Source organism: Anser brachyrhynchus (genome assembly GCF_964034855.1).
Source record: "Anser brachyrhynchus genome assembly, chromosome: 14".
Classification (NCBI taxonomy): domain Eukaryota; kingdom Metazoa; phylum Chordata; class Aves; order Anseriformes; family Anatidae; genus Anser; species Anser brachyrhynchus.
In genome coordinates this window covers 9,261,776-9,782,684 of record NC_137709.1, presented here as the reverse complement: position 1 = coordinate 9,782,684, position 520,909 = coordinate 9,261,776, and the positions used below count along the sequence as shown (strand labels likewise).

At 52.2% G+C, this 520,909-nt stretch overlaps 30 protein-coding genes and 1 long non-coding RNA gene across 88 annotated transcripts; 14 read left to right on the top strand and 17 right to left on the bottom strand.

Moving 5' to 3' along the window:
* Window positions 1-43,216: 43,216 nt before the first annotated feature.
* On the bottom strand, window positions 43,217-57,855 carry LOC308177881. Of its 2 annotated transcripts, none has more exons than XR_013939466.1 (3): window positions 56,311-57,855; window positions 51,146-51,295; window positions 43,217-49,189 (listed from the first exon to the last, which is right to left on the bottom strand). It is a non-coding gene; the product is annotated as an uncharacterized lncRNA (long non-coding RNA). The 2 variants fall into 2 exon arrangements; XR_013939467.1 differs by having other exon boundaries at window positions 57,317-57,855.
* A 114,050-nt stretch (window positions 57,856-171,905) lies between these two features.
* DRD1 (dopamine receptor D1) lies at window positions 171,906-189,362 on the bottom strand. The gene is made up of 2 exons (XM_080555747.1): window positions 178,568-189,362; window positions 171,906-178,106 (listed from the first exon to the last, which is right to left on the bottom strand). The coding sequence occupies exon 2, from the start codon at window positions 176,497-176,499 to the stop codon at window positions 175,144-175,146; it is 1,356 nt and encodes a 451-aa protein (XP_080411873.1). The 5' UTR covers window positions 176,500-178,106; window positions 178,568-189,362; the 3' UTR covers window positions 171,906-175,143.
* On the top strand, window positions 189,309-214,740 carry SFXN1 (sideroflexin 1). Its single transcript, XM_080555751.1, has 11 exons — window positions 189,309-189,468; window positions 200,360-200,534; window positions 201,152-201,322; window positions 203,587-203,685; window positions 204,787-204,862; window positions 205,856-205,941; window positions 207,162-207,289; window positions 207,820-207,869; window positions 212,312-212,361; window positions 213,039-213,086; window positions 214,422-214,740. Exons 2-11 carry the CDS (start codon window positions 200,371-200,373, stop codon window positions 214,516-214,518), a joined length of 969 nt encoding a protein of 322 aa, XP_080411877.1. The 5' UTR covers window positions 189,309-189,468; window positions 200,360-200,370; the 3' UTR covers window positions 214,519-214,740.
* KIF20A (kinesin family member 20A) lies at window positions 213,146-223,443 on the bottom strand. Its single transcript, XM_080555743.1, has 18 exons — window positions 223,105-223,443; window positions 222,560-222,649; window positions 222,309-222,428; window positions 221,732-221,870; window positions 221,452-221,639; window positions 221,221-221,365; window positions 220,329-220,532; window positions 219,967-220,078; window positions 219,802-219,873; window positions 219,090-219,233; window positions 218,842-219,007; window positions 218,430-218,591; window positions 217,612-217,751; window positions 217,411-217,513; window positions 216,564-216,774; window positions 216,084-216,175; window positions 215,662-215,799; window positions 213,146-215,131 (listed from the first exon to the last, which is right to left on the bottom strand). Exons 1-18 carry the CDS (start codon window positions 223,261-223,263, stop codon window positions 214,859-214,861), a joined length of 2,658 nt encoding a protein of 885 aa, XP_080411869.1. The 5' UTR covers window positions 223,264-223,443; the 3' UTR covers window positions 213,146-214,858.
* Window positions 223,444-223,470: 27 nt separating this feature from the next.
* On the top strand, window positions 223,471-239,207 carry BRD8 (bromodomain containing 8). Of its 9 annotated transcripts, XR_013939465.1 has the most exons (23): window positions 223,471-223,717; window positions 224,029-224,125; window positions 224,650-224,719; window positions 225,744-225,793; window positions 226,470-226,592; window positions 226,750-226,830; window positions 227,296-227,360; window positions 227,859-227,995; window positions 228,429-228,644; window positions 229,915-230,059; window positions 231,247-231,456; window positions 231,870-232,150; window positions 232,645-233,100; window positions 233,453-233,546; window positions 233,762-233,808; window positions 234,168-234,382; window positions 234,696-234,788; window positions 235,004-235,072; window positions 235,787-235,964; window positions 236,620-236,724; window positions 237,592-237,636; window positions 238,228-238,404; window positions 238,791-239,207. XR_013939465.1 is itself a non-coding variant. In XM_080555738.1 (22 exons), the coding sequence occupies exons 1-22, from the start codon at window positions 223,612-223,614 to the stop codon at window positions 238,848-238,850; spliced, it is 2,943 nt and encodes a 980-aa protein (XP_080411864.1). In that variant the 5' UTR covers window positions 223,471-223,611; the 3' UTR covers window positions 238,851-239,207. The 9 variants fall into 9 exon arrangements, 5 of the variants coding, with proteins under 5 accessions (XP_080411864.1, XP_080411866.1, XP_080411865.1 ...); XR_013939463.1 differs by lacking the exon at window positions 228,429-228,644; XR_013939464.1 differs by lacking the exon at window positions 231,247-231,456.
* Window positions 239,208-239,346: 139 nt separating this feature from the next.
* On the top strand, window positions 239,347-248,396 carry LOC308177877 (bromodomain-containing protein 8-like). Of its 2 annotated transcripts, XM_080555748.1 has the most exons (7): window positions 239,347-239,573; window positions 243,130-243,414; window positions 243,815-244,018; window positions 245,348-245,490; window positions 246,239-246,325; window positions 246,749-246,817; window positions 247,803-248,396. In XM_080555748.1, exons 1-7 carry the CDS (start codon window positions 239,388-239,390, stop codon window positions 248,035-248,037), a joined length of 1,209 nt encoding a protein of 402 aa, XP_080411874.1. In that variant the 5' UTR covers window positions 239,347-239,387; the 3' UTR covers window positions 248,038-248,396. The 2 variants fall into 2 exon arrangements, with proteins under 2 accessions (XP_080411874.1, XP_080411875.1); XM_080555749.1 differs by lacking the exon at window positions 243,815-244,018.
* A 368-nt stretch (window positions 248,397-248,764) lies between these two features.
* On the top strand, window positions 248,765-250,219 carry NHP2 (NHP2 ribonucleoprotein). The gene is made up of 4 exons (XM_080555752.1): window positions 248,765-248,941; window positions 249,082-249,151; window positions 249,219-249,324; window positions 249,996-250,219. The coding sequence occupies exons 1-4, from the start codon at window positions 248,800-248,802 to the stop codon at window positions 250,119-250,121; spliced, it is 444 nt and encodes a 147-aa protein (XP_080411878.1). The 5' UTR covers window positions 248,765-248,799; the 3' UTR covers window positions 250,122-250,219.
* A 307-nt stretch (window positions 250,220-250,526) lies between these two features.
* N4BP3 (NEDD4 binding protein 3) lies at window positions 250,527-255,859 on the bottom strand. Of its 3 annotated transcripts, none has more exons than XM_080555744.1 (5): window positions 255,720-255,859; window positions 253,474-253,908; window positions 252,696-253,250; window positions 252,112-252,369; window positions 250,527-251,894 (listed from the first exon to the last, which is right to left on the bottom strand). In XM_080555744.1, exons 2-5 carry the CDS (start codon window positions 253,876-253,878, stop codon window positions 251,322-251,324), a joined length of 1,791 nt encoding a protein of 596 aa, XP_080411870.1. In that variant the 5' UTR covers window positions 253,879-253,908; window positions 255,720-255,859; the 3' UTR covers window positions 250,527-251,321. The 3 variants fall into 3 exon arrangements, with proteins under 3 accessions (XP_080411870.1, XP_080411872.1, XP_080411871.1); XM_080555746.1 differs by lacking the exon at window positions 255,720-255,859 and adding an exon at window positions 255,684-255,705; XM_080555745.1 differs by lacking the exon at window positions 255,720-255,859 and adding an exon at window positions 254,430-254,605.
* Window positions 255,860-259,195: 3,336 nt separating this feature from the next.
* Window positions 259,196-261,936, bottom strand: B4GALT7 (beta-1,4-galactosyltransferase 7). Its single transcript, XM_080555750.1, has 6 exons — window positions 261,768-261,936; window positions 261,286-261,627; window positions 260,427-260,652; window positions 260,067-260,150; window positions 259,814-259,918; window positions 259,196-259,680 (listed from the first exon to the last, which is right to left on the bottom strand). The coding sequence occupies exons 1-6, from the start codon at window positions 261,812-261,814 to the stop codon at window positions 259,525-259,527; spliced, it is 960 nt and encodes a 319-aa protein (XP_080411876.1). The 5' UTR covers window positions 261,815-261,936; the 3' UTR covers window positions 259,196-259,524.
* Window positions 261,937-262,542: 606 nt separating this feature from the next.
* On the bottom strand, window positions 262,543-266,301 carry LMAN2 (lectin, mannose binding 2). Its single transcript, XM_080555737.1, has 8 exons — window positions 266,110-266,301; window positions 265,898-266,016; window positions 265,701-265,818; window positions 265,091-265,170; window positions 263,893-264,054; window positions 263,574-263,688; window positions 263,151-263,270; window positions 262,543-263,080 (listed from the first exon to the last, which is right to left on the bottom strand). The coding sequence occupies exons 1-8, from the start codon at window positions 266,258-266,260 to the stop codon at window positions 262,920-262,922; spliced, it is 1,026 nt and encodes a 341-aa protein (XP_080411863.1). The 5' UTR covers window positions 266,261-266,301; the 3' UTR covers window positions 262,543-262,919.
* Window positions 266,302-266,992: 691 nt separating this feature from the next.
* Window positions 266,993-269,597, bottom strand: LOC308177870 (ADP-ribosylation factor-like protein 3). Of its 6 annotated transcripts, XM_080555735.1 has the most exons (7): window positions 269,281-269,597; window positions 268,962-269,077; window positions 268,478-268,666; window positions 268,279-268,395; window positions 268,124-268,174; window positions 267,253-267,438; window positions 266,993-267,165 (listed from the first exon to the last, which is right to left on the bottom strand). In XM_080555735.1, exons 1-7 carry the CDS (start codon window positions 269,456-269,458, stop codon window positions 267,118-267,120), a joined length of 885 nt encoding a protein of 294 aa, XP_080411861.1. In that variant the 5' UTR covers window positions 269,459-269,597; the 3' UTR covers window positions 266,993-267,117. The 6 variants fall into 6 exon arrangements, with proteins under 6 accessions (XP_080411861.1, XP_080411860.1, XP_080411857.1 ...); XM_080555734.1 differs by having other exon boundaries at window positions 266,993-267,438; XM_080555731.1 differs by having other exon boundaries at window positions 268,124-268,395; window positions 268,478-269,077.
* Window positions 269,598-270,706: 1,109 nt separating this feature from the next.
* On the top strand, window positions 270,707-277,493 carry RGS14 (regulator of G protein signaling 14). 2 transcript variants are annotated; one of them, XM_080555729.1, is made up of 15 exons: window positions 270,707-270,869; window positions 271,979-272,000; window positions 272,967-273,121; window positions 273,232-273,324; window positions 273,836-273,979; window positions 274,077-274,226; window positions 274,364-274,484; window positions 274,561-274,685; window positions 274,754-274,951; window positions 275,040-275,116; window positions 275,217-275,343; window positions 275,571-275,652; window positions 275,844-275,902; window positions 276,060-276,174; window positions 276,388-277,493. In XM_080555729.1, exons 1-15 carry the CDS (start codon window positions 270,825-270,827, stop codon window positions 276,624-276,626), a joined length of 1,752 nt encoding a protein of 583 aa, XP_080411855.1. In that variant the 5' UTR covers window positions 270,707-270,824; the 3' UTR covers window positions 276,627-277,493. The 2 variants fall into 2 exon arrangements, with proteins under 2 accessions (XP_080411855.1, XP_080411854.1); XM_080555728.1 differs by lacking the exon at window positions 271,979-272,000 and having other exon boundaries at window positions 270,707-270,873; window positions 272,940-273,121.
* Window positions 277,494-278,988: 1,495 nt separating this feature from the next.
* SLC34A1 (solute carrier family 34 member 1) lies at window positions 278,989-283,441 on the top strand. 4 transcript variants are annotated; one of them, XM_080555724.1, is made up of 13 exons: window positions 278,989-279,381; window positions 279,598-279,788; window positions 279,910-280,092; window positions 280,276-280,404; window positions 280,478-280,621; window positions 280,722-280,833; window positions 280,916-281,111; window positions 281,292-281,387; window positions 281,523-281,622; window positions 281,802-281,969; window positions 282,333-282,449; window positions 282,597-282,721; window positions 282,799-283,441. In XM_080555724.1, exons 1-13 carry the CDS (start codon window positions 279,101-279,103, stop codon window positions 283,345-283,347), a joined length of 2,391 nt encoding a protein of 796 aa, XP_080411850.1. In that variant the 5' UTR covers window positions 278,989-279,100; the 3' UTR covers window positions 283,348-283,441. The 4 variants fall into 4 exon arrangements, with proteins under 4 accessions (XP_080411850.1, XP_080411851.1, XP_080411852.1 ...); XM_080555725.1 differs by having other exon boundaries at window positions 279,276-279,381; window positions 279,672-279,788; XM_080555726.1 differs by having other exon boundaries at window positions 279,316-279,381; window positions 279,672-279,788; window positions 280,326-280,404.
* A 615-nt stretch (window positions 283,442-284,056) lies between these two features.
* Window positions 284,057-285,355, top strand: LOC308177871 (alpha-2Db adrenergic receptor-like). Its single transcript, XM_080555736.1, has one exon. The coding sequence runs from the start codon at window positions 284,205-284,207 to the stop codon at window positions 285,240-285,242; it is 1,038 nt and encodes a 345-aa protein (XP_080411862.1). The 5' UTR covers window positions 284,057-284,204; the 3' UTR covers window positions 285,243-285,355.
* A 2,910-nt stretch (window positions 285,356-288,265) lies between these two features.
* GRK6 (G protein-coupled receptor kinase 6) lies at window positions 288,266-303,222 on the top strand. Of its 3 annotated transcripts, none has more exons than XM_080555201.1 (16): window positions 288,266-288,409; window positions 291,100-291,195; window positions 293,832-293,944; window positions 294,181-294,258; window positions 294,519-294,619; window positions 295,888-295,980; window positions 296,249-296,312; window positions 296,934-297,063; window positions 297,806-297,950; window positions 298,647-298,684; window positions 298,824-298,913; window positions 299,003-299,211; window positions 299,467-299,604; window positions 299,817-299,954; window positions 300,138-300,272; window positions 301,772-303,222. In XM_080555201.1, the coding sequence occupies exons 1-16, from the start codon at window positions 288,358-288,360 to the stop codon at window positions 301,820-301,822; spliced, it is 1,671 nt and encodes a 556-aa protein (XP_080411327.1). In that variant the 5' UTR covers window positions 288,266-288,357; the 3' UTR covers window positions 301,823-303,222. The 3 variants fall into 3 exon arrangements, with proteins under 3 accessions (XP_080411327.1, XP_080411325.1, XP_080411326.1); XM_080555199.1 differs by having other exon boundaries at window positions 296,934-297,074; window positions 297,760-297,950; XM_080555200.1 differs by having other exon boundaries at window positions 296,934-297,074; window positions 297,760-297,950; window positions 301,030-303,222.
* Window positions 303,223-304,587: 1,365 nt separating this feature from the next.
* On the top strand, window positions 304,588-309,334 carry PRR7 (proline rich 7, synaptic). Its single transcript, XM_080555202.1, is given in 4 exon segments — window positions 304,588-304,889; window positions 308,028-308,674; window positions 308,798-308,850; window positions 308,852-309,334. Coding segments are annotated over 3 exon segments (693 nt in total). The 5' UTR covers window positions 304,588-304,889; window positions 308,028-308,370; the 3' UTR covers window positions 309,188-309,334.
* A 223-nt stretch (window positions 309,335-309,557) lies between these two features.
* DBN1 (drebrin 1) lies at window positions 309,558-320,488 on the bottom strand. Of its 4 annotated transcripts, XM_080555198.1 has the most exons (15): window positions 320,237-320,488; window positions 315,975-316,030; window positions 315,753-315,865; window positions 315,514-315,588; window positions 315,279-315,425; window positions 315,064-315,141; window positions 314,827-314,978; window positions 314,661-314,724; window positions 314,503-314,562; window positions 314,256-314,370; window positions 312,916-313,053; window positions 312,109-312,240; window positions 310,720-311,291; window positions 310,507-310,609; window positions 310,000-310,420 (listed from the first exon to the last, which is right to left on the bottom strand). In XM_080555198.1, the coding sequence occupies exons 1-15, from the start codon at window positions 320,320-320,322 to the stop codon at window positions 310,350-310,352; spliced, it is 1,962 nt and encodes a 653-aa protein (XP_080411324.1). In that variant the 5' UTR covers window positions 320,323-320,488; the 3' UTR covers window positions 310,000-310,349. The 4 variants fall into 4 exon arrangements, with proteins under 4 accessions (XP_080411321.1, XP_080411324.1, XP_080411322.1 ...); XM_080555195.1 differs by lacking the exons at window positions 310,000-310,420; window positions 310,507-310,609 and adding an exon at window positions 309,558-309,940 and having other exon boundaries at window positions 310,946-311,291; window positions 320,237-320,461; XM_080555196.1 differs by lacking the exon at window positions 312,916-313,053 and having other exon boundaries at window positions 310,199-310,420; window positions 320,237-320,459.
* Window positions 320,489-322,917: 2,429 nt separating this feature from the next.
* Window positions 322,918-340,256, bottom strand: PDLIM7 (PDZ and LIM domain 7). Of its 15 annotated transcripts, none has more exons than XM_080555165.1 (28): window positions 340,112-340,255; window positions 338,670-338,776; window positions 335,404-335,555; window positions 335,047-335,077; window positions 334,117-334,289; window positions 332,563-332,708; window positions 332,268-332,304; window positions 331,615-331,653; window positions 331,344-331,489; window positions 331,078-331,114; window positions 330,476-330,514; window positions 330,195-330,349; window positions 329,974-330,010; window positions 329,301-329,339; window positions 329,025-329,179; window positions 328,788-328,821; window positions 328,213-328,251; window positions 327,934-328,088; window positions 327,682-327,718; window positions 327,009-327,047; window positions 326,766-326,920; window positions 326,549-326,582; window positions 325,560-325,618; window positions 325,216-325,450; window positions 324,947-325,127; window positions 324,645-324,765; window positions 324,102-324,217; window positions 322,918-323,821 (listed from the first exon to the last, which is right to left on the bottom strand). In XM_080555165.1, the coding sequence occupies exons 2-28, from the start codon at window positions 338,772-338,774 to the stop codon at window positions 323,735-323,737; spliced, it is 2,583 nt and encodes an 860-aa protein (XP_080411291.1). In that variant the 5' UTR covers window positions 338,775-338,776; window positions 340,112-340,255; the 3' UTR covers window positions 322,918-323,734. The 15 variants fall into 15 exon arrangements, 14 of the variants coding, with proteins under 14 accessions (XP_080411291.1, XP_080411298.1, XP_080411297.1 ...); XM_080555172.1 differs by lacking the exon at window positions 334,117-334,289 and adding an exon at window positions 333,382-333,398; XM_080555171.1 differs by having other exon boundaries at window positions 338,670-338,851; window positions 340,112-340,220.
* A 126-nt stretch (window positions 340,257-340,382) lies between these two features.
* On the bottom strand, window positions 340,383-343,555 carry DOK3 (docking protein 3; the record flags this gene model as incomplete). The annotated part of the gene is made up of 5 exons (XM_080555186.1): window positions 340,383-341,249; window positions 341,333-341,505; window positions 341,584-341,677; window positions 341,756-342,049; window positions 343,211-343,555. 5 exons carry the CDS (start codon window positions 343,553-343,555, stop codon window positions 340,515-340,517), a joined length of 1,641 nt encoding a protein of 546 aa, XP_080411312.1. The 3' UTR covers window positions 340,383-340,514.
* DDX41 (DEAD-box helicase 41) lies at window positions 342,929-349,028 on the bottom strand. Its single transcript, XM_080555185.1, has 17 exons — window positions 348,905-349,028; window positions 348,724-348,825; window positions 348,474-348,633; window positions 348,297-348,371; window positions 347,941-348,001; window positions 347,208-347,344; window positions 346,925-346,997; window positions 346,595-346,748; window positions 346,335-346,471; window positions 346,003-346,165; window positions 345,771-345,902; window positions 345,572-345,643; window positions 345,217-345,313; window positions 344,752-344,901; window positions 344,549-344,620; window positions 344,228-344,338; window positions 342,929-344,060 (listed from the first exon to the last, which is right to left on the bottom strand). The coding sequence occupies exons 1-17, from the start codon at window positions 348,926-348,928 to the stop codon at window positions 343,924-343,926; spliced, it is 1,857 nt and encodes a 618-aa protein (XP_080411311.1). The 5' UTR covers window positions 348,929-349,028; the 3' UTR covers window positions 342,929-343,923.
* Window positions 349,029-349,149: 121 nt separating this feature from the next.
* FAM193B (family with sequence similarity 193 member B) lies at window positions 349,150-357,450 on the bottom strand (the record flags this gene model as incomplete). The annotated part of the gene is given in 11 exon segments (XM_080555162.1): window positions 349,150-349,536; window positions 349,649-349,724; window positions 349,914-350,931; window positions 351,499-351,735; window positions 352,109-352,304; window positions 353,264-353,678; window positions 354,133-354,342; window positions 354,685-354,907; window positions 355,506-355,745; window positions 357,150-357,420; window positions 357,422-357,450. Coding segments are annotated over 11 exon segments (3,012 nt in total). The 3' UTR covers window positions 349,150-349,439.
* A 1,019-nt stretch (window positions 357,451-358,469) lies between these two features.
* On the top strand, window positions 358,470-362,589 carry LOC308177612 (lateral signaling target protein 2 homolog). 4 transcript variants are annotated; one of them, XM_080555190.1, is made up of 13 exons: window positions 358,470-358,626; window positions 359,409-359,549; window positions 359,617-359,754; window positions 359,881-360,083; window positions 360,158-360,247; window positions 360,344-360,433; window positions 360,522-360,623; window positions 360,712-360,951; window positions 361,044-361,171; window positions 361,249-361,362; window positions 361,535-361,630; window positions 361,764-361,876; window positions 361,976-362,589. In XM_080555190.1, the coding sequence occupies exons 1-13, from the start codon at window positions 358,585-358,587 to the stop codon at window positions 362,105-362,107; spliced, it is 1,629 nt and encodes a 542-aa protein (XP_080411316.1). In that variant the 5' UTR covers window positions 358,470-358,584; the 3' UTR covers window positions 362,108-362,589. The 4 variants fall into 4 exon arrangements, with proteins under 4 accessions (XP_080411316.1, XP_080411315.1, XP_080411314.1 ...); XM_080555189.1 differs by having other exon boundaries at window positions 361,761-361,876; XM_080555188.1 differs by having other exon boundaries at window positions 361,532-361,630.
* Window positions 362,590-363,193: 604 nt separating this feature from the next.
* Window positions 363,194-364,647, top strand: MXD3 (MAX dimerization protein 3). Its single transcript, XM_080555193.1, has 5 exons — window positions 363,194-363,402; window positions 363,522-363,551; window positions 363,643-363,757; window positions 363,853-364,024; window positions 364,111-364,647. Exons 1-5 carry the CDS (start codon window positions 363,218-363,220, stop codon window positions 364,221-364,223), a joined length of 615 nt encoding a protein of 204 aa, XP_080411319.1. The 5' UTR covers window positions 363,194-363,217; the 3' UTR covers window positions 364,224-364,647.
* Window positions 364,648-364,740: 93 nt separating this feature from the next.
* On the bottom strand, window positions 364,741-366,639 carry PRELID1 (PRELI domain containing 1). Its single transcript, XM_080555192.1, has 5 exons — window positions 366,422-366,639; window positions 366,008-366,233; window positions 365,814-365,927; window positions 365,456-365,534; window positions 364,741-365,026 (listed from the first exon to the last, which is right to left on the bottom strand). The coding sequence occupies exons 1-5, from the start codon at window positions 366,511-366,513 to the stop codon at window positions 364,890-364,892; spliced, it is 648 nt and encodes a 215-aa protein (XP_080411318.1). The 5' UTR covers window positions 366,514-366,639; the 3' UTR covers window positions 364,741-364,889.
* A 38-nt stretch (window positions 366,640-366,677) lies between these two features.
* Window positions 366,678-369,424, top strand: RAB24 (RAB24, member RAS oncogene family). Its single transcript, XM_080555194.1, has 8 exons — window positions 366,678-366,899; window positions 367,469-367,537; window positions 367,670-367,748; window positions 367,863-367,930; window positions 368,050-368,149; window positions 368,440-368,490; window positions 368,599-368,661; window positions 368,966-369,424. Exons 1-8 carry the CDS (start codon window positions 366,783-366,785, stop codon window positions 369,028-369,030), a joined length of 612 nt encoding a protein of 203 aa, XP_080411320.1. The 5' UTR covers window positions 366,678-366,782; the 3' UTR covers window positions 369,031-369,424.
* A 475-nt stretch (window positions 369,425-369,899) lies between these two features.
* Window positions 369,900-432,919, bottom strand: NSD1 (nuclear receptor binding SET domain protein 1). Of its 6 annotated transcripts, none has more exons than XM_080555152.1 (23): window positions 432,816-432,919; window positions 430,779-431,497; window positions 415,609-415,744; window positions 412,481-412,653; window positions 407,964-410,544; window positions 404,255-404,376; window positions 403,816-404,107; window positions 402,381-402,490; window positions 401,244-401,313; window positions 400,330-400,448; window positions 396,135-396,278; window positions 395,523-395,646; window positions 394,806-395,006; window positions 393,275-393,454; window positions 392,742-392,898; window positions 392,245-392,450; window positions 391,553-391,665; window positions 388,571-388,840; window positions 387,132-387,248; window positions 386,341-386,482; window positions 385,748-385,854; window positions 382,407-382,611; window positions 369,900-378,433 (listed from the first exon to the last, which is right to left on the bottom strand). In XM_080555152.1, exons 2-23 carry the CDS (start codon window positions 431,475-431,477, stop codon window positions 376,104-376,106), a joined length of 8,598 nt encoding a protein of 2,865 aa, XP_080411278.1. In that variant the 5' UTR covers window positions 431,478-431,497; window positions 432,816-432,919; the 3' UTR covers window positions 369,900-376,103. The 6 variants fall into 6 exon arrangements, with proteins under 6 accessions (XP_080411278.1, XP_080411280.1, XP_080411277.1 ...); XM_080555154.1 differs by lacking the exon at window positions 432,816-432,919 and adding an exon at window positions 432,617-432,747; XM_080555151.1 differs by lacking the exon at window positions 432,816-432,919 and adding an exon at window positions 432,338-432,460.
* A 5,240-nt stretch (window positions 432,920-438,159) lies between these two features.
* On the bottom strand, window positions 438,160-444,432 carry FGFR4 (fibroblast growth factor receptor 4). 2 transcript variants are annotated; one of them, XM_080555180.1, is made up of 18 exons: window positions 444,224-444,432; window positions 443,720-443,813; window positions 442,495-442,764; window positions 442,313-442,402; window positions 442,059-442,225; window positions 441,839-441,962; window positions 441,378-441,568; window positions 441,136-441,274; window positions 440,841-441,034; window positions 440,522-440,667; window positions 440,296-440,417; window positions 440,078-440,188; window positions 439,744-439,934; window positions 439,420-439,542; window positions 439,265-439,335; window positions 438,930-439,067; window positions 438,756-438,861; window positions 438,160-438,675 (listed from the first exon to the last, which is right to left on the bottom strand). In XM_080555180.1, exons 2-18 carry the CDS (start codon window positions 443,799-443,801, stop codon window positions 438,529-438,531), a joined length of 2,412 nt encoding a protein of 803 aa, XP_080411306.1. In that variant the 5' UTR covers window positions 443,802-443,813; window positions 444,224-444,432; the 3' UTR covers window positions 438,160-438,528. The 2 variants fall into 2 exon arrangements, with proteins under 2 accessions (XP_080411306.1, XP_080411305.1); XM_080555179.1 differs by having other exon boundaries at window positions 442,059-442,402; window positions 444,224-444,359.
* Window positions 444,433-449,076: 4,644 nt separating this feature from the next.
* Window positions 449,077-458,615, bottom strand: ZNF346 (zinc finger protein 346). Its single transcript, XM_080555191.1, has 7 exons — window positions 458,415-458,615; window positions 458,213-458,316; window positions 457,855-457,953; window positions 456,706-456,856; window positions 455,541-455,780; window positions 452,816-452,909; window positions 449,077-451,460 (listed from the first exon to the last, which is right to left on the bottom strand). Exons 1-7 carry the CDS (start codon window positions 458,473-458,475, stop codon window positions 451,355-451,357), a joined length of 855 nt encoding a protein of 284 aa, XP_080411317.1. The 5' UTR covers window positions 458,476-458,615; the 3' UTR covers window positions 449,077-451,354.
* Window positions 458,616-458,887: 272 nt separating this feature from the next.
* On the top strand, window positions 458,888-496,384 carry UIMC1 (ubiquitin interaction motif containing 1). Of its 4 annotated transcripts, none has more exons than XM_080555182.1 (13): window positions 458,889-459,045; window positions 463,050-463,207; window positions 470,196-470,283; window positions 474,892-475,016; window positions 475,362-476,513; window positions 479,909-479,973; window positions 482,445-482,533; window positions 483,476-483,555; window positions 486,685-486,853; window positions 492,382-492,460; window positions 493,970-494,090; window positions 495,623-495,686; window positions 495,966-496,384. In XM_080555182.1, the coding sequence occupies exons 2-13, from the start codon at window positions 463,058-463,060 to the stop codon at window positions 496,199-496,201; spliced, it is 2,418 nt and encodes an 805-aa protein (XP_080411308.1). In that variant the 5' UTR covers window positions 458,889-459,045; window positions 463,050-463,057; the 3' UTR covers window positions 496,202-496,384. The 4 variants fall into 4 exon arrangements, with proteins under 4 accessions (XP_080411310.1, XP_080411308.1, XP_080411309.1 ...); XM_080555181.1 differs by having other exon boundaries at window positions 458,890-459,045; window positions 470,193-470,283; XM_080555184.1 differs by lacking the exon at window positions 475,362-476,513 and having other exon boundaries at window positions 458,888-459,045; window positions 470,193-470,283.
* Window positions 496,385-496,527: 143 nt separating this feature from the next.
* On the top strand, window positions 496,528-501,759 carry HK3 (hexokinase 3; the record flags this gene model as incomplete). Of its 5 annotated transcripts, XM_080555161.1 has the most annotated exons (19): window positions 496,528-497,049; window positions 497,139-497,193; window positions 497,283-497,445; window positions 497,750-497,898; window positions 498,006-498,125; window positions 498,205-498,300; window positions 498,397-498,496; window positions 498,579-498,762; window positions 498,909-499,064; window positions 499,148-499,381; window positions 499,474-499,778; window positions 499,859-499,998; window positions 500,142-500,261; window positions 500,346-500,441; window positions 500,553-500,652; window positions 500,759-500,942; window positions 501,014-501,169; window positions 501,288-501,521; window positions 501,624-501,759. In XM_080555161.1, exons 1-19 carry the CDS (start codon window positions 496,748-496,750, stop codon window positions 501,757-501,759), a joined length of 3,030 nt encoding a protein of 1,009 aa, XP_080411287.1. In that variant the 5' UTR covers window positions 496,528-496,747. The 5 variants fall into 5 exon arrangements, with proteins under 5 accessions (XP_080411287.1, XP_080411286.1, XP_080411284.1 ...); XM_080555160.1 differs by having other exon boundaries at window positions 500,142-500,441; XM_080555158.1 differs by having other exon boundaries at window positions 496,528-496,696; window positions 496,852-497,049; window positions 497,283-498,125; window positions 500,142-500,441.
* A 110-nt stretch (window positions 501,760-501,869) lies between these two features.
* On the bottom strand, window positions 501,870-514,232 carry UNC5A (unc-5 netrin receptor A). 2 transcript variants are annotated; one of them, XM_080555163.1, is made up of 16 exons: window positions 514,091-514,232; window positions 506,607-506,828; window positions 506,300-506,443; window positions 506,108-506,211; window positions 505,822-506,002; window positions 505,547-505,714; window positions 505,209-505,373; window positions 504,935-505,123; window positions 504,125-504,424; window positions 503,936-504,023; window positions 503,682-503,850; window positions 503,345-503,578; window positions 503,088-503,237; window positions 502,816-502,980; window positions 502,562-502,740; window positions 501,870-502,423 (listed from the first exon to the last, which is right to left on the bottom strand). In XM_080555163.1, the coding sequence occupies exons 1-16, from the start codon at window positions 514,215-514,217 to the stop codon at window positions 502,258-502,260; spliced, it is 2,751 nt and encodes a 916-aa protein (XP_080411289.1). In that variant the 5' UTR covers window positions 514,218-514,232; the 3' UTR covers window positions 501,870-502,257. The 2 variants fall into 2 exon arrangements, with proteins under 2 accessions (XP_080411289.1, XP_080411290.1); XM_080555164.1 differs by lacking the exon at window positions 505,547-505,714.
* Window positions 514,233-520,909: the final 6,677 nt, after the last annotated feature.

Sequence of the window (520,909 nt, the reverse complement as noted above, 5' to 3'; positions counted from 1 at the left end):
CACCAGATGCTATCATTATAGTACATTTCTCTGCATTTCAGATTGTCATCTCAGTTTTTTTTTCCTTCCCCCTAGTGTACTGATATGTAACTGTTATTATTTGATATCTTTCCATCTCATAAATTTTATGTAGGGGAGACAGGACTTGTTTTTCTGTTTGATCTATGTTTGTGCAATCTGAGTGGACTGCTCTAGACATGGTGGTTAGTATAGGACGGTGAATTAATTCACCTGAGTTGTCTGACACCCAGGAGACTTGGGCATCCCCCGTTCGGACAAGGAACCAGAAGGGAATTTTAGTTATCTTGGATGTAGATCTGGTGGATAAGCCCAAATATTAAAATATTTGAATATTATTACTGTTAATATATAATATTAAAAGACATTTAAATTACAGTTAAGCCAGTACAATTTCCAGCTGCTCTTGAAAGAGGTATTTTCCTCTTAGACTTTCCATCCCATCTGTGCACTTCCAAACTTTCTTTTGCACTGGAAAAGGTATATAAGTTTTGGACTTTAATTAGGAACATAAACTGGCACAAAACAGATAATTGTTTGAGATGGAGAATAATTTTCCATTGCTTTAGTTCCCTGAGGAATTGTTTCCTTCTGGGGAAAGAAAAACATAAAAGAGAGAGATGGAGAGAGATTTTTCTGAGAGCCCTTCTCAAACCAGCATGAAAGGAGCACGTACATGTACACGCAGCCTGTCTGTGCCCAGCACCTAGCTGAATGAAATGGGTGACTGAATGGCTACAGATAGCCTGAGCACCTGAAAACTGTCTTCAGCTGTTTCCAACTATTTGTCACCGTCACTCAGCTGGACATTCTCTAGACAAATAGTAAAGCTGCAATGAGACTAGCAAGGCTGATAGGGAGTTCTGCCTTTATAAAAAACAAGCCAGGGGGTAATGTACAGCTACTTGTATGCTCTTGCCTGTTCTAACTAACTTTTTCCCTCAGGTGATAGACTATGGACTTTAAATTACTGTTTTTACTGCTGTTTGCTCTCTCTTTCCTTTTGGTAACTCCAGGCAAGTGATTTAGGACAATTCCACCTTATTACATATATTTATCCTCAATTCTCACCTGTCATTTTGTGGCCTCTACCTACTGAGTCAGTCTCCGAGGTACAAAAAGCCACGGTGTAGAGGTGGTTTCTTTGGAGTCATGTTATCACTTCAGAGCATAACTTATCTCTGGGACTGCTAAGGTAAACCTTTAGATTACACAGAAGCTCCAATTCAATTACTGGTAATGGAGATCTCAAGGGTAAACTCTGAAGAGAGCAGGCCAGCACCATTTAGCCTTCTTTAGGCTGCTCTCAAGGTACAAATGGGGCTTGGAACTGAGTTCTGGGGCCAAGTGAGATTCCTCCAGGCCAGTGTATTCAGAACAATGGAACGCACAGGAGTCTCATGAGCATCTACTGGAGCACCGAGTCCCATGTGGGGATAGCCCACACCAGCAAAGCAGTACAAGGGGTGACAAAGCCAGACCCAGGCTGACTATTCCTGAGGCTGCTGTGAACTGTGACAGTGCCTGGCAGCCTAAGAGTGAGCCTGCAGGGCTAGAAAAAGAGGGAGCTGCTCTATGCAGGCGGGTTGAGATTCCTGGCAGCACCTGGGTGAACAAGCCTTTGGATGTCCTTCTGTTTGTATAACCTCTCACAAACTCCATACAGTTTGTTCTGTGGTGTATTTTATGAATACTTTCAAACCCAAGTACTGTTGTAAGTGCACAGATTTAAGGATCTGCTAGATTCTGCAAATCAAGCTTTATGGCATCGGTCTGGCCATGTTCTCCCTTTGCATGCACTGATGGGTGATTCAATGCCCTTTCCCTTAGGTAGGGTTATGTCAGTGAAGGGCTTCCCAGATGACCACAGGTTTATTTACATATTTGTTTATTTTTTTATGCTACGGTAAATGCGTTCTTCTTATATGAGTGTAGATGAAAATAGATATATTATTGGTGATAATGGAGTAATAATGATGCAACACTGGGGTATGGGAAACAAGAATAAGGCTTTTGTCAGCCTCCTGATGAGGACTTAGACCTGGAATTGCAAATGAACAGGTTACAAGGGAAGCTGAGATCCATGTTGTAAATCTGAACTGCTGACATTCTCCCTGGTTTCTGCTTCATGACTGCAAGTGTTTTCTCAGAAGTTGCTATTTAATTTTTTTTTTTAATATCAGACATTTAAAATGTGCTTTTCAGTTGACTTAATGTTACAGTGGAAGTATTCTTATGTGTCATTTTTGTAAAAAGAAAGGAAAAACGTCAAGGCTAAGTCACTGCTATCGTTTATTTGGCCCTGGGCTGCTTTTGACTTCAGAGGTGCCAGCAATGGGATGTTGCAATATTCCTGTTGCAAGCTTGAGAAGATCTATTTATCACAGAGGTTGGGACATATTAACCTTGTGTGTCATCCTAAACACCTTCAAAACTCTTAAGCATTCGCCTAATGCTTACCTTAGATTACAAATAAATGTACATGATTCCCACATTGTTATTTCTTCACTTGATATATATACTTTTTAAATTACAGTCCTTTTGGAAGGAGTCGTTTATTAAAAATCACTTTGATAAGCTCTCATCGGTGAACTTCACATCCTGCAGCCTTTTACACAGGCCCCTCCTCCTCTAACTCCTTCACCTTCATCTTCTAATTTCTTCCTCGTGATTGCTTTGTTAGATGTTGCTTACAAGAAGTTAATGTTTAACTAAGAAAGACGTGCAGACAAGGATTTGTTTGGTTTTCCCCTCTTTAGTCCAACTTGGTTTACATTTCTTTTTTTTTTTTTCCCTTCATTATTATGTTACTTTTGTGTCATGAACTTCTGGGGAGAATTATGGTTATGCAAATTTAAGTAAATTAGCCCTCATTAAGCCCTCTATAGATGCCACTAAATTACTGCCAGTTCCCATGATAGCTAGTTAAAGTTAGTTTCAGCATATTTACATTACACTTCATCTGGTTTGCTGAAAGCCTGAAAAATATTGTTGGGGTTTGGTTTTATTACTGCTGTGTATTTGTGTGGTCGTGGTGGTGGAGTTAAGTATCATTACTGCATTTGTGACAGTATATTTAAGTTAAAACACATAACCCAAATTATCTCCCAACTAAACACCTAGCAAATTTAGAAATGGAGCTACACTTAAGTTCAAGTATTTTAGCATAGGGAGTAACCAGTGAAGATACAAATAACCTTAACAGCCCCAGAGTTCCCCTGAGCACTGAAGGTTCCAGCCAAATTAGGGTAAGGTGTTACCAAAGATGCATTACATTATTTTAGCTCTGCTTTTGTGACTCTGGCAGTGTTACGGAGATGAGCTGAATTTGCTCAGCTTTCTAATACAGTCACTCGTTATCTTCAGCCCCGGGCTGGTGTATTTTCCCATGGGGAGACTTTGCTGCCCAGCATCCTGATGCATGTGGAGCCTCAGTTCTGTCCTGCATCTACCCACTGACGCCAATGCTGTGAAGAGTAACAGTATCCAGACATTGCTCTAGCACTGTGCAAATCAGGCTTTTTGACACATATTTGGAGTCCCTGGGTGGCTTTTACCTCATCTAAATTTGTAACATCCCCTTATGCCACAGTGGGAAGTTGGCAGGAGATCTAGCAATCCAGTTCAGCAAGTGTAATTGGAGGTTTGCTCAGGACATTTAAAGGCAGGAACTGCCATTTTATCTCTTACCAAATCTTTTGTAAAATGGCACCTTAGCAATCTCTCTGAGATGAAGACGTGTGAACGTTGTTAACGCTGACAACCCTGTTGTTTAGTAAAATGGACAGGAGAAATTCAAGATCAATAAATAGTTTTGATTCATCTTGTCAGCTCCCTGTTTGGAGGGTGAAAACAACTGGGTGAATAAGAACAACATGTGCATATCTGGTTCACGCTGAAACGTGTCAGTCATGCCACAAATCGTGATTCCATTTTCTCCCCCTCAGCCAGAATAAGGACAGTAGAGGGTATGGTCACAATGTGAAACGAGTAACCCAGTGTTTTATTCCATTCTGTACTTGTTGATATTCCTCTTTCTGCACAAAGACCAGTAATGTCACTGTGGCTGAGTCTTTTTTTTTTTCTTTTTTTTTCTTTTTGTTGTATCAAGTTTGGAGGAACCAACAGTGATACGATTAGGTACAGGACAGGACAGACGAGTGTTGGTCTGTGTGCTGATGGATTTAAGACACATGCCTACAGAATGCTGTTATTTGCACATTTTTGTGTCTTCCCAACTAAATATCTGCAGCTACTAGCAGCTGACAGCACAGCATGAAGTTGAGTGTCACTTGTACATGAATAACACCTTAGCAGCAAGTGCCTTTCACAGCCATGATAAACAGTGTTTCACCTGAGAACCTGCAGCCTCAGAGAGATCAATGTCTGAAAGAGGAAAGCTCTCTGAATTTAAATGTGGGTTATATTAATGAGGAAAATAGAAAATGATTGATTTCCTACATAACACTTCTACCATGGTTGAAGGAATCTACTCCTGTCTTTCTGAGTGCTGTAGTGATATTCTTGAGGACCCTACAGTAAAACATCCCTTAAAAACTCTTCTTCCTTTCTTCCTGAAAATAGAGCTTTGTCTCTGTGATCTGCAGACCTCACTGCAACAGTCTGCATATTTGTAGCCACTTTACTTGCTGCAAAACACTGTATGCTGACAATGAACTGAGAGGTCCTCAGAAAGGATAAAACTCTTAGTCTCCGCTGTGAAACAGCCTGCTCATTTCATCCCACATTCTGAGTTGTGACCTTTACTTCCCTTTTGAAACATCAGTTGAGACTGAAGCTTCAGATCTTGCATTTTTAATGCGTTTGTTTCGTCGGGACCTTATTTAACTCTGAGACCTGGTTTCTCTCGGAGACATTGATTCAACATGATAAGTGCACTCTACAGGAAGGAGGGATCAGTCAACAAAGCACATGAGCCTGCAGAAGCAATGAGCTTAGCCCCCATGGCACAGAGCTTGTGCTTGCCAAGATGCCCAGTGCTGGAGATGCCTTTTCTCCAGGAGGGACATAAACATGAACTTTGGATCACAGCCTCCTTGCAATTAAACAATACACAAAAAGCCTTCAGTATGCACTTGGAGATTCAAAAGGAGATAAACTTTGGCTCTACACAGTCTTTTTGCAAGGTGCTTAGCTCCCAAAGCAGTGAAGTGTTAGATTGTATGGAGCTGTGATTTGAAAGTTTGGGTTTTTTCTCTGCTTAGAAGGTGGCTCTGTTTTGTTGAGTCCTGGATGTAGACTAGCATTTTATAATTGCAAAAAGTGAGATGTATAATGATTAAATAAACTGTAAAGTGGGGTGTATAATGGCTAAATAAACAGGTTTATTTTAACTGTTGAATAACTGGACTTCTGGAAAAAGGAGGAAGAAAAAAAAGTCAGAAATATAACAGCAATTAGAGATGCATCCAAACATCCTGAATAGGAACAAGTCACCTATAGCAGACAGTACTGAAAGCAAAATCTACTTTTTACAGAGGCCCCATCCATTTTCTTTTTACAGAGGCCCAGGGCACAGCCTGGTTTGCTGCAGGCAGGGCAGCACTGCCACATCTCACTTCGAGCAGTCTCTGCTCCTGCCTGTTTGCCCTTGTGCAGCCTCCTCCATGCAGCCCAAGTTCCCTTCCCCTCTCTCTTCTGCTAGCCCAGAGGCAGATTAGATTTTTCACTCTGGAATACCTTAATTTATGGGATAAACAGAACTTCACCCAAGCAGATAAATCACAACTTGTGTCTGGAGAGACTATGCAATTAATTCCAGACTCTTTACAGGATATGACCAGAGTTGGCTCTGACTGGAGAGAACAGTATGTGCTTAGCCATATATCTTAGAGTTTAATTCTGCAGGGGTAAAACCTCATTGTTCTGGGAACAGTTGGGCCTCAGAGATGTTTCAGTAAAGACACTCACTCTGGATGAGCCAGAACAGGCTCCATAAGGTTGAGCTGTCTTTATCCAAAGAGAGAGGTTATCTTGCTGCTGAACTCACCGACATTGAGTCATCTTCTGTTCCTGGCAAATGGCTCTGCTAATTGGAATAAGTTTTTCCATGGTTTTCCCTCTTCAAGCTCTTGATTTGAAAAGTTCACTGAATATTCCACATTTTTCCTACGTTATAAATCTTTAATAATTTGCATGTTGATTCCTGAGCTCTTTAGGAAACATGTATCTTTGGCTCAGAATTGTTGCTATTTCCCCATTTGATTACCAGTTCTGCTCTGGACTGCTATATTTGCACAGCTCCCTTGTTTTCATGTGTGTATGCTAGACTACTGACTTCTGTAAGCAAGAAGGTCCTGTTGTGCAGGTGTAATCCTTTGAAGATGGCAATGCAATCTTAATGACTTGCAAAGTAGATAAAAATATTGAAACCATGGCAACCTCCAAAATTCCAAGCTGATGCCCAACTTTGCTCTTTTGAGAAACGTAACCTGTTCATTACATGTAAATGAATCTGAAAAAAGATGTAGCCTGCAAGTAGAGGAATTGGCTCAAAACAAGTTACAAAATCTAACTACCTTGCTTGTCTTCTCAATGGACACTAAGTGATTTCAAAGACAGCCTGTTCTCCTCCATCCACGTCTTTTCTAGTTCCAGGGCAGCCTCAATTTCTTTTTCTTTCTATGAGACTTCCAAAAAGTTTTCACACGCTCTGCCTTTCTATCAACATACTTAAGTTGAAAGATTCTGCTACAAATTTAGTGGCTCTTTTTTGGCAGATTCTGTACAGTATGCTGTGGGGATAAATTCAGCCAGACATATAGAAGTGTTTGGCTCAATATAATATCAAGTTTTTAAGAAAAATATGCAGTTATGCATGTTCATAGGTTTGTCAACAAAAGGTAGATGACAAATATTTTTGTGTAGTTTAGGTTTTGTCTTACAACCCTGTTAAGTTCAGGAGGCTAATTTCCAGGCACAAGATATACCTAGATTCACAAGTATAAAGGTAGATAAAGGATCAGCGTCTGTAGAAGAGTATCCATTGACTGAACCAAAGTAGGGCCTGCTTCAGAAATACCAGATGACAAATGAATTTTAACTGTATACAAATTGTTGGTTGCTCTTGTTCCAGTGCTTTTTTTTCTCCATTTTTGTGACCCAGGCACAGTCTCTAAAAGTAGCAAGTGCATTAATGTCATTTCACTGTTAATGTTGGAAGAATAATTGACACTGAATTGAATGTTAAAATGAATCCTACATTAAATATTCACCTCCAAGGATGTCTGTTGATGGCTTCTGTCAAATAACCAGCAAGAGCTTGTCATTGGAAAGCCTACATTCAAAGTCAGACTGAGATATTCTTCCTTCCTACTCTTTGCTGTTTATATCGGGCCTTGTAATCAGCGTGTTTATAATGATGAATGCATCTTTTTATTGAATTTATTTATAAAATCAGTTCTGTATGTAATAAATCAGATGCTGAATGTTATGTGTTGCAAAGCTGATTCACTGAAAAAGGGTTCCTTCACAAGAAGACTGTACAAGTCTTTCAGAAAACACAGAGAATAACAGCCCAGACTTTTAAAGCGGCTTTGTATTTTCACAAATATAAGCCATGTCTGTCTGGTTAAAAACACAAAACTCAGAAATAAACACATCTGCAGCTAATATGAAGAGCAGTTTGCTTAATATTTTCTTTCAACCCTAGAAGCTTCTTGTCTTTTTCCTCCTCTGCCAAAAACTTTTTTGCCTCTGAATTTTCCCTGAGGATTAGAATGTTACAGAAAAAAGGGGTATATGGGTAGCTAAGAGATTAGGTTTTTAATTGGAAAAAAAAAGGGGGGATAGGGAGAATAATTAGCAGCCACGGAATGTAGGGCCAACATTTTTGCTCTAAAAAATCATGTGATAAAAAAGGGCAACTAATCAACTTCAAGCTATAACAGGTTTCAGGTGTGTTTTGGCATGTGCCACTGAATGAAGGGAACATTCATTTTCAGGAATGAAAATTTTGACCTGGGTTTTCTCCTGTGTGTAAAGGCTGCAAGCCTGACCTCAAACTCCCCTGCAAGTAAGAGACACAAGATCTGAATCCAAAGCTGGGGAGACTGCGGGGATAGTTTCTTCTAATTGGAAATGCCTGGTACTGTTAGGTCTGAAAACTCAGTGAAGGATGTAGCTAAGGCACTTTATTTTTTGTTTGCTTGCTTGTTAGCTTTAAGTAGTAAATTAATAAAGAAGAGGAAACAAAGCTCCAATTTCTGAGTCAATTCCCCTGCAGCAGAGGTTTGGGATGCCTGCCTGGAGCTGGGCATCACTGTGAGCGTTAGCTCTCACCGAATAACCCATTCTCCAAACAGTCTCATGATGATGACTTCAACATTACAACATGATAGATGTTTGACAATGATCAATTTTTAACTTCTGGAAAGGAAAATTTTAATCTAAATTAATCTCTAAGGGCTTGTTTCGTTTGTACTGAGTCTTTAGTGTCAGCAAAGCAAACTTTTCCCTTTTGGAGATACAAATTCCACAGAGTAATGGGCTGATTTGAAAAGGGACAGCATTGCTGAAGGAAAATGGATCAGAAATTCCAGAGATGTCAAACCTTTAAAATCAGCTCCTTTAAAATCAGTTGGTCACTGAGGGTCTGCACAATTGGAAATTGCCACTCCTTGAAGGTGCCATTAGCTTTCTTCAAAATCAGGTCTCCAGAGTTATAAGCAATACATTAAGGCAGTTTGATCTATAACTAAGGTTCCTTTTTATTTTGAAAAGTGCAACCCACAGACTGCAAACAGAATAAGACAAGATGGGAAAAGGACGTCTCAAGATAGTTCTTTTAAAAGTTATGATGTTTTTCTTCACTTATTTCTTCTGACTCAAAAAATGATTAAATGGAGGTCACTGGCAGAGATGTCATTGACTGGCACTTATTAATCATTGCTGTTTTATTAAAGGTTCTCAGCTCCCTAATTTTTCAGGCAACACATAATCCATACCATCATAATAAAGAATTCTTTTTCCAGGTTAGAACAGCTGAAGTTCCTGTCCATTAATACAAATAGAAAGTACTGTCTGCTGGGATTTGAGCAGTACCTTGCAGCTAGACATTTCACTTTGAATTCTGCTTGAGGATAAGTTATTTAGTAAACATAACTTTACCATTTACATAAAACTGTTTCAGTTACAATTGGATGTCAGTCTTGGCTGATAGCCTTTGGCAAAATACTTTCTTAGAATTATTGCTATCTTTTGAGCCAGACTGATTTCATTTACAGTGCGATAAATTCTCTGAAGTCTCCAGTTTTTTGCAGTTTATCCTAGCAAGAATGAAATCAGCATCTGACCCGTTATATTTTATTTTAATAAAGGAACTCAGAGAAGAATCTCAGTTGAAAACTAAATGTTGATGCCTCTCACATTGCTTCATTAATGAGGTGAAATGACTTTGCTAGTCATACCAGGGAAAATGAAGCCAAATATATTATATAGACTGAGGTCTATGAACAAATGTACTTTACATACTGCTATCACAATTACTTCAGATAATTCAGATAATGCTTTTGCTGCAGTAAAGCAACAGAATATTTTGAAAGCTATAATGGGAAACTGAGATTAGTTATGGAGATTTGATTCTGCACTACAGATTGCAGTCACATTGAAATCAGATAATCCACTAGGAGTCAAAGTAATACACAGGATACAACCAGCAAATGCAGGGTGAAATAATAAGGAATTAAGAAATTAATTAAAAAACATAAAAAGTGGTGAAAGGAACTGAAAACTGTGCTTTCCAGATAATAGCTATTTTTATACAGGCATTTATAACGCTTACTTTGAAATGTTTAATTTCTGTAGCAATATGGTAATGTGCTTTTCTGTGAGGTATTCTGGTCTGACCCTTAAAAGTAGGAAGAACTGTTTAAGCACCCAAATAAATTAGCCATTTTACTCTTAACCACTGTTCAACCCACAATTTACAGAATATTTAGACACAGTGTAATCACTTGAGAGGAATTTTGCTGATGTTGTTAGCTCCAATAAATGCAATCAAGTAACTTAATGCTAAACTTATTAAACAAATATTGTGCCTGCATTGTATTCCAGAACACAACTTGCTGGAGAATGTATTAACAAGAAGACAAATACAGAGCAGTACTCTGAACAGTGTAACACAAACACAGTCTTGAGCCAAACACCATTAGTGTGAAGAAAGTCTCTTCACCGACTGTAATGGCTTTTGAATGAGACTTGTATTGATTTTATACTAAATGTAAGAAAAGCACTTCTTCCAGAGCCTAAGGAGAAGTGGTCTAAATCTTTTTCTTTGCAAAGGGTTGGTCTAAAGAAAACAAATCACCTTTCCTATTTTATAAAGCAATCTTTGGTGGAAGTTTTAGGGCAAATTCACATTGAAACTTTGGAACTGTCAGAGAGCCAAACAGGCATTTATCAGATTTTATGAACACATGAATAATTTCAAGAAACATGATTAAAATGATTCTCAAATACTTACTTATATAGTTACAGTTTATTTTATTTCATATTTTATATTTTATTCTCTGTTTCATATTATTCCATATTCTATCACCTACCATGCTAGGTGAATAGAAATAATAATGTTTATTATGTAGGTGGTACTTATAAGGAATCAGAGATGCAATTAGATGAGATGCAATTAGACAGCAGCTCTAATCCAAAAGTTCATTAGTTCAGTTTCTCTGCTTACATAGATGCAGCACCATGAAAAAATTTATAATTTTAAGCTGTAATTTTATAGACAGCTAATTTTATTGAGGTACCTAAATGTAACAAGCAGTGTGTCTGAATGTGTGTATGGAAATATATGAAATATAATGCTTCTGTTAGAGCTAATAGAAAAATTACATATTTTTGCAATTTACAGTGTAATCTCTGAACCTAAAAGTCCATTTAATTAAAAACTCTAGACCATTCTCAACAATTTTCTTTTTTCCTAAAGAAAAATGCTCCACAGTCAGTTCATGAAAAACAATATCCATTGCCAAACATGTATTGGAAGTTGTTCACATTTTTAAGTTGAAAGAGTGATCCTGCACTGATGCAATGATCAAACAGGACCACCTTTTAGTGGTTAGAAATCACTCTCTTCTAGCTGAGTATTTAAGAAATATCATTATTGTGAATGTTCATTCTGAACCTCTTGAAAAAGAACTAGCAGGTGTAAAGATTTTTTTTTCATTCATTATTTTGGTGTAGTGCTTTGGGGAAGACATCTTCCTTCTCTGGGGAGCAGGGGATGTCTTCAAAAGCTGTAAACACTTGACAAACAATGTGGGAAAGCTGCTCTCATTTTAAAGTCACTCTGGGAGAACAGCTCCTGATTAAGATGCAGATCTGATGTAAGGTGAAATCTGTTCTCTGTCACATTTTTAGCTTGTATGGCTTGCTCTGCTGTCATTGAAAACTTAATAATGTTTGAGGTGCAGTGGCGTATTTCTATATTGGTCAGAAGCATCCTGACAAGTACATTAAAAAAAAATCACATTAAAACAATGTAAAGAAGGGGTTTCCTTGGATCAGTTGTTAGAAGAAGAGTATGTTCTGTATGTGAATATATTCAGTTATGTAACATTTGAAGCTTCCCTCAGTGCCCAGCTGTCTCATGTTTTCTACCCTTTTAAATTCAGGACACCTTCTGCAAACATCTTTTTTCTCTCTTTTCAACAGCAAGGAACATAGACAAAAAAAAAAATGTTATCTGTATTACTTTCAAGAGATAGAGTAATAAAATTTGCTATAGAGAATGCCTGCCATGTGGATAATTAATTACATTAGTTACCTACAATCACTCTGATTTGTTTGTTGTTCTTGACATCTGCAATGAGCACGTACGCTGACAGCTCTGAGAATTTCCGCTGAGATATCCGTCATACAATCTGTTCAGTCGAGGGGTTGTATCGCCGGAAGTGCCAGTCATGTTACGGATGATGAGAGTAGACTGGCATTATGCAAGACTTGGCCTCTTGCAGCTCTATTGCCTCAAGTTACTGCGGACTTGTGGCTGCGCACTGTCATCCCAAGGCTTCCCCATGAGGCCGTGCCACCTGACAGAACTGATGGAGAGGAAGACCCTGCATTTTAGCCTTTTGTAAAGGAGAATCTGCAGAAGTTCCTCCTGGAGAGTCAGAGCTGGGGGAAGGAAGGAGACCACCCTTTCCTTCTGGGAGTGTTTGCCTGACTACACATAGGAGTGCATGGTCAGGAAGCCACCATCTGCCAGGTGGTTCTGGCTGGTGCAGACAGACAGGAACATTGCACAGTGCCTGTGGTGAGAGCAGCTCCTGCCTGCTCACCTCTCTTTGCCCAAAGGGCTGCTTGGCTTCACAAGGAGAGAGAAAATGAGACATCTCATCCCAAGGGTTAATGAAAGCGGAACCTCTGCCTCCCTTTGGTCACCAAGCCATGAACATCGCTTTGTGGCTATCACAGACACTTGAAATTTCTGCTGTTACAATAGCCCTCTCCATTCCCCAGTTCCATTCCCACAAAAACAGCAGTCATCCCATACAGCAGTTTGCTCTTGCTTTCTGTAAGAACCTTTTGTAAGTTATGCAATCCAGAGATCATCTGAGCAACAGTGGTACTTCACCCTCCCACCAGAGGAAAAGCTCTTGAATCTCTTATGAATCTCAACCACATAAGTGATGTCTGACATTTTATCCTGTTCTTACTGGGCCTCTGTAGGTGACAGAGTAGCCAAAAAGTTTACCACAGACAAGCTGAAATACATGCACGTCCTACAATGATATGAAAGAGAGGAGACAGCTGTTCTGAGCTGACATAAGGAGAGCAGAAATTTCCCCCCCACGTCTCTTGATGCTGCCCTCCAACTCTGCCTCACATTTCCCTCTCATCCACACCCCACAACCTTCCCCTATGAGTATAGTGGATATCAGCCTAGTGCAATGCACAACTTCACCCACAGTGTAAAGCAACAAAACAACAAAAGGCAAAAGAAGTGTAAATGATACGAAAGACAGTTGGGACCCAGCCTAGATGATGCCCTGTATGTAGAGCGCAAAGTCCTGCTTCAGTCAGCCTTAGTCAAAGGCATGCCTCAGCTGTTCACCTTATTTCAGCTGGTTCCCCTTTCCTTCCTGGGAGTCAGTGCTACATTTCCACTGGCATTTCATGAAAATACACTACCAAGAAAAGCATTGAAAAACAGGAGTACTCCCTACACAGCTAGATAGAGGACAAGACCACTGAGAGAGAAATAATGAGATTTTTCAAAACAGCAAATGATTTTAGATGCATACTGAATTTCATCAAAATTTATGTTCTCATGTCTCACAGGTCCCCTTGAAAATTATTTTTTTTAAGGTGGAATTAGTCTTTCCTAACTAACTATTTTGAAGGGCAACACATCTCATCTAAGACGGGTATCCTTTCTCCGATATAATGAACTGTCCCCTTGAGAAACATGAACTTAGAGTAGATGCTAAGCTAAAATTTAGTGAAATTGATCTCGAAGTGATCTGCCCATTGCCACACTTTAGCTGAGCAGGGAATAGAAGTCTGACTTTTGGAGATTTTGATCTGTATCATTTTGGAATTAGATTCTCTACCTCAAAAATAAGAGTGCACTCCTGTGACATTTACTACATCACAGAAGGTTACAATGAATTTTTTAAAGAATAAAGTTATGGATTGTTTCCTTTCCTCAAGCTTACATTCATTATGTATTCATGCTACTTAATTTCATAATACCAGCTTTTAAGATTTCATTCAGATGAACTTCATCTCTTTCAGGAAATAATACAATCTAAATATGGAAACAAAATCCTGAAATAAGTTTTATTTGGTAGTTATCACAATTATTGTAGGCTAATTTCTTAGCTAAAAATATTTTATTATTTACATGTAAGTGGACATGCAAAGAGTACCTTGTGCATTTCTCAGATCTTTACTTGTACTACTGATGTTTCTTAGCACTACAGAAGAACATGTAATGGGCTAGCTCCTTTTAGATCTGAAACACCAGAAGCTGCAGATCTTGTCTATATTATATTACCATTGACCTTTCACAGCTTGAAATCCTACAGTAATCTTCTTTTTTTTTTAATGTATAAAACTCATATTATTCAGTTCCTTCAATTTTGAGTCTGAAAATTAATTATAAAATGTAATTCTTGACTAATAGGGAAGAGTGACTCTTTTAACATATGGTGCCAGATGTTATTACAGGGAAAAAACAAAAACAATAACAACAACAACATCAACAACAACAAAGCAAAAACCCAGAGGAACTGAACTGAAAAGGTTTTTGCTCGTTCTTCAAATATGTTATTCTTTTCTTTGGAAGTCAATTAATTTAGATAATAATAAAATTTGATTTTTCTTTTTAAAAACATCCTTTGAAGAGACTGTCTGTCCAAGATAAAGCTGTCAATCTTCTCTTGAGGAGGAGGAAAATATTCTGATTTGGATTTATGAACTGCATGGTTCCACAGCTGGAAATTAGGAAATAGGGAACAAAAGTGATTTATTATTACCCAGTTTCTTGGAACAAATACAAAGGAGATATTTGCTCAAAGCTAAAATTCCTTTTTCATTCAATTTTTCCGACAAATTTGGCAACAGCAACTTTTGATATGAGTAGCTGTAAAAAAATAAAGTTTTCCCAAATTATAGCTAGAGTTCTGTCACATCTCTTAGTAAGCAATGTGCACAGTAAAGGCCTAGACTTTATTCTGCAATAAGTTTTGTTTGTCTAAAGTTTTTATAGCATCATCTCTGATTATCTTGGTCCTTCCCAAGTAAAGTGTGTTTGCGTACTGAGATTCTTAACAGGTTTAGAGATACTATCTTTTCTTCCCTTAAGAGAGCAGGGTATGTTGCAGACACACTAGAATTGTAGAAAAATTAAGACAAATGCTCACAACATGGGGGTCTTGCTGGATTATAGACATGTTTTTGTGTCTCAGCTCCTTGTAGTCCACATGCTGGAGAAGCATGAGCATACAGCTCGTGACCTAGTTAGTCTCCCTTGGAAACAGGCTTTCCTTTTCCAGCTTAGAAAAACAGTAATTTCAGCTGCTTTTCTATTCCTCTAGCCAGCTGTGGAGGTCACTCTTTTAACTGGTTGTGCTACACATGATTAACTGCCTGCTTGTCTATCTGGCCATTGGCAAATACTGCAGCTTTACATCTTGTCCACTTGCCTCTGAGCAGTTCTCAATACCTAAAAGGAGGCAGCAGAGAAAGAGAGAGGAATGCCATGGATGAAGTTGAAGCCAGGCTGGGGAGCAGTGGGCTAGCAGCAACCTTTAGCCTGTTTGTAAGGAGCTTTTTAGGAGATAACATTGGCTTGATGCCATCCTTTGGCTCCCAGATAACCAAGTTAGGTCATCTCAGGCAGTCTTTTTCTTCTAGTGAAATTCTGTCTGGTCCAAAGAAAATTCCTTTTTCAGTGGAAGAGTGAGATTAGGTGGAGATTGAGATTCTTGTTAGGACAGTTTCTTGTGGTGGTGATGACTGCATCTGTTGCCCAGCTAACCAAGTTGCCAAGCTCTCCTCAAGACAAGAAAAAACATCTAGAAGAACTAAATGTCTTGTCCCATCAACAGCATCTCATTATTTTAAATTTGGATGTGTGTCCTCTGGGAATTCCGTAAGTTTCAAGCCTGCTGCTATAACAACTGTGTAACTGTATAACGGAAACTGAAAACTTCTAATCAGTAGTTCTTTAAGTCCGCTCCACTTTACATCATTCCTTCATCTCCATTCTGTGCTTCTTTTAAAAGATACTGTATTTAACATGTTCAGAGATTATAACAGTATCCTGCTCCCTTCCACTTGTTTTGGAAAAATTAAAGGCTTAACCTCAGGAGGGATCAAACCAGCAGGTGACATTTACGTGCTGAGAGCTGCTGGGAATCCAGCACTGTTTGATTGTGATGTTTGGCTTGCACATGTGTACTTGCACTGCTTTGTTTTTCAGGCATTCATGAACAGAAACCAGTCTACAATGTAGTTATTTCACGCAGTAGCATTTGCACAAGTGAGTTTGACAACGCCATCTTGCAGCTTTTTCTTGTATTGTTTGGATAATTGCATTGTCAGGAATTACTTATCATACATTTAGCACTTAATACCCATTTATTATGAGTTCATGTAACTGCTATTTAAAGAATAATACATGCTAACTCCTTTCTACGCCATTTGATGCCACTTTGATTCTGTAATTGCTGGTTTCCTAGGATATTATGCCACAAAACCTGAAGAAATAATTGGTTGTTTCATTCCAGACAATACGTTTTGGAGTTGCATGGAGTTTAACTGGCAGATTTGTAACAGTGCAACAGAGACATAATGGGAATGAATGCTAACCACAGAATAAGATTGCACAATGTAACTTGTGTAGCTACTGGTATTTTGCAGCTACAGCTAACATTGTTCAAAGGAAAAGGATTCTTTATGCAAATGTTCTAAGTTTTATGCCTTTGGGGGATGCTCTGTGCAAGCGTATGTCAGTATTGCATGTCAGCACAGGGTGGAACAAGTACCAAATATGATGTGAAAAATAGGGGACTGAAAAACCCAGCTCTTCCAATGCTCGGCTATAATTATTTTTTGTTTGCAGAGCATGCACTGAATTTTGCAGAAAGAACTACTGATATTGGAAGGGATTGTTTTTATAAGTACACAAAACCAAAATGAAGGAGTATCTTGCAAGTATATTTAAAAAGCACTGTTCAGCTGAACTTATGTCACTCGTTGTCTCTGTTGTCAAATGTTGGTAAAATGCTAATATAGCATTCAGTATCTTTATAGTCCGCATTTGTTTTGCAGAAAATTCTTTTATTTGATTATGAAATGCTGCTACTTTTATTTGGCTTTAGTTTGTATAAGTGTTTCACTGGAAACTAATCTTATAATTAAGGCTACTACCACTTTTCATGGTATGATCACACATTTATTGCATACAGTTTTGCTGGATTTTAACTAACTGGCTGAAATTAGTCATAGCTTGCAGAGCTGTAAAGAGACTAGAGACTGTCTAGAAACTAGACAAAAGATCATCATTCTGGTCAAATTTTCTTTGAAAAATATCAGCATGTCTTCCATGGCAAGGACAGTCACCCTTTGTACCTTTACATGTTTGGTTCCTTTAGGAAAGTATCCAGACAAGTCACTGCCTGACTTACCAAGCATCGTACAGGAACTCTCTGGTGGGGATCTAGAAAGGACCCAACCTGTACTGAGTCCTGCTCAAGAGTCTTAGCTACTGCATTTTTATTTAAATATAGTACTTTTTACAAAGCTTCCTGTCAGCTCAGCTTCTGTTACATTGTTTGGGCTTTTATGGTGCAACTTCCCTAATGTCAGAATGCAAAATACAAACAGTTTTGCTTGAGATATTCACCTGCAGGTCTCATCTTGGGCAGCAGTGGATGAGGATTTGTGTCTCCAAAGTACGTAAATATGGGATAAATTCCAGATGCATATGATTGTAGCTCCTTTTCTAATTGGCATGTCAGAGGTTTGCAGCAGGAGGTGGTGTATACATCATTCCAAGTATTAACTTATTAAAGATGTCTCTGGGTGGCCTGACCAGAGACTGACTCATCATCAAATCCATTTTTTGATGACAGCTAGACAAATCAAAACAAGTCATGTGGATTATAATTCAAATTTGAAAACAGACTGTTGAGCTTTATGTCCATCTAATTAAACACAGCAGGGCTACCATCATCTAAATCAAAAGAAACTTTCTCGTTGTATTCAACAACAAGTAAATGACACAAGAGTATAAAAAAAAGATGTTGTGGAAGGGGAATGACCTGCCACATGACCTGTCAGAAAACTGTTTTTTCTATGCCCTACAGTACATGCATCTGAACAAGGACTTTTGTGAGACAGAGTCTAGCCAAGTGAAATCAGAGCAAACCTTCACTGGCTAACTCCAGGTGAGCATTTCACTTCATTTCTCTGCCTCTACTCTCTGGTTTCAGACCAAGAAAATAGAAAACAGTCACAACGTTAAAGGCTCTTCCTGTGCTTCAGCTGGCAGAAACCAAGCAGTGCTGCGCACCAGGTTTTCAGCCCTAAACCAGACACATGCAGGCTTCTGGAACTGAAATACTGACTCCAAAGTTAAATGACTAAGTCATCTGAAAAGCGTTTGCCATGAGGCATTTCATGAAGTAGCCAGTTATGACCAGAAGGGCTGCCTCAGCACAGCAGAGCTGCCTCATGGCAATGACTCAGGTTGGTGGAGTCGCCCCGGCAGGTTTCCTGCTGCAGCTTGCATCGTTCCCTGCCAGTTCACATGGGTTGTTGGGTAGAATGGGCTTACAGAGCCTGCCATGCTGTACCTTACTGGTGGCTCTACCCTCAGGACTGGGACTATGGAAATCAGAAAATCCCTACCACAAAGAGGTGCTGAGCTGGTTTGTTTTCCAGGCTGAAGCAAAATCCCATCTCTGAACCACACTCTAAGTCTGCTCCCAACTTTGTGACCAAAGCCCATATGAAGTCTTACCAACAGGGCCTGCATCCAAGTCTCTTGGTCTTTCTGGATTCCCTACCACCAAATTCTACTTTGCTACCTTAAATACCAATAACTATTTTTTGGTCCTCCTTTCCTTCCTTGCTGCTGTCTTTTGATAAACCATTAGGTCACTTTGATGGAGCCATCTACCAGAAGTTGGATCAGACACTTTAGAGCCATTTCAGAGTGTCTGGGTGGTAGGATATTTTGAAGACATCCTTAGTAAACTAATACCAATGCAAACCAAGTTGAAAGCTGTGTCTGCACTTCAAGTGTGTAAAGTGCACCTGCATAGCGTGCATGTGATCTGCATTTTAAAAGCACACGCTTGACCCAGCGTCAGATGATAATGCACTGGAAGGCATCCTGCTATATATAACCCAGCCAAAATATAGCTGAATTTACCCTTTTACAGCTTGCATTCAGCGATTTGCCTTTACAAATTGCTGATGGCAAAGTTGTCTTTATTGGTTGTCTGAGGCTTCAAATTGCAAGTGTGAATTGGATCGTTAGTAGACATTCTTTCTGTAAGCAGCACTTTCTGTTTTTCCAAAAGATGTGGCAGATTGCTAATGGTTTTAAAGTCCTCTTGTATTGACCTTCTTGACATAGATTGCACAAGGAAGGTGCTTCTACAAAACAAATAAGCATTAAAGTTAGAGATAGGCAGTCTACAATGAAGCTGGGTCACAGCTTACTGTTAAAATCTCAGTAAAGACTTAGTCTAATAAAATGTCTGAAATATTTCCCTTTCAACAAACTGCTGCATAAATGCAGGAAGTGACCCTGTGGTTTAAAAAAATAAGTTATTGCCTAATTCTTTAATCCAAGTGCATTAATTATAAATGTAAGACAGAAGGAGAGAATGACCCCACTGAACTAAAAGGAGAAGAGCAAGACAGAAGTGTTAGCCTACAGATGCAGTATTTATTTTTGTTTAATACAGTAATAAAGATCAAGTGGCATGAGTTTTTTGGTTGTTTGGGAGGGTATCGAAATTCCCTCCTTTCAGAGTCTGTTTTTCAACAGCTTTTGCTGTGGTTTGAGTGAAATTAGAATTGAATCATAAACATCAGGAGGTTTATTTCCATACATTTAAGATTTATTTCTGTCACTTTTGGGGTCTTAGAGCACGCATCCATGGCTCTCTGATTCCTTGTACAAGTGCAAGTGGGTCTTTAGGTGCTTGTGCACAAATGCTCTGTAGATGCCAGGCTGCACTCTACCCAGTCACTCGGACAACTGCAAACTCAGCATCCAACCTTGGAAGTACAGCTCTAAAACTGCCTGAGACGTATGTCAGAAACAAGAACTGAGAAAAACGACATTCCTGTAAGTGCCATTAAAACGAATTTTGAGGTCTCAGCGTTTCCAAAAAGCTCTAACTGTATTTGGATAAGTGTTCCAGAATCATGCCCAGAATCTTCTGATATATAATTGGGATAACCATCCAAAGCAGTTCTGCTTTCATGTGAGTGAATGTGGGTGTACACCAGGTTGCCACCCACCAACATTATGGCAGAAGGCTCCAGCACTGAATAGTCCCTTCTCCTCTACTTCCCAAATGCATAACTGCTGCCAGCAGATACCATGGTTGCTGAACAGGCACAGAGTATGTCAAAGCCCATAATGAAAAGCATCTTGCTGTTCGAAATCAGCACTTTCCTAGTACTGTAACTTCACTGTACTTATTATTAATGACATGTAATCATTAACTGCATAAGTAATAGTTTTCTTAATAACAGAGGAAAGGGAAGTATTTAAAATGTGTTCATTCTGGCCAGGTGACACTCCCACCTGCTTTTTGCATTTTTGAAGACATCAGTGATATTGAACAGTGTATTGGGGCTTTTTCCCCATCAACAGAATGACGTTGATGAATGTGTCAGATAAGGAGGACTCCACTGATGTCTCCTTTTGTGATGTTGCCATAAGTCTCTTCATGATATGTGGTAAATTTTATTGACATCGTGAGTTTTGATGTCTATTTTTTTCCAGAAGATAAAGATGAAAAGAGATTGGGAGAATCAGAAGGTGTTTTTTGTTGTTGTTGTTGGGTGGTTTTTTCTTCAAATATCATATGTTGTTCTTAAAATTCTCCATGGGGCATCAGCTGTCTTTAAAACAAAATGTATGGCAGATGTCACATCCTGGTCTCAGCTGATCTCCCCTCCTCCATGTCAAAACAAGTTATTCCATAGTTTTGTTTTGCTTTCTGCAGAGGTTATTATTAAACCATCAACTTGCAACTGAAAGTTTCTCTCCAGCTTGCATGAATTTTTCACTCTATGTCCACCCACTGGGTAACAGTTGAAGCATTGTTGCTGAAAACTAGTTCTGACCACAAGTTAACCAATGCAGTTACTCAGGAAGACTGAATGCTCATGATTTTATTTCAGTAGGAAAAAAAAGTGATTCTTATTTGGATTGAAAATAAAAAAAAAAATCTCAAAGGAATCAATTGCTGATCGAAGAACACAGCCAGGCATGTGGCAGCCCCATTCCCTCAGTTCCCAGCCAGATAGCACAGCAACAACCATGGTGCTCGAAGTACAGTTCTTTAAATTGGTGGGAATATTTTAAAGTAAAGAGCCCAAAGAATACAGAAAAGTAATTCACTCAGAGGGATGCAACCAGGACACTTATTTCTTTTCTGCTCTTCAATCTTTCCTCCTATTCCCTCCCATGAGGCAAGCCCAGGGCAGTGTGTACAAGACAAATGCAACACTTGAGCCCAGAACACCTCTTGCTTGAGTTTGTCCTCATGGCAAAGCCTCTGGCTGATTTAGCAGGAGGGGGCTGATATCACTACATGCCTCATAAATGTCAAGTGTAATTTGTTGGGCTCGTATCTGAGCACACTGCATGGTCTTTTCCAGCCTGGGAAAATTCTTCTCTCCTTCAATAACCACATCTCAGAGGCAGCTGGGAGATGGAAATATCTTTCAACAGAAACAGATGCTTGAGGCTTGATACCTAGCAAATGTGAGCATGGTTTTCTACATTTTACCCCCTGATATACATGTGTATTGCATTGGCAGTGTAATAAGTAATTAGATTATGCATTAGATTATGCATTGAACTCCAGAGCTGATATTCATACCTTAATTGCAGATTGTTTCCTGTTTTATTCCCTTTAATTTAAAATAAATAAATAAATGAAGAAGACGGAAAAAAAAAAAAAAAAAAAAAAAGCTTTTTCTCATCCTCAGGCAAAAGAGCCAATTAGTAAACCCTAACCTCTTAACATTGTGGCTCCATGCTGTTAATTATGAGAAATAAGAAAAGACCCCAACACTTCCAGGGTGGAGCCCATGGGCAAAAGGAAACTTCTAGAAATTAGCAGGCTGCTGGGCAGCCATTATTTAAATAAGAAAACTGCACAGCTCTGGGGACTGAAGGCTGAAAAGACCAGCAGGGCTCTGCTGCCTTTCAAGCACATTAAAACGAGAGACAAATACCAGCCCAGAACAGATTAAGAACTAAGGAGACGGTCTTTGCTTTCTCTGCTCTTTCAGCTATTGAGTTTATTCTCAAACTCAGTTGAGAATTGTAGACAGAGTCCATAAGAAGCCTAGAGCAGCCTTTGCTCTTGTTATTCTTGCTTTAATGGTGAAGAGCTTCTTTTGGTGGCCTGGTCCACACACGGCTGAGGCCATGGGGGCAGCACTGTAATTACATTCCCACCTTATTTAAGGCTACTTTACACTCCTGTTACGATGACAGACTCTGTTTGAGCCTTAGAAGCAAACAGGCAGGATCTTCAAACTCTTAAGGAAGAGAGGACTGCCAGCTGATTTTGTAACCATGGAAATGAGAAAACAATATATGGTTTATAATCGTATTTAAAGACTAAAATCACTCTATGGGACTCAGGAACAATGCACAAAACCGCCGTCCAATCTTAACCCACACTACAGCTATTTCTGGGGAAGAATAGTCAGGAGATGGTATTTTTGGAAGAGATTTTAAGTCCTGAGTGTAGCAGGTTTGTGCATCTTATAGGTAGCAGGTACAGTTTTGTCAAGCTAAAACATAACTCAGATTGTTTTCCCCCAAGACCTGCCGAGTTTCTGGTACTGAGACTAGACTTAGACTGAAATAAATTCATCTGAGAAGTGGTAGGACTGGCTTACAAGCAGAAACTCTGGTCTTCTGAATTGGCACCCCTGAGTGTGTGCTTCATGAAATGATCTTGCGTTGGTAGGAACGAGGAGAAGTGGCTTAAAATGTTTTGAATGTCTTCCTTCTGAATGGAGATGCTGTCAAAAAATGAGAGCTTCTATGATGGTTTTAGGCCTTCAGATGAAGTTACAATAATGTTGTCATTAGTGGCAATCTGTCTCAGACCTCATTTTACCCAGGCTTGGCTGATTTGTGAGGCAGGCTGAAGTTACAGGGAATAAGGTCGCATGACCTCTAGTGATTTCATATATTTGTTGGCACTCAGGTTTTCAACAACTTCTAAGAGATGCTTGAAAAAATCTGCTGAAGATTCAGCCACAAGAGGAACACCAGCTCTTTTGACCTGCTGTGAAATGCCCAGTTCCTGGCAGGTTTGGGGAGGACAGAAATCCCCTTGTGCAGGCTGGCACTAGAAGGGATCTCATCAGCAGAGCAAACTTTGCTGGGACCATCATGAGTCAGGGACATCCACAGGAAGCCTGATACCAAACCAGCTGTCCCAGGAGCCCAGCAGCACACTGTCAATATAAATTCACTTTTTCTTCAACTGTGCTGTGTGCAGGTGTGGCAAAGCTCCCTCCTTGATGACTTTCCTCCACCTATATCCTCTCATCTCTCAGCATCACTTTTAGTTCACGATGAGTCAGTCGGGAGGTATTTTTGTTTGCTGGCATTTACATTTTCTGTAACTGGCTGCTTTATGCATTCTGATCTTTGCTGCTCAGCAAGCATGCTCTGTCGCGTTCACTTTGCAATGAGTAACGACAGTTGATGAAATATCTCAACAGAAAATCCCCTTAGAAGGCCTGTTGCATGCCAGACACTCAGTCCTATTTAACCATGAAGTAAGACAGCCATCCAAAGGAGCGCAGCCTCATCTTGCAGTTGATTGAAGAGTTTATTTGGTGAAGCTGAAAGACAGCCTAGTTCTGCTCTTTCTGTGAGAATTTCGGTAAAGATGTAAGATGTAGAGGATTTGCCTCCTGTTCCAGTCCCTTTCTGTTTGTACATCAGGTTTGTGGCAGTATTGGGACAACAGATGGCCAGTGGTCCCATTTGGTAATTTCAACATTTATTTCTCTTGATATTTTTACAGAGGTTTGAGGTGCAGCTGAGTGAAATTTGCTTCAGCAGCCTTTTCAAGTTACTCTGGATTTACACTGGTGTTACGAAGAGATGAAGCTTGTCCTGAAGACAATGACAGAAGGAAACACTTGATTTCAGCTGTTCCTAGGTTCAAAACAGCAGTTATAATCCAATTTCAGTTCCAACAACAGAAACCTGGATTGAATCAATTAGTAAAAACAGAGACGTCTTTGTAATTGCACTAGTTTTTCTGAAAATGGATTCTGGCAATAGGTGGGGTTCATTTGTCCCTTATATGAATCATCCAAAGCTCCAGGATTTTCCAGGTCTTCTTCAATTTCCTTAAAGATGATTTTTTTCTTTCTTTCTTTCCCCTCTTTTCTCCTCTGCTTTCAGATATTTTATTTCCAGTCCTTGATGGATCCTGGAAATGTAGAGGAGAAACTACTGAAATTCAAGTAATTGGAGAAGTGTCAAGGTTGGTAAAATATAGTTAAGAGAAGCCAGATATTTTGTGTGTCTCTGGGAATGTTATTTGCATTTTGTTCTGTGAGAGGAAGGTAATATTTTTGGGGTGACACGCTTATATAAACCTAGCAAGGAGAATTGTCCTCTCCAATTCTTAGCTATTTTAGCAACTAATTTAATCTCTGTTCTTCAGCTGGCCAAGTGAGATTTCTTCCTAAACAATACTGATGTCTGAAAAAGTATTGGTTTCATTACTTTTTATAATGGAATTACACACTGCCCATTGTGCACTAAAAATCAAGCTTTAAATTAGGCAGAAAGAACATTTGACATCTGCACAGGTGTTTCAGTAATGCTAAAGTTTCAGATCTTTAAAATGCATTTCTGTATCCATTGGCCCTAGCACTTCACAGTAATTTGGGAAAAAATTTTACCATAAATCTCTGGTATAGGCTTGTAGTATTGCAAAATGACTCCCATTATTTTCAGGAAGCAGTCTATTCTCTGGCTATAGGTTTGATCTCCATTTGATTCTCTCTAAATGGCTTTTATACCTGCACTGTAGACATCACAAGAGTGACCATTATTTTGAAGACAGATTTTAAGACAGTCCACGTTCTTTCAAGCATTCACACAGTTTTCAGAGAAGTTCCCTCTGGCCTTCAATCACCTTATGGCTCTAACCGTAAATATTTCTGCAGGTGATTAAGGATTTCCTTTGGTCCAAACCTCCTGTACAAGAAAGGAGATGACTGGTGAGTGTTGCCTTTCACCAAAAACTGGTTACCAATCTTTGACTACTGCCCTTGCTGCGGTACAATGAGTATCATCTCTTAATTGGAAGGGATCCCTTAAAATAGATCAGTATGTTCATACAGTGGATTGTCTATCGTATTTGTAGTACCTTTTCAGCATTTCATGTGCAATTGATTTTAGGTCTCATAGCAGCAGATTTAATCCCCACACACAACTCCTCTTTTTCCTTCTTCTTCTTTTTTTTTTTTTTTTTAAATTTAGGTGTGTAGCTTGCTCATTTATTTGTTGATCCATGAGAACTTTTTGAGGAGGAAGTTTTCAACATGTAACCAGAGAACGGCAAATTTTCTCTCTTGTAAGATATTTAGCGGATTTTGGTTGTGATTAAAATGCTTCATTTAAAATGCTTCATGGGTTGTTATGAACAAGAGACACACTTGATGCATATTTAAAATATGTAATTAAACGAAAAGTAGTTGTATATCCCAGTACATTTGTTCATTCACCCATAATAATAAATGGCTATTTAAAGTGTGTATTGCAGTAAAAAAAATGGAACAAACAAGTCCAATGTTTGTTTGTTTTGTTTGTTTCCTCAAACTACACACAGCTGTGGCTTTTGCAGCGTTCTTCTCTACGTCACTCCTTCCTTCCCAGCATACTGATAACCCATCTGAGATGACTAAACAGAGGAGCCTTCGAACTACTGACATGATCATGGTTCTGAGGGCAGGGTTTTGTTCACAGATTGAGTCTGATCTGATGCCAGTGCAGAACAGCAGGAACTGCAGAATAATCAATGAACTTTTGGCAGCAGAGTGTGATTGCCTTCAAATTTTTGACTCAATAGCTTTGGAAGTAATTATATCATGCTCTGTACTGGACTACAAGCTGGGCACGTTGACGTCATCTACAACTGCAGCGGATAGTTTTCCGTAACTTCTCATCCAAATAATGTAATATATTACTTACTGAAAACTAAATAAAATGAAATAATTAGTTTCCATAATAAATAAAGAGCCAAGATATCAGGAATGCCAGCATATTTCAAACCAGAATGTCCAAGGAAAAAGAAAGTTCTTAATTTCAGCAAGAAGGAGACAATCTGTTGGACAGGTTTGTGTGACTTGCTTTATGATTTGTATTCTTTTATAAAATGGTGAAGGGTTACATTGTTTACTGAATCAGAGATTGTCTGATGCTTTAAAAATGTTGTTTCATAATTTATTATGATTTATTAATATTCTTAATGTTTTTGCACAGTTATTTTCTAATAATGAGGGCCACACTGATCTGTCTTTATTTGTCTTTGGGAAAAAAAAAATAAAAATAATATTCATTCCATACACCTTTGTATGAATTTTAACTCTGGCATTGAAGGCTTTAAATTTGTTATAAAATAATCCTACTTTTCTGAGAAAATAATATTGATGTACCAATTAAATTACACTCAGAATGAATACGTTAGTCCAGTTCATTTTTATAGAGTCCTTATTTAAGACTTATTTAATTCCTAAACATTTCTGGGAAGTTAATCTGGTGCAAAAAGTTTAAGTGACATACTTAGATAGAAAATCCTCCCTGCTGCACTGGAAGAGAGAAAATAAATAAATAAATATGAAAAGAAGCTCTCCAGCTGCTGAGAGCAACAGAGCCCTGACAAATATAGCAAACAGGATTTCTTAATTCGGCAACGGATTGAAAGATTACACCAGAGTCATGCAGCCAATGAGGGAGCCCCGTTCACACCCTTAAAGCACCAAAAATAAGTAGCTTATACACCCCTGCATGTGAAAGAAGAGAAAAGAGGTCCCTTTAGAGCCAACCCCTAGCTATAGGTTTTGCTGCTTTAATCTGATAATTATCCATTGATGCTTCTCAGCTTTTGTGATAAACCACACAGCTCCAAGAGGAATTCAAGCAACATAATTTACAATATCTGGGAGGTCTTTAAAATAGTAACAGAAATAAAAGGGATTATCTTCTAGCATTTTGCAGTATCATAAACAGCTTCCTCCATACACAAGCCACTGTGGTGTGTATCCTTATTTATAAGGAAACTGCTGTGCAGTTCCTCACATTTTTCATTTGAAAAATCATCAGTAATGTTACTTTCTCCAGCAAGAGATAAAGCTCAGGCTGTGAGTGATTACTGAGTCCCTCAGCAGAGCGAGGCAATGAGTGGCTCAGGGAGGCAAACTATGAAAAGCTGGAAGTAGCTAAATGGGAAAGCTTTACATCATTCACCCATGCTCCCGTCCTTATAACTCAAAGCAGTTTCACATGGAGTCCTTTTTTTTTTTTTCACCCAGAAATTGGTATCTAATAGAGAGGTCTCAGTGGCAAATCTTAGTGAAAGTATTACGTGAGATCATATAGATCATATTAGGGGTATGTGACTCACTGGTGGGATTGAAAGAGATTTTGCAAATGAGGAGAGGAAAAACTCTGGAATAGAAAATCATCCTTTGGTAACCATACCATTGCAAGATTATTTAAATGCAATGTAATAATGTTAATTAATAATATAAATAAGCAATGATTAATATTTGAAAACCTCTACTTCACATGCAATTAACACAAATTACACAAGCAATTCTATGGGGAGTCAAATTATTTAGCAATTTTAAAGCTATTTACAGTCATGCTAGACTTCTCTCTGAATAATTAAGCCAAATTGTTGTAGACAGTTTTGTTTACATTAACTTAATATTGCTAGCTTGATAATTTAATAACAATTATAGTCGAGGTACCTCCAGCTCTAAGTAAATCAAAGCTAATGCTAAAATGGTACACCTCTGGATTTTGGGAGCCACCGTGCAGCCTGTGTGTAGCTGTAGCAGCTCCACAACAGCACTGAGCTCCAGAATGAGATTTCATTTACCCTGTGAGTTATTGGCTCTTCACTTTTATTATGACATATATTTTTACTGTTTTGTTTGTTTGTTTGTTTGTTTGTTTTTCTGTCTGTTCCATTTTTCTTTCTTGCTCAGGCCTTCATTCCTGGTTTGTGCATCACCTCACCTGGTGTACTGACAGCAGGGTGCCGTAGGCCATAGGATGCTTATATATCTATGACCACAGCTCCAGGTAAAGTGCTATAAATCACAGTCACAGCATGTGAAGCTCGGTGTAAATAGGTACCTCTGCCAATCCTAGACTGCAGCCTCTGTAAACTCACAACCTTTCACTCTGTCTGTATACAGCCCGAGTGAGAAGGGACATGAGCCCTTATGAAAAAAGCAGGAAAACCTGGGTTAGGAGATGCATTAAGCATCTCTGTGCAAGGTCAGCCTCACAGTGCCACCAGCTGTGCTGCAGAGAGACCTGAGCTGGTTCTGCCTCTGGCTCAGTCTTGTATGCTGGATACTTCATGATCACAGATCCCAAGCCAATAATCCTTGGTGAGCTTTACGTCCCCAGAGCACTGGGCTTGGGCAAGAGCTGCATCACATCCAAGTACCTGCCAGGGACATGCACTGCCTTGCCTGGACATCCCTGGGAGTCAGGGACCTCGTGGCTGCAGGTCAGGACAGCATTTATCCCATCTTTGCTCAAGAAGGCAGGTGCTTAAGTAATTTCTAGAGAAGGAGGTTTGCTTCAGGGACCTTTAGGAATATTTAATCTTTGATAATAAAAGGTAATGAAGGGAAAAGCAGATAAAACAGAGCTGGTTGATTATAGACTTTTTTTCTTTGCACTCTGTGAAACTCTTTTGTTACTCAGTGATTCTCACTGAACTTCTAACACATGTAATGCTCCAGGCAAACATAATTAAAGGAATTATCTCATATCACAAAAGGTTCTAGTTCCCACTGAAAGTTTGAGTCAATTTAGCTGTATGCTTTTTTCAAAACATTTCTAACATGAATCACTGAAGGAACATCCATCCCTGTCTCTTTTTAATAATAAGTGAGATAAACTTCTGTTAGCAATGGGGAAAATATGCTTGGGATCTTGCTTCAGTGAGGGGGTTTCATGCAGCTTTGTGATTTTCATGTTCTGTTCTGTGGATTTGGGAAGACTATGGGTATTCTTAAAAGTTTCACAAAAGATTATTAGAAAAAAAATATAAGGTTCTGCATGGCACTTTGCACCTGAAATATTTCTAGGAAGGACCATGTCTCCATGGACATGTGTTTGAAGCTCTACAGTCATCAAGGTGGCTGAAGACCACAAGGGTTACATGATCTTTTCCAGCCTAGCCTTCCCATGACTCCAGAATTCTGTGTATATTTTTCAGTGAACACAACTTGCCACATTTGTCTGGGGAGTTTTATTTCAGAGGTGGCAATAGCACAGGTTCCTCTGAGCTTTTAAAGCACATATAAACTTTGTCATCCTCCTCCTTGTAAGAGATGCTGAGTGGTCTTGCTGTAAAGGATAACTTTGTCACATCTTCATTATGGTAAAGGTTTAAAATTTGTTCCAGCTTCTCTGAAGGCTGCTCTCTAAAATTCCCATGTCCAGACACTGTTCCTCTGTTATAAGGCATTTATCCATCAAAACATTTCATTATAAATTTGCCATAAGGCCACTTCCTTTGTTTTGCAGTCCAATCATTTTTTCATATTTAGTTTGCAGTCCAGATGCTCTATTTGCAGCATTCCCAGACAAAATGGCTGCATAAGTGCTTGAACTCCAAAACTAAGTGAAAGAAGTCTAACTCCCAGCAGTAGAGGGGAGGGGGAGAAAAAGAAAAATACCCACAAAATCCACTCTCAAAGCCTCTTTGCACACACTCTTTGCATACCACTAGTATATCTTTCAGTGTCAGTGGTGCCAAAGCTGATTTCTCATAGTTCTGGAGGCTGAGAAGCAGAACCCCACAGTAACTCAACCTCTGCTCCTCTCAGAAGTCGAAGCCTTTGATGGGTGATCAAGGGCACCTTCAATAAACAAGGTCACGTAAGGCTGTAATTCTTCAGTAAAGTGCAGGCTGGTACCACTTGTAATCCCCTCCCCACCTCTGTTCTTGCACTATTTAAAAGCAAAACACTGTAAAATATTGAAAACATTCTTGTAGGTCTTGTTGACTGCATTTGTTTCAGATACAAGCTGAAGCTAAGTAAAGACTTGGATGAGCAGCACTAAAATGCAGCTATATTTAGGTCTCAGCATGTTAATGTTTCTATTTGTTGCACAGCCCTAAGGAATTCTTTGGGTAGCTTTTATGGTATTTCTGTTGCCAAGGAAACGCCTTGTCGTGTGTGTGTGAGTGTATATAGAAAGCCTGCACAATCTCCATCTCCACTCACAGACACAGAAATTCATGTTGCGTGAAACAAAGCAAAGACGCAACAAAGAAATATTCCCGCACGCATGTAGGTAAACACAAAGAATGGTGCCTGTCGCATCTTCCCTGTGGCTCACGTCTGTGCCTCCAGACTTGCCACACCTTCCTCTGAGTGCTTTGGGCCGACGATGCTCCTTGCTCCCAGAGATGGGACAATGTCCAAACCACAGATCAGCTGAGTAAGGACTCTAAACCCGCTCTGCTCACCGTCCAGTGGCAGCGCAATCAGCACACCTCCTCAGTTATCTTTTGCCCGATAGCCTCATTCACAAGGATGGAGTTAAGAAACCATAGAGAGGTCAGGAATTAGATGACTGAGTTATTTTTTTCTTCCCTTCCCTCCAGGGTTTGCTATATTAGAAAGTCACAATTCTGCGAAGTGACAGTCATGGGAAGTGACAACTATTTGGAAGATTGAAGCATCTGTCTTACTTGGTCTGTGCCCCCTCACGCCAGGAGAGAACTGACATGACATGATCAGAACAGAAGTTTGGACTAAATCTTTCACAGTCTGTTAGGGCAGGCAGAGATGGCTGTTGGAGGATTTTCTTTAGTAGGATACCACACAGTCAGCTCTGGGAGCAGGGAGGGGGCAAGCAAAAGAGGGAAAAGAAGAAAAAAATATTTGCATTTTTAAAAGCCTTTCCTCTCTGTGGTTTCTGAGTAAATGTAGGTCAGCTGTAGGATCCCTTTCCCACAGGGCCAATAAGAAAAGGGTTTTTTGGTGCTGCCTTTCCCTGCCCTGCTTAAGAATCAGCGTATTTTTTTCTCAACAGACATCCAGCTGCTTCTAAACCTCATGCTGCGGGTGAGAAGCTTACAGCTAATAAAATTTAGGCAGAGTGGTGACTGCCTACAACAGTTCATCTAGATCCTTATTTCTTTCTTTATTTAGATATTACGTCTTCAGTTTTTCAACTTTTCTTTACTCTAAATCTCAGTGTTTAGGGTAAATCATAGATCACACACACCCCAGACTCGCATGGAAATCTGTGAATCACAGAGAATTTTACTGACCTTTAAAATGTTACTTTTTAGGTTTGTCATATTTCATGTTGTTCATAGTGAGTCTTGTGAGTTCTCATTAATTTCAGCAAGAGCTTTTGTTCAGGGATACAATGGCATATATTTATCTCCCTGAAGGAACAGCTGAACAGCAGCAGAAATTTTGTTCTCCTGAGAACTTACTGGAGAGCATAAGGCCAGTTTCCCAAACAAATGTCCATGATGGCATACAAAATGTACCCATGATGACATACCATTTTTATGAACTAAGATCATTTTTGCTATCCTTTTCGCATCTAATAGACAATTCTGTCTCCCTGTGCATATTAAAAGACTGAATACACTGGTGAAATCTGGATCTGGCAATGTTGCCTTTCCAGATAAGTAATTTCTGTCCTCCACCTTTACACGCCAGCTTTGCTACCCATTTTTAGATATTGATTGACTGCCTTCTCTGAAATTAAGTTCTTGTGGTTGTGGTAAAGCTAATGCTCAAGGATTCTGGAAATGGGTTCAAAGTATCAGAGCCCTGCATGTCCTGGAAATGATTTTTCTCTTCTACAATAAGGCTATCTCCACTAGAGAGTTTGGAATTGTCAGTTTAGATCAGAGCTTTGCTTTGCTGTGGAATCAAATACAAATTGACATGGTTTTAATTCATCTTTCAGTTCCCTGAAACCTGGAGCACATCTTACTTTGATGCCCCTGAATGCAAGCTTGTACTCTAGGAAGGAACTGTGGCCAAACCATTTTGTGTCTGAAGGAGAAATGACAAGATTCTTTCCTATAGCAAGCTGTGGCAGAGTAAACTTCAAATGTCTGCATTTCCCCTCGTGTAGGAATTATAAGTCTCATAATGTTGTACCCTGAATACCTAAAATAACTGTCATGGGTACAGGAAAGCATAGTGAAACACGTCACTTGCCTGGTTTTGTCTTCCTGTCTCCATGTCACTGCATACACTTGTCACATCTGTGTCTAAAGGCAGATACAGTTTTATACTACAAGCACATAGATCAATGCAAAATGATTTAGGTAATTTAAAATTTGCAAAAGAATTAATTTAAATTTTCATCTACTGCAATGAAAATCTGCTTCATTTGCTGAAGAAACCTTTGTGCTTCATCTTTTTAAGGGAGAATATTTGAACAGGTGTCTGCTGCTGAAAGTAATGATAATCATACTTTCTAAGAGGATAAGCATTCACTCATTTATATATTGTTTATTCCTTCAGTTATCTTGAACTGAAAAAATGAGTGCTTATCTTCATATAAGTGTCAAAAGGCAGAAAATGTTACCATTTATTCATTTTACCTCTGTTTCCACGGCTTTGTAAAGATATCCTTCACAACTGAAAAAGAAAAAGAAAAAAAAAGTAAACTGGAAGTGTCAGAAAGTTTCATAATGTTACTTTAGAAACATCCAAAAACCACTTCATAATGTAGGAGGGAAAAAGGAGAGTGCTGTATGATGAAACAGGTGGAACAAGGACACCGCATGCATAATGCCACCACAGACACTTCATACTTCACACCTAGAGGCCATGTAGAGTTGAGCTTGGTTTATATAACAGCCAGTCTTTCTGCAAGGAGGTGCACAGCCTGCTTGGGACCTGTGCTAATGCTGCCCATGTGTAGCAAGATTACCCATGAGGTTCTAAGGGTTAGATTTTCTTGTCTGGAATTAGACGGGAAGAAGTTTGATAGTCCAGGAGCAGCTGGACCTGGGATTCAGCAATGCATAGCACTCAGCCTGCAAGTGTGGAAGAAAATAAATAAATAAATAAATAAAAGAAAAAAAAAAGAGAGTTCAGCTAGCCTAGGAGAGAAGGAAAAAAATCAGCCCTGGATGAATTCTTACAGGAGCTGAGAGGAGAACAATGTTTTCTTGAAAAAAATAATAAATAAATAAAATAAAAAAGCCCAGCAAGGAACTCGAGTTTTTTTTATTTACATGTTCAGTATCATTTTCATGCCACTACAAGTCTGTAGTAGTATGTAGTAGTTTCACAGCAGTATGAAACTGAGCCTCAGGAGAAGCTCAATGTGCTCAGACAAAGAAGCCTATCAGACTAAAACACGTTAAGAGGCATGGAAATCATTTGTAGGAAACTGCCCTTTTCCTTCTGCCCAGGCTGTTGGTAGTTTGATAGCCACTTATTTTTAAAACAACCATTCTGTTATGAAGACATTAATTATTATAAGGAAATAGGAGACAGCTACTAAACTCTGTTTTCCAACCTGTTTCTTCCTGCCATGACCATGCTGAAAGGTGAAACTTCAGAGTTCCACTGCAAAGAACATTGTGGGTTGTCTTTAATAAGAGCATAATAGGGGAACATCACAGAATTAAGTGGCAATAATTATACATTTCCTTTTTTGTCTCTCAAAGGTCACAGTTAAAGTTACAGAAAGAAAGTTTTCTTGATATCACAGAAAGAGAGAGAAGAATAACTTGTGAGTCTTGAGAAAACCATCATTCTCTCTCTCTCTCTCTCTCTGTATCTGACTATATATGTCTTTATATATCTATTATAAATGTACATATACAATTTAGCTGGGAATGGAGAATCATCTATTTTCTAAGAAGAGCTGGTTGTAATGTGGGACACTGAAATACTGGAAACCACAGTCAGCAATCCCTGCTGCCATGGGAAGGGTTTTTCCTTAATTTACTTGTTCCTTTTAATATAGAAAAACATAAAGATTTAATTATTTAGTACCAGGACTATACAAAGTGCAGACTTCAGCCTCCAGATTGAAACTGCCTTTACTGAAAACCAAATAGAGGAAAGAAAAAAAAACAACAACAACAACAAAAAAACACTATGAGGGAGAAAAGAACTGACGCAGGGTTACCTGAAAAATCTATAGAATAAGTAGCTGTTCAAGACCAACTTCATGAGCTCTCCATGGTGGAAGGACAGGACCGATTGACCCACTTCTGACATCTAGGTGTCCCCACTGCTATTTTGAATGTCCACTGGAGTTACCTCCCTCTCTCCATTTATCTTTTAAAAAATTTAGAGTTTCAATCATTAATCTCTAACTTGCAAACACATAGGATGAACATCCCCATGGCAGGTTTCAATGTTACAAACAGAACAGAGGGAGCTAGAAAAGATCCTCACATCATGTTAAATAAATTCTAACAGTAATGACTGCAAAAATATAATTCAAATGGAATATTGCTGTATCTATGACATTCTATATGACAATAGAAATATATACACACATACATAAATATATAACATGGCACTATACTATTCTTTGTGTGCTATTAATCTGACACATGGCAATTTAAATTTTAACATTGTTTCTACCAAAAAAAAAAATCTAGTTAAATAAACCCTTAAAGAAAATCTTGAAGTTCTGATGTGAGTTTCCAAAATTTCCTGACACAAGGGATATCAAAATGACATTTCAACATCTAGTTTCTATTGTGAGTTTCCATTAAAACCTGTGATTTCAACAACAGAAAAGAATCCTGTGAAGGAAGGTTTTTTGGATTGTTTCAATTGTACATTTTGAGAAACCTTTTTATTTCAAGCTGCTGAAATAATATTACCATTACAATTTTCAATGTGAGTACTCAGAGGGTGGTGAGGCACTGGAACAGGTTGCCCAGAGAGGTTGTGGATGCCCCATCCCTGGAGGTGTTCAAGGTTAGATGAGGCCCTGAGCAACCTGATCTAGTGGGTGGCATACCTGAGTACCGCAGGGAGGTTGGAACCAGATGATCTTTGAGGTCCCTTCCAACCCAAGACATTCTATGATTCTATGTTTGAATCTGCTATTCCTCAGGCTGAAATCTTGTTTGTACAGAAGTCACAAGTGTGTAGACTCAATGGTAGCAACAATATACTACAGGCAAGAGAGAGTTATATTGCAGCAGTCAGGGAAGGTCCAAGGCTTTTGTTTGCATCCAGGATTTTTGTTCAGGCTTTCATAAAATATAGCCACTTGCAGAACTCTTCTGTACATTACCTGTCCCAAAAGGTACAAACTTCTGACAAATCTAAGAATATGAGATTTTTGAACTTGGGATTTTTGTCATATCTTGCTAAAATTCAATGCTGAAAAAAATCAACACTGCCTTTGCTTGTCCTCTGTAGTAGAAACTGGGCTACTAGTCAAGGGCTAAGATCTATACTGAGAGATGATCTTTTTGTTCCATGCAGATATGTAGCATGGGTTTGAATGTTGATTATACTGACACAAAAAGAATTTTGAGAGTTGACAATTTACTTATCTTCTAGACATACTCTTCTAAAATAATAATTCTAAAAATAATAATTCTAAAAATAATGGTGATAATGTGCATAACACATGATTAGCATTATGTTTATAATATTGTACCCATTTTTCTGTGCACATCACCAATACAAATCTAGATTAAATGTATTTGTTTATTAGCATTTTGACATGAATTGACTCAAGGTCAGAGAGGTTTGACAACAAATTATATTTAAACTGCTATTAGGAACAGCCTAAAGGAGCTAAAAACAAACAATTCTCAAGGTCAGCACTAACAAACTCCAGGCAATCCTTGTGAAATTAAGCAAAGGAGAGCAAGAAAACAAAGATCTGCCTCAGATGAATGTTTGAGGGTTTTGGCTATCTGCAGAGGAGATTTTCCGTCTCTTCAGCACACTGATATTGGTTTTGGATTTTCATCAAATTGTGTCTGCCACTCCAGATGTCAAGTTTTCCTCCCATTCATCCTGCCAACATTTGCCAAGTTCATGTATTTGTGGTGGGTTTTGATGTGCATGAAAGTCTGCAACACTTTTCATATGGTGTTCAGTGTAGACATACACGTGTTGTTGTAGGCGTAGAAACTAAAGCTTTGATCATAATTATACTCTGTAAGTGGATCTAATGGCCTCAGGAAATTGTCTTCACTCCTTGGTTTCCAGATCAAGTTTTCCACTGAGAAGTTATGGAATTTGGACACTGTAGACTTTTGCTGCAAAGATGGATTATTCTTAATTTCCAATGTAAAGAAGGTTTCATTTTTTTTCCCACTCCCATGCTTGACATGCCTAAAATGTACCAATGGTCTTCTAGCTTAGTTTTTTCTCAAGGCACTTACATAGGCAGCTATTACCTAACGCAATTCACCAGACCTTATTTCAGGATCCCTTTGCCCTAAGAGTGCCATCCTTCCAGTGACCATTATTACCCTCCTCCCTTACATTTCCTTTGTGGAATGCACAAGAGAAATGTCTATAGCACCACTCTTTCCAGGTCTGTTTGGAAGGAAAAGGTCCCAGCACAACCAGCTTCACTCAGAGAATTCCTCTGCACGGTATAATAGTAGTGCACTGACAGGACTCACTGGATACTCAGAGAGTGGCAGGTAATTCAGGTAGAAAACAGCTTTTTTGTCAAGCTTGTCCACATAAGACTTTTCATTTTCCACTGTGTTAAACCTCTCAAGAGGATAAATGCTGCTGTTATCTGTCACGCAGCCAGAGACCAGCTCTGATGACTACACTCTGAAAATACTATCAGCTAAGAGGTGACAGTAGTCAAGAAGAAATGAAAGTAGGGAAAGAAACACTTCAGTACTTCAGTATATTTTCTAGCATTCATCCCTATGAACTTAGGTGCTTACTTAGAAATACTCAGAGCATGATGTGGATTTGGAATCTTTGAGATTTCTGAATGAAAAGTTTTTATTTTCTTAGAAGATTGGGGTTGTTTTGTGATTTGTATATGTACATATATGTGACGATAAAAGAATGGGAATCTGGTCTCAGGTGGCTGTAGTTCTGCAGTCTTTTACGGCTTAAAATTCTGCATTCTGATTAAATGACTTTTGGGGTATATTATTGTGTATTTCAGGGTCAGGCAGTGCCTTTGAGAAGAGGATGAAGTGGGTAGGCAAATTCCTGCACTTCTGTGAATGCAATGACTCTTTGTTTATCTTTTAAGAAAGGCAGTTTGCTGTCTCTGCTGACTGACACATACACGCTGTGTTGCCTTTTTCTGTTTCATTCTTTCTTATATTATTGTTATCCTTCATCTAAAGGAAACTGAAAGAAAGTAAGAGAAGTTATGTGTTGTGCTTTGTGTATGGTCAGCAGGATCTGTCCAAATAGCTGCAGCGTTTCAGAAGAAAGCTCAATTAATTTACTCCAGAGGAGTGAAAGAAGCAAGCAGCAGTAGGTGCTAACTGCCCATTGCTACAGGTAATGCAATGCAGCTTGAATCCATTGGACGTTACCTGGAGATCTATTTTATTTGCTGTGTTCTTTAACACAATATTTCCACTTGACAGCAGGACTAATGGGTGAGATGTGCTTGCTGGGATTTACAGGATGTAAAGAAAACCATCAGGAATCTTGTGTACCTCTTAAATCCTACTTGCCAGCAATGACTGTTACCTATCAGCCCAATACCAAAATTCTCAGTCAGTTGATGCTTTTTACTCATAAGCAAGCCTTGTTAATATGCTTGGTCCTATCTAACTCTTCAGTCATTCTTTCCTCCAGCACCAGGTGAGGTAGCTTCATTAGCTGTTGGATCCATCTGCAGTCTGCTGTTACACAAGGTTTTCTTTCTAGTGAGAGCATCATCTGGTTCAGAGGCTGGATCCCTGCCTGGCTTTGCTGGTAGCTGCACTGGCAACCGTGTTGCTGCTCCAGTTATCTCTAACTGGCTGCAGTGTCATCTGCCTGGCATGATTTAAGGTTACACAAGGTTGCATGTTAATTACACTTTAAACAAAGCTTCACCTGGCTCTGGATTCACATAGGAAGAGAGTGAACAGGATTTAGGGGCATTTTTTTTTGCCCATTCTGCTATGTGTGCAAGGGAAATCTCTGATGAAATGCCATTCAGATTTCTTGGTGTCTGTTATGTCTGGATTTCCACATGAGCAACTGCTCATTGCTTCTGCTTTTTTTTTTTTTTTCTGAGCAGCAAGATGAGTTAGCTGGAACTGAGCACAACACAGCTAGGTTGTATCTGGCCCCAAAATGAGTTTATTTATAGCTTGTGTATCTATACCTAACAGTGCAGCTCAGCAGCTGCCAAATTCCTGTGGGCAGGTTTTTAAGGGGGTTTAGTGTTCTAAGAATACAGATAGGTTGGGAGGTGAATAATGCCTAGATGCCAGTGTTTGAATACAAGTGTTTGCAACCAGTTATTGTTAAGTCTGAATGTATCCATTTCCATCCATTTCCAATATCTTCTTCTTCATATGGCCCTTAGATGCTTCATTCAATGCAGGGCAATATCCTGGCTGAACAGTCCTTGCCTTGCACCTGGTAGAGGGCTTAGAGGGAAAGGGAGCTTGTAATTGATATATGTCTGGGATAGCAACACTCACTTTGCAACACTTCTTTTTTAAGAGAAGGCGCTGAAAAAAGTGCATAAAATACTTTTGTGTGTGTCGCTCTTAATTCAAGAGAAAATGGCAAATGACAAAGATATAAAAAATCATTGTTCCCCTCACATTTTTATTTCTTTCAGGGTATGTGGGAAATGTTACAGATACAAACTCAAATGGGTTGTGAAAAATAAGCTATCAGAGATATCATACCACCACTCCATCTGATCAACTTTTAGCACAGCGGGTTAAAATAAAATACCTACTTTAACAAAGAGTTCGCTCAGGGAACCACATAACAGCAACTGTAAGCAGTAACTTGGTAGCAGCTTTGCTTTTGTCACTCCTTTTGAGTATTTGAATGTTTCTCTCTCAGTTCAGAAAGACACATAAAAAAAGCTTGAGTTAATATGGCTTCAGAATAAGCCTGCTCTTCTCCTTTATCTGCCATCTGAGTCTAATCATTCTCTTTTTATGACATTGCATTGATTTCTGGAGCCACAGCTTGTGTTGTGACATTCCTAGGGTGATGATTGCTGTTTAGTGGATATCAAGTATGCTCAGTGTATTGTAGAAACAGAAAAGAAGGTGCAGTGCCCTCAGAGGTGCTTACAGGACTGCTCTAAGATGTAGTTCAGAAATGGAAAGCACAATAGAAGAAGAGCTGCCGCTTCCAAGCAAAGCACTTGTGTTGCTTTAAGCAGGTCAGTAATCCCACAGAAGTCAAGTGCTTTGTTGGAACAGAGCTTTAGAAGGCTTCAGAGATAATTTTGTCTTAGGGAGGCACTTGAATAAAGACAGGGAGATCATGTAGGGAGAGATGGTCAGAGAGGGAAAATTAGGAGAAGAATAGGGAAGGAGAAACAGGCTGGAGTCAGATTGCTCCAGCAGCATCAAAGTTAGAAATTTAACTCTTGTAAGGAAACATTCAAAGAGGGAAGATAAAACATCTTCAAAATGAAAGGAGGAAGCAGCAGCATTTTAACAAAGTGGGCTGGCAACAGAAAGGGTGAATTGCACGGAGAAGTAACAAAACCAACAAAAGGACAGAAAGGTCTTTGCTCTTGCAAGAACGACATCGTCATTATCATTGGGGTTCTGTGGAAAAGAAGTATATGAGACAAGCTGTGATTTCTTCAGTCAGTTTTAACACTACTCTTACTCAGACACATTAACCATTGAAGCCTTAGATACCAAGATAGTATAAATTAGGTGCATATTTCTGTTATGTATAAAACTTTATATGTGAGTGGAATGGCTTGTATGAAGAACCAGCTGCTCTGTAAAGAGAATGAAAGAACAGACTGTATATATGGGATTAAAATAAATAGTGCTGTCTTGTGCATCTGCTTCTTTCAGAACATTGACATGAGCTGAACAGTTGATGCTGCAAAATTCTCTTAATTGGTGTAGACATTTGCCAGTTAAGTGACTGTCCCACTCCCAGCCCCACACTTATCCTCTCTGCTGGGACCACCTGGTAATTTTTGCCTGGATTATTGTTTAAATGGACACAGTACAAAATAATGAACAAAACAACAGTGCATAGGGTACAATCAAGCTACCAACAGAGAGCATAGGAACTAACATAAAGATAAAAAAAGCATCAGAGGGAAGTTCATACAGAGATTTATAGTGCACAGCATGACCAGTCTGTGAGCAGCATGAAGCCTGCCTGCTTTTATTTTTCACAAGAGGAGGGTCATTATAGAGTCCTCCTAGCATCTCTCTTCTGGCACTGAGTCTCTTGGGAGCCATGTGGGGGAGCAGGTCCTGGGCCCAGGTATGCCTCACGTTTCTGACAGATGGAGGGGATTTGCTTTGTCCTTCCTCATTCCACCAGGGATTTCCTACAAAGCCAGGCAGGAAGCCCTCACTTTGGAGTCCTCCACTCCCACTCCAGTGACTGCTACAAGAAGGAGCTAGACTTCTTTGCTCATTCATTCCTGAATGATGAAAGAAGGAACAACTTTCCCCGAGAGCACAGAAAAATAAATTCTTTGAGGCCTTCTTCTGTGTGAGGCCTCCATTTTATCATTTCTTTCTCTGAGGTATTGATTTATCCCAGTCTTCATCACCAGCCTACAGAGAGCCTACTTGGCTTTTTTATAGTCACAAAAGAAAAATTTTAGTTATGCTGCAGTGAGAGAGGAGATGCCTCAATTTTCTCTAGAAGGAAGGACAGTTCTTGTTCTCTAATGGTGCAGTAAACAAGGGCTACACCCCCAGCATGTGACAGGAACACTGACACTTGTTTGTCTGAAGCCTCCAGCGCCTCCATGTTGTTTTTCTCAGCCATAGAAGTACCCACTTACCAAACTAGAGTGTACTTGCTTTTGACTCATAGACATCCAAGGAAGAGTGGAATCAGACCCATTATTTCTGATGTTTGGCTCAGATAAGTCAGCTATCAAGTAAGGTCCTAGGGTGATTACCAATATTAAGTATAGGGTATGTATTCCTTCACACACCTCTGCCAGCCTCCAGACTTTAAGAGATTTGAAAGAAAAAAAAAAAAAAAAGAACCTCCCAGTGCTAAATAATAGCACTTAGTTTGTAATTATTTGTCCAGTCCATACATATTTAGGTGGAGGTGGTTGGTTAACTGTTGTTTTTTTCCAAAGTGGGAGCAAAATGCGTAATACGAGTGCAAATGTCCTGAATTTACTATTTATGAGATAATAAATGTCATGCTGCTACTAAAGAGCCACCCAGAGATGGCTCTAGAGTAACAGTTTGGAGAATCTGATTAGATTCCCTGACTAAAAGCACTGATTCCAACTGACTAAATTAAGACAAATTTATAAAGCAGAACCAAAGTGAAGTCCTTTTTGACAACGGAGCCACCAGGAGTGAAGTCACCAAGGAAGGAATGTGGACAAGTGGGTGTCATTCCCAAAAGAAACACTATGGTTATGAAAATCTGGCCAAGAATCCTGGGAGTGGAGAACACCTATCTAAAACAATCATTATTTTTATCTTCACAGTATTGTTTGCTCTGGCAAAAGGCTGCCGGATGGGTGAAGCCCACTGTGCTGGATTCAACCTACCAGTAGTCTGTGCAGTAGATAAAGCAGAGACTTCAACAGTAGAAATGCCCTCAATGAATGCAAAGGTATTGAGCACGCCGTATACTGCATCCTTGCACAACAGGTGTTGCAAGAAAAGCTTAAAAATGAGGTATTCTCAGCTTCATGCTGACAACAGGTTTTATATTTACAAGAGACTTTAAAATCAAATAGAAATGAAGGTCCAGAAACATGCAGTGATACTGCCACATGGCAGAAAGCTAGGCAGTTATTCAGGAGGACAAGATGGGCACCCACGAGCACTTTGGGCACCTGGTGTGTTTGAGATCTGGGACTGGCAGATATAGTATAAGACCTATATATAGTATAAGTATACCAGATATAATATAAGACCAGTATAAGACCTGGTGAGATTTCTGGAGCAAGAGCAGGAGGCAAGATAGGATAGTTCACAGCAGCTAACGCTGCACCTGAGTTGCTCCCTGACTGTACAAATTAGGAAATTAATTTTGAAGGGGTAGTTACTATTATCAGAATGGCCAAATTACATTTTACCATGAAGGAGTCAGCTCTGCAGTTGGCTGAGTACATTAATCTTGTTCCTTTTCATCAGTGACCAAGATTTTTTTTGACTAATCATATTTCTCTGACCAGATGGCCAGCTCTAGATTTTCACCTCATTTCACAAAAATGTACAGATTCACAGACCACTCGGTGTCAAAGTGTTGCTAAGATATTCTCCTATCACACCACAAATATTACAGCAAAAAGCAAATAGAGCATTAGTAGAACAATCTGAAAAAGACCCTAGCAACAGAGCAACAGAGGTGTAAAGCACCCAATTCCAAAAGTAGTCATTTGGGCACCCTTCTGCCTCTAAATAAATAACACCTGAAGAATGCATACTGACATGCTTGTACTTCTGCATGCATTGCACAGCACTGATAATTAGCTTAGCACCATTTTTATTTCTGAGGGAGGAGTAGTGGGTGGGAAGACGTAGGCAGAGGAAAGTACGGAGGGTAGAAACAAATCTTATGACTTAAAGGAATAGAGAAGGAGAAGGGAAAAGACTGAGCTAGGGAAGAGAAAATAAATTGGTATTACAGAACTGCAACAAGGACAAATATAATATGGCAAGGGCATTGCATGTGTAGGTACCGTTTTTCTTTGGGATCAGTGTCATCCTCCAGCAGAGCTAGATGTAATATAGAGGTATAGAATATCTGAAAAGCAGCTGTGGAATGAGCTCAATATCCTGAGATCATTCTTTAAGGCAAAACTGGCAGCAGTTTATAGCAGAAGCTGTCCTGATTTTAGTACTGGAAACCTCAAAGCAGAATTGTATCCCCAATTCAACCACGGATTGGTGCATAACGCTGGAGAGAACTTTTAAGGCATGTAGCTGAGTGTTGGCTTCATGAGCACACACTAATAGCTGATGTAGCAAAATCACACAGCCTGGAGTTAGTTCTCTGTTCTTGTCCAATAAGGCTCTCATCCTTCTTGATGTTCATCTGGAGAGACTAGAGAGTATTCTGTAGAAATCCATGGTTAGGAGCAGATGTACTCCCTGATAAGCCAAGGAACAACCCATTCAGGTCAACTGCTGAGTTCCTTGTGTTTCTTCTGTACTTTGTCTTTGCCACACATTACCCAGAAGCAGTAGACTAGAACCAATAACCTAATGAGAACTATTTTTACTGCTGCTGAGATATATCCCATTCCTCAGTGTTTCCTTTGAAAGCAAGGACTATGTCACACTGCTTTTCAGCAACCATCTCAGGAAGAGCCACAGCACAGCATTCTTCAAGCCTACCTCCCATCCACACCTGAGTCCCAAAGGTTGCCTATCGTAATACACAGAGGAGCTTGCAGTTATAATTAACACTGTGCTAATCCCATCCCAAGCTTGTGGATGTGCTCAGAAATGTAGACCCTTTCACATACCATACTCAGTCTTGATCCATTCTTCCAGGTCTATATCCTGCTGGTCTGCAAAGTGCCTCAGGTATCCACTAACAGATAAAAAGAATACATGCATGTGTTTAGCGATTACAGTACCATTCAATTCAAGAAGATGTAGCAGATCTTGTCCATTCACTGATCGATTTGTGTTCATTAGTAGAAAATCATGTCATTCATAAGTAGGTCAGACACTGGGTCATAACTTTCATTTGGCAAGTGGTGAATTATGAACAATTTTTCCTGCAAAAACTTACTGTATGGTTTTTTTCTCCATCATTTCCTTTATGTGAAATGTAGATAAAGTGCCACTATCATAGGAAAAGAAATGGTTATAATGTCAATATTGATTGCTGGGGATCTCATCTTCAGGTCACCGGTTGGGGGGAGGTGTTATATAAACTTGCAATCTGCAATGCACATTTGCCTCACATAACAACATGATGTGTGGCTAATGAAAACAAATGTCAGCTCCGTGCCATGAAGTATAAAGTAATACACACACATTTCCAGCTGGGCAAACCACTATCAATACATTAAACAGCTTTTTCAACTGCAGTGATGTATCAGGCAATTGAATGATCGCAGCAGGCAGCTATGAACACAACCAGGAGCAGTTCCACTTGGCATGTTAATCCTAACAGAACATAACCTCCGACTCAGACCAAAAGTATCAAGTGAGAATATAATTTCAATGAAGCATTGGAGATCTTGCTCATTAGTTGTACATTTTATTACATAAATAATTGAATAAGGTATGAAAGATGCTGATTTTTCTAGGCTAAGCATGTGCCTTCTCTTTAGTTCCTAGGACGTTTGGGACGTCTATACTTACTGGAACCAATGAAGATTGCCAAGCACATCGTGCCATGTACTCTGCATCTTTCACAACTGGGTGATATATCCATAGAAGAAATACACCAGGGATAATATTAACTTTCTTTTGTACTATCTGTCCCTAATGCTGACCTGACAAAGTCAACTCTAGAGGAGAATTTGACCTGCATAACATTGTCATTTGTTCTTTTAATATTTAGTTTCACCTACATTGTAAATGTAGCCATTGGGATTTATAGTATTCAGTACCGAAGAAGTGAAGGCAAAAATGAAGGTGAACTTGCGCAACTTCTGCATCCTCTACTTCACCGTGTTATTAGAGTTGTAACACCAGAATTTGCAGCAGGATGTCTGTATGGGAGGTTATCTGATGCTAAATAACTAATCCTTGAAAATCCCTCTATACAAATATGCCGACAGCTTTGACATCCAGCATGATTCCATTTCCCTTCATTCATCCTTTACCTGCATTTTATAATTTAAAAGATCAGACCAAAAGCCAGTTGATATTAGTACTTAGTATATTAATATGAGACTTCAACCAAGCTCTTGATGCATTCAATTACCCTCTTTTTTTTGGTTTTTATGTGTGAAGATATAAATGTAACTGGATTTTAGGTGAATCAACAGATTTGATCAGATCAAAGATTGGAGATTTGAAGATGAGATGATTTGAAGGATGAAGATCTTCAGTTGGTACAATCAATAGGACCTGTAAGGAGTTCACTTTCTTGATTCATGCAAACAATCCTGCTGGGCATTTTAAGCAAAGTGAGCAACTTGGTTTAAAATAAAACCCATCAAAGCTGAAGATACATAACAGTAATGACTCTCTTAGTCAAGGTTTTTTGATTTTCAATAATATAACACTTCAATACATTGGTCCCTTGGCAGCAGTTTTTATTTTCTAATTGGCAGTGCAGCCAGTGTATGCTTGTGTGTGTAGGCTCGGGGCTTATATATTAAAAACCCAAACCTTCATTGCCATTGCATACCATCACTGCCACCCATGTGGGTGTTTGTAACAAAGCAAGATGCAATTCTGTAGCTTTCCACAGGTCAGCAGCTGAGAGTCAGCTTCACATACAGAGCTCAAGGACCTGCTCATTGCTTTAACAAATGGAAGTCACTGCTATGTTTTGAATGCAATCACATGCAATCATCAATACATACCACACTGGGAGAGCTAGCAACTCTAATTTTGTTGAGCAGATAATAGGTAAGAACAAAAGTAACTTTAACAGAGCAGGAAATAAGAGTTTTTTTTTTTCTTCAAACCACTGAAATTGTTAATACATTGAAATGCCTAATGATTCACTGAACTCTTTGATTTGAAAGGCAGAAAGTCTAAGAGATTTAAAATACTGTTCTTTCTGAGGAGCAATTACATGTGATTTAATCAGCTATGCATTTCAAAAAAAATGTAGAAGCTATTTTACGTAGGAGAACAAAGTGACTCATTAAATGAACCTTCACCATAGGGGAAAAAAAAAATCTGTATTGCCATCAAAGTAGTGAACGTGATTCAAAGAAATATGTAATGAGACTTGACAGTGAAGATTTGAGGGCTGGAAAGTCACCTAAGTTCATTCTGCAGCCTTCAGCCAAAAGATTTAAGACTTGATTTTACAGTCATACACAATGGGTATCTTGAAGTTTCCTGACAATACGGAGACAAGTGCAGAAAGAACATGCAAGTCCTTGTATCAGAGCCTCTCTGTTTTATCCACTGGTGAATCTAGTACCAACTCTCAGAGCCCTCTTTATTGGCAATAACTACTCTCATCAGCTTTTGCAGTAGTCACCAACTAGAATAAAACCGAACTGACAATTAAGTAACATGACTACGTGACATGAGAAGAAAACTGATCAAAGTAAATATGTAGTACAGAAAGGAAAAGAATGAACAAAGTATCTACATTTATTTATTTTTAGTCAAAATTACCTAAAACACAACTGTTTTAGGTAACTGTTTTTTTTTAATCCAAAGATACCCAGACTTGATACATGAACTGTGGATGTTTTATAGGCAAACAAAAATCATACAGTGATTCTTAATGTAGAACCAAAGTTATTCTCTTTTGTTGTCTCTCTCTATGACTGGAAGCCCAGAAAGTACTTCAATACAGATAGTACATGAATACTAGTGGATATATTTAACTATGGAGGGAGCCTGAATGTCAAGTTCTCTTGAGTATACCAACTAAAACTTATTTTTAAGGTTTTCAGCTTGCATTCCAGCAAGTGAATGTTTCACATGTATGAACTTACAGGATAATGCAGTAACATGGTTCATAGCAGCATAAAGCAACATTTTTTAGAACCTGCTTTGCTGAATGGATTGAAATGTTATGATGAAATAAATTTGTCTGGAATAAAATACAATTTTAAGAGCTAACAGCCATTAAATGCCACCCAGTTGCTATATTTACTATAGTCTGTATTTCAGATAAAAGTTCTAGTTCTCTTGAATGAACTAGCAAGAAGATTATATGTTGAGAGCATTTGCAAGCACCTGTCCCAGACCCACATGCACTTGATTCAGCTGCGTGCACAAATAGCATGAGTTTAATAACAAATGATCAGAGCTGGTAATTAACACAGACAGCTCCCTAATTTGCCCAGGAAGTCAGCATAGTTGTTTAAGCTGAGAAAGTACCTTGTTGCATGCACTGATCACAGTTGGAACTATTTATGTCAGTGGGAATCCAGTGTATCTGAGGAAATACTTTAGTCCCAAAAGGTATCTTAACTTTCTAGAAAGGAAAAAAATGGAAGAAGAATTTTTTCTTCGATTCTCAGAATAAATCAGTTTTCCCTCTTGGAATCCTCTGAAGAAATTTTTGGCAATCTCATTCATATGAATCATCCCAGTAAGTGATGGGAGTCATGGCGTTTAGTTCTCCTGCCATTTTGTTCTGCAAGATGATCGTACCCTAAAGAAGTTGTGTTTGGAGATTAAGTGTGGGAGGTCATATGGGACATCCTGGGTACTATCCTCCAGCCTCCTCATTCATGAATAATACCTGGAGAGAAGTAACAAAAAATAAAATAAAATAAGTAGCGCTTTGATTTCTAACACTTGCAATGTGCAGCTTGAAATTGTTCATAAATCATTGCCCCTTGCATGCTGATTCTGCTCACCTTGAGATACTGCTGCAGAAAGGCAGTGGTGGCATCTTCCTTACCAGGGGACAAGAAGCAAAGAGGTATTTGTGGTGATGCACAGCACCATTTGCAGATGACAAAAGCAGACAATTACTTGCCTTACTCACCTGGGAGCCATATACCTTCAGGACTAAACGGCAATGTGAAAAGTGCTCACTTGCTGATGGGCAGGATGTGTTTTTATCGGGTACCTGCCTCCACAGGCTCGCTGTTTGCTTTCTGCAGTGCCTTGGGGGCTGCAACATGAAGGCTGGAACATATGTTCCTATTTTAATGGTGCTTGAAACACCACAGAGGAACCAAGTTTTCTAAGATGAAATCCCTTGCCCAGGGCAACATCTTTGCTATTCCACTTTAGCCCTTTTGGTATTCATGTAGTTGATATTGGAAAATGTTGCTATTTATTTAAGAGGGCTTCTCCTCTCCCCATCCTCTCCCCCCTCACCCCCCATTTATTTCCTTATCCCTCTACTTCAATTTCCAAACAACAGAGATGAGCATGAACATCAGTGTTCACCTCCACAATTTCACAATTGCCTCCCTTGGTACAAAAAACACTCTCAGTCCTCATCCCTTCTCTAGGAACCTTTCCAGGCTTTGGGCAGCATTTTGGTTAAATGACAGAATATCTTTCTCCAGTTTATCTTTGCCTGTTTGTTTCTCAACAAAATACTGATAGTACTAGTTCAAACACTCTTTCTTCTTAAACTTTTCTGCAGATTAACCATTTAGTGTTTCCTCATCTCATTACAAATTAAGATGTAAGACTTAAAAATAATCTGTATCTTAGGAAATTTCCAGCTCTATCAGTACAGTAATATTATTAAAAGAAATGTTTTTATTACCATGGTTCTGAGGTTTTACAAGGAGAAAAATAATAAGTCATAAAATAGAACAATTGAATTATTTAACTCCATAAAAGTTTTCAAACTGTATGAAAACTACTGAATGAAGCTGTGACATGAAAGCTAATATCTACACGTTCATACGTTTTCAGTGAGATAGAGGCAGCGAAGACAAAATGTGGGATGTGAACGGCCTTTTCTGTCCTCTTTTAGTTTGTTAGGCCATATGTAAGACTGTGACAACAGAGCAGTGAATGAGGGAGCTCTCAGTGTCATAGCAGAAAAGGAAACACTGGCTCATCTGTTTGACCCTCTGGATAAATAATCCTTGGTGACAACAAATATAAGCCCATTTCAGACATAACCCAGGACAGCAAAATTTATATAAAATCATGAGATTTTTGCTCCTGTCCAGTGGAGAAAATACCAGGAGTTCAGATCATCTCAGTCATTCTCTACCATTTGCAGCCAGGTCCCCAGAGGAACGAGTCTTGAGGACTTCTCATAAATTTTCCCTGTTATTAGTCCCATCTTTGAATCTCTGGTGGTTTTCTTCCCCATGTCGGCCAGTTTAAGCAGGCAGAAGCTCACAAAGTACTTGACCAGGTATTCTTGGATCCCAGGTGGCTTAACAGAAGCACTCATCACCTAGTGCGGTTGAACATTTTGACTCATCCCTAATGTACACCTGAACAGAAAGAACAAAGTCACTTATAAAAGGCCTGAAGGTAGTTAGCTGTGGAGACAGTAAGAGGCTACCCTCCTACTGTGGAGACATTAAGAGGAATGCAGGTTGTCAACATCAATAAGTGTCCATTTAGTTAAGAATTAAAACATTTAAAAGATACGATTTTCATGTTTGTTAAATTTGGACAAAATGTGTTTTCTCCGTCAGTTAGATCTTGCCCATCTTTTCCTAGCTCTGCGACAGCAGTGCAAGGACATAATGTTCATTATATTTTCCTTAGATGAGGGAAGTGTTTACACTGTCCTTTTGCTAGCAGCAAAATGCTTTATCCACCAGCTGAATTTCTGTACCCTTTATAATTGCTCAGCCTAATTAACACTACAGTGAATTACACACCTGCATTACCTTCACATCCCTACGTTCCTGCTCTTCTGCACTGATGCTGTTGGTAAAACTGTTAAAATGTTTCTGAGTTGTCTGAGCCTTCCTGGAGACCACAGAATGCATTCATGTCATGCTTTTCCATGAAACATGAGGAAGATGCAGGCTGGCTCAGAACTCTGTGACACAATCTATATTTAGAGCCCCCCTTTTCTGAGAAACTAGTTTTCCCATGGGAAACAAATCCTTGGGGGAAAAGTCATTTCCACCTCATTTGTTAATCTAAAATATCTTTGCTTTTGGCTTCCTGCTATGGAGCACAGAACTGCTGCATCTTGTTAATTTTGCAGTCTCACTAAATGACACTGAGATTTATTTAGAAGGAAACCAAATTTAGTCCCATTAGATCGTAGCAACAGTTACATGAAAAAGAGCTAAAATAATAAATAAAATAAAATAAATAAAATAAAAGAACTTGTTTTGCTCTTGGAAAAACTTGTTCTCTGAAACCAACAAATTATCTACATGAAAGTTAATCAAAGCACTGTCCCGAGGACATGGTAAAAGGTATGGCTGCAGGGGAAACCCTACAATGTCTGGCATTCCAAAAAGAGGGTAACATCCTCTACAAAACTAAAACATCACATCCAAAGTGTAAGCAAAAGATCAGAGTATAAGGGAAAGAGAGTTACTGTTAACATGCATCTATAAAACCCTGCTGCAATGAGACCTTCAGGCTGCTGCTGGAAGCTCTAAGTTTAAATTATGGATATGTTCCTTTGTTTCACTACTGTTCACTTCAATATCTTCCCTGTAACAACGGACACCCTGGGATCATTATCCCACTGCAACATATATTCAGAATGACTGGACTGGACTGTGCACACTAGAGTAACTACGAGCACAGCTATTTATGCCTTTGTTTAAAATAACAGACTAGAGTCAGACTGCCTCTGGTTATAAGGAAGAGTCATCACAGTAAGGCTAGAGATGCATGTGATATGATACGTGATGTGATATCTCCAAAAAAATGCCAGTTCCAAGTAGCTCTGCCACAACTCCTCAACAGCCCGGCTCCCCCCAGTTCCTCTCCATGAAAGGGTGAGATGGGAAAAAAAGGTAAGCAGCACGTTGGCACCATCTCTCTACTGTACTGGGGGAAAGAAATGAGCCAGGGAAACCAGGGAGCCAAATGCCACCAATAAAAGACCAAAATAATTATGTCTTCCAGGAATGACAAGGTCTCTCTTCCCACTCTTTCCTGGAAGTGATACAATATTACCGTTTTATCATATTGTATTCCTATATAGGAATATTTCTAAGAATATTGTAGTTCTAATATTCCTATATATACCATTCTCAGTAACTGTATGAAGACTTAAGTGAGCTAAGGTCACACAACTTGTCCAAGTATATTCTGACTGTATAGGAGTCATTAGAGATATAACATCAGTATTTAAACAGTAGCATAGGTAAAGGGATAGGTTAAAGAAAGGTCAGCCTACTGTTACTTCAGCTTGAGATGCAAAATTCACATTTGGAATAGTTTTTATGAGTTTTGGAAGGAAAACTCACCATTTCACCAAAGATATTTTAGTGGACGTACTGTTAGCATCAGTGGTGCTTCCAACAGGAGTTTTTCTGAGGTTATTGCCAGGGAAAGAAGTAGCTAAAATAGATGGTCTAAAAATGTCTGAGTATGTTTTGATAAGACTCCATCTTTTTCTGGAAAAAAAAAAAAAAAAAGTGATTCTACCTGGAATAACAGCATATCAGAACCAAAAAACTGTCATGAAACAGAACTGCTATCTTCCTCCTGGCCCAGTTCAGAGCTGTCACAGATTCACTACGTGACTGTGGCCAACCAGCCCAGTACCAAGTTTTCACCAGTGCTCACAAATTTTGCTGCCTCAATATGTGGGTCTTTCAGCTGCCTGACATCTCTTGGTTGAAATTGTATCTTTACATATGCTACCGCTACACCACTTCTTTGGTTGCAGCACAGCATAGATTTTGCAAGCATAGGAATGTCTTCAGCTGCCTATAGCTCAGCTGCTGGTAACAGTCCAGTTGCAGAAACACATGTGAACTAATCACCCCAGGATATTTACCCTCAGGGTAGGTTCATGCAAAACAAGCTTAACTATGCAAAGTGAGTGCAGCCCAGGCCCGTCCTTTGTGTCCCTACCTGAAGAAAAGAAGGATAACGATGAATATTCCCCTTCTTTTGATTGTATGTAGACCTACCAAGGAAAAACTCTAAACGCATGTATATTGTCACCATTTATCAATGTTTTTTCTCCTCTCCTTTCATTTGCACATAGGTCAGCTGTGATATGAGTCAATTCATTATGGTGACAGCCAATGTTATACCCAGTATGAACCTGCTTACTGTAAAACTAAAAGCATCCACGAGAGAGGGTTCCTGGCAATCTCTTTCTACTGACAGCTTTTGAGCTAGCAGAACCCATAGAAATAGTACCTGTATTAATACAGAGTCATTGTTCTGCTGAAATGATGAAGGTTGAAGTTTGCTAAAAAGTCAAAAGACTCGAGGCAGGTACTAGTATCTGAATGATAGCAGTAATGTTCCTTTTGTCAGGAAAGTCCAATTTGGAGCCTAGCAGGGGGATTCCGTTTCTTTTATCATGAAACTTCAGCTGTCTGGAGCTGGCCAGGGAGTAGAAGCCAAGCTGTATAACAAAAAATGAGTCAAGCAAGAATGTGCTAAAGGAGATGAAGCAGCTCTGCAATTCATGCCAGCTCGAGCAGCTGCTCCATGCTGATACCTGTCCATGTAGCCAAGCTATCTGGGTGACAGTGTGAGATGCTCTCCCAGAGTCATCGTGGCACACAGGTAACCTACTGGAAATGAAAAAAAAAAAATATGGAAAATTCACAACATATCAGAACAGTTTCTCCATGGAAACACTTGACTGTCTTAAAAAAAGTGGCAGAGGAAGAGAGTGAGACTTGCATCTGCAGACCTACAGAGGGTTTCATGATACTTGGGGCTTTTCTTGCTTAATTAAAACTTCAGAAACCAAAGTACCATTAGAAAAGTTCAGCAACAGGAAAAACAAAAACAAAACAAAACAAAATAACACACTGATGTCATTAAGATCAGAGATGTATTCTAAGCTTGTCACCTCTCGGGAGTCCAGATACATTTCTCTCTCCTTTAAAGTATGAGGTTTTACACATTCAGAGCTGCTTCTTTCATTCTGCATAAAATTTTTGAAACAGAAAAAAAATGTGCTGGTACAAAAGCTGATGTAAATTGTAAATTGGAACAGAAAAATAAGTAGATTCAGGTCAAGCTTTTACTTTGACAATTCTTCATTTTTAAAACATTTTCTTGTTTCCTTCCTAGTTTACAATATAAGATGAAATTTGATTTAAAAATTGAAAAACAAAATTCCTCATTTAAGAGAATCTTAGAATATTTTCAAAAATCAGTTTTATAAAACTTAAAATTGAAGAAAATTGTCAAAAAGAATCTTTTCTTTTGATGGATGCAATTACAAGTATAAATAAATCAATATTTTCTGCTGAAATTATTTCATAATTTATTATTTCTGTCACACCCAGCCAGGTGTGACAGACATAGAAAAGATTACCAGTTATGGCTTACTGAATACATTTGATTTCATAGAGGTGACATTTCACTATCAGTTTCTCCAAAATGAACATCTAGAATTATTTGCATTGAAAAACAGCTGAACTGAGATATAAGGTGTCAACAATGAAAGTGAACGTGTTAAAAAAAAAAAAAAAAGATTTTTTGGTTTTCAGATTTAGTGCATATGAAAAAAATAAATAAATGAACTCTGTGTGTAACTCCTGCAGTGGTAAATAAATACTATGACAAAAAAAAAAGTTATAAATTATGCAGCTTTTGACCTCTTTTCTTTTCCTATGATACTGCATTGCCATAATTCTCTCTGACCCCATCATCGTCCTCTACTTTCATATTTCTTTTGCTGGTGAAACATCTGAACAGACCTGTTAGTTACTGCCTTGCACTTCTTCTGCCCCATCCCACTGTACACAATTGCTGTTGGATGTTTTTGCCTTAACAAAACTACATTTTACCAGTTTCTTGCCCCTCCTTGCAGATCCTTAGTTATCTCTCAGGGTCCACAGATAATTATGTGCACAGTATGTAACTATTACAAGATGTAGAGTATTTCTTAAGTTTGATTATGTCTTGAGAACGAGAAAAAATGATCCTCTCATGTTAAGCAGAGATGGTTTCATGTTTCTCTGTGAACCAGTGGGTGTATGATGCCCCCACAATAGCCTGATTTGGGGTATTTCATGCATTTGGTGAATTCAAGAGTATTTGGAACCAGTTTCACGTATTGGTTGACACAACGATCCCTCAGTTAATCTCACGCTGGCAAGTCTTTTTGTTACTGAATTGGAATGCATACAGCATAAATAATAAAAATGACCCATTAAATCATCTACAGCAATTTTGTGCAGCTATCAGACATATGCAGCTTGATTTTCCTCTGACTTATCCCTCTCTTGAAAAGATGAATCTCAGTGATTTCAGCATATTAATCTTGATTAGCATTCATTAACTTACCACATATTGTATTTATTTTAATGTATTTAGCTGCTTCAGAACAGAGACACTGCCAGCTCTCCCCACAGACTAAAAGGAGAGAGAAGACTCAAAACACCCCTTGGAGGCGGTGGTGTCTCCTTGTTTTTTAGGGCAAGCAGAAATCTCTTAAACTTCTGCCTTCACAGCTGTGTTGAGGGATTTTCATTCGAAGACCACAATGGGAATTTAGACATCTGGCTCACATGTATAAACCTACACGGAGATGCCTAAATTTAGTTGTCTCCATTTTATACTGAACATTAGCAGAATTGGGTACACACTGCACTCTGGATCCACACAACTAGGGTGAGATGGATCCTCTGTTCATATGAAATACAAAAAGCTCCACGGAGCTTGTCTCTGCATATCTTCACAAGCTCACTGAAGTTCATTTAATGATAACAAAGGCCCACATAGCTGCTCTCAAATGTGAAGGAGTTGACTTGATTCAGCATTGCAGTTTGTTGTTTCCTCAGTACTGTGCCCCAGGCTGCAATGCAATCATTACTGCTGTACTGAATTTCAAGCCAGATCTAAAATCAACAAAATACAAGGGGTATCATGCAGAAAAACATCAAACTAAATTTAGTGTGAATTAATTTTACCAAAAACACACTGTAAAACTTATATTTCTTTTGTTTTTATATTGTTGCAAAAATGTAAAATGCAGATAAAAATCAAAATTTGTACCAAAAAGGAGAAATGGCAAAATCAAATGGACCACAAAGGCACATCCATTAGTATTTTGCTTTTGACTCCCAACAGCAGTAATCTGCTCCAAACAACTAGATAATTCACAAAGAGTGACTGTGCAGTACCACAAACCTGATGGAAAGTCAAACTGAATAAGGGGTAGAATCTGCTGGGAAAAGCTGGCTGCACCAATAGCATACTTGGGTACTGATGGCTTGGACCCCTCTGATCTGTATCTTTCCCTATAACTCATTTTAATGCCAGGCCCTGTAAGAGGAGACACAGGAAGGTTTTCCAACTCTGAATCTCGAAAATAGCTGAGTGGGTAACTTTTTTATAGATATGGCCTCAAAGACATGGTGTGATGCCCATCAGCATCTATACCGAGGAGCAGTTTTGGTCACACAGTAGTATCCTGATAGCCGTCACTGAAAGGCTGAGCTATTGGACAGTTTTTAGAAACATATATCTTATAGAGAAGGATTTATGGGCTGAACTACTGGCCCATGTCTTTTCTTCCTGGCATGCAGTATAGTTTTGTTTATTTTCCTCCGTTTTTTGAGTCTTGGCAAGCCTAGGACTGATAGACTCCAATTCACACAGAGCAAGAATTAGTATCTGGGATACTGTGTCTGAAAAGATTATTGCCTTTTAATTTAATATAGGGAAACAATTCAGTTCTCATGGGATTCATGGTTAAGCAGCAAATGCATGATAACCCTCATTTTTAAAAAGCTGTTTTAAAGCAGCCATACCACTTCACATTGTCATTTTAAATGATACAGCGATTTCATACATTAAACACAACACCAAAGGGTTTTAGTAGCAAATTTTAATAAGGGTCAAGTGGTTTCATTTCAAGATTTTCCTTGTATTAATTTATCTTAACTTTATTTCAGTATCACTTGTAAAACTACTGAGGCCATGTAGTTCTCAGCAGTGGGTATTAGCGGATAATTTGATGCAGTTAAACGAATAATAAAAGCTAATAGCTTCCTAGAAAAGAGGGAGCAAAATGTCAACTATATTAACATGAAATACCAGTAACTACAGAGGACATGTTTTATTTCAGCATCTCCATTTCATTAGGTCAGAACAAAAAAATCTCCTTTCAATCCATTCATGACAAAATCTTGTGCATTTCCAGACATTCAGAAAATGTCCTTATCCTCAAATATTAACTCTAGCAATAACAAACTGGGAGAACACTCTCCCTGGAACACCCTGTCCATGTGCAATGGGCTCTGGTAGAAGATGGAAATGATGGTGAAAGGACCGATCAGGTCAGTATAGATTGCAAGCTGGGAATCCTCAGGGTTTGACTGCAGCTTTGCATGGGCAGTGACTGGGCAATGAAGTGTGCCACAGGCATGCGGCTGCATCCATGTGGGGCATTTACACCCTGCTCCATCACTCTCCCTATTTCACTCACCTCCTTATGATTTTTCTGTCCTTCATCACCTGGAAAGGGGGAAAGAGAATATAAAGTCTTGGCTCCATTTTCTGATTTTTTTCCTGTTATCCCTAACATAGGACCTGCTATCATGATCTTTCCTTACACAGCAGAATTGAATTGCTTGGAGCTGCTTTTATTGCAGGCTGTAGGAAGTATTCCAGCCTCCATGGGCATAGTTCCAAATCTTTATTCCTCAATTTTGTGTGAAAATTAACTGAACTGCCTTCTTGTCCTGTTCACCCATAGACAAGTGACTTACTGTATGAGAAATTTCTACTTATTTCAGCAGTCAGACAGCTTGCTTTATTAGTGCAGAGACATGAGCTGTACAGGATCTTTCTTCCTGCTGTGCTTAATTTTTGAATCTAAGGGTATTATTAAGAAGGAGGAGTAAAAAAGATTAGGTGTGCTTTCATCTACCTACCCAAATGGCGCCAGTTCTCATTAGAAAACATTTTCTACAGAATCACTCTTTTATGGCTCCCCCCAAATCTTTGATCAAAGGTCTCAGAAATAAATTGATTCTGTGAACAGCCATCTATTTGACGTGCAAATTGTGCACTTAAAATAAAATAAAATTAAACTTTATACTTGTCATCTCAGTATAACACTTCATTCTTTCCTGATCCATTTGAAAGAACCTTGAATTTGACACAACACATTTGAATTTATTTAAATTCTTCATTCAGTTGGTGCAGTAATATGGTAAGTTAATGACATTGCAATTAATGAAAAATACTTTACAGTTCCATTTCTCCAGAAATTAATTGGATTCTAATTCTTAACTATATTTAATTAAATGACTATTTCTGAGCAACTTTCTAATTTGTTTGGGACTTTTTTTTTTTTGCACATGCGGCAAGGACTACATTTTAAACTTTTCAAAAATGTATTTTACATTCCTCATGTATTTTGCTACCTCCAACATCACCATTTACTTCTATGTATATCCAGGATCCAGCTCACCCACAAATTATCCTACCTGAAATCCTCAAAAAGCTGAAATAGCTGAGTGGAAAGCCAAATGCTGTAGAGTGCAGAAACTGCTAGCTGCAGAAGGACAGTCAGACTTTTCCCCTCCGGCTGTCTCTATGATATCCACAGAGGCACTTTGTAGCTGGGGTGCTCTGTGTCTGGTCCCCAGGAAAGGGTGTTAAACTTGAACGGGAGCATTTTGCATCAGCTGCAGGGTCTCTACTGTTTAAAATGAAAAGTCCTTTCCACAGAGCTCCCCAAGCCTTGCCTGGGGCAGTCTGGGCTGTGCAAGAAATTCTCCTCAGTTTAAACATGCAGCTTCCAACAATAATAAATAAAATAAAATCACTTCTTTCTACTCATATTTTATTTTTAAAGTAAAATGCCAGTTTCTTGAAGCATTTTTGTAGCTTTTTTCTATGATTTTTTTCCGTTTAAAAAAAAAAAAGCAGCAATAAATTTTGTCCTTGAAACTGACCCCAACAATAAGAGCCAGGTCCAACAAAGCTCTCATCCAGTTTTCTTTTAAATGCACATTTTATATAATTGAGCACATATCAGACCATTTCAAGACGTAAGCTAATCATAACAAAACTGCAATAAAAGATTTATGATCCAAACACTGCCAGAATTAATTCAGTAGAGCTACCTCTGAGCCTAAGCAGAGCTGGTAAGCTCATAATCCATCTGTGGATAAAAACATTTTCATGTGAAAGTCACATTTTAAAAGCTTTTAAATCATTTTGAGATTTTTTTTAGAACTTTCTCTTGAAATTTTGGAAATTGATGGTACTTATATCACAGATTGTGACAAAATCATCTAGGAATGTTAATAATGAATCATGAATATATGATGTTCATATTGATTATCTCATTCAGTCAGATGCATTCACTCTGCTCATTTTTGTATCTTCAAGCTTCTGCTGTCCTCAAGAAAAAGCAAATGGTAAAAGTTTGCAGTCTAAGATCTGATTATCCTGAAGGATGACTAGAAAAGCTGGCACTTGGAGGTGTTAATAACATTATCTTTATTAACATGGGATTAAAGTCTCAGCTAAAGAAATCCTCAATGTGAAAAATGAAGGCTATCAAAAAAAAAAAAAACAGGAAATGGAGCTAAGTGACTGACAGCTAATTGACTTTTTGTTGTAAAGTGTTGCCGCAAATATCCCTAGACAGAAGAGCACTTAACCAGATCAAAATGTTGTAGCTAGCTGTTATTTTGTCAAGAAGATACAACATTCAAAAGAAATAACATCTATGGACCACACTGGATTTATCATTTGCTGAAATACCATTACTGAAACTTGAGAGCCAAAAAAAAAAGCCAGATACTAAAGAATACTGTATATTGTGTACTAAAATAGTACAAAGATTTTGCCATGAAGGACATGCCAATACTGCAGATTTTTTTTTTTAAACTTTCTAATGCTCTGCAGACAATCTCTAACATGAGATACAAATACAAGTTTATTCATTCTATTTATCCACATGTATGAAAATGTGAAAGGGAGGTGCATCTCCACATTTAAAAAAACAGTTGAGGTTCACAAGTCACAGGAGTTCAACACACGCCACCACGAGCTTGAACAGTGAGACCAGTGAGCCAGTCAGGAGCTGTAATGTTAAGCATCCCTGTGCAAAGAATATGTTGTTAATTGTCAAGATCACGTTCATGCCATGTATCGACCTTTGAGCAGCACTGCATCCACCTGTGGATCTACGCACTGCCTCACTGACTATGGCCAAAATCTTGTTGCCATGCTGTATATCAATCTAATGATTATGACATATTACGTGAAAAGATTCTTATTTGTGTGTGGGGAAAAAGTGATCTGGGAGATTCCTCCCGAAAATTCAGTGTAACGTTAGCCCTATGTTTGTCCAGTATTTATGCTAAAAGTAGAGAGTAAAGAGAGGGCTGTATTATAGAAGCAGTGAAACATCCTGCATGCAAGCACATTCTACCTCTGGAGCCAAAAATGGTTCAGATTTGAATTCTAAAATGCATAGTAAACCATTCATTCAGGAATAGAAAATGCAGAGCTGCCTGATAAATTTACCCTGTAATTTCAAGTAGTTAATACATTTGGGAAGGAACCTATTTTTTCAATGAAATGAAGAAAAAACCTCACCAAATAAAGCTATTTACTATTAATTATTTACTGAGCTGGACTCTTATATGGATATGTTAGTATTAGGTTTTTGGAGAAAACTTCTCTGCACAGTTCACTGTATTGCAGAAAACTTAAACTTGCTTGAGTCAAATAGGGAGAGATACTGCAGTCTATTAAGTTATATCACAAAGAAAATGATGAGACACGAATACTTTCTCTGGGTGATTTTGAATGCTCGGTTATGATTCTGAGATCTACTTTAACTATAGCGACATTATTCCCCCCAACCTTTGTTTTTTTGTTTTGGTTTGTTTGTTTTTTGGTAGAGAGGTACCAAATTGTCCATAATGGCTCTAGACATATAACTATACAGTACACATGACAAACCACAAACAGCTCAGCATTGTGCACTTTGTCTCCTGAGAGCTTTCAACGACTGATCTAGATGGACAGTCATTTTTGAGAACCTACCTAAGAAGCAGATGTCTGTAATGGTATTTTGAAATAATCTTTTGTAATTCCATTCTTATTCCCCTGACCAGTGAAAAACTGCTCAACTTTCATTCAATTTCTTCCATGCAAATTGTCCTGGGCACTTAGGACCCACCAAGAAAATGGCTACTTAAAACGCCTTGTAAAGGAGACGCTGACGTTTTGGATTTTTCTGAATATTTAGGTAAATGTTATACTAAGAACAAAAAAATACCCAGGCAAAAGTCACTGACCTCTCAAAGTAAAACATATTGTTAAAAATACTGCAATGTCCTTGCTAGCAAAGCAAGTGACCCAAGGCGAATTTGTTCCAAAGCCTGTATACTTGGAGATCTTTGCTTATCAGGGCAGAAAGATAACCAGTGGTGGCTTTGAGCTACTGCTGACTGATTTAATCACAGTGATCTGTGCTATAACTGGAGTGGAATACTACAAACCAGAGCACAAATACAGAACAAAAATCATCATCTTCAGTCACTTCTGTGTTATTTGACTCTTATAGAGGAAGCAAGCCCATTTTTAATCGAATTCCTTAGCTTACTACATAGTTATGATGAGCAGCCATTATTAAGGACCAGTCATGTTAATGTCTACTTCAATAATCTCTTGTAGGTGATTACAAATTATAGAAAAGATTCCCTAATATTGAGAAAGCCTGTGAAAGTGAGACTACAGCATTGCAGTAGCTGCATTTACAACTTTTGCAACAAACTGGTGGGCTAACTTTTGTTTAACCCTCAAGGGCTTCTTGTCACTGTAAAGCTGTCTCTCGGGGCTTCAGTAATGAAATGTCAGATTTATCTAGCTCAGTAGAGCATGATTTTCATAACACACAGGTAGGTGCTCAGTGCATAGACCTGGACCCCACTGTTCCAGGTGTTGCACAACCAGGGAACCAAGAAAAAAACCTGTCCCCAGCTGTCCACTACAGTAGTCAAATGAAATAACGCTCTTGGCTTGTTATCCTGATCTAGATAGGAACCGTCATGAAATAAGATTTATGAAGTAAACGAAGAACTTATTAAAATAATGTAGTGGTATGGTATAAAGACTTCACTTCCCATTAAAGATATGCCTGTGTGGAAATCTTGAAGTCTGTGCCCCCTAGAAAGAGGGTTTAGTTATAAATACCCAGTCATGTTTATGTGGTTTATTCTGATTCTTTTAAGTCAATATCACTTTCTATTTCAGTACTTGTTTTTCCTCATTTGCCCGACTTCTCCTTGTCATGTTATTTCTTATTTGTAAGAATACCAAAAAAAATCCTGGGAAATTTTTAGTATTCTGCAGAATGCTATATGCAGTGAGCCAGCCACCTGTCTCCAGAGTCATGATTCCTGGCAGTCTGTGGCTGCAGACCCCTCCTGGACCTCTATAACTGCTTTTAATACTGCCTGCTGAACTGCAGAAAGACAAGGACAGCTTGCTTTTCCCTAAACTGATGCTCCCAGCACAGTGCTTCTGCAAGACAACACCTGAAATCAAAGTGGGTTTTGACTGTTAATGTGACCAGAGGAGATGACCAAACTCCATTACGTTACACCAACCCCACCTCGCTGGCACTTGTGGGCCCAGACAGAGTCTATAATTTAACTGATCTTTTCTTGGTTCATTAATAGGGCTCATCTAAGGTACTGTCTTGTGGCTCAACCACAAAACGAGGACTATTTTGGTATTCCACTTTGTCCCAGTAAACATCATGACCAACTGTGCAAAGAAAAAAAGAATAGAACCCTTGCCTCAGAAAACAGCATGCCTCCATGTGCCTCCAATTTTCATGCATAAACTGAGTGGTCTGTAGAGAGGAATTGTAAGAATCTATTGTTCGTCAGATGCTTTAAAACTTCATGAGAATATTTTTATTCACATGAAACTTATTACCTGCTACTGCTGCCTCGTAGTTAGTTCATTTTCACTGTAGTTACCAAAATGTTGGGTTTAGGGGTTTGTGTATGAAAGTTTGGTATACATGAATAAAAATTCCATCTTTTATGATTCAGTCTGCTAGTATACAGGTAATTAGGACATACAGCACTCACTAAAATTAAATCATAGAACTTGACAAAAATATATACCAGCATTTGAAACAAATTAATTCATTCTCTGCCTATCTTGGATTTTAATGTATTCAGTTGCAATTTCTGTATATAAACCTCTCATGTTTTATACATTCTGCAAATTCTTTTTTTTTTTTTTTAAACATAGACACCCATTGTATAAAGGATTTCTTCACCTCCCAATTCTTCCAAAATAATTATATTGCCTGCTAGAGTAACAGTGACAGTTTCGAATTTAAACCTTGTAAAGATTTTTCAAATAATCTCTGTGGTGAGTTCTGAGTATATACACCTTCTGGCAACTTTTGTCATATCTAGCCAGAATGACAGCCTATGGGTCATGCAAGGGTGGTGGAGAGACTTTCTTGACAGTTACCAAGGCATACATCCCTAGCTCTCATTAGGACTTAGCCCTTGCTATGTTAATGACACACATGAGAATCGCAACACAGCCAAGACCAAAGAAGAGCCCAGCATCAGGGAAAGTGAAGAAGAATAATTGGAAGATGAGCTGATTCATAATAACCATAAATTTTTTCCTCATTCAGATGGTCCCTCCCACAGCAGGTAGCATGAAGTCAAAGCTCAGGATTTTCTCTGAGAGCTCATTACTGCTTTTACTCAAGGAAATGTCCTTCTACCTGAGGTAGAATGTTGTGGTTATGTCCCTAATTCTGCCACTCATAACAGGTTATGAACTACTTGGAGTGTCATTCTGTTTGTGATCTACAACAGGGTGGTTTTACATGTTTTAAAACTGGAGATGGAAATCGAATAAGTCAAGAACATGTAGATATTTCAGTGTCTCCTGTGAAGATAGGCTGAGAGAGTTTGGGTTGTTCAGCCTGGAAATGAGAAGGCTCCAGTGTGACCTTTTAGCAGCCTTCCAGTACTTAAAGGTGCCTATAGGAAGCTGGGGAGGGACTCTTAGAGAGTATAGCAACAGGACAAGGGGTAAACTAAACAAGGGTAAATTTAGATTAGATATTAGGAAAACACCTTTTATGAGGGTGGTGAGGTACTGGAATAGGTTGCCCAAAGAAGCTGTGGATGCCCCATTCCTGGAAGTGCTCAGGGTCAGGTTGGATGGTGCCCTGAGCAACTTGGTCTGGTAGGAGGTATCCATGCCATGGCAGAGGGGTTGGAAGTAGGGATCTTTAAGGTCTCTTCTAACCCAAACAATGCTATGATTCTATGAAGAAATAATGGGAGATATTACAAGAGTAAGATCCAGAAGAATCACTGAATCTACTTAAAAGGAAGGAAAGAAAGGGAGAGTTTTTTTCTTCCACTAAGTAGAGGCATAAATGCTTTGTATAGAACATCTTCTCTCCATTTTCTTTATCTTATGATCTAGATTTGACTTTGACAGATGCTTAGATAAACACTTTTTCATCATTCAAATTCATTAGCTTGCTTTCCTTCTTCTGTTTATGGAACAGAAAGTTCAGCTTGGCTCCCACAGTAAATGAAACAGAGGGAATGTAGAGTGATTTATTTGGCTCTCCCAACTGCGGGGAAAAAAAAAAAAAAAGTGGTGTTCTACTGAGTACTTATTTAAGTATAACACATAAAACTATCCAGTCCAATAAAAAACTAATATAAATGCTTTAATTATTTGATACACCCTGTGTTATGGCTATATATTCCAGTGAAATAAATTTGTTTTAATGTCCTTTACCTTTTTTACCTAAGGCTTTGTAGAAGCTGATACCATTGTTCAGAATTTATGAAGGTATGATTTTCAATAATTGTGTCTTTCAATAGTTAATATAGTTATTACAGCCTTGGATGTATTCTGGAATAGGCAACTCGCATTAGATATATTCACAGCTAGGTCAAACATGCATTACCCTGTGGCATGTTGAAAACGATGTCCCTTCTATTTGCTCCCCCACAACCTCATTTGTGACAACAGGAATGCAAAAGAACATCTGGATCGTAAGGCACCATTAATGACACCAGCTACTGGTTTTTAAATACAAGAAATCCTGCTTGGCCTCCAGGGATTAGGTATCAGTACAACCCATCTGCCTGGTCAACACTTCAGAATGGCTGGTCCTGATTTTCAGGAACTGGAGGCTGAAAACCTTTTCAAATAAGTCCCTTAGTATTCATTCCATTCCAGGAGTTTTAAAGTGGAGGGCGTGTCAGGAATAACAACATGGAATCACCTACTGAATATTCATCATCTCAGTACCTACTGTGTTTTTTCCTGTAGACTCCAAGGACATTTTGTTGGCTCTTAACCACAGGCAAAATCTACCATATGGAGAGGACAGTAGCATTATGTAATAAAGGCAAACAAAGGTCTTTAGAAAGACCTACTATTATGCTCCAAAACTGTAATTACTATAAATACCATCATGTAGGTTCTCTATTTACTCTGTTTCTGTTGTTTCTACACAGTATTTGCACACAATATTTCCACATATTTGCAAGTCAGAAGGGAATTTTGCTTAATCGCTTGTCGAACAAACTTATGTAGGTACAAGTATCTAGCTGTATTTTTCTGCTCTTACTATCAGCAGCAAAGGTAGCACAAAGGTAGCAGTCCTGTTATCAGAGCTCTGGTTGGTAGCTTGACTGATTTCATGAGTGAAGCAAAAAACAAAGATGATGGAAAGGTTGAACAACAGAGAAAGCTCATACCACAGGGCCACTTTGCTGAGGAGAATCAGAAGCCAGCATATAGAACACTGAAATGAGCTTGCACTTGGTGTATTCAGTATTGCTTGCTGGGTTTCAGTACTACATTGGCTTGCATTGAACCTGAGCAAAACTTAATATTCTTACATTTATCACCCACCCATGTGCAGTGCTAAGAAGAGCTATTTAGTGAAAGCTGGAATCAGGCTGGCATAATCGGCTATAAAAGTGGACATCCCATCACAGGTTTGATTTTGAGGCTATTTTATTCACTTTAACACAGTCTTCTGAGGGCGATGGATGGACTCTGCTAAATAAATTAACCCACAGACATGTTTATGCTTTCCTACTCCTGGGGTTACCACCTGATTTTAAGCACCTCCCAACACACCTCCAGATGCAGAAACAGCTTTACCTACCAGCCACAGAATTCAGCTCAGTGCTCTGATTTCTTGGCAATATTTCAGCTGACAGCACAGGGATGAGCAGAACTGAACCAGACGAGGCCACGAACACACCTGGACAGGATGTATGAGAATAAATTGTGCCTTCCCTTGCCTCACCTTCCTATTTCACTGCCTCTTTGTGCCAGCTCTTCTAGAAAGCTGTAAGAGCTGAAGGCAACTCATTACTGCTTGGTCTCACACTTGTTTTCATACAGATTCTGAAAAGCCAATGCTTCAGTTGTACCATAAGAGTAAATTTGATGGCAGATTTCAATGGGAATTTTTTTTGGCTCCATTTCAGCAAGATTTTATGTGCTTAACTTTTAACACATGCATCATTCAGTTGATTTCAGTAGGATTCCTAAAGCTTAAGTACCTTGTTGAATTACAGCCTTTATGCATCCATGGCTACAGACTCAAGTACTGATGTTCAAATATCATCTGCGGTGAGCTACTGGCTTTCAGATATCAGGACCCTTCCACACCTTTTACTGAGTTTACAGTCACACCATGCTGCTACTAAACAACTCTTTAGTAATTTCTCCAGTTTTCAGAGGAAACACACTTATACTGCAGAAAAGCACACCTTACATTCACAGAGAATGAAATCTAAAATGGTCACTTAACAGGCAGCCCAATACCCCATCCTGCTGTTGTCTATCAAGTGAGAGAAAGAAGTGCTTGGGGACTGGGGTCAGACTTTGAAGGTGTAAAGAATGGTCCGAGCTTTGCAACCAACTTAGCAGCCAAGTCCAGAAATGCATCTCCTGAAAGATCCTCCCATTGCAAACTCTGGCTTTAGATTCAACCTTACTGTGTGCAAGAGGGAAAGTTTAAGATTGCCTTCTTTCCCTGTTAACTCTCATCTGTATGAGCAAAGGTGGCAGCAGCAAAGGATTAAAGGGCTGATTATTAATTCTATGTTAAGCTAAGTCAGGACATGCAAATCAAAGCTGTTTGTTAAGAATCCACAGGAAGGATTTAAAAATATAGCAGTACTGTTTAAAATCCGTTTTTGGATATGTTAATACTTTATTACAAATGTAAATTTATATTAGGCTGTGCAAAACTTTTTTCAGGTTATGCAAATTCATTTTAAAATATGTTAATTTGGTTCCTGACATAAATCAGTAGAACATGTTAACAAAGTGTAACATTAAAACAATAACTTCAAAACTTTATGATTATATATGGCTATATTTTAGAACTCAGAGATGAAGATTATATAACAGAAACTCTGACCTAGGTCCAGGCTTGTAAAACAAATTTAGAGAGAATATATTTGATGCTAAGTTCTTCCATATCAGTCACAAAATTGGTTGTTACAAATATTCTGCTTCTACTATCTCATCTCTGCTGGATACTTTAGAAACTGCTACTTAAAAAAAACCAAAAAACTTTATATACTAAGGCCTAATAAAGTTCTGAATTCCCCCCCTTTCTTCATCTTCCTCCTTGGTAATACCTGTCTGTAAAACACAGATTTGCATCTTGTGCAGTAAGGGCTGTCTGGTAACAACAGCTTAAAATTCTTGGGGGAGAATAGATATATTCTACTGCTTCAGCAGAATGTTGGTAGAGGTGGCAGGCATTCGCAGTCACGAAACTAAGGCATTAGAAGTATTGCAGCACTGAACCTTTACACATCTAAGAACTACCCTGGTCAGCAGAGTTAGTAGCTCCTCTGGACCCACGGAATGAAGACAAGTTCATTTTTATTCTCCTTCTAGCACTCAGAATGCTAAAAAGCTGACCAAACATCCCCCTTCCCCTCCAAAGGGGAGATCTTAAAAATGAGGATTGCACAGAATTCCAAAGCCCCTCACATTTTTGGTGTGGTTATGTATCAATTCATATTTTACACCTTGTCACTCAGCTAGGATGGCTACTTGCCTAAATCGCAAGGAGCAGAGCGGGTTCATTTGAACCCACATTGAAGTTTGAAGAAATGTACTAATAAAGAAAGACTAAAGATATGTTAATGCTTAACCTATCAAGTCATTTTAGAAAAGACAGTCACGCTTTGTGACAGAAATAACTCACAGTACCAAAGATCCAAACACCCTGAATTTTGGTAAAGCTCACATTTGAACTTAAATTTTTTTCCCCCTGGATCCAGTCCTCTACTTTGTCCATTTAAGTTATAAAAACTTCACCATAGATGAGATATGAACAAAAGAAAACTGATGTAGCTCAGTGTGACATTCAAATCACACATCAGATTACACTGATTCCATCAGTGTAAGACTCAGGGACAGAAGGGTTATATCCATTCTGATGTTCCAACCATGCAAGAATGTTCAATGGCTTTTCCCCAAACTCTTTGCACCTCTTTGGGAACCAAAATTGTACAGGAGTGGTACAAGCAGCAATACAGGGAAAACATTTGTAATGTTCAGTATATTGGCCATACCTATTGGCCATACCTGTTTCCTCAGAGCTTCACGTGCTGCTCATTAAAACTAGAAGCAGAAAGAGCCCCAATATGCTCAGTAATTAAATCCTACTTTCCAACCTCCAGAAACTTTTGCCTTCATTTTGATTCTGACTCTGAGCAGGGTTTTCCTCTCATTTGGGATTATAACTTCCACTTTTCTGGGAACACTAGCCTTTGTGGTACTTTAGAGGCATTTTCAGTTATTCAGTCACAAGAAAGGTTACTGGAATATCCAGGAAGGAGAAAGCAAGTCCTCACAGGACCCCTCAGCTGTCACCAGCCTCCAAGGAGCAGCAAATCCCAACCCACAGCAAAAGGAGCACTTGCCAAGGAAGCTGGGGATTGTTAATTCTGGATAGTTGCCTAAGAGGTAGTAATTTATTCGTGAGAAGCCCTCCCCAGAATTCAGCATGCCCAAATGTCAAAGGCATTTGTCAGGCTTGTTATCTGGGGGTAAAGGCTGCAGTCAGCCCTGCAGGAGAACCTCAGTTACTGCCAGCTGGCACCGCTGCAACCTGAGGGAGCAGTTTCAGTTAAGGAGCAGAGATGCTGCTCCTCTTGTTCCCAGCTGAGGCTGAAAAAAGCCGGTACATTCTCACTGAACATTCTCCCCTTGGCCACAGGAAAAGTCATCACTCCTTGATGCTACCACACACAGCCAAACACTACCCCACTGACTGAGCAGGGGAACCCACCCTGATGTTGCCACTTGCACAGGCTGTCCCCACACTGTCACCCTTCCAGTGCAAAGCAGCACCACATCTGCCTCCACTGGCAGCCCAAGGAGCTGCCCTCTCTCAGGAACAGCTACTTGGAATCTATTTACGTATTGGGGGGAATAAAAGATGCTAATATGGTAAAAGTCCCATTTGATTTGACCTGACTTAAGAATTCAATTTATTCCCCATCACTTCCCCCACCCAATTAGCTTCTTCCTAATGATCAGGGTTTGAGCAGTGACTTTGCCTCTGATAGTAAACAAGCATGTTTCTGCTCATCAGCAAAATGACCGCCACAAAGGGCTGGGGTTGTTGGATTTATTAAACTAGCCCCATGTGACTGTTATGGTGATAGCTGCAGGGGGGGAAAGCAACATTTGATCTTTCGGGGTTTGCCTTAGGATCAAAGCAAGGCACTGATTACTCCTCCAATCCACTGTGTTCCAGCATTAATCACAGTTGTTCAAAAAAGCAGTCCTTGTCTTCTCCCACAGCTAGCTCCTCCCAGACAATAGAGGAAGGTGTTTCGTTTGATGAAAAAGTACACCCTAAGCAGGCGACTATTCTGTTCAAAAAAAAAAAAAAAAAGTGCTATTCCCTACTCTTGAAATGATGGAGCTCTAGCTTAAAAAAATAATGGACAAGTGTTTGCTTTAAGAATGTGAGCATGTGGATACATAAAGGGGAAAAGGCACAAGAAAGGTACTCCTTCTTGTTTAATTTCACTACAGATCATTACCATTTTGCTAGAGTCAGGAGCTTGAAGTTGATAGCAATTTATTTTTAAAGCAATAAACGTGGATTAGATATTTGCGTCAGTTAATTTCTCACATTTGTCTTCATTGCCTGTTTATCTCAAACCAGCTCCTTTTCACATCCTCCTGTAGACAACTTATTGTCATGTTCATTTTGACTTCTGTGGTAATATCATAGAAAAGCAGATGTAACTAATGACTGTCTCCACAATAAACTGATAACAGAGAAACAACCAAGAGAAGAGGGAGCACTGAAGATGTGCGTGGTGAGGAAAACACTTGTTGCACCTGGGCCATTTCACAACAGAGAACCAGCTCATGCTCCTCGACTCATTTTCCATAATGCAGTGCTTACAGAAATATTGGGAGTGGAAAAAGTTTCTGAAGACTAAAAAGCATCATTTTAACTTGGTTTAAAATAAAGGGGCTGTGGGCTGCCTCTGCCCTAGGAGAAAATATCTTTCATGATTTAGACTTAAAAGTTTCTTGAACTCCAAAATTGAAATAGCACATTTAAAGGCAGGTGGGTGGATGGGTGTGGAGGTGGGAAAGTGAAAAGACAAAGGGAAGAGAGCAGGGGAGAGCTCTTGGGAATCTGTTCACGGAGAGCTCTCAGAAATTTTTGAAGTTGAGGAGATATTATGTTAATATAACTTCTAATTGCTAGGCAATAAACAACACCCACCTGCTGACTAAATGTCAGGACCAAACTTATCTCTAAATCTGCTTTGAAACAATGTCAGTCAGTGCTATTATCACAAACAGATTGAACCTTTTTTTGTGTGTTAAAATAAAAATAAAGCAACATTTTAATTACCTGAAGTTGGAGACCTCAGGTTAAAAACACGTCAATGTTGCATTTCATCCTGCAGCTGCCCATTGGCAAGCACCAGCAGGAGGTTTGGACCACATAGTAACTACCCACACATTTTATTCTGGCCCTGGACAAAAGTCTTGAGCACCTGGCAACAGCTAATAGTGCTAATGCATGATCTTGTTTTTCATATCAGCACTAATGGCAATATTTGAAAGGAGTGGTTATTCCTACTATTAGTAACATACCAGGCCAAAAAAGTTTCTAGGGATTTCAAGTAATCAGTGGTGTCTTTTACACAAGCAGCCAGTTGTCTACATGCAAGAATATACCACTAAACTTCCACAGGAAGGTCAGAAAACTAAAACCAGATTGTGATAAACCCCTTGATGTATTCAACATTCATCCTTCCTTGACAAGAGGCCTACAACAAGCATGCTTCTGACCACTTGCTCCATACACATTCATGGACCCTGTACCAGAAAGTAAGTCACAGCCCAGACAGGGAGGCAATTCTGAGCAGAAACAAGGTAGAGTAGCCTCAGTTTCAAATAAGAGATTACTTCAGATTTACCCTTTCTTTGCATTTATGCCATTAAATAAAAATAATTAAGAGAAAATTTGTCAGAGTTAACAAAATACATAGGTATTTTGAATCAGTGTTTGGTGAACTAATATCTCAACCCCCTATCCTCATATTTGCCTGTAGATTCATCAGCCCTCTAAAACACAGCAAAACAGATATCAGATCCTGGGCAGCAAGACAAGAGGAATCTTGAAGTTTCTGCTTCAAGTAACTAACTAACTATAGAGTTTTGACTTAGTCCATTATTGAACTGGAAGGGCAGTGTTTAATCCTAATATTAGTTTGGGCTGTTGAGTTTCTCTATATTCAGAAAACTGACTTTGTGATTTTATGTAAGAGTCATCTTTCTATGTAAACACAGCTCCTCAGAGAGAGGAAGAAAGTACAAGGAACACAAATTGATTTAAAACAGGCTATCCAATATTTTCCTAAAAATCAGTAATTGCAGTTGTTTAAATGAGATCCTCAAAGATATTTTAAGTCCAGGCAACTTGCGTACCTAAGTACATCAAACCACTGATAATCTGAATCAAAACACATCACTGAGCTTTTCTCTATCCTTACTGAATGCAAATGAGGACATGAATTAATACAAACATAATGACACATGGCCAGTCACCGTCAGGAAATGGCAGCTTTGGTTTACAAGATCCATCAGCAGTGTTGTGCATCTGAGTCACACCTGTCTGAAGGATGAACAGAAGTGATTTGTTTAGCAGATAGGATTAGGAGCTACAGGCTTTTCATGGAGTAAAAGGATGGTCCAGCAACAATGGAGCCATCATTGGCCTTGAGAAAACCAAACTGATCTCTCTGCTGTATTCCAACATTTTTGCACAACCTTGAGAAAGACACCAATGGTTTCCCTACCTCTTAGAAGTGTTATGAGAATATCTGCATGAGAAATAAATAAATGAGTCACTGTAGTACCACTGCAATAGGGACCATAAAACTACACAACTCTTTGCCATTATAGAAAGCTACTATTGCCACAAGAGCTTGGATACATAGTCCATATTTAACTCACCACGTGGGCATTTCACACCACAAATATATTATGCAAGCCTTCTTAGCCAATTTCTAGAATAGATTAAGTGAAACCTGTGTGCAAGATGACAATCTCTTTGTGGGAAGGTAATCTGAAATAGGTATTTGGCTTAAAATTCATGTTCTACTTTGCTGTGTAATAGTTTTCCTGTGTAGATAAACCATAAACAGATAAAAAAAAAAAGAGCAATATCTATTAAACAATTTTTGTAACAACCAGTTTACCCATTATCTATCATTGAATTGGGAGTTACCTTTAAAAACATTTAACCTATTAGGATAAACAAAAAGGAATCAGGAGGTAAAAAGAAAATTCACCACAAAAGGCAATCAACTGACAGATGGAGGGAAAACACATTTGAAAACAATGTAATTGAGAAAGATCATGGAAATGTACACTTCTGTCCCATTTTGGGCAGCAAAGCATAATCTATTAGGACTCCCACAGGACATTTAAATATCATCCAGCAGAAGGGATGAAGTGGAGTTTGTGGAGAAAAGTAGGTAGTCAAAGAAAGCAGATGCTGAACTGAGATCTGGAATATTCTGAGCCACCAGCTAGTAGAGAAAGAAATATAGCTCATGGAAAAGTCATACAGCTGAAGCCGAAACAGATGAAAAGCAATGACTACTATGTGCTTCCAGAGCAGCAGAAGGTAAAACAGAAAAGTAATTATGAAGCTATAAGCTCGTAATAGTAAAGGCCGTTAGAAACAGCATGGTTATTTCCTTCTATTTCACTCCCAGATTAAGTCATTCCTGTATTTATAAAAGATACACTTGGTTTGTTAAAATGAGACATCTCTTGTATTTATAGTTATTTCACTAGAACCTGAAGAGTTTAGTTTTCTATAAGAAGCATATAGAACCTTGGACTCTTTGGGAAAACTATATTATACCCATTACAGATGAATCTATGCACTTAAAACTACTATGTGCCTAAAGATACAGGCAGAGGTTTCCTGATTGCTTCCACCAATTTCTGTACTCTATCAGCATAGTTAGCTACCTCACTGCTTGTATAAGTTTGGCCTGACTGCTAGAGTTTGTGTTTGTTTTTTTTTAGATGCAAAAATCCCTAAACATTTGAAATTTGCTATAGATCTGAGCGTAAGCTAGCAGAATTCCCTGTCTCTCAAAGTCAGTGCACAACTCCTGGAACCCGGAGTAGAATTGGTGAGATTTGCTTGGAATGCTTCTTGGTGACAGACTAAGCGGTCCATGGTCTCAAGATCAGAAAGCTGCTTCATGATATTTCAAAGAATACTTCCCAGTTTGGTGTCTGAGACTTGCTGGAAGCGTTCCCTTGCATCACCCCATCCCCTTTCCCCACCTCACACTTGTGCCTGCAAGCAGCCTGCTACAGTCAGTCCCTCACATATACTGTTACCCCAGATGGTCTTAAGGGATATGAAGGGCAGTTTGAAATGCCAATTTTCAGACATAAGTTTTCTGTAAATAAACAGACTTCTTCTTTTCATGCCTTTACTCTGACACCTTTCACAGTCACTAACTGCAAATTAGAGGAATAAAGTGACTGGAAAAAGAGACATTGTCAGTGTTGTGTCCATCTGCACTGGAGCAGTCAGTGCAGTGGGTTTGTAACTCCTGTTGCTCTCCATGTTCTGTTTGCACTGCTAGGAGACCTCAACTGTTCCATCTATACAGTGCAGAGATAAACAGATGGTAGTGTCACATCACATCCAGCTCAGGAACTAGCACTTCCCTAAACATGAATCTTTTTTCCCTTATGAAGTTGTTTATTACTGTTTTCTCCTCTTTCCTCAGTTGCCTAGGTTCATATAGTAGCCTTCACACAGATACATCAGCAAGGACTGAAGGAGAGTTAGCTGAAACCACAATTAGCCTGCTGCCTTCCTACCCAATTGTCACATCCTCTGGCATGGTGATGACTTTGAAGTTAAAGTGAAGCTGAGAACAGCGTGACAATCTCTGACAGAGAGGAGGAGGATGTGCAAACAATGTAAGGTCTTTGTTTCCTGGGTGAAGAGAGGAGTCCCATGTATACATCAATTGTAAGCCTGAATCTTTGCAACAGGGTTGTATCAAGTCATGTCTTGGAGATCTAATCCTCCCTGCTTTAGGGCTTTCTTTAAGAAAACCTCATTTCTGTTTTGTATTAATCGAAAAGGAGGACTGGTGTCCTTAGAGTACACTTGATATTTATTAAATTCATTAAGTGATGAACGTGAAGCTACCAAAATGTCTAGCCAAAGTATCTGTTTGCAGCATCTAGTTGAATAGCACTAACTCAATATTATAAAATAATAGCAGTGGAGTCATTGAAGCATGTTTCAGCAATTGCTCTTTGGAACTCACAATTGCAAACTGCTATGGAGGCATGCAGCTTATTTAAACTTAGAATAGGATGACACATTCCTATGACTAAGAATAATATCATCAATCATAATACCAAGGATTAAAATACAAGAACTCAGTCCTCACAGTCCAGGTTATTGGCTAGTCCTCAAGCAGGTAAATGATTTTTATTTTTTTTTTTTATAGCCATTGTGCACTCAAAACCCTGGCTACTGCACCTAGCTGGGGTTTCTGGCTTTCAGTCCCAGTGTTCATCCCTTAACTGTTCAAAGTTAAATGTCTTCACATCAAGGCTCATTGCCAGCTCATTTTTACTTTCTTTTTCAGCTACTCTTTGAAAAAGATAAGGATACCTTGTAAAGAGAAAGCAGGGTTTCAGAATACAGAGCTGCTGTACAGTCGCTTCAAAACAACCTCCCCCCACAACACACCAGCAAGAAGCCTTCAGAGATCTGTGTTGGGAACATGGAGGGAGAACGAAGCACAGGGGGGAGCTGGAACCACACAACCTTGGTGGAAAGAATAAACTTGGATTTATTTAATACCCAGCAAGCAGTTAGAAGCTTAGGCTCTGCTGGTCCAAGTTAAACCAGAAGTCATCTCAAATCACTCTACCAGTTGAGAAATGACACCCTTACTTACAATTGGTGGAACTGAGCACAGAAGAAACATGAGGTTTTCTGGAACTACATGAGCTGATATATTGTTTTGTACACCTTTCACACTCACATTTCCAAATTCTGGTAGTTACGACCAGAAACCCCTAGAAGTGATTATTTCTCTTCCACTAGCTTTTTTTGGGAAGCATTAAACATGTACATTTCCAAGATGATACCTGTTTTTGTTATTTTCATTAATTATGGCTTGGCATGGAGCTTATGCTAATGGTGTTGATTATGGTCTGTTGCATTTACAGGCTGCCTGTATTTAAAAAACGAAACTTGCATCATGGTGATTACCAGTTGCAGGAGGGCCATGACTGCTCTCCCACTGGCTGAACATGTCCTTCAGGCAGGGACTCTCTGTGACCTGTCCCTTGGAATGCTGCTGGGCTACACAGTTGCTCCCTCCTTGCTCATGTCCCCCACATGCATCCAAAGGATGCTTTAAGCCCATGTTATCTTAACCATGGTGCTTTACTCTCAAGGTAAATATATGTGTATATAAAATATAAATTAAAAATTAAAAAATAATGATAATTCAAAAGGCAGCAGCTAAATAACCTAAATTCAAATATAGAGGAAAAAAATAAGAAAAGAAAAACAGAAAAACAAACACATAAAACCATAGAATCATACAGGTTGGAAAAGACCTCTAAAATCATCTAGTCTAACCTTTAACCTAATACTGACATGTCTACCACTAAACCATGCAATTAAGTTCTACACACCATGCTTCATTTATTTTAGTTTACCTCCCTTTCTTCCATTAAACTCCAGCATAATGGAGGAGAAGAAGAAAGAAAGAAAAAAAAAAGTTTCTCAATATGCTTTTTTAAATGAACTATTTTGTGTTTCACTTTCTTCCCTTTACTTGTATCTCTATACTATTTCCAGCCAGCTTGTGGGAAGCTTTTAAATCAAGTCTCTAACTGTTTAAGTTTTGATCAAACTAAAGCTCCTCAATGTAGCTTCTGATGTTAGTTCACCATATTAAAGAAATCAAGTGTGCATGATGTGAATGGTTGTATATACCTGTGGGCAAACTGAAACGATTAGAGGGAGTTTAGTGGAAAGACTGGGGCTCATAACAGACAGTGACAAGAACCGACCTATTGATGATAATTTCTCATGTATGCTCATCTCATCCAGCTTGCAGTTATTGCACATTAAGCAAGCAAGTTTCTGAAGCCAGTAAATCTATTCTTAAGAGTTAATACAGAAATCAGTTCTAGACAGTTAAAAACACTGAATCTTTCACATGAGATGTCTCCTCTAAGTCCTTCTCCTTGTGGACAGAGCTTTACTTTCAGGTAGTACCTAGTTGTTTTAAACATTAGGTAAGTGAGGACTGACAAAGCAAGTAGCCTAGCTGTGCTTTTCAGTTGTCATTAGACCAACTCTGTAATGCATTGAGGTATATAGCTTTGATGTTTTGATGGACTCTTGGGGTTGAAATCGATGCCTATTAACTTCAAAGAGTCCTTTGCTGAAGATTAAAAAAGAGTAAAAATGTTCCCAGTGGATTGTCTATTCTAAAAATGCCCTTAGAGGTTGGAAATGTGGTCTACATGCATGGGGTGAGGTATCAGGGGGTTCTTTCAATGCTCTCAAATATATGGTCCTGCTTTGCATGGTCAAAACATAACAGCAACTGCATCAAGGTCACAACAGTCTATGTTCTGTCTATCCAACATACACATAACCTCTTCAGGCCAAAGGAGGACATCATTTGAAGAGGGCTCATTTCTACTTTGATTCTAGTAATCCTTTTAAAGTAAATCAGTTGCACAGTAGGAACCTGCAGGCTTGATTATGTGTACATTTGGGTGTCTCAGTGTATATGCATAAATATTTAGAAATGCTTTCTGACTGCTGTGCGCTGCTGTAAATTTTAGTTGTGCACGTGACATAGCCCCAAAACAGCTCAATGAGTTCCTGAAATAGACTCTCAAATAGAATCAAAGAGCATTGACCTGCCAGTGTCACAGGGTTTTCAACCCAGTGTTCACTAACACAATATTTAGCACAGTCATTTCTAAGCTGTGCAAAGGATGACTGCAATTGTAGAAGATCTCGGGAGAGGGGAGAGCCAGTCTTCATACCAACAGATGGTTAGAGTTAATGAAAATGAATCCAGCCTCTCATCTTTCCTGATTAACACTAGGACTCAAGAAAATGATTCATGTGAAATCACTGTGAAACTCTATCCCAAAAATGAGCCTCTCCAGGGTCAGGAAGTGTGTATCGTAGCCTGTGGCTGTGATTGCATGGGGTGTAACCTTGCAGATGTTTGAATAAAAAGCTCTGGAGTTTGGCTCTTGTTTGTTGAGCCCTGATGGATTTTTGGTTGGTTATTTTATCTTGGCCTACTGCATGGTGCACAGGAAAGAAAATTTCTCACCCAGGAGAGTTGTTCTAAAGATGGTGTAGACCTGTTGTCTACAAGCTGGTCATCATGGAACATGTTTTAGCCTGGCTCCTGGGCTGACTTTTCCACAATGTCCAGGAGCCACATCGCCTCTCTGTGCCTCAGTCCCCCCCCGTTTTAGAGAGACAGTCACACATTCCTCTTCCTGATACACTTTGAGATTAAGTGAATAAAATGTGGTGAGAAGAAGCTAATTATCATATGTGCTTCCACACAGCAACCAGTTGAGAAAAGGAAAGTTTTCTTTTTCTGATTTCTTTTCAGAGGCTCATTGGGAGCTGGGGTTGTTTAGCCTCGAGAAGAGGAGGCTCAGGGGAGACCTCATCGCTCTCTATAGGTACCTTAAAGGAGGCTGTAGAGAGGTGGGGGTTGGTCTATTCTCCCACGTGCCTGGTGACAGGATGAGGGGGAATGGGCTAAAGTTGCGCCAGGGGAGGTTTAGGTTGGATGTTAGGAAGAACTTCTTTACTGAAAGGGTTGTTAGGCATTGGAATGGACTGCCCAGGGAGGTGGTTGAGTCACCATACCTGGAGATCTTTAAAAGACGTTTAGATGTAGCCCTTAGTGATATGGTTTAGTGTAGGACCTGTTAGTGTTAGGGCTGAGGTTGGACTAGGTGATCTTGGGGGGCTCTTCCAACCTAGACGATTCTGTGATTCTGATTCTGTGATTCTGTGACTTAACTTCCATGCTTAGAGGAGAGATTATTACAAAATTAAATGCTCTAAATATGAAAATTGAACCTCTGTACCGTTGTTTTTCAGGGAAATCCTGGAAAACCTATTGTGAAATGAACCTTAGGATTGTTTCCAAAATCTTAAAAGCCTCCAGGGAAACAACTTGTACGTGTATTCAAATAAAGTAAGAGCATTTACATTTTCTGTTGCTGTTAAACACAAAAAAAATGATTGTCAAGTGGCTCTTAGGTAAAAGAAAATATCTGGGGAAAAAGAAATTTAGTAATAAAACAATAGATGAACCCTTGGAGTGAGGTCCCTCCTCCATTGGTGTTGGCAGACGTAAGCACGGTGAATTCCCACCTTTGTAATTCTTGAAGGGGGTAGACAAAAATTGTTACCATTGAAATCATAGACTTATCTTAGTATTTCTGCGCACGTGTTGGGGGAAATTCTCTCATTCTCTCTGTAATTCAGTTTATTTGAGAATCAGCAACTGTTTCAAGCATGGGCACATATCTGTCCTGAAAAAAGGGAAGTCATACTTGCAGTTCAGTTCCTGAAAGCATTTTGAAAATTAGCTTGTCTTTTCTGTAAATACCACCATCACCAACAACGTTATGAGAGCTGATGAAGTAATTCATGGTATGTAAACAACTTGATATGTTTCCAATTACTTTAGCATAGCCAAGATTTGTTTGTAAAACTCTTTGGATGTTCAGCATTTAACCAGTAATTATTTTATTAATGTATTTATGAATATTTACTTCCACTTACCATATCCCGCCATGACAGAATTTCTTTTAACCTCTGTAAAGGAGGACTGGACCACTGATAAAGCAAATCCCGAAGCGAACCATACTGTAGCCTTTGGGGACTGAGAGATGAATTCCCTGATTCAGATCTAGTTCTGATGCAAAGAAAATCATCCATTGAGTTATTTCCCTTTGCCTGAGCAGCCCAGACAGTCTCCAGTTCTCAGAGGGAAACCTGAAGAACCCAGAACAGTTCCCTCTCAAGTTTGCCTGTCTGCTGCTTTTCTGGGTTAGATGGATCCTAAATAGGATTTCATACCTTTGAGATATACACGTTATTTAAAAAGTGAAGATAAAAAGGCAATAACAACAAACTCTATAAGGCGCCTTGTGATGGCTGAGCAAAAATGACATTTTCTATTTTCTTAGGTGACATTGCTAAGTAACCCAGAAATTCTCCAGTGTGAGCATGTGATAGCTCAGCGTAATTCCTGCTGTCAATGCATTCACATGCATTAAATCACAGCTACAATAAGCAAGTACTACAAGTAAGTGGAAAATAGATTGTTTACACCTCTTGCTCAGTCCCTGGCTGTCAGCATCTGCAATACCTTCTACCCTATATAGTAGGGTAGACAGCCAGGACTGCTTCTAGATCTTGGTAAGTGGCAAGGGGACAGGGGAGAGCATTAGTCTGTCTTTCAAAGACCAAGCTTTGAAACAAATAACAGCAGCAGTCAAGGAGTACTAACAGGGCCATGGTAGGAAGAATGGCCTTCTTGTTGCACTTAAAAAGTTCTGGGACTTCAGGGCCGAGCCCTGAGCAAACAGGAAGGGCAGACAAGCATTGTCCACCAAGGCAAGGACACAGCTGGGCGCAGCTCTGGGAGGAGAGAGCACGAGTAGAGGGGGTTATTGGTTATGGCTGTCTGGAGGTGTTGTTTAGTTACTAGTTTTCCCAAACTGTGATGAACCTGCCTCCAGCACTACTGGTTGTGTTCTTCATATCACCTGCTCTCACAGCAGGAAGTTATTTATTGCATTTTCATCTTGTAATTATTTTAATCTGTTCTTTTAAGTTAGGCTGTTTTATCAGGCTGTATGGTCAGACAGAACATATATTACAAGCATAGCCATGTATCTTCTTTGTAAGGATGCAAAACTGTGTTATGCAATAGTATGCCTGATATATCTGTCTAAGAATATCGCTGCACAGTGCTCCATCTTTATGGTATATGGAAAGAGACAGGAGTTATGGTTTTTACGGTGTGATACAGGAGCAAATTTTAGCATGTCGTTCTCCATGTATTTAGGCTGTATTCATCATTCCTACTTCTAGTTCCATGCATTTCCCTGGTGTATCATTGCTGGGGAAATGTCATTAGTGAGGATATTGTTCAATGCAAGTCATAAAAAAAAAAAAAAAAGAAAAAGAAAAAAAAAAGAAAAAAAGAAAAAAAAAGAAAAAAAAAAGAAAAAAACACTGCAGCCCATACAAATCAACCTCAAGGAAGTCTTTGGGGGAAAACTGATATTGCTGAGTTGTTTAGAGAGCTAATGTTGTCATTCAGAGTAAGATTTAAAACTAAGGATAAAATGTGAAGAAAGAATGAGGGAGAGCTGATGGAGGCAGTTGGGGAAATCTTAAATGGAGAGAAAGCAAATAAATTTGTTTTACTGACTACCAATGTAGCTAAGCATGAATAATGTTGCTTTCCCCTTTCACCTTCCCTCCAAGGTTAAGCAAAACTGAAATAATTAAGAACTACAGACGTTATTATGCTTGCTCAGAACTTAACACCACTCTTGGGACATTATGAACATCTTTCTGTGATGTTAAATAAAGTAAATCTCTTAAAAATCCTGTGTGAGGGGAATGTGCCGTGAAAACCAAAGCAATTCCTGTCTCCGAACTCTGAAACTGCTTGCTACCAGCACTTTTGAAGAGAGGTGTGGATAAAAGACACTTGGAGGGACATTTGCAGGAATTTTGAAAACTGCTGTTTTGCTACTGGAAAGAGTCCAGATGTCTTGATTGGATTTCTTAAAAATAAAATTCCGAACTCATTTTTAAAATAAACCTGTAATTGGCACCTTTGAAATGCCAGGCTGTCTCAGCCAGAGGCTGCCTTTGGGCACATTCCGTGCAAATTGACACAGCACATCTACAGGTCTTTCCTTAAGGACCTGTTCTTGTTGAGCTCACCCATAAGGTTTCCCGATTCCCTCCTTTCCTACCCCTCTCCAGGCTGACTGAAGCTTTGCTGCTGAGGGGAAAAGAAAGCTGCAGCAGGGGACAGGCCTCAGCTGCGGAAATTGACAATTTTATCAGAAAACAACTCTCCTTTGGCATTCACTTACTAACCTCAAATGGTGTGCTATGCACACAGGCACAGGGCACATATACATTGGTTGTCTCTCATTTCCAAAATCTTGACTATTTTACTAGGTTTCCTGGGACAGTTCAGAAACTGTAAAGAAAAGCAGAGTACAAGTCTTTGCAGGAGTAGGACCAAGGGCTGTAAGGTCTCCAGTGAACATAACACCACTTAATGGGTGTTTGTAAAGCACAAAATGCAAAGGCACTAGCATCCTGACTGAAAAATGGGATGTATTTTACTAGAAATATAAGTGATACAAATAGAATAATTTTTTTAGTCCAAATCATCAGCTATCCAGAAATAAATTTCACTCATTCATTCATTAAGAGAACATCTGCCAAGCTCATGTGTAACTTAAGTAGTATGAAAGTAAAATATACATATACCATTCGTATTATATTTCTCATAGAGATAGTATTAATTCAGCAGCAAATGTGACCCAGCTTCCATAAAGCCTTGAGATATTTCTATCCCTGCCAACATCAACTGGGAAAAAATTAACAATCTTCTGTGTGTTCAGCCAACAAATAGAGTTTTTCTTAAAGGTGGAAAATATCTTGGTTCAGCTTGGTGAAAGCTTTTAAGATCTGTCTCAAATCCGTAATTAAAACCACGCAGTCACCTGACAAACTGCGAGGATTAAAACAACAGCCTGCTGGGAGGCTCCATCTCTCTGCAAAGAAACCAAGTCCAGAAGCAAGGCACACGTCAAACCTTGGCTCTGGCAAGAGGAAAATCCTGCTTGTGCCACTCCCTAATCACATTTCTTTCAATTTAAACTGAAAGTTAAATGCTCTATTAAGAGTGAATATGAAGGGTGTCCCTCTTAGTCAGAGGAAAAGTAATGATCAGACCAGCGCAAGGTACGGTAAGCAGAAAATGCAGAAACACTGCATGCTGCCAGTCAGAGCCTTTTGCTCTTTTATGCACTTAATCTTGTTTACAGGATTTGTAAGAGCCTGTGTTTTTAAGCCTTACATCTCCAGGCAAGTTTACAAACTGCATGTAATGGCGCTACTGCACACCTAACACTGAATGCCTGCACAGTAGCCCATGACAGACCTCTGCCAGGATCAGCATTTCAGTTTTTCAGACCAACAATTAAGTTACTTTAACCTCCCCTTTCCTCCTGTTTCTCATCACTAAAGCAGGCAGTTTTCTAATTTATACCATAAATATGCTATTGCACATGGTTATATTAGCGAGGATTCTTGCCAAGCTTTATGCTTTTAAGAAGGCAAGATCAGCTTTATGTAGTTGAAAAGATGACAAATACAGGAAAAGTTCTGAGTAATCTCAAGTGGTTTTAATGACCAGGTATTTTAAAGTGGAGTCGTAATGGACAGACTGCTATAGGAGTGGCTCCTGCTCGCAGTGCTCCAGCTGTTTAATTCACAATTAAATTCCTTCAGGACAACACATTTTCAGAGCTCTGAAGTACTGAGTAGTTTGTACAGACTCAGGAATCTCAGTGTTATTTTTTTCTATGCTGATAGTAGCACAAATTAAAAAACATTACTTTACACTCAAAATAAAGAATCCCAGTTGTTACCTCTCAGATACTTCACTTCAGGTATCAGACAATCAGCATAAGAATGTAATAGTAAGTCTGTATTTTCAGATGTGCTTTCCTCAAGTGTCATTTTCCCCTACATTCCCCCTGCAATGAAGCATTCATGATTTTTGTGAAAGGTTCAGCCTTGACATTGTTTGAGGCAAGAAGAACATGACTCTTATCTTCCACTGCATTGTTTATAGTATCAATAAAAATCAAAGACAAAATTTACTATTTACCAAATTCTAATGATGCTCAAGGGCTGTATTTAAATCACGTCCAAACAGGGGGCAAACTTCATAAAAGACAACAATTAATCTCTTGCGTATGAGCCTTGAAGAGTGAATGACCTGTCCTTCTCTTTATAGCTCACAGCTTGAGGGTGACTGAAGATGGACAGAGACAAGAAACTTTTATTGATGCTGAGCAATGTGCTGCCTTCTGCAGGGCTGTTTTTCTGCCCATGTTTCTTCCATTTCCTCATTCTGTTTCCATTCTGTTTGTCCTTTTTGACCCTGTATTTCAGACAAGTCTGCTTTAGTTGGACAGTGCCGCTCTTCCTGGAATGGTGCTTTAAACACCTGAGCAAAAAGCAGGATAAAAGCTTTTTTTTTTTGCCTTTTTTTTTTTCCTGACTAATGCTGTCTAAAATAGTGCCAAATTGAGTTATTCTCTATAAAAACTCTCCAGAGCTAAAAGATAAAGTAGGAAATATTGTTGATATGAAAATCTATCTTAATATCTTCTGTTTCAAGGACTTTTCTTTCTTTTTCTTCTGATACTTAAAACAAAAAGTTTTAAAATATTTTGGATGGGTGTTTCCATGAGATTATAGCAGGGAAGATGTCTGTGTCTGAAATATGATCAGCTCTCCAACATTGCACAATGACCGTGTCCTGTTCAAGCATAAGATATTTGGGAAATCCTCATCACAACAGGGGCAGGGGGGCAATGCACTTTCACCCCAGAAACACCCCTAGCACCTCCAGCCCTCCTGAATCCTCTCCCACACTTCATCCACCCCCAAAACCCTGCCCTGGCCCTGCCTGGTGTCCACCCCAATGACCTCAGGTCTGTCCAGACAGAAATAAGAGAGTTTCAATACAATAGTTACACTGGAGGGTCAAGATTTCAGGTGGCAACAAGAGGACGATAAGCATATGGAGATAAGTGTGCCTTGGAAGTACATTTAAGAACAAAACATCTATTTTCATTACCACTCAGATGCAGAAGATGAGCTCTATCTGAGCCTGCTTTGTATTCACTCCACTCTGTGTAGGTCCTGTAATATATGCGCTTATGGTACCCTGCTGTCAAAAACTTGTTTTGGTTCTGCTAGTGTTATTTTACACTTAGTCTCAGCTGATAAATGAATTGAGATTGGCAGGAATCCTGATTTGCATGTTTAGAATAAGGTACAAGGCTGTCTGAAATGTAATGACTGAGAGAACATGCGTGTAATTACAAGTTACACAAAAAGTAATATTTTGCATTTTCTTAACAGCTTTTACCTGGAGATCTTAAAGCACCTTATAACTTCAAATTCTTCAGACCCAATTCACTTACACCCTTGCTGAATTGCAAAGAAATGATAACCTGTAATCCAGCTTCCAATACCAAATAAACGGTTTTCTATATGCAAAATAAACGTGCATGGAGTCTTATCTGCATTCAGATATAGAATTTATAATAAAACATTCCTACTGGCTGCATATGTTAATTTTACAATGTCTGTAACATGACTTTTGCATTAGGAATGTGCTTTCCAGCATCTCTAATATGTAGTTTTCAGGCTAAACATGATTTTTCAATACACTGCAAGTCAGTGATATAACTGCTCTGTTAAAAACAAAATCCAGCAGTGTTACTATTTTCCTTCACTTTTACTTTTGTCATCCTATTTCTTTTAATGAAAAAAAAAATCACTAGTATATATAAATATTATCAGACAGGAGGTATGGCACAACCGCTATTAAGGCTGGCTCACCATTCCATTCCACCTGCTATGTTTAAAAACAGAAGACTTGTGAAAAATCTCAAAATTCTGTTGATCTAGTTCTTGGGTCTCTTACAGTGGCGTGTGTGTAAGTCAGTGGTACCACTCCCGAATTAAAAACAGAATACCTGGGGATCAGTTGGCTTTGTAACTCGTAGGCAGGCAAAACCAAAGCAGAAAATGACATTTGGTCAACTCAACTTCTCCCATATTTTTTGGAATAAAATGAAAAAATTTTGATACCATTCAGGTTATCTAAGTGAAAAGAAGTATTCAGACATAGGGAACATCCTCAATAAAAACCTTATTTTATTGATTTGTACTTTCTATGCTAGTGAAATTTCACATTCGAAGTTTCAGAAATATTCATGACTGATGTCATGATTTACTGGATTTAAAATACTAAAAAGAACTGGGGTAAGGCATAAGAATAAAGTATATTTCTACAGCCAGTGAGAGGTAATATAGGACTAGTTCTTAAACTCTTCATAAACTCTGGCAACTCATTCAGATACGATTCAAACAGGTCTGCTTTTGGTATCTTGCCTGAATTCTTCTGAACAAATACAAGTTTACGGCAAATGTTAAAAAATTACAAGTTAGATACAAGTCAAAGAAACTGGGGAAGTAATCAACAAGGCAGAACATAGATAATATCCTAACAAGGCTGCAGGAGAGACTACATAAATGTGACAGAAAAATCAGAGAAAAGTAAATCTGAAAGGATAAAAGGAGTTCATCTTGGTGTACCAGAGTAGCATGTACCATGTTATGGCTATTATATTTATATTTTATGAATATATATACAGATGTATTAACCTTGATTTGGTTTATTATATAAGTGCACATTTATAAATGTATGATATAATTATACAAATATCAATATATCAATGTTTATATTTTGAAAGATATTATTTTTTTAACTGTCTTCCAGTCAGTCTTCACCATCCTTCTGTCTGAAAAGCTGAGGTAGTGCCTAACCTTCATCTTCCTTACTGTAATTTAAGCCCATTACTTCTTATGCTGTCTTTAGAAGTTATGGAGCATGACTTAGTCCCCTCCTCCTTTTCTCATACACAAAAGCTCTTACAATTGGCAACAGGAACACCAAAGGTTGGGGCAGGACAGCCTGAAATGGGGTCCTGGGTTCTCACAGTGTGGACACGACTGGCACTAAGTTTGCTGCTGTGTGTTTTGGTCTTTTCTCCTAAGCCATGTTCTTCATTCGTTCTGTGTCTCATTTCCTGGACTCTCTCCAGCAGGTTCATATTTTTTTGGAAATATCATGTCCCAGCTTGAATTTAGAACTTTGTGTTTGCAGGATTTAAATTCCAGTATCCTTTCCTGAAGAAAAACCTTATTGATTGTCCCCTATTTTTTAGCCACGAAGCTGCTACTTATGACTGCCTGTAGACCCTTGCACTGCTCCCTGTCCAACTGGAACCTACTTTTTTCTGAGCATCCCCATTTTAACACAGTCTTTTTCAGTCCTGGGACACTCCTTGCCCCAGCCATCCTCCCTAGCTTCTGCTCAAGCCTGAATCCTGATCAGCGTAAAGGCAGGCTCACACACTTTTAAGGGCTGCTTCAGTCATTGTGCTTCTGGAAAACAAGTTCCCAGCAGTTACACCACGGCTCTCACTCGCATGCTGTCAGTGGGAGGAGGGAGTGGAGACGAGCACCGTTTTGTTAATGTCTACCATCAGCCACTGTGGTAATGAAATTTGACTAGACTGGCACAATCCATGGACAAAAAGAATAATCAGAAATGGCATGAGCTGCATTAGATCAGCTTGCAAATGATTTGAATTTCCTTGGCTACAGCTTTCAATAATGTTAATTTTTTACAGGTTTTTTTTTTGTACTGTTCGACTGCAGAAGGCAATACGATTTTCATCCAGGACACTTGGGACCAAGTATTTAACAGCATAATCCACTTAATACATGTTGGTCAAAAGGGCACAATTATTGACCACAAGGCCACGGGTAAAATCCCCATTAGCAAGTTCCACACATCGATGAATGACCACTCTGCCTGAATGAAAGCTGATAATGGTATTGTGTGAGCTCAGAGGCCGGCGTATTTGCACAAAGCTCACTGTCTGTAAGGTTAGGGTTGAGTTCTGTGCATTGAAACAACTGATAATTGCATTGACATAGTGGATACCCTATTTTTAGATGAATCAGTGAGGTCTTCCAGCCCTAGAGTTATTGCCCTAGATAATGGCTGAGGGAGAACAAACAAGAACAAGAGCTGCTTTCTGTAAAACGTGGTGCACATAGGTGTCTGTGCTATGATGGTTTCTATGATTATTCTGCCATTGCAATCATTGGTATGGTTTTGAAGTCTTTAGCCGTTCCATAGTTCAATTCTGTGAAATTAAATATTGAAATTACATGTAAATACACCACACAAAGGTACCATTCTCAGTACAGTAGCAAACTGATAGTCACTAATACTTCTTTTTCATCCTTCTATATTTCACGTAGGGTCATGGCAGAGCCTTTGTGCAGCTGGGTGCTACCTGGGTGAAATTTAGATGATTACTACATCCTCCTTACTATACCATTTTTATGGCATAGATTAGCAGCAGTACTGGGTTCGAGCTCTATAGCTGAGCTCAGTTTCCATAAAAACCATGCACTGAGGCAGCACAGGGCTTGTGACAACACCTTCTGTATTAGCTAGGACATAGGTACATCGTGTAAACCTAGCTAGCAAAATTATGACCATCACATTTTTCTGCATTTTTCTGTTGACTGACTTGATTGAGTGTTTTTGCATGATTCAGTTACTGAAACACTTTTTAAGCTGTGGTTTCATTTTGTTAAGACTTTCTTAAGGGAGGTAATAAGAGAGAATAAAATATGAAAAACACTAAAAATAATAGAGGGAAAGTTGAAACTGCATGGCATTAGTATATTTATATCTAGCCACAGAATAAGGAGTCTGTTAGATGACAATTAGTTACCCACACTCAGCATTAAACTAAAATACAAAAAGAGGCTCCAAGTTTGCCTGATCTGAAATGCTCTATTCAGTGATGCTCCTGATTAAAGAATCAAAGAATGCTGCAGGACAAGTGTCTGAATACTTGTGCAGTTTAGTGGGTAAAACTCCTTTAAAATTATTAATTTTCTTGTTGGTATTGTTTTTCAAAAACTATTCATCAGTTTGTTCCAGATATGCATTATGACCCAGGAAATGTTTGACATTCAAAATGTTACCATTTCAAAGTGAATTTATCTGAAAATTTATGAAGGTAGTCAGGACATTTTATATTTTCATATACTCTTTAGATTAAAATAATTATGACCAACCTGAAATGGTTTTGTCCCATGTAAGGATGGCATAGGCTATAGGACTCATCTGAAAAATTAATGGAAATAAACCTAGAAAAACAAAAGTTAGCAGAAATATTTAGACATTGCAGTTACAGTTTCCTCTTTTGAAGATATCAGTCTGGTACTTATTTTATCCCTTTTAGACTCTAGCCATCTTGAAACTGCCTTTCACATGTCCAGTGTTAAAACAGGAAAATAATACTTCTGAAATAAAAATCATGGAAGCAGAATAAAATATGGAAAGGATAAAACTAAAGAAAAATTCTTATTTGGGCTGTGTGTTTTGTGTGAGTGCAGGCTACTGCTCAGAATATTTATGGTGTACATAACTAAGCCTATTGATTTCAAGGGTCACTTGTCTGGGTCTTCAGGGTGAGCTGCTTCTCACGTACAAGGACAAGTGGCTGATTTTGAGATGGCCAGAGAAGGAAAGGGATTTTTTTATTTAAAAGCCTTTGCTGCCTTCATTTTTTTTCCCCAGTTTTACTCTCATCCTTGGAGGATGCCCTTCAGAGCAGAACTGCTGGGCCCTTCCTACTGGGGGGCAGCCAAATGCTCGTTAAAATGTGTTGGAAATATCCTTATTTAAGTCAGACTGGTGCTATGTCTTGATCCGACATTACATCTGACCTTAAGTCCTGTGCTAGCTTTTGGCTTAGATTCATTTTCATCACAGCAAAGCTTTTCAGGCAACATGAAGTATGTGACACTTGTGTAGAAATCTGCGCTATTTCTATGTGCTCGTTGGGGATGATCAGATGAATATCATACCCCTCTCTCTTGTCAATTTATTGTACTGCTCAGTTAAATGAATTTATCATTTACTGTACAGATAAGGAAGGCCCCTGAAAGGAAGGAGAATAAGGAGAATTACATGTCTCCACATTTTACCGTGGTATAGTTCTTGACCACTGGTATATTTTAAAAAGGAAACCACAAATGGTGTGTAATCAGATAAAGACTTTTAAAGATATCAAATTCTGTAATTCTTTCTCAAGGATTTTGCTTGAATTAATCCTGTTACCTTTCTGTCTAGATGTGAGGAGCAAAGCTCCATTTAAAAGCAGCAATTGCATACCTTGTGTATTAAGCAATAAAGAAGAAAATAAGCTGTTATTCTTAAGTAGCTGCTATAGTGAAATACACAGAGGAGAAAATCTCATTTTCCTTTTCTACTCATCTAACTCCTTCATAAACACGTGAGCTCTGAAACAGTTATATTAAAAAAAAAAAAAGAAAAAAAAAGAGAAAACATGCATTCAACATTTATTAAAACTGATGAAAATTCATGGCAATGATTCTTTTTGGTGTTCTCTACTGATTCTATATCATTGCATCATAATGAACACAAATTATTCACAAGCATATCCAGATCCTGAAGAGTATGAATAAAGGAAGGGGATGGATAAATCTCCAGGAAAAAATAATCAAGGTACAGTTGCCACTAGAACAGTTAATTACTATAGAGCTTTTTAACCAAAATAAATTCAAAGCAATATACTGATGTCAGAGTAGAAGTATTTATTCTAAGATAAATATTACACAAAAACATGTAAATCTGCTAACTACAATTGATTTATTCTTTCTGGTTTTTTAATCATTTGAGATTAAATCTCTGATTTATGGCACCATGCTGCTGAGAGTGAGAGTTCTTGATACGTTTAACAGAAAATCTTCAGAGCTGAGATGCTGAAACAGAAAAAGCATAAAACAAACTGAGTAAATAACCACATACATAACTGGAAATAATTTTTATCCAGGCTGAATAAATGCACAGCTGAGGAGGGCTCTGCTCAGTGCCCATGCAGGAGCTCCCTACCCAGGAGCTGGAGCTGCAGGCTCAGGGTCGGAACCGAGGAGCCTGCAACTCTGACCTTGTACTCACAGCTTCGCCCATTTGCACAACAGGTGACCCCACTCCACACCATGCATCTGGTAGCTCTGGTGCTCCCAATAACCTCATAGGAGAAAACCACAGGTGATGGAAAAATGATCAAAGCTGCCACCAGTGAGGGATTTCCCACCCTACAGAAAAGTATATGCACATCTACCATATGCATGGGGATGTTTATGTGTCCAAGCATGCAGAGCTACAGAAGAAAGATTTGATAAAGCCTTTGTCTCTTTTCTGTCTATGCTTCATGAAATTGCACATTTTTATTTTTTTTATGGACTGCTTCTCAGTATAAGTACATGTATTGTGCCAAATTCATCTTCTCTGTACATCCAGCATTCAGTGGAGATGAATTTATCTCAAAGAGGAGCTGCATCATACCTTAAAAAAATAAAAAATAAAAAGAACAGGGTGGAGAAGTCATACTCTGTGGCCTTTTTGGCTGAGAAGTAGTCACAAGGAAACTGTTGCTGATGGTATAGTCCATCTGAGAGAAAAACTTCTCTGATTCTCCACCGGTCTCCCTCCCTCTCTTTTATTTGTTATGGACACTCACTAGTTCTAGAAAGAAGCATTCATACCTGATTTGCAAATCTGAGTGTCATCCTGATATCATGGCCTATCAGTTTCTACTGAGAAAATTTGGTTTCATGGGCATGAGTGAGCAAGCAAGTGAAGTTGTGCCCACACCTTGAAAGAAAATGACCTGGTGTTCCACATTGTGGTTTCAACAGAAGACCCATTTTAGCTAAAATGTTCTCTGTCAGTCTTTGGCTGAAACAAACACAGAGCGCAGTAGATGAACTCAGAAACATGCAGGGCATAAGAGGGACTGGAGGAATGGATACATGGAGGACACTGACAGGGTAGTATTACCTCCACATATCCTTTCAATAAAGGAACTGTAGAAGATGACCTATTGCCAATTTCCATGGATTTATGATGGTGTTGTCAATTTGGGTATATTTCTGAAAAAAAAAGAAAAAAAGAAAAAAAAAGCTACTCATGATTCATGATTCTGCCTTTTAATGTGAGGCTAAAGAAGCAAAACAAAGGCAAGAGAAAAGTGATTTGATCTTCATTTCGAACAGCTCTTTGAAGGCAACTAGCACCTAAATATTACCCAAAAATTAAATACCTAAAATGTATTAAGGTGAATTAGTACTGAAAATGGGACATTCGTTTCCATTAAGTGAGAAAGGTTGTTTTGTTGAGCAAAACAAAAGAGAGCTTAAGACTTTTACCCTGAGACTCCATCCTGAGAGATGCTGGTGGGGAGGATACAACTTCTGAGTTTGCAGCACACTTAAGATTGGACTAAATTGAACCTGAAGTGCAAAAGAGACATGGTTTTTGTTTTATACTGTTATTTTCCCTTTATATTTTTTTCTTAAATAAACCATTTGCTTTCTTAGTGGTGATATTTACTGTTGCCACTAAGCAGCAGAGTAAACTCTGTGATGATAATTCACTGAACAGTTCCTAGCTAAGGCAAGAAACTATGGAAAAGCACACAAAGCCATTAGTGTACAAGTCATGTTGCTACAGTTACCCACAAAAATGAAGGATTATCTTAATTTCTCAGCATTCTGTTTTACAAATGTCGACAAAGACGGAGATTAGATTGGTTTGAATTTGAGGATATGCAAAGCTAACTTTCAGCAACTGCGTTCAGAGTGAGTTAGCTGATATCATTTAATTTCATCTCCATCTGCCTTCTGAACAGTTTGGCATGTGTTTCTGAGTACCCATCTGTGTCTGTGGGCTGGGTCAAATGATTGTACTCACAGACGTCATTTGGGATTCTTCTGGTTTGGGGCATTCATGAAAACCAGCGATTCATTGGCACATTGCTCTTTAGTCATTCTGGACTCTTCCCACATTGTGCTTGTCAGCTATGATATTTCTCTTGAACCTTTGTCCTGGACTGGTTTTTGCAGTTGTTCATGCTATGGAGAACATAAAGCCGAATCTCAGAATTATGGAACAGAGCCTCAGAAGGGTCTGATTGGCCAAAACAATAATTTCATCCTCAAATCTGATGCAAAGCACGAATCTGGTGTCAGGCTGAGAATCCAAGAGCTCCAAGAATTTGTCCAGAGACCTATGCAGACTGCCATTAAAAGTACATTGCTAACATCACAGATGGTGCATGCCTGTCAGTGCAGACTTGCAAGGTCACAAGGAATAGTTAATTCACTTTGAGGACACAGTGGAGACCATCCAAGTTTAAAGACAAGCTTTGGGTTTAGGAGAGAATCCAGTTGCAGCGTCTGCTGGAATAAGTTACGTGTGCACCAACAGCAGAGATCTCCTGAAAAGTTACTCTGCAAATTAGAGACAGGGTTTTGGCTGGGATCTCACTCTGCCAGGAAAGGCTTTTCAAAATCATGGTGACATTGGGATTTTTCTGGGACCTCCCAGGAAGAGTCTGAGCACAGACTTATTGCTGCAGAGTTATGGTCATTTTTTTCCCCATTTCTGTGTCCATCTCGCATGAGAAACCAAAAGGTAAAAGGCTAAAATTATGCAGTTCTCCTCTTCCTGGTTGTTTGTGCCTATCCTTTCAGTGAGGCTAACTATTTTCTCCTTAGCTCAGAAATGTTCAGATCAAGCAGTTATTCATATAAGTTGATACGAAAGTGTAGGCCCAAAGCCCATTTTTTGGCATTTCAATACGTACCAAGGCAGAGGACAAAACCCTTGTTGTGTTTTCATGAGCCCTGATTTATAGGCTCTGCTGTTCCTGTATTCCTGAACAAGTATTCCTGATTTGTTATACTGTGATTCCTTCTTTTAAAGAAACCTTTTTAAGGAAAGAAAAAAGAGGCACTTTATAAATACAAAACCATCCGTACTGCTCAGCAGACCCTAGGGCTTAGGGCATGATGGCTCCACACTGAAAGGTAAAGCAAGGACTGGCTCGAAAAGCAACTTGCTGATTTAACTGTAGTCCGCAGGAAGGCTGGCAATTCAGAGAAGACTTCTTTTCTTCAAGGTCTTTATCATAAATTAACTTGAAAACAAAAAGCTATTGCAAAGATTTCTGTTACAAAACCTTTCAGCCTTGCACTCTTTTTGTCGATACACTGCTAGCTGCCGAGCAGAGTGTTTTTCATCGTCACAACGAATGTGGTCATCCCAATCTTAGAAAAAAATAGAAATTTCACCTTATTTTGATGCAGAGAAGAGTAATAAAGAGAGTGATAAATATTTTCCTTCCCCGGTAATAATCAAGGCTTAATAGTTTCCTCTTGCCTTGGAATAAAACATAGCCTCTTCATCAAATCCCTGCCCAGAGGAGTGTCCAGGGCCCTTTGTGTTGCGGCGTCCATGTAGTGGCCCGGCTGTCTCTCCCCGTGACAAGTGGCACAAGCTAATGCACGGCTGCAGCACAGTTTAACCCCAGTGCTGTCAGTCCCTGTTCACTCCCATTCCAACCCAGCGCTTCAAAAAGAAAGTACAGCAGGTTGTGCTGCCTTCTGTGGCTCAGACCAAACTGCATCCTCAGAGCAGTGACCCATACACAGCAATTCTCATGCCTGGTTTTCTCCTGCATTCGAGAACCTAAATTTAGCATTCTTTGCAATGCATTTGGCTGAAAGCAGACCTCAGCTGCAAGGGTCTTTGCATTGGCTATTCTCGCAGCATCCTCTACTTAATGAACTTGTGTTCAGTGAAGCATGGCTGCTGCTGGCTGCCCTGGAGGACCCCTGGGCTTGCTCGGCAAGGCTGCCATCACCGGGACAGCAAATGGCTTCCTGCTTGCATCCACACACACAAAAAATGTGCTCTGCTAACATATTGCAAAGCTTTTCCAGTAGCCACACACAGCACTGGCTTTGGGACAATTTGCAGTGCCGGCTCCGGAGCAGTTGGACTGCAGTTTTCCCTCTCTCCACCTCCCTTTTTTTCTCTCCTCATTTTCCCTGCCACTTTTTTCGGAACACTGACTTTCCAGCTCCAGGCAAAACAGCCGCTGCTATTTTTCTCTTGATTTTCAAGGATTGCCTCAAGTGAAACTTTGTGGCATTTTAAGAACAAGAGCATTTATCTGTGCTATTTATATAAACCTCTTCCATTAACCCCTGGATTTCTGTTCAGATTAGAAACTAGACTGCAAAGAGTGTGATGTTTCCCCCCTCTTGCTCCTGCCTCCTCCCTCGGCTGTGCAGCACAAAGATGTTGCTTAGTCATGTTTGAATCATGCTGTGGGAGATTACTACAGAAAGGGTTATCACACTGTCTGTCAGAATGTGTACAGCACCCTTTGAATATTGAGTTAGAATAACTGTACATTTCAATTTATAAATGCCTGGGATGAAACTAAAATCTGCTTAAACCATCTGTAATTACTTTACCCAGTTAATAGATGCATTTTCCTAAACACTTCTGAAGAATGCAGGTTTCTTATTACAGTGTGACATCTGATTCTTGCAGGCCACAGCATTAAAGACCTTTAAAGGCAGGGGCTCTGGCCCAGTAAATTTTAGTGTATCACTTCTTTTCCTTATTTAACCTTAGCTGATGTTTTAAAAGTAGTCCATGGATCCCCATGGGACAGCCAGCTGCTGGTTTAAAACCTTGTAATAAGCTAACCACATTTCACATTTAAGTCTTCTCACAACAATTACCATACTATTCCCAGGCCAATATAAATTATTACAAGTCTCAGCATCAGACTTGCCTGTCAAGATGCTCAGCTTCAGTACAGCTCAAATGCTCCAGCATACAAAGGAGCTTCTATAACCAGCAAGGCTGCAATATGTTCAGAGGGAAAAAAAAAGCAACTCTTGTACATCAACCTGATCATATTTTGTTAATCATGCAACACAATTATTTGCTCTATCTAGCCTTTGCTAGGAACACAGGCTTAAAACTTCCCTGGTTGTGTGTCTGCCAGTCCAAATTTACGATATTGCCAGGAGGAGAGGATAACAGACACTTGTCACGAGTGACTCCCTGGTTTACGGCCTCCTACATGCTACAAATATAAGGTGCTGTTGGTGACTGTCAGGGATCCTTTTCACTGCTGCAGGTCAGGTCACTGCTGATGTGTGAGCAATGCTTCCAGCCACCTGGCAGCTCCCCCTTCCTGACAGTGATCCCCTTTTCAAGTGTCTCAGCCCAGTCTGGCTCCTGAGCTCTCCAAGCTGAGCCCTTGCAAGCCGTGCCCTCTGTGACGTCCTGTCTACCAAAATCAAGCACTAGGTTAAGCAAGACTAAAACACTTCTTTTCTGGGTTGTACGGATGGAGCCGACTAATTCTGCTGATGCATTCCTGTAAACACTACAGATGCAATGGGGCCTGTGAAAATATGTTATCTACCACCAGCACAATGAGAATAAATTAGGAAAAACTGAAACAGCAATAAACACAGAAGCACAGCAGACTTCTCACTAATGTCTTCTGGCAAACACTTCTTTATCCGGGGACTCAACAAAATTATATCCTCACAACATGTGGTCATCAGAACAGGCCAGACTCATTTCGTGCAGCAAAATTCCATGGGTGATTTTGGTCCAGTCATCTCAGAACATCCTGCCCAGTGTTACTATATAGAGATGCAGAAAATAAATTGGAGCCACCCTAAAAGTTTTGCAACTCTATATTTGATAGGAGTTATTTGCAGAACATCTGTGCTCCCTCCCAGCTAATTGCAAACAAAGAGGAAAAAACATAAGCATAATGTTTGGTGCCTGCTCCCAGAGACCTATTTACATGCACTAGTGCAAACACAGCTCGCAGAAAAACTTGCCAACACTCCAGGCTTCTTACACCACCAAATTTCTGCTCGCTGGCCACTACAGAGATGTTGTGATTGAACCTGCCAGTCAAACACATATCAAAGCCCTGTACACCTCATCGAGTAAATTGCGTTGTTGTGACACAAACTGACAAAGCAATCAAGGCTTGTGCTCCTTCCTGAGCTTGAGGAAAAAGGATTCGAAAAGACCTGGCTGTGCAAAGGGTGGCTGAGATGTCTGTCTTAGTGTTGCAAACTTCTCGATCTTTATTGAATTATGCAATTAGCCCTTTGACATTGCAGAGAGTTCAGGACATCCTCTCTCAATGTATTGCCAACATGTGCACGGCAGTGACATTACCTGAAATATCTGAGCAGAAAATAATGTTAATAAGGGATGAAAAGCTGTGTCAAAGTGAGTGCAGTTGGAAACAGCATGAGACTCAAAGGGAGAGCTCTGCAGACCTTTTGCAGGTGCCGCATGCTGTTGCAGAGCTGATGACTGGTCTCACTTGCTATTTAAGCTGCTCTCGCTGAACTCTTGGCAACTGTTATGCTGTAGTCTGCGTAGATTCACTGACGTTTCCAAGCAAAGCTTATTTATCATTGTGAAAAGGTACATCATCTCAAGTTCTTTGCCATTATTGATTTGCAGGGGTTTTTTTCAGACACTTCCACAAAAATCTACTCAATTAAACACCTGAATATTTATCTGGGAGGAGTTCTCCATAAAAGCACACATTTACAAGAGGAAAAAAAAGAGAGAAAGAGAGAGAAAAGATTTGTTGAGAGATATATGAGGCAAAACAAAAAACAACCTCTTTAACACCACGACCTACAAGAGTCTGTGTCCTGTTTCTATTGGCTTTCCCATCATGTTGAACCAGTTTTAGAGGGGAAGAGAAGAGATTGAAGCTCCTCTGTTAGTTTCCCTTACTTTATAGTCAGACTGATAAATGGTGCCCTGTTGCTTTGATAGCTCCATTAAAAGCCAAAGCTGTCAGTCACTGAGGCTCATAGATCATGATTTCAGTTACTACTCTGCACTGCTATGGGAGGCATGAAATGAAATATTAGCACAGACAGCCTTATTTATAGGCTGTAGTAATAATAAAGATTATCTGCAATAATATTTTGTAATAATACAACCTTGTTATAAATTACCTCATAAATAAAGCAAAAAAATTAAACGAAAGTCAGGTTAATTTATACGCATTCATCCCTGAAGCTAAATGCCTGTGAAATGCTGTTAGCAAACCACATGTTGGAGGGGCTTTCTTTCCTAATGGAACTCAAGAAGAGAGACAGATGATGAAGAGCTGCCACTTAGAGTGTGTACAGTGACCACGCAGGGTCCTGGGGCTGCTGGCACGCAGTGCTTTGCTGTGGGATGAACAGCAGAGCAAGGGGTGGGATGTGGGACAGGGAATGTTTTGGGCTTGGGCAGCAGAGGCTGAGCTGAGACAGGAACAGCTCTGGGGGCTTGCCTTTGCTGCCAGCCATGTCCATCTGTCCATCTGCAGGGACATGGGGCTGGTGTAAACGGTAAAAATCACACCAACACCCCACTCAGCCCAAGGGTCCCTGCTGCCCGTGTCCTCCAGTGTGGGAGGAACAGGGCTGGTGGTGCTCAGAGCTCACTCCCCCTCAATATTGATAGTGCTGCACTTGTCATCTCCCCAGCATTTGTTTTCATTTTGCTCTTATCATACCCTAACTATGCGCCATCTACCAACATTTCTCTAACAGAAGCTGCCTCAGGGGAAAACACAGATGAACAGCACTGAGAAATTACTCTCAAAATTAAGCAGAAAGGAAAAATTTAAGTATATATGAAAATAAAATGATTTTAACTTTGCTTCACAGTAACTGGAATTTGTTCTTGCAGTGCAGTGTTCCTCTGCAATTATTTTTCAGACCTTCCATCATAGTGTGGGTGAGAAGCAGAAATATGAAAATGAGATTAACTAAATTCAAACTGTTTGATTTATCTCACTTCTTTTAAAGAGCAAAGCAGCTACCCTGATTGAAAAAAAATGAATAAATATAGAGTGGTCAGTTTTCCTATTCTACTAGACAAATATAATTTTAGAAATCTTCATATTCCACTTCATTATCCTGTATTTTTAACCTTTTGCTTTCTCTGTAACTCTTTCTCTGGTCAGCCATAACAGAAAGAAAAAACAACCTTACAATCCAACCTGTGAAGCACTAAATCTTTACAAGTAAAGTAACTTTACTGAACACTGAGATTTTGAGGTAATACACATCTCTGGAAAACAAGAAAAAGTTTCAGAAATAACAAAAATAAAACCAATTTAATTTTTCCATCTCAGGGACCCCATCCAGTAATGGGAGTGTAGAGCTTAAATGGGAAAGGGAATTGTATTTTACAAGTACCATTGAGACCAAAATTCCTGTTAAAGTAGAGCTGTTTTACTTGGGAGTATCAGCATAGATCTGGAATTATTCCACTGAAGTCATGAGAATTATTTGAATGTCACAGCTGACGTGAGATGAGAATGAAGGTGATGATTAATGCCATGACTATATTAAAATATTTATTATTATAATTAGGTATTATTAGCAAATCTAAAGAAAAATAAATGATGCCAAAAATACTCAGTTGCATTTGTGTTCATCGCAGCTCTTCCTTTTTTTGCCTGTATGGGAATGCATCTGGAACCAGAATTGCCTATTACCAACAATCAGGCTTTTCTGCAGCTTGTCTAGCAAATGTCACCTAAATAAAAAGAAGCAAATAAATTAAAATCTTAACATCACTTGGTCTAACATAATAATCTCAATGTGAAAAATCTGTTTGTGACAGAACTGGATGTCTGTCGGTATTCACAGACTTGACCCTGCAATCCCCTCCTCAGGGAGTGGTCCTGGGACCCACCGTGGATTATTTCCGTGATCCATATTATTCCTCATGTGAGCAACAGCCTGAGAGGTTTAGTGCTCCGAGTGATTTACACCACTGAGTAAAAGTGACTTTGCTGCCAGTGTGATTACTATTCCTGCGTGTACAGTATTGTATTGCTGCTTCTTTCTTTTTTTTTTTTTTTTTCTTAATTATACTTGATTAGAGAAACTGCATCCCAGCGGGAGATGGGTGGGATCAAACTTGCTTAACCCTTGCATACTTCCATTACGTGATTGCAAGCCACTGAAAATATTTGAAGGTCATGCTACCCCTCTGCCAGATATTTCTTTTTTCAGATGATAGAAACTTTAAGAAAGTGCAGCATTGCCAGTTGGTGAGTTATTAAGGAAGAAGCTTTGAGCAAAATTTAATTCCTCTACTGACTTAATTAGAAGTGTTGTAAGTGTTGTGTAAGTGTCTGTTTGGGAGCTGTGTATTTTAAACTCCTGCAGCTGTCAACAGCAGTGCAGGCCACTGCTCTGAAGCAACCATCGAAGGTGTTATTGTGGTGTCTGAAGTCCTGACCTGCCGACAATGAGCTGCCAACCCAGAGCTGGACACAAAATGCATTTGTCTGGTTCCCCGGGATACTTACAGGAGGGAAACGAATGATGGGAGAGGGGAGCTCTGATATTTTTATAATCATATCATATTTAATTTAGTTAAAGCATGGTCCTATGTGTGCGATCTCAATGGGTACTGATAGGTATAAGTCATAGCAGAACAACCCTAAAGTGTATGTTATGCTATGATTCCATGATTCTATGAAATATTAAGGGTGTGTACTTACAGAGACACATCCATGTTTTGTATGGAATATTGTACAGAAAAAAAAAAAGAAAGAAAAAGAAAAAAAAAAAGGAGCTATTTCATCCGTTCTTCTCAAGGAGAGCCTGTTGAATTTCTACAATTCTCCAAAGACTCCCCAAGCAGTCTTGATTTACTTATCTATTATTAGTCTCTTGATTAAATACCACAACTGAAGAGGATAGGATATGGGACTTGAGCATTCAAACACTGGAAAGGCATTGCATATAATATTAATTTGCATTGCATAACTAAATGGTATAATGAAAAAGCTATATTTGTCAATTTTAAAACTCTGTTGATATTCTCTTCCCGTAGCGAAAAAGTTTTTTTGCTATGATTTTAGAAATTCAACAGTATTTCTGAGTTCACTCTAAGGAAGAGAAAGCAGCTGAATCTCACAGTTCTTGGATGACTTGGGTCTCAGTGTAGGAGTGATCAACACACAGTTTTATGTGCTCTGATTTCCTTCTTTAACACTGCCTTTCTGAGCAAAATTTTATGCAGTAGGTTGCATTGAACAACACCAAATATTGGTGTTTGCACAAACCAGCTCCCCGCCCAGCCTGCTTCTGCTTGGAGGCACTTCTGCTCATACTCATAATGCTTTTAAATACTCCTGGCTATAAGTCTGATGGAAGAAGAAAGGCAAGTTTTAATTTGAAACTCATCTCAATATCAGCATTTCTGTCTGCATTTCCCCTGTGGTATGAAAAAAAAGCCTGTGCTGAAACCCTACCACCAAGTAGTGGGTTTATTGAAGGCCTTCGTGGCTCCAGCTATTCTCTTCTCAAAAGCGCGTGAGGCTTTCAGAAGTGTTTTAAGTGTTGCAGCACATATGGGAGAGTAAACAACAGTGGCAATGAAAAGTGGTCATACAAAAGGGTTTACGAAAACAGAAGAAGACATGCCCTTCTTTTGGGCCTTTAGGAATTGTTTGCATTTTAAGTATTTTCTTCTTGCTGATGTACTAAAGGCATTATGAATGTTGATTTAGGTTTTCCACAAGCACATCCATTTAGAAACTTCTCTATTCATAATTTAGGTAAGACATTTGTGTCGAAATCAGTTCATGCAAAATTGCTTTCTTCTCATTATTTTTGGAACTCCTCTAAGTGAAAATCTTTTCTTCATGAGTTTCTTGCTCAGATAGGTTGCACATATTTATGTGTGCCATTTGTGACTGCAACAATAAAGCTACAACAAACAACAAGTTTTATCTCCATATCCAAATTCTTCAGAGAGGTAATGTCACAAGTGTCGTGAGAGCTGGAAGTGGTTACAACGAACAGCGTTACTATTCACCAAAAACCAAAGTTAGATGGGGTGTAAGGGATCCTCTGCTTGTGGATCTATATAGTGCCACAGCTATACATTAGAAGTGTGTTACTGCAGCTGGAGCCAGATCATTTATTCTGGCCATAGTAGAAACAGGAAAAAAACAATGGCTCTTTCTCTCAGTAGATAATAGGCACAATCAAGGTTGCACAAGGAGGTGGCAAAGCCAATACTTATATGTGGGATATATAGTAATCTTGGCACCTAATTTAGTAATTTTTTTTTAGAACATTCCAGCGACTGGAAGACTTTAAAACAGTAATGTAGTTGTGTGGAAGCTGGTGAATTCTGAAACGTGAAGGGCAACATGGGAGGGAGCAAGGAAGTAGCTGAATGAAAATCTGATATGATCTAGAGATATGGACACTGCAGTCTGATACAGCAAATTTCTGGTTGAAATTACAAATGAAAGAAAAAGAGGGAATAAGAGGCTTGAAAATAAATGCAACTTACTTGATACCAGTTAAGAGTGGTAGGATGTAGAAGCAATGCAGCAGCCAACAGAAGCAGGGAAAGGGTCTCAGGGTGATGCAGCTAGGCAGAGCCATGCTTGCTACAGATGAGGTCCCCAAATAAGTGGCTGCATTTAGAAAATATCAAATGTTGAAGCTCAGTCATCCAGGTTCCTGAGGTACAGCTGCAATATGCTTTGACCCTGCAAGGCTGTGGATCTGTGAGATATTCCAGTTATCTGTTCAGGGTGCTCAGCACCTGAAGGAAGAGAGTAGATGGATAACTCTGCTTTTGAAGAAAAATGGAGACTTCCCTTTCCTGGTCACACCATGCTTCCCACAGCTAGAGCATTGTACCGTGTGCTTTCACACTGTGAGCGGTCCAGAGAGCCTGGTATCATTCATTCACCACAAGTAGTGCGAGTGCCTGCAGCAAGAGTTCTCACTGTGTGCAGCACGTAAACCCCTCTCACAGAAGGAGCCATAAACCCAAAGCATAAATTAAAACCTACCAAAATGAAAATGCAGTTCCAAAAATATTCATTTGTGTGAGGCTCATGGGTGCCAATTTACAGTGTTGTTTAATTATGAAATTACTATAGCAACTTTGTTAGTTTTATAGAGTCACCCTGGTGATTCTTAAGTAAACCTTGGTATAAAGGGAAGTGCTTATTCTTGCTCTAAAAGGAAGAATATAGTTGTGGTTAAGACACTTCATAAGTGCTTTGAAGTCCTGACTCACACGTTTGAGGTAGTCACTCTGTGGAACCTTAGGTTAGAGACCAATTTCAGCTCTCTTTGCAGGATATTCAGAAGGCTGCCAGGAAAAGTCGTAAATCCCATAAAATTTTGCTTGCTGTGGTCGGGAAGAAACTAGATATCTAGACAGTGTCTGATTATGGAGCTCCTGTAACAGAGAGAGAGAGAAAGAGAGAGAAAGAGAAAAAGAAAGCCACTGGGGTAGTTTTCCTATCACTTTAAGGACAGGTTGCACTCTTCTCCTTTTGATATACGCACTTTATCCTGTCATAATCATTATTTTCCAAAGAGATGACCAAGAGGACCTCTCACTGCATCTCTTTCAGCCTTCTCTTCCACTTTTAATATTTTTTTTGTGAGGAGCCTGATCCTGTCAGCATGTTTGAGATGTGTTCACTGCATTAGACTGGGGGCCCCATTTTGTTCAGTTTAATGATCTCTGACCCCCTTAGTGTGGGCTAAAATTTTACTGCTCAGTTCTAGAGAGATTCACAAGGGGAAATGCATGCATGTGGCTCAGAATACACTTATAGGTCAAAAAGTGGTCAACAAGTGAGTTCGCATACCTTGAGGTTTATTATTCTCAATTTGATACCCTAAGCAAATATGTTTGCTTTGAGAAGCTCTGAATTTAACTTTCCATGATGACATTATTTCTGATATTTCAGCCAATCAAGGACAGCAAGGGATTGTGTTGTACTATTTTTCTAGCTGTTGTTCAGGTAATAATTCAAGACCTGCTAAAGTCTGTTTTCACTGATTCAATATTTAGCCAAATGTTATATAATTAGATTTCCTGTAGACTTCCTTTGGTTCATAGCATTTACTTTGGACTCTTTTATTATATATCTCTGCACCCAAACAAGAACCACATGATTTCATTAACAAGTAACTCTTTCATCTTAGCAGAAAAACTAGGATGGATGAGAAAAGCAAATCTCCCTGGGAGGCAGAACAGTATGTCTGCTCCTTTACACTGCATCAGCTCCAGCTAATAGACAGTACCTAAAAACACCTCTCTAGGACTGTAGACATATGGAGGCAAGGGCAAGTTTGATTGCTGAGTAAGGTATGGGCCCTGGTCATGAAATATATTTTGTAGTAAAAGAAGCTCTTCAGTATCAACCCTGGGCGATATGCTTCATTTTGCTCCCAGTTACCCATTTGTGAACTTGGTGCAATTCTTTCGCCTGTTCCCTGAACTGACTGTTGCTGTAGTCTCAGGATTTGCTGCCTTCAGCTTGGCAAGACCCATTCCCTGCCTCCCCTATTTACAACTTTATCCACCCCCTTGGAAGCACTATGCGTAATGATATTATTCTCTTTGTAAAATAACCATGGACTCATCTACTGATAGCCTTGTCCAAACCCATTGCAGCTTTATCTCCCTTTCTTATGAAGTGAACCACTTTCAGCTGACAAGTTAGATACTTGGGGTTGGTGGTGGAGGTTTTTTAAATTTTTCTTTGCTTCCCCTTCTCCCCATAGCAATGTGTAATAGGCGGTTGAGAAAGCACAGCTTTATCTCGGTTTATAAACCCTGGGGCTGCCCCACTCCTGGCAGTGCTGTGGTGTGCTCAGCATGCCATGGCAGGGCTGCTGCTCTGCACCTCCCGAACTCAGGCCTAAAATAGATTTGTCTGTCTGCATCTGCCTGTGTGGTCACTGCCTGCATGCTCCTCACCCACGCGATCAGAGGATGCTCGCTGCCGACTGCTGTCTTGCCTGCGTGTGGGCGTCATGATATATTTTTCTACATTCACTTTGGTTTTTCATTCCAGTCTCCCCCAGTTGCTCTCCCCTCAGTCTTTCAAACCCAATAAGATGTTAATTAATGATGAACTGACAGTGACAAATCACCACGTTTGGCTTGCAACAGTGTTTCTGTTTATTAGGTTCACTTCCTAGAAGAGATTAAAAACAATGGAAAATAAAAATATATATTAAGCAATACAAAACATTTGTGTGTGCATGTGTGTGAAATGTTGAAAAAGAAGTAATTTGTTGCTTGTTAAAAGAAGCTTCATTCTCTGTTATGTAAATACATATCTGGGAAGCCAATTCTTCCAGGCTGGCTACTTTCTGCCATCATAAAAAGATATGAAACTGCAGGAGTTCAGCTTAAGTGGATATAAACACTGTGTTGTAAGGATGAGCTCCCTTGATCACAGTAAAAGACTTAGATTAGCACTGGTGCTAGCAAAGTGATATCTATATTGAAACGAAAAATATATCAGAATTGTAACAAAAGAACAAGTATTACTACAGAAGACTATAGAATTGAAGGCCATCATTACAGTTGGCTTTCCAGTCCCTGAAGCATTTTCTTGTGATGGGCCCCTGAGGACTTCTATTATCCATAATACTCTTTCTAATGGCTTTCTGAGAAATACAGCATGTGTCAGGAGAAAAATAAGGCTCAGAATTAAAACTAATTCCGGAAATTATGTGAAAAGCTAGAAGCTAGGGAGAAAAAAAAAAAATTGCCATTAAAGTTTTATCATACACCAAGGTGAACAGTATAATCCTTTAAGATACAATTCATAATGTTCAGCCCGCTTCATTCTATTCACCACCATTAATAAATACAGTAGCTTTGTAGTAGTGAAATGGGAGTCCCAAATTAAGATCATCTTCCTCCTAATCCTAAGAGCAGTACAATATTAAGACTTCAGGGAAAATGAATTCTGAAAGAGAAACTATTCATTAAAAACTTTGGGGATGAAAAACGGGGGTGGGGGGAGGGATGTAAAGGAAAGGAACAATACACTTTATGTCCATATGCATTGCTGGAAAACAAAATGCCACAGCTATACCATATTCTGGAGTAGGATTCCTGGCAGTTCATCTTTTGGCACCTAATCAGGAGCCACAAAAGACCGTCAAGTGTGCTGGGCTTGCACAAAAAAAAAACAGTGAAAGAGAGATTTTCCCTGGTGGCAGCCTGCACAGCAGCCTGGGGAGCCATTGCTGGCTCCTGGGTCAGCTAGCGTACACCAGCATTTCCTCGATGCTGCTCACACTTTCTACCCCTGGAGTAATGTGCCCATAAAATTTGTTACTAACTAAACATTTTCCAGTTGACTCTGACCTGTGGGAGTGTTTGTAGAGACCTTGAAGTCGCTTCTCATGCTGAGCTCCTGATTTTGCCCTGTTCAAATGATAAGGTGTCACTGACCCAGGAATACATTCACTATGGTCACACATGCCTCTTGCAGCACCAATACCACAAAAACTGCCACCTAAATCTGTCTTTGGTTTATTGAGGATGAAAGTCAGGTATTACTAAAGAAATTAATGACAGGACATACACATCCCAGTATTTCTCCTTATTCTTTGGAGGGTACTTAGAGAGCAATATTGCATTCTGGGATACTCCAAAAAACCCAATGACTAGAGGATTTCTTTATAAGTTTGAATCTTTGAATTTCAGGGTTCCTTTGCTTTCTGGATTTTCAACAAAATAACTGATTTTAACTGTGTTTTTATTTGCTTTGGATTTTGACAGCTCTATTAAATAGAGTCTTTCAAATTTAATGCCAAGTTAATGAAGTATCTTAGCTAGGACTATGTGATATTTTATATTGTGTTTGTGTAAAACTGATTTTTTTTGAGTACTCTGTAATTTCCATGTCATCATGTTGCTTACATTGTTTCCAGTATAAAATCTAATCTGCAAAATGTATTGTTACAGGTTCTGTGGGAAGAAGAAATTTGTTTTTGAAACAAAACTGAGAAAAAGAGAAAAAGAAAGATAAAGGGAAAAGGCAAAAATGTGGGGGGGAAGGGAAGGTAAGATAGAAACACAGAGAAAAGAAAAGAAGAGGCACTTGTGAGCTCCATTATGAATATAAAATATTGGTGGCGATGGCTTAAAAACAGAGATCTGAGGAAAAGAAGAGGGATTTATTTATGCAGTAAGTGTGGCATTTTTATGTTTTTAATACCTAATGTATCAAAATTGGTTCTACTCATCAAAGATAGCCATTCAGTAAGATATCCAAGAGCAACACAAAAATGCTGTGTTGATTTCAGCTGAAAGCTGACAAAATGAAGTATGCTTTTACATGCAGAAAATATCTGCAAGAAGAAGGTGGAGCTGTTGAAGGAATGATTATTTGCACATTTGAGGAGGAAGGAATATTACTTTTCTATGGACCTCAATATGGTGATCCTTCTTTTCTCACAAATGGATGAAACATCCAGCTGAACTACAGACTGAATTAAATTGCCAACTGTTTATGATGACAACGTTTACTCCAGTACCTGTACATACCCCAGTCAAAATTGCTCAAACATTAATAAATACATGGAGATATAGTGTACACAACTGCACTGTATGTCATATAGAAGTGTCTGAGCTAAGTGCACTGGTTTTGATATGTTATTATGAAAATCAACAAGGCTTTTTTTTTTTTATTTAGATCCCAAGCCACTTTACATATCTTTACCTAGCAAGCAATATATCCCACAGTTCATACTAATGAATTAAGCTTAATTTGTAGATATTCAGAAGAAACAAATCACTCAGTGAGGAGCAACAAAAAATTCATCACCTTTCCCCAGCCCCACAGCTTGCACATCTACCGAACATTGTTATTCTTCATGACAAATATCTCAGCAGGGCACCATAAACTGAAATGTGTTTGCATAGTGTTAGAGTAGTTGCAGATAACAAGAATATTTATTGTTTTGTTGTTATTTTTTCATAAATTCATCTTAGGAAGGAAAAGGGTCAAACTGATTAGAGAATTATTCCCTACAAGGGTTTCAGCAAGATCTTAATAATGTTCTGCACAGGAGTTATTTTTTATGTGCAAAATTAGAGAATTCAGATACTTTGAAAGCTCTCATTCACCTCTTAGTCACCTCTCCTGAGATGTGTATTGAATAGCAATGGAATAAAAGTCATTGTGCTTAGTATTTTTTTAGCCACTGCCTTGAGCTTGTAAGATCTGTATAATAACCGAAGAAATATTCACAGCTGACTAACTGGTAAGGGGCTATTTATGGATCTACTTCTGAAGGCTTTTATATTTTAAAAGTTCAGAAGGTAAAATTTCTCAAGTGCATAAAATGATTCTTTATGTGTTTCTCTCTTTGATGCTGTTTAACACAGCAGTGGACCCTGGTTTTGCACAATATTTTTAGGTCTTCCCATTCCTACGAGGGCTTTGCTAAAGAAAGAGCTAGGGAGATTCAAGAAGCTTGTTTACTGATGAGACCTGACAAAAATAAATAAATAAATAAACTCTGTGTGAGCTGTCTGGACTGTACAAGGCTGGGTTGTGCAGATGTGTCCATGAATGGGGAAAAAACTACATCCAGATAGGGCTCTCCAGAAAGAGGGTCCATCACCATATTTTTCATGTGATGGGAAAGCTTAAGATACACCACATCCTTGGGGATTTGCAGAGCCTCCAAGCCAGGGCAGTAACATCTTTTCAGTGTCTTCTAAAACTACTAATTAGGATGAGCTAGTGTCAGTTGGTCCTGTCCAGCTTGAGGTGCTCCAGTGTAAAGAAACCTCCCCTGCCTTGTGGTGGCCTTCGAGTGCCCCTGCTCTGGACAGTGCCCCCAGTCAGCAGCGCTGGAGGGAACCCAGTTCGTCAGAAACAAGACTCCCTCCCGTTTTTTTCTTCTTGAAGAGCTGCAGCTGAACTGAATCCAAAGCTTCTCCTCCTCTTTGCTGCTGTAAGGTGTGAGCAGCTGAAAACTGTATCCAGGTGCTAAATATAGAATAAGGCATGTTCCAAGGGACTGGCTGTCAAAGAGCTGCAAGCATCAGCCTACTCCCTTCCCCTCTATTTTTGTCTGTGTCTGTAGAACTAAGAGGACATCAGACATGTTTACCACTCCAGATTGCTCAGTACGACGTAGCCTTTCTGCACAAATGGTAACAGGGCATTTCACAATTACAAAAATTCAAAAACTCAAGCCGAGGGGATGTACGGGATGGGGGCAAGACATTGTTTGCAGTAATGCAGCCCAGGCAATGTAAAGCTATCAAGATTTCATAGTTTTCATAGAAATCCTTCAAAATGCCACCAACAAATGGTGGCAAAATCGGAAAAGTTATGCTTTCCTTTGCTAAACCAGATTTCACTATCTGGCCATGCCACTGTATTCTAGACCTTGCAATCATTTTTAGATGACTGAATCACTGGTAGAACTCCCAGGTCCTCCCTCCATCTACTCGAAGGAAGGAAGGAAGGGAGGAAGGAAGGAAGGAAGGTTAGTTTTAAGGCTAAAAGTCATGACCCTATAAGTCTGATCTGAGTAGCACAGGGTAAAACATCTTTCCTGGCAATTTTTTGCACAATCATTTCTGATTCAGTTAAGGCACAGTTTTATATGAAGAGGAATTATCTGTATCCCTAGCTACATTACTCCAATGCTTTATTACTTTAAAACATTATTTAAAACATCCAGCTATTTGTTCTTCTCCTGCTAGATTAAAAAATTCTTTACTGTGAGAATTATCATCTCCAGACAGTCTGTACTCTGTCTTTTTTGTCTCTGTCGGGATAACTGAAGCAGATCGTGCCCTTAGTCTCTTACTACACAGTGCATTTTCCACAAGACAGCATATTCCTTCTAAGCCCTCTTCTGTGTTCATGTTTTCAGCTACAAACCCAGATCGCAAGGCACTGCAAGAGCTCTGTAAACCTGCACTGTCTCCTCCCCTGCCCCCTGCGCTCACCCCCATCCAGGCTGAAAAAAGACCTAGAGAGATGCAGCAGGGTACAAGAGCCAGGAATGCAGAACATTTCTTTCCCATGCTAATAAAGAGGCTCTGCCCAGGTAAAACAACACAGCTTTTAAGAGGTTTGTTCTTGTCAAATATGCTATGGTTCAACATTGTCCCCACAGAAGAAGGTGTACACTGTTAAATTTTCTTACTGCATTTGAATATCTTCTGATGAAGCCATCTCTCCCCCCTTCCCAACAACGCAGAGAGGTCAACTTTTTCCATTCAGCCTGCATCATGGGCTAACGTTACCCCATCTTGTTATACCGGAGCACAGCTTCCTTATTTGTTTTCCCACTAGCCAAAAGCAAACAGGGAACAGGTAAGCTGCCTGGATGTGAAGGTGTTGCAAATTTGTAGGTGCACAGAGAAGGAGGGGTGCAGTGAGATCTTCCTTCCGAATCAGTGTTCGTCAGCTCCCCAGAGAGAAACCAGTGGAAGAGGCCTCCTGAGATGACCTCAGTAGAGGAGTTAAGGGTGTTGTGAGCTGAAGACACTGAGCTCTCACCCTTCCGATGAATCTCTTCAGGAGGATATTCTGATGGCACAATGCAAAATAACGATTGCAGTTGCAATCTTCCTGCGGTTCATTTCCTTTGGAAAGAGCAGAAATGTTCGAACTATGGCCATCTAAGAGGCTATTTGATCCTTCAAGGGCATCTCTCCTCCAGTCAGAACAGATTTTTTTCAAATATGACTGTTTTTCTTTGAAATAAATGAGTTTTTCTGTTATTAAAGATACCAGGTTTATTTTATGGACAAATAATGTGTTGTGTTTTTTTTTGTTTGTTTGTTTTTTAATTTCCCTCACTTTAAACATGACCGTTGCATATCTATTTTCAAGGTGCTGAATTCTATGGAGAAAATGCCAGTGGTCTTAATGCAAATTAAAAAATGGCTTCTACAAAAAAAAAGGCGTTTGTACTGAAATGCAAACTCAATGAAAAGTCACATCATAAAAAAAATTGGGGGGTGTTTTAAAATGTTGTTATTAAATTACATAGGAAATTGTCTTTTTACCAGCTGCACTCTTCTGTGCAACCAACAGTCAGGATCATCTCTGACCATGCTGTGGTTATTACTTTACCTATCACTATTCTTCATTTGCCCTTTTGATTCCCTCACACAGTTTCATTAAAGATTTCTACCCTTTTACAGGTCTGCAGCCTTTCATTAGAGGCCTCTCAATGCAATGAGACAGTGGCCTTAATCCGCAGAAAGTATTGCTTTTGAGGATAATGATTTTACTCCTTATTTTAGCCAGATAATTACTCCACCGTATCAAACCTTTTTTCATCAGCTTTTTGGCAACTGATAAAGCTTTTCATTTTCAGCTTTGATACTCCTGACTGTTTCAAACTTAAACCTTTACTGTCTCAATTATAACTTTAGAAATATGAATGGAAGGAACCACGTAAAAATCTCTTTTTTTGAAAAGGCTGTGAACTACCTCTAATTTAATTCTGTGTAATCAGGTTTTGAATTCTTACATAGAAAAAAAAATGGGAAATAATTAGTTACTCAGGAATTAGAGATTAGATAGCCTGGGGAAAGCACTGCCAACCACCATCAGTGACAGAGGAGTTGCTTGTTGTGCAGGGTGGCCTTCACATGATAAACCTCCCCAAGAAGCTGCTCCTCCACTTTCTCTAAAAGCACCTGAAGATAAGGATTATTCAGAGACTAGAGATCTCAGAGATGGAGATCAATTTAAGTTAAATTTAATTTAAAAATCTTACAACTCAGCAAATGTCCCTCATGCAGACAAATCAGTATCATAAGCTATATTAATTCTACCTCTCTTTGCTGTCCTTCAGTTTTCTTTTTCTGAAGATGTATCTGATCATCACATTCTCTCTATATAATAGCTTGATGGATACACATATAGGACTTTAATTGAGTTTAAAAGGAAATTAGCTTATCTCTGGGCAAAAAAAAAAAATCTCTCCTGTTGTAGCCCTGAAACTTTAGACTCCATCATAGGTGTATACATAGAAAATAATTCTAATACTATTAATAATTATAATATTATATTATATACCTTTATATGAGAAGAGTTCTTTCCATTCCTTCCCCTTTTCTACCCTCTTTAATGAAATCTCTCTGATTGTTCATCCAAAATTCTCAGAGTGGTCACATCTGTTCTCTTCTGTTCATTTAATCTTTAGAGACTTTAATCTTTGGATGCCACTCACTCAGAAGATGCTGAAACTCCAAGCATCTACAGATTTAAAAAAAAAAATAAAAAAAAAAATACTTTAACATCATTTAAGATAACAAGAAGATTTTCTTTTTTGTTGCTGCCCTTAATACAACAATTTGCCTTCAAGTTGCTGTGCCAGAGTGATCAAAGACAAGAACATAAAAAACTGCAGTAGGTTTCAGACTAGATGTAGGTTCAGTTGAAGCTGAAGAATTTCTTTCATCCTTAATGAAAGTTGCTACATACAAAAGCAATGGCAAATGATCCTTTCAGATAATTTCTGGTCAATTTGGAGAATCAAGACTGGAGTTTTCCAAAAGATGACAGTTTTCCTGAGTTTCTTAAGCCAAAGAAGTATTCATTATATATCATATCATATCACCATATATTATATCATATGAACCCAAATATTTCAGTGTATGTTAGGAAAAATCACCAAAATGAGTTCCATGAGATTGTAATTCCAGTAGAATAACATCAGTTTATACTGGGGGGAATGCCTCCAATGTTTTCATTTTTTTGTTAGTAGCATTTATCTTTTTTTTTTTTTAAATTTAATCAGAGGATGAAACCTATGCTCAGAGGATTAAAATTCCCTGTAACTGTTTCTATGTTTTGGTGAATGCCTGACCACTTTTAGCACATTTATGAGTTGTATATATGACATCCCTCATAAAAGTTTTAAAGCAGTTTTATTATCTATAGGTTTTTATCTATATGTTGCAGAGCTGCCTGTAACCCCGGGGCTTCTTATAATGTGCTGTTAAAAATACTTTGCAATCACTAGACTGATTACAGCAAGTTCACTGGTTGTAAACACTGGCCTGATCATTATTGGTTGGATTTGTTTTCATTTGTTTGCTCATTGTAAGTCCTGGGTATTCAGGGAAGAAAACCTGGATGTCGTTTAACTGGATTTCAGGTTGTTTAGTGTATATTATACTCAATAATATAAATTAATATTAAACAATATTTGGCAAAATGAATTTGCGTACAGTTTTTCCAACTCTGTTCTGAGACACAATAACTGTGACAGCCTTCTGGCACCCTATTTGCAATTATTATTGTTGTTGTCATTTGATTGTTTATCTTTTGTCATTTAACATCAGGCACTTTCTATACAATGTTCAATATTCACACTGCTAACAAGTCCCATTACATATTCAAGCCACTCTGTGCCCAGAGCTCTAGTAAATATTGATTCAAGTTAATTTAATAAAAAGAATTAAAAAATAGCCCCTGGTCCAACGTGAAAGTGAGCAAAATACAAACCAGAGGGTGGAAACCAATGAAAGATTTAATTAAACCTTTGCAAGATTCTGGAAGCAATTTTCAACTCTTTCAAGTGTTTCTTTTATAGCAGAGGTGTTAGCTGCTGTTCCAACTCAAAGATAATTTTTTGTCCTTTCTTTTATATGCATGCAAAGCAAGAACTGGGACTGCTACATGGTGTAGCAATTTTCTTACAGCCTTTCAGACAGAAGAGCAAGACCACTCCAAGTGCACCTGTCTGATAGGAATGCTCTTTAGCAGTCCCTTCAGATTTTCTTTTCCAAAGTAGCAGCAGCCACAGGTTTAGCTAAAAGGACCAGGCACAGAGGAGAGGAAGTTTTCTGCTTGGAATAAGTTTCTAATAAAGGAGAGAGTTTATCTGTTTCTGCTATTTGATGAATATCTCCTGCTCTTTTGTGCTTTAGCACCTCACATCCTCTTCCTAGCCCCAGTCCTACATCCTAAAAATGCCACTGATCTTTCCTCTTCCAAAATCTATCCCTGCCACAGACTTTGTCATTCAGCAGCAGTTTTGAAGATCACAGTATTGCACAGAAAACAAACAGGAAGGAAAAATGCTCCAAGAGAACTGGAATTCATTTTTTTTTTCCTTTTTGCTAGTGAAACACATGAGAATTGATGTGCATGTGTTATTCTGCTCTAGCACAAATGCATCTTTGTCTCTGCTTCCCGAAACCGTTCTGTCACTCAGCAAAAACAATGCCATAAATTACTCCACACTGATTTAATAAAGTGACCTGGCTTATAGCCCAGCGAAGCAGATGGCATTATAGATTATAGGCTAATGCCCCGAGGGAGGCCCAATAAAGAAAGATCTTCAGAAAAGAACTCAAAGGAAAAAAAAAGGCTGCACCCAGTGGCTGTAATCATCTTTCTTAGCTGGCAGAATTGATAGAGTCATGACAGAAAACAACTACATGTTGCAAACAGCAATATGCTAAATGCCATCATAAAACACCTTTCCAACCAGGAGGATTTATGAAGCCTGAAGTTCCCAACCCATACTGGAGAGCAAGCCGTGTCCCTGTGGAGCAGGCAGTGTGCTCACAGCCGCGTGCTGCCCAGGCAGGACTGCAGAGGCATGCATCGCACCTCACTGCTGCAGGCACTGCTCAAAGCTGTGTGAGGAAAACCATCAGGAGCATTTCACCCGTCTGGACCTTTGGGCTTGCAGGTTCTTTTCCCCTTCTGCACCAGGACTGAGGCATTTCTACTGCTTCATGGCTCGCTTGCTTTAGTAACCTGGAGTTGGAACCATATCGGTACAACGAGAAGGAATCTCACTGCCTGCTGTTCTCATGCACTTCTTAATCAGATGTCAGTGCCTACACATGGCACTAAATTAAAAGAGGTGATAAAAGGACAAAGAGACGTGTTGTTGATTGGCACCACAGTCAAATTGCATTTTAGTATCTTAGGGAACAACAAAGGTCTGCAACTGCTCAAAGTGGGTCAGGACTTCGGTTGCATGCCTCATGCAGGAATCAGGAAACACAGGCACTGAGCTGCTGTGACCTCTTAAGTGATTACAATCATAATCCATTGTGTACTTGTTTGTAGCAGATCCATTTCTGTAAGCAGTTGAGTTTAATTGGGCCACAGCTGGTGTTGGCTAAGCATGAGGAAAGCGGGATGGTGGGGGGGAGGTGAGGGGAAGAGGTTTATTGACTCAAGAGCTCTCTTTAAAGTGGGGTTAAACTGTTTGATGATATCTGCCTTATTTCCTTTAGCTCATGAACTGCTAATGCAGCAGTTGGCCTTCGGACTCGTTGTGTGCACCTCCGTGGCAGTCTGGGAAAAGTCACCTCTTCCCACTCATGGAGTGGTGCTTCCGGGTCAGCTTTGTGGCACTTTGGAACAAATCCTAGTCGTAGCCTGTTGTACAGAGCAAAGGTAATGATGACGAGCAAGAGAGAAGACAGGCTGCAGTTTTTGACTGCCTCTTCTTTTATTCTTCTCCTCACAGTGTGATTATTTTCTTCTATGAACAGAGGTTGATCTACAACCTTGGCTCTCTCCTTCCCTACAGCTTATATGCCTGTCTCTCCCAAAATTCACAGTTGCAGCCACCAATGACCATGAAGAGTCAGGACATGCAGGCAACCACTCAGAAAACAGCTATAAGTGCATTTTCCCAGTCTTCCATTCGTCTTCCTTCAGTGAGGAAACTCTCAGCTGAACTCAAAGAAATGATGCAGCACTGCAGCAAACAGGCTACTTTATGCCTGCTGTCTCAGAAGGTGTGTATGAGGACACGAGGAGCAGGGATAACTGCTCAGTAAGCAGAATAAAAAGCCAACAGAGAGCATGGCCCCATCCCATAATATACTGTGATGAATTTCAGCCCTCATGATACCGCTCTGCGCATTTGGTGTCATTTCACGTCTGTGATAAATTTTGGCCATGCTTAGCCTGCAGATCAATCAGTCTGAAAATCCCCATTCCTCTGTTGCACACTGAACCTAGATTAGGACTTATGAACCACAGTGAAGGTCGCAGTTACAGCCACATATATAGCTCCCCTCTGCAGCAACTCACTTCGCCGTGGTTTCCTTCCCTTTTATGACTGCTCTGCCGAGAAAGGCTCTGCAGGTGGTATTTGCAGACTTTCTATAGTGGCAAATCCTTTTCCACGCTGTTTTTCAGCTCCTGATCTGATGGGCAGCAGCTCCAGTGGTGGCATGCCTCTGCAGCTCTGAAATGGCCCTTCAGTGGATGCCAGCAAGCCAGAGATGTGGGAAATGACTGCCTGCTAAGGTAGGCAATTGCCACAGCTTTATCTGATGATTCATTTGTCATATACTAAAAATTAATCTGTGGAGATAATAAAACCCCACAGCAAAGCTTTTGCACTGGTGGCTGCTTACTCACACGTGGATGCCATCAGGACTGCTCATGGGATGCTTACAGCCTTTGGTGCACCTCCTAGCTGGAGCTCATATGATACCAGGTTAAAATCCAGCCCTTTCTTCCTGCTCCCTGGTAAAGCCGGATGGCAAATACAAAGCCAGCCAACGCACAGTGTCCCTCTATGTCCCACAGTATCACTCATTCCCTTTCCCTCTGCTCACACAGGGAAAGCTCCTATGAATTTTATGTGAAAAATCCTGAATATATTCTGCTAGCGAACAATATTCCTTCACTTCAGCATGCCTTCCCCTCCCTGCTGTGTCTGTGGCATTCAGTCAGAGCTTCACGCAGTAACTGTAGACCTGCTTTTCCTCCAGGCTCGGCTCCACCATCCCCACTGAACCTCCCAGGTGCCTAGGAGCTAGCTGGAAAAGCTCTGATCAGCTGTAGACCACTTGTTCTCCCTCCTATGCCTTCTCCACAGCGGTATGCTGTCTCACTTTGCAAATGGAAGCAGCATGCCAAATCCCAGGTGTGTCCTCGTGCGATGAAGAGCGGGACAAACAACCTCCCTCTTAGGCTAGGCCTGGCACCACGCGTCTCTGATCTCTTTCAAGTGTATGGATTTTAATCTCTCAATTTTTCTGGCTTCGGCAGCTCAAAGTCATTCTAGGGAAAGTGCTGGAAATGGAAAGGGGATAAAGCAAGGGCACTTCTAATGGCCTCCATCTGAAGGACCGGGATTGATTCGCAGCACAAAATACCCTCCAAGCAGCAGCAGCAAGTGGGTATTTCATACCTTTGGGTAGCCTTTGAAATCTCAGATGACTCACCCAACAAGATACAGAAGGCTACACATCCATTTTCAAGACAGAGAAGCTGGAGAACAAGCAGCTTGTCCTTGCCTGAATTTCCTGACTGAGCAGGGCAAGCGCAGGGAGCCCTGCCAGGTGAGGCTCCCCACCTCCTCTGACAGCCATCAGGAATCTGGGGTGAAGAACGGCTCAGCTTAATGAAACCTAAGGTTAGGTTGCCAAAGGAATAACCCCTCCCAGGGTTATGTTAGGAAGGGTTTGAGGAAGAGAAGAATGCCTGAGTCTGACCCAAGTGAGGCAGGTGAGCCCCTGGCCAAGCTGAGGACCTGAGGGAATGCCCTGAGCATGGGACAGCAAACTGGGGCTGGGTTTGGTGTACAGCCAGCCCAGAAATCAGCGTGTGAGCACCTCAGAATGAACCGTCATCCTCCAGTCAGCTCTATTTTAGGTAAAGGAGCAAGGAAATAATCTAAACTATTCATAGTTTCAGTTAGCATCTCATGCAGATACCGTTTAAAATAAAAATGTTTTGTGGCTGTTGGTTTTGTGGGTTTTTTTTGTTGTTGTTGTTGTTGTTGTTTTTCGGTGCAACTTTGATATAGTACTATGTTGCTGTGGAAAATGAAGACAATTTTGAGTCTACAACAGGCGTAAATGCTCTGATTTCCAGCATTAGGAATGTCACTGCAAGCACTTCATCTGCTGTTAAGACAGTGTGATACATCACTGCATATAAACTGAGGAAATAAACATAGTTCAAGGGCTTACACTGAGAGTAGCTCAATTATTAAAACATGGTAGTGCTATTATGCCACAAACAGCTATTGATGTGTCTAAAGGAGACATCTAACTGGCATGATCCATGTTCAAGACTTCTAAAATAAATCTTATTTGAAGCATGTCATAATAGCAGGAGTTTGTAACACAGCGCAGCTCTGGGTGCTTGTGTGTGTGTGTATTCTCATTTCCTTAAGTGTCACTGTTGTACGTAAGGATACAATTTATTTGTTAACACTTATGAATATTTATAAGCAAAATTTCAATGAATATTTCACAAAGGAAGAGTTGCTCATATTCGTGCTAATTAACGAAAGGAATAACGTTGCCCTCCGAGAGTTTTTTGACACGCTGATACAGGGGAAAGTCAATGCAGCAGGTTTAATTCTGCCTTTGCATACAAAGCCAGTGGGTGGAAAAAGTGAGTCCCATTGGGCCAAACAATTACTTAAATGATGTCATATCACATCCAATACAAGTGAGTCAGATAATAGGCCAAGCTCATATCTCACTGAAGGCAGTGGGAGCAAGGGCAAAGTAGTGAGACTCCTATTAGTGTTGCATTCAGTGGGTGTAACTGGGGAGGCAGAAGAAGAGAATTGACTCCCACTGTGTCTTTCACCTTAATTTGTACCTTCCTGGTACTTTCTTTTCTATGTGCTTCAGGAGGTCATTTTGCAGAATATCTTAAAAAAAATGTAGTTCTTCTGTAATTGAATTACACAGCGGTTGCAGATGCGGGTCTCTAATCTGTCAGTGAAAATAAGTCGTTTTTACGTTTACAAAATTTAGTGATTTTCTATGGCTTAAAAATATGCACGAGATGAAAATTAATCTTGATATTTTGAAGAAAATTCAAGCAATTACATACTCAACACGAAGTCCCAGATTAAGAACGATGTCGCTCCTTGGTTTGTTCCACCTCTGGCCAGGTTCCCCACTGGGCTGGAGAGGAGGGCTGCGTTGGAGGGCACAGCAGGACAGGTGCTGGGGAAACCTGGAGCTTTCCTGCAGCGACAGCACTGCTTTTAGCCAGTTTGCCATAACCGATGAACTCCCTAGTCAAATATTTCTAATAATTTATGAGTAATAGAAATGTGAAAGCAGTAATAAAAGCTTTCTAGGTCCTTTTAGTCTTTCCTTACAGATTTGAATGTATTAGTTAACAAGTTTTCTTCTGTTTCTTCTATAGCTCCAGTGCATGCTGGAGCTTCCTGGATCCTTCAAACAGTTCAATAACAATGGGTAACACACAGTGCCATTTTAATTAAGCTTGATGTGCATTGACCTTGAAATTGGATCAAAGTGTCTATTTACTGATCGTGTTGTAGCTAAATACAATAATTGATTTTCATTAGTTAGACTGGAAATGCCAGTGAACAGTTCCGTGTAATTTCAGTTGGTCACTGGAGACAGTGAGACCCTTCAGGGAGCAACAAATGTGCTTATCCTAAATGGCAAAAGATTTTTAAGTATTTCTATTTACCTTTCTCTAGCATGGGGAGAGAAAACTTTGGCATCTTCACTATCCATGCAGGGAATGCTAATAAAAAATATATATTTTAGTGCCTTTCATTTGGACACTTAAACCATTTCACTACTACTGAGTTTCTCAGTGGTCCTGTGAGACTCACAAAAGCCTTACCTCCAGTTCGCTACTGAGAAAATTGAGGAACCAGGTAATTGAATAACTTGTCAAAATCAAATGGAAGGACTGTCATGCTAGAGAATATTGCAGGGCTTTTAGTTTTTCTCCTTAACATGATGTCAGGCCTCAGATTTTATGACCAAATATTCCTCTCTGCCAATGTAAATGCAGGTTAAGGCCACTAATGTCTATGAGGGTCATCAATTTAAATCTCAGGCAAACAAGATCACAGTCAGCCTTTAATCTCTTGGTTCTTTTACATAATATAGGGTAGCTTTCTGCAGTCTGCTGTCTTTTTTCCTAGACTTAGCTGGGATATTATAAAACACAGCAAACACTATTCCCTTTTCAAATGGACATAGCTGTTTTGACTGGATGATTTTGTCTATTTTGTTATACGCTGCGTTACACAGTTTTCAGTAAGAATGGAATGCAGAAAGCATTAACTATTCCTTATTTCGTCTATGTTTTGCAGTGAAAACTAGCAGGAATAGAAATTCATAAAGAACTTACTTTTCTCTCAGTTGAACTCCTCTTGCAGTAGTTGTTGCATTGATGTCAGTGGAGCTACACTTAATATATAGAAGCATGAGTAGCAGGGAGAGCCAGCGTGTACATAAAAATACCACTTATTCAAAATTCACCCATGAAATTTTCTTCATATTCCTCCCGAGCTTTTGTCCTGACCCTTACCTTTGTTACAAGTACTCCTTGAAAGCATTATAGCTCTATAATACAGATATAAGTGCTTCACTTCAGGAAATGCAGCAATCTAATGAAAGGATTGATATAAATCACATTGAGTGTTCATGGGCAGCTCTCTGTGGGACAAGACACTATATAGAGTGTGACAAATAAAGATGGAACTGCCCTCCTGTTGCATTATTGTATATGAAATGTACTGTACAAAAAATAAAAAAAAGTACACAAACAGATTTGAATTGGGCATTTGCAACACATTTCCCATGTGCAGTCAGTTTCTTTAGGAAGAAAAATGTCTTTTACTTCTTTGTGCTGACTGTTTTTTCTTATTTGGCAGCACTTAAAAATACAGACATCCACAGGTTGCTTAAATGGCTGTGTTTCTCCCTGAATGACGCTTCACCACACAGGAGAACCCCTTTTTTTTTAATGGACCTGCATGATGAATGTCACTTCCACATGCGAAGAAGATGGACTCCAAGTCTAAAGTGAATAACTGAGTCATCTCCTCTCGTGAGGAAATACATGGGGGTGAACCCACTCATGCTGGGCTGAAGTGCAACCAATGAAGTCAGCTCAGTAGGAAGTGATCCTGGCATGGGAATTTTTTAAGCCTCTGTCCAGAGCTGTTAGACCCAGATTTTAATATATGGAAAACAGGATGATAAATCCAAGAGCACAGAATCAAGGTGTGAAACTTTTCTTGAAATGTTGCCTTGTCAACTGACTAAAAGATTTAAGTCAGTTATCTTTTGGAGGACAATGGGGACCCAAAACAGCACATACTGCAGACTCGGGCATCCTGAGAAGATGAACATTGAAAGAAACTTAATCAATCTTCATGTCTATACCGAGTCCAAAGCAATTACCAAAAAATCACGGAGTGCATCAATACAGTAGGAATTCAGCCATTGAGGTTTTCGTAAGAGACATTGCCCTAATGTGGTGTAAGTTCACTTGGAGGCCTGGTCTCCTCTGCTGGCATTAGAGGTCAGAGATTTTGATTTGACAGCAGGTTATTCTTTTGCTGCTTACTGATCTGTGATTTCTTTTATATTCACTACTTCACGCGATCCCTCTGATAAGTTGGAAGAGGTGAAGGCCTTAATGATTCATCACCACCTAGAGAGAAATGCTAGACAGAAACAACAAAATTACCCTTATCTCCCAATGACTTGGTTTACTTTCTCCATAAAATTTCCACCCCAGTCCAGTGTCTAAGCTGACAAATCCCTATAGTTTTTGAAATATTACTACAAGAATATGACAATTTTTATGAAGAATGGTCAATGAGGCAGATAATTATGTTCTAGGGAAAATAAACTTTTCATGAATAAAGGTCAAGCTAAGCAATTAGATTTATATAAAATAACCCCCCCCCCCGGGATATTTTCTAAACAAATTTTAACTCTTGTTTCAAAATGACATTTTTTTAATTTAGTAAATGAGGAACCTATTTGCCAAGAAAAAAGACTAATTAAATACTTAACAACTCAAATGTGCAAAAAAGGTATCGAATATACAAAAGTATTAAATATGTAAATGATATATTGAATATGCAAATGGGCATGAAGACATCATTCAATCACTACAAAATGTTTTGCCAAACAAACTATTTCAGGAAGATCTCAGATTTTTATTTCTGTTTGAAAAACAGCCTTTGCTGGAATCCCTGTCCTGCTCTTTAGGCTCTCTTGGTGGCTCAGGTAAAGGAGTCATGAGCTGGACAGCAGCAGCAAGCAGGGCAGCTTCCAAAGCAAGGAGGAGTAGAAGGAAAAGAAGAAGGAGGAAGAGGCTGAAGAAGAAGAATCTGATGATACATGGGATCTGGACAGATTTTCGGTCAATGGCATCTGGTGGCCAGCGCTGTATGTGGCTGATGGCAACAGTTCCTGCATAGATGTGGGGAAACCACAAACTGGTTCCAGATATGGGTGCAAGTAACCTGGGTGCTTACACCTCAGTTGTGCCACTGCCGCCCAGCAGAGCTGTAAAAGTGAGGAGGAACTTCAGTAAGAATGAGAAGTCCCAGAACTGTCACTCTGAACTGTTTTTATGTCCCACGGTATAGGTTGTGACATGCTGTTAGCTGCCCTTGGATCTGACCTGGGTTTATCGGAGTGCTGATTGAACTCCCACCAGAGCTGCTCCAGTGCAGGGGCTGTGCACCCTCTTCTACAGGAACACAATTTACTTTTGAATAGCACCTAACATTTTCCACATAGTAATTAAACAACCTTAGAAGCACAATATGTGAGACTGACTAATATTTTTGCAGTGTGTAGAAACTGGGACACTGGTTTGTGTGCTAGTATGAGGAGCTTCCCCTTTCCAAGTCCTTCATCTTCATCTGAACCTCATAAGGGTCAAGAAAAGACCTTGCCTAAATCCTTCTTAAACTCCCAGCCTGATAACAATACAGAGGAACTGCACCCCTTATAAAATGCAGTTGCATCCATTCATAGATCACAGACAAAGGCTGTTTCCAACTGCTGCCTCTCCTCCTTCCATGGCAATCTTTCATGAGGAGGTGGTGAGCTGTGCCCTGGTGTTTCAAAGGACAGCTTCAGGTAGATATGCTCAGGACAGGTTTTAGGGCTCGGTACTGTACCAGCAAGCATATCGTTTCACCTGAGCTTTAAGCACCTGATGTTTTTTATTAGCTCATTTCCCAGCAGCCAAAGCCGGGGCATTCAGCAGCAGCACGTCATTTCAGAGCTTCAAAGTAGTTTGCCCTCTTGACACCCAGACATGTTTAGCAGATATTAACAACCCTCTGGTCTCCTGCATCCCACAGCATTATCTTTCCTGACCTTTCTCACTCTCTCCTAACAGTTCATCTTCGTGATTAAGTGCTGCTCTAGCTCCTAATTGCGGAAGGTGGAAGCCCTGAAGAATAAAAGCTGTTAGTGAAGAAATTAGCTCTACAATTGATCCTGGATCCATGCTTAAGTGCATACAATAGCTCTGTCTATTAAACTGTCACTGTTACTGAGTAATTAATGACATCTTTGTATCAGTGGCTATAAAACACCCTGTGGATTTCTGCAATTCAGTCCCGTTTTTTGTTGCTGAGTGTATTACTGGCTGTCTAAAGCCATATCATCATCCTGGAGGATAGGCTGTGGTTATGATAATACTCACATATGACCACAGCAATTTTTTTTTAGATAAAAGTAAGAGTAAATAAAAAACACATTTTTGTATACACTGTTTAGGCAAAAGATATATTAATATTTTATGTATTTTTTCATCTTCCACCTTCCCACTGTAGATCACCTGCTTCTCCCACCTGTTTTCTTTGGTGAAAGGAACTATACCTCTCTGCTGTATTATTGCTGGCCTGGGGAGGATATTCTCAGTCAGGGATACCCATTGTGGTGTCCATTTGCGATGACGTTCTGGTTTCCCACCTGGCTTCATAACAGCCTGTAAGTTGCTTGCACAGCGGGGAGGAATATCAGAGATGTCAGGAAAGCAGAACTCACCTCCCAGCCACTTGCTCTTTGACCATACTTGATGAACCTTTTTAGTTTCATAATGCTAAGGACCTAAATAAAGAAAACAAATTAATCAAAGGTTGAAATCTAGTAGTTAATTAGGGCATCCAATTATAACTGAATCTTAGGCTTTGCTTCAGGGTTGGTAATACATGCACAGCTTCATTTCACCTATAAAGCTCTCTCTCTATGCATCTGTTCAGCACGTAAATGAGACATTCTAGCTTTGAGGATCACTAAATGCCAACAATGAAGAAACTAAGGAGAGAAGCTAAACAACCAAGCCAACAATGCCTTAAAAATAAATGTGGTCTGATTCCATGAGATTTGGACCAGATTTCATTTTTCCCCTTGAAGAAGTGATTTCTCTCCCTTTGCCTGCCCATTGCATGTTTCCTGCAGCTGTATGTTTACAGTCACCAAGATGATGCTGCAGTTATGTCAGGATCAGGACAATTGCATAATCAATCAGATTGAATGCAGACTGACTGTGACAGCTGACCAGCAATAACAAGGTTTCCATCAAAAGCCAGGAGAATAACCCAACCTTAATAACTAATGGCATTAAGGAAAACATGGCTCAGCTCTGCAATTCTGGGTCACCAAGCCAGAAGGAAAAAAAAATCAAGCATTCCGCAGAAATAAAAATTCCCTTCTAATAAAATTTTAGAGACCTCATCCATCCACTCTTTTTCAGTTATGAAATAACTTTAATGATTGACCCATGTGAACTACATTAAAAATCTCTGAAGTGTAGTGGAAGACAGAAATCAAGACTGCAAAATAATTGCTCTTTTAAAGAGGATCTTCAGTGCACTTTATTGACTTCTAACACCCACAGCCTTATGACTTCTTAAGATTCAATTTCCTCTGGCACATATTTCTGTGAGAGTCATATATTTGAAAAGGAAGGGAGTCATTTGGTTGTGGAGGTAAAACCAGGAGGCACTGCTAAAACCTTAGCATTCCTTGGAAATTGGATAGATTATTTAACTGCTGGAAATATAAAGCTGCGGTGCCTGGTTTTGTAAATCTCAAAACAAATTTTCACATACAGGCAGTATTTGGAGCACAGGCACGCACCAATTCCACTGGTTTAGAGAATCACTGCATGTGGGCTCAGCCACGGGAATCTTTTAAGTGCAAACCATTAATCCACAACTACAGTGAGGCAATCTGATCTAAGTTTATTCACCTTTTACTACTAAGTCAGACTACCTCCCATTTGCCATGGGATTTGAGCATGCAAACTGGTAATTCTGGGGTCAGCAGGGTGGTAATTTGTTAGACAGCCCCAGTCTGACCAAATATTCAAAGCCATGGGTGCCTGACTGCACCTCCACTGCAGCTGGGATGAGCAACTTGAAGTTTTCAGAGCTTCTGATACACACTGCTAGCTGGTGTGAAGCTACCCAGACACACACAATTATAAGAACAAACTAGTTCATTCACCTAAATAATTTCATTGGATCCCAGAGGATGTTGCTCAGCCAGGTTGTAAGCAGACGGCGTTGGGTCTGACCCCCCTTGGGTAGCACACATGATTACTCTAAGGTTGCAGTACACTTGTGCAATTAAATCTATAATCATTAAAGATCACAAGCCTTTTATTTTGCAGAAGCATTTTAAGCAAGACATTTCTGCTGTAACCATTTATTTGAGCACTTTGAATTGCCTTGTATTCCCTTGCCATTAGCAAGGATGAAATTCCCTGTGTGACAATGACAACACCCATGTGCATTGTCCCTGCCCCTGCAACAGAGACCCAAGGCAGGGATGCCAAGCCCCAGGGCTATGCCTTTCCAAGCAAGCATCCCTCTGCATTGACTCCAGTACAGGCCTGGAGCTGCTCTCAGAATGACTCAAATTTCTATGAGTTAGGGATGACTTTTGGCACAGTAGCCATGATCATGTCTGCAAGGGGCTCAGCACCAACCATTCACACCTGGAGAGATGTTGAGAGGAATATTCAGCATAGTCAGAGGAGGCAGAAGAATAGGAAAAAAAATACAGTATTAGAGAAAGGAGAAATATCTTGCCGGGGATAAAGCAGCAGATCAATAGCAGAGACCACAATTCACAACTGTTAATTCACAGCACAAGTACTCAGTCTCTTGACTCCCTCATGTTCCTGTGTTCACAAGGCAGACTGTAATCTTTAGCAAAGTAAGCATACAGGTGGTTAATTAAAAATATGGTGCCTTTCGTTCTTACATTTTATCATTTCAATACTCTTTTTTTTTTTTGTAAAGTTAACTTAAAAGATTAAGTACAGATTCTGAAGAAGAAAGCACAATATCTGAACAAGATCAGAAGATGATTTTAAAAGAACATCTGTTTGTTCAATTTTTTGTCTGACCTTCAGTGTTTCTTAAGATCTTCAGAAATGCAGTCTTCTTTTTATATGTCCGTACTGAAGCCTGATAAGATGTTTTTTAAGTCCGGCACACATGCAGGCATTTAATAGCTGACTGAAGATAAGCTCACTGTCCAGATCTTCCCTGTTATTTTTTATGGAATTACAATGTTATCTTGATTATAATGTCATTCAAAATATGAAATGAAATCATTATAACCATTTGATGACACTAATTGGGAACACCATCTTCAGTGCTCTTGAAGACAAACAGTATTCCAAAAGAAACAATTTCAACTAAAACAGATCATAAACATTTCAATATATAAATATATGGAACTCAGACATATACATTCATACATTGCATACACCAACACCCAAGGGTTTCTTTGAAGACTCTTTATTTTTAGATGAGTGTACTCAAACACATTGCAGCTGGTTCATCTCTTTGCCACCCTAGTTCAACTTTTGTCCAGTCAGATATGCAAACACTGGTGGCTGATCTGTTTGCAGTCTGGACATCAGACATGGCCATGCCACTGGCTATTTCCCCTGTAACTCTGTCCTGAGAGCCCACCTCACTCCCCTGCACTCACCTATCCATACCTCTGCCTCAGTTTCTTTCATTTCTAAGTCTGGGGCTCTCCAGGCTCTGCCACCTCCAGACCTGGCTCTCTGCACCTTGCTTTACAGCAGAGCACAAACCAAAGCACTCCCGTCACTTATACTGGCCCTCCCTCCAGTGCCAGTGGTTAGGCACTTACCTATAGCACCATATGTGAATATTGGCATTGGTCTTTGCTGATAGCATGTGTCTGCCACCTATTGGCACATCTGTACGGGCAGAAGCAGGCAGACCCAGCTCCTCCATGATCTTCTGGGTGCAATCACCTCTGGTGCTGAAGCTGTACCCGGCTGCTAGCACCGTTAGGAACCCAGAGCAGCTGGCAGGAAGGCTGACCTACAGGCAGCCTGGCTTCCCAGATCACTGGATCCCTGCTGCCTTCAAAAGCTTCGTATTCTGCCACTAATTATTGGCAATGATGTCTCAGGCAGTGTAACCAAATATTTGCTTTTCTGTTGTTAAAATGCATTTGGAAATAATAAACTGCCTTTTGCAAATATTATATATATATATTTCAAATGCAATTTTCAAACGTATATCTGTGTATACATATGCATGTAAAAAGGCTTATTTCCATAACTTAACACTGACACAGCCTCATGTGCCCTGCTGGGATGGCTTTTTAGGCTGATCTGAGTCAGAATGTATTTGCTTGTGCATAGCACTGGGTTAATGCGTGCGTGTGACATCTCGACCAGAACTCTTTCGCATCTTAAAACTTGGAGCATGGACAAAAGACCCCAGATCTCTCCATACCTACCTGTTAGGCTTCCTTTGTGTTGAGGTCAACATCTTGTTTTCTGATCTCTTCTTCCTGTAATTTTACCCTCAAAGCTTTTAACATTAGCACACTCTTGAAGATTGATTCTGGTACATGAGTTTGTCAGTAAAGAGGGTTTATTTTCAGCTTTGTCATTTTGTCATTAAAGTAATGCCAGTTTTAGTTAACTGCAATATCACTGGTCCATATTTCTGTGCTGCAGAGCACCTCAGTGGTTAGCTATTAGTGTCACAGTATATACCGTGATTGACTGGAGTAATCCATCAGGGAAAAAAATCCCAGAGCCTAATGCAAACAGACTAAGTGCTTGTATTATCTGTAGGGAGTAAGGAATCACCTGTCACTGAATCTGAAGCCTCAATGCCCAGTGCAGATGACACTTCCACTCCCATATTTTCAATTTCTCTCATCTTAAGATAGGATGTGGTTTTCTTGATTAAATTTGCAATATTATTATTTACATATGCACATGCACAAAGAGAAATAAGCAACATCTTGTGAAATTAAGGTTTTTCACCAATGCTGTTGCCATTTCTTGAGATGAATTTGCTTGTTCTCAATCTTTTGGGACCAGCTTCCCACCCACCACTTTCTGGAGCTGCATCTCTCTTCCTCCCCACAACCCTTCTGCACAATGCACGTTCTCACTTAGCTTCCTCTCAGCATGCTGCTTCCCTAGAGCCTCCATGCACTATGAATATCACATAATATCCTTCTTTTCCCCCTGTGCTACTCCTCAAGCTACCCTCTTAGTTTCTCTGCAGCAGCAGGCCTGTTTTTAACACACATTTGGTTTTCTCATCTTCTCTGGACCTGTTTTCACCAGCTCTCAATATCAGAATTAGCATTGTGCCCCACTGCTTGCAGTCCCCAAGAGCAAAACTTAGTTGGCTTCACTGAAGCCCAGAAGATGGAGTGAGGACAAACAGGCAGTTATTTTGGTTCGTAGCACTCCTGTAAGCTTTTATCTGCTTTTATGTGGCTACTAATTGCAATCATTGTTCAACATTTTTTTTGTCATGGTTCTTCTGGTGATATGCAGTATGATATTGAAAACCGTTTTAGGCCAGATCCAGTAAATAAACGTAGGTGTTTTGTTGCTTAAGTGTTAGTCATACCTAGGGGTAACAGGCACATAAGGTCCCTACATGCTTTATAGGGAACGTAAGGGTGAAAAACAAGCAGCCAGCATCAGTCTAAGGCTCTCCATGGGAAAATTCAGGGAAGAGGGACAAATCTGAGACCATTTTCTTGCTTTCCCAGGGCTGGCAGGAATTCTGACTACAACACAGTCCCTGGACAATGAAATGAGAGAGTAATCCTGCCTTACACAATACCCAGTGGCTGGAAGCATCACCAAAGGAGGGGGGTGGTACACTCAGTACACTGGCAGAAATTCCTCCTCTTTGCAGATTAATTCAAAATTTAGTACTTAAAGACAACAATTAAGCATCTAAGAAAATTTATGACAGTAAGTAACTAAAATAAGGCACCTCTGTTGTTCTGGTGCCTCAGAGTAATAAATGGCTGAGAAGGTTTTAGGTGCTTAAGATGCATCTAGTTCAAATGCCTCTGTCCTTTCTTTTTCTGCACCATTTGTCTCACATATTTAGATGAAAAGCTGTCTGGAGCATTATCCTTTAACCTCTGCTTATCTAATGTTCAATAGTTTTTAGAAAATCTGAAATAGTAGAGACAAAAAACAAACCTTCTGTCCACTCTTGTATTTGCTCCATCAGCATCTACATATCTGAAAACTTTGAAAACAATCAACCCAATTTTTGGACCATTAAGCACTTTCAGAACAAAATGATTACATTTTTACTACAGAAGCATTTTGGAGATGCCCATATTTTAAAATATTTCACTTTCTTCGGCCCAATGCTAGGCAGGATGAAACTGTTCTATAGAGGTGGAATTTTCTGCAAGAAACAGCTTTGAAACATATTTCAGACAGTTTTACATAGAGTATTACCAGTTCTCTCACACAGTGGAGAAATCAGTACATTCATCAGGAGCTGCATTTCACAAGTGGGAGACATAGCTCTCCATTTTTGAATCTTTTCATTTGAAACAGGAGAGCCATTCAAACTAAGATGTAATTTTATGTCACATAGAAAAATCCCAAAGTGTAAATGATAAGTTCCCTGGCAGCCAGAAAGTAACAGAAAGTAGAACAAATATATCTGCAACTAGGAAAGTCAGAGTCACTGAAAAATAATCTTATTTTCCCAGTTAGACATAAGTTTGACCACAAAAGAGAGAGCTCAATGAAATTGCATTTAATTATGTCTTGCACAGAAATAATCCACTTTATCTTGAAGAAGGTGACCTGTTTACAGTTTGCACATCATCTTCAATATTCCTTCCATACTCAACTGAATCTAATGAATGTATCGTTTGTTTGAACAGCACAGCATGGATTTTGTTCACAGCCTCTCAATATACTGCCTGAGTAAAATGGGGAAACTCACCATTTGCATTTCATTCTTGCATTTTGTTATTAGGAGAGAGGAAATATGGAGATGAATGGAGAGGACAAAGGAGAGAAGATATGAAAATTAACACTGAGAACCACTGATTTACTTGGAAGGAGATAAGAGCATGTGTCCAAGTGAAAATTAAAGTATTCAGAATTTCCTGGGCAGATCAACTTCTATCTGTAATATGTGTAAATGTAATCACCATTTATGAAAATTGAGCAACAGAACAGGACAGAGAGCTTGACACTTTCACAGTCACTGCCCTACTGATTTACTGAATGTCTTTATTCTCAGCAGATTTCTAAGAAAATCAATCTCTCTGTGCCATGGCTATGAGCTAATTGTCCAAGCATGAACAGCACCAAATGCTTAGCAACAATTGTTGTAGTGCCTTCAGATGTTTAAATTAAAGTGTGGTCCAACCTCATTAAGGAAAACCTTATCCCAAAAGAATGAATTGAAATGAGCCAAGTGGCAGTGAGAAAAGCAGTTTTCCAGCACTTGGAAGTGTCTGATACTGCTTTTTATAGTTGCCTTTGAAAAGGTTTTATTCTCAGTGATATTTTGTTTACTTCCCCCCTGCATAAATACTCCAGGCACTTCATTGTTTGGATGCATTTCTTCAGCAAGTTGTCAGACAAGTGTGGGTGCAAAATGATGGCCCAGGAGAGAGGCTACGCTTGGAAATGTCAAAGCCAGCCACACAAGGAGATGGTATTGCTTGGCATTTCATTCATCAGAACTGCTATTCATGGAGATTTCCAAATCCCCTGAACACCTATATAAGAGGCACTGGTGGTTCATCTTAAACAGTTGATTATTTCCAGATGATGTATTTGCCATCTCTATGGTAATTCTGATCGTTCATGTGACTCAGATGTACAGTTAGCTCGGGAACATGCCATGTTAGCTTTAAAGAAGGGTTCAGCTGCAGAGGAGATACTTTATAAAACCACACTCTGGGGAGGAGGTAGACAGCTCCCCCTCTACCTCTTCTTTTTCTCTCCATTTGGGGAAAAAAAACAAAAACAAAAAAAAACCCCTTCCACTGATGCCTTGAACAATTGTTGTAAAACTTCTTTATTTTAACAGATAAAAAATGTTTTAACAGATTAAAAAAATGTAGGTCCAGAAATGTAGCCAATGTGCTACCTTAGGCAGTGATGAAAAGAAAGGGAAACTGGAGTAAAAAATTTCACTGCCTTCTCAATTTCGCCCTTTTTGATACAGCCATAATAACATTTGAATTTGTTTCCTAAAGTCTTCAGTCAGAATTTAGGATATGATTAAGCAAAAGTGAATTTAAGTCACATTTCTTTTTCCTTGATCCCAGGCTGGCTTTAGGCCAGTCCAATCATTTTCAAGTAACTATTTTTAGGCTCTGCACCAGCTCACATCTTGAAGCAGTTGATATGATATGACAAACATTTTTAAGACCTATCAATATGAAAGCTGTGCATATTCTTTGCTAAGCAAGGGCATACAAACCTAATACCCCAATAAATGACTTTCAAGAAGTGATTTTCACAGCATCACTAGAGGGATTTGTGAAGGAGAGTTGGGAGAATTATAAGAATTGTGATGAAATATGGATTTTTCTACTTTGACCTGCTTGTTTGGTCTCCTGTGAGAAAGCAAGCTGTGACAGAGGCAACATATGAGGTTATGTAGTAGACAAAAAAAAAGATGTTAGTCTATTAATGACATATTAAAGAAAAACCCAGGGAAGATTTTTAAATGAACTGTTGATAAGTTGTTATTGATCACAAGCAAGCATAAAGGCGAAGGAAGAATACAGTTATTCTGCAGTCAGCAGGCATATTTTCAAGGTAGTTTTATCTTTATACTTCATTTACATCTCATCCCCACTGACAGTAATTAATTCAAAGTTGTTTTGGGAAAGCAGATAAAATAGCATTCTGGTACTTTTTGTCTCGGTACTACAGAAAGGCATTATGAAGGATCCATGGAGGAACAGCTCGGGGCCTCAAAAGGCTGGGTTACGTAGACGTTCGCAAACGTGGAAGTTGTAGCTGTGTACAAACTCCGAGTCTGATCATTTCTGATGCCTCTCAAAACACAGTCTGGGGTAAGCACCGCTTGAAGCCTTATGAGCTAAATAAAGGGATCTATTTTTATCGCTCTGCACACACTGGTTAAAATCAGCTCCACAGTGGCCAGGATTTCATTCATCTATGTCCCAGAGAAAAAGCAAGGTGGAGATCCAATACAGATGCTTCCTAGCACACTGGCAAGCTTGCTGTACGTTTCTAATCAGCACTCACCTTTCCCATTGAGCTGAACATCTCCACTGCCTGTTGCCAATGGCAGGTACCTCCTTCCCAGCACATCACTAGCTCATATTACAAAGACACGCTGGGTTTAATTTGCAGCATTTGCAAAAGAAATCTTCTGCCTCCCTTCAGGCAGCAGTGCTAATGTGTTAGGCTCTTACTAGAAAGGTGTCAGCTTGTCGCCATCTTTGAACATGAGATTTTTTACAGTGTGTTGCTGAGATTAAGACCACTTGCAGGTTTTGGAGAATTTTTCTTCCAGTTCAGCAAAATCTGTGTGCATGAAAAAGAATCAATGCTGAAATCCCATCTTCTTGGCCATGTTAAACATGTTTGGGGCTTGGGTATCCTAGACACGTTTTTAGGCAATTCTTTCGGTTTAGGAAAGTGTTGGGACATTAACTGTAGATGTATGAAGCCTTTCCATAGGATTTCTGATATATGTAAAATTAGGCACAGTGCTGCATCCCCTTTGGAACTGGGGCTAGGAGATATCTGACTGCTTTTCCGGAAGGCAGAGAAACTCAGGTGTGTCCAGCACAGAATTTTGCCACTGTTCCCTTGCTATATAATAGCTAAATTCATGAAGAGCCATGCATCAAAAGCTTCCTCCAACTGAACCAGGCTTTCTGACAACCAGCAAACTCACCAACACCATGCAGAATCAGGTGACCTCATAAAACCAAGTGAGTGGGCACAGAAGTGGCAGATGAACTTCAAAGTAGACAAATATTAGGTTATACTTTTAGGGGAAAAGAACCCAAACCATGCCTACATGACTCAGAACAGGCATTCTGACACCTATGGAAAGATCTCTCCCAGCAGGTCTCTGAATGGGTACTGGGAGGATTAGGTAGGGAGATGCCCTCCAGCATCCTAAATACAGCAACTGGGAGTGCCAGGGGAACAGGGGAAATAGACTGGAGGATGTGACTGCTTTTCTGTGCTCTTCCTAAATAGCATTTCCTGCTGTCCCTGATGGATAGGGAATTCTGGGTTATTGGTCTCAATTGGTCTTCCTACATTTTCTTGTACTATTGCTCATATTTGGAAATGAGACCTTCAGAATAATATAGACACCAAAAAAAATTAAAATCACCATGAAATGACTGGTTGCACATTTTCAATTCTTCAGATAAGTAACGGTACCAGAAGGAAACTGTTTCACTTAATGATTTGTTTATTCTTTGATCACTCATGTACATCTGGCCAGTATTGTGACAGCTTTCAGTTCTATATTGCCGTTTCCATCTTATTCCTGATTGATTTATTCATCTTTGCCAGTTTTTAAAGAATAGATTTGCAAAGCTGCTCATTTTTTCCAGTTTGTCAGGTGTCAGTCCAGCACTAAGTCTGATTCAAAGTACAGTTCAGTCAACTGACATTAGACCCTAATTAATATTACTTATCAGAGAAGCTGAAAATTTGAATTGCTTCTCTCAGCTTCTCTATTCCAGCCCAGAAACACCACCATAAGCAGCATTTTGAAAAAAAAAAGTCTTTGCTTCCAAACTCCTAAGTTTTTCCAGTCTGAGTTTTTTGTAGGTTAATCAGAACAAAAATTCAGTCTTACCTGCAATGTGCTGCCTCTGACACCTGGAGTCCAGCACGCAGTGTCCAGAGTCAGGGACCAAAACCAGCCACCTTCTCCTCACCTACAAAACCACATCAGAAGACAGAGCCTTCCACAGAGCAAAGCACCACTGCTGAGCAGCTCCAAGTCCCGCTGCCCACTGCTCTGAGTCAATGTGGGCACAGGGGATGGGGCTGCCTGGTGAATACGAGCCCCAGACATATGGCCAAGCTGATGGCCTGGCTGGGAATCCAGCTGGTTTTAGCTCTCTGTGCAGTCCTTTCAGGAGCTCAGCAGGAGGCCTTTGGCACTATCTTACAGAGAAGAGTCCAGCTTTCCTGCAGAAAGCCATCAAGACAAAGGAGCCGCTGTACATCCGCAGTGCTGCACAAGCAAGAGACCACTGACCACTGGCCAGGGAGCTCTCACTCCCTTACAAAGCTCCCAGCTCCCCCGAACCACCAATAATCCTCCCACTTTAAATACTAACTCTATGCAATATTTTCTTGTTTCGTATTTTCTTTTTATTAGTGCATTTTTTCTCCATAGTGTCTTCCTAAAAGTAGTGCAAACAACAACAGGTTTCTAGAACTATCCATAAAAACATGGGCAGCTGTTTTGTGGGGTTGTTGTTTTTTTTTGGTTATGGATCAACAACAACATCATAGATCGTAACTTCACATTAAGGTTCATCAGGGCCTGAGTCAAAGATCTCTTTCCCCCAGCACTCTCATCCTGATTTTTGAGGTATCATGATCCCACTTCTCACAGTTTCTTTGGAATTGTTCTCTGTCCATCAACCCTTCGCTGTGGCTTTGTTTAAGTGAAAACGCCTTGTGTATTTTTCAAGGGATTTGTGTAGATTTTAAGGGATTTTCTAAATTGCTGAAAGTCTTCCTCCTAGGGGTGTGAATCTGAGTTAATTCCTGTCAACTTTCCTGTAGCTGAATATTTACTACTGATTATGAGCTGTTATATTGGAGTTATGTATCTTAAGTTTGGCAAGCCTAATTGTGCCACAGTGTTTGTAGTTGAGTTTCAGGGGTGAGAGTGAGAGAACCCTTGGATTTTCTATCCTAGAGGAGATAAGAGCCTGAGACTCCTGAAGCTTCATTCCTAAGAACCCACAAGTTTTATAAAATGATGTGGCAGATGTAGCCTGTCTGAGATTTGATGGCTCTTAAACTTCTGTGTATTCACGAATCTACAGACTGGATTGCTCTGAAGAGCTGCCTCAGAAAGCTGTCCTTCTCATTCTGCAGTGAATTCACATCCACTAATCCTCAGATTGTTATGGATTGACACTCTGTAAAGGATGCTGTTTCAAGATAAATCACAAGCCATCTGCCTAGCAAGACAAACTGAAGGGCTATGCCTGCAGATGAGTTCCTGTCACACTCCAAAGAGGAACTGTCAGGCAGCCAGTGGTAATTCAGCAGCCTCCAAGCCTGGGACAGACTACTGGCAGTGGCTGAGCTGACAAGTCTATTCTGGAGTCAATGGCATGAGTTTTGGGTTGACCCTATGATCAATGGTACCAGAAGAGAAATGACCCAGAAGATAACAAAGAAAGGTAATTCTTCAATGCCACATGCTTTTCTGTAATTTCTTACCTAGTCAGGCTTAGGGAGAAAGTGATCTGTTTGGGAGAATCCCTATGTTCACCAGCCGGTCAACCCTTGCTTTCTCACTTTCTCCTCATTGATCATTTTTTGTCTCCAATTCCATATGATTCTTGTAAAGGAACATGTCCAATATCAAACTGAAAAGTATTTTCTAGGAAACACATCCTTTAACTCCATGGTGCAATGGTAGGCTCTCCGTCCACTGCACAAAACCTCAGGTCTATCATTTCAGCTCCTGGGCAAAACATAGTGGAGTGCATGGAGCTGTACACAGCAGGAGCCCTTACCTCAGCATTTGTAACAGCTCTTGGAAATATAAGACATTCAGATGGCTGCAAAATCTGTCTAAACTCCACGCTGCAAAATAAACAGTTACTCAAAAAGAAAGAAAAAAAAATAAAATAAAAAAAAAAATACATCCCTGAAGACGGAAATAGATTCCTACTCTGGGTTTCCCTGCCAAGCTCCATGCTAGTATGCACAGCGCACTCTTTGGAAAGACAGGAATCAGCAGCAAGCCATTCAGTGAACCATCCCATTCACCATATATGTTTTTCCCCTTTTTTTTAATTTCTGTCATATTTGTACTGTGCATCTGCACAGCAAGGCCCCTCTCTTTCCAGATGGCATCTTGCCTGCTTCACTCTGGCTTCCATCTGGAAGAATTGCTTTGCATCTGCTTCTAAAACTACAGCCAGCTCTGCTCCAGTTATCAGTCAGTAACATGAAGCAGTGAGATAGTTCATGCTCTCTTAGGTGGAGATCATTGCCATGATCCCCCTGTTTTCAAAAGTATTTGCCTTCAAGCTAAAAGCTCTGCTATCTTCTTTTCTCAACAGAACTGCCTGTAGCAAACCACTGGCCTGGCTTTGCTGATATTCGTGGACGTGCACTACATGGAACCAATGCAAGAAAGATACTAGCTGGGTCTGTGACATTAATGATTGGACTACTGTTTCTTAATTTCAGACACCTGAAGATAAATCCTTACAGAGTTAAGGTGGAAGCAACATTCCACCTTATTGCAAATGTTCAAGAATATTGCAGAGTGCCTCTACAACAAAGGGTTTCCCTCACCTAAGCTCAAAAGGACAAAGTTAAATCAAAACTAGTCAAATAGTCAGAGGAGAGAGGTGGATAATTCACCTCACTTGTCAGATCTTAGGATGAGGTGAATCACTGACATCATGTTAAACTAGTTGTGGACCCTGGCTAAAACCAGACTATACAAATTCCTTGCCAAGCTATATCTAGATTGCAGTTCAGATGACACTGAACATGTTCAAAATTGATTTTCTAGACCTTAAAGTCCTTCTGTGACAGTTCTGGATATGCCAGATGTCACCAAGATATGTTGACACCAACTATCACATTTAGTGAAAGCATTACAAGAGTTTCAAGTGCAAGCAATCGAATATCTGTTAATAAGTTACAGAGAAGATAACTTCCATGGGACACATGAAAATGATTGTGCTAACCTTGCCCTTGGAATACCACAGGGAAAAGTCTCTCTTTGCAGTCATTTGTAGCCACCTCCTTAAAGCTCCCCTCCCACTCTTCTGGCATGGATGATGGCATATCTAGAGGAAAACTTCTTGCTGACATGTGTGGGCCTACTCTCTGCTAAACACACTGGTTGTGTTCAGTGTAAGGATAAACTTTGACTAATTAAGGCTTATAAACTATCAGCTACAGATGGTACCAGTTTTAATGCCTCCTTGCTTGAATCTGCATATGGCTGGGAGAAGGGAAGCCAAACACCACCAAAAAACTTCCATTAACGATTTTCCAGGAGCTAAAACAGGTCTTTTGAAAAGATTGTTTCTTCTTCTAATTGTCTCAAGTAGCCATAAATTTAGAAGCATGCATCCCTTGTAACTTTTCATTTTTTGCAATTCCTTTCCTATGTGTTTCTCATTTCTGCATAATGCCATAACAAAACTTCTATATTAACATAGAGGTTGGAAATTAAATTTAGCTAGGCTATTTCTCTTTGGTTTTGACCTACCGTGCATATACAGATAGCAGGTAACTAACTCTCACTGATGTTCATTTGTCAGTAAGTGCTTATCTGCCACTTATTCTTTGAAAATTCTCTCTGTGATCTTTATTTTTGCTGTCACGAATGAAAAAACATAATTGAATGTAGTCATCTTCCCAAGGCTCATCTCAGCAGGATTTTCTGCCATTCACCTCAATCTCATCTTACTCATCGGTATGGATTAGAGTTGGCATACAAACATCAAGTTAACAAGTGCAGGCAGTCTGGCATGGAGCGTGACCATGGCACAAGCAGTAAATGGCACAGCTCACCGCACAGAAGCACTTACTCTTTCTGCACAGCCTTTTCGCCATGTGTAAGACAGGAGGCTCATACCTTCCACAGGCAGGGCAGAGAGTCTCCATTTAAGAAGTCCCCAGAGCACACTGCAATCTTTATGTGAACCAAGCCATATCAGCACCAACATTGTACTCCTGCTTCAGCATTTCCATTCCTGTCTGTGGCACAAAAGAACCAGAGGGAATGAAGTGGGAGCAGGAAAGAAAGATTGCAAGTAATAGGCTCAGCAAATGGAAACCTTTTGGGTCACAAGTAACTCTCTTTTTTTTCCTTAGAGTGGACTATAATATCACTGCCCTGCAGTCTATGTCATTTGATAACGTTAGGTATTTCATAATGAAAAGGCTGTCTGACAAATGAAGCAGTGAAATGAAAAAGAATGACAAAGTAAGGAATGCTTTTTGTCCTCATTTCCTCGAATGTTTATCCTGCATATATGTGATGGGAGGCATTTTTCTCATACATCCAACACAGTTGCAATTGCTAATGTTCATATGACTCTGGGCTCTTTCTCTGTGGATATTGATGTCACCAGCAGAACCTTTCCAACCGATTAACAGACTATATTTCTTACCTTTTAGTTTATTTGTGAAGCTATTTTTGGTATCAGCGTCTTACCTGATGACGCATTTTATTCTTCCTGCAAACCAAGGCATAAGTTGTCTTCAGCACTTAGGAAAAATATTTGTACTGGATTAACCCTCAGGAACCAATAGATGAGAAACTGTGCCAAATTCTTCTGGGCTGCAAATGCAGATACACAATGAAAACACTGATTCTTAAGAAATAGTAAGGAGAGAAATTCTGCAAACTCTTCTTAAAAAAGAAAAAAAAAAAAAAGAAACTGTAATAAGGAATTACAAGATATGCAGATACGCATTTGTCTGTAGATCTGTATTTAAATGCATCCTCTTTAACACAGTAATGCCCCAGTGATATATGTGTATTGGATTCCTACCTCTGCTAGGTATAAAGCAAGGAACTGAGATATAGATAGGACTTATCTCCTCCAGACAGCTGGAGTGGAATAAAAAAGCTTTTTCAGTTCTGTGCATGTCTGTACAGAAAGCAGCCACATTTGAAATGACAGCATGATTGCATTTTAATGGGACAAATTCAGGATTAACCAGCACTGTACAGGTGTCAACCCCAAAGTGCACCACAGTTGTCACAGTCTCTGAGTGTTAATATGACCAGAGCGTTCATTCTTTTGCTGCAAGAATCTGGTCCATCAAAACAGTCAACCTTAAGCAAATTTTACCGAGTAAAAGCAATGCCATTACTCAGCTGATGAGTTACACGCATCTGTGGGCAAGGGCGAATTTACGAACATACTGAAAAGTCCCTACCTTCACATTAGCAAAATGCAGCCCGTGCTACAGCCCAGGCAAGAAGGAAATGCCTGTGCTACTGTGCAGGTTCTCCCCTCCTCTGCCCCACACCAACGCAGTGTACATAGCCCTTGCAGAGGGCTTTGTATTTGTATTTGTCCAAAACTAAATGCAAAGACCTCATTGGTCCTTGAGAAACTAGGGCACATAATCTCAGCCCTATCTTTTTTAGCCATCCACTGGTACAACTTGACTGTATGCAGGGAAGAAAACACGGCCACGTAGCTCTGCTTCTGCAGTGCACAGTCACCTGCTGCAGGTGCAGGACTGCTCTCAAGCCCATCGTACACTAAATGTGGTATGGGAATTCTTGCAAGAGTCCCCCATGGAGAACGGAGGACCTGAAGGGTAGCTGCTGTGGTTGTCTGTACAGTGTGAGAAGTCCATTTAAAGAGATGTGCTGAAAAACATCCCTAAGATGTGCAGGTCATGATTTCACTTAATTTTTTTGCAATGACTCAATGTACTGAAAACATGCCTTCCTTCAACATCAGCAATATTATATCAGACGCTATATATTTTTCATCTCGAATAAATAAAATATAACATTTCTTTTAATAACTGAACAACTTTATCTTGTCTTCTTCAAAAACTTTTAAAGCATCAGTAATAGAGTAATAGCAGTGGCTGGTAATAGGTCTGCTCCACCCACTCCTTCTAAATAATGGAGTAATGTTTTCAGTACAGCATTTTAAAGGGGGATTTGCCAACAGAGATTGTTTCTTATCACGTGCCATAGTTAGGATAGTGCAGCTCTGCATTTTCCCCTGCACTCCCAGCGCTAAAGCCCAGCGGTAGGGAAGTTGCTGTACTGGCTGTTCTCAGCGCCAGGGAAATGGTTGTGACAGTGGTCACTGCAGCTAGTGCAGAACTCAGATGTAACTGGACCTGAAGGAACCCTTGAAGCATGTCAGAGCTTATTTTTAACTCACTACCCTGCCCTACTTATGCATATTTTTGATGCAAAGCACTTTTAATTCCATGCGAATTAACGAACAAAATGAAGCAAGAGGCAGAGCATGTCTTCGAGTGCAGCGCTGAGTGTGGACCAACAGACTCTGGCCCTGTGGAAGGGAATGTTCTAAGTGCACAGAAAAGGATGCTTCTAGACCCCCAGAGAAAGGCTGCCAGTGTCAATTGAGCATCCTCACCAAAGGCAAGCAGCAGAAAGAACCCACTTAGAACTTCTGAAGTGATATAAAGAAGTTTAAGAGTTTAGAGGCAGTGGTCAATAATCTGTAAGAAATCTGTACAATGGTGGTTGTATCAACCAGTATAAGTAACACAAGAATAGACCTGGGACAAAAATGGCAGGGAAATAAATGGGCAGGAACGGGAAGCAATAGAACTGAGGGAATAACATGGTTTATCTGAATAATGAGGAATTCTGTAAAAGTAACCACCAAGCATGGCCTACCACAACCAGAGAACTGAAAGAAAAACTATTCAAAGGATAGCAATACCCAGATTACACTCCATGGAGGAGTCTTCCAATCTCAATACTCTGCTAATCAAAATGTTATTTGTTTAAAGGGAGGCTGGTGATTCCCTGCAGCCAGAACTTCTCATCGCCTTTGCTATCAATGAAGCACATGGATGTTTGGAAACAGGTGCTCTGTTTTCCCTAGGCTCGGATCCTCACTACAAGAAGGCTTCAGGGCAGCTCTGCTCTTCCCCTCCTGGCCTTGAGTTTCTTCATCCACATTACAGCTTTTCTGTTAGGATCTCTGTGCTTTTTAGGATTTTTAGGATATGTTTTTTGTTGTTTTTTTAATATTTCCATACTTTTTACATTGATCTCTGCTCCATTCCCACTTTGATTATTTAGGCAGAGAAGCCTTCCTGGATTTTCCTTTCCATATTTTAGTTCTTCCACTGCATGAATTAAACCCACTGCTTTCACCAGTTCATTGAATCTGTGTATATTCATACATATACCAAGAAATGAACCGAGTTCATTCATCCCATACATCTTCTCTGACCTCTCAGGTCTCTAATTAAAGGATTTCCTTCCAGCCTGCAAGTACAATGCAAATAAATATTTTTATGCTCAAGTCTAGTGAGGCGTTTCTTTCTCATTAAAACAGCAAAGCCATTGGCTCAACCAGGCAGTGAACAAGCTTACAGAACTAGAACAGACCTCCTACAAGGGAGCAAAGGAAGGCACACTAGCAGAGCATCAAAGCTACTCAGTCATTAAATAGTTGTTAGCAGCTCAGAAGTGAAAGGTCTGAGGAGGTTAAGAATGGTGCTACATCTCCCACAGTTTGATTCACCAACCTGCTGAAGAAGAACATGAAGAAGAACAGAGATATACGGGAAGACAATAAAAATTAAAAACAGACCTCTGTCTTAGCAACAGCCCTGGTCAGAGATGTATCAACCACAGCAATCAACTGTTCCTCATCAGGCTGAGGGTTCTGATTTACTGCATGTTACTACAAAGGTCACCAAGGCCATGAAGAAAAAAGAGAAAAAAGAAAAAGAACTATGACTGGCATGTTGTCAGCTTCAATAAGATTGTTTTTGCAGAATACCTTACTATCCCCGCATCTCTACACAATCAGTGCACAGAGCAATTCAAGGGCACACTGTTATCACCTTTCGAAAGCTTTGCTGCTATCAAATATAAACTCAATATAAACTTCAATATTTATAGAAAAAGCATGGCCCATAAGGCAGGTTACTGGGGTGTGAAAAATTTGCTATTTAATGCAAGTCCACTTTAAATTCAATACCGATGGAAATTGAGGGAGGTATTACAACACTTCTGTCTTAAAATAAAAATCCACTTAGCTTCATTGCATTCAATCTTTTTAATACATTTTACAGCTACACAAATTAAAAAGTTTGAAATTGAGCTGACTTTACAAAGGGTTTAGAAGAAAAACAACTAATATGCCAGTTTTCAAATGAAATAAATAACATTTCTGAGTTAATTTTCCTTTTTTAGAAAACGTACCTTTTATTTGAAAAAAGAGCCATCTTCGTAAGTCAAAAATACATACTAAACTTAGAAAAGAAAGAACGACATAAAAGATAAAAATAATGCAAAACCAAAAAAAGTCAGTTTGCCAGTTGCTAATATGTTTATCCAAACTATCCACATGGAGAATCTAAAACATCTCTCTTTGATTATCCCACTAATTGTCCACAAAAGAGAAATTTACTGATGACAGTCACTGAGTTTAATCTATAACATTGTGGTAAGAGGAGCATTTTTTACTCCCATTCATTCCTAATGAGAAAGGAGAAGGTGAAATACCACCAGTGTGACTTTCTGCACTGTCTTTGCCTCCTAACTACAAGGCGAATGAAGAACATCATTGTTTTGGACCACCCTCTCTCCAGATGAGCCCCCACTTAACTAAGCATATAAAATGGAAGAAGTGTTGGTGTGATCAAATTGTCAGGATCTGAACATGTTGTACCTTGAAAATCTCTCTCTTCCTTTATCCAACAAATCTGTTTATTTTTGTTCAAAACAGCCCTTACCTTTGTATCATCAAATCACAAAACAGGTCACCTCTTTGTACTGAATTTATCAGTAATTTTGAAATCTCCCTCTAAGCTAAATGTGTGATGAAATACCAGTATAAAAATCAGTCCTAAATTTCATAAAAGAATATAGTCTCAAAGCATCCGAGCATAAACATGGCTTCTGTAAGAAACAACTCAAACACCTATACTAGCAGAAGTGGTTCTACCTACTCTACTAAAATGGCCTGGGTTTCTGGGGACCCTCAGCATGTGCAAACTCTGCAACTGATTGGAGAATGTTTATAACAGTTCTTATAAAAGATGATTAAAAGATTTTTTCACTTAAATGCCACAGTGGGATAATGTGCTTTCCTTCAAAATGCCTGTTTAATAAAAACAGAAAAAAAAAAAAGATACTTTGAAAAAAAAAATACAGAATTTTAGTGAACTTAGAATTGTACACTTCTCAATCATAAAAATCAGACGTGCATTGTTACTGGGGGGATGAGCTTTTCCTGAAGATCAGAAGTGTTATATTCATAATTACTGATAAACTGGCTGATTAATTAAGTACTAGAGAGACATATTAATTCATCTAGTGCCTGATCCAATTCTCATTTAGAACTCCCATTAGTAACATTAATGTGAATTGCAATAGGTTTCTCATCCGTTTCAGTCTCTCCACCCATTCTGCTTTAGGGAGAGCTGATTGAATGCTGCAAAGAGAGTGAGTGCATCTTGGCAAATATTAATTTGCAATTTGAAATGAATTTACTGTGACTGTTCTAGTTTGCCAGCTGGAATACCCATCAGAACAGGGAATTTTAAGCAGAGATTGGACATCATTCAACAAAAGTAAAATTAGGATGGCATCATATTCCCCAGGAAAGGTTTTCTGCATATTTATAAATCCATTCAAAGAAGAAATAGATATTATATTATTATCATGCAATAAAAATAATATTTTGCCACCTGATATTGTATATCATATAATGATTATGAACTGCTTACAGCTTGTTACACCAAGGCAATTCACAGAAATAATTTGATTAATGTCAGAAAAAAAATAAAAATAAAAAACAGATCTGAGATGACCTTCTGGCTGGCAGTTTGCAGCCAAAAAAGGTTAAATTCACCAAATCACCTTTTCATCTCAAGTCCTCCTTAGACAGATTTAAAACCAAGGAGGAGACACAGAATATTCAACATGAGGTAGAAATCCAGCTGGACATCACCTGTCACATTGGAGAAACGTGGGTCAGTCTCTGAATCAATCCACAAGCCTCATTGTTGCCCCGAAACAACCCCAAAGCCAACCTACCACATCAAAGTGCCCGTATCCTTCCTGTGACCCAGGCTGACTGAAATACGAGGAATAAATTTCTATTCCATGAGAATGGAGAAGAGGAAGAAAAATTCCAAAACATCACAGCATGTCACCTGTCAGCTAAAAGATCCGTGAGGCTTTCCCTATGACTAAGCAATCCAGATGTCAGCCTGCTTGCTCTTTTCACTTAGCCCACTATTATTTTTATATTTTTATATAATAAAAATTTATCCCACAGTAAGACACCAGGCCTGGTCTACTCCACCTCTTTGTTTCAATCTTCTGAACATGTGTATAAACAGTTTCACCTCCCTGACTCCAACAGTCCCATTGTATGAACCGCATCCTCAGCTGCCCAAAAGCAGCACTAATGCCATTTCAATATTTCTCCAAGCCGGGACAAAAAAATTAAGTGCAGTCAGGGGCACTGTATTTGGAACACAGTAGAACAAGGCAAAATGTGTGTGTACACAGCAGGATATCCTTAAGGATAAAAGAAAACCTTTCAGAGGTAAGAAAAGGATGAATTTTCATCTTCAGTTTTGGAAACCCCAAAAATAGGCTTCCAACAGGGACCTCTAATAAAGTCCAGCAAGTCTTTGCTGCTCTGCCTGCAGTTACACATGGTACTACTGCCTGACTCTGTCACACTCTACAGAGGCCTTCATCTTTCCAATGCACTTATTTTTTTAGCCAGAAGTATGTGAATAAGTGGTAAACATTACTGAGATCTCCTGCATCTCTTCCAAGGTATCCCTGCGGGAAGGCTGGTGCTGTTCCACTGCAGCGATGCACGACTGCATGCACAGATAACAGGGGCACATCCATTCTTTTTCACCTTCCTGCCCTATAGTGCCCAGTCCCTTTTCACTTAAAAATCAGTGAAATAAACACTTTAAAGCAATATTTCAGGAAATCTTCCAGAGCAAACCTCAGGTGGGTGGCATAACCCTGTGTGCTGAGGGTCAGCATCAGTCATTAACCGATCCGCTGGCAAACTCCGGGGAGTGACAGAGCTGCCTGTTACAGCAATGACATTCGTTCTGGAGAACAGAAAGGAAAAGTGCTCAGATAACAAATACAGCTCAATTTATAGGCACATGAATCATGGGAAAAGCTTAAAAAATAAGAATATAGAACCTAATTTGTGGTATTTAAAGATTCAGAACACAGCACATTTAAATGCTTTTTAAACAGAGATGCTACCAAATAGCTTAACATTTCTTTTTAAAATTTCTATTTTCTGCTGCTCAAATTTTGGACACCTCCAGACTCAGGAGAGCAAAGATGGAATTTACATGAAAATTAAAAAGCATTTCACTTTTTTGATCCATGTCACTTTCAAAAAGTTACTTTCATGATGCTGGCAGATGCTAGACTGACAGCTCTAGAGACTGGCGTCTCTATTTATAGCCAAAGAGCAGGGAAAGAGAGGGCAGGAACAGGGCAGACTCCCACCCAGATGCCCTCCCAGTTCCTTATTATCTCTGGCTCCTCTCTGCCTTGCCATCATCCCTTGGGGAGCAGCCAGTGTTGGTTCTCCTGCCCTCCCTGCAGAGATGCCCATGGAAGAGGTGACAAGCCAGGGCGGATGCCATCACCCAGCACGTCTGGGTGATCAACCAACACGTGGTTGATCAACACGTGGCCATATGAAGGCACTGAGAAAAGCAACAGTGAAGGTCAGGATACTTTTTCCAGGATAATGCCCAACAAAACAGGCTGGGGAGGGCTGGTTCCAGGGTCGAGGCAGAAAGCTGAGGGAATTGGGTTACTAGAATGCAATGCAGAGGACCAGACAGTGATGATGCAACAGGAAATTTATGCTACAGCAGTTAATATGGGGCAGGAGTGGTATTTAGTACAGAGCAACAAGTTTATCATAGATTCATCTGAAGCCAAGGATCAAGGAAAGATTTTAAGGTAAGACTAAAAAAGCTCCTCAAGCCTGAGCCAGCACAGCCTACATAGACCAATGATTTCATTTCCACAGTCACATTTTTGGGGAGGAAAAATTTGCATGCTTGCAAGAGAGTTACTGTGAAGAGCTTATTCAATTGTGAGCTCTGTTTGAATACCTTAACATCTCATTTTGGAGATGCTCTTGCTTTATTTTTAAATTCTTTTTACATTTCAAGAGCAAACAATGACATACAAAATTAAGACAAGGCTGTCCCTTTTATCTACAAATTGAAGCAAGGTAATAACTGAAAAGGTCTGGGGCAGGGACTAGCAGAAATCATTTAAAGACCAGGCAGTGGTGATTAGATGAGAGATTTTTCATGCAGGAGATCTGAAGGATTCTGAAAAGGAACTAATGACAATGCCAATAAAAATGTTGGAACTGGAAATTGTACCAGAGACTTGGACACTTCTTCTGAAGGGCAGGATCTTGATTACAGGAATTTTAAACTACTGAGTTTTACTTAATTTACAAGGACATTGGTTGAAAATGGGAAAATAGATTAAATAACAATACTACTACTACTAAAGAATAACAAGTTACAAACAGATCAGAGTAGCTATTTAAAGGAGAATGCTGTTTGTCCAATCCAGTCATGTTACCTGGTTAATGAATAAAATGAAACAGTAGGTGATACAGTTCATCTGGGGTTCCTTGAAGAAAGCCCACCAGAAATTCTATTACCAGGAGTATTTATAGCTGAAAGGTGATCGTATTGTCATGACTGAAAACTGCTGAAGAACCCATTAAAAACCACTGAAGTGAAAAGAAGTTACTTCAGAAAACTGGAATCAGACTCTAAGGAAAGTGGAAAGCCACAATCAGGAATTCATGTCACGTACCTACGATTTACCTGAAGCACCTTGAAAATCTGCAGGCTTAAATTTAAAGTTGGAAAAGAGAAGTGAATTGGACGCTGGTTTTGCAAACCTCCAAATGCATCCCAAGAGCAGCCATGAAACCCTACAAAATCCCTGTATCCCTTTACCCAAAGTGTTCACTGTGCCCTTCCATGCCTTGTGTGCTTTGGCTGGCTCTGCCTTTAGCCACAGGCAGGGCCACTGCACCCACCTTTGAAAACTTTCTCCTTCAGGGTGCTTTATCCTGATCCTAGACTGGTGGGAAAGCCCTTGTGGCTTCTTTGGGCTTTGCTCTTGGCTTTTTTGGAGCAAACTTTTTGGGAGCAAAGTTTGTTTAAGATTGAAATAAAAAGGCAAACCGTGACATGTGGAATCCTTCCCATTCTCCTATTCCAGTCAGGAGAAGCAGTGGGAAGATGACACTTTCAGCCAAGCTGGTGTCAACCAGGCCCCACGTTAGGATGTGGGGAGCTCCCTGCAGGCACTTGGTGCAGGTGCTGCATAAACACGAGCCCTGTTTCCCAGGCAGATGGTTTCCTAAGCAGACAGGATAAATAAAAGGTGATCTGTCAGACTGCACTTTCCCTCCAAAGACTGGAAAGGAGGGTTTTCACGTTGTGCTGAAGGCAGCAGTGACTCTGTTGCTTGGTGAGTAAGAAGTGTAACACCAGTGTGAAACTGAAGCCAAAGAGGCGAACAGGAAAGAGAGAGGGAATGAGTCAGAACACCAATTGCGGGGGTGTATCAATATTTATAGCAAAAATCCTCAGGCTTCAACTGACTCTATCTGGTGGCATGAAATAGATTTTGTCTTAACAGTAATCAGGAAATCTGTTTGACAACAATGAGGACCTGTTGATTCAAACCTTTCGCTCTGCAGAGCTACACCAAGCTCCAAGATTATTTCCTGAAAACTCCATGCTCTTACCTTTATATTCAAAAATAGCAATGTTTGCTAACCGCCTCCCTAAGGGACAAAACACTTTGTTTTTTCACCCTTTGGTGGCTGCTTGTACTGCATTTTACCTAATCTGTTATTTTGCAATTATGGCAAGAGGAAAGAAGGGTAAAATTAGCCAGATTATTTGTTTCCGATTCCAAAAGGTCTTTCAATTTCATTGCTGAAATAATCTGGGTTTGCTGAATCTGTTGCTAAGCAATTGAAGCCATCAAAGTTTAAATCCTGAATTATTATCTTTTATTTTCTGAAAATATGATGGAAGGGAATGGCTCAGAACATGTGCTGATATGTTCCAGTTCTATTCCCAAGGGCTTCTCCCAGTCAAATTTATCACGATGCATGTGACATAGGAGTAAGCTTGTTTTTAAGAGAGCCAAATTCTCTCCTCATTAAGTTATCCCTTTCAAAATAGCATTTGCCAAAGAGACTTTTGAGGACATGGAAGTAGCCCTGAATTATAAAATGTATAAATGTACCATCTAGCATGTTAAATGCTTATACCACAGCACTTAACTTATGGTGAGGCATTTTAAAGAGTGGCAAAAATGGCACTCAATGGAGCAGTTTGCCACATTGAACCATTACCTTGTGCAGCCAAGAGTCTTGCAAACACGCTTATTTTGCTTGCAACAGCCACTGACACACCATGCTCTGGTTTGTGTCTGGAGCTGCACTTTGTTTCCTAAACACTTATAATTCTGTTTATTACCCACAGACATTTAATCACCCCTGGCTTAACTTTCAAAGCACATTATCATCACTCTTTCACTTAATTGCTTGTTTCAGACTGAATTTTCAGCAGGAAATTGTCCTCAGGCAGTATAAGTTTGGATAGCCACTGATGGAAGCCAGTTTGGGAATTATTGATTGTTGATATTTTCATACTGTGCATATTTTTATTTCAGATTGGTAGGGATGTGGGATTTTTTGCTCTCTCATATGGTCTGAAAAGATTTATATCAATAGCAATGAATTTTATCAGAAAAAGCAAAGTAACATAGACAGCACTCCATGTTATATTTTGGCTTTGGTCTTGCTACTTAGTGAATTTTAAAATAAAAAATAAAAAAAAATAAAAAAAAATAAAAAAGAGTAAATTTTTGTTTCCTTTCAATGCCATCTATGATTTCTGATGGATATGTAAGAATCTTTAATGTCACCTATAAAAAATATGCACTATTAGCTACATGGTTCTTTATCCTTGTACAATTTTGTAATGTCACAGAATGTGTAAGACACAGGTTATATGTGAGATACAGAATATATCTTGAAAAGATTCATGGAAACTTTAGGGTTTTTAAATTGGGTCAAGCTAATATGCATGGATATTCTAGGGCAGTTGCAGGAAGCTGACATTTCTACTTTTCTTGATGAAGCCACCCTGGAAAAAGCCGAGAATTTGGCTCTGCATGAATTAACACATCTCAGGTTTATGCAGATATGTCAGACCAAAGGGACATGAAAAACTGTTCCATTAGTCAATTATGAATGGGTGGGCAGTAATTGTAGTTCCTAAGGGATTTCAAGGAAGCAATCTGATGAAAGTGGAACTTCCCTATTAGCTACATTTTCCTTCTGCTTGCCCACAGCAAGGGACACAGAATACCTTTTCCTATGGAAGTTTTCTCCTTTAGAGTTAGGATAGAAGCTCAGGTGAAACAACAGCCTGTTTTTCTTCATTTCTGTCCACTCAATGGCAAAGTGCGACAGCACCAAGAACTTTGCATTGGCAAAGCATGAGATTAAAGACAGGTTTCTTCTGGCCTGTGGATCAAATGTAATTTATGTTTACTGATGGTGTGAAAAAAATGATGAACTGAGAAACTCACAAAATACCCTATCAACAAAAGCTGTAGGTCATTGACTTTTGAATCAATTGACATTTGAATATCAAACTAAGGGAAGCTCCAGAGGGAAAACAAGCAAACAAAAAAATACACCAAAGATTGCATCCTTTCAATAAAGATTTTCTGCCCTACCCGGTACTTCTTAAAGTGTGCATATCCAGATGGGAGAGCAGTGTTTTATCCTTACACTACAATGCTGGCACATCAACATAAGAAGGCCAAGATAAGCATCTTAGGAGGATGTTTTTTTCTCTTCACCTTCTGACAAGGTTGTCTCTGTCTCCCTTCCAGGCTTTAGCTTTTCATCTTCTTTCTTTTCTTCTCATCCCTTTCATCTTCTGACCATTATCATGCACAGCCATACCTACATGGGACTACAGGTGCTTCGTCCCTGCCCCTACTCTTGAACCACCCGTGGGAAGAAGGAACACGCTCAGATGTGGTTTGGGGGACATGGAAACTTGCTCTGTTCCTTGTGGAATTCATCAAACATATGGTGAGTCACCCCAAATGCAGATACTATTAAATAATTTTTTATGAAATTGACTGTTTGGTGTGAAATTATTGCTGGGCTGAATCCAGCTGATCAGATTGAGCGATCGATAGTGATGCTGCTGGTCAGAACAACAAGGCACGGCTCCAGCAACCATCACTGCCTAGGTACAGGCTCTCTACCTACTCATTGCGATAATGGTCCTCAACAGGACCTTTTCTAAAAAAAAATAAAAATAAAAAAGAGGCTTTTCTGTGGAGGCTTTCTCATACATTCCGATAATAATAGCATACATAATACATGTGCTGTATTGCTTCATATTCTTTCCTTTTACTTTTGATAAGGTAGATTTACTAAAATCTGAAATTTAAATATTTATACTGTAGGGTTTTTGATTAGCATATTTTGAAGCTAATCATAATAGGGTTTAGCTAACTTAGAAGATGTGTCAGGAAAAAGAATGAATTCAGTTACAAGGTTGAAGAGGAAAGGATGATAAAGAAATAATTTGAAATTGTTGGAAAATATAATGCCTGTTACATAGGGACAGACCTACAGAAGGGTAAACAGGAGACAGCTCCCTTTCTAATTCCAGGAACATTTTTTTTAAGAGAATGCAGTCTTTGAATATTAAATACCTTAATCTGAAGTGAAAAACTTCCACTAAATTAATTTTCAAAGCTTTCCTGTCTTTAACAAGAACGGATTTAGTCCCTTTGAATATATGGTACAAAGCTGGTGACTAAAAGCATTTAGATCCTGATATGACAGTTTACAAATGGACACCTTTGTTAGGATTTCATATACCAGCCTTCTGCAAGTCCAAAACAGAAGATTAATTGAAGTATTCTTTTATTATATATACATAAATATCTTATATATATGTATGTGTATCAAGAATGCATTAACTACCTAAAGTTTTTTCAATGTGCAAATAATATCTGTAATGTTTGCACTTATAAATATTTATGTAAATAATGTCAACAGCAATCATTCACCTTGAAGTCACAATGCTGGTAATAACTCCATCTGACAGAGTTCTTCAAAGACATGTGAGTACCAAACATTAACAACAATAGCATCACCAAACGTACGTATGTCCTATGGCAGGACCTGCATCCACAACAGCCTGTTTAGACTTAACCTTTTCAACTCCCTGTTGCAGTTAACAAGGAAACCAAGGCCATTCGGAATATAATTCAGGCATCAGCAGTTCAGAGAAGATTGTCAAGCCCTGGGGTACTTAGACACTTTATAGATGTTTCACTGCCATACAAGATTTCTTTGCTTTCCACTTAGGCAGCATTTGTAGATGTCTTCTGACAAGCAATTCTGGCACAGAAAAATAAACCTTTAGAGTTGAGTTTCTTAATTAAGTATCTTTTCATTAAAAATATGGAAGTAGCTTTTTATTTTCCTTCTGACTTCATTTATCTGCTCTCCAAGCAGGAAGTTTGGAACTCCTCTAGTACAAATAGAAAGTTTTCTATGCATCTTAAATGGAGTTACAACTGAACTCAACTTGTAAAGACTTTTAAAATGTCCTCAAAACTTCCTAATGTTTTTAGAGGAAATTACATGTGGAAACTTGGGAGGTAAGACTAATGAACTAATGACTAATTGCCTAATCCATCAGATGAAGACCTTATTATGCAAGTTTTGCCATTCAGCGTTACAGCAAGTCAAAGAAAAAAAAAATCTCCACTTACATCAACTCAAAGCATTCACAAGTACGTGAGTCAAAATCATTGTCTTGGTTTGGCTAAGAAAACCTGAAACAGAAATTCCAAAACTGAAAATAAATAAATAAATAAATTGTTCTGACATTTTCCTAATGAAAAGCCTGAGGGTTTTGTTTTGTTTTGTTTTGTTTTTGTAAAACAACATTGCATTTAGATATTAAACTAAATACATTTTTAAGGATACACTCATCCCTAAATGAAATAAATTCATGAATGTATTTTTAAAGAGTTAAATGGGATGTAATCTTTTAATCCAAACCTAATTTTTCTGTGGATTTTTCTTCCATCCAAATCATATTTTTAATGTAATTAATGAATGAATGAATTTAGCCAGGCTGATGAACTGGCGCAGTGACAAGCCCCATTCAAAAAGCCAGTTCATTTATTTGGAGAGCTCAGGATCAGGAGCAAACTGCAGTCCTGAGCCTGCCAATTTTATGCCTATACAAAAACCGATTTTGTATTGATGTGATGACTTGGTCTTTTCAGGCTGTGATTTATCCCAAACGACTATGGGAGTGAGACTTACGGTTGGCTTTCATCAGATCTGCTGCTTGTTATCACCCTTCTTGCAGAACTTACTTATTTGCCAGCTGGTCGCCCACTTGTCCATTCCCTCACCTATGTCATGAGCCAAGCAGCTTAAACTTATCCTGGACCCTTGGCATACTGCAGCCTTCTGCACTCCTTCTCAGCATTTCAGCTGGGCTTCAGTACATCAAGAAATTCTGGACGAATGTAAAAATCCTTAAGTTATTCCCAAAACAGGCAGCATTGTTCCACTGTGTTTTATGAAGCTCATCATCACAAACGAACACTGCAATTGATCTCCCCAATGAGGAGGAAATCAAATAACCCTGTATTTCTAAAAGACACAAAAATTATTTTACAAACATTTTTTTCAGTAACTATATTCAGAACATAACTTGGATCTACTTACAAGACCAAGGTGATGAGATGATTACATTCTTGCAAAGTTTAATGGAATTTGAGCACCTAATTCCCTGAGGTTCCTTTGACAACTATATTCAAAGTCATTTCCCAAAGAGATGATCTTTTTAGAGCAGTTTCTCTAGTCTATATTTGATACCTTTCTTCTTTTCTTTTGTTGTGCTAGTTGTTATAAATATTCAGTGTTTTTTATGAGCCTCAGCAGACCAAAAATCATTTTCAAAGAACTCAGTTACATGTATTCACATATTTAAAAAACCCGAGGAGTTTCTTTGAAAGAAATATTATCTGAATTTCTGCATGTCTGTAACTTGTGAAAAGAACTGTTTTACAGCAAATAGTACTTTCAGTGAGGAACAAAGAAGCAGAAGATAGGATGAGGAGATTGGAGGAGTGATATACGTTCAAAGAAATCCTGTTATGGATCTCCTGAGGAATACTTGTCTATCTCAACACAAAATGTCATTAAACTAAATTTGTTCAAGAGCTGATTGTGTGAGATAATGAGGGAAATAAGTCTCCACTGAGATACACCAGCGGCTGTTTGTTCTCCGTCCTATCTATTATATGTTTTCAATGAAGGGAAAGGGCAAGGAGAACTGTTAAAATAATGCTAAAATATTGTGGTTTGTATTTCACATCTCCAGAGGTGAATTACTAATGGGTGTTTCAGTTAATGCTTTTCCAGCCAGCTGGAGGCAGTAGAAACAAAAACTCTTCTGAAAATGGCAGGTATAAAATGGAACAATTCCAGGACAGAGTAAGGAGAGTAGGGGATGAAATAAAAGTATGGGTCTAGCTATAATGAAAAAAGACCACAGTCTCTCTTGTATCTTTGTGCATGCTTACTAGAACTGCCACTAAACAAAACCTGGGTTAGCTTGAGGCACACTCTGTGTATCACCAGCAAAGGGCAACACAGGACCCAAACACAAAGACACTCTATTACAGGGCCAGCAGCAGCTGCCTTTAGAGACCCCTGAGCAGCAGCTCCAATATATTCCCAATATATTCTGGTATCTTTCTGATAACCTTTTTTACCCCGTAAGCTTGTTTATAAAAAGAAATACATTTCTCTCCTATAGCACAGGAATCCTAGGATATATTTCAAGCTAAAAGGGATAATCGCACTCTGGGTTTTCCACCAATCATTTGCACAACTGATGTGAAATATGTGCAAAAGTAACTTCAACAGTATAAAGTGTGTAGGTTTTAATATAGGAGTTAATAGCACTACTGCAAAGCTGTTAGGGGTCCTCAAACTCTTTGGGCTGAAGAATAATTCATACATCTCAGCTGGAGCTGTGGTAGATTCAGAAAGCACTTCATGCAATTCCATGGGCTGTGTTAGAGAAGTCCAGTAGATGCTGAACTCTGGGTGTTAAATCCATATGATATCTATCAGTTTTCTCAATTTTGCCTCACACTAGCTACGAAGTGGAACATGCCACTTGAGTAATACCCACAGGGTAATCAATCACTGTGGGAGAAGATTGAAAGCAATCTGGCCTCCCACAGTAGGTTCAAAGCCACCAGCACCATTTATGGCACATGTTTTATGCATCTGTTATTCCATAGTGGGAAGCATTCAACAGATGGTTTCATTTTCACTTACATTAGGTATATAAAGTTGTAAGCTTGTTTGTAACAAGTGAAAATCAAGTTAGAGCTATAAAAAAGTGCATTTATGACACCTACATTTTCATGAGAAGTTTGCTGCTAGTTTAATGAGATGTAAGGTTTCGAATACACAAGGATCAGTGCTGGTGGGGATACAACGGATCCACCCTCCAAGCCAAGGTCAGAGCACTGCTGCTCCTCCATTTTTTTCTGCTGCAGTTTACAATTAAATTACAATAAGAACAGGCTGGGATGCTTTACATTACACAGAGTTTTTTCTAAGTCAAAAATTTCAAGCTTTTCCAGAAGCTCACAATCTTCAAAACCCCAGTTTAGGGACCTAATTAGGTCAACCAGGAGGCTTAAAAGGTGTAGTGACTGGAGATGAGGACCATCACCTCCGAGTGTAAGTGGACAAAGAGTGTCATCATATACTATTTCTGTTTATTTATTGTTTGAAAAGAGATTTTCAAATTACTTGAAAATATATATATATAAAATTAAAAAAAAAGCCTCCACTAGGTATTCAAGAAAGAGGTAGTCAAAATGCAAAACTATCATCATTATGGACTGTTTGGATTTGTATTGTGTTTCATGTTCCATTTTTAAGGTCCCTTTAAAATAATGCATGTCATACTTGGTCATTGACAAAGTGTAAAAAAATATAATTACACCAATATACAAATAGAGAACTGCAAACAACTCTAATCAGATTTGAAACAAAATTCCTGAACCAAGTTGCTTGCAAAATATGCTTTTCATATTTTCTTTTCATTAAAAAAAAAAAAAAGGTTTTCATTCCAAATCAGAACAAAAACAACACAAAAATTCAGCACTTCTTGCTTCTTTCAAGAAATTTTGAGTTTTCACCCTCCCTGTCTCCATGGTGCAGTTTGCCCTTGTTCTTTTTCTGTCCCTTTATTATTTGAAGCATGTTCCAGTGTTATTTGAGGAGTGTTTCAGTCCTTAATTCTTCCTCAGGGATAGTTATAAGTAGATTGACAGCAGAAAAGAGTCGTGTGAGAATTTAAAGCGATGAATGAGCTTTGGCAATAATGCAGATGTTTTTTCCCGTTTCATAATGAGACAAAAGGTCGTTGTTCTCTAAGATGGCAACACCACAGAAGCGGAAGGACAAGTTCTCACGCACCTCCATAACTACTCCACCACAGTCTTTTTATTTAGGTTATAAAAGAATTCAGTCTCCACAATCTGCCCAGTGGCTCTCTTTCTCACCTGGGCTACCAGCCAAGCAGGCAGCTATGGCCTGGGTTCCCTTACACATCCAGATGTGGCCACCAAGGACAGAAATGAAATGAAATCTACTGAAATGGCCACTAAACAGCAATTTAAACAGAACGGGCTTTCAGACAGCTTCTACCTGGTTTTAATGCCAGTTTATGACTAAGATAGTGGCTTAGTATTTGGAAAAGGCTTGCTAGACAGTAAGTAATGAAATGCAAGAAGGTCAATAGCTTTTCTAAAATTCCAATTTTGACTAACAATGAAAACGAAATATTCTTGATATTCCTATAAACACTAAATTCCTTTGGAATTCTTGTCAAAATTCTTGTTTTCAATGGCTGTTGCTTAAGCAAAAATTTCATGAAATTATTGCCCAGTGTCAGCGGCTTCCCACCTGCCAACCTCCCTTTGTTCATGTGTCGTGACACATAGAAAAGTTTCTGATAGACTGCTCACCGATCAGGTGTTGCTTTGTGCCTTTCCATCATGTTCCTTTCTTCCCAAAATAATGAATCCATATATAAATATATAAATTCCCAGGAAAAGAGTTCTAACTATGATGAAACAAAGTTATTTTATCTTAACATGTTAAGCAGCAAATGATTTGCACAAAATAGACAAGATGACAGAGCTGAGTTGAAGCGTAGTTTCTGAATACAGATGTTTCAAAAGTGAATGTAAGAGTGGATTTGTGGTGGCCTTGGGGGAAAAAAAAAATGAAAAAGTGAAACATTTCTGACAGTGATGGTTTCAGTATTTTTCTTGCTTTTTGGTGTGTTTTTTTTTTCATCAGCAAGTTTCACCCAAGGTAAAAATGATTTCCGTTGCTTGAGGAAACAGTCAGAGAGGCACTGGTGAAATGACCTGGAAATGAGCAGATGCGGGAACGCAGCGCTGCAGGCCCAGCACGACAATCCTGCCACCGGCACCACGTGGCCACCTCCACCACGCCACCAAGCTGCCGAGAGGTCCTCATATCCCCCACTAGCACCTCTCCTTCCCCATGACACACATCAGGAGGGAGACCAGCTGCCCTGAGCACGTCCTACGCACGAGGGCCTTTTAATTTCCTGCTGATGTTCATCCATGACCTCTGCAAAGCAGCTTCTTGGCGTGCCAGCCTTTTGAAGTAAACTGCTTTTCCCCCTATTATATTCCCCTATATTTGTTCCCTAGTCCATTCACAGACAGGTATCCCACCTCCCCTTAGCATTTCTGATGAGAGTGAAGCAGCTTTTTTAGGGCTTTTTCTGCTCTCCTTGTCACCGTGAGGTGCAGGGAGACCTCTGCACCTGTCCCCATGCACCATTTCACCTTGCTCTCCCCACTGGGACAAGAATTCTCTCCTTTGGGCAAGCCATTCTGGTAAGCCCCCTGGTTAGGACTGTTTGTTTGTTTGCTTGTTTCTTTGTTTTTTTGGCAACGTTTGGTTGAAACAGTTGGTTCTGCTAGAAAATGGTGTTCTGCTGCGACATCTCCTGGGCTGCTTGCCTGGAAGGCTCTTCCCAATCGCAGGCTCTGCCCACGGGGACGGATGGGAGCTGGCAAGTCCTGGGGAGGGAGAGGAGCCAGAGGCAGGAGTGGTGGGAGGAGGCAGGCCTCGGAGGGTGGAGGAAGGCCGTGGCAGCCAGCAGGGATAGCTCCTGCCAGCCTCGCAGGGAGGGAAGGCCTGCACTGAAACCTGAGATCTCAGTTGGTGTGTCAGAGACATGGCAAAGAGAAGAGACCTATTTTGGTTCTTTCTGAACAGAGAATCCTCTCTTGCCTGCTCGCAAAGCACAGGTGGTTTTTATTTCTCCTCAAGGTGCAAAGCATAGAAAACCACAGCCCACAGCATCCCCTCTCCTGCCTGGTTAGCTTCTGTACCTAGAGCTGAAGATGTTGCGGGGACTCGGCCTGACCAGTGCTGCTGCCCTCCTGTTATACTGCTCACGGGCACGCTGTAGGCACTGTCTGCTAGCTCAGGCAATGCTTCCCATATGACTGACTGCAAATGTCTGTGATCACCAAATATAACACGCTTTGGCTGAAGTAGGGACATCCAAATGCTTTGGATAAGGTGTAAAGTTTCTCAAAGCAGAGAAAATCACATTTTCCCAGCTTTGTAGCTGTGTGTTTTCTGTGTGTCTCTCTGTCCTTTCTCTTTCCACAGGACCAGTGTTTCTGAATTGCATTTTTTTCTTGCCAAGAGAACACTGTCAACAAGACAAGGGCTGGTGATTTTCTTCTTCCTGGCTATAAACTGGCTAACATGTTTCAGGACTAACACATTTCTAACCTGTGCATTCACAAAGATTTTGTAGCCACGTCTTACAGCCATATGTGCAAAGGGAGGATCTGCGCTTAAGAGAACTGTGCTTTAGAAAACAGTTATTATTATTCCTCCCTTCGTGCCCCAGGATTTGAGGGCTTGGTTCACTGCCTGGCTGGCTGCAGCCAGGGTGCAGATGGCAGCCAGGGAGGGGACGAAGCAGTCTGCTCTTCAAGGGGTGGGCAACAGGACCAAGAGTGACACCCCCAGCTGGGGATGCAGCCTCCCAGTACCTGGGCAAGAGCTTAGAAGAACCACAGACAGGGTCTGCCACAATCCAGATCCCCAGGCAAGTGCACAGTGATGGGGCAGCTGCAAATCTGTACAATCGAGGCACAGGATGGCTGCAGAACAGCACGGTGATTCCCTGCCCTGTGACCCTCAGTGCCCTGACCACACCACCAGACATCCCCACCAGCACCAACACAGGGAGGTTCCGGGAGCTGCCTGGCCTCCACCAGATAGTTCTTCTGCAACAGAAGTGTTTAATTCTTGAATATTATTGGCTGCACTTTGCCTTAAAAATAAAATGTACAAAATCAGTGTGTATTGCAATATTGAAATCTGACAGCAATATTCTGCACAGGGCAGTCTGGTTATTAACACAGCTGCTGACAGCAGTTATGCTACCTTTCTTTGTAAACAGCACCACAGCTGCTGATACAAGGCGAGATAAATAAACATGAGAAAGATCACTCTTTAATATCTGGGCAGTTTTGTATGGCAAAGATGTCTTGAGTCTGCGTACCAGTGCCTGGGGATTAGGTAAACCAGGGTAATTGACATTAATGGCAATCTCGTGGCTCTGTCGGAAGCGTGCTGCTGGGGAACACGTAGCAGATGCAAAAAGGTCATGGAGTGACATCTTTCTACATGATGGCTCCTATGTTATGGGACTGTTATTTCCCTGAAAACTGCCCATCCCAAGAAGTGTGTTGGCATATTAATTCATGCTTTCATTTGCATATTGACTTAGAAGGAGAACTTTCTGAGAAATGGCATCCTGAAAGACTTAATGGGAAGAGTTAGGGAACTGCAGAGGACTAGATGTCATTTTATTTAGTGGAAAAATAATATATGCATCAAAGCAACTTCACAAAAGTTGCTAGGATGCAGCTTAGCCTTAATTTGTATGAGCAAAATCTCAGGACTTGTTCCTGCACTGTCACTCCAGCTATATTATGGCCATCATTGCCATCACTGGCTATTGGCAGCCATCACTATTTGATTACAAACCCACACATCCATGCATGCCTACCAGCAGGCTCTGATTTCATTGTATTAGCATACTTTAAGCAACATCCTGCCAGATCTGTCATGGATACCAGACCTTGAAAGAAAATTCACGTAGCTGCAGTTTAGAAAGCGTAAAATGTCTGCTGTTAGCTCCCTGCTTAAACCAGTGACAATCATGTACTTCATCATCATGTCAGGCTGTGTTAGGTTTCATTGTATGAGCAAAACAGAAAAGCAGAGATCTGGCTCTCGTTGTTGAGTAAAGATCCAACAGTTAGTAGGGAGGATTTCTCCCATTCTGCTGGCTGAATTTCAGCATGAGCAGTTAATTGCCTTCTGCCTCAAATTCTCCTTCAAATTTAATAGATACGGGATATTTTCTCCCATCTTGCCCCAAGATAGTTTGCACTGAGTGATGTACTTTGTAAAAAGACTGTTGTTTCAGCCCGGAAGGGGCTGCAAAGAGCTGGTGGATAAAAGGATAAATCTTTAGACAGTTCCTTAGAACACTGTGCTGAAAAGGACAATAAAAAGGTACATTACAATGAATTTGTTATCAAGATGGTCTGAGATCTGAGAAAAAATATATTTTGAATATGTGGTCATTCAGTTAAAATAAACAAAATCACAGTTGGTACATTCAGGAATCACCACAGTGGATTTTTAATTATTTATTTATTTATTGGAAATTAACAGTCCTGAAAGGGCTGCAGCTTGCCCAGATTTTAATGACCTTTTTTGTCATTAGATCCGAGCTGAGCCCTCCACAATATTTTAATCCACCTTGGAATAGTCGGTAAAGAGAAATGAGAAGTGATAGGGATGAGGCCAGATGTCATCCTTTGTCCTAGCTGAACTGAGCTGTCAAGCAAGCGTGCTGCTTCGGTTGCAACATGGGTTTGCTGACGTGATTAATGCAAAGCCTGGCCATTAATGTAATGGAAGATGAGCGTGTGTGGCTGAGGTCAGGGATGCACGCCTGCCAAGCAGGGCTGCTGCACGGGTCCTGGAGTTTGTCATCAATTGTTCAGTCCCCAGAGAAGGAGTGATGCTCTCTGGCAGCTCCATATTACAGGGGGGATTTCCAGGGATGCACGCCATGGCAATATACCCCCATTAGCACACAGAGCACCACAGTAGAGCTGCCTTGTGGTAAAGGAAAATACGGGCATTGGAAGTCGTGGTTGTGGGGAAAGCAGCAGGGAGGGAAGCTGCATGTGTGCACAGCAGAGGAGGAGCTGCCCAAGGAAGGAGAGAGCTTGGGGGATATAAAAACAAAAGTGGTCTTAGCAAATTCTGTGTCCCCTTCTTCATCTGACAGACAAACCTGAATGCATTTGGGTAACATAAGCAAAAGGAGCTGAACTGGAGAAATGCTGTTATTCAAGAAGGCATTGAAAGGAACCAGCACTAAAAAGCTTTGAGGTTACTTCTAGAATAGCCCAATTTTGGTATGTGACATACAGATAACCGAGATACTATCTAAGGTGATAAAACTTGTTTTAATCTTATACTGCTCTGAAGCTGCAATTTTTTCTTTCCTTTATTTTCCTGTTTGGGCTCTTTCTCTTTATATTCAGATAGGCATTTAAACTCATGGAGGTTGTAGTTTTGCTTGATATAGCTTTGAACTGGCACTCTGGACATATAGCTACTCTGACACATGAGCAGGTCAGAAAATGTCCTGTGAAAACATCGCTTGGGAAATATCACCTTCCAACTGAAAATCTCACCAAACCAGTCCTACTCTGAATTTTCAGGGACATTCAAAAAATGCTCATATTTCAGGTATTTTGCATTTTGTTGCATGTAATCCACCTGCTTTCCATGCTTAAAAAACATGACATGCTTAAAAAACAATCCCAAGGCTTTTGAATGAATTAATGCTCTTTTTTCTTTTTGTGGAAGAACTTCATTTTATAAGACAAAAGGCTTTATAATCCCCTCTTTTATTTCAGAGGAATATTCACACCAAATAAGAATTTGTGCTTTTAGAACCAAATCATTTATCTTTACGTTTTCTGTGGGAGGAGAATTTCTTCATCCAGATTCAAGCCTGAAATCTCATAAAAATTTCTAACAACAGGGGCAGCATGCATAGAAAACAATGCTTCATATGTGTGCTTTGTGTATATAAGAGGAAAAATATTGACTGATGAGAGCACCCTTTGCCTGTCCAGCTGTGTTTAATACATCCTTAACAGAGGGCACCTTAGCAGAAGGAAGGGACAGATGTGGAAGGAGCAGAAAATGCCTCAGCTCCTACAGCACTAGGGACTTGGGGATAGATAGAAAGCATCTGTCACCTGCAATAGCCCGGATTTGGATGCCACATTGACCTCCAGACCCAGGGTATAAACTGTATCACCTAATTCAAAGCCACCTCTATCCAGCACTGACAGTAGCATATCTTTTGCTAGTGGCTTTTAATATCTGAAAAAACAGCAGTAGTTACATAATGTAGCATATTCTCTTTGAATCACTTAAAAAGGGAGGGAAAAAAAAAAGAAAACCTTTGCTTTAAAAGGGCTTTGATAATGGGGAAAATTTTGAAAGGAGTTAGGCTAAAAGCATTAGCTTCACATTTACAAGAGTTCTCTGCAGTCCAGCATTAGCACAACTGTGATTCTGCTTCGACCTCACACCTCTGGAGATGACAAAGAGCACGATGCTCCCCTCGAGGTGAGGCTGGATGTCCCCACACTGCAGATGGGTGGGAGCGGAGCCGGCCAGAGCTTCCTTGGACCACCAGCACTGACCCCCCAGGAGCAGATGGGAGACTGGAGCAGAGGCTTTGATTCACCTGAAGGCCTTGCAGACGTCTCTCCACCCTGTCATAGCATGGGAGGTCTAACGGCCAGGGAGAGGGGCACACTCCCCAGTGTGCTGGACATTGAAGGGCTTTGCCCACTTCACAGCCACTAACCAGCAGGGTACACATCTTAACCTTCCTGGGAAGCCATGGCTCTGACTCTCTTAGCCTGAAGACCTCCTTTTAACCTGGTCCTGGTGCATGCTGAGCAGTGTCCAGCCTGCTGGGAGCCTTGCTGCAGCTGCTTGGGAATGCTCAGCAGGGAGGCAGAGGAAGGGCTAGCGTGTCCCATGCACAGACCTCCCCATATCCTGCTCAGAGCACACACAGAGACAGGCTGCCCTGTGCGCTCACATGGGCATCTAACCTTTCATTTTCCCAAAGTAGCCTCCCCTTTTATAGTCCTTCATAAACAACACGTATAATAGTTGCTGCACTTGAATAACAAACCCACCCGCAGCCTCCTTTGTGCAGCACCAGGCAGGGCGTGAGGCTCTGGTTTCCTGCATCTCTGCCAGGATGCTGGCAGTGGGGCGCTGGGCTGGGGCTTGCTGTGCAGAGCTAATCTCCTGCTGGAAATCTCCACTGCAGAGGTAAATCAGCTCTAAAGTCAGCGCCTAAAGGTCTGGAGTGAAGCAAGCATGGATCAAGCAATAGGACAATACAGGAACGGTCTTTATTTTTGCAGGACAGAGCAAATTGCACAGTAACAGGGCAAACAGCTATGGATGGATGACGATTTTACCCCAGCCCTCCTAATGAGAGCGCTGTGGGCGCTGAAGCAGCCAGATCTCTGCCCTCAGCCACCTCCCCAGCGATCCCCTTGGCAGGCAGCCCCGGGCTGGGATCTGATGCTCTGCAGACCAGTGGAGCTTGCACACTGCCTGCTCCACGCCCGCTGCACATCTCCCAGTCCCTCCCTGGAACGAGCATCATCAAATGTCGGTTTGCCTGACTCATTCCTGCCTGGAGAGGGTGATGGAGTATCTGAGCTCCCTTTCTAACTCTTGGGTGTCTGTTTGAGTTCCTGTGAGTCACACATTACAGTCTTGGTCTCCTTGAGGTTCGGGCTGCTTTCTAATTTCTCTCTGTGATACAGTAAAGATGTACTGTCCGTGACCTATTTTTGAAAATGTAGCTAATTTTTTGTCTCAATCTACTTCCTTCTGAATGCGTTCACTATACATTGCTGTTCTCCATGTCTTAAGCACACAACATGAGCCCCATCGTATGTCTACGTGTGTGAAAGGATACTTCTTATGCATTATTCAGCCTTTCTTCTCTTTTACTCTGCCTTCCGGGACAAAGTGGACTTCACTGCAAACACCAGATTGTTCAGGAGACAAATTGCTGCTTTTGTTGAGTACATTTTCCAGCAGACATCCTATTTAGTTTCTCAAGCTCTCGGTCCCGTCTGAAGACAGTCGTTCATCAGACAAGCCTGCCTCACGGGCTGTCAGCATGCTGAAGGAAAGCCTTGAAAAGAGAGCACAGTGGAAACAAATCAAGTTCTGGCCCCAGCTGAGCAGCCAGTGTTAAATACACCTCAGATCAGAGGTGCTGGACCATCCCATGGAGAAGTTTTCCCCTCTGTGGTTATCCAAGCACCCAGCCAATGCCATACTCAGCCCCTACGACGGATCACAATGAGCTCAAAGGGCAGAAGCATGTTACAGATGACATGTTGCTAAATATGAAATTCGGGTTTTTTTTTTGCTTGTTCTCAACCACAAGCTGCTTGCCTTTTTTTTAGATGTTTACCATAGTCTACATATGCTATGAGAAGATTTATATTTCAAATCTGCAAACAGCCATTTTTGAGGAAGTAAACAAACAACAAGCATCTGACTGGAAGAGAACTTGTTTTTCTTCATTTTTGAAAAGCCACTGAAGGGTTATGGACGTCGCTACTTGAATAACAGATAATAAACACAGTGAAGTGAAAAATAATTCAAACTAAAATAAGAGATGCATACAACATCTCGTTGGAAAAGTTTTTAAAAAATGGGCTTGCAAAACTATAAATAAAGTGAAAACACGGGTTCAAATTGTGAATGCAGCCTTGCCCATGGAATTCCTTTGTGGTAACTGAGAACAAGCACAGCCCTTCCTGTTACCTTCACCTGGAGAGCAAGTGCAAAGAGAGAGGTGTTCTGTGCTGGAGGCAAGGCAGGGAGCATTGATGGGTGCTAGACAGGCAGTCATGCACCCTGCAGGATGAAACCCCACCACTGGCATTTACTGCTCTGTCTCTGACAGTCTGGTATTGCCTCTGCGCATCTCCTGGGCTAGGGCAGGAGCAAAATAGCTGGGGAGAAAGGGAACTGAAGTGGCTTGTGCACACACATAGCAGAGCCAGTCCCCAGTGCCCAAGCTGACACCTTCTCTTCATTTGCACCCACACGCTGTGCGGTGCTGTTGGAAGGCTAAGAGAGAAAAAACGCAGATGATGGGTAACACGACATAGAAGGGAAGATAACACTGCCTGTGGGGGTGGTTTGGCAATGAAGAGAGCTCTCCACAGCCCTCTCTTGTTTAGGAAAATAGGTGAAAAGTGACAAGAAATGAAGTAGTGAGCCAATATTAATGGGCTCCAGCAAAAAATTCAGTTTTGCCAGATCTCAGTGTTCATGTCTGTATTTAAATGTTATTAATTTCTAATTGTTATTTCAGCATCAGGTGCCAGTTGTAAGTGCAGTGCTATAAAAGCCAATGGAGCCAGGACAATTCATACATAATTCACCATGACTGCACAAAACACTGGTGAAAAACAGACATGCAGCATGCACTAATAAATTTTGCTTTTGGAACAAATACTTCAAGAGGGTACTTGCTTTCCATGTTCATTTCTTCCTTCACCAGAGCCTGACATTGAACTGAAATTATTCCCTCTCATTCAGAGAGCAATCTATCTGAACACAGTAGAATGCACTTTGGCTTTATTACTAAGAGAGAAGACAATGTTTAACTGGCCACAGCGTGAGGAGGGGTGAAGTGAAGACATTATAGGTGTCTGCTTCACAGGCAGGGCGGTGCTGCGGAACCACAAGCCCGTTACAAGGGATTTCTGAGATGCTAAGGTTAAATGGCTGAACGGCTTATCCAAAGGTGATTGCTTTTCCCATCCCAGGTCCCTCACAGTACAAAAACATTATCTTATTACTCCCGAAATCACTCACATAGCTTTTTTTTTTTAATTGTGATTTGATTTGGCTGCGAGGTACCGTGGTGACCATCCGGAGCCTGCTGGTTCTGCCCAGTGCATGCAGCCCCGCCAACAGCCTCGTGTGCCAACACAGGCAGGGCAGCCCCTGAGACTGAAGACATCTCTGGCTAGGAAGGAGAAAAATTATCTAAATTAAAAACCTCTAAAGAAGAAACCACGTATGGGGTGGTCCGGCCATTACGTGAGGTCACCCTGTGACGTGTGGCAGTGCAGGAGATCCTCCAGGCTTTCCTCTCTGCAGGAAGCTTCAAGTTCTGGAGCAATTGGCCATGAAGAAAGTGAGGACATCAGTAAAATAAAAGAAATACTTTTAGGAATTATAGACAGAACAGCTCAGGTTTCTGTTCTGAACACTCCAGAAAATGAAAACCATAGCTTGATCAATTTTTTGATTTGTTCTGACAAATTCAGATAAAATTTAATTTAAACAATTCTCCCTCACCCCACACTCATTTCAATATTTCAGAAAGGCCACATCTATCTGGACTATGGAGATGGAATGCAGCTCACTTCCATTTCAGGCCATCTTGTACAGCAAAACTCCCACTCAGAGAAACTAGAAACACAAAGATTTTTTTTTCTAATATCACAGATAATTTTAAATGCACAACATTTTGCGAGAAAATCCAGTTCTGCAGAGTTGCTGCAGGCAATTCCTGCTTCAAAGCAGGCAGATATGACGCCTGAAGCTAGACTCCAGAAACCCTCTACACGGTGGGTTGGGAACACAATTTGATGTGTTCTGTGTGTTCTTGGTGTGAGACGAAACTGGTGTGAATTCCCCCAGCCTTCTGTGCAAGGAGGCGTTCCTGAGTTAGGTTTGCGTATCGCAGCCCCAGGCACCAATTCACCAGTGTTGATCTTTGCTGCTGGCTCCATGTCACAGGTGGAGCACCAACTCCTCTTGCTTTCAGATTTGCCAAACCCCTCCTGCCTCTCCCCCATCTCTTGCCTCACAGAGAACAGAAGCTCGAGCTGGTTGTTTCCCTTTTAGTTTTGTCGACTGAGTCCTGTCAACCTGTGACAGCTTTAATAGGAAAAGCTTCTGCTGACTTCATTTCCTGGATGGCATTGCTGGAATTAACCCAAATTCATGCATGGAAGCAAGAGATTAGCAATGTCTTCCCCTTCTGACACTGGGGTTTCTGGGATTTCTACTTCTTAAAAAAAATAATAAATAAATAAAAAATCATCTCCTTGTTATTGTTTAATAATAAGCCTTTAGCATTGGAGAGGAAAACCCACCTTCATGGCCAATGCAGTGGGTCTGGGAACGGAAGATGCTGGGCTCCCAGCTCCCGTCCCCAGCTCTGTTCCCCACTTGCGTGTAACTTTTCTGTTAAATAATGTGTGTTAATTATGTATTCTCGATGACTGCTCATGTGCTACTCTGCCTTGTGTCCCGCTGTCCCTCTGCGCAGAAGGGTCAGCCAGCCCTGCCCCAAAGCTCAGCAACTTCGGAGCTTCTCCCCAAAACAGCCATACATTTTCTTGTGGGAAACACAACTTTCTGTTTCTCATGTTCTCTCATGCCGAACTGCCTTTGCTGTTCTGACTGACACTTTAAAAGTTTGTAGATTTGCCTGAGGCATGTATCCAGCATAGAAAAAAAAACTCTATCAAAATGGTTGAGGTTCAGCAAGGAGATAAGCAACTGAAAAAAGGGTTTTCTAAGGGAAACATCAGACAGTCTTAAGGTAGTCTGGAATTTTATCAGAATCACACTGCGCTAATCAGCTGGAGAGCCATGCATGCAGAAGTTTGTGATCTCATGTACGCCAGGATAAATCTAATGCATATCCAAGGGAATCAATTGTATCACTGTGGATTTATTCAGCTGTAATAGATCAACATTTGTCCCTGAGTGACTCCAAATTTTTTTCCCTATGTGCACAGCCTCTTCCCTGTTAATGTGCCCCCATGGGGCATTTCCTGCTAAGCAGGAAATGGGGGGAGCTACCAATCTACTTTTGCTTGATGGGAGAATTTCAAGCACTTGAAGATGCTCTAATATAGGGCCTTCTGTCTCGAATGCAGATAAGTAACCATGCCCCCACATGGAAAAAAGTGATAAACTTGAATTGAGGATCTGAAACCGAAACTCCTCTTCTCAAGAGGACTCGTACCTCTGCATTTCTCACCCAAAAATACCTTGCCATATGAAAATACCTGTCTCCAGAAAGAGATCGTTTGTCCAGTTGCTTGCAAGCATCCGTCATGCTTTATGATGCATCAGGAGTGAAGCTGCTGCTCACCTGCCCCTGTCTCTGCCCCTAGCCTGTCTGATTAGGAATGCGCCCAGGCAGAGCTGGGGCTGCCTGCGTGCTCTTTCCAGCCCTCTTCCAACTTACATGGCCAGGCAAGGTAAGCAGACACGCTCTGTGCACATCCCATGTGGCAAAGCAACAGGGCAGGGGTGAAGGAAGAACTTTTGTGTGCAGCGTCTGTATCCAGCTCCCACCTCCTGCTTTTGGTTATAGAGAGCAAGAGGCGCACCAGGACAGATGGAAGCTTTAGTGAGGACTTTATTGCTTAGATTTTAACTCATTGTCTTCCCGTACACATCAGGATTTTATGCAATGATATATCAGGTGACATTAAGTCCTTGCAAGGACTACTCATTGCTCTAGGTGTTGAAGGGGCTCTGGTTTTTGCAATCAGAAAATCTCTAGGAGAGGGAACCTTCCTCACCAGGTGACTTGATGGGAAACTATGACCCAGACTGAGTGAGGAACCGCCATCAGTGTCACACCAAGCGCTAGGGACAGCTGCGAGCTAGGACTTAATGTCACAACCAAGTTTTTGCTCCCCTTGCTCATGCAAGCACCCCAGTACCTCTGATCCCAGATCCCACTTCACATGGAGAAAGCAAAGCCAAGCACAGTGCTCTGCATGCTTCCTCATCCCCCTGCATAAGGGGTGGCAACTGGCCATGCCCCAGAAAGGTTTATTTTGTGGGGTAACAAGACAGGAATTTCTCTCCTATCTGGAGCACAGTGGATATTCATGCAGTAAGATCACCTTTAATCCTCTCTTTCCCAAATTATTTCAATAATTATCTTAGTTTTCATAGGATGACTGAAAGGAAATATGTAAATCCAGGAATCAAATATGTTTCAACTCATTCATAGTGAGTTCTGTTTTGGTGGGGGTATGAATTTTTGGGGGGTGGTTTACAGTATTAAATCTATTCTGCCCAGCTCAGAATTCAGATTCACAAAGCCCACACATTTAAAAACAAATCTCTTTTACAATCAGCAGGCAGTCCATGGGATGACAAAGATGACAGAAAAAAATGATCTTCCAAATATTCCTCAGCTCTAGCAGAAGGCTGGTGTCCATGCCCAGACACACAACTTGTCCTGCAGTGGTAAACACCGGTTTTGATTAGAAAATTATTCTTTCTCCAGTTCTAGCCTCATAAGGCAGAATTACTACTTGTCAGCTCAGATCGGAGAAAAGTCAGAGAGCGGCCTATTAAAGGGAATATTTTTCTGTTTTAATGAAAAATACTGTTTGTTGTATTTTTGTCTACCCTCTTTGAAAGCAAATGTTTTACTGCAAGGCTCTGACTGCAGTTATCCATCACTGGGGAGTCCAATGGTGGAGAACAGCACTTATAGCATTAAAAATGCATTCTCTGTGTGTCAAACCAAAAAAAGCATGCCTCTTGGCAGCCTTCGTGGCCTCATTTTGGCTGCAGAATGAATAAAATCAGGGCTTGCACTGAAATTCCAGCATCTGCTCCTGCTGTAGCCACTGTTACCCAGGAAGATTACACAGGGAGAAAATTTGGGCAGCACTTGAGGATCTGGGACCCTCGGTGTCCCTTCTGTCAGCCTTGCTGAGCAACCCAAGGGTTCAACAGCTGTTTGCAGCAGCAAACCCAGATCTTTCTGCAGTGAGCAGGGCCGTACATCATGAAGCCTAATCACTAGTTTATATTCCTTGCACAGCGTTTCTATGCACTGCATGCACAAGCCACAAGCCATGCTGTACCCGTGCATCACTCCAGACTGCAGGCTCGTATCTGCCTGAGATAACTTCAAGACTGAGAAAGCTACTCTGCAGCATTACCTATAATTCCTTTATTTTCCTTAAGGAATAAAAGTACAAAGGTCATTTGATTAATTGTAGTTGAAACAATTAGTTTGTTTAGCACACCTGAGTTACGGATCCAACTAAAAGTCCATTTGCTGCTATCAGAAGAAGCAAAGTATCAAGAAGATGCCATATTTCACCAGTTTCAGCCTGCTGAGGGGGAAAAGACACACATGAAATGAGGGAGTCCTTCATAATAAATGAGGCGTTTGGCCTCAGATATTAATTTGTCCCTTCAGAGCCTAGAAAACGCTTCTCCAAAATGACAGCCTTCCTTCCTCCTCGGCCCAGCACCCCCAGGTTTGTTGCTGCGGTTCTGGGGCACCACTTCGGCGGCTGCCCACTACCTGCAGCTGCTAATCTGTTTTAAAAGATAGCACGTAGAGAAGTAGTGCTCAGAAATGATTATCTATTGGGCACGAGCGGGGGAAAGCCATAAAATATGCACCAAAGCCCTTCCAGCTGTAGGAAGAGTGAGTTTTCCCCTCAGCCACCCCACCCATCCCACCCCTCTCCACAAGCGCTCGGCTGCTGCAGACCCCAGGGGCTGTTACTGGTGACCGTTCCCCGTATTTAATTTCGAGCACTGCAAGCACACGGGGGTGGGAAGGGATCACCAGTCGTTTTGAAAAAGAAAGTGACTGAAATATTGAACGCTCCATTGATTGCCGCCTGTGGCGTGCAAAACGTTTCTTTCATTGCCTTGGTGGTGCAGCGCAAGCACAGGCGTGCTGCAGAGTGTGGGGCTCAGCACCACTCCGCCCCCTCCGCCCTCGTTTACATCCTGCCAAAAGGGTGGGAGTCCGGCCACTGGCTTTTTGTTTTTTTCCTGAATGCTAAGATTGATAACTTGAGTTTATATTCTATTTGCTCTTATCACCCAGCTGGCTCTTTGCTTCAGTTAGGTGCAGGAGATACACAAGGTTACATGTTTAAGCTGAGTAAATACTACAAAAGCAAATAAATTGCTGAAAATAATTTTTTTTTGATATGGGAAGGACAGATGCTTGGCAGGGCTCGAGGAGCACTATTTCAAGGGGCAAGCATGCCGCAACCGTCCAAAGGATTTGGACAGCTTTTTAGCCCTGTCTTGAAAATGTCTCAACCAATACATTCACTGTGGCTCTCCCCATCCAGCTTAAAACAAGCATCACCCACCTGCAGCCTGTGAGCTTCGAGGGCCCAGCAAACCTGCGCAAGGGCCCAGTCGGGACCGACACTGAAAAGTCTGCCTGCACCAGAGCATCTGGGGTGGAGACAGGACCTGGTGCTGCGCAGAGAGTAAAAAAGTGCCATTTCAGATCAAATCACCTTCCTACCATTTATGTTATCCTCTGTTATTTAGGGAAAAGGGGGCAGAACAGAGAGAACATAAATAAAAGTCACGGAAGGAGGAAGGAGGAACCTGCTCCTGCTGAAAGGCAGCAAGGCTCAGCAGGCAGGAACTGATGTCCTGTGGCATGCATATGAAAATGCCACTTAGAGGGATGGAAGCTAACTTCAGAAACTTATTTAATATATTTTTAAAAATTAACTGGCATTTTTCAATTGTACGGACTAAAGAACACAAGTGGAATTACTAAATGTCTGGTAAAAGTTTCCACAGAACCCTCAAAAAAACAGCAAGACAGCATGCATTGCCCTGCAGGAATTAGGCTAGCACCTACATTTGTGTCCTTGCATCACTTGGTAAAGGTGAGTTTAGTCTGTGCAAAATACCTGAGTTCACGCTTCCAAATGTGGATGCAGAAAACTAAGCCAGTTTAGAGAAAAAGTCAGGTTTAAATCCCAGGAAATTCTGACCACCAATACTGCACAAAAGGTTGTATTTTCCAAAGCTCTGCCAAAAAATATGCTTCCTTCATATAAGGGAAAAAATGCAGGCACTTTCTCAGCAAATTCATCCATATCAATGTTTACAAAATTTATGCAAGGCAAATTTTAGGCACGACGTTGGCTCTATTTATTGTGCTTTAAAAGTTCCATGCTAAAGTTTTAAGCTTTTTAAGTGCATGTCACATGACTGTTTTCTGCTGGTTGCCAGGAAATGCTTTTACTCGTGCTACATGCTACCACAAGGCTATCTATCACTATATTTTGTCCCTTCAGACAAGAAAGAAATATGACTGAAAGTTTCTGCGTGACATTTTTCTCATAGAAAATTTGTCCTCTTATTTTGAATATTTTTTTTATATGAACAAAATGCATTGAAAGTGTTCTATTTTCTAAGGGTTGTAAGGATATTTAGCAAAAATGTTTCTGAAATGTTCATTAATATAACGTAAATATCTTTCTTACTTAAAAAATGCTGGTGTTCTTTAAGTTGTATGCATTGCTTTCAAGGAAATTAATTCAAACTGTTGCAAGTAAATTGGGAAAACTATGAAAATGTTTTAGTTTTAGGCCATACAAGATAGATAGCAGCTTGAAATTTGAACTTGTTGCTCTCCCCCTCTTCAGATGAGGCTTTTTCCAGGGGGTTTCTCTCACCTCTTGCCCTCCCACCCCAGCAGAGCGGGCGCAATGCTGGCAGGTTGAGGGGCACTCTGCTGGAGCAGGATCTGCTGCGCAGAAGACACAAATCGACAGCAAAGTCTAACAGAGCTGTAGGACTGCAAAGAGAACCTAACACAACTATAGAACAGCAAAGAGAACCGAAACTGGATGGTAAAATTTACATCTTGGAAATCGTCACAGAGATCTTTACAAAAGACTTAGAAAACTAGAAAGCAAAAAATAAATAAATAAATAATAACATTTTAAAGTCTTTCTTTCTTTTTTTTTTTTTATTTTACAGCACCTTTCCCTGAGCAATTTCAAACCATATTATGTTTTCATAGCCTTCTGAAGGCCTCTCTCAAGCACATCCCTGCTCCAGCCCAACCAGCACTCAGCACCCAGGGGCCCACCCGCGTTTCCAGCAGGCTGCCATCGGCTGCGCTCCTCAGCACGAGGTGAATCTACTGATTCACTGAATCTACTAAATGAGAATATTGTACATTGCATGTGTGTGTACATCTGAAAGTAAAATTGTTAGTAGCAATACAGAGTGGCATCCAAATGATTTGGAAAGTGGTACCGTCAGAAACTCCTTTATTAACAAAGAAAAAAAAAAATAAAAACAGGCAAAAATGTTTTGGTGTCTGAAGCCATAATTGTCTCCCTCTGAAACTGAGGGAAAGTTTGCAATGTTACTTTAGCGCAGTGAAATGTTTGACTTCTCTGCTCACATCAGTGGAAGAACCTAGGAAGTAAATTCTTCTTTCATTCTGCGTCTTCATGCAAGATTTCAGAGTGTTTCCTTTTCTAACGAAAGTGTGAAATGAATATGAATTTAATGATCTGAAAATCAAGGGGTAGGAGCAGGAAAAAGATTTGAACAATCTAATCATTTAGAGATTAGAGCTACTAACCAACTACTAACCAACAAAATATTTACTAGAATAATTTGTCTCTTTGAGATACTAATCAAAGATGTTGTTTGAGATTTCATTCAGATTTGGGTGCTTTTTTTTTTTTTTTTTGCTTCTGAAAATCATTCATTTGAAAAAATCCCGGACTGGATCCCCATAACTACATTGTTAGAACTGTACATCAGCAAAGGCATTTACTCTTCCATCCTCTATCTTTTGTACGCTTTGTTAAGTCAGAGACCCAAATCAGCATGAAATGCTTGCCAAGGGAACAGAGAAATGTATTCAGATTTAATCTAGTGATTATGGTTCACTCGTTGCAAACAGCTCCTTCATCAAGGCCATCAGGTTAATTATTAACCTCTCCCATCTACAAATAGAAAAATACCTCTAGTCACGAGGAATCAATGCAGAAGGAGAAGGTTACACCGGGTATGTGTGGGTGCATCTGAAACACCCATGGCCAGGCTCATTCCTCTGATCTGCCAAAACACCAGCAAGGCTGCTACTGCCTGCTGACACTGGGCAGGGAGAGCCCCAGCCCCAAAAATTGGCCAGACCCCAGTAAGGAGCCCTGGGCTGCCCCGAGCCTGGCATGGGGCTGGACCTCTCCAGCCCCAGGGTGTGCCCTGACCTTGACGTCCAGCAGAGCACTGGTTTCAAGCAGCTGGGGAGCAGGCACAGAGCAGGTGATAACTTCTGGGTAATTAAGTCAGGTTAGAGGCACATAAATAGAGCAGCAATTGGTGGGTATGTGCTGTTGGTCCTTCTAGTCCCCCCTGGCACGGATCTCCAGGCTCTGTGGCAGGTAAGGGAAGTGTTTCTGGGTGCAGGCTGTGGGAAAGTGAAACCTGGGAGAAGATTTTGGTTTGAGCTTTCTTCCCAGCAAAGAGTTACAGAGGCTGATGGAGCCAAACAGGGTGGAAGAAGGGCTCTGGTAGCGGTGGGAGGAAAGGAGCGGACAGGTAAAGGGTCATGAGTGGGGAAGGCTGGAAAAGGAACAGGTAAATGGGAGTATGGCGGTAAATGGAGATCCAGGTGAGTTCGTGGTACTCTAAAATGTATCTAGAGGAAAGGAGTTAGAAGAAAGAAAAAATTAAATAGAAGGAGAGAGAAAACAATAAAATCAATTCAGAAGACAGTCAGTCCCTCCTGCCCTGTCCTTAGCAGGGAGCCCATCATTTCGAAGGGAAGCTCTCAGGAGCAGGAGCGCTTCCCCACAACCTCCCTCTGAAGCTGGGGCAGTCCTGGGACAGCCCCTGGTCACACTGCAGGAGCCACTTGTGTCGGGACATAAAACCTGTGTCAGCTAGTACAAAACCAGCATCTTGCTTTACATGCTCCCCTTATACCATATTTTTGCTATTACATCAAAGTGCTCGGAGCTTTGAGAATAAAAGCTCCTGAAGGCAGACGCAATTAACAAAGCAACCACAGAACTTCATCTTTGGCCTGTGGATTTTTAAAGAACTAAAATAATTCCTCAAAGGCACATAAAGAAATCAGGCATCTGGACCACATGGGGGAATTTTCCTTGGGAAGCTAAGAAAGGCTGCATTTACTGACCAGGGACAGCACACAACTCCCTGGCATCGGCGTTGGGGAGGGAGAGCTGGGCATCTCTGCTGCCCCTGCACCAGCTCAGGTCCCTGGTGCTGAACCAGCCATGTTGGTAATGCCTGAGGCAGAAGTGACCACATTTTTTCTTTTTTTATTCATTTCAAACTCAATCTGCTGACAAAGACAAAAGCAAAGTACCAGTCACTGTTAGCAGAGTGACATTTCTGTACTTCAGCTGAGCCCCCCCACCCCCCATCTCATCACTTCTGAAATGAGTCATTTTGCTCCAAAAAAAAACAGGCACCAGTGGTAAGATTGTATTGGGCTTTGAAAAGTACTGCACAGCTTCAAAAGAAAGAAATTTCTTTTAAAAAGCAACATTAAAAGCATGCTATAAACAAAGTTTGCTATTCTGTTAAATGAAGGCAAAATCACTGAGATAAGAGTTACCAGTAAACCAAACATTACACGTTTTAACCAGTCGCATTAAAACAGGACGTGTTTTTTTCCAAGCTGCATGCACTGCTTTCAAACCCTAGCTGAGAGCAAGGGCTGAGAGGTCTCTCAGCAGAGAGGACTTTCTCCTGCTTCTAATAAAAAATCCCATCTGCCTCACTGGTGTGTTCCCAAATAAGGGCAAATGGAAAAACAGGAACCATCCTTGCCTTTAACATGATCCATACAACTGCCAAAAACCAGCATGTATTTAATAAAGGCAATGTGGATTGTTTTATTTGACCTTCTCTTCACAAAATAATTTTATTATATGTATGAAAGCAGCATACAGGCAATAAAATTATGAAAACATTCACAATACATAAATACACAGACCTGATGCAGGATGTATAGAGTTCATTAGAATTAATTTTTTTTCCTCTCAGTTCTCTTTTCCTGACAACACATTTTTTGATATATGTTACGAAAAGTTTCTCCAGAGGGTATTAGCGCCCATTCAGAAAACAAATCGCTCTCTTTGAATGCTGCTGAATATTAACACCCAGCGGTCCTGTTGCTAATGTTCACCGATTGCTTTTGGCGTTACAAAGGGAAAGCAGCGGGGAAGGACAATGGAAAAGTAGCAGTTTTTGAACTGAACATTGGCAACTCTGGTTTGGAGCTCACAGGACGTTTTTGAGGTGGGGACTGCAGTTCCATCCATAGTTAGAAATGTCTTAATCCCAAATGGAAATGAGGCACTATTCCTTATTGAGCGGACTGTTGGCATGGTAATTACTAAAATGTAATGTCCTCCCAGCTTCGAAAGTAAAGCACTAGGTACCTCACTTTTTAACTCTGACTGATACAGGAGCAGACAGACAGCATGATCCTGGCGTTGCTGCAGTAATACAGATGATAATGAGGTTGGGCATGTTTCCTACCATTGTAACCAACCGTGTTTGTTCAGAAAAGATATCCAAGACTTGAAATAAGAAAAGTCTGAGAAAGCTGTTTATCTTACATAAATACAAAACATTATATACTAAGAATTGTTATCTAAGAAGCTTTTCTTCTCAAATTGGATTCTTCTTAAGGTTGTAGTCATATTTAAGGTATTTACAGATCCACAAACTTGACATTCTAGCAAAGTCTTTGTAACATGAAACTTTTTTAAAAATAAATAGCAGCAATTTCTTTTATTTCTATAAGGGAAGAGAATTCACAACTCAGTCAACGCTGGTCCTATCTTTTGAAAGAAATCCCACTTAAAAACAAAAGGCCATAAGCAAATGAACTCCACACCACATCAGTTTTGTTGATTCCTTCACTTCTTGCTGAGCTTCTTAGCCTTCCTTCATACCCTCACTGGCTCTCTAGGCTACCGGAGCTTTTAATAAAGTGCTGACTGGTTGACTGGCCAAAATGCAGTTATGACACTCCAAAAATATCCCATTATTTAGACATCTTAAATAACATAAATAAAGCTAGATCTCTTATAACATATGAAAAATATCAATTTAAAACAATAAATAAATAAAACTGGTATCATCATATTACCTCCCAAAGCTTTAAAAATAACCATTTTCATTATAAGGCTCAATTATTTTTCAGAAATAATTTTAAGAAGGCCTCTACCTACCTTTACAATCCCTCAGTCTTAAATTAGGACCTGTTAACACCCACTATCACAAAACACAGCAATCTTTTAACTTCTAGTAAACATTAATCTTTAAATACTTAACATTTATCTTTTGCCTCATTTCAAACTAGAAATTGGCTTCTCTAGGTGTAGAGGAGAAATATTTTCTTTATTACTGCCCTATATCCAAATTTGTATATATTCCTCAGCATGAAGAGTACAGATGAACATCCTTTTTTTTAACCAATTTTCAGTATCTTTTGCTGTTTAGTGTTTTAAATATTAAATTTGCTTTCAATGCCAGGAAAATTAATTCTGGGCTTTGTGTAAATGTGTATTTCTCCCTAGAGCTTAGTTTTTTTTAAAAAAGATTATTACAATGTACACTATTGGGTCTTGCTGGGTAAACCTTACTGCTCAGGTTTTATGCTGCCCATTTTGTGTAATGGGATTGATCTTTTCCAAAGAAACATCAGCTTCATAATCCAAGATACCCGACAGTGCTGGAGACATTTTCTCCAAGGTCTTAGATAGTTCACCCTCTTCTTCCTTTTTTAGAGGTTCTTCTTCTGGACAGATGATTGCATGTGGAATCAGATAAACCAGATTAGACTCTTTGGGGCTGGATCCTTTGGGCTCATGTTGGCTTGAAAACACAACTGCTCCATTATTGTTAATACTAACAGTCTCTATAGCATTGCTGGACATAGGGCAGAGCCTGTAGCATCCTAGCAGGGTTGAAAATGCCTTGCGGAAATCAGCATTGAAGGCATAAATGATGGGGTTGAGGGAAGAATTAGCCCATCCAAACCAAACAAAAACATCAAAGGTGGTGGAGTTAATGCAGAAAGCTTCTGCTCCCTTGGACGGTTCGGTAGGCTCGCAGAAGGGAATCATGCAGTTCAACACGAAAAATGGCAACCAGCAGCACACAAACACCCCCATGATCACCGACAAAGTCTTTAAAACCTTCGTTTCCCTCTTGAAGGACATTTTGAAGTTGCTTTCAGGTTGCTGGCAGTCCATGCTGCTCCTGTTGCCACTCGTGGTCTGGCAGTTCTTGGCATGCACTGCTGCCCTCTCCAAAGCTGAGATTCGTCGTATTTGCTTCTGAGCAATCCGGTATATCCTTGTGTAAGTTACTATCATGATGGCAACAGGTATGTAGAAGCTAATTAGAGAAGAGGAAATGGCATACATCCTGTTTAGGCTAGAATCACAGTTGTCCATGCTTATACCTTGTAAACTGGCGTTTAGGTCCAAAACGCTTGTGGTGGTAGCCTTGTGCCAGTTGAGCTGCACGGGGATGAAGGAAATCAGCACAGACAAAGTCCACGCCACACTGATCAAGATGAAGGCTGCCTTGGGGGTCATTTTTCTCTCATACCTAAATGGGCTGGAGATGGCCCAGTATCTGTCCACACTAATGACACACAGATTTAAGATGGAGGCTGTCGAGCACATAATGTCAAAGGCCACCCAGATGTTGCAAAATGAACCAAAAGGCCAGAAACCAGCAATCTCGGCCACAGCTTTCCAAGGCATGACCAAAACCGCCACTAAGAGATCTGACACAGCCAAGGAGATGACAAAGAAGTTGGTCACCTTGGACCTCAGGTGGCGAAATCTAATGACGGCTGCACAGACCAGCGTGTTTCCCAGCAGCGTGGAGAGGATCAGCAGGGAGAGGAAGCAGCCCGTGAGAATCCGAAAGGAAGAGTCCCTTTCCACAAGCAACCCTTCCCCGTCCATAGTGGTGTCGTTCCAAGTCATAGTTTCTCCTGAGGGGAAATCATATCATGACTTCGATGACGACATCAGCTCCTTTCCTTGCAGAGACATCAGACGTCCACTAATTACTCGTCACCAAACAGACCAAAGATCCTTTCTTATGGTCCCCACACCCCCAGATGGGCTTCATCCACTTTGAATCTCCCTGAATGACGTTGAAAGCTCTGCGAGCAAGAACTGCAAATGCACAAGTACAGTCAGCTCCACAGACCAGTTTTTAAGCAATCCCCTTCAGAAACACGTCGCGCCACCCCAGCATGAAGTAGCCTAATTCAGACTGATCACCTGCAAATGTTCTGCTGCTGTCCTCTACAAATATACCACACAGACAGGAAAGCAATCACTTTTCCATGCTTGCACATATCCCACTTAAACAGACTATTGATTGTTTCCAGCGTCCATTGCACTAGCCCTTCATATTTACTGATGCGTACTATTCAAGGTGCTTGTTCTCTACTTTGGTCCCCTGAATTTCTCACTGCTGAAACACTCCATTCCTTCCTCCTCAGCACGCTCCTGTTATGAAATCCATCAGTCCTCTGTTTCTGGGCAGCGTCAGCGAGCAATTCTTCACTTTGTTCCAAAACGGTCAAGTTTTACACTTCCAGAGACAAAGAAAATAAACATACAGCAGGTGTGTTTTAAAGATTTTCAGTAAGAAGCAGCTCAGGTTATTTAGTTTTATTTAAATGAGAAATTCTGGCTCCTACCTTTCACCTCTGATTCTCTGTTTGCTCTGGAATGCAAGGCCGTCTCTCCTTCTCATTTAGTTTTGGAATTGCATAGCAAATCTTACACACAAAACCATCCCAGAAATGCTGCATCGCATCAGGTGCCTGCGTGTGTTTTTCCCTGAAAGTGCAAATTGGCAGGGGAGAAGTAAAACCAGGAGCCGCCGAAGTGGGACCACCAGAAGTTAGTTTTCCAGCCAGCAGCAGGTCTGCGCTGTCGGGCAGTGCGTGACGGACCCCGCCGGCGTGTGTCCAGCTACCTCCAGCCCATGGCCACTGCTGATCACTTGGCAAACGTGGGTGGCTGGGTCAGTCCCCGTCGCACTTTGTACATCCCGCAGAAGTGGCACATCGGTGCGATTCATCCCAGGCAAAAGGCACGGTATTCCCAGCACTGGCAAGAGCCGAGTAGCAGTTCTCTCTTCTGTCGTTCCCTGGAGGGAGGAAGAAGGGCAAGAGGAGGAGGCAGGACCTGAGTGAGCTCCTCTGTGCCACAACGCGGGGTGCGAAGCCGGCGATGCCTGGAGTGGGTTCCTCTTGCAGCGGGGACAAGTGGCTTTAGCACTTCTCTGCCAGGTTACAGCTCTCCACGGAATAATCCCACCTCCTGCTCAGAAGGGCTGCGCTCCGAGGGTCGGGGCCGGCTTTAGCATGCTTTTTCCTTTAATAAGAGGGCAGGTGAAGGCAGCTCTTCATGCTCTCCCGGAGCCGGCCCCGGGCCGCGCATCTCCGGGGCCGGGGACTTCTCCTCCGTCCCGCTGCGAGGGGGGTCCCGGCGGCAAGGGCTTTCTTCTGCCGGGGGCAGGGCTCGGCAGCATCGCCCCTCCGGGAAAGCTCTGTCCGCCCGGCGTCTCCTTCCTGAAGGATTAAGACAAGGGGAAGACAGGCATGGAGGCATGCAGAGGGCAAAAAGCAACCCCCCCCCCTTCTCCTCCTCTCACATCTTCGGCCGGCGGCAGCTTCCCCCCTGGGCTGCCTCTCCCCGATTTTTCTGCCTTCCCGGGGAATAACAGGGATGCCAAGCAAATCCGGGCTGCGAGAGAGGCTGCCCGGGAGTTTAAGGCACACGGGGACAACTTTGCCCCGTCCGAGCCCCGGCACCCACGGGGCGCTGCGTGCTGCCCCGAGCCGGCCGCGTTCAAGTCACTGATGCGAAAAGTCAGGACCGGCCCCCAACTTCTGCCCGGGGGATGCTCGCAGCGGCTCGGGATGCCGGCTGCAGCCTGGGGCAGCCACTGCTTCCCCGGCCGACACCAGCACCCCCGGGGCACGCTCGGGACCTTTTCCCCGGGACAAACGGGGTCGGGGTCGGTACTCACCGGCGGGGGTCGGGTTGGATCGGGTCGGACCGGGCTGGCAGCGGGCGGGCAGCAGCCGGGGCAGCGCTCCCCCTGCGCTCCCCTCCGCTCCCCTCTGCTCCGCTCCGCGCCGCCTCCCCGCCGCCCGTCGCAGCCCCGCGCCCCCGCGGCTCCCGGCGCAGCCGCGGCCACCGGGCTCCCTCTCCTGGGCGGCCGCGGCCCCGCGCCCCACCGCCGGGCAACCCCCAGGAGAGGGGGGCACCGCCGCCGGGATGCTCTCTGTGTGCCCCCTTGCCCCCCGCAAAGCCCCCAGACCCGTCCCGGTTCCGCAGGGAGAGGGACCCCGGCGCCCAGGGATAGAGAGCGGCCCCCTGGGGACTCCCGGTGGAGCTTCTCCGGTAGGGCCGGGGCTCAGAGCCAAAAAATCGGCTTGGCTAGCCCGGGACAGCCGCTAGACGGGAACCCCGAGGCCGCCGTCGGGCAGGGAGCGGGTCCGGTGAGCACGGCGCTGTGGGCACCGCTGGAGGGGCTGAGAAGGATGCAACATCCACGGGCAAACTTCAGTTCCCGGCGGCATCCCTATCCCTGCATACGGGCAGGGAGGGAACAAGGAGAAAAACCTCCAGCTCAATTTCCCGAGGGTGCTCAGGTGCCTGAGGATTTTGAGCGATTTGTCCCGGGTCAGGCGAGGGGGCAGCAGAGGGACAAGCGGCTCCGGTCCTCGGGACCTGCCGGGAGCCCCAGGGCTGGCACCCTGCGGGCAGGGGCTGAGTCCCGGCCTCTGGCTGCGGGAGAAAACTCGGGTCAAGCAACTGCACTCCTTGCCCGCAAAAATCTCAGGCCGCTCTCTTCGGACAGTGTTTGCTTCTATGCAAAAAAAAAAAAAAAAAAATCAATCAGGTTTGGTAGCAAGCCCTGGAAACAGAGCAGTTCCGTCCCAAACCCCTTCTTTCTACAAAAGGTGTTTTTTCTTTCTTACCTTAGCCACGACAGCCAACAAAGGAAGATGAACGCATTGATTTACAAGTTCCTGCCTTGGTATAATAATCTCACTTCCAAACGAAAATCAGAAAATGAAGACAAAAGGCATCGCGGGGGGGTTAAATTCTCCTGGAAGAACAAATAAGCTCACCAAGTTGTCAAGACGCATTTCCTGGGGTTCAGCATTACCGAAGTTGCTTATGTGCCATCTATAATTTTCCATAATGTCAGTTAAAGCAGATACAGTGCTAAACTAACCTTGACTAGCTAACTAAAATACTTGTTTTCCCTTCCCCTCTCTCTTTCTCTCATTTTTAATTGCTTCTTAGCGAGTTCTCATTCCCCCTTCTTATTATCCTGTCCTTTAATCATCATTGATCCCCAGAGGAAAGTGAAAATAGACAAGAAATGAATTCTGTGCTGTTTGGTAATAGAGATCTCTAATGAAACTCATTCTGAATTTTGTTTTTATATATTCAAGATTTATTTTTTTTCTCTTTTTTCTCATTGAAACACAATACAGGTGAGGTTTACTGCACGATACTTGTCTTTTGAAAACGTAGCACGCTTCTGCCTCTCAATAGAAACCCTAGGCTGAGGGGAACATTGCCTGCATAAGAAGTCTCTGAGTACATCTGCTTCTATTTGTAAGAATTTCAAGAGGCTCCCCCAGAGCGGCTTTCTACCACAGCCACCTTAGATTATTCCAGGAGGAATCACAGCAACTGCAGAGCACCCAAACAGCACAGTCTTCCAGGCATGCAGGAAGGGAAAGCTGAGGTGCATATTGCAGAGAAGGGAGAAGTTCCCTCTCAATGATCTGCTTATTGAGTCAAATGAACTCTTCTGTTGGCTTTTGCTAGGGAACAGATTTTCCTGGGGAAAAAGCAGAATTCAGCATCAGGTGGTCTAATGTTGTTGATACGCGTGAGGGTTAAAAGTTTCATTTGATGACATCTTTGAGCTTCCCATAAGAACCTCACTTTCTTCATTTGTCTGGCAGTTTGGTTTCTGTTTCAGCCGCTAGAGCATCTCTCCTATCTTATCCCTAAGTTCCTGTGATCATTTTGTGGGTGAAAATTGGGCCAGGCTCAGCTGAGACCGTACCAGTGCAGCAAAGCCCCTTAAACAGCAGTGCAGCTTTCAAACACTCACACTTCATGTAGGGCTCCCTGCTGTCCTCATTTGTCACATCAGGTCATTTGTAAGCTTTTAAAACTTTCATGGCTTAATAGTCATACCCAGGTGAGGAGCAGAAGTGAAATCCATTAAATCCCTATTGTTTAGGAAAATCCAGTGGTGGGATTAGGCAGCCGATTGACAGAGCTCTGGCTGCCATTTATGCTAAGCATGGGCTGGATTTTCCTTTTGCGGCTCTCCAGCTGACGTGCCTTCAGCCAGTGCTGAAGGATCAGCTCTTGCCCAGGTCAGGGCTTGCCTAAAACTGCCAGCAACGGTGCAGGTGTTTCTTTGAGATCCCAAAACAAGTATAGATCTTGTTTAATTTTCCCTAGGCCCCAACATAAAACAGCAGTTTAATTTTATTTAATGTTTTCCAACCACTACTGTCTGATGCTGGAATCAAAGCAATGCCCGGGAAAGGAAAACTTTTGTGTCTCTGTTACCACCCTGTGAGACACCTGCTCCTCCCTGGAGACTGTTTTTGGAGAAATGCCTATTTGGTTGACATAAAGATTTAAAAATATAAATACTGAGTAGCACCTTGATCCAAATGATCTTAATCCAAACAGTAATTTGCTACTGGAAGACCAAGCCAGAGTTGAAAGAAGTCCAGATGTTGTATTCAGAGATAAACATGCTTTAAACTAAAAAAAAAAAAATAAAAAATAAAAAAAATAACACGTGTACTAACGCTGGAGAAAGGCAGCTTAATTTACAAAATAATATTACAGTATGTGGATACAAATTGTACTCATGTCACTCTCAGGATGACTTTTTGAGTCTGCATGCATGGGATGTATTAAACATGAAATCAGCTGAGGCATGTTAGCAGAAATAATGTCTGAAAGAGCTGTCAAGCTTCTAAATAACTGGTTATACTAATAAGCCAAGATAACTTTAGCCTCAATTTAACCTTCTCGGAAAAATCAAAGGTTTCTGGAAATCGAACAATAGCTGTGAACTCCCTTAAAGATCAGTGAAGCACACTGGTTAAATGTATAATATCATGATTATGATATTAGCACCAACAGGAAAATGAGGAATGAAGAAAGCCCAGACAAAAACAGCTTTTATGAAAGTATGAATTAAAATGACTCGTTCAAGTCCCACCTCTAACCCTGGGGTTGGAAAGGTAACAGAGGAAGTGTGCAGAAAGGATTTTTGCTCTCTGTGGGAACTTAGGCAGCAGATGCACAAAAAGCAGCCACTTGTCTGTAGGTGTCTGCACGCACAAGTTTTAGGAGATGTGGAAGGCCATAACCTGATTGTAAACCCGCTCTGTTCAAGCGGAAGCCTTGCCATCAATCCTTCTTTACGTTTTCAGTGCAAACTCCCCACCCCAAAAAAAAAAAAAAAAAAAAAAAAAAAAGCTGGTTTCAGCCGTAACCCCTGAGATTTTACAAGACACTGGCTCTTTTAGGATAGAAGTCGAAGACAGGAATGAGAGGGAAATATCCAGCTTGTAGCCAGGTAGCAGAGCAGAAGCTGTCACCTGAACAACCCCATCTCCTGCCAGGCAGGAGCCACGGGTGATTGAGGCTCTGCACAATGCTGCCAATAACTCCATTATCTAATCAGCGAATCTCACACAGTGAATTTTTATGGGGGTTTTCCAGTTCCACCCACTCCCTCCCACGGGCCCAGAGAAAGACAAGTTCTCCACAACGAACACATGGAGCGACCCTTCCTCCTGCGGCTCCCCCTGGAATCACTCAGGCAGGGGACCCTAAATTTCCCCCCTTCTCTTCCTGGGATTCCCAACTGCTGCAGACACAGGATAGGAGAGGGATCACAGCCCTGCCAACGCTTTCCTCCAGAGTGGGTCCAGAGCCAAGCTGCAGAGGATGATGAGAATAAAATGTTGCTGTGAAGAGAGGAGAGCTCAGGGGAAGGAATAACGCTTCCTCCGACAGCCTCATCCCCGCCGCACGGCACAGCCCTGCCAGGAAACTCACAGCAAACCAACACAAAGCCTTCACTGAAACAACATAGCTCGGTCTTCCCAATCACCTCGCTGACAAATGCAGGCACTCCATGTGCTGCTGATTTTTATATCCTACTCCATACATATAAAAATCCCTCCACAGTTGATTGCTGAGGATCTACTCCATGAAACAGAACATAAACCAGTGTGTCGACACAAAAATACGGACTGCCCCCTCACTGCTGAGTTATGCTTTATTTTCATGTGCATAATTTTTTTCATCCTGTATGGGTTGCACTTTTTTTTCTTTCGCTCCATACTGCATGGACATTTTAGGCCCTCAGATAAATTGGATATATGAATCAAAAGAGAAGTCACGGAAAAAATGACAGCACTTTTAATGTTAAAGATGGCTTTGACATATTAATTAGTACCTCAGAAATGAAATAAAGCCTGTGTTACAGAATGATTCATTAGAATGAAATTAATCTGAGAAATAATTAATTCTGAGTGGATAGATAAAAAGAATACAAATAGATATATTAGCAGCAAAGCTCTCCACAGCTGAGTGTTAGTGATTTCTAGCAGCAGTGGATAAAACTACAGATAATACAATTTTCTTAGCAGATGGCTTGGTAGGTGGCACTCTCCACTCCTAAGCTGGTGTTATGGATTCACTCCTGAGCTGTGTGCCAGCCAGCAGCATAAAATGGATCCTTCTCCCGTATCCCAGCCCAGCCCCTGACTGGTGGATGGTGGTTTCGCTTCTACCAGCAGACTTTAGTTTTTTCTGATGCAAGATGTGTGATGGTGAAAAGTGTTTGGTACTGACCTAAGCCCCTTACCTCTAAAGGTTGGTGGGGCAGGTGAGGAAAGTCAGGGTGTTACACCACGGCTGATGATTTATAAGTACACATTATTGCACATCCAGGATGGTCACGCTCCACTGCCCTTCCATAGGCAAGCTACAAACGGTCCTTGAATTAAAGAGAATTAAATGAAACACCAGGAAAAAAAATGATGAATGGAATGGAATGGAATGGAATGGAATGGAATGGAATGGAATGGAATGGAATAGCTCAGTGGGAAGGGACCTCAAAGCTCATCAGGTCCAACTCCCTGACCACGTCAGGGCTAACCAGAAGTTAAAGTGCAGTATGAAGGGCATTACCCTCAACTGACAGGCACGGGGCATTACCCACCTCACTGGGAAGCCTGTTCCCGTGTCTGCCTGCCCTCACAGTAAAGAACTGTTTGCTAATGCCTGCCCTGACCCTCCCTGACGCAGCTCCGTGCCCTTCCCACACGTCCTGCCGTCCGCTGCAGGTCCCAGACAGCCCTTTTGCCTTTGGGGTGCTGCAGCTGGGCCAGCCTGGGATTCCACCTTCAGCTACAGGGATTAAACTGTTCTTGGAGGCAAGGTGCTGGTTGTCAAGCTCCTTACAAGTCACACAGTCTGGGCTTGAAGGCAGTCAGAAATATTCCAGCGAGTTAAATAAAAAACCAGAAGCGACAGAACAACATTCCTAATAAGAACCCAAACCAGGGTCCCAGCTTTGGTTGCCTCATTCCTCCTGCCACAACTTCCATCTGAGTTTTTGAAAAACCCATGAATCTGACCCCAAACCATGACATAATCCCGAATGCACTTTCGCCTCACCTCATCTGCACGTGTTTTTCCATTCCAGGCTCTGTGCCAGTCCCACCAAACCAGGCAGGACTGGTTCATCCCAGTAACATCAGGAACGTCTTTGCAGCTGCCTCAATGCCCTTGGCTTTTCCCTGCCCTGCTGCTGCAACAGCAGCTCCCAGAGCAGTCTCTGTTTTTGAAAGCTGGAAATGTTCCCTGTGCTTCATCACCGATTCGTCAAAATCTGTTTCAGAGTCAGGGGCCTCGAAGCCGGTGGGCTGCCCGTGCTCCCGTCCCACGAGGCTCAGAGGTGCTGGGCTGGGCGCACATCAGGGTTTGGCTGTGCCAGCACTGACATTTGGAGTCCCTGAAGCTGGTCCTCTCCCTTTAGGAGAGTTTCAAATTAGGGTCTAGCTAAAAGTTGCATTTAGAGAAGACTCTTGGATTTGATCCTATCTACTTTCTGGTTTCACTTTTTCCCTCGCTGTTTACAGTGGTTAATTTCCTCTTGTGCTTTTCTCAGCATTGCCTTCTAAGAACTTCCCCCAGGTCTTTAGGATTCACAACTTGACCAGGGATTTTCCATTTCTTTCTTGCATTTTTCTACATCCTTTTACAAATCTCACATGCCTTTTTAGGATTTTCCTGGTGATCTCAAGGGAGATTCCCTCCAGCTTTCTAGGAATTTCCACACAGCTTTCAGGGAATTTTGTATTGCTTTCTAGGAAAAGTTGCCGTTGCTTCCTAAGAATTTCTTTCACCTTACTAGGAATTTACATTTGCTTTCGTGGAATTTACAGTCGCTTTCAAGAAATCACTAATGCTTTTCTAGAAATACCCAAATGCTTTCTAGTAATTGTGCTCCAGGATTTTTTTCCAGGAATTTCCTGCTGCTATGAATTTCTCACCACTGTCTAGGTATTTCTACCAGCTTTCTAGGTATACCTATCACACTGTGGCATGGTGTCACGTGCTGCTCCGTGCTGTTAATGCTGTTGCATGTGGTGGTGTCTTGTTTTGCCCCATGTTGTGTTGTCACTTGCTGCTCTTACCAGATTGTTTGCGTTGCTGCATGCCTTCCCGTGCTGCAGCATGCCCTTGTGCGTGTCATCTGCTGCTGACACACACTGTCAGTGGTTCTCAAGTGCCATCCTGCATAGCTGCAGCAATAAACATTTGAGGGTTCATAGTTTTAACTACCATTTTCCAAATCCATTGGAAAGAGCGAGCAGGTGGAAGTGTCATGAGTTACCAACATATGGTCCCAAGAGGATGATGAAATGATTTGTCCAGCCCAGTTGAAGCTGCTGTGAGACCCTATGGGATGGTGCTAAAGCAGGAGGGAACTACCCCTCCTGCTGCCCCATGCTCCATCCACAGCTGCCATCAGTCTGCCTAGTCACCAGACTGCCAACAGCACCTGGCAAAGGTGCTTCAGTGTATGAACAACCCCACAAGAGACATTTATGGAATAGCCACCTCATAGAAGAAATGGCTTCCTAATCCCCTTGAAAGGCTGGTTTATGCCTTTAAATGTAGTGCTATGTCCCTTTTAAATGCAGACTGGCTTTTCATGTTCTTTTGCTTCCAGTCTTATCTGATGTAACTATGCATGTTTTCATCTAGATAGATAGGAAAATTTGGTATGCATCAATTTAGCTTGGCACAATATAGCACGAGTAACCTAAAATCGGGTTCAAATACTGCAGACGGAGCCAAAATCTTTAACTGATTTTGTAACTCGTCCCCAATCAGCTTATATAAGGCTTCATTATAATTTATGTTACCAAAAAGTGTTGTTTGTTTGTTGGACCAAAATTCCCTAGTTAATGGTTTATTCATTAGCAGTTCAGACTATGGGAAAACAGCGTGATGTTTTTTTGATATACAGTCACGGAAATCCCTAGCTCATTTACAGAAACCATCTTTGAATTTATGAGCACTCCTCAGACTGTACTAACGTCCCTTCCAGTCTGGGGTTTGGATTTTCTGGGGAAAAAAAATAATGCACAGTACGTCAGCAGGCCAAAACAAATGCTATATAAATTCACGGTTGACCTAGCCCAGTGTTCTGCTGCTGATAGTAAAACACAGCACCAAGCCTTCACAGGCACCTCCCATCAAGTGAGTGCTAATGAATAGTTCCCAGAAACGTGGCGGGTTTCTTCTGGCAAACCTCTGACAGCAGGCAGCTCGGGGCCAAGGCCAGTTCCTAACGCCGTCCTCGAGAGCCAGCAGCTGAACACACTCCGGCTCCTTGCTCCGTGCCTCCCCGGCCGTCACCACACATCACCTCCCACCTGCTGCACAGCTAACTGCCTTTCTCACCGAGCTGAAAAGTCTTGACATAGCCCACGCTTGCCTTTCCTCCGTCTGCCTGCTGTTTGTGGCACGGGGTTTTGGAAAGCTAGTCCTGTAGTGCCGCTTGCTGGGCAGCTCTGCTAAGAGTTGCAAGGCACAGCAGCTCTTCGGTTTTGCCGGCCGATTCCCGGTGCCAATTTGAAATGGCAAAAACAACACGAAATGCGTTAATGTCCGATGTAAATATTATGAATAGAGTGAAGCTTGAGGAAAGTAAATACAGTAAAGCTCATTTCTTAGATGAGGCAGGAACTGTGAAAGAACAGAAATCCTCCTGCTCTGGGTAGCACAGGGAAGAGTTTGCTCCAGAGCAGTCCGGGAATTCTTTCGGGTGAAAACACGCAGACAGCTAAATTCATCTCTAGTTTAGCAAAGACAAAGGATTGAATGCACACCCGGGGGGCTGCAGGAGTCTTATTAACAGGGTCCCTAGGAAATAAGATAACTGAAAGGAATGCTTCAGGTGGAGCTAAGGTGGGGCTTTTTTGATGAATCCCCTTGTAGTCTCTAGGTGTGTGCTTTCTGTAAGTACTATTAATGCTCACACAGTAATTTAACTCCACTGTTTCACCTCAGAATGGAAGCAGGATGAGGCCAAAGCACACTTCTGGAGCTGGCACATCCTCCTGAATCCTGCCTTTTTAAATGCAGCCTAAAGCACTTTTAGTATGAAGATTAGTAGAAAACACCTGTAGCCAGAGGTTAGCCATTCCACATGAACACCTATATTCACTCGTTTGCCTTCCAGTTTTCTGGTTCATGAGCAGTTGTGGCTGGTTTGTCAAAGCCATCTCAGAACTTGTCGGGATTCATGGCAAAAAAAAAAACAGATTTCTTTCTCAGTGATGAGAGAAATAACTAGTCTAGTGAAAGAGAAGTTATGCAGCTGTTCAACACCATCTGCACTAAATATAGAGCAAATGATTAACTCCAGCAATGAATTTATCCATCGCTTTTCATTTAGCGGCTCATAGAAGTTGAGGTACTAATATAATTTATATCCAAGATTCTGCGAGCAGAGTGTCTATTGTGACATTCAGGAAAGGATATGTGTGGCTTTAATGCAGATTAACAAGTTAGTATCTTCGGCAGAGATGAGAATTTTTAGAGGCAGAAGACATCAGTCCTCAGAATGTAAACCATACGACACAGGATCAGTTATCCCCACTGGCGATTAATTTGTTTCAATGCACAACATCCATCTGTCTCCATTTTCTGAATGAGATGTCTTTCCTGCTCAGTCAGTGCATTGCTTTTAGCAACAAGTGTTAGGGCTGGACACCTTCAAAGGTGTATTCAGTACTTGATCTGTCAGTGGGCATGGACACAGATCTGTCCGGCAAGATTAAAAAGAGCTAAAGACACTAGCAGAAAAATTAATAAATTGTGAACAATTTTGTGTGCAACAAAAATGCAGCGCAAGAGTATCAGCACCAGCTTTTATTTTTTCATGATGGAATCTCACCTGGAATACTTGCACACGCAATTATCGTTCATATCCATAAGTAAGACACCAGTTCTGGAGCCATGGGGGAAACACATGGCTGGACGTCTGAGATTTGATGTGTCCATGTCATAATGAGAGCTGAAACTTAGAGGTTGGACTAGGTGATCTTGGAGGTCTCTTCCAAGCTAGATGATTCTGTGATTAGCTTTTCATTGAAAACCAAAACTTGGCCTGTCTATGTTGGTATGCTCTTCTGGTACACAAAAATTAAACTAGCACTGTTTGCAGAATATAAATGGGATGCAATACAGCTGTATCACTGCACGTTTTTCCCCATTCCCCAAAGATACCACTTCAACTATGGGATGAGACCAGCTCACGTGTTATTGACTTATCAAATTAACACTATGGGTCTGAGATATTAATGAACATAACTGATACTTGAGACGTGTCTTAGCAATCTAGTCGGTGCATCTACCGCCATGTTCATCTGGAAGCTGGGATGGAGGAAGAACAGGTACCGTGAGTATCCTTACTGTATTTTTTAACATATCGAATGATTGAACATCTCATCTCAAACAGAGGAGCTATCAGATGCTACAAACGTGGAGTGAAAATAATTACCAAAAAGAAAGAAATGCTCTGCGAGCCATTCCCCAGCTTTCTAACAAAATCAAAGATTCATGTTTATCTGTCATTTTTAAGTCACCATATGCAAGAAAGTTCTCATCAGCTGGAATCAATTTCATATGAATGAACTTTTTTTTTTTTTAAGGACTTGGACCTGAGAGTAAATTATTTTTCTATTTTAAGGGTTCATTTATTGTGGTTTCCTATGAACGTTTCCCAGCTGCTGGCAGTATTCCTGCAATGTTTATTAAAGCAGGAGTGACAAAATTGAGAAAGTATGTAAAATAAATAAATAAATAAATAAAATGTTTGTTGTCAAAGCTGCGTTCGGGCCAGCAGTACTTTTTGCTTCAGAAGCTGTCCCCGTTAGACTGGCCGATGACCCGATTTGTTCACCAGCCGAGCACTGCCGTCTTTGGGGAGGAAAAGTAACGTTTCTGGCAACTCTTCCGTCAGCTTTTCCTGCTTTAATTTTGGAAGCAATTTCAGGGCCTGAGCCGCTCCGAGACTCGAGGCCCTGACCGCCTGAGGACGGGCAAACACCGGAGGGGAGCGACCTGAGGGGGGGGGGGGGGGAACACCGGCGGACCCTGAGGCACCGCCGGACCCCGAGGCCCTTCGCCGCCCGCCCCCGCGGCGCTGCCCTGCCCCGGGAGGCGGAGCGGGGCGGAGCGGGGCGGCCGCTCGCCTTCCCCCGGCCCCGGGTCCGCGAGAGCCTCTTCCGGGCGGCGGGGCGAGGGGCGGCGTGGAGCCGGTCAGCGGCCGCGGTGAGTACCGGCACCGCGAGGGGGGTGGGCTGCGGGCGGGGGGAACAGCGCGGTCCCCCCGGCAGCCCGGTTCCCGGCAGCCCGGTGCCCTCCGCAGGGGCCCAAGGCCTCCACGGAGGCCCAGCCCCGTGTCTGTCAGCGCGGCCCCGCTCCGTGTCATCGGGCACGCTTCTCAGCCTGGCCCCTCTGCGGAGGCCCGGAGCCATCTGTCACCAAGGTCCCCTTCCACAGGTCCCGCGTGTCCCCGCTGTCGCCAGGGGCACCCCGTCCTTTCCCCAGCCCCTGCTCCCTGTCAGCCCTTTGCTGGGGATGTGCTGGCTGCAGGCTCAGCGGGCAGCTGCCTGAGGGGGCCTCCGGGCCTGCCTCCCCCTGCGTCATCCTCTCTGCACAAATATCGGCTCCCTGCTTCCACACCTCGAAAATCCCTTCCAAAATAAGCCTCTGGTGCCCGTGTCACAGGGTGCTGCATCACAGCCGGGTACCGGTGTGGGCAGGTGAAGGCAACCTTCGTGCCAAGGTGATCGGCTTCTCCAGGGAGGAACATGCCGTGTAGCTTGGAGGCTGGCCGCCTGGTAGCCAGGGGTTCTAATGATGAGCATCGATTCATTTATCAACAGAATTATGAATAATCCGTTGTTGTAACGGGTACTGAGATAGCAGGGAATGAAGACTGGCCTTGTGCCAAAGTGCAATTGAAAAATGGCCTGTATAAATCCTATCAGGAAAAAATGAAATAGTGGAAAACCTGTTACAGAAGAAGGCCATGAACACATCTGGGTACAGCCAGATAATCCTGCCTCAGTTTACCACAGGGCTTTAGAAATAAGGAGCAGAGACGAGCTTGCAGCAATCAGGAATGAAATAAGACCTTGAGTTAACCCGTATTAGCAAGGAAGCTTTTTCTTCCTTAGTGAAGAGGAGAGGTAGGGGTGTGACGTGTCCCTGCGGTGTACCTCCTGCGGTGGGAGCGACGAGAGGAGGGATGGCACACGGAAAGCGCACGCTGCCGAGTTGGCTGCTGCAGCCGCTAACATCTGGAGGCGGCTTTAACGCAGAATGATGAAATCTCTCGTCAACTTACTCACCAAAGATGGCTGCTGTTTTGAGGAGAGAGCCCCAGCAGCAGGCACTATGTCCATTTCACACAGACTGCTGCTTTTGTTGCTAGGCTACAAACAGGATGTACATTTATAAGCAAAAAAAAAGTATCTTGTAGTGTTGCCACGGTTTGCCTTCTCCAGCACTCAGTTTGTTTTTATGATTGCAATAGGAAAAAAAAATCATAGTGCAAAAATTTTTTTGTGATTTAAGTAGATTTTTACTGGTAGAAGCAGATTTGGGAAAGGAAAACTTGGCAAGTGGGTTTGTTAACATTTGGCCTAAGTACATTGCATCATCAGCTGTGCTGCCTCTTTCAAACTCTGGTAGCAGGTGTAGTGCAAACAGAGGAATACCATTGCTTAATAAATCTGATACACGTTGTTTTGCCATCATGCAGAAGTGCTTTTTTCCCCTGGAAATCTGTTAGTACTTCTCATTTGAGCTAATTATACTACCTTGACCGATGTCCCTGGAGAATGCATTGTGTTCTTTTCTTTGTCAGAGTAATCGAAATATGGGTAATGGCTCAGTTTGCATTTCAGCTGTTGCTTTGTCAGTGTGTTGTAGTTTTAAAATAGAATGGGTCACCTTCTACTAATCAGAAGGTCGTTAATTTTTTGCCTTTCCTCCTAAGCCAGCATAGCAGCTGTTCTCAGGGCATTTCTCCTGGAAAATGAAGATACTGAGTTTGTTTAGGCAAAAGAGGCCTAAAAAGGGCCAGTGTATTATCTGAGGAATAAAAAGGCCTAACAGGATCCTTACATATTTTTCTATCAAAGCACCTCGAGAGGTGCTTCAAAAGAACTGAGCTCTGCGGAAACAAACAAGAGGCTATGGTTGGTTTGGTCTATAAATATGGTAGAGGAAGAAGAGAAGCTGTTCCTCTCCCCATTTTATAGCAGCACATGCTTTTCTCAACCTAAAGATTTTCCAGCCAACATCTCTCATTGCCCAGAACAGGCTCCTGACAGCTGCACCTCCAGCTGTTAGGGGACTGCTTTGGAGAATGGAGATCCAGGGGCCTAAGTATGTCAAACTTTTTTTTTTTTTTCCTCTATCCCAGTGAATTTGCACATGAAATGTTTTCAGCAGCACATGGCTCTAACTTCTGAACTATAACAGTGGGATTCTGATAAGAAAGAGGTACTGCTGTTACCTTCTATTTTTAATGGGTTTTCATGGGGGAAAAGTGACTTCAATTCTCCTTTAAAAAAGTAACACGTAGGTCCTCCCAGGAGATTTTCAGAATCATAATCTGACCTAAATGCCTCTGAAGTACCACCTGAAGTGAGGGGTCTAGGTCCTTGTAAAGGACACCATGCAAGTTGCACCTTTCTTTCAGCATTTGTATTGGTGAATTTACTCTCTTCCCTTCCTCTATGCAAGCTGAGTTGAATTCTCTTTTAAGCTAGAGGTATCCATGTGTCCACTGCTTTGTAAGGGAGGGTTTCACATTTGGTTTTTGGGAGTTGGGCACCCAGAAGTGAGATGTCGCAATGTTCATTGTCATGTCCATGCTACTTTGAATATAGACTTCTCTTCTTGAGGCCAGGTGTTCTCCCTCCCCAGCTCAGTGTTTGCTGACTTTCTGAAACTGCATACGAGAGAGGTAAAAGGCCACTCTCATTAACAGAACCTCCTGTAGGGGAAGGTGCAGGAGGCTTTAATCTGGACTCCGGCCCCCATAAAGGCAAAAAGGAACAGAAAATTCTGAACAGAGAGTGAAGCAGTACCCTGTCCAGTATCCTATCTAAGGATGTTTGCTAAAGGATCCCTCCTCAAGGGAATTCAGGGCTTTGTACCTGTTCAGGAAAGCCAACTTCTGGGGTACTTCTCAGCCTAGCTTCTCTCAGAAATATTCTCTGACAGTATCACACTCCCTAGGAATCTATAAGTAGTTCTTATCCTTTAGCCATTGTCAGAAATGCCTCTCTGCTCTGCAGAATAGTGGTGAAAGCTCTCTGCCTCTCTCAAGGAATGGACATTTTGACATTAGGGATGCTTCCTGGCTCCAAACAGCCAGCTTTAGAACAGACTACGGCTTTAAAAAGCTGTACTTAAATCAGACGTGGAGAATTGGATGTGCAGTTATGTCATCAAGACATTTCCTTTGCTGTTGCTCTATTCCCAATTTTAGCTTAGGGACCAGAAAAAATAAAGACGTGGAGTTTTTTATTTATGGATTGATTTTTTTCAAGACGGGTTAAAATACAGGGTAAAAAACATATGAATATATAAATGGTTCCAAGGAAAGGCGCAAATCTGCTTTTCATCATCCACGCAATGCTGTGTGAGTTTAGGTTGCCCAGAATTTCCCAAATCACATACCTGCCTGGATTATCCAGTCATGCAACAGAGCCTAGCCCCTAGTTTGAGTCTTAAGAGCATTATTGGTAGCAAATGCAGTTTAAACTTCTGTAAAACCTCACGTGTTGTTTTCAACCACGTTTCTCTTTGTTCATGTTGAAATAAATTATCAAATGTCTGGGTTGTTCAAAATTGAGTGGCATGTTGCTGTCGGAAATAAATAGCCATTGCTACTCTTTGGGCTGTTGCTTCAGTTTGAGAAGCGGTTACATGATGTTCAGTGTGAGGTTTGCAATGTGAACTTGGAAAAAGAACAGGGGAGAGTTGAACTCCTGAACTCCTGACAACTCCTGAATCTGCATTTTGGAGAATTGTTGCAACTGCTATTGTTGACCTTTAAACGAGGTTTAAAGTCTTCTGCCATTGCTGATTCTGCAGCACATCTAAATGCAGTCGTACTAACATTCTTGATTAGACTTTGTGCTGAGTTTTATGTAATTATTTTTTAAGAGAGGACACTCTTGGTTATTCCTAAGCCCCCTTTTTCTCTCCAGTTTGTGTTCATATTAAGCATTACAATACGAATTTGCAGATGACTCCATCTGATCAGAGAGGACAAGAAATGGGAGTGTGCTCAGTACTGGGGCATTTCAAGGTCCCCTGATTGGCAGGAGGGGTTGAAAGACATAGTCAAAAAGTTACTAATTTAAAATGAAGATTTTTGTAGAAGGTTACTAAAAATATGGAGTTGAAAGTTTCTCTTAAGATAAAAAAGACCTTATTTTGGGGCATGACACTTCATTTATTGATAAAACCTCCTTATCCTGAAGGGTCTGTAATCACAAACACTGGCTCCCAGGCACAGCACAAAATGATGGTCAGTAAGCTTTACCATCCCTCTGGGTTTTCCTTCTCCTGAACTGGGAGCGGGTCAGGGAGAGAGATGAGGAGGCGGCAGAGAGATTCGGAGAGCAAATCTGGTTTCCTCCCTGTGATCCGCAGGCTGCATCGTCGCCTCTGTCTGCCTGTGGTCCGTGGAACCACCTCGCCCTGGTCCTGCAGCTGAACTCCTGGCAGTGGGTTTTGGCACAGCCCTGCGTCTGGCTTGGCACTCATGTAAGATGTAGAAAGTTTATGAACACATGATCTCAGTTAGGCTTCTGAAAACAGACCTCGATCCGTAGGAACAGCCGAAGTGAGGAACATGGATAGTCAAAGCTTGTGTCAGTGCTGGGGAAGCCAAACCGTGCCAAAACCCTCGCTGTCACGGGGCTGCAGTCCCCACGCTGTCGGGCTGCTAGAGTGCCATGCAGAGCAGTTTTACAGCAGCTTTAGAGCAGTTTTGCCCCCAGCAGCTGATGCTCACCCAAACAATCCTGTTGCACAGGGAGGATTTAGCAGCCGTTCTCCACGGGCATTTTAGAAACCAGAGAGTTTAGTCATATGAACAGGCCAGAGGACATTCAGTTCTTTATTGCTGGTCTAATTTACTAGGTTGGACTATTAGTAGCTTTGGGATTTGCAAGTATTAAATGCTTTTCTAATTATTCAGTTGTTTGAAACGGTTAAGATGTGCATTATTTCTTTCCTTACGGTGTACTCTCCATGACAGATGTGAAGTGTTTGGCTGTTATGATGTTGCATTTGTTATTTATCCTTTCCAGCAGTGCTGAGCGTGACTTCAAAGTGCCACTTCAGTATGAATTCTTTTAATAATTTAAGCAACTGTGAAATGAACGTTGTTTTCCAAATCCTCTGCTTGGGAAAGAAGGGTGTTTCAAGATCAGATTGGGTAATTTTACTGCTTACTTTTCCACCTTAAAATTAAAGGTGCTGTAAATCCACATTCTTGTCCTATTATGCAGGTAGTCTCTCCTCTGTTGGTGCTTACTGAGTAGCAATAGCTGTAGGAACAATAAATTCAGGTGGTTTTGTATGCACAGTTAAGTGTTAGGTAGTTGTCTAAGCTTGCCTTTATTAGCTGGCTGTAGCAAAGTAAACATTTTTACCTTTGTTCTAGAAGATTTGTACATTTACTTTGCAATCCCTTTGCAAACTTTCCACTTATCTCAGGGTTCAGATAGATTTATTTTACTTTAATTTAACCTAACTGTCCTCTATTTTTCCTTCAAGCAATTCTGTTATGGATATTTGGATAATTAGAGCTTAAATCTTGGGCGTGTATGTTGAGAATTGTATCACTGAAGATATTGGAGCTACACCTTTGACAAAGCCTTGTATTTAAAATAATAATTAAATGGTAAATAGTTTCGTTATAATGCTTTTGTTACTGAGCATTTGAATGGATATGCAAACAGCAGCACACCTCTAAAATTGTATCTGAAAATTAAGGTGACAGCTAGGTAAAATACAGTTGCAGCAACCTAAATTGAGAATTTTGTGCTTACTGCAGCTTTATGATCTCCCTTGTAAAAATAAATAATTTTTTAAAAATCCTGCCTTTCAGTTTATGACAAGTTGATGTCTACTGGATAATATAATGATGAAACCATATTTGTGTACAGTCACCATTTTTACTTTCTGGTTGGACATTTTGTTTTACAGGAGCATCCTTTCGGAGCACACAGGCATTTTACTGGCTTATGGTCTTGCTTTATGGGATTTACTTCCCTCTTTAACATTTACTAATAAGGGTGATAATTCGTGGGGAGCATTGTGTAGTCTGTTTAATACAAGCAATGGTGCTTTTATTCTAAAAATATTTTGCCGGAAAATGTGCAAATTTTCAGGACAGAAGTTCCCTGGCTGCCTTAGCCAAGCAGCATTGTAGCAGATCTGTGACTCAGAGTCCCGAGGCTGGCAACCTTAGCAGCCTTTCTACTTCACTGCAAGCTTTGTGTGTCACCACATTGTATTTTTCCAGTGTCTGAACTGTTACACTCCCTTGTATGATGCATCTTTTCCTCCTTTGTGTGCATTGGTGGTCTGTCCATGGCCACAGCCTTTGTGATTTGAATTTTAAACTTAATTAGAAAAGCATTGTTCCTAGTTAGGTTATTAAAGTGCAAGGCAATTATGTCAGTCACATCATTTAGAAGAAAACATTTCTGAGTGCTTAAATAGCAGTCATATAAAGTTTTTATCCCATTTTGCATAAGATCTAAACTTATGCAGGGTGAACACCAGCAAAAGTGGAGCCCATATACCCTTGCAAAGACTGGTGATGTTAAAGTCCATGTTTCCTGTTGCTGCTGACATCTTTTTAAACAAATGCAGCGATTTCAAGCATGACTTTTTGTTGTAGCACATGCCAAGGAATCGTCCTTTAATGTGTGTTTCCCATTTTCCAGCTGGTTTGCTTTTTGCTGCTGCCATGCTAACCCGTTTTTACAAGGGGAAAGAGAGATTGAAGCATGTGCTGACAAGCTGCTGCTGCTTAGTCTGCCTAAGGAGGTGCAGGAGCTCTACCTGGTGCTGGCAACCAGAGTGGTTGTGTCTTGTCTTTGGGGTGTTTTTATTCTGTTAGCATGCCTTACAGACAGCCTGATGACTGTTACACTTGCTGTCTCAATCACGTTAACTCTTTCTACCATCATGCCTTTTATTTTTATCTTCCCTATGTAGACATGCAGGAAGTGGGAGTTTTCCCAATTTACAGCTCGTAGGGTCTCTCTCACACCCATTTGCCTTGTCTGTACCGTATGCTTTCAATCTCTTGACTCTGGCAAGCTGAAACATTTAGAACTGTCTATGCTTTACGTTTCTTGTTGATGGTCTTCTCTGCAGGTTTAGGGTTAGGCGCTGTGCCTGGCTCCTCCAGGAGCTGCAGATCTCCAACTTGAGCAAAGCAGTAAGCTGATACAGGTGCTGGAGCATCGGAGTACAGACCTCGATTCCCACTGGTGACATGGGGCCAGCAGCTCTGATTACAAGTCATCAGCTGCCAACCATTCACTTGGCCAGTGCAGGCTTCCCGTGCAGCTACGTGAAATCCCAGCCTTTTCCTTAGGGTATGTCCGTAGAGGAAGATGAAGGCATGTTTTAGGAAGGATAGACACACTTGTGTCAGTTTATCTGGGGCCACTGATGGTCATCACTAAATTGTTGTGATGTGAGTTGCGTGAAGCTAAATCAGCACACGCAACGTGGCTCAAGGAACATCAGAACCAGCACAAAGTGAGCCTGCAAGTGAGGAGGGGATAAAGATAGCACGTGGCAGTGGTCCCTCTTCTGTTTTCCAAAGATCCACCTCCACCAGGGTAGGCTAAATGAAATGGAGTGAAATGATACTAAGATGATCCGTATTGTTTAGTTTTCTTATTATTCAAGGGCTTGTTTTTGTGGACAGAGGTGTCCTATGCAATAAAAGCAATTCACAGACAACCCAGTAGAATATATAAAGCAATTTTTCAGCACTGGCTGCTCAGAGTGAAAAGAAAGCAAAGAGCTTCTATTTATGGACTGCTTTCTTAAGTGTTCATTAGACAGCTTTAAACAGATTAACATAAGGTATCCTAAGTAGTTTTTAATCTTTCCTAATGAAACCAATAATTAAATTACAAAAATATTGAAACTTAGACTTTCCCACAATTACTAAACCAATCAGGAAGTATTCATAGAATGACTTCCCAGCCCCAATGTGCAGATTATTATTTCTTTAGTGGGAAAGAGTTTTGAGTAAATGAGTTCACCCTGCTTTCATAGGGTACTGCTTTGCAAAACCAGGTATCACCATTTTAGACCAGAAGACGGTCTATTCTTTCACACATCACTCTTTGTGGGAAGGCATCTGTGATGGTACAGTAATAAGAGAGGGAGAAGAAACCTGAGGAGCATCTCCCATTCAGACGTTCTGCACGAGAACTCTGATCTCCAAACTCAGCCTGAATCCTCATTTCCATGATCCATGCCATTGCTGTAGGGAAGTCTTGTCTCAGTGCGTAGTAAAGGTGCTAATACAAGCTGCCAGCCAATAATGAGTTTAACAGGGAAAATAATTTTAATAGTAAATAATTTTTTGCTATTCTATCGTAGACAATACAAGCTAAACATAAAAATAATACATCAATACCCTAAATGTTTTGGCTTGTTTTTTAATTTGATGAATTAGACAAGGAAATGTTGCATAATTAGCAGTAAATGTAGGAAAGGAAGGACATTTTTATTTAGTGGTATCACATCAGGATTTTCTATTATTTTTTTAAGAAGCTTATTCAGTAATACTGGCTAAGTTATAACACTTCATCATTCAGGTATTAGCCATGCTGTGATTGTGACTGTGCTGAAGGACAACCCTTCATTATTGTTTATTTAATCTATCCCAGGTTCTAAAATTTTGGTATATGAGCAATAGGTTACTTTGCTTCCTTAATTAACCGCGCGTGTGGGACATTGCCTTGAATATTTGGCGATGCTGAGTAGAACATACTGGCCAATTCCGCTTTGAACATTGCTTATCTTCATTTATAATGCAATTATTCTGCATTCTTGCTGCCTTATCTTTACAGCTTTACAATGGTGTCTGGTGTTCGGTGAAATCGTGCTTATGCATACACGGGTTTTTATTGATTTCATGAGCACATGTAATGTTGGGAAGGGTTTGAGCAATCTGAATGTCATTGGCAGTTCCTTCTGGCAGCTGATGTGTTGGGAAACCAACTTCTCCCTGTAATATACCTATGGTGTACCATAAAACAGTAGGCGACCACTAACTAGGTTTTCATTGTAATTAAATCTCAATGATAATAACCACCAAAGTCCTAAATGAGGCTCGTGCTTGTGCTGTTACATAAGCATAAAAATGTGGGTAAAAGGAGGGAAGATCGGATACTTCTCCCTGGATGCTTCACACTCGTAAAAGCCCTTCTGACTGGTACGGGGTTCAAGGCAGAATGACTTTTATTTGGTCCTTGTCTGCTTACAAAGTGGATTTCCTGGTTCCTATGAGGATGTTACAAAGCTGAATATTGTCCTTTTTCTATGGCTATGGTCTTGTGATCTGTTTTTGCTCCCTTTCAAGAACAGACTGTTATTTTTTTCTTCTTTTTTTTGCTAGAAATATTGCTGTATAGTGTCATCTTAATATGCATTAGTCTCCTTTTTCTCCCTGTCCCTTAACACTGATAATTTAGGTCTGGTTTTTATAGACAAAGGGCTGTAGGCCTTTATTTCTGTTGAATTTACTTCTCCAATGACTTCCAGGTTTTTCCACTTGCGGTAGAAGAGAGGGATCATAATTACATTTGAGGGATGGACATTTGCTTCTTCAGATTTCATAACTGTCACTCCTTTTTCCCATTTTTTTGTCTGTATCCATGACAGTCTGTATCCATAGTTACTTTCTGTTGGTGATTTCTTTTTTCACTTCTCCATCATACAAGTTTCATTAAATTGACAAAAACGGCTCAGACAGTTTCACGGCATTCCTAACGTTTGTTGGCAGGAGGTAAAGAACATCCCATCAAAAATCTGAGTTAAGATGAAAACACTGCAGTGGCAGCTTACGTATGTCAATTGTCCTCGATATGATGATCTTTTTCCTACTGAAACAGATAAAATGCTATGTGACGACAACATCTGTATTGTTATAGATCCAATTTAATTCAGCCATAACAAGCACTATTTGGAGGATTTTTTGGCCATCTAATATGTTACAGAAATTTCTTTGAAGAAAGTTAAAGCTTATATCGCTTGTATTTTGCAGAGACCGCCCTTCTTCCACTACTTCCATAAAGTAATTTTAGTCATACTAAACTAAATTTTTAATTTTCTGGCATCTAAACCCAATAAATGCACGAGTATGTTAGCAGTGCCCTTTATGGTAGATCTTTTGCCATCTTTGACATATCATTAGGAGAATCAGTCATGCATTCGTATTGTGCTAAATTGTTGCATTATGTAATCTTTGTTTTGTTAGAATGTGGATTTAGAGAAACAACATTTACTAAAAAAAATCTTTGGGGTTTGTGATCTTAACTTTATTTTGGTTTTGCAATGCCAGAGATGTTAGCTTGATTTTGTAAAATATTTCTTCTGCTTCTGCACTTTGTAACAGTTCTTCAGGGATCTCTTGAAGCATTTAATTTCTCTTTTCCTTTAAGTCAACGTTTTCATCTAACACTAATTCATCATTCAAATAACCCAAATTTCTGTTTAGTATCTTTTCATTTAGTACAGCTTCTTCTTAGCATCCTCACCCTCAGATAATCATACTTTTACAGTAAAACATGCAACATATAAATGTCTTGAGGAAACAGGCACAGAAATGTTTTTGTACATGCTTAAGTTCTTTAAGTTTTCCTTAAAGTTTTTTACTTACATGAATACCGACCTCATTAAAATTATTATGATGTCTAACATCATCTGCTTTCTGTATATACATACTCTTTTAAACTCAGTCCTGCAAGATGTGCATCTCTTCATTTGCTGTAAGCATAACCATTTCTCATTCTAGAGTCTCACAGGTTATAGACACGTTATGAAGGGTAATTCTGAATTGCAAATTTTCCTGTTTTCATCCCAGAGTTTTCGAAGATGTCTGCAGATATACCATTAAATATTAATATCAAGGAGCCACGATGGGATCAAAGCACTTTCGTTGGACGAGCCAGTCACTTCTTTACTGTAACAGACCCCCGGAACATTTTGTTATCTGATGCCCAGCTGGAAAATGCAAGACAAATTGTGCATGATTACAGGTATGGCAGCTAGTTGTTTTTAATGCTGGCCCATAGAAACCATGACAGTGCTAAGCATACAGTTACATATTTTAAAGGAAATACTTAAGACACTGTATCGCCCTGTCTTCTTATTTCAGGCTTGAAACGCTAGCAAATTTGCTAATGAATGGGGAAATTATGTCATCTGAGAAACTCTATTAAGTATTTGAAAATACAGAAGTGTCTAAATCTGAAAACAGTTAATATGACAACAGTGTTTAAAACTGCCTCTTACGTGTTATATTGTTGGGGCATGTAGTTTATTAAATCCAGGTAAATTTTCAAAGTTTCAAACTAATGACTCCAGAGATTTTAGCTCTACATTTTAGCACTAATATCCTAATATGGTTTGAGTAAATAGAAGTTTGATGTTGGATATATTGACTCAGCCAACATAAAAACTGCTAGGAGTTTTGATTCTTTTTATTTCGCCAGTTCATTTAAAAGCTGAAGACCTACAAGCTAGCTATGAGGGTAGATTAACTTAGTATGAACATCCCCAAACCCTCTGATGTTACATTTGTCTCTGGAAGTTGCAGCATTTTGTAACAGTCGTGCTTTTTGCTGTTGCTTTGTTTTTTTTAATTTGTCCCCAGACAAGGTATCGTGGCACCTGGGTTGACTGAAAATGAATTGTGGAGAGCAAAATATATCTATGATTCAGCCTTTCATCCAGACACTGGTGAAAAGATGGTCTTGATTGGCCGAATGTCAGCTCAGGTACCCATGAACATGACTATCACAGGTTGTATGATGACCTTTTATAGGTAAGTAATGGCGGTGTTACACATAACCATTTGCCTACAAATTAGATAAGTGAAAATCAGTGTTATTTTAGAAGATGTATAATAAATATTTGAAAATGTAAAATTCTGCTTCTTTTTGTCTTCTCTCTCTGCTTTCCCTCATACCCACACTGATTAGTGGTTTCCTCTAGAAGTAGCTGTGAGATAAGCCCTTGGCCCCTTCTACTCCTTCACCAAATATCCCTCTTTTCCTCTCCAAACTGGGAAAGTTGAATGTTCCAAAACCCCATCCTTGTAGGAGAGTTGTGTGAAGGACAAAGAGGAGGAGATACGTGGGAATCTCTAAGCTTAGAGATTTGGCATGTAGGACATACTTTCTGCCAAGTAAGTACTAACTATGCTTCTGTCCATCATTAATCAAGTTCTCCAGCTCCTGTTGATCCTTCTATTTCCTTATAGTTCTTGAATCACTGATACAGTGAAGTCCCCAGAAGTCAGTGGACTTCTGTTAGTAGTCTTTGTGTTAGAAATATTTTTGTGAAACTATGCTTTGTTAGCAAGAATTAATGGAAATTTCAGAGGAAATAATAATTGTATGCTTGAAGCGAGATTTTACAAACTCTTGACTCACCCATTCCAGAAAGGCACAGTCATTTTGGAAAGCACTCTGCTGTGTTTTTAAAAAACAGCCAAGATAACGAATAAAACAATCAGTCTAATTGCCCATTCACGAGTACTGCTTTCTGTTAAGTGGTTATTCTTTTATGCATGTTCTGTTATTGTCTACAATACTTATACATAATATAATAATACAGCAGCTCTATACTTTTTTTTTTTTTTTAGCATTATTCACATAGTCACTCAGATTCAAAACTGGGTTGTTTTAGCCTGGAAGATGTTGGTTTATTAGGACCAAACCCTTAGCAGAAGATTTTGTAGAAGTGTTTAGATGATGCAGTTTAGGCTCTGTCTTACTGCGTGCCACTGTGTTCTGGTTACTGCTGGTCACTGGGAGAAGCAAATTCCTCATATACCTATGAGGGCTTTTAGGCACGCAGTAAAGCAATGTGAGTCATGCCTGACCTTTGCAGTGGGCCTAACATCCTCTACCACCACAGTAGCAAGGAAACAGGAACAGATGAGTCAGGAGAGAGAGTTGCTCATGCGTAAGAAGAAAGGAGGAAGAACAGCAGTACTGATGGAGAAAATCCGGCTAGTTTATCACTGTTACTTTGATTTCTCGTTCAGATACCAGAAACTAGCGGGAGTAAGAATACAATTTCAAATTCCCTTTATCTTTCATTTTTTGCAGTCTTATGAAATAGCTTATCTTCCTATTTCAGAATCAAAGCCTCATGACAGACACACACCTTCTTATTCTAGCATCTCCTCCTTACTTTCCTGCTTGTTGCAGAATAATCCGTACAACTACTGCTTTTTTTTTTTGTGCTCTTAATGTCCATTTTAGCCCTTCAGTGAGAACCACATTTCTTTATTGTCACTGCCACATTAGCTTGGCAAATGGGGACTCTGAGACTTGTGCAGAATATGTTTGTTTGTTTGTTTTGCTGCCCCCTCACGCACATTCACAAGCCAGCACCTTTGAGCCCTAAGGCATCTTCATACTGGCAGTGGCACCAGTTATGAGAACTCCTTGGAGATTTTGTGCTTGGTCATTTTGACCCATCATTAATGCTGTACTGAACCAGATTAATTTCTGTGCTGCACCTGTACTCCTTAAACGTCCAGATATTTGCATGAAAATTATTTGTCATTTTGGAATGTCGTCTTTGGTTCTCCATGTATCTGAATGTTTTAGTGTCTTGGAGATATATTAAACGCTGAAGTCGTATTAGCTTTTTGAAGACTGAGAAGATAAACCGTATCTCTTAGAACCCAATTCTCAGTCACTTATGGAGCTTCTAATGAGAACAAGTCAACTGTAAAGGAATAATAACAATGGGAAAGTATTCTAATTCTTAACAGACATTTTTTTTCTGTTTTTTTTTTTAGGGAGGTTTGCTGTAATGGTTTTGTTATTACTACAAACCGTTGTCCCAAGTGAACCTTTCTATTTATTTTCAGTGCTTTTAAAATCTATTCTTAGGAGTAGCTTGTAGTTTCATTATTAAGACAGTATCTCATTGACTGAATTGTTTTATTCAGATGAACAAGAAACTGCATGATTGCTGCTTGCATAGGCTTTTCTTGATTTGCCATCATTTTTCTGTGCTTTTGATTCGACAGTGTTTTCAAAAATGCTAATAATTGTTTCTCTTTTCAAGAACGACACCAGCGGTGGTTTTCTGGCAGTGGATTAACCAGTCCTTCAATGCTATAGTAAATTACACGAACAGGAGTGGTGATGCCCCAATTACTGTCAGGTCAGACACTGAACCGGATACTTCCGATATGTTTATAAGTTGCTCTCTGATGTACTGGAACAAGGTTGGTCATTACAGTTTGAGATGATAGATAAGTTTGTTTATCTGTGTTTATTATCATTCTGATACTCATAGACAAGAAGCCTGAGAATGATGGAGGTGAGACCTCTGTTTCTGCCCTTAAAGATAAGCCTAAGCACCTCAGTCATAAGCACTTTATCAACTTTATCAACAGCACAGGATTTAAGAGCAGTCTGTGTTGCACTGATCAGTCACCCACTTGAAAATGCTCTCACTTTGGTGTTATACTAAGGTATTTCTAAGTTGATGTGTTGTGTGGATCTCCAGGTGTCTTTCAGTGCCACCTTCCTCTCTGTGTCCTACAGTGTAGTGCACACAATACTCTGTGCTTACTTGCAAAGAGGACCTTTCAAGGAATTGGTCTGTACAGTACTTTAATTGAAGGCAAAGAGAGAGATTAAATAGGTGCAGAGAGCTAGAAATCATGAGTAGGAGGCTGTGGAATTGCAGTGCTTAGCTTCCTGGTTTTGAGACTGGCTTTCTTGTAGATGTCTGGTAGGAAGCAGTGGATTAGAGGATGTACAGACACCTCTGAGCTAGTAATTATATAAAGTGTAGTTTAGGGCATATTGAGTAGGATTTGGGTGTTTACAGCATAGCTACGTTTATGGTTTTTTTGTACAGTTGATTTCAATTGTTCTTGCAGACATGGCCTTAGAAATCTAAACTGATTTTATTAGTTTAAGCAGTTAAGAAAATTAAACACAGAACTAAATTCTTGAAAGTGCGCATTCAGATGCAAGAGAAATGCTGAACAGATAGCAGTGCAGAATCAGTAGAACCTGGTTCAAAGTTAAAATGTTGTCTGCATGTTGTTTCTACCGATGGTGAAAGAAAAGTGTTTAATTTATTGTTCCATTTGACTGTTCCATCCTTTTCTTACTGCAGTGTCACAGAAAGGTCTACTTCTTAAATTTCATAGGTGGAGGGGGCTAACTGCATGTGTAAAAGGCTGTTATTTTTGAAAATGCAATAAATGTAATTGTTGTGCACGTGCAAACATTTTTATTTTTGTTTTAGCCAGCTGGGAACAGCCTATGTTTCTGCTACCACAGGTGCTGTTGCAACAGCTTTAGGACTGAACGCACTAACAAAGGTATTGCCGATACTTTTTTCCATTCTTAATGAGATTTTTGGTGTTCTATGAAATGTCTCATTTCTCTTCCTGTGCATATGTCATGTTGTGCACAGCTCCCATTATGGAGTTATAATTGCCATCATTAGATCCCAATCTTATTTTTCCCCCAAATAGATACTTTTATATATATTTTTAAATGTCCTATACTTGCTGTTTTCATAACACAAAATGTATCCAATGTAAGTGCATTTTTTGCAGTTTCTTTTTAACATGTCAAAGTATCCAGTAGTGTTTGAAAGTTAATTGGAGTGGATGTGTAATTACAATAATGTGGGACCGTTAAACCATGAACTGTACGGGTGTGTTTTTAAGGTGCAATATCACTTCTGCAAACGTGGAAGCCTACTCTAGGCTGGCTGAAGAATACGTAAAGAGGTGCTTCTCTTAAATGCAGAAAACTCAAATTCTTTCAGGAAATGCACAGCATGTTCAAGAAGGAAGATTTTTTTACCAAAAAAAAAAATCTATTTTATACCTCTCTGTTTATGCTGTAATATACTAGGAGTGGTACAGCATCGACAACCAATGCAATTCCAATTATACAAGACATAAACTAGGTGAATAGCTTTGCACAGTGAGTGCCTGTAGATGCGAAGAAGCTATTACAAATGCTGCTGGCTGTAACCTTGCCAGTGGAGGCAGTGAAGTTAAGGTCTATTTAGTGTTACCATTGGGCTGACAGGCGTGCTCAGAAGCTGACACTTGTCTGCAGTGATGCTATTAGATTAAGATCATTTTTGCCAGTCTTCTGAGAGCACTCACCTGACTGAAGTACTTATAACTTAGGTCTTGTTTCTTTTTTTGCCTTTGTCCCACCAGTGATTTTTTGCTGAATTTTAATTTAAAGGAAATTAATCTGGTCTATAATGAACACATGAAGCATCTGAATATGACCTTTTGAAAAAATGATTATGTAATAATTTTTTTCTTTTCCTTCTGTCCTTTTCATAGCATGTCTCACCTCTTATAGGACGATTTGTTCCTTTTGCTGCTGTTGCTGCTGCTAACTGCATTAATATTCCACTAATGAGACAAAGGTAGGGAAAAGAATGAAGATCACTCATTCTAGAAGAAAGGATGTTATTGAGTTTTTAGATCAGCAAGGTACCAAATAAAGAACATTATGTATCTTTAACCTGTTTCTGAACCTTGCAAAGACCTCATGCATGATCTTGTTTTGATTGATTGATGGTGACACGTATAAAATAGAACATCCTTATTCTCTTCAGATAAATATCCATTTAGTTTTTCAGTCTTAGATCTCAGAAACCAAGTACCTGTCCTTCAAGACACGATCACATGGGCCCTTTAGATACAAACTGCACTTTGGAAAAATATAATCATCTCAAAAATGGTGCTTCAAATCCCACATACAGAAGTTAGTCATAGAAGTCAGCCTTTGGAGTTCTATTTAATTATCTGAGATTACAGAAATATGCACTTTCTCAGCAGCAAAGTTTTATATATATATTCTAATTTGACTAGGACTAAGAGTAGAAATCAGGAAAAACAAATTAAAAGCATCCTCTTATAAACACAAGTTATGATCAAAAAAGGGAATCTTTGAAGTTTATATTCACAAAAGAGTTCAATCCATGGTATTTTATTTCCTATAGAAGATGGGGAGAAGAATTAAGGCAGTCCTCAGTATATATGCCCTTCTGTCTGCTTCTCACTCTCCGAAAGGTTCTCCCCAGAATGCAAGTTTAACACCTAATCCTGTGCTTAAGCAAAAGGTAGAGAATAATACAGTTATAGAAATGTAGTTAGCTTTGTGCATACTTGTATACTTTCAAATATGTTCTTGGCAGTTAAAATGTAAACCCAGACTAGCATGCCAGAGAAGGATTTTCACAAAGACTTAATGTTTTAGTTTAGTTAAATTAATCTTTCTGTATTCCCTGTGTTGTCTGTGTAAGAGGACAGACTACTCTGAGAGCAGTCCAGAAAATTTTACTCTTCTGAGTTTTTTTTGAAGAAACCTCTCCCTTCTGTGTACTACAGAAGTAATTGATCTTGGAATACATGTGACCAGGTTCAGGTGTCAGATTGATGTTACAAATACTCAATTGTTCACTTTTTAGCATATTTTCCCCCAGACCTTTCTCTGTCTTTTGAAATATTTATGCCAAACATGGAAAATAAAATAAATAATATAATTGTTATATTCGACAAATTTAAAGATGAAAGATATGTTGACAAAAAAGTGGATACATGTTTGTCAGTCTCCGTTATATTTTTCCTTCTTATTCAACAGGGAACTAAAGTTTGGAATTCCTATCACAGATGAGAACGGAAATAGACTGGGTGAATCAACAAAAGCAGCTCAACAGGCAATTACTCAGGTGGTTATATCAAGGATTCTTATGGCTGCTCCTGGCATGGGTAAGAGTAACTTCAGTCAAATACAGCTCTTGATTATGATTTCCTAATGTGAGAGAGACCTTAAATTTGATTTTGAGAAAATTACTTATATAGAATTGTCTTATAATTATGCATGCAGTATTTATATTCGTTAAATTTTAAACCTACATTTCTTACTGTAAAAACATCCACAGTATGTTACACTGAAGTGCAGCAGATCGGTTATTGGGATGCATTTGCAGAAATGATACAGATAGCAAAGGAATGGTAGCAAGTTCTGCTTGACTGGAAGTGGTTTACTGAGAAGTAGATGTTTTGACCTGTGCCAAGTTACTGAACGCAGGTTTGATTATGTGTAAAATTAGAAGTTCCACTTATTGGGAGAGTCTGCCTTTCTAAATAGCAATCCTGTATCTGGATATGTGAAATGAAAGCTCAGTTAATAACAAACAGTTGTGAAAATTGAGTTACAGTATCGGTTTATCTAAACAGAAAGTTAAACCAAAGTGCCTTTTTCTCCGAAGTTGACTCTTTTTTTATTTCATTTGCAGCAATTCCTCCCTTTATAATGAACACATTGGAAAAGAGAGCATTTTTGAAGGTTAGTCTTAGATAATCTATGTATATGTATTTTGCATACTAAGTTAATAGTTTCATGTATTTAAAATACTTTGAGTCTTGATATTTTCTTCCCAAGCACTCCTGGAGTCATCATTGTAGAGCATGCTTTACAGCTGTTGCTTTCTTTTTGGCTTTCATAGACAGGGATATCTTGGTTCTTTTTATCATTCTGTAAAATTAAGATATTGTGAACTTTTTTGTTATTCTAGTAATTATCCTTAAAATGCAGAGTTTCTCCTAATAAAGAAACCTTCCTTTTATCAAGACTTGGCATGTAGCTTATGCAAAAAACAGTGAAACTTTGTATAATTTTTTTTTTTCTACCCAAGGTGAAGAAGCACGGGAAGTTGCTTATTTCTATTTCTTTGTCTAGGATATAAGTTTCTAAAATATTTCAGTTTTATTTCCTATTTTTTCTGTTCTTCACACTTCTTGTGCATAGCTTGATTACCCTTGTCCCCCGTTAACAGCAAACACTATTGCTCAGAATTTTAAAACAGGAAATGTGGTGGATGAGTTTTAGAGTAAAAGTCTGTCCCTGCTGCTTTTATCTCCCAAAAGAAGTGAAACTGCAGTGCATCCAAATATACTACTTGCTTGCAATGTGAAGATCCCTATACTGATTTGACTTAATTGCTGATGGCTTTTGACCCATGCCCTGTTTGAAGAATAACTTTAAGCAGCTGTTATGTTCTTGAGAACATAATACTCAGAACATTAGCCTTTGTTTTTAAAAAAAAAAAATTGTTAATTGAGAACAAAGATGATTTTACATGTTTTCAACATGAGAGAAATGTCAAAAATGCAGTGAATTCAACTGGCAAATACATGGCATTTGTGAAGAAATTGTGAAAATTCTCAGGGTTTGCAGACAGATCTATTGTTTTTGTACAGTATAATCAATATAAAGGTGTTGTGAATTTTTCAGATCAGCAAAAATGAGCGATTTCTTCAGTGACTACTCGGTGGTCTTTGGTACCATCATGACCGTTTATGCTCACCTGTTCCTCCCCCTCAGCCTCAAAGACTGAGCAGAGGTGAAACACTGCTCTGCAGGTAGTCAGCTGTAACACTTGGTAGAGATTAGTATTAAAACCATTAAGGAATGAGCTGCATTTCTAACAAGCAGCTTCTGCATGTTCTCTTGAGGTTTCAGTCGCACCATCCAGAGAACGCTTTACTAACTCATTTCTCTTAGTCTGCTTTGCACGTCATCACCACTCTTTAAAAAAAAAAAAATCTGGTAAGCTTGCCAAAGCCTACGAAGCAATACGCTAGGCCGGAAAATAGTCAAATGGTTTTTAAATAATGAAGAAAATAGAATGATGTTCTGCAGTAAGATAGAAAGAAACAAATCCTTCTGGAATGCTGGTCGCAGTGATAGCAGGCTATCATCCTCTGACACTTAAAATAAGATACAGATTATATAATTCTATTCATCCCATATTCTGATAGTGTTTTGCATGAGGACATTTTGATTATAACGTTAGTATAAATTACACTGTTCCCAAAAGTTATTACTAGAAAATGAATCAAAAATGTTTTTAGAACACAAGCACATACTTGCTGGTTCAAAACTAATCTTATTACTTCATCAGAAAGCTCTGAAAATTTTATATATATATAACGTGTGTGTTTTTGCCTTAGGTTTCAGCACTGGCTTTGGCTGCCTTTTATGCAGTTAAGCAGTCTAGTGATTCTTGATGATGTATACTGGCTATATTATTTTTCCCTACTGACATGCACTTGACTAGCTATGTGCAGAACCAAATTTATTTGCTGCAGCTGAAGGATCCATAAACAACTGTGCCCTGAGGCACAGGGTTTTAGTTGCAGATAACCTTTCTCCTAAGGAAATACTTCATTTCTTTCATAGAAACTTCTGAAAATCTCAGTTGAAACTGAAGCATTTGATTTATATTACCACTCTTGCATCTTCAGCTACTGTTTCTCTTCTGTTCTGCATACTGTGTTAACATTCAGCTTGATTCCAGAAACTTCCTCTTATGTCCTTAAAACAAGCTATCTGGGATCTCTTAGTCTGCAACTAAAATATGTATTCAGAGCTGCTACAAAACTAGAACAGAGCTTCTTTTTTTTAAAAAAAAAATCTCTCTTGAATGCATTATGTCTTAAATTAATCCATGCATTCCTAACTTAGCTTTTCATTTATTTCCTTGAAAATGGGCATAGTTAGACTGGGAAAACTGAAAGGTTTGGGGATCTAACAGTAAAAGGAAGCAGTTAGAGAAAAAAAAAAAAAACTGATTCCCCTTTTGGGTTTTGTTGGTTTAATTATCATTTCTCAATTTTCTGTTTGTGCTAACTGCTAAAGATGCCACAAAGTCATCTGGAAGTGAAATCCTAATTTGAAACTGCCTTCTTCTGTAGTTAAATGATTTTTTAACAGACTAAATTCTTCTGTCCTCTTGTATTTCTCTATTTTATCTCTTTGGAAGGATGTGTAGCCTCTGTTTGGGACTTGCTTTACTGTTTTTAAATTGTTCCCTGGGCATCTATTGACCTTCTAGGGTCAGTGTTTTTACTTTACCATCTCTCTTAATTAGTGCAGTCTGGTACAATTCTTGAAAAATAAAGGCTACAAATCAGATCGGGCACCTTGGCAAAATTGTTCCACCAAATGAAATAGATTTTATTTATATTGTCTGCACTAGACATCTATCAGATTAATGACCAACTCAGTTGAAAGCTGAAAATCAGCATCTATTACTATCATGATACTCTTCAAGTCTTTTTAGCTGTAACAAGATGTTTGGGGCTTTTCTGTTATGTATCTCATACTGCAATATTTATCATCCCTCTCCCTTAATTCTCCTCATAGACTGGAGCCATTCAGAGTACCGAGTTTGACTTCCCATCAGTCAGTTTCTTACCACTAGAACTCCCCCAATATATAAAATTTAAAGCCTTTTGAGTAAATTTATCCCAAATGAGAATCAAATGAAGGTATGGTTAGAGGAATGCCAGAACAGTGGAGCACAGCTGAATTCAGTCTTTATCCTTCTTGCTTGCTGTCTCTTTCCACTTATTATCTATTGTTACAGGTTACTGCTGAATTGCACAGCTCTTCCTGCACTCATTTCTGGATTACAGATTGACTCAAGGGAGAAAAAAAAAGAGGAACAATCTCCTACGTCATTTCTTCTCTCAGGCTCTGGAGAAAGTTTAATGCACAGGATTGTTTACCATTTCTCTTATGCTGCTGTGACCTTACTTACTTAGCACCATCTTTATCCTACTGTGCTTTCTACATTTCCTTTTTCTATTTCACATCTCAAGTACTGCCTGGCTTTTTGTTCATGTTCACCAGTTTTCCCTCTGACTTCCACATCTTGAAAACTAATGCCTCTTGCAGAAAAACCATCACGTTTGTTGAGAACATCATCCACTATAACACATTTTTACTCATTATCTATTTTGTTTAAAAATCAATTTGCTGTTATTTTGTAGAAGTTATATGTCCTACTTACTGAAGGCACTGTTCTTATTATAACAAAAAAGCCCAGTACAGCAGAGTTATTTGAGTAGGTCTGGTTTTATTTCATTAGTAATTTCAACTAGAAATCTAACACGGGTTAGGGGAGGAGATTCCTCAATCATTTAGAGACCTACAGGAAAACTGTATTTCTTGGCATGTGTTCAATGTTGAGGAATATAGTAAAAAAAAAAAATCTACATTATGGGTTGCTTTCTCTGCTTAGCCTGCCCCCTTCTTCCACATTTTTCCTTTAATAAAAGGTGTTGAGGTGTTCTCTTGCAGAACTGGAGTGTATTAGACTGTGCGGTAAAGGGGCAAGTTCCTACACATCAAAGCAAATCATAGGACAGGAGGAAGGGTTAAGAGGAATAGACTTTTTTTTCCCTTGGCACCTTCCTTATTTTTGTTTGGCAGTTGCTGTGGTGCACAGAACAAATCTCCTGTTCTGTATTAAAATCATCTGATGTCACCAAAGAGAGCTGTAGCCAGACCTGGATCTGCAAAGGAATACCTAGCCCAAATTCACTGTGCCCTCGAGGCATGGAAGCACATTGCACCAGTATCACCACTCCAGACTTTGACTGTGCTGCTAGCTGTGCAGGATTCACAACTCAGAAAGAAATTGCCCACATACTCAGGTCAGGACGAGTTCATAAATAAAGCCAACAACCTACTAAAGTTTAAGTGACACTCTGAATAACAGTGTATACATATATCACTGGGAATTTTCTTATTGCTTACAAAGGACTGGGATCAGGCTCTCACACCAGAGCTCAGGCTTAAGGAACGCTGGTAATTGTTACCATCATCATGTAAAAGTCTTTCAAGTGCAACCTGTCCCTACAATTCAAGAAAGAGGTTTCCAAGAAAATGGGAAGAAGAAAAGTTGCTCATAGTCACTGTGTACCTTTTATTTTTAACAGAGATTTCCGTGGATGAGCGCTCCCATTCAAGTTGGATTAGTTGGATTCTGGTGAGTGATTTCTTTGGGTTGTCTCTGCTATTTTAAGGTGTAACTGCAGGTTTTTTGGAAAAAGTAGCAATATTTGCACTTTGTGTAAAAAAAAAAAAAACCTATGTATTATAAGGCAGTAAGGACAAGAAGCTGCACAAATGATATATTCCTCCAGTGAACTGAGAATGAGAGTACAGCAGTTGCTTCATTTCTACATCTGTAACTGATAATACCATTAAAAAAAGCAAGCAGTTAGTAATGAAGAAGCTGCCAAGAAAAGAAGGGGCAGGGGGGAAGAAAGGGAGTGACGAGAAAAGGCATGTAGCAGCTTGATTAGAAAAGATGCTTTGCCTGCTATCTCCATAAACAATAATTGGAATCTAATCCTGTCATTTGAATTCTTAAAATGTCTGGTTAATGGAAGGTTTGGTTTGTTGTCTAGCATTTTATGTTGCTATGTACACCAATACAAAGCACTGAAAGGACAAATGAGTTTCATACACATTTTAAGGCTGGTATTGATGCTTTTAAGTACTAGACTGTAGCTAAATGATTTCATAAGATGTAATACAGTGAGAAATAGGGTACATAGCATTTAATGGAACTTTATGTCACTGTCCACGTTTTTTGCCTAGAGAGTTTCAGATTTTCTTTTAGCACCCTAACTATTATAAACCTATTTTTGTTTTCTCTAGTCTTGTGTTTGCAACACCCCTGTGTTGTGCACTGTTTCCTCAAAAAAGGTACGTATTCCTCTTAGGTTATTTTTTCTTTAATGTTACACTCCCAGATGCATGCAAGATACTGCAAAGAGACACAAACAAATTGTCATTGCTTCCCAGAGCATACAGTCTCAATTCCCATATAACAAATGTGATAAAAATGAGAATATTCATAAAAGTAATAGTTATGTTACTCATCAGTAATACATAGTTGAATTGGGCTCACTCATTTACAAACTGCTAGCAGTTTCAGAGATGCAGTGAAGTAGGGATACAGAGCAAGAAGAGAGGTTTGGGTGAGTAGTTTAACCGTGGCATTTCAAGCTGGAAACTTCCCTGGTTATAGAGAACAGCACTTGACTGTGTGTGCTTACTTGCAATTTGATTGTTTTTCCAGAAAGAATTTCTCTTCAATACAAAAAGAGCTCAGTACTCAAAACTCTTAGAGAAAATATTTGTTATAGTTGAGATCAGAATGAAACATGGATGGGTTACCTTCAACTGAAGTTAAGTCAAATTGCAGGATGTACTATAAACAGGGTCTTAAATTCAACTAACCTGTCCCTCTCTCATTATTAGTGGTTGTCAGAATTACTACAGTAAGTTGACAAGCTGCTAAATGTTTAAAAGATGCCAGCTGGAGCTAAGTTGGTTAAAATAGTGAACATTTGTAGTTCTTAACTTCCAAAAAAAACCACTTAGTTCTCATCTGATTTAACTGAATATCAAAAAGCACATAATACTGTCTGTTTCCTTGCCTGGCATAGCAAAGAACTGTGGTTAAAAAAAAGCATCACAAGGCTACTTGGAGATGACTTGTTTCACTAGCTTGTCAACTAGCATAGAACTGTCACAGTACCACTGTACTGTGGAACAGTTCTTGATTCTAACCAAGACTCTCAGTTTTACAGGAAGATTAGATCTCAAACTGTGCTTAGGAAATTGCAGCTATCTACATGACCTGGCAACTGAATTCACTTGACTGTGAGATGGCTCTTACAAAAATAAACATTTTATTGAACTGAATAAAGTCAGGCAGTAAGTTAAATAGGTAAATACATTATACTTAAACATCTTTAGGAAAGGAAGTTTCTAGTGCCAGCAACAACCTTAAGCAACTAAGTAGATTCCTACCCTCCTGAGAGTAGGAAATTAGCTGTTTCTTGACAGAATATCTCTATTGCCTTTTAACTGGAGGTTGATTTGCCCCTGTTCTGTGGAGTGGTTTTTCATAAAAAGTTCAAAAAATCTGAACTTTTTTCACAATCCCAGGAATTTTAAACAGATGCATCATCTATCTTACTTGAGATTCAAGTGCTTGTTATATATAACCATCTTACTGTTTCTTTTGCTCAGTTCTATGTCTGTAACACGCTTGGAACCAGAATTGCAAGCCAAGATCCAAGAGAATTACCCTGAACTAGAACGCGTATACTTTAATAAAGGACTATAATTCAAGGAGGGGAGAATATCTGTCAAGGAGGACCTTGTGAACTTATTTTTGAATTGTGTTGAAAAGGAGAATTCACTTTTAACTGATCCTTTTGTTAAACAACTTTGATCATCTGCATTATTTTACATTTTAAAACTTTCCTTGGTGTAGTGTTTAAATTACAAAAGGTCATTTTGTCCACTTTGGTATTGATTAAAAGTTTAACCATACATATCCAAAAAATGTTTACATAAGCTCTCAAGCAGCTACAATAATAAACAAGCACATAAAGGAGAATACTATTACATTGGATTTGCCACCTGTTCCAGTAACAATGGGGCAGGGATCTTTTTCTGAGAAGTCATAGAGCAACTGAACGAAGTTGCCATCCTCTGCCAGCAACAGGACGGGTAGCTGAACGTGTCAGGAGGTTTTGCAGGAAGGGCTTTTTACCAGGAGGTTGGTTAGGTTGTAGGTTTTCCCTGTTGGCACAGAACCTTTTCTTTAAGGTAGACATTGGAGGAGCCTGGAGCTTCTGCACAGTGTGGTACTGCTCAGCAATACAGGCTGCTTTCTTCCGCAGATCCAATTTTACCAGCATCATGTTGTTCTGCAGTTCTGCCAGTGTTTGGTCCTGAAAAAGGAAAGATATTTATATATTATATATTTCTAAAGTGTGACAAGCCTAACTCCTTAGTTACTATGAACTGAAGAGGATAAACTGCCTTTGCTGAAGTTCACTAACCAGCGCGGCCATACATAAAGGCTTTTCCTGTCACCGGTATAGCAGTACAATAACAAAATAGAAACAGTAAGGCTAAGAAAAAACCAAATCCATCCTGCTGCAAACATGTTGCCATAGCAGCTATGATGGAGTGCAGTAGATAAAGGAATGAGAACTCTGGATTCTCCTACTGATGCAGACCTGGTGCAGACTGACAAGTGACTGAACAGGACAGTTAGGGTCTCCTTTAGAGAGTTAAATACGCTGCCTGACTCAGCCACTGGAAGGTTAGCAGTATAGCTCCCCTAATATAATAGACAGTATGTGCCTAGAGGATACGTCATTTATATTTTTAGCTACAAGAACTTAGGTTTATCTGCTGATTATGTCAAAGTGCATAAATTAAGTCCCCTTGCACCTGCAACAAAACAGAACATTACCTGTCTAGCCAGAATGTCATCACATGTACAGAGGGTTTCTCGAAGTTTCCCAGCACTTGTGCTGTGGCAGCATGCCCTCTCTGCAGACTGAAGAGACTCCCCAAGTTTTTGTAATTCCAAACGCAGCAATCTCACATTCTACAGGAGGGAAAAAATTAACAGCTAGCTTTAACATCCTTCTAGAAAGAGAGCCACTCTGAGGGGTAATCCAGACATGCAATATCAAAGGAGATTCATCTGAGTAAGGTGCACTGGGATCACAAACACCAACACCTTCTATATCTATGGTAAAGGTTTGTTTTCACAGACCCCTTGCTATCAACCATTCATTTAAAAACCTGGAGACAGCAGCTCCAAATGGTTTTAAATTGGCAACCTCTTTGCCCTGCAAGAGTTCCCTTCTGTAAAAGAGATGGAGTTACCTTCTGTCCATCCTCCAGCTTCCTGTCTACATCCGCAGTAATGGGTTTGGCAGAGGGAGGTGGCTCCAGTAATTTCTGGTACTTGCGCAGCTCTAGGAATATAGAAGATGTAGTGAGCAACAGTTCATCCATAAGCTTCAGTTTTTCTTAAGTCTAGACTCCCCTTCAGACAAGCTACCACAGGCAAGCTGAGAAGAGCTTTCAGTTTGTGCAGACATGCACAAACATTCCAGGCTTTTCCCTTTCAGTTAAGCAAAGGGACTCAACATTTTGAACAGGGAAACGATCCTGCCCTGAAGTGCATCATGTTAAAAAAAATGAAAAGTCCTTCCTGTCCATCCATCAAGTTATTCCTATCTTCTACAAGTACAGTGGTTACAGAATGTCTGAATCCAATGTACCTTGCTGAAAAAGCATCTCTAACCCTCTGTAAGGATTGCTTGTGCATAATTCAGAGCAAGTGCAGCATCACTGCCTTACCTGCTGTTGTTGTATTCAGCTCCATTTGACATTGCTCCAGTTTGGCTTTAGTATCTAGCAGCTCCTGTTGCAGAGCACACGAGGCAGCCACTCGCTTTGATCGACGCAAGCCTTGCTGCCCTGAGTCCTTTTGCATAACATCCAAGTTCTCCAATTTTTGTTTTGCCACCTGCAGAGCAGCTTGGAGCTCCTCAATCTTCTCATCACGCTCCTTAAAGCAAATTTATTCAAAGGTTAAAAAAGATTTTCGTAATACAGCTTTTGCTCCCTGATCTTTTCAGTGTCTTTTTTCCAGGAGACATTCTCAATAATTCACTTCCCATATTGAACCCAGCAATTAATGTCCTTTAAGTGACGAGAGTGAATCCGTTTTTCCTGAGAGCGTAAACCACTTTTTCCAGCCTGTTAGCACGTTTTGGAGAGTTGGCATCTTCAGAGAGGCCTGAAGCAAGTCCCAGAGGCCATTCATACTATGAAAAATAGGGACAGGCTCATACTCATCACAACTACAATTAATTTAAGTTCTGTGAACTTCTCTTATCTGAAAATTGCAAAGCAAGCAACTAGCAAAAAGAGTAAAGGGGGAAAGTATAATGTTGAACAAATCAGGGAATAAAAACGTTTACACATTAGCTTCCAGATTAAGGGCCAAAAATCTGAAAGCCCAATGAACTACATAATAGGCAAGAAATGAAAATTGTGGATCAAGTTATCAAGTAATAGCACAACAGAAAGCAAAATCCTTCTTCTCAGCCTGCATAACAGTCACCTTCTTGGACTCAAGTACTCAAGTCCTCTTTCAAGCCACTGCCAGTTTCCTGATGCCATTCCATTCCTCTGAACAAACCTGGATCTCCTCCTGGTAGTAGTCAGTCAGCGACTCCTTCAGGTTATTAAGCTTGTCCTCATACAGTTCCTCCAACAGCTCCTTCTGGGCATCAACATGTTGGCTACAAAGAGAATGGGCAACTATATGCATCTCGATCTGGCAGTCCTTGGTGCTGCAGCACACCCTGAACAAAGGGAGGGTGACCCACATAAGCTGTACCTGCACCACTGCTCCTTCTGTTGTATGTGCTCCAGCATCTCGTTGCAGATCTCCTCACGGAGACGCATTTCTAGTTGCAGCTTCTCCTGCCGCTCTTGCACCAGCAGTTCTCGTGCAGCTTCTACTACACGCAGTAAGTCCTGTAAGAAGAAAAAACACTCTTGCTCATACTGCACAACAGAACTAAGACCTAGAAGAAACTAGCTGGTCCCATATCTGTAGGCTGGGGTGATCTCGGTTTCAAATGCTTTTAGTCACTTGGAAAAAAGTTGTCAGGTTTGCTCTTAATTCATTTCCCATGGGATGGTTTAAACAACAGTGTGCTCCAGATGGAGCTATCTCCTTAGCAGCTTCCTCTACTGCACTGCCCAAGGCTGCACCTGCTTTTGCTGCCTTGACACATTACAACTTAAGTCTCTGTAGATATGCATCTTCCATCCCCCCTTGATCTTTCAGCTATTCTAGGTGCCCTCTTTGAGTATTCAGGAAGTTTGATTGTTTTTCCTCAAGTTAGCCATCTGTTTTGCTAATTCTCTGATCAAAATTTCCCTTAGAGATTATGGGTCTGCATCTGAGCTCTTACTGTCCTTATTCTACAGGTGGCAAAGCGTTCAAAATTAAGCATGTACTTCACATGTAGAGCAACTGTGGAGCGTCTTCCTCACGGATTCCCAATTTCCAGTGGTTTAAGGTCCCATATCCTTCTAAGGTTCTGTCATCTCTTACAGTGCTGAGTTCCAGACCCACCTCCCAGGCCAAAGCTAAGTCATGCTCTTGCTCTTCCATCTATAAAAGTTACAGAATAAATCACAACCCACCTCCTTCTCATACATGGAGACATCTGCTTCATCTTCACTATCCTCTGATTCCAGTTCTTCCTTTGCCACTGCCTCTGGACCCTGGCTGGTTCTCCTGCTGTGCTCTTTGATGATTGACTGTATGGATGGCAGTCCCACCTTTGTAGGAGGAGCCTGAACAAGCTGAAAGGGAAAAGAATATTATTACTAGTACACAAAGCCTAGAAAGCATGTAGTCTTTAAACATGGTACTTCTCTGCAACTTGTTAAACTTTTCAACATAGTAGAAGCTGTAGTTACTGTGGAGGTAAGAATCCACTATAAAAGCAGAGGGAAGAAATGCGTTTTCCCCGCCTTGTGATGGGAAGGGACTCGTTCTCACAGAAGCAGGAGGTATCCTGAGCATGTCACAAAGCTCGTTTGTTTTACTTACCTGGCTGGCAATGGCTGAGAACTTGGCTACATACAGAGTTTCATCATACGTAGATGCACACTGATTAATGTTGACAATCATGCAAGAGCGCCCACGTCCAGTGAAAAAACCCTGGAATACACGGGTTAGCTTGCTGTCCCGGAAGGGAACCACGATCTGCTTCAATCTATGGGGAGAGACAAGAGTGAGCCCATGGGAAAGCTGAAAAAGCCTCCTCACACCCTCCCTGCAAAATTCCAGATGCTCACTTGGACTGCTGGTTCTGACGGAGGGCAGCGATGCAGCGCCCCAGGGTATGGAGGGAAGTATTAATGTTGTTCGCTTCTTTCATTCGGTCCCCGCTTTTCTGGTTTTTGCAGCGCTCTGACCCCGCAAGGTCACACAGGGAGAGCCTGAAGAAAACACAGATGGTATCACCAGAGCTGCTAGGTTTGTCCTGTTCTCACCAGATTTACAGTTCAGTCACCTTGCAATCACCTACCCTGCTCACCCTCCCAGCTCCCTCAGGAGGGCAGAGAAAGCTCCTTTAGGGAAAATTTGGGCTATTTCTGGACAGAAGGACCTACCCCAAATATGAGGGTTAAACAAGATAACACTAATACAGGCTTAGCAATGACACATTCAAAGATCCTCTGCCAGTCCCCATGACAGCCACTTCCCAGCCACTGATCCAATTCATTTCCATATAACTACATCTGAGGAACAGGCAGCAGCAGTCAGATCAGCCCCACCAGAAGGGCAAGGTTACTCATGTTTACCTTCAAAGAGGCTGGGAAATCTCAAGTTGCACTTGGCAGTACTCCTCACAAATTCCTCCACACTATCAGCTGCAGGCCTTAGGAGCAGAAACATTCGCTCCTCCCAAGTGCCTCCAAAAAGACCTTCCTTAAAATACTTCTGATATCCCAGATCCATAGCAGTTAAGACAGGAAAAAAAATCCTAGAAAGCATGAAACTCACTCGCTGATTTTGGGAACAATTTCACTGCCACCTCCTTGCAAGTGCAGAATCCGAATGGAGAAGACACTGTGACTGTAAAGAAATATGCAGATATTTAAAAAAGGAAATGCAATATTTAGAAGTTCCTCAGAACTGTATGTCTGTTAAAAACATCCCATCCCAGACCTGCGACTGGAGTTCTGGTTCATGTGGGTGCTAGCAAAACTCTGGTTTTTCCGACCCAGTTTCAGGAGCTTCCAGGCCTCATCAGCATCACAGACATTGATCCAGTTTAGATCTGGAAAACCAGGCATGCATTGAGCAAGGCAGTTAAGAGACTAACATTTTCCTGGTACTAATAAAAGTTTATGTTCCCCTTATGCGAACATGATGCCTGGGCATCAAAGACTTCTGAGGGGCTATAGAGGACATCATGCTCCCCAACAGGTCACTGCTAAGCCACCCACTCAGTCCTTAAGTCTCCCACACGTGTGACCTACCAGGGCCCATTTAGTGGACCCCTGTAAATATCTTTCAGTTAAATGTACCTTTCACATAGGGGTTGCCAGTCTGGTCTTCACAGAGCCGCAGTGTCTGCCTCTTGCGGTTCTGCCCAGGTGGAGTTGGTTCTAACAAGTCGTAGATAAACTCATTGTAAATCTCAAAGAAGGAGACCCAGATGGAAAACTGCACATCTCCCGTGGTGGTGGAGAGTGAAACACGATCCAGGTCAGCCCAGCGAGGGCCCAGTTCTGGGCAGGAGGGAAGAAAAAAGAAATGATTGCAGCCTTTCACTGGTTCAACCTGAATGGTTCAGGTCAAGGCTGAGGTGTCTTTCTTAATCAGGAACACAATCCCAGACTGACATCTATTCTATGTACATCCTCCCATTTGGACCTACATTAATGCCTATGTCCAGCCAGACAGCCTAAGGTTCCCTTTAACAGTATTTTCCTGTGTATGTAAGGATTTATGTACTTGTTCTGTACTCAAGAAGCACAGGATACTGCAAGACAGGACTCTTCCCAGCATAAATGAAGTTTTAGTCCTTGTTATCTCAATCATGCCCTGCTTTTGGATACCTCAGCTAGTAGTTCCTGTTTCTGCATTTGATAATCTGGCACAAGTGCTCAGTGCAACATACCACTTCAGCACTGTGCTTTCCGGAAACCTCCACAGCATGGCATTCATCTGCCCCATAACCACATCTCATGAATCAAGTGAGTGTCAAGTAACTTTTCATTTCACAAGATTTAGTTATTAAGTAGCAGTGAATCTTCATATATTGATAAGACAAAGTTCTTCAGCCCAGAGGTCCTCATCTTTCAAAGGGAAAATCAGGTACTTACAGCACCTTTGCTCCCTCATCCCACAACAAAGCATCCAAATAGCTATTGCCCTTTCTTCCCCATCCTCCAACAAGCAGCAGGTAGTACATACCTTCTGTCTGGCTGATGTCTGAATGGCTGGTAAGGTGGCTAGATGAAGAGAGGCCGGCAACTCCACTGTCAAAGCTGCCACTGGTGGTGGCCTGGAGCTGAGATTCAGCACTATGACTCCTTTTTAATGGCGTTAACAGCTCCTCCTGCAAGGAACCAAAGAACATGACCATGTAGTACAACAACATCCTTTCCTTATGATTATTAAGCCTCCTAGAAGCGACACGCTTACCTCCCACAGGCCCCCTCGCAGTATGGTTTGTTTCTTGGTCTCTTCCTGCCGAACCTGCCTGCTGTCCAGCCAGATCACCTCATTGGAGAGCGAAGGCTTCAGGTCCATGGCTTGGTACAGCCGGTCCCCCACACTATTGAAGATGACTGCTAAGGAGCGAGGCAGAATCCCACCATCTTTGATGCTACCTGAAGCAACAGCAGCAGGAAGCTGAGGATTCAACATGAATGTAGAAGCACAGAACTACCTCCATAGGCTAGTAACCTCACACTCTCCTTACCTTGAATGGTGTGAGTTTTCCCTGAATTGGTGATCCCGTAGGTGTAAACCAGCCAGTTCTGCCCATCCAGTACATCCTTTACCACCTGTTTCATTGTCTCATCAAAGAACAGTTTCTGCCCCACATCTGGTCCAAAAATCTGAAGCAAAACACATGAAAAATGGCCTCATGTAAGTATTTTCTACATTTTGAATGCAGGTGATTGTTCAGTAACATTCCTTAGTTCCCCTTCCTTGTCCCCTACATTATGAACAACCCCACTAGTAATTCCAGTCCAAGCCCTCTACAAAAACAAGCTGTCACTTGCTTAATCTAGTAATATCCAATATTATTATCCAATATCACAGCCTCTAGCATGTTTATAGCTTCATGAGGAAAAAAAAGAGTTTGGCATTTGCTTCTGAAAAGGTTGGCAGGATCAAATTTAAAAAAAGAAAATTAAGAAAACAGCAACAAAAACAAGTATATAAAACCGTACAAGAGAACATGGTTCACGAAGGTATTGCTATGTATTAGTAAGCCTGCAATACTGGTTTAAGCTCAAAAATCTTCCAGATTGTTTGTCCCAGTTACCTACCTGAGTGAAAGAGAACCTATGTGCTGCTTGTCCCACTCCACGTTCTGTGCTCCGCATGGTGAAGGAGTCCTTGGGGGCTCTTAGAAGAAGGGTCTCTGAATTCTCAATGCAGACACAACCCTGAAAGAACAAATAAAATCCATCATTTCAATGGCTCACAAGATGCCGTGGCATAGACAGCAAAGGAAGACAGCTTCTCCCAGCAGGTACACAGGCACCTAGCTCAGAGACTGCTTCATTCAGCATCTCACCTGGTCTTCCCCTTTCTCCAGCTCTGTAGATTTCAGAGGTCGAACTCTCAGATACACCTTTAACTTCCCATTAATATCTTCAACAGCAGCCTGCAAAATCAGCACAGATTAAGCACGCTAGCCAGAGAGGTAGTGCACAGCTGTGTGGATAACACTCAGCTGCACTGACTTAGTGCTCAGTAGCTAATGGGTGCTTCACTGGTGTCAAGATCAGCAACAGCAGAAGATTAAGCCTTCTTGTGCATTTCCACATGCAGCAACGTCTTCTTTTTGTTTATGTAGTGAACCAGACCAAGAACCCAAAGACCTGACACCAAGACCAGCGCCACAGATAAGCACCTCACTAGGAGGCACCACGCTAACCACAGCTTTCACAAGCGCACTGCTCAGAACAGCAGCAGTTCCCCCCCAGGCCAACACTTCATTCCAGGCTCTTCTGAAGCGTCCCTGTTGGCCCTGCACCACAGCCCCTGCGCGCTGCGTGTGAGATATTGCACCCAGACGTTAAAACAGTCCTGCATACACCAGAGGAGCTCCAGCCTCACCTGCTGCGAGCCCTCGAGGTTGGGCGAGATGGCAGAGAACTCCGACAGCAGGGCCTTGCGCACGTCGGCCCCAAACCCCGCTGCGGTGGACTCGAGAACGGGCGAGGCCGCGGCCTCGTCGTCGGAGAAGAGCCCCGGGGAGGCGAGGGCTTGCGCCATGGCGGCTCGGGCGGCCGCTGCGGAGCGGGGGTGTGCCGATGGGACCGCCGCCGGCTCCCCTCGCACTGGCCCTAACGAGGGGGCTTCTCCGCACGCACGTTACCGCCGGTGCCCGCCGCGGGAGGGCCCAGCTTCGTGCCCGGCCCCGCAGGCGCAGCACTGACCACCACCCCTCCAGCCCCACCGCCCTCCTCTGAGCCGCGCGGTGTCCGCTGCTGCGGTTTCAAACCTCGCCGCCCGCCCGCTCCACCAATGGGAGCCCGCGCCCGCGAGGCCGCCAATCAGAGCCGGCGGTTGAGGAGGAAGGGGCGGGGCCTATGCCCGCGCGGCCGCTCCTCGCGCTGAGGGATGGGTAAGGGCGTGCGCATGCGCACACCTCCCGGCGGGCTGTGCGCGCGGCTCCGTCCTGCGGCGCGCTCGGGCCGGGCGGGGAAGATGGCGGCGGGGACGGGAAGTGAGTGCGGGGGGACAGCGAGAGGGGCGGCGGGGAGCGGGCGGCGGCGGCGGAGGGGACGGGGGGGCGGCGGGAGGGGGCTGGGAGGGAGCGGGGGAGCGGCGGGGGGGGGCTAAGGGACGCTGAGGGGCGCTGTGGGGAAGGGGGCGGGGCTAACGGGGAGGTGAGGGGCAACGGGGAGGGGAGGGGCCTAAAGTGAGGGAGGGGCGGGGCTAAGCGGGGGTGGGCGTGGCCGGAGGTGGGCGTGGTCGCGGGGTGGGCGTGGCCTCCGCCCCGCGGGCGGGGTGCGGAGCTGGGCTGTCTCCCCACAGAGCACAAGCTGCTGGGCGCTGGCCCCACCGAGCCCTGGTCCATCCGCGAGAAGCTCTGCCTGGCCTCCTCCGTCATGCGCAGCGGCGACCAGAACTGGTAAGGGCCCGGGCACAGCGCCTCTGCCTCCCTGTTCACAGCACAGGCGGAGGTGTTAATGATGGAGGAATCAGACGCGGGGCTTGGAAATCTGCTTGCTTCTTTTGTAACTGCCGCATAAAACTACGTTAGTTAGGGCAAAGAGCGTGTGCATAAATTGGGAAGGTGAGTTGTGGTCCAGAAATCCATTTAACAAAGCATCGCTTTGCATCACTGCTGCACTTGTAGCTTTGTTTTGCTGCCTCACCAAAGAAAAGTTTGTTTGTGGAAATGTAACGGTGTCATCAGAAGCTGGAAAGTTGCTTTTCAAAGCAATAGAGGGAAGCTGTTGGTTTAGGAGCAGGCGGATATTTTTGAGCCCAAGGGCTATGTTTGAACAATCCTTTAAAAAAAACTCCATCATGGCAAATGCATTGTGCTTGTGGGGATTATTCTGTGATGAACTTCAGGACAGGTCAGCATATTTGCACAGCATGTTGGTTCAGTTAGAAAGTAGGCAGTGACTCACTATTTCTCTCCTGTAGGGTCTCAGTCAGCAGAGCCATCAAGCCTTTTGCAGAGCCAGGCCGCCCACCTGACTGGTTTTCCCAAAAGGTAAGATACTGGCAAGTGAATCTTGGAGAAAATGAATTCTAGATGGGATGTGTAAGACAGCTGCATAAGATGGTGTTGGAGTTTTTTGTTGCTGTTAAAAAAAAAAAAGTTTGAAAAAATAGCAAAATCAATTTTTAAAGAGACTGATTTTGTTCAAATCAGATTAAGTGAGCTGTGGATAAGGTTGGGTAAGGTAAAGAAAAAGAAAAGGATGATCAGAGACTTGAAAGAGCTTCCTTGTAAGGGAGCAGTAAGTAAGGTGGGACCTTTCAACAAAAGGAAGAGATGACTAACAAGAGAAACAACAGATGTCTGTACAGTCAGGAGTGGCATGGCAAGGATGAATGAGTCTTAATTGTTCAGTACCCTGTCCAATACAAGATTTAGAGGCTATTAGGTAAGACTAACAGGAGGCAGGTTCAAAGCAAAACAAAAGAGACTGTGCAGCACCAGGCACATAATCGAGCTGTGGAATTCTTTGCCATGGGGATTTGTGGATGCCCTTGTATTTTGGTGTGTCCAGCTGTTTGGTCGAGCATCTGGGATTTTTGTTAGATAACGGCCAGAAAGAGATAAACAGAACCTGTTTATCTTTTTATGTGTGTGTGTGTATATTATATATATAACTATTATTATTTTAAACGTTACTTACTATTTTCTTAGTTCTCTTAAGGCATGAGCCTAACCTTGACATAATGCTACCTTCTCCATTGAAATATTTTTGGTTCATGTTCGCAGACAGCTGCAGTTTTTCTAATCATGTTTAGTTTCTTTGATTTCTAAATTGTTCCTTTGTCGTTGTTTTGAAGATCAGCTTGGGCAGTGCTAGAGTAAAAGAGTGAATATGTCTCCTCATTTTGACAAACACTAAATTATAGCTTTGGGGAAAACTGTGGAGAAGACTGTCAGATATGTTCATACAGTGTTAGACCTCTGAAAGAGGAGGTGCCCTGTGGGTTTTGTTGATAGGCATTTGCTGATGCTTATTCTTTGGTATCCTCTGACTTTTTTTTTTTCTTCTTAGCATTGTGCATCTCAGTATTCAGAGCTCTTGGAGACTACAGAGACCCCTAAGTAAGTACAAAGTCGGAAGCAAGAGCAGTCTGCAGTTTTGGGTGGACTTGTCAGTTCCTACAGCAAAGCACTTGGTAGTGCTCTTCCCCAAGAGGAGTGTACAGGAATGATGAAATTTAATTGTAATAACTGGCTTGGGTGGACAACGGGATTGGAGTATGGCAGATGTGGAAGGCTGGCTCAATGGGAAGAGCAGCTAGCAAGCAAGCCCAAAATATTTCTTAGAACACGCTTTCCGTATTTCTTTATCTTGTCTCTTTTGTTTCGGAACTTCACATCAAATGAAATTAAAGGTAGGGTATTTAAAAGTAGTGTTTATTTATGTTAGTGCTGAACGATCTTTAGCAGTATAGTTGCAGGACAAAGGACATCGTAGAGTTACTGAGAAAAATAAATGTTTTATTGTGGCTCTGAAGCTGAATGATGGGTTTTTCAGGTTGAGAGTTGTAGTGGGCTTCCATCTTTGGTCTACTCCTGAAGTCTTTAACTGGACACATTTAGATAAACTTTTCAGATCAGATTGTTTGAACACTGTGCTTTCCGGTATTATTTAAGGGAAATTGGAAGAGGAGGTTGGTTTTGTGTGTGTGGTATGAATGACAGGCAGCAGCCAGGCATGGAAGGAGAACTCGGGTTTTCTGTTTAATGACTGTTTTGTTTTTCTCTCGTTCTATAGGAGAAAACGTGGCGAGAAGGGAGAGGTGGTGGAAACTGTGGAAGATGTTATTGTGCGGAAACTGACTGCAGAACGAGTTGAGGAGTTGAAGAAAATTATCAAAGAAACACAAGAGAAATACAGGTGTGTGGCAGAGGCATTAAGCTGTGGTGTACCTGAGAGTCCTGTCTTGAAAAGGTTGCATAAGTGGAGCAATGCTTGGTGTAAAAATGCATGGAACAAGAGCTTCTCAGTGCATACTGTTCAGTGATAAGTACATAAGAAGATTTTCTGCTTACAGGCAACTCAAGAAGGATGCAGAGCTGATCCAGGCTGGACACATGGATAACAGACTGGAGGAGCTGTGCAATGAGATTATGATGTGCGTTATTTAATTATTTCCACCTTATGTTTTCTTCTGAGATTGTAGTTCCCTGATGCTTTGTGTTAGGCTTTGTGTTTGTGTTACTTTTGCTCAATGCATTTTGAGCTGAGACAGATAAGGCAGCTGGGCAGATGCTTTGGCCTCTGAGGGTAGTCCTAGTTAGACTGCGGGACACCAGCTTATGTGCAACATTTTTTGCAGCTCTCAGAAAGAGCTTGGTGCTGGCTTGCAACATCGTGCTTGCCTCCTCCATTTTGATAATCATCTGGAACTGAAATCCGCAAAATGTGATTTTCTCTGACTGGCCTCTGACTCTGCTTCCCTCTTCAAAGAAATGGAGCCTGAGTCCACAGAGGCAGTTCATTGTTGTCTGGAGATTAAGGGGTAGGGGCCAGTAAGCTGATTGTGGAGGAGAAGCTAAGGGGCATTGGGACACTGTGTGACAGTTGGTTCTGTTTACAGAAAGAAAAAAATGGAGGAGGAGGAGGCAGAAGTCAAGAGGAAGGCTACAGATGCTGCTTATCAGGGTAAGCTGGAAATGTGCTTACTCCTCCTCAAAGAGAGGTGCATATGTTTGTAAGAACATATGGGAAGTACTACATCTTGTTAAGACCTGTTCAGGAGGAATTCTTTGACACTAGGGACTGGAGGGAAAGATTGTATTCTCTTCAGAGCTGAATACAGCAGCTTCTGATAAGGAAACAAATTCTGTAGAAACGGCATCTGCAAGAGGAAGAAGGATTTGTTCTGAATGCTTCATCCATTTATAGTTTCTGGAGCAACTTGGTGAGCTAACCTACCATGGTGGGATGTGGTGAATACCCACTGCTAGGAAGATATGAAATTAAAGTGCTTTACCCCTTGCTAGTACTATTTGTGAGCTGAGTGTAGTGTGATGTGCGAAATTCCTACAATATAAATTGTTTTCTTAGTGTTCTTTAGGACAAAGTCAGAGGTAACTCAGGGACTGTCCAAGGTGGATGGAATCGTGGAATCCCACTTTTTTTTTTTCTGTTTTCTTCCAGCTCGTCAGGCCATTAAGAATCCACCACGAAGATTAACGGGTGTGATGGTTCGCTCCCCTGCAGGTTCAACCTCTCCAGGGGGAGACTATGCTCTGGGAGATCTGTCTCAGCCTGCTGTGGATGAGGCCAGCCCGGGGGTAAGAATACTTCCCATGGTAAGAGGGGAAGAGCAGCTTGGGACACGGGCTCTGCATACATCATGGAACAGCAGCCTGGGGAGAAGCCCTTGCCTTGTTTTGCAGACTTTTTGTTGTGGTAGTGCTGTAGTGTGGCTGATGTACAGTGCTGCTCGAGATACGTGTCCTCTTCCCTGTCTGTGACCATCAGGTGCCTGGATCAAAGGCTGTGTAGGGGCCTCAGTGGGTTGGCCAGGAAGTCTTCTGTGTGTGCCTGGGAACTGGCACTAAAGGGCAGGGAAAGGGTAAAAGCAAATGCCTGGAGTAGGTGTAGCGAGTGAATGGAGAAGGTGGCTGTGGTGTGCTGGCTCAATGCTCTTGGGGGAAGGAGCAAGTGGGACTAGTCCGTGTGTTGGAGTGTGGCTTTGAACAGTGTGGTTTTTCTCTTTCTCAGGTCACTCCAGGGACATTGCCCAGCACCCCAGTTGCCTCCTTCATTGGAATCCCTGACACCCCTCCAGGCTCTGCTCCCCTGGATGCCCCCATGACCCCAGTCACTGATGATTCACCCCAGAAAAAGATGCTAGGACAAAAAGCAACTCCGCCTCCTTCCCCTCTGCTCTCAGAGCTGCTGAAGAAGGGCAGTCTCCTGCCCACAAGCCCCAGGCTGGTATGGAGCTCTCTGCTCATGTATGCAAGCACACAAACAATCCGCTCCAGACTCTCCCACTGAAAAAGGGGGAGCCGCAAAGGCTTCTTAAAAACACAGTTCTGTGAGAATCTCAACAGAAGAGAAATCTGAGAGATTTAGTAACCCCTGTGAAGCCACAGAGGTGGGACTCTTTCCAGACAGTACTGTGGCTGCAGGGCTGCAGGTGTCAGTCAGCACATAGGACTGGCTCTCTCCAGTCATAAGGAGTTGGAATTGCAGGCTTTGCTAGAGGAAATGGCTCTCACTGCGGGTGCATGTTAGTAGGCATCGTCCCGTTGGTCTCCGTGGAGGTGTTCTTGCTGAGTTCTCCTTTGGGCTCACAGTTCTTGTTTACATCCTGGCAGGGAGTTGTGTTTCAGTATTTGTAACGGGCCTTAGGAAAGGAATAAGGAGTCCTTTAATAAGTTTATGACCAATATTGAAGGGCTTCAGGCTTCTAGTTGCAGACAGTAGGAAAATGGCTGTGATGATGAATCAACCCTTGTGGTGTTAGTGACTGTGGAAGTCTGAGGAGGGCAGCCATCGCTGACGTTGTTCAGAGCCCTGTTCTGAAAACTGCAGCCATCAGCCTGTGCATGATATTGATTCCCTGTGTTAGTGCTCATCTGATGGAATAGGTGTATTGCTGTTGACCTTCTTTTAATAAGTCATATTTGGGGTCTTCTCTGTTAGTTTGCATAAATGCTCCATGGGTTCTGTGTTTGCAGGCTGCAATATAAGATATGATGTAACAAAAGAAAACGGCTTTGGAAGACTTTGGGCTTTCTTTGTATCGACAGGGCTGTTTTGTATCTGCTTCAGGGTCTGTCACAGGTCTACACTGTGACCTTGACAGAGTTACTCTCCATCTTGATGCTTCAGTTTCCCTCAACTAAAAATAAAGGAAAATTCTTTGCTGTTTTAGGGGTAGAGACACTAACACTACTGGTATCTGTAACAGGTTGTAAGGTCTTTGAACAGAGGAACTAAGGCAGAGTAAATTTTCTATTTGGCTTAACTTAAAGGAAGCGTGCACCATAGCTGTATTGTAGCTGGAGAAGAATAACTAGTTTCAGACTGTCACTTGCACTTGCATAAGGGGCTTCAGGCAGGGACTAGACTGTACAAAAAGCAAAAAAGAAATGCCGAGACAGTGAGTGATGGACAAATTCATGAAGGAGCATATCTGGCAGAAAATCACTGATGTGATCGTATCTCCAGGAACTTCAGTTGTGTCTTCCTTTGGCAGGTTGGTGAAAACGAAATGGCAGTAGCTTCTGGTCACATGAACAGCTCGGGAGTCCTGCTGGAGGTAGGAAGCGTCCTCCCAGTGCTGCACAGTGGGGAAATGCAGTCGGCACCTGGTGCTGTCCCTGCATCTCCTGCTGCTTCAGGTAACTCCCAAGGACTCTCCCTGTACAGTTCTTCCCTCAGAAGTACTCAAGGCTTTAGCAATTTTACAGTTACGTGGCGTAATTTCACAGACTGCTTTATGAATTCTCTTTGGAGAGAGATGAAGGACATCTACCCTGGCTGGTTTGGGGGCTTCTTTATGAATTCTGTTGCTATTTCTGTTACCCCTGTCCCTTTCCCCTTTCTTTTTACTAAGAAGACTCTAATTCTCACAGGAGAAAGAAAAGTGCCTTGATCTAAAATGACTGAAACTGATTTGGTTTGGCCCTGGTCCATCCAGTCTAGTTTTCTGGGTTTGACACTGGCTGATACCGGGCATTTTGGTGCCTAGTTGACGGGGAGCTGGGGAAAATTGGGTCTATTGTCTCATTCTTAATCTGCCTAAATTTCAGTTCCCTGTGAACCTGAAGACCTCATTTGTCTCATTTGCTTTAGCTCAGGGGTGTGTTGAGGATTAGACTGCAGTAGATTGTGAGTTCTGGAGTAAGTTCCATAGGCGGGGTGAGAGGGAACAGTGCAGAGTCTCTGCACTGGACCTTCTCACAACATCCTGCCTAAGATGAAGTTTCTTCTCAGCTCACACTAACAAAGGGTTAGTCATGTTGCCTCTAACTGAGGTTTTACACCATTCATATATAATTCTAAATGAATAATCTCACTTTCCTTACGCGTTTCTGTTCTCCAAGACCAGTTACTTTGGTCAAGGCGGTTCAGTAAATTCAGACTGGAAGGTACAGCTGAGTGGCAACCTCTGATAGAAAAGGCAGTCTTTAGGAAAGACCTGCAAAGAGATTCCTTCTGCTCCCTTCCACCCCTGTCATGATTGTTTGTCTTGGCTTACTTTGTGTGGCTGTCTCAGCACTGGTTTCCAGATTTCCTGTAATTATATTGGAATGAGCCTTCGGGAGGGTGTCTCTCTGCATGTGTGGCTTAGCCTGTCTGGCCCTTACGTTGGGCACTGTCCCAGAGTCTGCATGATCCTGTCTGAGACCGCACACCCCAGAGAGTCATGCATTTTTGGTGCAGGTTCTCCGTATAGCTTTTGGGACCATTTCTAGGTACTTTCCCAGAGGAAGCCAGCAGACATTGAAGAGCCCAGCACTGGCTTTGTGGACGTCGGTGTTGGCTGCTTCTTGCTCATGTGCTTTTCCCTTCTACTCTCTGTTAGGTGCTCCTACGCTTTCCCGGCTTTTAGAAGCTGGTCCTGCGCAGTTCACCTCACCTCTTGCTTCCTTCTCCGCTGTTGCCAGCGAACCTCCAGCTAAGCTCCTGCCACCCCCAGTAGAGCCTGTGTCGCAGGCAACAATTGTCATGATGCCCACGCTGTCAGCACCATCCGTTGTGCCACCAGCTGCAGCTCCAGAAAGCGTAGCCACAGGTGCGTTCCTGAACTACGCACTCACAGGTCATGCACTGCTGGAAAGCAGAACTTCCCTTGGGCTCAGCACCCAGGAAGCTCTAAGCTGGCGTTTTATCACCTCAGACTCACCATCCTTTCTGAAAGAACGGTTACGGCTGAGTTCTCGAGTAAACAGATGGTGAAGATGGGATTTAAATGGGATTTGCTGGGTGGGGGTGCTGGTGGTATGTTGATGGATTGTGATTCAAGGGCTGATTCAAGGCCTGGAATCTCACTTTGTCTCTACCGTGGGAAAGCAAACATGTCACCCATATTTGTCTTTTATTTTTCTAAGTCATGCTGTTGTGGGTGGAGCTGGGATGCTTGCAGTTGGTGCTTGGTCTTAACCACTGTGGTATTTGCTTATGATTGTCATGCTCGTCCTTGCGCAGTGAGCCAGCCCGAAGCCTGTGTTTCCATGGAGGCAGTGTCTGATTCTCATACAGTGACGGTGTCCATGGACAGCAGCGAAATATCCATGATCATTGACTCCATCAAGAAAGAGTGCCTGGGTTCTGCGGCTGGCAGCGCTGCAGGCTCTTCCAAAGATCACTGCATGGATGGGAAAGAAGACCTGGATTTGGCTGAGAAGATGGATATTGCGGTGTCCTATACAGGGGAAGAGCTGGACTTTGATACTGTTGGAAATATCATAGCCATCATTGAGGACAAGGTAAAGAGGCAAAACAGAGGGCCAGTAGCTTTTGCTCCTCATCGAGTTAGGTTAATCTCAAGTGATTACTGCTTGCCAATTTAATAAGTTTAAACGAGGAAGAAATAACTCTTGCAAATCGCTCATTTTCACAGTCCTTGTCCAGGTCAATAGGAAATGACCATATGACACTACTGCTGGTAGCCCGCCACAATTAGCCTGGTGCTTCACTCACAGTACAGAAATAAATTTCTTCCTCATGTTGGGTAGGGTTTGGGTCACAGACCTGGCAGACAAGTGAGCGCTGCTTGCAGCATGCTTTCCATGAGCGCCAAGTTTCTGAAACTGAAACTCCACAGGGAGTGATGGGAGTCTGGCTGCTAAAGGTGATTTTGTAAAGCCACTACACCAAATTTTCCACAATTGGCTTGTTACCAAATAACATTGATTTATTTTTTTTAATCCCTCTTTCTGACCTTGGCCTGCACTTCTGTTTGTTTGTTTTGACAATAAAGGTAGACGACAACCCCGAAGTCCTGGATGCAGCAGTTGTTGAAGCTGCTCTGTCTTCTTTTTGCGAAGATACTGATGACCCTCAGGCCCTGCCTGGCCCGTGGGAACACCCAATTCGTCAGGAGCACGAGAAACAGGCCCAGATACCCCAAGTGTCTGTGACTGTGAAGCAGGAGAGACTGGAGTGTGAGGAGCCGGAGGCAAAGGGAATTCGAGAGCTAATGGGCATTGGAGAGCTGGGATCAGAAATAAAGACAGAACCTGCAGAGCAGGAGCAGAATCAGCTGGGCGCTGAGGAAACCATACCGGCAACTGCAAGAGTGACAGAAACACCAGAGCTAAGGAGTCAAGAGATAGAAGAGGATCAAAGAGCAGCTGTGGCAGCAGGAGAGAGTTCTGAAATTGAGATAGAATCGACCAAGGGAGAAGACACGATGCACAGCACGGTGAAGACAGAGGTATGTGAGCAGAGGCTGCCTGGAACTGGTGTGGGGAAGGAAAGGAGCAGTTGTGGCAGGCAGGAAAGTTTAGAGGAAGGGTGACTGCTGGGCTGAAGGTGACCCTTCCATGAATGTGGCTGGCTGTTCCCTTGGGAGTCATGCTGCTGATCTGTTCGATCTGCAGGGAAGCTCTCTGCTTCAGGCAGTGCCTTTATGTATCTCCCACCACCCATGTGCAGAATTGCTGTTGGGAAGGTGCTCAGTGAACTTCATTGCCTTGAGTTAGGTTAGGGTGAGTGAGATGTGCCCACACCTTCACTGAAGTAAGCTGACACAAACATCTAGATTTGTGCATTTCTCTTCCCTCCAGACCCCACCTGATGATGATTCATCCCCTCCACAAGTCCCAAATGTGAGTGAAGACTCCTCACAGGCTGATGTTCAGCACAAATTTGAGCTGTCAGGTAACTTAATTCAGCTAGGAAATCTTTTACATGCAACATTATTAGCTGGATAGATGTCAGTGATCTGGTTCAGGTGTTTTGGGGAGGAGGGAGAAAACAAGATATGTGTAGGAATAGTGGTAATTACTGCAGGACAGTAGGCTTTGGTACAGGAGTTTTTGTAGGAAAGACTGCTTTGGAGAATCATAACCTTTCTGCTTTTCTTCCTTCTACAGACTCAATGAAGGAGGAAGCCCGAGCCCTGTTTAGGAGTCAGATGAAGGTAATTCTGAATTGGTTGTACTCATCCTGGGTGCTTTGGGGTTCATTCTTGCTTTCTGGCTCCTATCCGCTGAAAATCAAAGCCTGCTTCAGCTTTCTGCACTGGGAAGTCGTCAGTGTGAGGTCGGGAGCTAAAGGGGAGATTGCTTCAGGCCCTGTTCAGCTAGGTATAAATGTTTCTGTGTTTATGTTAGGGTGGTGGGAGGCAGGGCAGGATAGTGACCAGAATTTTCTGGACGTGCCTGTAGATGAGGTTGTCTGTAGTAAGAAAATCACTTTATTTTCTGAACTATAGTTTCTTTGGAGGCTCTGAGTTGCTGCTATAGTTGGCTGTGTAGACTCATGAACTCTGTGTTTCAGGATGGGCAGGGTGAAGAGGATGATGAGGATGGTGCCAGTGAGGCCGCCAGTTTGGAGGAGCCCAAAGAAGAAGATCAGGGTGAGGGATATCTGTCAGAGATGGATAACGAACCCCCTGTGAGTGAGAGCGACGATGGCTTCAGTGTCCATAATGCACCCTTACAGTCGCACACGCTAGCCGACTCCATCCCCAGCAGCCCGGCCTCCTCGCAGTTGTGAGTATCTGTGAAAGTCTCAGCCATGCAGGTGCAAATCCCAGGCTGTTTTATGGAGGGAACATAGGATTCTCATGTCTGTTTTGCTGACAGAGTGAGTCCAAAGGGGGAATTTGATGATTTGTCTGGCACTAGATTCTCCTTACTCACAAGTGTGGTGTGCAGACAGTGCCATAGTACCAGGTCCCTTTTTTTATTTCTGTCTCTGGCAGGGGTTAGTGTAGGCACAGCAAAGGCAAAATAAACTAAAGTTTCTGCTCCAAGGCAGTATGGAGACTTACGATGGAGGTCTTACTCTTTTTTTTTTTCTCAGCTCAGTGTGCAGTGAGGATCAGGAAGCAATACAGGCCCAGAAGATCTGGAAGAAAGCCATCATGCTAGTTTGGAGAGCAGCAGCTAATCACAGGTGAGTTTAATGTCTTGAGAATTGGCAGAAGGAAGTAAATAATCCCAGACAAGCCCGTACTCTCCCACCTCTGAGGCTTACCTGCCTTGTTACGGGGAGATGATGAATCAAATTGTTACTGATGGCAGACAAACATGACAGCATGAAACAAATATTTGAGGATTGTTCCTTTATCAGCAAGGATAGGGCATTCAGTAGATTCCTTCTCTCTGCAGGTATGCTAATGTCTTCCTCCAGCCTGTGACTGATGATATAGCACCAGGCTACCACAGTATTGTGCAAAGGTGAGTCTCGGCAGTCTCATGTCATTAGATCTCTGGTATATTTGTGTAGGAATTTCAGGCAGGAAGGTCTAGTCTTCATCTGTAATTCAAACTGCAAGACTTGGAAAATACTTTTCTTCTGGCATCTTCCAGTCAGAAACAGATTTCCCTAAGAAAAGAGTCATCTTCAGATCTTCAGTAATGGACACAAGTCTTTACCCAGCCCTGTCCTTGAATGAAGTAAGGTGACTTGCACAGAACATTTTTTGTCAGTAAGGTAGTATGTGACTATCATCAGGTTCTCTCAGTTTCTGTCTAGGGGTAGGGTTTAATCTTTGAGACTCCAAAGACTTTGATGAGCTCTTTTACTGTCTCAGACAGTGGACTTTTCTGGGAGAGTTAACAGAACCCACTGCTAGCCTCAGAAATCTCTGTAAACAGTTCAGTGGCTGCAGCTCTAGTTCCCTATTATCTTCTTCAGTGATGCCTGGAGAAGGCAAATGTCTCTCAAGGCATCTGTTGTGTATTGTCACCATTTATGGTAACTGCTGGACAGCTTGTGTCTCCTGATTTGAGGCCTTGGAACTCAGGAACACAGCCTATGTGGGGGAGAAGATATTCTACCAATTAAATAGATTGTCTAATTAGACATATCACAGACCCGAGGCTGCTTGCAAATGAGAGGGGAAAGAGGTAGGTATGTCTGTTGCTATGCTGAATGCATTTCTTTCATAGGCCAATGGATTTATCTACAATCAAAAAGAACATTGAGAATGGGCTGATACGAACCACAGCTGAATTCCAGCGTGATATTATGCTGATGTTTCAAAATGCAGTTATGTACAACAGCTCAGACCACGATGTGTACCACATGGCTGTGGAGATGCAGCGAGATGTCCTGGAGCAGATCCAGGTAAAGTACTGAGCTGAGACCAGGAGCAGTGCAGAACAGAGCATCTGCCTTGGTCCGCAGGTATAGCAAACACTTCTGGATGTAAGACCACACTTTCACTCACAGTGTCTTTGAATGAAGTAGCACCGTTTTTCCTGCATCTCTCTTGTGCTAGGTGTTTGTGGTGAGCTGGATTGTGGATAGGTTAAAACTAACACAGCAAAATGTCGGTTAGGTTCAGCCCAGACCAATTTCAAATCTAATTTCCTTCAGGGGATGTACATATGCTTAGGCCAGCAAGAAGCAGGGCGTGGTTCAGGAACAGAAACAAGCAACAAGATCAGTGAATGACAGGGGACGCGATTGCTTCTTTTGGTGGCTGTGCTGGCTTAAAGTATATATGAAACTGGCCTGTGAATATGTGTTATTTAAAATTTCTTACGAAGTGGAATGTCCCAACAGCCAGGGCTAACACAGTTTGCAATGGATTTTTATAGTCCCTCCAGACTTGTGGCTTCTGAGGTAAATTGGGGAACTTACTCTGAGCAGCAAACCAGGAACTGAAACTGCCTCTGACCCAATCATTCCCAGCCCTGTGGTTTTTGATAGTTAAGTGACAAGCACTAGCTGAGCTTGTTTTGCTTGAGAATCTTAACAGAGTGTGGTTTTCCTGCAGCAATTTCTGGCCACGCAACTGATCATGCAAACATCAGAGTCAGGGATCAGTGCAAAGAGCCTGCGTGGGCGAGACTCCACTCGCAAGCAAGATGCTTCGGAGAAGGTGAGAATGCTGCACCCTGCAGAAGGGCAGTTGGTATCTTTTGGAGAGTCTCAAGATACTGCAAAAAGTTCCCATAACAAAGATGTGCAGAATGTTTTTTTGAGATCAAAATAGCTTCAACATCTTCATGTGAACAAACAGTATTTTTCTTTAAATGTGTCCACTGATTAGATTTCAGCTCTGGAGCTGTGTGTCATCCCAGAGGCAGGTCTGAGAATCATGAGTTACTCCTGTGACCCCTATGTTTGTTCCCTGATTTTAAAAACAAATATATTAAAACTGTAGGGAAATGAGTAGACTATCGGAAGAAGTGTGATATGGCAGGAAGGTGGAAATGTAGAGATCTGGAAGACCAGCCTCTGCCATGTTCTTCACTTCCAAGCCAGGTTCCTAGAACCAGGGAATTGCTCCAGTCTGGTTTGCTGTTTAAAACACACCATGGAACCTTTGACTTCCACGCTGATCTGAACTAATAGCAGTGCAGATTTTTATTTTTTTTTCTTCTGTAAAGATGCATCCAGACTTGGTTACATGACCTCACATGCTCTCAGCTGGCATACATAACATTGTAACAGCAAGGGCTACCTGCTTTGTTCTCATGGCGAGCATGGCTGATTGCACAGTGCAGCAATTGTTTGGTAGTCCAGGCATTGCTATGGTTGAGGAGGGAATATCCCTTTCTTAGCATTCTTACTCTCGCCATATCCCTCTTTTGTGCATTTATATGTTCCTGCTGCATAAGACTGAAGCCGTGCAGGAAGGGGAATGGGGCAGATGTTTCTCTATGCTCGTGTGTGGGCTTATTGCTTCTATGTGGTGTGTGCATTTCCCTATCTGATGAGTGCTTCTGTTTTGGCCTTTTAACAGGACAGTGTCCCAATGGGCTCTCCTGCCTTCCTTCTCTCTCTCTTTGTAAGTATTGAAAGGCGCTAGCAAGTACTGCTGGCAGCGTGCTCTGCTCCTTGTCTGGGTGATCACTGCACTGTCACAGCATCCTTAGCGTCGCAGCAATGTGTGTTTAACATAGGGGCTGTACAACCATGATCACTAGAGAAGAAACATCTTAGTCCCTTCCTCTCAGCGTGGGTGAGTGGGTGGGGCTTCAGTCTTTCTGCTGGTTCCAAGCGTTCTTGTTTTGTCATCTGCCTTTGCTTTTTTCCACAACTGCTCTCCTGCTTTCTTTCCATGTAAGTGGGAAGACACGCCAAGTGGTGCAGTGCTGTAGTTCTGACATCTCTTATGCTTACACAGCTGCCCCTTCTTCACATTCAAGACAGTACAAAGGGTCTGGGGAAAGTGGGGAGTCAGCTGTGTACTCCTTTATCATTCGTGGTCCAGAAAGCAAATAAGATAACTCCACAGAAATACCTTGCTCTGTGCCTCTGGTGATCTGGAAGTGTTTGGAAAGTATTCCCTCTGGGAAACCCCAAGTCTTTGAGTTGCGGGGAGGAGAGAGGGGAGGAAGATGGAGAGTTTTTTTTTTTCTCTCGCATATATCTAAAGACAGAGGAGTACTCCGGGAGAGTCAGCATGTCAGCCAGAGGGAGAGGGCAGCGGATCAAAGGAAGCTCTCAGCTCGCCTTCTACTCATGGAAAGGAGCTGTGCGGAGAAGCTAGGGAGCTAGTGCCAGGGTCACTCAACTGGAGGAGCACTTCCCATAGGGATCAGCAGCTGATAAGGTAGGTTAGTCAGCAGTTTCCTCTTTCCATCTTAAGAGCCAAGCTAGAAACTGTCACTTAGGAGAAAGCCTGCAATGTGCAGGCTCCAAAAGCATCTGTTTGGGTGAGAGCCTTGTTGCCTGTCTCTCCTGGCTGCCAGCAATGCACAGAGATGCTGCAAATCCCAGCACCTGTGCTGTGTCCAGAGTGAACTTTAGGTAGGTCTGCAGACAGGCCTCCCCAGGCCTTCCTGTCAGAGCTTCCCTTTCTCCTGTTCAGAAGGCATGAAAAGTATTATTACTAGATGCACAATTCCTTACCACTATGTGCTGGAGGAAGTGTTTTGTGTTTAGGGTTGCATAACTCATTTCTGCTAATGCCAGTCCTTTTGTTTGCCTTGTGACTAGGATGGAGGCACCAGAGGGCGTCGCTGTGCCATCGAGGCAGACATGAAGATGAAGAAATGATGCTGCAGACAGATAAGAAAACCCAGCACCTGGCATCCGGAGCTGGAGTGCAAGCAAGATGCTGTTAAAGCTGTTGGAGGAGGAAGAAAAGCTGCAGGTCTATTTCTGGGACCTGTTCCACCTTCTTGGCTTGACACTCTGGGAAGCAATTTCTCATCAGAATGTGTAACCCAAAGAAACTTCCTCGGAGGGGAAGACTAGCCCCCCTGCCTGTTCTAGGGCAGTCGTCTTGGGCTTCATCAGTGTTCTGGTGTTAGCTAGCAACTGGTGGCTCGTATGTACTGTAATGTGAAGTGTACAGATTTTTACTAGTGATGTGTAAATGTGTATGTATATTAAAGTCTGGGGAAAAACAAACCCGGTGTACGGTGTGCAGTGTACTGAGCATCACGGCTCTCTGCAGGGAGGAACCCTGCTTGTGTACAAGTGTGCATACACGCCTTGAACGCCTGCAAATGCAACGCACTTCCAGTTACCCGCTGGAGCACACAAGCACTGCAGGTCTTTGACATCGGAGACAATGCATTAATCATTAGAATGCTGCACGGTGCTTGGATGGAGGGGAACGTTCCCTCTGTGAGTGTGTGTGTAAGGATATGGCAGTGTTGTTATGAAACAGGACATCTTAACCACGGAAAGTTAAGTACTACAGTCTCACTGCGGCTTTCCTTAACAGAACATTGTGTTGAATGTACCACGTTTTTCCCCAGAGATTTGAAAGGGGTAAGCTAGTTAGCGTGAAAATCTGATTCCAGCTGCTGTAGGCATGTCTGTATCTGGTTTCACAGCAGGAGTTTTGAACCGGTTCTCTTGGCTGGATGTTAACAGTTCTTTTCCTCAGCAACCTGGATGACTGAGTTTTAAGCTTCCTCTGACAACTTTCAAGTTACCTGATTTTTTTTTTCTGCTAATATGACCTGTGAACTTGTGCATTTTCTGCCTGTGTATCCTTCCATGAGAAAAGAACAAAAAAACATGATCCTTTGTGATACTTGCAGCAGCTGGGGGTTGTCTACACCTTTTGTTGTGCAGCATGTACAGGGCTCAGCATTCTGTCACACCAGTTGCAAGAATCAGTCATTGCAATTACTACAGAGGGACTGTTACCTTATCTAGTAAGAGCTGTTGGTTTTCATAAGTTTAATGCTGAAGTTTGTGGTGCCCACTGTGTTGCATCCCCTGTTTGGTAAAGGTAAGGTTTATTTCCACCAAGAGTCGCTTTGTATTTGATGCTAGAAATGTGGAGTCTTTAGGTTTGCTTACTGGTTAAATGTCCTTCGCTGCTGAACTTGGAAACAAATTTCTGATTTGAAATTTTGTGGGCCTCAGTCTCCAGAAATTACAGGTTGTTAAGCTCGTGGCACAAAAAGTTACAGGGTTCTTTGCTTTCTGGTATTTTGTGGACTCGTTTAAGTTGGAAAGGATCTCTGAGAATCAGCTCGTCCAACCTGCTGCCCTGTGCATGGCCAGCTTGGAAGGCAGATCAGCTTGCTTAGGGTCTTGCCTAGTCAAGTTTTGAAAATCTGCAGGGATGGAGATTTCATAACCTTTCTGGACAACTTGTTTCAGCACTTACCGCCCTCACGGAGTAAACATTTATGTGCAACTTGTCACCACCACCTCCTTTCACTGCTGGCCACTAAGAGTGTTGGTGTAACGCCTCTGCTGATTTGTGTTGAACAACTGAAGTTGCAGCATATGGGAGGACCTTTATTATGCCCACTAGTAGATTGTTTTTTTATGGAAAGTATTGCTGTTCATTCCTACCCTTGGTTTCTTTTCTGAACCAGGTATTTTTTCCCTCAAAGAGCCTTTTCTCTTGCCCTGTGACATGTCAATAGCCTGCAATGATGTTATTTAAGATCTTCAGAACTCTTAAGATACTGGTTTCCTCTTCAGAGCCCTGTTGCCTCTTTCCAAATTCACCATCTCACGCTTCAACTCCTAATTCCGTTCTTTGTAATATTTTGTACTAATCTGTCTAGTTGGGAGCTCGGGCTCACTGTGCTGCATCTCCCACCGTACACCTTTCCACAGACAGAAATAACAATTGCCCCCTTGTGTTTCATGTGCTATGGCTGATTTAAATGACAGGTTGCACAGCAGAGGTTTGGTCATGTTATGTTTAAGCCTCTTAGGGACTCATGAGTGAATGCCAAGTAGTTCCAAGGCTTACTGCCTCCCCCAAATTGCTCTAAAACCTCCCCTGTTGACACTTTAATCACAAACAGTCCCTCGGACCCGTCCCAAGAGAAAGTCTCTCTGACTTTGCTGTCCTCCTCTGTGGCAGCTGCTGGTAATGATGATTAATTTGGTTTTTCCAACTGGCCCTGTTTTCCCCTGAGATGTTTGGCACTGGTGGTGCGTCATCCCCACTGATCAGCTGGCAGCTCGCTGCTTCTGATGTTTTTGACGAGGTTTGTTGTTGTTATTTGCTTTTATGTCTTTAGCAAATTGATCTTTTTTTTTTTCTTTTTCTGCCTACTTCATTGTGGATTCTACATTTCATTTGCCAAAGTTCGGGCTTTTATCATTTTCCTTGTTTTGACATGTAAATTCCTTTTAAAGGCTGTCGCCTTTATTTCTAACAGCTTTTTCTTGTATCAGCAGGAGTTGTGCAGTATCTGATCTCTGCAAAGTGAACTAAAACTTTCCCATTTAATAATGATTCCCTGTTGGCAACTTACGTAAAGTCTGCAAGGAAGATCTTAATTAAAAGTTAAATTGAGTCCCTTCTCATCCCTTATTTTTCGTACAGAATCGGTGTGGAACTAAGCAGGCTGTAATTACTTCGCTCAGCCCACTTGTCTTACAGTATTTCTGCTGCTCTGCTCTCTGACATCTCGAGCCTTCCAGGATTTAGTAAAACCGAACATAAGGTCAAAGCCCCTTTTAATCGGCGCTTATGCCCACGTTACCTGGGCCTCCTGATTTTAAAATGCCGATCCCTCTGCGCTGGAGTACAGAAAGATGATCACAAGTGATGGGATTACCCTAGCCTAAGGCTTTTGCTCCTCAGCTGAGCTGCGGTGACCGGTTGTGCGTGTGCAACCAGCTCTGCTGATTGTGCAGAGAAGTGCTCTAGGCACGGTTACTCCTCCGATGGGATCAGTCTGCCCGACTCCTTTAGCTGGAAGCCCAGAGCAGGCAGCATTATCTCCTGCCTCATCAAATTTTATTCGCTTCCGCTAAAGTTAACTTTGGAAGAGGCTTTAGAAGGGAGGCCTGCGAGGTCCTGGCTCTGCCTGGATGTTTATAAAAGAAGCAAATGAGTTTTGCCATCCCAAAGCCGGCAGATTCTTTATTTCTCCCAGTTAGGCACTGCAGGCTGTGTTCGCTGCCGTAGTGGCAGTCCTGAGAAGGCAAAGGGAAGTCAGTGAGAAATGCGTTTGTGCAAAGCCCTGGAAAAATGAGGTTGTACGTAATTAACTGAAAACTCTAAAGACATTTTTAATGAATGCACAGAGCTCTCCATAGGTGCAGCACGTAGTTCAGTAGCAAGATGCAGATTTTTCTAACAGCCCTTTGCTGTTGTTATGGTGATCCTGCAAGCGATTCCCCAGACTTTAGAGGAATTGCAGGGGACTCGTGCAGCAGAAGAGACTTAGACTAACAAGCAGAGGTGAAACGAGTGGTTTCTTCCATCTTAAGAGAACGCTAATTCTTATTTTCTGACGTGTGTGCAGAGCTGTCCCCTGTGAGCCTCTGAGTGTGCATCACTGCAGTGCTCCTGGCTCAGGCACACAAGATACTGCCACCCAGTTAAATTACTTCTGTCACTTCCAACCCAGGTTCCTGCAGTGTCTGTAAGAAGTTGTTTCCAATGTACCAGCAAAAGGGGCAGCAAAGGGAATCTCAGTGAGCTGCCCTTGGAGTCACAGGTTGTCCACAGAGGTCAACAGCTCCTGGCCCCAGCATGATGTGGTTTTGAGCTTGCTGCTCGCTGCCTTCAGTACCTAACGGTGCCGTCAGACACAGCCACGTGCTCCAAACCAGCTCAGTATCCCCTGAGCAGAGTACCCACTCTGCTGCCAGGCAAGGGGCGAGCACGGGGAAAGCACTGGAAAATGGAAATTCGGTTGCTCTGAAATGGTAGTTGGTGCGGCTGCACAACTACAGCTCTGCCCTATGCCATGAATTTTGGGCTCAGGAGCAGGTTGCTCACCTCACAGAGTCCTTGCCATGTTTTGGCTCTCTGAGCGGGTCAGGAGATGAAGTGGGCTTTGCAGTTCTGGAGCAGGGTACAAAGAAATTGCTGTGTCTCTGTGTTTGTTTGCAGATGGGCCATTCCTGGCTGTGGTGCGGGTCTGAGACGGAGTCTCCCAGCGACTCAGAGAAGAACAGCGACTTCCAGTCAGTTCTCAGCTGGGATTCAAGCTTGGATCTGGAACTGGGGAGCTGGAGGAATACCGAAGAGGTGGCCTTGGGGAAGCTGGAGGAGAGCAGCCAAGAGGTAGACCACAGGCTGAAGTTCAGTGATCCTCTCTGGGAGGATGATAGCGAAGACTACCCAAAAGCAGAGAGGCAATGTGAAGATGAAAGTCTTCTCCAGTTCTTCTCAGAGGTAGGGCTGTTTGGATGACAGGAAAGTGGGCTGCATAGCTTAGGCCTTCCTGAAATACTAGTTTTCAGTGCCTCCACCATCCTGACACACAGAAATATTCTGGGGGAGGTGTAGATGCCCTGAGTTAACTTGCTCCCTGTTCCAAGCCTAGCCCTTGCTCCCATTTAAAGCTGGCACTGCAGCCAGGCAGCTGCTTTGCCAAAACACAGCTCACCCTAAAGCACAGAGATGTCAGCGAACTGACACTTGTAATAACAACACAGGGCTTCATCAGAAGATTTTGCAAGGATTCCTAAAAATGGAAAGACGTTCGTGAGTGAAAGCAAAAATAGCACTTGTGCTGCTTATTTATTCTTCCTTTTGCCTTCACAATTTGAAGCAGTGTATCTCTGTGTCGCAGGTAACCCAGTTGATGGAACCTCTCCGCATTAGCTGCACAGATTCAGCTCAGACTCCATGGGATTATTCTGGCTCTGGAAAGCGGGGTGATGGGGAAGATGTAAGCTGCCAGGAAAAGACTACAGGGGCAGTAGTCTCAAGAGCAGAGGAAAGTCATCTGCATGTCCTGGCAGAAGACGAGAAAGAAAACCTCCTGGGAAGAGAGGTAGGGGAGAGGTGGTCCTAGGAGAGCCTCTGATGAGAGATGAGAGGCAGTAAAGGAAATCAGCTCTAGAAGAGATGGGGAAGTCCCACGTTCCAGCTGGGGAGATGGGGACACAGAGGAGGAGACATCAGGGAGTGGAATGCAAAAGAAGTATATGAGGGGAAGGATGGATGTTTGTTATGTATGGATATGAATCTTTATGAACAGGAAGCTCGTTACAGATCAAACCCTCAGATGTGAGTTGGAGGCATTGCTCCTTGGCAGCACAAAGGTGACTCATGAGAGCTGGCAGCCTGCTCTCAGGTTTAAGGCAAGACTGGAATACTTGGTTTGTTCTAATTGCTGTGTTATGCAGCACGCAGCTTGGCTGGTTTCAGGCCCACGTGGATGCAATAGCAGTAACCATCTGCCCCTGGAGACCGTCATGTCTTGGAAGCAGGCGCTGTTTAGCCTGGGTTTGCGCTAGTCCTGTGTCTGGGGGGTGCTGGGCTCCCACCAGCCTGCGAGGTGGTGCTGGGACAGGCTGTAACACCACAGCAGTGGAAGAACAGTGCCCAGTTTTTCAGTCGTGCGCTCACATTTGTTTCTTAGACACTGGAGGCAGAAATTACTTTCAAGGTTCTCGCAGTTCACCTGCGCAGCCTGAGCAGGGTTATTCCCAGCAGTTCCCTCGTGGTCTGCCAAGTGGTCAAAGCCATGCCCAGCCCAGTGTCCGTGTTCCTGCTGGAGAGTCTGCTCCATGGTTCAGATGTCCTGCTGAGGAATTCTTGGGTGTCCCTGTACATAATCCCACTTCTGACCTCCAGAATGCCTCTGTCCCTGCACCTCCCCCTCCGTTTTGTTAGCAAATCGCTGCACCAACAGCACCACTCTCCTTCCTGGTTGAGTCTATTCTCTGTCATATTCATGTGGGAGTTTTTGAGGAAACAGTCCTGTTGTACTCTTGGGGATCCTGTTTTCTGTGTCTTGAGGTTTAACAAGCCTGAGGCAGTCTTACCTCAGATCCTGTTTGCCCTCTGTACATCCATGACTCTTCCCAGAAAAGAAACCAGACACACCTCTGGGCACCAGTCAGCTCCGCAATGTTTGTGTTAGCCAGAGGTGGTTGTGAGCTAGGAGATCAAACCCAGCTGGTACTGGAGCCCTGGCCAGCACAACAAAGATCTGAATAAGGTCAAACATCATCCTCCAGACTAATACAGAGAGAACTTGCTCCCATTTGGGTCTGGATGCAGTCAGGGGATGTGCAGCAGGCTGGTTTCTGTGTGAAGGAATCAGGTGATGGGCTGCCATTTTAGCCATATCTCCATTTTCCTCTTTGCTCTTCAGGCCAAGGCTCAAGAGGCACCTGGAGATCAAGCTTTAGGTGAGCTACGTGCACAGGAGATTCATCAGGCCCAGGACCGAGATGATAGTGATGGCACCTCTGCAGACCCCGTGCTGCGCACCCCAAGTCCTGCCAACATGCAGCTGTAAGTGGTTCAGTCTGCCCTCCCGCAAGTAAAGCAGAACAGTTGTTTTTCTTGTCTCACGTGAGAACAAGCGTATGGCACAGGTCACCTCCAGGAAGGTGCTATGTCCAAGGAGAACAGGAGGGAAGGAGGTAACTTGTGCTATTTCTGTGGGTCTGCCAGCATTTTAGGCATTGATCCTGTACGTAAGTAAGAAGAGTAGTGATTAATAAGAGGTTAAATAGAAAATTCATGTTTCTTCAAGGCAGCTAGGTCTGCCATGAGCTGGGTGGGCATCAGACTTTATCAGGCAGTGTCCAGTCCGTCTCCTAAGAGAGGTATTGCCATCGCCCTTGAGGCAAGGGCAGGCATGTCAGTTATGGGTAGGCTCTGCCACGTGTGCGATTACCTGGGCTGCCTTTCGAAGGAATACCATGGTTTAATGGGATAGGAATCTGAATAAAAAACACCTTAGTAAAGTTCTCAATGTCAGAGTAGTGTGAGCTTTTCTGTCTGACTTGATCATGCTGGTCAGCTCAGCTCAGCCCTTGTCAGCCAGCTGCCTGTCACGCTGCATCTTCCTGCACGGTTGATGGTTGGCTGTGCGTTCAGATGCAGAACGCTTCTGCCATGTCACCCTGAGAGGCTTTGTGTAGCTACAGAAAAGGATCTCTGGGCTGTACCCACCTGGATGTGGTAGGTGCTAACAGAAGTGCTGCCTCCTCCTCTGGCTCGAGCACGGTGATCTGGCACTACCTTCCTTCCGCAGGATGCAGCTGAGTTGGGATAACCCCATGCAGCATTCGCACTTCAAAAGAACCGTCCTGTCCATCTGGAAGATGATAGCCAGTCACAGGTACGTGGGGCACAGGGTTGGGTTAGCACCGTCCTGAGTGCCACCTCCCGTGCCAACGGGCCTTGTGCTCCTTCCACGACAGCCAGCCCAGGCGGCCATGTCTCTCCGTGGCTTTGCTTCTGGCTGTCCTCGCAGGAAGAACAGCTGGGCGCTGTAAAAACGGAGAGAACACTGCATATTTATTTCCTCTGCAGAATGTGCCAAAGCCCAAATGTTGCTTCCTACACAGCTGGCAGGGCCAGCTTCAGCAAGGGCTCAGCCTCCTCCCCTGCCTGGCTGTGCCAGCCACCCAGCACGGGGAGTTGCTAACAGGCTGTGCCCCTTGTGGCAAGCAGGGAGAGGCCAGCACTAGCCCGTGCTGCGGTGTTGTCTTTGGCCCCCTGCTCGGAAGCAGGCAGAGGTCATTTGTGCTTGTCCTTGTAGATACAGCGGCCCATTCCTGAAGGCAGTGTCAGAGAAACAAGCCCCGGGATACAGGGATGTAGTGAAGAGGTGAGTTTGTGGAAGAGCTGTTCACTGCTTGATTTCTCTCTGTTTGTCTTCTCTGGCACCCAGCACTCGGAACAGGAAAGACAGGTTGAGGTCAGCCTCTGGTTTCCAAATCACCACTGGGACTGTCTCCTTCCTCCTGTTCCGCAGAGTTTGACTGTCATTACCTTCTCCCACTGACTTATTTTATTAAAACTCCCTCCGGGTGATCAGGACCTGGAAATGGCAGTGCCTGTGGGGCTGAAATGCATTGTGCCTGCCCTTTGCTGGCCTTGCACAGTCTGCAGCTGTAACCCCTCCCTGCCTGAGCTTGGGGGATTCAGGCTCTGCAGCCCAGCAGCCTGTTATCCCCACGTTGGAAGCATGTGCCTCTGTCGATGTTCTCCCTTCATCCAGTGCTCGTTCCCCAGATGTTTTACTCTCAGTGGAGAAGTGGGTCATAAGAATATTTCCCAGATAGATTAAGGGCATTTTTCAGAGCTGAATCATATTCTATTCTGGTCACAGTTGTCCTCTCTGCAGCCATTCATTTTCTCATTCTGTCAAAATAAGGGAAGTAATATTTATTCTCCTTCATGTTCCCCTTATCAGCACTGCTATTTTTGCTAGTGGCACCATTTGATTTTAAGGGGCTTTAATAGATACCTATTTTAGTAACTTTTCTTTCTCCACTCAGACCTGGGCTGACTTCAGGAAGACTAATTACTAGAAGCGCTCTGCTTGCCTTCTCTGGAGCGTAACTTCATATTTTTTTAGAAGCAACTGCTAATGGCCTGCCAAGTTGGTTGGGTGGCAAGTGTCAGATTGGCTGAACTTACTTTCGTCTGCCTTAGAAGAACATTTCTCTCTCCCCCTCTTTGTCCCGAGCCATAATATTGATTGAAAGTAGCCGTGCTTTCAGGGCCACGCTGAAATGAGGACAAGCACGTTCGTGCAGAGCCTGACTCTGGCTTGCCATTTAATTTTCCTGCTGTGTTATTTTTCGTAGGCCCATGGATTTAACCAGCATAAAGCGAAGCCTGTCCAAGGGGCACATCCAGTCCATGGCCCAGTTCCAGTGCAGCCTGATGCTCATGTTCCAGAACGCGGTGATGTACAACAGCTGCAACCACCACGTGCACCGCATGGCCCTGGAGATGCAGCGGGAGGTTCTGGAGCAGATGCAGATGCTGGGTGAAGCCCTCCTGTGCTCGGAGGACAGGCTGCGGCTGGGCAGGAGGTGACGGGGCGCTGGGGACACTGGGAGCACTGGGAGCACTGGGGGAGCAATAGGAGCACTGGAGGTGCTGGGAGCACTGGGGCCACTGTGAGAGCACTGGGAGCTTTAGGAAGACCGGGAGCACCAAAGGCAGTGGGGGCTGTGCCCTGAGGAGCTCTGGGAGCACTGGGGAAACTGATGGGGCACTGGGAGCACTGGGGAAGTGCTGTGGGGACTGGGGGGCACTGGGAGCACTGGGGACCCTGCCCCAAGGAGCACTGGAGGCACTGGGAGCTCTAGGAGTACTGGTGGCACTGGGCACACTGGGAGCACTGGGGCAACACTGGGAGCACTGGGGGAAGTTGGGGGTTACTGGGGGGACTGGGGGGCACTGGGAGCACTGGGGGCTCTGGGAGCTCTGCCCTGAGGAGCACTGGGACCACTGGAAGCACTGAGAGCTCTAGGAGTACTGGTGGCACTGGGAGCACTGGGGGAACTTGGGGGGGTACTGGGAGCACTGGGGGCGCACTGTGAGGACTGGGGGCGCACTGGGGACCCTTGGGGACCCTGCCCCGAGGAGCACCGGGAACACTGGAGGCACTGGGAGCTGCAGCAGTACTGGGGGCACTGGGCGCACTGGTCTCACTGGGGGCCGGGCGCCGCTCGCCATTGGCCGGGGCGGTGGGCGGGCTCAGCCAGGGCGGGCTCCCATTGGCTGCCGCGCCGCCGGCGGCCGCCGCGCCGCACGTGCCCCGGAAGCGGAAGCGGCCGCCGGCAGCGCGCGGCCATGGCGCGTGAGAAGGAGGCGGAGGCGGCGGAGGCGGCCCCGGAGCTGTCGTACCGGGAGCAGCTCGGGCACCTCAACCCCATCGCGCAGCCTCTCGCCTCCCGCAAGCTGACGCGGAAGCTCTACAAGTGCATTAGGAAAGGTCCGGCCGGGGCTGGGACCGGGCCCGGGGGGGCCTGGGCCTGGGCCTGGGGCCGGGGGTGGGGCTGGGATCTGGGGCCTGTGACCGGGACCGGGCCGGGCCGGGCCGCGCGGCCCCCTGACGCTGCGCCTCTCTTGCAGCGGCCAAGCACAAGCAGATCCGCCGCGGCGTGAAGGAAGTGCAGAAGTTCATCAACAAGGGCGAGAAGGGGTAAGTGGAGCCCCGGCCCCGCCGCCCTGGTGCAGCGCCGGCCGCTGACGTGTGTTTTCCCCTTTAGGATCGCGGTGCTGGCTGGCGACACGCTGCCCATCGATGTGTACTGCCACATCCCCATCATGTGTGAGGACAGGAACCTCCCGTATGCGTACGTCCCCTCCAAATCGGTAAGGGCAGGTGGCTGCGCAGCCTGGAGGGACCCACCCCTGTGACGCCAAGCCTGGTGGGCTGCAGCCGGCCCGGGCCTTGGCAGGAACTGTCCTGGGGAGGCTCCGCTGTGGTGTCTGAGCGAAGCACCCAGTGCTTGTGCCGTGCCAGGACATGAGAGGAACAGACCCTGGCAGCTCAGGTGTAGGAGGCTCTCGCTGCAGGAGCGTTTGTCCCGGTAGAGCTCCCACAGCAGCACCAGAGCTGTCTGGAACAGAGCTGGGATGGATTTCTTCCTTTTAGTTCTGAGCTGGGACCTGGATGCTCCTGGAAATGAGACGATGGCCAAGATGTGGTGATGGAGAGATGTCCGTCCCTGCTCAGACTAGAACTTAGTGGTGGGCAGGGGCTTTGGGGCTCCCCTGCTATGGGCAACGAGCAGGGTACGTGAGGCAGGTGCCAGGCGTGTGCAGCATGCATCAGCGCAGCGTTTGGGCTAGAAGAGATGAGCTGGGAGAAGGGTTCTTGTGCCCAGCCCATGCAAAGAGTGTTTGGGCGTCTGGGGGATGGCAGGGCGTCTGGGGGAGGGCAGGGCGCCTTCCCTGTGTCCCGGGGGGGGGGTGTCGGGGTGTGCTGGGGCTCCCTCCCGGCAGGCTGCCCGACACCCCACGGCCCCGCTCTGCCCCTGCAGGACCTGGGAGCTGCGGCCGGCTCGAAGCGCCCCACGTGTGTCATCCTGATCAAGCCCCACGAGGAGTACCAGGAGGCCTACGATGAGTGCCTGGAGGACGTGGAGGCGCTGCCCATGCCGCTCTGACCCACAGCGGGGGGGGGGGGGGGGAACGGGATGGGACGTGACAGCAGCACTCTGCGGAGGGACACGGGCAGGGGGTGAATAAACGTGGGGGGGTTGTACGAGCTGTCTGAGTGCTTTTTTTTGGGGGGGGGCAGAGTCACCTCGGTTGTGGGGGGAGGTGTCAGCCCATTCTATTTGGGGTGGTGAGGGAGGCCCCATCCCTGCGGCAGCGCCCCGGGGCTGCCCCAACCCGCCCGGCCCTGCCCTGCTGTGACTCAGCCCCAGCCGGTTGTGCTGCCAGCCCCGCACCGCCTCTTTCCCCTCCCCGACGCGGCAGCTCGCCCGGGCTGCAGCTCGTGTCCCCCCCCGCCCCGGGCAGCCCCCAGGCACCCCCCAGGCACCGCGAGGAGAAAGCAGAGGCCGAGGGCAGAAGAACGAAATCCGGGTTTATTGCAGGAAAGGCCAAGGAGAGGGGGCCCCGCCTGGCCTTCAGGGGGCTCCACGTTACAAGCACAGCGCCGGCTCCTTCCGGCACCTCTTCCCCCTGCAGGGAGGGGAGATGCGGGGATGCTCCAGCTTCTCTGGGCGCAGCCCGGGGGGGCTCCCGCCCATCGTCGTTACACAAGGCCCTCACCTCCTCTACTTGCCAGCCTCTGCTGGGAAGCTGCAGTAACCCCCCTCGCTGCACAACAGCCACACTAGCGGTGACGCGAAGGGGGCAGCTCCCCCTCGCCCAGCTGTACCAGCACGCTGCAGGCTTCCCTCCTTCACCTTCCCGGCTGCAGCAGCACCCGCTGGGCCCGGCGCAGCGCAGCCTCTGCGAGCACCAGCTGGAACCGGGGGGCCAGGGCTTGAGCCTCTCCTCAGCAAGATATTAAGTTACGGGGGTGAAGGGAAGAGGGGGGGCAGAGCAGGAGGGACGGGCAATGTCTCACAGGGCGTTTGGTCTCCGGCCCCACGATTGAAGGGATCGCAGGGCAAGTGCTCCTGGAGGCAGAGCACAGGGCACATGCAAGACCCCTGCCCCGGCACGGACGATCCCCTCTCCAGAGACCACCCCCCCCACGGGCCTGAAGCGCTGCAAGAAGGAAAAGTTCCCTTGTGGCCATCGGTCCTTCTCCCCAGGGCGGGGCCGAGCAGCTGGGCCTCATGACCCCGAGCTCATCCCGTTGCAGCAGCAAGAGCCCTTCCCCCTTCACAGTCCCGCAGGCGTCCCGCCGCTCAGATCTTGGAGGACTCCACTCGCTCGATCCACGGCGAGTCGGCCCCGACGTCCCTGGGCTCCGAGCGCAGCTGCCGCAGCTCCCGCTCCAGCGCCTGGCTCCGGTGGTACATCTCCATGTAGCTGGCCTGGAGCTCCCGCTGGTACCGCAGCACCTTCTCCTTCTCCTCCTGCCAGGTTTTCCTCTCCAGCTCAAAGTTCACGGCCTGCAGCTGGCCCTGGCGCCGCTCCCGCAGCAGCTCGGCCCACAGCCACTCCACCTGCCGCTCCAGGGGCTCCGCGGAGTCGCTGTGGAGGCCCCGGCACTTGGAGTCATCCGTTTCACAGCCAGGGAAGTCCTGGCACGCTGGCATGGGGTCGTCGCCCAGCGGCAGCGAGGCGCCGGGCTCCGGGGGGCTCTGGAAGGAGTCCGCCAGCTGCGCCAGCTGCGAGTCCCGGGCCTGGACCTCAGCCTTGGCCTCTCGCAGCTGCGTCTTCAGGCTGAAGATCTCGCCCAGCTTCTGAGCCATCTCCTCCTGGGTGTCCCGGAGCTGCTGCTTCAGCAGGGAGATCTCGGCTGCCTTCTGACACACCTGCAGGGCACAGGCAAACGGTGAGCGAGGAGCAGGTCCCCATGGGTGCCAGCACCCCGTTTTTATCGCCACAGCATCCCTGGGAGAACACAAGCACCATGCCTGGCTTTTTCTCCCATCCCGTGGCCACGGGTGACAGCAAAGCAGAGAACCACGGCCCCCATCGTGGCCGTGCAGCCAGGAAGGTGGCAGGAGGGAGGGAAGGAAGGGGACTCACCTCCCACTTGGTCTCCTCCAGCTTGGGGCTGACACGCTCGCCCTGGGACTGCCGGAGCTTGGCCTCCTCGCACTGGCACTGCTGCATGTTCAGCTCCTCCTGCAGCCGCTTCTTCTCCTGCTGCGCCTTGTAGAGCTGCAGCTGCAGCGCCCGCTGGCCGCGCTGCGCCTGCTGCGTCACCTGCTGCAGCCTGGCCATGTACATCTGCTTCAGGTCCTCCAGCTCATCCAGCCACAGCCGCTGCTTGTCCTCAAACACCTGCCAGCAGAGAGAGACGTTGGGGACGCTCTACAGCCTGTCCCCGCGCACGTCAGCGCCCAGGAAGGATCCCAGGAGGTCCCAGAGACCTCTCAGAAACCCAGCAGCTCATCCAGGCCATGCCCTCCCCAGCTCCAGCTGTGGAGCAGAGGTTTAACAGCAGCTCCCCAGACAATGCCTGCCCCACAACATGACATGGGTCCTCCCATGTTTGGGCACTCCCAGCCCATCAGGCACCGTGGCAGGACACCAGCTCCTTCACGGTTCCTGCCACCCCGTCACCGCTGCCCAGGGACACCCAGCGCAGCCCCAGCCCCGCGTCTCACCTGCGTGAAGGGGTCCTCGGTCTCGCTGAGGCTCCTCTTGAGCTGCCGCAGTTCTCCCCCGCTCTCCTGCAGCCGATCCTCCAACTGCTTCACCGCGTCTTCCAGGGAGTAGGTGAACTCGTAGGGCGGCGGGGGCTCCCCGGGGCTCTGCAGCCGGCTCAGCGTGGCCATGCTTTTACAGGACAGGGGGGCCTTTTCGGGAGCCAGGGGGTCCCTGGGGCTCCGGGACACCCTGTCCAGGGACCCCCCGATATGGTTGATGTGGCCCATGGAGGCGCTGAACTGGCTCTGGGCAGGCTTGAGGCGGGAGCCGTAGGAGGGGAAGCTCTGGATGGAGTTGTGGCTGGAGTCAGAGGCCTCGTCCAGGCTGATGGCGTGGAGCAGGTGGGTGCGGAGCGGGCCGTGCTGCGAGGGCGCCGTGCTGCTCTGCGACAGCAGCGTGTGCAGGCTCCCGTTGCTCTTGGACAGCTTCTGCCCCTTGGACGAGGAGAGGCCCTGCATGGAGACCAGCCCCTTCCCAGCCACCGCCTTGAAGGCCGAGGGCCTGATGCGGCACTGCAAAACACGAGTGGGGTCAGGCTGGGCCCCCACCGGTGTGAGGACACCCCCCGAGCTCCAGCCAGAGAAAATCCATTCGCTCCCAGCCCCACCACCACACCTGGACATCCCCAAATCCCCGCCGTCCCACCTCCCACTCCCAGCACATTCTGCTCCAGCCCCATCCATCCCAGAGCAGGGCACATTTTCGGAGGGGGGGGGCACAAATTTCCTATTTCACCTTGTCGAAGCGGCCCCGCTCAGGCAGCGAGCTCTTGGAGAAGTCGGACCCGCGGTGATGCTCCCGGGAGCAGCGCTCGGGGGACCGGTTCTCGCGGTCGCTCTCGTAGTCCCGCTTGTAGCAGGCGCCCGAAGTCTGGTGCTTCCGCTCGGACCGCGTCTCCTTTTTGGCCCCGTGCAGGTAGCCGAAGAGCTCCCGCTGGCTCGGCCCCTTGCGGAGCAAGCCGTCGGGCTGCCGGAGCCCCCGCGAGCCCCCCAGCGGGGCCCGCAGCTCCAGGGGGGACAGGTCCTGCTTCTCCACCAGGCTGCCCACGCTGCCCATGCTGCCGACGGGCACAGAGGAGAGGTAGGTGCCGAGGACGCGGGTGTCGGGCTCACAGGTCACAGGGCCCTGTGCTGCTGCCATGGAGAATTAGAGAAAAGCCCGGGACCAGCACTGCCGAAGGAGAGACAGAGTCAGCAAGGCCGGGACTGCCCCGCTCCCAAAGCCCGTCCCACCCTCAGGGACCCCCTGCCCACACGAGGGGTGCAGCGATGCCCACTGCTGTCCCTTCATGCCCCCCCCCCACCTCCTGCATCCCCCGTCCCGGCTGGCCCCAAAGGCTTCCAGCACCGGGGTGGGGGGGACCCCCGGCAGTTCCCCCGGGGTCCCTGAGCCAACAAAACCGAGCGCGGGGCGAGAGGCAGCGGTGGGGGCTCCCCCCTTGCCACCCCCCGTGGCGCAGCGCCTCCCTCCCACACCCAGCCCCACCTCCCGCCCGCGGCCGGGGCCGCCACCAGAACAGGCACCTGCCGCCCAGCCAGGCGGGCGAGTTCGGGAGCCGGCAGCACCTGCCCGGGCCTGGCGCCAGCCCCGGCCCGGCGGCACCCAGCCGCCCCCTCCCCAGGAACCTCCGCGCGGCCTCCCCACACCGGCCTCCCCTTTCCCTGCCCCCTCTGTGAGGCCACGGTTATTACCGGGGGCCGGCACCGAGCTCGGAGCTGCCCGAGCCCGCGAGTCCATCCCATCCCACCGGGGCCACGGCGGCGGGGCTGGGGACAGCCTCCGGACACTCCCCGAAATGACCCCGAGGAGGCCGCGGTCCCGTTTGGCCTCTCGGCTCGGCCTCCCCACGGAGCACACGCGTCTCCCGCCCCACGGCGACGCTTCTGCTCGGCACCGGCTCCTCCGCCGTCCGGGGCTCCCTGCCGCGCTCCCTCGCCGCAGCCCCAAGCCCGGCGAGGCCGGACGCGGCTGCAGGACGGAGGCGGGAGGAAGGGGAAGGAGGCCGCGAGGACAATGCAGCTTCCTGCGCAGGTGGCCGGGCCTCCCCGCGCCCCGCGGGGCCGGAAGGCCGCCGGCACGTCTTCGGCCTCACCGCCTGCTCCCCACGCACCGGGGAAGGGCAACGCGGCCCCCGGCCAAGCCACGCAGCCCCGGCGTTGCGGGGAGCCTCCAGCCTCCCGTAGAGGCTCGCCGTGAGGCCGGGGCTTGGCGTGAGGCCGCGGAGCCCCCCGCCGCCGCTGCCGCCAGCGGGGCCGGTGGAGGGCTACACCCAGGAAGCTGCCCTGGTTCTCAGCTCCACACGGCGGGTAAACAAACAGCCGCCGATAATTGCTGCCACGCACAAACCTGTCTGACAGCTCCCGGCCTGAGCTGTCACCTCCCTCCGGGAGCACAGCACCTGCTCCGGGCACCGGCACCCCCGCGGCGAGGACGGGGGGGACGCCTCGGGGGGTGCCGGGGGCTGCGCGGGGGGCTCGGCGGCCGGCGGCCCCGGCGGGGCACGGCGCAGCTCGCACCGGGCGAGGCTGCTGCTCCCCGAGGAGCGGCCGGGGAAGTAGGTCAGGCCCGGGGAGCCCGGCCGCCGGCGGGACGGGAGGCACCCGGGGCCGCACAGCACCGCCGCACCGGCCCCGACCGGCGGCCCGGAGGGAGCCGTGCCCGGCTCGGGGGGGCTGCTCCCCGGCGGAGCCCTGCCCGCTGCGGCCTCTTCCCGTCCCCTGCGGGCACGGCGGGGGTTGCGGGGCTCGGCCTCCTCCCCGGCTGCGGGAAGGGAGCGGGGAGCGGGGCACGGCGGCACACCGGGGGATGAGCCCGGGGCCCGGCGGGCGGCGAACGGGGGGGGGGGGGGGGGGGGCAAGAACCGGGCCGGGCCGAGGCCCGAGGACAAAGCACCGCGGTGTGGACGGAGGGGGGGAGGGGAGGAGGGGACGAACCGGCGGCGTTACCGGGGCCCGGCGGCGGCGGGGCCGGGCCGCACTCACCATGCCGGCGGCGCTGCGGTCCCGGCGCTGCCCGCTCCGCTCCGCTCCTTCCCTCGCCGCGTTTGAACGCGCCCCTCGGCCGCGGCCGCGCGGGGAGCGGGCGGAGCCGGCACCGGCAAATCGCGGCGCGGAGGCGGGCGGCGCCCGGGCGGGGCGGGGCGGGGCGGGGCGGCGGCACCCGGCTCCCGGCCCCCCCGGAGGGGCTCCCCGGGTAGGCCCGCACGGCTCGGGCCCGGCCCCGGCGCTCGGTGAGCAGCGGGGGAGCGGCCCCGGGTGCCCGCCGCACGCCCCCCCCCCCCCCGGTAGGCTCCAGCAACCGGCGGGGTGTCGGTGTGGCAGCACCCGGTGTCCCTCGGTGGGAGGCGACGGGCCTCGTCCCTCCGCATGGGCACCCGCCGCCCTGCAGCGTGCCACGCGCCGTCCCCCCGGGGAGCGGGACGGCGGCGGCAGCCCGCACGCACGCAGCACCCGTCCTCCTCCGGCCTGGGTCCGGGGACGCGAGCAGCCGGGCCCCGGCGGCTGCCAGCCCCCCCCCGCCACCCGCCGCAGTCCTCAAGCTGTGCTGCCGGTGCTCACCCACACGCACACGCTGTCCCCGTCCCCGTCCCCGGGCTCACATGCTCGCCTTATCCTCGGCCTGGTGCCAAGGCACGCCGCCGCTCCCGCCAGCCCCGCGTTCCCCGTTGCTCCCCGCTACGCCGCAGCCACGGCACAGGCGGCCTCGGAGCGCCACACGTGTGGTGGTCCCCCCGAGCCTGGACTTGGATTTGGGGCAAGGAGGCAACACGAGGAGGATTGTAAGGGTGTTGGCCCTAAGGGGCAGTGGTGCCATGCCCTGCCCTCCCTCGCAGCCTCTTCACCCGTCACCTCCCACACAAACCCCGGCCTTCTGCCTCATCCCCAGGAGCCCGTGGCCACGCACACACTTGTCCCCATTTCCCTGCTGGAGGGGCCGGCAGGCGGGTGGTGACAGCGTCCTGCCTGGGCCTTGGTCCAGGCAGGTCGTGGAGGTGCTGGGCTGACTCGTAACGGGAGCTCATCACATCCCTTCCCGTCTGCCCCGCTTCCTGCTGCCACGTCCCGGCCCCACCACGGGCTGTGCGCTCTCCATCACGTCCCTGCGGGATGGCAGCTCCCTGCCTCTCCCTGCTCGTTGCAGCCCCACATCGTCACGACGCTACCGCAGTTTGGTCGGCCACCAGCACGCCGGGAACTGCCTGGTCTGAACCAGCCTGGCAATAGAAGGCACCCGTGTGCCTGCAGCAGCCCCCGCACAGCTCGCTGCAGCAATTCGGGCCCCAGAAGGGGGGAGGCAGAGGGGCAGGGCTGGGACTATAGGAGCCCTCGCTGCCTCCGAGTGTCCTGGAGTGAGACTGGAGCCGTGACCCCTCCTAAGGGCTGCTGAGAACCCAGCCAAGCACAGAAATGCCAGGAGGCCTCGGGCTCGGCTCCGCAGGGCTCCCGGGACACGGGCGGCTCGGAGGCAGGGTGTTACCATCTGCAAAAATGCGGTGGGGAAAAGCCTCAGCCCCTCCCGCTGGGCCTTTGCTAATAACAAAGTGCGTGGGGGGGAGCGGAGCTGAGCGACCTCCGAGGCACATTGAGGGCTATAAAAGGAAGCCGGGTCTCCAGCAAGGCGCCTCTTCCACAAAAGCAACCGGAGGATGAGGGGGCTGCGAGCGGAGCTGAGAAATAGCTGCCAGGCAGCGGGAGAGGAGCCTTTAGCGCTGAGCGAAGTGCGAGGTGCACATATGCTCTCTGCTTCTGCACAGCTCCGTCTTCGTGAAACCTGATGAAACTGTGTCATCTATTTTGGACGGTGCGGAGCGATACTTTGATCTGCCTCCACCAGCCGAGGCTGCAGCTCGGGCACAGATAAGTGGCTGACGTACGGGTGGCCAATCCCCAAACCCAAGGGATGGAGAGGAGACTGGGGTCAGCGTTCACACCCCCTGAGGCACCGTGGGCCTTTGCAGTGGCGATGCTGGGCCGACATCTCCCCGCAGCCAAGGGCACAATGGGTCTTGGGGACGCCTCCGCACACAGGACCAAAGCAGCCTGCAATCTTCATGCAGGATATCAGCGCCGGGCTGGGGACAAGAACATCAAGAGCCAAGGCGGCGCTGGCCGGGTGAGCCCACACCCTGCGGTAGGGCCGGCAGGGCGGAGAGGCCCTGGGGAGCTCCTGGGCAGCGCGTTCCCCATTCCCCCCTGCCCCGGGGCAAGGACAGGCCCCAAGCTGGGGAGGAGCACAGGCTGCGCCTGCCCGCGCGTTGGATGATGCAAGGAGCACGGGCTGAGCCTCGCCACCACCTTCACCCCTCCTTGAAGGCAGCACCCCGGTATGCAGGGCTCCATGCTCCTCACCTGGCTCTGGAGCAGCCCGGAGGGCAGGTGGCAGCAGATCCACCGGGACCCGCTCCCCCCATGCGGTTTGTGACCCCCGCACAGCTCTGGGTCTGTCTGCTCCCTCATCTCGGGGCTCCTCCCCGGAGGTGCCACGTCCCCATGGGACAGGAAGCTCCTTGGCTTCCCTGGATGGCGACAGCTTCTGTCTGGAGCCATCTGCCAGCACCCGGCAAGGCAACTGCTTCAGGAAGCACCAGGCAGAAGGGACAAGGACAGAAGGGGACCAGGCAAGGCGGCAGGCCGGGTGCCAGCCCAGCGCAGCGCTGGTGACGGGGCCAAACGCTTGGCTGGGAGGCATTGCCCAGCTTGAGGAGGCAACAACACCAGGAACGGGTGCCAGGGCCCCGGAGGCAGCATCGTGCACCCCACACATGGCAGTGTCTGCGAGCCAGCCCGAGCCCCCCGTGCTTTGGAGCAGCATGGCACCGATTCACCCAGCAGCTCCAGCAGGTGGCCAGGCCAGGCTGCAGGAGGAAAGGAGCCCAGAGCTGGTGGGTCAGGGTGAGCAGAAGCATCCTAGATGTCACAGAGCCTTGTCACTCCCAGCACAAGCATTGGCAGCATGGCCATCAGCTCTGGGGACGGTGACCAGGACCATCTTAGGGCTCCGGCCCTTGCTCTGTCCCTCCTGCGCTGTTCTGCAGGACCATGATTCCCCGCAAATGGTGCAGGTGAGGCTGATTTCTACCAAACCCAAACCACTGGCAGCTCCCAGGGCCCCAGCCAGGATCACCAGGATCAGGTGAGGATCACCAGCCAGGCCAGAGGGGCCTTCCCTGCTTCCCCAGCCCTGGATCCCTGCTGCAGTGCCCCCAGGCACCTTCCCGGCAGCCAGACAGGGATGTTTCCCTCCTCCTCCCTATCTCGTGTCCAGCACCACGGGGCTGGCACGGCTACTTGGCCTGGGCACCTTCCCCGAGCCTTTCACTGAGCCAGACAAGTCCTGAGCCCACACCACAGCCCTCACACCCCCTCTGAAGCAGAACAGATTGCCTGTCCAGAGGCCGAGCTAGAAATGGGTGCACTGAAACCAGTCAGGGGAAGGCAACAGGAAAACACAGCAGTGCTGCGTGTTGCAGGGCATTTACTGCTCACAGATGCCCTGACAGTTCTTTATTGTCCTCTGAACCGGGTGGCAGCTCAGCCACGTCCAGTACAGAAAAAAAACGCCTCCTGCACCTGCCCTGGGAGGCAGCACCGGCGTTTGCAGCAATGCCACGGAGTCCTGCTCTTGGCCTCTTCTGCTGGTCCCAGCAAAGACAAGTTCTCAGCCCTTTTTGTTCCTCTGCGTCTTGCCAGCACCGCCACGCTCGTCTGCTGCAAAAATCCTGCCTGCTCCAAGCAGCTCGGCGGCAGCCCTGGCACCTCGGCATGAGCACAGCGCACAGGGACAGGCTCAGCCAAACGTGCACCACGGGGTCTCGTTTGTGTCACAGTCCAGCAAGATATTAAGGACGGTGCAGGGGGCTCCTGCCACGCTCAGAGCTGTCCGTGACTCGATTCGGTACCGCACGTTGTTCAGGCCTCCCTCCCGGTCCACCTTAAACTGTTCCTGAGGGAGAGAAAGACCGCTCAGGAGAAAGCACCCGGTGCCTGGGAGAGGAGCAGAGAGCTGGCAGGGAGGGCTCCGAGCACGTGGTGGTAGCAACCCGCATCTCTCGTGGTCCTCCTCCATCAAGCCTCACCTGCTTCTGAGCAGCGATGCGCTTCTGGTCTCTCTTTCTCCAGGCTGGGTCGTGCAGGTGCTGGAAGGTCTCGTACCCAGTTGTGATTCCAGAGGGACGGCGAACCTGGGAGCAGAGCAAAACTTCTGTAAAGCGACTGAAGCACGTGGAAGGGCCCTGCCCCTGTCCCAGCCTCGATAGCTGCAGCAGGGATCCAGTGGGGAGACAAGGAGAAGGGCAATTTCAACCGAGGAGGCCGCGGAGCACAGCTTACCTGGAGACCAGCTCCTTTGATACGTCGATAAAACTCATCGTCCTCCCGGCCCCAGCCCCAGAAGCGGTTGGACATGCCGTTGCACTGAAACGAGAGGGGCATTGTACCAGCCGGGGTCCTGCTCTCCTCCCGCAGCCACAGCACAACTCCGCGTGGCGCAGGGAGCAGACAACAGCATCACAAGCCCCAGGCACGCCTGCGGCCTTCCCTCTCCTGTCCCCAGCCAGCTCAGACCGCAGGCTCTGTCCCTGTAGCATTTTGACTCCTCTTCCCCCTTCCTGAGCACGGAGCACGACCTGACTGCGTGCCAAGACCACGTCGTACCCCAAACTGGCCGGGGCGTCGCACCCACGTGCTCACCATCTCGTAGTGCTGCTTGGTGAGCAGCAGGATGCCCCCCACGTAGGTTTTATAGTGGTACAGCGGGTGCAGCTCCGGGGACGCCACGTGGAAGGGCCCTGCCTCGGGGTAGCTGTAGTCCAGCTGCTCGTTGAGGGGCAGGAGGTCGACATCGTGCATCGCAATGTAGTCGGTGTCGTTGCCGCTCTCCAGGAAGCCCACGTTGATCAGGGACGCTCTGTTAAACCTGCCACGGGACCAGGGACTCTCAGCGCCAAGCACAGCAGCCCCTGTCCCTCCACGTCCACCTCCCGTGCCCCACGGCCCCAGCCTGGTCCCCAAACAGGGACTGTCACCGCAAAGCCCCTCTGCACAGACACACAAACACGGCGTCCCCTGGCTGCACAGCTCCGGGTGCTCCAGCTGCCCGCCCTGAAGCCGTGCCCCTGTGCAGGGCTGCGCACGCTCAGCCTAACAGCAACGTGCAGGGGTTCGGCCACTGCCTGCAGGAAGGGGTCAAAGCAAACTCCACCTGGCTGGGTGCAGCACGGGGCAAGCTACAGCATTTCCAAACACCTCAAGGAATTCAGTGTCCCCAGAGGTTTGCTGCTAAGTGGCACTGGGAAGAAAGCTGCAACATCTGGGGGTATTGAATTCTCTTCTTGCTTACGAAGGATGGCAGGGAAAGAAACGAGGCACTGCTTTGTCCTTCTGTAAGCTTTAGGGTGAGCAGCGGTGGGCAGAGCATCGCGCCACGGCCCTGACTCCTCGCTGCGCGTGCCCCGAGTTCCCCAGCACCGAGAGGCCAGCAGGAGCCCCTCGGTGCTTGGGCACGGGGCTCCCGGCCCCCTCCGCTCCCCGAGCTCCGACCACCGCGTACCTGAAGTGATCCACCTGGTTGAGCACCAGGATGTGGTGGCGGATCCTCTTCTTGCTCAGGAAGCGGTGCATGTAGGGCACGAAGGCCAGCAGCTCCTCGAAGCGCTCGCGGAAAGGGACGAGCAGGGCCAGGCGGTGGGGACCCCACGACGGGTCGTCGGCCGGGGGGGCTTGGGGCTCGGGCGGGCAGGGCCGGCGGGGGACCCCTCTCCCGGGGGGAGCCCCCTCGCCCGAGCAGCTGAGCTGGAGCCAGAGCAGCGAGGCGAAGCCCAGGAGCAGCGCCGCGAAGAAGAGCTGGAAGACGGACACCTTGCCGGGCAGGAGCCCCAGGAGCTGCGGGGAGCTGGGGGCACGGCGGGCGGTCAGCGGGGACCCCCCGGCGTCCCCCCACCCCGGTGTCCCCCCCACCGGACCCACACCCCCTGAGGACCCCCCCCCCGGTACCCAGAGCCCTGCCCCCCCCCCCGTGCCGCCCCCGCTCACCCGCCGCCGCGCAGGCGGAGCGCGGCCCTGCGGCGGCCCGGCCCCATGGCGGTACCCGGAGGTCCCGGTCCCGGTCGGGGCACCGGTACGGGCACCGGCCCCGGCCCCGCCGCCGGGCCACGCTGGCTGCGCCCCGCCGCTCCCCCGGAAACAAGGCCCGGCCCCGCCGCCCCGCTGCCTTCCGCCCGGCGGGGGCGGGACGGGGGCGGGCCCGGGGGCACCGCGGGGACATCCCCCCCCCCCCCGGGCATCCCCTGCGCTAGCATCATCAGGGACCCCCCTTCCCCCAATTCCTCCCCCTTCATTCCCCCCCTCCCCCAATTCATCCCCATCCCTTCCCCCAATTCATTCCCTCCACCCCTTCCCCCATTCATCCCCCCCCCTTCCCCCAATTCACCCCCCCCAATCCATCCCTTCCCCTAAATTCATCGCCCCTTTCCTCAGTTCATCCCCCACATCCCTTTCCCCAAATTCATCTCCCCTCCTTCCCACTTACTGTCCCCCAGTTCGTTTCTCCCCTCTTCATTCCCTGCAATTCTCCCCCCCCGCTTCATTCCCTCCAATTCTTCCCCCCCCCCCATTCCCCCCAATTTGTTTTCCCCTAGGAACTAAAAGAGAGTTTCCTCTGCTTGTATGTGCTTGCTTTGTACGTGCTTACTTAGACTATTGAATCATTAAGGTTGGAAAAGACCTCCAAGAACATCTGGTCCCCCTTCATTCCCCCCCCAAAATCCCCCCCCTTCACTCCCCCCCCAGACACAGGCAGAGCCGCAGGTGGTGTCAGTCCTTTAATGCCCTCACAGCCCCGACCCCACACACCCCCTACATTCACGCCCGCCGGCATCAGCTCCCCCCCCGCACCCCGGGCAGCGCAGCAGGTCCTGGGGGGCAAGGGGGGGCCCGGAAAGGCAGCGGGAGGCACCCGCCCCGGGCTGCAGGAGATGGGGGCCCCCACGGGAATCGCCCCCCCTGGGTCCGGCCCGCTGGAGGCCACGTGTCCGGCAGGAGTTACGGCCACAGGGACAGGTAAGAAAATACTTCTTGTATTTCTCAGAAACAGCTTTTAGAAACCACAGTTTGTTGTTGTTGTTTTTTTTACAGCTCCCCATAGAAAAGAAGGGTTTGTGCACAACCAGAGCCCCGTTTCTTCCACTAGTAAAAACGCTTGTTCCGCTCCTGGCGCTTCTGGAAGACCACAGCTCCCACCACAGCGCAGACGATGATGCCCAGCAGGGCGCAGAGCAGGAGCAGGAACACCTTCCACCCGGTCAAGGGCCCACTTCGGAAATTCCCTGTCGGGTCATCCACGTTGTCTGCAAGGAGAGAAAAGCTATAGGGACACCCGAATCCTCCAGCAAAGGTCTCGGAAGCCCAGAGACTCACCTTTGGGTGATTTGAGGAGGCTGACGCTAGGCTCAATTTTTGTCCAGTCAACGGTGTCGTCTTCTAGAGGGTGCTCCACCATGAGCTGGAACAGCTTCATCGAGATGATGTCGTGATTGTCTAGGGAACAACCATCAGCACTGGAGACTGCCGGAAGCCTTGAGAAGCGCCCACGCCTCCAGAGCACCCCCAGATCTGTGCTCTGCCAGGCACAGGTCTCCTTCCCTCTGAAACCACCCTCACAGCCCAGCTATCGAACTGATTTAGGATGTTCCTTAGCTTTTAGACGCCTCTTTTCCCAGGTTGCGGGTCCCTACCCAGCACAGTTTCAAAAGCCCGGTGAACAATACAAGGAAAGGAAGGCACCTATTGCACCCATAGCGTGACGTGCCAGGCAACAAGCAGCGAGCCAAGCCCACTCACCAGACAGGTCTCCAGTGCCCGCAGAAGCACCGAAGAAGTAGCCAGTGGGTAGCTGGACCCCTGCGATGTCAATGCAGTTCTTCCACTCATTCTTATCTTCCACATCTGTCATCACCTGCGAGACAAGGGGGCTCACACCAAGAACGCCGGCTGTCCTCCCGCCCAGCCGACAGCAATTTTAGAGCCAGAGTTGCAGGAGAGCAGGAGGCCGAGCCCGGCCAACCACCTCCACCACAGCAGCACCCCCGCCTCCAGCACTGCGCTGTCGAACGGGCACGCCGAGCCCCGCCAAGGGCGCGAGGCTCCCGCCACGGCTCACCGTCAGGCGGCCCCGGGAGTACCGGATGGCCAGGAAGGTGTCGTGGTTCTGGTTGCGGAGGTCGGCGGTGCACCCTGCCAGCTCCGTCCAGCGCCCGTCCTTGCTGTGATCGTACGTCAGGGAGCCGTTGTTCACCATGGCGGAGATGTACGGGAACACGCGCTGCAGGGAGCGGAACGTCGCTGCAGGGAGCCTGCGGGAGCCTCCCCCTGCCTGCTCTGAAACCTCGGCAAGACCATTATCCCAGCGAGGGAACGGCGCGGAGAGCTGAACAATTGGATCAAGGCTCCTGTTCTACGCAAAGCTGTTTCTAAAACGAGCAAGGGCTTGTTCTGGTCTAAAGCAGTGGCCTGTTCTCATCTTCTGCACTGAGGCCCCCCGCGGGCTCACGCAGCACTGTGTGACCGTGACAACGGGACCGTCCCCAGCGAGCGGCTTGCAGAGAAAAGACAAAACCAGGTAAAAAGCCTACAAGCAGAGCACAGAACTATAGCGGGCAGCAATTGCTCATTACCAGCGAAACCACAGATACTATTTTTTAGTCAGTGCGTGGCATACACTGGAAGGGGCCAACTGGAGGCAAGAATCAACGACTCACTGAGCATCGAGACAAGGGCACAGGGCCGCTTCCAGGTGTTTGTGACTGGAGTATCGGGGTTTTGGCGTGATAAATCTCCCTAACACCCTTACACCGTCTGACTGTGCCGTAACTAGACCCACAAATGCAAAGCAGGGCAGAAGAAAAGGACCACAGCCCCCATGGGACCGAGCTGTATTTCAACCACAAGTATTTCTGGAGCAGAAAGCCAGCACAGGAGCTTCTCTTTTAGAGACACCTGCGCTGGAAACGGAAACAGCGCGGGATGATCACAGAGGTTCAGGAAGTGACACTCAGGATGAGCACCCTTTCATATGGATTCCTTGAACTTGACTTATTGGTGCAGAGTTCACACTTGATCTCTGCTGTCCTCTCAGCCAGCAGGGAAAAGGCCTTGGAACCATCTGCGCAGTCAACACCAGAAGATGGAGCAAGCACCTTCTTGTCTCCATTAATGCACATAAATCCTCTGCCCTTCGCTAGCTCCCAGAGCAGGAAGAACAACCTGTTCTCACATAAGGAGCTTTCCTTGCCCAAGTCATGAAGCACTCGGATCATGAAACCACGAGGAAACGGCACCGAGCTCCCTGAACTACTCACCTCTGTTGCTTCATCGTTGGGATAGGTGTCAAGGAAAATAGCCAGCCCGTGAAAATTATCCTTGCTGCCAAAGACAGGACCTGGAACAGGGCAGAACAAAGTGAACAAATAAACAGCACTCAGAAGAAATTTGTGCCCAGAAACAAGGCAGCCGTCTGTCACCTTTCAGGGAGCCCAGAGGAAGTTAAGCCTTCCTGTACGAACAGAAAAGCTACGCAATTCTGTGCCCACGTCCTGAAATCCCAAGATGGGAGGACTTTGAGGTGCCTTGAAGCCAGCATGAGCGGCTCAGCCCTGCCTCACTACAAAGCAAAGCCTAACCAGGCAGCAATTGCATGAGAACAGCAGGCACAACGCTCACGCTGCTGCACGCAGGCTGCAGACAGCCGCGCTCCCTGGGAGCCACGGGACACGGGTGAGGTGCCCGCTGGGAAGAGCTGCAGAAGCGCTGGTTGGCAGGTGCATGGATGTGGGCAGTCAACGCCAGGGAGATGAAGTGCAGCCAAGGAGAGCTCAGACCACTGCTCTGGAGCCCCTCCAGCACAAGAGCGGCCCGGAGGCCACTCCAGCGCCCACCCGCGCACGGGGCATCCGCTCACTGGGCACCCACCTGGCACCAGGCGCTCCTGCGTGTACCACAGGGCGAGCCCGTCCCCGTGCAGGTTCTTCTTGCCGGCCCCGTGGATCTTGAAGTGGACGTGGAGCTCCCAGTCCTTGAGGAAGCAGGGCTGTGCGGACAGACAGCGGGACGCGGTCAGGACGGCGGCAGCGCCCCCCCGCGCCCCCTCCCCCGGCCCCGGCGCTCACCACGCGGTTCCAGATGGAGCCCTCCCGGCTGCGCTCGTCGGGCGTGAGGCGCACGTACTGGCTGGTGACCATGGTGCTGCCCTGGAAGTCCCACAGCGGCATGGCGGCCGAGCCCGCGCCTGCAGCGGGCACAGGGAGCGCGCCTCAGCACCGGGCACCGGGCCCCGCCCCCCCGGTCCCGGTCCCGGTCCTCCATCCCGGTCCCCGCTCACCCTGGTAAGGCTTCATCAGCGAGTGCTCGCGCTTCAGGTGCTCGCTGTTGCCGTCCGTCAGCTCGGCGGGCACGGGCCCGGCCCCCGCCAGCAGCAGCACCGCGGCCGCCCACAGCCGCGCACCCGCACCCGCTCCTGCCGCCGCCGCCATGCTCCGCTTCCGCCTTCCGCCCCGCCCCGCCCTCCCGCTGAGCGGCGGGCCGAGCCGCCAATCACCGAGCTCCACACCGCCGAGAGCCCGCCTCCCTCGGGGGGGCACCGCCTATGGGCGGAGGGCGGTGCGCCTCCCGGCGTACACTGCGCGGCGGCGCGCGCGGGGATGCTGGGAGGTGTAGTCCGCTCCGGTACGCCTCGTGCGGGTCACGTGCGCGGCCCGTGGTGTTGCCTCCTCCTCCCCGCCCGGCAGCCCTGTTGCCATGGCAACGCCTCACAAGATGGCGGCAGGCTTTGAGGGCCTGGGGTGGGGCCCCCCGCCATAGGAAGGGGTGGCTGAGGTGGTGCAGGCATCATGGGCTTTATTGAGAGCCACCCACGGCCCTTAAGCTCCACAGCCTGTCTCATAGAATCACAGAATCATTCTCATAGAATCCCAGAACCATTAGAGCTGGAAAAGCCCTCCAAGGTCATCTGGTCCAACCACCCCCATACCACCACTGTCACCAAACCACGTCCCCAGGCACCACGTCCAACCTCTCCGTGAACACCCCCAGGGATGGTGACACCACCACCTCCCCGGGCAATCCGTCCCAATGCCTGGCCGCTCTGGCTGGGGAGGCAGCAGCCACATCCTGCGGGAACGGAGGGGTTCACACCGTTCGGCTGCATCTTTATCTGGGGTGCGCAGAGTGACGTGGGCAGACGAGCAGTGAAAGACTAGGTGGAAAACCCATCTGAGCAAGAGTTTGAGGCTCAGGGCCCAGTCAAGCCTTTGGGAGGAGTGAGGGGACAAGGGCGGTTGGCCATGGCTTAGGGACCCGCGGCTCAGTCCACTCTGGCACTTCACAGCTCTCACTTCTTCCTGTTCATGATCTGGCTGGAAATCCAGTTCATCCCATCCTGGAAGGAAGAGAGACGTGAGCACAGCCCCAGAGCACGGCAGGCCCTTAGGTCTTCTCCCACCCCGCAGAGCCCTCGCCTCTCTACCTGCACTCCTTCCCCGGACAGGGCTGAGCAGGCCTGGATCTGCCATTCCCGGTCCCGGTAGGTGTGGAGGCTCAGCCCTTCCGCGATTTCAGCCGCAGGTGCTGCCGTCACCAGGTCCTGCTTGTTGGCAAACACCAGCAGCGGGACCCCCGTGAGAGACTCGTCCTCGGTGAGCTCGGCCAGCTCCTGCCGAGAGATAACCTTGTCCCAGGAGAGCGGCCCCAGCGGGCTGGGGCAGCCCGCTCACCACAACCCAAATCCAAAGAAGCCGTGAGGTCTCCATATCCCAAGGGGCAGACGTGCACCCCTGAAGCTACATCTGCCCCCCAGAGAACCTGGAGCCGCTCTCAGCATCACCTGGGGGATAGACGCGCCCGGCACCGAGTGTGCCTTGGGCAAAGGGCAGCAGCGGCAGCAGGCTGCTGTCAGCCCCGGCTGTCTGGCGCACCCACGCCTCCGTTCCAGGCGGCGTTTGGTGTCAGCACAGCCTTGACTGGCACTGGTAGTCTCACCTTCGGTTTTACTTCCCAGGTTTTGTAATTCTGAGTTCACTACTTGAGCTTCAAGGAGTAAAGCTTTGCTTTGTCGTATGGCTCCCCTGGTGCTGGAAGGATTCCCATCAGAGGCAGTCACCCGCCCCTATGTTGGGCATCTCGGGGCATCACCCCCAGCTTGAGTAAAATGGGGAGAGCTGGCTGGGGCAGAGCTGCGCGCCCTTCCCATGCACCTATAGGGACAGCTCAGCCCCACAGGACAGCCCATAGCAGTCACAGGGAACATCCTCGCTCCCCGCTTCAGCCTCCAGCAGCTGGCGGTGCCAGGTCTGAGGCCCAGGACCCCACCACCACCCCTTATCCAGCCCCCCTCATACCTGCCCTGTCTCCTCAAAGCGCTTCTGGTCTGCGCTGTCAATGACATAAATCTGCCGGGGGGGACAAAAGGGACAGTGGGCAGCCCCTCCTCGCCCGGCGGCACAGCCCTCTGCCTGCTGCGGGAGCTCCGCTGCGGCACGGCTCCGGCGCTCACCAGCAGGTCGGTGCTGCCCAGGTACTTCCTCCAGTAGGGGCGGACGGAGCGCTGCCCCCCGATGTCCCAGACGTTCAGCTTGAAGCCGTGCGAGTGGACGCTCTTGATGTTGAACCCCTGCGCAGGGAACCAAACCCCGGCATCATCCGAGGCAGGACCTGCCGCCCTCCTGCCTCGCGTGGTCCGCAGCAGCCCCTACCTGGGTGGGGGTGATGGTGGTCACCTCCTCGGACGCCAGGCGTTTCAGCAGCGTGGTCTTGCCCGCGTTGTCCAGCCCCAGCAGGACGATGCGGAGCTCCTGCCCCGGGGAGCCCCGCAGCCTCTGGATGACGGAGAGCAGCCCCTGGGGGCGCGGGCGGCTGGGGGAGCCCTGCGGGGTGCCGGGTCGCTGCAGAGCACCCTCGTTTCAGTGGGAGGATCTGGGTGCTCTGTTGGCCGTGTACCCCGTGTCCACAGCCCAAGCGAGTCTCAGGACTTGGTCCTGAGGTGCCCAAGCTCAGGGTGGCCACACCACAGATCCACCCAGCCTGTCCCCCTCCCCTGGGTGGGCTGTCCCTGTCCCCTGGGAACCTGGCCAGCTCCCCGTGGGCTGGGGGCCGAGCCCTGGCCCTGCTCTGCCAGCCGGGAGCTGGTGCCAGCGCAGCCGCCCTGGGGCAGGCGGGGTGTAGCCGGATCCCCCTCACCTTCTGCACCTCACCCATGGTCTGGGAGCCGCTGCAGCCCGCGGCACGCCTCGGGGGATGCCGGGGGCTTGTCCTCGGGGCCACCAGCATCTGTGTGACTGGCACGCTCCCCATCCCTGGGGGAGGAAGAGGATTACGGGCTCCAGAATTAGCTGCTGTTTCTCCATTTACCCACAGCATTAAATAATGCCCTCGGCAAATCCCCCAGCCAGCTGTCACCCAGCCGTCACCTCCCCCTGCTCCCTACCCCCAGGATAAACCGGGGGGCACCGAGCATCCCCTCTCCCCACGGCGCCAGCACAGCAGGAGGACGCGGTACCTGGGCATCGTGGGCACGATGCCCTGGCAGAGTGCGGCCAAGGGACATGGAGTGGCACAGCCAGGGCACGGGTGCCCCCAGGAGAGGCACTGTGGCCCCAGCTGGGATGGCGGAGGCAGGCAGAGCCTCTCGGCGTGTGGAGCTGGCACGGCAAGGGGCGACGCCTCCTCCGGCACATCCCGGTCCCCACATTCCACTTGCATCAGCAGGATGAGGTGACACCAGCAGCCACAACCCATCCCCTCGGCCCCGTGGCGCCAGACGGCGCCGAGCACAGCGCAGGGGGGACGAGTGCCAGCCCAGCTCCCAAAGCCGTGCCGGAGTCACCGGCACAGGGGTGCCGTGGGCAGGGGATGGGGACAAAAGGGCTGCAGCCCTCACCCCGGGACCACCCTGTGGGGCCAGAATCCTGCTCCCTGCATCCCACTGCCTGCATCCCGGAGTGCAGCAGGAGGCGACGCCGGGGCACGGCTGTCCAGAGCCACCCTGGGCCACGTCAGCTGCTCCCATCAGAGGGAAACCCCCGGGCTGCTGGCAGCCGGCAGGGGACAGGGTGCGGAGGGGCACAGGCACCGCTGTCCCCAGCAGCCCACCCTAACCCCGGTGGGACAGGGGGCTCGCCCGGTCAACATTTGGGATAAATATGTGAAAATACATGAATCCAGCGGTGCATTCGCTTCTCGCTGCGGCTCGGTCCCCGGCTCAGGTTTCCTAGCAGAGGTTACCCTTGCGGGGAGGGCCGTGAGTCACGCACCCGGGGTGAGACATTTTTATTTATAACTCCCGTCACAGAGCCAAGGCAAACAACGGGACGGCGAGAGGCGCGACCGGCCTCGGCCTCGCTGCCGTGCCCGCGCGCTGCCGGCGTTAACGCTTCGCCTCTCCCCACGCAGACCCACACCGGTGCGACGCCAGCCGTCGGGGGGTTCACCCCACACCTTGTACCCCAGTCACCCACATCCCCGTGAGCGCACTGCCACGGTGCTCGTGCTTCACCCGGTTCCTCCTATCTCCCACCAAACCCTGCCGAACCTCCCCAGATCCCCTCCCGGTTGCCGGCGGGCACAGAACCGCGGCCCTGGCTCTGTGCTGAGCGCAGCCTGGCCCCGGCACCCCCCGGTACCGGCGGCTCCCCACGGGGCACGGGGGCACCCCCACAACCGGGAACCGGTGCCCGGTGCCCCGGGTGAGCCCGGGGGGTGGGGAGCGGGAGGGCGGCGGTGCCGGTGCCGTTCCCGGTGCCGTTCCCGGAGCCGTTCCCGGAGCCGTTCCCGGAGCCGTTCCCGGTGCCGTTCCCGGAGCCGGTCCCGGTGCCGGTCCCGTTACCGGTGGCGGCGTCGGGAGGGCGGCTCCGCTCCCCCCCGGCTGCGGTCTCGGTTCCCATGGCGACATTTCCTGTGGCAGCCGAAAGCGGCAGTGCCGGCGGTGCCGGGGGTGCCGGGAGGGCCGGGCCGGCCGCGCCGCGCCGCCGGGCGGGGATGCTGCGGGGCTCCGGGCAGAGCCGGTAGCCCGCCGGGGCCGGGCCGGGCCGGGCCGTGCCAGGGATGCAGGGCAAGGGCAAGCTGCTGCTGGTCCACAACGGGCGCATGGTGAGTGCCGCCGGCACCGGGGACCGGGACCGGGACCGGGAGGAGCCGCTCCGGGGGTGCCGGGGGTGGGCACGGGGCTGGGGGGGGCTGGGGCTGGGGCAGGAGGGGCTGTGGGGATGGGGCGTGTGGGGCTGGGGGGGGGATGCGCTGCTGGGATGGGATGGGTAGAGATGTGTGGGGATGGGTGTGTGGGGATGGGTGTGTGGGGACGGGTGTGTGGGGACGGGTGTGTGGGGCTGGGGAGCTTGGGGCTGGGGAGCTTGGGGCTGGTCGGTGTAGGGCTGGGTGGTTTAGGGCCGGGGAGTCTGGGGTGTGTACCAGGGATGGATGGGGAAGAGCAAGGATGGGGCGAGGTGGGGCTGTGGGGCCGGAGATGGACGAACAGGGCTGGGAGGTGCGGGGCTGCCACAGGGGGCACGGCAGGGGTATGGGGGTGGGCTAGCAGGGGGCAGGGGGCACGTTGTGGGGCCGGGGTGGGAGGCAAGGGGGGGCTGGGATGCGTGGGGCTGGGCTGGGGGCTGCAGGGCAGGCTGGGCTGCGTGGGGCTGGGGGGACACCGGCCGGCCAGGCCCAGGGCACGGCTCCAGGGTGGCCCAGGCGGGCGGTGGGCGGCCGGCACGCCCCGTGCGGGCTCTGCTCATCTCCCCGAGGTGCCACGTCCCCAAGGGAGGTGCCTGGGGCAGCCCAGGGGGATGCTGCGGGACCCGGCGGTGCCCGCTCCTGGGTGCTGGCTCTCCGGTAGCCCCAGGCCCCGAGGCAGCGAGCAGTTTGTCTGCCTGGGGCTGTGGTTCTCCTTCCTTCCCTCCCCTCCTCCCCTCCTCTTCCTGTGCCGGGGAGGCTGCTTCTCTCCTCCCCGGGTAGCTGCGGGGTGGTAGCAGCAGGGTTGTGGCCGATAGCATCTGCCCTTTCCCCATCGCTGAGCCCAGTGAGAGAAAGTCTGCGTGCTCGCTGTGAGCCCCGGCGGCTGTGTTGTGCTGGGGGGGAGCCCCACGTCCTGCCCCCGCCACGGGGCAGCAGCCCCAGATAACAGCAGGGCGGTGTTTGCCGGCGGCTCGGCCCCTCGCCCCAGCTGCTTGCCCTCCCTCACACCTCTCCTCTCCACCCCACAGGGCCCGGCCGTGTCGGATGGAGGTAAGGCTGCTCCTCGCATCGTCACCCGGGGAGGGGGAAGCCCCGCCGTGCCCGGCCCCCCCTGCTCGGATGGGGCCCTGGGTGCTGGAAGCTGCGGTGCTGGCTGGGTCACGCAGAGCCCGGTAGCTCCGAGGGGAGGCTGTCTGTTTGCCAAGTCATGCCTCGCCTTGGGCAGAACAAGAAGGGCAGGGAGCAGAGCAGCGACCTGCCTCCTCTGCTGGGGAGCCACGGGGACGCTGCCCCCCTCCCACTGGCTCCGCCGGGGGACCCCTCCTGTGCGCCCCGACCTCCGCTGGCAAGTGGCCCTCTGCTCCCCGTTGTCACCAGTCAGACCCGATCAGGAGCTGGCTGGCCGTGGGGACTTCCCTCTTTTAGGAGGAGGGCTGCATTTGAATGCAGTCATCTCTGTTCCCCTCGGCTTCCTTTAAGGCCAGGGCTGACCATTTCTGTGCCCCCAGTGGCCAGGGACAGAGAAGCAGAGAAGGGAATCGAGGCGCAAGCGTGGTCATAGTGCCAGAGGAGCCCCCCACCCATCCTCCTCGCCGCCTGCCCCTCGTCTCCCTGCCCTTCTGCTTCCCCTCCCCGCTGGGCGCCTTCCCCACGCGCCGCTTTGTTCCCCTGGGAGATGAGTCACACGTGGAGTGACGGTGACAGCCCCGGGAGGGAGTGCTGTCACCGGGAGGGAGTGCTGTCACGCCGGAAGGTGCCGGCTGTGCCATCGCGGCGCCGTGCCATCACGGCGCTGGGCTGCTGGCGATGCTGCGATGCACGGAGCAGCAGCTCGGCTCCTCGTGCTCCCACCCCGACACCTCGCAGGCTCAGGGCAGCCAGGACGGGGCAGATGAACTTGGGGCAGACACCGGGGGCGGCGGGCACCTCGGGGCTGACTTAGCCCTGGCCACGCGTGCCCCCAGGCAGGGCGGCCGCGATGGCCAGCAGCCGGACCTGAGCCTTTTTCTCTCCCAGAATTAAACGCCTCCAGGGCCCGGGGCAGCAACCACAGCGTGAACAGCCTGCCCGCCCCGCAGACCACGTGCAGCTCCGCACACGGCTCTGTGGGCAGCTGGGCAGAGTCCTTCGAGACGCTGCTGCAGGACCGCGTGGCCGTCACCTACTTCACTGTGAGTGCCGCAGCCCCGACCCCGCTCCCCGCGCCGGCCGCGGCAGCCATCCTGGCCTCGAGCATCCCACACACCGGGTGCAGCCAGGCCAGCAGCTCTCTGCCCCCCAGGAGTTCCTCAAGAAGGAGTTCAGCGCCGAGAACGTCTACTTCTGGCAGGCATGCGAGCGCTTCCAGCAGATCCCGGCCAGCGACACGCAGCAGGTACCAGCCCTGCAGCTGAGGCTGCGTCACCCAGGGGATGTGGACAGAGGGAGGGAGGTGGCAGCCACGTCACTGTGTCCCCGGGTGCTGTGTGCGGGGTCCCAGTGGACTCCCGGTACAGGAGGCTGGGGTCTCTTCTGGTCAGGACAAGGGGATGGATGCGGCGTGCATCTGAAGAGCCACAGCCAAGGCTGCCCGTCCCGTGGGGCAGGCTGTGCCTCTCCACCCTTGGGGCTGCAAGAGGAGGGAGGGTGCTGCTGCTGCCAGGACCAGGGCTGGGGAAAAAAAGAGATGCAGGGCAGGGAGGGGGACCGGGGGTGTGGGGACAGGGCCAGGTGGCTCCTCCAGCAGGTTGTACCTTTGTGGAGAGAGCGTCACGTTGTGCCCAGAGCTCGGGGCTGGATGTGGGGCTGGTGCTGGTCCTGCAGATAACTTTGGCTGGGACTTGGCCCAGTGCCCAGGGGCTCGGAGGGGAGGGGGTTCCTGGCCCCATCCTGACCCCCGCTCCCAGCTGGCGCAGGAGGCGCGGCGGATCTACGACGAGTTCCTCTCCAGCCACTCGGTGAGTCCCGTCAACATCGACAGGCAGGCCTGGATCGGGGAGGAAATGCTGGCCACCCCCTCCCCAGACATGTTCCGCCTCCAGCAGCTCCAGGTGAGACAATCCCCCCCCCCCCCCCCAAGCCCCGCTCCAGCAGCCCCCCGGGGAGCCGTGGGCTGGGGCACTGAGCGGGCACCTCCTCCCCTCGCAGATCTTTAACCTGATGAAGTTCGACAGCTACACGCGCTTCGTGAAGTCCCCCCTCTACCAAGCCTGCCTGAGGGCCGAGAGCCAGGGGCAGCCCCTGCCAGACCTGCGGCCCCACTCCCGCAGCAGCAGCCCCCCCCCAGACCTCAGCAAGGTGAGCGGGATGCAAAGGGGGGGACACAGACCCATCCTGGGGCCGGTCACCGTCCCCACCGCGTCACAAGCCCGGCCGCGGGCTGATGACAGAGACGTGCTGGGGGACGGAGGCTGAGCCTCCTCTCCTCGCCCCAGAAGTCGAAGCTGAAGCTGGGGAAGTCCCTGCCTCTCGGCGTGGAGACGGCCGGCAGCGGGGCCACCCGCAGCCCCCGCCGCTCCTTCCGCAAGGGCGAGCGACGGGAGCCCTCCTGGGCAGGTAGGCACCGTGTAGGGCAGCTGGGGACAGCCCCGTCCCCACGCCGTCCCCATCCACGGGTGTCCGTTTGTCCTAGACGGGGGAGAAGGCGGTGGAAGCGCCGTGCTGTGGAGAGAGTCCCAGGGCTCCCTCAACTCCTCCGCCAGCCTGGACCTGGGCTTCCTCTCCTCGGCCAGCACGGCCGCCAGCCCCTGGACGGAGGTGAGTCCTCGCCGCGCCGGCCCCGCGCCGCCACCGGCCCTGCTGATGGCGGCTCTCCCGTCCCGCAGGGCCATCGCAAGAGCCTGGGGGGCAGCGAGGCCGAGGCCAAGCCCACCAAGTACTGCTGCGTCTACCTGCCCGACGGCACGGCCTCGCTGGCCGCTGTGCGGCCCGGCCTCTCCATCCGCGACATGCTGGCTGGGATATGCGAGAAGCGCGGCTTCAGCCTCCCCGACATCAAGGTGTACCTGGTGGGCAACGAGCAGGTACGGGGCAGGGGGGCTCCGGGCAGCGGGGCTGGCGCGGCGTGGATGTGCCCGTGCCAGGAGCCTGCTGATGCGTTGGCTCTCGCAGAAAGCGTTGGTGCTGGACCAGGAGTGCTGCGTGCTGGCAGACCAGGAGGTGAAGCTGGAGAACAGGATCAGCTTTGAGTGGGTGTCGTTTTCAGGATTAATGCCTTCCAGTCCACATCATCCCCCCAACCTCCCTGCAGAGCCGCTGACACCTCTCGCGTCTTCTTCCTCCCCGCAGCCTGGAAATCTCCTCCCTGAGCAAGACCATCCGCATCACGGCCAAGTCCACCAAGCGCATCCGGGAAGCGCTGCAGCCCGTGCTGGGCAAATACGGCGTCAACGTGGAGCTGGTGCTGCTGCGGCGGGTGAGGGCTGCCAGCCACGGCACTGGGCCGGGGGGTCTGGGGGGGTGGGGGGCAGCAATCCGGGCTGAGCTGGGCAGCGCCAGGTGGGTGCACTGTGTGCCAGGCTGCCCCTGACCTGGCGGGGCTGTGACCAGCGAGCTCAGATGCTGGTTTCATGGGCTCTCCGCCCGGCCACCCTTGCCATGCACCGCATCACACCGGTGTGACGCTGGGGTTTTCCGATGCAGCAAGGTGAGTCGGCAGCGCTGGACCTAGAGAAGCTGGTTAGCACGGTGGCTGCGCAGAAACTCGTCCTGGAAACGCCAGCAGGTAACGTCTGGGGACAGCCGTGTCCCCTCCCGAGCCATGTCACTCCCCCGAGCTGTGCCAGCCCCCTGAGCCCATCCTGCTCACGGGGCCGGGCTGCTTTCTGCTGGCCACGGCTCCTGCTCCCTGCGTGGGCTCTGTCCTGTCACCAGCCAGGACCGTGGTGCTGAGCCCTGCTCCTCTGTACATTGCAGACATGAGAGTGACAGAGAGCGCCGAGGCTGCGGCTGCCCCCTCCCCGCTCCGCAGCGAGGTGAGTCCCAGATCCTCCCTGCTCAGGAGGGGAGATGCCCCGGGCTGCGGGGGTGCCGTGGGGTAGGGGTGCCCGCTGCAGGGGCAGGAGCAGGCTGCCGTGGGCCGGGGGAGCGCTGCCTCCCTGCCCCGGTGCTGAGCCCGGCCGCTCGCCGCAGGAGGGAAGCCCGACGGGAGCAGAGGCCGACGCGCCGTGGGGGATGCCCTCCTCCTCCTGCAGGTCCCGGTCCTCGGCTGCCACCAACCTGAACCGCCGCACCTATGACCTGGAAGGTGAGAGCCCAAAACCCACGGGATTGGGGCAAAACACAGGGTGGCGAGGGGAGCAGGGTCCCCACTGCGCCGGGGACAGGCACGGGGTCCCGTGGGCGCAGGGTCCCGAGTAGATGTTGCGGGTGCTGCGTTTGGGGTCACATCAGGCCGAGGCATTTGGGAGAGAGCGGGTGGCAGTGCCGGGCTGAGGTGCATGTCCTGCTTTTCCCCCAGGGCTGGTGGAGCTGCTGAACCGTGCCCAGAGCTGCCGGGCCAACGACCAGCGGGGGCTGCTCTCCAAGGAGGACCTGGTGCTGCCTGACTTCCTCCAGCTGCCGGGGCAGGGCGGCAGTGCCTGCGGGGGCTCCGATCAGCCCAGCGCCCCTCACCCGGCATCCGAGGGGAACAACCACCCCGGCCCCGCTGCGGAGCCCGCGCCGGCTCAGCCCGTGGTCGAGCAGGAGCCCCGGTGAGCCCTGCCCCACGCCCGCACCCAGCGCTGGCGCCGCCGACACTGCCCGGACCGCAGATTCGTCAACGTCCTGTCCCAAACTCGTGTCGTGTTGCTGTGAGTGGTTGAGCAGCTGCCGTGCCCCTCGGTGGGGCCACGTCCTGGTGCACGTCCAGGGAGTCCTGTACATAGTTTGAACCCCCCGCTGCAAAGCACTCGGCAGCGTCCCGCGCACGCCTGGCACTGCCCTGCCCGGTGCTTCTGCCTCCCCTGCCTGGGGCAGGGCTGCCTCGGGGTGAATCCTGCTTGCGCCAGGCTGGCACGGCCCCCCGGGAAGCAGCCTGCCAGACGAAGGGCGTGCGGGATGGAGAGGATGTGGGTGGATGGGGTGGCAGGGCAGGGCAGCCCTGGGCCCCCGTGCCATGGGCAGGCAGGGATGGGAGAGTGGGTGGGGATTGATCGAGCCCCATCCCGGCAGTGGGTTCCCATGGCAAGACCCTGGAAGGGGGGGGCTGCTGAAACGGCCCCCTGCCCTGTCCCTGCTGGGGCAGTGGGCTCTCAGCCCTCGGGGCCAGGCTTGCCATGTGTTGGAGGCACCGGGGCAGCGCAGCACCTCTGGGTGCTGAGCATCTCAGCCTGCCCTGGGTGCTGCCGGGTGCCCGGCATGCCCAGCCTGCCCGCGCGGCCAGACCCGGCTGTGCCCTGGGCCACCGCTCGGTCCCCACTGCCCGGCCAGAGGCAGAGGGGTGGCCCAGGGCAGCCTCCTGGGGGGGAGCACAGCCCCCGGGCCGGACCCCAGGGCTGGCACAGAGCCCTCGTGTGTCTCCGTGGTGCTGCTCGGTCCTGTCCATGGTGTGAAACCGGGGGAAATAAAGAGCATTGCCTGGAAGCGCTTCCCTCGCCTTCCTTCCTGCCCCGCTGGGGAGCCGGGCCATGCCCAGGGGTGGCCAAGGGATGCTTCTGGTGCCATCACCTCCCTGCGCCCCAACTACCCCACAAAGCCCCTCAGGGCCAGCCCCCACACCCCTGCCAGTGGCCGCGCAGCCCCCAGCTGTGCTGCCCTGCCCGCGGGAAGGGGCAGCGCCAGCAGCCCCATTTCCCAGCCCCACTGGTGGTGTAGGGCACACCACAGGGTGGTAGGACTTCAGCCCCGAGCCTGTCAATGAGTGACAGCCCGAGCTGCCAGGGCCTCGCGGGTTAATGATTGCGGGGGCAGCCGGGCAGCGGCCACCGCAGCCCCCAGGGACAGGGCACACGCGGCCACCGGCTGGGCATGGGGGCTGCGGGGTGGTCCCAGGCTGCACCCCCTGGCTGGAGGGCCCCCCACGGCTCTTTTACCCCGGAGAGGCCGCACACCTCCCGTGCAGTGGCTGCTCCTGGGTGTGTAACCCGCTAAACTCCAGGGGGTCCCTGGGCTGCCTTAGCCATGGACTGTCCCCAGGCACCGCCAGCACCCCACGTACCTGAGGGGTCTCCCCTTGTGCCTGTAAAGCCTTCATGCCTGGCTTTTTTGGGGTAGGGAGCTGACAAATTACTCTGTGAGCCGTGGCTTAGGGGCACGTCCTCATCACACTAATACCGGCACATGGATGGCACCGTCCCCTCTGGATTTGGCACGGCACGAGGCGATGGGGATGAAGCTCTGCCCCCCAGCTGGGTCCCAGGCAGGACCGGGGTACCCTCATCCAGCACCGCGCATGTCCCTCGGTCCCCGCAGCGCCCAGGGAGCAGCGTGTGCTGCCAGGCTGACCCAGGCCAGGGTCACGCAGTGCTCCACGCCCCGGTGGGCACGGCTTGCGGCACAACGACGCGCTCGTGGGCACCAGCAGGACCCAGCGGTGCCGGCTCCTGGCATCCACCTCCAAGCCCCAGAAGAACGGGGGTGGCACGGCCCTGTGGCCCCTCCGCACCCCGCCTGACAGCAGCAGCCACCCCAAGGACCTTTGGCCCCAGCTCTCCCCTCGGCTGCCGTGGGCACGAGCTGGCCGGGCACCTCGTGGGTGGATGGAAACTTGGCCGGAGGTGCATACACGGGGTAATGATAAACGGCAGCGGGGCGGCGGTGACGGCAGCGCTGGCACCGCTCCCCGCCCGCCCGGCCCCGCACCGCACACGCTGAGCAGCAGCGGTCCCTGCAGCTGTGTGCCACCATCGCCGGTGACATGGAGACCACCCTGGTGCCTGTCCTGCCAGCAGGACCCTGCCACGATGCTGGTGCGACCGCTGCCACCGCGCTCAGCCAGGACAGCAGAGCCGGGCCCCTGGTGGGTGATGCTCGGGCAGCTGCGAGGATGGAGGATGCGTGCATGGCCTCACCTCCAGCAGCGACGACACCTCCTCCTCCTCCTCCTCCTCCTCCTCCTCCTCCTCCTCCTCTCCCACAGAGGATGAAGCACACGGTGCTGAGGCCACATCAGTGGCCACCCCACAGGACCAGGGCTCCAGCACGGCCCCAGGAGCACAGGGCGATGCACAGCCCCGGGCAGGCGAGGAGGGATGTGTGGGGCGTCCTGGGGGCACCAGACCCCGGGGGCGCGTGCCCCATCCCGCCCCAGGCCGCGGCTGACGTGGGCTGTCACGGGGTTACCCATTAACTGCAGGAATTTCTGGGGAGGAGGTGAGTGGCAAGCAGAGGCGAGGGGCAACGCTGGGCTCCTTAGACTTTGCTCTTGGCGTGCATATAAAGGGCCCCGGTGCCCCGCGGGCCACTTTGCCAGAGGGACGCGTGGATGTGGCATGAGGACATGGCACTGCTCTGACTGCTTGGCCAGCCCCAGGTGAGCAGGGCCCCGGGGCAGGACCGGCTGCTGGTGGCCCCGATGGGGCAGGACCCGGCTGTTCCCAGCTCCCTGCCCCATGCCCACCAGCTGACCCCATCCCACGGGCCGCTTTCCCTGCGGGAGCCCTGGGGATGGCACGGTGGCAGCTGGTGGCCGAGGGGACCACGGGGATGGTGCTCCTTGGAGGTGCCACCACTGCGTGGCTGCCTGCAGCGTGCTGGGGAGGTGGCTGTCGGAGCGGTGCAGCCGTGGCTCCGCCGCGGTGACATGTGGCCGCTTGTGCTCAGAGTCACCCAGAGCGATGCTGCCGTACCGGAGGGAGAGCCCGGCCATGCCCCGCTGCCCGGTGCGGGGAGGAAGGGTGGTGCACGGGCCCCAGTTCGCCTACTGCCCCAGCCCCCCAGGTAGGTCCTTCCTCCTCCTCCTCACCCTGCAGAGCTCAGCTCCGCTTTCACGTGCCGGGCAGGGTCCCAGCCTGGCACCCTCCAAAGACGGGGCCATAACGTGGGTGCCACCTCTCCCCAGCTCTGCACAGGCTGCCGGGTGCCCACGCCTGTCCCTTCGCCGTGAGCACGGTGACCTGCCCTGACCATGGCTTCCTGTGCCCCGGCTCCCCGGGGAGGCTGGTGGAGGGCATGGAGCGCTACGAGCTGGACGCGCTGCCCTGGCAGGGGCCCCGGCTGGGCTTGGACGAGCTGCAGAAGCCAGGTGAGGTCCCCGCAGCGCCCCGGCACGGAGCACCCCAACCAGAGCACCCGGCGTGGAAGATGCTCGGCACCCCGGGGTGCTGTGGGCAGAGCAGAGGGAGGCGGAAGGGACCTGGGGACTGGTGGCACAGCCGGGCACGGGGACACGCGGCCGGCGTTTAACACTTTCTCTTGTCTTGCGCAGAGCTGGGGTGCTGGGCGAGGGTCCAGTCCATCTGTGTCTCCCTTCTCAAGGTGCCCCTGATGTTCGGCTTCCTGTACCTCTTCGTCTGCTCCCTGGACGTGCTCAGCTCTGCCTTCCAGCTGGCCGGAGGTACGGCCACGGGGGCAGCGGGCAGCCGGCGGCACCGCTGCTCCGGCACCCTGCTGCTTGCGCTCTCTCACAGGCAAGGTGGCCGGGGACATCTTCAAGGACAACGCCATCCTCTCCAACCCCGTGGCCGGGCTTGTGGTGGGCATCCTGGTGACTGTGTTGGTGCAGAGCTCCTCCACCTCCACCTCCATCATCGTCAGCATGGTCTCCTCGGGGCGTGAGTGCGCTCCCTGGGAGCCGAGGCTGGGGGACGAGGTGGCTGGAGGGGGCCACCCCGAGCTGGGACACGTGGGGCTAGCGGGTCTCTCTGTCCCCAGTGCTGGAAGTGCGCTCTGCCATCCCCATCATCATGGGCTCCAACATCGGCACCTCCGTCACCAACACCATCGTGGCCCTCATGCAGGCCGGTGACCGCAGCGAGTTCAAACGGTGCGAGCTGCTCGGGGCTTGTGGGGGGCTCGAGGTGGGGCTCGGGGCTGCCCCGTGCCCACACGTGGGCTCCTCCATGCAGGGCTTTCGCTGGTGCCACGGTGCACGACTGCTTCAACTGGCTGTCCGTGCTGGTCCTGCTGCCGCTGGAGGTGGTGAGCGGGTACCTGCACCACGTCACCCGCCTGGTGGTGGCCACCTTCAACATCCGCAGCGGGAAGGACGCCCCCGACCTGCTCAAGATCATCACGGAGCCCTTCACCAAGCTCATCATCCAGGTCTCCTCGTGCTGTCCCCAGGGGCGGTGTCCTTAAAGCCGCTGGTGGTCCCCCGGTGCTGCTGTCCCTTTGGCGGTGATGGCCTCAAAGCCTGGGAGCGGTGTCCCCGTCACGGCGAAGATGTCCCCAGGCTGGGCGTGCTGCCAGCCCCCAACCGCCCTCTCCGCCGTGTTGTTGCAGCTGGACAAGTCGGTGATCACGGGCATTGCCACGGGGGACGAGAGCCTGCGCAACCGCAGCCTCATCCGCGTGTGGTGTGGCCCCGCGCCCCCCCAGGTGAGGGGCCCCTGGCCTTGCCATGGGGCTGGGAAGGGTGGAGAGCTGGGAGGGAGCAGGCTGGCCACCCCAAAAGCACCCCAAAGAGCGGGGTGGGCCCCGTGGAGCCACCTAAAGCCTGCTCTCACCCTACAGACAGCTGCCGGGGGGCTTGGGGCCCCCCCAAACTGCACGTCCCCCGGCCACTGCAGCGGTAACAGCATGGAGAGCCTCCACAACGTCACCAGGCAGAAGTGTGAGTGGGGCTGGGGGCTGCCGGTGCACGGGGGGCTGGGGTCAGGACGCGTGGCAGGGCTGGGAGATGCTGGGCTGGGGGTTTTGGGGCTGGGTGTGTGTGTGTGTGTGTGGTGGGGGCAGGTCTGTGAGCGGGGCCGGGCTGGCCCCAGGCCCTCGCCCAGCCGTGCTGTGGGGCAGGTGAGCACCTCTTCACGGACACGCCGCTGCCGGACCTGGCCGTGGGGCTGGTGCTGCTGGCCGGGTCCCTCGTCGTGCTCTGCACCTGCCTCATCCTCCTGGTCAAACTCCTCAACTCCCTGCTCAAGGGGCAGGTGGCCAAAGCCATCCAGAAGGTCATCAACACTGGTGAGTGGGACGGGGACCACTGCGGGATGAGTGGGATGGGGGCCCACCTGCTCCAGCCTTCCCTGCCTGCCCCCGGCCACCCCCAGGCCCAACCCTGGCTGCCCCTAACCCCCAGCTCTGCCTGGTCCCCAGGTCCCCTGTCCCCATCCCTACCCGCTCCCCGCTCTGCTTATGGCTGTCACACCCTCCTGGTGTCCACGTCCCCCTTCCCCATCCACCCTGGCCACCAGCCTTCTGCCTGCCCCAAGCCTGGCCCTATATGCAGCATCTGCCCCCCCAGCTCCCTCCCCAGCACCGTGTAGGAGCTTTGGGCTGCTCCCAGCTGATGTTCCCCTCTCTGTGTCCGTGTCTGTGCCGTGGCAGACCTCCCGCACCCGTTCAGCTGGCTCACCGGGTACTTTGCCATGGTGGTGGGCGCTGGGATGACCTTTGTCGTGCAGAGCAGCTCTGTCTTCACCTCGGCCATCACGCCCCTAATCGGTGAGTCCCAGCCGAGCCTGGTTCCCTGCCACCTGCCGGTCCCCACCACCGTGGCCCACGGATGCTGGGGTCCTCAGATTTGTGTCCCCAGTGGAGAGCACGAGGTGCTGGCAGGCGATGCAATGGCATGGGGTGCCTGTCCCACAGGCTTGGGGGTGATCAGCATTGAGCGTGCCTACCCGCTGACCCTCGGCTCCAACATCGGCACCACCACCACCGCCATCCTGGCTGCCCTGGCCAGCCCGGGGGACAAGCTGGCCAGCTCCTTCCAGGTACAGGCACCCAGGGGACTGGGGGAAGCCTCACACACCCCCGTGTGCCCAGGCTGACGAGGCAGCTGTCCCCACAGATCGCCCTCTGCCACTTCTTCTTTAACATCTCCGGCATCCTGCTGTGGTACCCGCTGCCCTTCACCCGCCTGCCCATCCGCATGGCCAAGGCGCTGGGCGAGCGCACGGCCAAGTACCGCTGGTTCGCCGTGCTGTACCTCATCGTCTGCTTCCTCCTGCTGCCCTCCCTCATCTTCGGCATCTCCATGGCGGGCTGGCGGGTGCTGGTGGGGGTGGGCGCCCCCTTCCTCGGCCTCCTCTTCTTCGTGGGCCTGGTGAACGCGCTGCAGGCGCGCAGCCCCGGCCGCCTGCCCAAGTGGCTGCAGACCTGGGACTTCCTCCCGGCCTGGATGCACTCGCTGCAGCCGCTCGACAACCTCATCACGCGCGCCGCGCTGTGCTGCACCGACCGCTGCCGCAGCCCCGAGGACGAGCGCGAGGGCGCTGCCCGCGACAAGGCCAGGCTGGGGCTGGACAACCCCGCGCTCTCCTACCCCGAGGAGATGCCGGGTCCCGCGCACCGGGTGGGCTCCCCCCGCCTGCCCCCGCACGGCGCCACCCGCCTCTAGTTGGTACCGGGCTCCTGGCCTCCGCGCTGGTTTCCAGTGTCCCCGTTCAGCTGGTGTCTAATAAAGGCCGAGCACCCAGGTGTGTGAGACTTCACCTGCCAGCCCCAGGTGCGTGAGACTTCAGCTCCCGCCCCTGCGAGTCCTGCTGGACGCCCACCGTCCGCACCCGTGTCTGTACATCGCCCGCACGCAGCCTTGCAGCCTGCCCCGGGGCCGCGCGGGTGCCCAGCACTGGGGAAGCACCAAGCATCTTCCTCCACCTCCCTCGTCCCCAGAGGGCTGAGCCGGTGGTACAGGGTTGGCGTCACATCGCCCAGTGTCACGGCAGCGTGTTGGTGAGCTGGACACGGCATGGGGCAGCCGGAGAGGTGCCGTGGGTTGGGGCTCAGCAGGATGCTGGCACAGCACCACAGCGCAGTGCCCCAGCCCCACGGCACGAGCCCACCACCCTCCCCGTGACCCTGGCCGGAGCTCTTTAAGCACTGGCAAGAACTGCTTCTCCCACTGCCCACAGATGCTTGGGCTCCTGCCAGAGATAGCAGCCGTCCGGCCGTCCCTCCCTCCCTGCTTCCCGCCCTCCCTCCTCCCCAGGGCTGGGACGAAACGGGCCGCCCGAGCCAGCGGGGCTGCCGCCGAGCCGCTGCCGGCTGTTGTGGGGACAGCACGAAGGCAGCGGGCTGGGGGACACCGGTTCTGCCCCGCCGGACCGGGTCAGCTCAGGAGCCGCGGTGGCCAGGACGCCTGGGCGGTCGGTGATGGAGGGGCCGAGCGGCGAGAGGCTGCGGTGAGCGGGGAGCACGCAGCGGGGGGCAGCCCCATGGGGATTCAGCCACCGGAGGGGCTGGGGCCGGGCCAGCATGGAGGCCGCCGGCGCCCTCCCCAATGCCTCCGGTAACGGCAGCCACGCCGGCAGCCCCCCGCACAGCCCGGCGGCCACGGGGCTCATCCTGCTGGCCGTCCTCGCCGTCCTGCTGGCCACGCTGGTGGGCAACGCGCTGGTGGTGGCGGCCGTCTCCACCAGCCGGGCCCTGCGCGCCCCGCAGAACCTCTTCCTGGTGTCCCTGGCTTCGGCGGACATCCTGGTGGCCGTCCTCATCCTGCCCTTCTCGCTGGCCAACGAGGTGATGGGCTACTGGTACTTCGGCAGCCTGTGGTGCAGCCTCTACCTGGCGCTGGACGTGCTGCTCTGCACGGCCTCCATCGGGCACCTCTGCGCCATCAGCCTCGACCGCTACTGGGCCGTCACCCGGGCGGCCCGGCTCAACCTGCGGCGCAGCCCCGGCCGCGTCAAGGGGATGATCGGGGCCGTGTGGGCCGCGGCCGCCCTGGTGGCCCTGCCGCCCCTCTTCAAGGCCCGCCCGCAGGCGCGGGAGTGCGAGCTGAGCGACGAGACGTGGTATGTGCTGGCCTCCTGCGTCGCCTCCTTCTTCGCCCCCTGCCTCGTCATGGTCACCGTCTACTGCCGCATCTACCGCCTCACCACGCGCAGGAACGCCGCTGTCCTCGCCGCCCGCCGCGGCTCGGCGCCGTGCCCCGGGGAGGCGAGCAGGAGGGCGTCCTGGGCAGCGGCACCGGGCCGGCGGCGCCGGAGCCAGCACCACAGCGTGTCGCTGTGCCGGCGGCGGCTGGTGCGGGTGCGGGAGCGGCGCTTCACCATCGTGCTGGCCGTGGTCATCGGGGCCTTCGTGCTCTGCTGGTTCCCTTTCTTCTTCACCTACAGCCTGGAGGCCGTGTGCGGGGAGGGCTGCCGCGTCTCCAAGCCCCTCTTCAGCTTCTTCTTCTGGATCGGCTACTGCAACAGCAGCCTCAACCCCGTCATCTACACCGTCTTCAACAGGGATTTCCGTGCTGCTTTCCGCAGGCTCCTGGCAGCCCCCGGCCGGCACGGGTCCTAGAGCCCCCCGGGACGGACAGCTGGGGCACGGAGGGCTGTGCTGCTGATCCTGACCTCGAGGTACTTTCAGAAATGCAGGATGTTGCAGGAGGCTGAATAAAAAAGGACAGATTGCACACCCGGGGCTGGTGTCTGCCTCCCAGGAGCCTGGTGAGCTGCCCCTGTGGGCACGCAGCCCTGTTCCTCTCCCAGGTTGTCCCATTTCCCCCTGCCACCTCTTCCAGCATGGGTGACCTGTCAGAGGTGACAACTCGTGTGGCACCTCCGGTGAGTGCCAGCGCTCCCTGCCACCCCCACCAGGCAGGGACAGCCTGAGCTGGCTGGATTTGCCCAAGAACAAGCAAACACCAGCTCCTCTGCATGCATTTGGCCCCAAGCATCCTCATACAAAGCACAGGGACAGACCCTGTGGCTGCTGTGTGGGACACAAAACCCTCATGTGGCAGCACCACGGGTGCTGGGCTGAGCTGGCTGTGCCACACAGCATCCCAGTACCGGCCCAGTGCCTCCACCAGGGCTCCCCAGGCTGTCCTCTCCAGCATGGAGCCGTGCCATGCCACGGGGGCACGAGGGGTGCTGGGCTGGGGCAGGACACCCTGCTGCCTGTTCGGGGGCTTCAGCGGGATCTCGCTGCAGGAGGAGAGGCCGTCCTCTCCTGGGAGAGCGCAGGAGATGGGGTCATGCAGAAACACACTGCCTCACGGCCCGGGGCACGAGGGGGCAATTGTGGGGTGAAGACCGGGGGCAACCACAGCCCCCATGGGCAGTGCCCGTGCTGGGCAGGCCAGCCCGGCCCCGCTGCTCCGCGCAGACACGCAGGGGTCAGAGGCGCCTCGACTTCTCCAGCTTCGCAGCTCAAAATAGAAAATCTCAAAACATCAAACTTTCACTCGGCTAAAAACAGCCGCCGGCGCCTGGGAGCCGGATCCCGAGGAACGCCGGCCCCAGGCCAGCCCCGGGGACCAGCGAGGGATGCGGGCACTCGGGTGGTGAGGGGCAGGTGGCCCCGGTCGGGTCGGCGTGTGGCACCAGCGCCAGGCACGGCCCCGCTCCCCACGGGGATGCTGTGGGATGGGGCCCGGCGCTGGCACGGTTTGGACGGAAGGAGCTGCCCCTATCGCCACCGCCTGCTTCCCCTCCTGCGGCCGGCCTTTCGCCTTTTCACAATTAACCAGCACTTTGCGGCTAAAAATACCCGGGGTAGGGCACGTGAGGGGTGCACAGCCAGGGAGAGACGCAGCGGGAGGCGCATCGCAACCCACGGCAGGCAGGCCAAGCAGGCTGCCCCATCCCTCCCATGTCCCTTTCCATTCAAAGTTTGTTCGAGGACTGCTTTATCCCCCACAGCACGACCCTTATTTCTGCTCAGCTGGCGGGCTGCTGAGACACAGGCGCTGCCGGGAGAACAATTCCCCTGCGAGCACCGATTATTCCTGCCCCCGTGCAGTACCTGTCGGCATTGAACCGCATCCTGTGTTGTCATGCTGTTTCTCTGATTTGTCAAGATTATTTTTGAATTATTACCCTGCGCTGTGATACGCGTGGGTTTGCAGCCCTGTCCCCCTCCAGCCGGGCTGCCACCGGCTCTGCCGGGGGGGCACCGGGACCCTCGTGTGCGCTCCGACGCCGTGCTGCGGGCAGCAACGCCTGCCCGCGGTGCTGCAGAATGCCAGCCAGGAGGAAACCGAAAGCTGCGCTTCAGGGGCGAGCGTGCAGCCGCACGAAAACAAAGTCACTGCATCTGCGGCTCAAAATAAGCATATGCCACCTTTAAAAGGAAAAGAGCTCTAAAAGAAGCACGCGCTCAGCGTGACCTCATCCCGCCGCCGCGGTACGGCGGGGCAGAACGCCCCACTCCTCTTACGGCTGGGGATCACGGCCAAGCGCCGCGGCGCCCGATCGCGGGCAGAGCCTGGAGGACGCGGCAGAGCACGGCCCTCGCGGGTTCTCGCAAGCACTCGTTGCCCGCGCAATTTGTCTCGTTATCGGGAGAGGTAACGAGAACAGGAAGCTTTTCCTGCCTGCACGGAGCAGAGGGGCCCTGGGCTGGCTCCTACCGGCAGAGCTGCTGGAGGAGAGACCTGCCACGGGGCCTGGGTGGAAGGAGCACGGGGAGCACGCAGGGGCAGAGCTCACGGTGTGCTCGTGGGGGCGCTGAGGGGAGCGGGCAGGATTGGTCCCCAGGCTGCAGCTTTCCTTGGGTGGGAAGAGCCCCTGCTACTGGAAGCACCATGAGGAAAGGCTTCTAGAGCACATCAGTAGAGGGAAGAAGCCTCCAGGAGCAGCACTTAATCAAACCCTAAAGGCGCTTGGGCATGAAAAGGGCACACGAAGGGCACAGAACAGAGCCCCAGCAGGACAGAAGCCGGCAGGGCAGCACCCAGGCCAACTGGCAGAGAAACCCAAGGCTCTTCCTAAAGCAATGGCTGGTGGGGATGAGCACAGGGCCGGAGCTGGCACCGCCCTACACATGCAAAGCAATACCAAGCACCACCCCGCAACCCACCCACCGCCGTCTGCCAGCCCCCCAAGCCCGCACCCCCTTATAAAGACCCTCTTATCCCCGCCCCCCTACTCGACGCCCCAATCACCACCCACTCCTCCACAGAGTGGCATCTCTCAACCCAATCAAAGCCCGCGGTAGGCGGGACCTTCTTGTGGTGGGCACCGTTGCCGCTTGCCCAATCCCCGCCCGGCGCTGCAGCTGCGCTCTCCGACTGACAGCTCTACCTCCAGTCAGCACCCGGCCCCGCCCCCTTGCCGGCCTCCACCAATGACCGCCGCGCGACGCGCTCTTCCCCCTCTCCGCCCCGCCCCCTCACACCTCCGCCCGCCGCGGGCCAACGGGAGGGCAGCGGCGCAGGGGCGGGGGCGAGGCTTCCTGGGGGGGAGGGGGAGGAGGAGGGAGGCGGGCCAATGGGAGCGCGGCGCGGGAGGAGCGTGGGCAGCGATTGGCGGGCTGGGCCGCGGGGGGCGGGGCGCGGCGGCGGCGGCGGCGGCGGCCGGGGCGGGCGGGAGGGGAGGGGGAGGGGGGGGGAGGCGGCGGCGGCCGGGACGCGATCGGTGCCGGCGGGGAGCGGCGCGGAGCCGGGGGGGAGGCGGCGGCGCCCGGGCCCATGGAGCTGGAGAACATCGTCGCCAACACCGTCCTGCTTAAGGCCCGTGAAGGTGAGAGGAGCCGGTACCGGGCCGGACCCCTCCTCCCGGTTCCCGCAGCGGGGAGGGGACCGCGGGGCGGGCAGGGACGGGGCCTCCCGCGGCCGGTGCCGGGTGGGGTGGGGGGAGCCCCGGCGGAGCCTGCCCCGGGGCTACCGGGTGCCGCCTCCGGGAACCGGGGAGGAGCCGCCGCCGCCGCTCCCCGGGCTGCCGCCGGTCCCGGGCCTGTCCTCGGTTCCCCCCCGCGGGCACCGCGGCGGCTCCGGTCGGTGGCAGGGCGGGCTGAGCCCCGGAGGGTCCGGCCGGGCCCTCCCGGGGGGCCCCGTGCCCGCGGCGGTACCGCCCGGACAGGGGCGGTAACCGGGGGGGGGTTACCGGGGAGGTAACGGGCCCGGCGGGGGCTGCCGCAGGGCGCCCTGCCCTGCACGAAGCCCCGGAGCTCGGTGCCCTTCGGTGCACCGGTGCTCAGCAACCCCGGTGCCTGCGGGCATGCGGCCCTCCGGGGGGGTCCTGACCCCCTCCGGTGCACGGGGGGAGGCCTCGCCGATCCCGGAGGCTGCCCTGCCCCGGCTCTGTGCGGCTCCCGGCCTCCTCCTGCCGGTCCCGGGGTCGAGGCCATTCCCAGCCTCCGCCCAGCTAACCGGGGGGGACCGGGAGCTCCGGGGTGCTCTGCAGCAGACAGCAGAGCTCCGGTTCAGCCGGGCACCGGGGAGTTCGGCAGGTCCCGCAGGGCACCGGGGGAGTCCGGTCCCCGCGGTGCTGAGCCCACGGCGTGCAGGCCGGGTAATCCTTGGTCCCGAGGGACCCGCTAAAACCTGGGGAGAGGCTCTGGGGGTGAGATCTGAGCAGCAAGGAGCAGCGAAATTAAAATCGCCCGGGCAGAGGCGACTCCGAGCTGCCCGAAAATTGGACTTCGGGGAGACGGTTCCGGCACGGCAGCGGGAAGCGGGGATCCGAGCGCCGGTGCAGGCGACGCCAAGCGCAGACGGAGCCCAACGGCGGTGTTGGGACCCTGCGACGTGAGACCCAGCCTCACGCGGGTGGTCGGGAGCCTGGCTCCGGTGGTGCCGTCAGCACCCGCAGTGTGCTGGGACATCCTGGTGCTGCCGGGTCCCCAAGAGGTGCTGCCGTGAGGAAGGGAGCCCCAGGAGAGTTTGGGTCCAGGGAAGGCAGAGGAGCCCTCCTCCGTCGTCCTCCCTTTCTGCTGGCTTCAACAGCCCGGCGACAAGATGTCACCGGCCCCTGTAATGCCCTTGTGGTGAGCTCCGGGCTTGCCCTGTCCCCAAAACGAGGGCGCTGAGCACGGAGGCGCTCAGGGTGCGAGTTCCCCGCTCAGCTCTTCGCTGCATCGCCCGCAGGGCTGGGGGGAGCCACGCACGAGGGGCACCGGAGCCTCCTTCCCTCCACAGCGGGCCGCGAGGTGCGGACCCGCATCCCCGGGGCGTTACGGGGCACAGCTCTGCCCTTCCTTCCGTGCTTACGGGGCCACGGGGGGCTTACCCTCCCGTGCCCTCGCACACTAGCCATCCCTGTCCTTTCCGCGGCCGCAAGCCGAGGCTGACGAGAAGGTGTCTGCGCTGCTGGTTTCTTCCACCCCTGCATACCCTTGAGTCACTTCCTTCCTGAGCGCGTACGGTCGTGCAGCCCGGCTGCTGCTGGGGGGCAGATGCAGCGCAGCTCCTCGGGGCCGTGCGGCGTCCCCCTGGCCACCCGGTGCCTCCCCTGCCGCCGGGTGCCGGGAGCCCGGACCTCGGGGACGGGGCCGAATTGCATCTGCGGCGGAGGAACGTCTTATGAAACTGTTTCTCAAGAGCTGGTAAACGATGGTCAACACTGATTTCGGAAAGCCGTGCCTTTGGCCCCACTCAGCGGGGCGGCTTAGTGCCTTACCAAAGAGGGGACGCAGGATCCCTGGAGGTTGGCCGATCCGAGCGATCCGGCGGGTTTCAGTCCTCAGCGCTTGCTGTGATGTAAATCTTTTGGTCTATCTAGAAGCTTTCCCACCCTGTCCTACAGCGCTGGGCATTCACTCCAGCGCCTGAAGCCGGAGTCGTATCTGGCTGTTGGATCTTGCTTTTGGGAGGCTGGCTTATCTCCGGAGAGCGGTGGGAGTGTCCCCACTTCACAGCTGGGAAACCGAAGCGATGAGCCCGGGGCAATGCAGCGAGCTGTCTGTGGAGCCGGGATTAGAGCAGGAATTCCTGTCTCCCAGCTTCGTGTCCTTTCTCTGCGAGCCCCTCCCTGGAGTAAGCAATCAGTCTGGAGTGAGTAGGTGGCATGAGCATCGTAGCCACGGCAGGAAACTGGCGGCGGGGAGCTTCACACCGAGCAGGGCTTGGCCTCGAAAGGTGCTTCGTTATGCGCGGGTCCTGAGGACAGGCCTGGGAGCCGAGGCAGGGGGTGACCTGGGGCTGTAGGCACCCCGCCCTCCGCCTTCGTTTTCCCATCTCAAACGCGAGTAGCTGAAGCATCAGGAGGAAAGGCCTCAGTGGTACCGCCTGTGACTTGGTTCTGCCTCCTGAGCAGCCAGAGCGGGCGGTCTGCCCGGCCCCTCCGGCACTCAGCAGCGGCTCCAGCTCTGGTCTGACCCCAGGAGGTGGTGACACCGCTGGGCCCTGCCTGGGATGGGCACAGGGTGGCTGCTGCTGCGGCAGGACGCCCCTCCTTCATCCCTCATGGCCCCAAATCTGTGTGCCCTGCAGGTGGTGGCGGAAACCGGAAGGGCAAGAGCAAGAAATGGCGCCAGATGCTGCAGTTCCCCCACATCAGCCTCTGCGAGGATCTCCGGCAAGCCCTCGGTGAGCAGCGGGAGCTGGGCAGCGCCCCGGCTGCGGGGTCGGGACGGGGGGCGAGCGCCCGTGGCCAGGGGGTCTCTTTGGGCACCGCGCTGCCGGAGCTGGGCACACCTGAACACACTCGGCTCGTGTGAGGGTCAGGGACGTGCAACGGGGCACGTGAGGGCCAAATCCCGGCTGGGTTGCCCACATTGTTTGGAGTGCAGGGAAGAAACGAGTAGGTAAGTCCCAGCTGCTGCTGATGTGCCCACAAACCTAGGCCGTGACAAGCTTCAGCAGAGGTCTGCCCCCTTCCCGGTGCAAACAGACCCGCTCGGTGCTGCAGAGCTTTGGAGCGTTGCTCACGGGTGCCTTTGCACGAGTTACAAAGTTCCTGGTAGCATCCTCTGGGCTGCCCGGCTGGGACTGAGCCCTCAGCTTCTAACAGAGCAGCTTTACGCGGGCAGAACCGGGTTCTTGCTGCGCCGTATGGGTAAGAATTGTGCAGATGGGCAGGGCCAGGCCTGTCCTTTTAATTTTGCACTTTGTACTCTTCATGGGTTTAATGTTGTTTGTGCAGCAGGTTTGGTCCTGACATCATGTGGAATTGTTTGGGGAGCTGAAGGGTGGGAATGCTCTCCCTTCTGGGAAGGGGAGAGCTTGTTTAAGTTGTCGCTCCAGACTCAGCCGCCAGCTGCAGAGCGGCACGGCGTTGGCTTTGGTTCAGGGTGGGTGCCACTGGGCTGCCTGGGTTTGGGACGCGCCCGCAGCTCCCGTCCCCGGTTCTGCACTGCCCGGGTGTCCCAGGTGCTGGTAGCCCCAAGGAGGTGGGTGGCTCCGTCTGAAGGCACGTGGGACTGCAGCACCTGGCTTAATGACTTCCGTCATGCACGCTGTCACCTCCCAGCCCGCAGCCACCTCCCCGGGCTGGCTTCGCAGCCACTGCGGTCAGACAGAGACTCCGGCCTTGGTTTGCTGCCGGCTGCCTCTCGGAGCAGGTCCTGAGCACTGAGGGCACCTCTGGTGCGAGCTGTCCTTGCAGCTCTCGTCTTGGCCGCCCCGACCTCTTCGTGCTTTTCTGGCCGCTGTGTCAGATTCTTCCTCCTCTGCACGCATCCTGTGGGTGCCATGATACCTGTTCCAGCACTGAAGCTCAGCTTCCTTACACCACCCATCTGCTGGCGGTGGGTGCTGGTGGTCTGCCCCTTTTTGCCGTCCCACTGTCCAGGACGGTGATGCTTGCGATGCTCCGCAGGCAGATCCCTCCCGGCCTGCGGCTGTCACCACCCATGCCCCCACTTCCCCCTGCGGAGGCACGAAAGAAGCGCTCTGCCTGCCTCTTTCAGTTTCCCCATTGAGAGACAGCCCCGATCCCTACGCACAGGTCTCTGAGCAGCTGCAGCGCTTTGTTTTCCCTTTGTTTTCCCCTCGCAGCCCACCAGAGACACGCTCGCTTCCTCTGCAGGACCCTCGGCGGGGTCGATGTTGGGGCTGGCCGCCGGCAGCAGCGCCGGCCTTTGGGCACCGCGAGCACCCCGCGGTGCGCCTGGGCAGCCCCGAACCCATCCCAGCGGCCCCGAGCTCCCGAGGGGAACTCCTTCCCCTGCAGACAAGGGAACCAGCCGGGGCGGCCGAGCTGGCGAAGCGGCCCCCGCCCCCACGGCAGCCTCCCCGCACGCTGAGCACCGCCAGGAAGCCGCGGCTTCCTCGGGACAAACTGCAGCGCCGGCAGGGGAAGGCGGCAGCACCCCGCGCCGGGCAGCATGCAGGGGCAGCCCAGGGCAGGGTGAGGGGCTGACGGGTGCTGAGGAAGGTGCTGGGCCCTGGCCGGGTGCTGCGGTGTGGGGCAGGTCTCAAGGAAAGCTCTCCGACCGCAGCACTGCAGTAATTTGGCAGGGGAAGGGAGGAAGAGGGTGGAAGCACCGCTCTGAGGTGTGTTTGGGGAGCTGTGAGTGCCCTTGCACGAGGGTGTAGGGCACCCTGAGGTGCTGAGTGGCTGCACGTCCAGTCCCAGGCAGCCCGTGGCCCTCCGGGGCAGTGGTTCTTCTGTTCTGGTCCGTGATTAAACAGTACTTAACTGTTAGAAAGGGAAAAAAAACAGCTGGAAGCACTCTGGATAGTCAAAGGTGTTTGTGCCTGGTTCAAAAATACCTCAGGGAGAGGGCTAGGAGGAGTCAGCAGGGGAAACCCAGCTGCAGAGGGCGGTGGGACCTGAGGTACAAACAGCGGGGCCAGGGTGCAGCGCTACCAGGACACCTCTGGATGTGGTTCCCCCGTTTTGGCCCCGCCACTCTCAGCAGGGCCTTGGGGAAGCGGGGCGGCTCAGGAGTCATCAGGGCAAGCCTGGGCCTGGGCATGGGTCTGCCTCAAAACAAGCTCAGGGCGTTCCTCAGGGCCACAAAAAGTTGTGTTTCTGCCGGTCCTCCATGGGGAGGGGATCGAGGGGAGATACGGAGATCCCTTCCTCAAAACGAGCCGGGGAAACCGTACAGCAGAGCAGCTGGAGCCTCTCTGAGGGAACACCTTCCGCGGGGGGCCATGAAAGCTCAGTCGTGGCAGCCTCTTGTCCTTGGGTTCCCTCTCTTGGGATTCTCGGGCTGACGAGGCCCGCGAGCAGCCCGCCGGGCGGCCGCCCTGACCCCGTCTGTCCCCGTTTGCAGAGCGGGACTACCACAGCCTGTGCGAGAGGCAGCCCATCGGGCGCACGCTGTTCCGGCAGTTCTGCGAGACGCGCCCCGAGCTGTCGCGCTGCGTCAAGTTCCTGGATGCCGTGGTAAGGGCCGGGCCCCTTGGGCTCCGCGGGGGGAGGCCGGGGCGTTCCTGGCCCCCTGGGGCCACGGCCGGGTCCTTTGGGCCAGTGGGGCTTTCCCGGGAGCTGCCGTGTCTCCCAGATGGGGCTGGGCCTCGGTGTTTGCCGGGGATCTGGTTCTGGGGCAGGGCCTTGCCGTCGCCTGGCAGCAGGGCCCGGTTCCTGCTGGGCCTGCCCCCGACGGTGTTTGCTCTGTGCAGGCCGGGTACGAGGTGGCTCCGGACGAGAAGCGGAAGGAATGCGGGCAGCACCTGATCGAGAAGTACCTGAAGCCAAAGGTGAGTGAGAGGACCGGGTTTGCTGCCTGCCGTGGTGGAACAGCTGGGAGGCTGACAGTTGTCATCGCCCACATCCTGCCGCGGTGCTGGGCAGGAGGGTGAGGGCAAAGTCCACCCCACCACCTGACGAGTGACTGTGCTGCTTTTCCCACTGCTGCTAAAGCAGGTGGGCACGTGGGTGCTGTTTCTGTGGGCTTCCCCTTCCCGGCAGGACCCCTGGGCTCTGCTCGCTGTGTCTGACCCGCTCCCTTCGTCCCCAGAGCGAGGACCATGTGCCTGAAGTCCCCTCCCAGCTGGTGGATGCCTGTTGCGAGCGGCTGGAGCAGGAACCTTCCAAGGAGCTCTTCAAGGAATCCACCAAGTACGTTGTGGGCCCGGCGGTGGTGCTGCGGGGAGCTCACCTCATCCACCCCGCTCCCTTCCTCCAGGACACCAAGGTGTTAGGGCTGGACTGCGTGGGCCGGGCGAGTTCGGGGCTAGTGGTTTGCAACACAGCTCCAGGAAAACAAACGCGAGGAGATCCTGTGGGCTCTGAGAGCCACAAACTGCTGCGGGAACCTTTGTCGCTCCTCTCGGTTCGCCGTGGGTCTGAGCTGCCCTTTGGGAAGACACCGTCTCAGCAAGCCTCAGAGTCTGGCCGTGCTGTTTCTGGTCTCGTGCCTGGCCCTGGTAGGCAGCCGTGGCGCAGAGCTGACTGCTGCGGTGCCAGCTGTCCCCTCCCGCTGGCCACAGATAGAGCTGCTGCGGGTAGATTACGGAGGCCGTCGCTACAGGGATCTAAGGTCACTTCTGGTCCCTTGACTCATCGCAGAATCGGTGACCGAGGTCCTGGCTCCGGGTGCGAAGAGGAAGCTGTTAGGGAAACGGGGCTGGCGGCCCCCACCCCTCCCCGAGCAGCGGCAGGAGCGCGTTGCCTAACCCAGGGCTGTGGCAATGGCTTTGCTGCAGTCTTCTGGGGAGCGTTAGCTCCGTGTGTGGTAACTGGTGTCGCTGTCTGAATGCAGAGCCTCCGGGCTGGGCCCTGCCTTCTCTTGGCAAGCTCTGAAAGGGGAAGAGCCCATCCGCTTCGCCTTGATGCATGTCTCCAGTCTAGACACTGTGTCTAAGGCTTTTTTACTCTGCTGGGCAGCCCTGGCACCAGCCTGTGAGGCAGTTAGCTCTCCCGAGCGGGATCCCCTGTGGCCCTTTCTGCTGGATATTCATCTGAAACTGAACGGCTCGGCGCCCGGTGCTGAGTGTTGCTAGCAGTTTTCGGCAGCTGATTACAGCCGTGTGCGTGCGTTTGCCCTGTGAGCAGGGGGGATTGCAGAGCCCTGTCATCCCCCGTAGTCCCACGGCCTGAGCTGGTGCTGAGAGGCCACAGTTACCAGTGCCAGCCTAGTCCCAGGGCACTACCTCTGCCACAGTGGTGTCTCCAACACACCTTCCTTTTGCATCAAGCCTCAGTGCAGAGGGTGGGCTTTTGGGCCAGGGCTGTGCAGGGTGCGTAGGTGATTCAGCCCTGGGCTGGGTGAGGGAATGGCAAAGTGACCGGGCTCTCGGGGCTTCTCGCCTCCTCTCCTTGCACCGCCGTCTGCCCTACAGCCGTGAGCAGCCCTCACCAGCCTTGCTGGCTCTGCTCTCTCCTAGGCTTATCCACGACTACCTGAGTGTGGCTCCCTTTGCCGACTACCTCGACAGCTTGTACTTCAACCGCTTCCTGCAGTGGAAATGGCTGGAACGGTAATGTTGCCTCACTGGGAGACCTGAGCCTGCAGCACACGGGCTGCCTGAGGGGTCCCCAGAGCTCCTTCCCCTGCTGGGCCCTCTCCTTCGGGGCCCATATTGGCACAAACAGCCTCCACTGGCTGCCCCAGCCTTGCAGAGAAGCAAGGTCTGCTTGAGGGGGGGCTTCAGGGTGACCCCCAGACTCGGGGCACGGGGGTGGTTTGGGCTTCAGCTCCTACTCTCTTCCTGCTCCCATCTCACTCCAGTTTCCTCTGCCTCGCAGGCAGCCAGTGACCAAAAACACTTTCCGCCAGTACCGTGTGCTAGGCAAGGGCGGTTTTGGAGAGGTGAGTGACCAGCATTTCCCCTGCATTCGGGGCGGGCAGGCAGCGTGCTGCAAGCTGCTTCGGCACCTGGGGCAAGGAGCTGCTGGCTCGATGGGCTGTGGGATTTTGCAGGGCTGTTCCCTTGGGCTCTGTGCCGGGTACTGCTGTACTTTGGGCACTGCATTATCCGTCAGCTCCTCTCTGATGGACAGGAGCTCCCCTCTTGCCAGCCATGGGAGTTGCAGAAGGTGGTTGCACAGAGGAGGTAGCGTGTGCTCTGCGGTGCACGCTGCTGGGTAGGGAATCGGGTCTTCTCCCAGTGTCTTGGCAGAGCAAACTGCAGTCCTGAAAACTGCCACTGTCAGGCTTCCTTCTGTTTCTGGAGTGGCCTTCTGTCTTCCCAGGCACCACCCGTGGTGTCTGCTACAGGTGGCAGGGGCACTGCATCCCTCTGCTGCTCATCTGTGACATCCTGAGATGTCGCTGTGCCCCGTGTCCTCGCTTTGACAGCACGCTCCTTGCTGACCTCGGGGTGAGGCTGGAACAAGGACTTCTTTGCCTTCCTGTGCCTCTCAAGAGCAGAACCTAAACCCCACAACAGAAACAGCAGTGGGAGAGCGCTGAGCCTTGTCCCCCCTCCAGGTTTGTGCCTGCCAAGTGCGTGCCACGGGGAAGATGTACGCCTGCAAGAAGCTGGAGAAGAAACGGATCAAAAAGCGGAAGGGAGAGGCCATGGCCCTGAATGAGAAACAGATCCTGGAAAAAGTGAACAGTAGGTTTGTAGTAAGTACATGGGAATTGCTCTCACTTTGCTGTGGTGGTTGATTCCTTCCACAACCAGCCGGCCGGGCACTTCTGTGCTCTTCAGCTCTTCCCCAGGAGCAGGCGCTGCCTACGGGGCAGGCTCCTGGTGGCTGCGCACCTCTCATAAGGCTGGGGTCTGGCAGGACCTCCTGCCGCCTCCACAAGATGACCCGAATGCCTCCAAAGGCAGGCCCAAAGTCCCATCTGGTCTCACAGGCACCTCGTTACCTTTAGGGCAAAAGAAAGCCGTGAGAACTGTCTTTCCAGGCAGCCAAATGGGCAGAAGCCTAGCCCTGAGCTGCGTGGCAGGGAGCTCTCCCTGGCTGTACAGAGGTGTGGACAGCCTGAAACTTCCCGTTACGGGGAATTCGTGAGATGGTGCCCCAGGGTTGCTGCTGGGTGCTGCTTGCCCCCAGAGGGGAGCAGTTTTGGCTCGGGGAGATAATGTCCTCCCTGTCTGAGGAAAGCTGAGGGTGTGCAGGGGCCCCTGGGCACTTACGGATGCTCCCTGGGCTTGAACAATTCACTCGCTGCCTCCTCCCCTCTGTAAAGGCCCCGTCCCGCTGCCCTTGCCTGGCTTCTTGGGTGACAAAGTGTCCATCAGAGTGTGGGGCCTCCCTCTTCCAGCTGTGTCTTCTAACAGCCTTTCTGCCCTGAATTGCAGGTGAGCTTAGCCTATGCATATGAAACTAAAGATGCTCTCTGCCTAGTGCTGACCCTCATGAATGGAGGGGACCTCAAGTTCCATATCTACCACATGGGAGAGGCTGGCTTCGAGGAGCCCCGGGCAGCTTTCTATGCTGCTGAGATCTGCTGTGGCCTCGAGGACTTGCACCAGGAGAGGATAGTGTACAGGTGCGTGCTGTGAGACCTTGTACCAGCTGCAGGAGCAAGATTTCTGCTGCTCTTACTAGCCCAGCCGGGACTGTCTGCTCAAGAAAATAGGCCCAGGTTTGAAAGCAGCACAGAGCTGGGTGAGAGGGGATCAGGAACAGAAAGCTGATCTCGTGGGAGACGCAGGAAGATTTAGTTTTGCTTCCTTGTGCTGGTAAAGGATCACCCAGAGCAGGATGCGAATTCTGAGTGCCACAGAGCATGCACTTGGGTGCTTAACTCCACAGGCAGAACTGACACTGGGCAGGAGGGAAAACAAGCTGAGTGCGCTCGCCTGTTGTGTGATGCTGCATTAGGGACAGCACCCAGAGCCAGAAAGTCCCTTCTTGTCCTACCCTGTGCCTTGCCCTGGGCGGGACAAGCAGAAGAAGCCTCTGCTCCTTCCCTCTTGCACAGCTTGCCCCATTCTGAGTTCTGCACCTGCAGAGAAGGAGGCAGCCACAGGCTCACTGCCTCCTTGTGGAGGATCGAAGGTTGCCATGACCTGCCTCTGCCTGGCAGGGGGGAGCAGCAGGGCCAACTCCAGGGCAGGGGGTGCCTGAGGTAGGGGCACTGAATCCCTCTGCTGCTTACCTGTGACTTCCTGAGGTGTCGCTGTTCCCTGTGCCCTTTGCTTTCATAGTGGGCTTCTTGCTGATCAAGTCTCTTCCTTCCTAGGGACCTGAAGCCAGAGAACATCTTGCTGGATGACCATGGTGAGTGCAGGGCAAAGAGAAACCCGGGCCTAGGTCCTTCTCTCTTCCTGTGCTTGTACCAGCGTTGCTCTGTGTTCTTGGCAGCCTCAAATACTGTCCCTTGACCCTGTCCTGTTGACTTGTGCCGTTCTCTGTGCAGGTCACATTCGTATCTCAGACCTGGGGCTGGCTGTGCACGTTCCCGAGGGCCAAACAATCAAGGGACGTGTTGGGACAGTCGGCTACATGGGTAAGTGCCCCTGGTTTAATCCAGAAGTCCTCTGACTGCACACGTACCCTCCCTGCCCTCACACATCCCTCGCCCCTGCTCCCATGTAGCTCCAGAGGTGGTGAAGAACGAGCGCTACACGTTCAGCCCGGACTGGTGGGCTCTGGGCTGCCTGGTGTACGAGATGATCGAGGGGCAGTCGCCCTTCCAGCAGCGCAAGAAGAAGATCAAGCGGGAGGAGGTGGAGCGCCTGGTGAAGGATGTACAGGAGGAGTACTCAGAGAAGTTCTCGCCCTGCGCCCGCTCCCTCTGCACCATGGTACGAGCATCGCTGTCCCCTCGCACCTACCGTCCCTTTGCACACAGCAGCAGAAAATCAGGGCTGCTCCCTGGAGAGGCACTGGCAGAAGTCAGGTTCCCTTGCTCTGGCTCTAAGATAGTGCAGGAGGGTCCAGAGTGTCTTAGTTCCTTGTGAGCCCCTGTTGTTCCTAGGGACATGGTGCAGGAGCCAACAGCAGGGCTGCTCCTGCCCAAAGCACCGCTGCTGGCTCACTGATTTCCCTTTGTGTTGCAGCTCCTGTGCAAAGACCCCCTGGAGCGCCTGGGCTGCCGAGGGGCTGGGGCCCGGGAAGTGAAGGAGCACCCCCTCTTCAAGCACCTCAATTTCCGGAGGCTGGAAGCAGGCATGCTGGACCCCCCCTTCAAACCAGACGTAAGTGCTGCCCACGTCCTGACCTCGTCACTCGCTGACGCTGTCGAGGGAAGCGGGAGCCCCCGGGTGGCCCCCCGAGGAGCTGGGGTCCTTCCCTCTTTCTGGAGCTGCTGCCCGGCCACAGACACAAGAGGATTCCCAACACCCGCAGCTGTCTCAGTGGGTGGCATCACTGTGCGGCCCGGCGTTACAGCCGTGTTTGTGCTCTTTAGCCCCAGGCCATCTACTGCAAGGACGTTCTGGACATCGAGCAGTTCTCCACGGTGAAAGGCGTGGAGCTGGAGCCCACGGACAATGACTTCTACCAGAAGTTTGCTACAGGGAGCGTGCCCATTCCTTGGCAGAACGAGGTAGGTGGGGACCGGCACGTGCACCAGCCCCTTTTTGCAGGACGGGTCTTTGTCCCTGCTTGTGCTCACCGTGGCTGAGGACGGTGTCCCGCAGGGTTCGTGCTGTCCCTGCTGCTCCTGCGCTGGTCCCTCAGTGAGGGGCTCTGTGTGGCAGTTGCTGCAGCCATCTTTGCCCTCTTTCAGATGATCGAGACGGAGTGCTTCAAGGAGCTGAATGTCTTTAGCACAGATGGCTCAGTGCCCCCAGACCTGGACTGGAAAGGGCAGCCTTCCCCGCAGCCCAAAAAAGGGTTACTCCAGCGCTTCTTCAGCAGACAGGTAAGGAAGAGCATTCGCCCAACGCTTGCTCCGCAGCACCGAGCCCTCTCCCACCCGTGCCAGGCAGATCTGGCAGGGCGGTGGGCACGGCGGGGCAGCAGACACGGGCTCCCCCCGTGCTGGGTGGCCGGACCCCGGGGCTCTCGGGTGGACCCGTGCAGGGCTGCAGGGAGGCACTCCTGGTGCTGCTGCGTGTTGAGGGGGCTGGGCTGGAGTGTCCTGGCTAAACATGCTGCAGTCGCACAGGCGGAGAGAAGCTGCCGAAGGCACTAAAATAGCAAGCCTTCTCCCTTCCTACATGCATAATACCATCCCCGAAGAAGACCTTGATCTTGGTATGGGCTGTGTGGGCTCCTGGGCTCCCCAGAGCCTTTCTGCTAGTCCTTGAGCAGGCAGAGGGAGCGGCGCTTTCTAGGGATGAGGAGAACGGAAACATTTCGCATCTGCTGCGGGCTTGTTTGCCTGCATGCCTCCTCTGGGCCAGAACAGTCTTTGCCTTCTTTCCAGGACTGGCAAAGTCTGGGCTGCTGCCTCGGCAGCTGCTTGCAGCTGGGGCTCTCAAGCACGGTTGGCTCTGGCCTGCCCTGGACCCACTCCCAGCCACCCGGCGCTGACTCCTGCTTCCCCACCGAGCTCCCGGTTGTGCTTCACTGTTCGGTGTGACCCGGCTCGTCCCGAGGCAGGCAGGACCTGCCCGAGGATGGGCTGCCGGTGGCAGGGGCTGAGCTGTGATTTGCCACGTGTTTTCTCTTTCCAGAGGTGAGCAGTCCCTCCCGGCTGCTCTGCTCAGGGAAATACCCGGTGGCCCACGGACATGGCAAGATCTGGGAAAGAGGAGTGTTGTCCTTCAGTGCCTAACCCCGTCCCCTCCCCAGAGCACAAGCTGCTTGTTGTCCTAACTGCCCCCTGAGCCACTAATCCCGCTTCCCTCCTCTCGCTGCCTTCCCTGCTGGGGGGAAGCCTTGCCCTCGGCTTGAGCCAAAGCTGCCCCTGTACCGCCGGGAGCTCTGCTCCTGGGGGGCTGCGGGGAGCCCCGGGTTGCCTTTGCTCCTCTCCTTGGATGTCCGGGATACACGGAAGGGTTGAGAAACTGTGAAGGGTTTGGCGTAGTCCTGTGCTCAGCCCCCCTCCCGAGGGCTTCAGCTGCTTTCCGTGGCCCGCTGAGCCCTGCCTGGGGCAGACCGTGCTGGCACTGAGCTGTCTCCCCGGGTGGCTGTAGTCCATGGAGCCCCTCTTCCTCCCAGCTTCTGAGCTAGTCAGCCGTGTGCTCACAAGTCTGTCTGCCAGGAGCCAAACCCCAAGGTGCAGCTTTGTTTCCCTGCAGCCTTGGGGTTCCCCTCCAGCCCCTCGCCTCCACGTAGCTCTCCCACGCGCAGGCCTGGGGGGCCTGGCCTGTCCCTGCCAGGGGGCAGCCGGGGGCTGGGTTGTGTGACCGTGCTCACCCTGTGCTTGCTGTGCTCCTCTCTCCCTCCTCCCTCTCGTTGCCCCTCTGACTTCAGGACTGTTGTGGGAACTGCAGCGACAGCGAGGAAGAGCCCACCCGGCTGTAGAGCACAGCCCGTTCTCCAGCCCCTGGGACCCCCTTGCCTCTCCGGGCGCCCAGCAGAACGAGAGGCCAGCCCGAAGGACGAGGCAGCAGTGGCCCCGCGAGGTGGATTTGTTTACAGCTTTACCAGTCTAGCTGAAGGCTCTGAGGACGGCTCCAGCGCTGGCAGCAGCACTCGGCGCCTGCCCCGGGCCCGAGAACCTCCGGCCACGGGCGAGCCAACGTCCCCAGGACAGACGTGGACCGTCCTGAGCATCCTGCTGGGGATGGTGCCGCTGCCGCCCGCCGGCTGCTGCTCCCCTCCGGGGCCGAGGGCGGGAGGGAGGGATCGCGCCGGCGTGGGCCAAGGCCGGGCTGGAGCAGCTCTGCTGCCACATTCCGTGGTGTCGAAGCGGCGCCGCAGGTTTGGTGTGTATTTATATCCGTCGGTCTGTACATAGCACACGTCAGTTTTTAATCTATAGGGGGGGGGGGGCCTGCGCTGCCCCCACCCTGTCACAGGCACAAATGTCCTCCTATGGGGGGAGCGACGGTCCCAGCTTTGTACCGGGGAGTCCTGGGCAAAGGCCTTCTGTGCCTTGAGGTGTAAAAGCATCTTATCCTGGACCTTTCTGGCCATGCTGAGGCGTCCCTGGCTCCAGAGGAGTCCATTGCTCAGCCCTGAGGCGCGGGAATCTCCTGTGCCGAAGCATCGACCGTTGCCTCCTGGCAGCAGAGCGTCACTGCCTCGTCCCTGCTTCCCTGCCTGCTTCCTCCTGCCTCCTCCCTCGCGTGCTGCCGGCTCCCGGGGCTGATCCTGGCCCCCTGCTCAGCCCGCCGGCAGCCTGCCTGCAGCGCACCGGGGGACGTAGCCACTCCGGCAGCACCCGCTCAGAAGGCAGAGCCCCAAGGGCCGATCCCCCGCGGGGTGCGGGGTGTCCCCAGCACCGTCCCGCCAGCTCTGCACCAGCCAGCTGTGCTCACTGGGGTGCGGGCAGTCCCTCGGGACGGCAGCGCAGACACGTAAGGGGATGTGCTCTTGGGGTGCAGAGGGAGCACCCCCAGGGTCCTCCATCCCACAGGAGCCGACGTGGCTGTGCCTAAGGGCAGAGGGTGGTGGGACCTGAGCCCCCGCAGGGGTCCTGCGTGTCCCCGGGGAGCAACACGGGGCTCAGCACGGCTCCCCTGCCCCTGTCCCGCTCGTCCTGTCCCGTCTCGTGCATGTTTGTCCTGGCCGTGTCCTTAGCAATAACTGGTCTCTGTGTGTGTGTGTGTGTTACACGTGTGTGTGTGTGTGTGTGTGCTGCTGCCCCCTGCTCCTTCTGAGCCAGGCCCCGCGGGTGGGCTGAGCACCTACTTGGACCTGTGGTATCGTTTGCTTGCCTTGCACTAAAGTTTGGAAATATTTAAATTTTTAACCTGTCGTTAAGCGTGCGATTTGCTGCTGCCACGGCGAGGGGAAGGGGGGCAGAAGGGCGCCGCGCCGGGTGGGTTGGGTTGCAAGAGGGGTGCTGACTGTTGGCGGATGGAGGAGAGGGGAGGCCCCATGGCCTTGCACCCGGTTGCCGGTGGCCATGGGCTCTGCTGGTGCTCCCGGCGTGCAGAGGTGGTGCTGAGCACCGGGGCCTGCGGGTGGCCCTCGGTGGCTTCTCCTGGGCGGTTTGGACACTGCAGGGGGGTGACAGGTACAAAGCCTCGTGCCGCGGGGTGTCCTAGGGGGCTGCTGTGGTCCCCTTTGGGACATGTCCCCAGAATCCCCCGCCTGCCCTCGGCACAGCCCCTCCTGAGTGCGGGGCAGCCCCAGAGCTGACCCCGGCACGCACAGGGGCCGAGCTCCGCCACTGCCCCCGCACCCACGGGTGGCATCACCACGGGCTCCACGTGTGGAAGGGGACACCCGGGGCCTGGCACGGGGCTTGGGGCCAGCAGAGCCACCGTGAGCGGGGACGCAGAGGGCGGCAGCCTGGCCTGGGAGAGGGTCGGGGCCACGCAGGGTGGGCCGGGAGCCCGGTGCCGGCGGCGGGGCCGGCGGCAGCCTGGTGCGCAGCGCGGGGACGGCCGCGCACAGCTGCACAGGGATGAGAATAGCAAGTGCGGCTGGGTAGCTAGGGAACAGTTGCCATGGGAGCGGGCCGAGGAGGAGTTCTCACACTCGGAGGGGGCATCTTGGGGTAAAATCCAGGAATTTTCTGCAGCCGTGGAAGAAAGGGAGGCACGGCGGGGGGATGGGGAGCGATGGGGAGAGCTGCGCCCATGGCACCGGTCAGGGCTGGTCCTGGTGCCATTTTGGCACTGCCTGGGCTGCAGCACCCAGGCTTGGGGGTCCTGGGGTCACCAGCACGATGCTGGTGATGGGCACCGCGGCTTCTCAGGCGGGGCTGGGGGCTGGGAGCCCAGGGCCAAGCCCTGTGAGGGCACGGGAAGGGCTCTGCCTCGCCCAGCGGTGCCCCGGTCCCAACAGCCGGGGGGCCCGTGTCCCCCTCCGCGTCCCTGCAGGCGGGGAGCAGCGCGTGCCCTACGTGCTGCCGCAGGGCCCCTGGAAAAAGCCCGGCCCGAGACGTTCCCAGCCACATCCAGGGCATGTGGGGCCCGCGGGTGAGCCGCATGGGGGGACGGGGTGGGGCTGCCACAGGGGTGCTGAGCACCCCGGGCCCTGCCCCGAGCCGTGGGGCTGTGGAGGCAGCGCCGCACACACGATTTTCAGGGGTGAAGGATGCTCTCAGCTGTTGCCTGGGCAACAGCTCCTCCTCCGGCCCACCATGTGGCTCGGGGAGCGCTCCCCCGCCTGCCTCCCCCCGCCGCCGCCGTGGGGAAGGCAGCTCCCGGCCCCTGGCGCTGGCGGGGCCGGAGGCCGGGCTCCCACCGCCCGCGGGGCGCCCGCCGCCCACCCGCTGGCCTCGGCCTGACGATGCCGCCCGTGCCCCCCGCCCGCCCCTCGCTCGTGCCCACGGGGAGCGCCGCGGCCCCCCTGCATGGCCGCAGCCCCCTGCCCACCCCGCCAGCCGCTCGGGCGACCCCGCAACCACCGCCGAGGCGGCCCGGCCGCGCTGCCGCGCTCTGAGAGCACACCGCGGGAGCCGAGGCCCAGCGAGGTGAGTCGGGGACGGAGCAAAGGGGGCCGGAGGGACGAGGCCAGCACGGTGCTGAGGCCGGGACGGACGACGGAGCCGCTCTGCCCAGCTGGGCACGGCGATGGCGGCAGCGGGCTGTGCTGCCCGGTGGCCCCGGCGAGGAGGAATTCCTTCGGGCGGGCGCCCGCCGCCCTGCCCACGGGGAGGAAGCGGTGGCCAGGTCACGGCCTGCGCCGGCACCCCCGCAGGGTGCCACCGCCGTGTCACCGCCTCGTGCTCTGGCTCTGGGCACCCAGAGGGCACGGCGGCCCCGGGGCTGGCACGGCTCCTGCCCGGTGCCCACGCCGCCGCCGCTCCCGCTCGAGCCACGCGGCGCCGGGGCAGCAGCCGGGTGCACAGATGGCACAGCCCTCGCCCCCGGTGTGACCGTGACACCGGCTTGGACACCGCAGAGAACATCTGGTGACATCTGCCCGGTGGCAAATAGCCGGGGGGGAGCCCCAGTGCAGGGGGATGAGTGCTTGGGCTGGGTCAGTGGGGTACAAGGAGGGGGACAGGGCAGCGCAGGGACCCCCAGGGTGCCCAGTGCCACCTCTGACCTTTGGGGCCACGCTGGCACCCTCTGCCCGGTACGGGCACGTGTCTTCCTGCACGGCACCACCGTGCACCCCATCATCGGGGGGGTGGGGGTGTCCGGGGCTGGTGCCCCCGCACAGCCACTGTCCCCGCTCTGCACCGGCAGGATTGTGGCCGTCACCCCGGGAGCGGTCTCCGGCCATCGCCCCCTGCCCAGGGGATGGGTGACCACCGGACGGGGCCGTCACCCCCCCCCAGCCCACGGACCGTGCGGGTCACCCGGGGGATCCCCAGCCACCCCCCCGCGGGCTCCCCCCTCCCGCCCGGGGGATGCCGCGGCCGCCACGCCACCGGGATCCCGCGGCCGTGCCAATACGCCCCCCCCCCCCACGGTATCCGCGGGTCCCGGTGAGGGGGCTCCGAGGGGGGGGCCCCACCGGCTCCGGGCCGCCCGGGTCCCTCCCCGAGCCGAGGGCGGGGCGGAGCGGCGGGGCGGGAGCCCGGGCGGGGCGGTGCGCGGCGGCGGCGGCGGCGGCGGCGGCGCGGGAGCGCTCACCGGAGACAAAGGCAGCGCCGGGAGGCGGCGGCGGCGCCGCGCACCGGGCGCGCACCGGGCTCCCCCCCCCCCCTTCCCCGTTCCCCCCCCCCCCGCCGCCGCCGCCCTATGGAGCCGCCGCCGCCGCCCGCCGCCTGAGCCACGTGCGCCGCCGCCGCCGCCGGTAACGGGAGCCGCGGGGGGAACGGGCGCGGCGCCCCCGCCTGTTGCGCGGAGGGGAGGGGAGGGGAGCGGGGCCGGGGCGGGGGCGCGCGGGGCCGTGGCCACCGGGAACCGGGGGCTGGGGCGGAGGCGGAGGCGCGCGCCCGGCGCGTCCCCGGGGCGCGCGCGCCCCCCCTCCCCCCCGCCGCCGCGGCGGAGGCGCGCGCGCGCTCTCCGTGGGGGGGGGAAGGAGGAGGAGGAGGAGGAAGCGGGGGGGGCCGCCGCGCCCGGCACCGGGAGCGGGGAGGTCCCCGCCGGGTGTCCCCATCCCGCCCTCCGCGGGCACCGGGCAGGGAAGCACCCGGCACCGGGGCACAGGCCGCGGGCAGCGGGCTGGGGGGGGGGGGACGGGAGAGGGAGGGGGAGAAAGGGGGGGACCCGCCTCGGTGCCTGCCGCCACCCGGCCGGGGCTCCCGGTCCGCTCCCGCGGGACCGCGTGGGTGTCCCCCGGCACCCCCAGCCCACGCGTCCCTGCTCCCCGAACGCCTCCGGCCCCCGACACCCCCAGCCCCAACGTCCCCTCTCCAGAGCTATCCCTGGCTGCGTACGCCCCCGGTCCCCAGGTGCCCCCGGTCCCCAAGCACCCCCAGCCCCCAGGCGCTGCCAGCCCTCGCTGTCCCTAGCCTGGCCGTGACACCGGCTCCGGAGCCACCGCCACCACCCGCACGGTGCCCCCGTCCGTGCTGGCGGTGGGGAGCCTGTTGCAGCCGGGGCTGGCGAGCTCTGCCCGCACCGTGCTGGCCTTGGCCGGCAGCGGTGGCACCTTGGGGAGCCCCAGGAATGGGCCCCGCTCCCCAAAAAAATGCCGCCTCCGCCCCCACGTTTGCACGACGGAGCAGCCCCCGCCACACGGAGCGGGGACGCCGGAGCGTGGCTCCCCAGCCCCTTCCTTCCCCTTCCCTCCTTCCTTCCGGCTCGGCACGGCCCTCCGGCCCCGCTGCCCTGCCCGCTTCCCCTCCGGCCTCCCCGACACGCAGCGTCCCCCCCCCCCGTGGTCCCCACGCTGGGCACCGCGCTCCAGCCCCGTGCCATGCGGGGACCCCGCGTCCCTTCGCCGAGCCGAGGCACGCAGGAGCGGAGCCACCGCGGTCGCCCTGCCCTCGGCTGCTGCTCGCAATCCTCCCGCTCCCCGGCGGCGATTGCATTTTCTCCCACACCACGATAAGAATAATCCTGACGGGTGCTTACTTGCCAGCCTGCAAGCACCCATGGGTGCTGCTCCCCGCTGGCTGATGTGCACGGCTCCCTCCCTCCCCCTTGGCACAGTGCTCAGCTGAAGGTGACCGAGCTGTCACCCTGCCCAAAGCCAAGGACCGTGCAAGGGTGACGGTCCCACCGCCACCAAACCCCTCCCGCATCGCCCCCTCCCAAACGTCCCCGAGCTGCCACGCGCTCCCTACAGCCACGAGGCCGCCGGTGCCCGCCGTGCACGTGCTCCCGCGTGCCGCACGCCGCAGCCGCTCGCTCCCCCCCACCCCCGGGGGCACACCGTGGCCCCCTGCTATGAGGCAGCCGGGACGGAGCCGCCCGGGTGCCGCAGCACATTTGGGGTGGGAGGAGGCTGGAGGACGCCGCGTGGCCTCAAAGGCGTCGATGCTGCGGGGCTGCGGCATCCGCCTCCCGCTCCGGGGTGCCCGGCAGCTTTGGGGCGGATGCAGGGATGGGATGTGGGGGGGATCCGCAGCCGGGGGGGGGGGGGGTGCCGGCGGGGGCGTGTGTGGGGCCGGGCACGGCTCCGGGTGCCGCTGCGCATGTGGAGCGAGTCTCCATGGGAACGGGGCATCCGCGTCCCCGCCACGCTCACGCTCGCGTCTGTCTCGTTGCAGGGCCCCCCCCCCCAACCCCGTTCCCCGGCGGCCCCCTCCCAGCGATGGGCAGCGGCTGGGCCGGGACCGCGCCGTACCCGTGCCCCCGCCGCCCGCCCCCTGCCCCGCGCAGCCAGGCCTGACCCACCCGCTCCAGCCCCGCGGCTCCATGGCGAGGACGGAGCCCTGACGGCGGGCGCCCACGGGCCAGGAGGAGACGCTGGGCACGGCATGGGGAGCCCTTCGGCGGCCCTGAGAGCATCGGCTCGAGCGCGGGCCCTGCCGCCGCCCTGAGCATCCCGACCCCGACCCCCGAGGGCAGGGAGAAGCGGGGGCCTCCCCCCGCGGGCCGGCGGCGGCGAAGATGGTGATGTCCCAGGGCACCTACACCTTCCTCACCTGCTTCGCGGGCTTCTGGCTCATCTGGGGGCTCATCGTGCTGCTGTGCTGCTTCTGCAGCTACCTGCGGCGGCGGGTGAAGCGGCAGCAGGAGGAGCGGCTGCGGGAGCAGAGCCTGCGCGCGCTGGAGCTGGAGCCGCTGCACTACGAGGGCTACGGGGGCAGCCCCCCCGGCATCGCCGTCCCCCACCGGCTCCGCATGGAGCCCCACCACCACCACCACCACCACCCCCACATCCCGCCCCCGCGGCCCTGGAGCTGCCGGCACGGTAAGGAGCAGCAGCGGGGCGCCGCCGGGGCGCCGCCGCGGGTCGCGCGCCCGCCTCGCCGGGGAGCGCGGTGGTGGCCGGGGGTCGGCGCTGACGCCGGGGGGGGGGGGCTTTGCCCGGCAGAGTCGGACCTGTCGAAGCCGCCGTGCTACGAAGAGGCGCTGCTGATGGCGGAGCCCCCCCCCGCCGTACAGCGAGGTGCTGATGGACACGCGCGGGCTCTACCGCAAGATCAACGCGCCCTTCCTGAGCCACGAGCGGCTGGAGAAGCAGGAGCAGCCCCCCAGCTACAAACCCCTTTTCCTCGACGCCGGCTACGGCTCGGCGCTGCACCTGCCCCGCTCGGCCAGCCCCGGGCCGGCCTGCCCGGACCTTTACCTGCAGGCAGAGTGCTCCCCGCGCATGTTCCCCAGCTGGACGGACTCGGAGCTCAGCAGCAGGGACACCTACGAGCCGGGGCCGTGGCACCTCCCGGTCTCCATGCCCCTCTTCGGCAGGACTACGGCCGTCTAGGGGTGGCCCCGGGGGAGCCGCAGCCGCCTGCGGGTGTCCCCCCGACACCGGGGGGGCTCGGCCACCCGCTGTTCCCGGGGACGACGTCCCCGTCGCGGGCCATCGCCGCCAGCGCGGAAGGGGCTGGTTCCCCGTCTCGCCCCCCACCCGTCCCCTGCTGGCACCCCCGCGGCCGGGGGGGGGGCCCGGAGCCGGGCTCGGACTCTGCTCTGTTTCTTATTTTGTTTGTTACAGTTTGAGAATAAAAGTTTGTGGATCCGGATCGCCTCGCCCCCGGGCTGGCGTCGCGGGGCTCCCTGGGGTGGCGGGGTCCCTGTCCCACCCCCCCCCGCCCCGGCCCTCCCACGCCCACCCCCCAGCAGGCGGCAGCCCCCGTGGGAGTCGCTTTTATTTATTAACATACATCAGCACGCCGCCGTTACAGAACTTGTGCTTTCCAAAAACAGTTACCGTAGGGGGAGAAAGGGGCCAAGCGAGGGGCGAAGCGGGGAGGGAAATGGGGAGGGGGCTCCGGCGGGCAAGCCCTGCGCCCGGGGGGGGGCTCCTGGCAAGGAGGGGAGGGGGGGAGCCCCACGCCGGCTCCCCCCATCCCCGCAGGGTTTTGGGGTGGGGGGGGGGGGGGGGGTGTACCGCCGGCCGCAGCCTCGCCTCGGTAGGGTCACTTTATTGCCATATTCATTTATTATTATTATTATTATTCCGCTGTTTTTTTTTCTGTTTTTTTCATTTTTTTTGTTGAACTCGTGCAAAGTACTGGGGGGGGGCAGGGGGAGGGCGAGAAGAGAAGAGAGGCCCCTATCCCACAGCCGGACATGGGACACGGGGGGGGCTGCACGCATACCCCATTCCCCCCCCCCCCCCCCAGTACAGGGAGCCGGGGCGGGTCGGGGGGGGGGGGGGGGGGGCAACTAACGGGGGGTCATGGGGGGGCTGACACGTCTCCTACCGACAACTTAAAAAAGAGAGAGAAAGAGAAGGGGGGGAGCTGTAAAAGGTGCCCCGGGGCGGGGGCGCTGCGGGGCGGCCCCCCCGGCTCCCGCCCGGAGGCCTCATCCTGCGGGGCCCCAGCGGGGAGGGGGCCGGGGCCGGCCCCTGGCCGCGGCCGCTCGCGCCCCGAATCAGCGGGGGGCCTGGCTGCGTGCGCCGGCAGCGGGGGCCAGCCTTACACGCCGCCCCCGAAGCTCTCCTCCTCCTCGGGCAGCGGGTCCGCGTCCCAGCACGTGATGTCGATCTCTGTGGGGACGGGGCGGCGGGTCAGGGACCCCCGTAACGGGGACGCGCGCACCCCCGCACACCCCTCAACCCTCGTCCCCACTCACCTGGGGGCTTGTTGTAGAAGACGGGCTGGGGGGCTTTGGCCGATGGCTCCTCGGGCTGCGGTGCCTCCTCCTCCTGGGACTGGCTGAAGTAGCCCTCGCTGGCCTGGGGGTGGTTATTGGGGACACACGACAGTGCCACCACGGTCAGGACCCCCACCAAACACAGACACGGTGCCAAGACCCCCCCGCGGTGCTCGCCCCGGCCACGCTCACCTGCTCGCCGCGGCCCGGCGTGCCGTCCTTGGGGGCCATCTCCCCGTTGGTGATGAGGGGGGGCTCGTGGCCCGGGCCGGCGTCCTGGTAGCCGAGCCCCGCCGGGTGGGGGCCCCCCGCAATGGCCTCCTCCTCTTCCTCCTCCTCCTCTTCCTCCATCTCCTCCCGCTCCGCGTCGCAGAAGGTGGCGGGGGGCTCGGGCAGCTCGTCCAGGCTCAGCAGCGGCCCCTCGTCGGGGGCGGCCGGGGGTCCCTCGGGGGCGGGCGTGGGGGCGACGGGCAGGGGCCAGGCGGTGGCGGTGGCGGCGCCGTCGCTCTGCCACAGCTCGATGAGGGGCTCGGCGGCGCCGGGCGGCACCGTGGGCTGGGGCTCGGCCGCCGCGGGCAGCGGGGACGGGTCGGTGGGCTCCAGGGTCACCAGGTCCCCCAGGGCGTCAGGGGCTGCCCACGCCGGCCTGGGGTCGGGCTCGTCCCCCGGGGGCTCCGCGGCTTTGTCCTCGGGGCCCGGGAAGGGCCAGTGCTGCTCGGCCACCGCTGGCTCGGCCACCTGGGCGCTGCTGGGGCTTGGGGAGTCTGCAAGGGGACGGGGGGGACAGCAGTCAGTGGGGGCACAACGCCCCCGGGCAGGGCTGGGGGGCACCTGGGGACGGGGATGGGGTCTTTGGGTTGGGAGATGCTGAGGGGGGCTGGCTGGGCAGCGAGGGGACAGATGGCACGCACCAAGGGACTTATAGGACACGGTGTGGGGTAAGATGATCACCTGGGGGTGCAGGGGGGATGGGTGGTCCCTGGTGGGGGTGTGTGTGGGGGGGGTGGCTGGGAGGCACAGGGGGATGGGAGACGCAGAAGGGAAAGCAGGGATGCACCAGGGGTGTGAAGGAGACAGCGGGGATGTAGCAGAGGGTGCAGAGGGACAGCGAGGACGTAGGGGGGGATGCAGCAGGGATGGCCGAGGTGTACGGGGGGGGGGGCGAAATGGAGTGGGGACAGCGGGGATGGAGGTGGTTGGGGATGCAGCAGGGATGGAGATCGGTGGGGATGCAGCGGGGGTGTTCTGCAGGATGCACCAGATATGGCGGGGATGCACCGGGGGGGTGCACCGGAGCTGGCAGGGGTGCATGGGGGGGACGCAGCAGCTACACGAGGGATGCAGCAGCGACGACAGGCGCAGCGGCGGGGAGCAGCGGAGACGCACGGGGGACGTGGCGCAGACGGCGGGGACGCGGCCGAGCCGCAGGGGCTGCGCCGGGCGATACAGAAGGGGCGGCGGGGATGCGCTGAGCGATGCAAAGGGGGACCCGGGGGCGGCAGGGGATACACCGGGGGGGGGGCACACAGAGGTTTGTGGGGTCTGCGGGGGCGTCGGGCAGCCCGCCAGCCCCGCGCCCACCTTTGGGCGTTGCTGGCGTCTCTTCGGCCGAGCCGCGGACGCCCTGCTGGCCCAGCGGCGTGGAGGCCGGGCTGGACTCGCAGGGGCTGCAGCCCGCTGCCGAAGCCTTTCGGTAGGCGTCCGACTGGCTGCCTGCGGACAAGGGAGACACGGCTTGGGGTGGGGGGGTGCCCAGGTGGGGAGGGGGATCCAGCGCCCCGGGGCCGCCCGCGCTCCTGCCCCACGCCAGCCCGGCCACCGGCTGACAAACGCACGCCGCCACCTACCTGCCGCCGCCTCATCGCCTTCCTGCGAAGCAGCGGGGAGGCACCCATGGGTGCTGCAAGACCCGAGTCCCCCCCCGGGTGTCCCCACACAGCCGCAGCCCCGATCCCTGCCGCAGCACACGCTGGCCCTGCCCGCACATCGCCCCGGCACAGCCTCTCCTCTCCGCAGGCACCGCGCTGTGCCCGCTCCCCCCCCCGAAAGCCGGGGGGCACAGCCCCACACGGCCCCTTCAGCCCCATAGGCACGGTCCTGAGCACAGCCTCGTCCATCCCTCGCTGCCCCACGGGCACAGCATCACCTCCCCGGGCACGGCTCTGCCCTGTCCCCGTTTGTCCCCGGGCACAGCCTGTCCCACGGGGCAGCCCCGGCCATACAGGGCGCACGGTCCCCTCGGGGTGCCCGCGGGTGGGCGCTGGCTCGGCCGTCGGTCCCACGGCTCCGTCCTCGTGCCCCGGGCCCAGCGCGTGGAGGGGTTGGGGAGGGGTGCGGGGCTCGGCCCCGGGGGGGGACTGCGTGCCCAGGGGGCTCCCAGCTACCTACATGGGAAGAAAGAGGAGAGATTTGGGGTGCGGTGGCAGGAGATATAGGGGAAGGGGGTCCGCGGGGGGGAGGAGGAGGAGGAGGAGGAAGAAGGCGGCCCACTGTCAGCTGTCTTTATGAAAGGACAGTGCAGACGACCTGCCGAGAGAAAGAAAGACAGACAGACAGACGGACGGAGAGAGAGAGAGCAGAGAGATGGGTCAGTCCCTGCTCGGCGGGACCGGGGCACCGGGGCACCGGGATGGAAAGGACGGGGGGGAGGCAGCACTGACAGCGGGATGGAGGACGGCAGGACAGCAGGACGGCAGGACAGCAGGACAGCAGGACGGCAGGACGGCAGGACAGGAGGCAGCATCAAGAGGCCAGGTGGGGAGAGAGGCCAGGACACAGCCACAGGACACGGGGCCTTCTGTTCGCTCAGGCCCCGCACGGCCCCACAGCACGACCCCACAACACAGCCCACAGCACGACCCACAGTGCGCACATCACTCCAAGGCACGGCCCCACGGCACAGCCCCACGGCAAGAACACACAGCACAGCCCCACGGCACAGCCCCACGGCACAGCCCGCAGCCTGACCCATGGCACAGCCCCACAGCGTGGCCCCACGGCCGGCGGCACCCACCCCAAGAACAGCCAGCCCCTGCCCTAAAGCCACAAGCGGAGCCCCAGGGCTGCACCCCACGTTGTGGGGCAGCCCAGCCCCCCGTAGGGCACCCCCTGCCAGCCACCCCCACCCCCCAGAGAGCCCTCAGCAGGGCCAGCCCCACTGCCAGGGCCAGCTGGCAGCACCCAGACCCCAAAAGAGGCGCCCTGCCCTGTTGCACACACTTGCCCTGGCACCAGGGACCCTGGGGCGGGCACAGCACCACGGGGCACACGGGGTGCCCCACACACACTTGGCCGGGGGCACACCAGGTGCCCCACTTCTGTCCCCCTGCCCCAGTCCCGCCGCTGCCCTTTGTAGCTTCCAGAGCTTCTTTCCCAAGCCACCGCCCGGTCCCCAAGCTGTCCCCACAGCCGGACCACGCCGCCACCCTGCGTGCCAGCAGACGGGTGGGCAGAGGGCACCCAACAGCGAGCAGGATGAGGGATGAGCACCCCCCCCCCCCCCCCCTTTGCAGCACCCCCCTGGAGGCGCAAGAAGACGCGAGGCCACCTGAGGAGCCGTGGTGGTGCTGAGCAGGATGACCGCAGCGATACCCCCAGAACCCAGAATCACAGCCAAAGGGACAGCAGAGGGGACACCCGATCCCTCTGTGACCCAGCGAGCTGCAGACACCCCCGTGGCACCGCACTCACCTGCTCCATGGCCCCCCGTGCCCCCCCCAGCCCCTCACCTGTCCTGTGGCTGCCCGGTGAGATGGCGTCGCTGCTGCCCGATGCCACCCGCTCCTGCTGCTTGAAGAAGTCCCGGGGGTTGTCGGGTCGCTGGGCGATGATGGCAGCGGCCTCCTGCGGGGAGGGGGCAGGCTGGGACCCGCGTCCCGTGGGGGGCACCCCCGGCAGCGCGGACGTGACCCGCTCCAGGTCCCATCCAGCTTGGGGAGCGGAGACCGGCGCCGGGCAGGGCGCTGCTGCGCTCACCTCCACCTCCGACTCCGATTTCCGGAGCTGCTGCCTGTCGTCCTCCTCTTGCTGCTCCCCCTGCCAAGAAATGCCACCGTCACCGCCACCCTCAGCACCGCCACCCTCAGCACCGCCGCCCCCAGAGCCCCCAACCGCATCCCCACGGGGGCACTCACGAAGATGGACTGCTCCTTCAGGCGCTGCCGGGCCTCCTCCGCCTCCATGCTCTGCTGCTTCCTCCTGCCAGGGGCACGGGAGCAGGGCTGAGCACTGCCACCAGCACCCGTCCCCATCCCTGTTGGGACCCAACACCCACACGCCCAACCCCAAATCCCCCCGTGCCTGTGCTCCTCGATCTGCTCCTCGCGCTCCCGGTAGCGCCGCTCCCGCTCCTCCTGCTCCAGCCTCTCCTGCTCCATGCGCTCCTGCTCGAACCGCAGCCGCGCGTCCAGCGCCTTTTTCCGCTCCTCCTCCTTGCGCAATTCCTCCTCTTTCTGCGGGGACGGGGTCGGGACGGGGCCGTCAGCCTGGCCCGGGGCACATCCCATACCCACCCCCACCCCCCACCGCTGCCCCGACCTTGGCCTGTTCCCAGAACTGCTCCCGGTTGAGCCGCTTCATCTCCACGGTGGCGTCGGTTTTCTGGTAGCTCGTGCCCTGGGACGGAGCAGAGTCAGGGGGGGTGGCTGGGACCAGCGAGGGGAATACGAGTAAGCGGCACGGGGGGCGGCGGGCCGGGGCAGACAGAGCCTGGCCTGGCCAGCAGGGTGATGCCACCACCGAGGGGACATTACCACGGGCTCGGCGTTCTCGTCCTCCCGCAGCCGCAGGCGGTGCAGCACGGGGCTGGAGACGCGGGCCAGCCCGTTGGAGAGCCGCTGCCCGATGGCCCCCGGGTCGATGTCCTCCACGCTGCTGGCGTTGACGATCACGTCCACGCCCTGGGGGCGAGACACGTCAGAGACCCCCCCCCCGGCCGTCACCCCGGGCTCCCTGGTCACCACCATCCCCGTCCCCGTTGTCACCCACCTGGAAGAACTCGGCGATCTTGGCCACGTGGCTGGCACAGGCGCACTTGCGGGCGTCGGGCACGTCCTCACCCACCTGCGGTGGCCAGAGGGGAGCTGAGAGGGGGACAGAGCCAAGGGGGGGTCCCACGTGCCCCCCACCCCACTGACCATTGCAGGGCACCCACACCCCTTCCCCTATAGCACCTGCACTGTCATGGGACCCCGGGCAGGGGGTGCCCGCGCGCTCCCCCTACTCACCCAGTTGACGAGGACATATTTGGGGAGCACGGCCTGGGGGTCCTTGACGCTGCAGAAGCCGTACATCACCTTCTGGATCTCGAAGTGGCCGGAGAGCTCCAGCAGACCCCCTCCTGGCAGGGCACACAGCACCCTCAGCTCACAGCCACCCGGCACCGGGACCCCCGGCCGGGATGGGTGCTGGGGAAAGCGGAGCCGGCCACGGGGGGATGAGGACCTTACCTCCCGACGCTGCCAGCTTCAGGTCATCGGAGCCATCCTCGTACGTGTAGAGGGCCCTGGGGAGGCAGAGGGGTGAGAAATGGCCCCGCAGAGCCGGGGGGAGCACGGGGCAGCCTCACCTCCCCTTTCTGGTGCTGGTGACACCGAGACCGGGGCAGGGACAGGTCCCGGGGACAGTCCCTGAGGTGTCCCCAGGGTCCCCCAAGCCCCCATTGCCCGCCAGCACCACGAAGGGCCTGGCTGCCCCATAGGCACGGGGCACACAGGGCCCCGCAGAGCAGGGGCTGGGCACTGCCCCTGCCCCCAGGATTTAGGGCAGGGCCTTTTTCTCCACCCTCACAACCACAGGGCAAGGTCCCGAGGACGGGGGACACAGGGGTGGCTGGGGCACGGGGCCCAGCTGGGTGCCACCACCCATCCTGCAGCGCTCCCAGCTCCCCGCACGCCCACCCCTGACACCCCCCCCCCCCCCAACCCCACGGGGACAGCCGGCTTTGGGGACAGCCCCGCGCCCTGACGGGGAACTCGGGGCCGCTCACGTTCCCGGCTGCGTGAGCCGCCGGCCCGCCGGGCTCCAGGCCGGGGGAGGACGCCGGAGCTCCAGCAGCAGCAGCAAATCAATGTGCCGCCGGGGTGTGATGGGGCCGTCATGGAGACCGTTCCTTGGAAACCGTTCACCGAGGCTGGGAAAACCCCCTCGTGCCCCAGAGAGCCCCCCCGGGGCTCCGCAGCCCCCCGCCAGCCCTCGCGCCCCCCCCGGTGCAGGCAGCAGGCTATGGGGTGGGGAGGGGGGGGAGAGAGGGATGCGTGCGGGATGGGTCCGGGTCCGGGGCGGGTGGGCGAGGGATGGATGTTGCCATGCAACCAGCATCCTCCGTCGCCACGGCAACCCCCCCCCATCCCAGCTGGGATGCAGCTCGCCCCGATGACGAGGTGATTAGCGGAGGGGAGCGGGGGAGGCAGGCAGGCAGCGGGGGCCTGGCGGGCGCCCAAACCCGCCACCGTCACGCGCTGCTCCCGGGGAGCCCGTGCCGGACCCCCGTCCCGTCCCCCCCCCCGTCCCCCATCCCAAATCCATCCCCCCCCCCATAAAGGCAGGCGGGCGGCTGTGCCGATCGGCATGGCGGCACCCAGGCGGTGCTCGCCCCAGTGCCAAAATCCCTGCGGTGCTGGGAAAGGGCAAATTCATCGGAGCTGGCGGCTTCCAGGAAGGGGATGGGGATGGGGAAAGGGAGCAGGGATGGGGATGGGGATGGGGATGGGGATGGGGATGGGGATGGGGAGCAGGCAGCCCCCCACAGGCAGAGCCAACCCCACATCGGAGCCACCCGGCTCCATCCTGGCCCCTTCCAGCCGAGAAACGAAGGGAATTTAGGGCCATGCCTAACAAAGAGGGGAAAACAAGCCTCCGTCCTCACCCCCCCCGCACCCAATGTCCCCGGTCCGCACCCCCCCCCCCAGCCCGGCTCCTGCAGCGAGCCACAGATAATTGCACCAACAGGATTGCCTTTAATCCGCCCGGCCAAATCCCGCTAATCGGCGCCGGCTCCCGGGCTGGGGGCAGCCGAGCGGCCGCGCGGCGCGGTCCGCAGTGCCTCTGCGCCGGGGAAAGGCAACAAACACGGCCCCGGCCCTGCTGCTTCCCCTGGGATTGGGGTGGAGGATGCGGTTTTTGGGGTGCTGCAATTCCGCGGGGGGGGGGGGGGGCTCAGGGTTGCGGGCAGGAGCCGGGCGCTCAGGGAGCGGGATGCAAAGGGAGGGCACAAGTAGGGCACAGCCGAGGTGTCGCCGCCGGGGCAGCCGTGTGGGTGCTGGGGGACCCGGTGCCCACCCCCCCACCCCAGGACCCCCCCACGCAGGGTGATGCCCGAGCTGGGTGCTGCTGCCGGCACCCACGGGTGCTCGTGGGGCAGCCGGGGCTTGGCAGGGGCCTGCCACCCCGGGTATCACCCCCAAAACGGCCCCTGCCCCACACCGGGATGGATGGTTTGAGCATTCCCAGCCCCACGGGGGCCAGCAGCAGCCCCAGGAGCCCAAAAACATCACCACGAGCCCCGGCAGCGGGGACCAACCCCACCAGCGAGGCTGCGGGCTGCAGCGGGCAGCCCCGACCCCGTCTGGGGGCTGCAATCCCCCCGCCAGGCCCCCGCAGCTTCCCCAGCCCCTTCCCAGCACCCTGGGCTCCGGGGTCCCCTGTGGGTGCGAGGGGGCAGGCAGGGAGGGGGTGATCGTGGCCGGGGGACCCCCATTGCTGCTGGAGGGGGGGAACAGGAGCCCGCTGCCCTCCTGCAGCCCCCATCGCTCGCCGGTGCAGCTGGAACACACCGGGCACAGCACCCATGGGTGCCGGCACCCGGTGTCCCCGCGGCCGCCTGCCCCCCGTGCCGTGTCCGGACGGGGGGGGGGGGTCGCCCCGTCCCGCCTGCCCCAGCCCGGGCACATGTGTTTCCAATGTGGCTGCGAGCTCCAGGGAGTCGGCGTGCTCAGAAAGCAGCACCAAATTCCTTTCCTATCGAGTAATGGGCCCCAGCAGCCTCCGCGAGGCTGGGCAGGGGGAGGGGAGGCTCGGACCCTCCAGGACTGGGCTCGGGGGCAGGCGGGGAGGGGGGGGTGGGAGGGGGGAAATCCCAGACTAAACATCCCGAGGCCACGGGGATCCCGGCGTTCCCCAGAGCCAGCGGCGCGCACCACGCACTCCGGTGCAGTGTCCTCGCAGCCCCGGCTCACCCTGCCCGGTGCCACCGTCAGGGGACGGTCCCCACAGACCCCAGGCAATGCCCCCCCCCCCCCCCACCAGCACCGCTCCCCACCCCACACCCAGGGTGGGCACCGGCACCGGGCCCTGCGGCGGGGATGCTGCTGGCACCGGGCACCGCGGGTGACCACGGGCTGGGGAGGACGGGGCGAAGCTCAGCCTCGAGGACGGAGGCCGTGGGGGCTCGCTGCCCGCCCGGGGCTCGGTGATGGAATGGGGGGGGGGGGGGGGGCAGGCTCTGCCGCTCGCCTTCCCGGGAACCGTTTCTGCTGCTCTCAGCAGCTTTGGCAGGGAGGGAGCCTTTGCGGCGGATGCCGGGAAGCGGGATGCACCGGGGGCTGACAGCTGCCTCCCGGCCGGCGCCACGCACCGCATTCGGCCACCGCGCCGCCGGCGGGGCCGCGGGGACCCCGGGGCTGGCGGGGAGGGGGCCGTGCCCGTGCCCCCCCAGCCCCGGGGGGCAGCCGGCTGGGGAGCAGAGCACGGCACCCCGCTGAGCCCCCGGGTGCCCGCAGCACCCCCTGCGAGCACTGAGGGGACAACGAGGGGGGGTCCCCGGGGCCAGCCCGGTGCAGGGGGCTGGCGGCAGCGGGGCTGCGGTGGGAGGTGCTCCCCGACGGCTCCTGCTTTGGGGCTGCAGCAGGTCTGGGGGGCTGCGGCGGGGCCTGGAGCTGCCGGGCCTGCGGCATGGGGTTGCCAGAGCAATTGGGGTGCAGCCGAGCACCCCAGGGTGCCCCCAGCCCCTGCCCTGGCTCACCGCAGCCCAGCCCCGGGGTGACCCCGCACGGCCCTCCCGGGGACCCGGCACCCACGGACCCCCCCGGGGGCTGCGGGGAGCGGGAGCAGCGGGCCCGGGGGGGTCCCCAGCTCCCTCCCGGCCGCAGGCCTGGCTCCAGCGGGGCCGGGCCGGGGGCGTCCCGTCCCATCCCACCCCATCCCACCCCATCCCACCACCGGGCGCTCCGCTCGCAGACAATGGCGAGGATCCGCCGCATGCCGGTACCGGGCCCAGCAGCGGGGGGACCCCCGGGCCTGTCCCCACGCACGGTACCGGCGGGGAAAGGAAGGATGGGGGGGGGGGGGGGGGGCGGGGAACGGAGGGGGGGGGGGGTCCGCCGGTGCCCCCACGTGCCGGCCGGCGCAGACAAAGCGGGGCCGCGCCCGGCCCGGTGCGGGGCGGTGCGGGGCGGCGGGCAGGTGCGGGCACCGGGGGCGGCGGGGCCGGGCACACCCCCCTCCGCCGCCCCGCCGGCCCCGCCCGCCTTTGTGTGCCGGGGCTCCCGGCCCCTCCCGGTCCCTCCCGGTCCCTCCCGGCCCGGGGCGGCGGCAGGTGGCGGGGGGCGGCGGGGAGGGGGGGCTGAGGGCGGGGGGGGGGGGGGTGGGGGGGGGCGCGGCCCCGGTGGCGGCGGGGGCGCGCTCGGTGCACCGGGCGGCTCCGTGCGCACAAAGGGGGCCCGGCGGCGAGGGGGGACAAAGGGGCGGCGGCGGCGGCGGCGGGCGCGCTCACCAGTCGGTGGGGCTGTCCTCGCCGATCACGTCCTGGTAGGAGGCGAGCAGCTCCAGGCGGTGCGCCGCGAAGCCGACGCCAGCCATGGCGGGGCCGGGATGCTGCCGGGGGACCGGAGGGACCGGCCGCCTGCCCGCCTCCGAGACACTGCCGCAGCGGCCGGGCGGAGGGGCGAGCGGCGGGGAGGCTCCGCCCGCCGCCGCGCCCGGTCCTAGCGCCGCGAACGGCGGCCCCCAACCCCCCCCCCCCCGCCCCCCCCTCCTCGCCCCCCCCCCCCCCCCCTCTCCCGCCCCGGCCCCCGCCCCCGCCGCGCCCCCGGGGCGCGCCCCCCCCCCGCCCCGTGTCCTCATCCTCCCCCCCCCTCCCCGGGGACACCCCGCCGGGTGTCGCCCCCGGGGTGAGCCCGAGCACGGCTCGCCCTGGGGACACGCCCCGGGCACCCCCTGTCCCCCCCACCCCCCCCCAGGGTGCTGCACCTACCGGGGACCCCGCATCCCCGGGTTGCCCCCACGGCTCCATCTCCTGCGCCCCGACGGGACCCCCCCCTGCCATCAGCTCCCCTCCATCCCAGACCCCCACGCCCCCCGTTTTGCCCTCCGAGCCCCCCCAGCTGTGCCCCCCAGCCTTCGCGGGGTCCCCTGTGCCGCGGGGACCCCTTTGGTGCCATCCTCCCCCTCCGTCCCTGCCCGCCCCAGCCGCTGCCGGATGTGTCCCCCTGCCCCCAAACCGCCCCAGACCCCCACGGCCCCGTCTCCACCGGGTTTTGCCCCTCGTGCGGACCCCCCAAAGCTGCCTCCAGCCGACCCCAGGCAGGGCCCAGCGGGGCCAGAGGGTGCCCAGCTCCAGCTCCATCTGCTCCCAGCCAGCTGGGCAGCGCCGTGCCAGGGACACCGGCGTCACCCTGCCCGTGTCCCCGCGCCCCAGGCACAAAACGGGCCAGCAGCCGTTTCAAAGGGACGTCCACACCAGGGTGACAAAGCCGGGGGGGGCGGCCCGATCCCTGCAGCTCAGGGCACCGTGCCCTTGAGAGCCACCCAGCTTGGAGCCCCCCCGAGCGCAGCGGGGCGCAGGACGGGGTGGCTGCCCCCTGCCCACGCCCTTCTTGCAGCGGCGTTTCCGAGCCAGGCCGAAGCCGGAGCCGCCCTTGGAGGCTCGGAGGGCTGGGGAGCAGCTGTCGAGCAGCTGCCGGCGCCAGCGCGGGGGCCGGGGGTTGCGGCAGGCGCCCCGCGAGTGGCCCAGCTGCCTTTGGGGGTGGCGGTGGTGGGAGCCCGCGCTGGGACCCGCAGAGCTCGGCGCCGCGAGGCTTTGTTCTCGGAGCAGCGCGGCTGCAGCCCCTCCCCAGGCTCCACCTCCGCAGCCCACCCGAGACCCTCCTTCCGCCGCCTGAGCTCCTCGCATGGTGCGCAGAGCCGCTCTCGGCAAAGCGCGGCGGCACTTCGGCTCCCGGAGGCCATCAGTAGGGACCAGAGGCAACAGGGCACCAAGTGGCGGAAGCGGCAGAGCCCCCGCTGGGTGCACGGAGAGGTTTCGCTCTGCCACCTCGTCCCCGTCAGCCCGGAGCAGGCTGGGGCTGCCCTTGCCCCGCTCCGAGGCCGGTGCCCCGCGGCTCGGCCGGCACAACCCGTTCCCAGGACGTGCCACCCCAGCGGCTGGGGCCCCGTCACGCTCGGCTGCCTGCCCCTTCCCCGCCGTCTGCTCAGTTTTGTGTCCCCGCCGCGGCTGTGCCACCTTCTCCCCGCTTCCCCTGACCTTGGCTTCGCAGCCAGGATTCACACACAGGCACTCGCCACGTCCCTGCTTTTTCTGTCCCTGCCAGGCTGGCTGTCCTGCCCCTTCTCACCCACCCAGCTCAGCGGTGTCACCGTCCCCGTTCGCTTCACACCACCCACGTTCGCCCCCAGCCTGGGACGGGACCCAACTCCAACCTCCCAGTAAGTCCCAGTTATTCCACCTCCTCCCTGCCGGTCGCTGTTGGGGTTTTGCATCTCTCCGGGGTCCGGGGACCCCGCACCTCGGCCTGGCTCTGGGTGGGGTTTGGTTCCCGCAGCCAGACCCTGCCCCCGGCAGAACGTTCCAGCAGATTAGCAAGACGCTTTTCCTTGCGATTGCTCATCATGTTAAGAGCTGCAATTATTAATGACCGCTACGGCTGCCAGAGCGGAGCAGTGGGAGCAGCTCTTCCCCACACCCACTGCCCCCGAGCCTGTTCCAGCCGGCGGTGCCGGCGCTGCCTCGCGCCCGTCCTCTGGGACAGCAGCTGTACTCAACGCGCGGCCGCGTGGCTGCGTGACGCCGAAGCACGCCCAGCACCATCACGCTCGTGCCAATGACTCCTCGTCCCCTGCACGGCCTCCGGGACGCAGCAGCAGGGACGCGGGGACGATGCCGGTAAGTGGGGACGCCGCTGCGGTGTCCGACCCCATATCCCCTCGCGCAGCCCAGCCCCAGCTTTGCCTCCTGGATTAATTACTGCCTCCGTTAGCCTCTGCCTGCTAAAAGCAGGCGGGGGAGACCCGGGGGCAGAGGAGGAGAAACCCAAGGCAAAGCTTTTCCCTGCGAGCTCCATCGAGCTGAGTCAGGCCCCGGGGCAGGGCTCCAGGCGAAGCGGGGCGAGGGCTGCGCACCACTTTCCCGGCCCCGCCGCCCCTCGCTCGGCGAAACCGCAGGCCCCGAGACAGCGGGCACTTGCAGAGAAGTGTTTATTAAAGGCACTAAAAGCACCGTGGCTACATCAGACGCAGCCCAACCGGAGAGTGTGGGTTTGGGAGAGGCGTTTTACAGTGCTGGGACAGCGGCGGCACACGCTCTTTGGTAGGAAGCTGTTTCCGAGCCTTGCGGGGAGCCAGAGGCAGGCACGGGGGCCCTGCACCCCGGCACGGCCAGGCAGGGGGTGCTGCCCCCCGCCAGCCCCAGGGGAGCAGCAGGGAGCTGGGTGCAGGGACACAAGGCACAGAGACCCCCGGCCCACAGCCATGGGAAGGCACCGCCGTGGTCTGCAACGCGGTGGGGTCGCGGCAGGCAGGGGGAGAAGAGCCGGTTCTCTAACCCCACGTGCTGAGCATGAAGCAGGGAAGGTGAGGGAGAGCTCGGCAGGGGCTGGGGCTGGTCCTCGCCCGCTCAGGGATGCGCTAGGAGCGTCCCTGCCCTGGTGCCAGGGCAGGTGGGCCTCATCCAGGCAAGGGAGCAGCCCCGCTGCAGCCAGGCACCTACCCCTGACTCCAGCCCCGATGCTGAGCGGCTCAGGGGCAGCAGAGCCACGTGGCATCCCCTTCCCCGGGCTCCTAGGTCAGCCGGGGGGGCACAGAAGAAGCCACCCAGCAAGAAGGGGCTCTGAGGCCGGCGCTGCCTCTGCTGGAGCCCAGCCAGGAGCTGCCAGGAAAGAGGCAGGAGCGAGGGGAAGGGGTGAGGTCCCAGCCTGGCTCCCTGGGGCAGGGGAAGGGGTGGGAGAGGAGCATGCAGGGCCAGGGGCATGCGTGGGCACAGCCGGCCTCCCGCGCCTCACACGTGGGAGAAAGCGTGGCTCTTGCACAGCGGCTTGTCCTTCTTGGAGTAGAACGTCTTCCCTTCCAGGTTGGTCTGGCAGATCTGGGGAGGAGAGCGCAGGCGGTCAGCAGGGTCCCCGGGGTCCCCTCCCACGCTCAGCCCCAGCTGCCCTCCCACTCAGCACTGGCCTCGTGCAGGCGCCAAGGAGCAGCAGGCTCAGAAGCACCGGCACAGAGCGAGGTGGGGAACAACTCGTGGACTCGGGGCCCCCGCGCTGTGGGCAGACCCCCCCCATGTGCAGCACAACCGCAGAGAGTTACGGCCCCGGCCAGCCTCCAGCCAGCACCCAGGGAGAGGAGGACGAGGCAGACGCGTGGCTCACCGCACAGACGAAGCAAGTGTCGTGCCAGCTGAACCCCAGCGCCTCCAGGAACCGGTCCCCAGCATCGATCTTGAAGTCGCAGCCGCGGCACTTGGTGCCAAACATCTTCTCGTAGTCTGCGAGCAGAGGCAGAGCCCGGGTCAGCGTTCCCCCAGACTGCGACCCCTCAGCTCCCCGTGCAGGAGGGCACAGCCTGGGGACATCTCGCTTCCAGGCCAGGACAGGGACAAAGCTCGAGGCGCCAGGCACCCGGGGCAGGGTGTCCCTGGCCGCCACCATGCTGCGGGGAGGAGGCGAACCTCAGCTCCCAGGATGCAGCACTCGCTTTGATGTACATCCTCCGTCATCGCCGTGGCAACCCGCCAGCAATGGCACCACCCAGCAGCCGGAGAGGACGGGGACAGAGGGCTCGGGGGACACCCAGCCTTCCCCGTGGCTCCGGGAGAGCCCCGCAGCGCAGGGCAGCTCACCCCGGGCTCCTGCCGCGAGGTGCCAAGCCCTGCCGGTGCCCCGGGGTGACACGTGGGGTCTCCCCGGTCCTACCTCTCTCGCAGTAGGGCTGTCCCTCCTCCATGTAGAAGGCACGGTTGCGGATGGGAGTTTTGCAGGCTGCGCAGGTGAAGCACTGCACGTGCCAGGTCATCTTCAGCGCGTGCATCACCTCCTGGAAGAGAGACACTGTCAGCCGGGCACCCCGCACTGCAGGGGGACCCCTACCCAGGGCCAAAAGGGACAGGGGGTCCCTGGGGCAGAGGGCCAGCAGGAGGGGAAGGGGCAGAGCTGGGGACACGTAGGTGAGTGGGGAGCACGGACAGGAGGCGCGGGGCAGGCTGAGGGAAACTCACCCCGGTGATCTTCTTCTTGCACTTGGCGCAGCTGGGCGCGTAGCGCGTGTCGTAGCACTTGGGGCAGAAGATGGAGCCCTTCTCCTCGAAGAAACCACCCTCATCCAGCACCTTCCTGCACTGGCAGCAGGTGAACTCCTCGGGGTGGTAGTAATGTCCCAGTGCCACCAGGTAGCGTCCCCTGCGGCGCGACAGAGCCACGTCAGCCCCGCCGGGGCCTGGCACGTGCCCAGGAGGGTGGCAGGGTGGCGGCGGGTGGCAGGGCTCACCTGATGACCTTGTTGCACTTGTAGCAGAGCGGCGTGCGGCCGAGGCCTTCGGGCGCCTGCTGGGCCGCCTGCACGATGGAGCTGCGGTTCTGCATGGGGGTCGGCGTGGCCGGCTGGCTGTGCTTGCTCAGCACCGTGCTCGTCTTGTCCGGGGCGTAGCGCTCGGCGAACGACGGGTCCACAGCCCAGGGTGGGCGGCTGGCAGGGCCAGGGGTGGCAGCGGGGGTCCTGGGGGCTGCACACACACAGAAGCCTCCTGGACGGTGCTCCCAATCCCCCTGCACCAGCCCTACCTCTGCCCCCACCCCCTCTTGCCCCGAACCCAAAGGAAACGTTTCACTCACCCAGTCCCGGCTCTGTTTTCATCGCTGCTCCCGGGGACGGATCCAACACGGAGACCTGGCTACAGAACCAGCAGTTAATCCAGCCTGCCGTGCTCACCCCATGACACGGGCTGGCTGCCCGACGGGCATGTGCATGCAAGCAGGGACCCCCACCCCACAGCCAGGAGCTGGCCGAGCCCCCGTGCCCGGCCGGTAGCGGGTTTGGTGCTGGGGGACGCAGCACCCCCAGGTCTGTGGCACCCAGCAGAGTAGGAGCATCGAGCTGCTGGGGTGCCGTGCCCCAGTTGCTGGGTGCTGTAGGGTGGCAGGGACCTGTAGGATTGCACACACCGCTGCAGTCCACTCAAACGTGACAGTGGCTAGGTACCCCCAGCCTCACGCACAGCACCCTACAGCCAGTCTGGCATGGGGAGCCCCGGGGCCAGCTCCAGCAGAAGCAGGGAAGGGCAGGGCCAGGCTGGTCCTGGGTGGCAGTGCCTGTGAACCCCACGGCATGCTGCCAGCACCGGGCTTGTGAGAAGCCAGGGCAAGTGAGGTCCAGAGGGGCAAGGACAGTGACAGAGAGCCAGCAGCTCTGTGCCTCTCCAGGGCAAACAGAAAAAGGAGCAGGCTATAAGAACAGGAGAATTTATTTGCTACAGAGCAAACCAGGCAGATGTGGAACCAGCACTCAAACACCAAGGCAGGAGGGAAGATGAAGTACAAAGCCAAAAGAAGAGCTGCCAACAGGCCTCCCCCAGTCCCTGCACCTTCCTTGCCTCCAGACGTGGCCTGACCCTGATGAGCCCTCATGCCTGACATCCAAACGCTGCCCAGCACCTCCCAGCACCCGCAGCAAGGTTTGCCAGTGCCACCACTCTCCTCTTTGCCCCAGCAGCACAAGAGGCTGTGGTACAGCTTGACCTCCCCAGCTCAGTGACAGCGGTGCCCAGCATCCTGCCCGGGACATGCAGCCCACCTCGTGCTGCGCCTCGCTGCCCACCCCTTACCTGGGCTTCCTAACAAACACATCATCATCTTCCACTGCGCGCGGCGGGGAGAGAGGAGGAGACAGAGTCAGTCGGCGGCAGAAACGGCCCCAAATAGCACGACGGAACAGAACCGGGCACCCCCTCCCTGCTGCCCCTGAACCAGCCCACGCCACACGCAGGGACACCACGGGGCCACCACGGCCAGACCCTGACACTCGGCCCCGCAGGAACTTACGGCCGTCTGTGCCCGTCAGCCGGGCCAGTTTGCGGAAGGAGCGGGACTGGGAGGTGCCGGTGCGGGGCTGCCAGTCCACAGCGTCCTCGAACAGCCGCAACTTGCCCGGGTCACAAGCGGGGGTCTCAGGGGGCTCCTCAGGCTCCATGGGCTGCCTGCGAGTGGCAGGGGCTCAGATGGCACTGACCTGCTCCTGCCCGGCCATCAGCACGGGGCAGCGCTGCCCATGGGCCCAGCACTCACCGCTGCTCCTCCGTGCCATAGAACGACACGCGGGGTCCCCTGTGGCGTTGACAAAATGGCGGCACAACAGTAAGTACTTGGGACGAGGCACAGAGCATTCGCTGTGGCTTAACCCAAGCCCCACAGTGATGCCAGCAGCTCAAGGCCCAGTCCAGCCTCCCTGCAGCCCCACACCAGTATCACTGCCTCGTGACAAGGTCTCGGAGCTGTCCTACATGTCCTGATGCCCACAGCCAGGCTCTGCCAGGGCCACCAGACCCCACCGACCCGCTGTGTCCTGGATGCAGCGGTGCAGCTCAGCCTCCCCAGTGCCAGCAGTGCCCTGGGTCCTGCCGGGGCCACCTCAGCTGGGGACAGCGCATGGGGACACCCAGCACCAGGACACCCCAGACTGGGACAGCCCAGCCTGGCAGCGCAGTGCCCGGGCAGGACCCTCACAACAGGACGGGCACAGCAGTGGCCGAGTGCCGGCGGTGCCCATCGCAAAGGAGAGCACAGAGCGGGTGCTGCAGCTCAGTGACCACCTCGGCTCTGCAGACACAGAAAGGACAGTGAGGGGCAGGGAGCAAGGAGGTGGCAGGACAGAAGACAGTGGGAAGGTGAATGGGCCGGGGCTGAGCCCCAGCACTGTGGGCCCCATGGCTTGTGCTGTGCCCCGCAGCCCACCCCTTACCTGGGCTTCCTAACAAGCTCCTCATTGTGATCCTCCACTGAGGGCAGCCAGAGAGAAAGGAGGAGACAGAGTCAGTCGGGGACAGCCATGGCCCCACACAGCACAACAGAACGGAACCAGGCATCCCCTCCCTGCTGCCCCCGAACCAGTCCCGCAGCACTACCACGTGGCCCTGCACAGCCCACACCACACGCAGGGACGCCACGGGGCCACCACGGCCAGACCCTGACACTCAGCCCCGCAGGAACTTACGGCCGTCTGTGCCCGTCAGCCGGGCCAGTTTGCGGAAGGAGCGGGACTGGGAGGTGCCGGTGCGGGGCTGCCAGTCCTCAGCGTCCTCGATCAGCCGCAACTTGCCCGGGTCACACGCGGGGGTCTCGGGGGGCTCCACGGGCTGCAGGGGCTGCCTGCGAGCGGCAGGGGCAGGCACTCAGCCGGTACTGTCCTGCTCCTGCCCCTGTCCAGACAGCAGCACGGGGCAGAGCTGCCCAAGGGCCTGACACATACTGAACCTTACAGCCCAGCACTCACCGCTGCTCCACTGTGCCACAGAAGGACCCACGGGAATCCCTGTGGCGTTGAGAAAATGGCGGCACAACAGTAAATGCTTGGCACATGGCACGGAGCATTTCCCTGGCCTATCCCCACCCCACAGCGATGCCAGCTGCCCTTGCACCCATGCCGCCTCCCAGCTTGGGGACCCAGTGGTCACAACGCCAAGGCAGGAGGGATCACAGAAATGGGAAGGCACAAGAGGTGCCACCAGCGTGAGGGGACAGACCTGCCCCAGCTCTGCAGGGCACAGCCTCCCCAGCCCCTGCTCCATTCCTGACATGGCCCCAGCCCCACGGAGCAGCCAGCAGTGCTAAGCAGCTCTGCCTGGCCCCTGCAGCCCCACAGGAACCTCACGGGCTCTTCTGACAGGAATCCCAGCATCGCCCAGCACCTCCCAGCACCCACAGCAAGGTTTGCCAGTGCCACCACTCTCCTCTTTGCCCCAGCAGCACAAGAGGCTGCGGTACAGCTTGACCTCCCCAGCTCAGTGACAGCAGTGCCCGGAACATGCAGCCAGCAGCTCGTGCTGCACCCCGCTGCCCACCCCTTACCTGGGCTTCCTAACAAACACATCATCATCTTCCACTGCGCGCGGCGGGGAGAGAGGAGGAGACAGAGTCAGTCGGCGGCAGCCACGGCCCCACACAGCACGACAGAACAAAACCAGGCACCCCCTCCCTGCTGCCCCCGAACAGCCCCGCAGCACCACCACAGGGCCCACGCTACACGCAGGGCCACCACAGGGCCACCAGAGCCAGACCCCGATGCTCAGCCCTGCAGGAACTTACGGCCGTCTGTGCCCGTCAGCCGGGCCAGTTTGCGGAAGGAGCGGGACTGGGAGGTGCCGGTGCGGGGCTGCCAGTCCACAGCGTCCTCGAACAGCCGCAACTTGCCCGGGTCACACGCGGGGGTCTCGGGGGGCTCCTCAGGCTCCATGGGCTGCCTGCGAGTGGCAGGGGCTCAGATGGCACTGACCTGCCCCTACCCCTGCCCAGACGGTGGCACAGGGCAGAGCTGTCCAAAGGCCCAGCAGACACCGACCCTTGGCACGGCATGGCACTCACCACTGCTCCTCTGTGCCATAGAACGACCCACGGGAATCCCTGCGGCGTCGAGAAAATGGCAGCACAACAGTAAATGCTTGGCATGCCGCACAGAGCATTCCCCACGACTTAACCCAAGCCCCACAGTGACGCCAGCAGCACTAGGCCCAGTCCAGCCTCCCTGCAGCCCCACACCAGTATCATTGCCTCGTGACAAGGTCCCGGAGCTGTCCTACATGTCCTGATGCCCACAGCCAGGCTCTGCCAGTGCCACCAGACCCCACCGACCCGCTGTGTCCTGGATGCAGCGGTGCAGCTCAGCCTCCCCGGTGCCAGCAGTGCCCTGGGTCCTGCCGGGGCCATCTCAGCTGGGGACAGCGCATGGGGACACCCAGCATTAGGACAACTGGATGGGGACAGCCCAGCCTGGCAGCGCAGTGCCCGGGCAGGACCCTCACAATGGGATGGGCACAGCAGAGCCGAGTGCCGGCGGTGCCTGTCACGGAGGAGAGCACAGAGCGGGTGCTGCAGCTCAGTGACCACCTCGGCTCTGCAGACACAGAAAGGACAGTGAGGGGCAGGGAGCAAGGAGGTGGCAGGACAGGACATGACAGAGTGGGAATGTAAATGGGCTGGGGGCTGAGCCAGCCCCATGGCCAGGAGCTCATGCTGCACCCCACTGCCCACCCCTTACCTGGGCTTCCTAACAAGCTCCTCATTGTGATCCTCCACTGAGGGCAGCCAGAGAGAAAGGAGGAGACAGAGTCAGTCAGCGGCAGCCACAGCCCCGCACAGCACGACGGAACAGAACCGGGCACCCCCTCCCTGCTGCCCCTGAACCAGCCCACACCACACGCAGGGACACCACGGGGCCACCATGGCCAGACCCTGACACTCGGCCCCGCAGGAACTTACGGCCGTCTGTGCCCGTCAGCCGGGCCAGTTTGCGGAAGGAGCGGGACTGGGAGGTGCCGGTGCGGGGCTGCCAGTCCTCAGCATCCTCGATCAGCCGCAACTTGCCCGGGTCACACGCGGGGGTCTCGGGGGGCTCCACGGGCTGCAGGGGCTGCCTGCGAGTGGCAGGGGCAGGTGCTCAGCTGGCACCGTCCTGTTCCTACCCCTACCCAGCCGGCAGCATGGGGCAGAGCTGCCAAGGGCCCGACACACGCCGAACCTTACAACAGCCCAGCACTCACCGCTGCTCCACTGTGCCATAGAATGACCCGCGGGAATCCCTGTGGCGGCAAGGAAATGGTGGCACAACGGTAAATGTTTTGCGCACAGCACTGAGCACTCCCCCGGCTTATCCCCAGCCCACCAAAGATGCTGGCAGCACTTGTCCCAAAACAGCCACAAGGAAGCCCGATGGGCTCCCTTGCCTGAAGTCCTGGTGCTGCCTCATACCTCCCTGCTGCCAGTGCCCCCAGACCCCACCGACCCGCTGCGTCCTGGATGCAGCGGTGCAGCTCAGCCTCCCCAGTGCCAGCAGTGCCCTGGGTCCTGCCAGGGACACGTGCATGGGGACACCCAGCACCAGGACACCCCAGCTGGGAACAGCCCACTATCAGGACACCTGGATGGGGACAGCCCAGCCTGGCAGCGCAGTGCTGGGGCAGGACCCTCATGACAGGACGGGCACAGCAGTGGCTGAGTACCGGCAGTACCCATCATGGGCAGGGAGCAAGGAGGTGGCAGGACAGAAGACACAGTGGGAGGGAGAATGGGCTGGGGGCCAAGCCCCGACACCATGGGCCCCATGGCCAGGAGCTCATGCTGCACCCCGCTGCCCACCCCTTACCTGGGCTTCCTAACAAGCTCCTCATCGTGATCCTCCACTGAGGGCAGCCAGAGAGAAAGGAGGAGACAGAGTCAGTTGGCAGCAGCCACGGCCCCACACAGCACGACGCAACGGAACCAGGCATCCCCTCCCTGCTGCCCCCGAACCAGCCCCGAGGCACCACCACGTGCCAACACAGGGCCACCACGGGGCCACCATGGCCAGACCCTGACACTCGGCCCCGCACCCAGGGCCAGCTCTGGGCACCAGGGCCCGCAGGAACTTACGGCCGTCTGTGCCCGTCAGCCGGGCCAGTTTGCGGAAGGAGCGGGACTGGGAGGTGCCGGTGCGGGGCTGCCAGTCCTCAGCATCCTCGATCAGCCGCAACTTGCCCGGGTCACGCGTGGGGGTCCCAGGGGAGTGCAGGGGCTGGCTGCGAGTGACAGGGGCAGGGACTCAGCTGGCACTGACCTGCCCCTGCTTCTGACAGCCCGCGGCGCGGGGCAGTGCTGACAGGGGCCGGGCATACATCGACCCCCAGCACAGCCCGGCACTCACCACTCCTCCTCGGTACCCCAGAATGACACACGAGGACCCCTGCGGCGGCAAGAAAATGACGGCACAACGGTAAATCGCTGGCACGTGGCCGAGCATTCCCAAAGGCTTGTCCGCAGCCCCATGGTGACGCCAGCAGCACTCGCTCAATTCCAGCTCCCCCACGGCCCCTCATCACGATCACAGGATTTCGTGCCTGAGGTCCAGACGATGCCCAGCACCTCCCTACACCCACAGCCAGGCTCTGCCAGTGCCACCAGACCCCACCGACCCGCTGTGTCCTGGATGCAGCGGTGCAGCTCAGCCTCCCCAGTGCCAGCAGTGCCCTGGGTCCTGCCGGGGACACACGCACGGGGACACCCAGCACCAGGACACCCCAGATTGAGACAGCCTAGCGCCCGGGCAGGACCCTCACAACAGGACGGGCACAGCAGTGGCCGAGTGCCGGCGGTGCCCATCGCAGAGGAGAGCACAGAGCGGGTGCTGCAGCTCAGTGACCACCTCAGCTCTGCAGACACAGAGAGGACAGAGAGGGGCAGGGAGCAAGGAGGTGGCGGGACAGAAGATGACACAGTGGGAGGGAGAAGGGGCTGGGGGCCGAGCCCAGGCACTGCGGGCCCCATGGCTTGTGCTGTGCCCCGCAGCCCACCCCTTACCTGGGCTTCCTAACAAGCTCCTCATCGTGATCCTCCACTGAGGGCAGCCAGAGAGAAAGGAGGAGACAGAGTCAGTCAGGGACAGCCACGGCCCCGCACAGCACGACGGAACAGAACCAGGCATCCCCTCCCTGCTGCCCCGAACCAGCCCCGCGGCACCACCACGTGCCCACACCACACGCAGGGACATCACGGGGCCACCACGGCTACAAACCGATGCCACCTCAACCCGCATCCAGGGCCTGTTCTGGGCACCCCGGGCAGCCGGCAAGCACCAGGTCCCGCAGGAACTTACGGCTGTCTGCGCCCGTCAGCTGGGCCAGTTTGAGGAAGGAGCGGGACTGGGTGTTGGTGTTGCGGGGCTGCCAGTCCTCAGAGTCCTCGATCAGATGCAACTTGCTGGGGTCATATATAGGGGTAGTGGGGTGCTGCGGCGGCTGCCTGCGAGCGACAGGGGCGGGCGTTCAGCTGGCACCGTCCTGTCCCTGCCCGGCTGGCGGCATGGGGCAGCGCTGCCCACGTCCCATCCCCACCACTGCTCCACAGACCCATGGGGATCCCCACAGCATCACCACCTCCCCGAGGCCACCCCATACCTCTGCAGGTTCACAACAGCAGCACAACAGCAAGTATTTGACACACCAAATACGCACGTCCTCCCCACCCCTTACGTATCGTCCACATAGGAAGGGCCCACTAAGGACGTCTTCTCAGCACTCATTTTCCATCTCTGCTGTTTGAGGCTGGCCCTAAAGGCCAGGAGGAGAGAGGACAGGGCAAGAGAAAGCCAAGATCAAAACCACACACAGGGGAGCAGTATGGGAGCCTGGCAAACACCTGCGGTGCTATGGGCAGGGTGCACAGCGCAGCTTTCCACATGCTGGAGAGAAAAGGGACCAGGTGAGAGGACACCCCAGTGCCCTCACAGCCAGCACCTCTCAGGACAACTTAATGCCAGGAGAGACCCACGTGGCCCAAGTAGAGTGTGCTGCCAGCACGGTGACTCCGAGCCACCAGGCTAACCCTGCCCCAGGTGTACGGGGCACCAGCAGGGGACTAACAGGGCAAGAGGCATGCAGGAAGGCTAGAGAGAGCAGGCAAAAGGCTTACTGACTTGTCAAGGCTCTGCACCTGTAGGGGAGAGGGAAAGAGAGAGGGAGGAGAGAAAGAAAGAGAAGGAAGGTGAAATTAGACCCAGAGCACCCAAGAAGTTTCCAGAGCTCACCTACAGCCTGCAGCACTCCCCCTGCCACCTGTGTCCAGCTCACCCGGGGCTGGGAGCACGCTGGGCCGCAGGGACATTGCCAACAGAGCCGACTGTGCCACCCTCAGCCCCCAAAACAGGCCTGGGTGCAGAGGACAGCCAGGGCCACGTCCCCCCATCACCCAGCTCCAGGGTGCCGTGGCTGCTGTGACCAGGACGGGCAGGGAGCAGCAGCTGGCCGGGCACATGGCAGCGCCGTGGAGGGCCGCAGGGCTTCCCTTTGCCAGCCTGTCTCCACAGCCCCACAGAATACCCTGGGCTGCCGATAGCGTCCATGGCAGCCACAGCCTTCCTGCCCCTCGGTGCAGGGCTGTCGCAGACACCGGTGAGTGTACTGTGATGGCTGCGCCCCATGGGGCTCCCCAAAGGCCAGCGGAGGAGGACACGTCCCCGAGCGAGGAGCAGGCGTGAGTGTGTCCCCACGCGTGACGGTCCTGTTACGCAGTCTCAGCACCAGCCGTCGGGGGACCCGGCACAGGCACCGTCGCCCGCTCCCACCCATGGGTGCCTGGCATGCAAGGCGCAGCGGGGCCGGGCAGCGGGGCTCCCCTGTGTTCTCGGGGAGCGGGATGGACAGCAACATACCCATTGTGCTGGGGGGTGCAGGCGGGCACCAGGGGCACGTACGTCACGGGTTTCGTCACCAGCCCGGGCCGTGGGTTCGGAGGCGAGCCGGCCCCAAAGGGCCGAGCTGTTTTGTTGAGGGCGGTGCTGGGAGCGAAGTTATATTTCGGGGGCTCAGAGCAGGGGAGTGAGTCCTGAGCGAGACAAAACACACAGACACGGGCTCACACGTCAAGCAGCATGCAAGGGGCAGCCCTGGGCCAGGAAGCGCAGCGGGCAGCCAGGTGGAAAAGCTGGGCTTGTCCTCGCCTGCAGGCCCTCGTAGCCACACACACCCGGGCACGCAAACACGGACAGCACGTGAGCTTCGGGCACCGGGCTCTGCCAGCCAGGTCCCCTCTCCGCAGGGCATCCAGCCCAGGGACACCAGGCTGCACACCCGTCCCGAGGGTTGCTGCAGGATTAGTAAGTGCCCCGCACACTCGCTGCTGCCCCGCGGCGGGGCCGGGCATGCACACGCGCTGCTCGCAACCATCCCGCGGCACAAAGCGGAAGGCATGCAGGTGGCTTCTGTCCAGGAGCTGCTGGCCCTGGCTCTGCCTCCCCGTGCAGCAGCTGGAGGGAGGGAGTTCTGTGCCAGGGAGCTCCAGCACCAGCAAACGTAGGGCCCAAAGGCCTTGCTGCTGCTGCATGGTCCCTCCGCACCCTTGCCCTCACCCAGGACCAGTGGCGGCAGCTGGGGACTGGGCACCCACAGGGCAGGTCCTGCTCTCCCCGATCTCTTGTGTCCCTAGGGCTCAGAGCCGCCATACCAGCCCTCCAAACACACCCCGGTCCCCAAGAAGCCTTTGGGCCCCAGGAGCAAAGTCCGCTCCTCCGGATAAGCTCGGAGACTTCCCCACCCCCAGCTCGGGGCCGAGCTGCTGCAGGCAGCGACGCAGCAACACCTACCTTCTGCGGCTTCCCCAGGTGGTTCTGGGCTCTGCAAGAGAGGAGACAGTGAGGCAGGTGCTGCACGGGCCCAGCAGCCATCCCCCCCCCCCGACGGGACCGAAGGGGTGCTGACACCCAAGGGAGCCATGGCCGGCCAGCAGTGCCCCACGGGCAGAGGTCAGGGCTTGGAGCTGGGGTTGCTGCAGCCGGGGTGAGCCCCATGCAGCCAAGCAGAGCCCTCGGACGAGCTGGGGCTGCAGGAGCTGCCTGACGCTGCCCTGGGGCAGCAGGACCAGAGGGAGCAACGGGCAGAGGGCCCCAGCTTGGCTCCGGTCACACCAGCACCCCGTATTTGCGGGCCCCACAAGCCCCTACCTGCTCAGCGTGAGGCAGAGCCTGTCCCCGCAGGCACGGATCCTGTTCTGGGCCTCGATATGCGTCATGGCGCTGGTGCTCTCCCCGTCGATGTACAGCACCCAGTCGCCCACTCCCACGCCAGCCTGGGCCGCCTTCCCGCCCGGAGTCAGCTGCAGGACAGAGAGCGTCAGGGGGAGCTGGCCAGCCCGGCGGAGGGATGATCTTGTCCCCGTGAGAGCCAGGGACAAGGTCAGCCAGGCTCTGCCGAGCCAGGCACAGGACAACCCTCGGAGTCCCTTGTCCCATTTTAGGACAGCCTCTCCCCCCTGCAGCACGGTGCTGCAGCAGTGCGGGGCCAGAGCAGCACCGGGCCTGACACAGGGACCCCCAGACCACCCCACATTCCCCATTTCATTAACCCAGAGCAGCATTTTCCTCACTGCAGCAGCCAAGCACTAACCCCAGACACTGCACAGCGCAGCTGGGGGCTGTGCCAGCACCCCGGGGACCGCGCCGTCCCCATCTGTCCCCATCCCCACAGGGAGCCCTGCGGAGAGCCCGGGCTTTCCAGGCGATGCCCGTCGGCAGAGGCCGCGCTGGCTCTGCCTCACTCCCTGAGGTGTCGGGGCTGGAAGCGAGCGGGGTGAGTCAGGGCCCATCACGCAGCCCACGTCCCACCCCTCGGGGCCGCAAACCACAGGCGTTCTCCTAGCCTGGAGCTGGGGCTGCGGGGCACGGGGGGACAGACCCTGCGTCCCCCCAGCCAGGCCGCGCTCCTGTGCCCTTCGGACCCCTCACCCGGCTCAGCTACGGGGCTGGGACGTGCCTGGATCGCCCCCACCGGCCCTAAGCACCCTCTGCTCCTGCCGGGGATGCGCAGCCGAGGGGCGAGCAGGGAGCAGGCCCCAGCGCCGCTGCAGGCAGCTCCCAGGCACTGACAGACAGACAGTCAGTCAGACAGACAGACGTGGGCAGGCTGCAGCCATTCCTGCTCCTCCAGCGCGGAAGAACTCAAGGCGCTTGGATTTGGACCAAGTATTTCCTCAAGCCCTGTTCGACATGAACATAAAAGGAGCGAGCCAGATTCCCAGCGCTGTCAGAGGGCTGGAAAATCCCTGCCGCCGAGCATCAGGGCCCTCCTCGCCCATGCGCAGAGCCCGGCCCGCCCTGGGCGCAGCGCTCCCTGCCCCAGGTACTTCGACCCCCCTGCGCCAGGCCGAATCCTGCCCCCGGTGCCGGGAACGGCCCAGCTCCACCTGCACCTCGCCGCCGTCCCCAGAAGGGACACGGGCGTCCCCCGCGGTGTTTGGGACAGGAGGATGCTCCCGGCCGGCTCCCGGCCACTCCTGCAAGCCCCGGCTTGCTGCCCTCGGGGCTGGGAAGGAGCGTGGCTGCGTGGGTTTGGAGGCAGGAGCTGGGAGAGGTTTTCGCACGGCTGCCCGGGGAGGGGGAGCGCGGCAGGCTGTGTCCCGGCACGCCCAGCCCACGCCAGCACCACGCCAGGAAGCCCCTCCTGCAGATGCCAGCTCAGCCGGGCTCGGGGCTCGGCCAGGAGCTGCTCTGGCCTTCCCGTTTCCTGCCCCCTGGGCTAAAGCTCCTGCCCTGGTTTCCTTCCTCCCCTCTCCGCCCAGCCAGGCCTTTGTTCCCCGCACCTTCGGGTGCCACCGGGCGGCCTCCCTGCAGGGCTCCGCATCTCACCAGCAAGGTGAGCCCGGCACAAGCAGCATCCCTCTCACCCGCAGCACCCAGGCCTCTCCTCTTCCCCACTGGCACACTCCAGGACATGCCACGCAGCACCCGCTGCTGCCCCTACCTCAGCCCTGCCACCAGCCCACGGATCCGCTCCTTGGGGACACCTCGCAGCCGAGGTGTCGGGACCCCACAGAGCCACCAGCACGCTCCAGGCGGTACCTTCAGGGCCGGGAGCAGCTCCGGGGTGCAGAGCAGTGCACAGGGTCACGCCGCCCCATCAGACAGCACCCGCCACCCTGCAACACAGCCCAGCATCGCCACAGGGCCCCCCCGAAGCTGGCTGTGTCCCCTGGGAACGTCCTCATTGCTCCTCACCCCGCCACTGCCCAGCCCCAGGCTCCTCAGGAGCCGCTTGCAGCCCCAGCGCCTCCGCCCTGGGCCCCACGCACCGCTCTGCCCTGCCCTGCCTTTCCCGAGCCCCTGCAGCGGGGCTGGCCTGCGCGCACATCGCCTCTTGCTTCACAAGGCCCCTGCCCTAGGCCCTCGGAGGCTCCTCCGTCTGATCAGACCCTTTGTTAAGCGCTGGCTCGCAGCCAAGAGAAACATTTTTTAGAGAATAAACTCGCCGAAGCCGTCTCCGCGCTCGGCGAGGATCGGCTGGCCCCAGGGCAGCGGTGCCAGCGATTGCAGGCTCGCACGGTGCCCCCCAGGTGGGAGCTGCGTGCTGGGCGCTGCAGACACCCCCGCCTCGGGGACGGGCACCCAGCGCCAAGGCTGGTGCCGGGGGCAGGCCCCCACGCTGCGCCCGGTGCCGCCGGCGCGGCCGTCCTCGGAGAAGCAGCCTCCCGTGCCAGCTGCCCGAGCGTCAGCAGCACGGGCGGTGCAGGCGCATTCCGAGGCTTATAAGGCAATTTTGTGGCCGGAGCTGCTGCTAGCACCCGTGGGCCAGGCCACCCAGGGACAGGGACCCACACGCACCCGGGGGCCAGACCTGGCCTTGGTGAGCATCACGCCGGGGGAAGCTCGCACCAGGTGCCCCGGGCAGGAGCAGCGGGCAGCACAACAGCTCGTGCGTGTTTGTGCTCAGGAAATGGGCTGGTTTTGTAGATGGGACGTGTCCCTTGCCAGCAGGACTGCAGCCTCGGGCAGACAGGGCGAGTGCCCTGCACAAACTGGGCCCCAGGACGGTGAGCACAGTGTCGCGGTGCAGATCGGAGCCGGTCCGTGGCTCAGACGCATCGAGAGCAGCCACCCTCCCCCTGCGCGGGGCTCGCTCCGGAAGAGGCCTCCCCTGCCTCCCCCAGCAGCCAGGATGACTCTGCAGAGGCTGAACAGCACTGCACAGCGCTGCTGCGGTTCCCTGCCCGGAACACCCCCAGCACACACACACACCCCCTGCCAGAGCAGAGCTGATAAGGCGGCTCCGAGGAGGCTAAGCAGAGCCAGGCAGGGCCGGGCACAGCGCTCCCGGGGCCCCAGCTCGCCCGCATCCCCCATACGGCTCTGCCTTGGCTTCCTGGGTGCAGCGGCCATGATCTCCAACCCACAGAGAGGGAGGAGAACGGGCCACAACGGCGCTTGGCTTCTCTTACCCTAGAGATGGAGAGCGGCATGCTGAAATCCTTCCCTCCCTGCAGCCTGAACCCCCAGGGCGCCGGCCCGTTGAGCATCACCTTGTAGGACTCCATGTCGCCCATCTCTGCAAGGGAAGAGGGTGTGAGCCCGGCGGTGCGCGACGTGGGAACGGCGTAGGGAGAGCAGCCGAGGAGGGGGCCTGGCAGGACGGGGCAGGAGGAGACAGGTCACGTTTCCAGCAGCAGCTCCACCCCGACCATCCCACACTGTGGTTACCGACGCACCCCAAATCCATCAGCATCTCCGACAGCAGCGCCAGAGCCGAGGGGCCCAGGCGAACGCTGACGGGCACCAGGGAGCCAGACGGGCTCTGCCCTCCCTCTCCCAAACCTGGGACGGGTTCTCCCTCGCAGCACCCCAGAACCCCCGAGGCCGTTTCAGACAGCGGAGAGGCGGCAGCTGGCAGGGCCGGGAACCAGAAGCCTTTTTGCCGGCTGGATGAGCAGCACGGGAGCCTCGTGATGCCCCGCGAGGTGGCTGGCAGCGCTGGCGCTCCGGCAGCTGGCTGAGCAGACGCTACCTGGGAGCGAGCCCATCTCCGCACGCAGCGCCGGGGCTTGGGGCAGGGAATCCCAGCGCATCCCTGCCCGCCAGCACCGCGCTGACAGCTGTCAGCCGGCCAAGCCACGGGGCACTCGGGCCAGCCCTGGCCGCGCCTCGCTTCAGAAGAGCCGCGATGCCCTTTCCGAGCCCTGAACGCATGGAATGGGACCGGGACGGGCTGGGCTCTGGCTGCCTCTCCCCACGCCTCGCCCGGGGCTGGAGGCTGGGGGCCGGGGGCAGCCGTGCCCCGGCTCCCCCCGGGCCTAACCCGGGCTATATAAGGCGTGTAAGCTGACACCCGGCGGCTCCCTCTCGCCGAGGCTGGGTGCAGGCTGCGTGTCAGACATTCCCCGGGTCAGACATTCCCCGGCACGCAGCAGCCGCGCAGACCCCTGCGAGGCGCTGCCTTCGCCGGGGCGGGGAAGGGGGGGACAAGCTGGGGTCCCCAGCAGCACCGGGGGTCGGGGGGGGGAGGGGGCTGGCAGCCCCGGGCTGGGGGCTGGCGGGGCTGGGGGAGCAGGGGGGGGGTGAGGTGGGAGCCCCCCCCCTCTATTCGTGCGTCCTGCTGGAGGATGGGCACAGCCACGTCCCATGGGGTCACCCGCACCCCGGGCACCTGCTGCTGGGGGGCTGCGGGGCTGAGCCTCCCCCCGCCCCACCGGGACCCCCCCCGCCCCACGGGGAGCCCCCCCGCCCACGGGGACCCCCCGTTCCCCTCCGCAGCCCCCCGCCCCCATGCCGGGAGCCCTGCCCTGCCCCTCCCGGCCCCAACCACCCGCTTTCCCCCACCCTCAGACCCTCAGCCCCCCAACCCAGCCCCCACCCCCTTTAGAAGCGGCAGCCCCCCCGCACTCACCCGCGGCCGGGCCGGCCCCCGGGGCGAGCGGGGCCGCAGGGCTGTGGCCGCAGCGGGCGAGCGGAGCGGAGCGGGGCCGGCGGACGCGGGACTCGAACCCGGGCACCGCCCCCCGCCCGCCCCGCCGCGCCTTATATAGGGCCGGGAGGGGGGCGGGGCCGCCGGGCGGCTCGGCCAATCAGCGCGCGCGAGGCCGGCCCCCCTCCCACCCCCGCCACCCCCCGACGGGGCGGGCGCGGCGGCGCCCCCTGGCGGGGAGGGACGGGACGGGGCTGGGGGGGGGGAGCGGGCGCGTTCCCGCGGCCGGGGCCGGTCCCGGTGCGCGGCCCCGCGGAGCAGCAGCGGAGCCGGGTGCGGCGCAGGCCGTTTATTGAGCAGCAGAGGCGAACCGAGCCGGGGCGGCTCAGAGCCAGTCCCGCGGGCCCGGCCCCTCCCGGCTCAGCAGGCGCACCAAGCGGGCCCGCAGGTTGCCGGGGGGTTTGGGGCCCGGGCGCCCCCCCGGGGGCTCCTCCGCCGCCCCCCGGCCCCAGGGCTGCTGGGGAGGGGGCTGGGGGCTGCCCCGCCGCGGGGCCGGGGAGCTGCGGGGGTCGTAGACGTGAGCAGCCTCACTGCTGCGGCCCTCGGGGGCCTGGCGGCTGCCCAGCTCCCACCGCCCTTCTTCTTCTTCTTCATCATCCTCTTCCTCCTCCGGGGGGGCACCGGGCGGCCCCGGCTCGGCGGTGAAGATATTTTCGTAGAGGTGCTCGGGGGGCGGCTTCCCCCCCGCCCAGGGCTCGCCGGGTGCCGGCCGGCCCGGCCCGAAGAGAGGCTGCTGGCCCCGAGCGATGGAGGCGTAGACGATGGGGCCGGGGGGCTCGGGCTCCGAGGGGTGGAAGCAGAGACGGGGGGGCGGTGGGTGCGAGCCGGGCTGCGCCCTCCCCACAGGCGGGCTGGGCTGGGGATCCTTGGCCCCCGGTCCCCTCGGAGGGGGCTCGAGGCTCTGCGCTGAGAGCTGGGGCTCCGCCGCGTCCTTGCCCTGCTGCTGGGAGGCGATGGCGGCGGCCACGGCCCGGCACAGCTCCAGGGCCCGCGGGGTGCTGAAGGTGAAGGTGCCCTCGCCGGAGTCGCTGCGGCGGCCGGCCTCGAAGGAGAAGACGTTCTGCGGGGTCGGAGGGCAGGGTGAGGGGCTGGCAGCTGCCGTGGGGGCAGGCACCGGGCGCGGGGAGGGCGAGGGGCACGCACCTGATCTTGGCCAAATTTTCGGAGGTAGGGGTAGGGCCAGGTGAGCAGGGGCTGCCGGGACTGCGCGTCCTTCAGCGTCAGGCTGTGGGGCAGGGCGGCCAGCAGGTAGTGCCCGTGGAGGCCGCAGCGGGTGGCCGCATCCGTCCGCAGCAGCAGCACCGGGAAATCGGTCACTGGGGGAGCAGAGCGAGGCCGGGGTCAGCCCCGCTGCGCCCAGCCCGAGCCCACCCCGGCCCCGCCGCCGCACGTACGGTCCTGCCGCGAGGAGTAGAGGGAGTTCTCCTCCATGGGGACGTCAGCGCCGGGCTGGGGCTTGGCGCTGCCCGGCGCTGCTTGCTTGGTGCCCTGAAACAGAGGGAGGTGAGCGCAGCCCCCCCCGGGGCTCGCCGGGGCCGGGAGCGGCGCAAGCCGTGCTGGCGGTACCTGGAAAGCCAGCTGGCAGAGCTGCTCGATCCACTCGTCCCGCTGCTCGGCCGCCAGCACGTAGCTCTTCTCCGTGGTGGTGAGGTAGAAGGCGGCGGTGGCTTTGGGGCAGCTCTCGGCCCCCGCGGGGCCCACGGAGACGCAGTCCGAGAGGCGGATCACGCGGCGGGCGCAGCGGCGCAGGGAGGACTTGCCCAGCGCCTTGCCGTCGTCCCGCACGTCGAACTTCTCCATGCGGGCCACGCCGGAGGGGCTGGCAGCGAAGAGCTGCGCCCGCACCTTCCTCCAGGACCGCTGGAGCGCAGGAAGGGCACAGACAGGGGGGAAAAAAAAGGGTCAGCAGAGCTGCCTGCCACGTCCACGCTGCCTCTGCAGAGCCCACCGGGGACAGGACAGAGGCAGGGGCCTCGCTGCGAGCGCCCTCAGCATCGCTCGCTGCGGCTCGCTGAGCACCAGGTCTGGTCCTGTGCTTAGTTCCCTGCTGCAAAGGCCAGCCCGCCGCTGCCGCTGCCGCAGCTGAGCCCCGCGAGCTGCTCTCAGGACGGACCGTGATGCAAATTAAAGCCATTTTGAGCTGCTGGGGCTCCTGCTGGCAGCCTGACATCTGCACGGGGCCTCAGCACAGCCAGGCCCTGCAGCTCGCAGCCCGCTTCCTCCCAGGGGAGCTCTGCGGTACCAGCGCCTTCCCAGCCCGTCATGGAATAGAGGGGGTGCGTGGCCCCGTGCACCTCGAAGCACACGGCCCAGCCTCCGCCCTGGAAAAAAAAGACACACCAGAATATCTGCTGCCTCCCACGCGGCAGGGCAGCGGCCCCACGCACGTAGGCACTGCCCGTTTCATCGCCGGGACTCGGCTCCTGCTCGGCAGGGAGGCGGGAGCAGCTCTGGGAGCACCGAGGGCACGACGGCAGCCCCGCACATCCAGCGAGCACGGGGAGGCCAGGGGTCGGTGAACGCCCCACCTTACAGCCCCCCACAGCCCCCCTGGTGCTGGATCCACCCTACAGGGACTGCCACAGCCACCCGTAAGGCCCCCGCAGGGCCACGGCGCCCGCTGCCCAGCAGGGCAGGCCCAGCAGGGAGGCCCAGCAGCTCTCCCTGCAGCACCGCCCCAGGGCGATGCTCAGACCACCGTCCCACGTCGCTGCTCCCCCGGCACACAGGAGCCGCGCCTCGTTACCACGCCTTTATTAATCAGGAGCCCCGCGGTGACCAAGCGAGGAGAGGGACACAGCACGCGGGGCCGAGCACCAGCAGGTGCCTGCACGGATGGGTCCCCTCGGCCGCGGGGGAGCCCGCTGGGGGGGCTACGGAGCGCAGGGCTCTCCCTGGGGGGGCCCAAAGGGGTCTGGCTCCGTTCCCCCCCTTCCCCAGCAGCGGGGGGCGCAGGCCTAGCGTGAAAATGGATCAGGGCAAACCCTGCAGCCAGCCTCAAATCCCCCCTCTGCCCTTTACCTTCCCAAATTTGCAGTGTTGCACATAGAGGATGCCATCCTTCACCGGGCTCTCCATGGGCCCCGCGCAGCCCCGGCGGTCAGCGCGAGGCTCTGGGACTCGGGCAGGCAGCGGCACAGAAACGTGACTGCAGCCGAAGCAACTGCATGGGGCAGGCAGACTTCCTTCTCGCAGAGACTTCCCCTTTTTGGTGTGTGGGACGAGGGGCAGAGGCTGGGCCACAGGAGGTGTCCGTCCGCCCTTCCTCTCGCAGCGGGGCAGCGGGGCAGAACGCATGCCGCGAGAGCGGGGGAAGCTCTCAGGGGACCGCCCGACGCGAGCGCAGTACGCCCAGCCCGGCTGCATCAGGGCTCTTTTGGTGGCAACAGGAACAGCCACGAGCTGAGGATGCACGGAACAAGGTACGGGGGCAAGGCTGGGGGGCTTCAGGGGGCAGCATGTAAGACCCTGGACACACCGCTGGGCAGGGGGAGCAGCCCCCAGAGCTTCCTCGTCCCGCTGGGCGCTGCTACCTGCTTGCTCAGCACCTCACGGCAGCGTGCTGCTGTAGTGGGCTGCTGCAGTACTGCTCCACACACCTCCTAGGGCAGGAGTTTGGGCGAGCAACAGCCCCAAAAGCAGGCCACAGCCGCGCAGGAGAGGCCTCTGGGCCAGGGCTGCTCTGGGTTTTGGAATGTGAGCCCCGGCTGGAAGGGAACCCAAACCCAGCCAGGCTAGAAGTCCATGGAGCTGTGGGCCAGGTAGTCCTTGCGGCCGATGTTGCTGACTTGCTTGGTCTGCATCGCCTCCAGCTTGGGGCAGTCCGTGATGCGATGGCCCAGGCCGCCGCAGAAGGCGCAGCCGCGTTCCCCTGTAACGGGAGGAACGGGGTCAGGCTGAGCCGTAACCACGCCAGGCCGGGCGACGAGGCAGCACCCCACAGGGCGGGGAGGCAGGAGCCACCCCGCGAGCAACAGGGGCGCTGTCCGCAGCCCGAGTCCCCGCGGAAGTTCCCAGTTCCAGCCCAGGCTCTCTCACCTCCGATCTCCAGCATGGTCTCGTCCCCGCAGTGCAGCACCTGGAGCACGGGTGGCACCTTCTGCTTCGCCTCCAGGAGCAGAGCCTTCAGGTCCATGAGCACCGACTCATCTGGGGGCAGAGACGCGGATCGGACGCAGCCCCAGCAGGAGCCCGACCCCAGAGCGCCCCAAGGATGACGTGCGGAGCCCTGACTTCCCCGCCATCACTCATCCCTGCGTGCTTGGGAACGTTTCCCTCGTCAAATCCGGGGCAGCTTTGTCCGGCTGCTTGGGGCTGCAGCCCACCCCCCGGCTCCCCCGGCCCCAAACCGTTCCTCACCGCAGGCTTTGTTGATGAAGGTGGTGGCAATGCCGGTGTTGCCTGAACGGCCTGTGCGCCCGATGCGGTGAACTGCAGAGGAGCAGCGAGGGTCAGGCTCGGGGAAAGGCAACGCGACGGCCAGCCCCTGCCCCGGCGAGCACCAGGACAGGCACACAGCCCCGCACCCACGCAGCCGCCCTCCCGCCGCGCCCGTTCCGCACCGTAGTTCTCGATCTCCTCCGGCATGTCGTAGTTGATGACGTGCTGGATGGCCGGGAAGTCCAGGCCCTTGGAAGCGACATCGGTGGCAACCAGCACGTCCTTCTTCCCGTCCCGGAAGGCCTCGATGGCTTTTGTCCGTTCCTCCTGATCTGCAAAGGCCCAGCACAGGAGATCAGCGGGGGCAGAGCTCCCGGTCCTACCTCCTGCAGCAACCCCTGCGGCCTCAAAGGCGAGCACCACTCGGCCTGCGTGAGGACCCAGGCATCCTCTCCCCAAATAAAGGAGCAGAGGGACCTGCACGACGTTTACACCTGCTGTGACAGTGACCGCAGCGGTGTGCGCTCCTAGGGCTGCTGACACCAGCCCATTCTGCCCTTGGACCACCACAAACCGCTGCGTGCTGGGACCCTACACCCCGTGAGCGGGATCAGACAAGCTCACACCTCCGCGGCGCTCTCACTGACCTTTGCCCCCATGGATGGCCACGGCCTCCACCCCCTTGAGCAGCAGGTACTCGTGGATCGCATCGACGTCTGCCTTCTTCTCCGCGAAGATCAGCACCTGCCATGACGCAGACACCTTGGCAAAAGCGGCCCGCGCATGCTGGCAAAGAGCGCGGCGCCCCGAGAAACGCGTTCCCCCCTGCTGAACGGGGGCTGCGACAGCTCCAGGCCCAGCACCGACACAGAGCACGGCTCCCCCCTGCGCCCGCCCCCGCGCAGGGCAGAGCCTGGCAGTGCCACGGCCACGTCCCCGCTGCCGGCCACCACCCAGCCGGGGGCTGCGGCGTGCCCGGGGCAGCCAGAGCGCGTTACTCACGGGTGGCGGAGTCTTCTGCAGGCACTCGAGGAGGTACACCATCTTGGCCTCCTCTTTCACGTACTCCACTTCCTAGGAAGGAGCACAGAGACGGGTCAGGCAGACAGCAGGGAAATTAACCCCATGGCAGGCAGGGAGAGGTACCGGCGCCCCCGAGGACCACGCTGGGTTCCACACAGGGAGCTCCCAACCACCTCACCTGCACAACGTCCAGGCTGGCAGCACCCGCTCGCCCCACGTTGATGGTGATGGGCTTCACCAGGGCACTCTTGGCAAAGTTCTGGATCTTCTTGGGCATTGTGGCACTGAAGAGGAGCGTCTGCCGCTGGCCCTGCGTGGGGAGCAGGGCACAGGCAAGGACTCAGCGCTCGCCCAAAGAGGTGGGTGTAAGGATCGAGCTTCAGGGCGCTCGTATCGTACCAGCCCAGTACCTTGAAGTAGGAGAAGATGGTGCGGATGTCCCCTTCGAAGCCCATGTCGATCATCCTGTCAGCCTCGTCCAAGGCCAAGTAGCGGCAGATGTCCAGGCTCACCATCTTCTTCTGCAGCAGGTCCATGAGGCGGCCCGGGGTCGCCACCATCATGTGCACGCCACTGTGGGACGAGAAAAGCCGCGGTCGGGCGCGTGGATTCCTGCCCCACACAACACCCGGGGCCTGTACCATCTGCCCGGCACGTCCCCTTGGCCCCTGCCCCTCGGCCTCCCGCCAGCAAACACGAGCGCAGCTCCCGGCCAAAGGGCTTCCTCCCCACCGGGCCTCACTGTTTGATGGTCTCCATCTGCTCCTTGACGGACATGCCCCCGATGCAGAGGGCGCAGCGCAGCGGGGGCAGGCCGTCCTCTTGCAGCAGGCGGCAGTAGTACTCGATGATGCCGTGCGTCTGCCGGGCCAGCTCCCGCTGCGGAGAGAAAACGCGTTAATTCCTGCCCGTTAATTCCTTCCCACGCAGGGAGAGCGTGGGATCGGTGCTTGACATCGCTAAAAGCTTCCTCCCCGCCTCCACTGCGCCCCAGGCACTCACGGAGGGACAGATGATGAGCCCGTAGGGTCCCTCCCGCTTGGAAAAGGGCAGCCTCTTCTCCTGCTCCAGGCAGAACATGATAACGGGGAGGGTGAACACCAAGGTCTTCCCAGAGCCAGTGAAGGCAATGCCGATCATATCCCTTCCCGAGAGGCTGCCGGAGAAACAGGGCTGGCGGTGAGCCGCGGAATTACAGGGGGGGATCAGGCCTCAAGGCCTGAGCGGGGTGAAGGGGCTCGCTGTCACCAGGGCACAGCGCCCGCTTTACACTGCTTGGGGGGTGGAGGGGGGGAAATGTTCCCCACCCTGGGACGGGGTGAGAGCACTCACATCGTTGGGATGCCCTGGATCTGTATAGGCGTTGGCTGCTGGATTCCCTTTTTCTTCAGGCCCCTCAGGATAGCTGTCAGAGAGCAAGGGACACACACTCTCACTACCCAAAGTTTTTCCCCCATTTTCCCTTTGAATTCCTCCCTCAGCAGCAGCCATTTGACAGCAGCAGCCAGGTGACACAACCACTTGTGAATTTAAGCTAGGACAGCGCAAAAGATCTGACACCTTTGCTCGCTGCCGGACACAAGTGTCCCCAGAGAAGACCCCCCCGGGGTCCCACCTGCTGGAAACTTCATCTCCTTGAAGCTCTTGATGGGAGGCGGGATGCCCTCCCCCTCCACCAGGATGTGGTACTTCTTGCGGACGCGATCGTGCCGGGCCTCGGACATGCCCAGGATGTAACGAGGTGCTCTCCAACTGGGAAGGCAAGAGGGGAAGGTCAGGATGCAAAATGTCCTGGAACTTCAGAGCCAGCAGCACCAACAGAGGCCGAGGAGAACTCCCTGGCAAGCTGTTATCCCACCACGGAAAAGAGGTGACCCCAAGGGGCTTCATAAGCAGACCCAAGCCAGTCCATGAAATACCTCCCCCAGTTCCAAGTAAGAAGCCCCGGCTAACACCCGAGAGCAGCCTAGAGATAACAGGCGAACCATGCCAACGCCATCTGGACACATCCTGGTTGTTTCCCTGACACTGCGAAGCTTTGAGCAGCGCTGGCTCCTTGAGCTTTCCCCTTTTTTCTCTAGCTTAGTCTTCCCCAAGATCTGAAAGCCCAGCTCAAGCCTTCAAGTTTTACATAAATGCATTCCAACAAGTCTCGCTGTACATAAAACAACATCCTGAATAACTCAGCAGCCTTTGATTTGACATACAGGGGCATGAAGCCAGGCAGTGCAGTAAAGCTGGTGGCCACAGAGCAGTGCTCTTCCTACCAGGCTGCACAGCGTCTTGCTCTCGTCAGCTGCGAGGAAGTGAGGTTTCCGGAAAGACAACTTCCACACTGTGAAACGCACCTGGTTTTAATGGGATCATCATAGGTGATACCCTTTGCCATCTCCTTCACTGACATCAGGGCTGCAAGAACAAGGCCAACGAGATCAGAGAGCGCTCTCCACCTCCATGCACGCAGACATTAGGGTAAGACAGTGAGCCAGCCAGCACCTCCGGGTGCAGGAGCACTGAGGGCTGCAGTGACAGCACGCTCCCAGCTAAGCCAGGCAGTCAGGGGCCAGCTGGGGAACTCACGGCGGGATCCCTTTCCCAACCCCAGGGTGGAACATCACCGAGCACTGCAAGGCAGGCAGCGCCCCTCCTGCTGCCCCACAGCTCTACAGATGTGCCCACAGCCCACAGAGCTCCCAGCACTCACCTCGGCCCTCCGCCACGCTCTCCAGGATCTTCTCCTCCTCCTTCAGCTGCTTCTCCTTGGCTGACTCCTTCCGAGCTGGGGAGAGTCAGGGAAGCCGTGAGATGGCCCCGGCACCCCCAGACGGCCACCCAGCCCTGACAGCCGCCCGGTCCTGCTGCCAGCTTTCCCCCCCCCCACCTTCCGCTTTCTCCTTGAGGTGCTGGTGCTGGTCCAGCAGGCTGATGTTAGACTGCGGCCCCAGGGGGATGTCATCCTCGTCGCCGCGCTGCTCGCCGCCGCTGTCCCGCTGCTCCTCCTCCGACACCACCTTCCGCCGCATCTGCAGCAGCTTCTGCAGCTGGGGGGCACCGCGGGGAGGCCGGCTGTGAGGCGCCGCACCGGGACGGGGCCGCCCTGCCCCCCCCCCGCCCCCCCGGCCCCCCGTTACCATCTGCTGCTTGCGCTGCTTCACCGGCACGTAGGGCACGTAGTCAGCGTCCTCCTCCTCCCCGGACAGCTCGGACGACTCGGCCGCCTCCTCCCGCTGCCTCTGCGGGGAGAAGCGAGGTGAGGGCGGGGAGAAGTGGCCCCAGGGGGGCTAGGGGGGGCTGAAGGGGCCGCCGCCTCACCTTCCTGCCCGCCGCGGCCTCCATGGCGCCGCCGCCCCGGATACAAAATGGCGCCCGCCGGAAGTGCCGGGCTGTCGCTTAGCAACGCCGCGAGCCGCTCCCCTCCTTCCGCACTCGCTACGGGTCGCCTCGGAGGCCAAACTTCCTCAGAAGGCGCGCGCGAAGGCTCTCCGCCCCCCCCCCCCCCCCCCCCATCTAGCCCCCCCCACCCCCCGGGCGCAGAACAAAAGCAGCAGAGGCTGGGGTTAAATAAAATAAAAAATTAAAAAGTTCTTTATTGGGTCCAGCACGGGCCTTTCTTCCCCGCAGGGAGCCGGGCGGAGAGGGGCAAGGGGACGGCCGGGGCGGGGGTGACCCCGCGGCGGGGAGGAAGGGGGCGAAGGGAGCCCCGGGGGTCCCGCGGGGCAGGAGAGCACCGGGACCCCCCCGAGGGGGGACCCCACAGAGGAGAGCCGGGGGGACCCCCGGGGAGGGCGGTGGCGAGGGGCACAGTGAGGAGAGCGGAGCGGCCGGGGGCGGGGGGCGGCCCCGCGCCTCACTGCGCTGCGCTGGAAGTGGTTTTCTTCAGGGTGAAGTTGGTCCAGTTCACGGCCACCTTCTGGCGCGTCTGCTTGGCAGAGTCCAGACAGAACCTGGCGGGGAAAGGAGAGAGCCCCCGTGAGCCAGCAGCTCCCCGACCAGCCCGGGGGTGAGAGCCAGCTCCCGGACCCAGCCCCCGTCCCGTGCCAGGTGATGCCGCCTCACCTCTTGAAATACTCCACTTCTCGGTCAGTCTCGTCCATCTCTACCCCGTCTAAGTCCTTGGGCAGGAACACGTCATCTGGCAAGGCAGAGAACAACGGGTCAGCACGATACGGTGGCATGCCGGACGCCCAGCTCCCTCCCATCACGCTTCTTACAGGAATGGGACTCCCCCCACCAGGGCACGGGGACAGGAAGGGGGGTGGCAGCGGGCAGGGGAAGGGCTGGTTTGGGGAAGGGACCACAGAACAGAGCTGCTGACACTCACCAATAGAGGTACTGGATTTCTCCACCTTGTTCCGGCTCTTCCTGCTCTTGCCCTTGGGCTGGGGGGACCCCCCCCGAGCAGTGGGGTGAGGCAGCTGCCGGTCCCCGGGGGCCGCATTGGGCGGCTGTGCCGGATCCGGCAGCTCGGCTTTGCCCTCTCCCCTCCGGCCCTTCCAGTCGCCGCTCCTCTCCTTCTCCGGCCTGGCGCTGCCGCAGCTCCAGGGCTGCCCCTTGCTGCCCTCCACCGCCTCGGCGCAGCCACCCGCCCGCTGCGGCTCCGTGGCGCCGGGCTTCGAAGGGTGCTTGGTTCCCAGCACCTGCCCCTTCGCGCCAGGGCTCTCCAGCCTGGCCTGGCCCCCGGGCGCCGCAGCACCATCCCCCTTCTTCACCTGCCCGCTCTGCCGCTTGTTTTTCCGCTGCCGGCCTCCCGCCGGCGCCTGCTCCGGTGGCTCCAGCCCCTTGGGCTGCGGCCCCTCCTTGGGCTCCGGGCTCAGCCCGCTACCGTCCACGGCGGAGTCCGCGGCCTTGGACTGCACCCAGATCATGCGGGAGAGGCTGGGCACGGCGCTGAGGCGCTTCACCACGCCGTTCTCAGCCGGCGGGGCTGGCGGCGGCTCCCCCGGCCCCTCGCCCCATCGGGGGCCCAGCTCGCCCCGGAGCAGCGCGTGGCTCTTGGCGGGGCCCAGGCTGAGCGGGGCGAGGGCCAGGTCTATGTCCTGCAGGTCGGAGGAGCCGTTGAGGTGGGAGAGCAGGTTCTTCTGCTCCAGGACAGCTGCCTTCTTGGGGAAGTCGTTGACGTCCAGGTTGAGGTCATAGACGCTGAAGCTGGCCCGGATGGAGTCCTTGATGGTGTTCTTGATCTCCTGCAGCCGGCTGCTGAGGAAGCTGTTTACTCGCTCCAGCTCCAGCTCCGGCCACTCCAGCAGCTTCTCCTCGGCCGGCTCCCTGGTCTGGCTGGCTGCAGGGGCTCGCTCTGCACGCTTCTGGGCCTCCGCTTCCAGCTGGGCTTTCTCCTTCTCCTGCAACACAGGAGAAGGTCAGATGGGTCAGAGACACACATGCAGGCCACGCATTAGCCTTGTCAGGCAGCAAACTGAGGGCCAGTGCTCAGCACGGCTTTCCCACGTCATCCACAACTCCCGAATTGTCAGGTGTCCACTGTGGGCACCACAACAGCCACCACTCTGGGCACGAGGCAGCAGCAAACAGCAGAAGCTGTCACAGCACTGCCTCTCTCCACTACAGAGCCGTGCTGTTTATCAGAGCCCCAGCCTGCAGCAGGCAGAACAGAGCAGTCTGGCCCTCCCAGGTGTTTTGGGTACCCTCTGTATGAACAGAGGCGCAGGGAAGCCCCCCATGGAAGCTCCCCCCATGGAGCACTGCTGTCACCTCAGGGCAGAGGGGCAGTAAAGGACACAGAGCCGAAGAAACCAAAAGGATGAAGAGAGAGAAGGCAAAGCCCTGCAAGGCGCAGTCTTGGCCTGACCTTCCAAGATGCGGAGGACAGGCCTCCCCTCTTGCACGCTGTCCCCACCCTGCACAACAGGACGTGGCACAGAGCAGCCCTTCCCTCTGCCCAGCCTCACCTTCTTCTTCTGCTTGTGCCGTGCCCGCTTGGCCGCCTTGGCACTGTTCAGGGGCTTAGGCTCCGTGCTGTTGATGTAGTCCAGCAGCTCGTCCACGTTACGGTGGTCCACAGCCGGCTCTCCCGAGCCGCTGTTGTGCCCTAGCTTCTGCGGCAGCTCCTCTTTCCTCTTGGTGAGGCGCGAACGCAGCTTCTCCCGGATCTCGGCGTAGTTGCGGCTTGTGGGAGCGGCTGGGGGCTGCGGGAGGCAAAACCTGTCAGGCCTGGCAGGCACAGGGACCAGACCAGGCAGCCCCAGCTTCCACACGGGTCCCCCACTGCCCTCCCCAACCGCTCCTGTCCCTGAGGTCACAGCGGGACGAGTGAGCGCAGCCCCTGCCAAACTCTTTGCCAAGCCACAGGGTTTGACAGGCAGGAGGCTGGGAGCAAGGGGACCAACAAGCTGATGAGGCAGGAGGGAAATCAACAGGGTGCAGGGGGTACCCATGATGGCAGAGGGCAGCTGTGGCCCGAGCTTCCCACCTTCCCACCCTCCACACAGACTTCATAACTTCACGGCGCAGAGCAGAGTCCGAAGGCCGGGGGTGGCTGCAGAGCAGCCCCTCACTCACCGCGTTGTGGCCGAAGAACTCACAGTAGCAGCAGTCGCAGAACTTGCCGTCCTTCTGGTTGGTGGAGGAGGACGTGCAGGAGCTGCGCTCCGAGCTGCTGTCCTCGTCCTCCCCGAGCCCCTCGTCCGCCTCGCACGGCTGCGGCGGGTGGCAGCCGGTGCCGTTTGGGAACTTGTGCCCTTTGCAAGAGGGGTCCCTGGGGAGAAGGGCGAGAGGTGAGGGGGAACCCAGGGGCTCAGAATCACCCGGCGCTAGGTGTGCAGGAGCACCCCTCCCGTGCCAGAGCACGACTCGCAGGGCAGACAAACCCCGTCCCCTGCACCCTCCTCCTGCAGCGGAGGAGCCCAGAGCAGAAGGCACCTCTAGCTCTTCGCCTCCCAGCGCCTCTGGCACGGCAGAGCTCCAAGAACCGTCCCCTGCGAGGCCACGAGCTGATCCCAGGGCAGGGAGCGGTACTCACTGGGGGCAGCAGGCAGCACGGGTGAGAAACGCTGGAACTGCACGCAGCTGCCAGACATCCCCACGCAGCTGCCAGACATCCCCACGCGCGGGCGGGCACAACTCCCGTGGGCATGGCCCGCCCAGCTCAAGGCCAGGGCGGTCGGGGCAGAGCCCACAGCGCCATTCCTCTAGCTCCTGCTCGAGACCCGGCTGGCCCTCCGCGGGGAGCGCTAAGCAGCGGACAGGGACCAGCGCCCTGGGCTCAGCGTGCTCTCTTCCCAGGCACAGGCAGCCCGAGGAGGGCCAGAGGAGCAGGCGAGCAGAACCAGCGGTCCGCGGGCTTCGTCTTCTCGAGGACCTTTGCTCAGTCCCTCGGGTCTCACTGACAAAGGTCCTGGTGGCCACCAGCAGGCCGGCCAGGCGGCTCCTCTGGGTCTTTTAACTGGAGGAGGAGCAAGCGAGCAGAGTCTCTTCTGCACCGCAGTACTACGGGACAACCGCACAGAGAAGACACACGGGGAGAAAAAGGGCTTAACCCCCTGAGACTGGGGGTCTGCGGCTACGGAACCGGCCCGCAACCCCGGCAGCTCCGCACCACCGCTCCAGAGCGGTCGATGCCTTCACATGGGGAAGGAGCACCCTTGGGCAGGGTGGAAGGAAGGGCGCGTTGGCCAGCAAGGAGAGGCTGGAAGCACGCGGGGGTCGCCCACTCACCTGTTCGTGCCGGGCAGCTGGTGGGAGGCAGGCGGAGGGATGAGCGAAGTACTGCAGTGCCCGTTGCACGGGTGGGCGCAGCCGGAAAGCGGAGGCGGCATCTTCAGCAGCGGCACGTTGGCGGGGGGCAGGTGGGGGCTCTTGCACGACCCCGGGCCGTGGGAGGCGACGCCAGCGGGAGGGGGCTCGGACGCTGGCTTCGGGGCTGCCGCCTGCACGCTGGGCGCGGGGAAGAGCGCGGGCTGCGGGGAGGAGCCCGGCGGGACGTGCGGAGGGGAGCCGAAGGGCCCCGGGTGGGCAGGGGGCTGCTTGGAGGGCACCAGCGCCGGCGGCTGCGAGGGGAGGCCGGTGGGGCTGTTGGGAGGAGCGGTGAGGTCCGAGTGCTGATGGTGCTCTGAGGAGTGGAAGGCCTCACCTGCGGGCGGGCAGAAGCAGAGATGGTCAGATGCTGGCTGTCCTGCGTGGGTCGGGGGCATGCTCAGAGCCACCCCGCGCCCAAAATCGCACGGGTCCCTCAGCGCGAGCTCCACACGAGCCTAGAGAAGGCTCCCACACCTCTGCTAGTGCAAGAGGTGCCACAGCACATCCTCAGCCAGAAGACAAAGCACAGGGGCTGCTCCGGAGGGAGCAGGACAGCGAGCGCCTCTGCTCTCTGGGCTGCTTCTCCACGGGACCAACCCTGCCTCCCCGCGGGGAACGTGGGCTCAAAGCCATCCCTGCTCGCGAGGGGCCTCGGCAGCCCCTTGTCTCCCCCGCAGGACCTGGCCCAGCCCCACACGGAGCAGAGCGAGGGGAAAGAGGGGGCTGGAGAAGGCAGCGCAGAGCAGCGGGCTGGGAGGACGAGGCCAGCCCTGCCCCAGCGCACGCACCTGGCGGGGTGGCCCTCCGGCACATGCTTTTGAACTGCTTCGGCAGAGTCTTGCAGAAGTCGAGTGAGGTAGGCAGAGGCGAGCCCGGGGCGGCGCTGCCGGCTGCGGGGGAGGCCGCGTGGCTGTAGGGACAGGCCTTGAGCCCCGGCGCCGCGGCAGGAGCCTGGCCGACACACTCTGGGGAGAGAGCCAGGCTGGGGTGCTTGTCGCCTGAAAGGAAAGCAGAGCGAGGGCCTGGCTACTGCCTGGCGTCCCCTGGCCATTTTGTGGGGGGGAAAAGCAGCTCAAGCATGCTCGCAGCCACCCCGCTCTACCCTGCCCGCAGCGTGGCACGCCAACACGGTGCTGGAGCAGCACTCACGGCAAAGCAGAACGCACTGAAAGCCCAGCACCTCTGCCTTTGCTGCAGCAGAGGGTGGCACCCAGGCACCCAGCCGGCATGCAGAGACCCAGCCCACCTCCCCTGCCCGCCGGTCCGGTGCCTGCAAGGAAGCAGCCTCAGCCGAGGAGCAGGGAGAAAGCTCTGCTCAGCCCCGCGGGGGTTCAACTCACCTAGTGCAGCGGGGGGGGCCCCAAGGGGACTGCCCTGCGCGGCCCCGTTGGCGTGCTGCGAGTTCCAGAGCCCCGAGAGCTTGTGAGCAGACAAGAAAGAGCTGGGGTCCCAGTCCCCTGAGTTCCCGTGGCACGAGGAGGAAGAGGAGGAGGTGGAAGAAGAAGAGGAGTGGGAGCCACCCCCACAAGACTGCGACTTGCAGGACGTGTGGGATAACGAGACCTGGCAAGGAAAACACAGAGTGAAGCAGCAGCAGGCTCCTGGGGGAGGCGGGACGCCCTCAGCCCCGCGGCGTTGGGGCCAAGACCCCCTCCACTGATCTGAGCCCCCGCTCCTCTCGCTGCCTCCATCCAGCAGCGACGCACCCTGGCTCCCGGGGCCCAGGCCAGCAAGCCAGGTGGATGCCAAAGGCCAGGGCTAAACAGACCCACAGGGGAAGTCACCGCTTTCCCCCCAAGCCCTGCACGCAGGCAGGCACCTGCCCTGGCACACGCTGCCCCATCGCCCTGGGTGCCCGCAGCCCAGAGCCCCAGGGCTGGGCCAGGCAGCGCGGGGAGGACGAGCACAGGGCGCTGTGCAGCGGGGCTGGCACAGAAGCAGCGGCGCCGCCGGCCCTGCCAGGCAGGCGGCTCCTGCACTGCTCAGGCTGCCAGGGAAGCCTCCGTACCACCCTCTGACCCACCCGAGCAACTCTTGAGGAGCTCAGGTCGCGGCGAGGAGGGGGCCCGCACACCCAGCTCGCGCCACGGGGCGATCGATGCTGCGAGGCCACGGCCGCGGGACACCCAGCCCTGCCACCCGCCGCTGCCCGGCCGCGTACCGCCAGGGCCTGCTCCTGCACCGCCCGCCGCTCTTCCTCCTCCACGCTCTTCCGGCAGCTCTGGCAGATCCACAGCGGCATTTCTCCCAGGAGGTTCTGCACGAGCGTTGGCACGAAGTCCGGCGGCAGCCTCTCGCCGGGGGAAACCAGCCCATTGTGGGACGGCCCTCCCCAGTCCTTGCGCTCGCGGTGGCAGAGCAGGCAGCACGTCTGCACCGACTGGTTGGCGGTGGGCAGCCCCTGCGGCGGGACACACGGGCCACGAGTCAGCCCGGGGCACGGCACGGCTCACGGCGGGGCCCAGCCCGGCACCAGGGCAGCCCTCGGGATGCTGGCATCAACCCGGAGCGCTTCTCGCAGGCTACACGTGGGTCTGCGCCTTGTGCCAGCAGCACAGAGCGGCCTTGGGCTTAAGATGTGCCAGCTGTGAGCATCTCAGACCACTGGGTGGACCATGCTGTGCTCAAGAGCCAGTCCCACCACCAGGTAGCACCACGCCAGCCTGCGAGGCCACCAGCAGCTCCCCCTGCACCTGTGCTACGGCGGGACCAAGGGAACTCCCAGGGCAGAGCAGGACCCGCGGATGTCACCCCGCAGGGCCGGGCTGGGGGGTCCTGCAGCCACCACACTCCCTCCTTGCCCATCGCGGACCCCCTATCACAGCACCCACACCCCCTGAGCCCCCCCCGCCCACCTCTTTGTTCTGCAAACCCAGCAGCAAGGATGCGCCAGGGCGGGGAGCAGCCCCCGGTGCTCTCCGTGCGCGGGGAGAACGGGACGGGGCTCGCAGCCTGGCACGGCGGCGGGCACGGGGCCGCAGCCCGCGGGCTCTCCGGAGGCCGCGCCGAGCCGAGCGCTGCGCGGGGGCCCCCATTGTCTGCGGCTGCGGCGGGCCCCGCGACAATGAGCGCGCACCGAGCCGCTGCTGCCAAACAGATGGCATCCCCCGGGCTCAAGGTGACGCTAAGGTCAGAGGCCAAGGAGAGGGTGGGGGGCGCAAAGCCCCCCGGGCGGCTGCGGGCTGGGGGGGGGGGGGCGGCGGCCGCGGGACCACCCCGCACCGCAGCGGGGGCAGGCGGCACCGCTGCTGTAGGGGATGCTGCAGGGGATGCTGTAGGGGACGGCGCTGCCCAGCGCACCCCCTGCGGAGCAGGGACCCGCGCCCCCCGGTCCCGCCGCGCGCCCCCATAGCGGGTGGCGGCAGCACCCTGGGGACAGCGGGCGGCATCGCCCAGCAGCGGGGCCAGCCCGTCCTGCGGCCCCCCGCGGCCCCCCCGGGCACAGGGAGCAGGGGGGGCACCCCCCGCCCCCCTCCCCGGTTGGGGGGGGGGGGGGGGGCCCGCAGCGCACCCGCAGCCCCCGGGGGGCGGCCGCACGGCGGTCCCGGCGCGCAGGGGCTGCGGGAGCGGCCGGCCCCCGGCTGCAGGCGAGCACCGGCGGCTCGGGGAGCGGCCCCCCCGCACTGCCGGGGGGCGAGGGCTGCGGCCCCTCCCCGGGGGGCGGCCCCGAGCAGCGCGGAGCCCCCCGCACCCCCCGGCGGCGCACGGGGAGCCGCCGCCGTCCCCGCCCCACCGGCACCCCCCGGGCACCCCCGGCTCCCCCCCCCCAAGCCCCGCACCCCCCGAACCCCCCCCCCCCCGGTACCTGCGGGGCGGCTCTGCCCGGCTCGGCGCTGCCGCCCGCCGCCGCCACCTCGGACGGGGCGGGAGGTTCCGGGGGCGGCGGCGGCGGCGGGGCGGGGGGGGTCGGCCCGGCGGCACCCCCGGGGCGTTCTCGGCGGTTGGCGGAGCCGCCGGTGGCCGCCGCCGCCTTGTTCCGCCTGCGAGTCATGGCGAGCGCGGCCCGGCGCCCGCCGCAGACAGGACAACAGCCAATATGGCGGCGCGGCCCGTCCGGCCCCTGCCCGGGGGGGGGCGGCCCGGCGAGGCGAAGCCGCCGCCGCCATTTCCCGAGCGGGCAGCGCCGCGCACCGGGGCGCCGCCCGGCGGCCGGAGGAGGCTCGGCGGGAGCCGCCGCCGGGCTCCGCCCGCCCCCGAGGCCCGGAGCTCGGTGTGGGGGGGCTCGCAGGTTTCGGGGGGGGGGTCCCCTCGGAGCCCTCCCCCCCCCCCCTCGGTTCTGCGGGGAGCGCAGCGGGGCCCGCACCCGGGGGCGTCCCAGCACCCTGCTCCCGGTGCTGTGCGCGGACAGAGCCGCCAGGCCCCCCCCCCCCCGGGGCACCCCGAACCCCCCGGCAGAGCTGGGGCCGGCTCAGCCCCTCGCCCCCCCGTCCCCCCTACAGCACATCGCCCCCCAAATCCCCCGCGGGATGCCTCCACCCACGCCACAGCCTCGTGCCGGCGGGCAGGATGAGCGCGGTACGCGGGGACGAGGACCCCCCCCGAGCCCCCAGCCCCACCGCACGGCGCTACCCACGGCTGGGGGGGGTCCCGCTCACGGTACCGGGGGCGTGGGCGCGGTGCTCGGGCACGGCGGAGCCGAGCCCAGCGGGCCCCCCGGGACCGGCCGTGCCAGCCGTGACTCAGGGACTTCCTCCGCCCGGGCGGTGCCTCGGTGCGTCCCCGGTGGATTTTTGGCTGCTGAATTGAGCTCGTTAGGCTCCGAGCCATCGGAGTTACCGCCGGCCGCAACATCCCGGGGCACGGAGCCGTGCGGCACCAGCCGCCTGCCCCCGGACCGTCCCGCCCTGCGGCCCGCGGCCGGCGGGGGCGGGCACCGGAGGGGCCGCGGGGGCACGGGGGAACCGGGAGGAGCGGGGGGAAACCGGGCACCGACACCGGGCACCCTGCCCCCCCCGTCGGGGATCCGCCCGCGGTGAGACGGCAGCGAGGAACCGGCCCGTCGGGGGGCGGCCGCCTCCGGGCACCGGGCAAGCCCCGGGTCCCGCCGCGGGCCGGGCCGGGCGGGGCGGGCAGGGGTGCGACGGGGTCCGGCGGGCCGTGTCCCCGCGGCCGTAGACCCGAAGGTGGGCGGACACCGCCCCGTCACGCCCCCGGGCGGTGCCCGGTGCCGGCCCGCCCCGTCGGCGAGCGGCGGGCTCGGGGAGCCGGGCGGCGGCGGCGGCAGAGCTCCCGGTCGCGCCATGCTGCCCGCCGCCCTCCGGAGGTGGCTGCACCGGCCCAAGGTGAGAGCGGCGGCGGCGGCCACCGCCGCCCGCCCCGTCGGGGCCGCCGGGGACCGTACCGGGGACGGGGCGGCCGCCAGCCCCGGTGGCCCCGGAGCGGCGCCCCCCGCGTACCGGGGCCGGTGGGTACCCGGGGCCGAGCCGGGGCGGGGGGCGGACGGAGCCCCCTCGGGGGGGAGCGCTGCCGGTGCTGCCGGGCGGGGAACGGGGGCAGCCCCGGGGCTGCGCTGCGGAGGGAGGGCGCGGCCCCGGGGGCACCGGGGCCGGGCAGCGGGGCTCGGGGGCTCGCCGCGACGCCGGTGGGTGCCGGGAGCCCGGCGGGGCCCGGCCCTCCCGGGGCAGGGCGGAGGAGGGAGCGGTGCCGGCGGGCCCGGCCGGTGACTCACGGGAGCGGGACGGGAGCGGGCAGCTCCGCGCCCGCCCCAGCGCCGCCGGGACCGGGCCTCGGCACCCCCAGCCCTGCGGGCCCGGCCCTGCGGAGAGATTTAGGGAGCAGCGGGGCACGGAGCTCGTTTCCCGGTGCCCCTGCGCTCCCTGCCCGGGAGCCTTCCCGCGGACCTTTCACCCGGTCCGGTGTTTACAGCTGCGCACGGATCCGTGCCCACGCTCGCGGGATGCAGGCGAGCTTGTTCATCCTGCTCTGCCCTGGGGAAACTGAGGCATGGGTGGGGACGGCCGCCTCGGCCGGGAGCGCTCGGTGCGGGGCTGCCCCCCGGGAGCAGACCCCAGCCGGTGCCCTGCGGCGTGGCACCCCCCCCATCGCCCCTCCGCTCTCCCCGCAGCGCTCCGACCCCCGGCTGCTCTCGCAGTTCTTCTTTGCCGACGAGCGGGTGACGCGGGTGGTGGCCGAGATCAACGGGCTGGACGCCGAGCTGGACCCGCAGCAGTACCTGGTGCTCCTCAACCAGCTCCACCTCAGCCAGGTACGGCCCCACCGCATCCCCCGGTCCCCATGGGGGGGGCTGCGGGTGACGCCCGTGCCCTCCCCAGGCTCACCTGCTGGCCGTCATCGAGCGCATCATGGAGGAGTGCATCCCCACGCAGCGGCACAGCCGCGACTACCTGGTCAAGTTCCCCGAGGAGCTCTTGGTGGACAACCTGGGGAACCACATGCTGTTCGCTGCCGAGGTGAGCCCTGCGCCCCGGGGAGGGGGCGATGGAGACCGGGTCCCCCACGCTGGGGGGGAGAGGGGCGCACCCCACCACAGGCAGACCCCCGGGGGCCGGCTCCTGACCCGCCCTCGGTCCCGGCAGTGTCTCCTGGCGGGGACCTTCATCGAGGTGGAGGAGGCGGAGGGGGCGCAGCTGCGGCCACGGGCCAGGAACCTGCTGTGCAGCCTGGAGCTGGTGCGGACGGTGCTGCGGGAGCAGAGCCTGAGCCAGCCCGGCACCTACCCCGAGCCCGTGCGGGCTGCGCTTGTCCAGTTCGACCGGCTCTTCGCGGAGTTCGAGCTCAGGTAGGGGCCGGGGTGCTGGGATGGGGGGGCCCAGGGGAGGCTGGTGGCATCTCACGGCCCCCCCGACTCTCCAGCTACGTGTCCTCGCTGGTGGCGGTGAAGTCCCCCGAGGAGATCTACAGGCAGCAGGAGATCATCGTGCTCTTCTGCGAGACGGTGGAGAGGTGAGGGGCACGGCACGTGGGGAGGGGGGGCCGGGGCTCTGAGCCCCCCAGCACTGCCCCAGCCCCGCTGTAAGGCTGCGTGTCCCCCCCCGACAGAGCCCTGCGCTCGGGCTACCTGACCCAGGAGATGATCGATGGCTACGAGCCGCTGCTGATGTTCACCATCCCGCGCCTGGCCATCATCAGGTGGGTGCAGCCCCCTGCAGACGGGTGCCCGGGGGTGCCCCGTGCCAGCCCCAGCGGCCAGCCCGTGTCACACGCTGTCCCCTCGCAGCGGCCTCCTCATCTACCCCGAGGGTCCCCTCAGCCTGGAGCGCGGCCCCGAGCAGATGTCGCGGGTTTTCAGCCCCTTCTACAACCTCCTGAAGAAGATCAGGTATGGGGGCAAGAGGGGGGGACACGGGTGCCTCTGCGGGGTGGCGGTGGGGAGGTGACACGGGGCTCACTGTGTCCCCTCGCCGCAGGGACCTGCTGCAGGTGCTGTCAGCGGAGGAGCTCTGCCTGCTGGAGAGGAGCCTGTGCGCAGCCGAATCGGAGGATCCCTGCAGTCCGGCCACCCCTCCGACCTGGGGGGCAGCCATGCCCGGAGCGGGTCCCCCCGCTCCATGGGGTCTCCTGGAGGCCCCTCACACCACCCCCCCGCCCCACACCTGCACGGGGCGGTTGGGCCCCCCCGGTGCCGTGGAGAGCCCAGGCATGGACAGGCACGTGGGGGTCTGCGTGGGGAGGGAGCGGGGCCGGGGTGTCCAGATTTTTCGTGCCACCCCGTGGGTGACCATCGCCTCCCCCCATACAGCCCCCAGCCCCCCAGAAGTGGCCCAGGGCCACGGCTCGAGGCCCCGCCGGGTGCCCGCCGGTCGGAGCTGCGCTCGCACTACAGCAGCACCAAGGACATGCTGCACACCCTCTTCGTCTGCATCTCAGGTGAGTGAGCGCCTCGCCTCCCCCCGGCCACCCCGCGCCCCCCCAGCAGCACCAAGAGCCCTGCTCTTGTGGCGCAGGGGTGGCCGATCAGCTCCAGACCAACTTCGCCAGCGACCTGCGGAGCATCTTGAAAACGGTCTTCAAGATCGTTGCCTCGCAGGGGGACCCCTCAGAGGATTTGGGCACCAGCAGTGAGTAACGGGGCACGGGGCACGGCTCCTCTCCTCCGGGCAAGACAGGGCTGTGACAGCAGGCGTGGGGATGATGTGGCCGCAGCACCCGGCTGGGCTTGCTGGCAGCCACCCAGGCAGGGGCTGCTGCATGTCCCGGCCACTGAATCTACTTCCCTTGTCCCTGCAGAAGAAGAGGACGGCGAGCTGCAGGTGGGTGACGCACCCCGAGTAGCCGACTGCCCGCTGTGCCACAGCCCCACCGAGGGAGCCGGGCTCCGGAGGGCAGGTGAGGGTCACGGGGGCTGCCCTCGGCTGGGGCACGGTGCCGGCCCGGTGGCACTGCAGGGCTGGGGACGTTGCTGTGGCTGAGGTGAGGATGGGGCCACAGGGGGCTTTCACCTTTGTGTTTTCCCCAGCAGGAGCCCACGGCCGGCCGGAGTGGGTGCCGGACAGCACGTGCAGCCAGTGCTGCGCCTGCCGCGCGCCCTTCACCCTGCTGCGCCGACGGCACCACTGCCGCAGCTGCGGGAAGGTAACGGGGGGCTGGGGCCGGGCATGGGGCTCCGCGGCCAGGCACGGGGCTGCGGGGGTCCCGGACCTGCTCAACACTGCTCCGTCTCTGTGCCCACAGATCTTCTGCGCCCGCTGCTCGCCGCACACCGCCGCGCTGCCGCACTACGGCCAGCCAAAACCCGTGCGTGTCTGCACGCACTGCTACGCCGTGCACCTCTCGCCTGCGCCACGGCGCTCCCGGAGCCGGTGAGGCCCCCCCCGGCTGCAGGACCTGGCTCCGCAGGAGGACGCAGGATCGCTGGGAGCAGCTGTGCCGAGGCTGCAGAGCGGCTCCATGGCAGCAGGGCTCCGTGCCCGGCACCAGGCTGTGCCGGCGGGGCCGCGGTGGGCGCAGGACCGCCTCACCCGGTGCGTGGTGGCCGTGCCCCTGCTCCCGGTGGGGCTCGCGGGGCCGCCGCCAGGCTCCTGCCCGCGGGGCTGGAGATCTGCCTGGGGCCCTTTTTGCTTCGTTGCGTTTTTTCAGGTGAACTTTGGCTGCTGCTGGGCCCAGGGCAGAGTCTCCCCCGCCCCCGGGGCCTGTCCCGAGACGGTGCAAACAGCCCTCACATGACGGCGGGGCCGCCCGCGCCCTGGGGTGCGGTGGGGTGGGGTGGGGGGGCTGGCTGCCACCCGGGGGCCCCCCCGGCGCTCCCTGCCACCAGGGGCAGGGTTCCAATAAACAGCTCCGAGCGCCGCTGCGTGCTGCCCCGCTGTGCTCCGCGGGGCTGGGGGGGCGGCGGGGCACCCGTGGGTGCGCGGGGCGGGGGGGGGGGGGGTGAGGGTGCCCCACCGTGGCGGCGGGGGGGGTGCGAGGGGGGGACAGCGGCCACCCTGGGCACGGGCTGGGTGGCAGCGCTGCTGTGCACGCGCACACGCAGGTGTGCACACCCCATGTGCACGTGCACGCGCACCTGTGCGCGCTGCCTGCACACGGAGCCACGGGTGCACACGTGCGCGTGCACGTGCGCGGCCCCGCGCGCTGCCCCGGGCTCTCCGTGCACGCGCGCCCGCCCCGTGCCCGCTCCCAGCGCACGCCCACGCGGGCGCGCCCCGGCCCCTTTAAGGGGCGTGGCCTCGCCCCGCGGGCTGGGCGGAGCCACCCGGGAGTGGGCGGAGCCTCCGGGGGTGGGCGTGCCCCCCGCGCGGCCCCGCCCCTTCCCGCCGATTCAAATTTGAAGCCGCCGCTTTCCCGCCAGAACGTGCCGCCCCGGCGCGCCGACGTCAGCCCCGCGGGGCGCGGCGGGGCCAATGGGAGCGCGCCCCCGGCGGGCCGGCCCCGCCCCCCTCCCCGTACCCCCCCCCCCCCCCCCCCCCCCCAGGCATGGAGCCCGCGGGCGGCAGCATCCAGGCGCTGCTGCGGGCCGCGGAGTTCCTAGAGCGCCGGGACCGCGGCGCCGCCACCGGCACCGGGAGGGGCGGCCGGGCCCCGGCGGGCCTGGCGGAGGCCGAGCACGGCTACGCCTCGCTGTGCCCCGCCCGCGCCCGGCAGGCGGCGGGCAGCGATCGGTGAGCGGGGGGACGGGGGGCGCCCGGTGCCGGTACCGAGAGGCCGGTGTCGGTGCTGAACGCCCGGTGCCGGTACCGAGAGCTCGGTGCCGGTACCGACCGCCCCCGCTCTCCCGCAGGTCGGTGCACAACGCGCTGGAGAAGCACAGGTACCGGCGGAGGGAGGGGTGGGGGGGTACCGGGAGCGGGGCCGGTACCGGGCAGTGCCCCCCGGCTGAGCGCCGCCCGCCCCGGCCGCAGGCGAGCCCAGCTCCGGCGCTGCCTGGAGCAGCTGAAGCAGCAGGTGCCCGCCGGTACCGGGCCGGCCCGGCCCACCACGCTGAGCCTCCTGCACCGCGCCCGGCTGCACATCCAGGTGAGCCCGGCCCGGTGCAGGGGAACCCCCGACGTCCCCCTGCCACTGCCCCGGGCCCGGTGACAGCCCCCCCCCACCCGCCCCGTTCCCCGCAGCGGCTGCAGGAGCAGGAGGTGAGGGCGCGGCGGGTGAAGGAGCGGCTGCGCAGCCAGCAGCGGAGCCTGCGGCAGCGCCTCGAGCAGCTGCTTGCACCCGTGGGCAGCGAGCGGCTGCGGGCGGACAGCCTGGACTCGTCCCGGCTCTCGGAGCACTCGGGCTCGGACGGAGGTCAGTGTGGGGACGGAGGGACGGGGGGGTCAGGCGGGGGGGGCACGGGGCGGCCGCCAGGCGCTGACCCTCGCCGCTGTACCCAGAGGAGGCCGAGGTGGACGTGGAGGGCGCGGTGTTTGGCGCGGAGCCGCCGCTGGCCGCCTTCAGCACCGGGAGGGACCACAGCTACTCCAGCCCCCGCGGGGCCTGGTCCTGACAGCGCCGCCTTCCGCACCGCCGGCCTCCTCCCGCTGCCCATGCCGCAGGAAATGCCGCCGCCAGCCTCACCGCCCGGGCACGGGGCACCGGGGGACACCGGGCACCCGGGCGCTGTGCGGAGCCGGGCACGGCGCAGCTAACGGTCCCCGCTGCACACAGCAAAGCACTTCGAGGGGGGCGGAAGAGGCGCTGGCAGCCGGCCCGGCCATGGCGGGGACACCGCGGAGCCCGAGGCTGCCTGCAGCTGGCACTGGGCAGTGCCCAGCCCTGCCAGACGCGGCTACCGGCCCACTCCGCCGCCCGCCGGGGCCAGGAAGGGGAAGTGAGAGCGCTGAGCAAGGTGCCTGCACGCTCCCGCTGCTCCCTCGGCCCCCCTCCCCTGTACATACCCCACACGATTGCAGTAAAGGCACTTGGTCAAACCCGCCTCTGCCTCCTCCCTGCTACCCCCTGCACCTGCACCCCCCGGAGCCCAGCTCTGTGCCGGACGGGCCAGCCCTAGGCCAAGTCAGAGGTGGAAGTCGATTCTTTAATGATAATTACATCTTGGAAAGGATCTACCAGCAGCTGATTGTCGGACTAGTACAGTTTGTTTAAAAATATAAAATCTAAGGAGGCTCCTGTCTGCTGTGGCGCAGCCCGACCCTTGCCTGTGCCTGGCTCCTCACACGTACTGCTTCTTCTTGGTGGCCGCCTTGCTTGCCAGGTCCTTGGCTTTCTCTGTCGCAGCTAGAGCCGTCTCCTTGGCTTTCTCCGTTGCTTCCTTGGCCGTCTCCACCAGCGTTTTGGAGGGAGCTTCTCCTGTGACACACAAATCGTTATCCCCAACCCCGGCTAACCCTGTCCTGGCTGACGCGAGCTGCCTGAGCCCGAGCTCTGCCTCCTGCCCCGCGCCGGGAGAAGCGGAACCCTGTGTTCCCGACCCGTGTGCACCGCGGCACGTCGCAGCAAGCTGCGGGCACGTGACTGCTGCCGTGCTGCTTCCCCCTCCCGCCTCAGCTCCACCCCTGCCCAGCCTCCCTGCAGGCCGCAGCAGAGCCTGAACGCGCTGCCTGCCCGCTCCGCTCTGGAAGAGCGGGCTGTGCCCTTGGGGGCAAAGGCGAGGGACGAGGATTTCACGGTCAGTTTAGCTCAAGCTGTGGCCCGTCCACAGACTGGAGCAATGCCAGCGTGACCTGTAACCCCCAGAGACCCATCCTGGTCAGGCGCAGCCTCCCCTCAGGTGCTCACCTTGCATTTTTGCTAGCACGTATTCAAATCCTTTAGTACTCTTGGTCACGTTGCTTTTGAACCTCGCCAGACCAAACTCCTGCAACAGAAGAGCCTGTGAGGGTGCAGCCCCGGAGCCCTGCTCATACGGGGGCGCTGCATACGGGGTTCTGTCCCAGCCTGACCAAACACTTAGTCCTTCACAGGTGTTACACTGCCTGAAGCGGATGGTTTGGGGCTTCCCAAGAGCTTGTGAGGGTTGTGGGAGTGATGGGGAGAAAAACAGCAAAAGGTAGGGGTAGAGCCCAGCAGGAGGAAACAGCAGCACTAAAACCTCTCCAACTGGGGGGGCAAAGCAGGGGCTGTCGGCAGCACTCACCTGGACAGCCCGCGAGACGCCAAACAGGCTGGAAGAGACCCAGGCCTCCCGCTTGACCTCGGTCCAGTTGCTGTTCTCCGGGTTCACCCGGTAGACGCAGCGCTCCTCCACCACCTGCGGGCACAGACCCCAGCCGTCAGCGCTGCCCGGGGCCCGTGCGCGCCCCTGCCCGTCCCCCTGCCGCCTGCACCCACCATGAGGCGCGCGTGGTTGATGTTCCAGGTGAAGGTGGTCATGGTCCGGTTCTTGGGGTCCACGATCGAGTCCTCCAGGATGTAGACGGAGTGGGCGACGTTGGCCGGGAAGAAGCGCTCGGCCCAGCGGGGCATCCGGTTGGTCTTGGTCAGGAGCCGCCGGGAGAGCAGCTTGTGGTCCGCCGTCACCTCCCGGTGCACGATGTCTTCGGTCAGGACATGTTTGCTGCAGCGGGGACAGGGGGGGCGGCGGTCGGGGCGGCGCCGGGAGCCCGGAGCCTCCCCCGGGGGGGGGGGGGAGGGCGGGGCTCAAGAGGGGGACCCCGGGCGGCCCCTTGGAGGGGGGACAGAGGGACCGGGAGGGGATCGGGGGGGGAGCGGGGGAGGCCCCGGCGCCGCGAGGGCCGCGCGCACCTGTAGGGGTTGGGGTAGCGCTGCCAGAAGGCGGCGAAGACCTGGTCCCAGGGCCCCTTGAGGACGCCCAGGCTGGCGCAGTACTTCCCCATGGGCCGCCCGCCGCCGATCTACGCCCGCGCCGCCGCCGCCGCCGCCCCCTCCGCGCCCGCTCCGGCCCGCGCCTGCTGGGCGGCCGCCATGCGGCCCCCGCCCCGCCGCGCCGCCGCGCACTTCCGCCCGCGGGCGCGCACGTCACTTCCGCCGCGCCGGCCCCGCCCCCTTTGCCGTCTCCCTCCCGGTGCGGCGCGCGCGGCGAGGCCCCGCCCCCCTCCCGGCGGCCCCGCCCCCTCGCGGCGGCCCCGCCCCCGGCGCGGGCAGGATGAGCGGGCGGCGGGTGGACGCCAAGGTGGTGCTGCTGGGCCAGGAGGGCGCGGGCAAGAGCAGCCTGGTGGAGCGCTGCGCGCACCGCCGCTTCCGCGCCGGGCCCTACCAGAACGTGAGGCACCGGGCGCCGCGCCGGGAACCCCTCCCCCCCCCCCTCCCCCACACCGGGACCCTTCCACCGGAACGCGGGGCTTCCCTTCCCTCTCTCCGCCCCCCCGCAGCGCGCTGCGCGGTGCCCCCGCCGTCGGGTCCCCGCTGCCCCCACCCCGCTCCGGGCCCGGCGGCCTCCGGTGGCCCCGGGGTGGTCCCCGCCGTGTCCCCGCCCCGGTTCCCCCCCCCCCCGCCGTGCTCGTCCCCGCCCTGCCCCCCGCCAGTCCCCGCCGTGTCACCCCGGTGGCACCGGGCCGGGCCCCCCTCGGCATTCCCCGGTGTCCCCTCCCGGTTCTCCCCCGTGTCCCCGCCCCGGTTCCCGTCCCCGTGCTCGCCTCCCCGGGCCTGCCCCCTCCGTGCCACCCCGCTGTCCCCGGGCCAGGCCCCACAACCCCAGGCCGGTTCCCGACGCCGGGCCGGGCGTCCCCACCGTGTCCCCGGGCCGGTCCCCACCCCAGTTCCCCCCCCCCCGTCCCCCTGCCGGTCCCCACCATGTCCCCATCCCCGTCCCCACCCCCGTTTCTCTTCCAGACCATCGGGGCCGCCTTCGTGGCGAAGGTGATGGCCGTGGGGGACCAGATGGTGACCCTGGGCATCTGGGTGAGCGCTGGGCCCGCGGCCACGCCGGGTGCTGCCACCCCCGGTCACCCCCCTCCCGGCACGGGGACCCCCCCGGGACCCCCCCCCCCCCGAGCCCCGCACCGACCCCCCCCCCCTGCTCTCCCCCCGCAGGACACGGCCGGCTCGGAGCGCTACGAGGCCATGAGCCGCATGTACTACCGCGGGGCACGGGCCGCCATCGTCTGCTACGGTAAGGGCACGGGGAGAGGAGCGGCCGGTGGATGAGGGTTACGGGGCCGGGGGCTGCACCGGGGGGGGGGCGGGACGTGGGGGCCCGGGGCAGGACCTGACCCCTCTCTCCCAGACCTCACCAACAGCAGCAGCTTCCAGCGGGCCAAGTTCTGGGTGAACGAGCTGCAGAACTGCGAGGAGGTAAATACGGGGACGGGCCCCGCTTTGGGGTGTTTTGGGGTGGTTTTTTTATTTTTTGGGGTGGGAGCGGTGGTGGCAGTGCCTGGCGCTCACCGCCCCCCCCTCCCCCACGGCCCCAGGGCTGCCGGATCTACCTGTGCGGCACCAAGAGCGACCTGCTGGAGGACGACCCCAGGACGCGAGCGGTCGACTTCCACGACGCGCAGGACTACGCCGACGGTACGGCCGCGTGCTGCCTCCCCGCTGCCCGCATCGATCCCCGGCTCCGGTGCCGGGGCTCCCCGCGCGGCGGCAGGGCCTCGGCTCTGCCAGGAGCCTCCCCGAGCACGGCACGTCCCGACCCGCCGGCTGGGGCCGCTGCCAGCTGGGCGGCAGGGCCGGGAGCAGCGCGGGGCCGTGCCCTGGGCCCCGGCCAGCCCGCTGTCGGCAGGCACAGCTGAGGGGTGACCCGGGGGAGAGCCAAAACCGAGGGGCACGTCCTGCACCGCTGACCCGGGTCCTTGTTTCAGAGGTGAAGGCAGAGCTCTTCGAGACCTCCAGCAAGACCGGCCGGAGCGTGGGTGAGTAGCGCCCGTGCCGTGGCAGTGCCCCTCGCGCGGGGCTGGCGGGCGGCTGCGCGGGGCCTGGGGCGCTGCTGGCACCCACGCTGCCCCCGTCCCCTCCCGCAGATGAGTTGTTCCAGAAGGTGGCCGAGGACTACGTCCACTTCAGCGCCTTCCAGGTGATGACAGGTGAGCGGGCAGGGCCCTGCTGAGCGCCCGGCGCTGGGGGTCCCACGGGGAGGGTGCGGGGGATGAACGCTGCGGGGGTCCCGGGGCACTGCGCTGGGATCGTGCCATGCTGCTGAGGACAGTCCCCATGCACGGTGTCCCCGTGTCCCCTCACCCCGGGCAGGGGGCAGCCCAGGGGGATCCGGACGCAGACCCTGCTCGGGACTTTCTGGGGGTTTGGGGGGGGCTGTGAGCTCTGGGCTCTGTTTGCCATCGCGGCACGGACGTGTCAGCAGCCTCCTCCTCCTCCTCCTGTCTCTTCCAGAGGAGAAAGGCGTCGACCTGGCCCAGAAGAGCAGCACCTACTTCTACAGCTGCTGCCACCACTGAGGCCTCGTGCCCGAAGGGAATCGCTGCTGCGGGGCGGCCAGCCGGCGCTCTCTGGACTCCTCCCGTTTTTTACTTGCTGTATTTTAGCTGCACGAGCCGTCCGCGGCGCACAAAGGGAGCGTGGCCCCACAGACTTGCTCTCTTCCCCGGACTCGGCGTGCAGAGCTGCACGGGTGCTGGAAGTCGCCTGCGGCGTGAGGAGCTGCGGGTCGCTGCCCCCCGGGCTCCTCGCCCCGCCGAGGGTGCCTCTGACCCCGCGCCCGCAGGAGCTGCTTCCCCGGGGCCCAGCAGCAGCCCCTAACTTATTCTCTCGAACTAGCGCCTGATTCTTTGCAGATTATTTAAGTGTCTCCTACCGAGGTGTACAATGTAAATAAAATGCATTGTGGTCTGAGAACGGGCTCGTGGACGTGACACCGGCGCGTGCCTCAAGCCGGGGCTGGCGCCAGGGCTCAGCCGTGGCCACGTGGGGCCCGACCTGGTCCCTGCACCCAGGGCTGAGCTCCTGCACCTTCTGCGGTCCTGAGCGACTCCCGGGGCATGCCCGACCTGCTGCGCCAGCTCCGCAGCCCGGCCTCTGCCCGGCATGCGGCCCTCGGCTTTGTCCTGACGTGCCCCGGGCTTGCCCTGGCCCTGCCGTGCGGCACGGGGTCACTTTGCCCCAGGGTTTCTGCCCTCGGGGGGGCTCAAGGTGTCTCCCCCCCCTCCTCCAGGCCAGCGGCACGGTGCCCACGGGGCTCTCCCGTCCCTGCCCCGAGTGCCCGGTGCCCACGGTTGGCATCGCAGCAGGGCTGGGGCCCCCCATGCTGCCTCCGTGAGCCCCACTCGCCCGCTGCCCCCCCCTCAGCAAGACAAAACACAAGAGGACATCGAGAGTAAAGTTAAACTTTACTTTACAGTAATTTTTCTTCTATATACAAAGAATTACAGTACATGTTCTGGGAGCACCTGGGCAGGGCAACCCTCTTTTCATTATAAGTTTCACATACACAGCCAACAGTCTAAGGGGAGCAAAATGAAAGTAATCAATGGTCCAAGACTCTCCCCTCTCCCTCTTCTAAAAATAATATACATGCTGGAAATATGTAGGTTTCTCTCACCCGCTCTGGCACTCCCGCTTAGAACCGACAGACACGACCTGGACAGCTCTGAGTGACCCCGCGTCCCCCCCGGAGCCCCCACCCGCCCCCAGCACCCGCCTGGGCTGGGCACCCCCGCTCCAGCCACGATTTCCTTCGGCGAAGCCCGAGGAGGGGACCCTGCGCGGGACACCCCCAGCAGGTGACACAGGGCGGTGTCCTGGCCTCTGGGAGTCCCTGCACCGAGCTCACGGCTTCAGCACAACCCTACGCCACCACCCGAGCACTGCGTCCCCCTGTCCCCTCCCTGGCAGCAAAGGAGGGGGAGCGGGCACAGCTTCCTTCCCCGGCAGCCCCCTGCACACCCAGGTAGGTCCCCTCGGGGCCGGGAGCGGGCCACCCTCCCCGGGACCCCAACCAGGGCGCGTGGCACCAGAGGACGGCCGAGGCTGCTCGGGACCGGGCGCGTTACCCCAAGCTTGGTGTCTCGGAGGCGAGCAGGCTGGCGGGGCGGCGAATGCAGCGCCGTGGGTTATCGGGGTGTAACGTGCCCTTGGCAGGGAGAGGGGCGGTGGCGGGGAGTGTGCCCCTGGCACCCTGCTCCCCCTGGGCCAGCACGAGCCGCTGCTGGCACAAGCGCCCCCCCGCCCTCCTCCCTGCACATCGGCCGGGGCCACCCTCAGCTCCAGCCACGCTCCACCTCGAGCCTCCCGGTGCTGCTACTTCTGCTTTTAAAACAAGTTCCCAGTGTCTTAAAAAAAAAAAAATACACAAAACCCAGTTCCTTGAAGTCAACAACTCGGAAACATCAGAAAAACAAAAACTGAAACCAGCTCAGTACCAAACGGACACACAGAACATGCAGGTAGCGGACGCCTGGCTTGCTTCACGTGGCTCCACTTGCTCTCTACGTTCACAGGGCCCACTGGCACGGCTGGTTTGGGTCTCGAAACCACCACAAATCAAAAGAACCCCGTCTCCCCGGGCGCAGGAGACATACCTTGTCCCGTTTCAGTTGCAGGCACCGCAGCCCAGCCCCAGCTGCGCAGGGACGGGGTTCGGCCCGCGGGCTAGGAGCCGTGAGTCCAGCCCTACTGTGCTAAGCTGCCAAACGTTTTACAATAGCACCACGATAGCCCAAGAGCTTAGCCGAGGGCAAACTGATTAAAACTTTACCTTGAAATAGGACATAGCAACACCCATTTCTCAGATTTCCCTAGGAGGTAGATTCAGTGCTGTAGGACTGTCCGTCACCGCCACTGCCCCAGCCCGCGCTCACGCACGCTGTCCCGCTGCCTCGCTCGGAGGGCGCCTGCCCCTGGCTCGGCTCGGATCCATTTCGGAGGCGTTTCCCCACCCGCGCTGACCGAGGGCACCGCACCCTGCTGCCACCACACTGGCCAGGTGCCCCTAAAGCCATGTCCCCAAGCCCCGCGCCCCGTAAAACAGCCCCCGGGAGCCCCGAGCCCCCGCCAGCCAGACCTCGGCTGCAAGCGCCTCCGTTCGCGTTGCCACTATCACGGGGAGTAATTAGTACAAAGCTAATTTGGGGTGATCAAACCACGGCACGAGCCCTCGCCAGACCCGGGTGGTGGCCTCTGTCGCTTCCTTTCGGAGTAGCCGCACGTTTTGCCACTTTGCTTTGACATTCGCTCGCTGGCGAAGGCTGAAAAGACTCATCGGGAAGTTAGGGCAAAGCACATTACAAGCAGGTTACAGTTACGGTTATTCCAAACATCAAGCAAAATCAGAAGTTAAGGCTGAAATTAAAAATAAAACAGAAGGTGTTGAAGGTCTGAGGTTCCTCAAACGGCCTCGCCTCTGCCCTGCTGCAACCCCGGCTGCGGCACCCCGGTACGAGCAGCGTACGCCAGCAGCATGCTCGGGTTAAAGCAGCTGACAATGCGTTAGGGTTAGGTCTGCTTCTTGTCGTTCTTCTTCCCGTGAAAACGCAGCTGAAGCTCCTCTGGCACCCTAAGCCCACATCTCCTCACCTTAATCCGTGACTGCTCTTTAGATTTGACCATCTATCCGATTTGCATTCTAATAGCCACACCTTTAAAGCCCTGTGCCTGTAGGGGGGTGGGTTTAGCCCCAGTTGTAACGCATGCACCCACAGTACTACCTGGAGTTTGTGCATGGAAGTGAATCTTTGTGGTTTTTTTTAAATAGGAAAAAAGTATTAGCATGTGAACAGCAATAAGGAAAGCTACCATGAGCCAGTTAGCATCAGAAGGTACAGGGTACGGGATTACCCCTTAGTGATCTCCTCCCTGCCAGCCTCACCGGAGCCCCGCTGACAGCAGGAGCCAGCCCCACAACCCTCCAGCACCGCCTCGGCAGGCAGGTCGTGCCCACGCGAGGCCCATCGCCTTGCCGTTATCCGCAAGAGCTCCTCCACCAGCAGAGGTGAACCGGGACTCGACTCTCCTGCGCGTGGTGGGGCACTGACCTGAGCCGTGCCGTGGGGCTGGGGCCACAGGCGGTGACCCCAACGCACTGCTCGCAGCGGGGGCAGGCTGCCCCCCCCAGCAAGCACGCTGCCAGGCGAAGCAGGCTGAAAGCTGGAAACGCTTCCAGCCCTTTCTCCACGGGGAAGGGAGAGCCGTTCCTACAAGGGGACTGCTGCCGGGAAGTTCCCGCGAGCCTCCCCGATGGCAGGGAAAGGGAAGCTACTCTGACCACGGTTCACGACTGTCCTCGATTCACCTGCTGATCGGAGCACTCCAACACACCAAAAAGGTGCCACAGCCGCCGACCTCGGCCACCTCCAGCCCAGCGCTGGGGCTCTGGGAGCCAGAGCAGCCCGTCAGCAGTTTCTCTTGCACGAGCAGCGTACCAGGGGTACGAGTTACCTGCCGCCTTCCTCTACGTCAACAGAATCTGTGATTCAAACTGGCTGAACTCTGCAAGGCAGAAAATGAACCGAACCGCTTCAGTACACTCCTCTCCTCCTCCAAGGCTGTGCCACCAGCTGCCACCAAGTCACCCGCACGCTGAAGCAGCCCGCGTTTCCTCTGTGGGGTTGCCGTTGCCTGAAGCTGCTCACCCCCAGGTGAAGGCAGGCTGGGAGCAGCAGGACTTCAGGGACCGACCTCCCCACCCCGGGCCATTTTACTGGGGTGACCGCAGTCACTGCCACAAGCACGTACAGAGCCCTGCACACACCTCAGAAGCCCTCCTGATCTGGCAGAGAATTACCCACAAGGGCTGGGAGGGAACAGCAGCTTGCTAAATCAGACTTTCCAACATGTAACTGGAAGGGAGCAAGTCGGAAACCTGGATCCTTGCGGAAAAGGCATGAAGGGAGCGAAGAGAGGTGGGGTACGGTCAGATGCGAGGTATAAGGCTGTGGGTTTGAAATGCCATGCAACAGTTCCATCTATGGTCACTGCTCAGAACAAGCTCTTGGATAACCAACGTGCTGTGTGAAAGGCTTCTGCTGCCGTGAACCTCGCCCTATTGTTTGAGCACATGATTTATAGAAGTGATTTTTCAAACCTGCACTTACGAGAATTCACTGAGAACTTCTCCATTTTACAGATTTAAAAAAGCCTGCACCAAAAATATTCACAGTTTATTTTTCATGAAACAAATAGCTAGTTAACACGTGACGATGCAAAGCGGGGCTGGGCAGAGCAGCGCAGACACCTCTCTGTTACAGCTGTAGCTGGCTGGGTGGCTGGCATGGAGGTAACCCTACTTACATACTCTACAAGACTACGTCCAGCTCATGGGAAGGCCTATAAATGTGAATTCAAGGTTTATTTTCCTTCTCACACATGATAAATACTTAATATACTGAAACTCATTACCATTTTTATTTTTGTTTAAAAAAGTTAAATGCCCTTAGATTACCTTCTCTCTCAATGGCTCTGAGGAGTTGTCCTGATTCCCTTTGTGCAGGAGTCACGCAGAAACACAAGCTGCTTGCATTTCCCCAGTTTCAGCAGCGAGCAGGAACTGACCTGCCAGTCTTCCCGGAAAAACATCATTAATCAGTAAGTTTCCATAAGCCGTAAAGCTTTTTGAAGTCGCTAGCTATTCTACAAAGGATCTGAAATGATGCGGACTGGAAGAGATGCACCACAGCACTGGCAACGTCCCCTGTGCCCAGCACACCCGGCCTTTACAGCAGGACGTTGTCTTGGGGTGCACACGTAAGGAAAGGAGAACGGATCAGGATTTGTCTTGGTACATGCGCCTGCCTCCCTTCACGGAAAACAGCAAAGCTCGTGACCACCTGCTCCAGGAGCAGCAAGCAAGCACCTGCAAGCCCAGGGATGTGCTCCCAAGTCAGCGGGAAGGGGTCAGCTGGAGCCAAACCCAGTCTGGGGAGGCTCCTGCACCTCTGCCCCAAACAAGGGGGTTCTCCGGAGCCTGGTGGCGGGCACTGAGATCTGAGGCTGCAGTACCCGGGTCAGCAGAGCTCAGGAAAACCAGAGGTAAGGTGTTGGGAGAGTGGGAGAACGTCCGGGTCAGCAGTGCGTCCTCGGCAGGGTGCCAACCCCACCGTGCCATGCCCGGGGCCACTCCTCCTCCTCCTGCCTGCGCGGGCAGCGCTGGCCCGCAGCACCCACTGCGAGACGCCGCTCCGGTCCTCTGGGACTCGCCCCCAACTTCTGCCTCAACGCTGGGGTGAGCTGCTTCCAGCAGGCCTCGCCTGGACGCCCACCAGGTAACAAAAGGGCTCCTCGGCCGGAAAAGGGCGAAGAGGAAAGAAGGCGGCCGGCTGCTCAAGCCCCGCGTTCCAGTGTGAGAACTACGATTGGGTCGGAAGGACACACACGCGCACACACACACGCACACCGACACAGTCCAGTTAATTCAAGTCTCCTTTGGTTGTAGATGAGTGAAGCTGGAAGCTACCCGAGGGGAAGGTGCGGAACGGGTCCCCTACACGCACAGCACCCTTGCCTCCGCGCTGCAAAGTTAACGACAGGCTTCGACTGCAGCTCTGCAACGCGCCACGCTGCTGGGAAGACCTGGTGGGATGCGAGCACGTCCTGAACACGTCCGAGGCAAGGGGAGAAAAGACCACGCAGGCTGCTGGCACGAGTCACCAAGAGACTGGATGGAAATGTCAGAGGGAGCACCGACACCAACGCCCAGCACCGGGGGAAGTCCCTCTGCCTGACTCTGCTATTGCTGCTTTACAGGTCTGGGTGTTGGCAAGCGCAGGAAGCACGCCGCGTGCCCCGTGCTAAAGGGTTAAGACACAAGAAGGAAAAACCTGCCAGATGGCTTCTTCCAAGATCTTTCTCTTTTTCCCTGACCTCCTTCAGATTCCCCGTTTCTGGGGCCTGGGCAGTTGCAGCTTTGTATCAAGGAGCCTACGCGGATACTGCCTATTGCTGGAGAAAACCGCACCGAGCGGGTGCAGGAGGCTCCTCTCCTAACTCAGCCGGACACAACGCCTGTCCTCGGCGCGCCGCGCACGCAGCACGTCCTGGTGAACACACGGACAGAACCTCGCAAAGCAAAACCCTGCAGGGCAGACAACAGATAAACCCCTTCCCTGCCTTCTGCAGAGGTCGGCAAGAGAGTACGCGCCTGACTGCTCCCCATCCGATCCCTGAAACCTCTCCGATCCCGGGGCAGCCTGACGGATCTGCTTCCTCTAAATACACTTAGCAAGAGCGAGGCCCCTCGCTGTACACGGGAGCCTGCCTAGGAATTGGACCTGGAGCTTGAACATGCTGGATCAGTAATGTGACCATTTCAGTGGAATTTGAGATTTTACCCAGAGTGGACTCTTTATTTCAGCTTTACCATTCGCAAAAGGAAGAGGAAAAGCTCACGGATGCTCTCTCCCTTTGGCTGGGCCACACTCAGACTGAAGTGAATGTCCTTGCTCATGTCACGAGAGAATATGGATGGGATGTGCATGGGTTAGGGGCTGGGCTCAGGGAAGTGAATAAAGAAAACAAAACAAAGAATATCCCCCTCCCTAAACATTAAAAGACTGAAACCTGCCTCCCATGTTCACCGACCTCACTTTGGCTCTGAGTCAGCCAATTCGTGACAGACAGAATCCTGGTTACGGGCTAGCGCTGCGTTCTGTTCAGGCAAAGGGTCCTGCCCCCGAGGAGTATGTACTTTTCCAGCCAGCCACGAAATCTGGTCAAGAGTCTGAATGTTTGTGACAATCCACTGCGTCTGCTCTGGGGGCACCGGCGCTTCCCTGGCAGGCCGGGGGGTCTGCTCGAACGCACGCAATCTCTCTGATGTCCAAGGGGTTTGCTCCGCGGGGGCTGAGGCCACTTCCCAGACAGGCTGAAGAGTCGGCTCTGGTAGCTTCTCTGCTGTCCGGGGAGACTGCTCGGCAGGCGTCAGGGCTTTCGCAGTTGGCCAGTGGGTTTGCTCGTGTGTCTGGAGCTTCTCCGTGGGCCAAGGTAACTGTCCGACATGCGGCACCGCCTTCCCAACCGACCACGGGATCTGCTCGCCAGCTAACAGGGTCCTCTCCTTCTGCTGGGGGTTGAGCTCCGCGGCGGGCGCCCCCCGGTCCTTGGGCTGGGCGTTCTGGTCGACGGGCCGCAGCGCCTTCTCTGACAGCAACAGCCTCGGGGCCGACGCGGCTGGGGGCTTCTCCAAGACTTGGGGCCGAGGAGCCACAGCAGCGGCCAGCTTGTCTGAGGCCTGAGGCCACGGGGCCGTAAGAGCCAGGGGCCTCTCCAGGAGCTGAGGCCGAACGGCCCCGGAGCTCGGAGCCTTCTCTGGAGGCAAGACCCGCAGCGCCCCGGCATCGGGAGCCTTCTCTGGAGGCAGGGGCCGCAGCACGCCGGGGCTCAGAGCCTTCTGCGTAAGGGGGATCCGCAGGGCCCCCGAGCCGAGAGCCTTCTCCGTGGGCAGGACGTGGGGTGAACGGGAGCCATGGGCCTTCTCCAGGGGCAGCGGACGTGGTATCCCTAAGCTGGGAGCCTTGTCTGGGGGCAGGATCCGTGGCATCCCCAAGGCAGGAACCTTCTCTGGAGGCAGGGGATGGGGTGCCCCAGAGCCGGGAGCCTTCTCCGTGGCCAAGACCCGTGCTGCCCCGGAGAAGGAAGCCTTCTCCGGAGGTGGGGGCCGTGGCCCCCCCAGTCCAGAAACCTTCTCCGTGGGCAGGATCCGTGAGACCGGGGAGCTGGGGATGTTTTCAACGGGCAGAGGCCACAGCACCCCAGGGCTGGGAACCTCCTCCGGTGCCGGGACATGTTGCACCACGGAGCTGGGGGCCTTCTCCGCAGGCGGCGGCTGCAGACTCTGGGCAGCAGCTTTGCTCAGCAGCTGAGGCTGATCGGCCGCGGGAGGCTCATCCACGGGCTGGGACTGCAGGGTCCCTGCCGTGGCGAGAAGTCTGTCCGACAGCTGAGGGTGCAGGCATTTTGTCGGAAACTCATTCAGCAGCTCCGGCTGCTGGGTCCTGGTGTCGCCGAGCGACTTGTCCGCTAACTCCAAAACCCCAGCAGCGGCAGGAGGCTCGTCCGACAGCTGGAGCTGCAGGGCCCCAGCAGGAACGAGCGCCTCGTCCGATGACTGCGGGCTTCCCGGAGACTTGCTGGGCAGAGGAGGCTGCGAGGCGTCGCCGGAAGCCTCGTCCAGCGGCCACAGCACGGCGTTGGCGGGAGGTTTGTCGGGCTGCTGAGGCTTCAGCGCTACGATGATGGGCTGCTTCTCCGACTGCAGCCTCAGGGACAGGGCAGCCTGGGGCCTGTCTGACGGCTGCAGGCGGAGCGACAGGGTGGTGGGAGGCTTGTCCGAGGGCTGCAGCCGGAGGGACAGGGTGGTGGGGGGTTTGTTGGACGGCTTCAGCCTCAGCGACAAGGTGGTGGGGGGTTTGTTTGACGGCGGCAGTCTCAGCGCCAGGGCGGCGGGCGGTTTGTCTGGCGGGGGCAGCCGCAGGGCCAGGGTGGTGGGGGGCTTGTTTGACGGCTGCAGCCTCAGGGCTAGGGTGGTGGGGGGTTTGTCTGACGGCGGCAGCCGCAGCGCTAGGGTGGCGGGGGGCTTTTCTGGGGACTGCAGTTTGAAGGCCGTAGACTGAGGTAGCCTGTCCAAAGGCTGAACGCTCAGGTCTGTATCTGCAGGCGGCTGCTCTGGTGGCTGGGTGTCGTCGCCGTTAGTCAGTGCTCCCATGGGAGGCACATACTCACGAATTTCTCCCGGCTCTAGGGGGTTAGGGCCGCAGGGATCGTGCTCTGTGCAGCATAAGCGTCCATCCAGCTTGGAGATGAAGAGCATGCCTTCCCGGTGCTGCTTGCAGAAGGATCTGGGGCACATCTCGCAGAAGGAAGCTGCCTCCTTACCACACATGTCACACTGATGCCATGGGCACTCCCATTTTCCTGCAGCACAAACACAGGAGAAAAGACATAACTTAGGAGTGGTATAGAGGGAAGGTAACGAGGCCTGCTGCAAGAGTTTAAGGGCAAGAGGGAACGCCCCTGTAAGACTCCGATGCAATTCTACATGTTCTTCTTGGATTCTGCCATAGCTCCTACGCTTGAAGGGCAGTTAACAGGAATCTGCATCCTTGGAAGCAACCAGGAAAATCATAACTGCAACGAACATAAGCTCTGCCAGGTCAGACCGAAAGTCCATCTGGCTCCAGTATGACACAAACCAGTACGGGTCCCTAGACAAAAGAAGGCAGCCCCAGCTTGCACTTCTGTGTCTCCTATTTCCAGATGAGAGCAACAGTATCTGCACAGAATACACCCAGCAAACTTTAAGTAGATACTTCAGGTTTGTCTTAAGTCTTTGTTTAGTTCTGGGCCAACATCCTCCCTTCCTGTTTATCAGAAAGTAGTACTCGGCGAGCAGCGGACATCAGGGAGTAGGTTTCTCTTGTCTCCGTACCCAAAGACATCTTTAACCCTGTGCACGGATATGATAAAAATGCTTCTTATCATAAAGCCAAGCTGTGCCCCGAGAAGCTCAGTGCCTACACTGAATCTATTCACCACCAGTATCAATGCCATCACGGAGAAAAATAAATAAACAAGTCAACGTGACAGCAGAGAGGCTGTTGTTTCCTTCACTTGAAGCTGGATCTCACTGGTCCTGCTCCCCACTCCCCTCAGCCAAGGCTGCTGCTGTCTCTGCCAAAAGCTTCTCACCAGCTTTAAGGGCCCAAGGAACCACTTGTACCCGGGGCACATGAGGCAGAGGCTCTGCCCTCTCACTGCGGGATCAGTGTGGCTGCCTTTCCAAAGACAGCCCCTGCCCCTGTGCTCCCCTCAGCGCCCCATGCTCCCAGTGGTTCCTCATCCTGCCGTAAAAAGCATTTTGCATGGCAGCCCCCCCCCGGCACCTTGAATAGAGCCACAGGCATCTGCACAAGCAACGACGGAGGGCAGCTGTGGGCACCAGCAGAGCACTTCCCACCTCTCTGAACCAAGCCCACACATCCGTGGTTTTTGCTACCAGCTCTTTTCCAGAGAGGCTGGCAGGCCGCAGCACTGTGCCGAGCAGCTGTGGTCATCTCTTGATGCTGTTGTGCAACACCAGCTTTCCACTCCCCCCCTCTCCTGCTGCTTTTCCCCCTGGGCTGAAGAAAACACGCAGTAAGTTTTTCCCCTCCTTTGAAGCCAGTCCAAGGCTTCTGTTCTGGTCTTAAATATGTACACAGATTCTGTGTGCCTTTTCCAGTTTCTTGACATCATTTTCGGGGCAGGGTTGTTTAAAATTACACGTGTTCTCCCCTGCCTGAGGCTCGCAGTGCTGCAGCACGGGTTATATCACTGCTCCCCCCGTCGGTGTGCACCGAGCCCCTTCCCACCGCAGGGCAGGGCGAGCTCTCGTGGTGCACTGCTGCTGAGCAGAGGGCAGCCGCTCTGAACACTCACTTTGACCAGCGGAAAGATTCTGGAATTATTAAAGAGGTCGCTTGTACAGACGGAAAATAAAGTCAGTCAAAAAGTGCCAGTGTGTTTCAGGACGGATAAATCATATCAAACCACTCTAATGGTCTCTGACAGGATAAAAAGGCTAATGAATAAGCTGTCTCTCCAGAGACAGCCCAGAGCTGAGGGGCTCTTGGAAGCAGGATCGCACCATTAGTAACATGCAAACAAGCAGGAAATTCCAATTACTTAACAGCAATGCCCATGACAGAAGAAATATTTGAAGTAAAAAAAGAGACAAACCTTTGATGTCCTGCATGATATTCTAAGGAACAAGCTAGGAAAATAACTGCCTACGTATAAAAATGGTAAAATGGTTACAACAGGCTGAAAATCGTTCTCAAAACCAGCTATTAGTGGTCTTCTGGCAAAGTGCGGGGACTTTTCAAATGAGGTGCTTCAGGAGTCTGTTTTAGCCTATATTTTAATTTTCATTTCTGGAAGCAGAATACCAAGTACTCTTACAGCCTCGCGGTTATCTGCACAGTCCTGGGAGGAACTGCAAGAATCTGCTTAGGCAGGCTCAGAATTCATAACGGTATTGATAAACTGGACAAACGCTCTTGTACCAACAAGGTGCAATTAGGTAAAGCAAGAGCAGGGCAAAGAAGGATTGTAGGAGGAAGAAACAGAATAAATATGTGAAGAAGATCAAGACAACATGACTCAAGGATGATAGGACAAATCACAAACTAAATATCAAGTTATTTTTGCTAAACAAGTCAGATCTCATTTCCTGACAAATTTTATATAAAGCACGAAATAATATTCTGTTCCGTCGGTTTAGCACAATCTCAGTTGCAATACTGTTAAAAATACGTGTTACCAGAGTTAAAAAAAATACGGAGGGAAATGGGACACATTCCAGAACAGACCAAGAATAATAATTTTAAAAAAATAAGAGCTGCAAGGAAAGGCTGTTCGTTTAATCTGGAAACGCACTTAGGAGATAAGAGTCCTCCAGTATGCAAAAGAATGGATACCGGAGAGGTGGCAACCCATTGTTTTTTCATGTCAGGCTCTTAGGAGAACTTTTTCAAATGGAAACCCAGAGAACAGGCTAAATGCTAAAACCTCCAATAAAGGAAAATCTAAAGCATGAGAAAACCTGCCAGGATGTTTGAATGTCCTGTCTTAGCACACAAAAATGAGAATAGAAAGGTGATGTTCAGGACACTCTCACCCTCAGTTACTGTTTCCACAGGAATGACCTGTGCTCCTTGCTGGCTTTTACATTGCATTCGTCCAGTGATCAACCCAAGCTATTCTGTATAAATACATCGCTATTCCCAAAACTTAACACACGCACACTTTTTGCTATCTACAAAAAGCGCTGCTAGCACCTGTATATGTTCTGGTAGTCACAGCTGAAGGTGTTGAATGCTCAGCTCTGACTCCTGTGGAGCTCCAGAGAAGCCCTGCTGCAACCACTCTCCTGACAGGTAGCTTCAGAGACCTGGTTACACGCTTCCCAGCCTGCCTCAGGTGTGTTCAGAGAGTATTTCTAATAATGACGATGCTTACAGTATTAAATCAGAAGTGTTACAACTCCCTAAACCAATTACTTCAATGCAATTGCCTTTATTAACTGAATTTATAATTTCATCAAGCCTAATTGAGTGCTCTGCTGAGGTATTCTACTTCAAAAACTTACCTGGTATTGCTTATGTTCTTACCATTTAATTCTACGGTACTTGATCCCATGTCAGGCTGACTGGCCTACCAAGACTCAGGTCAGACTTTTCCCTTTCTGAATATCAGTTAAACCTAAACACTCATTGAAGGTCCCATGAACCTCTGCAGTAACCAAAAATTATTGCAACAGAGGAAACATTCCCCTCAACCAACTCTTGTAAGACTTTTAAATGCAATTTAAGCCTTTTCCTCTAATAGATATTATTTACTCCTGAGTTACTAACAAACTAGAAACCGTTTCACCACTCATACAGGTTGCCCGTTTCTTTCTCCGCACACAACTACAAGTACTTTGGGGATTTTTTTTTCTTTGTACTTTAATCTTTTGCCCTCATTTCACCACAAATTAGGAGATTCTGTTTCCTTCCTTAACAAAGGACTCGTGGCTAGTTAAGACATGTAGCACATTCTTCTTCTTTAACTGCCATTCTCCACCAGTGCTTCTCGTAATTCTTTTCACTCGGTCGTCTGCAGCTTTGGAAAGCCAGCAGGAATTGACTCTTGCTGGGCCTGCTCTCTGCCAGGCCCCAAGTATGGGTCAGTAACCAGCGTGCCTGCAGTCACAGCATGGCACAAACCAGGGCCGTGCCCTGTGGGCCACGAGGCCTGTTAAAGAGAGAAAAATCTCTCTCATTTGCAGAAGCTGTGAGGAGAGCAGCGCCGCGGAGCCCACGCCCTCCCCTGCTCCGCTGGCAGAGACAAGCCGCGCCGCACTGACCTGCGGGCCTCTTGGTCAGGTTGAGGCAGTCGGCGTGGTACACTTTGGGGCAGCCTGGCTTCTTACAAGAAACCAGCTGCCCTCCGTCCCCGCAGCTGAAGCACTCGTCCTCCCGTTCCTTCATCACCTCCGCCTGCGACCTGCGCTTCATCTGCGGCCGTCTCTTCATCTTCTTGGACTTCTCCTCGGTGAGGGTGGGCTGGCTCTGTGGGTAAGACAACACGTTAACACAGCCCCCTGCCATCCTTCCTCTTCCTGATACAGCGCAGAAAGCTGCCGGCCCTGTGACTGTCCAGCGGATGTGACCAAACATCCCACTGCCAGCCATACCTGAGCATACGAAGTACCTCTACGGTGGTTCTTAATATTTGGCAACCAATTCACTCAAGTAAATTTTTAAGGAAAGAGTCCGGAATTTTTCCTCATTTCCTCATTTTTAAGGAGAGTCCGGAAGCCCTGCACCAAAGCCTGGCTCAACATGCAGTATGTGCAATTAGCAAGAGCAGAGCGAGGAGCCGAGGCCTGCCTGGTGCCATGAGGTCGTGCCACCTCTCACAGATGCCTCAGTCAAAGCAGTTGGGTCTGTCTCCTCACGCCCCTGACCCTCACCAGGAGCCTCTCCCCAGACCTTCCTGGACTTTTAGCGTTTCTCACCCCCATCATCATTTTCAGCCTGAGTTTATTTGTGATCAGTTTCAACCTGCTCTCCTGTGAACACTGTTCTCATCCTACAGACACCACTCTCCCTCCCTGAAGTAACCACCAGGCTACTCCCTCCTGTTCACAAGCCAACGCTTTCAGTCTTCACCCCCAATCTTCCTAACGGAAGAATCTTCCTTCTGCCTCTCTCGAGGTCATTTCTCCCAAATACAAGTTACAGAACTACGGACTCTGCCCTGGATGATGTCCCCCAGGCGCGTGTAGTGACATGAATACCTCTCGGTATTACAGAATACCCTGAATGCGTTTGTTTCTTCACAGCTGCATGGCAATAGCAGCTCACAGTCACGCCAGGGCTGAACACCACAGCGGCTCCTTCTCCACCATATTACTTCCCATCGATGACCTTACTGCAGATTTGTTTCTGCTATTACCCTCCAGGTGTACTCTGGAGTACTGAATCACTAAATTTCAGCCCATTTCCAGTACTTTGCAATTGCCCAACTGTCTCCACACTGATATGGCAACAGACATCTTTGTGTTATCAGTACACTTAAGTTCTCATGCTTCCAACATCTGTCTTACAGGCAGTAAAGGAATAACCACAATTGGTCCCAAGATTGGCATCTCAATGGCCTAAGTGCTCTTTTCCCTGGCCTAAGGCTTCCTCTTTCAACGTCCCACACCACACCCTTTCAAACCAGGTCCTCCTAATCCCCAGCACTGATCCTCCCCAGGATAAGCCTCCCATTGTACCAAACACTCAGGTTCACACAGATAATGACACTATCAAAGACCTACCAATTTAGTTTATCTAAACTGACACAAGCTAAATTTTATCCCATTTACCACCTATTCTTTATGTCCAAACTCGCGTTCTGTGCGCAGAACATCTCTGCGTGCTGAGACGGAGCCTGTGAGGTGGTTTTTGCATGCCTTTATTCTGCATAAACATTAGGCACTATTTTTGTCATTCTTCTCAAGATAAAACCAACATCTTTTGGAAACCTTTGTCTCCAGACCCTACAATTTAAGAATTCTGCAGTACTGACTATCTGGTAGCCCTATCATGACGTTGTTAAGGTGTTACACTTCTTGATGTTTGCCTCCCCTTCACACACAGATATTTCTGTTTTCATACCATCATTTCCACTAACAACAGGGACAGGTCAGGCCTTTATCATTGTAAATGCAGGCAATGTAATCACCAAAGGCCATACCTAAACTATCTCACCTATTCTCACCACCTAGCACTTAATTACAAGGAGAACAAGAAAATGTTTCACAGTTAATTTGAATATCTAAGCAACTCTAGCATTTCTCACTTTTCAACTGCAGTACATCAGACTCCAGAACGTTCTTCCTAGAATTCCTAGTTAGAAAGGACACTTTTAAGAGTTAACTTGAGTATATACGCAGTGAAGTTTTGTCTTGCTGTATCTTCAGGAATCTTAAAAAGTGCATCTTGTTGGATGAATTAGACAAAAAATACCACCAAGGTACTGTTTGCTTGGCATTGTTTCCTAGCCCACCTCATCAAGATGGAACATATCACCTCGGTCATCACAATGGAACATTAATGCCAATTTAACGGCACCTTTCTCTGATTTCCATCATGCAACCTGTAATTTCTGGGCAAAAATGACAGTAGTCAAGCCATGTATAACACGGGAGCAGCACGAAAGAAATTGAACTTTAAACCACAACCAAAAAAGAACTAAATACACCAGATGTATAATTCAACTCATCCGTCAACCTCTGAAGACATCATTTTTTTCGTAAGTTGTCTGCAGAACTAAGCTCTCTGGGAAGTCGCAAACCTACCCTATATATTGACAGGGCTTAACAACCACGCTGCTGGAGCTTTTAACCCTTAAGCGTGGGTAAGCTGCTGGTATCGACATGCCAGAGCAGAAGGATTACAGACTGATTTGGTGAAGCTCTTGAAACAAACCAACAGCTGAGACAGATTTAGCTGGTGACAGCTGGGAACTGGGCCAAATGCTTCTGTTATTTCCTTTTCCCAGTGAGAACCAGCTCACAAGAAGGTATCGGAAATCAATTCCTGTTACTGCAACACTGCAGTTACAAAACACAGTTCTCCAAAGTCAGTGAGTTCTCAAATGCAGTGATTTTTCTACTATAGACGTAGCAAATGTATTATTCCTGTCTGGTATGTACACTTGAGCCACTTAAACAAAAGAATGAAAAAAATAGGAACTTTCTTATTGCAGGAAAGATAGCGATGCAGAAGCCTTCTACCTCTAAGGCAACTCGGAGCTAAAGGAATCTGAGTTTGCTGGCCTCCCATGCATTCTCATAATTTACTCAGGCCTTCATGTAGGGAAATGAGCTGAGCAGAGGTTTCCTGGGTATCCAACAGAAGTCTTTCCCGTGTCTATCTTTTGCTGCTCTAGCGTGACTGAAATTGCCATGATAACGAGCAGAAAATTCTGAAAAAAACACGCTTATTTACTCTTTGGTTGGAGCACCTCTTCAGCAAATTCAGACCCCAGATCTGCACTCTCAGAACGGTAATTTGAACATTCATCTCAATTCAAGCAGTGTTCTCACGGCCACGCTGAAAGTGGACTACCCTTCCCAAAATATCTGCAACAAATGCACCACATCTACGCAGAGAGGTCATTTGGAAGAACAAAAGCTTAAGGGAGGCATCATACCTTTGGCCGCACTCCTAGGAAGCCACTGCAATTTGGAGCACCACATTTGCAAACTGTCTTTCCATTTCCCAAACATTCCAGATTGTAGTTGAAAGTCAGCTCAGTCCCTGGCACAAAAGCAGATAAAACCCAAAGAAGTTGTAACAAACTATGTGGCAGAATGCCTTATTGCTACTGCTAGAGTAAAAGCACTTTTGAAATAAAATGACACAAATGACTGTCCCAGCTACGTAAGGGTACCAAATATTCTTCTCCGCACAGATTTGTGGGAATTGAGAATTACGTGTATCCTCACTCTCCTACCACATCCTACAGCCAAAAAGGGCATTCTGTCCCATACCGTAGGATGCTTCATTCCATTTCTTGGTCCTATAAATTAAATCTATGAACCTCCATTTATAGTATGGATATGTTTACGTTCCACTATGGCAGTGCTGGTGTTGTAGCTGGTATGAAATGAGAAAAATTAAGCGTGGAAACAGAAAGATTAAGCATCTCCCCAGGTGAGCTACATACCCTCCTCTCCCCTCCTTTCCTTACAGAAAGGTTCCCATGCTTTTAACTGCAGGTACAGACAGAGTGGGGTTCCTTACCAGCTTTGATATTTACAATTGCGAAGAGCCCAACCCGAGTATCACCATTCACACACCATTTCTGAGTCTCACAGTTTGGCTGGCAGCAGTGGTTCATGAACCGGGCGTAATTGCCTTTTGGGCCAGCGTCAATGATTCGGTCCTGGAATTGCAATTAAAAAAAAAAAAAGCATGTTCAATAACTGCCACATCCCACTCAAGCCATTGCAGCAGAGGTACCAGTGTGCAAACAAAGTCTTTTTCGGTACTGAGAAGTGCAACAACTGAGACATCTGGTCTCTGGACATCAGGACATCTTGCAAAGCACCTGAGTATGCAAACGCGTTTTAACCAAGTGTTAAGTGCAGGTGTCAGTCGCTCTGTTGCCTGGACAATCAACAGATGGCTGATCAGTTTCCACGCTGATGTCTCTGATCAGACTTGGCAGAACATGCAGCAATACAGACTCCTGCCCAATATCATCATCATCTTAAAAGGGGCACAGCCTCCTGGACAGCCATGAAGGCACTGCCACTGCTTTCTGGGAAGTTAGCGCTCTCTGTAATGTCAGGACTGAATAAACACCAATGAAGCTGGTTCATACTTTGCTCCTGATTTTAAGATCCAACCTGAAACTTCTCTACAGCACATTACGTCCATTCTTTCAGTCTTCACTTTAAGTGGAAATGCAGACCAGCTCATCAGTGTCTCTTAGCACCTTTTTACTTGCTGGAAAAGAGCACTATCATGCCTACCTTGAAATAATTTTACTTCTGGCTAGGCTTCTGGCAAGAGAAGTTCCTTCCACATACCTTATCCAGTGTCAACATGTAGAAATTGGTGATGTCATGCTCCTGAGCATAGCGGATTCGGGCTCGGCACTCCTCTTCATCAATTAGCTCCCCAACATACTCGTTAACAAACTCACCCTGCCACAGAGAAAACAGACTGATAAGATATGACAAATTCCCTCCGAGATGGAGGGACATCCACCTTTGTGCTAAAAATTAGTTCCTGTTTCCTTTGTGGAAATTTTTTCATAATCTTCCTCTGTGCTTTGCAGTCGGTTTGACCTATAATTTCAATAAGAGCCCTGAATTACAAATCCATTTTACACACAGAAACAAGTAACTTGAAATAAATTAAATAAAGCAACAATGGCCATCAGATTATTCTCTGTGCTAAAGACAGAACTAACACTCAGGGACAACATGAACTAAACCACACATGTAGTTTTTCTCTGCAAAGCTCAAGGCACTGCATAACTGCATTCCAGCTGGAACAACATCCTTTTGGGGACCTACCACACTGAGCACGATACACCAGGGGCACCTGCTCCTGCAGTAAATCTGTGGTGTTCACCTGCAGTCAGTACTACAGAGACCATTACAGGGAACCACAGCTCTGCTCCACTGGGGCCAACAGGTGCCTCCATTAAATAATTGAGTTTTGCTGTTTCCAGACCGTCTGTTAGAAGTGAAACATAAGGTGCATGAAATGGCAAAGAGACCCTCTAACCTATATCACAGCAGGCAGCAAAGCCTAAACAGGACAGACTTGCATTTTTCCCACAGATATCAAAGCCTTCCCTGACTGCCCTCTTCTACTCCTTTTTCAGACATTCTTCTCCTACTATGCTGTCTATGGCCCTCTGTGTCACTTCACTGTTTCTTAGCTTTGGGGTTCTCTTTGCTGGAAAACTCTTCCTTCTTCATTCAGTATAGATGTGTGTACGCAGAATAATTACTCTCGGGATTTAAAATATGCATACAAGTATTTTAGCTGCCTGCAGATACTACTTTCCACAATAATTATAGCCATCTCTAAGACATTACTCTTCTGAAAGAGCCAAGACTCGGTCTCAGTTTGTGATACAAGGTTCTTATACCAGAAGAGCCTCGCTATTCAAGAACTGGGGGCATGGGTGTAATCACTGTTCCCCATCTGAAAATCCTGAGTAGTCTTTTACGTCAGTATTCTGGTACATTCATAATGTCTACCATCCTTACAGACAGATTATGCAATCATCTTTCTTATCCTGTGGGAAATTAACATAAAACATTTTCTTAGTTAGCTGAGCCAAAAGATGCTTGTAGGACAGTAAAAAATTAATCCATTTCTTTCCTGAACAGCATTTTATAGCAACGAAGTCTTTCAAATTACAGAAGACAATTTTTCAAATCTATTAAAACTGACACCGAGCAAGAGAGAAGTGGCAAGAGAAAGCTGCATGCAGAAGCAGAGCACGTACCTTTCTGATGTCTGTTTTGGCTTGCAAGCCCCAGCCTCGTGCCAGCGTGCGGAAAATTTGTACCTCGGGATACTGCCGCTTGGAGAAGCACTGGTTCTGACAACGCTCCCCTGCGGGGCAGACCAGGGGGTGGCACTCGTAGAGCAGCATGCGATTGATGCATTCAGAGTCCAGGCCGCAGGGGTTTTCGTCTGTTGGTTTACAGTTGCACCGTGGTATCTCGGACAGGTCTGCAGTGAAGATCTGCACCTTACCCACCGGCCGGTTCACCTTGAATGCACACGGAGGATGTTAGCTAATCAAGAACAGGTCATCACGACACACGCTTCTGTGCTCAACCTTTGCCCATGAGCCGACAGGCTGCAGTGCAAGTTACAAGGGGTAGAAGGACACACACACAGGCGTGTATGGTTTTTTTTTCTGTGCACAATACTTCAGGAAGTGAACGTTTAGAGGGAAGAGCTAAGGAGGATGTAGACCCCCCATTAGCACCAGCTGGTACTGTGTGTGTTCTGCATCCCCACAGTGGGGAGAGGCTGCAAGGTGTCCCCCTCCCAACACCGCTGTGACCAAATCCAGCCCAGATGGCCCAGCGCTCTAGCTGGGTACACAATATACCAGTGACCGACACTGAACACTTTCTGAGTGTAGCTGCACCTTCTCCAGTCTCTGAGTGTCAGGTCCTTCTCTGTATTTTGTTCTTATAGCCCTGTTTTTTTGAATCTGTTACCTTCAAGCTGTTCTGTGCTCTCAGCTGTCACTAGGAGAACCAGGCTGGCATGCCCGTGACAGAGTACAGAGGCTCTACCTACGCACCAGGCCACAAGCAGTTAGAGCTCCCTACCCAACTTTCCTGCAGATGTAAATCAAAGAAAAAACAGACAAGGGTTGGGGTTGGAAGGCCCAAACAGGAGCTCAGAGTTAAGCCAAGGAGCTCTCTAAAAACCGCTCCTGAAGGAAGCAGAGCGCAGCACCAGGTGGAGAAGCGACTGGCTTGTCTTTGGCACGAGCAGGGTCCTTTGGTTTTGGTTAAAGGCAGCGAACGCTGAAAGGCAGGCAACAGAGAGTCAGGACTTTGGAGACACACTGAAGAAAAGCTCCTTGCTGTTCTTTGCCCAGGCGAGCCACACCATTAGGTCCCTTTCCTCTCCCAGAACATGGAGATTGTTTAGCAAAACTCTTCCGGCCCTCCCCCTCCCACACCTTCTCAAGTCCCACTCGCACAGCAGTTTCTGCACTGGCAGCCTACCACAGGCAGGCCAAGCTCTTACCCTCTAATTTTAAAAGCAAACCTTGCAGAACCCCCTGATTAATCTCTTAACAGTGTCCCCCCTCCTCCTCCTCCACTCTCTTCCTCCTCCTCCACTCTCTTTCTCCTAGTACTGCCTCCCATCTCTCACCGTGTCGCTTTTGCGTTCTCTGCTGCTTCCCATCTCTTACTTGAACTGCTAGCTCATGACTTCAATAATGAGCCACAAGATTAGGACTGGTATTCTTCTGTCTCCCCTCTGCTGGACACTTTGCTGCTCTAAACTACAACGGTGTCTGAGCAAGATCAGCCCCTCAGCATGCACACACACCCAGCAGGTATGGCCCTAATCACCAAGGCACTGTTGGTATGAAATCAGCTCCAAAACAGGGCAAAATTCTTGGACTAGCCACAATCCTAATCCTGATGTGATGAAGGATCCCAAATGTATTTTGCAGCAGTCTCTCACACTGGCACTCCTTGGGATAGACCTTGAGGTGCTGATCTCATTAGAAGGTCAAGCAAAGGAGCAGACACAGCCAGATTTGTCCGTTCCATCCTCATGCTTTGGCCAGTTCATGGAATTCTCGGGCAAAGTGTTTCCTTTGCTTTCACAGAAACAAACAGCTTGCACTTAGACCTCCAAAGATCTACCACGGCTAGTGACTGTAACCATTATTATTAACATTAGCAGTGTTTTTCAAAGGCCCAAGACTATTTCCAAAATTCCTTTGTCTTGCAGCCAGAGACAGGCTTAAAAATACCTAGAATGAGAAACTGATTTCCTCTGCTGGAGTTGCCTGGCCCATGCTGCTGTCACAGCATTCAGCTGTGTTCTTTACACCGTACAGTACTCACACAGTATATACCTGCCTGCCTCAAAAGTCTAGCTATAAACAAAAAGTGTCAGCAATCAATTAAGCTTTCATAGTTTGCCACATAAAAAGGGGAAGTAGCAGAAGGAAGCAATGAAAAAGAGGAACACAGTCCCTGAGTCACTAGGTTTCGGATCACTCTGGCCCACGCCCCACTCACATATACCTGCCTGGCCCTAGCTCTCCTCTCAAATCACCTCCATCCTGTAGGAATTCCTTGAAAAAAACGGTGCTCCACTTCTATGTCAAAAATCAGCCCTAAACCTGGCTGTCCCCAAAACTCAGCAAAAAGGATGGTGTTCCAGCACATATATCTGTTCTAGTGTTTCCGTTTAACTGATAAAGGAAAAACAAAAAGAACCAAAACCACCACCAAAGAAACCACCCCACAATAGCAGAGATGCAACAAAGATACCGTCACACTCCACTGTGGGTTACCACCCTCCCTTCTGCTCCACTGTACCCTGACCATCTCCTGTCCCAAACCACCTTGGAGGCCCGCCTTGCCACCAGTACCACGCAGAATTTGAGCGCAATGGATGATACCAGCACTCTCCCTAAGTCCCCGAGGAAGGGACACTCCTCTCACACCACACAACTGCCACAGAACAGCAGAGAGGGCCAGATCTCTTCCAGCAAAGCAGAGTACCTCTGTCACTGATGTCCAGCTTCCACACAGCTCTGCAGATACATGAATTGTTTCTGTGGAGGATGACTGAAGATGCCAAAGGGACCAAAGTAACCTTCAAATGTAGCCAGATGCCCAAACAGTAGAAATGTTTCTGTATACCTGGAAATCACCTGTACCGACAGCTCAGGACTTCTCTTCTGCACCTGCCCCCCCTCACTTGCCCTCACCTTGATGTGTTTGTAGGGAGGAGGTTTCTTGTCATTCTTTTTGTCTTCCTGAAGCTGTCTCAGTTCTTTCTGTGCCTTCAGTTCTTCGAATCTTACCGCAGCTTCGTGAAGAGCTATGTGAAATAACAGTGTGTGTTATGAGGAAGTCCCCCTGCTCACACAGATGCGGGCTGCCAGTATCCACCCAGCACACACAGCTCCCCAGGCAACGCTCCCTGGCAGAACACTTTTAGAGGCAGAGGGTCACAGGGAGAACAGGACAATGCAGTAGGGCAGTCACAGGAGTTACAGTGCCTGGGGGTGAAGAAGCATCCAAGCTGCCAGCTAGCTTTGAGTGTTTTGGGGAAGAGCTGTCAGGCAGCTTCAATTCCTAACTCTCAAATGCACTTTTATACACAGACAGCGACTATACTAGACACAGGGAAGCTGACAGAGCAGCAGCTTGGTCAGAAAGAGGAGCTACATCAGAGCTAGAGAAACACTCAAGATCTACACACCCTTGGCCCTCTCTGTGAGCTGAGACCCACGAAAATTCTAGGTGTGCACGATGATAGATAAGCAACACTTCATTCTGCAAATTTAATTCAGCTTTAGCTCTAAAATAGTATTTTTCTTTGTTACAAGAAGATCACTTCTCCAAACAGGAACGAAGAGAAACAGAACACAGACCTCCCCGCATAAAGACAAATTACCTTTCTTGTATATGCCATCCACACCCTTCCCCATCTTGTCTTTGCTGCTGACGTCGCCTTCCATGTACGGGAACACACGAGCCTGGTGGGTCCACAGGTAGTCCTTGGAGCCGAAGAACAGCACAGGGAACTCGCCGATGTCGTGTTTCATTTTCTGGATGTTGACAGGAATTGTCCTGGGATGGCAAATCTCAGCTGGCCACCACCTACAACAGAGGGAAAGGCATCTGAAACCTCTGACTTCCTCACTTCCCCCATGGCCTCAGAAGCATGTTACTTCATAGAGACATGGGGGGAAAAAAATTGAGGGCTACCAGCAAGGCTTGGGGGAGAAGAGGCTACTGGAGAAGGAAGGCATGCACTTCAGCTGCTGCGTGCGTGCAAAAAGTCAGAGGCTGCTGCACTGTACCCTGCAGAGCCAAGCAGCTTCTCACCTCAAACACCATCATCACTGCATGAAGAGGGGATAGGGACAAGTCTGTGCTACCTTCACCTACCTGTAGCGCCCAACTTTCACCCAGACTACTTCCTTGTAGTGTGGCTTTTTGCCTGCCTTGCAATCGTTACAATACCAGCTTCCCTCTGGCATCTCAATGTTTAGACACTCACGGTGAAACGCAGCCGGGCACGACTCGCAGCATAAAAGGCTGCCCCCTGCGAAGAAAAGGAGGAGGAATTTGTTGAAGTCACTGTGCAGAAGCCCTGGACTACGCAATACTAGACAGAAACTGCTGGGAGAAGGGCACAATGCTCTTCTGCAAACCCTTTTCAACAGCTCACGCCCTACCTCTGCTGCACAAAGAACCCTTCTAAGGATCCAGAAAAAGTCCTAGCCTGAATTTGGACTTAAACGGAGATGTATAGGAAGGCAACCTGCTCTATGCAGTTCTGCAGTTCTCACCAGCACCCTCTGCACAGGCAAAGCTTCTGCCTGCTGTAATGATCTCCTCCCACAGCACTTCTGTTGCTCTTTTCTCATTTATGTCAGGGCATCACTCGACAACAGGGGACCCAGTGGACACCGTCTCACCTTCCGAGCAGACAAAGCACCAGCTGACGTTGACGTGCTCATGGTTGCGGCAGCCCCTCCGTGCAGTGAAGTGGTTGGGGCAGATGATGCTGTTGGAGGCGAGGACCACGGAGCCAGCAGCGAGGCAGAAGTCATTGGAGTGGTATGCTACTGGGCACCGCACGCAGCGCATCAAGCGGCCTGCCATCAGAACGTATCAGAAACATGGTGAATCTCTAAAGGAAACTGAATTTTTATTTCCTCCCCAAACTACTCTCTATTGACATTTGAGCTCAAAACCATAGGTGATTTTAGGAAATGGAAATTGACTTTTAATTTCTACAGAACATCAAATCAATAAAATGAAATATGTATAAAAATAGACCTGTATTTGTATATAATACAATAGAAAATCGTATTATTTAGAGGTGAAAAGCCTCCTGCATGATACGCAGGAACAGTTCAAGAGTTCACAGACTAGGACTGCTTCCTATCATACACAAATAATTAGTAAATCAGCTCAGACACTAATTACAGAGCGGGTGTTCCAAGTACTTAACTGAACGTAATGAAACCAATCCCCATAGCTTCTGAAACATCAACACTTGCCTTTCCATTTTATCAGATTTTACTCTGAAAGTCCCAAATAGAGAACTTAAAATTGCCTGCAGGCCTAATTCATCCAAGATTTCTCAGTGTCTTTAAGTTCCTCACAGGAGACTTAACAGGGAGAAGAGGTGGAAAGAAAGGGGTAAATCTGACCACTGGAAAGCAACAGCCAGAGGGGCACAAGGCAAATATTCAGAGGGGAAGCCATGAGCTATGGGCTTTAATGCCCTAATAGCTTCTTCCGTACTAAGTACTGACATGCGGAAGAAAAGAAGACTAACACAGAGCCTGAGGATAAAAATACGGCTGGTATTATTGCCACTCATCTTAAGATACCAAAGATTTGAAGAAAGGCAGTTTTAGAAGCAAACATACAAGGCACTCGAATGAAAGTTTGAAGTTTAATCATGTAAGATAAAGGTCAAGGTATTGGAGCAAACAGCTCAAATATTTGCCTGAGAAGCTTAAGTGAGTAGTGTCACTACAAAAATCAGAGTTTGCATTTAAGAGAAAAAAAAAAGAAAAAACAGTATCACAATTTTTACTACGCTGCTCCCTAATGCCATTGCCTTGATAGCCACTGCTAAGGACGCACTGTCTGCAGCACTGGCATAGTGAGAAGTACAAAGAAGAAACACAAGAGTGTCCACACGGCTCCAGAGGCTTCAAAAAACCAGAGAAGAATGGGACATTGCCAGACGTGCAGGCATCCACACGTCTGGACAGAAATGAACATTTCAGTTGCTGTGCCTGGCCATCAGGAGTGCTGATGAGCAGCGACCTTACACATGGACACCACCCCTTCAGCTCCCCCGAGAGAAGCAAACGCTACAGCGAGCACTGTGGCGAGGACAGGAAAACAGCATCAAGAACTAGTGGACCAGGTCAACAAAGAGAAGGCTTCTAACTGCCTCCCTGGGACCACAGCGGAAGATTTCAGTACCTTTAGACGCAGAGATGTTTGCTGGGTTAGCAGCATGACAAGTCATGCATATGTGCAGAGAGCATCGGAAACCCTTGTTCTGCATGACTGTGGGCGGGTATTTCTGTATGCATTCTTCATGGTAATACTTCCCACAGAGCGGCAGCAAGCACCGTTTCACGTCTTCCCCACAGCTCTTGCACACAAAGCAGGTATGGACTCCTGGAGAAAGAGCAGCAGACAGAACACCAGTCATACAGAAAGGCTAAATGAAAACCTGTCACTTCTGCCAGGCTGCGTGGCAGCACGGTATGACTTCCCAGCCTGCTGCTGTACACATCGCAGAGCACAAGTCTCTGCAGCAGGCTGGTTTCGCCTACAGCTGCAAGGTATGTCCAAATGAAAAAAAAAACAAAAACCATAGTTGTGATTGCAGGCTGGGGAAAAAAAAGTAAGAAAAACAAAAACCAAGAGCCATACTCAGCCTGCTCTAGACCCATCCACCCTACCACCCCTCTCCACCCTAATCCCAGATAAGAATTTCACTTTTTCATCCCCACCCCATGTGCCTGAATCAACGGTAAGATTAGTTAATTAGAAAAGGATCATCAAACCAATCACCAAAGGACTGACAGCCAGTTAGCGGCCCTACTGCTGGCGTAACACTTCAGCGAAGGAAATACCAGGTAAGTAGGCAGGAAACACTCTGCCCTTCTGTGCTCAGGAAAGCTGCTGTACCTGTGGAACACTCGTTGCAGATGAATTTGCCCGTTGGCATCTCAGAGAGCCCAAGGCACTGCAGGTGGAAAGCACCACAGCACTGCGCCTCACACAGCAGCAATTCCCCTGGCTTCTCGCAGATCTGTGGGGTGGGAAGGAAGCACATCGTGAGCTCTGAGCAACCCCTTCCCCAACTCATCCTGGACAGCACTGCTCTGCATGCTGAGCGCAGCTGCCAGCAGAGATTCCCACAGAGAAAAAGGTTAATTTTCAGTGTATCGGTTAAGTTCAGGTGGTTTGTGCATCACCACTGCCATTTGCTGTCCTGTCCCTACTAAAAGCATCAGCTAAAATGAAATGTACGTTGGTCACATCTCCCTAACATCCCTAAACTTCAGCAGGATGAGACAATGGCACAGGAAAGGCTCGATTCAGAACACTACTGGTTAAAGGGCTGTCAAAGCCCTCAGAGCCACACAGCCCCTCAAAGAGCACAAAAAGCTGGTTATTTCAATAACGTGCACCTTGAGGCCACCTGGACCTAGCTGGGGGCACAAGAGCATGTCAGCACTCACACGGAAAATCTTTGGGAGTACTGAAGTTTCAAAGAGGTCTCCTCAAGGACACTACCTGGCACACATTCTCCTTGAGAGCTGCTCCTCCTCCACGCTCCCCCTGTATCTTTTTGGATGAAGGCACTCCATGGTCATTCTCAGACCCCTCTTCATTTCCCTCTTTAGGGCTTGTAGCAGTCCCATGACCTGATGTCTCCCCCTTTAAAAAGAAATTCAAAATTAGGGCTGTGTATTCTGTCCTGTCTTGCACACTACAAATTCAGCCATCGAGCACATACAAGTTTGGCAGTCAGTGCTACCCACCCTGGAGAGAACGCCCCCCATATAGTTCCACCAAAAGACTTACAAGGAAGGAAAGGAAGAGCTCTTTAGTTTGTTAGATCATTTAAAATACACAATGAACGCAACTATTTTTCTGTGCATAACCCTCTTTGAGGAAAGAAAGTCACAACTGAGGAAGAACAGTATTCATAGGAACACATCAGGCAGGCTTGCATAGTCTGAAAATCGTGCCCACCAATGCCAGAGAAGCATCCTGCATGTTGATGTCTGCTTCTACTAGAAATGCAAATAAAAGACTGAAATTTATTTTTGTTTGGTTTTAAATCCCAGCTCACTGCAGATAGCTGAGTGATCTCGGTGCATAGCTACAGCGGCTTTTTGATCCAAGATCCTCCTTGGGTCAGAAAGCCATGCATACTGCATGTCTGGAAAAAAGCTGCGCACTTCAAAGACCTTGTTAGGAATTCCAACTCCTAGCAAGAGCAGCAACCACCACCCATACCCCGGAGCCTGCTCAGTGCCAGGTGGACAACTAAGGATGACGAGAGGGAGCTTTGCACCACTTTCTGTACATGAGAATACCATAACTCATCTGAGCTGTGGTGCCACTAAAGCTCGTAAGCTCAACTGAACACTCTGAACGTGTTATTAGTCTGAGCAAAACAAACGTTGGGAAAGCTTTACATCTTTAAGCTGGAAGAACATGGAGCTGGTATTCTTGTCAGGTAATGATGCTTCCTTTGCTTGATTTTTCAGTCCTTGAACACATCGGCACGTTTTCACTTGGGAACCTTTTAAAACCACGTGGACCAATGATGCACTGACAGCATATTAAAGCACACAATACAAATATGAGTGGTGTAAGTTTGCTTTATTGAGCACGAAAAAGAAAACTCTCAGCTACAAACTACTGCCAATCACACGTCCAGCATACAACCTTACAAACTATCCTTACATACATGCCGGAAGGCTGGCAATGATGCAGCCTGCAGGAATTCTGAGAAGGAGCATGTCATTTGCTGCCATCCTAACCCTGGAAGATGGAAGGGTAAGGAAAAGGTCTACTGCTCTGGTAAAACCACTTGTTAACAACACGACAGCTGCCTTTGCCTCTACACACAATGGCATCTGAAGTGCTACCTAGATACTTCTGCTCCTGCTAGGTACTTCTGCTAGGAAGGGCGCAGTCTGCCACAAGGCAGCCCTCTGGCTCAAACACTCGATTTGGCTCCTGGAATGCTCCAGGAGCAGCACCAGCGACCAGCATCCCAGGGACTGGTTACAGCTCAGGTCCTCCTATTCCTACATAGGTGCTCTCTCTTCTGCTCAGCTCAGCAGTGACCTCAGGGTTGCAGGGGTCACTGTAAGGAAGAACAAGAGCAGGGTTAATCAGCTACTGGTGTGGGCAAACAACTTCAGCTACAGCTTCTGTTTGTGCTGGGGTCAGGGTTGCAGAGACTAAGTAAGCTTGGTCCCTCTTGTGGTCACTGAGGACCCTTCCAGAGGGGCAGGAAACTGGCTAACGACCACCATCCCTTCTGCGGTTAATGACACTAGCTTCCCACTAGCTTCAAGGGGGTTTTGGAAGGAGGCAGGGGAGACATTCAGATTTGCCACAGCCAGAGGTACGAGGGATTTAGAACTGGTTCATCCTTCTGGCTGCTTTCCACCATGGTTGCTAGGACTGCTTGTTACGAACCCAGGCCATGTTTCACGTGTCAATGGAGTGACAGACTAAAAGGTACCTCGAGTTACATAACATGAACCAGCAACCCCCAGAGCTGAAAATATTTGCTATTAGCAAGAATCTTTAACAACTGGCCCCAGACTGCCCAATGTAGCAGAGCATGCTATAGCCCGAATCTTTTCAGCCTCAAGCTATCCTATTTAGTTCCACAAATACCTGGCCAATCTGTACATTTAACATATCAGGGACCTTGGCCTTATTTTTTAATCAGTCCTCCCAGAAACACACAAGGAATGGGATGTCAGAACTGAACAGGATGGGCACGGCCAGGTACTTGTGCTCTGCGAACAGGGAGAAGGAAGATCGCCATCTATCACTCAGAAGAACCTCTCACACTGCTCCCACTCTTTCCCCTACCCAACGTGAGCACTGTGAAGCTACATACCTCCTATAGAGGGCAGGTCTCATCTTGGGTCTTCTTCCAGAGCTATTTCTGCTGTTGTATCTGGTACATCCTTAAAAGCCTGGCCTGTTCTTTGGCACAGCCTGACCTTGACACACAACCTTGACCACCACTTCAACAGTATTTTCCATCCTGTTCTCTTGGTCTCTTGCTGCCCTGATGTTGCCAACTTGCATTCCTGACTCCACAGACAGGCAAGGACAGAGAAAACTGCCCAGTTCAGCCCAGGCAGACAGACTTTCCTCTGCCCTCTGAAAGCAGCTGGATCCAAGGCTTCACTGTGCTGCACCATCAGAACAGGTATTTCTTCTAGCACCATTCAGGAGAAAGTAAGGTTCCTTGCCAGGTGTGTGGACAGTCACTTAGGGACCGGTGTGGCCTGAATTCCAAGTGAAAGTGTAATTGCATCACGGCACCCCAATACTCACCCCATGCACTCACCTAAGCCAAGGGGTGAACACTCACCGCACTGGCTTGAGAGACACAATCATGAAAATGGATGCTGGTAAAAGGTGCCGACTATTGATAGTACATGACTTCAGGTACCCAACACAGATGTCTAAGGCTGGAGGCAGTTAAGACTCCCTGGACTTCCTCTGCAGTGAGCGGTGAGCGCGGCATTCAGAGCCGTGGCCTAGCTACCCTGCTGCTCTGAACTGCCCCCTCACTTCTTCGCTACAAAAGGTGTGCAGAGAATTCGCTGGCTCTGAACTGAGCCGGCCTCTTACAGGGTGCCTAACAGCAGAGTGTTAACTACCCCCCAGCATTGGCAAAGATATTTGTACAGGCTTCTTTGAAACATGATTCCAGGTGAGCACACTTCAGAAACAAGTGACCAGTGCTCTTTAAGCAGCACGGGAAGGCTTGCAGGGCCCTGAGGTATTACCCCAAACTTTATCACCCCCGTCAGAAATGCTTTTCAAACAGCAGTAGCAGCAGACAGCAGGGTAGCTGGCACTGCTCAGACAACTGGTGTGACGTTTGTGCTCTGCTGGAAGCTGTGTAACAACAACAAATATAACAATATATGTCTATAATTGGCTCCTGAAATACATACTGACTATCCTGACAGAACAGCCTGCTGCTGAACCTGGGCCACTGGAAGTGAGAGGCGATGCTGAGAGAGGCCCAGAGGTGTCCCGCCTCTCCCAGGAAAAGTCTTGCTTCCCCTACACTTGGTGATACCTGGCTCACTCCTAAAAGGCAAAACGTGCTTGTCAGAGATATTTGTATGCCAGCTCTGCTAGGATGCAGTAGAAGGGAGTCGCCCCAATTATCCCTTTCTGCTGGATGGCAGAATGTAATCAGAGGCTCCTGCGAGCAGACACAGACAGTCCCCCCCACCCCCATCCCCTCCGATGCGGCTCTTAGCTCACCCTGGCAAGCAGGGCAAGTGCAAGAAGGGGTTGAAGTCCACAATCTAGTGCTTACATTTCATACTGGTGTGTAAAAGGGCAAGATACCCACCACCAGAAGACAAGACCTTTTACAGCAATTAGGCCTTCTGAGGTGCAAAGCAAGATGCCGGACAAACCCTGGTTCTGTCAGATCAGAACAGACTCTCTCCTGCAGAATTAGCTGAGTAGCGGCTTAAAAATTGAGCCCGAGTTAAGCAGCCATCACAAAATAGTTACTAAATCAAGGTGATACCTTCAGCTTCAACCCCAGCTCATGCAACTACATCAGGGGGATAAAGTCCCATCTGACACCGATCTCATACAGCCAGCCAAAGACTACTTGGCCTAGGCTTTGCACAGCACCCTGAGATGTAGCAGAGAGATTACAGGGATAAGAGCGTGTAGGAAAACCCAAGAGTACCTCAGAATGTGGGGTCTCCCCCAGCCCTTCCCCGTTTTTCTCCTTCTTGGAATGCATTGCAACAGAGGGATGGCGCTGTCTCTTCCGCTTCCGTTGCTTCTCCAAGAGCTTTTCAGGAGCTGAGATGTGACAAAGACCATTCAAGAAAAATGCAAAAATCACAATCTGCTTGCTTACAACAGGCCCATCATCAGCTTCTACACTCTTGACTGCTTCAGACTGGTTCCCATTGTTTTGGAAGGCACATGGCCTGGGGCGATGCAAGCCTGCCTCCAAGGCAGTCTGCCCTTTGTCCTGCAGCCATCAGAGGACCTGGACAACCCTGACACCCTGATTTCAGTATGAATTCTTTTGCTGAGCTGAGGATTATCCTTCCTGACTTTTCCTGAGACAGCCCCCCAGCCAAAAAGGAAGTGCTACCAACACAAAGCTAACGTTGCTATTCAAATGCCGATAATTATCTCCTCCCACCACCATGAAACAGAAATCTCATGTTAACACCAACGTGATTGATATAAAGGCACATGGGGGAGGGAACACAGTGCAACTGCACAATCCTCCATGGACCACCACTGTTGAGCCTGGGCACAGCATGCCATCAGGCAAAACGTGCAGTGGTACAGCAACTGCGGTGATGAGTTTCCTTCAACCATTCAGACTAAGAATGAAAATTTAATATTTTTCCAGTGGAAATTTCCAGTGGAAATACGAACCCAACACCTCCACTTTCCTTAAGGAAGTCAAAGATATAATGACACCTTTGACAAGCAATCGGTGTACCTATTTCTTCTGCCACGGCCTCAGCAGTACTAAGAGCCTAGGACACGTAAGCCCTTACAACACAGCTCTCTCTAAAGCCACAGGCACTGATCCACATGGCATCAGTCTACCCCTGCTGCCCTGTCTTCACTTACCTTCTCCCAGGTCCGAGAAGTGGGCTGGTGAGTACAGTTCAGAGCTGTCGCTCTCCGAAGGGCCAGTGCCCTACAAATACACAAGAGACGATTCACCAGATGCAAATCAGAGATGCATGTTCCTCAGCCTTTTAGAAGTGACTGCAACAATCCGTATTTCAGATCATGAATTCATCAATGATTATCAGCATTACAAGACGACACTTGGTTTGTGTCTGATAGATCCCACATAGAAAAGGCATTCCTCCTTGCACAGAGACTGAAGAGCCTTATGCTCACCGGTATCCCCCACTGTTTCCTGAGCTCTCCCAAAAAGGCTGCTAACACCCCGTAAGCTGCTGGGAATACGCTCCTGGTTTCACACTTTTATGGAGCCTAAGACTCAATTACACTGGCTTCTGCATTACTGCAACCATGCTGACTGTGCCACAGAGAGAGAGAGAGAGAGAGCAGGAAAAGCAACAAAACTTATTAATTCACCTGAAAAACAATGACAGGTCTTGTGCATGTACAATGCCTGGCATAACTCTTTCTCATCTTTTTTTTCCAGATGATGTTACTGAATATTGAGTATTTTTAAAATAAAATGCTGCTATTTTCTGTTTCACTGCATCAAGCACTGCATACCATGTGTGATACAACTCAAACCTCCATCCGGCTACAAGTTCTGCACTTACTTACCATGTGCCTGCTCAGTTGGGAGTATAACAAAGGAAATACTATTCAGAGGAAATCTGACAGAAAAGGAGAAAGCCTTGGTTCAAGCTCGAGTTACACCGTAACATAACAGGGATTCCCTGTGACAGAACAGCTCTGCCCAGAACATTTCTGTTCACACCTTCCCAACCAGTATCCAGATGACTCATTTTTCCATAGAAATCAATGGAGAGCGGAGACTTTACAGCCTAAAATTCCCCAGTCCTCATTACAAGCGGGGAGGGGTGGGGAACACCTCTGTATTTAGCAGATTTCTTCATCATAACACAGCAACCAGCACCTTTGGGAAGGGTGGACCCTCACTGCTGGGCGCCAGCCAACAAAAACCACAGCCCATTGCACTGTGCCTCTCATTCAGCGGCGTCTGGTGTCTGGGCTCATTTTCTATCAGACTTTCAAAAGCACTGGAAGGAAAAATACCTTCTTTGGGGGAGTCCACTCCTCCTTCTTTGGCATAAAGGCAGTGTCCAAATCATTGGATTCCAAGAGCTTTTTAGTGGGCTTCCTTTGACGTTTGCTCTCAAAGTTTCCTGCAATAAAGTCCTTCTCGTTAGATAAATGGGGATTTTCTTAACTTCAGTCACACTAAGACCATTAAGCAAATACCAGCCAACAGTTCAAAACAATCCAATCTATCTCGTCTTTTGTATCACAAGCTCCTTGTGGAAAAGTGCCAATTACCTGTACATCTTACATAAAAATGGACCTCCATTTGGACTTCTTTCCAGAAGAAGATTCCAGAAGAATCCAATCCTACCACTGACAAATACAGCCCTGCTTCCTCCCACTTCCACTCCCACACCACTCGTACCAGTGCTCTTGCTGCGTACAGTAAACAGGCCATAGGACATGCTCCCAGTTAAAACCACCTGGTAAGAGATGACTTAAGCAAAGTAGCTGTAAGCTGCATTGGCTTCTTGCTCAAGCTTTTCGCTGGCCCTTGGGAATAACAAGTTGCTAGATGTGGGCAACAGTAGAAATGTAAAATGACCAGGAAATTGTGATGCTATGAGTGCAAGACACTCCACAGGAACAGCCTACTACCTACCCTACCCTGTTCATCTGCTTCTTTTATCAGCCTTGACTATGTCCTTCCTACAACACACACCTCTGCGCAGATACCAGAGACATCAGACACCTAACGGAGGACAACACATCTTCGTTCACGGCAAGCCTCTGCCCACAGCTTGGGCGCTGGGTGCTTCAGCAAGGCATGAGCTTTCCCACAAGTGGGAAGAGAAATGCAACCCCTGCATGCTGGATGTTTGCTCCACTGTGTGCTGTTCTCCTGCATATCCAACCTCAGGTTCACATTCCCAGTTTTCCCTCCTTTAATCATCGCCAACTTTCCATTTCCATCTGACACCCACAGCCCCCCGGTCCCAGAAATAACAGGCTAACTGATCTCTCAGTGACTACACCTCTCTCTACATGCTTGGTTTATTATGATACATATTTATATTTATTATATATTTATTAAATGTGTGTATACACACACACCATTTATTGTTTCTATAAACAAAATAAACACTACAGGAAAATACATACACCAACAGAAACAGCATTCCCTACATGTTTACAAAGCCAGAACACCAGAGCCTTGACCCTGGTCACGTCTTTACACAGAACAGTAAAAGCAGAAGATAATCAGCCACCTCACTGCGTAACACACTTCACCTGCCCTCTCCCTTCCCAGCACCAGTAACGGTCTCTGAATGAATCAAAGCAAAATAAATAAACCAATAACCAAACAGATCAGCGGTTACTAACCTTTTAACTTGGACTGAAGCAGTATTTCCAATGAACTTGTGACACATTCGCTTACGGGAGCAGAATCACACAACCTCCCACTTACCCGATTTCAGGAATCTCTCCTCTGCATCTGGAGAAGCAGAAACTTCAGAAACATCTGAGGAAGATAGCACGAGCTCTGGAAAATCAGAAGGTCCTTCTAGAAGTTGGTGAGTGGGATCAGTGGAATGGGATCCTAGATCTGAGAAGGAGCACTCTGCTTCAAGAATGGGAGGGGAGTCTTTGGTTGAAGATGGAGTTGAAATCAAAGGGCTCGGCCCCCGCTGGGTGTCTCTGTCAGGACTGCACTGTGCAGGAAGACCTCCTTCAAATTCAGACCTCGCCACAGAATTCACCTAGCGTAGCGAAACACGTTGATGAAAACATTTGCCCTGCGCAGCCTCGCAGACAGCAAAGACGTTCAGCAAGCAAGAACACAGCAAAAGCACGTGAACTGGAGCCCAAAAGCAAGAGACATGAAGAGCACATTTGCCTTAACCTACCTTCTGCAATTGCTCCTGGACTTTCTTTGACTTTTTCTTGGGTGCAAATAAGTGATCATATTCTTCTGCATATTCCAGAAGCCGTTTACTTGGCTTTCTAAGGCGTTTCCTCTCTGAATGTACTAAGAAAAAGGAAAGCAGCTTCAAGACTGTGTTTCTGAGAAGATCACAAGACAAATTCTCCTCATGATCTGCAGGCAATAGCTGCTCCTGCCTTTTCTCTTCTGCAGGCTCCACGTGGGAAGAGCCCCGGTACTTCTTTCTCTTTGATACTGCCTTATCATTTGGAGCTTCGCATTTCCATAAGCCTGACATAGCGAGTGAGATTTTTAAGGCCTTCAAGCACTTCAGGTAAGAAATTAAACATTAGCTATCTGACTGAGAGGCTCCTAGGAATTTCATCCAACATCTTAAACAAACGACATTTATCCCTCATGCAGTACTCTTACCGAAACCTAACATCTGTTACAAACTCAGATTCACTCTACTTTTCCTGTTAACCCAAACTCCCTTGGGTTTAAGGGCAGGGGCACAGGAAAAGGCTGCTTTCCCTAACACAGTTCAGTCACCAGCATGCCTAGTGCCGTGTCAGCCCGACTCCTTCCCTTCGCCTCCTCCCCAGCCTATCTTCTCACAGACTTCAAGAGCCCCGCATTCCCCGTCTGCCACCGCAAGCCTCTTTATTCCCTTTGCCTCCCCACAATACGTTCTACACCGAGACCAGGATGGCGAGGGAGCAACCCATCCTCCCCAGAGACTGCAAGCTGCCCAAGGCTCGGATGCCCTTTTCTTTGCGCTTGCACAACACCGTCACAAGGGAAAAGCCTGGCAGTAGGGATTTCCCCGGTACAAACCTAACAGCTCACTCTCACAACACCCAGCTCACAGCAAGCTCCGGAGAAGAGCTCCGATACCAGCGTACTCATCTCTACTCAGTAAGCTAGCAAGCTGATGCAAGTTTACGTCATCTTCTCACTTTCTCAAATACCTTTGACTTTTCCCCTTCACTAGTTTCCGGAGTTATCATCGTCACAGCAGTTCTAGTCACAAGAACATTTGTGGTCTCCTGGGAGTTTATGAACAAACACTAAATATTCTGTTCTTTACTCCTCTTCCCGGGTGGAAGGTGGGTTTTTCTTCTTTGTCCAGACACGTTTCACAAAAAAGCATTCCAGTGCAACACTTACACGAACAGGGATGTTGGACGAGACTGCTACACTTCACTGGGGCTTTGTGGTTAAACAAGCACAGAAGTGTCAAACTTGGCCAAAAGAGAAGAAAGGAACTTTTTTTTTTCCCCCAAACACAACTATTCTCAGCTACTATTAACCCTCTGCACAGGTGTCTAAGTGAGATCTACATTTCAGCACATACCCAGCTCCAGGCTGAGCGTCTTCACCAGGTGACTACCGAGAGCCTCAAAGCCACCCAGCAGGGCACGCAGCACTGTACCAGAGGAAGGGTGGCTGAACTGCACTTTTTTCCCCCTAAAGTGAACCCTGTACAAGAATCTTATATGCAATCTGATTGGCAATGGCAAATGACATACCTTAAAAAGATATTATTTGTATGTTCTCAGTCACAAATGCTACCAATCATCTTGTCATTTCTGCCTTACTCGCTCATTTCTGCCCTACTTGCTCGACACCCCACTACAGATTTTGCAGCAGAAACATGCCGGATGTTGCCATTTGGCTACGATGAGGACTTGTATAGTTCGAGCTCAGTGGAAATTACACAGTTGTGAATGCAATCTTTTGTGGCCCCTTACATGTCTGCCTGCGGAGGAGGATTAGTCACATCTTCTCAAAGCACTGGCAAAGAGAGGAAGCCCGTTCTCTTCTGTAAGTGGCAGTTCTAACCTCCAGCACCGTTCTCTCTACTTTCTGTATAACTGGCCTGCTCCAACACAAAGGAAGACCAGTTTCCACTGACGGACCTTTTCCAGCACTCACTCACTCCCTGCCCATCCTGCACTGGGGACACCGCAGCAGCCCAGACAGCTCCTCACGCACGGAGGCTCCGGTGTCTCCTTACAAACTCCAGGTGTGCTTCAAGGCTGGTGTGCTACCGAGGGCAGGGGAACCAGATTACACTACGGCTGCTGATCTGCCACTTCTGCAAGCAAACCCAGGCCCACGCGCTGTTCCTCTGCTGTTCTCCAGCCCGCTGCCCCAGGCCAGCCCCATGCGGCTCCCGCCTGCCTCCCGCTGCCGGTTCTCCCGGCACGGCCGCCTCGTGTCAGCTCCTCTCTAGCTCTCTCTGCAGACTTGCACCTTCACCAAGCTTCACGAGGTGCTGGGATGCTTCAACTGCAACACCATCAGGAAGCCACGAGAATCCAGTGGTGCCCTTTGCATAAAGCAGGAGCTCGCTTCGGCAGGCTGCGGCCCGGCCTCTCCACACAGCCCCATCCCAGAACAAAGCTCGGCTCTCCGCTCCCTCTGGGAGGACTTAAGTCCTCAAAAACACACAGCCAGAGCAGCCGGCGAGCGATTAAGCTTGCCATGATTTCAAAACACGACTTTTACCCAGTGCATCACACCCTATGGGCCCATTTTCTGCGCCTGCTGTGACTTGCCCTTCGCAGGTCCTGTGACCATGGGGCCAGATGTTGTCTTTGCACTGCACAGGCGTGCAGCACCCGCTTGCTGATGGCAAAGTACTCGTGCAACAAAAAGGGGACACGGGGAACACGAGTGCCAGTGTGCCCAGAGGTTCAGAACTCTGCCCATCATTCACGCTATTACCTGCAAACAGTTTAATTTTGGTAAAATCTTTGTAAAAATTCCATTTCAGTGAAATTAATGCGTTTCATTAATGCTTGCTTCCCCAGATTCTTTGCAGAAGCCTGATGAAGGCATGTGTTGAACATGGTTCTGCTGGACCTAGCCAACCTTTTCCTTTTCCCCCCCTCCAACCTTAGCTATCCACAATAAACTCACCCAGACCCCTGTGGGAGAGGCAGGGCTGTCTGACCCTGTGGACCCCTGAAGCATCCTTCTTCTGAGGCGACCTCCCTTTGGACGAGGCTGCCTCACTACCACGCGCCATATTCCAGACCCACCTCCATCCCAGACTCCCTGGCAACTTTCCCATTTTCTTCTCCCTTTTATTTTTATCCCTCAGACAGCCCCACAAGTGTTGCGAATGAAGAAATCTGTGCAGTTCCCCAACTCATTATTAGCAACTAATAAACCTCGCATTAAAATAAAAACAAACAAGACATTGTCTTGATGAAATACTATAGAACAAGTCAAAGAGACTATGTCTAAGTCAAACAGCATGAGGTGAGAAAAGGGGGGAAGGAGAGAGATCTTTTTATGATCAATTTCCTACAACTTTCTAGAGCTATCTATCCAGCTAAAACCAAGCATGTGACTGAGGGAGACAATATGAAGGTGTAAGTTAAAGGAAAAAAATCCTAGGCTTGGAAAGATCAAAATTTTACCTTTCACTGTGCAGGAACTAATTATTTGTTAAATATCTAAGTTTTCTAACCAAAAGCTAAGCAAAATCCCAAAGTCATGCCAGCTTCTTTGTTCTCTGTGCTGACAGAGAACCCAAAAACAACACGCTTTTTCTTCAGCTCACAGATATATACACGCCTCCATGTTGTCAAACAGCCCAAAAATCTGCATCTTATGCTTTAAATGAAAAATTATAAAATGCATAAATACACACTCTGGCGCAAGTCCAGCTCCCTTACCTTGTGCAGAGAATTCAGACTGGGGAGCAAAGTTGCCAAGCTCTGTTTCTGAGTCCATCACACTGTTGTTTGGCTTACCACATACATTCAAACGTTTCTCAACTAAGTCTAAATGATTCTCATAGTCCTGACCTGTTAGGTCTCCCTCACGCACCTTTGAATGAGGGGAATGCCTACGTCCCAAGCACTCATTTCCCTTCAGTGAAAAGCCATGAGAATTCAGGCCAAGGGGACTTGCCAAGTTTCCTTGTTCCCTAGATCTACTGATGTGCTTATTAGATCTAGCACTGCTTTGGTTAAAACGCTGCCATCGCTTTTTGGGTGCTACATGATTTATATCATTAGCCTCATCACCAAGAGAGCTCTCACTATTTGCCTCTGAATCCAAGTCTGGACTCTCCCCATTTTCAGCAGAAGTGCAGCTCTCAGTATTTCTACCAGCTTCAGGTCTCCTTCCAATACGACCTAAATTGTCATCAGATAAACAAGCAGAGTCTTCATCAGTTGAATGTTCTGTTAAATCAACAGACTCTTTCCTCCCAGTATCTTCTGCTTCATTACCTAGAGGACTGGTAACCGAACCGTGAACGCGGAATGCATGTTCTCCTGAATCTCTGGATAACCGACTTAACAACTTACTTGGCCCTCCTGGTTTTAAGTCCTTTCTGTTTGAAACTGTCTTATCTCCAAGCTTTGATGACTGCTTAGATTTTGAACAGTTGCGTTTGGACACGCAATTTGTGCCATTTGTCCCAGAAACAGCAGTATTCGCAGGCTCCCTCTTACTAGTACCAATCCCTGTTAACTTGGCTGGAGGATTGCGTGAAAATGAGGAGTTGCTTATACTGGAGTTCGCATTGACCGTTTCCTGGACACAATCTCCATTTTTTTCTATTTTATACGGGGGACCTACAATAGACAAGGATGTCAGACCACTCGCAGAATTGCTTCCAGAACCATCGGCTGTGCTGGTATTTCGATACGGGACTATGTTCTGACCAGTCATCAGTTGCTGCTCTTTTGCCTTACTGTCATGAATATCCTTCAACATCATTAACAAGGTGCTGAATCTGTAATTTGGCTCAATAGGCAAACGACCGTGACCAGAGGCGGAAGAGAAAAGTAAAGGTACTGTGGCCTTTGGAGTGCCAGAGTCACTAGCGTCATCATTCATGGACCGGTAAGAGAGCTCCTTCAGCTCCGACAAGACGTGTTTCACCACAGCCGTTTCTATTTCAGCAGAATCCCTGGGTTTCTCGTGCACGTTGTTTAACAGTTTCTGACCATCAACTTTTCCACTTCTCAGAAGAGAATCTTTCTGAAGGCCAGAGAAACCTTTGGTATCAGAAGAGCAGCGCTTCACGCCACCCTCCTCTTCTGCAAGAGAAGGCTCCAACCCAGAACCTTTTTCTTTATGTTTGCATTTTATACTCCTGATCCGGGGCAATTTCATGCTTTTCGGTTTTAAGGTTGTTTGATTTGCAACAGCAGACCAGGAGTTGTCCTTGGAAACACTTTGGGGAGTAGTGTGTTTGTTTGCTAGGGAAAGATTGTCATTTCTCACATCTGAAGAGCGCTCAAGAGTTGTCAATGACATCTCAGCATCAGAGGAGCCTCCTTCAAGCTCCCCATGTGCAAATTCAGCATCAAGTCTGCTGGTTACGGAACCTCCCAGAGGTTTGCGATCTCTGTACGACTTCTTCCTGGCCCTTCGGTTGCTCTTCTGAGAAAAATACATAGAAAGCTTAATGTTTCCACTTGACGTCATAGGAAATTCCTTCTCCACCTTATCTGAAGAATCACTGACTTCAAGAGTGCTAGAGGCTCTCTCTGAACTTTGGTCCATGGTATCCACATCACTGTTCCCACCATCCGAGAGGGAAGAGGATGAATCTGACTCTGTTTGCTTTTTCTCAATGCCAGCCTCAGACGCAGAATAGTGTATTTGTAACTTGGAGCTGCACAGAATGCCCAGGGAACTTTTCTCTCTCTCCAAAGATGCACTGGAAAACAAATCCCCTTGGAGCGTGTTCTTCAGAGCACCGCTTTTACAATTCTCATAGTCTGGTTTCAAAGTTATCTTTTCGAAATGTCTTTCTCCAAAGGAGGAGAGCAAATGGTTTTCCCTGGTGCTATTGGATGCCGTCAGGCTGTTCGCAATCCGGCGAAGCTCATGAGATGCATGCTTATCTGGTAGGTCCCCAACCATCATGTTTTTAACTATGCTCTCTGGCATTTTTTCTTTGATTTCTCCCTTGGAAGCTTCTCCTCTCATGCTATTCTTTTTTACTCTAGTCCTCTTTCTGCTGTCAGAGCTCTTTTTCACGTGTGGCTTAATGTGCAATTTTCCTTTTTCACTGGCTGAGTGTCTCGAGTCAAACGCCAAGGATTTAAAACAGCCATTCAGCTGCCTGTCCTTTTCGGCTCCAGGGCCATTGGCATAGTATTCCGACTGCACTTCCTTCTCACTGTCCAGCTCGCTGGAGTTCTGGCTGCACTTTTGATCCTCTGGCCCCCCGAGAAGAATGTCTTCTGCCTGTCCAACACTGACTTCCCATTTAGCCATAAATCTCTGGGGAACCTTAAAGTTGGAGGAGACAAAAAAAGAAAAGAAAAAAAAATGAGGGGGTAACCAACAGGATAAAAGTGAGATAGAGATGGACAAGGCGCAGAACAGAGTGACAATCCTGCATTTTGCATCTTTAAGACAATTAACATGGATTCCCCGAGACTGTACCTAGAGGACACAAAACACTCCTCCCAGGTAAATACCCCACACTCTTCCCAAGCCTAATAAAAATCCTCGTGCATTCCCAAAATAGCAAAACTGCAAGCACTGGTCTCCCAGGGACCAAACACCCTGGCATCCCACCACATCCCAAAAACAACAGTAGGCAGAGGGAATGCATATGGCATGGAACCCTGACAGAAATGCAAAGCAACAGCCCACAGGGCTCTCAATGCAACTGTAAAATCATTTTCTCAGAATATTTGCACAGACGTGTGCTTTTCTTGTTCTTGATTGTTCCTGCATCCCTTGAAATCAGGGCACAATTCAGCCTTCCCTCTCCACAAACTCACCGTGGTACAAGCATAAGATCCAGAGACACACACCTAAAACATAATCTAATAGATTCAACATATCCTTTATCCATAATTCTCCCAGCTTCAACTCCACCCTTAGAATAAAACCAAGGGCACACTGCATACTGGACAGGAACCTCTGCTAACATCTAAAAACAACAAGAAACTTTCTTATTCTGATTCTTATCTGCACATGTTGTTCTTGGCTGCACAACAGAAAACCAAATGCTTCACAACTGCTCCTAAAAATCAAAACCTATTCCATGGCAGGAGGAACATCTCAAATTTGATACTTTTCCCTTAAAAAGAAAAAAACAGCAATAAATTATCGTCATAGCAGATTTAAAAAAAAAGCTTTACAGGGCCCAGTAGCAAAGCAGAAAAATGCTCTGATTCAGTCTCCTCGGCTGCAGCCACACTGGTGCTACGATTTACAGACAGGATGAGATTCTAGCCACGAAGCGTTTTAATTCCTAGGACCAGAAATGTTACTTGGGAATGAGTTGTTAGGCGAGGGAGGTGAAAATAGAGGTAGCAAAGTTGTTAGGCAAGCTACTGAGCACACCCTTGAAAAAAGAAAATAAAGCCTTACACTCAGGTAGCTCACATCTGCAAGAGAAAATTTAATCCAATTGCTTTGCACTAACAGGGGTTAAGTACTTAACTGCTAATAAATTTCTTTAAAAAACAAAAACCACAACAGACACCATTGCCTAGTATGACTATCTGCTCTCTCACAGTAACGTGGTAGCCTGTTTACTTCATTTTAGCAATTCTAAAAAGTTAATTTCTGCAGCCACGATCCTAAAGACGTAGACCAGACTTGTGTGTCACATCACATCGCACTGGCTACAACTGCTCAGGGCTGTTATGTTTGGAAATGGAGATGATGCAATGAGCCACAAAATTCATTCCTACAGGCTCGCTGACAATGTTTTCCAAGTCAAATGATAAGTCCTAACAGGTTTCTATAAAGAGAACTATCGAAGCGGGACTAAAAACCCCACCGCTTTATCTCAGTCAGTAATCTAGCTCAAGTATGCAACTCCAGCTCGACTTCAGATCAGCCAAAAGGGGCTGCCAGAGAGCACAGGAAGTTCTTTAAAAGCGCACTGTAATTGGCATCAGGAGAGGGCTACGCTGCTACAACTCCCGTACTGACGGGGACCTGACTCCTCTGCCTCTCAGAGCTCTGCAGGGCCACAAAAGCAGTGGGTACACCCTGACATAAACATAAAAGGGAGCCCAGAAACTCCCAGCGGCTTATAAACCGTGCTTGTTAGGCGGATGCAGAGAATCGCTTCCCTGGCCCTGTTGCTGCAGTCCCTGCCACAAAAGCAAGCTGTCGAAGTACACCTCCAGACACAAAGGAATACTTTTCATTGTGCAGATTCAAGGAATCGAAATCGTATTAGAGAAAACAGATCTTTCACCTTATGTTTGTAGCCTTTTTCTTTTTGCTTTCCTCTTCTCCGCAGAATAGGCAGCTCTTCGAACTGGTGTCTTCCTTCAAAGAGGACAATAGCTTTGCCAGCCACCCAGGCTTTCTCGGAAGGTTCTCCTAAGGCATCCACATAGTACTCTCGGTATGGTCTCCGATTGGAAACTATTTTGGACAATTTAACAGAATTAACCCCTTGCACAAAACAGAATAAAGATGCATAACAAGAATCATATAAATCAGTTGCAATTTGACAGTTCTTTTTCCACACTTTCTGCTTAATAACATTCCCATTTGAATGCTGGCTCTAGCAATTCCCAGTCAGAACTCGGGGAGACCCCGACGAGCCCTGCTGTCTATTTTGTGTTGCTACTCTGCACTTCTGCATTTTTCTTACAGCGATTAACAGGTCTAAGATATCTGCCTCCCTAGAGCAACGACCACTGAGATTGCCTGCAAAACAATTTTGAAAAATAGCCAAATGTTGTTTTGTGTTTTTGTTTTGTTTTTTCCTTGAGAGAGGTAACATACTAGGCAAGCCATTTCTTCTTGTTTCTCCCCAATTAATAATTAAACAGCCCAGCCCATTTGACCATCAGGAAAAGACAACGGTGCACCCGCAATACTCAGAAATAAGAGCCTTTCGGATAGGATTTACTCATGCAGGTCATACCTCCCCCAGCACAACATATCCCATCTTGCTCAACGCTTTGTTAACAAACTCTTACTCTGGACATGAAATATGAAGAGCAGCATTTAAGTCAGCCACAGATGCACGCACACACACTCTACGTGGAGTGGGTGCGCTGGGACAAAGCGCCAGTTGTAACGAGTATTTCAATACCAGGGGCACTAAGGTGCAGATCAAGAGAAGAAAATCTTGAGAGCACAATCACAACCACTTGAGGATTTTTCAAAGACGTTTTCTGTGCAAGAGCTCTGAACAGGCATGATACACTTAGGAACTGAACCAGAATTAGGTATGCTGGCAAAAAAGGACAGGCTACAGGCATTAGAACAAAGCAAATGAGGCTTGAACAAGGGATATAAACTTTTCCCCCGCATTTCACTGCGGCGTGTGTTTCCTGCTGTCCTGGGAATACCTTCACTGCCTGAACACGTAGCCTAAACCCTGCAGCCCGGTTTGTTTGTGCTGCCTCTTCCAGGAGCGCCAACGCAGCACCAGCAGCCTGGCGTTCAGTGATGCCAGAATTAAGCTTCTGACCAAGAACATAAAGAGGATGACAAATGCTGGCGGGGGAAAAAAAAATCGATCCAAGGACAAAGATGACAGCCGTAGTCCATCCCATCTACAGCAATAGGACTCAAGCCACTGAGCCTCGGTTTTCCAGCTCCAAAAGTCTCTACGTCACTCAGCTTGCTGAGAAAAGGGAAAGTGCTTGAAACGAAATACCGTGCCTCGAACCAAGAGAAGAGCTTTCTGCACAAGTGATGAGTTTGAAGCAACCTGCCTTGTTTTGAAGGGCTGGTTCCCATGACAACGGGAGAGAGCTGAGGCAGGAGGACTGTGCTTCCTATGGTGCACGCAGAGCCCTGGCAGCTCCTTTTGCCCCAAAACACCACAGTTCGGATCCACCTGCTCTGCCGTTCCTCCCCTCGGGGAGGTGAGATGAATAGATTACATGAAACCACAACTGGAAAATGCAGTTTTCCCCAGAGTTCTCTTGATGTGAACATGGATAAAACATGACGGGAGAGTCTCTCATGTAGCTGGAGATTCGATCTTGCTGGAATTTGTTAATAGTATGTTTCTTCCCCGCAGAATTCCTTTATTAGAAATCGCCATACACAGGCTGAGGGGGATCGCTGGGCAGCTATATATATTAAATCCTGTCCATAATTTCATTGGGGCTGGGGGACAGAGGACAACAGGGGTGGATTCAGACACCACCTTTGATGGGAATTTGAGAGCTCAAAAGGGACTATTTGAATCTGCACATTCAGGATTACCCAGAACCAGATGAACGCCTCCCAAAGGAGGAAGAGGAAGGTGGAGAAATAGCAAGTAAGACTACAGCAACCACACTTGTGGACAATATGAGTGAGCACAATGTAGAAAAGGCCACTTCACGTCTCTAGAGAGACAGCAGATGGCTCCGAGCCTGTGGTCACTAGAAAAACGTCTCCTCACTCTCAGCACGTGGTTCTTTGGCTGCTGAGGGCCACAGAGCTGTCAGTGGCAGACAGCACCATTTCAAGGGGTTTCTGGTTACCCACAGAACAAAACGAACCAGAAGGGAAAACCCAGAATAAATAAGCCTTTCCATTTGTGGCAGTGTCCCCATGGCAGCTAGTATGATCCTAAAAGCAATGAGAGAGCTTTCAAATAAACTGCCATTTCCAAACCATCACTTTCCTTCTGTTCTCGATGACTTATCTGCGCTTCTGTCCTGACCTTGTGAGACTCCGTTCCTTCCTGTCTCAACCCTCTTCTTCCCTGTGCTCAGGCACATGCAGCTCTGTCTTATTTCCCTCCATCCCTTCCCCTCACACTCAGCTAACACACTAATGCCCTAAACATTCACATATGTGGTTCCATCACCAGATTTTTCCGATATTTCCCCATAAACAGCCCCCTGCTTCCCTGTGCCAAACAAGGCCAAGAAAATATTCACTTCCTCCCACACATTCACATCACACCTTCAGGCATTCAGCAGCTACGCTGTTTGACCCCACACACCACTTCACAGCCTCTCCTGCCTCCCCTTCCCAAGCCTGGCCGACCCTCTGTGTCCTCGCCGCTCCAGCCTACCCAGCTCCGCTTGCCCACCCTTTCCATCCGCTGCACTCCTCTGCCCTCACCTCTTTGATTCACCTCTCTCTGCATCTCTTTTTCCAGAGGCTGCACTGCCCTGCTCTCACCCCGGACACTCGTCCTTCTCATGCCCTGGAAACCAAAGCCTACAGGTCCAGCAGCTGCCTCTGCCTTCCATCAGCTTCAGCCCCTTCTTCCCCCGTCACCTCCCTGGTCTAGGTCTGCTTTACAGACCCAGGTCTTCAACTCTACAGTCTATTTCTTCACATCTTTCAAGGGCCAGATTTTTTTTTCCCCCATTAATAAAGAACTCCTCCACTTTGCGGTCTGAGTAGATACAGTACCTTTCATTTTTGAGTGACAGTCCAGCACTGGGTCATGACAAATTGTGCATGGCCACCATGGGCGTCTGTTGAACTTGGCCCAAACAAGATCCCCAACTTCATACTTCACTGGAGTAGGTTTCTTCTTGGCTCGGATCTTTGGGGAAAAACCAGAACACAAGAAATCACTAAAGCTCCAGATGCTTTTAAAGAGATTTGCCTCCCCCCTGTGCGCAGATTACATCTGGCCACCAGAGACATTTACATTAAAAAGCAAGTCCTGATTTTACTTAGTGACTCCTACACCTTCAAAGAACACGATCGCTCTCCTCATCCTTCTGAAAGGGTGAAACAATAAACTAGGGTTGGTTTTATCTTTTTTTTTCCAGTATGGTATGTGACCTCTGGTAAACGACTGCACTCCAACTCCATCCATTTGACCAGGTAAATACCTTGAGTCACAACTAGCACCGATGACTTCACTAACACCAATTTGTTCATTTCAAAGGTTGCGGCGTACAGACAAAGTAATAAGAGACAATGAAATATTCCTGTCTGGAAGGAGGTGATGAGAACAGCAAATAAGGAATCTATCAATAGGGAGGGGAAAAAAAAAAGAAAGTCAGTATGTACAAGCTAATGACTGTCTTTCTTCTTACAGACGCTCAGGAAAAACCTTCATCATAAAAGCATCTGAAACCAAGGGCAAGTACAAACAGAAAAAACAGCTTATGTTCTAATTTTTGGTTTGTGTGACCAGAAGGGCTCTTGCCCTGCCCCAACACAGCATAGCAGGGCTAGGGAGCAGAACCGCAGCCACCCCTCCTCTGTGAAACACGACGGAGGGACCTCTGCTGGGACGAGGACTCAGGAGCTTGCACGCGTCCTGATGAATCGAACAAGACGGGGTGCAGGAGGTTTTCAGGCGATACAGGAGCCCTGTGCCCGCCGTGAGGCACCCCACCTGTTTACCAGCACTTGCCGGGGACCCGTCCCAGGCGGTTTCGGCATTTTAAGAGTTCGGAGCAGTGCTGCAGGTTTCCCTGCCAATAAGCACCAGCAATGTGCTCCCCATTAAAGCTGTCATGGCATAAACACACACCTTCTCACTTCGCTTTTTCGCTCTGCTCACCACCCTTTGAGGCACGCCTCTTGCAATTCACAGTTCAACATCCTAGAGACTAAAACCCAACAGATCTAATAAAAGGTATATCCCACCTCGGGTCGAGGTTTATGGGATTTCTTCATGTGGTTATAGAGACTACAAAAGGATAAACTCCTCTGTTACATGAAAAAAAGGCAGGTAATTACGTTGCAGACTACATTGCTGGAATTCTTCTCACTCAGCCATCAAAAGCCACGCAATAACTTATTTCTGAACAAGAGCTCAGAAAGGCAACGTGAACAAGCACGGGGCAGGGGCTGCTGAGACCCCCTTGCTCCGCACATCATTTCACCGCCCCACACCACAGAGGGGAGCTTTCTGCACCAAAAACACACATCCCTGAGCAAGGGAAGCAGAGGTGCCAGCCTTGCTGGCACCTTAATCGTGGGTGCTTTTTGAGATGCAAAATTTGTGTGCTTGTTTTTGTTTTTTTTTCTTTCCAGCTTATGTGCTCTTCTTGTAAACATTTACCCCAGCTATTTACGCATTTTTCAACCCCAGGTCTTAAGGGAAGCATGAATATCATCACTAAACACATCTCAAACGCCTTGCAGAGTACAATGCATGTGCATCCTGCTGAAATCTGTAACCCGAGCGGAGTCAGCTGGACTAGCAGTAAGACTATGCTGGGGATTTGCCCAAGTCATTCACACTGATTCACCTGAGTGACACCCACAGCCCCTGCCCAGAGGCAAGTCTGCATTTAAATCAACCCTTTGTCACCCTCTAATGCCACACACAGCCTAATGGAAACGTGGCTTTCCCGAAACCATTCAGACAATGCTGGACAGTTAACTCTCTTCCCGAGCACTCAGCGAGCTTTCAGCAGCACTCCTGTCCCCAGCTATTCTCATGCCTCAGCATTAAGCACCACAAAGGCCCCACCAGTGGGCACAGAAGGCACCAGTCACTGTCTTGCACTATTTTCCCCATCTCTAGAAGCAGCAGTTATCGTCATTTCCAGGTACAATAAAATCTCTTCGTTTCAACCCTGCTGTGTGATCCATAATTGCAGCCCCAAAGCATTTATTTCTTGGGTCAGAATGTAACAAATTTCTTTCCTAGTATTTCCATTTACTATGCAAAGATCTAACCGTTAATAAATCCTGACTGCAAAAGCTTCAGCCCTGCAGTAAGGATGACTTACGTGAACCAGGGAAAGCCCCACATTTTTGAAGCACAGTGCCGAACTTCCGATGCAGCCCCCGTATGTGGTCAGGGTACTGGATGTTATTCCAGAGAGAAATCAAATGTTTGAGTGTTTAAATAACAGCAAAACTATGCAAACGACCGCATACCGGGTAGGTCCTGCTCGGTAACTCCGCTGCAGATCCCTCCTTTGGGTGCCTTCAGTGCAGGAGCTTGGGCTCCTGAGGAAGGGCCAGAGACGGCCCCGCTCCACCTGCGAGCACCGGTCTGTACTGCACGGTGTTCTCCTGAAGGAGCCACTGCTGCTTTGTTATCAGCTGTTTGGCGTTAATTTGCTGCTCGGATGAGACAAGCTACAGCCTGAACTCTAGATTATACGCAGTATTTCAGAGCACTTTGTGCTATTTTTGGAGAAAACAAGAATACATCTTGCGAGTGTTTTTCTAACCAAGCCCCCCCCACCAGCCAAGACCCCAAACAAGCACCGGTCCCTGAGGAAGGGACACAAGCAAGGTTCAGCAGCAGGACACAAATGCTTCTGCTTCGACAGCCACCTCCTGAATTTGTATTACACAAAACACAGCAGCCTTTGCAAGTCACTGAGTGAAGCCGAGTGTCGGCTTAGGGCAGTATTTCATGGGAGCAGGCCTTCTATTAGCCACGACAACTGCACAAGCGGCATCGCTGCACTCCTGCCATTCTCACCACAAGACAAATATGTAACAAGCATCAAGCAAGGAAAGCTTACGCATCTAAATGGCTTTATTATTGTACACATACGATAAGCCCTCGACCGTCTCTCAGCAATCCTCTTCCCTTTCAAATAACCACATCATTAAGCAGTGACAAAAATAAAGCCTATCCAATACCCACTCCGGCTGCGTCACCTCGAGCTGCCGTTCACGAATCCATTCACCTTGCTGGAAGCGGTGGCACAAAACACCACAAGCACACCCACACGCTGGGAGCTCCGGGGTGCACCTCTCACCTCTGCCACCTCGGGCGTGACTGCAGGCACCTGGGCATCCCAGCAGCGTGGCTGGGGACACAATTAACTTGGTAAAGCCCCAGCGAGACCAAATGTCACGCACAGTGGCAGGTGAACTATTGTCACAGGCCAAGACCCCCAGTGACACGCAGCCGAGCAGCCTGGCTTGCCAGAGGTTGAGCACCCAGCATAGCCCCACACACTTGAAATTCAGACCCGGAAAACCATCACAGAAAAGGTTGGCCAAAACAACCCTTTCACGGTTTATTCCTGCCTTAACTACAAGCGTGACGTTATTCAGTGAAGCAAGGGACAGAACACGCTCCTCAAGTGCGGCTGGGGCGGCAGAACAGACTGCGTGAGGACGTGGACAAGGAAGCAGGAAGCCGCTGATCCCAAGAAGAACACAAAGCCTCTGTCAGCCTGGTACAGGCACGAGCGGACCCAGAGAAAGCCAAGGAAGAAGATGGAGGAGGCGGCACACCCAAAGGATAACCGAGCACTACGCGTACACGACACCAACAGCAGGCAGCCAGGACTGCTCGCTTCCTCAGAGCGCCACCACAGCCCCGGACACACCTCGCCCAGCCCAGCGCCACGGGAGGACGGCGGCAGCCCAGGGCCCCCTCAGGCCTCTCCTTGCTGGGCAGCCCCTCTCCCACTTCTCCTCACAGCCCACCGGCCCCAGCGGCTCCCTACCCCCTTCCAGGTGGGGCTGGATGCCCTGGTGAGGGCCGGCCTCCTGCCCGCCACCCAGCTTTTTTCCTTTAAAGCTCAGTGATAAAGAGTTTTTTTCCTGAACAGGAGGAAATGACAAGTTCACCTACTTCCAACCCACCCCAGGTACTCCGCTAGCGCTGACCCTGAAGCTCTTTGTACCAGCCAAGAACCGCGAATAAAACAAACCCGGGACAGGGATGACACCTGCAGGTCCCTGGGGCTGACTGGAACACAACCAGCCCCGCAGCTGGCATCCCAGGCGCCACTCCGAGGACACGGCACGCCCCAAATCCTGCCGTTTCCCCACCACGCAGCAGGTTGCCCACCCTCTGCCCTCACAAAGGAGGGGCAGCACCTGAGGCACAAACTTTCTGTTAAAAGTGCCTCCAGAACCAGCCTGGAAGCACTGCAAGAAATTATCTCGAGAGCTTTCACAAGTTGGTGCTTCCCCGCAGGCAAGCTCAGGCCAATATTTTGCTTCTTACTCTTACAATCATTGAGTTAACTTACGGCAAAGCTGCTCAGCTCTGTGTTAAAACCTCAGCCCACTGAGCTCAGGTTTGTCCTTCTGTCCTGGTCTGCACAGCTGCGATCACTGCGGGCGCCAGATATTCTAACCGACCTAAACCTAAAAAACAGCTACGACTGCAGCTGGTATACAGTGACTCCTCCTCACAGTCAGAGACAGTCAAAAATAAGACTTCTACCACTGCCCTTCTCTTGGGCTCCCTTCCACCCTCCCACCCCTAAGCAATCTACTCCCTGTTCACTACTTTTCAGCTCCAGCACTCGTGCGCTGAGAAATGAATGAATACAGATAGAAGGAAAGACGATGGGACTTGGGAAATAATCTTTGTTTGTGAATATGTTGCATGAAAAAGATAAGAAGGAGATGAGATTAAGAACAAAACTTAAGGAACCAAAGTCAAGAATGGTAATTAATAGCTGCTTGTGATGAAGCCAAAAAATGAATTCCCATTAGGAGCGATTCTTGCTTTTTAAGTAAGCTTTTCTGAAATCAAAACCAAATCTGTCAAAAAGCAGAAAACGGAAAGAAAAATAAATTATATCTACTTCATAGCTCAGGAAGTATTTGAAACCGAGCAAAAAGAGGTCAAAGTTTCCTCAGTACAAAGTAGCACTACAAAGCAAACGAGCTGTGCAGCCTCCACAGGCAGGAGCGGGGATGCTGGCGCAGGTAGAGCTCAGCTGTCAGAGCGCTTACGGGGCTAACCCAGCTCGGGGAAGGGCTGAGCCCAGCTGAGGGAGCGAAAAAAAACAACACGCAAACCACAACACCTGTATGGTGAAACCATCCCCGCCCTCACCGGAGCAATCACACCGGCACTTCACTTTATGGCAAGCTTCGACGTGAACACGGATATGATAGAGGACTGCTGGAAAGCCACGGCCAGAACGTGGTGCTGCTCGGGGTAGGATGGCTGGGGGAAAGGATGTCTGGGGATCGACCTCGCAGCACCACACGGGGCCACGGGGAGCGTGCAGGGCACGTGCCCTGACCGTGCTGTGCTGCGCCAGCCCCCTCTGGCTCCAGCACAGAGGCGAGGGCAACGGCACCTGACCTACATTCAGGCCCGAAAAAGTATGCCGCCTCTTATCTGGGACCATCATCACAAAGAAGTGTTCAATACTCACTAATTAAATATTCACTAGCTGAAAATGCAGCGGGGGTTATGATACAAGCCAAATGTCTCTTATCTATGTGCCTGTGGACGTGCACTGTCTTTGGCTAGCCTGTAGTACCCTTGCCCAGGCAGTGGCAGCCTACAAATGCAAATTGTACAAATTCATGTACAAACTACTGTAAAAGGTTAAAATAAAGAGAGCTGATTGCATTACATTGGGTAGTTCATACATCCTGAAGCAACCGTTTCAGGTTTGGGAGATATAAACGTACATACTTAAATAAAGAGCACACTAACGTGAGAACACCAGGGCTCAGACACAAAGATAACTGGGCGACAGCATCTCTGCTTCACCACTTCGTTAATGGTTTAATCATTTTTATGATTTGAATAGAATGACAGTGCAATACAAAGCTTTGACACTTCAGCATCGCGGTAACCAGAAATGGGTCTGACAGCAGGATTTGAGGGAGAAGGGAGGAAGCGGGAGAGAAGGGGCACAGACTCACCCGGATTACGCAGTGGAGAAAAACCCACAGACGTGAAGATTTCAAACCACTGCCAGGAGCCTGAAGCAGAAAAGCTACTCCTGGGAACGCTCACACTTGCTTATCTGCATACATTTTAAATGATAAACTGAGTTCTCTTTAAATTTGGCTTCTTTTACCCGCACTGTTTCAAGAAAGGGAGGAACTGCAGGCATTACCAGAACCTCACAAAGTCTCACAAAGAAGTCATTATCAACAAATATTTTCTTGTATCAGTGAACTACAGATAAAAAAAAAAAAAAAAAACAACTGAAACCAGGTCATAAGATCTGCCCTCTTTTCAGCCTTATTTTTGTGTTTGGTTACACTGTCAGACTGTTTACAAGCAAGACGTCCAGTAAATGCAACATTCATTTTCAGAAATTAGGTTTCAAAATCCATGAAATGAAAGCCAGATTCAAATGGTGCAAACATTAAACTCGGTTATTCTCATCTGTATATGTGAAGTGTGCACTTCATGACAGGCTGTAACCAGAAGGAAGCAGGACCAGAGAACAGAGTGTACACGCACTGCAACCAGTGAATTAGAGCCTTAACAGCTAAAAATTGGGAGTTTGGGTCACATTAAATGAGGAACTGCCCACACTTTGGGGTTTTAATATAATTCCAGGGTCTTCTTTAAAAGCAACATCTAACTAGGGCTTTTAAGTGTCATTTCCCACAGAAATTATGACTTGCCCACAGGAGAAGGAGGTACAAAATCCCACTTCGTTATTCACAGTCCGAAGATGTCGCTTCCGCAAAGCTGCCAGCTCCTCAAAGCCAGCAGGTGCCCGGTGTGCAAGCCATCGAACCGTTCTTCCAAACAAAGCAGATGTTATGCTCACATCAAAATTTTAAAGTTTCATCTGCTTTTGCTGAAAACTCAACATTTTTGAACACTAACAGTGCTATACACTTGCGTTTACTAATTTCTTGATACTTGCACTCTGGCTCGTGCCCTGAGAAGGTTCGTGCTTCAGCCATCTGGTCCTGCGAACTTACACTTAAGAGAGGCTCCTTAACCCTTACGTCGTGGATCCAGCTTCTTACGTACTCGCGTTCATACTGAGGCCAGCCAACAAACTAAGAAGAATCTGATTTGGTTCATTGCTGCTAATTAACCTGTGGGCGGTCAGGGCATTGCCCAGAACAGCAAGTGTCTGAACAGGTGTTTGGGAAAACCAAACAAACCAGCACCAGGGCAAGCACAGGAACTATTACAGGGAGATAATCATCCTGCTCCTCGCCCTTCGTGCATTAGGCAACAGGCAGGTTACTATATTTCCACTAACAGTGGGAGCGTATTAATTAACGTCATTAATACGCTCTTGCTAAACAAAATGAGCATGGAAGCTTCAAGGAGGACTCGGGACCAGAGCCTCGCTGGGTGCTCAGCAGCAAGTGCCCTGACGGAGCTGGGAAAAGCTGGAGATTGTCAGTGTCCTGAGACACCACTGTGCAAGGAACTATTCTCCATTTAGTTTTTTAAAAAAACATTCTTTAACGAGTACATAACACTGTGTTGGGTTGCTCTCCACAGCTCAACTCTGCAAAAAAAACAATTCTGCACGCTTAGAACTGAAATGTTGGTCCCCAGCACAGGTCTTCCAACAGGTGCCTGAAAGCTAACAGGAATTACTCTGTTTTATTACCAATAAAACTGTTTGTTTTTCCTCAAGACCAGAGCAGTGTCAATGTGTGCTCACCACCGTCTGACACCACCTGTAACCCGCAGGACAAGCTCCCTGTGAGAACCAACGCCAACAAAGCCCTGCTCGGGGACCAGGAGCTGCCTCCCAGGGCAAACACCCCAACTGCTGGCGGCCTGGGGAGCACGGGGGGGCCTGGAAGGAGCCCCCATGACCACAGGCCGACTGCCTGCTCCCACAGCTCCTGGCACCGGCCGTGCCCCCAGGAGTGCCACCTGCCCTGTGGCACCACGCACACGGAAGCGGTGCCCATCCCGTGGCACTAAAAGGTCCTGCCACTCACCTGCGGGGCACACGCAGCTCTGTCGCTGTCGAGGCCACAACCAGAGGCTGGAGAAGCTGTGGTCAAATCGGCACGGAGCTGCTGCTCAGGCTGTGCTCAAGATGCAAGTGAAAGCCTCCTGGCCAGGGCAGCTCACCCGCAACTGCTGGGAAGGAGATGGCACACCAGGACTTCGCTCCTCATTATTTTTGCCATACTTCCTAACGATGTGGGTGAGGTAAAGCTTGATGCAATCTTAAGGGCAACCGCAGGAAGTCAACATGTCAGCTTTAGTGGATGCTTTCCCATCTCTCAAGGGAAGCACAGCACTGGGGTTACTCCTGGACTCACCAGTGCTTTAGGACACACACGAGCGCTGCGCACCGAGGCAGCCTCACCTCCGTGGGACATCCAGCCGCTGCTGCAGAACCCCTGTGGGCAGCCACAGAGAAACAGCTTCCTAATTCGATAAAACCAACGAGCAGAGAGGCACCAGCCTCTGCCTCCAGCGCACGGCAGCACCTTTCACCATGCCCCACCGGGAACCTGGCGGTCAGGGCCCCGTGATGCAGCACGCCAAAAAGCCCCAACACATCTTGGATGGCACCACCACACCTCGTAGCTTCCGACCCAGACCAGCAACCAGGGCACCGCGTGCATTTACGGCTCCCGGTAAATATTTCACCGGGGCACGGCGCAGCTCTCACTGAGCGCCCAGCAGCCACGTGGCCCCTCTCACGTTTTGCTCGGCACCAAATTCAGTGCCGCGTCGAACACTCACAATGGGTTCTGCTGCTCAGCCGCTTGCACGCTCGCGTCCGCAGAAAAATACTGCCATGCCACGAAACTGCATAAAAGAAAGCGAGGCTATTGTTGGTAGGTCTGAGTTCTCCATACAAGAGTCTGCACCTGGGAAGTGTTCAGGGGTGGACAAATCAATGGAGGTTGAAAACTGCTGCTCTAATTCAAAGCAGACTCTCTTACAGACCTTTTCCACCCATTAACTTGGAAATCCTGGCAATGCCTTCACCACCATAAAGGATTTAACTCCCATTTTAGTAAGCAAAGACTGCACTGCGCAGCACAGATGGCTCCGTGCAGACAGAACAAAACATATGTCATTTTTTCCTGGTATCAGAAGTGACATTAACTTGGTATTTATTTTTGAAAAATTCTTCCAGGACATGCCCCCCCTGGATTTTGAGTTTCGTTCTACGTGTGTTTCTAGTCCCTGCGACCTCCCAAATGCAAGAGTAACTGACTTAAAAAGAAGAAAAAAAAAGAAAGTGACTATGCATGAAAAGTTGTCAATCACGGACAAGAAAAACAGAACTTGTTCCTTAGAATATGCAACGAAAGTTAATCACCACCCAAAACACTAATTTTTGAGTTAATAATGTCTTTTTAAGATGCACTGTCTCAGTAATAATTCAGAAAATATCCCTTCTTTTCTTGGGGCTTAAGTGGCTTATTATGATCACATTCAGAGTTGACATCTCTTCAGTGAGCTACAGATTTGTTCAGTTAACACGGGGAAATTAAAAAACTAATCATCTTTACACACTGCACAGTTTAACCCCACTTCTGGAAGTAGGAAGCACCGAGGTCTACAGAAGCTGCTGTACAAGCACGAGGCGATCATCAAATCCGTGGCTCCAAGCACAACAGAAATATTTTGCCCTGGGGTCAAGAGCTGCCGTAACAGAACCAAACCGAGCCACCACCGCTAGTTTCAGCAAGGGTTTAGACGAACAGAGCTAGCATCATCACGCCCCGACAACAAAAAACCTTACAAAAGAGTTCAAGGTCTGGGAGACACAATTCTCTAAAAGTCACCAGCAAGTAAATACAAAAAGGAGGCAGCACGTGCTCTGAAAAGCACCCGAGAAAGGCAGTGCTGCTGCTGCTGGACGTTTCCGCAGAGCGGCAGGGATGCACCTGGGATGTACACCACACTCTGTACAGGCCAGAACTGAGCTGCCACCCAGCCAGGTGACGTCTACGCTCCTCCGGCAACAACCTAACCAACAACTGAAGACTCGACTAAGTTTTGACTAATTATTTGTGGCTATGTGTATTAACCAGGACATTGCCTGAACAGAATCTCTTAGCTACGTTTTTTTTTCCTTTTTAATAATTTAGAAAGCAGAAGTGAGAGAGGCTTTTGACATTTTATTCTGCGAAACCACACCTTCAAGTATCCAAAATACCTCCGTTCTTGCCATTTGACACAGCTTTAGAGATCTGCACGGCCCCGTAAGATCAGGGGAGGCATCTATCACCCAAGCTGCACATCGCACTACAGGTAGCCAGACCATCCGTATTGCTACAGAAGCCAGGTTATTTTCAGTAACACCGCACACACAAACAGAACCTAATATTAGATTAGAAAACAGACACAAACGAAACAAAAAGAGCCATCACGGCCACATACTGGAATAAGTACTCCCCAGGCTCCCTGCACAGGGGAGCTCTGGCTCGAGGGACGGGTCCCGGAGCAGCACTTACTGAACCACGCCGCTCCTCTCGCCTCAGGTGCACGCCTGCTGCCCCAGCATTTCCACCGCCACCTACTCCACCACCACACACGGGCCAGGCAGTGCTCTCACACCCAGGAAGCTAAGCCATTAAAAACCTCAGAATTTATGGTCAAGCCCTGAGAGAGTCCAGGGCAGTGCCCTAGCACGGAAACATCCCCCCACCTTCTTCTGGATGCCCACCATGGCTGAAGTCCTTTGCGCCCAAGTTTCAAAACACGAAGGCACTTCTAAATGACAGAACCAGCCACTTCACACCCAGGGGACGCCAGCCAGCTCCGCAGCCAGGTGAGATCCAGCTACGTGCTTTCTGAGAAGAAATAAATCCTTCCCAGCAGCGCAGGCTCGGTGGCAGAGGGGTGCGTGAAGCCAGCCACACAGGGACAGCGCTGCAGCGAGAACCTGGCCTCTCCAGCTGCAGACAAGGCTCGCAGGAGGTACAGCCAGCCAAACTGGATCGATTTCCCCACTAGGAAGATGTCAACTGCCCAAGGAAATTTACGTTCCCTGCTCGAACTACTGCAGTGCCTCTTCTATCTCAGGGATCTGCCATTACCAGCAGTTACGTGTACCACAAAGCAACAGAGCGTAGTAGGAGATGCCTTCAGAAATGTTTACAGGAACAGCAAACATCACGTGGCGTGGGTTCCTTTACTCCTAGCGAAGGGAGAAATGGCACTAGAGAAGCCTGTCAATAAAGGAGAACCTCAGTAACTCTCATATACAGGGACACAAACACTTTGTAACAAGAGTACTTTCCCACAGCTGCAACAAAAGTCTCAAGTTTATTATGGATTAATTCCAGGCTTAAAGAGATGACTTTGCTAGCCGTCAGTACTTCAAACATCTTCTGCGTGTGCGGTTCTGGTAAAACCAACCCCCAGCGGCCCTACGCACATACCCTACTCATTTCATGCATGCCCTACTCGCTTCGTGCATCCAGTCACTGGAAGCAGCCAACTTCAGTAATGAACGACCTGGCTCCTGATTTCCCTGGGCCTCATTTCCTCGCTTCTAATACAAGAACATCACACTCCCACAGAGTGGAACGGGACAACACCACCACCGGTATGCGAACGACAAGCAACACCAAGCGAGTTCCCCTCTCCAAGCTCTGAACATCCCGCAGCCTGAAGTCACCAGGGTCTTGGGGAAAAACAGCTTGTGAACGCATAACCCAAGCCTGCGCGTTGCATAACGTATATATATGCACAAGAGCAGCACAAGCGTACTTAAAGCCAAGAACTCTCAGCTTTCAAGTGCTCAGCTCTGCGAACCAAACGGCTCCGACATACTTTGTGGGTAGCAATTAAAAAATCAGCAACTGGCAAAGCGAAAGCAAAGTAATATGGTACCAAACTTAGCTAAAAATGCACTACTCCAGCACGAGAACCGTGCCAGGAGCAAGCCCACCTGCTCCAGTACCGCAGCGAGAGTCCACGCAGGACGGGCAGCGCTCAGGGCTCCGTTCCGTGGCTGCACGCCCCCTCCCCAGCAGGCAGGGCCTGGGTCCCGGTCCCCGTCCAGCCCCACGCAAGGCTGTCACAGGACCCCTGCCACTCGCGAAGGCCAAAGAAATGCTAAAGACAAGTTCCCGTCAAGCTGATAAAGAACACAAATTTTTAAAAAAAGTCCACCGTTTCAATTTGAATGGCTCTGATCCAACATTAACACCACGTTCAGAATGAAGCCCGCCATCAGCTGCCAACAGTCACTACATTGTCACTTCTGGAGCAGAAACAATAGCCCCAATAACGGCCGCTGCGATTTGTTTCCCTCCAGCACAAAACCTGGCAGTAGCTGCTGAGAGCTGGGAGGAGAGTTTCAGCAACCCTTAACTAAGATTAAGGTGGCAGTTAAAACAACTTCAGAATATGCACATCCCACTTTACACCTGAATGCTACCGGAGCGACCTGTCCCCTGCCTGCTGCCACCCCAGAGCAACCAGAGGCCAGGGCCATTAACAACTCCGTGCAAAACAATACCTGCCTGCCACCCCGCCTGCCCAGAGGCACTGCCTGAATGCTGGCCTTTGCATCCCACTAAAGGCCGAGCCAACTGCTGTCCCTTCTGCTGGAAGCACCCTTGACATTTTGGAAATGAGCCTTTTCAAAGCTCCTAACGATCCAGCCAAAGCCAAAAGCTTGCAAGGGTCTGATGGGCAGCTGAATGTCAGCGCACAGAGGGCTGAGATGCATGCACGCTTTTCTCCTGGCAAAACAGGGAGCGAAGAAGCAGTGGGCACACACTCAGAGCCCTTAGCTTCGCAAATAAAAGCTCAAAGTCCTGCTGTAAAGTGAAGGAGACCCATGTCGGGCTGGGTAAATGGGATTATCTGAAAGAGTAGCCCAGCTATGACAAGTCACCCTAAAAATAGCAATGCAGAGCTCCTGTTTTTTTTATTTTGTTGTTAGGTTTTGTTTGTTTTTTTCAAGTTTTAGCAGGCTCTCAAAGACAGCTGACTCGAGTTACGCAAATACAAATGAGACAGGAATTAAATGCCCACATGAACGGGGTTCTTAGGACAAGCCTCGTTATTCCAAGCTGCTATGTCATGTTCAACAATTAAGAGATTTAACCATCTCGTTGGTAACCTGGCACAGACAGAAATCTCTACCGCTTCCCATCCCATGAACAGCAGAGCTAAAACGGGTGAACGCTGGCACAACCTGCACGGCCTTATCAACAGAAGAATGCAAGGCTCAAGGAGAGAAGGATCCCAAGCTGTCTACAATACGCTTTCTTTTTATGCCTTTTTTTTCCCCTGAACGCAGTTATGTTTTAGAGTCAGCAGAACAATTCAGTGAGGTTAATGTCATACTATGGCAGACAGGATGGCAGCTTCACTGAAAAGTCAGCCCTTCATTGCATATTCAAATAGCAGGCTCAATCACTAAAAGTGTTCTCACTGCACAAAGCTGCAGCTCTGCGGTGCACGTAGTAAAGCCACTGATAGTACAAGCAAGTGTTGTGAAAGTACCTCTGCGAGCTTCTGTTTACAACGTGAGACCCTCCCACAACCGCATCACTGAGCACATGGCTGCTGAGATCCCTGCTTTACTCTCAAAACCAAGGCTGAGTTTACGTACAGACCTCACGCTGACAGCAGCCCCCCACCCCGGAGCACCGAAGGTGGGGTCTCCACAAGGAGACAATTCTCCCAGAGGAACACGCGGAAGGATCCGTGATCCAGAGCTGAGCCTGGCGGCGCCTTAAACAAACTCAGGCGCTTTCAGCACCGCGCTGCGATCAGCCCTTCTATGGGCACTCGCTGACAAGCGGTCCCGCATCTCCCACGGCACACGGCAGAAACGCACAGGTTCCCAAATGAACACAAGTGAAAGCAAGCGGGTTTTTTTCCCCCAAACGCTGCATGCACCAGTAGCATCTGCCTGGCATCAGCGGCTATACTGCAATGAGAAAGAGCGAAACAGTTTCAGAGGTCAGCGTTGTCACGAGTTAATGTCCACACCTCACCACCAAATAATACTTAAAAGCCAGAGTAGGAAAACTTCAGTTCACACAAACATTTTAAAAATACTCGGGGAAAATATTCAAGATCTCCAAGAACTTAAATATATTTAAAAGGTATGTATGTATAAATAATGAACCTCAACTTGATGATGAACCTCAACTCAGTGATGAAACCATTCAAAAGTTACGCTTGCGTTCAAAAATGAGTTGTACAAACGCGTCATGTGCATCTAACCACTATCGGTGCTCCAAGGCTTGGACCAGCTTTGCTCATTAAGCACATCTGAAAGCCAACTAATGGAATTCGTGAGCGCAGGGTGAAATTAGAAAGAACCAAAAAAAGCCTGCCCGAATAACGGGCAAGGTTTCCCAAGTGAGATCGGAGAGGCCGTGACACAGCCCCTCCCTAGCAATCGGGAAAGTCTCGCAGCTTGGGCAACTTACGCTAACCCAAACAAAGAGAGCGGTCTGATAGAGCTTTTTTTTTAAAAAAAAAAAAAAAAAAAAAGGAGATGCTAAGAGAGGAGAAAGGTCTGCTCCTGCCCTTGTCATCATTAAGTGCACCAGGAAACAAGCTGCTAATGGGGACGGAAAAAAACCCCAAACCTCTGGCACAACTTTGCGAGCATCCTGCTCCTGCGAAGGAATGATGTCAGTCAAGGGGCAAATACCGAGAGGTGTCGGCGGGGACGGCCTCAGAGCCCCGCGACAAAGGCGCCGCCGTCCCCGGGGCGAGTGACAGCGCTGCTACCCGGGGCACGGCCCGGGCCCGGCGGCCCCGAGCGGCGGCGGCTCCCCGGCGGCCGCGCTGGTGTCAAAACTGTCCCCTCGGCAAGATGGCTGCCAGCAGGCAGCCCGGCGATGTCAGCTGCCAGCCGCGGGACCGCGCCGGCCCCTCCGCGCCGGCGGCCGCAAAATGGAGCCCCGGCTTCCCCCCCCCCCCCCCCGCCTACCCCCTTCCCCCGTTCTTCTTCTTCTTCTCCTTCTCCCACCGCCCCCCCGGTGCTTACGAGCTGCAGGGCCGCCGTGGCGGAAGGCTCCGGTTTGTCCCCCCCGCCGGCCGGCGCGGCGGGGCCGCCGTCCAGCAGCGGCAGCTCGGCTCGCTGCAGGCGGGGCGGCGGCTCCGGGCTGCCGGGGCCCCGCTGCGGCCCGGCGCGGCCGTGGCTCTGCTCCGCCGCGGCCCGCTCCCGGGAACCGGCGGCGGCCTCCTCGTCTTCGTCCTCCTCTTCGTCGTCGTCGTCGTCCTCCTCCTCCTCGTCGTCCTCCTCCTCCTCCGGCGTCTCGGCGCCTTCCTCGTCCTCCTCCTCCTCCTCGTCCTTCTCCTCCTCGTCCTCCCCGTCCCGGAGGAGCAGCGGGAAGGCCGGGGGGGCCCCGTCGGCCGCCGGGCTGGGTCCGTCGGCGCCGCCCGGCGGGTCCCCGGGGCCGCGGGGGGGCGGCGAGCCGGGGTCGGGCAGGGCCTCAGCGCCGTCGGCGGCGCCGCCGAGGTACTCGGCGTTGATCATGGAGGCCAGGTCCTGCAGCCGGCGCAGCGGGATGTAGCAGGACGACGGGTCCTGGCCGTACACGGGCTTGGCGGCCGCCAGCTGCATGGCGGGCGGCTCGGGGCCGCGGCCCTCGCCGAACGGGCCGCCCTTGGCCTCGGCGGCCGCCAGCGAGGTGCCGAAGGGGACGAGGCAGCTGCGGCGGCTCACTTCGCAGGCCTGCTCCATGCCGGGCGGCGGGCATCCACCTGCGGGCACAGCACAATGGGGTCAGCCCGGCCGCCGACACAAAATGGCAGCCGCGCCCGGGGCCCGCTCCGCTCCGCTCGGCGGGCAGGCGGCGGGCAGGCGGCCGCCCGGCCTCCGCCGCGCTAGGCCCAGGCTCGAGGCCCGCCGCCCGGCTCGGCCCGGCTCGGCCCGGCCCTTCTCGCTCCGCCGCCCGCCCGGCCGAAGCGCCGGGCAGCGCTCACCTGCGGCCGCCGCGGCCGGCTCGCCGCCTGCCCCCGCTGCGGGCCGATCGGGAGGAGACGCGCCGACCCGGCCCGGCCAGGCCCCGCCAGCGCCGCTCCGCCGCCTCCCTCCTCCTCCTCCTCCTCCTCCTCCTCCACCACCACCTCCCTCCCCCGCATGCGCGCTCCCGACGCCGCCGCCATCCCGCCGGCGCGCGCCCCGCGCGCGCGCCCGCTCCTGGGGGGGGGTGCGGCGGCGGCCAATCAGCGCGCGCCCGCGCGCGCCCCCCCCTCCCGTACCCCCCCTCCCTTCCCCCGTGCCCCCCCCCCCCTCCCCCCAGCCCGGACCCCCCCCCCCCCATCTGCCCCCCCCCCGGTCTGGGGCTGGGGGAGGGGAGGGGGCGCTCAGTGCTGCCCCCCCCCGGCCCGCCCCGTGCCAGCGGCCGCCCGCCCGGCCCCGCTCCCACCTGCGGCCCGGCCCGGCACGGCCCGGCACGGCCCCGCGCACATGGCGGCCCCCGGCCGGCCCCGCGCCCTCGCCTCCATCTTAGGTGGCGGCGGGCACCGGGCGGCCCCGGGCCGGGCCGGTCCGGGATGGGGCTGTACGGCCCGGCACCGGGCGGCACGGCCGTGCCTCACCTGCGGGCCGCGCTCCCCCGGTACCCCCCGGGCCCGGCGGGGCCGGCCGCGGGCCTGCGGGGAGCGGCGGCGGCGGAGCGGGCGCCAACAAAATGGAGGCGGCCGGGCCCTGCGGCCCCGACCCCGGCAGCCCGCCCCTCCGCGGGGCGGCCGCACACCGGGCCGGGGGCCGCGGGGCGCCGCCGCCGCCTTCCCCCGCCGGGCCCCGCTATTGTCCGCCGCGCCCCGCCGCCCGCCCGCCCGCCCGCCGCCTCCCCCCCGGCCCCACCGGGCGCGTACCGGGCCTCGCCCCGCCGGGAGGCCGCGGCCTTGGCGGCGGGGCCGTCCCCGGCCGGCTCCGCGATGCCGGGCGGGCAGCGCCGCTCCCTCGCTCCCCGCCGCCCTCCGAGCGCCGCCACCGAGCGCCGCGCCCCCCCGGTCCCCGCACACCCCCCACCCCCCACCCCGGGGCGGGCAGCGGCGGCGGCTCCGTCGCTACCTCCAGATGCCGGGGCCGGGGTCTCCGCCACCACGAGCGGCGAGGAGCGGGGCCGGGCGCCGCGCCACGCCACGCCACGCCGCCGCCGCACCGGCACGGCTGGGCAGGCACGGGGCGGGGGGGGGCGGCGGCGGCCCGGCGGGGGGCAGCGGCCCGGCGGGGGGCAGCGCGGGGATGGGGCACCGGGGCGGTGCTGCCCGGGCCGCGCTGGGGGCAGAGCCCGGCCGCCCCCCCGGGGTGCCGGGAGGGAGGCTGGGTGCCGCGGGGGGGCCGCGGCGCCCTCCCGGCCGGCCGGGGCCGTTCGGGGTTTCTTTCCCCGAGGGTGCCCCGGGGACACCGGCAGCCTCCGGGCACGCTCGCTGCCCGGCCTCGCTCCGCGCTGGGCTGAGGTGCGGCCACCCCTGGTGCGAATAACGCCCTGGTGCATGTAACGCCCCGCTGCAAGGCACAGCGCCCCGCTGCAAATAGTGCAGTGCCGCAAATAAACCACAGCAAACGAACGCTGACCCGCAGCGCTGGCATGGCGGCAGGATGCGGCCCGGCCTCGCGCCCGGCCTCGCGCCCGGCCTCGCGCCCAGCCTCCTCCCTGCCCACGCTCGCTGCTGGCCCTTGGGCACGTGGTTCCCTCCACAGCGCCCGTGTCCCGGCGGGCACCGTCCCGCAGCAGCCGCCCCGTCCCCATCGGTGCCACACCGAGGCCCCCAGCCCGGTGTCCCCACTTTGGCATGTCACCGCCGTGGCGAGGCCGCGGCGCTGGGTCTCGCTCCAGCACACCCACGGAGGGTGGAGTGACTTGGCAGGAAGCGCCACGGCCGGAGGCTCGGCTTGTGGTTGTTTGTACCGCCGAGGTCCCGCCGTGGGGCTTGGCCGGCCCCGGCGCTGCGTGGGAGCGGGCCCCGCGCCGTGCCCGGTGCTGTGCGGACACCCAGCCCGTGCCGGCGGGGCAGTGCCGCGCTGCAGGGAGCGATCCCGTGCCGCCAGGCTCCCTCGGGGCGGCCCAGCCCGCGGCAGCCGCACCCTCGGCACGCGGGGCCCTGGGAGCCGACTTTCCCTCCTTCCTGCTCAGACCTGTCACGTGTGTTTCCGTCCCGAAATAAAGCAGGCGGTTTTATTTAGAACCCCCCCGGGGGCGGGCAGGGCTCGGCGCGGGATGAGAGCACACGGAGCAGCTCGTGGCCCCACAGCCTTCCCTAGCACCGGGGCGCCCAGCGAGCGAGGGCTGCCGTGGTGCGGGGACAAGGTCGAGGAGCGTCCCCACAAAACGGGGGCCGCCTGCAGGCCCCTGGCCATCACCAGCTCCTCTCACACTGGTTATAGCATTGGTTGGCTGGGGAAGAGTGGGGTCTGCGGGCAGGGCGCCTCACAACCCGGCATCCTCCCTGTGCCCCCCACGTGCCTGAGCCACGTGCTGGGGGCTGAGCTCACGGCCACGCAGCGCGGCCACCACCTCGCCCCACGGGACGCTGGTGGGCAGGGGCTGAAACCCTCGGGCAGTATTGCCCAAGTGGCTGGGGGCACGTCCCCAGCCCCCCACCCACAATCCCAGCACCCCCGAACAGCCCTCCCGATCCGTCCCCACAGCCGTGGGGCTGCCGCCGCAATGGGGAGCGAGGACGCCATGCGTTGATCCTGCTCCCGCCGTGCCGCCACCCCCGCAGCAAGGCCCCCTCCCGGCTCCTCTCTTCCGGCCGTGGAGCCAGCAAATGGCACCGGGGCCGCGGTGCTGCCGCCCGGATGTGTGGCGCAGGGGCCGCGGCCGCGCGGGGCTTTGTCTGCGGCCCGGCGGGGAGCGTGGCGAGGCCTCCCCGGTACGGCCTCGCCGGTGGGGCCTCCCCGGTGGGGCCTCCCCGGTGGCCGGCTTCACCCGCTCGGCTTCCCGCACCGCCGCCAAGGCCAAGCGGCCCTTGGGAGCAGGCGGCCGAGCTGCGGCTGCCCGATCCCAGGGGGATGCCTGGAGAGGCTCCTGCGGAGGACGGCGGGGTGGGATGGAGGCCAGGGGACGCAGGGCCTCGGGGAGCAGCGCGGGGCCCAGCACAAAGGGCCGGGGCTGCGGGGCTGGCGCATGACCAGCGAGCGTGGGCGAAAGGGTTAAGGCGCTGCGGCGGGCAGGCGGAGGGCTGGCCCGGCCGGGGGAGGAAGGAAGCAGAGGAGGAGAGGAGAGGGGAGAGGAGAGGGGCGCATCCTGCCCGGAGGCCCCTTTCCCCCGTGGGGAAGAAGCTCGGGAAACCGCCGGGGATGGAAGCGGGGCCGCGGGCTGGGCGCAGCCCCGTTGCGTGCCGGCGGCACCGCGCTGGCAGGCGGGCAGAGCCGCACGCATCTGCCGCTCGCCGGGCGCTGTGCCCAGCCCTGCGGCCCCAAAACCTTGGCTGGGGTGACCCCAGGAGATTGGGGGGGGGGGGGAGCAAGACCCCCAGAACCAGGTGCAGGGCACAGGGGGACAGGGACCCATGCAGAGGACTGGGGTGGGGTGGCACAGGATAGTGCCCCCCCCATAGGCTAAAGCATGGCGATGGGGGCTCCAGTTCAATGCCCCCATTGAGCCGGGGGGCACAGCCCGTGGGGGTGCCCCAATACATGGGTTTGCTCTGGGGCATTTCCCCCCCCCCCCCCCCCCCAGCCTTCAGGTGCTGCCACCCCTGTCGGAGCCCGCTGTGGGTGGCAAACCACGTCCCAAGCCCCCCGCCCGTCCTTCCAGCCGGGTTCGTCCCGGTCCCAGGACCCGGGGGGGTGCGGGCGGGGTGGGGGGGGGGGGCTCCCGGCGCTGCCCGCCCGGTGCGGAGCTGCCGCGGCCGGCCAGGAGATGGGGCTCGCAGCCCGGCTTCCCCGCACCGGCACCGGCACCGGCCCGGGGAGCGCAGCGGGACGGGGGGGCACGGGTGGGGGCGTTGGGGGGGGGGGCACGGTGCTCGCGTGGGCGTGGGAGGGAGCGAGCGGGGGCTCGGGGGGCGCCGAGGGGGGGGCTCGGGTCCGTGCGGGTGGCCGGGGGGGCAGCAGCCGCCTGCCTTCGGCTCTCCACGGGAAGCGGCCGTCCCGCGTGGGGCCCCGTGGGGCCCTGCCCCTGCCCCCCCTGGGGGCTCTGCCCTTCCCCTCCGCTGCCCGGCGGTGCCCAGAGGGCAGGGGACAGGGGGGCACGGGAATGGGGGGGGGGGGGGGCCCAACCCCAGCCGCGGGGCAGAGGCTATCTGCATCCCACAGAAGCCAGATTCTCCCCCAAGATAAAATCCCAGCGCTTTTGTTCAGGGGAAAAAAAAGGCGAGGGCACCTCCCGGCCCTCCAACAGGCGGTCGTTAAGGGAAGGCGTCTCCAGCGAGGGGCTGGAATGAGGACCTGGGGCCGCTGCTCCTGCCCCGGGGCTCGCCCCCACACCGCCCCACGGCCAGCGGTGCGGGGAGGGGGCCGAGAGGGACCCCAAGACCCCCGGGGACCCGCAGGAGGCGGCTCAGCCCCGGCAGGCTCCGGCCCCGCACCGCGGCTGGGGGATGGCGTGTGGGAACGGTGCCTCAGGAAACCAGCGGGATTTACTGGGCTACACGCTAAATCCCCCTCACAAAAGGGGCCTGTTCGTGGGGACAGGATGCCGGTGGCTCAGCCACACTTGTTTGGCCAGCAGAGCCTGGCGGATTAAGGACAATTGGTTCAGCCCTGACAGAAAACACCAGGAATGTTAAACAATAAAACCGCCTCCAGTTGTTGCGGGGCTGCGGGATGCCCCGGGATGCCTCCACTGCCCTGTGCCCCGGCACAGCCCCGTGCTCCTGCCCCAGTCCTGCTGCTGAGCCCGCTCTGCTCCACCGGCACCATGACGGGACGCTCGGGTGTCCAGGGACAGGGCAGCTCCAAGCAGAATGGGCACAGTGCCGGGCACCGCTAGGACCCCAAAAGCATTGCTGGTGGCCCCAAAAGCATCTCTGGGTGGCTGGTGGCATGAATGCACGAGCTGCAAAGATGCACGCTCACCTTGTGAGCTCAGTGAGCGGGAAGGAAGCGAGGCCCTGTGGGGTTGCACCCACACCCTGCTGCCCCCATCTCACCCCAAGCCCTGGGCACAGGGGGCGCGAGGTCCCCCCGCGTGCCATTAGGGATCGATGAATCCCCCTCCCCACCATCCTTTTGCAAATTGGCCACTGCTCCATTTTCCAGGGAAGCGCCAAGGAAGCAAATCCCCTGCACAGCCCCGTCCCCAGGCACCCACGGGTCCGGGTTTACCCAGGGCTGGCTCCCCTGGGGCCGTGGGGTGTGGGGCAGCCAGCCCGGGCAGTTTGCCCTCCGGCGTGTGAATGCCCCATTCAGGGCTGTGATAAATGCATTGGTTCTGGCACATTAGCAGACAGCTGGGATCCTTCGCCGGGCAGGGAGGCAGCGGGGACGGGGCAGGTTTCACACCTGCTGGTGGTCTGCAGGCCCCGGGGGGGCTCTGCCCAGGGGAGAGGAGGAACAGGGCCCCTGGGTGAGGGGCTGGGAGCGGTGCAGGCCTGCTTCAGGGCTGGAATCCTCCTGGCAGCACTGCTGGGGCTGCACGACAGGAGGGGACCCTGGAGCAGCTCTACAAGCAGGTACGGGGCAGGGCAGGCTCTGCCCCACAGGAGCTTGCCCAAAGGTGGCTGCACCGTACTGCAAGCAGGGGTGAGATGAAGGGACCGCTTTCCATCTGCGCTGAGCCCCCAGCTCCCGCCCCACACATCCCCATTGCTCCCCGAGAGCCACCTTGCAGGCTGGGGGGGCTGCGCCCCGCCGCTGGAGCTGCGCCCGCAGCTGGGAGCTGGGGAAGGAAACCAGATCCCGGGGCTAACGGCCCTGCAAAGCCCAGCCCTTGCCGGAGCAGAGGAGACGAGGTGAAACCCTAGACCCAGGGAGTAGGCTGGCAGGAGGGGGCGAGACAGCTGCAGCCCCCACTCCCTGCAGAGCTGAGCTGGGTGCCGCGGGGCAAAGCAGGCACCAGAAAGCAGGGCCTGGGGCTGAAGCCCCCAAACCTCGCTCGCAGGGGCGCTGGGGTTAGGAGAAGGCAGCGCAGAGCCCGTAACTCACTTTTATCTGGTGTCCTGGGGCTGGCCCAGGTGGGGAGGGGGGGTCCCCAGCGTGCCGGGCCGGGGGCTCTTTCCCAGCCTGGGAGCCGGCAGCAGTTGGTGGATCAGTTTCAGGGCGATGCTGGTAGCGGAGTTCACGGTGGCTTAGCGCAACAGTGGCTAATGGGGAACAGATGCAACAGTGCTTTGTGCCGGAGCGGGGCTGGAGGCACAGGAGTGGGGACGCCGCTTCCTGCACCTGTGGCACTGCCCCCCGGCAGCGCGCGTCCTCCCCCGGCCCTCCTCGCCCCTGGGAGCAGCCCAGAAACTGCACCAGGGTCTATTCCAAAAAAATAATTTATCAGGTCGATATTTCACGTACATAAATATTCATCTCTATGGCTATGTACAGAGGCAGGCAGCGGGGCTCCCGCCAGGAGACACTTCCATCGAAACACTGGACACAGCCCGGCTCCCCGGGGGCACCGCGGAGCAGTGCCCCCCCTGCCCCCCCACCAGGCAGAGGGCTCGCTCAGCCCTGCATTGCTGGGACCCGACCAGGACTGAAGGGCTTCGTGCAGAAACGGGGGGGGGGGAAAAAGAGCCCAGTCCCCGGGGAGGGGGCCACCCAATGCGCTGCTCACGCTGGGTGCAGCAGGGAATAGCCCTGCCTGGATCCGCTCCGCGGCATCGCCCTGCCCTGCCCGCCCTTAAGTCCTCACGCTGGGGTAGGTGAAGAGGCAGGGAGCGAGCGGCAGCGGGTCGTGGGTGAAGACGGAGTCGTCCGAGGAGCAGGTGCTGGTGGTGTCCTCGCAGGAGGGCGAGTACTGCTCGAAGGGCATGGAGAGGTCCAGGTACTGCAGGGGAGACACCGTGCCGTCAGCGCCCGCCCCGCCGCCACCCCCCCGCCACGCACACCATCCTCATCATCACTCACCTCCTCCGAGACGGCCGCCAGGATCTTGTCCAGCCCCTCCACCAGCTGCTTGAAGGTGGGGCGCTGCGAGGGCACGGCGTGCCAGCACTCCCGCATCAGCATGTACCTGGGGGCCGGGCCGCGTTAGGGGGGGGCACCGCTGGCCCTGCCCGCCCCCCCCCGGCCGCTACTCACAGCTCGTGGGTGCAGTTGGACGGCCGGTCCATGCGGTGCCCCTCCTTCAGCAGCTTGAAGAGCTCCTCCACGGGGATGCCGGGGTAGGGTGAGCCGCCCAGGGTGAAGATCTCCCACATCAGGATCCCAAAGGACCACCTGGGATCACACGTGGCAAGGGGGCTTGGACACGTCCCTGCACCCTGCCCCAGCAGGAGGGGTCCGGCTGCCACCAGGCTGGTGCCAGCCCCCTGGAGCACCCCTGTCCTACGGATGGGGACCCTCCAGCACACACACGGCCCCACGGTGCTGCCTCAGCCCGCACCTCGTGGCAGCCCTCGGGCCCCAGGACTCACACGTCGCTCTGGTGGGTGTAGACGCGGTCAAACAGAGCCTCTGGTGCCATCCACTTCACGGGCAGGCGGCCCTGCAGGAGCAAACCCTCTGCTGAGCTGGGGTCCCGGCCTCCCAGCCCTCGCTCTGCCCCTCGCTCTGCCCCCCCCGTGCTCACGTTGCTGGTTTTCTTGTAGTAGTCGATGTCGTGGACGTCCCTGGCCAAGCCGAAGTCGGCGATTTTCATCACGCTCTCTGCTGTGACCAGCACGTTGCGGGCAGCCAGGTCGCGGTGGATGCACTGCCGGGAGGGAAGCGGCACCCGCAGGAGACGTGAGAGGGCAGCTGCAGCTCAGCGCGCTCCCTCGGCACACCCTGACCCCACTATGGCACCCCGAGGTGCCACCAGCCCCCCCCATGGCACCATCACCCCCAGGGCTGGGGGCTTCATCCCTCCCGCCCCGCTCTTTTCGGCACCCCGCGCGGGCTGCGCCAGCCCTACCCGCTTGGACTCCAGGTACTCCATGCCGCGGGCCACCTGGTAGACGCAGGACACCAGGTCCTTGAAGGAGAGCTGCTCCTCAGGCAGCGCCGTGATGTCGAAGGTGTAGTCGGGCGTGGGAGGGCGCCGGGCGCGGAGGTACTCGCGCAGGTTGCCCTTGGCTGCGAACTCCACAATCACATACAGCGGCCCTGCAAAGGGCGAACGCTCCGCTCAGCCCTCGTGTCCCTGCCCCGCCGCCCCCCAGCCCCGTCCTGCCCCCAGCACCCTTCCTGCCACTGCCCCCTGCGGCCCCCGCACCCCGCGCCCAGCCTTCCCCAGGGCCCCCCCTCACCGTCCTGCGTGCAGACGCCCAGGAGGTTGATGATGTTTTTGTGCTTGTCCATGAGCTTCATCATCTCCATCTCGGAGATGAGGTCGGCCAGGTCCTTGTCGGTGGCGTTGTCTGGGGACAGGGGGCTGTGTCACTGCGCCAGCCAGCGTGGTGCCGCAGCCCGGCACCGCCACAGCCCCCGTGCCCGGGAGGCTGCAGGGGAACCTCCCCCTCCTTACCTTTGAGCATCTTCACAGCCACGGTGACGGCTCTGTCCGGCCGCTCCCTGTCGATGCCGTACGCCTCTGCCCGCACCACCTGGCCGAAGCAGCCTTCTCCCAGGGGCTTGCCCAGCACCAGCCTGGCAGGGAGAGGCAGAGCTGTGAGCTGGATCCAGGGGCAGCGCAGAGCTGCAGCGCTGGCACCGCCAGCCCCAGCCCTCCCCAGCGCCGCGCGGCTCCGTACTTGTCCCGGGGGAACTCCCACTTGGAGTCGAGGGGCAGGTCCAGCTCCACGACCCCCGCCAGCATGGGGGCACAGCTGGAGGAGAGGCGAGTGACGCGCATCAGGGACGTGCTGGACTTCCCAGAGGAGCTGGAGTCCAGGGAGAACTGCAGAGAGAGCGCGGGAGACCTCAGCCGCCCGGCCTCGTGCCTGGGCCGATGGCCCCAAGGGCAGGGCTCATGCCGAGGCCGTCAGGAGGGTAAGGTGTGACAGGGGCAGGTGGCACCAGCAGAGCCAGTCGGCCACCAACGTCCCCCCAGGGCTCCAGCTCGGCCCTCACCTGCCGGATGAGCGGGAATTTGGAGAGCTTGTGGACCGCCATGGGCTCCAGGGGCTGCTTGCTCGACTGCGTCTGCATCCGGCACAGCACCACGATGATGACGGCCATGGCCACGGCCAGCGAGCCCGACGTGTAGATGATGATGTCCGTGTACTTGGCCTCGGGGGCCTCGGCCTCCCGCACCAGCTCCTCTTCTGGAGGGAGAGGAGGCGTCAGCCTGCAGTCCCTGCAACACCCAGGGCCGCCCCCAGCCCCGACCAGCCTCACGGTGCTCCCCGACCCCCCCCAGCCCTACCTGGGAGCACGGTGAGCCAGGCCGACTGGTAGGAGAGGCCGATGGAGTTCCCCGCCAGGCAGGTGTACTCGCCCGCGTCCTCCATGGAGACGTTGCGCAGGTACAGCACCTCCACCTCCGAGCTGTTGATATCCGCGGTCTGCCGGCAGAGCCAAGGACTGTGAGCATCCCCCCACGGGGACGGGCTCTGCGTGCCCCCCGTCACCCCTCCGGGGGGAGCACCAGGGGGTCCCGGCCGCTACCTTGAGCACTTGCACGTAGGGCACCCCGTCGGGGCCGTAGCTGCTGCCGTTCACCTCTATGTGCTTCAGCCACTGGATGTGGGGCTGGGCGTCGCTGTAGACCTTGCAGAAGAACTCCACGTCGCTGCCCACCAGGGCGGTGGTGTTGGCGGGGAGCCCTGCCTGCAGGATGGGCCGGTGCGGGGACCTCTCTGCACCCGGGACAGCAGAGCAGCATCACCCGCGTGGCCCGCGGCACCCGCAGAGGGGTCACACCGCTGCCTCCCCACCCTCCGTGAACCCCCAGGGACCCACGGTGAACCCAGCTGGTGCCTCGTCCCCACGTCCCTCGCGTGCAAGGGATGCTCAGGCAGAGAGGAGCTGAGCACGGGCTCCTCCACCCCATTCCCCCAAGCCTGTCCCCGCTCCCAGGCACTATGCGAGCGGAGACCCGGGAGCAGCGCCGCCAGCAGAGCCCTCACCCAGCACGTCCAGCAGGTAGCTGTAGCGGATGCTCCCAAACCTGTTCTCCACCAGGCAGGTGTAGTTGCCGCGGTCGGAGGGCACCACGCTCTCCATGACCAGGCTCCAGTGCTGGTGCCGGAGCTGCAGCGGGGAGGAGAGGCGGGGGGAGGAACGGGGTCAGCTCAACAGAGCCGCTGCTGAGCGGGATGCCAGGAGCAGGGGGAATGGGGACCTTACCCGGATGCCCCCGATGCGGTGCTCCCCCCGGAACTCGCGCCCGTTCTTGAACCAGCGGATGCTGGGGCTGGGGCTGCCCGAGGCCGGGCAGCGAAACTTGACGGTGTTCCCCGCGGGGACGGCGTACAGCTTCTTGTCCATCCGGTGCGGGTGGGTCCAGTACGGTGCTGGGGGCAGACGTGGCGTGCCGTGGGACGGGGCGCGCGGCACAGCGCCAGGCAGCCCAGCTCGGCCCTGCCCAGGGCAGCACTCACCTCTGTGCACGTAGACGGGCTCCTCGCTGCGGTCTCCGTGGGGACCGTCCCCATCGCTGTCTTCGTCGTCATCGCCCGACGCCAGCGAGTCTGCGAGGGGAGGCAGGTTGTGAGGGATGCCCCCGTCCGCAGGACCAGGGAAGCGGGGGCGCGTTCCCCCCAGCGCTGCCCTGGGCTCTCACCCACGACGGAGATGGTGAAGTTGCGCAGGATCTCCCCAGTGCCCCGTGCCCGGCACACATAGAGCCCCGAGTCCTCGTAGGCGACCTCGGAGATCTCCAACAAGCTCTGCTGGAGATGGACGCGGCCCCCCGGGACAAGTGGCCTGGACTCCTTGTACCAGACCACGCTGGCACCGCTGTGGTTGGCGTCGCAGTACAGCTTCAGCACATTGCCTGGGTCCAGCAGGAGATGTTCCTCCTCCGACTCCAGCAAGGGACTCTCAAACAGCTCTGCAGCCCAGGAGAGACGCGCTGAGCGCCAGGCACGGTGCTCTCCCCCCCGACAGCACGGCCCCGCCACACACCCGCCCGGCGCACGGAGCACACGGCACGATGTGGCCCGGTGCTCGGCTGCGGACACGGGCGAGGGCTGGACTCTGCCCTCGGGCACGGGGACGAGGCTTCCCCAGCGGCTGCCTGGCACTGGCGTGTCCCTGTCCAAGGCCACACAATGCCAAACTCCTTTCGGGGGCGCCACTCCTGCAGGCACAGGGTGCCCAAGCCCATCCTGCTGCGCTGGGAACGGGAAGGGAACGGGTGCCCTCAGCATCAAACCCTCCTGGCCACCCTCCCCACAGGGCTGCTGGAAAAGCCAGCACCAAAGAATTATTCTGTTCTGTTCTGGTCTGCCTGGAGCAGACCGCAGTACAGACAGCCCTTGCTGTCCCAGCACAGCATCGGAGCGGTGATGCTTGGACCCGAAGCGGAGGAGATGCCAGGACCCAAAGCCCCGCAGCTCCGAGCACGGCAGCCCCGCAGCCCCTGCCTGCGTGTCCCGTGCAACGTCCCCGAGCCCCGAGCGCTGCGGCTGTCAGCACACGTGTGCACATCCAGAGCGGGAACGACCCAACCGCCCAGCATCGCCTGACCACTGCTGCACCAACCCCGGCCACGCCACCGGGCTGCCCGCACGCCGTGCGCCTTGGGGACCGAGCCAACACCGAGCCAACATGCAAAGACCACCGAAAGCAGCCTCACCGCCCCAGAAACCCCCCAGCGTGGCCGCAGATCCCACCCCAGCCGTGCTGGGTGCAAGGTGCCTCCCAGCCACCCGCTCTCGCACCCAGTCAAGCCCACCACCGGCGGGCAGCACGGGGGTCTCGGCGGGGTGCCGGAGCCAAAGACGCCACCCCAACCCCGAAACCCCCTCTCCCGAGCCCCGAGTCCCCCCCCTCCGGCCCCGTACCTGTCTCCATCGCCCCACGGCGGGAGGCGGCGGGCCGAGCCGCCAGCAGCAGCCCGGCCAGGACGTGCCAGAGCGGCCGCATCTTGCCGGCCTCCTGCAAGGCACCGGCAGCGCGGTCAGGGGGCTGCGCGCCCCCGGGGGGAGCCGGGCCGCGCCCGGACCCGGTGAGGGACGGGCCGGGCCGGGACCGGAGGGCTGCGCGGAGCCCCGACGGCACGGCCCCGACCGGGGCAGCGCCAGTCCCCGCGACCGCAGGGACCTTGTGGGGGTTTGGGGACCTGGGAGGGGACTGGGAAAAATGGGGGGGGGGGGGGGGCTGCCCGTAGCCTTAACCCGAGGGGGGGGACGGGGAGGGGACGGCAGGAGCGGGGGGCGCGGGGAGAGGTCCCGGGCTCGGCGCCCCGCGGATGGGGCGGCGGGGAGGGATGGGGCGGGGGTCGGGGAAGGGATGGGGGCGGCGGGGAGGGATTGGGGGGGGGTCGCGGGAGGGGGTCGCGGCGTTACCGGCGGGGAGCGGCTCCCTCGGCGGAGCCGCCCGCGCGGTGCGGGGAGGACCCGGGCAAAGTCCGCCGCCGCCGCCGGCGCCTCCGGGGCCGTGCCGTGCCGGGCCGAGCCGAGCCGTGCCGGGCTCAGCGCCCCGTCCCCATGGCGGCCCCCGGCCTGGAGCTGGCTCCGCCGCCGCCTTGGCCGCGCTCTGCCGCCGCCGCGGGCGCGGGCACTTTGTAGGGCGGCGCTCGGGTTACACCGCGCCGCGGGCGGCCCCGACCCCGCCCCGCCCCCGGGACCGAGCCCGGGACCGAGCCCGAGCCGTGCCCGAGCGTTGCCGGGCGCCGTTCCCGGCAGCGGGGCAGCGCACCCGCGGGCTAATTGGTGCCGCCGCAATTAGCCGCCGCCTTATCGCTGCCGGGGCCATAAAGCGGCCGTGCGTGACCCCCATTAGGAGCCCATAAGGCCCCGTCGTAAAAACACCGCGGGGCTGCGAGCCGGGGCCCGGGCGGCCCTAATCCGGCCCATAAACACCTCCCGGACCCCACCGGGGGGACCCCGGGCACCGCGAGCGACCCCCGGCCGCCTCCTCCATCCCCTGCCGGTAACGGGGACCCGGTCCCCGGTCCCCAGAGCCCTCCCGCAGCCGCAGGCTGGCTGCGGGCTTCGCAGCTCGGTGTGGGGCTGCGCTGCCCCGAGCCCCGTGCCGCTGTGAGCGGGGCACGGCCACCCCCGTCCCCCCCCGTCCCCCCCCGTCCCCCCCATCCCACGGGGCCACGAGGCCAGGGCACGGCTCCGGCGCATGAGAACAGCGAGCGCGGCACGAGGCGGTGTCACACGAGGGCTGCGCGGTGCCACGGTCACCCGCGGTGTCACCCACCCCGCGCTGCCCCCCGCCCGGGGCGCTGCCCCCACCCCGGGGCACAGAGGAGCACGGAGCAGCCCCCGCGGCCCCCGGCAGCTGTTCGGCGCGGTGCATTCCTGCCGGCACGCGGAGCGGACGGGAACATCGATTTCACGGGGCAGCAGCCGCCTCCGCAGAGCTCGCGGCGTGCCGGAAACACGGAAAAAATGTTGGGTTCAGCTCGATTCGAACCGAAACCACATCTAGACTGGGAGGACAGGGAAATCCTCGGCGAAGCGGAGCCGGCAGTGCCAGGCAGCCCAGCTCGGGGCAGGTCTGGGTGCTGGGGTGCGGAGGGGCTGGGGGGCAGCAGATCCCAGCGGATGGATGCACAAAACCCTGGAGCCCCAGGGGAGATCGGGGCGAGCGTGGGAAGGGATCATTCCCAGTGCTGGGAATGCTGGAGGAGAGCTGGGAGCCCACGGGACCCAGAGCCTGGGATGGGCACAGAGACCCTAAACCCCATCCAGGTCCCTGCAGCAGGGACAGAGCAGGGCAGGCAGATAGGAGCAGGACGAGGGGACCCGCGCTGGCAGCTCGCCCCGTGCCACGCTGGGCATCCCCGCAGAGACCGGGTGGGGGGGGCACGGGCTGCGGGCGGCAGGGAGCTGCTCCCCTCCCTGCTGTGGGGCTGGGGGCTCGGGCTGCCTCGCTTGATTTATAACAGCAACTGAAGGCAAACAAAAAGCCCTTCACGGCAGCACGGCCCACCGCCTGCCGCCCGCCTCCGGCAGCACCGCCACGGCCTCCGCCACGCCAGCAGCTCAACAAGGGGGGATTGTGCCAGCGCCGGCTCCCCGTGCCATGGGGGCAGCCCTGCCCCTGCACCCCCCTTTGCTCCCCGGGCTGCTCCCGTCAGCCGCAGCACCGCAAGGGGTGCGTGTCCCCCTGGGCACCGCGCTGCAGAGAGCTGGACACGGCAGGGTGACCGGGGAGGGGGTGCCCATAGGTGGGTGGTGGGCACGGTACAGATGGGGCAGGGGGACCCGCTCTGCCCCAAACCCGACCCAGGAGAGGTGATATTTGCTGTTTGCGTGCACCGAGCCGGACCCATGGCCTCGCTCGTGTGCGGGGCCCCGCGGCAGCGAGCACGCACGAGGGGCTGGGCGCAGGGGGCTCCATCCTCCCACCCCTGCCCCTTCCTCCAGGCAGTAAATCATCCCTGCTCCCCTCATGAAAGGCCCGTGTATGCGCTGCCGGCGCAGGGAGCCTGCCTGGTGCCAACAATATTGCTCTTGGAAGGCAGCCGGGGCTGCGGGAACACAGCCGCCCCTTGTGCCTGGCCCCAGCGCTCGCCGCCGTTCCTGCTGCGGTCGCACCTGCGGCCAGCATGAGCGCGCGCGGCCGGTGGCTCCTGGGGGGGCCGGAGCCCGGGGGGCTCTTTCCTCCTGGAAGTTTCTCTTGGCTTCTCCTGAACGGCCGTTGTTTGGGGCGCAGGCTCCCCAGGCCCAGCACCCCGTATGCGCATGGGGTCGGGACGCCGAGGGAGCGGGGCCGTGCGAGCACGCGGCGGGCGCACGCCAGCCCCAGGCCGTCCCGGTGCGAAGGCTCCCGGCTCCCTCCTGCCCCGCTGCCCCTGGCACACGGCAGCCTTACGGCCACAACCCGCAGCCTCTTATCAGCCGAGCCGGGCGGGGCGCTCCGGTGGGGCCAGGTCCTGCTCCAGCCTTGCCAGGAGCCACCTCGCTGCTGCTGGCCACGCACAGGGCACAGCGATGTGGGACGTCGGGTCCCAGCCCCGCAGCCTGCCCTGCAGAGCCGGGGCCAGGACAGGAGCTCAGCCTCCGTGCCCAGCCCGGCCGCATCCCTCCGCTCCCCCACATCCCTCTGCCCACCCCGCAGCAGGAGCCGAGCACGGTCCCGCTGGGATCCTGCTGATCCTTATCTCCCCCAGGGAGGGACTGATGGAGCAACCCAGCCCGGTTAAGGTTTAACCAGGCAGAACTTGGCAAACATGAACCCGCTGCTCCCTTTGGGGAGGTGAGAACGCGGGGCCCGGCGCGGGGGCTGCCGGTGAGGGACGCGGTGCCCCAGTTGAGCCCCCGGCGTGGCACAGCAGCACCCGCAGCATCGGGCACTGTGCCCCTGCTGGGGTGAGCAGGGATCACGCTGCAGCACAGCGAGATGCCCATCCCGGGGTGCAGCCGTGCCAGGCACAGGGATGGGGTACGTGGGCCGGGATGGGCGCTGCTCCCCTGCAGCACGTTGCAGACCCCCCGGGCACCAGGCTGGGAGCCACTGCCCGTCCACGGGCTGAGCAAACCAGGCCTCCAGGGCCCACGGGGGGGCTCTTCCCGCCAGCTCTGCCCCCCGTGAGGCACTGGATGCTCATCCCATGAGCAACACGGCCACGGCGGGGTGCCGCGAGGCAGAAGCAGGGCCACCCCCACGATCCCAGCCCCTAATGGCAAGCAGGCGCCCGGCCCTGCCTCCACATCTGCACCTGATTTACTTGCTGGAGACAGCGGGGCCACAAGGGAGGGCAGCGGTTAGGGCTGCAGACGGGGGGCTGCGTTCCCCCCCCCCCCGGTGAGGGGGGACCGGGGTTCCAGCCCCACGCGCTGTGCCGGGGGACGAGGCGGCTGCGCAGACCCACAGGCTCCAAGGAGCTGGCTCGGGCACAGGCGGGGGACGGCGGCGCTTCCGCGGGGATGTGGCTGGGGTGGCTCCGTGCCCCGCGCCTGCCTGCCAGCACGGAAGGCGCTTGGGCTCGGCCCGTGGCTTGCAGCCGGAGCCCCGGCATGGCCAGGTGCTGCCCGCAGGGGCCCCATAGTGGGAGGCACGCTGGCAGCAGCAGTGGTGCGGGGGCACGGCCGCGCTCTGGGCTCAGCTTCCCCCGGCACACAGAGCGCTCCGGCCCCAGCTGCCGTCCCCTCGCGCTGCAGGGTGCCCCCGGGTGCTGCAGTGCAGGGAGCAGGGCAGGAGGGGAGGGCTGGAGCGTGGCAGCCAGCCCTGGCAGCGGGATGGAGCCAGAGGGAGGCACAGCTGGCTGAGCACAGCCACCAGCTGGGGGCTGCGGGGGGAGCGAGGCTGCTGGGCCCCCCCAGGGCAGCCTGATGGGCAGCATGCACCCGGAGAGCCAGGCCACCTGTGATTTTGGCACCCCCCTGGTTCAACGACCAGAGCATGGGAACAGGACAGAGGCAGCCCCACGTCCTCCTCCTACCCTGCACCTGCCTCGGGGAGCGCCTGCACCCACAGGAAGGCCGGGAGCCGCGAGAAACACCACGTCCCTGCTGCGGGGAGGGGACGGGGTCAGCAAGGGACAGGCTGGCAGCTGCCGCCACGCCGCCCCGGCAGAGCCGAGCCGTGCCCCGCAGCAGGCAGGCGCAGCCCGTCCCTCCCTGCACTGCCCCGTGGCCGGGGACAGCGCCAGCGCAAGGCCTGCGCTGTGCCTGGGGACAGCGTCCCTGTGCTCCGCCACAACCCTGCCCACAGGGGGGCCAGGACGGGCAGGCCCGGGGAGCCCAGCCGGCTGCAGGAAGGGCCGCGGGGCAGGGGGTGCAGCTGAAGGTGGTGCTGCTCTGCCCCCGTGCGTGCCCCGGGGTGCGCTGAGGGGTGCGCGGAGAGGCAGGAGGCTTTGCCATCGCCCTGCTCCTGCGCTGCCACGGGAGGGCCGGAAAAAGGCCCTGTGCCCCGTGGCTGTCACGGATGTTTTCAACGCAAGCCGCACGACAGCCCGCAGGGGTGCCAGCAGGCTCCGGGGCCAGCCTGTCCTGTCCTCCCCTCGGTGACATTGGCGTGCTCCGGGCCACGCTGACTTGCCAGAGGAGCACAGAGGAAGGCACTCACCGGCTTTGTGCAGACCTCAGGGGCCTTGGGATGACAGCAGAGCCTTGAAGAGGGTGGCTGGCAACACAAGCCTCCCGCCCCTCCCGAGTATTTCAAAGGCGTGTGCGCGCCCTGTTGTTCAAAGCACGGCAAAACAAAACAGGAAGGGCTACTGCAGAGAGACAGCACCCAGCAGTAGTAATAAACACTCTATTTGGAGAGCTTCACCTTAGGGAAAACAGCAGATACATAAACATCGTGTACAGGGGAGGGCAAAACTGTCGGTACACAGACAGCGCAGTGACACACCAGACTGGGCAGTGCTGGAAATGGATCCCTCGTGGTGTCAGCGCACAGCACAGCGAGCAGGCACCTGCATTCACAGGGCGGGACGAGAGCTAAGCGGCGGAGATCGGTGCTGGAGGCCATCCAGTGCCACCCGGCACACAATGCTTCCTTCAGTTCGTCGCAATTTTCTGCTCATTGATCAGCCTGCGAGGTTTACAAGAGACTCCCTCTCAAGCAGGAGGCTAAGGTCAGACCTCAGCAGTAGAACAAGAGTGGAAAACATCAGGAAGGCGAACCCAGACCAGCAGGAGCCTGTCCTAAGGGAAGATGGCAGATTCCGCGCAGGGTGAAGGCAAACAAAGCTCATGCACAGCCTCGAGCGGGGAGGGGAAGGCACTCGCTCCAAGTGCGGAGATCAGCAACCAGCTCTCTCCCCTTGCTTAACCTGACCAGCGCACGCTGGATTTTGGAAGTGCCTCCACGGCCTGGCTCTCGGCCTCGCGAGGGCGGCAGCTGCTCCCCCTGGAACGCAGCGCGGGGAGCGCAGGGCCCCAGCCTGCCCTGCAGCAGCTGCCGCGGGAGGCAGCGGCTCCGCTCAGCCCACCCTGGCCGTGCCGCGCATCCCCAGCGCTCTGCCAGCCCCACGGAGCCCCAGGAGGGGCCAGATCCCCGGCCTTCTGCCCCAGGGAAGGAAAACAACGGGGTGTTTGCCACGGGCTAGCAAAGCTCCAGCTCCACAGAGGCACCGACGCTGGGACGAAGCTGCGGAGCGTCTGACTCGGAGCGCTGGCACCGAACGCGAGGCCAGCCCGACACACATGGCTCTCGTGGTGGGCTGGCGAAGCACAGACAATGCCTTAGCTCAAGGACAAAACATCTAAAGAACTCATCCAAAATGCGCAACAGTCTCAGACGCCTGCCCTTCCTTCCGGAGGCTTTTCTAACAGATCTGGTACATTAGCACCACGAAGAGACCATCAGACTTAATTCCCGGGTTTGAAATACAGAACGCCCCTTCTCCAGGCTGGTGCAAGAATGTACGAGCTTTGAGGAGAGGGCTTGGGCAAGGAGTGTCTAATGAAGGACTAACGAAGGCAGATTTCCAGAGGATTTGTAGTTTTTTAGTCAGCTAACAATTTGACCAAGTTATACTACGGTCTTCTATCGTATCTAGATTGATTTCCTCTCTTTTTTTCTTAAAATTCTCTTTCCCCATAGCATTTTGCTGGCAGTAGGGAAAATGCTGCACTTAAACTCTGTCAGGGCCTGCACGTGAAGCGAACTCGCTCCGCTCAACCTTCGCCTGCTGATCGCGTTTAGATCTTGGAGACCGCCACCACTGCCAAGTTTGGCTGCAATTTGTTTAAGTTACAGGGGGTAAAGACACACATGGTGAATCATCACATACACCTGTTTCCATAGGAAACCAGGCTAAACAGTTACTTCCTTCCACATGGAAATCCTCAGAGCAGAGGGCTGAGCTGTCTGGAGAGCCAAGAGCTCCATCTCCTCTCTCAGCCCCCACTCCCACCAGCAGCAAGCTGTACACCAGGAATCATGACTACTTGTTAGACACTTAAACAACAGAGCTCCAGAACCAACGGCTGCAGTGCTGTGAAAGGCTCTAAGGGCAAGCAGTGGCTCATGAAAATCTGCACACAAACCTGCCCAGAGGAGGCATGATGGGGTGCTACACTGCCGCTTCTCATTTTGGGCCTGTAAAAAGCCAGGCAACCCGCACGGTGTCCCCGTCCGTGCCGCGTAAGCGCTGCTTGCTGCGATCTAGGAGTTCTCCTCCAGCAAAAGACACCTCTGAGCACGGGACGCTGGCCTTCCAGGTGCAGGAATCCACCGCTTGCTCTGGTGAGGGAGGAGGTGGCCGTTGCCAGCCTGTTGCCAGACCCTCCTTATACCAGATACACACTTCCTCTCACACCGCACCCACCTTTACAGGAAGCAATTACACAATGAAAACTACTCTAAGGGAGTGAAGTATTTGCTGTCTACCAAGTCTCTTCCAGCTGGATCCTTTTTTGGACAGATTCAGTCCCCGTTCTGCTCGACGGGTGCATACAGGAGGGTAGGGCTTTGCTTATCCAGAGGGATAATGAAACCATTGTGGGCTGGCAAAGGATGTGCGTTCTTGGGCCACCAACACAACTCCAAGAACAGTGCTGCAACTTGCTCTAGAAGTCTTGGCTGAAATAACTGTAGCCTCCTGGGGCAGTCGACTCTTCCCGGACGTACTGCTGTGGTGGGAAGGGTCCTACAACCGGCACTGCTCCTGGCATCCTGGACGTCAAACGGAGCAAGAGGAAGAGAAGAGACAAAGGAAACAATGTCAGAATCACTCAAATCTGTCAGCTGCCATCACTGCTCAGCAAGCACGGCTGTCAGCGGAGTAACAGCCTACTACAGGCAAGTCAACCACTTGCCAGAAAAGCTTCCAAGTGCTTCCTTACTGTGTGTGTAAACAGACACCTTTAACATGGCAGAATTAGCTATTGCACAGCTCAAGGACCGTTAAGTGCTTCCACTACAAGGCAAGTATCCTGGCTCTTCTCAGCCTGCAGAAGCTGGCCTGGAACAGCATTTAGCAGCTAAATCCAGAAGCAGCTTTCTGAAAGGGAGTTGTTTGGCTGGAAAAACTGGAACAACATCCATGTCCTTAAAGGGAACGGCTGTGTGTGTGCACAGGGAACATCTTCAGTGTTTCTTTCTACAGCAGGCTAAATTCAGGCTAGGTTTTTGCCGTTCACTGATCCTGCTGCGCTGTTCAAGAGTTGAAACTTTCATAGGGGGACAGGCAGAGTTTATGTCTTCCAACCAAGTACTCCACAGACAGGGTGCAATGGGGCTGTTATTCCACAGATAGATGACCAAAGATCCCAGTTTTCCTCCTAGCCCCTCTGGGAAATCTAGCTAGGAGTCTATCACCACTTCAGGTAGGGTTTCCTAATGCCTCTTTCTTTAAGAAGCTGTCTAACCAACAGGGGTCCATTACTGACCCTCTTTAAGGCAAGGCTTTGAAATTAAAGAGCAGAACTTTGACAGCGTCCAGAGCAAGTACATTTGGTATTAATCATCTGTCTAGCAGTCTAAATTTTAGAGATGAATAATTTGCAGGGGATGCCAATATTTAACTTACCAGCTGTAGAATGAATTCAGAAATATAGCCTCGGTTTCTGGAGCATGCTGACTACACGCCAGATTTTAAAAAAGCAACTCTTGAAAAAGTTGCAACTCTAAAAGCAAGGCTAGAATGGCAAGTGGATCTCCACTAAGACAGTCTTTAATTAAATTAAAATCCTGGTTCTTACAGAAATGGCGTTTAAGAAGCGTCAGGCTGGATGCGCTCGCTGCAAAGATCCACGCTGCCCTGAACCCCTGAGAACCAAACACAACCGAAGGACGCTCCTACTACAGCAGCGTCCCCGAGCTGTCTGCAGGGGGAGCTGCCGAAGAGGCGGAGGGGATGTAAACCTACCCCAGTTCGTCGGCTCCAGGACAAACAGCACAAGCTTGCACAAATTGTATCGGTCTGCTTGTGAGTCAGCTTGAAATACGCATGCAAAACTGCACTTAAGTTATACCTAAAACATTGTTTTAACACGGGCGGAAGCACACTTAACGGGAAAGTTACTTACTGGTTCTTGTGTTTGAAGCCACTGATGTGAGCCTGGTACTGCTCTATGGAGTTCAGAACTATGTTGCACGTGTTGCACGGGTACCCCTTCCCAGCTGAAACAGACAGCAATGTTAACACACAGCTAGCCAACAACCCGGTGCCTGAGGTAGAAACAAGATAATCACTCACTTGATGCCTTAAACCCCTGCTAAACAAAGACAAGTAGCAAATCGATGGCCTGACCAGACAGGGAGGTGACAGAACCCAGCTACCCCACCAGATACTGGTCAGGCCCTGGTCGGTGATAGGAGGGGAGCACTAAGCCAGGAGGCCTTCCCTGGGCAGAACCCGGGTTCGTTATCTACAAAAACAAACACACCTTTCCTATAACCAGTTCACAGCATCAGATGAGGTGAAAACGTGGCATGAGTAGACCAAATACTGCCTCTGCAGCTCCACTTTTTTTCTTCCCCAAACGCCCACTTCTCCTGCTCTGTTTGTCTCATAACAGAAAGCAAGGGAGATACTTAATTTGTAAGCTCGACACGCTGCAATAATAATAACAAGAACAAAAAAGCAGCCAGAGGAGATTATACACAACATCAGGTTCCACAATGCAGCATTCTGCTAAGCCTTGCTGCGGTGCCAGTTGAGAATATTGAACTCTATCCGCAAGCAGTTTAGTTACAGTCAGTGTATCAGTTAACTTGAAGAAAAAAAGTCCCCAACAATAGTTGTACTAGACAGATCAATGGCTTTGATTCCGGCTGGAGTTGTCATGTTACACAAAGTTCTGGAGGTCACAGATAGCAAACAAGCAAACATTGCAGCAGAGTTCACCACAAAAGCCCGTAACAGGGGAAAATCCTGGCACTTGTCCCCAGGACATTAAATGATCCTGAGCTCAGGCTCTCCGGAGGAGGGCTCTGCCTTGGAGTCTCACAAAGAAAACACGTCCCTAAGGGGAACGGGGACATTCACCCTAGGGGTGCAGAGCAGCACCACCGGGTAAGAAACACAGCGCACGGTGCAGCAGACGCTTCCCCACCTGGCTGCTGCACCACGGAGGCCTCAGACTCCAGTGGGCCATTTAACTCCCCAAACAGCCAGGCCTGGACATTGTGCCACCCACAGGAGCTGTTCCAGCCCTCACGCCCGCCTCCCTGCACGATCCAGGTCGAGATCTCTCTCTTGAAAATCTGACAACGAGGTACTGAGTACAACGAGGAACCGAGTACTTCACGCTGTGCCCCCGCACCCTACGCTGATGGTTCCCAGAGGGACTTTAAGCAGACAGGTATCTGGGGGTTGCACTGCGAACGACACACCTTCACCTGCTGCCACTCAGAGCCCAACAAGGGCACGTTTAGGGACAGCACGTGCTCAGAAAATAAAAAGTCTTCACAAAAGTATAGGTCAGCATCTGAGCTCAATTCTACAAGAGGCTTGTTCTGGGAAGAACTGTGCTGGCATGCCAGCTTGGTGTGGCTGTTAGCACACAGAGAAAGGGAAACACGTCCCCGACTGCAGCCCGTCACGTCAGAGCAGCCTCACGTTACAGCTACAACTCAGAAACCTCGCCTGGAACAGCTGAAGTGCCACGGAGATGTGGACGTAGACACTCCAGCTTTGTGAGGACTTCACGGAGGACATCAATCACACGGCCAGCAGCTCTGCCCACTTACCCAGCCTGGGCCGGGGCTCCTGACCCCGTCAGAGCCTGAGTCACAATAAAAGGGAACCATTGATCAGGCCCCATTAATTAAGTAAAGAGCAGCCGAATAACACAAATAACACGAAGCACCTTTTCCATCTCCCCCATGACTACACGATGTGGGAGAGAATATTACTTGGATAATTGAGCCTCATTTCTCCTAAGTGCTACCAGCAGCTAAAGGTGGCCCACAAAGAATTAGAGTAATTAATCTTCTGCTTACAGGCATTTTATGACAGAGAAAGAAGCTCTTGAAGAAGATTTTAAGGTGATCTGTCTGCTTATCATTTACTTTAAGCACCCAGCAGGTACCAGACTTCCTGCTCCAACAGAAGGCTGCTGGGAGGAACAGGGGAGTTTACTGCGAGCTCCTAATGCTTGCACCGGGCTCCAAGGCTTTCATCAGGCAGAAGTACTCACAGGGAACAGAACGTAAACCAAATGAGTTTCAACTGTCTGCCTAAAGTTCCTCCTTAATAGCTCAATTTTTTCCACATTCCTGCTTGCTCTGGAGAGTTGCATTAGTTCATCAGATGAAGTGCCCACACAGAGGCAGAAAGCATTCAGGGAGAAATCTCTCTGGCTTTCATGTGCTTTGAAGCAGCAGGTGCAGTAAAACCTATTTCTTCCTTCTTTGGCTAGTCCCCTCTGAAGGCATTTTTTAAGCATCAAATGCCACTTTTATCTTTCCATTTTGGATGCAATCCACCTAGCTAGAAACAGCACTGGCCAAAATCCCTGGATTATCCGCACAGAGAATAAAAAGGACACGTACCCGATTAGACAACACCGCAAAAACCCAGCCCAGAGCTTGCCACAAGGAGCTACAGTCTAAAACCTCTCCTGCTGCCAGGGGGTTATGATATCAACCAAATCCATCTTCCGGTGCATCATCGAGATCCTGCGAGACCGTGAGCAATTCTCCCCGCTCCCTCCGCACGGGCTCTCACGCAGAGACCCGTCAGACACACGGTGCTGCTCTCCCACCCTGCCCTGCAACTATTTATTCGCCTGCTTCCTGAGAACTCACCCATAAAGGACGCCGCCGGCGCATCAGGAGTTCGGCCGTAGTGTGCCATCAGCTTGTGTTTGGTCTCTTGCTTTCTGTGCTTCTTGCCTACGTAATGCTGTTTTGCCATAAGGGGGTTGTTGAAAGTGGCATGGCAGAGGCTACAGAACTTGTCTGGGTCAGCAATGTCCTTGTTCTCTTCGTTAGAAGACACGGTAGAAGTGGGGAGGGTAGCAGGATGTTTCTGTGGGGGCGCTACTTCTGTAGGGGGAATCCAAACTCTTGGTCAGTCACAGAACTCAGATGCAAAAGAAAAAGTCATCTTACTTCCCCAAAACATGCATTAAACAAACAAACAAAAAAACCAAACACCCCAAAAGCAAACCTAGTCAGAAAACGTAAAAACTCTGGACAAACTGATGTCACCCCTACCTCTTCCCTTAATCCTCCGGGTGCGTGCTAAGACAACTCCCAGCAGGGGCACTGAACACCGGGCAGAAGCTTTCCAAATACCCAAGAGCTCCTCTCACGCCCAAGTGGCAGGCGTGCACCAGACTGCTCCCGTGTCCAGCCACCCTTCCCCAAGGCTCCTCTCATGCCTGAGCTCTGCCTTAGCTGTGCACAGTCTGTAGGGCAGGCCGTGGCAGACGCCACTGGCAAAGCAGGAGGTCAGGACAAGCAGATGCCCACACTTCCCAGCTACACATCCCCAGCCCCCAGCTATCTGCAGCTCAGAAGTCCCTGAGCCACAGAAGCTGTACCTTTACACCTGAGCAGCCCTGCCCAATTCACCTTACAGGCGTTTCACCGGTCACTTCGGTTTCTGCAAGCTTTTAGCAAGCATCACATCCCGTGACAGATATTTCTACAGCTTTCCCTGGAAAACAGCTCTGTCCCATTCCTTACATACAAGGATGGGTACAACACTGCTGAAAGCTTCACTTCACCCAAGCAAGAAATAAAAAACCACCCCAAACATGCCACTTTTAGTCAATGCCAGCCTACCAAGCAAGCTGCTGAGAGAAGCAGCAGTCTCTGGAGGTGTACTGCTGGCCTACCTCGCTTCACAGGCACACGTACCCAAAAAGGCTCAGACCTGGGGTCCAACGACACTTCCCAGTGCAGAATCACCATGTGCAGCATTTTCTAGCTGGCATGTTACAATGTGAAGGCACCGCAGTCATACCTTCTGCTTTGGGGGACTGCTGCTTCACGTTCTTGGCGTGCGTCTTCCCCAGGTAGTGCGACGTTGCCACAGCCGGAGAGGAGAAGGTCATGTTACAGATGGGGCAGCACTTGTTCCTATCCTCCCCATTGCTGCCTTCCTGCTTGCTCTCCTGCGCACACAGAACCACAGAATGGCTGAGGTTGGAAGGCACCTCGGGAGGTCATCTTGCTCAGTGTTCTTGTTACAAGAAAGAACGCTAAGGCATTTGAGAAAACAAAATAATCTGAGACACTGAGATGCGAAGTTGGAAGTTTGACTGTTCCATGGTGCAGCACTGTCCTCCCATTGACTGGACAGCCTTCCTGCTTCACGTTACTTCCTTGTCATCCTAGTGAACCGCTCTAGGGAGAGGGGCTGGCTGTCCTGGCTTGTATGGGCTGAGAACAAGGTTAACCACGGGGCTGCCAGCACTGGATCAGCCAGCCTTCTGCTCTCCACAAGGTGTGAGCCACGCAACACAAACACCGCTATCAGCTGGGTCATCGGCAACACAATGCTGGCCGAGCAGGCAGCAGCAGTCATTTCTAAGCCTAACACTATGTGCGAAGGCATCCTCCTTTATCCCCCCCTCCACCCCCACTACAAATGTTTGAGGGTTAGGGATTAAAGCTGAAGCAATCATAAGAGTAGAATCTGTTTCCCAAATGAGTCGCGGGGCAGACAGATGGCAGGGTGGAATGTGCTCCTCTCGCTGACCAACAGGCTCCAGCCACCAGCTGAAGAAACCGAAATAAGTAAAAACAGAGTTGTGCCAGAAAGAGTCCAGTTAGTTGTGAACCCTGAAAGTACTTGTAATGAAATTAAATGTTATGCAGGTGCAATGATATTCCTGGCTTTGTTATTCATGAACTTGCTGCTCCTATTTACTTTACCCTGTTTTATTCACGTAATTCACAGGGAGACTTTCAGTAAGAGGCAGTGTGAGCTCCTTTACGTGAATAAGGCAATGGGAACCATACTCACCGGGACGAGGCACAGCCACAGGAGCACAGAGCCCTTCCCAGGGCTGCCTTCTTCCTTCACTCTCACACAAGCGCATGGGCTGCCTGGCAGCATTTAGCTGAGACCCACCGTGACGGACCTGGAAGGCTGGGCGCGTTGCCTCACCTGCTTATTAGCGTCCACTTTCATCCTCTTGCCGGGCGCCAGCTCGTCCTCGCCGTGGATGGACAGGTACCGCCGCACCTTGTTGGCGTGCTTCTTGCTCTGCGGGGCAGAAAGCGGCTGGGGCAGCCTGGTACAGCCCGGTACAGCGGGGCACGGCCCGGTACTGCCCGGCATGGCCCAGTACAGCCTGTTACATAGGGATAGGGCCCGGTGCGGCCCAGTACAGCGGGACACGGCCTAGCACGGCCCGTTATGGCCCGGTACGGCCCAACACATAGGGGTATGGCCCGTTATGGCCCGGTACAGCGGGACACGGCCCGGAACGGCTCGGTACGTCCCGCCCGGTGCCGTGGCTCACCTGGTAGTGCGCCAGCCGCTGAGACTCGGAGATGAGCAGCGCGCTGCACACCTTGCACTGCGCCTCGGTGAAGATGTGCCCGTTCTCCCGGATCAGCCGCTCCACTGCCGGCACACAACCGCGGTCAGCCCGCTCACGGCCGGGGCCGGGCCCCGTTCCCGGCCCCGTCCCGGTTCCCCTCGCCGCCCCCGGTTCCCCTCACCTGCCTCCCTGCCCACCAGCAGCGCCGCGGCGTCCCCGTTGCTACCCGCCCCGTCCGCCATCTCGGCCGCCGCCGCCGCCGCCACAGCAGCTCTCGCGAGATCTCCGCGCGCCTAGCAACGGCGCGGGGGGGGGAGGAGGCTTCCTGCGCCGTCACGTGCTGGCGGAGGGAGGCCGCGGCGGCCATGTTGGTTGTGGGCAGCGGAGGGAGGCGGGCCGGTATCGGCCGCGCGGGGGCTGAGCGGCGCCATGGAGCGGTGCAGGCGGCGGGGCGAGGAGCGGGAGCGGCGTTTAAAGCGTCCTGCGGCGGCGCGGGGAGCGCGGAATGAAGTCACGCCGCGCCCTGATGTTTATTTCCAGTTAAAATCAGTCACGAGAAGCCGTGGGGCGCACCAGCGGCCCTTGAGGGGCTCCGAGAGGCGGCTGCCCCTCGTCCCCGCCATCTTCTCGGTCCCCTGAGTCCCCTGCCTCCCGCTCCCCTCGGTCCCCCTCTACCAGCCCCGCCGCCGCCGCCCTCACACGACATGGCGCCGCCCGCCTCACCTCATCTCCCCTCCCGGCCACGTGACGCGACGCCGCCGTCGCCATCTTGGTTGAGGGCAATGAGGCCTCCGCCGCCAACTTGAGTGCGGGTAAGAGACCCGCTGAGCGGGGTCGGCCCGGCCCGGGGGGGGCGGTCAGCGGGGCCGGGGGGGGTGGGGGTGTCCGGGCCCGGTGTGCGGCCGTGCCCCGACGAGGGGCCGCTGCGGACCCGGGGCTGCCCCGCCGGCAGGCCGCAGCCCCGCGGGGTGCCCACGGGGCCGTGCCCCAGCGCTTTCCCCCGAGGAGGGGTCCCGGTGCCGCCCCCCCCCCCCCGGCCCTGCAGCGCTGCTGGGGCCGGCTCCTGCCCCCCTCCCCCCCCCCCCCCGGGCTGCCTCCATGCCATCCCCAGCGCTGCCCCCCCTCGGTTTATTTTTCCTATAACCGACCCCATCCCCGCCTACGCCCCAGTTCCTCCCCGGGGGGGCCCTTTTTGGGCAGCCCCCACCCAGCTCCTCACAGCCCCGCCACGTCCCTGCAGCGCCCGCCGTGCCCGAGGGCCCTGCGATGGCACCTGTGGGCGAGGGGACGGGGGGCCTGGGCGGGTGGCGGGGTGCTGCGGGGTGACGGGTGCCGTGGGGTGGCGGGGTGCTGCGGGGAGGGTTCTGCTCCCCCCCCCACGCCTCCCCATGGAGAAAGGCGCTGCCCACGGGGCTGGCGCGGGCTCGCTTTGGGTAGCTGAGCAGTCAGCATCTCCCGCGGAGCTTGGCAGCGGTCGGCCTTGGCCTTCCGCCGCCTTCCTTCTACGAAGAGCCCGTTTCTGCGAACGGATAAATCCCGTAAACAACCCCCGTGTCCCCCCCACCGGGGTGCTGTGGACCGTGGTGTCCTGACCGTCAGCCGCTCCCGGCGCGGCGGGGGCGAGCGGAGGGGCCGGGGCTGGCGTTCGCAGGGACCGTGCGGCGCTGACCCGTGCGAGCGGGGCTCTTGCTGCCCGCGAGCATCGTGCCTCTTCCCGGGGAGGCGGGGGGGTTGTTTACGAAGCGACAGCCTGTGTCTCGAGCGGCTCAGAAAACTCATCCGGGGATGAGAGTCATTCATTTTTTGGCTTCGTTTTCAAGCATTTTTCAAGCTGTCACAGCTTGGCAGGTCTGTAGCTGCAGTGTCAAGATTTAGAATTATTCTGTCGGTAATTGCTTTCTGATTCATCAAAATGATAGATGAGAGGGAAAATGACAAATAATCACAAGTTGGGGATCTTCAAGGATATCCCTAAAAATGCGACCGGAGAAGCGCGGCGCGTGCGAGGCCCTTGTCAGGAGGTCACCTTTGCTGTCAGAGCGTTTACAAAGAAATTCTCTCGAATTCAAAGTTGTAAAAAGAGAAAAATTGGGAAAGGAATCCGCGAGCCGAACTGCAAAGGTAGGTTTAGGTAGTGCAGGCCGGCCTTTTTCGCTGAACCTGAGAGCAGACATCCCCTCCGCAGGTACTTGGGCAGAGCGCTAAAAGCAAAACACAGCTTGTGCGCCTGGCTCCCTTACCTGGGGAAGGGGGGCGTGCTGCGAGGCTTGTTCCCTTCCCGTACCGATATCAGCTCGTCTAATAAAAGCTATTACTGCTCTCCTACTCACAGCCTCAGACTAGCACAGCTACAAGTGATCTCTTACTTGTCTTGTTCCCTTAGTTACGTTTACAGAGACTCTTTTTGCCATGAGTCCCTTCATTTTCAGAAGCCTTGTGGGAGTTGTGTGGTTACATCTCTTACATTTTTTTTCTTCTCTTCTTTAAATGTTGGAGGTAGGTGACTCATCATAACTCCAGCTGATATTTCTCAGCGATCTCTTATTTAGCACAGTGCATCAGGCAGAAGATCTATCGCATAGAGGGGAGCTGTGATACCAGAGTGGATTTAAAAAAAACAATAATAATAAAAAAAAAAAAGTGGCAGTTGCTTGTTGCTGTTTGCTTTTGTTTAAGTGGTTTACAGGCTTTCTCTCCAAAAATAGTGACCCTGCCTAGGCTCACGTACTGGGGACCAGACATCGTGCCAGAAAAGGCTGCCTGCGGATGTGTCTCTCTGCTGATAAAGGAGTGCTCTCCACCTAGGTGGACTCCCTTCGTGCGGGCAGTTCTCAGCAGCTGGGTGGGAGGCTTGGTTCATCTCTCTGGGCAGAGGGACAAGAAACCGTGTGGAGCAAAAGATAAAAAAAAAAAAAAAAAAATGGAGAAAGTATAATAAGGATTTTCCGACAAAAGCCAAAGTTCAGCTCAGCTGGAGCAAAACAGCTTTGTTTTGCAAGAGATGATGCTTTTCTAAAGAGCAGTGCTTGTTTTTATTTCCCCTTTGTAAGCACAAACATTTCTGGGCTGCAGCGATGGTCGCCGTCACTTCTGGAGCCACGCGTGCGATTTGTACGAGATTCTGTCTTTAGAGGGCTCAGCAAGCCTTCGGTGCCAGTCCTTGCTCACCAGGACAATCATCTTTTGTCTCTACGCATGTGTGTGCTTGGATTTGCAGAGAAAGGGAGACAGAGAGGTTAAGGGAGCTGTGGCGAGCTGCAGAAAACACAGCGGCAGTGCGTGTGCTCCTCTTGCTCTTAGCTTGCTGCCTCTGACAGTAGATGGAGGAGCACACCGCTGTTCTCGGTGCTAATGTGGGTTTTGGACTTCTTGCTTCCTGGTGTTCCTACACGCAGCGCTGGCTGCAGCTTGCGGTGTTACAGGAGAGGGTTTGGCTCCGTACTGGGTAATGCAGGGTCTTTTGTTGCGCCTTGTCTTACTCTTATTTTAGCTCTGAGCAGCGCATCTGAGCTATTTCAGTGATCGCGAAGGAAGGCAGAACGATCCCGGGAAGGACACTGGGCTGGGAACCGGCCAGCTCGAATTGCCTCTCCAGCTCTGCCTTGTCTGGGGTGCAACAAGGGGCTCGCTGTGAAACCGCTCTGTGGCCGTTCCGTTCCTTCTAGCTCGGGCAGAGCTGCCGGTGCTGAGCCTGCCGGTGCTGAGCCTGCCGGTGCTCAGCCTGCCGGTGCTCAGCCTGCTTCCTCGGGCTCTTTCAGAGCACGGTTCGGGAAGTGCTGAACGTCGTCTCCACGTTACCTGCCAAACCGAACGGCAGACGTCGAAGGCGAAGAAAAGGGTGCTTTAACTTCGTGTGCCGCCCCGCTGCTCTCACCCACCGGGATCTCGTCCCGATCCTCTTGTCTGAGTCCCTTTTGATGGGAGCAGCCAGCTCCTCTCTCCAGCAGCCTGCGGGCTGGCAGGGAGAGGAGTCGCTGAAGCGCTGCCTGGTATTGTGTGGGCACCTGCCCTCGATTGTGCGGCTCCTCGAGCACTCGGGTTTGCGCTAATGATGCTCAGCGGGTTCCTCCCTGCTTGTCAAGTGCCTTCTTTAAGCGGGTGGCACAGGCACGTCTGTGCAGAGGACTTCCGGAGCCTGAGGCTCGTTGAAAAGCCCGGGCTGCGAGATAAACCCCTCGTCTCGTTTCCAGCCTACCTCCTGCCACCGCCTGTGTTCTCCCTTTCCGTAGTGCTCTGCTTCCCCGGGGCTGCTGCTCTGACAGCGAAATAGCATCCTCTGAGGGACCTGCCTCCCCCCCGTGCTTTATTCCATGTAAAAGCTGACAAATGGTTGCGCTGCTGTGGCTTCTCGTTCTGGCGTGCACATCTCAGCTTGGTTCACTGCCGGAGCCCTGTTTGTTCTGCACCAGGACGGGGAAGGTGTGGGGACGTTCGGGGTGGGGATTTGGGGAGGGAGACCCGCTGTGAAACGTTGCTTTGGAGCAGTTTGCTGAGGAGCTTCAGCAGGGGAAGCGAAGAGGAAAGCCTCCTCGCTTCGGAGCGAGGGCATTCAGAGTGGCTCTTGTCTGCGTTGCCGTTCCCCTGAAACCCCTTTTAGCAATCAGCTCTAATAAAGTATTCGTAACGAGATGAGCGGTGACAAGTGCGTGTGGCTCCCAGTACCGCTAAATCTACCGCGCTTTGTAATAAGGTTCTAATGCCTGGGGTATTTTGCCTAAAAATAGAAAGAAAAAAAAAAAGTAGGAAGGGATGGCTGTAAGGGGAAATCCAAATCAGAAGGAAACAAATGGCTTTTAATCTGTCCCTCTTGTTTCAGGGTGAAGGATGCCGAGGAGGAGGAAGCCCGCAGAGGGCCCTGACTCTCGAGGTCAGGATGGGGAGGAAGAGGAGGAAGAGAAGAGGGGCCCGGCCAACGCCAAGAAGAAGCGCAGTTTTGTGGACGCGTTTATCGTTATATCTGACAGCGACGGAGAGGTCAGTGGTCAGCCTGCGGAGCCCGGGGCCTGCGCTGGGCCCTGCTGCTCCGGGAGGGCGCCCGAGCATCCCACGCTGGGGTCAGGCCTCGTGGGGGTGCGTTGTGCCGTCCCTTCCCTTCCGTGTGAGGGGAATCAAATCCTATTTGACTAGGAAATGAACGGTGCGCTTGGTGAGGGTGAGTTATGAGTCTGGGATTTGATAACCAAATCCTCTCAGAACTGAATTTGAAACGTAATTTAAAAGTAACCTTTCCTCAATCCCTTTACAAATCTTTCTTCATAATTTTTATTTGATTGATTTCCAGCTAAGCCAGAGAAACATGATTCTGTATTATGTGCAAATAGATAAGAAAATGATTCAGAACGCAGGCTTGCGAGTAGCTCTGACACAGCTGGTGTCTGGTAAACCGATCCTGAAGTACAGAAGTCGGAGTTTTTAACCCACTGCCACGGGGTGTAAAGGTGCACTGTGAGTGGGTGCGCCTGCCTGCGACACAACAGCTAGGTCGTTGATCCCTCACGTCATCGCATTAACGTCAGCCGTGCCCTAAAATAGCGAAACGTTTGTGCCTGTTACACTGGTGCTGGGGATGCGTGCAAGAACGCCCCTCTGGGAGAAACCCAGAGCCCTGAGAATATGTCCTCAGCTTGGGGTACACAAGAAGAAATTATTAGAATCTTTTTTTTTATGTGTGACTGTTGAGGCTTTGCGCTGTCTTGCCAGTGATTTGGGATCCTAAGCTGCTTTTTGTAATTCCACCATTTTCAAAAGCATTTCAGTTCACTCTCAAGCTGTAGATCTTAAATCAAGTCCTTTTCGTTCCCACATCTGGAGCATGAGTCTCTACAATAAGGCGATTATCATGTGAGGAGGGGAAAAGCACTAGAAATAAACAGTAAAAAGCTGTAGGGCAAATGATATTGGATGTTTTTTCTTCGCATTGTCTGAGTTCTTCTCCATTGGGAAATTCCCTGAAAGAAATGGAACATATGGCAGTAATAGTTCATTGGGGTTAAACCCTTAGCTCTGCAATATGCTAAGTTAACTTCAGATGTCTGCTGCATCACTGGCCTTTATTGTGAAACCTATAAGGAGGAAAAAAAAAAAATCAGCAGCTATAAGAGATGCTGCAGTACATAAAAGATCAGGACCTGTTATTGCCTACAATTATTCATCTCAATGTGCACGTATCTGAGAAAGAGGAAACAAACGTCTCTTAAAACACATCTATAAAAAGGTTAGGCTCCCTGACTGTTCTGTAAGTTTGTCTATAAACAATAAATTCTGATGGCATAATCGGTCATATTACAGAAAAGGATATGCTCAGAGAGGCCGTTAAAGAGCCAATTAGGTTCTGTTTAAGTGACAACAGTTCAGTCGGTTGAATGAGTGGATTTATTCAGTTCAGGCTCCTTCTTTCTGTGAATCATCGGCTTCCAGATCCAGTGCCACAGTCTCTTGCAGTGTTGTTTTCTGCAAAACCACCCAAGAATCTGATTTGCATGGAATCTCAAAAAAGAAAAAGCCCTGTCTGGCTTCTGTAACTGTCGCAGCTCTTCAGCGTACATCAAGTTGAATTTCAATTTCAAACCTTGTAACTGTTGTTCTTGCTCTGCTAAGACCTTGTTATGCGTTCAAGAAGAGGTGTGGGAAGCTCAGATCAATAGCAATTTTAGAGAACAATACATTCTCAATTAATCTTGCATCTGTTAGGACATGGTTCCTTATGAATCAAAAGCTACAAGGACAATTTGGGCATCATTGATTCAATGGCTTTCTTCCTTGGCAGTCTCTTGGCAGGTATCTATAGAACAAGTCCCTAGTTCTGCTTCCAGACCAGCAGATCTTGTAGCAGCTGCACCTGGAAAGCCTCCAGCTTCTCACTTTTGATGATCTTTGGCAGACTGCCTCTCCCAGGAATTTTTCAGTCATGCTGGATTATCAAGCTCATCCATGTTATTTTGCCAAATTCTCTTTCTTTGCTCATGTCTATGCTGGCATCTGCAGAGCTGCATCAGAAGGAATTTTTCTGGACATGGGGCTTTCTGATCTCTGTTATATATAATCCTGGACTCGGGGAACTCTTCTTTTTTTGTGTGTAGGGGGTGTTGGACAAATTAAGAACAGGCTACGGCTTTGTGGAAGCAAGAGGAGATGACCTCCTCTATGCTGACTGCCTCTCTGAAAACACAGACGCGACGAATGATCAAAGTGGTTCCTGTCTCCCCTGACTGTTTAAATCCTGCAGGGAATTGGTTGCCCACGACAGAAGATGGGTAGTCATGCACTTGAGCACACAATATTCCAAATACTGCCTGACAAAGCTCTCTTCAAGCACAGCGAGTCCTGCTCTGTCTCATGAACCTCTTGCTTGAATTGGGTTGTTGATAAAGACTCTTTGACCCCCAAGATTTTCTGAAGAAAAGGAGCAGGAGGCCTGCTCGAGGATGAGTGTAGGGCATGGCCAGGGGCCCAGTAGTTGTGCTAATTTAGCTGACAGATCTGCAGTCTTCAGTGCAGAGGATCCTAAAATGCTGCTGACCTGCTGTGGGACCTTGGAGAAGACTCACACAAAGGTAGTTTAACCCATTTCTTCTGGGTAGATCCTCAGGGAGCTTTGGGAGTACCTGCTTCCACTGGTACCATTTGCACAAAGTCTCACGGGCTCTTTCTGCCAGGTCTTCCACTCACCAGCTCCACCATCCCTCGGGGAGCGTGACGAGACCTGGGGGTGACAGTGCCATCTTCTGCACGGCGCCCAGTGCCTGCCTTCCGCAGGTGTGCAACATCCCTTTGCCTGAGTATTCCCGTTGGGAGATGTTCAGGGTCTGGGTAAACAGCGGTGTTTGTCGATGTTCTGGATCAGATGGTGTAGGTTTTGGGGAGAGAGGGAGAGGAGTGTTTGGGAATTGGCCAGGCTGCCTGGCCACCACCCTGCCCTGTTCTGCCGGCTCTGTGCAGTTTGTCCCGGGACAAGCGTGGCCTGGGGGACACCTTGCTAAGATGGCAGTGCCCACCTCTCGCTGCCAGCATCTTCTGAGTGAAGGAGAACCGTGTGGGAGCACCCTGCAGCACTCAGCTCTGTGCCTCCCGGTGCCGGAGGAGAGCACGGCGTGAGTGCTCCTGGGGAGGTTTCTCCACGCCGCTGTGCTCGCTCCGTGGAAGTGGCAGCGGGTCTGAATCCAGCCTCCTCGTGGCCCGGCGAAAGCCCTTTTTTCTGCATCGGCCTCCCCCCGTGTGTCAGAACCTACACATCTGGCAGGAGCCCGGCTGGGTCTTGTTGTTCCAGGCTCCGCTTCCAGCAGGTTTGTTCTAATGAGCTGAAAGAGAGAGCAGAGCAGAAACAGATTCTGAAGTCAGAGACTAATAAAGTAGGGTGTGATATTAATTTCAGCAGCAGCCTTGGCTAGAACCAAACGTGGCACTTCCAACATCTAATTAGCTTTTAAAAATAAATTAGTCTGGTTTTCATCTGCGTATTTCCCATGCAGGACGTGTGCTGTTTGGCTGTGCCCTATTGTTAGATGGTCCCAACTGCTGTTGAGCAGCAAAATTAACCAGACCTTTTGACTTTGCAGTCTGCACTGTTAGCTATCGAGACATTCTTCTGTAGCCTTGCCTTTCCTTCCCTGAATCTGACTTCTGTGGTTTAAGATGTGGATTCAAGGGAGCAGGATGTGGGAGGCTGGCTACTGGCTTCCATTTACGGGCTTTTAGAAGCGAGTGGAGCTGTATCTGTTTCTGCTGGCAGAGTCAGGTTCTCTTAAGTATGTGCAAAAGCATTTTTAAAACGAGAATTTGATTTCCTGGTGTCTGTCGAAACCAAGCGGGTTAAAAACCAAGGAAGAAGAATAGTGGCTGCCTTCCACTGAGCGTGTGGGGAACTTTGGAAAGCCATTTTTTCCTTGATCCGTGCACAATGCTGACAGTGAAACTGCTCAGAAGAGAGCATCGTAAATTAAACAGCAGAGCACGATATGCAGAAAAAGAATTTGGGTTCCTTCTGGCCATTATGCTTAAAATTGACGGCAAAGGAAGAGAGACCCTATCCGGGCCGGCACAGAGCGGAGGTGCGTGGGTCCCACCTCGCCTCAGCTATAATAATTAGTTTCCCCTGGAAGTTGTGTGTTGGAGATGACCTTGTAACTAAGAGTATCGGTGGCAGTTTGGGAATATTTTAATTGATTAAGATTATTTTTGGACTAGCGATCTTATTAGAAAGGCAGTTGGTTGAGTGGCCCCCTGAGTTCCTATTATCCTTGTAGACAGATGAGCATTAAAAGGTTGGGTCAGAAGGAGCAAGCCCGGTTGTCTTCCCTGAGTCTTCTTGGCCCCTTCTGTTCCTCCCATCCACGCCTGCATTTATGCAGAGCACTCGGGGGCCTGCGGGGCTGTCTCCCAGCAGAAGTACAAACAGCCATAAATCCTAATTAAAAGGTACGTTTTATTTTCTGGTTTTAAAAACTAAAGAAGATTTAAGAATTCTTGGAATTGAGATGTGTGTGTATGTTTTGGCCCATCAGGATTAATTGGATTTGCTTCAGCAGTTCGCTGTACCGTGGCTGTTCAGTAGAACGCCGCTAAGCAATTTAAACATCTTCCTCAAATGTATGAGGCTCGTACAACACGTGTCCTGCAATAATTCTGCTCCTGCCGCTGCTGTAAACGCCGGGATTGCTCAGGACCCAGCGCGGGGAGCGGAGGCAGGCGCTGGGGGCTGCGGACACCGGGGCCCGCCGGTACCCCAGGATCCCCAAGGGTGCTCGAGCCCTGTGCCGTCCTGCAGCGCGCGTTGTGACCGTGTGCGCGCGCACAGCCCGGACGTAGGCAGCCGTGGTGAGTTTGGTGTGCTCGTAAATCACGCCGGTGCCCTGGAAGAGAGCTGCAGATGAGAGTGTCAGGTTGACCTTCCGGCAAGTGCAAGAGTGATGAGGGAAGATTGATGCCTGGAGAGAAGAGCCGGGGATTCGCAGAGCCTGCTAGGATTAAATTGCCCCTCTCTTAAGCGGAATAGGTTTAGCACCATTAGCCAGCACTTTGGGGAGAGCGGGAGAGCTTTTGCTTAACCTCCTCCAGCGCGTGCTTCTGGCGCGGTCCCGCTGTGATCCCGCAGCGCGTTCCCACCTCCCCGGGTGCGAGCCGCGCACGGGGGCAGCGCAGGGGCTGCCACCGCACAGCAGCACAGGGCAACTCGCGGGTGGGCGAGGGGTGGGCGGTGGGAGTGGGAGAGCTTCTGGAAATCCGTGGAGAAGGGCGGCGTGCCTGGACCCTGGGAGAGGGAGGATTTCAGCTGCAGAGCTGGAGCTAAGCAGGCTCAGAAGTGGGTGGCATCCGTCTTCTAGCAGGACACAATCCGGCTGCGAGGCAGCCTTTTGGAGACCCAGGGGCAGATCTTGGACACGGGGAACCAAAACCAGGGTGGTTGGGGATGGGAAGGAGTCGGTCAAAGGAAACATCCCTTGCCGTGAGCACGAGGGCGTGCGGGCTGGCCGAGCTGGCTGCAGCCTCATCGGGAGCTGGCTCTTAAATCAGTGGAGGTGAGGAGTGAACAGGTATTAGGGGATGTAGGAGCTGTGATGTACTAGGGTTTCGGGAAACCACTTAATAGCACGTCTTGCAAAATCTTACATGGATAAATAATTCAATTGGGTCTAGATAGTAACATTCCTGGATTGAAGTCCTGCTAAAAGACTGTCAGCCAAGGCTGGTGATGAACACAAGAGAGGCTTGTTCTGGGGAGATGTGAAGCTGAGGCCACGAGGATCAATATTAGGTCTGTGTGTGTTTTAACACCCTCATTAATGATCTGTAAGAGGGAGCAAGTGGTGGATATACATTAATAACATCTACAGATAGTGCTAAAGCTGGAGACATTTGAGCAGAACTCGGCACTGAGGTTCAGTCCAGAGGACTCCGCAGGGTAACAAACACGGGCAGCGGCCGGAAGGAACGGCTGACATTTAAAACCAAGCAGAGCATCCCCTTGCGGTGAAGTACTGCCCCACCATGAAGACCCCCTCCTGGCACAGGGGGGCTGAAGGTGGTGTGAGGCAGGACGGAGCCAATTCGCTGTGGGGCTCGTGGGCAGCAAAACCCCGAGCACGGCGCAGCTGCGGACGGAGTCGCGCGAAGCCCCTTCGTGGCCAGGCGTGGGTGTCTCTGCTGAAAACGCTGGGTTTGATTCTAATCCTACCTGATTTATAGAGACAAACTGGAAGGGGTCCAGGGCCAGCCTTCGGTAATGTGTACGCCCTCACTTAAGCCGTTAGGACAGCAACTTGCATAAATGTGTGCCAATTAAGCCTGTGACCATTCGTGTTGCAGTCAGCGTGCTTAAAGCAGCACGGACTGAGGTTGTTCTTCTGGGTGATGTTCCTGGAGGCCACTCGGCTGCAAATTTCTGAAGTATTCAAGCTTCAAAAATGAAACAATTGTGGCAGTACTCAGGGCGGTGCAGTGACAGCACCAGGAATAAATACAGCTGGCTCTCCTGCCCTCCGGATGAGCTAGCCTGGGACCCCCGAAATGGCTAAAATCCTGGCCTTGGCCACCTGAAATCGTTTGGGCAGTGCTAGAGGCCGTATGGCAGGAAACAGCCCTGGCTCACAGGTATGAGATGTTGAGTTACAAAAAGGTTTTATTTTTCTGTTTGAGTGCTTACAAATACCAATGTTTTAGCAAGGCCAAACAAATTCTCTCTCAAATCATGGGCAGCAGGTGCAGTGCTTGGTAGTGACTGGCATGAAGTCTATTGTCTCTCCTACTTCTCTGTTTATGTCGGTCTGTAACTCTTTTTGCTCGTTATGCTTATCACACAGCTTTTAATAGTTACAGAATGTGCTTGAATTACGTTTGAAATTCAAATTTCACACAAATAGAGGCTTGTTCTTGAACCAGTGTTTGTGTCAGAGTAGTGGAGGGGAGGGAGCTGGTAGTATTTCTTACATATTGTATGCACTCACCATATTTTTTTCCATTACAGCAGGAGTCAAAGGAAGAGAGCGGATTGCAAACGAAAAGAACAAAACAGCAGCTGGATAGAACGAAGTTTGCTGCTAAAAGAAAAATTGCACGTAGGTCTCGAGCGTGGGGCTGGGGAAGTAGACGGGTGCTGAGCAGCTTCTGCTATTTGTGTTAGAGATTATTTCCCCCGCAGAAAGGCTGTGATGAGGCTTGGGACGCACGGCTCGGAGAAGTCCCTTCTCGGGGGTAAAATCTGCCTTCCTGAACAGGCAGACTGTCACTCGTCTGCTCCCCAGGTGGTGTGTACGCAGGCTGGAGCGGTTCCAGAATAAGTGTGCAAGGCTGTCTGTACCTCACCAGGTTTCGAGATCGGTTCTGGTATGAACCCGATCCAAAAGCCCCGCCACTCACTAGGTGCTCTCCCATTCGGGCCCCCCTGCTGCCGCCTGTCCCTGAAACATCGCGGTGCCCTGAGCCGGCGGTCACAGCTCGGGAAGGATCTCGGGGTCAGAGCTGGCAGAGCTCCGAAATCAGAGAGATCAGAGAAGCCAGCCACGCTGGGCATCATACGGAGGGGTGCGAAGACCGAGGGCTTTGTTGTACATCGCTTTGCTGTTACCTAAAGAGTTGGTGCACCCGCATGGGCAGCACTGTGCGGTTCTGCTCCCCGCATCTCAAGGACGCGGTGGAGTCAGGGGACATCTGGGGCAGGGCACTCAGATCGTCGCAGGGACAGAGCGGCTGCCTTGTGGGGACAGACTGCAAAGCCTGGGGTCCTCCCCGAGGGGAGAGGCTCAAAGCCCGCACCAGGAGGGCAGTGCGGAAGGTGAACACTGAGCTGTTGTGCACCACCTCCTGCAGCCAGGGCGCACTCGACAGAAATAGCAGGAGATGGGTTTAAAAAGGCGAAGGCGAGCAATGCTTCGCGCAGCGTGCGGCCAGCTCCTGGAACTGCTTGGCACAGGAGGTTGGGCAGGGCGCAGCATCAACAGCTTTAATGAGGGATCAAGTGCGTTCGTGGACAACGGCTCTAAAAACAGCTGCGAAAGGGAACGGGCTGGGATGTTCCCGCTAACATCCCTGGCGCAGTTGCTGTGGGTGTACAGGCAGAAGAGACCACCGACAGCGGGCTGGGTGGCTCCGTGTGCTGCAGCTGCTGGGCTGGGTGGGCGGATGCCCTGCCCCAGCGGATCAGCTCCCGGTCCTGTGCTCCGGGAGGCAGCGGTCCACCCGGCAGGTTAAATTCAGAACGTCTTAAAATAAGAGAGGAGCCGTCTGCTGCAAAACCCAAAGCAATCACCGAACAAAATGGAGCAGCTCCGCGAGCAGCAGCAGTTGGGCTCGTCAGCCCTCAGAGGGCTCGTGCGAATTAACTTGTTTTTAATAGAGGCCTAAGGCCATAGCACGGAACAGCCTGGCTCGTGGTGGGAGCTGAAATCCACCGTGCGTGTCCTGGCTGAGATGGGGGAAGAAGGGATCAGTTTGTTTCTTTGTTTTTTTTTCCCCTCTTTCTCCTCAAAGAAACAGCACACGCAGCTCAACCCCCTGAAAGGTGCCGGTACCGACCACACGGTGCTCAGAGCAGCCAGCTGCTGAGGCTAGATGTCCTCGTTGCCTCTTTGAGGCTGGTGTAAGGCACGGGCTGCTTTTATGGGTACCGAAATTCTTAATAATGATTCCTCCCTTCCTGGGGCAGGGCTCGGCGAGCTCCAGCCCGGCCGCGGGAGGCTGGCGGTGTGTCCGGGTGCCAGGCGGCGCTGCTAGAGAGCGGCCGCGTCTTCGTCAGATGGCGGGCCCCTCCTCTCGTTCATTGGAAGCTATAATTAGACCTTCGGTGTTTGCTTTTAGGCAAATTAAGATTTGAAATAGTAATTATTTTTTTTTTCCCTCGGTGTCTTTAAATAAATTCTTCGAATGGCGAGGCAAATCGGTCCTTTGTAACGATTCGGTGCTTCTGGGGAGAGCAAATTCTTCCTCCTCGGAACTGGCAAATTTCAGATATTTGCAGGCTCTGGTTATAAAGGATCTCCTCCCATTTTTTGCTTTGCTGTGGTTTTATTCATTTTATCCTAAAGCCATAACTAAATGTATCTGTGACGTTTCATCCTGACAGGATAAATGGAAATACAAAAACCCCGAGAAGTCTCCCTCTCTTTCTCCGGATGTAGTCAGCGCTCTAAAGCACATTTGAATGTTTTTACTGTAATTGCACTTTGGGTATGTGGAAATACTGAGATCCTGCATTTCCATTATTTTTGAGTAAATCTCTTATTAGTAAGTGTTAGAACTACAACTAGTGGGGTTTTGCATCTAATTCACTTTGCAAATGTCAAAATGGAACATAAATCGCTTAGCAAATTGCCGTATTAGCATTTAAAAAGGCTCTGAAATGGTTTAATTTGTTTAGGGCTGCAGTGTCTTAAAAACAGCTTCCCCCCGACCCTCCCTCCCTCCTGGGAGCGGGGCTCCCGGGGCCTCCTCCCGCAGCGCGCCCCCGCAGCGCCGCTGGCCCCAACGCTCCCAATTTCTGCTCGGCGTGGGTTATGACCTCTGTAATCCACGTCGGGTCCCGTAAAACGTGACTCTGCCTGCACACGGTGCCGAGGAAGGACGGGACGTGGCGTGCGGAGTCTTCTCCGGACCCTCAACCAGAAGCAGGTCAGCTCTCCGGGACGGCTCGCGCGGCCACCGAAGCGCCAGGTGGAATTGAAGGCGAGATGTCCCCGTCTCCAGAGCACCTACTCAATTGGAACGTGAATCAAGTGCGTTTTGTTTGTCGCTGGTTTCTTTGCCAGAGGCAGCATTTGTCTGGCACGTTCCCTGTCCCCAGAGGGGAAATTGCTGTGCCAGGGAGGGAGAGGAAAACAAAATGTACGGTAGTAACTCGCCAAAAAATGTTTCTTTATACTAAGCTTCGTGGATGTTGATAGCCCGAACTGGTGAGCGCTCAGGCCCCCGTTTTAATTTAAGCACGTGGGAAGGCTTGTGATGCGGGGACTGGTCACGTGCACCGGTTTTCTTGCACGTGTCAAAATTTGCAGGATCTGGCCCGATTGCCGTGATGGTTCGGGCAGGGAAGCAGATGAGGCCCGTGCTGGGTGCTTGGGAGGTGTTTGATATCGGGGAAATGCTGCTCTGGGGCCGGGAGCCTTCTCAGCCCCTGGGCTGCGGTGTGCTTGCCATTAAAGGGTGCGTTTTTTTCCCCGGTCCCTGCTGGCTGTAACGTTACGGAGTGACTTTGTCCAAGGACAAAAGATCCCCACGAGCCCTGCGTGCGCTGTAGTCAGCCTTCGCTTCAACTCCTCTCTTAATTTTTAAAGAAAATTATTTTAAAAGAGAACCTATCTGAACCGAAGCGCTGATTTAGTAGGACACATAAGGGAATCTGATGGCTGGTAATCAGAGCAGCCAAAAAACGCTTTGAATCCTGCTCGGGTGGGGGAAAAAACCAGCCTGAGACGAGCAGGGAGCTGGGGGAATGAGCGCGCTGCTGCGAGGATACCTCGGTGCAGCCGTGCCACGACCTGCCAGGGAGGCTGCGCTGCCGCGGGTCGGCGGCAGCTGGGGGGGAGAGGACGGCTTGGGAAATGGGAGCCCGTAACTTCTGAATGCATCTTTGTCCAGGGAAACCTCTGGCCTGAAAGCGGCTGCAGCGGGGGCATGCTTTGTGCTTGGGCGGCCTTCCTGCTCGAGTCCCTTGTCCGTGGAGCTCTCCGGGGCTGTCGGGGAGCGGAGCCGTTCGGCTCACGCATGAGATGGCGCGGGCAGGATTCTGCCTGAAGGGGGGAGACGGGCTTTGAAGGAAATCTGTCAGTTTGTTGCGAGCGTGAAGATGTATTTTTCAGCTCCTGAGAGTGCTGTTGAGTTGTTGTGCAAGCTGCACTCTGTTCTGCAGGCATTGTGTATTTTAAGCGTAGTGAAAGCGTCGGGTTGAATCGAAGTAAATACATGTTTTCCCCAGTAACTAACTGCTTGGCTTCTGAAGAGCCGGTTTCGGGTTCTAGCTTGCTCTGAAGGAGGAATATTTCAGGGAGATTTTTTTTGCTGGGATAACAGTTACAAGTGTAGGAAACCTGTTTCCCATGCATGACTGCCTTAGTGATGCAGTGGCACAGTGATGTGAGCAGAAGGGGGCTGTGTGCATGCGAAAGATCCTGCATAATACCGCCGAGCCAGAAACGCTATCCTCCACGGAGCTCTCCACCTGCAGCTCGGGGTGAACAACGTGTAGCTCTTCTGTTCGTGGTTAGGTCTCCCGTGGTACTGCAGGTAGCTTCGTGTCGGAAGGCAGTGAGACGTGCTGCTTGGCTCGAAACAGAGCGTGTTAGAGCTGATCTGCTCTCTGTCCTGCCTTGCTCCCGAGTCTGTCCTATAGAACATGGGCATGGCTTGGAAATCTTTTTCCTCTGTCCTTGAGCATGCATTCTGTAGCTCTGGAGTGGCAATAAGATGTCCTGTTAATGTACCCAAGGAGTCAGAGTTTAGACTGCTGTAGAAACCCCGACTGATGTTCCTGACCGGGGTTACCCTTTTCATTTAGTGTTGCCGGCTCTGGCGTCGGTGATGCCTCTTCAGGAAGGCTGAGGTGTAGATGCTTTGCATTGTTCCCGGGGAGGTGGGACTCCTTGGGCGCCTCTCCCAAGAGAGGCTGGGTAAATGTAGGGTGCTTGCATACACCTGCAGCTCTGACTTGACATTACCCTTTTCTCCTGCTGTAGAGATGACTGAAGAGGAACAGTTTGCGCTGGCCCTGAAAATGAGTGAGCAAGAAGCCAGACAAGTGAACTGTCAAGAAGAGGAAGAGGAGGAACTCTTGAGGAAGGCCATTGCTGAGAGCCTAAACGTAAGTGTGCTTCTGTGAAGAGGCTTATTACTAGGGTTCTTCAGCAACATCGCTTTCTGCGCTTGCTTTTCCACGCTGCACAAAAGAAGGCTTTCCTGGAGGTCTAGCCGTTCCAGCATGAGCTGGAAGCAGAGCAGCCACGGGGTAGTTGTTTTGTACCTGTCCTAGTGAGCGGCACACGAAGCCCAGCCTCAGCTGTCCCCTGTTTTGGGGTGTTGGGTTGTGCTGGGGGGGGCAGCGCCCATGTTTCTGCAGTCCAGTTGACAGCCCGTGTGTTGGGAGCGTCCTTGCTATGCCCTGCTGATGGGAATGCACCTCTCGGAGAATCAACCTCTTGTCTTTCAGAGCTGTCAGCCCTCAGAGTCCTCTGATGCAACCCCACAGCTGTCTGAAGAAGCGCTGGGCGCACAAGGCCAAAGCCACCCCGCTGAGCAAGAAGGCGGTGAGATCCTGGGAGGCCTGGCGCTTTGCCCCGACACCCCTCGCTCCGAGTGCAGCTCCCACTCACAGAGCACCAGAGCTGATGGGAACGGACAGATGGATGTCGCCCGGAGCCCCCTCGTAGTGTTGAGGAGGTTAAGCCAGGAAATTGTTGAAAGCTCACTAGTATCCAGCATAATCGTGTCTCCGGGGAAGAGCCAGCCTTTGACAAGGTCAAGTGAAAAGCCTTCCTCGCCACCTAAAAGCGATTCCAGTAGCGTGTTACCTAGCACCCTGGGAGAGGACCTCACATCTCTGAGTCCCGTCTTTGGCAGGGTGACTTCAGGCTCCTGGCAACTGACACCTCGGAGACTGTTCACAAGCCCCTCCGGCTCTTCCAAAGCAGCAGGCCACGAACCAAAAGAGCAGCCCCTGCCCTGCACTGGCCGTTCTGCGGGAGAGGCCGGCGCTGGGAGCTCGGGCACCCTCTGGAAGAGCTGGGCCGTGGAGGAGGGTGGCAGTCCCAGGAGGAGCGGTGGAGGGGCAGGTCCCAAACACACCTCACAGCCCAGGCACGCTGCCGGAGCCTGTGCTTCCACAGAGCAGAAGGAGGTGCCTGACAGTTCCCCTGAGGTTTGCATGCCAAATGTGGCGGAGGAGAAGCACAAGCAGGAGGAGGCGAGAGACACAGTACACTATTACTGGGGCATCCCCTTCTGCCCCAAGGGGGTGGACCCCAACCAGTACACCAAAGTCATCTTGTGCCAGCTGGAGGTGTACCAGAAAAGCCTGAAGCAGGCTCAGAGGCAGCTGTTGCATAAGAAGGAGTTTGGTAACCCGGTCGTGCCCAGTTCTTCTTCCTTGAGCCTAAACGAGCTTGGGAAGGGAGAGCAGATAAGTAGAGAGAATGGGGTCGCTGATGATACTGAAGATGGAGACCCAGACATGCAGAAGGAGTGCGAGAGCATCACCTGGCTCCTCCCTTCGAAGAGGAGGGAGACAGAGAGTCCAGGGCACAACATGGAAGAAGAGAAGAACTCCACTTCCGATGACGAACCGACCACGAGCTACTGCCAGGTAAGAGCTCTGATGAGCAGCGGTTCAGCAGTCGTGCTCTTCCCTCCATTTTAGGATTCAGTCCCTTCTGCAAAGCAGGCGCCGCTGATAAGCGTTCCTCTTAAATTTAGGGGCTGCCTCCCCCAGCCACCCAGCTTGCCGTGAAAGGGAGAGGAAAAGCCTGCAGGCTGATTTCCCGGCTCAGAAGTGGTGGGGGCATCATGCAGCCTGGCAGCTGTCCATCACTGCACCACTGAGATAAAGACTTCCAGCTGACACTTCCTTCTCGGAGGGGTGTAGCCTGGCAGGGCGTCAGGGCACCGAGACAACGCTCTGGCAAACCAGCTTAGAAACCTGTGGCCGTGTGAGGAGCTCTCTGTTTTCCTCTGCAGACAGAAACGTGGCTGCTTTCCTTGCACTGCGGCCTTTCCTTTTTGCCTCCCCGTTTTGTGAGTGCTTCGCTCCTGCGGGTGCTCTTTTCCCTCGTGGTGCTCAGGTTGCAGCTGTGACGGGCTGGGTGCGCATGCACGTGTGTTCTGCCTGCCTGGGGTGATCTGTCGCGGCAGCAGTGCTCGCTGTCCTTGCTCCCGTGCCTCGGCACCTTCTGTCCGTGCCTGCTTGTTGGGTCTGGTAGACGCTAGGTGTCAGCCTCTGTCTCTGTCAGGGCTCTCTCGCTGGAGCGGAAGGCAGCTTTCTGTCACTGCTAAGTTTAAACAGATTGCTAGTCAGATGAAGTATTTATTACTGCTGTATTTTAGGTTTGTGTCAGCCTTTTCCAACCCTCATTTTTCATAATGACTTCACTCCCGGATCATTGTATAACTTTATCTTCTCTATGACTGAAGCCTCGGCTCTGTTGTTCCTGTTTTCAAGTGTATTTGATCATTTACCCTGGTGTTAGAAAGATACTTAACTTGTTTTGTGATATTTATATTCTGTCTTGTAATATTGAACACTTAAGAAAAACGTCATGTCTGCATTTTCTGGTTGCAGAAAAAGTGCAGAGCAGCCTGTGCTGAGAAGTGACTTGTCGTGACAGTGCTTTGGCTGGGTTTAGCGGATACAGATTTAAACAAGCCTTAGAGGTGACCTGCAGAGGAAAGAGGCAGACTTGCGCCTTTTTCATTTCTTTTGGATGGTTACAAACGATCTGAAGGGTTCTTAAGGCAAACTGTTTTTTTTCTTTTTTTTTCCCCTCCTTGTCTTTTTCTTTGGAAATTGAAGTCTTGGTGCTCCGGCAGATTGGGGTGGCTGCAGATCTACGGCTGTGTGCGCTAAAACCCTCGGGAAGCTACAGCAGCTGGGAGGGGCATGAACTTTTAATTAGTATTGAAAAATATGAGTGTTTTTTTCTCTTATTATCCGTGTAATGCTAATGCTTAATTAATTCTTGGGGAGAAAGTGGTTTTAGTGGTGCTGAGTGGGAACTTGTAATGTACTCATCCTGACCACAAGAGCTCTCCTAAGGAGCTGTAAGTGTATGGAGATTTAGTCTTCCTGATATTTTTAAGGTGAAAAACCAAGGGGAGGAGCAAGCTTGAAAATTTCAACCCCGGGCAAAAATTTGCCAGTCTTCTATTTACAGGAGAGAAAAGGATTTCTAAATACCTTTCATCTGCCTTATCGCTCCTGGCTCGAGAGGTTGCTCCCTTCTCCTTTCGCCTCTCTGCGCAGTCGCATGCTGAGGCCAGCGCAGGTGATTTACTTGCAGGATCGATATGTTTGATGTTTGCTTGTGCCTTGCCTCCATTTTTTTCCCTCTATCAAATACAATTCCACCGGCGGTGACGAAGGACAGGCACAGGGCAGCGCTGTCCCCGATGTGCTGCGTGGCTCGGTCCCAGTGCCGCCAGGGGCTGCTTTGCCGGTGGGGACAGTGGGAGGTCTGGGGCTGTGCCGAGGCCAGAAACCATCCCTGCGGGCTCACAGCTGCCCTTGAAAAAGCCTCGTGGTGTGCCAGCGAGGTCTGTAGCCCTGCTCTGAAACCCCTCGCCTGCAGTGGGCAGCGACCTTCCACCACGGCAATGGGCAACCTGAGCGGTCGTTGTCTTCGAGACATCTCCTGGCCCGCGAACCTGCCCTGACAAACCTCAGTGTCAATAGCATACATTCCTTCGTAGCCTTTCAAACAAGGTCAGGGGACTCGTGGCCTCTTAAAAGATTCAGAGGAAAATGACCCAATTCTGGAGAGTTAGAATCTGGTGACCTGAATTAGTGCCATACCTTAAAACATATACAGGAGGAAAAACGGGATTGTGGCACGGTGTTTGTGAGCAGGGTTTGTGGTTCTTCAGATCCGTGCAGTTCAACGACGACAACAACACAAAGTAAAGGAGGAGGTGTGGTATTTTATGTTAATGATGTGTTAGGCTGTGAAGAAATAAAGAACAGTGTAGATGAAACAGAATATTTTGGGGCTGGAGTCACTTTAGGGAAATCTGGCAAGAGGCCTTGCATTGGGGCTTGCTGGGGAAGCGCAGCAGCCATCTAGTACTGGGGCTGATCGAAGTTGAAACCTATGGAAGAAATCAAACCCTGAGAGGAGGAGGGAGAAAAACCCCTTGGATTTCTTGGAGAAATGGCATGAGAAATCGCAGGCCTGCCAGCGAGGACTGCTAATAAACCGCTGTAATTCCATCTGATTAGAGAATGGCAAGCGTAATGTGTACACTGAGGAAGAAGAAAGGGAGCCGGGTAATGACTGACATGTTAGCCTGACCTTGGCAACGCACAAGGCTTTTGAACAAATTTTAAAGGAGAGAATAAGTGGAGTCACAGAGGTAAATGAAAAATGGGATAAAATGCACATGGATTTACCAGCTGCAGATTGTGCAGGTTAATCTGTTCCCTCCCTTTGATAGGACAGCTGATTACCCCGCCGAGAAAAATGCAACAGATTTTATCTGTAGGAATCTCAGAAAAGTACTTCTCGTGGTCAACCAGCAGCTGTACCAGTTGATCAGGTCATCCAAACTCAGGCAAATGGATCTGAAAGCGGGGTGGGTGAGGGCTGCTGGAGTGCTTGAAGACACTGAGAGCCCTGGGTTGTTCTGCTCAGCACAAACGGAGCTGGGCAAGGGCTGTGATCGCTGCCACCGTCGGGATAGGCGCTGGGAACAGGCAGAGACTGTGAACATGAAGGACAAGGTTGAGAACAGACGGACACGGGATGTCCAGGAATACAGCTAGGCAGCAAAAAGTACTGCCAGGCATTGTTGCAGAGCGCTGCTGAGCTCCTTACCGAAAGGAGTAATGGAGGCAAAAAGCTGACAAGTTCAGGACAGATACTTAGCCGTTTCTGGAAAAAAAAGAAAAAACGTGCTGCACGCAGAACCTGATGACCCAGCAGAGCCTGTCTGGCCTGGTTAGCTGTGTGTGTTGCTTTATACAATATCAGAGTTCTCTTTCTTTTCCAGGCCTCCCAGGTGCTGTCTGCAGAGGATGTACGCGGAGACGGGGAACCCATGCAGACTGCACAGAGGTGAGGAGGGGGGAATTCAGTGTACCAGGTCCGTGGGCTCGCCCTGGGGACGTGGACTCATCCTCTCACCAGGAGCAGTTTGGGGCACGGTCTGCGTGGGGCTTGCTGAAGCCCTGGGAGCCGTGGAGCCTCCAGCAGCAGGTCCTGCTGGAAGGGCTGCGCGCAGCTGCTGCTCGGACCTGTCCCTGGAAATACACGGCTCTGGAGCAGCGAGGGAGGGAGGAGAGGCACAACTGGGGAGAAGGGATCAGTTATTGTTCTTGCTCTGTAAAACGTGCGAGTACATCCTTGTACAAGTAAGAGGGCTTGATCCTTACCCTCTGAAGCTAATTTGACACGGTACAGTAAAGCTGTGGAGATGGGTAGGTGAGCTAAAGGTGAGTTACAGCAGCGTGATCACACGCTCTGCCTTTGAAGGCACATATGCAGCATGGTGAATGGTTTACAGAATTTCTGTGTGTATTTTTATATTCTTGCCTTGCTGCTGAAGAGGAAAGAAGGGAGGAGGAAGCCAGACGGCACTGCCTATCAGCCAAAGATAGAGTGCAGTGCTCCAGAAAAGCCACTTCAGCAGATGACAGGTGTGGGACAAGTCAACATGATTTTCTTCAGATTTAAGCCTAGTCTTTTTTTTCCCCCTTTTTTTTCTTTACTTCCTGGGGGATGCAGTTCTGCAATGAAGGCTGTGAGAAGGTCAAAAGGGAGAGGATTCAAGGAGCAAGTTGCAAGAGAGGGCAGACAATGTCGTGGGTTTTTTTATTGGCTGGGTTTTAAAATTGAAACCTGTTTTGAAACAAAACTGCCAACTTTTCTTAGGTCTAACAGCATTGGCCCGAGTGGTTAATAACAACCTGCTGTTGCTTGCACCTTTCTAACAAGCTTAAAGCTCACCTTGGGGAGCAAAAGGAACCTGCAGGAGCTGATGTGCCTGTGACATGAGCTTTTGCTGCTGTGTCAGAGCGAAAGGCGCCGAGGTGTACGCTCCGGAGCTCTGCCTCCCTCCTGCTCAAGGCAGGAGAGGCCAGGGCTGAATCTGCTGAGAGGGAGATCTCCTCCTGCCTGCGTAGCTGCTGGGGTTGGCTGGGGATGCTCCCCCCGAGGCCGGGACTCACCTGCCTGCTGCAGCCCCTCGCGTGGCAGCTGGCACATCTGCAGCACGACAAAATAAAAAGGCTGCAGTCTTTGCAGTTCGGTGCACGTTAAGGTTTGCCATCTGGCTCCTGGTAATTTGCCACAGCAGTCCTCCCTCGGGGGAGGCTCGGGCACCCTGGGCTGCTGGCCTCAGCGATGCTTAATAGGAAAACACTGCTCGGAGCTGTCGGGAGGTGTTGGAGCAGTTGTGGAAGCGGCAGCGGTGGAAAAAGGCTTCTTTGCTTTCTGCGGGCCACTCTGCTTGATTGTTTTATGCTGTGTGCAGAGCATGGTAGATTGGGGTTTTAATAAATGATTATAGGCTTTGTTACCAGGAGATAGTTGGTGTAGTAAGAAATGTGGTTTGACTTCAAATTGATTAGCCCATTTTATAAATGTCATAGCAAGTTGTTTTGTGTGAGTTCTTTTGAAGTGAGCCCTGATGTTAGACACAGAGTAAAACATGCTCAGCCTGGATTCATAACAAATGCTTTGAGATGCTTTATTTAGAGAGAAAAGCCACTTGTGATTTCCTATCAGAATTTTGTTATTTATCATAAATCAGCAGTGCCTGTTCTCTCCTCTCTGAGGCCTGTGGTTGAGCCTAATAAATCTTCTATTTGTCAGTGTGGGGATTCATGTTTTTTAAGTGTGTTCTTGCATACTTGATCAGACTAATCAGGAAGCCATGCAAAGCGCTGAGAGTGTCAGCATGGGTGCCAGACTTACTCAGCAATGCCTGCCTGTTTCAGAGAGACACTGTGCTCGGTGGAAAATAACGGAGGAACGCAAAGGTTAAAAGGAGCGGGGCAGCATGCGGCACTGCGCCGAGGAGTCGCCACGCCACTGCCGCTAGGACTTGGCCACAGGGAAGCCTGGCATCGTGCTGCATCCATGCTGCTTCTGCCTGCCATGTGCAGCGATGAGAGAGGAAATTAGTGCAAAGAAGGAGGGAGTAATGCAGGACTGAGCAAGTCTGTCTCTTTCCTCTCTGAGGATTTCGTTCCCCAGATGGAAGATGGTACCTGCACAGCTCCCAAATCTAAGAGTAGAAAGAATCAGGAGAGCCCTGCAGGTATTTTTGCTCCCCTCCCACGAGATAGAAGCCCTCGATAAAAAGACACAAAGGGTCACTATATGAAAATTAGTTCTTTGGGGAGTTTCTGCTTAGGACAGCATTTTGTACCAATATGTTTCTCTGTTATCCTGATCCTTTCTGGCTATCAAATAATGACCACCTGGAAATGGCAGAGTGGTCTGCTCTTCTGAACTGTGCAAGACAGGCAGGAGCGTGTTGTCACACCTGCTGCATTTGAGTTTTATATTTATATTTTGAACAGCATCTCCATGTTGACCCCACTTGGCAGTAAAAGGAGCCCAGATATTGCCACAGAGAACTCTGCTGAAGAGGAGATCTCTGTTTGCCCAGGTAAGAGGCGCCTGGGAATGTTCCGAGCTTTGAAACAAATGTTACGCACTTATAAAATACAGAGAAAAGAAAAGAATTTTCAAGTCATGTGAACAAAACAAGTTTTCCTTCCCAGCTGTGTTTATCAGGGCTGAAATTATCTGAGTAATTTTGTTTTCGTTCCCTGGTTTTGGACCCATTCCCTCTAAGACAATGTTGCAGCTCTGTGACCAGAAATAGCTGGGTGCTTGCTGCCGATGAGACCAGGAAGCGCATCAGTGCAGAGGGGTCATTCTAAACAAAGTGCCAGGTGTTGTCTCTGCAAGGCTATCACAAAATTTTCACATTTTTCACTGTCAAGATATGTAAAGCATGAGAGCTGAAATAATTTTTTTTTGTCTTGCATTAATTAAAACTGTTTGGGACCAACAACTTTTTCTTCCTTGGTCTCTCCTACCACGTTTGAGATTTTCCAGTTCAGGGTTTTAAGTGAGGGAAGCGATGAAGAGCCCGCTCCTGGTGATGAGCAGCTGTAGGGAGAGGCCACGGCAGTGCTTGGAGGCACGTTTTGTTGCGAAGGAAAGCCTGGAGGTTTGATGGTGTGAGAGCGTGACAGACCACAGAATGGGAGCCCTGTTTGCCATGCTCCTCAGATGCAAAGGAGAGCTCTGTTCTTGCATTGTCTCTGTCCCAGCAGTGTCCCACGCACTTGCCCTGAGTCTAGTCTCACTCCCCATGAAGCTGCAAAGCTGCAGTGGCTCTGTCCTCACACCATTGTGCTGTGACTCTTAACCCCTCATCCAGCTGTGTTGTTGCACGTTGTCTGATAACATTTGTGACAAGTCTAAAAAATGTTTTAAAACTGTGAAAACGTTGCTAAAAAATGGGTTAAGTCGCATCAACAAGAGAGGAAAAAGTTTGGGGGCTGCAAAGCTGCACTGACGTGGAGTTGTTTTTCCGCAGAGACCCAGCCGAGTCCACTGGAATCTGCTGAGCCAGAGCGAGAAGAGCTCTGCTTGGCCAGCAAGGATGCACCTATGCAGGTAAAAGAGCCCGAAGCTGGGGAAGTGTCCTGTTTCCAGTGCTGCTCTCTAGATCTTTGGTTCAGCTGGGCTGTGCTAGCATTTCCCCCTGGGTAGCTGGGAGCGTGGGCCGCTGGGATCCTCACGAACACTTCTCCATTCACTTTTCTCTGCTGCTTTGTAGTTCCAATCCCTTTTGGCCAGCTGCATCTGGAGCCTTTCAGTCCTGTAGCTGGAGATCTGTTATCGGTTGCAGCTCGTTCTTCTGTTCCCGTGCGCTGCTGTGCTGGAAGATGTCATCAGTGGGGACAGCAGCCCGGTGCTTGCCCAGGGTCAGAAGCGCAGGGCTCTGGTGCTCAGTGGTGCAGGGGGATCTCAGTTACTCATGTTAGGACACAATTTTATCTCTTACAGTCCTCCGAACACCAGTGTTTGTTGGCCACAGACCGTCTCCAGGAGGCTGAGGAGAGATTCACCCAAGGGGACTGGGTTAGGATAAAGATAGCAACGAGGTGTTGAGGGCTGGTGGTGGCTTGCAGCCCAAGGAGAGGGAGCTGGGCCCAGGAACCTTGATTTGTATGCAGTAATAGTTACCAGCAGTAGTGAGCCAGTGGCGGGGCCATCCTCTCGGCTCCCGATACAGATGTGCGCTGTCGTGTGGCTGCTTTCCCTGTGTTGTCACACCTGTGCAGCAATTGCCTCGCAGCTGTCACTGTAGCGACATCTGACTTCAGTTCCTGCTTCTGATAAAACTCCCTTTGTCTATTAATTTAGAGAGCGATATCAAAGGGGTTGCCAAGTGCTCCTCTGGCAGGGTACATGAATACAGAACCGTGCGGCTCTCGACAAGAGGATTCATTTGTGGAAAGCTCACTCGGGCAGCCTGCAGCTTGTGCAGCGCGTCTGCAGCTCCGAAGCCTCATTGTCACGGGCCTCTTAATAAACCCAGTTCTGCTCTCGTGCTCCCTCCAGTCCGCAGGTCCCTCAAAGCGCTGCTCAGTCAATTAGAGACTGCGGCAGGCAGAGGTAGTGGTCCTGTGCAGAGCCCCGTGTCTCAGCCCGAAGGCACGCCGACGGCCCGTTTGGCAGAACGAGGTGCTGGGGCTTCCTAGGGGCTGTTCCACATCGTTATCCGTGGCAGCAGGTACCAGCCCCAGCCCGCAGCCTCCCAGGCAGGCGGCAGGAGCAGCTGCCCCTGGATCAGCAGTTAGCACGAAGCAGGCAGAGACCGCTGGGACCGACTCCGTCCTCGCAGATGCTGAGCCGGGACACGGGAGTCTTGTTCTTGAGCTCAGCCTCTAGCATCGCTCTTGGCTGGCTGCTGGCTGCGAGTGCTGCGTCTCGTAGGCAGCTTTCCCTGCTAGAGAGGGGAGGCGACGGTCCCTGCCTCTGACGGGGGTGACTGGCTCTGCAGTCGAGGTTTTTCGGACTGCTGCTGCAAGGTTTTGTGCACGCCGTTTCAGGGCTGTGGTATCTTTTGTTACAGCATGTTGCATTTCCATTTAAAATTAGTAATTTACCACTGAATGTAGGCGGGCAGGGCGTGTGGAACCGGTGATCTCCTAAGACTGATTTAAAAATGGCAGCTCGAAGGCACGGTGCCTGCTGCTTTTCCCATCATTTTTTTGCTGTGTTGTCTGACTAGGATAATGCGGGTTTGATCTGATCATTCATATTTGACACATCTTGTTTTTTATGACTCCTCTTTGTAACGCCCCACGGTGAGGACTTCGCGAGATGTAGTGACACTGAGAAGTGAGAGCAGGGTATGAGTGCTAATGCTGCGAGCGATGTGCTCCAACAGCTTGTGTTTGGCTGGAGGAACTCTTGTGGCAACTCCTCCGTAGAAATCTAGTGCAGAGTCTCCCTGGAAATGAGTGCAGTGTTTTTGGGGGTCGGTACCATCGCCTGTCAGGCGGTGACTGGGAAAAATGAATTTTCTGACTTGGATTCTCAGTTTAAGATGCAGTCGTGCAATTTCTTGCAGAGCTCCCTCTGAGTCAACCAAGCGCTCTCCTTCCCTTTGGAACATAAAAATGAGGATGGATGCTCAGCATCAGGCCCTCGTTTGGCAAAGCAAGCGTTAAACCAAGAAATATGACAACGTGCTCCAGCAGCACCGAGCATCTTGGCCGGCCCCAGTTACTGCTTCCCTGAGCTTACACCGTTGGAGGGATGCAGACAGCAGTTTTACTGCACGTGTCACTGCTTAGCCCTAAGAACAGAAAGCCCTCCTATGTTATTTCCCTATAGGTTTCTTCTACGTGGTTAATATTTAAATAATTTTTAATGGGGGGGGGGGGGCGAAGGTTTCTTTTTTAAATACGGAGAGATTTTGTAGCAAGCCTGACTAGGCAGAGACCTAACTGTGAGTGAGATGGGAGCAGCCTGCTGCATCCAGGAAACAGGAGCGGCGTAGGGAGCAGCCTGTGTCTCTGGGGTTTGTAGTGGAGCACCTTTGCAGCTGGGTAACCAATGCACAAAGAGAGTGTGGGGAAGTGTTAATGGCACCCAGGGAACAAACACGGGCTGTGACATTTTGCCCTGGCAAACAGCCGCTGTTAGTAATGCCGTGTGACATGGATTTTTGACTGCGTTGCCTCTCGTGGGTCTGTGTCACCTCTGATGCTGCTCCAGCCACGTCCCCTGCTGAGGAGGAGCTTCCCAGCGATCTCGCCGTGCCGCAGCCTTCCCTCGTCCCGGGGAAAGCTGTGTTCCCAGACAGCGCAGCCTCTAGTGTGGATCGTGTCCAGAAAGTGATGAGCACAAGTCAGGTGTTGAACTCTCGCTTTGCCCCATGAATTTCCCATCAGTTTCGCTTCTGAGCTTTCCTGATTAATGGAAGCTTTGCCATTTTTCTGTTAGTATAGGTGGTGTTTGCCTTAAACGGTGTGCACGGCTGTGCAGGGAGGTTTCACCATGATTCAGCAGGACATGTTGCCTTTGGAAGAAGAATTAGACATTAGTGCTGCACAGTTTACTCAGGCAGTGGTGTTATTTCTGACCTGTATGTGATGAAGGGAGAATAAAACTTACCAAGAAAAAGCAAGTCTCTAGGAGGGCGAGCAGCTACCAGACAGCGCAGAGCACTGCAGCTACCAAAAAAAGAAATAACACGACTAACTGTCTGTTTTTCCTCTTCTTCCTTAGGCCAGTGAAGATGAAAATGCTGGCAGGGCTCTGGCTGAGGGCAGTCCCACAGCTGCTGACCGCGTGTTGTGCCCGCTGTGTGACAAAGGCTTTCCAGCTGCAGAGATCGAGCTGCACGCTATGTACTGCAACGGCGTCGTGGGAGAGGAGCCTGGCGAGAACAGTCCAGGTCTGCCAAACACTCCGTATATTTGCTTTTTGTGCTGGCCTCCCTCTCCTGGTACTTGCAGCCAGGTGCTGGAATCCTTTTCCTCCCGGGATATTTGGTGTGTGGTGTGGCAGGTCGGGAGGTTTGTCCTCTCTGCCTTGGTCCATCTCAGAGCTGGCCAGGAGAGTGTAACTGGAGACTCTAATAATTTCCAGAACCTCCTGCACAGAGAAATCTTCACTGATCGGCTTCATAACTGATCACAGTATTAGTCCCGGGGAAGGTCTATAAGCTGAGCATTACACAAGGATCGAGACCTGGCTGTTTCACACAATGTTTGCAAGGTACATCTATTTTGAGTTTAGTGAGGACCTGCAGAGAATTTGCCAGAGAGAGAAAATGGCAGGCTCTAGAGCCATGCGGGTGAGCATCCTTCAGGCCTCTTAAGAAATGAGAATGTTCTGTACCACTGCGAGAACAGCCTGCACTGTGCAATGAGCCTGACATTTGTATGTGCAAAAATGGCTTGTTCAGCAGGAAGGGATTGCAAAAAAAGTTTCCCTCTTGCTCCTCCAAAATTGCAAAATGATAGCTATTGATCTGGGAGCTCAGATTTTTCTCCTTCGTGTGAAGAGTGAAGCATAGAAGTGCAATCGGAATGCCCGTATTAAATCCTCTTTGCGCTCTTCTGTGTCAGTTTTCTGTAGCCAACCTTTGTAGAGCTTAAGTGAACAAATACACCAGTTGGCTATCAATGTATTCAATAAGTTATGCTTTAGCTGCTGCTTGAAATGTAAAATCTGTTAGCACAATGTCAGGTAATATCAAAGTAGTGGCTCGTAATGAGATTAACTTTTCAGGTTGTGAATATATAATTTTTAGTTGCATACTGGGTTATTAAATGCGATCTAAATCTGTAATGTTTAAGCAATTTGAGCAAGTCAGAGCTAGTGCAAGAGCTGTAACTTCTGCACTCCTCTAGCAGGAAGAAGTTTCTCCATGTAATCTTAATGCAGAGTTGATGTAGCTTTAAAATACTAGGTCCTTGTTATACTAAATCTTTGAGGATGTGACATGGGTCCTGTCAAGCTAACACGAGCCAGAGTAGCAGCTGTTACTGCTCGGTGCTGGATTTTGGTGGGGAGTTCTCTCTGCAGGCACAAACCAGCTACCAATGCAAAGGGGGAGCAGCTCGTGCAGATCATGCAGTATCACAGTTCCTCTCCCATCCCGATAAAGGTCTTATCTGCACTACAAAACAGAGCAGAATTTTTAGTATGCCTTTTAGCAGGAATGGCTTTGGCCCTGTGGTAGTCGGGTCCCCCGTGTGCTTGGATTGTGGGTATATCCATTGATCCTGGGGAATCCTGACTGTGATCAGGAAAAGGCTTTGAAATTTTTGGCAGTGCAAGGGAATTTATTCTTTCCTTTGGTGTTGGCTTTCAGCAGGACGGACTTCAAGGCTGGCCTTTCCACTCTGCTTCCAGACTGGTCTCCTCGGGGATGTTTGTAAGGGTAGTTATTTTGGAATTGCTGTGCTGCTATTCTGCCTTGTTCAGAACAATCCCCCCCCAAAAAAGAAAACTAGCCTGGAATAAAAGGGATCTTGGTCTGCAGTAATGGCTCTAAGCAGAGCAGTGGTTCTGGGACAAAATCACAGTAATTTGGGTTTTCTATTGCCAGTTATTCTAGTATTTTCCCTGTAGAGACCAGGCTTTATTAGCCATAACACTCTTCAACGCATGTGTTGTTTGGGCCAGGGCTCTTCACGGAGCTGCGGGCTCCCCGTGCCCCGAGCCGCGCACTTGAGCTTGGAGGAAAACATAACGTGGGGGAGAGTCCCGATGCCTGCTGGGCTTTGGCTCGTAGGGCACCTCCCTCCAGCTCCCAGCGAGCGTACCGAGACAAACATCCCCCCGAAAGACCCCAGCTGATGGACTGCTCGGGGGGACTTGGGATGAGCAGGCGGGGGAGATGTTTAGCTCAGCAGAGGTCAGACAGTAGCTTGGCACATCTCTGCAGGTACAACAGGACTCTGCTTCTAGGGCTGTTATCTTGGCACCTTTTACTAGCATAAAACCTCCAGGTAAAGTAATGCATGGGGAAAAAAAGAGCTGGGAGAGCTGTTCGCTGAAGCAAATGCCAACTCCGATGTCGGTCCAGAACCTGTCCCCTACCACTGCAGCACCACGTCCTTCTGGCTGGATGCTGGCTTCCTAAGAGCAGAGCAACAGTCCTGTGCGAAAGGAAATCCAAGTGCTGCCCTCTAAGCCTTGTCCTGATCTGTTTAGGAAAGACAGCTTCGCTTTTCCTTTGCTGCACCGGGTCAGGGGTTCCTGATCTGTCTTCAGACTTATTAATTGGATTTGCTCCTGATGGCTTCAGTACCGCTGATTGCTGTAGCTGCCAGTGTTTGCAGTTTTAAAATTACAAAAGGATGGATCCTTGCTGGTTTTGTTTCTCTTCTTCCCTCTTCTAATCATGCACCAAAGTCTTTCAGGGGGATCTATAAGGAGGGCAGCTCAGGCTGGCTGATGTTTAAGGACAGGTTTTCAAATTAGGTGGCTGGGCAAGACGAGCTGCAGTTGCTTCACTTACGTATATACATGGCTGCCCTGGCTGGATGCCCAGACAACCACATACCTGGACAGTATGAAAATCTGATCATGAATTTCCATTTTCCTGTGGTCTGAGTAAATAAAAAGGAAGAGCCTGCTGTTGCTTTAGCTTCCGTACCAGGTTGGGGGGAGGTTCAGGTCCCAGGTTTCCAGTTCAGTGGCTGGTGTTAATTCCAAGTGAATGAGCAGAGCCATGGAAGTGTTGTGCCAGCTCCCTCTTCCTTCGTGCCTCCAGCTGAAGGGCTCACTTGTGCGAGGGGCTCTTCACGGAGCCACCGGCTTCATTGCCTCCTGCTGCTGCCCATGCACGGATCTGCTGGTCTCTGGAAGTGAGTCTTGGCAGTTACTGAGCACATCAAATCGTCTTGAGCTTTGGGACATACTCTATTCCGATCGTCCTCCATCTACGTGCTCCCATCTTGTCAGTTCCCAGGTGAGCCTGGGGAAATGAGGATTTGCACATCCCTTCCTCCCAGAGCCCCGAATGCAGCCTGATGCAGCTGTCAATCTTCAGCGCAGCAGCAGCGCTGGTGCTGTTAAAAACCTCCTGACATCAACAAGAAGTGGCACTGATACAGTGGAAAGAGTAGCAGAATAGGTGCAGGGAAAAGCTTCTCCACTCCTGAACAGGGACAAGACGCTGGCGAGCCTGCCACTGATAGGATTCTGTGCCTAAAGCAGCGTGGCTGGCAGCGAGGGCGGGGGAAGCAGGTGCAGAGAGGAGCAGACGGCTCGTGCAGCAAGGCGAGGAGCTTGGAAACGTGTGGCCTTGCCCCTCTGCGTGCTGGCATCTGGCTGAGCTCACCTGGCAGCCCCGGGAGAGGTGCTGAGGGTGATTTGCCAGCCAGGAGAAATGCTGAAGGAGTGAACAGGCTGTCCTCAGGCTGCAGGGTGCCTGGCCCAGCTCAGCGCCTCGCACCAGGCGGCGGCGCAGGGTTCCCATCGCACGGCGGCTCAGGACTGCTCTGCGGTCTGGGAGTTTGCCCAGCGGCAAGTATGTTCCCAAGTTCCCGACCCCCCCCTTTGCCATGGGCTGCTTCCCGTGTGTTTTGGCAGGGGTCGTGCCTCGCCAGCGTTTGTGGGGACGTGAGCGGGGAGGGCTGGCTGCTGCGCCTCCGCCAGCCGCTGGCACCGCCGGCCCTGTTCTCTCCCCTGCGCCTGTGCTGTCAGCAGCACAGCTGGGGGTCTTCCCCTGGGCACGCGTAGAGCTGGTCCCGGAGATCTCTAATGGGCCCATTATGCCAGATGTGTTCACTGCTTTTGGAAGAAAATAGAACTGATTAACACCTGAGCTGGTGCACGAGGCTCCTGAGACGGTGTTAAAAGAATATTAACAAGTGCGCGCCGAGCCGGAGAGCGGCTTTCACCGCGCTGTCAAACGCGCGGGAGTCGGGCTGTGGGGAGGCTGGGGGGCCGGGGGGTGGCCGCGCTCAGCTGTCCTCCTGAGCACGCTGCCACTTCAAATCTGGGCCAGGCTGAGCTAAAGGGAGACGCCCGCTTTGGTGCCTGTGAGAAACAAGCTGTTGGGATCCGTCGTCGCCCACGGGACAGCGTCCACGTCCTAGGAGACGCTCGAGCCTGTTTCTTCAGCGTGGATGTCCCCCTCCAGCCCCAGCAGCTCCCGAGGACCTCACGGCGCATCTGGTGGTTGTGGCTGGTCAGCGACTGCTAGCAGGGGAAGGGCCTTGCTGTGTCAGCACCGTGGGTAGCTACTGGGGCTCGTGGGGTCGCCGGATGCTCTGGAAATGGGGTTTTGCAAAAATTCCGGAGGATTCCCTTTGTCCCGCACAAAATTCTGTGCGCCCCTTTCTTTGCCACAGCTGATGAGCCAGCAGTAACAGCTTTGTCATGCCCGTAGCTTGGATCCGGGCCTTTCTCCTAATGAGAGCGTGGAGTGTGGCAAGCAGTGCTTCTGGGCTGTGGAACAGCTCCGTGCATTGCCCCTCGGCCAGATTGCCTGAGAGTGCTTACTGTGACATCTGCTTCGGGGCCGGGGTCTCGGATGTCCCTGGTGGAGCGAGCTAAGATATCCGACGTGTTCCCCGAGGGTCTTTGCTGGTGGCATGTCAGCAGGAATATGCTGAGGAATTCAGCTGAAAGAGGCAACGCTCCGACGTGCTCCCCGCAGCTGCCCGGGGAGCAGGTTTGGGAAGGCTGCTCGGGCTTGCTGGGGGAACAGGGATGGTTGCACCCACCACCTGCGCGCTGCTCAGGCCAGCATCTCGCTGGCTGCCTCCGCGTGTCGGAGCAGCACCTTCCCTGCTGCTGTCGGAGAGCAGAGCTCTTCATCCAGACACCTCGCGGAGCTGTGCGCAGGCAATTGTTCAGATCGAGGTGGGGGCAAAGCAGCGACTGCGAGGCCAGTTGTTGTAACCCTCCCACCCCAGCACGAGCTGCGTCCCTCCCCGGCGAGGCTGCCTCTTCCTTGCACGTCTGCAAAGGGCTGGTGCCCCTGCGCAGCCTCAGCCCTCCTTCCTCCCCAGCCTCGCAGCTCCCACGCTCCCTCCCCTGCAGCAGACACGGGTGTTTAGCTTGGCAGCGAGCGGTGCGGCGATGCCGGAGCAGCTGGGTAACTCCGCTCCCAGGCTGCTGCGCTGCCGTGCGTCAGCTTCAAAATTACTGTAAACTGCATACTGTTGATCCAGCTGTTTCTGGTGGAGGACAAGTTCTGGTGCGAAATGGCTAGCTGGCTTCTGAGGCTGGGGAAGGCGACTTCTTCCAGAGCCCTCCGAGAAGAAAGGAGAGTTGGCCACCCCCACTTAGGCAGGAAAGGAGATCCTGCCCATCCCCGTCCCGTGTTTCTTTGCCTCACTTTGCGTCCCTCCTGCTGCCACCTTTAGCGAAAGAATGAAGGGTGTTGCATGTGGGCGTCGTGCAGGGGTGATTTGGGGATGGATGGCAGGCAGGTAACCTTTTCTGTTTTGCCTCCAGTGCTCACCCGGCATCAGAGAGAGGCCAGAAGTAAAGCTGCCGGTGGTAACAGCGGCCCAGCGGCCTCAGACATTGACAAGTAAGTAGGTATGCTTGCTCCTCCAAGATTGTCTCTGTGCTCCAGCTCTAGCTTGTCCCTGGATGTCTTCATCCCTCTATAAATGCTGGCTGTTGGCCTTACAGCATCATTTCCCTAAGAAATTACCTTCGCTTAGCGCCTCTTGTTGCAGTGCTGGGTATGTTTACACCGAAACAAGAGGAATTTGCTGTTCTCTGATTTGCTTATTTTTGCACTAATTCCTTCCAGCCAAATCCGTGGTGGGCCAGGGATGTGTGGTCTCTGGCCATCCTGGAGGGAGCTGTAGTTAAAATGTTGCTAACTGAGGCAATTTCTGCTGGGAGATTTGAGCTTGGTAACCCTGGGAAAAGAAGAGGCTAGGACAGGGAGGCTGTCAACATGGCACCTGTAGTGATATTCTTAATTAAATTAGACTTTCAGAATAGCAGTGGCTTTGTTTAATCTCTTCCCATGCAGCCCCTCCTCCTGCCACCTACACAAAGCATCATAAGAGAGGATCTGACAGTAAAATCCCTGCTATGGAAGCAATTTTGCTGTTACAAACAGTGGATGGCAACATCACTAATGGAATTAGGCTAATTATAGAGAGGACAGCTTCTGTTTAGACACATTATCTGGGTAATCAGCACTGACTGGAAAGAAAATACGGGAAAAGTACTGCAGAGTTTTGCTCGATGGGGGCTCTCCATACGCATTTTAGAGCCTGGGGTGAGTTTTACTAGGAGAGTGCTGCTTATCAAACTGAACACAGCACTGCTGGGGCTGGTCCCTGGGGGCTCGTCTCTTCCTGCAGAAGGTCCATTCCTGAACAGCTCCCCGGGTGGATGCTCTCCCGAAGAACCAGTGCCCTCTTCTGCATGCTCTGGTCCCCGCCGAGAGCTGGCGTGGAGGCAATTACAGCCATATAAATCCAGGCCTGACCTCCATCTTCTTTCACCCAGGGTAATTTTCTTCCCAGGCACACTCAGTCGTCCTGCGTGAGCCTGGGCATCTCCTGCACAAACGAGGGGGTTCGAGGAGCGCGCTGCAAGGGAGAGGGCACCTGTGCCAGCCCTCCACCAAGGACTGTGTGCTGTGGCTTGTAAAATGGAGATAGTACAGAGAAAGACTTGATTTACTAGTCAGACAAGCTCATCCAGCCCTGGTAAAACGTCTTTCTGATTTAACACACTTGGTTTGCTTTTCAGGCAGAATTTAACTCCCTTTTGCAAAGCCCTCGCACTTCATTTCTGTGGATTTTGACAGGGTGCTTTATGTCTGGGGAGAAATCAGCAGCGGTTGAGATAGTTAGATGAGCAGATTTGATTACCGTCCCGCTGCTGCAGCAGCAGGAGACAGAGGAGCAGGCAGGGAAAACTGATAATCGCCCAGGCTTTGTGCTCGGCGCTGGCCTGACCCCGCTGCTCAGTCCTGATCTGGCGACACGGAGGAAGCAAGTCACGGCCGGTGGCTGGGAGCCCAGCACAGGGCGAATCCTAACGTGGTGCTCTGTCCTTTCGTGCCTGGCAGGTGTGAGAAGTGCTACCTCTGTAAGTCACTGGTGCCACTGCTGCAGTATCAGAGGCACGTGGACAGCTGCCTCCAGGCTGCTAGGCAAGCTCAGGGAACCAGGAGGCTGCGAAGCGCCAAGGTGAGGGGCGACCACGCAGACCGTCTCCTTTACTTTGCGCTGGGTTTGGGGCCGGGTTGCCAGCAGGAGTCCTTTCCTTGGTCAGTGGGATGAGCCGTCCTGGCACGGGATTGCCTGGCCCTGTGCGTAGTAGCCCTGGCCAGAGAACTTGTTGCCTTTCCTCCCGCGACGCTCTGCGAGAGCGGGGACCGGTCCCAGGGGTGAGCTAATCCGGCGGAGCTGCCAGTAACCTCTCCAGCAGGCAGGCAGCCAGCCTGTCCCGCTGCCAGACAGCGCGCCTCGGTCCCGCAGCCTTCCTCGGCTGAATATAGATGCCGTGGAGGGCGGTGTCAGGGTGACAGGCGCATCTGACTCCAGCCACAAGCCTCTTCCCTCGGGGAAGGTTTGGAGCCGAAGCTGTGGGAGCCGCTCCGTGCCTGGAGCATCCCAGGGGAGCTGCGGGGAATGAGCACGGGGAGGTGTGCCGGCTGGGGGGATGTGGCAGGAGCACGGGGAGCAGCTGGCTCGCGGTCACCCACCAGGTGTTGGCCCCCACCGTGCCTTGTCCTGCTCGTGGTGGTCCGGGGGGAGCGCGGGGAGGGGTCTTCTTGGCCTTCCCGCTGGCTCCTGCGGGCAGAGCCCTTGTGCCTGAGCTTTGCCTGTGCTCAGAAATGTGATTCTCAGCATGAAGATGCAACATGATGTCTTAGTTTCCTATAATCCCTTAAATCCATCACAGGCCTCAGCCCTTTGGGGATTCAGATGCAAATGATGAGATTTCTGGTTGATGATTTTGGCTGGGACAAACCAAGCGCTGCGTGGCTCGGGGAGCTGCGGGGCACGGCTGCTCCTGCGTGTGACCGGCTCCGTGGGGGCCGTTTGACTCCGTCCCCGCGCCCCACGGCCGGCTGGCACACGGGGCTCCTGCGTGCAGGCACCACGGGAAGGAGCTGGGGGTGGGCGGCCCTGGGGGTGGCTCGGAAAGGCTCTGGGTTTCCTCCGGCTCTGCCTCGTGCCGAGGGGGGAGCAGGTCAGGGTCCTGAGCCGCTGGGGAGCTTTTTGCTGGTAGCACGGCGTTCCTGCCACTGCCAGTTTTGGGGTGCTTGGCAGCTCTAGTCCTGCAGCTGGGATGCCAGTGCCTTCTGGGGCAGGGAACCGTCAGGAGAGGGGACTTTGCAGGCAGGCTAAGTGTCCTTCCCTTGGTCTGTGTGACCAGCGTTGTCACATCAACGCACGAGATGTGCGTTTCTCGTCTGGCTGTGCCGTGGAGGAAGGCTCTTCCCAGCAGCACCAAGCCCCCCGCCCTTACACGAAGCAGGACAGAGCCTGCCCTCAGAGGCACGGTGCCTGGGGGATGTGCCTGAGATGTGGTGCCCAGATAGCCCCTTACAGCCCCGTGCTCAGTCACTGGGCTCGGGGGTGGCTTCCTGCCCCTGGCGTCCCATTGTATCGGGCTCTGCTCTGTTAACTGGCCCCAAAGCTGCCCCGGTGTCTGTGCCCGGATGGGTTCCCTCACGACAGCGCTGTGACAGTGTTCTCCTCTGCCTTGGCAGGTCGTGGGAAGGCAGGAGAGGGGACTCATCAGCATGCTGGAGATCTCGGAGAGCAAGTCTGCAGGTGGGAAGCTGCTTTCTGTGCCGGGGTGAGGGCTGCCAGACCTCTCCTTTTGGGGCTTTGGGGTCTCAGCTTGGGCTGTGCAGGCTGAAGGAGCCTGCTCAGGAGGCTGGGGGCTAGCTGGCCGTTGGCACCCCCTCGGGAGCCCCACGCCTGCTGTGAAGACTTGTGGCACTGCCCAAGATGTGCCAGTGATGGCACGGCCCAGCTCCATGTCACTGAGGTCCTGGGGGGGGGTCAGGGTGCTGCCCCCACGGGTGCTGACGTGCCCTCTCCTTGCAGGTGCTGATGAGGGGACCCCCCTCGCTGGACTAGGACGACGCTCCCCTCCCGTGCTCCCAGCCCGCGCCGAGGAGGAAGAGGGGGAAGAGGCGGCCGGGGACGGCGCGAGCTCCCTCCCGCGCCTCCCTTTCGGCATCTCCGCGGGCTGCTCGCTGGACTCGGCGCCGCGCTCGGCGCACCGCTTGGGCAGCCAGAAGCAGCCCAGAGCCTGCCGCCGGAGGAAGCGCAAGTTCTGAGAGCTGCTCCCGCTGCCTGCTGCTCCCCCAGCCCTCCCTTTTATACGTTTTCTACGCCGTGAGCCGAGCCGGGAGCGCTGGGCGGAGCAGTGACTGTGTTTTGTAGGTGCCTGCGCGGCTTCGCTCCCTGTTAAAGAAACGGAAATATATTTATGTATGTTTTTATGAAATTGCAGCAACACACTGAGTGGTGCCGTCCTTCTCGGGGGAGCAGAGCGCAGAGTGGGACCCCAGGATCGGACCCCCCAGACCCCCAGCCCCATGGCCCCAACGCAGCACCCATGGGCCTGATCCTGGCTTCTATTGCCAGGGCAACGGGGAGCGGCGTTACCAACGGTTCTGCCCCCCCGCCCAGCACACCCAGGGTGCCACCAACGGGTGCCTCCCGCCCGCCGCCATGTCCAGCCCCAGGCGCCCCGGCTCCCAGCCCAGCCGCGGCGGCAGGGCCCCGTGGAGCCCCCGCGGGGAGAGGGGCCGCCTGCCCCCCGTGAGCCGGTGAGGGGCTGCGGTCCTGCAGCTGGGGGGGATGCTGTGGGGTTGGGTGGGATGGGAAGTGGGGAGAGAGCTGGGCCCCCACCCCTCCTCCTTGCCCCCACCCTGGTTTTAAATGTCCCCTCCCTGGGGAGAGACCAGCCTCCGGCCTCTTGCAGGTGCGTGGGCATGGTGATGTGGGGGCAGCAGCCTTCTCCTGCGGCGCCCAGCCTCGAGGACAGCCTCTGCGCCATCGCCGTCGTGGGGCGCAGCTGTGCCCTCTACCCCCGGCTGCCCGGTCGTGACGGCGGCGGGACGCTGCCGAGCCACGACGCTGCCCAGACCTCGGCCCCCTGCGGCAGGGACGCGGAGGGGAGGTGGGGAGGCCCGGCCGGGATAAGGCCCCTCCGGCCATGCTGCGGCACGGCCGGGGGCTCGGTGGGTGACGCCACATCCCCCCACGCAGGGCCCTGGGGAGCTTCCAGCTGGGACACCAGGACAACATCCCCTCCTGCACGCCGGTAAGGCCCGTCCCTGCCTCTCCGTGCCCAGGGAGAGGTGTCCCCTGTCCCCCCTGTCCTGCCGGCCTGCCCTGACCCACTGTCCCCAGGTGCAACGGGCGCTCATGTCGCTCACCCCCTCGCTGGAGAAGCTGCAGGCGGTGAAGTGCCGCATGCTGGAGGCCATGGACAAGGGGCTGAGCCGACAGACGCACGCACAAGCCACCGTGCGCATGCTGCCCACCTTCATCTGCTCCACGCCTGACGGCACCGGTGAGGTGGCCGGGGGGACGTGCTGCTGCGCTGCCCGCAGCTCTGCACGCCTCCCCGGGGTGCCAGGGAAGGGTGCCGCAGGAATCCCCTCCTCGGGCTGGTTTTGGGGTCTGAGAGCTGCCCTTGTGCGGGGACAGAGGCCAGGAGCCAGCTCCCTGGGGCCCTGCGGTGGTCTCAGGAGGGGAATTGCTGCTTCCCCTGGGGGTGGGTGTCACTGGGACAGGGTGAGGAGCGGATCCTGGGCTGGCGGGTGGGGGCTGCCACGGGCAGGTCTCTGCCTGACGCTGCCACCGCTGCCCCGTAGAGACGGGCGACTTCATGGTGGTGGAGCTGTGCCAGAGCCACGTCCGCACCCTGTTTGTGACCCTCCTGGGCGACGGAAACCAGAGCCCCCAGCTGATGTACAAGATCTTCGAAATGCCAACGGACATGCTGCAGGGAACCGGGGAAGCGGTACGGGGGGGCCCGTGGCAGGGGCTGGGTACCACAGGGCTCCGACCACCTCCCGCACCCGGGGGTGCTGGGGCAGGGGGGCAGCTGCTCACCCTGCGCCTTTGCAGCTCTTTGACTTCATTGCTCAATGCGTGCACAAGTTCCTGGAGGAAATCGGCAGCCCTCAGCATCGCCTCCCCTTGGGCTTCGTCTTCCCTTTCAGCTGCAGGCAGACGGGGCTGGGCAAGGTGAGCGGGGCAGCTGGCCGGGGGGACAGAGCCACCCCCAGGCTGATGGCCAACGGCTCGCCCCCCGTGCTCTCCGCAGGCCGAACTCATCTCCTGGTCCAAGGGCTTCCAGTGCAGCGACGTGGAGGGGAAGGACGTCGTGCAGCTGCTGCAGGCAGCCATCAACAAGCTGGAGGTGGTGGGGAGGCTGTAGGGCGCTGGGTGAGGGGTGAGGGTCCCGGCTGGGGGCTGCCCCCCGCGATGGAGCTGACGAGGCCCTACTCCCCGCCAGCTCTACCACGTGCAAGTCATCGCCCTGCTCAACGACACCGTGGGCACCATGATGGCGAGCAGCTGGGGGGGGAAGCCCTGCGAGATCGCCCTGGTGACGGGTGAGCAGCGGGCGGCCCCGTGCCACGGCGCGGCGGTGCTGGGGGGGCTGCGCCGGCGCTCAGCCCCCCTCGCTCCCCGCAGGCACGGGCACCAACAGCTGCTTCATGGCCGAGGCGGAGCTGGTGGAGGTGGTGGAGGAGAGCAACGGCAGGATGTGCGTCAACAGCGAGTGGGGCTGCTTCGGGGACGACGGCGCCCTCGGCGACGTGCTGACCCCCTACGACCACCGCGTGGACCAGGAGTCCTCCAACCCCGGGGAGAGGAGGTGCGGCGAGGGAGGGGGGTCCTGGGGGGCCCCTCGCAGCGACGGGGATGCCAGCAGGAGTGAATGCCCCCCCCCGTGGTGCTCTCAGAGGGCTGGGGGGTGGTGGGGCTGTGGCTGGGGAGGGGGCTGACTCCCACCGCACGCAGGTTTGAGAAGATGGTGGGCGGCCTCTACCTGGGGGAGATCGTCCGGCACGCCGTGCTCATGCTGGCTGCTGAGCAAGCACTTTTCGTCGGGGCCAGCACCTCCGTCCTGGGGAACAAGGACGCGTTCAAGACCCAGCAGGTCCTGGAGATCATGGAGTGAGTGGCTGGTGGCCAGGAGGCTTGATGAGTGGGTGCCCCCAGCCGCAAGCGGGTGGCCCCATAAGTGCTCTCCCTTGCAGCAACGAGACGGGCATGGCCAAGGCGAGGAGCGCTCTGGAGGCCCTGGGGCTGCAGCCGAGCGAGCGGGACTGCTGCCGGGTGCAGCAGATCTGCCGGGCGGTGGTGAGCCGCGCCGCCGCGCTCAGCGCCACGGGGCTGGCCGCCATCCTCAGCCTCATGTGCCGCAGCCGGGAGCTGGAGCGGCTGGTGGTCAACGTGGGGGTGGACGGCGAGCTTTACCAGGCCCACGCCAGGTGCGGGGGGGGGGACACGGGGCTCCTGGCTGGGGACATCGCCCCTTGGGATGCCTCAAGGGCAGCTCTCACCCTCCTCTTCTTCCCCGCAGGTTTGGGGAGATCCTGCAGAGCGTGGCGGGGCTGCTGGCCCCCGAGTGCACGGCCACCCTGGTGCCCTCGGCGGACACCAACGGGCTGGGGGTGGCCATGGTGACGGCGGTGGCCCAGCGCCTGTTGACCCAGCGCCACGAGGTGGAGCAGCTGCTGGCCCCGCTGCGGCTCAGCCGCGCCGACCTGGAGCGTGTCCAGGCGCTGATGAGGCAGGAGATGGAGCGCGGGCTGGGCCGGGACAGCAACGCCGACGCCTCCGTCCGCATGCTGCCCACCTACGTCTGCAACACGCCCGACGGCACCGGTGAGGGACAGGGCGTGGGGAAAGGGGCCTGATGGGGGGGTCTCTGGCCCCGCTCACGCCCCCAGGTGTGCTCCCCGCAGAGAGAGGCGACTTTCTGGCGCTGGACCTGGGGGGGACCAATTTCCGGGTGCTGGTGGTGCGTGTGATGCAGGAAGGCATCCACATGGCCAGCGAGATCTACGTCGTCCCGACGTCCCTCATGCAGGGCACCGGCGAGGCGGTGAGGTTCTGTGCGGGGAGCACGGCACCGGCCGAGGGCTGGGAATCGCCTCGGCCCCTGCTGCCCCGGGGCTGCCTCGCTGCACATGCCTGGGGACAGCCCCCCCTGCGTCGCTCCAGCTTGACCGCAGCCCCTCTCCACAGCTCTTTGACCACATCATCGAGTGCATCATGGACTTCCAGACAAAGCAGAACCTGATGGAGCAGGTCCTGCCCCTCGGCTTCACCTTCTCCTTCCCCTGCCAGCAGCTGGGCCTGGATAAGGTGAGGGGGCGGCGCTGGCCCCGCGGGATGGGAAGGGTCCCCGGGTGTGATGCAGCCTGGCCCCTGCTCCTGTCTCTCTTCCAGGCCGTGCTGCTGACCTGGACCAAAGGCTTCAGTGCCTCGGGCTGCGTGGGGCAGGACGTGGTCCAGCTGCTGCGAGACGCTGCGCAGCGCAAACAGGTGGGGAAGGGCTGGGGACCCCTCCCCTGAGCCCCCGGGTGCCAGCCCGCTGGTGACACCTGGAACCCACCGGGTGCCACCAAGCCACGTGTCCCCATCTCCTGCCTCCAGCACGTAGCGCTGAAGGTGGTGGCCGTGGTGAATGACACCGTGGGAACCATGATGGCCTGTGGCTATGACGACCCCAAATGTGAAATCGGCCTCATCGTGGGTAAGGGGCACCTCTGCACCTGGGGGGGACTCTCCCGTTCCTCGCCCCAGCTCTCCGGGTGCTGCCGGGGCTGGGGCCGGCGGGTGACAGCGGCGCTGGGCTGCAGGGACGGGGACCAACGCCTGCTACATGGAGGAGAGGAAGAACGTGGGCACCGTGGAGGGGGACGAGGGCCGCATGTGCATCAACATGGAGTGGGGGGCCTTCGGGGACAACGGCTGCCTGGACGACATCTTCACCACCTTCGACCGGATGGTGGACGAGAAAACCATCAACGCGGGCAAGCAGAGGTGGGCGAGGGACCTGGCGTGGGCAGGGCTCTGGGGGGGCACTAATGCAGCCGGGGCTGTGCCTGGGGCAGGTTTGAGAAGCTCATCAGCGGCATGTACCTGGGTGAGATCGTGCGCCACATCCTGCTGGCAATGGTGGACAAACAGCTCCTGTTCCGCGGCAAGCCCTCTCTCAAGCTCCAGACCAGGGACATCTTCCAGACCACGTTCCTCTCCACCATCGAGACGTGAGTGTGGGGAGCCCTCGTGTCGGGGCTGAGGGGCGCGGGGTGCTGCCACCTCCACCCCGTGCAGTGGGATGGTGACGGGGACAGCGACACTAACCGTGGCCCTGCTCTGGGCCAGCGACGGGCTGGCCCTGCAGCAGGTGCAGGGCATCCTGCGCGACCTGGAGCTGGACGCCAGCTTCGAGGACAGCGTGCTGGTGCGCGAGGTGTGCCAGACCGTGTCCCTGCGGGCGGCCCAGCTCTGCGCCGCCGGCCTGGCCGCCGTGGTGGAGAAGATGCGGGAGAACCGGGGCCTGGCCCAGCTGGCCATCACCGTGGGGGTGGACGGCACCTTGTACAAGATGCACCCGCAGTGAGTGCGGCGGGCGCCCTCCGCGTATCCATGCCCCGAGTAAGGGGTTTGGCGCACGGGGCGGCCCTGCTGGTGCTCAGCCGCCTCGTCCTGTCCCCGCAGCTTCTCCCAGAACCTCCAGCAGATGCTGCAGGACCTCGCGCCCAACTGTGCCGTCACCTTCCTGCAGTCGGAGGATGGCTCAGGGAAAGGCGCCGCGCTCGTGGCGGCCGTGGCCTGCCGGGAGACCAGCCCCTAGGGACAGCCCCGTCCTCCTCCTCCTCGCCCCCAATAAAGTGCTTTGTTCCGCACCTCTGACTCCTGGGGTGAAGGCAGGGGGCCGGGGGGCACAGCTGGGCAGAGCCCCACGTAGCAATATATATCGAATTTATTTACATTCACGTCCGCCAGACCCCCCGCCCGCGGCACCGCTATGTACATAAGGCCAAGTGTAAATACTTGAATGCACTTAATACAGAATTAAAAAAACGGTCTTTACACAACACGGCACGGGGCCCGGGGCCGCCCAGCCCCGGGCGGAGACAGCACGACGGCACCGCACGCACCACGCACAACCCAGCGCCCGCCCGCACCCCGGCCCCGCGCCGAGCCCGGCACCCACGGCCATGGCCACAGCCACGGGCAGCCCTCCCGGCGGGCGCGGGCCGGGAGCCGTGGGGCAGCGGGGCCCGGGGGCCGGCCGGGGCCCCCTCCTGCCCCACGGTCCCCAGGAGAGGGGCCGGGGCCCCGCCGCGGCTCAGCACTCGGCCTCGGACACGGCGAAGAGGGCACCGTCCTGCTTGCCCACCTCGGCCACGGCGGCGGCCAGCTGCGAGAGGTTGCCGTTGGGGAAGTGCCGTGCCTCCCACAGGTTGAGGATCATGGCCGTGGGGCTGGGCTTGGAGGCGTAGAAGCTGAGATGGCTGCGGGGCAGAGGGACGGCGTCAGGGCACGGGGACGGCTCACCGACAGCATCACCCCGCTCCCAGGGACCCGCAGGGTGCCATGGGTGCAGGATGAGGCCGGACATCCCGCTGTCCCCATCCCCGTCCCCACGGCACCTGTCGAGATTGAGTTTCTGGGCCAGCGTTCTCCAGTCGGCTCCCCGGGCACACGGCGTGTCCAGGCTGCTGATGATCTTCTGGCGGATGAGGAAGGGGATCTTGAAGGCACTGGGACCCACCAGGGCCGGGGAGCCCACCTCGCTGTCGGGGACCAGCCAGTCCGAAAACCTCGTGTCCTGCAGGGGAGAGCACCGCGGGGGTGAACTCGTCCCAGGGATGCCGGGGGGGGGGTCCCCTCACCCTGCCCTCACCTTGGCGATGTTGAAGTTGATGGTGAAGCTCTGCCCGTCGCCCTCCACCTGCCAGATCCAGATCTTGCAGGCCAGCTCACACGTGCTGGGGCTGAGGCGCTCCAGGGTGAAGGTGCAGTGCAGGTAGGGCTGCAGCCCGCTCCAGATGTGGTAGAAGGGGATTTCCTGTGGCGGGGCGAGGGCGGTCACGGCAACGGGGACCCCCCCCCCCCATCCTTCCCCCGGGTGCCAAAACCAGCACGTGCCCCCCCCCCCCCCCCCGTTCCCCTTACCTGGTAGCTGGCGAGCAGCTTGCTCTTCCAGAGCGAGCTGGGCATGTCGTGGATGGAGAGGCGCAGGTTGTGGTAGCTGTCCTTGAAGTGCAGCACGCGGGGGGCCCCGATCAGCTGCCCCCCCATCTGCTTCTCCAGCTGGATCACCTCCTGGTGGCGTGGGCAGATGTTGGGCAGAGCCCGTCCCGCCGTGCACCCCTGGTGTGGGGTACAGACCCCCTCCCAAAATCCCAGCACAGGGCGGGGAGCCCCGGTACCTTGAGCGCGTCCTGGGTGTCGCTGAGGCAGTAGACGCGGATGTTGTACTCGAGCGAGGGGCAGGCGGCGGGCGCGAACAGGACCAGCTTGAGGCGCTTGGAGGCCGCCATGCTGAGGGACTCCCCGACCAGGGCGAAGCGCCCCAGCTGCTCCGTGAAGATGTAGCAGGCCTGCGCCTCCAGCTGGCAGTAGTACAGCTCCGTGCACGGCTCTGCGCCCAGCTGCAGCACGTCCTGCGGCACGGGGAGATGCAGCCTCCCCCACCACCAAAAAAAAGCCCCCCACGGGGGGGGGGTTCCTCTCCCCACACCCCTTCACCCCCTTCGGGGCGCTCACCTCCCACGTGCCCTCGCACGACTGCTTCTTCAGCCGGAGGCTCCAGTTCTCAGCGCTGGCCTCCACGCAGTGCCCCATGGCCAGGATGGCGGGGCGGGTGAGCAGGACGCCGGGGGGGCCGCAGCTGACGATGGGGCTCAGCAGCGTCTGGCAGCCGGCTAGGGGCAGCCTGGGGGGGGACACAGGAGGTTTTGGGGAGGATGAGCGTAGCCGGCACCCCCGCAGCCCTGATACCCGGCAGCTCCGGCACCTACCTCACCTCCTCCTGCTTGTGCAGCGTCAGGTAGACCTCGTAGATCTTCCCCCGCGGGATGGCGTCGGGTGGGATCAGCAAGCTGATGCCTGGTTGGGGGGGGGAACGCAGGCAGCAGGCTGAGCCCCCCCATCCCTGCGCCCCGTGGGGCGACGCAGCCGCTGGGCGGCCCCCCCAGTGCCCGCCGTACCTGTGTTGGGGATCATGAGGCGCCCCCCCAAGAAGTTGAAGGTGCCGTAGGCCATGTTGGTGTTGCCGCGGGGCAGGGAGCGGAAATAGCTCTGCGTGGAGAGCCGGGCCACGAAGTCGGCGCCCTCGGCGGCGGGCGAGCTGTGGTGCAGCGTGTGCCGCCCGGCGCCCAGCGGGCTCAGCAGGTGCCCGTTGGGCAGCTGGAGCTTGGCGGGGCCGTCCTGGCGCGGGCACAGCGAGCCCTGGTAGGTCATGGTGGCCGTGCTGAGGTCGGGCTGGATGGTGAGCAGGCTGGGGTTGTCTGCGGCACAGAGCGGGGGCCGTGGCGCTGCCGCCCTCACATGGGGGCGCAGCCGTCCTGGGGGCCGTGGGGGGCACAGCCCCAGCCCCACGGGAAGGACCTGATGGGGCGCAGCCACCCACGGGGGGCCAAAGGGTGTTGAGCCCCTTACCCACAGCACAGACCCTACAGGGCCCAAGGAGCACCCAGCTCCAACCCTATGCCCAGGGACCCTATGGGATGCAGAGCCCCCTACGCACAGCCAGGGGCTCTGTGGGATACAAAGCACTGGCCCGCCATCGGAGACCCTATAACAGAGCCCCTGTCCCAGCATCAGGGACCCTATGGGGCACACAGCCGCTTCCCAGAGACCCCACAGGGCACAGTGCTCCTACCCAGGGAGACACGGAGCACACAGTCCCTCCCCAGAGTGCCCCCCCGTGAAACTGCCACCCCAGGGAGCAGGGGACGCCGTGCCCCAGCAGCGTGCAGCTGGCAGCGCGGGCACGCAGCCCTGTGCCCCTCGCTCACCGGCCTTGCTGGGCTTGATGCTGACGGGCTGGAAGCCGGCGGTGAGGATGGAGGAGTCGGCCACGTCGGCGTCCAGGCCCCCCTTCTTGCGGCAGTACACCAGCACGCCCACCAGCAGCAGCAGCACCAGGCACACGGCCACGGCGATCAGCCCCACGTACAGCGCCACGTCCTCAGCACCCTGGGCGGCTGCGCGGGGCAGGGCGTCAGCACTGGGTGCAGCTCCGTGTCCCCGTTCCCCCATCCCTCGGCGCGCCCTCCCCGTGGCACTCACCGGGGCTGCAGAGCTCGGAGGTGCAGTTGCGGGTCTCCAGCTCGGCGCCGTGGCACTCCTGGCCCCCGTTGCGCGGCGCGGGCTCCGAGCACTCGCGGCTCCGCCAGTGCGTGCACTCGGTCCCGCACACCGACCACTTGCTCCACTCCGACCAGGCTCCATCCACTGCGGGCACAGCGGGGGTCAGCACCCCGCCGGCACCCCCCTCAGCACCCTTTCCCCTGCCCCGGGGCTGGGACAGACAGACAGACACACAGGGGTGGGAGGACGAGACGAAGGGGGTGGGCGCGACGATGGGTGCAGTGGGGCGCAGGCGGTGCCGTGGGCACGGCGGGTACCTGGGCAGAGGGTGGTGCAGGCGCTTTTCTGCACGTTTTGGCCCTCACAGAAAGCCCCCCCGTTGAGGGGCGTGGGGTTGGTGCAAGTCCGGCTCCGCTTCTGCCAGCCCCGTCCGCAGCTGGTGCTGCAGCCCGACCACTGCGTCCACGTCGACCAGCCGCCGTTCACTGGGTGGAGAGGGACCCGTCAGCACCCGCCGGGCCGGGGGGACGCCGGGGGACGGGGACAGTGACACCGGGGTGGCACAGCGGGGCGGGGAGCAGCGGGGCCGTACCGTAGACGGTGATGGCGGCGGAGGCGCTGCGGCGGCGGGCCACGATGTTTTTGGCCACGCAGGTGTAGTTGGCGGTGTCGGCCAGGCGGGCTTGCCGCAGCACCAGGCTGTGCTCCGGCGTCACGTAGACGTTGGCGTCCAGCGCCGGGTCCACCAGCTCCTCGTTGCGCAGCCACTCCACCTGTGGGCACGGGGACGTCGCTGGGCGCCCGTTCGGGGAGCACCCACGGCATCCCTGCAAGCAAAGGGCACGCGGTGGTCCCCGACGCCTCGTCCCACAGCTCACCTCGGCGGGGGGGATGCCCTCGGGGGGGCGGCACGGCAGCACGATGCCCTGCTCGATGGAGACCTCCCTGGCCGTCGGCTCCTGCTCGAAGTTCTTGCGCAGATCTGGGGAGGCGCAGCACCCCGTTATAGGGGCCAGCACCCCGCGCCCTGTCCTGCCTGGGGACCCGCCAGGGCGGCCCCGGACACTCACAGGCGATGCGCACAAAGGCCTTCTGGCTCTTGGTGGTGCCGGAGGAGCTCCATGCCACGCACTGGCACCAGTACTCCTCCAGGCCGAAGATCTTCTCCACTTGCTGGCGGGTGATTTCGATGCGCACCTCCATCACGGGCAGCCCTGGGACGGGAGGCAGCACGTGAGTACCGGCCGCCCAGGAAAGCTCCCCGCGGGTCCCCAGCTCCGTGCAACCCCCGAGAGGGATGCACGTGGCTCCCCGCGACCACGGCTGCTGCCAGGAGCCACGGTGGCTTGGGGGAAGCGGCGCTGAGCCGGCGCTCACCAGTGCTGCGGTCGGTGCTGTGCTGCGTGACGTGGTCGCCCTGGTGCACCCACTCGCCGTTGCACTTGAAGTAGATCTGGGTGGCGGGGGTGGCCCGGCAGGCCAGGCTCACCGGCTTGTTCTTCACGATGTACACGTCCTCGGGCTCCAGCAGGAAGCGGGGCAGCAGGTCCGGGGACGCGCCGGACACGGGGGTGGCCACGGTCGCGCTCTGCTGAGCACCTGCAGGGACACGGGGACTCGGCCACCTCCGGGGCCACCGGTGGCCCCACTATCTGCCCCCGCCGCCAGCACTGCGGCAGCCCCGGCAGCCCCCCCCCAGCCCCGCCATCCATCAGCGAGAGGAGTAGCGCGGTGGCTGCGCCCACTGAACCCGCGCCGATCCCTCATGTCCGCACTTAGTGCTAATGAAAAGGAAATGTAGTGTGACCAATAAGGGACATCGCTCACTCCTCCCGGGGCGCTGCAGGCGCCCGCTGCCCCCCTTCCCCTGCACGCCGCAGGGGCCGCATCCTGCCCGGCCGCAGCCCGGCGTGGTGGGAGCCAGCGGGGTGCGCACCCCACTCCCGTGCCATGGGGACACGGCGTAGGGTGACACGGTGGCATGCCACGTCCCGTGTCACTTCCCAGGAGCTTGCACACACATGGCACACAGGGACTGGCCGTCCCCAGGTGTCCCCAGGGTGGCGAGGGTGGGTTAGGCCCTGCAGGTTCATCCCTGGTGGGGCTGAGCATCGCTTGGCTTTGCCTGGGGGCTGTGGCAGCCACCACAGGGGCAGGGACCCAGCGGGGACAGCAGCGCTGGGGACGTGGCACGTGGTGGTGGCTGTGTCCCCCAGCCCTGCAGGCAGCCGCGTGCCCCCGCAGCCGGCGCCCCCGCTCCTCCCGCCCCACGCAGGCGCCCGCTGTGGAAAGAGTTAATAAAACAGGGCCCTAAATAAGCATTTGATTAACAAACGATAAAATAGCGATTGTGTCACTGAATGAAGCTGTAATTGCTGCTGCTAATTGGCTGGTTAGGATTTAATAAGCAATTAAATGGGATGGAATGCGCAGTAATTAAGTGCCTTCGTTTGGCAACCGCCTGCCGCCCCCCGTGCACCCGCCGTGCCCCCAACTCGCCGCCAGGCGCGGGGTCCCCCTGCCCACCCGGGCAGCGCCGCCTGCCCAGCGGGGACACGGGGGACACGGGCATCCCTTGGGCCCTGGCTGAGTGTCCTGGGGGGCTCCGTGTCCCGCTGCTCCCCCCGGCTGGATCGGGCCCCTCCGGGCCAGGGAGCGGGCGCTGAGCAAGCCTGGCCGCGGTGCCCAGCGGGACGGGCAAGGTGCGGCAGCTCATTTACACGGCGAAGATAAACGGCCACCATAACGCGCCAGTTATTACCCCATCAGCACTTTTACAATGTCGCTAGCAATTAATTTAATTAAAACCCCTGTCCGGGATATACAGGCATTTCATATTTCACCGGTTTAATGACACCCACCCCCAGCTGCAGCCTGGGGGGTCACGGCACGGACAGGGGCTGCGTGTCCCCCCGATGCGTGCCGGCGGTGACGCGGGTCACTGCAGCCCCCGTGGCTCACGCCACGGCACCCATGGCGCTGATGCCTCCTTCCCGTGCACGCTGTGCTGGGGGGGTGGGGGGGCTGCAACGGCCAGAAAGGCAACCCAGCACCAAAGGCTTTATTTCTGAACTAAGAGGGATGCTCTGCACAGCAATAAAGCTGCCGGGCTGCGGCTGGCAGGCGGGTTAACGGGCTCGCGGCGCTCCAGGGCCCTGCCTCTTAATCACGCGTGGAATGAGCACGGAGGGCGCTGAGCCGGGTGCTGCCCGTCGCGGCCGAGCAGAGCGGTGCAGGGCGGCAGCACGGTGGGTGCAGCATGGACAGGAGCCCCCCCCCCCCCCCCCAGGCCCTGCACCCAACGGGGCCACCAGCGCCTTGTGGACAGGGTGGGATGGGCACCGAGCACAAGGCAGACCCACGGAGCCCCCCAGAGGGATGCCATCCTGCCGCTTAGCACCGCGCTGAGCACCACTGTGGCTCTGCCATGGTGTGACCCAGTCGAGGCACCGATGGGCTTCGGCCGTGGGCAGGGCTGTGGGACGGAGCTGGCCTGGAACCCTGGCAAGGGAGCGGAGGGAGCACGGTGTGGGCCCCCCAAACCCCACGGGCACCCCAAGCACATCGCGGCTCTCTCCTATGCACCACAGGCACCCCACAGCACGGCCACCCCAAACCCAGCGTGCCCCCCACGCACACCACGGACACCCCCACGTACTGCGGGCGTCCCACAGGCCGCGGGCACCCACCCCGCCCGCCGTGGGCGCCCCGCGCAGCGTGGGCACCCCGCAGGCTTCGGGCCCCCCACGCGGCGCTGCGCCGGGCTCCCACACCGCGCGGCCTCTCCGCTCACCTGCCGCTGCGTCGCCATGGAAACAGGCGAGATGCTTATGTCACCTTGCAAGGGGAGCCGCCTAACTTCGGGAGGATGGGGGACACGGGGACCGGGGGGGGGCGGGGGGGTGCTGGTCCCGCTCGCCACGGCCCCGACCAGCCGCTGTCTCAGCAGCGGAACGGGTAATTGGGACGGCGGCGTGCTACCGGCGCCGATAAATCACTGCTGCTAAACCTAGTGCATTAAGCGGGGCTTTATTATCAATTATCCCCCACCCACGTGGGCTAACGAGCGCAGCGGCGGGCCTAACAAAGGGGCAGCGTGCCGGGGAAACTCGGGGTGCTGCGGGGCTGGCCACCCCCTGCCCTCCCAGGGGGATGTGGGCACCCGGCTTTACCCCATCACTGCGGGCTGTCGGCCCCGCCATGCGCAGCCCCCGCTGCTCCCTGTGCCCCCCCGGGTGCTGCCACCCCCAGGGGCCCCTCCATGTAGCACCAGAGCCCCCCAGCACCAAGCACGGGGTGCACTGCTGCCACTGGGCAGGGTGAGACTGCGGGGTGCCCCAGTGGGGAGGGGACCCCGCCAGCACCCATTACACCCCCACCCCGGGGCTGTGCCCCCCACCCCCCAGCCTGGTCCCACTGCTCCTCAAGGGACTGTTCCCGCGCCCAGCACCGGTTCCGAGCTCCCCAGTGATGCTGAGCGCAGCACGCCGCTGCCTGCTGCGAGGAGACGCGGGGAAGGTCAGCGTGTTCTTGGCGAGGAGAGCCTGCCCGCGGGCGGCCGCAGCAGCGCCGGCCCCGTGCCGCCGGCTCGCCGTGCCACCCCTGTCCCCTGCCCGCAGCCCTGCGGCCACCCCGGCACCGTGTGCGGTGGGGACCTGGGTGCCAGCCCCTGCCTCCGCCGGCTGTGCCCCCCCGGGGGACCTCCCCGCATCACCGCGGGCATTGCAGCCGGCAAATTAAATCCCCAGCTGGAGCCCCATAAATCGCGGCCCGCGCCAGGCCTGGCACTCCATTAAAATGAAAGATTTCCTCGCACTTCGCAGGCGCCCGGCCTGCGCCCCGGCAGCAGGTAATTAAAGCAATAATTGCTGCTGATTGCGCCCGCCTAAACGAGGGAAAGGCGGGTGCTGGGGGGTGGAGGACGCCGGTCCCGCCGCGCCCAGGAGAGCCTGGGGGTGCCAGCCCTGTGCGCTCCATGCAGCCCGGGCACGGGGTCCCCTTTGACGGGTGCCGAAGTGGCACCGCGCGGAGATGCCAGCCGGGCGCCGGTGCCAGCTCCAGCCGGGCAGCGAGCCAGCAGGGTTGGACGCCAAGGCCGGGCAGCGCAGCCCGGCTCCGGGCCAGTCTGGTGTGCGGCAAGCCCCGGGCAGCGGGGACGATGGGCACAGGGCGCCAACGCGTCCCCGAGTGCTGCAGGGCACGGCCGTGTGCCATGGGCACGGTGCCACTCCCTGCCCTGACAGCGTGTCCCAGCGTCCCATTGCCTGGCACCACCCCACAGGATGGCCACGTGAGTCCCCGGCGTGCACCCCACGGGTGCCACCCCCACGGGTGCCAGCCCCACGGCCACGTCCCGTGGCACTGCAGCGGCTGTGTGGGGGCCGCAGGGTGCCCGGCTCCCGGCGAGCGCGTGGCAGCGTCTGGGCGCTGATTAAGCGTGCGGTTGTTATGAATGAATTAGTCAGGCGGGTTTGCATGACAATGGAACTGCCTAATTACGGATTTTAGCTGATAACACTCTCCCCATTACATGCAATTAGCATGTGCCAGCGCGGGCACAGCTCCGCGGGCTGCACCCTCGCGCCGCCCCAGCGCCCACCAACGGGGCTGCCGAGGTGCGTGGTCCGAACCATGCCCACGCCTCCAACACGCCGCCCCACGGCCGGGTTTTGGGGACAACGGGGTGCCGGCAAAGCAGCAGGGGGCAGCAGCCTCTCACCTCCCTGCAGACCAGCTCTGGGTGCCACCAGCTCTGGGTGCCACCAGCCCCTGCAGCCAGCGCTGGGCACCCAGGGCACCCCAGAGCCTCTCAGCCCCGCTGCCCCGTAGCACAGAGCTCTGCTCCCAGCCAGCCCCCGGTGCCCACCGAGCCCCCGGCCCCAGCCCCCCGGCAGGACCCGTGCCAAGCCATGCCAGCCCCAACAAGCAGCGGCCGGAGCGCTGCACGGGGAGAGGGGCCCGCTGCGATGCGCTGCCCAGGGGCTGCCCTGGTCTGGGCTGTGGTGGGGTTGGGACCCGGCCCCGGGGAGCCAAGCGGCTTTTCTGGCTCTCCTCTAATTGACAGTGAAGAGCAAACGCTCTGACCGCACTCTGTCCCCGCCGGGAGCAGCGTCAAGGTCACCCTCAGCGCTGGGTCCCCGGCCGCAGCGGGAGGGAACCAGGTGGGGGGCCGGGGAAGGCCCCTCTGGCCACACCACAGTTCCAGGCGCCGGGGTCCTGCCCCATCCCACCCACAGCTCCGTGCCCCACGGCTGTGACCAGCAGCCCCAGCACACCACAACCCTGGAGCAGTCAGGCCTGCCCAGGAGGGGGCTGGAGCCTGAGCCCCCCACCCGTGGCCAGGAGGGGGTCCCAGTGTGCCCCGTCTGGAGCCAGCCCACCCCATCCTGCCGGCGGGCAGACACTCGACCTGCAGGAGCAGCGATGGTACCGACGGCCAGAGCAGTGCTGGCACCGAGGGTGCAGGGCAGGGTGGGACACGCACGGTGCCATCATCCCCGGGGGGGCACCGGACCCCAGCTGCACCCATGGCTGCGAGGTGCCGGGGGTGGCTGCGAAGGTGCCCTGCCCCAAGCGGCACCGGCAGCGCCCCGGTCCCCTCCTGCAAGCACCTGCCAGGCTCCGCCAGGTTTGATGTAGTGCCAGCCCCACGTGGCACCGAGCCAGAACAAACAGCCCTGGGCAGGCTGCGTCTGCCGCGCTCGCGCTGACAGCTGGCACGGCAGCTTCCCGGCCGCCCCGCGCGCGCCAGCCCTGCCCGGCGCCCTGCCCTCCTGCCCGCCCCGGTGCCGAGCCTGCCGTGGGATGCAGCGAGCTGGGGGGGCTCCAAGGATGGGGGTGCAGTGATGTGGGTGTGCCCTGTGGAGCCAGGGGGGCTCTGGAAGCCGGGTGAAGCTGGCGGCACTGCGTGGCTCAACGCATGGTAAGAGCCGTGCCCCCAGCCCACAGCTGCCCCCAATCCCTGTGGCCCCTGGGATGTCGGTGTGATGGGGATGTGCCCTGGGGGCAGGGGATGCACTGGGCCTGGATGAATTGGGGGGGTGAGCACCAGCTGCTGGAGATGCGAAGGGGAAGGGGAAAGGGAAGGGTCCTCGGGCAGCGGTGGGCCAGGGTGGCTTCAGGGAAGGATTCTGCCCCCGTGTCCTTGCCACCCGCCAGAGCAGCAGCAGAGCGGTGCACCTCCGGCACCTCAGCACCCTGCTGCCCGTGGATCTGCTCCTGCCCATCCCTGCGATCACCGGGAGCACAGCAAGGTCCGGAGACACGGCTCCACGGCTGCAGGCAGGGCCCCCTGCCCGGACACCTGGGTTCCCCTGTCCTGCACCTGTGCCTCAGCATCCCTGGGGAAGGGATGCCATGCCATGCCATGCCGTGCCATGCCGTGCCGGGCTGGAGAAGCACCCAGAGCACCGAGGCCCAGCCCCACCATGTCTGTGCCGAGCGGCGGCCGTGCAGGTGGCTGGGATCGGTCGCGCCGCGGCCGGCTGTGAGCTGCCTGCCAAGCGAGCAGCAGCGGCGGGCGAGCTCCTGCACCGCACTGCCCCGAGCCAGCGCTGGCACCGCCGCCCCCCCCGGCTCCCTATTTTTCCCTCCGCACACCCGGCACGGGGCGCACCCACCGTCCTGCCACCCTCCGTCTGTGGGTCACCATGGGGACAGCCGCGCTCCTTGCCCGGCTGGGGGTTGGTGCCCACAGCGTCCTGCGTACGGGGTCCTCTGCACCCACGGGGGCTGCACCCCAAGGACGGCGGCGTGCCACCCACCGTGCTCGGCCCTGCAGCGTCCCTTTGCAGACGGGGCCGTGCTGGGAGCACTGGGTGCAGGGTCCCCGTGGTGCCCGGCCAGGAAGGATGCGTGCGGGTAGCACGGGGGCTGCAGCCCCCCCATGCCGTTAGGGTGCGTACCCGCTCAGCCCACGCGGGTGCCCCCGTGCCCGCCTGGCACATCAAGACCAGGCGAGGGGACGTCTGCGGTGGTGGCAGGAGGGATGGTGGCCGGGACCCCAGGGTGCATAGAAGCCCCCCCCCGCCCCAGGGCCCCCACCAGAGCACACGTCCAGCTCGGGCGCAGCTCCCCTCCCCCTGCTCAGTCCTTTGTCTGCAGCCGCCACTTCCAGGCTAACGTGACACCTGCCAGGAGCCGCCGCCACCACGGGCACCCCCGCGCCCACCCCGCAGCCCCCGGCTCGCCGACGGGGGGGGTCCCGGCACGGCAGCTCCCCCTCCTCCCTCGGCGTCCCGGCCCCGGGGCTGCGGGCACACGGGGCGCACCGGGCTCCGGACCGTGCACGGCTGCACCAGCACCGACGCAGCCCCACGTACCCCGTTCCTTGGCCCCCCAGGTGCCCCCCCATCCCCACGCGGGGGTGACAGCAGCCCTGTCCCCTCCGCCACGGTCCCCCGCGTCCCGCCAGGTGCCGGGGCGGGCAGGGACCCCCCGCGCTGGGCGAGGACCCCCGGCGCGGAGCAGCTCCACTGCGGGCTCCGCGGGGGGCGGGGAGCGGAGCCGAGGGGGCGAGGCGGTTGTGGGGGGGGGGGGGACACGCGTGTGCGGCCCCGCGTGGGCGTGGGGAGGGGGCGGCAGTGCCCGGCTCGGGGCAGGGCGCACAGCACCACCCCCGTGCCCGGCCAGCCGGCACCCCGCGGCCAGGCGGTGCCCCGGCGCTCCGCAGCCCGGGGGGGGGGCCGGGAGGCAGCGTGCACCGGGCACGGCACGGCACGGCACGGCGGCCGGCGGGGTGGGGGGAGGACCCCCCCTAAGCCCCCAGCACCCCTCACCCGGCCGGGCACCCACCCGGGGGGGTCCCCCCCGCTGCCCTCCCGGGGATGCTCTCCCGGGGGTGACCTTGCCCGGGGACTCACCGGCGGCGGCCAGGAGGGCAGCGGCGAGCAGGGCGCCGAGCGGTCCCGGCGCGGCGGCGACGACGGCGGCGGCGGCGGCGGCGGAGGAGGCGGCGGGGGCCCGGCGGCGGCGCGGCCGCGCACCCATGGCGCGCCCCGCGGAGCGCTGCGGGCCGAGCGAGCAGGCGGCCGCGCTCCGCGGCGCCCTCAGCGGGCCATGGAGCCCCCGGCCCCGGCCCCGGCCCCGGCCCCGGCCCCGCCGCTGCTGCCGCCCGCGCCGCGCCGCCCCGCACCGCTCCGCCCGGCGCCGCCAATGCGGGGCGGCCGAGCGCGGACCCGCCCGCGGGAGGGACGGCGCAACAGCTGGGCGCGCCCCCGCCGCCGCCGCCGAGCGGGCACGGCCGCCCCCGCCCCGCACCCCGGCACGGCACGGCTCGGCTCGGCACGGCTCGGCACCCCGCCGTCCGCCCCGTGCGCCGCCCTCCGGCACGGCGCTGCCCGGCCCGGGGGCGCACGGGTGGGCTGCAGCCCTCCCCCTGCACCGCACCCCTGCGGGGGACGGCACCCACGGGTGGCACCCACGGGCGCGGCAGCGCTCCCGCCGGGGGTGAACTGTGTCCACCGACCCCGTCCCTGAACAGTGCCCAGACCCCCCCCGTGCCCTCTCCCCCAGTCCCTGCTGCCCCCCGTGATGGGCAGGGGGCCCCCAGCCCACCAGGCACCCCCACGGACACCGGGGTGCGGGGTGTCCCCAGCAAGTGCCGGCTTGCACTTGGAGATGTCACGGACGTGGGGACACTGTTTAAAGGGAAACGTGCCACCCGTGGGCACCCAGCGGGCAGCGAGGCCCCACCTTGCCACCTCCCCGCACTTAGGGGTGGCACGGGCACCGGGTGCCGTCCAGCCAAGGTCCTCAACCAAGGCTGGTGTTATGCTGCAGCGTGGGCATGGGGCAAGGGGGGGGGACGCTGCTTTGGAGTGCCCGAGGTGATCCCAAGCCAGCCCCAGTGCTGCTGAGCAGCCCCTGTCCCCGAGCAGCCCCTGTCCCCAGCAGCAGGGGCCGGGCAGGGGGCAGAGCTGGGCAGCAGCTCCGAGCGCCACGCAGAGTTAATTTCATTAGCAGCTCCAGGAGCAATTAACAATTGTTCTGCTGCCTTCGAGAGCTGAGGCAGGTGTGAAGCCAGCGCGGATCTCCAGCCTGCACCGCAGCCTCCACCTGCCCCGGCGCAGGGCCGGCAATGCCAGCAGAGCCACGGCCACGGCCAGCACAGCACAGCGAGGGGCCATGGCACACAGCGGGGAACGTGGGTGAGGTGAGGATCTCGTTAAGATCTCCCACAATCAGGATGCTCCCACTGCTGGAGAGCCCCACGCCGATACAGTCTCGTGCCGGCTGCGTGCACAGGTAGGGATGGAGCTCGGGGGGTGGCACCCGTGGGTGCCTGCTCCCTGCCCACCGTCCTGTGCTGTGTCCCCCCTGAACCCCGGCACATCCCGCATGGGCACCGCTGGGTCTGGCAGAGGCACCCACCAGCCCCCTTGCATGGGCAGGAGCCCCAGCACGGCGTAAACACCCTCCTTCAGGCTGGCTCATTATTACTAATGGCATTCGCATGGAAACAGGATGTTTTTACTCCTCGCCGCTCCATCTGCTCCTGCTGAAGTCACCGCGCCACACGTGAGCTCCCGGGGGGCTGCCATGGGAACCGGGACCGGTTCACCTCGCAGCGCAGGGACCCCCAGCCCGGGCTCCAGGACCCCCGGCATGGCACTGGGGAGGGACACGGGGGGTCCGGCTCTGCCCTGTGCCCACGCCACGTGCTGCCCCCACGACACGCGGTGCCGCCTGGGTGCCACGCCGGCGCTGGGCTTCGCCAGCCACGTCTCTTGTCACCCTCGATGTCCCTCCTGCGCCGCGGCCCGGCATGGCAGGGCTGTCACTGGGGAAGCGGCTGGGCGCGCTGACGAGTTAATAGACGCTAATTAATACAGATTGGGGAGATCACTTTCAATTCTGCTCGCTCTCCCTCTTGCCGAGGAAGGAGCCAAGGGGGTGGATGAGCTGGATCCCACTCCACTGCTGCCAGGGCTGGGCCAGCCTGGCCCATGCTGGTGGGGACAGCCGGGCTGTGCCGTGTCCTCCCGGCCATCCCCATACACCCAGCACAGGGTGCTCAGCACCCAGTGCCACCCCACTGGGCGGCTGGACGGCCGTGTGTCCCACCACCGCTGCACCCCGGGGGGATGCCGGCAACGCTGGCCCCGCCGGGTGCTGTAAATGGATTATTACTTGGAGTAATTAAGATGGAATTAAAAATTAATTCTGTTCTCCAGCATGCCACGGTCGTGGCTAAGCTGCGTGCTGCAGCCTTTCTGCCAGGGCTTGTGCCCGAAAGCAGCGGGGCTGGGGCAGAGGCGATGTCACCCGGGTGCTGGTGGCACGGCATGGAGTGTCCCCAAGGGGCTCGGCGGGCTGTGGCTGCCGCCGGCCACCGCTGCCACCTCGCTGGGGACATCACATCACCGCCCCTCACCACGTGCCACGTGCCGGCCGAGCTGTGGCCGGGCAGAGCCCCTGCCCCTGACCTCCCAGCCGGCCCCGGTATCAGTGGGCAAGGCCAGCACCAGGGTTCTCCAAACTCCCATCAAATATTGAACTATGTATTTGAGCTCATGTATAATGGATCATCCTCGTGCTTCCTCCCCATCCATTTGTGGTATTTAAGGAAGTAGAATATTAAACACCATTGTATTAGCAAAACTGCTGCCTGACTAATTGAGTTACAAAGGGAGAAGTGCTGACGAATAAACAGTGCATAACGTGTGGCTCCGGTGAGCAGGATGTGGCCACGGCACCGGCACCGGCTGTGCCCGGGCTGCACGGGTGCTGGGGGCCGGGATGGGCAGGCACCGGTGCTGCCGGCCCCGACGGCAGAGCCGTGGTGTGAGAAACGTGTGGCATGCGGGGCTGGGACACGTGCCAGGGCACGGCACGTCCCGGGCCTCATCCTGCACGGGAGGATGCTCAGAAGCAGAGCCAAGGGCCTGGGTGCGAACGCAGCAACACAAGGAACAGAAAGATTATGAAAATGAAAAGTAAATAAATATGGATGTTGAGGACCTAATTCTGATAAGAGGATTTTCAAAATTAGCCATTTGCAGGAGTAGATTAACTGCATCTAATGCTGGGGGTGGGAAGGGCTCTATTAAGACACAGCAAACCCTGGCCCAGCCCTCCCCGCGCAGCCTCCAGCGCTTGCAGCAGTGCTCGGTGCTTTTAGGGAGGCAGATCTGTTGTGCTGGAGAACGGCGGGCTCTGACACCAGCCTGGGGCACGGCACCGGTGCTGTCCCTCGAGCCTTTCCTGGCCCCGAAGGGTCCCAGGGACGCGGTGCCATCATGCTGGGACCTCTCTGGTCAGCACCCGGGGACCCCTCTATGGGGCTGGGAGGGGGGTGATGGGGAGGAGAGGAGCAGGGGGGGAGCGGGCAGCAAACCCACCGGCTTGGGCACCCTGTTAAAGCCACCACAGTGGGCACCCCAACTGGAGCGGGTGCCGATGCCCCCAGCACCGCTGTGGGTCCCGTGTGCAGGGCTGGGGGCACCTCCGTGCTCGGTGGGCAGGAGCGGGAGGCTGCCAGGGCTCGCGGAGGCTTTCCGCATCCTCCGTCTCGGATTTTCTATCCAGGCAGCCAAGCAGAAATCTCATTACAGCCCGGCACAAAGGCAGCGTCCCCGAGCGTGGCTGGGAGCTGGCGCAGCCTGGGGCGAGGGTGTCCAGGAGTGTGGGAAGGGGCCGTGCCCTCCCTGCACCCCTCTGCAGTGCCCCACAGCCCCCTGTAGGGTTCCGCTCCCCCAGATGCCCCCCAGCCCCTGCCCCAGCCCTGGCCACTGCCTACAGACGTGGCTCCTGCTTGCCCCAGGCCCCCCTGAGCCCCTGGGTGTCACCGAGTGCCTGCCAGCCCTATGGGGTCAGCTGGGGGTGAGAGTTTGGTGCCGGTCCCATGGGGCCTCCAGGGGACGTGTGGGGCTGTGAGCACGCAGGCGGCGCTGGGTGCAGCCACCCCGGGTGCCTGGCGCTCCCACAGCAGCAGCAGCAGCCAATTAATTAGCAGGGCGGTGGGAGAGCAGCCGGAGCCGCTCGGGGATCGATGGGCGCATCGACCGCCTGGGAAACCCCAACCCTCCCAGCGGGGCAGGGGGCGCAGGGCTGCAGCAGCAGCAGCCCCGTGCAAGGGGGCATCGGGGGGCACAGCGGGGCGCGAAGCCAGCCGGGAAAGGACGGGCACACGCGGTGCCACCGCCGCCAGCTCAGGGAGAGCGGCCGGTGCCGTGCAGCGGGGACGTGGCGGTGCTAATGGAGCCCCCCCGCCTCTGGGCTGCTCGGAGGCATTTACATCAAGGGGAGACGCAGGCTGCTCGCTGCGAGCCGGGGGCCAGCCAGCTGGGGGGCACCGAGGTCACCGCGTGGGCACAGGGGAGCAAACCCCAAAGCCCTGGTGGCCAGGTGCGGGGCAGGGTGGCGGGGCACCGCCTGTAGCCAGCCGGAGTGCCACGCCACGGCGATGTCTGCAGGCCCCCGGGCACGAGGCTCCTGTCCCCATCCCCGTCCCTGTCCCCATCCCACCCGCCAGCTCCCCCCGCCTGCCTCTGCCAAGCGGGGAAGTGCCAGCCCGTCCCCGCGGGGAAGGAGAGTGCTCAGCCGTGTTGCAGGAGCGTGGTTGCCACCGTCACGCAGATGAGAAGTGACAGCGAGGGACCCTGCTCAGGTACAGGATCCCTGCAGCGCAGGGCAGGAGATGCTGTCCCCCTCTGCCCTGCCTCTGCCAGCGGGGACAGTCCTGCGGGCACTTAACCCGTTCCCACCACGCAACCCCCACTGCACAAACCCCACTGCACAAACCCCCCACTTGCAAACCCCGCTACCGGAGGGGAGCGGCCCCAGCACCGCCGTGCCCACCCGCCCCGTGCCGCAGGATGGGGCCGAGCCCAGGAGCACCACAGGGGGCTGCAGCCCCCCTGCTGCCCCCCGCTCTGCCCCACCACGTGCGGGATGCTGAGCGAGGAGGGGTCCGCGGGCCCCTCTCCTCCCGCCGCTCCCGCACCGAACGCGGTCTCCGGGGAGGTTGTCATGGGAACGGCGCCGCGGTACCCCTCGTCGCGGGGACCCCCACCGCGTGCCGCGACGCTGCTGATGGGAGGGCGAGCTCAGCCTGTGCCCACACCGGGATGGGGCACGGGGGGCGATGGTCCCCCATGGGACACAGCCCCCTGGAGGTGCTCGGGGGCTGCTGGCAGCACCCAGAGGCCCCCTGCATGCCCACACCCCCCTCCTGGAGGAGCCCAGGGCGGCCCTGTGGTCCCTTGGGCAGGCGATGGGGCAGGGAGGTGGGCGCAGGCCCCCCGTGGCGTGGCACAGCCCCAGCGCCGCAGCCGCGCTGCCTGCCCACTCCCACGGTGAGCCAGAGCCACTGTTCTTCCCCGGCCCATGCGCCCGCCACGCAGCCAGCAGCTCCTTCCCCGCTTTCTTTGGGGGATTTTAACCCTGCAGCGCCCGTGCCGACAGAGGCAGGGGGATGGGTGCCCAGGCGGCTGCGTGCCGGGATGCCCAGCGCAGGGCAGGCTCTGTCCTTGCTGCCGGCACGGTGGCGCAGGGCGAGGAGGGCTGGCAGCTCGCCCAGCGCCCGGCCCCGGCTGCGTGCCAGCTGCCGGCAAGGTGACCCCAGCACCGCCGAGCCACGCTGCGTGCCCGAAGGGGGGCACGTGGGCACCTGCCCCCTGCCAGCCCAGCACTGTACTTCCATCCCCATCCCCGCTATGCCCCACAGCTCCTCTGGCCCCATACCCTGTGGGTCCCATAACACGCGTCCCCATCCCTGTTGGGTCCCACCGCACCCTGACCCCATATCTCCTGCCCTGCTGCCCACCACAGCTCCCCCCGTCCTTGCTGTCCCCCCAAGCTTCAGCATCATCCCTGTCCCCCCCCCCCCCCCCACGCAGCCTTGCTGTCTGTCTGCTGCCATCTGCCTCTCCCTTTTGATCAGTATTAATTTTTAATTATGATTATTGACAGGGCTGCCAGCTTGGCTGGCATACGGGCCAGCTGCCCGGCGTGACCCTGGCTGGGGACAGCCCTGGCACTGCCGCGCTCTCCAGGTGGTCCCTGGCCATGATAGCACCTACCCGGGGGGTGCTGAATGCCCCCCACCCCGATGGGCCTTCCGTGCCCCCACGGGCAGGCACCTGGTGGGCAGGAGCAGAGGACGGAGCCCATCGTGCCCCCAAAGGGTGGGCACCTCCAGTCCCCAGCCTCAGGGCTGCTGGGAGCCCACAAAGCCCCAGAGAGGAACAGCTCCATTATTTTTCTGACCAAACCGAGCCCTCCCTCCGGCCGCGTGCAGGTGGCAGTAACCCAGCCCCTGCCACCACCCAGCCAAGGCCACCAGCGCGGTGTGGTGGGGGGCACCCCAAGGGCACGGCCCCCTCGCTGTCCCCAGCACAGGGCCGAGGGGATGGGGGCAGGAGCCCAGCACAGCCCGCAGGAGGCTGGGGGACACGGGGGGGGATCCTGGCACACCCTGGGCAGGGGGTGCTGGGGCTCAGCCCCATAGCGCGGCGGGGGGCTGCAGGGGGGGCCACGCCGGGCAGCAGCCCCCAGCCCCAACTCACGCTTCCACTGCTGGGCGAGGAGGGGGGGACGCAAGCAAAGGCACCTGGCGGTGCGTTACTGGGAGGTCCCGGCTGTGCCGCCCCCCGCAGGCAGGGCAGGGCTGACCCCCCCCGGCAGGGCGTGCTGCTGGCCACGGCGCGCCGGAGCTGGCCAAGGCCGGGCGAGCGGCA

What these genes read in the sequence shown, in the direction of transcription:
- NSD1 (XM_080555152.1), bottom strand. Translation starts at nt 431,477, where the DNA reads ATGGAGCAGGCCTGCGAAGTGAGCCGCCGCAGCTGCCTCGTCCCCTTC. An exon ending in CTGCAACGAGTGTTCCACAG is followed by an intron (nt 395,007 to 395,522) that starts GTACAGCAGCTT and finishes CTCTTTCTCCAG; the next exon opens with GAGTCCATACCTGCTTTGTG. An exon ending in GGATGGCATATACAAGAAAG is followed by an intron (nt 391,666 to 392,244) that starts GTAATTTGTCTT and finishes TATTTCACATAG; the next exon opens with CTCTTCACGAAGCTGCGGTA.
- DDX41 (XM_080555185.1), bottom strand. Translation starts at nt 348,928, where the DNA reads ATGGAGGCCGCGGCGGGCAGGAAG. An exon ending in GAGCGTGGCGGAGGGCCGAG is followed by an intron (nt 348,002 to 348,296) that starts GTGAGTGCTGGG and finishes TTGTTCTTGCAG; the next exon opens with CCCTGATGTCAGTGAAGGAG. An exon ending in GACCATGCTGGAGATCGGAG is followed by an intron (nt 344,061 to 344,227) that starts GTGAGAGAGCCT and finishes CTCCCGTTACAG; the next exon opens with GGGAACGCGGCTGCGCCTTC.
- SLC34A1 (XM_080555724.1), top strand. Translation starts at nt 279,101, where the DNA reads ATGTGTGGGGCGTCCTGGGGGCACCAGACCCCGGGGGCGCGTGCCCCA. An exon ending in TGCCTTCCAGCTGGCCGGAG is followed by an intron (nt 280,405 to 280,477) that starts GTACGGCCACGG and finishes GCTCTCTCACAG; the next exon opens with GCAAGGTGGCCGGGGACATC. An exon ending in CAACGTCACCAGGCAGAAGT is followed by an intron (nt 281,623 to 281,801) that starts GTGAGTGGGGCT and finishes GCTGTGGGGCAG; the next exon opens with GTGAGCACCTCTTCACGGAC.
- LOC308177612 (XM_080555187.1), top strand. Translation starts at nt 358,585, where the DNA reads ATGCTGCCCGCCGCCCTCCGGAGGTGGCTGCACCGGCCCAAG. An exon ending in CCTCTTCGTCTGCATCTCAG is followed by an intron (nt 361,172 to 361,248) that starts GTGAGTGAGCGC and finishes CTTGTGGCGCAG; the next exon opens with GGGTGGCCGATCAGCTCCAG. An exon ending in ACTGCCGCAGCTGCGGGAAG is followed by an intron (nt 361,877 to 361,975) that starts GTAACGGGGGGC and finishes CTGTGCCCACAG; the next exon opens with ATCTTCTGCGCCCGCTGCTC.
- UIMC1 (XM_080555181.1), top strand. Translation starts at nt 463,058, where the DNA reads ATGCCGAGGAGGAGGAAGCCCGCAGAGGGCCCTGACTCTCGAGGTCAG. An exon ending in CCATTGCTGAGAGCCTAAAC is followed by an intron (nt 475,017 to 475,361) that starts GTAAGTGTGCTT and finishes CTTGTCTTTCAG; the next exon opens with AGCTGTCAGCCCTCAGAGTC. An exon ending in CTCGGAGAGCAAGTCTGCAG is followed by an intron (nt 495,687 to 495,965) that starts GTGGGAAGCTGC and finishes CTCTCCTTGCAG; the next exon opens with GTGCTGATGAGGGGACCCCC.
- DBN1 (XM_080555198.1), bottom strand. Translation starts at nt 320,322, where the DNA reads ATGGCTGGCGTCGGCTTCGCGGCGCACCGCCTGGAGCTGCTCGCCTCC. An exon ending in GAAGCTGGCAGCGTCGGGAG is followed by an intron (nt 315,866 to 315,974) that starts GTAAGGTCCTCA and finishes GTGCCCTGCCAG; the next exon opens with GAGGGGGTCTGCTGGAGCTC. An exon ending in AGTTCTGGGAACAGGCCAAG is followed by an intron (nt 314,979 to 315,063) that starts GTCGGGGCAGCG and finishes CCGTCCCCGCAG; the next exon opens with AAAGAGGAGGAATTGCGCAA.
- MXD3 (XM_080555193.1), top strand. Translation starts at nt 363,218, where the DNA reads ATGGAGCCCGCGGGCGGCAGCATCCAGGCGCTGCTGCGGGCCGCGGAG. An exon ending in AACGCGCTGGAGAAGCACAG is followed by an intron (nt 363,552 to 363,642) that starts GTACCGGCGGAG and finishes CCCCGGCCGCAG; the next exon opens with GCGAGCCCAGCTCCGGCGCT. An exon ending in GCGCCCGGCTGCACATCCAG is followed by an intron (nt 363,758 to 363,852) that starts GTGAGCCCGGCC and finishes CGTTCCCCGCAG; the next exon opens with CGGCTGCAGGAGCAGGAGGT.
- SFXN1 (XM_080555751.1), top strand. Translation starts at nt 200,371, where the DNA reads ATGTCTGCAGATATACCATTAAATATTAATATCAAGGAGCCACGATGG. An exon ending in TGTATGATGACCTTTTATAG is followed by an intron (nt 201,323 to 203,586) that starts GTAAGTAATGGC and finishes TCTCTTTTCAAG; the next exon opens with AACGACACCAGCGGTGGTTT. An exon ending in GTTGGATTAGTTGGATTCTG is followed by an intron (nt 212,362 to 213,038) that starts GTGAGTGATTTC and finishes TGTTTTCTCTAG; the next exon opens with TCTTGTGTTTGCAACACCCC.
- BRD8 (XM_080555738.1), top strand. Translation starts at nt 223,612, where the DNA reads ATGGGTAAGGGCGTGCGCATGCGCACACCTCCCGGCGGGCTGTGCGCG. An exon ending in TAGCCATCATTGAGGACAAG is followed by an intron (nt 232,151 to 232,644) that starts GTAAAGAGGCAA and finishes TTGACAATAAAG; the next exon opens with GTAGACGACAACCCCGAAGT. An exon ending in TACCACAGTATTGTGCAAAG is followed by an intron (nt 235,073 to 235,786) that starts GTGAGTCTCGGC and finishes TTTCTTTCATAG; the next exon opens with GCCAATGGATTTATCTACAA.
- PDLIM7 (XM_080555165.1), bottom strand. Translation starts at nt 338,774, where the DNA reads ATGGGCGACATGGAGTCCTACAAGGTGATGCTCAACGGGCCGGCGCCC. An exon ending in TGCACCCCCCAGCACAATGG is followed by an intron (nt 332,709 to 334,116) that starts GTATGTTGCTGT and finishes TGTCGCTCGCAG; the next exon opens with GCAGCCGCCGCAGCACCCCA. An exon ending in TGTGGCACAGTGGAGCAGCG is followed by an intron (nt 328,089 to 328,212) that starts GTGAGTGCTGGG and finishes TGCCGCTCGCAG; the next exon opens with GCAGCCCCTGCAGCCCGTGG.
- LOC308177871 (XM_080555736.1), top strand. Translation starts at nt 284,205, where the DNA reads ATGGAGGCCGCCGGCGCCCTCCCCAATGCCTCCGGTAACGGCAGCCAC.
- B4GALT7 (XM_080555750.1), bottom strand. Translation starts at nt 261,814, where the DNA reads ATGGGGCCGGGCCGCCGCAGGGCCGCGCTCCGCCTGCGCGGCGGCGG. An exon ending in CCAAGCAGCACTACGAGATG is followed by an intron (nt 260,151 to 260,426) that starts GTGAGCACGTGG and finishes CTCTCGTTTCAG; the next exon opens with TGCAACGGCATGTCCAACCG. An exon ending in GCATCGCTGCTCAGAAGCAG is followed by an intron (nt 259,681 to 259,813) that starts GTGAGGCTTGAT and finishes TCTCTCCCTCAG; the next exon opens with GAACAGTTTAAGGTGGACCG.
- GRK6 (XM_080555199.1), top strand. Translation starts at nt 288,358, where the DNA reads ATGGAGCTGGAGAACATCGTCGCCAACACCGTCCTGCTTAAGGCCCGT. An exon ending in GCAAGGGCGGTTTTGGAGAG is followed by an intron (nt 296,313 to 296,933) that starts GTGAGTGACCAG and finishes TCCCCCCTCCAG; the next exon opens with GTTTGTGCCTGCCAAGTGCG. An exon ending in CCATTCCTTGGCAGAACGAG is followed by an intron (nt 299,955 to 300,137) that starts GTAGGTGGGGAC and finishes GCCCTCTTTCAG; the next exon opens with ATGATCGAGACGGAGTGCTT.
- RGS14 (XM_080555728.1), top strand. Translation starts at nt 270,825, where the DNA reads ATGCAGGGCAAGGGCAAGCTGCTGCTGGTCCACAACGGGCGCATGGTG. An exon ending in CCACAACGGGCGCATGGTGA is followed by an intron (nt 270,874 to 272,939) that starts GTGCCGCCGGCA and finishes GATGGCCAGCAG; the next exon opens with CCGGACCTGAGCCTTTTTCT. An exon ending in CGGCCAGCGACACGCAGCAG is followed by an intron (nt 273,325 to 273,835) that starts GTACCAGCCCTG and finishes CCCCGCTCCCAG; the next exon opens with CTGGCGCAGGAGGCGCGGCG.
- NHP2 (XM_080555752.1), top strand. Translation starts at nt 248,800, where the DNA reads ATGGCGCGTGAGAAGGAGGCGGAGGCGGCGGAGGCGGCCCCGGAGCTG. An exon ending in CTACAAGTGCATTAGGAAAG is followed by an intron (nt 248,942 to 249,081) that starts GTCCGGCCGGGG and finishes CCTCTCTTGCAG; the next exon opens with CGGCCAAGCACAAGCAGATC. An exon ending in CGTACGTCCCCTCCAAATCG is followed by an intron (nt 249,325 to 249,995) that starts GTAAGGGCAGGT and finishes CTGCCCCTGCAG; the next exon opens with GACCTGGGAGCTGCGGCCGG.
- RAB24 (XM_080555194.1), top strand. Translation starts at nt 366,783, where the DNA reads ATGAGCGGGCGGCGGGTGGACGCCAAGGTGGTGCTGCTGGGCCAGGAG. An exon ending in CGCGCAGGACTACGCCGACG is followed by an intron (nt 368,150 to 368,439) that starts GTACGGCCGCGT and finishes TCCTTGTTTCAG; the next exon opens with AGGTGAAGGCAGAGCTCTTC. An exon ending in CAAGACCGGCCGGAGCGTGG is followed by an intron (nt 368,491 to 368,598) that starts GTGAGTAGCGCC and finishes CCCCTCCCGCAG; the next exon opens with ATGAGTTGTTCCAGAAGGTG.
- ZNF346 (XM_080555191.1), bottom strand. Translation starts at nt 458,475, where the DNA reads ATGGCGGACGGGGCGGGTAGCAACGGGGACGCCGCGGCGCTGCTGGTG. An exon ending in AAGTGGACGCTAATAAGCAG is followed by an intron (nt 456,857 to 457,854) that starts GTGAGGCAACGC and finishes CTGTGTGCGCAG; the next exon opens with GAGAGCAAGCAGGAAGGCAG. An exon ending in GCCGGCGGCGTCCTTTATGG is followed by an intron (nt 452,910 to 455,540) that starts GTGAGTTCTCAG and finishes TGTCTGTTTCAG; the next exon opens with CTGGGAAGGGGTACCCGTGC.
- UNC5A (XM_080555163.1), bottom strand. Translation starts at nt 514,217, where the DNA reads ATGGGTGCGCGGCCGCGCCGCCGCCGGGCCCCCGCCGCCTCCTCCGCC. An exon ending in CAGCACCGACCGCAGCACTG is followed by an intron (nt 506,444 to 506,606) that starts GTGAGCGCCGGC and finishes CTCCCGTCCCAG; the next exon opens with GGCTGCCCGTGATGGAGGTG. An exon ending in TCAACTTCAACATCGCCAAG is followed by an intron (nt 502,741 to 502,815) that starts GTGAGGGCAGGG and finishes TCTCCCCTGCAG; the next exon opens with GACACGAGGTTTTCGGACTG.
- LMAN2 (XM_080555737.1), bottom strand. Translation starts at nt 266,260, where the DNA reads ATGGCGGCGGCGGCAGGAGCGGGTGCGGGTGCGCGGCTGTGGGCGGCC. An exon ending in GCAGGAGCGCCTGGTGCCAG is followed by an intron (nt 265,171 to 265,700) that starts GTGGGTGCCCAG and finishes GCCCTGTTCCAG; the next exon opens with GTCCTGTCTTTGGCAGCAAG. An exon ending in CCAACGATGAAGCAACAGAG is followed by an intron (nt 264,055 to 265,090) that starts GTGAGTAGTTCA and finishes CGCTCCCTGCAG; the next exon opens with CGCGTGTTCCCGTACATCTC.
- PRELID1 (XM_080555192.1), bottom strand. Translation starts at nt 366,513, where the DNA reads ATGGGGAAGTACTGCGCCAGCCTGGGCGTCCTCAAGGGGCCCTGGGAC. An exon ending in TCAACCACGCGCGCCTCATG is followed by an intron (nt 365,928 to 366,007) that starts GTGGGTGCAGGC and finishes CTGTGCCCGCAG; the next exon opens with GTGGTGGAGGAGCGCTGCGT. An exon ending in GCGTCTCGCGGGCTGTCCAG is followed by an intron (nt 365,535 to 365,813) that starts GTGAGTGCTGCC and finishes CTTCTGTTGCAG; the next exon opens with GAGTTTGGTCTGGCGAGGTT.
- DRD1 (XM_080555747.1), bottom strand. Translation starts at nt 176,499, where the DNA reads ATGACTTGGAACGACACCACTATGGACGGGGAAGGGTTGCTTGTGGAA.
- N4BP3 (XM_080555744.1), bottom strand. Translation starts at nt 253,878, where the DNA reads ATGGCAGCAGCACAGGGCCCTGTGACCTGTGAGCCCGACACCCGCGTC. An exon ending in AGCGGGGCCGCTTCGACAAG is followed by an intron (nt 253,251 to 253,473) that starts GTGAAATAGGAA and finishes CGTGTTTTGCAG; the next exon opens with TGCCGCATCAGGCCCTCGGC. An exon ending in CCGAGGACCCCTTCACGCAG is followed by an intron (nt 252,370 to 252,695) that starts GTGAGACGCGGG and finishes CTCTGCTGGCAG; the next exon opens with GTGTTTGAGGACAAGCAGCG.
- LOC308177870 (XM_080555730.1), bottom strand. Translation starts at nt 269,458, where the DNA reads ATGTGCCGGAGGAGGCGTCGCCCCTTGCCGTGCCAGCTCCACACGCCG. An exon ending in ATCGTGCCCACGATGCCCAG is followed by an intron (nt 269,078 to 269,280) that starts GTACCGCGTCCT and finishes TTCCTCCCCCAG; the next exon opens with GGATGGGGAGCGTGCCAGTC. An exon ending in GCTTTGAGGAGACAGGGCAG is followed by an intron (nt 267,439 to 268,123) that starts GTATGAGGGGGG and finishes ATCTCTCGGCAG; the next exon opens with GAGCTGGCCGAGCTCACCGA.
- KIF20A (XM_080555743.1), bottom strand. Translation starts at nt 223,263, where the DNA reads ATGGCGCAAGCCCTCGCCTCCCCGGGGCTCTTCTCCGACGACGAGGCC. An exon ending in AACCAGAACTCCAGTCGCAG is followed by an intron (nt 219,874 to 219,966) that starts GTCTGGGATGGG and finishes ATTTCTTTACAG; the next exon opens with TCACAGTGTCTTCTCCATTC. An exon ending in TCTCAGCCATTGCCAGCCAG is followed by an intron (nt 218,592 to 218,841) that starts GTAAGTAAAACA and finishes TTTCCCTTTCAG; the next exon opens with CTTGTTCAGGCTCCTCCTAC.
- LOC308177877 (XM_080555748.1), top strand. Translation starts at nt 239,388, where the DNA reads ATGCTGCACGGTGCTTGGATGGAGGGGAACGTTCCCTCTGTGAGTGTG. An exon ending in TTCTCCAGTTCTTCTCAGAG is followed by an intron (nt 243,415 to 243,814) that starts GTAGGGCTGTTT and finishes TCTGTGTCGCAG; the next exon opens with GTAACCCAGTTGATGGAACC. An exon ending in AAGATGATAGCCAGTCACAG is followed by an intron (nt 246,326 to 246,748) that starts GTACGTGGGGCA and finishes TTGTCCTTGTAG; the next exon opens with ATACAGCGGCCCATTCCTGA.
- FGFR4 (XM_080555179.1), bottom strand. Translation starts at nt 443,801, where the DNA reads ATGCGGCCGCTCTGGCACGTCCTGGCCGGGCTGCTGCTGGCGGCTCGG. An exon ending in CTACCTGCTGGACGTGCTGG is followed by an intron (nt 441,569 to 441,838) that starts GTGAGGGCTCTG and finishes TCCCGGGTGCAG; the next exon opens with AGAGGTCCCCGCACCGGCCC. An exon ending in AGTACCTGGAGTCCAAGCGG is followed by an intron (nt 439,543 to 439,743) that starts GTAGGGCTGGCG and finishes CCCTCCCGGCAG; the next exon opens with TGCATCCACCGCGACCTGGC.